The 503990-nt window shown below is 37.3% G+C and overlaps 2 protein-coding genes, 3 long non-coding RNA genes and 5 pseudogenes across 21 annotated transcripts, besides 18 other annotated features; 4 read left to right on the top strand and 6 right to left on the bottom strand.

Annotated features, from left to right (window-relative positions):
- Positions 1 to 566: 566 nt before the first annotated feature.
- Positions 567 to 106652, bottom strand: PAWR (pro-apoptotic WT1 regulator). Of its 11 annotated transcripts, none has more exons than NM_002583.4 (7): positions 106560 to 106652; positions 105417 to 106079; positions 36764 to 36895; positions 29263 to 29297; positions 12199 to 12346; positions 10017 to 10121; positions 567 to 8381 (listed from the first exon to the last, which is right to left on the bottom strand). In NM_002583.4, the coding sequence occupies exons 2-7, from the start codon at positions 105930 to 105932 to the stop codon at positions 8295 to 8297; spliced, it is 1023 nt and encodes a 340-aa protein (NP_002574.2). In that variant the 5' UTR covers positions 105933 to 106079; positions 106560 to 106652; the 3' UTR covers positions 567 to 8294. The 11 variants fall into 11 exon arrangements, 9 of the variants coding, with proteins under 9 accessions (NP_002574.2, NP_001341661.1, XP_047284872.1 ...); NM_001354732.2 differs by lacking the exon at positions 106560 to 106652 and adding an exon at positions 106244 to 106269; XM_047428916.1 differs by lacking the exon at positions 106560 to 106652 and having other exon boundaries at positions 105417 to 106225.
- Positions 70509 to 71193: an enhancer, noted in NCBI's record as "OCT4-NANOG hESC enhancer chr12:80048601-80049285 (GRCh37/hg19 assembly coordinates)". NCBI's record gives its function as "activates a minimal SCP1, AML or CMV promoter by ChIP-STARR-seq in primed H9 embryonic stem cells {active_cell/tissue: H9 hESC(primed)}" and the evidence as "EXISTENCE:reporter gene assay evidence [ECO:0000049][PMID:30033119]".
- Positions 105360 to 105879: a silencer, noted in NCBI's record as "silent region_4681". NCBI's record gives its function as "represses an Ori minimal core promoter by ATAC-STARR-seq in GM12878 lymphoblastoid cells {active_cell/tissue: GM12878}" and the evidence as "EXISTENCE:reporter gene assay evidence [ECO:0000049][PMID:35858748]".
- Positions 105720 to 195594, top strand: PPP1R12A-AS2 (PPP1R12A antisense RNA 2). Its single transcript, NR_187531.1, has 7 exons — positions 105720 to 106084; positions 131239 to 131323; positions 135869 to 136030; positions 136965 to 137057; positions 186581 to 186661; positions 194039 to 194133; positions 194261 to 195594. It is a non-coding gene; the product is annotated as a PPP1R12A antisense RNA 2 (long non-coding RNA).
- Positions 106650 to 106949: a silencer, noted in NCBI's record as "silent region_4682". NCBI's record gives its function as "represses an Ori minimal core promoter by ATAC-STARR-seq in GM12878 lymphoblastoid cells {active_cell/tissue: GM12878}" and the evidence as "EXISTENCE:reporter gene assay evidence [ECO:0000049][PMID:35858748]".
- Positions 126290 to 126798: an enhancer, noted in NCBI's record as "H3K27ac-H3K4me1 hESC enhancer chr12:80104382-80104890 (GRCh37/hg19 assembly coordinates)". NCBI's record gives its function as "activates a minimal SCP1, AML or CMV promoter by ChIP-STARR-seq in naive H9 embryonic stem cells {active_cell/tissue: H9 hESC(naive)}" and the evidence as "EXISTENCE:reporter gene assay evidence [ECO:0000049][PMID:30033119]".
- PPP1R12A (protein phosphatase 1 regulatory subunit 12A) lies at positions 189251 to 351148 on the bottom strand. 5 transcript variants are annotated; one of them, NM_001143885.2, is made up of 26 exons: positions 351041 to 351148; positions 350383 to 350639; positions 288496 to 288626; positions 260990 to 261108; positions 248020 to 248179; positions 244008 to 244152; positions 237804 to 237878; positions 236766 to 236854; positions 236462 to 236619; positions 233082 to 233206; positions 225483 to 225698; positions 224171 to 224265; positions 222914 to 223018; positions 221854 to 222021; positions 221280 to 221456; positions 214182 to 214272; positions 212883 to 213083; positions 212470 to 212638; positions 211326 to 211447; positions 209551 to 209616; positions 206155 to 206171; positions 204336 to 204471; positions 202062 to 202166; positions 197503 to 197550; positions 194238 to 194288; positions 189256 to 191703 (listed from the first exon to the last, which is right to left on the bottom strand). In NM_001143885.2, the coding sequence occupies exons 2-26, from the start codon at positions 350617 to 350619 to the stop codon at positions 191617 to 191619; spliced, it is 3093 nt and encodes a 1030-aa protein (NP_001137357.1). In that variant the 5' UTR covers positions 350620 to 350639; positions 351041 to 351148; the 3' UTR covers positions 189256 to 191616. The 5 variants fall into 5 exon arrangements, with proteins under 5 accessions (NP_001231921.1, NP_001137357.1, NP_001231919.1 ...); NM_001244990.2 differs by lacking the exon at positions 202062 to 202166; NM_002480.3 differs by lacking the exon at positions 351041 to 351148 and having other exon boundaries at positions 350383 to 350785.
- Positions 199873 to 200465: an enhancer, noted in NCBI's record as "NANOG-H3K27ac-H3K4me1 hESC enhancer chr12:80177965-80178557 (GRCh37/hg19 assembly coordinates)". NCBI's record gives its function as "activates a minimal SCP1, AML or CMV promoter by ChIP-STARR-seq in primed H9 embryonic stem cells {active_cell/tissue: H9 hESC(primed)}" and the evidence as "EXISTENCE:reporter gene assay evidence [ECO:0000049][PMID:30033119]".
- Positions 200466 to 201057: an enhancer, noted in NCBI's record as "NANOG-H3K27ac-H3K4me1 hESC enhancer chr12:80178558-80179149 (GRCh37/hg19 assembly coordinates)". NCBI's record gives its function as "activates a minimal SCP1, AML or CMV promoter by ChIP-STARR-seq in primed H9 embryonic stem cells {active_cell/tissue: H9 hESC(primed)}" and the evidence as "EXISTENCE:reporter gene assay evidence [ECO:0000049][PMID:30033119]".
- On the top strand, positions 239469 to 240886 carry LOC124902974 (uncharacterized). Its single transcript, XR_007063387.1, has 2 exons — positions 239469 to 239625; positions 240678 to 240886. It is a non-coding gene; the product is annotated as an uncharacterized LOC124902974 (long non-coding RNA).
- Positions 290229 to 290766: an enhancer, noted in NCBI's record as "OCT4-NANOG hESC enhancer chr12:80268321-80268858 (GRCh37/hg19 assembly coordinates)". NCBI's record gives its function as "activates a minimal SCP1, AML or CMV promoter by ChIP-STARR-seq in naive and primed H9 embryonic stem cells {active_cell/tissue: H9 hESC(naive and primed)}" and the evidence as "EXISTENCE:reporter gene assay evidence [ECO:0000049][PMID:30033119]".
- Positions 290767 to 291303: an enhancer, noted in NCBI's record as "OCT4-NANOG hESC enhancer chr12:80268859-80269395 (GRCh37/hg19 assembly coordinates)". NCBI's record gives its function as "activates a minimal SCP1, AML or CMV promoter by ChIP-STARR-seq in primed H9 embryonic stem cells {active_cell/tissue: H9 hESC(primed)}" and the evidence as "EXISTENCE:reporter gene assay evidence [ECO:0000049][PMID:30033119]".
- Positions 293993 to 294107, bottom strand: RNA5SP363 (RNA, 5S ribosomal pseudogene 363; annotated as a pseudogene).
- Positions 349605 to 350170: an enhancer, noted in NCBI's record as "H3K27ac hESC enhancer chr12:80327697-80328262 (GRCh37/hg19 assembly coordinates)". NCBI's record gives its function as "activates a minimal SCP1, AML or CMV promoter by ChIP-STARR-seq in naive H9 embryonic stem cells {active_cell/tissue: H9 hESC(naive)}" and the evidence as "EXISTENCE:reporter gene assay evidence [ECO:0000049][PMID:30033119]".
- Positions 349971 to 350030: an enhancer, noted in NCBI's record as "active region_6686". NCBI's record gives its function as "activates an Ori minimal core promoter by ATAC-STARR-seq in GM12878 lymphoblastoid cells {active_cell/tissue: GM12878}" and the evidence as "EXISTENCE:reporter gene assay evidence [ECO:0000049][PMID:35858748]".
- Positions 350171 to 350734: an enhancer, noted in NCBI's record as "H3K27ac hESC enhancer chr12:80328263-80328826 (GRCh37/hg19 assembly coordinates)". NCBI's record gives its function as "activates a minimal SCP1, AML or CMV promoter by ChIP-STARR-seq in naive H9 embryonic stem cells {active_cell/tissue: H9 hESC(naive)}" and the evidence as "EXISTENCE:reporter gene assay evidence [ECO:0000049][PMID:30033119]".
- Positions 350171 to 351300: a biological region, named in NCBI's record as "H3K27ac hESC enhancers GRCh37_chr12:80328263-80328826 and GRCh37_chr12:80328827-80329392".
- Positions 350201 to 350290: a silencer, noted in NCBI's record as "silent region_4683". NCBI's record gives its function as "represses an Ori minimal core promoter by ATAC-STARR-seq in GM12878 lymphoblastoid cells {active_cell/tissue: GM12878}" and the evidence as "EXISTENCE:reporter gene assay evidence [ECO:0000049][PMID:35858748]".
- Positions 350371 to 350670: an enhancer, noted in NCBI's record as "active region_6687". NCBI's record gives its function as "activates an Ori minimal core promoter by ATAC-STARR-seq in GM12878 lymphoblastoid cells {active_cell/tissue: GM12878}" and the evidence as "EXISTENCE:reporter gene assay evidence [ECO:0000049][PMID:35858748]".
- Positions 350717 to 351011: an enhancer, noted in NCBI's record as "tiled region #5962; HepG2 Activating DNase unmatched - State 1:Tss, and K562 Activating DNase unmatched - State 1:Tss". NCBI's record gives its function as "activates a minimal TATA promoter and a strong SV40 promoter by Sharpr-MPRA in HepG2 and K562 cells {active_cell/tissue: HepG2 | K562}" and the evidence as "EXISTENCE:reporter gene assay evidence [ECO:0000049][PMID:27701403]".
- Positions 350735 to 351300: an enhancer, noted in NCBI's record as "H3K27ac hESC enhancer chr12:80328827-80329392 (GRCh37/hg19 assembly coordinates)". NCBI's record gives its function as "activates a minimal SCP1, AML or CMV promoter by ChIP-STARR-seq in naive H9 embryonic stem cells {active_cell/tissue: H9 hESC(naive)}" and the evidence as "EXISTENCE:reporter gene assay evidence [ECO:0000049][PMID:30033119]".
- On the top strand, positions 350969 to 357083 carry PPP1R12A-AS1 (PPP1R12A antisense RNA 1). 3 transcript variants are annotated; one of them, NR_146533.1, is made up of 3 exons: positions 350969 to 351346; positions 354416 to 354540; positions 356050 to 357083. It is a non-coding gene; the product is annotated as a PPP1R12A antisense RNA 1 (long non-coding RNA). The 3 variants fall into 3 exon arrangements; NR_146534.1 differs by lacking the exon at positions 354416 to 354540; NR_146535.1 differs by lacking the exon at positions 354416 to 354540 and having other exon boundaries at positions 350969 to 351242.
- Positions 404702 to 404906, bottom strand: SNRPGP20 (small nuclear ribonucleoprotein polypeptide G pseudogene 20; annotated as a pseudogene).
- Positions 418711 to 419255: an enhancer, noted in NCBI's record as "H3K27ac-H3K4me1 hESC enhancer chr12:80396803-80397347 (GRCh37/hg19 assembly coordinates)". NCBI's record gives its function as "activates a minimal SCP1, AML or CMV promoter by ChIP-STARR-seq in naive H9 embryonic stem cells {active_cell/tissue: H9 hESC(naive)}" and the evidence as "EXISTENCE:reporter gene assay evidence [ECO:0000049][PMID:30033119]".
- HSPD1P20 (heat shock protein family D (Hsp60) member 1 pseudogene 20) lies at positions 421675 to 422263 on the bottom strand (annotated as a pseudogene).
- On the top strand, positions 444565 to 445448 carry RPL7P38 (ribosomal protein L7 pseudogene 38; annotated as a pseudogene).
- RNU7-106P (RNA, U7 small nuclear 106 pseudogene) lies at positions 484398 to 484442 on the bottom strand (annotated as a pseudogene).
- Positions 498969 to 499510: an enhancer, noted in NCBI's record as "H3K27ac-H3K4me1 hESC enhancer chr12:80477061-80477602 (GRCh37/hg19 assembly coordinates)". NCBI's record gives its function as "activates a minimal SCP1, AML or CMV promoter by ChIP-STARR-seq in naive H9 embryonic stem cells {active_cell/tissue: H9 hESC(naive)}" and the evidence as "EXISTENCE:reporter gene assay evidence [ECO:0000049][PMID:30033119]".

The raw sequence follows: 503990 nt of genomic DNA on the forward strand, positions 1-503990 counted from the left end.
AAAAATACCTGCCCAGAACTAAAAACTGTCAAGGGCATCAAAAACAAGGAAAATCTAAGAAACTGTCACAGCCAAGAGAATTTTATGGAGACACAGGTACTAAATATAATGTAGTATCCTGGACTGGACACTGGAAAAGAGAAAGGACATTAGGGGAAAATTTAGGAAATCTGAATCAAGTATGGACTTTAATAATCGTGCATAAATATTGGACGATTAACTGTGATAAATGCACAGTATTAATGTATGATGTTAGTAGGAGAAACTTGGTGTGGTGGCATATGAGAACCCTCTGTACTATCTTCACAATAACTTTATAAATCTAAAACTGTTCTCAAGTTTGTAAAAAGTAAACAGGAGTAGCTTATTTATTTATATAAAAAATGATCTTGAATCGATAAAGAGTCAATTTTATCTTTACTCATCAGGATGCAACACTGTGATTTCTCCACACTGATCAATTAGCTCAAAAGTGCTATTCATTTTCTGAGCTCACAGAAAGTATATTTTGAAGATTCAGGCTCCTCAGGGACCACCCATACAAAACACATACAAAACAAATTGTATAACTGATGAAACATACATTTATTTTTTCCAATCAAGTCTTAAAAGTTTGATGAAAGCGCATTATTGTTACCAAAAGTCTTCAGGCAATAACAGAGATAAAACTTAACACAGACAAACAATGATTTTATTCCATAGTCTCTTGGACTTGAGAATCCATTTGAGTTTCAGAAAGAATACTAAATTAATGGGGGTTATGTCAGGATGCCAATGTCCATGCTGAGGCTTCTCCTGATACAATCTTTTGCAACATAACCAACAAAGATCAGGAGCTTAAAACAAAACAAAACAAAAACAAACAAAAAACAAGTTCATGTTATTTCTACAATGTCCAAAAAGAAAGACCAAGATCTTTGCTTAAAAATAGAAATGCATACTGCAGTGGCTCAAAAACTTAGGCCTGCATCAAAATTACATGAAGCGCTTGTTAAAACAGATTGAGCCCCATCTGCAAAGTTTGTGACTCAAGTGTTGGGTGGGGCCAAATAATTTGTATTTCTAACAGGTTTCTAAGTGAAGTCAATGCTACTGGTGTCAGAAACACACTTTAAGAACCACTGGCAAAACATTTAATAAGACAATTCCATGATAAAAGTATATCATAACATAAAACCACAAAACTTTGGACTCAAAGACTAGCTTTGTGATACAATGTCACCTTACCAATCTGTACACTCCACAAGTTTTTAAAAATTAAACAATATATAAAGCACCTAACACAGCCTGGCACATACGGCTACTGAATTACTAATGAATGTTATTATGCTATCATAAGTTATGGTTAAAGTTATGCTCAAATTGTTACCTGAGATGCTTTGCTTCATTGAAACTATATTGATTATTTTTATTTTTGAGGTAGAGTCTTGCTCTGTCACCCAGGCTGGAGTGCAGTGGTGTGATCTTGGCTCACTGCAGTCTCGACCTCCCAGGCTCAAGCAATCCTTCCCCCTCAGCCTACCAAGCAGCTGGGACTACAGGTGCATGCCATCTTGCCCAGCTCATTTATTTTTTTGTATAGACGGCATAACCCTGTGTTACCCCGTTGGTATTACAGGCATGAGCCACTGCACCTAGCCAGGCATATTGGTTTTAAAAGGGTTACAAGAAACAAGATGCACTTTTAGGCCTCCTATAATCCTGCATTTCCAAAGCATCCATTTAGTCATCTCATCAAAATTTTCATTGATTTAAATAAGTTAATATGAACAGACTGACATAATTTTACTTTAATGATGTTGTTTATTGTCCTAAGCCATCCATACACAAAACGTTTAATGTGTTATGGAAGGCTAACAGTTTTTCAGCTTTTCTCAATACTTTCAGCCATCCATACATAAAATGTTTAATGTGTTATGGAAGGCTAACAGTTTTTCAACTTTTCTCAATACTATCAGATGAATGTATTCTTACCAATCATGATTTACGTTTTTCAAATGTGGATTTCTTAGGCCTTTGACTGATAGCTTTAGGCTTTTGCACTACACAAAGAAAAAGACACCTTTCTATTCATTTCTTAATAATTTGTTTCCATAAAGCTAAAATGTCCACTGATGACATAATCTACCTTTGGTTAATCACAGCAAATAGTTCACATTTTAAAGGAATGCAGATATTTGGATAGAAGCCTCTAACAATGTAAATATTGTGCATTTCAAGTTCCATAGTGTGTCTAACCAGGGATAGCAACTGATTATATGTGGATTAACAATAGTGAATAACTGAGCACATATTAACATGAATAACATACACAGCAGTCAAAACTTACTGTTTTTCATATGTGTAAAGTAAAAATTCAATCTATCTTTAACCGGCTCATACTGTTTTCATGTTGTTCAACTATTTGACACAAAAGGAGCTTTTTCCTTTCTTTAAAAGGATTTTGATTCAGTCATAACAGATTTTTGAAAGTGACAGTAAAATTATGCATTTGGTCCAGGATTAAGAGGGAAGTTTTGCTTGCTAGTGTCTATCTGGTTAGACATCAGAATAAAATGAATGGACTGTAAAGGATCTTATAACCAGTCTCTCTCTTTAATATGAAGGCCCAACATTACATAATTCTTTTTAAGAGTTGACCAGGAATGAAATGTAACCTCTTTTAAAGATGAAGAAAAACTGAAAAAATGAGATTAAGAAAATATGTGGGTAGTTTACAGCTGCTGATAGAATTGTGTGCACGCGTGCATGCATGCATAAACACAAAGTGAATCTAGAAGGGAAAAAATTGAGTTTGATGAAGTCTAAGATGAAAGGTTCCATTTCATGTAAGATTATGTGACCTTGGAAAAATTTACTGGCTTGCTAGTGGAATACGTCCTTATATAGGGACTTGAAGAGTTTATCTAAATAGACTGACTTAAGGATGCTTTTCCTCTTGTTAGACTTGTATGACATTACTGAGAAGATTTAGAGTTCTAGAAGTAGAGAAGACTGATTAGCTTGTGCCTGTGTATGAAGAATGACAAATTAAGACAAAAGGTTATGTAAACCATTTACTAAAAAAGTCTAAATTTTTATATTCCTAGGCCCCTACTTATCTTTTACAAACTTTGAAGGACCTGAAATTCTTTGGACACCATCAGATTTAGTTTATAAGAGTTCTGATTTTGAATCAAGAAATTATTCATGTAGTTTTAAAACACAATTAAAATTTTCAGTCAGGCTGAACTTTTGTGCACTTCCTCATTTATTCGAGAAACCCCACCACTAATGTATTTAGACCTTAATATGATGGCTTTGAGTCTTAAATCATTGTCCACCTAAAATAATATACCAAATAAAGATTTTTAAAGTGCTGCATATGGTTTCTGTAAGAGGTACATAATTAGATTACCAGCATTATCCTTTAGCTTCAAAAGTAAAACTCATAGTCAGGATTTTACTGATAGTACAGGAAGAAAAAAAATAACCACTGTTGAAAAATAAATGAAAAAAATTTTATTGAGTATTACTTTATACATGCAAATTGAAAGTGAATCTATATTAAGTTGACTATTCCACAATAAAAACCTATGAAATGGGAATGATCAAAGCTGTCTAACACAATACTAATGTGTTCAATAAATTATCCAGATGTTTTTCCACAAATATTTGGATTACCTGAATTAGCTGATTCTTCAGCAAAAGTTAAATTTTAGCTTTAATATGGTAGCAGCAGGATGCTACTTAAATTTAGAAGAAAAACATAAGAATAAAAACCCTGAATAGCATAGCCAAATCTTCCAAGAAATAAGTTCACCAAAAAAGTAGCATACACCTATTTGGTATCCAGAGGAGGAAACAAAACACAGGCACTTAATCAACATCCACCAAGTGATCATCACTAACATTCTATTATTACCAGAGTAACTGTCGATATGTGAACTGTAGATTAGAACAGACTTACATATCTAAAAACAAACCAGTAATCAATAATATATACAGAAATACTAACTTGAAGTCACATTTAAATACCATCAACAGTTTGGTGTATCTGATATAACTGAATTCATTTCATCACTGCTATAAATTCCTTAAAAGTGTTCTTTTCCTAATTAACATTATCTTTAAAAAATGGTAGATATTTCCCAGTATGCATCAGTTTTTTCACTCCACCATTCAGTAAATGTTGTAGCAAATTAAATAGAACCTATTAACTAGATCTAAAAACAGTGGCTGAATACTTAACACAAAGAAGTACTTTTGAGTAAACTATTCAGATTAGACAGGCTAATGCTAAGACTGCATTTTGTGCTACTGACATGCACTATATAGATCGTACACTACTAGATGGAAAGTTGGTCCATGTCCATTTATTTAAAGATTCTGTAACACCTGTAATAGTATTTAATACAGCTCCCACATACTATATTCCTCTCACATAGACATAGTTATTTTTAGTGGGGATAAGGATATGACTTTAACATGCTATGAGATTCTAGCTAAGTAAAATAAAAACAATATGGACTCAGATTTTCTTAGGAGATATTAGTTCAAGTTTTTAAACTGGGAAACAATCAACTTCCATATATCCAGGAGAAACTTAGCATGGGGGGAGGTGCCTTAGTTGATGTGCCTGATAAGCAAACTGTTAGTTGTCTATTAGTATTATGTTTTCGGCTTAATGTAACAACAAAAGAAAGTTGTCACACTACCTCTCAGATAATATCAATTACAATCTTAGAGACTGTAATTGGGAATACAATCCTATAACAAGTTATTAACAATATCATGAATAGTTATTAAGTAAGTGCCAGCACTACATGCAACTTACTGGTCACCAACTCAGAACCCATAAAACTATACACATATGCACAAAAAAAAAACTCCAAAGAAAGATACCTATCACTGTACATATGAATACTGTCCAGGATATCAGATCAATTATCAAATCCAAGGTCTCTGCTGTTTTGTCTTACAGTGTTGAATATATGAATGCTTCTCTATTACACTGACTTGTACTATTTTCAAGAAATTAAGTGGATTCAAAATCTTACATTTTTATTTCTAATTATAAAATCCAGATTAATCCAAAAAACACAAACCACATGTAACCGAGGTAGGTTTTTCACCTTAAGAATACATTGCTTCTACCACAATTAAAAATTTTTTAAACTGAAGAAAAAAAAAAACTACATTGCTCCACATACCTGATACTTAATTTTCTATGTTTGAAACTACTTGAACAAGTGTGACAGTGCTAATCTACTATATTTAGTAAATCCCTTAGTACCTATAAATACACACCCAAAAGCCCTTCCCTCCTTCTCTAATGGTAACTGTTGTATAATAAAATTGTCAACAACTCTAGAAAGATGAAATAAAGATTACTATAGCAATCTTCAATTAATTCATTTCAGAAATCAAGGAGGCAAGTCATGTTCATTTTAAAGATGACAAACTTACTATTTTGAAAATGAGCTCATAAATACATTAGAACTTTGAATGTGCTTTATTATGCCACAAATTCCCAGGAGATTTAAGAAATAGTATTTCTGAACAGGAATAATAATTTCACAAATACTAACACTTTATTGACAATAGACAAGTCTTTTAGGGTAGTGCACATGTACTTAAAAACTACCTTCTACCAATCTCAACACTTTTTATAAATTTTCAGGTGAAACTGTAGCAGATCCTACTTTATTTTTCAATGGTTAGTGTAAAATTCTGTATGTAAAATAAGTACATATTTTGAGATGGAAGAAGGACTGCATGTGAAATGCTTTGCCTAAGTTGTAAGGCTCCTGTCTTTACGCTATCATTAAAGGCCAAAAAAATCACTGCTAGAAATGTTCCCCAAAAAATTCTTAAACAGCTCAGTCTTTAAAAGTATTAATAATTTTTTTTTTTTTTTTTTTGGAGACAGAGTTTCGCTCTTCTTGCCCAGGCTGGAGTACAATGGCGCAATCTCAGCTCACCGCAACCTCTGTCTCCTGGGTTTTCAAGCGATTCTCCTGCCTCAGCCTCCTGAGTAGCCAGGATTACAGGCATGCGCCACCACACCTGGCTAATTTTGTATTTTTAGTAGAGACGGGGTTTCTCCATGTTGGTCAAGCTGGTCTCAAACTCCCGAACTCTGGTAATCCACCCGCCTTGGCCTCCCAAAGTGCTGGGATTACAGGCATGAGCCACTGCACCCAGCCTAATAACTGATATAATTTTTTTAAGTGAAATGAAATGTTCCTTTATTTACATATGAATTAAATAGAAAATTCAAAGTAATTCTTTTAATAAAAACCCATATACTAATATATTTTAAGGTTGGATACTAACAGCATTTTCACAAGATCCAAAGTGTGGATGACGAACTAGGCAATAAGGACATGTGTGCCACATAACTAAGGGTAACTAAAGGAAGATGAGTACCTCACAACCAAAAGCAGTTAACTATGCCTGGCATACCACCCTGTCATGTGGGCAGATCACTGTTCCCATGCTGGGTAAGAGTCTCCAAGAAGGGAAGCCCTTATGCAGTAATTCTGTAACTATATTAAATTTGGTAATCTAACATTAAACTTTTTCGTGAGCAGTGAATATACACATGGTCATATGAAAACTGCCCTGGAGACCGGGTTAATTATTAAATAAACTAAAAGGGGAGAAATGCTGATAGATAAAATTATGTCAATTCCAGGGTGTTCAATGGAATAAAGAAACAGCAGCAGCTGCTTCAAAAGTAGACTATGATCAGAAACCTCAGATGGTAACCTTTAAAAATTGTGGAATCCAGAGTCTCAACCTAAACCTACATAGGAGCTACAGCCAGGGAGTTCTTTCTAAGTTCCTCAAGTGATTCTGATGATTGGCCAAGCTGGAAACTTCTGAACTGGGGGAGAAAGCCAACCTAGGTAAATGTAGAGACTTTTAGAATTCAACATTTGATTATCATTTACTCCACATTTTCCCCCAGCTGTCTCACCTTCTCTATTTTTCTAACAGTGAACAATAAAAGGGCTTGGCAAGTGAAGGAAAAAGTCAGTAGAGTACCTAAAATGGATTTGACTATATTCAAGCCACTTTCATATATTAACTAGATAAAAGGATACCATACTGCTATTTGAAATTCAATCACAAAGCAAAAATGTCATAATTTTAATGTATTTTAAGGGAAGACGGGGTTCTTAACATGAATATGTAATACAAAAACAATTCTAAATAATAATATTTAATAGAAGAAAAAATCTGTATAATTATTTAGAAGTAACTCTGTTTTTAAAATTTCAATGTTAGGAAGAAAATCCCTTAAATTTGAAATAGCGGAATATTCTCTCATATGAAAAAACTGTGTCCCAGTGTTATTCTTCAACTTAGAAATTAGGCAAAGTATTTTAGTACTATTTCTGCTTACATATTGTTTTGTATGAATGTTTTAAGTATGAATAATATTTTGGTTTTTAGTGTGCATGCTAATATAAAAATATGGATTTTTTTCTCCTACACTGACTTTGTACACTTTCCAGGCCCGAAGAATAAAAAACTTTTAAAATATCCTGTGTTCACTAGCAAACCTTGGAACGATAAAAAAAGGTAGTACCTACATAAGAAATTTTACATTGAAATTACAATTGTATGTTTTTCAGGAGTTAAAGTGATTCAATTTTTCAATATTCAAACACAAAATAGTAAATTTTTATTTACTATAGCACAATTCAAGTATTCTCTTAAATTTATATTTAGTCAACTAAAACATGACAGTGACTTTATAAGAGCTTTCCTTTTAAAAGGTTGCTGTTATAAAAAAGTATGACTCTATTACTCTAAATGCTTAGAATAAGTGGAAAGAACAAATGACAGTAGACAAAAACCTTTATGAGTGAGTCATCAACACATAAAAGGTTGCACACATCAGTAATAGGACATGTGAAGGTAACATCCCAAAAGTATTTGAACTCATGTAAACAAAGACTATGTATATTCCTAAGGGAGAAAATGTACTACCAAGATAAAATATATTCAAACGGCTGTGACTTTAAACCATGTATTAGTTGAATACCACACAAAACCAAAAAGGCATTATCTATCATTTAATAACTGAAAGATATTACTTATTTGTGAGATAAAAGGATAATGCTTTTTTAAAACCAATAATGAAAAAGAAGTATTTTGAAAACAAACATCTGTTTGCTAGAAATAAATATACTTGCTTAGTTATTTTAATGTATTGCAGCATAGGAATATTGTGCTAGCATTGACCATTAACATTCAATCAGTAGTTTAAAATATTTTTTCCACATTGAGTCTTGAATCCTCTACCTGGTCAGCTGACCCACAACTTTCAAAAGAGTTTTATTTTCCTGCTTTAGCTGTTCATTTTCATCTTCTATGTCATCTAGGTCCTTAAGAAAAAAAAAAGACACTTTAAAAATACTTAAAAATATTTGAGGAGAGATGAAAACACTTAATACACATTAAAAATAATTCATACAACCAATTAATTTTGAAATGAGGGCAAGCTCTGAAAACAACTTTAGATGTAATATGCCCCACCAAAAAAGAGCATCCATTACTTGACTCTTCGTTCTTACAACAAGTGTATAGGCCAACTCTTACAGATCTTTCAGTTTTTCAAAGGAAGCCGAAAGTCAGAATTTTAAAATTGTGAATCTTCCAATTTTCAATCATCATAAATAAGTTAGTTTTTTAGCTAAACAAACTCCACTTCCCCTCCCTAAAACTGAGGCAAAAAAAAAAACTACCCATGCAAGCCATATATGGTATTGAGCCCTAGGTTGCAACCTTGTGTCAAATTAGTCATCAAAAGGTGCAGGTACAAGTTCTAGATGCACTCCTACCACTGTCTGATCTTTAAAGGTGTACAATGGGGATAACACTCTGGAGAGGTGACAAAACTGAGGCCTACGGAAAAGGGGATCTGGAGTATCTTGATCTGGATCAATTTTGTTTTCAGCTCCAGATCAATTTGTATGTTGGACTTTTCTACGACATTTTGAAGGAAAGGTTTTAGAGCTAAAATTAATTCAAAGCCACTAAATTAAGTATTCGCTCTCCAGCTTTAAAAGCATATGATCCAGCTCTTTTTTCCCTGTATTAATCCTTGTCCCAAACACACAACCATCTGGTTAAAACAAATTCACCATAAGTTTTAGTTACAAGAAACATTATTTCAAGACAGACTCTTTACTGTTAAAAAAGCAGACATTTATAGATTTATTCTTGCAGTTTAAAATAATAAATCTTGATGTAATCAATTTGAATCACTTGAACCCGGGGGGTGGAGGTTGCAGTGAGCTGAGATCGCGCCACTGAACTCCAGCCTGGGCAACAGAGAGAGACTCCTTCTCAAAAAATAATAATAATAATAATAAAGAGTACCAATTTTAGGGTTTTTTTTTTTTTTTTTTGAGACAGAGTCTTACTCTTGCTGCCCAGGCTGGAGTGCAGCAGCGCAATCTTGGCTCACTGCAACCTCCGCCTCCTGGGATCAAGCAATTCTCCTGCCTCAACCTTCTGAGTAGCTGAGATTACAGGTGCCCACCACCATGCCCAGCTAATTTTTCATATTTTTAGTAGAGTCGGGGTTTTACCATGTTGGCCAGGCTGGTCTCGAACTCCTGACTTCACGTGATCCGCCCTCCTCGGCCTCCCAAAGTGCTGAGATTACAGGTGTGAGCCACAGCGCCTGGCCAATTTTAGATATTTCTTGAGGCAACTCTGTGCCAGTGCCCTTACATATGGTAGTGACAAAGCGCCTGTCACCCTCAGATTTTAACAAAACAGAGAACAAATCCATAAATCAGTCTATCTCCAAAAGAATAAAATTAAGTGAGCTAAACTGATAACTGCCCAAAGGAAATCAGTTTTTGGAAGAAAATGATACCTCTTACTAATTATTATTTCACTAACAAAAGAACAAAGTGAATAATGCAATTAATAATTTCTTCATATTTATATATTTTCATCCAATTGCCAAAAAAAACCCCTCCAAACCTGAAATATGGTGAAATACTTACTCTATTTAATAAATCAATTTCTTCTTTGAGTTTTCCAATCATTTCCTCTTTATCTTGCATCAGTCTCACAAGTCTTAGGTTTTCTTGTCTTTCTCTTACTACTTCCTGGTAGATACAATTAAAAACCAGTAATTAGGAAGTAATTGTTTATTTATAATCTTCCTAAGTGGCATATATCTCCCCAATTTGGTAAAATATCTTACATACATGAAGATTTCCAATGAATCCCTTAAGACATTTGGTGAAGGAACAAAGATCCCACCACAAAAGGAATCAGAGAATGCACAGGAGATATTAGGATGCTCCTGAGTAAAGCTATGTTTATACAAGTCTTTAACAAAACTAATGTAATAGACTCAATGATTTAACCTCGTGTGTGTGTGTGTGTGTGTGTGTGTGTATGTATGTATGGCAGTGTTTCACTCTTGTCACCCAGGCTGGAGTGCAATGGCACCTTGGCTCACTGCAACCTCCACCTCCTGGGTTCAAGCGATTCTCCTGCCTCAGCCTCCCAAGTAGCTGGAATTACAGGTGCATGCCACCATGCCTGGGTAATTTTCATATTTTTAGTACAGATGGGGCTTTGCCATGTTGCCCAGGCTGGTCTCGAACTCCTGACCTCAAGTGATCTGCCCGCCTCAGCCTACCAAAGTGCTGGGATTACAAGCGTGAGCCACTGTGCCCGGCCTGTGATTTAACTTATTTAGCTTATCACCACTATAAGTTATGAACTACCTTATTTTTTAATGGGTATCTTGTTTGAAATAATTCAAAATTAATTTTTCTTAAAAATACAAAGTTTAAAGGAGATGGCCCAATAGAAACTCTAAACAGAAAAACAATGGTCCTCAGTTTTACTTCTGGCTCTGCCAGTTAACTGATAATGGATAAAAAGAAGGAACTAAAATAGATTACTGATTTTTAATTTTTTTTTTCTTTAAACAATGCAACATCTTTTTCAAAGACATCTTATTTAGAATCCAGGGCACTGGGCTTGGTCAGCCACCTTGGGGGCAAAAGGGAAGCAGAGCTCAAAAGGCCTTGCCCAGAACTTGGCTTCTTTCTTACTAAACCTCCTACAGAGCAATCAACCATCCATATCCCTTAGCTGCTGCCAACTACTAGCAATTCAATCCAAACTCTTGTGGAACTCACGAAGCCTTTCTGGGCAACTATCTTCAAAACTATTAGATTACATATTGTCTAAACTTTTTAATTTAAAATTATGAAATAATAGGCTGGGCACAGTGGCTCACGCCTGTAATTCCAGCACTTTAGGAAGCCGAGGCGGGTGGATCACCTGAGGTTAGGAATTCAAGACCAGCCTGACCAACATGGTGAAACCCCTTCTCTACTAAAAATACAAAAAAAGAATTAGCCGGGCTTGGTGGTGCATGCCTGTAATCCCAGTTACTTGGAAGGCTGAGGCAGAAGAAACACTTGAACCTGGGAAGTGGAGGTTGCAGTGAGCCGATACTGAGCCATTGTACTCCAGCTTAGGCAACAAGAGCGAAACTCTGTCTCAAAACTAAATAAATAAATAAAAATAAATAAAACTATGAAATAATAATTCCAAGAAGAAACTGTTGTTAAAGCTTAGAAATGTGACCTCAAAAAATCATAAATGTTATAAAATAGAAACAAGTTTTAAAAATGAAATTTCTTTACATAACATATATAAATTAGATCTTTAATAATATAGAGAATAATCTCAAGTAAAACAAAACACATTTTCAACAATTACAAAAGTATTCAACACCATTGCTAATTTTAGGGGTTGAATGTCTATGGCACAAACCTGAGACCCTATGGTTAATAAATTTATGCCAAGAGTCATCTGACTTGCACTGAAAGACACTTTTAAACAGGCATATTCTTAGACAAAATTGTTTCAAACACCAAAGATGGACCTAACTCAGATTTACTCCTGTAATTTGTAAAGTTACAAATGAAAATCTATTCAGACAATATAATAAATACACAGTAGTATATATTTGCCAGCTCAGACTTCTAACCACTTCAAAAACAAGGGCTTTTAATATACTAAAGGTAACAGTTGGCAGAAAAGCGCACATATTAAATATTAAGGAATATTATTTCCTTTCTCACTCAGTTGCTATGAAACAAAAGAATTCTAATGGTATATTAATTTTATCAATCTTAAATAACTTATAATCCATACCTTTTCAAGATCTTCAATTTTCTTTTCCAGTGTGCTACTTGAAACCAGAGTACCTGAAACATTTGCATCCCTGTTATATCTAGGGAACCCACTTCTATCTGTTCGAGAATATCTACTTGAGACATCTTCTTCAGAGACACTGGTTGTGCTGTGGAAATATAAACATTTTATTAAAATCCCTAGTATTCAGCAAGAAAAATGCCAAGAATATTTTCTATTGAGCTTAAAAAAATTAACATTCCCCAAGGACATATGGTTATAGTAGCAACTTATTTGTAACTGTAGAAGTTAATCATTATTCCCACACAATGAAAAAAATGTAAAAGTACCATTAATTCTTTCGACCAATATCTACTGAATAGGTGTTAAGTAACGAACACTGTTCTGGATACTGAAGACGTAACAGCAAACACAAACATGGACTCTGCCCTTCATAGAGCTTTTGGTTAAAAGGGAATATAACTAATAATAAAGCAAGATGATCAGTAAAATAAGGTCAGTGATGGATACTATGAGAACTACGATAGGACAGATCTCCCAGATTATCTTTTTTTTTTTTTTTTTTGAGATGGGGTCTCACTCTTGTCACCCAGACTGGAGTGCAGTGGTGCAATCACAGCTCACTGTGGCTTCGGCTTCCTGGGCTCAAGAGATCCTCCCACCTCAGCTTCCTGAGTAGCTGGGACTACACGTATGTGGCCACCACACCGGGCAAATTATTTTGTATTTCTTTTTTCAGAGACGGGGTTTCACCATGTTGCCCAGGCTGGTCTCAAACTCTTGGGCTCAAGCGATCCACCCACCTCGGCCTCCCAAAGTGCTAGGATTACAGATGTGAGCATTGTGCCTGGCCTAGATCGCCCAGACTATGTGTGGTGAAAAACCACTTTCCTTCTTCAAAATTACAATCTTTCATGGACCAACACTTTTAAAAAGTAAAATTAAAATGAACTGCTGGAAAAATAAAAGTTAAAAAGGTCATACAAAATACAAGTCCAAATGTTTTATTAGATTCAGACCCATAAAATTATAAATAGAAAAAAAGAAAAGAGTTACATCAGTGGCAAATTCTCCACTATAAGTATGCATACAGGCAATCAATACAGAAAATTGCTACCATATTGATAATTTTGTTATGCCATAATTCTAACTTAATCAAAAGTTGTAAGTAAAACAGCAATTCCTTAAACACCAGTTCATACCCTCTGAACAGCACATATGTCAGTATTTAAAGTTTTTAATGTAACAAATGAGTTTGCTTCTTGTTTCCTGTATTATTCTATTAAAAATTACCCCCAAACTTACACACAATTCTTATCTCAAAGTTTCCGTTGGTCAGGAATTTAGAAGCAGCTTAGGTGGGTGATTATGATTCGGGGCTTCTCATGAGTTTTTAATCAAGATGTTGGTTGGGGCTTCAGTCATCTGAAGGCTTAACTGGGCTGGAGAATCTGCTTCTAGGCTCACTCACATGACTGATGACAACAGCCTCAGTTCCTCACTATGTTGGCCTCTCCACTGGCCTGTTCACCACATGGCAGCTGGCTTCCAGAGACAAACTGACAGAGCAACTGAGACAGAAGCTGCAGTGTCGGTCATAACGCAACCTCAAAAGTGACATACTATCACACTGACCTTATTCTATTGTTCACACATATCAACTTGGTATGTTGTGTGAGAGGATTATACACAGTGCAAACATCAGGAGGTAGGGTTCACTGGGGGCTATCTTGAAAGCCAGTTACTACATTTGTTAATCTAGGTTGGACCGAGGACAATGCTACTCAACAAGGGATAATGTATATCTAAACTATTTCTGTGTTTTGTTTTAATAGCAATCAGAGAAAACAGTCTCAAAGGACAGAAATAGCAGTGATTTTAATGCAATTTCAACAAGCTCGGACATTCATTTTTAAAAACTTTTGTCAAAAATGTAGAAAATTTGCTTTTCAAAATTTGTTTTCAATCCTTCACTGACTGGTATCCATTTCCAATAATTTATCCAGCAAATTTACAGTTAAATCGAAAGTGACTTCTCGTTTTAAAAATTGATTCCTCATCTATGAATTTCTTACCTATGAATTTTCTTGTGATAGAAAATAAAAGTGTCCTATCAAATTTGTAAGGTATTTGATTGTAACCTTTTCAAATGTGCAATACCAAGATCACCATCTACTTTACTGATAGTTGTTACTATATCGTAGAACCCTTTATAACCAGCTAAGGTAACTTTCTCCTCAAAAATCCAACTTTCATTTTTGTCACCTGATCTTATCTGCCATTGAAAAGCCTTCTGGCTCACTGCAACCTCCGCCTCCTGGGTTCAAGCGATCCTCCTGCCTCAGCCTCCTGAGTAGCTGGGATTACAGGCGCCTGCCACCATGCCCGGCTAATTTTTGTATTTTTAGTAGAGACAGGGTTTCACCATGTTGGCCAGGCTGGCCTTGAGCTCCTGACCTCGTGATCCACCTGCCCCGGCCTCCCAAAGTGCAGGGATTACAGGCATGAGCCACTGCGCCCGGCCAACTGACATTCCTTCTTTGCATGGAAAGCTAAGATCACTTAAAAAATAAAGAATAAGGCCATCAGACAAAAAGCTAACTCACATATTTGAAAAGCTGGGGACCAAACTGGTTTCTTGTCTTGCAAAAACACCAAGAGTTCATCCCAAAATTCAAATACTCTTGACTGAAAAGGTCAGTTTGAAGACCAATGTACACCCTAGCATCTGATAACAGCTGATCAGCTAACTCCCAAACTACAGTATCTAATTTTTTAGAAACCTCAAATGTAATGAATTAGTGTTTAATAATAAATTCACACTTTTAGTGTACTATACTGTGAATTCAGCTGATATAGCAAGAACACTGTTTAGTTCAGCTGGCAAAGCAAGACTTTCTCAATGAAAGAAGCAGGACACCGATTTACATTCTGGTACAAGCTTCAGTATGTTTTTCTTATTACTGTGCCTGCATAATTAGAATATATTCCTATAAAAGTAAAGCAAAACTCCAAACCACATTTGTTGATACTGTAACCCTTTGCAAGTGTTATATAGTTCAGAGCAAGCTGTATGTCAGCAATGAAGCTGAAAAATAAATTGTTACTTCCTATGTTAGCAAAACCAATGTGTTCATCAAATTGTAACAAAAATTCCTTTGCAGGATCTTATTTGTCTGAGAGTTAGTCTTCGTATCACTGTCCTGTCCCTAAACACATCAAGCTATCATGGTGTTGCTGGAAAGTGGTATGTGAACTATCTTCTTTACTACAGATTCATCCAACATTTCCAAGCAAACATGTTTTGTCTTGTCATTTGTATGCAGTTTTTTTTAATGTTAGCAACCTCAAGTCAGACTATCAGAAACCCCAAAAATACTAGTGATCACATGTGAAATCCTGAACATCTGCTCCGGTCATCTTTGTAATATTCTTTCAAATAATGAATTTGGTTTTGAACATATTTGATGAATTCATTTTGTACATGTCATGCCTGCAACTACCAATTAAATTTTGATCATTTTATATTGTTTAAATAGCCAGTGTATCTCCAAACAACCCACTTTGGTTTTGGTTTTAGCACTTCGCCCATCAATTATGGCTAAAAACTAAACATAGGACACATAATACTTTCCAAGAAAACTAGTACAAATTCTTTTGATCTGTATCTCTTTGAAATTACTTCCATTGTCATCATTTGGTTTACTACTGCTATCGCACTCAAAAAAGTGTATCTTTGCTTGTCAAAAAAGTCCAGTAAAGTTTGTTTTGTCATCAGTAAATCTGACTTATAAATAATACAAATTTTGCTTCCAGGATTTAAATAATACTTGTAAAACATAAAATTCTAAAGAATGAAAAAGATTTTTACATTTTAAAATTACTATATATTTTTAAATTATTTATGGGACGAGAAGAAGTGTGATTAAAATTAACGAGATTTTAAAAATAAATGCTTTGCTTTTTTGGGGGGGCGGGGGGAGATAGGGTCTTGCACTGTCACCCAGGCTGATGTACAGAGGTGCCACCATGGCTCACTGCAGCCTTGAAACCTCAAAACTCCTAGGCTCAAGTGATCCTTCCACCTTAGCCTACCAAGTAGCTGGGACTACAGGCATATGCCACCACCATACCTGGCTTTTTTTTTTTTTTTTTTTTTTGTAGAGACGTGTCTTACTATGTTGACCAGGCTGGTCTCAAACTCCTGGCTTCAAGCTATCCTCCTGCCTTGGTCTTGGGATTACAGGCATAAGCCAGCCACATTTTACTTAATTCTTACACATTTTTGGGTTACAAATGACTAACTTCAAAATATCACACATTGTAACAGCCCTGCTGGGCATGATTAGCATGCAACTTGCCACGGCACTTGAACTACTCTATATCCTGTTCGCAGAGTAATCCACTGATCATGCACTTGGATGTGATGATGACAAGTCAAAATGCAATTCAAGTTTCTAAATGCTTATTCTCAAGTTCTTTTCTTGTCTTGGATTGACAACAAACAGTTCAAGGACTACACTTTGGGTATCACTATGTTAGAGAAGGTTGAAACGTAAAAAGAAGGACAAGAATGTGCAAAAACCTATAAATTGTGGCCCATTTGAGAAACAGAAAACTCCAATATGGCTAAAGCATGGAGTGTAAACATAAGAGTAATAAAATATGAGGCTGAAAAAGCAAGCAGGAAACCTGAATTTTTTTTTTTTTTTTTTTTTTTTTTTAAGAGACAGGTTCTCACTCTGTGGCCCAGGCTGGAGTGCAGTGGACAATCATAGCTCACTGTAAATTCAAATTCCTGGGCCCAAGCAATCCTCCCCTCAGCCTCTGGAGTAGCTACATGTGCGACCATGCCCGCTAATTTATCTTAATTTTTTAGAAGTTAGGTCTTGCTATGTTGCCCAGGCCGGTCCTGAAGTCCTGGCCTCAAGCGATCTTCCTGCGTCAGCCACCCAAAGTGCTTGGAGTAGAAGTCTGAGCTACCACGCCTGGCCCTGAAAGCTATTTTATGGAAGAATTTAAACTAAAGATCTCCAAATATTATTCATAATTACATACCCATGTTGGTATCTATGTTTACTTATCTACCATTTTTATAGGATTTACAATATGACAATATAAAATAATCGTCTGTATCCCAAAAATAGAGCATAAGAAAAAGACTAAAATTTGTTTTATTTATGGTACAAAAGTTTGTTCTCACAAATATTTTAAATAAAATATTGAATATGCTTCATTATTTCTGAAGATCTTAACACCGTGTGATACAGAGATTCAAAGATCTAGTTCTAACATCAGTTTGAATATTTGATTTTTAATGGCTATCAAAGCAGAAAGGGATGCCTTACAAAAAAATGAGAATTTTTTAAAAAGTTTCACTTAAAACCTCAAAATCAGCGTAATTTTTCTTAATTCATGAGAACAGATTTGATTTTGTATATCTTACCAGCTGAACAACAATGTGATCTTATTTGCAGTTAAACACTTGATTTTCTCCACAAATTCCCTAATCCCAGACTTACATATTTTGTAATAGTTAAACTAGATAACTCATAAATCCGCATAGATGGACATTCAAATTATAGTATTGTGCAACATGCAGAAAGTGAACAAAGCATGCTTCCCTCAGGACACCTTTAGTACCAAATGACCATCTGACACATAGAGCAAAGAAGGAATGACTAAATAACTATTACACAGTAGTAGCTTTTAAATATTAATGCCTTAGTGTTTTTCAAATAAAAAGGTAAATATGAATAAAAGTTCCAATATTTTCCTCCTGCACCCTAGCAGATTATCTTATATATCACCCCCCTTTGGAGACCACTGATTCAGACTCCATTTAAAGGTAATGGTAAGCCATTAAAGCAGAGAAAGTAACAGTATCATTTTTATAAAATATATTGGGAGATGAGCTAAACGGAGACAGGGAGGCCAGTGTGGAGGCTATTGTAATCACCTATGTAAGAGATGATGGTGTCCTAGATTGGTGTGATGGCAATGAGATACTCAGAAGATAAACTCAACAAGGCTTGGTGAATGAATGGATAAGGGCAAGATGGGAAAAAAAAATAAGTGTCATAAATAATGTCCAGGCTACTGACTTCAGCAAAAGTAGATGCTGATGTCAACTACTGAAATCCATCAGGTTTCACAAGTTTACTTTTGAAAATGCTTAGTTTAGTTTGCTTAGCAGATATTTAATAGCTGTTGATTATACAGGTATGGAGCTACAGGCATATGCCACCATACCTGGCTAATTTTTTTTTTTTTTTTTTTGTAGAGACGTGTCACTATGTTGACCAGGCTGGTCTCAAACTCCTGGCTTCTGGATCTGGAGTCATCAGCATTATGTATAGATAATAAGTGAAGTCATCGGAGTGAATGAAATTTCTACCACAAATACACAAAACGAAAAGAGAATAAAGTCTAAGATTAACAGCTGAGTAGGCTGAGCACAGTGGCTCTCACCTGTAATCTCAGCACTTTGGGGGGCCAAGGCAGGAGGACTGCTTAGGTCCAGGAGTTCAAGACCAGTCTGGACAACATAATGAGACTCTGTCTCTATAAAATTAAAAAAATAAAAAATTAGTCAGGCATGGTGGCATGTTCCTGGAGTCCCAAGCACTTGGGACTTGGGAGGCTGTGGTAGGAGGATTGCTTGAGCCCAAGAGGTTGAGGCTGCAGTGAGCGATTACGCCACTGCACTCAGCCTGGGTGACATGGTGAAACCCTGTAAAAAGAAACAAAAACAAAAAAAATTGAGTAATACCAATACATGAAGAAGAGATACAGGAAAGAAACAACTACAAATAAGACTGGGAAATACCAGCAAAGTGGTAAAAAGAAAATCAACAGAGGAAGGTATCACTAAAGCCATACCATATTATAGAAGACCATTAGAAGCATTTTAAAGGACCCATTTTTCACAAAAAAAAAGAAGTCCAACTTTCTGCATCCATCCATGACTTTTTAGGTAGAAACTATAATGCTGACAGCTACAAACAAACCATCCAGAAATATGGATGTCCGTTAGTAATCGTGTATTTGCTTGATGAACATGTTTAAAACAATATTTCAAAAAAGTTTAACTTATTAACAATTTTTAAAACCTTCCATCTTAGACTTGTCAATACATAAACGGCATCATTATGCTATTTTTTTTTTTTTTTTTTTTTTTTTTGGAGACAGAGTTTCGCTCCTGTTGCCCAGGCTGGAGTGCAATGCCACTATTTTGGCTCACTGCAACCTCAGCCTGCAGTCAAGTGATTCTCCTGCCTCCGCCTCCCAAGTAGCTGGGATTACAGGCGCCCGCCACCACGCCCGGCTAATTTTTGTATTTTTAGTAGAGATGGGGTTTCCCCATGTTGACCAGGCTGGTCTCAAACTCCTGACCTCAGGTGATCCGCCCACCTCGGCCTTCCCAAAGTGCTGGGATTACAGGCATGAGCCACCACACCCGGCCTTCATTATGCAAATGCAAGGAATAGTGAAAAACAAAATCAGTGCTTCATTCCCAATATGTATTATGTTTTAGGGAATACTGTCATAATTGTGAAGAATTGTGTTACTTGATCTTATTGCCAAATTTAGCCATTTAACCTATTTTGAAAGCCAGATATGCACAGTGCAAAATACTCAGAATAAAAGATTGTTCATTAACTCCAAAAAGTTTTTAACATTTTACTTAGGAATGTTAACATAAATCTCTAATACGATCCAAAAAGAATCCTCCCTCCACTCTTAGCTACAAAGACATGAACTATAATGCTCAGAAAAGGGAAAAGAAACAGTATCATCAAAGATAAATGCCACCCCTTACTGGAAGTTTTCCCCCTCTGGGAATTTTCGCATCTTATGTAGAAACACCAGGGGGTGTTGTGTTGGGGAAAATTACACTATTATTCTAAAACTATCATGAGAATGAGATTGGCAGCATTAAGAGATTATAGCTAGAGGAATTTTCCACTAAAATAGACATTATAAAGCTTAGCAATGAGAAGAAATACAAGACTCAAGGGTAAATCCTACTTTTAGAATAAGTATCAAATATTCAGAAGTACAGGATATATTCTGAAATTCCCAAATAACCAACAACTACTTAACTGGCTTCCATCCTTTTAGTATCTTTCACTGCCCCATTCTCTTCACCCTCCAACACTCCCACTCCTCGTAACAGCTCCTTGCTCTGTGTAGGGTTTATCTCTCTTCCTTTAAATACAAACATACACATAAGCACATACACCAACAACTAAAAATCAAAATCAACTCCCATTATATTAAACTCTCATAACTCTTTATTAAAATTGATACATATTTATTATAGAAAACAGAAAATACAAATGAGTGTCATCAGTAATTCCACTAACCCAGAGATAATGTCCATTAACATTTTATAACATATTAGTAAATGTTTAGCCTTCTGGATCAGATTCCTTTTAAAAATCTTATGAAAAATATATATCTCCTCCCAGAAAAATAAACATTATCTTCTTTTACAAAGAATTCTGGCAGTTTATCACATGAATAGTTCTCAGATAATATTTTATATATACTTTTTGTATCATACTTTTTTGTAATATGTTCTCTCCTCCATTTTACATAAACAGGTAATAATTTTCTTATGTAATTATTTTTCTATAGCATCATTTTAATGGCTGCATTATAACTGTTTATAGCAATATATTATAGTTTTTAATCTATCTCGTTAAAAATTTAAGTTGTTGCAGTTAGGGAATATCATACATATTCATTTCTGGTATATTAAATATAGTGAATTATCCTAAAGAGATCAAATATATCTGGCTGCTCAAATTTCACCACCTGAGAGCTAGACAAGTCCAGAAAACACTCTCCAAATATAGTTTATTATATACAGTAGAAACAGCTAAAATTATACATTCCTCATTATCATCTTAACATGGGTGTCCTAAACAGCCAGGCATAGTACCCTGCACCTTTGAACTATTCAATATTTGACATATAATGTGTGTATATACAGATACATTCTTTTTTTTTTAAAAAAAAAGCCTTCAACTAAGCAATATGAAAAATTTCTGTGTAGTAAGAATAGGGGTCACACAAAAACTTGTACATGAATGTTCACAGCGTATTGCCTATTATATGTATAATATTTCATATAGGCAAAAAGTGTAAAGAATCTAACATTATGTTACTCCAAATGGTAAAACATAATATAGTATATCCTGCAAACTTCAATATGGAATCATCTTGAAAAAATTATGCTTAGCAAATGACGAGACACAAAAAGCCACATGCTTGGCCAGGTGCAGTGGCTCACGCCTGTAATCCCAGCACTTTGGGAGGCCAAGGCAGCCAGATCACTTGAGGCCAGGATTTCAAGATCAGCCTGGCCAACATGGTGAAACCCTATCTCTACTAAAAATACAAAAATTGGCTGGGTGGGGTGGTGCATACCTGTAGTCCCAGCTGCTTGGGAGGCTGAGGGACAAGAATCACTTGAACCCACAACGCGGGGGTTGCAGTGAGCCGAGATTGCACCACTGCACACTAACCTGGGCAACAGAGTGAGACTCTGCCTAAAAACAAACAAACAAACAAAAAAACCCAAGAAAGCCATATACTATATGATTCCATTTATCTGAAATATCCAACATAGACAAATCTATAAGGACAGAAAACATATTACTGGTTGCTGGGGGACCTAGGGGCAGAGGAAGAATGGATATGAACGGTATGAAGTTTCCTTCAGGGTAGAACAATTTTGGAACTAGACAGCAGTGATGGTAGTAAACACTGTGAATGCCCTAAAAATGCTGAACTGTACACCTTAAAAGAGTGAATTTTTATGGCATTTGAATTACATCTTAATAACAGGGAACAGTAAGATCAGTTTAGTGGTTAATTTCCAAATAAATGCACAAAATGCACTTAAAATGACACCAAATACTATAACATGGTTTATCTTTCATTATAATGAAGAAACTCTAGATGTTGTTAGACTTCATAATTCAGAACAAGTTATTTTCTGACATTGTACTACAGCTAAAACAAAGTAAAGATCTGAGTGGATTTGTGAAATCTAGAGCCATATATCTAGAAGTTACTTTTCGGGAAAAAATAAAATAAAACCCTATGTTCGAAAAAAATCTAGTTACTGGTACCATCCAGTCATTTGGAGTTTAAATAAGCTAATCAAACTACCACACTGTATCTATTTCCTACCCATGCTAGGCAAATTAACATTACTACCATGAGGTAATGCAACATATGCTGACACAATCTGCAAATTATTACTTGTTTAATCATACAAGTCATTAAACTTCACTGTGCCTCAGTTTACTCATTTGTAAAATAATAATAAAAGCATCTCCCTAGGACTATCAAGGAATTAACTAAATGGAAAGTACTTTGAATAGTACCTGGTACACACTAATATTATATAAATATTAATAATATTTATGACCTAGAAAAGTTCAGAAATTCACCAGTCCACAAAATGTACAAGAATCCCAATTTATTTTAAATAATCATTTTATGACTTTCATGTACTGTTTTCAAATCTATTAACTAGAAAGGTCACTGCTATTGCATGCCTGACAGCATTGGGTAAAATATAGAACATATCCTAATATAGAAATAATAGATCTTGCCAGGCATGGTGGCTCACGCCTGTAATCCCAGCACCTTGGGAGGCTGAGGCAGATGGATCACTTGAGGTCAGGAGTTTGAGACCAGCCTGGCCAACACAGTGAAACCCCATCTCTAGCCTGGGTGACACAGTGAGACTCTGTCTTTAAAAAAAAAGAAAGAAAGAATAGATCTTGAAAGGAACAGATTTCTTTAGAAAGGGTCATATATAGCCCAAGAAGACTCTCTTTCTTTAACTACTGAGAGATATATTTGGTCGTCTTTAGTTTGGATTTCCCACCGTTAAAGAATCTGGCTGATTTCTGGCCAGGTACAATGGCTCGCACCTGTAATTCCAGCACTTTGGGAGGCCAAGACAGGCAGATCTCTTTAGCCTAGGAGTTCAGGATCACCCTGGGCAACACAGAAAAACCCTGTCTCTACAAAAAATTTAAAAATTAGCTGGGTGTGGTGGCACATGCCTGTAGTTACAGCCACTTGGGAGGCCAAAGCTGGAGGATCACCTGAGCCAGGGAATTGAGGGCTGCAGTGAGCCATGATTACACTACTGCACTCCAGCCTGGGCATCGGAGTGAGACCTTGTCTCAAAAAAAAAAAAAAAAATAATAATAATAATAATAATCTGGCTGATTTTTCTGGTTTTGACCCTTGACCAACAAACCAAGGAAGTTTGTGTCTACTTGGTGGTTCTCAAAACAAGAACTACTGGTTAAAACAATGATCATGGTGAAACCCCGTCTCTACCAAAAATACAAAATTAACCGGGCATGGGGGCGCATGCCTGTAATCCCAGCTACTCAGGAGCCTGAGGCAGGAGAATCACTTGAACCTGGGAGGCGGAGGTTGCAGTGAGCCAAGATTGTGCCAATGCACTCCAGCCTGGGCGACAAGAGCAAAACTCGGACTCAAAAAAAAAAAAAAAATCATAAAGTTCCATCTAGGAAAAAAAGTTAACATTGTTGTGTTGCAACATCTTAAATCTTGAATGAAAACTATGTTTCTAAATAAATTATTCATCTCTAAACTTGAACCGGTTCTAGTCGGTTTCTTATGAAAGAGCTTGAGAATGAGGTTGAGAACTAAAGTTCTTAACTGGCCATCCCCAACCTTTTTGGCAACAGGGAACAGTTTCATAGAAGACAATTTTTCCAAGGACCAGGGGGATGGCAGGGAGGATGGTTTCGGGATGAAACTGTTCCACCTCAGATCATCAGGCATTAGATTCTCATAAAGGAGCATGTAACCTAGGTCCCTCGCATGAACAGTTCACAATAGGGTTCGCGCGCTCCTATGAGAATCTAATGCCGTTGCTGATCTGGCAGGAAGCAAAGCTCAGGCAGTAATGCTCACTGACTGCTCACCTCCTGCTGTGTGGACTGGCTCCTAACAGGCCACAGACAGGTAGCAGTCCACACCCTGAGGGGTGGGGACCCCTGGCTTAAAGTATTCACAGTGTCTCAAATTAAATGCATTTATGTTATGTAGAAGTCTTATCATTTAAACAATGGCAAAGATTTAGTTTACTGAACCATCTACCCAGAGTTAGTTCTGCTATAATACAATATTAAGTGTTTCTAAAATCACTGTGTTATGCAAAAATCACTCAATAAAAACATGGTGGGCCAGGCATGGTGGCTCATGACTGTAATCCCAGCACTTTGGGAGGCTGAGGTGGGTGAACTACTTGAGATCAGGAGTTTGAGACCAGTCTGGCCAACATGGCAAAACCCCACCTCTACTAAAAATACAAAAGTTAGCCAGGCATGGTGGCAGGTGCCTTTAATCCCAGCTACTTGGGAGGCTGTGGCAGGAGAATCACTTGAGCTCAGGAGGTAAAGGTTGCTTCAGCCCAGGAGGTAAAGGATACAATGAGCCAAGATCATGCTACTGCACTCCAGCCTGGGTGACAGGAGTGAGACTCCACCTCAAAAAAACAAAAGGAGGGGGGCAATTATACAGAAAATGGGGTTGGAGGACAATGTTCTAAAACTTCATCTGTGACACATTATAAAATACAGTAGCCTAATATAAAGTGGTAGTACAGTTTTACAGGTTACAACAGCTAAGAAATAAATAAATACAGCATTTTATCTTGAAAAAGTAGTGAGGTTTCCTTATAGAAGCTGGTTGGCAGCAGAAGGGTTGCAGCTTGTGGGTTAATACGAAATGTGAGAAAGAAGATATCTGAAATTAGACTGGAAGTTGTAACATCACATATGGAAGTGATAGGGACAGGAGGCAGGAAAATTCTGGGCAGAAGAGGGTGGTCCTGGTGAGGGTCCCACCCTCAATCCTTGAACTGTGGCCCAAAGTGAGAACATGCATCCCTGTTTTCCTGCTTGAATGTTGCCTTTTCCAAAACCACCCATGGCCCGTCCTGCTCCCCATCCTGTGCCCATAAAAACCTCAGGCTCTGCCACCACAGAGAGGAGAGGAAGAGAAGAGGAGAAGCAGTTTGACTTCAGAGTAATGGCTTGACAATGCTGCACCAGGGAAAGATTATCTTCCCACTCTATCCCCTTTCCAGCTCCCCTTTCATTGGCAATATAATCCTCCATATTCACCACCCTTCAATTCGTTCATGTGACCTGATTTTTCCTGGACACTGAATGGGTGCAAACGCTAAAGGCTGTCATACTGACCCTCTGCTCTCACTAGCAGAGAGCAACTGCCTCACAAGAAAAGGCAGAGGACCCACTGAACTGTTTAACACTTAAGCCGTCCATGGATGGCAAAGCTAAAAGAGCACTAACTATAACACTTCTTCTGGGACTTCAGGGGTAGTGGGCATCCCCCTAGATACTGCCATGGGGACAGTACAGAATTCATTCCTGCCAGGGTCCAAAAGCGCTCACCCTGGCTCTTGCACCTGCTCACCTGTGCTCCCCCTCCCACGAGGGGTAGAATGCAGTGGGTTCGAGTGAGTGGAATTTGCCCCTGCCACACCAAAGTGCCTGGCTAGGTCCAGCACCTGTGCACTCCAGTTCCTGCCTGCAAAGGGGCCAGGGAAACTTTTCTGCTTCAGAAGCAAAGCTGTAGCTCATACTGAGGTACCTGGTAGATGTTTGCCAGGAATGCCTGAGAACCTTCTGTGTATTCCTATGCAGCTTGGTTGAGCTGGGTAAGGTTTTCAGCATTTACCTAGCATTTCTGGTGAACAAAACTGTATATAAGCAAAGGTAAAATTTGAGTTAGGGTCAAACTGTTCCCTAATGTACCAATTAGGACCAATTTGCATTTCGAAAGCAAGCATTATAGCAGAATTGACTTTGCAAGAAAATTCTGACCCTGAAGAAAAAGAATCATAGTCATGTTTTATTCAAATAAAGTAGACAGAAATTACGGGTTACCAAAGCAGTGACAGTGAGGATTTCTGGTATATTTATGCTACACTTCGTTTAAAAGGCAGAAATCACTCAGTTGATACTAGCCATTATTTAGAGAACTCAAAAGGTGAAGATACTCATGTTACATTAGGTGAGGAGTAAAATTACACATTGAGGCCAGGCACAGTGGCTCATGCCTCTAATCTCAGTACTTTGGGAGGCAGAGTTGGGAGGATCACTTGAGTTTGAGATCACCCTGGGCAACATAGAGAGATTCTGTCTCTACCAAAAATTAAAAAAAAAAAAAAGAAAAAGAAAATTACACATTGAAAAAAAAAAACCCACAAATTGGTAACACTGATCCATCTTTACTAAATCTTGAGTTTCAGAAATTACATAACCCTCACCTCCAAATAGTTCCCTACAGTTAAACACATTTTTATAAGGAAAACCGGGAATATGTAAGACACATTCCACGAAAGTCAATTCAAGTTTTAAAATACAGCATAATTAGACTGAGCACATAACAGACTCAAGGCTAAAAATGTACATTCTTATTTGTGAGAAAAATTAAGTATTTAATTCATAATTTATAAGAGCATACATTCAAATGAATCTTCTGGGTGTTTGAACCTCCTAATGACTTTCAGAGTTATTTCTAGCTATATAAAATTTATATATATATATTTATATAAATCTTATAGATATTTATATATAAATCTTATAGATATTTATATATAAAACTTATAGATATTTATATATAAATCTTATACAGTATATATTATATATATTTATATATAATATATAATTTATATAAAATATATATAATTTCTTGGAAGTTATTTGGTTTACTGAAAATATTTTCTATTTTCAGTTATATATATATAAAAAATAAGTTATTAGGTTTACTGAAAATATTTTCTTACATGTGATGCCAAATTTCTATCTTTTACTCTATTCTCCCTTTTCTTCATTCCCATTAGTCAGCAGACACCTTCACTAAGAAACATCTATTCTCTAGTCATTGCTATAACTTGCTGACAGATTAATGAAAATAACAAACTGTTGATATAAAGTATAACACATTTCTACTAGATAAGAGATAATTTCATATACAGATTCTAGGTTTTGTGGCTTTTTAAGTTTTTGTCTTTTTTTCTCTTTTTAGATGGCATTAAAATGGAGCTCCAAACCAATAAAAAATGATGGGAAACTTTAAGATATTTATAACAATATTAAACAGGGGCAAATCTTTGAAAGCTGAAAAGTAAACCACATGCTCTAGGCTATGAGAATACAAGTAAGAAAAGTACAAACACATGGACATATCACAAGTAATGGTCTCAAAAGTTTCACAAAAATTCACAGAGAATAAATTTGCCTTCTGATTTAACACAATGACATGTAAATAAAGCTTTTGATAGGATTTATAAAATTATTCCCCTCTTGATTCTAATTAAAGAACACAAATTTGAAAAGTGTCATTCGTACTTTAAGACTATTACTTGATAAGAACTAAATGTATAAGATCAATACAACAAACTTGATAAGTTGCCACAGTTTATCTTTAGTCTCCAAACCAAAAACTAATGCTAAAAATTTTTTGGTTTGAGAATGTGGTATGGGAACAGGCCACATCAAGGCTATTTCATAATTATTTCTGGAAAGAGAAAAAGGATTTTTTCCAGTTTAAACTATTAATGGCAAACGAAAGCAGGTTTCATTATACCTACATCAAAATTACCCAGAAATGAAAATAAAAGCAGTTAACAGTAGTAAATGTATTGAGTGTTTTCTCATGTGCCAGAAACTACTTCAGACTTAACTACTCTTCTGATTATCTTGGCCTTCTCATCTCTTTCTATTGCTAATAAATACTGTAGCCCATGACAAAAATTAAAATTTTTATATAATATTGGTTAATGAATGTTTTATTTTAGATGAAACAGCTGAAATATTTTAAACTCCAACATACAGATGAAAGTAAGTGTTTTACATGTATAAATCTAGGCAGATGGTCTTACATAGTTAATAAAAATGTGGGCTCCAGAGTCAGGCTGCCAGAGTTCAAATCCAGAATTTACTGTTGACTAGGTTTATAACCCCAGAAAAATTATTCTACTTATTTAACCTCACGTCTCTCATCTATAAAAGAGAAATAAATATTATTCCTGCCTTATAAGATAATCATGAGAATTGAAAGAACTCTATGTAAAGCAATTTGGACACAGTAAGTACTCAATAATATTTATCATTCTAGGATTATTAGCGCAAGTATGACCACATGCTTCTGCAACCTTTATGGCCTCAACAGGGAAGAAGGAAGTGAATATCCTAGACACCTCCACTGAAAAACTTCTTGTACCCAATTCTGATTTTCTTCCTATACATATACATACACAAACACATTCTCTGGTTAGAAGTGTTACTCATTGTGTACAGGTGGTGCAACGGACTGATCTGTGTCCTCCCAAAATTCATATGTTGAAGCCATAACCCTTAATGAGATGGAGCCCTTGGGAGATAATTGGGTTTAAATGAGGTCACAAGGATGAGACCCTCATGATGCGATTAGTTCCTTTATAAAGAAGGGACCTCAGAAAGCTTACTTTCCCTCTTCCTCCCTCTTTCTCTCTGCCATGTGAGGACACAGTGAGAAAGTGGCTACCTATAAGGCAGGAAGAGAGTCCTCACCAGAACCTGACAATGGTGGACATGCAGCCTCCAGAAATGTGAGAAAATTAATTTCTGTTAAGTCACCAGTCTATAGTATTTTGTTATGGCACTCTGAGCTAACTAATACAGATGGGTCTACTTATATTTTCAATGTTTAAATACATGAGAAATAGCAATTCAAGGCATTTATTTTGCAAAGTTCATCAGACCCATGCAAATTCACAGTGAGTTTTCAAAGACTTCGGCATGTCAGAATAAGCCATGGTCAGGCAGACATGATACTCCTGCTTACAATATAATTTATTTTTAAGAGCACAGTAGAAAAGTTTCTTACTTTTCAAAAAGCTGCTTTAAATAGTTCTAGTTAAGTCAATGTCAGACAGACATTACATTCATGTCTACAATATGTTTAAGTCATAAGGATTCTTACCTTTTATATCTGCCTGAAACTGTTCTAGGTGGCTCCTGCAAAGTAAAAATAATTATGTATCAGTTTGAGTATGTATGTACACAATTACTTATTATATAAAATAGTTGATAGAGAATACCTAATTTTAAAAAGACCAACTTGAAGCAATTACTGTTTTAAAAAATTCACACTGCTGGTCAAACAAAACAGGAGTCTACATCTGATTTTTCAGTCCAAATCAATCACTTTTTTAAAATTATGTTTTTAATAAAGAAGTATTTTAAAAACTCAGAAAATGGACAAGGCCGGGGGCATCACTCATCATCCACTCAGCTTAAATCCTCTTGAAAGTCAAGGGGCATTAAAAAGTACCACCATTATATATATATATATATATATATATATATATATATATATATATATATATTTTTTTTTTTTTTTTTTTTTTTTTTTTTTTTTTTTTTTTTTTTTTTTGAGAAGGAGTTTCACTCTTGTTGCCCAGGCTACAGTGCAATGGTGTCATCTGGGCTCACCGCAACCTCTGCCTCCCGGGTTCAAGTGATTCTCCTGCCTCAGCCTCCCAAGTAGCTGGGATTACAGGCATGTGCCACCACGCCTGGCTAATTTTGTATTTTTAGTAGAGACGGGGTTTCTCCATGTTGGTCAGATTGGTCTCGAACTCCTGACCTCGGGTGATCCGTCCACCTCAGCCTCCCAAAGTGCTGGGATTACAGGTGTGAGCCACTGCGCCCGGCCTTATAGTCTTTATATATCTCCCTTTGTCTTTTTTATGCCATCAATTTTTCTAAAACTTACAACTTACCGTGTGCATATAGTAATTAGTTCCTATTTTTAAAGACTACATATACAGCTAAAAATGAAAAGTGAAAAAGTACATTTTAATATTGTGCTGATTCTAAGCTACTAAAAAAAAAGGTTGCTAAAAGTTAACATTAACCATTGGGGTAGAAAAATTGTTACCTTGCAAATAACTAGGCAGTCATGTCTCTGTTCAATCTTTTGACAGTCTAGGTTCTCCAAATACTTCTGCAGTTTCACTTTAATAAAACAGGTCAAAATCAAATGATGTCTTTAAAAATTGATAACTTTTTTCCTAATTAATCATTAAGTTGCCAAGAGAGATCCTACAATTAAAGAAGTTCTCATCTGGTTAAGGTAAAAGAATAAGCTACCTTTATAAGATAACCAGTTCCAGAGTAAAAGAGTAAATACTGACTGCATGATGCGATAAAAGACTAGCAATGTGGGGAACCAGTACAGCAAACCATATGATTAAGAGGAGGGATCGGATCAAGTTTCCAACCAGACAGGCTACTCCGTAGCTAGGAGACTAGGAGACTATGGGTTTAACCTCTATCAGTGTCTACTGATCTCTAAAATGGAATAACAGTGCCTATTTTATTGGGTTGTTGTAGAGATAAAATGACATAAGTGAGTAAAATTAGCACAGTCCCTTCCAAACAGGCTTTCAATTTCAATTTGATAGCTAACACAAACAGAAAACTAACTGGGATATGGAAAAATCTTAATTGAATTTTCTGCATGGAATTTGAGTAAGTCTGTCTTAATTATTCCAAGTCAATAAATTCTCATTACAGAAGCCTATATCACTTAGTTTTATTTGTATCTCAATTTTTCATGTATATATCTTATATTCTAAGTAAAATGTAAGTGTCTGACAAATAAGAACCCTCCACCAGCAATTCCTTTCTTTCTCCCCCAAAACCCCAGCTCACCTAGTATGCAATAAATATATATTGACAACTTAGGGAAATAACTTCCTTAGTAATCTGCAGTTACAAAAAAGTACCATTTGGGAAGTAACCAGTTGCAGGAAATAACCAGGTGACAGGATACTTGAGCGACTGTGTATGTGGGCTTGACCCCATAAACACGCTTAGTTCTGGGGAAGTCATGCCTTGACAGGTGATACAAAGACATTTTAACCATCCCTGAGCATCAGCTGTTCTTACAGCAAGGACAACAACAAAACCTGGCAAGCAAACTTTAAAGAGTTTCTTATCTGCTTGTCATTAAGCAGATATCCACGAATCTACACTTTTGTACCAAACACGTAAAACAGATCCCCTATTTATTTAGATGGTTATTTAATGTCGAAAGAAATATTAAGCTTATGTATACTCACTCAAAATATACTTTATTAAATATGAGTGATAATGATTCATACAGAAGTTTTTCCAGCTGGGTGCAGTGGCTCATACCTGTAATCCTAGCACTTTGGGAGGCTGAGGGGAGTGGATCACTTGAGCCCTGGAAGTCAAAACCAGCCTAGGCAACATGGTGAAACTCTTATCTCTACATAAAATACAAAATTAGCTGGGTGAAGTGGCGTGTGCCTGTAGTCCCAGCTACTCGGGAGGCTGAAGTGGGTGGACTGCTTGAACTCAAGAGGCAGAGGTTGCAGTGAGCTGAGATCACACTACTATACTCCAGCCTGTGCAACAGAGCAAGACCCTGTCTCAAAAAAAAAAAAAAAAAAAAGTTTTTCCCCTGGTAGTTTCACAAACGGTATTTGCATTAACATTTTACAAAGAGCTTCTTTTATTAAATTCCCTAATATTACCCTATATGAACTAAACTAAGGCGTATGATGTCTGACTACACATGCATGAGAAAAAATGCCAGAATCTCCAAAATAAAGTTCTAAAACATCACACATCATTTCTCTCACATCTGTCTCATTTTGGTTATATTTGAAATATCTCAGAACATGCCACATCAGCTTGATTGCCCAGATTGCCTTTTACTGAAATGAAGTCAGCAAAATTGCTAAATGAGAGCAACCCTTACTAGATTTACTAATTTGTGGGTTACTGGTATATCAACTGAAATTGTATGAATAACTTGGCAACAAACACTATTTCTGAGGCTTGAAATAGACTTTTTCTGTAATATGGTAAAACTTAGAGTAATAGAGATATAGAGTAGAATTTTAACAAAAACAGAAATGTAAAATGGAGGGCATTTTCAGCAACTCTAAATTGCAGTGGCATTACAATAATTTCACACTTTGACCCAATTATAAATGACTTAAAAGTCAGTATCAGACAAGTTTTGAGTTAAGTATGCTAACCAGAAGTCATGTAAAAATATCAGATTTCTACATTTCTCTACAGTTGTTTGGGTTTTTTTTTTAAACACTCAGTCACTTAAAACATAACTCAGTAAGTTTTACACAGTATTTTCCACACTGCTAGCTTGATACAGTTGATAAAATTAGAACTCCCACATACTACGTTGGTACGAAAAGTAATTGCGGGTTTGCCATTACAGTCATTCCATGCTCATGTCTGAGACATACAAATAATCAGAATTTAAGCTATACTTATTTCTTGTATATAGCTAATATTTCAATAGTTAAGATTTTGAAGCACACAGACGACACGAGTTTATTCCTTATTGGTGGATTTGAATATGGTCTTTTATTAGAGATTATACATTTTGAAGCTGAATGTTATTTTATAGTGATTCTTGTTTTTTGGCAGGGCACGGTGGCTCACACCTGTAATCCCAGCACTTTGGGAGGCCAACGCAGGAAGATCACCTAAGGTCGGGAGACCAGCCTGGCCAACGTGGTGAAACCCTGTCTCTACTAAAAATACAACAATTAGCTGGGCCTGGAGGCAAGTGCCTGTAATCCCAGCTACTTGGGAGGCTGAGACAGGAGAATTGCTTTAACAGAGAAGGTGGAGGTTGCAGTGAGCTGAGATCATGCCACTGCACTCCAGCCTGGGTGGCAGAGCAAGACTCCGTCTCAAAAAACAACAACAAAAAAAACTTTTAACAGTAAAATGTTCCCCACACTGGATAGATTATACCAGTATGATTAGAGACTGGGAGGGGTGGGAGTCTTCTTATGCATGTTAAAAATGGGCAATTAAAGGTGGAGTTTAAAGTGATTTCTATATCCTGGCCAAAAAGAGAAAACTGGGCATATCTTAAATTAGAAATGTTAGGTTAAAAAAAAATCAACCTATATGGTGCAGTGAAAGGTCCCTTATAATTTTTTTAGCTTTATTTTTAATTGACAAATAATGATTAGACATATGTATAAGGCACAAAGTGATATTTTTATTTCAATACATGTATATATTATGGAAGGATCAAATTAGAGTAATTAGCATATATGTCTGATATATTTTGGATGTCCCCTCCAAATCTCATGTTGAAATGTAATCTCCAGTGTTGAAGGCGGGGCCTGTTGGGAGGTGACTGGATCATGGGAGTGGATTTCTCATGAATGGTTTAGCACCAATGAGATCTGGTTAAGAGTATGGGACCTGCCCCCGCTCTCTCTCTCGCTCCTGCTCCTATCATGTGATGTGCCTGCTTCCGCTTTGCTTTCCTCCATGAGTAGCTCCCTGAGGGCCTCATAAGAAGCTGAGCACATGTTGATGCCATGCTTGTGTAGCCTGTAGAAGTGTGAGACAATTTAACCTATTTTTCTTATAAATTATCCAATCTCAGGTGTCTCTTTATAGCAATGCAAAGAACAACCTATACAGAATTACCTCAAATACTCATCACTTCTTTTTTTTTTTGTTTCTTTTTTTGAGACACAGTCTCGCTGTCACCCAGGCTGGAATGCAGTGGTGTGATCTCAGCTGACTGCAACATCCGCCTCCAAGGTTCAAGTAATTTTTGTGCCTCAGCCTCCTGAGTAGCTGGGATTACAGGTGAACACCACCATGCTCAGCTAATTGTTGTATTTTTAGAAGAGATGGGGTTTTGTCATGTTGGCCAGGCTAGTCTTGAACTTCTGGCATCAAGTGGTCCACCCACTTCGGCCTCCCAGAGTGCTGGGATTACAGGCATGAGCCACTGCACCAGGCCCTTATCACTTCTTTCTGGTAAGAACATTTAAAATACTCTTAGCTATTTTGAAATATACATTATTATGAACTATAATCACCTTACTGTGCAATAAAACAGAAATTATTCCTCCTATCTAACTGTAACTTTGCACCCATTGGCCAATGTTTCTCCTTTCTCCATCTACCTTAGCCTCTGGTAATCACCATTCTACTCTCTACTTCTATGAGTTTGACTTTTTTGGATTCCACATATAAGTGAGATCACTGCGACAAAATGGATGACGGCAGAGGACATTATGTTCACTGAAATAAGTCCCTGATAATTTTAACGAGGAAAATGCTTGACATTCTTACATGGTAGAACAAAATTCCACACAAATATAAACGTCACCTTAGATGTCTTAACTATATTTCTGTAGCCACAACAATTTCCAGGCAAAGAAACAACTATATAATTATTTGGCACTTTAATAATTACTACTCCATACTAAATAGGGAAAAAAAAAATGAAGAAATACAGTAGTCCTTTTTCCCTTATCCAAGCTTTCACTTTCTACAGTTTCAGTTACCCATGGTCAACCCATGGGTATTAATAAAGCTAGATTAATAATTTTTAATATTTGTTATTTAATAATTTTAATTGATAAAATTTTAGTATTTTAATTAATAAATTAAAATATTAAATAGAAAACTTGAGACATAATTTATAAACTTTAAGTTGTGAGTTGTCCTGACTAGCATGATGAAACTTGGTGCTGTCCTGCTCCATCTCGCCCAGGGCCTGAATCATCCCTTTGTAAAATGTAACCACAGTGTCTATGCTCCCTACCTATTAGTCACTCGGGAGCCACCTTGGTTATCAGACTGTTGTGGTATCCCAGTGATTGTGTTCAATTAACTTTTCTTTTACTTGATAATTGCCCCAAAGTACAAGAGTAGTGATGCTGGCAATTCTGATATGCCAAAGAGAAGCTGTAAAGTGCTTGCTTTAAGTAAAAAGGTGAAAATTCTCAGCTTAATAACGAAAGAAAGAAAAATCATATCCTGAAGTTGCTAAGCTTTATGATAAGAACATATCTTCTATCCATGAAATTGTAAGGAAGGAAAAACAAATATGTGCATAGTATATATAGCGTTCAGTACTATCTATGATTTCAGGCATCCATTGGAGGTCTTGGAACATAACTCCCTTTGATATGGGGGTACTGCTATACTAGTATCATTGAAACGGCTTGTAAAAAGTACAACTGTTAAGACTGGTACTGGTCTTAAAAGTTTCAAAGACTACGTAATTAGATCTCCCCCAAATCCTTAAGTCTGTTATACAACTGATTTCAAATATACTCTTTCTGAAACAATCTTCCTTGCAATGGGATGGTTTCTATTACTAAAGGGAAGGGGAAAGATCTATGTAGAGCTGAGAAAATGTTGGCAAAGCACAAACTGTTTTGTGTAAGTTTAAATAAAACGCTCTGCTTTATTCAAGCTTATAAAGATCAATAAGGAAATCCCCATGAAAACAGTCTTTACAGGTACAGTGGCAGATCAGAACTTCTAACGTATAAACAAGTATAACAGCATAGGTGAAATAAGATCAGACAAATACAAGTCAGATGAATACAGCAAAGTAATACTGATGTTATTCAAATAATCTAGCAACAAAGCCACAGCCCTCAGTAAAATTATGGCATAACATGCTAACTGACCCTCAGGACTAACTTAAAATATCTATGTTGCCATGTATAATTTAGTATGATATATTGTTGAAGATGACTTCAGAATAAAATTTCTCTAATATATAACTGATAAAATAAGAAAATGAAAAATAAGAGCTTTATCAAATTAACAAATATTTTAAAAGGAAAAACTCATCCTTCCCCTTCCTTTCCTGAATAATTAAGTCCTAAAGCCATTAGGCAGGGCAGAGCAACGTGAGAAAACACAGTGGCTCAGATCAGGGTATCAGAACCTGTCATAAAGAAGAGCTGCTTGGCATAGAGAATTCAAGTCCAAGCAAACCAAGGAGACTGCTCACATAGCACAGCTCACTCAGCCTGACCTAAGAAATCAGAGCCTGAGCAGAATGAAGAAGATTTCTACAAAGCAGGGAAGGTAAGGCCTCATTTGTGAGGCAAGGTCAGAAAGGGAGTCCCATAAAGGGGCAGCCAGAGTCCCAAGTAGAATGTGAAGTTTACCTTTACAGGAGGGTGGCTCAGAAAAGGGTGATAGAGCTCTAGCAGGGTAAAAAATGTCTACCCTCCAAGAGGCAGCCTGGCATGGGGTATTCTGTGCCAGAGCGCAGGCAGGATGAAGTGAATGTTCACATGGAGTGGCAGTCTGGCCTGGAGTTGTCAAAACCTAATCAAGTTGAGGAAGAGTCCCCATGGAGGAGCAATCCGACATGAGTTCTCCGAGTCTCAGCAGGAGCAAACAGAGGCCCTACAGAACAGCCTATCAAAGGATGCACAAGCCGGAAAAGGGTGAAGAGAGTGTTCATGCTTACGGTGAGCCCAACATGTGATGTCAGAACCCACTTATGGTAAGGAAGGCATAAGTAGGAGGAAAGGAGGCAATGGGAGATATATTACTACATACAACTCAAGAGGCATAATTGAAAAATTGCCATTAAAATAGATAGTGACTTCCTGGTATTTTTAAATACTCACCTGTAGCAGATAGGAACTGCCTGGATCTAGTAAGTTTACAGCTTCATTCTGAATAGTGTTCTGTTGTGTAATTGCATCTTCTCGTTTCCGCTCTTTCTGCCCTGCTTCATCATCTTCGTACTCATCTAAGCACTGAAAGAAAAAAAGAGTTTCCATTTTATTTCTACTATTAATAGACTGTTTCGATAATATGTGAAAATATATTGATAGTATTAAAGAAATATTTGTGCATTCAGAAATTAGTTTGCATAATAAAAGTATTTTTCTTTCAGCAATATGTACATTTAATTCCTATAAATTATCTGCTTAAAACTTGTACTTCCATATCCACACCACTGCCAACAAATCTTTTCCCTAAACTCCAAACATCAGTGACAGGGTTTTCTTAAAGGAAAGGTTTATTCATTCTTTATCATTCATTCAATAAGTAAACTACGTCTACCTTAAACAAGGCATTCTGCAGAAGGTAACAAAGGATGCATTAAAGAAATGGAATTTATAATCTAGTAGGAAAGATAATACATATATATAGATAGATAGATAACTTAGTGATAAAGGCCCAGTTTCTAGCTTTATATTCTATGAGCATATAAAGGAAGAGTATTTTTACCTGGAGAGTTAGAAAAGACTATAAAAAATCTTGTAATTTAAAGAATGGCTACAATTTGGAATTGCAGATATATAAAAAAAGAGAATTACACATGTAACAGCATATTGGAAAAGCTTACAAGAGAAGGCTGCTAAAAAACAGAAGCAACACTAGAAATTATCTAACTCTACACTTTCTACATAAGAAAAACAAAATAGAAACAAATCTCTATCCATTATACACATCATGGGCTGGGTTATCCGTTCCTTGCAACTGAATACATTCCTAACCAATACACTGCCCTAAAGGTTTCTGCATGAGAACTCACACCCCCTCCAGACAAAAACAAATAAACAAACAAAAACAAAAACAAAAAAAACCACACACCTCTTTGTAGAGACACTAAGGAACTGATCACAGCAAAGTATAACAGTATGGCAGTGAAGACAATAGGAATTGGACAAAAAAAAAAAGTTGTGCAGAGAGAAGAAAACACTGAAGCCATTGTGCAAACCAAGAAGGTGCACTGGAATATTTGGAGATAGGAGGAACATACTGAAAGGGGTACCAAGCTTGATAAAGACAAGGTCTACAATGGAGGACATGGAAGAAAGCATCTGTCTGAGATGGAGTGTTTTTTATTATTTTTTATTATTATTATACTTTAAGTTGTAGGGTACATGTGCACAATGTGCAGGTTTGTTACACATGTATACATGTGCCATGTTGGTGTGCTGCACCCGTTAACTCGTCATTTACATTAGGTGTATCTCCTAACGCTATCCCTCCCCTCTCCCCCAACCCCACGACAGGTCCCAGAGTGTGATGTTCCTCACCCTGTGTCCAAGTGTTCTCATTGTTCAATTCCCACCTACGAGTGAGAATATGCAGTGATTGGTTTTCTGTCCTTGTGATAGTTTGCTCAGAATGATGGTTTCTAGCTGAGATGGAGTCTTACAACATTAGGATGATACAGAGAAGTCTGAGGACAGAAATGGAAAGGGCAAATGAAAGGAGCATGCAGGTTGAGATTTGGTGTCACCTGGCCCTTGTCATATCAACCTGCCAAGAGTGGGGCTTGGGGAAACAGCACAAGAAAATTATGATACTGTAGCTACTGTTATTGCTGAGTCTAAACTGTTCTTGACTCTAACTAACCCAGGAGACTAGTATCTTTTGCCAGCATACACAAGCTAACGTGTTAGCCAGCAAGTGGGGTATGATCTCAAAGCCATTACAGTTTTTGACAAAAGTGAGGACTCGAAAGGCATAGAGGGAACATAAATAATAGATAACCCAAGAAGTTTAGACTTCTCACTCCATAGCTTGGAATGATGTTACAATGCTATACAGTTCCTTGGGATAAGGAATGATCAAAATTCTTTTTGGGAAGAACCTGGAAATAGCAATGCAGAGAACAGGAACAAGACCAAAAGTGAAAAGACTAGTTAAGTGACTAGTTAAATGACATAGGCAATTGTATCCTATGAAAAATGATATATCATAGGTGGAAACAGAGTCAGTGAAAGAAATCTGGTATGGGACACCAAAGTGTTAAGAAATTAGTCCTTATTAGAAAAAAAAAATCTCTCTCAGGACTTTCAAAAACTTTCTCAAATCACTAGACAATATCTTGTTTAATGACAACATACCAGCAAAATTTAAAGTAAAATCAGACTCAAGACATTGATGTCCACTATTAACATAATTGTTAACATCATTCTGAAAGTGCTAGTTGATAGAACTAGGTAAGAAGAATAGGCGATTTTAACATTAGAAAGGAGGCAAAATTACCATCAGAGGAAATGATTTTGTAAAAAACAAAAACATTTTAGAATTATGAGTTAAGATTTTTTTCAGTAAATAAGCAAAAAATTTCCCAAAGTAACATCAATAGCCAGTTACAAAATTTTTAGTAACAACCATTAAAAAACTAAAAAACAGTACGTGCATGAAAAAAGCTATAAGACTTTACTGAAGAATACAAATTAAAACCTGCTCTTAAGAAAAATCTAGTATTGTGAAGGTGTCAACAGTCTCTTAACACATAAATTAAAATTCCAATCAAAATCATGAAGAAATTTATTTGGAAAGTAGTGGTGCATCATCTGGAAGAAAAAATACATAAGATATCAAAAAAATTACTTTTTTAAAAAAGAGGTATGACCAAACACTCTAGTTAATGTTAAAATGTATAAAACTACAATAACAAAAATACCTGATAGAGGTCCTAGAACAGAAAGAATAAAATAGCATAAAAGGCATTTTAAATCAAGGAGTTGCTTTAAAAGGGGGAGGAGAGGTCAATCATTTAATGAACAGTAGGAGAAGCAAAAGTATGAGATCTGGAAAAGAATAAAGAATGGTCTCATCTCTAGTCTTCTACTGTGTGAAAGCAATCATCACTTATTCTCCAGCATATGGACTCAAAAATCCCTCACCTAGGCTCCAACATCATTAGCTTAAAGTTGGAATTCTTAAATTATCATAGATTAATATTAACAGAAAGCAAAAGTTGAGGCAGGTAGCCACGCACTCCCAGAGCACTGGGATGCTATTTTATTTGTCTTTGTTTTCATTTTCTGAGACCCAGCCCCACAACACTAACTTTCCCTCCTCCTGCCCCCTCAACTAGACTCCCTTACCAGTATATTAAAAGAAAAAAGAAAGGAAGAAACAAAACACTCGGTAAATGTTTCATAAAACAATGAATGAGTTACCAAGATGAGACAAATCATCTTGGAGATGAACTGGAAGGTGAACTGTGATACCTGAAGTTAAAATTCTGAATGCTCTTTCCCATGGCAACACTGCTATCCACTGAACTGGGAACCTATTCATCACACATAGTATCCCTGTGGATACAGTATGTATCTAACGTTCCAGGCAGCTTTTAGTATAGGATTACTTGATGAATCACAACTTCTCTCCAAAATTCTGCTAGCAACCAGTGCAGTTCTTTTGATAACAAGCATCCTAGAAATTCTTAAGCAATCTTTTCTAACTGGGATAAATACATCTGGAGGAAGAAGTTGGCGGAAATCATGAGAAATAAGAGAATTCCTGTATCTGCCATACTTAAGAGAAGTGGATTCTCCTCATTCCTTTCTTCAGCTGCATAATAATTTTATTAAATAGATGTACCTACCATATTTTAATCAGAGCTTTATTGATGAACATTTGGGTTTTTTACACGCTCTAAGAAAAATGTGTTAGAAAGGCTTATATATATAGTTTCTGTATATATGCAATGGATTTCCTGGATAGATTCTTAGTATTAGGATTGCTGGCTCACAAGGTAAATGAATATGTCAATTTGGCAGGTATTTCCAAATTCCACTCAATAGGGATTGTATCATTTTACATTTCCTTCAGTATGACATTACCTGTTCTCCCAATAGTTTTCATACTTTTGCAGTTTTTGCCAATATAATAATTGAAAAAAAGTATCTCAGTGTAATTTTAGCAGCAGTTCCTATGGTTAAGAGTCATTTGCATTTCTTTTGAGGTCTACCTCTAGTTTTCCATTTCTCTATAGGTTAATCTTTTATTTTTCAGTTGTTTATATATTAGGAATATATAAATTAAAGTGACCTGTGAGACAGTATCAAGCAGTCTAACACATGCATAATTGGGGTCTCAGAAGGCAAGGAGAGAGAAATGAGGGGGAAAAAAGCAACTGAAGAAATAATAGCTGAATTTTATCCAAATTTGATGAAAATTATAAACACACAGATGCAAGCTCAACAAGTCCAAAAAGAATAAGCAAAAAGAAATCATATACACATTATAATCAAAGTAATAAAGAGAAAATTTTAAAAGTAACAGAGGAAGAATTAAAAAATTAAAAATTAAAATTTAAAAAGTAACAGAGGGGCCGGGCGTGGTGGCTCACGCCTGTAATCCCAGCACTTTGGGAGGCCAAGGCGGGCAGATCACAAGATCAGGAGATCTACAAAACATGGCTAACACGGTGAAACCCTGCCTCTACTAAAAATACAAAAAATTAGCTGGCCGTGGTGGTGGGCACCTGTAGTCCCAGCTACTCGGGAGGCTAAGGCAGGAGAATGTCGCGAACGCGGGAGGCAGAGCTTGCAGTGAGCCGAGATCACGCCACTGCACTCCAGCCTGGGCGACAGAGTGAGACTCTGTCTCAAAAAAAACAAAACAAAAAAGTAACAGACGGGTGGAAGCAGATTATACACAAAAGTATATAAGAAATATAAAGTATGGGCCGGGCACAGTGGTTCAGCACATTGGGAGTCCGAGGCAGGCGGATCATGAGGTCAGGAGATCGAGACCATCCTGGCTAACACAGTGAAACCCCATCTCTACTAAAAATACAAAAAACTAGCCAGGCGTGGTGGCACGCGCCTGTAGTCCCAGCTACTCGGGAGGCTGAGGCAGGAGAATGGAGTGAACCCGGGAGGCGGAGCTTGCAGTGAGCCAAGATCGTGCCACTGCACTCCAGCCTGGGCTACAGAGTGAGACTCCATCTTAAAAAAAAAAAAAAAAAAAAAAGAATACATATATATATAAAATGAAGAATTAAAGCAGACTTATCAACAGAAACTATACAAGCCAGAAAACAATGAAATGACTTTTTTTTTTTTGAGATGGGGTCTTGCTGTGTCGCCCAGGCTGGAGTGCAGTGGCGTGATCTCGGCTCACTGCAAGCTCCGCCTCCCAGGTTCACACCATACTCCTGCCTCAGCCTCCTGAGTAGCTGGGACTACAGGCGCCCACCACCACGCCCGGATCATTTTTTGTATTTTTAGTAGATATGAGGGTTCACCATGTTAGCCAGGATGGTCTCGATCTCCAGACCTCGTGATCCACCCCCCACGGCCTCCCAAAGTGCTGGGATTACAGGTGTGAGCCACACGCCCCGCCGAAATGACAACTTTTTTTTTCCTTTTTTTTTTTAATTTTATTATTATTATACTTTAAGTTTTAGGGTACATGTGCACAAGGTGCAGGTTTGTTACATATATATACATGTGCCATGTTGGTGTGCTGCACCCATTAACTCGTCATTTAACATTAGGTATATCTCCTAATGCTATCCCTCCCCCTTCCCCCACCCCACAACAGTCCCTGGTGTGTTATGTTCCCTTTCCTGTGTCCATGTGTTCTCATTGTTCAATTCCCACCTATGAGTGGGAACATGCGGTGTTTGGTTTTCTGTCCTTGCGATAATTTGCTGAGAATGATGGTTTCCAGTTTCATCCATGTCCCTACAAAGGACATGAACTCATCATTTTTTACGGCTGCATAGTATTCCATGGTGTGTATATGCCACATTTTCTTAATCCAGTCTATCGTTGTTGGATATTTAGGTTGGTTCCAAGTCTTTGCTATTGTGAATAGTGCCGCAATAAACATACGTGTGCATGTGGCTTTATAGCAGCATGATTTATAATCCTTTGGGTATATACCCAGTAACGGCATGGCTGGGTCAAATGGTATTTCTAGTTCTAGATCCCTGAGGAATCGCCACACTGACTTCCACAATGGTTGAACTAGTTTACAGTCCCACCAACAGTGTAAAAGTGTTCCTATTTCTCCACATCCTCTCCAGCACCTGTTGTTTCCTGACTTTTTAATGATCGCCATTCTAACTGGCATGAGATGGTATCTCATTGTGGTTTTGATTTGCATTTCTCTGATGGCCAGTGATGATGAGCATTTTTTCATGTGTTTTTTGGCTGCATAAATGTCCTCTTTTGAGAAGTGTCTGTTCATATCCTTCGCCCACTTTTTGATGGGGTTGTTTGTTTTTTTCTTGTAAATTTGTTTGAGTTCATTGTAGGTTCTGGATATTAGCCCTTTGTCACATGAGTAGGTTGCAAAAATTTTCTCCCATTCTGTAGGTTGCCTGTTCACTCTGATGGTAGTTTCTTTTGCTGTGCAGAAGCTCTTTAGTTTAATTAGATCCCATTTGTCAATTTTGGCTTTTGTTGCCATTGCTTTTGGTGTTTTAGACATGAAGTCCTTGCCCATGCCTATGTCCTGAACGGTATTGCCTAGGTTTTTGAGACAAAGAAGGCCAATACATAATGGTAAAGGGATCAATTCAAGAAGAAGAGCTAACTATCCTAAATATATATGCACCCAATACAGGAGCACCCAGATTCATAAAGCAAGTCCTGAGTGACCTACAAAGAGACTTAGACTCCCACACAATAATAATGGGAGACTTTAACACCCCACTGTCAACATTAGACAGATCAACGAGACAGAAGTTAACAAGGATACCCAGGAATTGAACTCAGCTCTGCACCAAGCGGACCTAATAGACATCTACAGAACTCTCCACCCCAAATCAACAGAATATACATTCTTTTCAGTACCACACCACACCTACTCCAAAATTGACCACATAGTTAGAAGTAAAGCACTCCTCAGCAAATGTAAAAGAACAGAAATTGTAACAAACTGTCTCTCAGATCACAGTGCAATCAAACTAGAACTCAGGATTAAGAAACTCTCTCAAAACCACTCAACTACATGGAAACTGAACAACCTGCTCCTGAATGACTACTGGGTACATAATGAAATGAAGGCAGAAATAAAGATGTTCTTTGAAACCAACGAGAACAAAGACACAACATACATTCAGAATCTCTGGGACACATTCAAAGCAGTGTGTAGAGGTAAATTTATAGCACTAAATGCCCACAAGAGAAAGCAGGAAAGATCTAAAATTGACACCCTAACATCACAATTAAAAGATCTAGAAAAGCAAGAGCAAACACATTCAAAAGCTAGCAGAAGGCAAGAAATAACTAAGATCAGAGCAGAACTGAAGGAAATAGAGACACAAAAAACCCTTCGAAATGACAACTTTTAAGCACTAAAAAGAAAAATCTGTCAAATAAAGGTTCTAAATGTAGTAAAATGTTTCAAAAAGAAAAGAAAAATAAAGACTTCTACAAATAACAAAAACTGAGCAGCAGACCTTCAGTATAAAAAAAGGTTAAATGAAGTTTCTCTGTAAAGAAAAGGATACCGCAAGAAAATGTGGAACCACTCAAAGGAATGAAGAACATCCAAAATGGTCAATACATGAATAAATATAAGAAACTGTTATTTCTTATTTTGGTATCTCCTTAACATGTAAGTGATTAAAGAAAAAATGATAATGACATTTTGTGATATTTATAACACATGGAAAGGTAAAATGTATGGCAATGGCACAAAGGCAGGAAATAAAAGTATACCAGTGTAAGATTCTTACACTATACATGGCATGGTATAATATTACATAAAAGCAGACTGTGATAAGTTAAAGATGTATAATACATATATATAGATATTTAACCCTAAAGCAACTGCTTTAAAAGCCAATCAAAGAGCTTTTTAGGCAACGCTAAAGATAAAATTGAATGATTAAACAATACTCAACACAAATGCAGGCAGAAAAAAAAGGAGAGAACAGATAGGATAAATAGAAAACAAAGATCAAGCAGGAAGATTTAAACCAAACCACTTCAATTATTAAATGCACATGATCTAACCATTTCAACTGAAAGGCAGAAGTTATAATAATAAAAGCAAGACCCAAATATATGCTGTCAACAAGAAACACATTTAAATAGAATGACACAAATAGGTTCCAAGTGAAAGGACGAAAAAAGATGCATCATAAAACACATATCTAATGTAAGCTGAAACAGTCTTATCGAAGTAGATTACACAATAAAGAATATTATCATGAATAAATAGGGATATTACATAATGATAAAGGGGTCAATTCATCCAGAAGACACAGTTTTTAAAAATGTAGTCACCAAATAAAGGAGCTTCAGATCAAATGAAACAAAAAGAACTGAAAATAAAAATGGGCAAATCCACAAATTCAGTTGGAGATTTCAACACTTCTCTATCAGTACTTAATACAACATGAAGGTGGGAAATGTGTAGAGATATAAAAAAAAAAACTTCAATTCTGTCAATTTGACCCAACATTTATAGAACACTCCCCCCACAAAAATAAACTATATGTTTGTTTTGTTTTGTTTTGTTTTTCGAAAACTCACTGTATGTTCAATAAGACAGAACATATTGTGGAACATAAAACAGGATTTGTGCAAACATAAGATGATGAAATCATACCAAGAATGTTCTTTGACCACTACTCAATTAAACTTAAAATCAGTAACAGAAAGCTACCTGAAAAATCTGCTAAATATATGGAAATTAATTCACAAATAATCACGTGAAAAAAGAAATCACAAGTAGAAAATATTTTCAAATGAATTTTAAAAGCACAACATAAAATTTGAAATCCACCTAAAAGCAGAGCTTAGAAGAAAATTTATAACAATGAATATTTATTTTAGAAAAAAAGAAGTCTCAAATCAATGATCAAGGCTTTCATCTTAAAAAGCTATAAAAAGGGCAAATTAAACCCAAAATAAATGGAAGAAAATGAAAATAAGAGCAAAATACAATAAAACAAAATAGAAAAAATAATGAAACCAAAAGTGGGTTCTTAGAAGTAATAGATAAAATTAGTAAACCTCTTGGCAGTCTGAACAAAAAAGACAGAAAATCACTATTATAAGTAAAAATAAATGATATTCTATGATATTAAAAGATTAAGAAAAATTATGAAAAACTTTGTGCCACTAATATATATATATATATTTTTTTTGAGACAGTCTCAGTCACCCAGGCTGGAGTGCAGTGGTGTAATCTCGGCTCACTGCAACCTCTGCCTCCCGGGTTCAAGCAATTCTCATGCCTCAGCCTCCCAAATAGCTGGAACTACAGGTGAGCACCACTGCACTTGGCTAATTTTTGTATTTTTAGTATAAGAGACGGGGTTTCGTCATGTTGCCCAGGCTGGTCTTGAACTCCTGGCCTCAAGCAATCTATCTGCCTTGGCCTCCCAAAGGGCTGGGATTACAGGTGTGGGCCACCATGTGTGGCTTATGCCAGTAAATTTGGTAACTTTGATAAAATTGACAAATTCCGTGAAAGACTGAAGCTACCAAAGTTCAATCAAGCAGGAGTATATAACCTGAACAGCTCTCTATCTAGTAAAGAAAGTAAAGAAAATATCAAACCAAGATGGTTTGGTAAACTATCAAACTTTTAAAGAAATACCATCTGTTCACAAATTCTTCTAGATGGAAGAAATACTTCTCAACTTATTTTGAGGCCAACAATGCTCTGGTACCAAAACCAAAAAAAAAAAAAAAATTCTAAAATAATAAGAACTACAGACCAATGTAATCTGGTAAAGACAGACAAAAAGGCCTTTGCAAAATTTTAGCATAAAAAATGCAAAATATATAAAAAAGGACAATGACCAAAATGGGGTCTATCCCAGTAAAACACTTTGTTTAACCTTCAAATCAGTGATTCATCATCTTTACAAAGGAGAAAAATATATAATCACCAATACATTAGTAAAAAGCATGACACAAACATAAACCCTCATGCCAATAAAACCCACAAAAAAATTCTTAGCAAACTTAGAAGAGAATAGCCTTAATCTGATCAGAAAAACCCATATCTAACATCACATTTAGTGGTAAAAGAAATCAATCTTTTCCCCTGGGACCAAGAATCAGGTAAGATGCTTTCACCATTTTTGCTCTCACCACTTCTATTCAGTATCTATCATACTGCCAGTCCAAGCCAGGACAATAAGGTAAGCATAAGAAAGAAAAGGTATACATGTTGGAAAGGAAAAAGTAAAATATCTTTATTCATAGATGGCATTATCTTCTATATAGAATATCTTAAGGACTTATTTAAAAACAAACTACCAGAACTGACAAATGAGTTTAGGAAGATCGCAAGATACAAAAATCAATTGTATTTTTATATAATGGCAACCAATAAATGTGAAAATTCAAACTGAAGAAAAATACCATTTAAAATACAAACAAAATACAAAAAACACACTATACCCTTACATTACAACTATAAAAATCTTGCTAAGAAAAATTTAAAAGACCTCAGTATGGAAAAATATGCTATGTTAGGGGATCTGAAGACTCAATGTTGTCAATAAGATAATTTCTCCTCAACTTGATACATAAATTCAAGGCAATCCTAAAATCAAAATCCTAACAGTTTTTGTAGAAACTATCAAACTGATTCAAAATTTAAGTGGAAATGAAGAGGATCTAAAATAATCTGAAAAAACATTTTTAAAGAAAAATCAAGTTGGACAGGCACAGTGGCTCACACCTGTAATCCTAGCACTTTGGAGGCCCAGGCAGGTGGATTGCCTGAGCTCAAGAGTTCGAGACCAGCCTGGGGAACATGATGAAACCCCGTCTCTACTAAAATACAGAAAATTAGCTGGGCATGGTGGCGTGCACCTGTAATCTCAGCTACTCGGGAAGCTGAGACAGGAGAATCGCTTGAACCCGGGAGGCAGAAATCGCAGTGAGTCGAGATCATGCCATTGCACTCCAGCCTGGGTGACAGAGCAAGACTCTGTCTCAAAAAAAAAAAAAAAAAAATACAACAACAACAAAAAAAACCAATTAAAGAACTTATACTACTTGATTTCAATACTTATAAAGTGAGAGTAATCAAGAGTGTGTTATTGGCGTAAAGATATTCATACAAAAGAATGCACTAGAGTCCAGAAATAGAAATATATACATATATATATACATACATATATATATATATATATATATATATATATATATATATATATATATATATTTTTTTTTTTTTTTAGACAGGGTCTTGGCTCTGTTGCCCAGGCTGGAGTGCAGTGGTGCAACCATGGGTCACTGCAGCCTTGACCTCCTGGGCTCAATCCATCCTCCTACCTCAACCTCCCAGGTAGGTGAGACTATGGGTGCTTGCCACCATGTCTGGCTAATTCTTGTTTTGTTTTGTTTAGTTTTTTGTAGAAATGGGGTTTTGCTGTTGCCCAGACTAGTCTTGAACTCCTGGGCTCAAGTGATCACCTGCCTCAGTCTCACAAAGTTCTGGGATTATAGGCGTGCAGCATACCATGTGCCCAGCCTGGCCCTTTAATTTTTAGCAAAGATGTCATGAAGATTCAACTGGGAAAGGATGATCTTTTCAGCAAATGGTGCTGTAACAAATAGATATCCATATATACCCTCCCACTAAAAGGAAAAAGTTAACTTCAGTCCTTTATCTCACATCAGTTACAAAAATAAGCTCAAAATGTACTATCATAGCCGGACACGGTGGCTCATGGCTGTAATCCCGGCACTTTGGGAGGCTGAGGTGGGCGGATCACTTGAGGCCAGGAGTTCGAGACCAGCCTGGCCAACATGGTGAAACCCTGTCTCTACTAAAAATATGAAAATCAGCCAGGCGTAGTGGCGCATGTCTGTAGTCTCAGTTACTTGGGAGGTGGAGGTAGGAGAATCCGAGAGGCGGAGGTTGCACTGAGCTGAGATTGTGCCACTGTACTCCAGCCTAGGCAAAAGAGAGAGACTCTGTCTCAAAAACAAACAAACAAACAAACAAAAAACAAAAAAACTATCAAAATTAAAAACTTTTGCTATTCAAAAAATAGTTAAGGAAATAAAAAGGCGTGCCACAGACTAGAAGAAAATATTTGCAAAAACACACACCTGATGAATTTGTAGCCAGAACATATAATGAGCTCTTAGAACACAATTAAAAAAACAACCCAATTAAAAATGACCAAAAATGTGAACAGATATTTCACCAAAGAAATGTCAAATAAACACACGAAAAGACACTCAACATCATGTCATTAGGGAAATGCAAGCTGAAACCATAATGAACCACCTACCAGAATGACTAAAATTATAAGACTGACGATACCAATTGTTGGTGAGGATTTAGCAGCATAAAGTCAGCTGTTTGTTTTTTTGTTGTTGTTTTTCTTTTATAAACAGCCCTTTAAAACTATAAAAACCACTCTTGGCTCTCTGTCATATAAAAACAAGCCTCTGCTGACCAAATGGCCCAGTTTCTACAACTTATAAATTGCAAAGAGAAAAGAAGGGAAAGGAGATATATGAATTTGAAACTCAAAGAACATAAGAACCAACAACAAGGTACTCACCTCATTTGCATCCTTATTTAAAGAAACTACTTTAAAAATTATTTAAGAAACACTTTGAACATGAATATATATTTGAGAGATTAAGGAACTACTTTTTAAAACTTTTTCAAGTGAGATAATGACATTGTCCTTCTGGTTTAAAAAAAAATCCATATATTTTAGAGATGTATACTGAAGTATTTAAAGATGACATAACATGCCACCTAGGATTTGCTTCAAAATAAGACAAGAGGTAAGACGGGCAGTGTGCTGGTATAGATAAAACAAAACTGGCCATGAGTTGAAAATTATTGAAACTGAAGATGAGTACAGGTAGACTTCATTATATGATTCTCCTTACATCTGTATATGATTGAAATCCCCAAATACAGTTTAAAAATGCAATAAAATTTATGTTTTGACTAAATAACTATAAGTAAATACATATTTTATTCATCTGTACCATAACACTTCTGCCTCTGGAGAATAGAATATTATCTGAAAACAGTTTTCAAAATAATGTTGGGAAATGCTTCAAATTTAATATATAAAGATATGTATGAATGATAAGGATACATTTATCTCTTGGTTTTTTCTTTTTTAAAAAAATAATCTTCTGTAAAGTGGGTGTTAGATTTCACAACTACAAGACAAGAACTCAGATTTTAGAACTGGAAACCTAGATTCAGATCCCAGTCTGACACTTAAAGTAGGGTACTACTAAGCACTAAAATCCAGTATCTCATAATTCTCACAAAAATTTTAGGAGGTACACACAATGTACATTCAGGAAGAGGGGACAAGATAAGAATTAATGCTTAAGGACACATTTGTTGAATAGTGCAGTCAGAACTCCAACCTAAGCAGTCTAACTCCAAAACCTGAACTCAATTTTCCAACTGCCAGGTGTAACTATTTGTTAGTTATGAAATCAATTTACTGCATTGCAACCCAGAATTTTTAAGAAAAAGAACAGAATAGACAATAGCAGTGAGCACTTTTCCAAACTTTTGTTTCAGATTACTTGTAAGTATACTGAGTCACTTTGTAGAACACAGAATTACTGAGAATTGCAGCTGAAAAAAAAAAGAGTGACTATGGGTTGATGATTATTATTGCTGGATGACAGTTATATAAGGATTCATTTGGCTTGGTAGTTTTCTGTATGTTAACGTTTTTACATAATTTTTTTTTAATTTTAAAGAGGCTATCTGGAGGAATTCTATAAGGTCTCATTTCCAAGTTTACACCTCAGTCACTAACAGCAGACCCAGCTTCCCCAAGTCTCATCTATCACTGTACAGATTCTCACTTACTATATTGCTCTGTACATAACCTCACATATCCTAATCTGTTCCAATACTGCATTCTTCCTCTCCCTTCCAAATTATTCCATTCTACTGCCTAAAATTCCTGCTCAGTGATTAACATCTTGCTATTGTCAGATGCAGATTAAAACCTGGCTGGCTCCCTGAAAAAGACTCCCTGTGGTGTCTCAACTGGAACTTATTTAATTCCCCTCATAGCTTGGGACCTGGTAGTAGGGTTAGTATCTTCTCCAAGTATGTCTCTGGGGCAAGTCTCTACTTTGGCCATAATGCTCTGGGCTCAGTGATTCTTTCATAATACCTAAAAGGTATTATGAAATTCTGTGGAGGCATTTTGGTCACCTTGATGACTGAGGGATATTACTGGTTATGGAGCAGAAACCTGGAATGCTACCCACATTGCAATTTGAAAACACAGTTCCGGTAAGAAAGAAAAGACCTACACCTTGTTTAACTGGAGAATGTAATGTTGAGTCAGCCAGCAGGTGAAAAATAAGTTTATAATTATCTGAGCCCAACCACTTACCTATAAAAACAAAGCAGGAGAAGTACAGGATTTGTAAATGTATACAAAGATTTTTCCAGAAGACGGCTATCCTGAAAATCCAGGAAATATGTTGTTTATAATCTTATTTTTAAAAATTGCTTGCCATTTTGGAAAATGTCATTAACTGTAAAACTATTCATATTTGTGTCACCAATAAAGCATAATTTTATCTGTCCAAAAAAAGTTTGAAAGCCACTGCTATGTTCTGATAGTTTTATGACTTTGCTTGGGGCAACAGATTGCACCATCACAATATTATCATCACCACAGTATTTCACACTCCTGTTATTACAAAACATGGTGTATGTTGCACATATTCAATAAATGTTTGCTGAACTAAATACTAGGGTGTTTGGTAGAGACTAGACTGACTGGACTGTATTACAAAGACATTGTGGCTAAACAGGAATTGGGACATGAAGTCATAAATACAAAAAAAATCAGCCAATCATAGTATTTCTTGAACAAATGAGATAAAACATGCTGCTTTTGAAAGACTAACCTTACAGTGATATATATGTTAAATATGGAAATAAACTTGACTTAGAAATCTTAAAGGCAATAGTTTCCTACTACTAACATTTCTATTACTACAGCTCAAAGATTTTAATATAGAAATTTAATAAGTTCATAGACTAAATAACAAAAAGATTCATCTCATGGCAGCTTTTTCCTATCAATTTTATAAAACAGAATTCCACAAAACTCAGTTCAGAAAAAGCAATCAATATACCATTTGCCTCTATTAAACAAAAACTGTATTAACACGTTTAAATGTTTCTAATATATGGAGAAGAGTATAACTTTTACTTATATTAATAACAACTCTTGAACAGTAGGGGTAAACCTAAGCACATAAGGCAATCATCATTCACAGCTACTATTTATCTAAAACTATGCATACTAACTAAACAAGAAAATACAATGTTAAAAATTTCAACATAAAACATAAGAACTGTTCAAATTAATTTTTAATAAGTGCTCAAGCCAAAGTTTTGATACTTTGATAGCTTAAATTGTGATCTACTATCTAGTTCTTGAAAGAATTCAACTAGATATTGTTTCACATTCCTTTCTCTACTTTCCCATTTGCTCTTTCTCATAAGTAGTAAGTCTTACAAATGAATGCAATAGTTTATTCATTTTTAAGTAGAAAATATTTACAACCGTTCGTAAAATCCTTTACATAATACTGACATTCCTTATAATGCTTGTTCCTTCGATTTTCAGAATCCTTAAAAAAATTTTATCTCATTTTCTTCTATCCAAATATGCCTGTAGACACAACATATGTACATCTTAAGAATCCACACAAATTTCTTAGGTGTTTTAATTTTTGAACAAATTTTTGCAAAGTATAAACACTCCTCAACAAGGCTCTAATAAGGAAAATATGACAACTTTTAAATTACGAATCAGAATGAGAAAAATAACTACAATAGAACTAAAATGAAATACAGATTTTAAACAGCCAAGTAAGTTCAACTGCATTTATGTACAATAAATTATATAAATGTAGTTCAAAAACTGTGACTGCCCACTACATCTAAAAAATAATCAGGTAAGCAATCTTTGCAAAGCTTCTTGGGGAAAGAATTAGAGCTCCCTAAAAGGGGGATGGGCAGGGCAGTCTATTTGGGATCACACAATTACAAACCATGTGTGTGGATTAAGTGCCTGTGCTTTCCAAAATGAGTTACTATAACCATGAAAGGTATTAGGGAAATTAAAATAGATTCCACTCATTTTCTTCAGGGAGACCATGTCAATCCTATCAGTAATGCCACTTCTTTAATCCGCCTCCTTCTCTGGTAATACCCTTTTCATCTACCATTAGTCCTTCTTTTATCTAGCATATACCATTCTGTCATCACTCGACCTCTGCCCTAGCTTTACCTCACCTTCCATCCCTGGCTCCTAAGCCAAAAGTTACTGTGAGATGATTAAACAACAACAACAACATTGAACATTAAAAAAAAAAAAAAAAGATAAATTGAAATAAGGTCAAATTATTAAGTATCTCTATGTGAAAAGAACTGGGCATAATAAACAAATGACGTCTTCTAACTGGATAGCAGAAAGAAACGTATTAATCTATGTTATAATGAACATAGATTAATATGCTACGGTCTGCTACATACACACCAACACTCACACACATACAACATACCTCTAAACTAGAAAGCTTGGGAACTGAGTAAATTTAAAACGTACAAATTTTCAAAACTATTAACATCTTAAAAAAAAGAAAAAAGAAAAATCATTCTTAATCTTAACCAACTATTATCACTGTGGTAAACATCTTTCTATGAGAACTAGTTCTTTTTTAAATTCAAATAGTTGTGGATATCCCATTTTGAAGTGTACTTACATCATCTCTTGTAACAAAAATTTTAGTAGCTGCATAGTATTATATCAGCTTATGAATACAACGTGATTTGTTCAATCCTGTCTGTGTCATGAGACATACAAGTTAAATAGCCTTTCACGTAAATTTTTGTGTGTATCTCTAATTTTTATGGCTCTTTAAACATACTGTCATTCTTCAGAGTACAGCTTTTGGGTTTCAAAAAAAAAAAAATACTGCCAATATTGCCCCAGAAAGCTTGTGTAAGATTGGTCTCACCCTTATTTTTTCAACTCTCACCAAATATATTAGGCAAATAGGGGTTTCACTGAATCCTAATTAATAGGATAAACTTTTGTCATATTTTTATTGGCTTTATATATTTATGTATCTTCATTTTCTTCACTGATGTTGTCTGTCAATTTCATTTCTTAGTACTTCTAAAAGCAGTATATAACAAGAATGGTAATCTTTGTCCAACATATTGTTAATGTCTTTTTCTAGTTTACCTTTTAATTCTGTTTAATTTCCCTTTTGCAATTTCTCCCTGTGGTTCTATAAAAGAAAGTTTTTCCCACTCCAAGATCTAATCAACACATATTTTCTTATTTTTACTATCTCATTTTTAACTTAACTAATCTCATATTTAATTTGTTGTGTAGTGAAGTTGGACTCTACTGGTTTCTACTTTGATAACAGCCAATTGTTTCAACTATGTACACAGAATACAGAATTGCAACAACGGCAGTGGGTTGTATGAATAATGGCTCCGACTGGAGTACAGCATTCCCTCAGCCCCACTCAGGGTTCATACCCAGGGACTCTAGATCTATTGCCTCCCTATCAAGTCCAAATGCTATCATTATATTTGGGGTGTGTGTGTGTGTGTGTGTGTGTGTGTGTATTATATATAAACATATATACATATATTTTTTGAGATGGAGTCATATATATATATATATATATATATATATATATATTTTTTTTTTTTTTTTTTTTTTTTTTTTTTTTTTGAGATGGAGTCTTACTCTGTCGCCCAGGCTGGAGTGCAGTGGCATGATCTCAGCTCACTGCAACCTCCACCTCCTGGATTCAAGAGATTCTCCTGCCTCAGCCTCCTGAGTAGCTGGGGTTACAGGCGCATGCCACCACGCACAGCTAATTTTTGTATTTTTAGTAGAGACAGGGTTTCACCATGTTGGTCAGGCTGGTCTCGAACACCTGACCCCGTGATCTGCCCGCCTCAGCCTCCCACAGTGCTGGATAGGTGTGACAGGCGTGAGCCACCTCACCCTATTTTTAGCTTTCAATACTGTTTCACCAATTTATCTACATAAAAGCCATATTATTTTTATCATTATAAGTTAATAATATCTAGTAATACCAGTTCTCTTTCTTATTATTCACTTTTAAAATTTTCTTGGCTTCTCCCAGCCAACATATTTTCCTAGTAAAATACTTATGTCAATACATTTTACTTAATGTATAAATTATGTGGAGAGTTATGGCTAGGTTTCCACATGCACAGCACAAAGCTCTGTGCCCAAATTCTCTGCAGAACCTACGTTTGTGGTTTAGTGTCTGTAAAGTTCATCTTTAGCCTCAACTGGTCCCTCTCAAGAAACTTCACACTCTTGTTTAAATTTCCTTGTCCCCTGGACTTCTATGCACATCCTCTCCCTTTACCCATATATTCCTCTAAAAATAATTTAAATTTATATAATGCATACCTTCATTTTCAAGAATTTTTCCTCTCACTAAAAATTAAAAGTTTAGGTCTATATAAAACAAACTAAAACTACCTTGTATGTTAACTGGCAATTAGCAGTAGTGGCTGGCACATACTGTATAAGTACTTAAGAATATCAAGTAAATGAATGAGATTTCCATTCCATTCCTTTTCCTTTTCCTTTTCCATTCCTATTCCTATTCCTATTCCTATTCCTATTCCTATTCCTATTCCTATTCCATTCCATTCCATTCCATTCCATTCCATTCTATTCTAGAGATGGAGTCTCACTCTATCGCCCAGGCTGGAGTGCAGTGGCATGATCTCATCTAAGCGCAACCACCACCTCCTGGGTTCAAGTAATTCTCCTGCCTCAGCCTCCTGAGTAGCTGGGATTACAGGTGCCTGCGAACACACCTGGCTAATTTTTGTATTTTTAGTAAAGACAAGGTTTCACCATGTTAGCCAGGCTTGTCGAACTCCTGACCTCAAGTGATCCTCCCACCTCAGCCTCCCAACATTCTGGGATTTCAGGCCTGAGCCACCGTGCCTGGCCATAAATCTATTTTAGCAGAGCCTACTCCCTGCCCACAAAGAGCAAGACTCCTTATTTTCCTTCCTTAGCAATCCCTTAGTCCTAAATCCTCCACTTCTCTCCCATCCCTCCACCCCAAGACTCAAGGACTCAGTCCTATTTGCTGTAACTTATTCCTCTATTGCAGACCTTCAATCATACTACAACCCAAGTAGGCAATTCAACCTTTATGACCAAGAAAGACTCTGTCTTCTCAAGCTGATTAGTATTTTGAATAGGCTGGGCATAGTGGCTCACACTTATAATCCCAGCACTTTGGGAGGCCAAGGCAGGCAGATCCCTTGAGCTCAGGAGTTTGAGACCAGCCCAGGCAACATGACAAAACTCTGTCTCTATAAAAAATACCAAAATTAGCCGGGTATGGTGGTGTGCGCCTGTAGTCCCAGCCACTTGGGAGGCTGAGGTAGGAGGATCACTTGGGCCCTGGAAGTCCAGGATGAGGCTGCAGTGAGCCGTGATCATGCCACTGCACTCCAGCCTGGGTGCCAGAGCAAGACCCTGTCTTTAAAAAATAAAAATAAAAATCTGAATACACATATCCCTGGCATGTAAAAGAGAAAGGACTTAGGAGAAGACTGATTAGTTGGGAACACAGGGATACATATTAAAGAAACTATGTCCTATAATAGTTTGATGCGTAAGGATCTTGGATGAGAGCTTGTGAGTTATGTGTCTGTGTATCTGAGAGTTTGAAGTTAAGGGAAATAACTAAATTGTATATTCTGTTACATTGGCGGTGGTTACATACTAAAGAAAATGAACAGAGGACTAAAAATTTAATCCTAATTTTATCTAATTACCATACAACACACTCATCATTAAATGTTAGGTTCATTTTAACTTTCATTAGATAAGATTAAATTCTATTTTTACCTTGAATTCTCAGGTTTTGTTGCTTATACAGAAAGGCAATTGGTATTTTTTTTAAATGTTTAAGAAAAAACACTATTCATTAACTCAAAGGAACAATAACAATAGCAGCTAACAATTACATAGCACCTACGTGACAGCCATTGTTCTAAGAGCTTTTCAGAGCAAAACTCTTCTAACCTTCACAACCCTATGAGATAGGTACTATTTTTATCCCTACTTTATGGATTTGAAAGCAGTTAAACATTTGCTTAAAGTTACACAGCTAACAAGTGATGGAGCTGTGATATGAACTCAAGACATTCTGTCCGAAGAGCCTATTCTCTTAACTATGAGACCACATTTACTGTTTTATGACAATTAGCTTATTCTCTATTTTTACTTATATAAAACAAGCTCTCCAATACAGCAGATATTTTATAGAATATTAACAGGATTAAGAAAGTCATATGATTGGCCAGGCGCGGTGGCTCACGCCTGTAATCCCAGCACTATGGGAGGCCGAGGTGGGCGGATCACGAGATCAGGAGATCGAGACCATCCTGGCCAACATGGTGAAACCCTGTCTCTACTAAAAATACAAAACTTAGCTGGGCGTAGTGGCATGTTCCTGTAATCCCAGCTTCTTGGGAGGCTGAGGCAGGAGAATCACGTGGACCAGGGAGTTGGAGGTTGCAGTGAGCCGAGATCGCACCACTGTACTCCAGCCTGGCAACCGAGCGAGACTCCGTCTCAAAAAAAAAAAAAAAAAAAAAAAAAAAAAAGTCATATGATTTACTACAGAAAGCTACATAATAACTCCTTTCCTGATTGTTTTGAAGAATCACAAATATTTGAGATGCTACAAGGGGACCTGGAGAGGTGGGATATAATGTAAAAAATGTATTTCATTCAATCTAAGATGCCACTGATTGAAAACATACCATTATTTTATGTGCCACTGAGAAATGAAACTCTGCCAAACTGTAACACATTATCATTTAAAATATACTAGTATATAAAAAGGGAATAAAAGTATAAATAAATCAATGATTATAGTGACTTACCAAAGATATCTTCAATATATGGCTGCTTAATAGATAAGACTACATACAAGAAAATTAGTATTTCTTGAAAGCTATTATACTTTCTGGGAATCTATGTATTTGGAAGAAATCAAAGACTTGACACCAGCCCAAGATTGAGGTATGAACTATGGTTGTAGAGAACTTCAGGACAACAAGAAAAATTGGTTTATCAAGCACATGCCTACATTAGGTCAGATGTATTACTAAATAGTTTGCTTTTGCTGCCATTAAAAAATACCACAGACCAGGTGGGTTACATCACAGAATTTTATTTTCTCACAGTTCTGGAGGTTGGAAGTCCAAGATCAAGCTGCTGGCAGGTTTGATCTTTCCTCTTGCCTCCTTGGCTTGCAGATGGTCACCTTTCTTTCTCATTGTATCTTCATTTGGCCTTTTTTCTGTGTGTGTGCATCCTTGGTCTCTCTCTCCCCCTCCTAGTAAGAACACCAGTCATACTGGCTTTATAGTCTCACTCTTAAGGCCTCATCTAACTTCAATTACCTACTTAGAGGTCATATCTGCAAATCTCCAAATACAGTTCATATTGGGGGCTAGGGTTTCAACATATGAATTTGAGAGAGACAAAACTTAGTCCATTAACAACATAATAGCTGATCTTATTGGAACCAAAAATAAAACACTTGGAACCTGGAATGCAAAACATCGTTTCTGTTAACAGCAAGCTACTGTTGAGGTAACAGTAAAGTCATTTCTACATTAGGATTAACAACTCAAAGAAAAAACAAAACCATACCAGCTCTTCATTTGAGACTAAAATTAATTACTATAATAGGAATTCTTTTAAATTGTTTAAGGCTTAAGACAGTGTCCTTATTTTTGGTTCCTGCTATATTCTTATATACCAATCAATTCACATTTCGTATTACAAAGGCAAATCTTGCTTTCAGGCAATTTTTGCACCCTATTTTCTATACTATGTAACAAGAACCACCATTTATCTTTTACTCACTAGTACCTTCAATGTGTGTGGCATATAGTAGCTACTTAATAAATATCAGAGGGAGGAAAGAAAAGAAGGTAGGGAGGAAGGAGGAAACTAAGTTAGATATTTACCAATTTATATAGTACCCTTAACTTTTATTTGCTTTAGTCTGGCACCCTGCAGATTATATGAACCAAAATACTTAATAGTCAAAGAAGTAATGAAAATATACATAACAAATTTAAGGTACAACACAAACTTCTTATCAAGGCTTTTAAAAGTAGAAACCAAGAAAATCTTCTCAACAAAACGTCCAGGTACCCCCTGCCGTGAATGAGCATTTAAATGCTATTTGAAAGTACAAAGACAACACTTGAAAGACATTTCAAAGCCTATATAAAATTGCCAAAATGTCTACTAGCAGAGTTTTTGAAACTAGCTAATTCTGATGTTTCAACAAGAAATTTTTACAGAAGTTCCTCCTCCACCAAAAAGCCTTCATAAAACACAGCATTTACATACAAAACCTACTCTAAATCCTAATCAGAAATCATCCACTGAATAGTCAGCTCATTTGCAGTTTATTTATATTCGTGGCTCTAATCTATAAAGGGAAAAGTAAAAGCAAAGTAAGCTACAGCTATGTGAAAAGAGATACTCAAACACTTACCTGCTATTTTTCAGCTGTCAGGGAATATCAAAATTTTACATAGCAAAAATAAAATAATATGTAAATGTTTGGTTAGAATGTTAACAAAATAAAAAATATTTCACTGACATTGGACTAAATAATTACTAGGTGAACAAACATGGATTTTGGTCTGCTATGTGTCATGCTGCTCTATAAATTTGCACAAGTTCGTATGAAGCAAATGGTAAGACAATAACACTATTGATTCAGATGTGTCAAATCAAACATTAACATACATCAGTTGTTTAGAAGGGAAAATATTCCTTCAGTACAAATGTGCTTATTATGTGGTTTCTCTTCTTTGTAATTGAAATTTTAGATTTGTTTAAATTGCCAAAATCCCGTATCATTGGGTTTTGCTTTATTTTAAAAGGACCCAAAGTTCTTGATCTCATTTCAGGAGGACAGAACAAGACTTTTATAAGAAAGACAGAAAACAAAATGTCTACATAAAACAAGTTAATTTTGTCTCAACTTTGACATTTACTGAAAAATGCTCTTGTGCAGCGTCTTTTAAAGAATGATAATCATATGCCTCTCTCATTACATAGTTTGCATCAAATTATATGCCTAACAATTACAACCATGAAGTATTCATTTACATACCTCTCTTCAGTGTTCAAAACACGTTACTGTTGAGCCAGTCACCTAAGTGGAAGATTTAAATAGGACACTAGAAGGTAAACATTCCATTTCTCTCTACCTCAGTTGTTTTCCTATTCCCTTTATCAAATAATTGGTAAAGAGTGCTGTGCTTCAGAAAGTTTTAAATAAACAAAAACTTTCGTCAATGATTCTTTTTTAAAAAAATCTGTGAGCAAAGATAGAAAGCTTCCTGCTTTTTTATTTTGTTAGCAAAAACATTTTCACATAAAGTAAAACTAAAAATCCAAGGTAAAGAAAATACAACTTTACCTGAAGTCTAAACTGAAACTAGGCTTTAAAATTCCCTTAGATTCTAAACAGGTTTGCATTTACATGTCCTAACCCTAAGATAGTTTCCAAACAACACATCAAAGTGCAGTGAACTCAGACACCTCAGACAAACTTTAAATTTCTGAGGGAAACAAAGTAATTTTAGGTAATCTGTAGAATACTGATGAACCCTAACTCAACAGTCCAGTTTCAAAATTAGATCCTATTATACTTTCCATAGCATCACATCTTTACAAAACTGAGTCTCTGTAATGTAAAAAAGAAGAATCATGCTCCCTCCACCCCCACCACACACACACACACACACACACACACACACAAAAATCAATGTGGAATAGGAAATGAGGGTAGAGCTTCTAATCGGACTCCAAGTTTTAAGAAGTTGTACAGTGTCCAAGAGATGCACACATCCCATTAGAAATGTTGGTTACTTAAGAATGAAGTAAAAATATTTCTTCAAAGAATTCATATATTATTTATTCAAATGGCTACTAAGTTATTAGGACATAAATACTTATACTGTTTGGACCAAACTACTAAGAAAATAAAACTATCTGGTATTTCTTTAGATCTAAGGACATCATGAAAAGATTACTTAGCCCACTAAGAGTGTGATGAACAGAGGAAGTTTGGGTACCTTTGCAGCATATGGGTAGAAACTGAAATGACACTGGAACTGTCACTAAACTTGGTGAAATATTAACTGACTAGCTTGTATTATTACCCAAAGGCCATTAGTGCTGTGTAAGGGCTAGTATACTCTATTTACAAATATCTGAGGGCTAATTAACTGAAATCCAGCTGTGGCCTAAGGAGTCCAGTTTCTCTGCAGCTCTCTCCAGGGAGAAATGCTCCTCTGTTCTCATCTGGGCCTGTACAAAGTCATCTTCCTTTAACAGTACTTAGGAAAAACATCCAGTGTTATACATCTAAAACTCATAAATTAATAGAGATCTTGGTAACATTACCCTATCAATGATAACATTATTAATATTATATGGAACATTTCCAAAAATATTTTCAGAGCTATTAGCTCCTAACTATAGTGTTTCATTGTATAATCTGAAGGCCCATTGGGCCAGCTCACGGTGATTTGATTATAGCAATTCAAAGAAGCAACAGCTTTTAGTAGATAATGCCCAGGATTCACAATTAAGAACATGTGTTTTGGAATCAGGTTCTGTCACCATGTAACTTTAGGCATGTCCCTCCATCTCCTGAGCCTCATTATCTTCAACCATTTTTAAAAGAATTATTTTTATATTAACACAGGTACAGTCTCCCTTATCTGAAATACTTGAAACCAGAAGTGTTTCGGATTTGTGTTTTTTTCAGAGTTTGGAATATTTGCATTACATTGATTGAGCATCCCTAATCCAAAAATCCAAAATCTTAAATGCTTCAATGAGAAGCTCCCAAAGGCAAAGGGAAGGGATGGGGGAAAGCTGGAGAAATGATGAAAGTCTGCAGGAAGTTAGTGAATCTTAAATTCAGTTGATTAAGAAAAAGCTGTAGTAGTAGTACTAAGGACACTCCTGCCCCGTATGCCACCTCAGTCAGGCAACTATCCCACACCCATGGAGATGGTTTATTCTCTGTAGATACTGAACTAAAGACATGTCTGACTCTGAGACATCAGTAATAGTCAAGAGTAGAGGTAAAGAACAAACCATTTGAGAAATAAGGAGTGAAAGTCTACATACAAAATACTGGCATTTCCAGTCCCCTTCCCCAACACATGTCTCCAAATATTAAAATGAAACAAGTGTAATAAATATTTCCATATGTTCATATTTATCAGATTTACTGTATACAACAAATCTTTATAATGGTTCCTGTCCACCAAAAACCCATATCTCACTATCAAAGAAAAAGACTTAATTGTGGTCAAGTTTTATATAGAAAGAGAAAAAAGGAGAAAGAGAATTATATTCAGAGGTTAAATGATCTTTTAAGAGATGCCTGAAGCGGTAAATAGATAATTCAATACAATTAGGTAGTACACAAACAAAATGGTTTATGTAGTTACTTTAATATACATTAAAAATGTATATAGCTAGTATATAGAACCTGTAATTTCACAGATATTATTGCTTAGGCAAGGCAAAGTTTGTAAACTATCAAATAAATATTAACATAGGCATTTTGGCCGGGCACGGTGGCTGACACCTGTAATCCCAGCACTTTGGGAGGCTGAGGCGGGAGGATCACAAGGTCAAGAGATAGAGACCATCCTGGCCAACATGGTGAAACCCCATCTTTACTAAAATACAAAAATTAGCTGGGTGTGGTGGCACACACCTGTAGTCTCAGCTACTTGGGAGGCTGAGGCAGAAGAATCGCTTGAAACCAGGAGGCAGAGGTTGCAGTGAGCCAAGATCATGCCACTGCATTCCAGTCTGGTGACAGAGCAAGACTCCATTTCAAAAAAAAAAAAAAAAAGAAAAGGAAAGAAATGGCAGTAGTATGTGAATGTCTAAACTTTCAGGCATACTACTGCAGAGATAATTACTAAATTTGGTGGTAAAGTTAAACTTTAAAGTTAAACTATAATTCCTTTAAATGTGATTCTGGAAACTTTAAAAAATTGATACAAATGTTATTGTATACAAAGTTTAACTTTTTGAAATTAGGGGCAAGTTTTTTGGGATTTACACTGACATAAGACAGGATGACCACAGACATGCTTTTTCAGGGAAATTTTCCCAAGATAGGAATCAACATCAGGTAAAATTAATTACTGAAGCTACTGCAAGTTTAAAGTTCTAAAAACAGTTAATAGACAAGATGAAGAAACAAGAAAGCAATTAGATAAGACAGGAGGATAACTAGCAGCTATACTGACAGAACTACCATTTTGTTTGAACTTCTACTACATGCTAGGCAGAGTTAGGTCATCAAAATAGGTAGTCTTTATGCATATCTGCCTTTTACAGATTAAAAATCTAAGATTCAAGTTAGATAATTTACTTCTAGCACCAGTTCTGGGGAAGGGAAAGTTGAACATGAAAAAAAGTATAATATAAAGGCAAAAATCCCTTTGATAACCAACTAAGTATCAAAATTAAATTCCCAATATAGTTTTCTAACACAGCGGTCCCCAATCTTTTTGGTACCAGGCACTGGTGCTATGGAACACAAGACAGGGGCAGGGGGATGGTTTCAGGATGAAACTGTTCTACCTCAGATCATCAGCCATTAGATTCTCATAAAGAGCATGCAACCTAGATCTCTCACATGCACAGTTCACATAAGGTTCACACTCCTTTGAGAATCTAATGCCCCTGCTGATCTGACAGGAGGCAGAGCTCAGGCAGTAATGTTAACTTGCTTGCCAGCGGCTCACCTCCTGCTGTGTGGCCTGGTTTCTAACAGGCCAAGGACCACAGAATGGCGACCCCTGTTCTAACATTCCTAACCTCAAAATCTTTATAAAATCCATAAAGTAAATAAAATGACTAAAGATGACTGCAGACTGGTAGGTTAAGAGATGGTCAATAAATTAGATTTGGTGCATTTAGCATTCCAAGAAGGTACTGTGCCCAGAAATTTGACAGGATGGATTCCTAATGTTCCTCTTATCCTAGCTGAAGACTTAATTACATTGCTGGTTCGGTAAATGAAGAGTCATACCCAAAATTTAAGTGGCCACATTTCCACTTTTCAATTAAACAAAGTCAGAAGTTATTGAGCAACCCAAACAACAACAACCACACACACATTTGGATATATGCTTTAAACTTCTATAATGTGTATTATTTGCATAAAAGGGACTGAGCGCAGTAATGCTTTGGGAGACCAAGGCGGGGGGATCGCTTGAGCAAAAGAGTTCAAGACCAACCTGGGCAACATAATGAGACCCTGTCTCTAAAAAAAAAAAAAAAAAAAAAATTAGTTGGGCATGGTGGCACATGTCTGTAGTCCCAGCTACCAGGGAGGCAGAGGTGGGAGGGTCACTTGAGCCCAGGAAGTCGAAGCTGCAATGAGCCATGACTATGCCTTTGCACTCCATCCTGGGCAACAGGATGGCTCTAACAGGGGCTAGAAAAAAAAAAATAAAAAAACCCTAAAAGGTCGTTTAGCAATTAACTTCTCTAAGTTTTCAGAAATCCTCCTACACTTGGAATATCATAAAAAGTAGTAATTTTGTGAAACTGTAGGGAGACTCTGCTATTCATGCTTTTAAAATGTGCTTTTAATTTCTCTGACTACTAAAGGCTATAATAATGTCACTTGGAAAACAGAAAGCTGAGTGAGCATCTGAGGGTAAAAAGGAATGTTTTCACAGACTCAGTTGGTAAATACCACTGGCCCTAGCTGAACACTGTGATTCCTTAACTGGAAGCCAATCACGATCTTAATTTTAAAAGTCTCCTTGTTACATAGGGCAAAGGGCAGCCATATTATCTCAATTACTCCTTCACAGAAAACTCAAGGATTGAACTAATACTTTGAAGCATCATAAACATGTTTTCCTTTTTACCATATTTCTGAGTCTATATGAAGAGGTCAGATTTAATTGAAATAGTCAACAGGCTCAGATGTTAGTCTAGTTTGGGTATTACAAAGGGCAGCTTTTTCTTTATGTTAAGGACATTTATGATATATTATATATAATATACCATAGGTCACTAGATACAAAAACATATATGTCAAGGATATATATAACATACAATACATGTATGTTAGGATATTTATTATAGCATTGTCATATTAAAAAGTTGGAGAGTCTAAATACCCATCAATAAGGAAATAGAGCTAGTCTCAGTGGCTCATGCTTGTAATCCCAGCACCTTGAGAGGCCCACGCAGAAGGATTGCTTGAAGCCAGGAGTACAAGACCAGCCCGGTGCAACATAGCAAAACACTGTCTCTATAAAAAATTTTTAAAAATATAGCCAGGCATAGTGGTGTGCACTTGTAGTCCCAACTGCTTGGGAGGCTGAGGTGGGAGGATGGTTTGAGCCCAGGATTTGAGGCTGCAGTGAGCTATGATTGCGCCAAGGGACTCCAGCCTGGTGACAGGGTGAGACCTAGTATCAAATAAATAAATAAGGAAATAGTTAAATCAGCAGTCCTCAACCTTTCTGACAACAGGGACTGGTTTCATGAAAGACAATTTTTTCACGGACTGGGCTGTAGCAGGGGGTAGGTTTTGGGATGAAACTGTTCCACCTCAGATCATCAGTCATTAGTTAAGATTCTCATAAAGAGCATGCAACCTAGATCCCTCACATGCACAGTTCACAATAGGGTTTGTGCTCCTAAGAAAATCTAATGCCACTGCTGATCTGATAGGAGGTGGCGCTCAGGCCGTAATGTTTGCCAGCCACTCACCTCCTGCTGTATAGCCTGGTAGGGTCTGCAGCCCAGGGTTTGAGAACCCCTGAGTTAAATTTCCATATCCATAAGATAATGTAGTGTGCAACCATTTAAAACAATGAGGTTAGATCTATAATGTATTGGCTACTTCACAATTAAAGTATATTTAAAGCATTTCATTTTATGACACATTTTAAGCAAATTTTGTTAGAATTCTTGCAATATCTGCTGAGCTGCAAAGGAAGGCTACACGCTACATTGACACTGTACCTTGTTATCAACAAAACTGCTAGTTATTAAATTTTTGGTTTTTTATTCCCAATGGGTGCATGCTCAAATATTGGACCTTCAGACTCATCTGTATATTGCCAAAGGACTGTACATGAGGATTCATATTCCATATAAACATCTCAGTATATTGGGCAAAACTTACTAAAATACATCAAAGGATCTTTGATCTACTAAACCAGGAGTTGGCAAATGTTTTCTCTGTAAAAACAGATAGTAAATATTATAGGCTTTGTGGACCATAGGTCTCTGTTGTTGTAGACCAAAATCTATCGGTCACAGACAATATATGAACAGGTGTGGCTGTGTTCCAGTAAAACTTTCCTTACTCAAGTTCAACAGAGCTTAAAGGTTATTAAAAAAAAAAAAAAAAAAAAAAGGTACTTACAAAGACAGGCAGTGGGCCGGACTTGGCCTACAACCACTAATTTGCTGATCCCTGTGCTAAAATCAAGGTGCTGCTAATGTAGTTAATCTTCTTTTTAACAGTACCCCACATGCATGCCATTATCCTTCAAAGGCAGACCTTTATACTGCGTGCTTTCATTTTGATATTTCAAATGTTCAATTTGCAAGTTACCATACAAGTGCTTTAAGGGAATAATATCTTGTGGGACTCAATACAGAACTTCAATGTCAAAACAATTTTTCATTGTATTAAAGCACAGAAGTGTGAATAAGGCCAGTACAATAGGAAGAAATAATTCTACACAAATACATCCTATAGTAATAAATTTGCAATCAAGAAATCCACTTGGGTGCTGGAGTAAATGGCCTTGAACAGAAAGAACTAGTATCTAGGAAATGCATAATCACATAAATAAAAATTTCTAAAATAAAGCAAAAGGTTACATTTCTAAACTTTATTTTTCTTTCTTCACACTTGAATTTTTATTCTAAGTGACCGAACAAAAAAATACACCAAGATGAAAAGGCAATTCAGAAAAGAAATACAAACACCTAGCAAATCAGTGTAAATAAATGCAATCTCCAAAAAAAGTAAATTATAACCAAAAGAATCGGTTAAAAAAATTAGGGTGCATAATTTGCATTTGAAGCTTTCCCTTACAAGCCTGAATCCTCAATACCAGATCTTCATCTTCCGTATCTCAGCTCAGCCTCTCCAAATACAGCTGCCTCATCAGGTATTTCAGTTTAGATCTGGCCAGATGATCAGGCTATTCCCCTATCTAGTCTGGGCCACAAAAGACTCAAGTGACATTAAGAAAAATCAAAGAAGATGAGCCAGGCCTGGTAGCTCATGCCTGTAATTATCTGGAGGCTAAGTGGGGAGGATTGCTCGAGCCTAGGAGTTCAAAGCCATCCTGGGCTCACAAAAAAATGGCGGGGGCTGGGGGGGTGGGGCCAGGTGGGAATTTCGATGCTTAAATTCCTTGGTCTCTTCTGTAGTAGATGTCTAAACCATTTGTAAGCCGATAGAAGGCAACGGTACAATCAGTATTTTAAATCTAGGCCATGAAAGAAAAAGAAGCAAGCCAGTATCTACCAAGCTACCAATGAATGAAGTGTTAGATACACATAATGGAATACTATTCAGCCTTAAAAAGGAAATTCTGATACATGCTGTAACATAGATGCACCTTTGAAGACATTATGCTAGAGGAAATAAGCCATTCACAAGAGGACAAATATGTATGATCTCCCTTCTACAAAGTACCTAGAGTAGTCAAATTAATATAGACAAAGTAGAATGGTGGTTGGCCAGAGGGGGGTGGGAAATTAGGAGTTATTGTTTACTAGATACGTAGTTTCAGTTTGGAAAGATGAAAAACTTCTGGAGATGGATAATGGTGATGGTTACAAAACAATGTAAATATACTTAATGCCACTGAACTCTACACTTAAAATGGTTCGATGCTAAGTTTTATATTATATACGTATATGTTACCACATTAATAAAAAAGGAAAGAAAAGCTGAAAGCAATTAAGTTTACAACTGACCCTAAAAACCTTTCAACAGCATTAGTGGAATTAAAATATTTAATTTACTAAGTAATACAAAGATACTCATTGGCTAAATATACCCTGCAATACAGACCACAACCTGAGATGTGCGGATGTGAGCAGATTAAAGAAAAGCTTTCAATACAAGTCACTTTTAAAGCTTTATTGTGAAGAAGCTTCAGATTTGTAATTCTGAAGGGAATGTGTCTTTTTCAAAAGTTCTTTGGAAAAAGTTCAATCACAAAACATGATCAAAATATGGAGCATCATGAATTTATTTCATTTTCCAACCTCTATATTAAACTGCTCCTAAAATGTATTTAAAAAGAATGCATATTCTTCAGCAAATCTTTTCATCAATCACCATGTGAAAACCTTTGGCAGGGACACTGTGCATTCCTGGGAGGATTTAAATTAATTTGTGAGGGAGTGAAACCTGGCTTATAAGCAAAGAATTGGATTTAGTATTTGACAAAGAGTTCTTTTCTGAATTTAAAATGTTGTATCATGAATTCACATTTATGTTCTCCATCACCAGTAAAGTAATAAAATAATATAGAACTTCAATTCAATTAAAAATATAGTTTTCTACGTATTTATGGTCATAGCTTTATCTGCCTACAACAACAAAGTATTTGAAATCACATTTCTACTTTGAGTTAAAAAAATAAATTAATATTCCAACTGTAAGAAATTCTGTTTTTGTGTTTGTTTTTTTATTTGTTTGTTTGTTTTTTTGAGACAGAGTCTCGCTGTTGTTGCCCGGGCTGGAGTGCAATGGCATGATCTCAGCTCACTGCAACCTCCACCTCCCACGTTCCAGCAATTCTCCTGCCTCAGCCTTCCAAGTTGCTTAGATTACACGACCACACTCAGCTAATTTTTGTATTTTTAGTAGAGACAGGGTTTCACCATGTTGGCCAGGCTGGTCTTGAACTCCTGACCCCAGGTGATCCACCGGCCTTGGCTTCCCAAAGTACTGGGATTACAGGCGTGAGCCACTGCACCCAGCCCAAAAAATCCTGTTTCAATTCATTTTGAAACTCTTACCTGATCTACTTTTAAAAAATGGGAGCTTTCTACTAAAAAGCAGGATATGTTTTTAAATTGCTGCAATTTCAATTTTCTTAAATATTTTTCAGTGAATGTTTGCAGTGTTTTGTTTGTTTGTTTTGAGGCAGAGTTTCGCTCTTGTTGCCCAGGCTGGAGTGCAATGGCACGATCTCAGCTCACTGCAACCTCCACTGCCCAGGTTCAAGCGATTCTCCTGCCTCAGCCTCCCGAGTAGCTGGGATTACAGGCATGCGCCACCACGCCAGGCTAATTTTGTACTTTTAGTAGAGACGGGGTTTCTCCATGTTGGTTAGGTTTGTCTCGAACTCCCAACCTCAGGTGATCCGCCCGCCTCGGCCTCCCAAAGTACTGGGATTACAGGCGTGAGCCACTGCACCTGCCCTCAGTGCTTATTTTTTAAGAATTCACCTCCTCATTTTATTTGTATTTCAAATTCAAATTCTTTTTTTAGAAAAATGTTAGACAAACTATTTTAACTGTAGACAACAGGAATTCATTTAATCCTGCAACTTTTAGTTGAGGCCTAAGAACTCAAACTGATTTATAGCATCCTTATTTGTACTGAAGTAAATCACAGAAAAATCAAGCCCAGTTGGAGGTACTACTGTGTCTGAATGATATAAAATCTTCCTATAATAGCCAAATTGTCAGATCAGCTTAAAGTCATAAAACATGTTAAAACAGCTGCTGTAAACATGAGAGAGGAAGATAAAAAGGTTAACAAAAATGAAGTGATGGTCCTTAAGAGACAGGGAAAAACCAATTAGCCTTATGTTTGGTTACATCAAATGATTAAATTTTAAATGACTGCATTTAAGATTTAAGTACAATACTATTCAAAGCACCAGCAAAGTGTGGGGGAGTTAGGGGAGACATGGGCTTGTCAATCTAATGGTTATAGTGACTAAAAATAGTAACAATGAGGCAGTACATGTGATCAATAAATTTTAAAATGGAGAGGGATGTGTTTCCATATAAATACAAAGCTTTGCATCATTTCTAACACACTGGTTCAAAAGATAGCTTTTTTTTTTGTACCCTGTCCAAAAGCAATGAGATGCTCCTTCCCATAAATCAAACAACCAAAGCTCTGGGAGAGCTGGCTTCCCTTCTTCACATGGGAAGCTGTTCATAAAGCCTAGTTCTCGTAGAGACTTACCACCTGTATTAGTCCGTTTTCACACTGCTACAAAGAACTGCCCAGTTTATAATAGCTGGGTAATTATAAGTAAGAGGTTTAATTGACTCACAGTTCCACATGGCTGTGGAGGCCTCAGGAAACTTACAATCATGGAGGAAGGCGAAGCAGGCACCTTCTTCAAAAGGTGGCAGGAGAGTGTGAGCATGTAGAGAACTACCATTTATAAAACCATCAGATCTCGTGAGAATTCACTATCACGAGAACAACACGGAGGAAACCACCCCCATAATCCTATCACTTCCCTCTCTCTAAACATGGTGATTACAATTCGAAATGAGATTTGGGTGGGGACACAGAGCCAAACCATATCACCACCCCAGAGGGAGTTACCACTTGGGTACTGGGGATTGCCAGCAGTTAAATGCCCTTTATTCTTTATTCTGTTCAATAACAATCAAGGAATTGAAGGAATTCTTTCAGCTCGCTAAGCTGCCAGGTATTGCTGTGGTACTCTATAGGAAAAGTTAAGGAAATAAGAGAAAGTATAAATTTGCTTAGGTGTAGCATCTCTTTTAGTTTTCTAATGCATTGCCTGGAGGCTTGTTAAGAATAGAATGTCAGGCCTTTAAACAAATCCCAGTCTCTTTAAACAAAATCTGCAGCTTAACAAGAGCCTCAGGTGATTCGTATGCACATTAAAGTCTGAGGAGTACTGGTCTTTAGGGACCACAGCTGCCAACCTGACAGCCCCAATTAGCTCCAGGCCGCCACTCTCCAAACATTTAGGCTTTACAAAGAATGTGTGAAAGCAGCTCAAAATCTAAATATGAAATGACAATTTCTCAAATTCCAGACTAAAAAGAGAGAGGACTTCAAACTAAAACATAGGTTCTTATTCCTGGCTCTCCTTAGAATTCCCTAGGCACTAGTTTTACCAAAATATCAGTGCCCAGGACCTACCTACACCAAAGGATTAAATACTGGTCATCAGTTTCCCAGGTGATTTTAACATGTAGCTAAAAAGGATAACCAATAAACTTAGAGCATGCCTTCTCAACCTTTAAATGCAGATTCGGATTTCAGGAAGTCTGTATTAAGGCCTCAGATACTACATTTCCAACAATATTCTGAAATGGAGCAACTCAGCCTCTGCCCTTGTGGTCCGTAAATTTAGAAACAGGTTGTCAAAAAGACTTCAAGCTTTTGCCCTCAGAGCATCTTTCTCTATAGTCAAGTATGATTACTGCCTCCAATTCAGAATATTAACATATGTGTTATAAACTGTTTTAGACAAAGTCAATACAAAAATATGACATAAAATTCCTACCCTTGTGGGGTATACAGTGTAAAATATGTGAAAGAGACAAATAAGCAATTAAAATAGAGTGCTGATAGAAGGTATCTAACCCAGATCCGGGATCAAGAAAGATTTCCGGAGTGATATCTAATAGAGATAAGCAAATGTGGGATAGAACTCCTTCAGGCAAAGGGTAGTAAATCTCAAGATCTGAAGATGAAGGAAAGCATATCACATCTGAGGTATCAAGGTATCCTTCCAAGAATATGAAGGATAGAATATTTGAGAGGTGAGACAGAACGGGCAGAGGGAGCAAAGACGAAAACACGAAGAATGCTGTAAACCACCTTAAATATATTTTGGACTTGTCCTAAAGAAAACAGAAAACTGTATGAATAGATTTGTGTTTTGAAAACTAGTTCTAACTGCAGGATAAAGAGCAGACTAGAGGCAGATAAATTAATTAGGATCTACTATAGTGATTCAACTGGTTGATACTGGTAGCCTGAACTAGTGTGGTAGTAATGAGAATGGGAGAGAAGTAGATGAATCTGAGCAATATCTAGAACTAAAATTGACAACATACGGTGAATGGATGCGTAACATGGGGGTGAGGCGGGGAAATATGGAAGACATATGTCAATTCAGAACATTTGTGGCAATGACTTGGAAAAACTAGGTAGATGGTGCTACTACTCACAAGTTAGGAATACAAGAACAGGAAGGTTTAGCAGGAGAAAATTATGATGATTTAGAAAAAAGCAGAAAATGTCCAATAGGCAGACTAGCACACAGGTCTCAAGCTCAAGAGGAAAATATTGACTGGAAATATAGATTAGTAAATTCAATAATGACATCCAGTTCTGGCCAAGTTGGAATAATTGGGACCAGATTTACCACCATCCCTGAAATAACAACAAAAAATAGATGAAATATACAAAATAATAGTTTTCAGAGACTAAACATAAGGCAGCACAAAACAATGACCCTGAGAGACAGAAAACAAACCAGGTGAGCTCTAAAATTACTGCAGCTTAGTGAGGGAGAACCTGGGCAGAGACCAGCACTCTCCCTGAATTGAAAAGATGGAAATGGGAGTCCAGGAATGCCAAGGTAGCTAGTTTTCAGGTCAGAGTTCTGAAGAGGAAAAAAACAGCAGAGATCTCTCTGTAATCTAAGTATTGAACAGCATCTTACGCACATGAGGAAATACTCCAAGGCTGGGGAGAGTCATCCGAAAGGTTGAAGGAATAAACCTAAACAAAGCTGAGAAGAGGCAACATGAATGAATCTCAAGACAAGGGTGCTCAATGAAGCTAGATTTTAGGGAAAAAAAGAGTCCATAATGTATGCTTCCATTTATATAAAATTCTAGAAAATTCAAAGTACTCTATTGTAACAGAAAGCAGATCAACAGTTGCCTTGGGCTGGGGAAAGGATTACAAAGGAACACGGGTAAACTCGTGGGGGTGATGGATTGTTCATTCAATACCTTGAGTGTGGTGGTTTCATGTGCCAAAACTTGTTGAATTGCACACTGCAAAAAAATGCAGTTTACTGTAGGTCACCTACACTTCAATATATTTAAAAAAAAAAAAACTATCAGGATACATATAGTAACTAAGTTAAGGGGGTGGGTTGAGATTGCTGAGAAATCCTATATAGATTCTGAAGAAGGGCCGCGCGGTGGCTCACGCCCGTAATCCCAGCACTTTGGGAGGCTGAGGCGGGCGGATCACAAGGTCAGAAGACCGAGACCATCTTGGCTAACACGGTGAAACCCCGTCTCTACTAAAAACACACAAAAAAATTAGCTGGGCGTGGTGGCGGGCGCATGTAGTCCCAGCGACTCGGGAGGCTGAGGCAGGAGAATGGCGTGAACCCGGGAGGTGGAGCTTGCAGTGAGCCGAGATCGCGCCACTGCACCCCAGCCTGGGCCACAGAGCGAGACTCCGTCTCAAAAAAAAAAAAAGATTCTCAAGGAGGACTCGAATAGAACCATAAAGGGTACCAACATTTAAGGAAGTAATAAAACAGAGATTATGAAGGAATGTCCAAAGAATTGGAGGAGAAATCTGAGGAGTATGGCGTCATTGAAGCAAAGGGGGAAAAATTTTTCTCAAGGAGAAAATATGAAAGATCCATAATGTCAAACAAGATAAGGCCTTAAAATGTCCAATGTGCATATGACTGAAAGACTATGAGGTGGGCATCATGGTGCAGGAAGAAAGAGCACCAAAGCAGTCTCATATCCAAAAATTTGTGTCACTTTACCTAGAAAGACTAAGAAATCTAGAGGAATTTTTATTTCAGATTTGACAGTTAAGAAAAACACAGGAATCCTAGATGCCAACAGATCTTTGCACCTGGCATTGGCACCCTCCTAATATGTTATATTCAATATAAACAATAATTAATTGTCCTTAAAGAGTCTTTAAAAGAAATTAGGCCAGAATCAAGCTAAGAGTTATTAATGCATACAACCCATTAAGGATAAGGAAAAGTTCAACTTAGAGGTCTATCATCCCATCTGAATTTAATAAGAAACTAAATACTTGAAATTCTTCCAGTTTTTCTTTTTTAGTGAGTAATAGGGGGTTGTGTTCCTCTTATCGGACAACCAAGCAGAGAAAAAAGATTTTTTTGCCTTGTGTTTGAATAAAAACTTATGTTTACATACAGATGCACATCATCAGTACACATAAGAATTTAATCAGTAAATTAAATGTAGTGAACAATCTCCAAAACAAATGCAGATTTATGTTATATAACACTAAAATTTCAAGAGAATATTCATCCTTCAAAATAAATAATACAATAAAATAGCTGTTTAATTGTTTAAGTTTACAGATTCAGTTGGAATGAATCTGTAAGGCTGGAGTGCAGTGGCATGATCTCAGCTCACTGCAACCTCCACCTCCCAAATTCAAGCGATTCTCCTGCCTCAGCCTCTTGGGTAGCTGGGATTACAGGCACCCGCCATGCCCAGCTAATTTTTGTATTTTTAGTAGTGATGGGATTTCACCACATTGGCCAGGCTGGTCTTGAACTCGTGACTTCAAGTGATCCACCCACCTCAGCCTCTCAAAGTGCTGGGATTACAGTCATGAGCCACTGCTCCTGGCCTCTTAGCACACTAAAAAAAAAAAAAAAAGAAAAAGAAAAAAAACCACACACATCTGGCTGGGCACAGAGGCTCACGCCTGTTATCCCAACACTTTGGGAGGCCAAGGCAGGCGGATCACAAACTCAGGAGATCAACACCATCCTGGCTAACACGGTGAAACCCCATCTCTACTAAAAGTACAAAAAACGAGCCAGGCGTGGTGGCGGGCGCCTGTAGTCCCAGCTACTTGGGCTAAGGCAGGAGAATCGCTTGATCCCGGGAGGTGGAGGTTGCAGTGAGCCAAGATGGCGCCACTGCACTCCAGCCTGGGCGACAGAGTGAGACTCAGTCTCAAAGAAAAAAAAAAAAATCTAAATTCAAGCTAAAAAAATATCCCTGTAATGTATTTTGGCAGGGGCATTTTAGACATCGGGAAAGGTGAGTAAACATAGAAGTCCAAATCTAATCATATACTTTAACATAAATAGGCTTTATTTGTTCTTGTCATTAAAAACACTGCCTCTGGCCTCCTCATGTTAGCAGCCAATTCCCCATTTGTACAGAAGTAATACATGACTAGAGAAAGCCCATTAGCATACATTGTCCGCACCAAGAAACCCCTAAATAAGGCTAAAGTGTTAATAAAATTTTTCCATGGCAAATCCCATTTTACAACTATGCACATTTCTATCTACAGTTATTCAGATTATTTATTGTATTCTTATACAACTAAAGAGGAAAATAAACTATAGTAGATTGACAGTTCACATTAATTCAAAATCCTATTAATGATAAAAACAACATCAACCAAGTTTTTAAAAATTATTTTGTGGTATTTGGAAAATATTTTGTCTGTTGCCCATCCTGTTTAATTTTTTTTCTCTTCTCATATTTAAAGGAAATATTTGGATTTAAAAGACTACAGACTCCCCAAAAGTAGTTTTTGTCCAAAAGAAGGGAGATTAAAGGGGGTGGGGAAAGAAGTAAAGACATGGAAAAAAAGATTTACTCTTCTTAAGTAACTATTATACTAGACAAGGCTGCAGGAAATAATAGTAAAAAGAAAATGCTGAGAACAATACACTCTCTCACTATGGTTAGTGCCAGGCCCATATTAACAGTTTTGCAGATAAAACTAGCCATTAAAAAGCAGTGAGCAAACATACCACAGACATTGTCGGTTATAAATGTTAACAGTACTTGGAGCTTTCCAATCAGCTACAGTGAACTGTCTAAAGTCTCTTACAAATTTATCCCAGTCAAGAGTAGCCAAGGAAAATGAAATGAGGGAAACAGGTAACAGCACAGATAAAATCCTTTTTCCTAGGGCAATCTTCATAGTGGCACTGACAGGAATCTCCTCCTTCCCCAATAAACTGAAAATGTTATGAGACAGAGAATGAAAGGAATTAAGTATCCCAGGACAATTCAAGATGACAAATAGAAACAAACAGAAGTGCTAAGAGGTTATACTGAGAGAAGTGTGTTATAAGAAGCCTTCCAAATGATGTTATGCACTAAAGTTTGAGAACCACTGCCACAGACAAACTGACTAGGTTCACATCATTACCTCTAAAGATCTCTTCCCTAAACTCCAGACGTGATATATCTAGCAAGATGGCTAAAAAAACATTTCATTGTACTTTTTTTTTTTTTTTTTTGAGATGGAGTCTCGTTCTGTTGCCCAGGCTGGAGTGCAGTGGCACAATCTTGGCTCACTGCAACCTCTGCCTCCCGGGTTCAAGTGATTCTCCTGCCTCAGTCTCCCGAGTAGCTGGGACTACAGGTGCATGCCACCAGGCCCAGCTAATTTTTGTAATTTTACTAGAGACGGGGTTTCACCATATTGGTCAGGATGGTCTTGAACTCCTGAACTGAGCTGATCCACCTGCCTCAGCCTCCCAAAGTGCTGGGATTACAGGCGAGAGCCATTGCGGCCAGCCACTGTATTTTTTTTTAAAGTATATAATTATATAGACTACAGAATATAAAGATTAAGTCCATATAGCTAAGAAAAAAATCTGTCCTTAAGAGCGTACAATTTTGGCTGGGCACAATGACTCACGCCTGCAATCCCAGCACTTTGGGAGGCCGAGGTGGGTGTATCACTTGAGGTCAGGAGTTCGAGACCAGCCTGGCCAACAGGGTGAAACCCCATCTCTAACAAAAATACAAAAATTAGCCTGTAATCCCAGCTACTGGGGAGGCTGAGGCAGGGGAATTGCTTGAACCCGGGAGGCGGAGGTTGCAGTGAGCTACGATAGCGCCATTGCACTCCAGCCTGGGCGAAGAAGCGAGACTCTGTCTCAAAAAAAAAAAAAAAAAAAAGAACTTACATTTTAGTAAACTTTGAGCCATAATATTTCTACAATCTGTCCTTAGAAACTTAAATTTTAAACTTTTAGCTTACAAACAAAAGATTTCAAATCCATTATGCCATTAACAACCTTGAAAGAAAAAATCTCTGGAGATATCCACACATATTTCTTGGTAAAAACAGAAAATATCTCCAGAAGGATACTTAAGAAATAACAACAATGGCTGTCTGCACCACTTGAAATTTTATCATGGACATGTCACTCTTTTCTTAAGAAATTAATTTATTACATTTAAGATAATGTTTTAAGCCGTAAGAAGATAGTTTTCTTACTCAAAAATTTTATGTTAGTAACATTTTACACTTAAAAAAACTATTAAAACTAGGAAATCTTCAAAGTTTGATTCATTTTAAAGACATTATTACATACATTAGACCAAAGCCCTCTCCCTACACCATGTTCCCCTTATCCTCACAAACACTTATTTCAATAGGCATCTATGAAAAGTCTATGTGTCATCAGTAAATGGTAATATGATCAGCTGGGGCCATACACTAAGCAGGGGAGACTACAGAGTTCAGGGAATTATAATATAGTAGGGTTACAGCTGCTTAATCATATTCAGAAGGTAAAATGGAAAAGTAACAAAAAGTAAAAATAAATAAAAACATCTCAAACAATAACCTAAATGTTGCCACTTTAATAAATGATAAAAAAAGATTCTCATACCCAAAGATAGTATTTTCAAAAAGCTCTATTTCAACTTGAAATTCAGGGCATATTACCTAAATGACAGAAAAATCTCAGTCAATACGCATAGTAGCATTTAGCTAAGCACAGTGGCATGTGCCTGTGGTCACAGCTACTTCAGAGGCTGAGGTAGGAGGTTTACTTGAACCCACAAGTTCAAGGCCAGCCTGGGCAACATACTGAGACATCTCTCAAAAAAAAAAAAAAAAAAAAAAGCATACTAATGCTTAAAAGATCCAGAACTTTCAGGACAGGAAACAGTAATATAAATCATTTGTAGTTCACATTTGAAAAAACAGTTTTTACTGATAACATCTTGTTTAACCCTAACAACCACCCTGGGAATAGGCTTTGATGTATTCTAACAACAAAATAATCAAGGATCAAAGAAGTTAGGTAACTGCTCAGAATCATCCAGCTCCAGAAAAGTCCAGTCTTTTAGTTCTTTGCCTGTGACTTTCTACTGTATTTACTGTATGAGGAAATCTAGATATCCTGCAATTATTAATCTCTTACTTCCATTCACATTCTAGTTCTAGACACTTCAATAATGGACCACACTGCCAAGCTGACCTAGAATTCAGTTCAGCTCACTTCCTTCTACAAGGCAAAAGTATCACTCATACATAAAGACAAAAAAGCAGAAGCCCAGCTCTTTATGGATTCCAGACTAAGAAATGCACAAAGGTTTAAACCAAATCACATAAAGTCCATTTACACAAAGGCTTGAACAAAATCACATAAAGCCTATCTACTTTTTCTTAGATTTCTAAGGGTTACTAAGCACTCTTAGCACTTGGCATGTGAAGATGGAGTAAGGAAACATCAAGAAAATGCTGTTTTTAAAGTGCTAATTATTAATCACAAGGAAATAATTAAAATGATTCTATGGTAACATGTTGTCATTAAAAACAAAAAATAGCTATCCTTTGAGAATGAGAACCTCTTACATGGCAGATATTTTGAGTAAATGCTTTTAATTTATTTAATTCTAAGCCTAAAGATAGGCAGTTCAATCTCCATTATACTAATGAGAGCCTGTCCACCTACCTAATTTTACACAACAAGTAACTATCTTACTCCAAAATTCATCAACTTCATTTTTTGTGTAATGGGAAAATAATGAATGCATAAGGTGTTCAGTAGCATAAGGCTTGCTCCCTTGGTGTGGCCAAAGAACACCAGTTACTTACTCTGTATTCTAAGGTTTTGTACATGGGATATGGAGATTTTTATTGGTGCTTTGCCTCCTTCTCCTATCTTGTCTATGGTTTTAAGTGTTGATGCACACATTTCAGGACTATTTCTTTATCTTCTCTGTCGTTTAGGAATACACCTGACAGAAATGGGTGCCACTTTTGACTTACAGTTTACACCTTAATCAGAATTACCTGGGAAGATTTTTTAAATGTAGATTCATCAGTCCTGTCATAGATTCATTAAAGTTCCCTTCGTGATTCTTAGGCAAATAAAGTTTAAAAACTTATTTGTTTTTATTTTACACCGTGGGAAGCTGAGGCAGGAGGATCGCTTGAGCCCAGGAGCTCAAGACTAGCCTGGGCAACATGGCAAAACCCCAGCTCTACTAAAAAATACAAAAAATTAGCTGGGTGTGGTGGCGCACACCTGTAGTCCCAGCTACTTGGGAGGCTGAGGTGGGACAATCACTTGAGTGCGGGAGGTGGAGATTGCAGTGAGCCATGATCTGCACCACTATACTCCAGCCTGGGCAATGGAGTGAGACTCTGTCTCAAACAAAACCAAAAAAAAAAACCCTATTTATTTTAAAAGCACAGTGTGAACTTCTGACACAGAAACTTCTAAGAGAAATAAATGAAAAGTTTTATTACATGTAGTGATTTACTAACATCCCAGTTAACTGAAGAGTAAGATTAATCAGGCTATGTGCTTATAATATAATAAACAAAAATAAATCCAACTACAAAGTATATGCCAAATATACATTTTAGGAAAAGTACTGAGTATTGGCAAATATGAAATTGCCAATGTGCCAATGGGAGAAATAGCTTATAATAAAATAGTCCATCTTACATTCCAAACAGAAATTTGCCCATTAAAAATAACTAGTCATAGTGAGAAATGTGGGATTATTTATCACTATTCATAAAGGATTATTTTCTTAAAAGATGGACAAAGTAAATATCCTCGAGACAGTCAACAGAGGCCACCACTTCAAGGGTTGAGACTGCAACTAGACCCCAACTTTTTTTTAAGTGCATTTTCATTACTCAAAAAGATCTGGAAATAAAAGACAATGATCGGAGTGATCCTCTTCTTTCACTCCACCTCTGCAAAACCCTCCCTCAATTAAAAAAAATATATAGTAAATTAAACACTCATTTCTTTACTATCTTACTTAGAGTCTTCTCTAATTTTTAGAACTTTAGGATCATGCCATGCTTCCAGATCATTAACTACCAAAAACTTTAATACCAAGTTTTTATACTAAACCTATATTTACTGTAACATGCCCTGAAAGGGCATTTTTGTTTGTTTTTAAACCCATGTCATTATCTTGTTTGGGGCCACACATTGTTTTTTAGAAAGTCAATGTTTCAAAAGGTAGTATTAAAAATAAGGTCCTAAATGTGCTATCAAATTATTTTAAGGACAAAGTAGACTCTTTGGCGGGGGGGGGAGGAGAGAGAGAGAGTGGTCTTGCTATGTTGTCCAGGCCAGCCTTGAACTCCTGGACTCAAGTGATCCTCCTGCCTCAGCCTCCCAAGTACTCGGGACTACGGATATGCGTCATCATGTCTGGCTATTTTTTTTTTTTAAAGTTCCAAGGCCTATACTTGAACAAAAATAAAATAGTGATTATTGTGCAAGTATAGTTAATACATCTACTATTGCTGTAAACCAAAAATGTAGTGAACATTCAGTCACTGCATTCAGCATTTACAACTACACAACATCTCTTCAATTTCCAACTTGGAAGGAGGAGCAGCAATTCACTAAACCATTTTCCAAAAGTCAACAATAGTTATATTTTAAGGTTCAACTGTGAGGTTTACTATGTACCTCCAATAATATGAAAAAACAGATTATAACAATGAAGATTTAATTTCTGAGATATGTTTCCATAGAATGATGGTACTACTCAGAAGATTCCCAAAAAAATCTGATTTTTAAGGAAAATTTTATAGAGACAAAAATTAGTTCCATTTACTTTTCTTATAGTCTACAAATACATAACTAAAACAGATATCTTCAAACCATAACTATTCTATTAAGTTCCAATCTCTAAAACAATTTTCATCAGGTCCAAAAACAACAAGAGATTAAGTCTAACTAGAAAAGATTTATTTTGCTGACAGATTATGCTATTTGGTCCAGCTTCCTTCCATCCTTCAACTCACATCCTTCCCACATCTAACCCACATTAAATGACTATTTAAACTGCCAAATATTTTAAGATGTATAGATAGTTGGCTCAATAAACTTGTCTCAACGTATTTCTATTGTATCATAAAAATTCCGTAAGTCAATTAAAATAAAAATTGTTACATAGAGGAAAACTGACTTCACATTTCATCTCAAGTATATACAAGTAAGGAATTAAGATGAACTTCCCCTTTCATTTGTGTTTAAGAACAAGAACTGAAATTTCATTATGCCTAATTAACCTATTACTTACACTACTCTGATATACATCTCCTCTCTCCAGACTTCATTCCATTCCAAGTCTTAGTCTCTGGGTTGTATCATTTATGACAGCTTACAACTCCCTGTCTTGCCTCAAGAGCGCTCAAGTTTTTGAAGCAATTCTGGAAGCAAATTAGTTGAGTTTTATAAAATCAAACTGCAGCAAAACTCAATATCCCGTAACAGAGCCTGATTTTTCTCTTCCATGGAGTTAATAGTAATATATCTCACAATAAATAAGCATTTTAAGCTAATCGCAGACATTATCTTGTTAACTTTGCATTTTCACAAGGAAATAGGTGAAAGTATCATCAGATAACTTGAAAGCTTCCAATCCTTTTTAGACTCCTCAAGCAAGTTTCTTAAAGAGATTATATAGTGTTAGTTGATATAGTACTAAAATAAGCAACCTCTAAGATACAAACTGCATCTTAATAATTTAAGAAGCCAACTGTATTAGTGGAGTCCTTCCTTCACTTGTTAAGTGGAGGCGGTTTCAATTAGTACAAAGGGGGCTTAAAAGTAGTCTTCTCATCTCTTTCTCACATAGTAAAATGAATGCAATAAAGCTTCTGTCTCCTTAAAGGAAAAGAATCAAGCATCTAGGCTATCTTATTTGTACAAATTGTATCTCAAGGTAACTAAAACAGCTGATGAAAGGAAATTTCTCTATATAAAATATTCCAGGTAATAAATTACAAAGGAATGAATTAGAATACCACCATTTTGCAACCAATAATAAAATAGATCATAGTCCAAGCACCCCTGTGAGTCCCCAAGACCATTTCAGAGGATCCGCAAGGTCAAACTATTTTTAGAATGCTAAAATCTTACTTGCCTTTTCTCTCCTCATTCTCCCATGAGTGTACACAAAGTTTCCAACGGTTACATGATATGTAATATTACAACAAACTAAAGGATGAAGCAGATAGGAGAAACAGGATGTCTTCTTTTCAGCTGAACAATAAAGAGATTTACAAAAATGTTAAACAGTGGACCAATTTTCTAAATTTTTGTTTGGAAAATAGTTCTCACAAAAATGTTATTTATATAAACATGCAGTGGGCTTTTTTTCCAATTAATAACAGGCATTTCTAAAATTTCTTGGTTTTAATTTCTAAAAAAGTAAATGCTCATACATACAGTGATATTTACACATAAACAAAAACCCTTTAGGATACTCAATAATTTTTAAGAATGTAAAGGGATCTTAAGGCTGAAAAGTTTGGTGTGAAAGAAAATAAATCTTGGGACCCCAAAATCACTAAGCTGAAGGGAAAAGTGAAGCTGGGAACTGCTTAGGGCAAACCTGCCTCTGACCTAGAAGCCCCTTCCCCTCTTCAAGTTGTCCTGCCTTTCTGGATGGAACCAAGTACATCTTACATGATGTCTCATATGTCTCCCTAGATGTACAAAACCAAACTGTGCCCCGACCACCTTGGGCACATGTTGTCAGGACCTCCAGAGGCTGTGTCACAGGTGCATCCTTAACCTTGGCAAAATAAATTTTCTAAATTGACTGACACCTGTCTCAGATATTAATATTTTGAGTTGACAGCTGATCTAGGCAATTTACCAGTGATTGCTGACATAGAAAAAGAACTGACTAGACTTTTACTCCTTCGGATGGAAGTACAAAATACCACATATAATGTATCCTTGTCAAAATAATAATAATAATAATGAATGGATCTGATCAAACCTCTAGTTTAAATCTAAATTTACCAAATTATAGGAAATAGTTTACAAGATTACATTAAACAAGACCACGGGGGATGCATTCAGCAAAATCTAGACTGTGAGAAACAACAAGCTTTATTCAACAGATAAACTGTGAAAAAATAATACAGGAAGAATGTAAAGATTACAAGTTAAGAGACATTGCAAGCAACTATAATGTATAGATCTTATTTGGACAAAATATAAAAGACATATATGAGATACCCATGAAAATTTTTGGGCACTGATTGGACATTTGATATTAATGAATTATTATTTACATGTAATAGTGGAATGGAGTAATCTTTTAAAAATAAGAGTCCTTATCTTTAATAAATTCATACTATCTACAAATGAAATGATATCCAGTATTGCCTCAAAACAATAAAAATTGGAGGAAATCAATAAAGTAAGATGAGCCATAAATTAAAAATAACTGAAGCTAGTTAACATGTTCACACATAGGGTTGATAATACTATCTTATTTCCTTTTGTTCATTTGATTTTTCCTTGTTTTTTTTTTTTTTGAGACGGAGTTTTGCTCTTGTTGCCCAGGCTGGAGTGCAAAGGCACGATCTCGGCTCACCACAACCTCTGTCCCCCGGGTTCAAGTGATTCTCTTGCCTCAGCCTCTTGAGTACCTGGGATTACAGGCATGTGCCACCACGCCTGGCTAATTTTGTATTTTTAGTAGAGACAGGGTTTCTCCATGTTGGTCAGGCTGGTCTAGAACCCCCGACCTCAGGTGATCTGCCCACCTCAGCCTCCCAAAGTGCTGGCCACATTTGATCTTTCTATAGTAAAAGTTTGTAGATATTTTTTGTTTTTAATGTTTCAAGTTAGAAGAAAATGTATTTCCTTAAGTAAGTTGAATCATTTACCCTTACGCCTAAGGGCATTAACAGTGCTTCCTCCCGCAAAAGCCACCTGATGAAGTGCTGTTTCTGCTTCACGAAATAGCCCTGAAGTAGTTTGTCTTTGGTCTTCTTTTATCTTACTTCTGAACTCTTTACCTCTAAAATATTAGAAACAAAAACAACTGGTTAAGTAAGGAAAATTATAGACCAGTGGTTCCCAGCCTTTTTGGCACCAGGGACTGGTTTCATGGGACACAATTTTTCCATGGACCAGGGGGATAATGGGGAGGATGGTTTCTGGATGAAACTGTTCCACCTCAGATCATCAGACATTGGTTAGATTCTCATAAGGAGTGCACAACCTACATCCCTCACATGCGCAGTTCAAAAGAGGGTTCGTGTTCCTATGAGAATCTAAGGGTGCCGCTCATCTGTCAGGAGGCAGAGCCCAGGCAGTAATGCAAGCGATGGGGAATGGCTGTAAATACAGGTGAAGCTTTGCTCGCTTGCCCACTGCTCACCTCCTGCTGTGTGGCCTGGTTCCTAACAAGTCATGGACCAGTACGGGTCTACGGCCCAGGAGCTGGGGACCCCTGTATAGAGAATACAAATATAAGGAGAGGAATCCAGACAACAAGTTGGGGTATTCCTATTGGAAGGAAATACTCTCATCCCAATCAAATACAAACATATTTACACACATGCACTTCCAACTGTGTGCTGTTATGAAGAAAACAGTTCAAAACAAACAAAGCTAGGGAAAGGAAGAATGAAGTACATTTTTAAATAATTTCACTTATCTTTTTCTGTTCAGATACATCAAAGATTTTAGTCTTCACATTTTGGCTTGAATGACTTCAGTCTTGGTGATATTTAAAAAATAGCCCTAAAAGTTACTGGCATGAGCTATGCAGAAGATTCCCCACACAGTGCAGATTATGTAAAGATTAGGGATATAAGACCAACAATATTAAATTGAGGGTTTCTTGTACAATGATGTTAATAGAACTTAAAAAGTAATTTGCAAAATAGATTTAAGAATTAGAGAGGCCTCAGAACTTTCCCTGCATGGAGGGAATAAGCCATATTACAGAGTAGGGCCATGTCTATTCTCAGGACTATGCAAATTTCAAGATACACTGTTCTATCTTTTCAACTTGCCATATTATCTTATATCTTGATTATTGGTTTGGGACATATGATTTTCGTATCTGCAGACCTTAAATAACTAAGAAATATATTTAAAAAAACTCCTCTTCTAATAACCATCTTAAATTATACATACTTCATTTTCAAGTCCTCCAACGAAAGCAACTCTAACAAACATCTAGATAATCTAAACTTAGTTGAGTAATTCTCAAGTGTTCTTTAAAAAAAGAAAAAAATCAAATGATACATGGAAAAAGATTTCAAAATATACTGAAACTGTTAAATAAGTTATTTATATAATGAATAAACAGTTATTCATTCTTTTTTTTTGTTTGTTGGGTTTGTTTTTTTAAGACAGTCTCTTGTTCTGTCACCCAGGCTGGAGTACAGTGGCACAATCTTGGCTTACTGCAACCTCCACCTCCCGGTTCAAACATACTATAGGTGTGCACCACTATACTGGGCTAATTTTTGTATTTTCAGTAGAGATGGGGTTTTGCCATGTTGCCCAGGCTGGTCTCAAACTCCTGAGCTCAAGCAATCCACCCTCCTCCACCTCCCAAAGTACTGGAATTACAGATGTGAGCCACCACGCTTGGCCTTTTTTGTTCTTAAACAGGTTACTTTTCTAAGAAAAATGTAAATATTTTTAACCTATGGGTATACAAAATGCTAAAAATAGGTGGATGTTTGAAACAGGAAAAAAAATTAAGTTGTTAATCACACTGTATTCATTCGTTGCACCACAGCATGTTTCTATTGTTTTTCCCCCATTTTAAAAAGCCATGTAAACAGTTTTAACAATGACAAAAAGTTTTAAGCAACTAATTGGCAGTACATAAGCAAAGTCCAAGAGAAAAATGCAAGTAAAGTTACTAAATTATAGAAAAGGCTGGTTGGTTGGTTGAATTGTATCCTCAAAGATTACAGAATTAGGTAATGAAAGCTTAAAAAACCAAATTATCAAATCTGTTACTGAAATCAAAATAAAATCCAAAGAGCAATATACTTTACCAGGAGAATGTCTATCTTATGTGTCACTATTATACATCATTTTTTCTTGGGGAAAAAAAAAATGCAATGAATAAGAATAAAAATTCTTCATAGAAAAATCATTAGGTTTCAAAATGCCAAAAATATCTCATTCAATTCATTCTGAAAAGTCCATCTGACATTAGAAAAAATAATTCCTGAGACAGCAAATGTTACAAAGGGAGTAATTTACAAAATATCAAGGTAATAGCAATCACTGTAACTGAACCTTTCTTATAACTACACGAATTTATCAATAGATACTCTCTAGTATCAAATATTAAAACTTCAGTTCACAATAAAAAAAAGGCTATCATAAGCTGAACTTCAAATTTTAAGTGTACTTCAAGATTTTGTGATTTTAAAGCAAAACCTTAGAAGAAAACACAATTTATAAATGAAATAATTTCCATATCAGAATATGTTTGCCACTTTTTTTTTAGGGGTTTTTTTTTTTCATTATTTCCCTAGTTGACAGACCACCTTCTTAATCCTACATGTCAAGCACTGAGCTAAGTATTAAGGATACTAAAATAGACTGTCAAGGAAAACCTAGCTTAAAAAGGAAAAATATTAGCCAGGCACAGTAGCACGAACCTCTAGTCCCAGCTACGCTGGAGGCTGAGGCAGGAGAATTGCTTAAGCCTAGGAGTTTGAGTCTAGCCTGGGCAAAAAGCAAGACCTTAGCACTTAAAAAAAAAAAAAAAAAAAAAGGAAAGAAAACATTACATTCAAATACTAATTTTAAATTCCACTACAGCCTAAAGTTGTTTGGTGGTGTTTTAAACTTTAATTCAACAAAATGGAAAGTACTAGACAACATAATTGAAATCTCTTTTCTCTAATCAATTTACCATCTAAAATATTCCACCAATTTCAAGATTAAATCCCTTCACTAGGAGAATCATGTGGCTAGATTTAATCAAAACAGGAAAGGTTTTAATCAATATTCTGTACTAGAAACATAGCCCTTATGTGTAGTTAGCGTAGAAGTAGCTTCTCTAAATTCAAATATATGGCTATAGGTTTTTGTAGATATTCATCAAACTGAGGCCATTCCCATCTATTCCTAGTTTACCAAGAAGTTTTACTGTGAATGGGTATTGGATCTTGTCAAATACTTTTTCTCCATCTATTAATATGAGATTTTTCTTCTTTAGCTTGTTGATGTGTTTACCATGTTAATTGTTTAGTTTCCTCGATACGAGGGATATAAAGACAAATAGTTCATTTAACTTTTTATGATAATTAAATAAGCTTATACATGTAATGAACTTAGAACAATGCCTAGCATATACTCAAAATGTTAAGATTATTTATAAAGAGGCTCAATCATAATTTCTACAAAAAGGACACAGCCAGGCACAGTTGTGCACCTGTAGTCCTAGTTACTTGGGAGGCTGAGGCAAGAGGATCACTTGAGCCCAGGAGCTCAAAGCCAGCGTGGGCAACATAGCAAGACCCTATCTCTAAAAATAAAAATATTAAAAAGCTATACTTCTGCATGACATCATTTTACTGCACGAATAGCAGTGAAAAGTATTGTTAGTTAATGGCATCAGCATCCACCCAATTGCTCTAAAGGAAAACCTAATTATCATTTTGATTGCTCTGCTTCTCACAGAAAGTGCTGTCAGCTCTACCTCTAAAACATATTCCATACGCAATCCCGTCTCTCCATGGCCCCTACCTCCCACCTGGTCACTCTCTCCTGTATTGCTGTAGTGGTCTGCCCTCTCCTTCCCGTACACAGAGCCCATTCTTTACCTACAACCTAAACTGATCTTTCTGAAACAAAAATTAGATCAAGTACTTCCTCTGCTTCAACCAACAAGCAGCTCCCAACTGCACTTAAACTCCAAACTCTACCATGACCTGGTCTTTATCTCTTCTCACCTACCCAACTTTTGCTTTAAGTTGAATACTTGAAGTTTCCTGCCTCAAAACCTCTGTAATGTCTGTTCCCTCCACCTAGAACTTTTGTTTTGTTTTCTTTCTCCCCACAATCTCTTCCGATTCTCCTACCTAGAACATTTTTACCCCAGCTCCTTCCCCTGATTTTTACCTAACTGGCTCCTTCCAAAGTTTGGATCTCAACTAAATACCTTGCTCCATATAGAGGCTTTCCTTGCCAGCCCTAAAGTGCTACCACCACTTTGCAGCCTCTACTCTCTATAGCCTATCTCCCTGTTTTATCCTCTCCAAGGTACTTATCATCAAGTTTATTGTGTGTATTAGATCACATCCATACCCCTCAACGAGAATCAGTTTTATTAACTTGAATGTATCACCAAAAAAAAAAAAAAGATTCTAATTTTTTTCTGTATTTCAAACATGTACAGCAGTAGAGAAAATAAAATAATCCTAATTTGTTCATTACTGCAATTTCAACAAGTACAAATTTCATTTATATTTCTATTACTTTCCCACCACTATCTGTCCTATATTATTTGGAAGCAAATCCCAGGCATTTCTTCTCTAAATATACCAATATATATCTCTAAAACAATTCTTCTACAGCACACACTAAACCACTACCACAACGAAAATAATGAAAAATGATTACTTAATATTATCAAATATCAAGTTAGATGTCAAATTTCTCAATTACCACAACCATTATTAAGTGAGTCAAATTAATCATATTTCTTTTTTTGAGACGGAGTCTTGCTCTGTCTCCCAGGCTGGAGTGCAGTGGTGTGATCTTGGCTCACTGCAAGCTCCGCCTCCCAGGTTCACGCTATTCTCCTCCCTCAGCCTCCCGAGTAGCTGGGACTACAGGCACCTGCCACCACACCTGGCTAATTTTTTGTATTTTTAGTAGAGACGGGGTTTCACCGTGTTAGCCAGGATGGTCTTGATCTCCTGACCTCGTGATCTGCCCGCCTCAGCCTCCCAAAGTGCTGGGATTACAGGCATGAGCCACCGCGCCCGGCCCTAAATTAATCATATTTCTTTCTAGTGTCTACCAATACAAAGAGAGAAAAGGAAATTGCAAGTCTGGAGAAGGAAGAAGTGATTTGTTCTTCAAGTTTGCTTCCTGTTCTGTCAGTTTCACCTGAGCCTTGCTTAGTCACTAGAGCAGCACTCATTCAAGTAGCAACAGCTGAAACCAGCCTTATTGTGCCCCTCAGTGACTCCGTTACCAGCCAGTTGGAGGCCTCTCCTCAAAGAGCTGAGCCTGAGCTCCTCTTTCAAATTCAGTAACCCAATACTAGCCAAACAGCACTCCCTTGTCAGAGGTCTGAGATTTGTGAGAACTTAAAATAAGAGCTAAAAATAGGTAATATACTTTATGGTAGCATTTTTTATTCCTCATATAAGCACTTCACAAGGTTAAATTCTTCTACTTAGAATGTAATCCCATTCACAACAACCACAAAAAGAATAAAACACCTAGGAATAAGCTAACCAGGGAGGTGAAAGATTTCTACAATGAGAATTACAAAACACTGCTGAAAGAAATCAGAGATGACACAAAGTAATGGAAAAACATCCCATGCTCATGGATAGGAAGAATCAGTATTGTTAAGATGGCCACCCTACCCAAAGCAATTTACAGATTTAATGCTACTCCTAACAAGCTATCAATATCATTATTTGCAGAATTAGAAAAAAAAATTCTAAAATTCATCTGGAAACAAAAAAAGAGCCCAAATAGCCAATACAATCCTAAGCAAAAAGAACAAAGCTGGAGGCATCACAATACCCGACTTCACTATACGACAAGGCTACAGTAACTAAAAGAGCATGGTATTGGTATAAAAACAGACACATGGACCAATGGAGCAGGTCAGAGAACCCCAAAAATAAAGCTGCACACCTACAACCATCTGATCTTTGACAAAGCCAACAAACAAGCAAAGGAGAAAGGACTCCTTATTCAATAAACAGTGCTGAGATAACTGGCTAGCCATATGCAGAAGACTGAAATTGGACCCCTTCTTTTCACCAGATAAAAAAAAAAAAATCAACTCAAATGGACTAAAGGCTTAAATGTAAAACCTGCAACTATGAAAACCCTAGAAGAAAACCTAGGAAATATCATCTGAACATCAGCCTTGGCAAAGATTTCATGATGAAGACTCCAAAAGCAATTCAAACAAAAACAAAAATTGACAAGTGGGACCTAATCAAACTAAAGAGCTTCTGCACAGCAAAATAAACTATCAACAGAGTAAAAAGACAATCTACAGAATGGGAGAAAATATTTGCAAATTATGCATCTGACAAAAGTCTAATGTCCAGAATCTACAGGGACCTTAAGCAAATCAATAAGCCAAAAAAAAAATGACCGCATTAAAAAGCGGGCAAAGGACATGAACAGACACTTCTCAAAACATGACATACACGTAGCAACAAGCATATGAAAAAAATGCTCAATATGACTAATCATTTGAGAAATGTAAATTAAAACCACAATAAGATACCATCTCACACCAGTCAGAATGGCTACTATTAAAAAGCCAAAAATCCACAGATGTTGGTGAGGTTGCAGAGAAAAGGGAACACCCAAACACTGCTGGTGAGAATTTAAATTAGTTCAGCCACTGTGGAAAGCAGTTTGGAGATTTCTCAATGAACTTAAAACAGAACTACCATCCAGACCCAGCAATCCTTTTACTGGGTATATACCCAAAGGACTAGAAATCATTCTACCACAGGGCCAGGCACGGTGGCTCATGCCTGTAATCACAGCACTTTGGAGGCCAAGGCGGGTGGATCGCTTGGGCTCAGGAGTTCAAGACCAGCCTGGGCAACATGGCAAAACCCTGTCTCTACTAAAAATACAAAAAATTTTAGCTGGGCGTGGTGCCGCACTTGTGTTCGCAGCTACTCGGGAGGCTGAGGTGGGGAGGATCACTTGAGCCTGGAAGGTGGAGGTTGCAGTAAGCTAGGATCACGCCACTGCACCCCAACCTGGGTGACAAAGCAAGACTCTGTCTCTCAAATATAAAAATAAAAATAAAATAAATCATTCTACCATGAAGACACAAGCATGCATATATTCATCGCAGCACTATTCACAATAGCAAAGATAAGTAATCAACCCAGATCCCCATCAACAGTTGATTGGATAAAGAAAATGTGGTACATAAACACCATGGAATCCTACACAGCCATAAAAAAGAACAAGGTCATGTCCTTTGCAGCAATATAGATGGAGCTAGAGGCCATTATCCTAAGCACATTAATGCAGGAACAGAAAACCAAATACTGCATGTTTTCAGTTATAAGACGGAGCTAAATATTAAGTACACATGGACGCAAAGAAGGAAACAATAGTCACTGGGCCTACTTAACAGTGGAGGGTGGGAGAAGGGTAAGGATATTATGGGTACTATGCTGATTACCTGGGTAACAAAATTATCTGTACACCAAACCCCCACGACATGAAATTTACCCATGCAGCAAATCTGCAAATGTACCCCCTGAATCTAAAATAAAAGTTGGAAAGAAAAAAAATAATAACAGCAAGCTTAATATATTTGTTTTGCTCAGGCTAGTATTTAAAAGGTGACACTGACCCCATTGTGAAGCTGGAAGCACAGGAGAAAGAAGTGACCCTGATCGCATTATGAAGTTGGAAACAGAGGAAAAAAAAAAAATCAAGAATGGAGGCAAGTGCAAAGTTAGCAACTAATTTCTCAAATCAGAAATCTGAACTTCTCAATGCTTTGCTTTCCTCACCTGTAAAATAGAAATAATAATAATAATAGCAGTGACCCATCTAGAGCTGTTCTAAAAATTTAATGAGTTAATACATGTAAAGGACTTAGAATAGTACCAGGCTCAAAAAGCACTTAAGTGTAATCTCACATTAATATGGCCTGCTTATTCAGAAATACAAATACCTTTCTTCACCCATAATTAATAAAATATTCTAAGAGCCAGCTTGTAGTATAAGCAATTTCTGATTTAATCAATCTTTCAAATTATCATGTGACTCAAGATAATAATAAGCTCCCCTATGTACTCCAACTGAAGACACTAACAGTCAATTAAATAGTCATAAAACTGAAAACATTAATAAACTGTATTCTCTGCTATAGTGTTCTATAATTTCACACACAGTATCTTCCCAACTAGAGTATGGCAACAACTAATCTCCTTATCTCTATTCTCTCTTTCTTCTAGTCTGCTCTGTGTACTACAGCCTGATAGTTGATCTTATTAAAATTTTGCTCTCACAATATGAACATATCCTGCTCAAGTTCTCCTGTAGCCGGATACATCAAACCAAAAACCTTCGGGCTTGTTTTTAAGATCCTTCACTATTCTGCTCCCTCAGTTTCACTTACTATTTCCTAACATAAGCCCTCTACCCCAATCAGGTTACTAATTCTCATCTTTGTACTACTGCCCACTCTGCTTTCACAGCCTGAAATAGAACTCTCCTCTTCACCTGTGCATTTCTTATCAGTCCTTCAAGATTCAGTTCAAATCTCACATTCCCTTCACAAAATTACCTGGACCATTCAATCCTCCAGGAATCTCTCAAATATCTGTACTAAGAGTATGACCTAACATTTAACATTTTATTATACTCATTTTTTAATGTTCAAGAATTGTCCTATATAATCTTGTTTTTCTGAGTTAGATTATAAAGTACTCAAGGACAAAATCAGAGTTGTCCAAATCCTGGCAGTGCTGGTAACAGAACAGCTGTATTAACTTAAGCGTTCAAAAGGCCTAGTGCAGTGTCTAACATGTACTAACAAGGTAGTAAATGTATGCTAGCTATACCGGAACATCCAAATTAGAGAATATTCTGTAGACATTAAGAATAACACATCTGTGATGTTTGTAAAGATAGTGATAACAAAAATGTTGTAACAATATCTGTAGAATGATTAAATTTCTGGATAAATACATTTATTTTGTGGGTGGCTTCAAATAATTGTATTCCAAAAATATAAAGTACTAGTATCACTGGATAGTCAGAATCACTGTCCAATGAAAATGATTATGAAACAAAAGTGTTTATGAAACAACAAAAAAAAGTAATAACATTTCTCCTTTTAAAAAAAGCTTAAAATGAAATAATAAGACAATGTCAAGTTTAAAGGCAGGTTATAAGAATGTACATAGAATATAATCCCAATGTATAAAAATAAAAATGGAAGAAAATTTGTTAAATTTATAAGTAATATTCTATAGCTGATTTTTGCACAATCCTAGATTTGCTATTTTATTTCAAATTTTCTGAATACTATTCCTAAAACATGGTTTGGAGATGCCCTTGAGTTCCTCGAAGATACTACCAGGAAGGAGGGAAGTATGGAGGGAGAAAACACTTGTAGAAGTTAAACAAGTAATACATGGAGAAAAATTCAAAGGCAATTCCCATCCTTAAGCACCTGTATTCCTACCATCTGTATTACAGAATGAACTAGAGAATCAGAATGCAATAAACTGGTTTTATATTAAAGTGCAGGGCAAAGTACAAACTCAGGGATAACGTTAAGCTATAAACTTCTCCATGATTACACTAGAATCAAACTCTAGCAATTTAGTATCACTGGAGTTCCCCACCTCCACTCCATCTGCCCTCTACCCCCAAACACTCAAATTTATTCATTATATAATTATTTTTGTCATCAAAAGAAATCACTTGGTACAACTTTGTTTAGATCCTATCCTCTAGTTTCTTTTTAATGCATATGGAAATTTTGATTTATTCTACTATATGTTATTTTCACAGTATTTTGTGTTGTTTACTACTCTTGAATATCTGCCTCCGAACAAGACAATCCTTTTAATGATTTCAAATTAGGCAGACAAAACTGTTTTCTTTCCAAAACCTGTGAGAGTTGTTGCATAAACAGATATGGACAGAGGAAGGAAGTACCCAGTCAACAATACTGAACAGCAGAATAAAGTCTGAATTCTTTGGCATGGCATTAAAATCCAACACAATTGGTCCATATCAATCCTCTTTAACTGTTCTCCATTCACTCCCCATCATGAATTTTCTGAACATCACCATTTCCTCTGTTAGAACATATCCTGCTTATTTCCAACAATGATAACCAATGTGTGGGCACTGGCACCCAAACAGATCTGGAGTCAAAGCCAAGTTCTGCCAGGATGGCCTTTGGGCAAGTCATAACTTCTTTGAGGCTCAACTTCCTCATCTTGTAAAATGATAAAAATAAAAACCTACCTCATGAGTTAATGTGAAGATTAGATGTAACCCATGGAAAGCCTTCTGTGCAGTTCTGGACATACAGCAGGCATGCAATATAAAGTTATTATTTCTATTACTTCCCAGTTCTGTGCCTTTGCACGTGCTATTTGCTCTACCTGAAATGTTACCCTGTTCCCCTCTTCACTTGGAGAATCTTTCTTACCAACTGAGACCTAAAGCATAATACCACCTCATGTTATGTAAAGCCTTTATTGACTTCCTTAATTAATGGCTCCCTTTAGGGTATTTTTTTTTTTTTTTTGGCGGGGGTGGGAGGCACAGGATGGTGGTTAGAGACAAGGTCTCACTCTGTCACCCAGGCTGAAGTGCAGTGGCATTATCATAGCTAACGGCAGCCTAAAATTCCTGGGCTCAAGCAATCCTCCTGCCTAAGTCTCCCAATCTGCTGAGATAACAGGTGAAAGCCACTGTGCCCGGCCCATGGCCCCCTTTTCTGTGCTAGTTCAGTACTTTGCTCTTTTCTCCATCATAGTTGTTATTATACTAACCTCTAATTATTTATCTCTTTCCCTGAAAGATTAGAAGTTCCTTAAAGACTGGTGAATATTTTCTATCACACAGCACTGAGCCTGGGGCACACAACAGGCATTCATATGTTTCTGAAGAAACATTTACATATAGATTCTTATAAAAGAATCTATAAAAAATGCTGCAGCATATGAGAGGAGTGACAGGGCAAATGCTACAGAGAGGACAAATGGAATGAAAGAAGCTGTCACATTCGGCAATTAAGAGGTCACAAGTTTGGTGACACTGGTACAAAAAAAAGGTCACAGGCAACCTTAGAGAGATGAATTTCAGTACTGTAGTAAGAAATGAACAGTCAGCAGGTGAAAATGTTGCCTTTAAGAAACTGACCAATTATGGAGAAAAAACAGTAAGCTGAAGGTAAAGCAAAATTAAGGGAACATTTCTGCATGACAAGATGAACCAGGAGGTAGAGGCTGAGTATTTAAGTAAGAGGTAATAAAATAAAATCCCTGATACGGCAGTAGTATTAGCCTGGTGGGGCCAGGAGCAGTGGGGGATATGCTAGACTCAGCTAGAGGAAAAAGGTTGAGGTTGAAATGCAACTTAAGTTTTGAGGTAAAAGCTTTCTGGAAAGACTACATTAATGTTTTGTTTTTTGTAATGGGCTAGATGATCTCTAAACACTTTTCCAGCTCAAAACATCCAGTTATGTAATTTTTAATGCCAATGAAATATCTCTGAAATCTATTCTTTCTTTCCTTTTCTACCACTATTGCCCTAGCGATCATTATTAGTATACTCTTATATGAGTACTCCCATTTCTCTGCTTCCTATACCTTTCCTCTATGTCATTACTTGGATTGATCTTCCCAAGCCATTGTTTTCTATGTTTTTACAACGTTTTACATATTTTAGACAGATTGATGGGGATACAGATATCTATGCATGGGTAGACATATACGCACTATAACATTTGTTTAGAAAAACATGGATTTGTCCCAATGCCACTGATATGAACACATGTTAGGGAACAAGTTGAGAATAACACTAATTTTGTGTTTGCTTATGTTCAAATGCAAGAAATGCTCAGCAGGCACAGATAACTGCAACCCAGTCACGTAGAAATATATGCATACACACCTCAAACATCTGCCAGTTACGTCAGTTCACTGCATACGTTATGAGCTACACCCATCCACATCTGGTGTAACACTCTCACTCCAATTTCAGATAACCTTCCTCCTACCATTTTACAGTAATTCACAAGCTGGGATCCTTCTAACACTTTTCAAAAAGTTTAGGTATTTTTCAAAGTAAAGTGTCATATTTGTTGTAGTATTTATGTACTTATTAAGCATTTAACATGTGTGAAACTGCTAGTTTTTATTAGGTTTCTATCTTTTTAAATGCCATTGACAAAGTTTTTGAGTGTTATGCCCCAAACTCCATTTTCACATATGCCCTACAGTTTTTACTGCACAATTTTGCATACCATGATGAGTTTCAGGAACTTATTTCAGCTACAGCATACATACATTTATAATTACTCCAGCTCCAACCACCAACTTCCCAGTGAAATCAAAGGTTATAGAGGTTTAAAAAAAGAAAAAACCTCTGGTCATCCTTCACAATTATCTGAACCTATGAGACTCTTTCAATGGCACAAACACTTTTCCTGAGCAATGTTTCAGGAAACACAATATATGAAAAGAAAAAAATAGACCAGGTGGAGTGGCTCACACCTGTAATCCCAACAACACTTTGAGAGGCCAAGGTGAGAGAAGCATTTGCGTGTAGGAGTTCAAGACCAGCAACATACTGAGACCCCATCTCTACAAACAAATTAAAAAATTAGCCCAATGTGGTGGTGCAAGCCTGCAGTCCCAGCTACTCAGGAGGCTCACGTGGGAGGATCTCTTGAACTCAGGAGGTTGAGTCTGCAGTGAGCCATGATCGTGCCACTGCACTGAGCCTGGGTGACAGAGATCCTGTCTCAGAAAAAAGGAGAAGAAGGGAGGGGAGGGGAGGGGTGGGGAGGGGAGGGGAGGGGAGGAAAGGAAAGGAAAGGGCTATTTATCTAAGACTATTTATGGGCTAATCAAAAAGCCACATAATAAGGCAGATAAGCAGTAAGGTCCTTTCCCAATGAAGTAATGGTTAAGTATTTTAATATCAAACAGCACAAAACACATGCATCCAACTGGACATGGTGGCTCATGCCTGTACTCTCAGCTGCTTGGTAGGCTGAGGCAAGAGGATCACTTGAGCCCAGGAGTTTGAGGCTGAGTCATCACACCATAGTACTGCAGCCTGGGGAACAAGCAAGATCCCTGTCTCTAAAAAACATACAACAAAAGATACATACACATCCACCCCTATTTTTGAAGTTATAGAATAACATCATAAAAATACTCATGATGAGTGGTTAAGTATACACACAAATCAATAGTGTGGTTCCATTTCTCAAGTAGATTCAAAAAAATAAGAATAGAAACACAAATATTAATATGTATAAGATAACAGGTTTTTCTACCTTTCCTTGGATTTATTTCCATGAGAGAACTACAGTGAACACACTGCCTTTTTTTTAACACATTACTTCTACTAGCAGAAAAAAATTAGGATTACATAAATTTGATTTGCATCAACTTTTGCTTACATTATAGGATATGGAGAAGTCTTTCAAGAATTTGAAACCTAAAAGTAACTTCTTTGATTATTTCAGCTAATACAATCGTACTTTTTATTCCTATTCCTCAAGCACCATCTTCTGAATGTTAACTCTGTTCTGAGATTTACATTCTTTTTAAATACTACTAAAAATATTCTGGAAAAAACTCCAAAATAATAGAAAATCAATTGATACTTTATGTAACCTGCAAATTCTAAAATATTAAGTAGTTTGCTTACATGACCATAGATAAGCTTAGTCTGAAAGATGTCTTTTTAAGTTAATTTCATCTGTTTCAGTTCTGTATTTCAAACTGTATATTATTATGTTTATTTATCCTATTCTCTTAGTCCCCCTAGAGTTTTGTTTTGTTTGAGTTTTTCTGAGCCAGGGTCTCACTTTGTCACCCAGGCTGTAGTGCAGTTGAGCAGTCACGGCTCACTGCAGGCTCGACCTCCTGGGCTCAATTGATTCTCCCACCTTAGCTTCTCAAAGTGGTAGCATTAGAGGTGTGAGCTATGGCACCTGGCCCCACAGAATTTATTATGAAGAGCCTGAAAACAAAGTTTCAGCTGCCACAGAATTGTAATCCACAATATAAATTCTCTCCTATCTGTTCACTTCAGCAAAACCTAACAAAATATTAATTTTCAGAATACAACTGCCCTATTTCTTCAACTACTTAAAATAAATGAGACTATCATTGAAAAATACACTGTGACCCACAAAATTTTGCTGGACAAAATCTCCAAAAACTATCACAGAATAAACATTTTACTAGTCAACTGACATGCTAAGATTTGAACTTGCTGGAGCTCTTTTTACCTTTGAAGTGTGTGATTTTGCTGCTTTTAGAATTTAAATATTCCTACAATGTCGTTCAGCCATGGTGCCCTGTGTATTTTTACATAGCCTAAGGAGAATGTAACAGGTGGCTGAGGCTCAATTCTATACATGTAGGTATATGGCTATAACACATTTGCCTAAGATCTAAACAGAAAGTTGACTCAGCAGTTAACCAAATATGTTCAAAATCAATTGCCAGTCAAGGATGCCTATAGGTCTAACATGTAAGATTTGTAATCAATGGGAAAAATGTTTGCACTTGATAGTAGTTTGATAAGATGGCAAACACAATGCTTTAAAAGTTTGAGTTGCTAATTATCAAATACATTTATAAACACAAGTATATGCTTTCACTTAAAGATATGTAAAAATTAAAAATGAGTGAAAGTAAAGTTCTAATTACGCATTAACTATTTGAGGTGTTTCTGTAGTCTAGACTTGTCTAAATTCTGGAAAAGAGGCAAAGCAGACAGAGCATTTTGCACTAAGTATGTGACATTACATAAATGTTTAAAGTACTTTGAATTTCCAAGTAGCTCAACCTGTCTGTTAAAATATGCACAGTTTTAAATTGGAAGAAAAAAATGAAAATGTTTAACAACCTCATAGGAAATTAACCTATACAGTAACTACAATTTCTGATTTGGGCATTTTTATAACATTTTCACAAACATCATTTTATTTAATTCATGTAACAATCCTGTTAGATAACCAGCATTCATTTCATTTGACGGATCAGTAAACTAGTACAGGGTATTTAAGTTAGTTCTTCCCAAACTTTAGTGTGTACCAAAATCACTCAAGTTAAAATGCAGACTCTCAGATAACATCCCTAACCCAGACTGGGGTGGATTCCAGAAATCTGATTTTAAATAAATGGCAAAAGTGATACTGGTAGAGATGGTCCCCCCAGAAACATCTTTTAGGACACTGATTCTAGTACTGTAACTAAAGTGGTAAGCAGTGGAAACTCCTTTTTTTTTTTTTTTTAACTCTGAATCAATGTTCCCAAATGTTTAGATGACAGAGCTTTGCAGATCTCCATGAAAGATATGTAAAAGTTTTATTAAGGTGAAAGTATTACACTCAGTTAAATTGTTAGGTTTTTGCAAAAGTAATCCAACTATTAGGCTGGTGCCATTACTTTCAATGGCAAAAACTGTGATTACTTTTGCACAAACCTAATAAATACCTATTATACTAAACTCCACTGCAAACAAATGGTAGTAGGTGCCCAAGTTTTAAGAAACTTAAAATTGAGGAGATCCTACCATAATTTCATTTTCTCTGTAAAGTGGGAAAGGCTGATATTAAATTATTTTAAGTTAATGGCTTCTCATAATTTGAATACCATATCACTTTACTGAAAGGAAAGCTAAAATTTAGGGACCAGAGGTTCTAAGAACATAATGAAAAATAAAGATGAAAATATAAAAGCACTTAAGAGCACACCGTGTGAATACTAAAAAACCACTGAACTGTACACTTTAAAAGGGTAAATTTTATTGTATGTGAATTATATCTCAATTTTTAAAAAAGGAAAAAAAGCACAGAGAAAATGTCAAACCCTAATATTTGCCAATAATTTTATACTTATAAAACATTATATCAACCTTGCTATTAAATGGCATAATTATTTTCTGGCACACATCATAGGTGCTAAAAAAAAAATGCAGAAATAATAAATAGCATAGATAGGCTTGGTACGGTAGCTCCCACCTGTAATCCAAGCACTTTGGGAGGCTGAGGCGGGTAGATCACTTGAGGCTGGAAGTTTGAGAGCAGCCTGGCCAACATGGCGAAACACCATCTCTACTAAAAATACAAAAATTAGCCAGGCATGGTGGTGCACACCTGCAGTCCCAGCTACTTGGGAGACTGACGCAGGAGAATTGCTTGAACCCGGGAGGTGGAGGCTGCAGTGAGCTGAGATCACACCACATGCCACTGTACTCCAGCCTGGGCAACAGAGCAAGACTCCACCTCAAAAAAAAAAGAAAGAAAGAAAAAAACAAAGAAAATAGTATAAACAGGCCACTAGCTTGATAATGATTTTAAATAAGAATTTTAATGCCAGTGTTTATATATTCATTTGTTCTCAAAATTTTCCATTAAAGTCTCACTTCATCTATGTTCTATAAATAGGGCTATTTTTAAATTCCATAGTCATATACTAACAATTTAACACTAAAATATTCTTTGTATTTCTTAAACTAGGTATACAGTATGTAATACACTGAAGTGTAGTAAGATGGTTTATTACGCACAAGACTGTGAGTGCAAACTATCTCTAATCTACTTCTCACTACATGTATGACCTGAAGCAAGTAACATACCTTCTCTTCCCCATTTTCCCATAGGGCTGTGGTGAGAATTAAATGCACTAATGTATGTCAAGTGCTTAGAACAGTGCCTGGCACTTAATAAGCACACCATAAATGTCATCTACTTTAATTATGTAATTATTATTTTTATGAGAAATGACATCCCAGCTCAGACAACTCAGTACAAATCCTGATAATATTAAAATTTCAATTTACTTTACCAGTGAGCTCAAACATTTAGGAAAGCTGGGCTAATAGCCCAGGTTTTACACTAAACAGTCTCAGTGTTTACACTATATCTACCCCATTCACGAATCAAATTTTCTCCAACTCTGAGTCATTATTAGTTTCTCTCCTGACTCATCACACAGAAAGGTAGACAGTCTGGAGCATAATGGGAATAACAAAAGGCATTTCTTAATCCACCTGGATTTATAAAGTTTACTAAGTGGAACTTGTCCTATATATAATGTTCAATAAACATACTAAATAATTATGACCTAACCTGTGTTCACTTAAAAGTGCTTTCTATATGTTAAATGCTCCTTTATCTTCCCTTTCACCAACACGAGTTCAAACTATGGAGTAGGTGTCATGACCCCATCTTGATAGAAAAACAATATATCACTTAGGTAAAATCAAAGATTCACATTTTCTGACCACTAGCCAAAAATAAATTTACGTTTTGCCGAGAGCCTGGTGTTCAAAATTTTGCCACTCTATAGGTTAGAGGGTCAGAGGCAATCTCTGAGTCCACAAATTTGACCTGAAATTCTATTCAATTCCATACCTTTACTGTTTTCCTCATTCAGATGTTTAAATTACTTAAGATAATCTTTAATAAAAAGTTATGTAAAAATCTAGGGAAATATGCTGAATAATGAAAAGTAGGTTAATTTTTAAAAACTCCCCTTTCCCTAGATATATACATACACACAAAATACACAAAAATGTTTAAAATATTGCTCTATCAGTTACTTTCTATGTGATCTTGAATCATTTAAGCTCTAAGTCTTCATTTTCTCCTCTGGAAATAGTGATAAACAGTGTAACTACCACATGAGATTGCTGTGAACTTCAGTACATAAAGCACTTTAGCCAACCACTAAAGCTAAACCACTTTAGCCAACCACTATTTTAAAACAGAAGTTTTAAATACTGTATATGTTAACTTTTATACTTAAACCAAAACTTCAGTGCCACCTCTACCTATTCAAAGATTACATTTTCTATGGCACCCATCTCCATTAACCCATTCACACAACCCTACTCAATGGCAGTAACTTCACAAACCCCCTGGAAACAAGTATGTAACTGTCTAGGAAGCTTTCTTCAACTATCACTCCTCCTCCCTGGGTTAGGTACCCTGCTCAGGCACTAAGCTATACTTACTACTCTACTTTTCACATTTCCTTATATTACCTGAGAGCACCTCGTGGGCAAGGCTTATGTCCTATTCATTTCTATACCCAGACTGCAGTCCAACAGTTGTTATCACTGACTCACATTTGAATCAAATGGGGAACTTATAAAAATATTAATGCCTGGGATCCATCCCAGACCCATTCAATATTACAGGGTGGGGTGAAGGGACAAAGAGGGCACGGAATTGAATTAGCATGAGCAAACATTTTTTTAAAGATCCTAACATGCTATCAATGTGCTGCTCAAGTTAAGAACCACTGCATGTCGGTACTTAATATACTATACAAACAATTATGTATACATGTACATATGTGAGAACATATGTAAAAATATACAAGTACTGAAAAGTTTAAGACTCAGGTCAAGATTCTCATCCTCAATAGCTTCTCCCAGCCCAATCATCTCCCCCTTTTAAACACACACTATTTCCAATAAATAGTTACATGCTTCATTAAGATGGCTTTTAAACTGTTAACTCAGTACTTAAATTTTTTCATGTAATTATGCCTTATCCTTCTTCCTAGATTATAGCCTTGCTCCTTGAGAATATACACTGCCGTGTTCTTATTTTCTCCACTGCTTAAGGATAGTGTCTTTAACAGGTATGTAATACACATTTGACTGATCTGATAAACACACACAAAAATTACTGGCAAGAAGTATGCCACGTCCAAATTACCCAGTTCAGGTGAATTACTACCAAAAAATAGAAAATGTAAAAATTTAGAAAAAAGGATATTTTTCTTAAAACTCTTAGTAAATTTTATCTCATTAAAGAAGCTCTGGATAGATCGACTTCAGCCATCACATGCAGTAACCACCCAGTTTCCTACCTCCCAAATAGCTAGTTTCGGTTTTTGACCTGGTTCCTTGCCTATAACTATCTTCTAGTCAATTCTGGTATCTTTAGCTGCTGTCAGATACCTTTATAACAGTATTATATATACACTCTATAACTAGTAAAGTGAGGTAATGAAAGTCACAATAAATGTATCACACAGATGTTTCATAAGTACTTCCTTGAAGGAACTTAATGTTTATCCACCATTAAAACCAGATCTCTACATATGAACTACATGTTAATCTACTAATACAGACTTGGTTGGGAATCATGTCTGAAAATAAGAGTCTTACTCGACATTAGATAAAATAAAGTCTACTTTTGAATATAAAGAGATTGGTCATTTTCATCTTTTTACTTATTTTCATACCCGAAAAATTTGCAAAATATGTATGACTTTTTAAAACAGGGGTGCTAAATTAAATATTACACAAGAAACTCCACAGCAACTGGTATTCTCAATGTTGAAACTACCAGGAGAAATGGCACAATTCTAAAAAAGCAACAATATAAACACATGAAAATGGCTCAGCTTTAAAGTTTTGCATCATATATTTTACCACTATTAAAATAATCTGAAATACATAAGTTGTTTTGAAAAATAAGAAAATATGAGGAGGAGGCGCTCAAGAAGTATGTCTGTTAATTAGATACTGTAGTGAAGCATTACTGTTTTGTTGGGTCCTGCAGCTTGAAACGGACAGAGACATAGTTACCACTAAAAGAAAGCAGTCCTCAATTCCCTATTCAATAAAAAGGTTCAAACTCTACAGACAAAAAAAAAGGTACCCTTGGTTTGTTTGTTTTCAGGGAAGATTAAATTTAGGAGTTGCCAACACCCAAACGAAAAACATTCCAGAGTATTAGACTCCATTGTAGTGGGAAGTCATCTACATTCTCAGCACTATGTTCTCTTACTCAAAGCAGGGGTATTAACAAAAGATGTTTCTTAGGATCTCACAAGATACACTCTACTTACTTCCCCCAGTAAACATTACCCTTGTTTAAAAAAAAAAAAAGTACTTGAAAAATAATTTTAGCACATGCAGCCAGAAAAAAAGTGAAGTTTAACATCTGCCAAGATATTTCCCAAAATAAGACCGCTGTCAGATGAACAATGAGGAAAAGATTGAAAATGACAAATTCTTTTATTTGGATCATCAGCTACTTTTAAAAATCAAGTTGAGGAATGTAGCTTTTCCAAAGCCTTGTCTTCAATTTCCCCTTAATCTTCATATTTTTAACTAAAAAAAAAAAAAAAAAAAACACCTAGAAATTTGATTACCACTCTTACGAATTCCTTCTAAAGCAATTTAATGAATAACAGATCTTTTGTGCAAGTAGCAAACCGCAGAGGACAGTTTTGCTGGCTGATAAAAATCTCTGAAACGCTCATATAAATACGTCCTACAAAGACACACTATGATTTAACAGGTATGGAAATCATAATACTAAAAATTTAGGTATATTTAATATACACCCTAACTTATTGCAAATGCTTCTACTTAAACCACAATTAAAGTTGAGTAAAATTAGAAAGCCAGGAGAAGAAAAAGTGAAAGCTAAACAGTCAATGAGAAAAAGATGCAACTATTTTAGGTGAAACAAGGTAGTTGAACCACTTCCTCAAATCCATGAGCTACTATCAAAGTAATCAAAACTTGTTTGAGATTGTTTTGTCTTGTTTCTGGTAGAGGGAGGTGTGATTATACACTTAGTAAAAATGTTTTACCAGTCACTCTAATGGAAGATGCTGCTACCTGTAACGTTTCGAAAATGCTCCAAACTGCAAACAACCCAAAACAAACAAAAACCCTACCACATGTTTTTCAGACACAGTACTCAAAAAGAGATCGTCTTAGCGAACAGAATTGTGGGTTACTAAATCATCCCTATTGTCCTAAGTATCACTCAGAAAAACACTGTGTGTTTAGGAGCACAACTTATAAACAGCTGATTTATATATAAAATAGTGCACGTATTCATTTGGATATACTCATCTTGAGCTCACTGTAAGATAAAGCTGTCTTGGATATTGCTAAGGCAACATTTTCTTTACAGATGTTATTAAACATTGGTAAGAAAGGAGAAATAAACTGGTAACTTCACATGGGCACGTGAGACCCTAGAGAATGTCGTCACCATTAATCAATTTTTCTAACTGATCAAGCATAAACAGCCAAGTCCAGGTGGCCAAGTCAGCCAAGTCCAGGTGGGCAAGTCCTGGAGCCATAAGTTGTCTTTCTACCACGGTAAAAAAGGATCCTGGATCTGAGACCTGGCCAGGAAGCCTGAAAAGCACGTGTCCTACTCTGAGTTTGGGGAACTTCCCAGGAAGCATTTGTTCAGAGTAAAACTCCATCACCCCCTGCCTGCCTAACTCGGTGAAGGGACAAGTACGAGCCAGGGGAGGTAAACTCTGCGCCCCGGGTAGCTCCCAGGAGGAAGACACCGGGAGGCAGCTGCCCGCCCCGGCCCGGTCCGGCTGCGGCCCCCGCCCGGCTCACCTCTGCGGCAGGGATGTTGACCACGCCGGTGGAGCGCCGCTTCTCCCGCAGCTTCCTCTTCTCGATCTGCCCCTTGCCTTTCCTGGCACTGGGGCCCGAGCTCTTGCCCTTCTCTGGGACGCCGTCCGGCTCCTCCTCGTCACGCTGGGGCGGCGGTGCAGCCGAGGCAGAGGCGGCTGGGGGCTCGTCCTCCGACCGCCGCGGGCCGGGGGCCGCCCGCGTCAGCATGGCGGAGCCGACCGCGCAGTTCACGCCCCCGGGACCGGGGACGGCAGGTGCGGCCGGCGCGCCGCCCGGGAGGTTGTTGTTGAGCTCGTTGGCAGCGGCGGCCGCCGGGGTGCCCAGAGCCCCCGCGGGGGGCTTCCCAGCGGCGTCGCTGCTGCCCCCTCCCGGGGGGGCCGGGCCCGGGGGGTTCTGCTTGGCGCGCATCTTCTCGCGTTTCGCCTTCCACTCCTCCAGGAAGTCTGTGGTGCTGCCGCCGAGGCCGCTGCTGGTCCGGTAGCCACCGGTCGCCATATTCCCAAAGGGGCCGGTCGGGCTCTCACCTCAGGCCGCCCACCAGGGCTCCGGCCGCTGCCTCCTCTTCCTTCCTGCGGCCCCGAGGATGCCAGGAGACGACCTCCAGGAGAGGGACGGCCGCCGCTCCCACAGCAGCCGGCGGGGCTGAGGTGAAAGACAAAAGGGGGCGGGTAAGGGAAGCGTAAGATCCCCGCCCGACCCAAGGGTCTGCCCCCGGGCTGCGCCCCTTGGAGTCCTCGAGCGCGCCCACCAGTCACTACCGGCCAGCAGCCGCCGGGTCCCCACCCTGCAAAGTTTCTCCCACGCACCTACAGTACGGACCCCGACGATCGCCGCCCCTAGAAGGGAGGAGAGAGGACTGACCCCACCCCCAAGTCGGCCCGCCCGCCCCATCCCCACCAAGGTCCGCGCCGGCGGCGGTCGAGATACTAGGGCTAGACCCGCCACCTGTCGGCTCGTCGTATCGCCTGCTCCGCGCTCTAGCCACCGCCGGTCCGAGGTCCCCGTCAGCTACAACCCCACTCCCAAGGCGAGGCGCGGAGCTCCTAGCCGGTTCGCAGAGGAGGCGGGGACCCAGCTGTCCCGCCGAGCGTGGAAAGGACCGGGTGTGAGCGAGCGCCTTACCTTGGAGGAGCTTGTAGGGGACGAGGCGTAGGGCTGGGATCCGGCTCCCAGGTGTGCCGAAGCTGGCGCGCGCTCTTCCGCCGCGCGGAAAGTGCCGCGGCAAACTCGCGGTGCGGAGCTCCAGGCAATCCCAGGACAGGAGGGAGGGAGAAGAAGGAGGGAGGGAGGGAGGGAGGGAGCCAGGGGCGGGAAGGGAGCCGAGCGGCGCCGAAGCACGAGCGGAAAAGGCCGAGGCGGCGCGCGAGGGGCGCGGCGCGCGGTGGGAAGGGTCGTGGCCGCTGACGCCCCGCCCCCGGCGCTCAGGTGCGCGGCGTCGCGTCCGGCCCGCCGCTGCAGCCTGCCCTGCGCCAGCCGTCCTCTGCCCCGCTCCCGCCGCAGACCACAGCGCGCCCGCCGCGCTCCGCCCGCGGCCTGCGAGTTAGACGGCACATTCCTGGGCTAGCAGCTTCGCGGCGTCCGGCCTCCCGGCGCCTCCGACTCCGGGGCGGGAACGGCACTCCACGCCCTTCTTGCTTGTCTTCTCCGCCTCTCTCTTCTCCCACCACTCTTCCTTTTAAGTACAAGACCGTATTATTTGAGAGAAAGTCTCGAACGCTGCTGGCTAAGGGGAAAAGTGCGATAACTTGTGATGATTCAGGGAATGACTAGACAGGATGGGAAAATACCCACGTGTCTCTTTTCCTAGTCGCTGCTCCCTTTTCAGATGTACTAGGGCAGCGGGCAGGAGAATAGAAAGACCTGAGACAAACCCAGCACCCTCCTTCTAAGAAAACTGCGGTGCCCTGGTGAAAAGGGTTGGCTAAGAGGAAGGACTTACTAGTATCTTAGGGTTGCGGGAGAAAAAACTCAGTTCGACAGTTTATTGTATTGGCGATTCCAGTCTTGGAGTTTTCCCCTTAACCCTGTCTCTGCCTCTCCTCTTTACAGAGAATGAATTTAGCAGCAAAGCTCCCTACCAAAGTACTAACGCTGCACTGATGCTAATTTGAGATGAGCTGGGGCAGTGATTGTCTCTATTTTTTCATTATTAACATGCCAGAGGCTTATCCTCTGATGCAAGTCATCTGAAATTTCTGGATCAGAGCGGGGTGGGCTGTCACTGACGCACCTAAGACTGACCTTTCTATATCCAAGTAATGTCAGGGCACATCATTGTGGGAGGCTACAAATGCCAGGTCTCCATTTTGTAAAAAAGTAGGAGAGCCCTAAGTCACGCTCTTACCTAACATAAACCTTTCTTCCTACTTAATATTCCTGTTTTGCCCAGGTAGCACATGATGAGTGAGCAATCAGTGTTTGCCTGCCACAGAACTGGGAACAGAAGAAAGTGATTCACATGCTCTATATTTCTCAGGGAAAGACAGTTTTGGTCTTTGGTCTGGCTGTTGTGGGAAACGTATGGCGAGAGCTCTGGAAAAATCCTTAGAAAATTAAAAGCTTTTGTTGGGAATAGGTCTAAAAGGCTGAGCGGCTGTTTACCTAAGCTAGTACCAACCCCAGTGTGCCACCTGAAGTTTCTCAATTACATATTCATTAGTTTGTTTTCTGAGTTTTAAGGAGAGTAAGGGAGGCTGGGACATTAAACGTATTCACATTCATATGCTTTGTAACTTATCAGAGGACTTTTCTCCTGGAAGGGCTGCAGGATATAGTGGAAAGAGGGTATAGTCAGCTAGCTGAGAGATCTTGGGCATGTTTACATTATCTGGTACTCAGCTTTCTGTACTATAAAATCAGCAAAAATTACATTTTTTTTTTTTTTGAGGCGGAGTCTCGCTCTGTCGCCAGGCTGGAGTGCAGTGGCGGGATCTCAGCTCACTGCAACCTCCGCCTCCTGAGTTCAAGCAATTCTCCTGCTCTCAGCCTCCCAATTACATTATATTTAAGCTGTCTTAAGAACTGACACTGCACATAAAATGTGCTTGATTCGAGGAAGGCACTCAGTAAACATAGTCCCTTCTAGGGGCTTAAAGTCCTTGGTCTCTAAGAAGTGTATGGGAGAAGAGGAAATTATAACAGATGGGGTATTGAATATACAATATCAGCCTAAAAACGATAGACTTTGAATGAACTAGGATAACACCCCACATAAATTTATCACTGCATGGCTTAGACCAGTTCTCTTAGTGTTAATAGGTTCTGAGTCAGGAATTTTGGCTGCTACTGACTTGTGTGGCTTTGGGCAAGTTGCTTAACTTTTGTGCCTCTGTTTACTTACATATAAAATGGGGATAATAATACTTCCTGCATCGTGAGAGTGTTGTGAAAGTGCCTGCAGTCCTTAGATAAAAGGTGGTATGTGAGTACCAGAGTAGGTATTATTAGTCTATAAAGTGCCCTAGGAACCATGGATGAAAGAGATTATTGAGGTACAAAGCTCTGTGTTTTGTTATTATTATCATTTATTATACCTTTTGTCTTTACCATTCTCAATATTCCCGAAGATATATTTCACAGCCAGACTGCTTCCAACATTGCACCGAGGTATTTAGCTGAGTCAGTCCTAAATTGCAAGATGTTTGCATATCATCAATCTTTATGTATAGCGTTCTGATGAAATAATCCTCAAAGACTTGGAGCTTGGTTTCTCAACCTCAGCACTGTTACATTTGGGGCTGGATAATTCTTTGCTGTCCTGCCCATTGTAGGTTGTTTAGCAGCATCGTTGGCTTCTACCTATTAGATACCAATAAGAAACCCCCACCTGTATTGTGACATTGCCACATGGTCCCTGGGATAAAATTCTTCCCCGGTTGAGCACCTCTGAGTTAGCCTAAAATAACCAATTTTTAGCGACTCACTTGCCCTTAATAATAAAATGAAATATGATGATAATGCTGACAAAAACAGATTCATTTAAATATGTCAGAGTGAAACCTAGATGTTAGTCTTAATGATTTTGAGGAAGTGTATTATTATATGTATGGATAGCTAGTGTATTGGGAAGTAGCCATTTTGCCTTCAATGCAGGTATTTCTGGAACATATGCAATTCATCCTCTAACATCAAAATATTATATGTGCATAGGATAAAAAAATTACATACTTTAGTTCTACAAGGATTATAACAAAAAACAGCAATCCCCTCTCTACCTTATCCATTCTGAAAACCCTACCCAAAACTTTGAACTTTTTAACTGTTTCCATTAATAGAGATCTTCATATTTATTTTTTATGTGCATATCTGCTATTGTACATCTTGATTTTTCCATTTTTAGATATAGAAGAGGATTTAGCTCTAATACACTAATAACACATATACTTTTCTTTTCTTTTTCTTTTTTTTTTCTTTTTTTTTGAGATGGAGTCTCGCTCTGTCTCCCAGGCTGGAGTGCAGTGGCGCGATCTCGGCTCACTGCAAGCTCCGCCTCCCGGGTTCACGCCATTCTCCTGCCTCAGCCTCCTGAGTAGCTGGGACTACAGGTGGCTGCCACCACGCCCGGCTAATTTTTTTTTTTTTTTTTTTTTTTTTTTGCATTTTTAGTAGAGACGGGGTTTCACTGTGTTAGCCAGGATGATCTCGATCTCCTGACCTCGTGATCCACCCGCCTCGGCCTCCCAAAGTTCTGGGATTACAGGCATGAGCCACCATGCCCGGCCACACATATACTTTTCATACTCCTACACGCCCGTAGTATTATGACTATACAAATACTGTTCATAGCTGAGTCATGTGGTGTATATGATTGCATTTCTTTTTTTTTACAACTGTTTTTCCTTGTTGCACAACTATACCTTTTGTCTTTACCATTTTTCTGCAGTTAAAACTTGCCTCTTTTTTTTTCTTTAATCATCGGCTTATTTTTTTATATACCAGTCACAAGTATATACTCAAATTTTCCTCCTCTCAATGACGTTAATCACATTGGGTAAGCTATCAGTTCTATTCTCTTTTTGGAAACATCTGTTCTGGAGCCCTCCATCCCCTGCTTTAATATGGATTGATTTTGTTTGTTTGTTTGGAGACGGAGTCTCGCTCTGTTGGTGAGGCTGTAGTGCAGTGGCGCAGTCTTGGCTCACTGCAACCTCCGCCTCCTGGGTTCAAGCAATTCTCCTGCATCAGCCTCCAGAGTAGCTGGGAATACAGGCACATGCCACCACGCCCAGCTAATTTTTTGTATTTTAGTAGAGACGGGGGTTTCACCATGTTGCCCAGACTGGTCTCGAACTTCTGAGCTCAGGCAACCAGCCTGCTTTGGCCTCCCAAAGTGCTGGGATTACAGGTGTGAGCCACCGCACCTGGCCTAATCTGGACTGATTTTAAGGCTCGTTGCTTGTGGTCATCCTGGGATTATGCTCCTCTAACACCTTGAGAATCATTTTCTCTGTAGACTTCTTGTTTCCTGAATTGCATACTTTTCTCTTTTTGTTTCTCCCCTTCATTTTAGCAGAGTATATCCTCAGTATATTCTGAAGATAGTATAACTCATTCTTAGAGACCTTGCATATTGGAAAATGTTTTAAATTTATCTTCATACTTGATTAATAGTTTGGTGGAGCATAGAACTCTAGGTTAGAAAGCATTTTCCTTCATAATTTTGAAGGCATTGCTTTATTATCATCTAGTTTCCAGAGTTGCTGTTTAGAAGACCAGTGGCATTCTGATTGCATTGTATTTTCTGTCTCAAAATTTTTGGATCTTCTTACTTAGATCCTCTGAAATATCTTGAAGATATGCTCTGATTTGGTCTTTTATCATTATTATGTTATGCAGTCAGTGGACCCTTTTAATCAGCTATCTGCCTTCCAGTTAGGAAATTTTCTTATCCTCTTTCTTTTTCTTTGACATGGAGTCTCGCTCTGTCGCCCAGGTCAGAGTGCAGTGGCCTGATCTAGGCTCACAGCAACCTTCACCTTTCGGGTTCAAGCGATTCTCCTGCCTCAGCCTCCTGAGTAGCTGGGATTACAGGCACACACGCCTGGTTAATTTTTGTATTTTTAGTAGAGACGGGGCTTCACCATGTTGGTCAGGTTGGTCTTGAACTCCTGACCTCATGATCCACCTGCCTCAGCCTCCCAAAATGCTGGGATTAGAGGCGTGAGCCACCGTGCCTGGCCTATTCTCTTTCTTTTATAAGACTTTCCTTCTACTTTCTCTGTTCCTGCCTTCTGGAATTCCTGTTAAGTAGGTGTTGGAATGCTAGAAGTTCTCTAACAAATTTTTTCTCTTTTCTCTTTTATTTTTCATTTCCTTGGCATGTTATTCTACTTTTAGTGAAATTTCCTTCACTTTGTATGCCAGTTCTTCTATAGAATTTTCTGTTTCGGACACTATTTCTAATATCTCTTTCTTGTTCTCTAAATATTTTTTTCTGTAGCATCTTGGTCTTATGATACATATTGAGCATTTTGTCCTCTAAGCAAATTGCCTACATTTTTTGTTTGTTTTAATCTTCATCTTTCATGTTAGAGCACTTCCTCATCAGTTTATTCATATTTAAGACTGAAGCACTGCAAAGCTGATTGAAAGCTCTTATGTGAAAAGGAAGACCTTGTTGGACTGATGGGCCTCATTTAGGGAGCCGGTGTTTGGCCGCAGACATTTTCTGGAGGCATGTGTCAAATTCAGCATCTATGGAGCTTCTCTTTTGGCCCAATAATTTTCCTTGAGTAAAACTATTTCTGCTTGTGTTGTCAGTTGCCAATTTTTTCAGGTGCCAAGTAGGGAAAGAAGACTGGAGGAGTCTCATTACTCAATACGCAGGTTTTCACTTAATCCCTATACTTAGTATATCTGACGTACCCAATTTCAGTGCGTTTGTAATTCAACATCTGTACAATGTGAAAACTTCCAGTCCTCTGCCAGGATCAGGAGAGATAGTCTCCTTGCTACTGAGCCCTGCAGAAGGGATTTGAGAATCTAACTGTTCCTTGTGTAGATTTTCAACTAATCCTTCTGTTTTCATCCCCATCCTTCACTCTGTTTCAGAGGTATATGCTGCTGCCTCCAATTCTGAACCTTTCTTCAGGGATCTGCAGGACAAAAAAAGATTACTTCTTATTGGCTTTGTCTCTTGCAGGTTGTTAGAATTTACCTTACTCTGCTCTGCTAAAGCCTGTCTGCTTTCTATCTTTCATCTTCCAAAATTTTGTTCTTACTGTTCATCCTCTTTGTTGTTACTGGTTTATCATTTTACTTTGGTTTTAGTGAAGTTACTTGAGGAAGTAAAGATAAACACGTGTGTTCAGCCTGTTATATTTAATAGGAAGTCCAATTCATCTGTTTTGCAGATTTCTAGATACTTTGCAATCTACTCCATAAGTCCAGATCAGCAGAGACGTCTACATCTTATTTCTGTCCTCAGTGATTTACATCATAAGCCCATATTGATTGACACTATAAGAAAGAGCTCTAAAAATTTGTTTTATTTTCTGTAGGCTTTTTTTGAAGGTGTGGCCCATTATATTACATATATTCCTATTATCAAAAACCTAGAAAACATTTCTGACATCCATATTAAGAATAGATGTGGTTCTCTTTTGGAACTTTTTTTAACCATATAGTAAAACTATTTTTCATATAGCTAGTGAATATTCTGTTTTCAATTGCCTGTAGGTAATCTTAGACCAGATTTTTGGCCTATCCAGGGAAGACCTAGATTTTATGGTGCCTGAAGCTTACATAATTTGGTGGACTTTCTATAAGAAAAATAATCCGTAAGAAAATAAATATTTAGAATAAGTGAGAAATTTTTTTAAATTACAAATTTTAACAAATTGAAAAATGCCATAAATATCACAAAAATCCAGGAAAAAACCCTATTCATTTACTCTCTGACATATTTCTATGCCATTTTGTATGCATTTTATTATTGATTTTATTACTTATTGATGCATAAAGTACATGTCTTTACATGCAGATATATCCACTATTTGTAGTACAAGTATATAGGTTTATGCATCACAAACACAAGAACTCTTATAAATTGTACATCAAAAAAAATCTACTTCAAAAAGGAAAATAATGTATAGGCCATTCATAATTTTATACTCAGCATTATATCATATATTCCAGATAGGAAAGAATATCTATTCCTGATAGGAAAGTATATCAAATGCCAATGAAAACCTAATTCTCTGCTTATTTTACATGTCTCATGATTGGAAGAATTTCCCACAGACTGGTTTTAGTGCCATCAGACTATACCACTCTCTACAAGGAGCAACTCATTGTTCCTGTTGTCAGCCTACTTCCAAGTCACTCTTACTTACTGAGGACTTTAACTGCTAGCTAACCTTCTTTCTCCCCACTCCTCTTTATGTCCAGTTCTTAGTGATAACATCTACAAAGATAATTTATCCAGTCTCCTGGCATCTCAGATACTTGACCTCCTCACTCCAAATAACATTTTTCCTCTTTACCCCCTCTTCAGCTAGATATCTCTTGACTTTGTCATCATCAATAAGTACATCTTCAAAATCTCAGTTCTGAACATTCCATTTTCAACCACTACCACCTAACTCTTCAGCACACTTCCTCTCATACCCCCACTCCAACCATTTTTTGATCTATTGATCCTACTAATTTTTCATTATCCTTCCTTTCCATGTCCTAACTTCCTTACTAGGCTTTAGTTCTAAAGTTTATAATTATTAGCCTCTTCTGTGTATACCTGCTCACCTAAAGAAAGATAGTTAAAAACACTATGGCATGCTTCCTAACCCAACTTTAATGCATGTCCATAGTCTTAACTAGGCAGTCCATACTATCTGGCAATCCTAGTAAGCTTGCTTTCCTGTACTCCAAAATGACTAGTTTATATCAGTCTTTTAAGCCTCCAATACCTCCTTATACCAACCTCACTCTCAGTTGATGAGCTTGCCTTCACACTTCACTGACTCTAAAATAGCACCACTCAGAGTAGGGCTTATCTGCCCAAGACAGCTTTACCCATCTTCCTGCATCTAGATCTACTCTCTGCCTTCTTAATTAAATGAAGTTATCTGCTCCTCTTAAAGGCTGTCCTGCCACCTGTATCTTTCCCCTTTTGAGGGTTTTGCTTCTACAATTATACTCTCATGCATAATCAGTTTCTTCTCTATTAAATCATTCCCTTCAGCATACAAATGAGCTCTAGTAATTCCCTCTGTATTAGTTTTCTCTTTGTTGTCGTAACAAAGTTCCAAAGACTTAGCATCTTTAAAAGAAAAATCCCACCTTTATCATCTTACAGTTCTGTAGGATAGAAGTGCTACCTGGATCCCACTGGGCTAAAACCAAGAAACTGGCAAGGCTGCATTCCCTTGTGGAAGTTCTTGAGAACAATCCATGCTCTTGCCCTTTCCAGCCTCTAGAGGCCACGCACATTCCTGGCTGGTGGTCCTCTTCTCTCAAAGCAAATAATGGTGCATCTCTCGGCCTTTCTTCCATAGACACATCTCTCTAGGATTCTCTCTTTTGCCTCTATGTTCTACTTGTAAGGATCATTGGGACCACCTGAATAATCCAAGATAATCTCCTTATTTTAAGGTCAGGTGACTAGCAACTATAATTCTATCTTCAACCTTAATTTCCCTTTGCCATGTAGCTTAATGCATTCAGAAGTTCCAGAGATTATAGTCTGGAAGTTGTTGGAGGCCATTATCTACTTACTATGCCCCCTTAAAGAAATAAACTTCCCTTGACTCCAGAATCTAATCTGGTCAATGTTATAATTCACTGTCAAAATTTTTGGAAGGGTTATCTTTAGTCACTGTTGATATTTCCACCCTTACCATTCTTTCTATAATAATTTCCAAATGGTCATTAGTCCTCACCACTCCACTTATTATTCACCACTCCTGTCAAAATTATCAATAAGCTTCATATCTTTTTTATCCTACCTAACCTTTCTGTATTATTCAGCACAAATGACTCCCTCATTTTTAAAATCCTCCTTCTTGTAACTTTTTAAAAATCACCAAAAAAGTTTTATTTTGTCCTCCAACTTCATTGGATGCTCCTTCTCAGCCTCCTTTACCCACTCCTCCCCATCTGCTTAATCTGTGAAAACTAAAGTCTTCTCAGTAGTTAATCACTGGCCCTCTTTTCTTCTCATGCAACACTTTATCCCTAGGTGAATCCATGGAATACCATGGCTTTAGGAGTCACTCTCATATCCCATTTGCCAGTTTGACATCTGTATTCGTCAGGGTTTCCTAGAGTGACAGAACTAATAGGATAGATGTATATATGAAGGGGAGTTTATTAAGGAGTACTAACTCACATGATCACAAGGTGAAGTCCCACAATAGGCCATCTGCAAGCTGAGGTGCAAGGAAGACAGTCTGAGTCCCAAAACCTCAAAAGTAGGGAAGCCAACAGTGCAGCCTTCAGTCTGTGGCCAAAGGCTCGAGAGCCCCTGGCAAATCACTGATATAATTCCAAGAGTCCAAAAGCTGAAGAACTTGGAATCGATGTTCAGGGGCAGGAAGCATCCAGGATGTGAGAGAGATGAAGGCCGGAAGACTCAGCAAGTCTGCTCTTCCTTCTTCTGCTTGCTTTATTCTAGCAGCAGCTGATTAGATGGTGCCCACCCAGTTCAAGATGCGGCCTGCCTCTCCCAGTCCACTGACTCAAATGTTAATCTCCTTTGGCAGCACCATCACAGACACACCCAGGAGCGATACTTTGCATCCTTCAATCTGGTCAAGTTGACATTCCATATCAACCATCAAAACATCTTCATATGGATGTCTTCTCAAAATGAACATGACCAAAAAAAACTTCCATCCATTTCTCCATCTGCCCCTACCTTATTTCTCTCTCATTTCTTTCCCATCTTGGTAAATGGTCTCACCATCCATCCAACTGTTCAAGCAAAAATCTACAAGACTTCTTTGATTCATCTCTTCCTTACCCCATAAATCCAATTCACCATTCTATCAGCTCCCATTCCAAAATATATTCGATCCTCACAACAAAAAGAATGTTCTTCTCAAAATGTAATCAGACCATGTGACTCCCTTGTTCTCAGCCCTCTATAAGTCCCTATTTCACTTAAAATCCAAATTCCTTTCATTGGCCTTTAAGACCCTGTATGATCTGGTTCCTGCTTTCACCTTTAATGTTGATTCTGATGACTCGCCCTCTTTTCATTAAACTCAGCTTTTTGTCTGTTCCTAAAATATTCAAAGCTCATTCCTGCCTTGGTGCTCCTGCACTGCTTAGAAGCATTTGCCCCCAGATCTAGCTATACCTATCATTGAGGTCTCAGTTCAACTGTCACCTCCCCAAAAAAAGCCTTCTCTGATCACCCAATCTAAAAAAGCCAAATTCTCCACCCTAAACCTCAATCACTATTGTATTGCCATTTTATAGTATTTATAATACTATCACCACTAGAAATTATTCATATGTTTATTGGCAGCCTCTCCCACTCTAGAATATAAGCATACTGAAACAGACATCTTGCCTATTGCCTTCACAGCTGTATTCCCAGCACCAGTAACTCGCGATAAACATTAGGCATTCAACTTAATCTGAGTTCTATGGATAGACTTAGAAAGGTCTACAAATCAAGTAAGGAAAAAAAAAGCTTAGATTCCCCTTCGGCGTCTTCCTATTTGTTTTAAATTTGTCTGAATACAAAGAAAGTTATTTTTATTGTCAATTTATGACTTAATAGACTACTAATAGATACAGAGGCTGAGAAGGAGCATACAATTTTGATATCATGTTATCTGTCTGTTATTAGGAATTTAACATATGCTGCCCTTAAAATAATGGGCATCTACCTTTGTTTACATCAAGCATAGCTTAAGTTGGAAAATATCAAAGTAAAGAAGGTTCTACAAAGGCGGGTAGGATTATGGTGGTCCAAAGCAGTTAACGTTGACTTCAGGCATTTCTAAGTTACATGACCTTGGGCAAATTACCTAATTTCTCTGCCACAATATTTACCTCACAGATTATTGGGGGTATTAAATGAAATTTATCCTTTGAGTTTGCTTTTTTAAAAAAAAAAAAAAAGAAAAATAGGGTTTTGCTCTATCACCCAGGCTGGAGTGCAGTAGCATGGTCATTGCCCACTGCAGCCTCAAACTCCTGGGCTATACCAGTCCTCCTGCCTCAGCCTCCCAAGTAGCTAGGACCACAGGTGCATACCACCATGCCCAGCTAATTATTATTATTATTATTGTTATTATTATTATTATTATTTATGGAGACAAGGTCTAGCTGTGCTGCCCAGTCTGGTCTCAAACTCCTGGCTTCAAGTGATCCTCCTGCCTCAGCCTCCCTTATTTAACTTTTGACATAACCACTGAACATACTGAGACACGAAAGCCATAGCAGTTTTAATACAGAAAGATTCTTGCCAACAAAATCAGATTTCAACAAAGCTAAAAGATCATATTCCACCTTGTAAGTATACAGCCAAAGAAGAAAATAAGAGTTCCTTATGATACCAGAAAAAGGGGAAATGTCTTAAGGCATCAAAGCCAAGACTGAACAATTTGACTACTTTTTTTTTCTTTTTTCTTTTCTTTTTTTTTTTTTTGAGAGAGTCTTGCTCTATCACCCAGGCTGGAGTGCAGTGGTGTGATCTTGGCTCACCGCAACCTCCACCTCCCGAGTTCAAGCGATCCTCATACCTCAGCCTTCTGAGTAGCTGGGACTACAGGTGTGCACCACCACGCCCAGCTAATTTTTGTATTTTTAGTAGAGATGGTTTCACCATATTGGCCAGGCTGGTCTTCAACTTCTGACCTCAAGTGCCCTGCCTGCTGCAGCCTCCCAAAGTGCTTGGATTACAGGTGTGAGCCACCACACCTGGCCCTGACTACATTTTTAAAAGTGACAATAGGCAGGGCAGTGGTGGCTAACGCCTGTAATCCCAACACTTCAGGAGGCCGAAGTAGGAGAATTGTTGAGGCCAGGAGTTCAAGACCAGCTTGGTCAGCATAGCAAGACCCTGTTTCTATAAAAAAAAAAAAAGAGAGAGAGAGAGAAATTAGGTGGTGGTGTGCGCCTGTAGTTCCAGCTTCTTGGGAGGATTGCTCGAGCCTAGGAGTTTGAGGGTACAGTGAGCTAAGATCACACCACTGCACTCACACCTGGGTGACACAACGAGACCTTGACTTAAAGAAAAAATTGACAACAAACAAAGTAAAAAGACAAGTCACATATTGAAAGCAGAAATTTGCCTGGCATATAATATAAAGAGAATGATTAATATTGAAAGAACTGTAACAAATCATTGAGGAAAAAAGCAACGATGTTTTAAAAATGGTCTAATCACACTTGTAATCCCAGTGACTCTGGTGGCTGAGGGAGAATTGCTTGAGGCCAGGAATTTGAGACCAGCCTGGGCAACATAACAAGACCCCATTCCCAAAAATAACAATTTTAAAAATTAGTTGGGTAGTGTAGCCCATGCCTGTAGTCCCAGCTACTTGGGAGGCTGAGGCAGGAGGATCACTTGAGCCAGGCAGTTGAAGGCTACAGTGATGAGCTATGATTGCACCACTGCACTCCAGCCTGAGTGACAGAGTAAGACCCTGACTCTTAAAAAAAAAGAAAAAATTGACTTAAGAATATGAATAGTCCATTCATAGGAGAAGAAACTGAATGGCAGATAAATACAGGAAAATATACACAAATGTCAAAATAAAACAAAAAGTACCCTTTTATACCTATTGTATTATCCAAAGTTAATGTCTGATAATGCCAAGTGATGGTGGGCAAATGGAGGGAAAACTCAGCACTGAGTATAAATTGATCCAACTATTTTGGAAAACTTTTGGCAATACTTAAGTTGAAGATGTAATTTTCCAACAACTCAACAACTGCATACTTAGATGTCTACCCTAGAGAAATCCTGATATATACACAAGGACACATGGACATAAATATTTATTGTGGCCAGGCACAGTGGCTCATGCTTGTAATCCTAGCACTTTGGCAGCCCAAAGCGGGAGAATTGCTTGAGCCTGGGAGTTCAAGACTAGCCTGGGCATCATGGCAAAACCCCATCTCTACAAAAAGATAAAAAATTAGGCAGGAGTGGTGGTGCACCCCGTAGTCCCAGCCACTTGGGAGGCTGAAGCAGGAGGATCACTTGAGCCTGGGAGGTGGAGGTTGCTGTGAACCGTGATCACGCCACTGCACTCCAGCCTGAGTGAAAGAGTGAGACTCCATCTCAAAAAAAAAACAAAAAACGTAGCACGAATTTTCAACTTTTAGTTTTAGAATGGATATATACAGTTTTTTAAAATAGAACATGTGATAGCATCTCAGAAACATGTTTAAAAACTAGTTTCAAGTGCATATGGAAAGTATGATACCATTCATACAAATTTCTAAAATGTACAAACAATATGAATATTGTTGACAGATAGATATTTTTGTAATAAAAACACAAGCACACAAAATTCAGTTTATTAGTTGCTTCTTAGGACAGATGGAGAGAAAAAGCTATAGGAGCTGTAATGTTTTATTGTTTATAATGTTTTATTTCTTTAAAAAGAAAGCTCTAAGATAAATGTAAAATGTTAACATTTGTTCAATTTGAATAGGGCAAGTACATAAACTTATCTTTGTACTTTTGTATGTTTGAAACTTATATTATCTTCTGTACTTTTGTATGTTTGAAATATAGGATTCAAAGTAATGTTTAAAAGAAAAGACCTGGCCAGGCGCGGTGGTTCACGCCTGTAATCCCAGCACTTTGGGAGGCTGAGGCAGGCGGATCACCCGAGGTCAGGCGTTCAAGACCAGCCTGGCCAATGTGGTGAAACACCGTCTCTACTAAAAATGCAAAAATTAGCTGGGCATGGTGGCATGTGCCTGTAGTCCCAGCTACTCGGGAGGCTGAGGCAGGAGAGTCGCTTGAACCCAGGAGGCAGAGGTTGCAGTGAGCCGAGATCGCGCCACTGCACTGGAGCCTGGGTGACAGAGCGAGACTGTGTCTCAAAAAAATAATAATAAATAAATAAATAATAAAAGAAAATACCTGGACTTACAATAATCATTTCATAAGAAAACATTGTATTTTAAAAGGCTGCAACTTTAACAAAATTAAACTTGTCCCAACTTGTCTTGGGGCAAACTTAAAATGTCAGTATTTTTCTAACAAGCAAAAAAAAAAAAAAAAAAAAAAAACCCACACAAAATTGGAGAAAATTTAATGAAACCACATGCCCTGGAAATATTTGAATTGGTTTGTGGCCTGGCGCAAAAGAAGAAAACTGAAGCCATGCCAATTTTAAAGTTATAACCTCTTTTTGAATAACTGATCTTTCTTCTAATATTTGGAAACAGATCCCTAAACTGGCTCCTAAACTGCTTTACTTCAACAGGCATACAGCTGGGCAAAACTGCAATGCCTCTCATTTTAACCAGCTCTTGATTGTCACCTTTTATTTGTGCACTGGTGCCACTGAAGAAGTATTCCAATTGTTCTGATTTCCTTTTGGAAACTTGACAAGCCACTGCCATTTTCTTTCTTTCTTTTCTTTTTTTTTTTTTAAGACAGAGTCTTGCTCTTGTTGCCCAGGCTGGAGTGCAATGGCACGATCTTGGCTCACTGCAACCTCGGCCTCCTGGGTTCAAGCGATTCTCCTGCCTCAGCCTCCAGAATAGCTGGGATTACAGGCACCTGCCACCATGCCTGGCTAATTTTTATATTTTTAGTAGAGGCGGGGTTTTGCCATGTTTGCCAGGTTGGTCTCAAACTCCTGACCTCGTGATCCACCTGCCTTGGCCTCCCAAAGTGTTGGGATTACAGGCGTGAGCCACTCCGCCCAGCCGCCACTGCCATTTTCAAAATGGTGAAAACATGTCTTTGTCAAGGAAGATGTTGTAGACGGAATGTTTTGGTTTTCTGGGCACAGATTGAGCACCTGAGAGTCTCAGTAACACACCTGGTTTGGCTGCTTTGCTGAAGACACTCCGTACATTGTGACTTGTTGCTCTCACCATCAACAGGAATTGGGCTGTGCAAGCAATTCTGAAAGAAGTGTTGTCTACTGCTGTGAAAGTCATCAACTTTATCAGACCCCAGTCCTGACCCCAGCCTTTTCAAGAAATTTTGTCTAGAAAAAAGATCACAGTAGAAAATTATTCTCTATTGCACATAGTTTACTGACTTTCCAAGGAACAAATGGTAAAGTATGTAACTGAACTTCATGGGGGCAGAGGGAAAGCAGGTAACTGATCAGAACGGTTTAGGAGTTCTTTCATGGTTTTGTTACATCATAGATGTTTTTGGTCACAAGACTCAGATAAATTTTTTGATTCAAGATCGTAGAGTATTATGTATGCTGCTAAAAGAACCAACTCTTATAGCTCAGCCATCGTTTCTTTAGTTCCTACCTAATGGAGATGGGTTATAAACTTCCCAGCATGGAGGAAGGACTTTCTATTGTCTGAAGCCCATTGAGAAAGTCTTATTCATTTCTCTGCAAGCAGATGTCTTCAACACCTGAAACACCACAGAATTCTTTTGAGTGTTACTTGTGCTCAGATGATTCATGTTTAATGAGTACCTCACCAAAGATGGCTCCATTGATTTACAATGGTTATGATGAGATATGAATTCAATTCAGTCTTGGAGTTTTGACCTATATGAGTCAATGTGTTCAGTACTTCTTGCCATGCAAACAAAAAAACAACTGGATGACATAGATGATGTAACATCTAGATTTTAATCTAAAACATAGATTCAAATCAGAAGGATTTTTTCACTGGAATTCACTATTGAGCAAAGTAAAGGTTGCCTTTTATTGACACACTTGAATTTAAATTACTGAAGATAATATTTTGCATAACATAATTTATAGCAGTAATTTTTTGATTACGACAAGCAGGACACTATGCTAATCACTGCATATATAGTGTATTAGTTCATTCTTACATTGCTATAAAGAAATACCTGAGGTTGGGTAATTTATAAAGAAAAAATGTTTCATTGGCTCATGGTTTTGCAAGCTGTAGAGGAAGCATGGTGCCAGCATATGCTGGGTTTCTGGTGGGGGCCTCAGGGCGCTCTTACTCATGGCAGAAGGTGACGGGGATACAGCATGTCACATGGTGAGAGTGGAAGTAAGAGAGAGAAGGGGGAGGTCTCAGACTCTTAACTGGATCTCACATGATTTAACTGAGCAAGAACTCACCTATGACCAGGCAAAGATGCTAAGCCATTCATGAGGGATCCTACCCCAAGATCCAATCCCCTCCCACCAGTCTCCACCTCCAACATTGGGAATCACGTTTCAACATGATATTTAGAGAGGACAAACATCCAAACCATATCCATGTTTAACCCTGTAACAGTCCTATGAGAGGAGCATTAGTATTACTTTTCTTGGACTGATCAGAGCAGTGAGACATAGAGAGATTAAGTAGCTTGTCCTGTGTTACACAGCTAATACATGATAAAGCCAAATATTTCAGCACATTTGTGTGATTCCAGAGCCCATCTTTAGATTATACATAAAAGGAATCAATTTTCTGGGCAATAAAATACACAGAATACAAACACCACAGTTTCTGTACATTTTTCTCTAAAAGATTTGCTTTGATTTCTTCAAAATTTCAGGGCTTCATAATCAGCAAAAGACAATCACTCATCTAGACAAACCACATAATTTGAGCTCCTTAAAGAGTCTTTCTCTCTCTTTTTTTTTCTCCTCCCTCTTTTTGCATCACAGTGTCTGGAGTACAGCAGGTGCTATATGTATAAATATTTGTCAAATGGCATACAATCAGGATGGCTGTCCTGAGGCGGCCCCAGAAACAAGCTCACTGTCTCCTAGGGCTGTACTTGGGATGTGAGGGCAGTTTGTGGTGGGGAAGTATTCCTTGGTATATGTACCATAGCCGGTGTTTGACCTTCAGTCTTGCAGCTTCAGAACTTTTGATTTTATCCATTTGAAGAGCCTATTATTGATGGCTCAGGGACACAGTTACATTAATGTTGACAGTTTGCCTGATATATCAGAGCCAAATAATTCATTGATCTATAATGAAAAACATGAAGGTCAGAAACACAGGACTGTTAAAGTTGTTACGATCAGCATGTGTTCTCCAAGAAGGCAGACCTACATGGGAATGAAAGCATAACTGGAGTTTACCTGGTAAATATGAAGAATGAACAAGAGGGGTTGATTAGAGGATTCCAGTGTTTACTGGACTCAGCTAAGAGAGCCTAAGGCATCCATCTCCATAAATAAGGAAAGCCCTGCCAAAGTGCATAGAGCAGAATTGCTCTCCCCAGGACCTTTGCCATCCAACTGTTTGCTAAGGAGGCCAACCAACGCTGCTACGATGAACACATTCATTCTTTGTATATGCTAATTATTTTAGTCTGGTTATGGTCATGTTTTATTGGTCAGATCTCTTTTAGGTGAATTTGCATATCTCTGTAAAATCCATTTTTTCAACTTTTCAAAGTTCAGTTCTTCCAAGGCAATTTTATTGGTGGGTGTTCTACTATAACTTTAGTGTACTAATGACTAACATTTTTGAAGGCCACTCAAAAGAGGTCTAGTCCCTTTATCTTCCATTGAAAATTGCTCCTAATTTTAAAGTCAATATGTAAACCACATGAAGAAAATAATTACAGTCCTTCACTCAATAAACATTTTGGGGGCATACTTACTGTGTGCCAGCCTTGCTCTATGCAAGTTACTGTTCTAGGCAATGACATACAAAGAGGAATGATAGCTCCAACTTCAAGGAACTTGCAGGTGTGTAAACACATATGTAAATAAAAACAAGATCATAAAAGAATATCTATACAAAAAAGACTTGTAAACAAAATGATATTCAGTTCTAAACAGAAATATGAACAAATTACTGTGGGAAGCACAGAATGAAAAAAGAGATGGCTTCACCAAGAATAAATAGATTTTTTCAAATAGACAAGATAGGGAAATGCTTCTAACAGATGAAACCATTCATGCAAGCCCACAAAGATGTAAAGTGCCTACAAGGAATGGGGAAGGTGGTGCCCTGGAAGGCCGGAAGTGGGAACAAAGATGGGTTAGAGGAGACACGGGCATAAGGATGAGTCTAAATTCTTCAGGGCCAGAGGTGCAGGAGACCTTTCCTACCTCCCTGGAATACTCAACTCTCCTTACTTGCCTCCTGTACCTCTGGCTATTAATTTTCTGTCTCTTTCAGAAGCTTCAGTTTTCCTCAGTTCATTCTTTAAATCAGCAATTTAAAAAATAAGTTTTTGAATGCATAATGCATGTATGTAGCACAATATTCAAAAGCTATAAGGGCAAAGTGGAAAAAATCCTATTCCCGATAGCTAGCCACGCAGTTCTGCTCTCCTGCTTCCTGAGACAATCACTGGACCAGCTTCCTGCACATCCTCCCAAAAAGTCTCTACATAGGCAAGCATATACGTGTATGCATGTGTGTATGTGTGTGTGCATAGGTGTGTATGTAAGTTTTTCATATATAATTATTCACATGGAGAATAGAATATTAATGTATCTTGAATTCTTCACTCTAAAATAGATTTTGAATATCTTTCCATTTTGATTCATTATTTTATTCATTTATTTGACAAGTATTTACTCAATGCCTACCATGTGCCAGGCACTCATGTGGTGAAGATACAGCAGAGGACAAAATAGGCTAAATCTCTGTCTTATGGAACTGACATTCTAGTAGAAAAGTTGCAGGAAAAACAGACAAAAACTGAATAAGCAATGAAATATATATAGTAAGCCAGGTTGTGATAAGAGCTGTGGAGAAAAATAAAGCTGGAAGAGTAGAAGTTGAAGAGTGGCTGTGAGGATCTAAAGGATGCAGACAGCGAGCGAGAGACTTTATTGTTTATTGGTCCAGTAGCATTCTATGATTATACCACAATTTGTATAATCAGCCTCCTTCTGATAAACATTTACATTGTTTCTAATATTTTGCTGTTCCAGTGATAAATTTGTATACAAGTCATCGGATACATTTGAGAGTATATTTGTAGATTAAAATCCTAGAGGTGGAATTGCCATTTCAAAGGGTCTGTGCAGATTGATTGACTGATTGATTTTTGAGGCAGTCTCGCTCTGTCACCCAGGCTTGAGTGCAGTGACACAATCTCGGCTTACTGCAGCATCCACCTCCTGGGTTCAAGCAATTCTCCTGCCTCAGCCTCCCAAGTAGCTGAGGCTACCAGCATGCACAACCACACCAGGCTAATTTTTGTATTTTTAGTAGAGACAGGGTTTCACCATGTCGGTCAGGCTGGTCTTGAACTCCTGACCTCAGGTGATCCACCCACCTTGTCCTCCCAAAGTGCTGGGATTACAGGCGTGAGCTACCGCGCACAGCCTGCAGTTGTAATTTTAACAGATATTGCCAAATTGCTCTATTTTCTGTAAGCTTTCTGTTCATATTCTTTAAAAAAAATTGTTCAAATTTTTGCATGCACGTGTGTGTGTGTGTGTGTGTGTGTGTGTGTTAGGGGATTGCTTTTGTTTGCTTTTTTTTTTTTTTTTTCATTTTTGATTTGTAGGAACTACTTAGTAAGGAATTTAGCTCTTTGTCTGAGATGTGGGTAGTAAATATTTTACCCAATTTGTCAGTTCTCTTAACTAGGTTTACAATGCATGAAGAAAACGTTTATTGTCTTGTAGTTCAATTAAACAGTCTTTTTATGGCTTCGTAATTTTTTTTTAATCTGCAATGTTTTCTTCTAGTACTTTCACAGTTTTTAACACTTATGTGCTTAGTTCATCTGAAATTCATTCTGTATGAGGTGTGAGGCATGACTCCTGACATGGTTTGGCTCTGTGTCCCCACCCAAATCTCATCTTGAATTGTAATCCCCATGTGTTGAGGGAAGGACCTGGTGGGAGGTGACTGTATCATGGGGGCAGTTTTCCCCATGCAATTCTCCTGATAATGAAGGAGTTTTCATGAGCTATTGAGAGGCGACAGCATGCTGGCTGCCCTTGCAGCCCTCGCTGACTCTTGGTGCCTCCTTGGCCTCGGAGCCCACTCTGGCCGCGCTTAAGGAGCCCTTCAGCCCGCTTAAGGAGCCCTTCAGCCCGCCGCTGGACCGAGAGAGCCCTCCTCTGGGCTGGCTGAGGCCGGAGCCCGCTCCCTCGGCTTGGGGGGAGGCGTGGAGGGAGAGGCACTGGCGGGAACCGGGGCTGCGCATGGCGCTTGCGGGCCACCTGGAGTTCCGGGTGGGCGTGGGCTTGGCAGCCCGCACTCGGAGCGGCTGGCCGGCCCTCCCGGCCTGGGCAGTGAGGGGCTTAGCACCCGGGCCAGCAGCTGTGGAGGGTGCGCCGGGTCCCCCAGCAGTGCCGGCCCACCGACCCTGCGCTCGATTTCTTGCTGGCCCTAGCTGCCTCCCTGTGGGACAGGGCTCAGGACCTGCAGCCCGCCATGCCTGAGTCTTCCCCGACCCCCAACGCCCTGGGCTCCTGCGCAGCCTGAGCCTCCCCAGGAGCGCCGCCCCCTGCTCCACAGCGCCCTGTCCCATTGACCGCCCAAGGGCTGAGGAGTCCGGGCGCACGGCGCGCGGGACTGGCAGGCAGCTCTACCTGCGCTCCCGGTGCGGGACCCACTGGGTGAAGCCAGCTGGGCTCCTGAGTCTAGTGGGGACTTGGAGAACCTTTATGTCTAGTTAAGGGATTGTTAATACACCAAGCGGCACTCTGTGTCTAGTTCAAGGTTTGTAAATGCACCAATCAGTGCTCTGCGTCTAGCTGATCTGGTGGGGACTTGGAGAATCTTTATGTCTGGCTAAGGGATTGTGAATACACCAATCAGTACTCTGTGTCTAGCTCAGGGTTTGTAAATGCACCAATCAGCACTCTGTATCTAGCTAATCTAGTGGGGAGGTGGAGAACTTTTGTGTCTAGCTCAGGGATTGTAAACGCACCAATCAGCACCCTGTCAAAAAGGACCACTCAGCTCTCTGTAAAACACACCAGTCAGCTCTCTGTAAAATGGGCCAATCAGCAGGATGTGGGTGGGGGCCAGATAAGGGAATAAAAGCAGGCTGCCCGAGCCAGCAGTGGCAACCCGCTCTGGTCACCTTCCACCGTGTGGTAGCTTTGTTGTTTCACTGTTTGCAATCCACCTTGCTATTGCTTACTCTTTGGGTCCACACTGCCTTTATGAGCTGTAATACTCACTGCGAGGGTTTGCAGCTTCACTCCTGAAGCCAGCCAGACCACGAACCCACCGGGAGGAACGAACAACTCCAGACGCGCTGCTTTAAGAGCTGTAACATTCACTGCGAAGGTCTACAGCTTCACTCTTGAAGCCAGAGAGACCACGAACCCACCAGAAGGAAGAAACTCCGAACACATCCGAACAGCATAAGGAGCAAACTCCAGACACGCTGCCTTTAAGAACTGTAACACTTACCGCTAGGGTCCGCGGCTTCATTCTTGAAGTCAGTGAGACCAAGAACCCACCAATTCCAGAAACGATATGATGGTTTTAAAACTGGCAGTTTTTCCTGCTCACTCTGTCTCCTGTCTCCATGTAAGACGTACTCTGTTTCCCCTTCACCTTCTGCCATGAGTTTAAGTTTCCTGAGGTCTCTCCAGCCATGCGGAACTGTAAGTCAATTAAACCTCTTTTGTTTATACATTACCCAATTTCAGGTAGTATCTTTATAGCAGTGTGAGAATGGAATAATACAGCTCCAATTCTTTTTTTTCCAACTGCTACCCAGTTGTCCCAACCCTATTTATAGAACAATTTATCTTTTCTCCGCAATTTTGAAGTCCTACTTTTTTCATCTGCCAAATTCAAATAAGCATTTTGGTCCAATTTGGATTTTTTATTTAACTCTATTGATATGACTACTCGGTTATGCAACAAATATGTATTAAATGTGTCAGGCATTGTTCTATACATTATCAGTACCACATTTTGCAATGTTTTAGCTTATAAAATATATTTTACTGTCTGGTAGAGAAATGCATCTCATTTTACTTATTTTTAAAGAGTTTTCCTGGCGTTTCTTATTTGTTTTCCGTTTGAACTTTAGAATCAGTTTATCTGGTTCCCAAATAATTTGGTATTTTTATTGGGATTACACTACATTTATAGATTGATTTAGGAAGATTGACATGGTTGTCATGCTAAAATTTCCTGAACGAGAACAATATGGGTCTTTTGAAACATCTTTTTTGTGTTTCCTTAGGTAGTGTTTTAATTTTCTTCACACGAATCTTTCACATTTCCTATTTTATTTTTTTCAGCTTTTTTTTTTTTTTTTTTTTTTGTGAGACAGGGTCTCACTCGTCACCAGCCTGTGCAATGGCGTGATTTCGGCTCACTGCAACCTCCGCCTCCCTGGTTCAAGCAATTCTACTGCCTCAGCCTCCCAAGTAGCTGGGATTACAGGCGTGTGCGCCACTGTGGCCAGCTAATTTTTGTATTTTTATTATCTATTTGTTTATTTTGAAACAGAGTCTCACTCTGTCACTAGGCTGGAGTGCAGTGGCACGATCTTGGCTCACTGCAACCTTCGCCTCCTGGGTTCCAGCGATTATCCTGCCTCAGCCTCCCGAGTAGCTGGGACTACAGGCTTGCACCACCATGCTCAAGCTAATTTCTGTCTTTTTAGTAGAGACAGGGTTTCACCATGTTGGCCAGGATGGTCTCGATCTCTTGACCTCGTGATCTGCCCGCCTCGGCCTCCCAAAGTGGTGGGATTACAGGCGTGAGCCACTGCGCCTGGCCTTTTTGTATTTTTAATAGAGACGGGGTTTTGCCATGTTGGCCAGGCTGGTCTCAAACTCCTAGCCTCAAGTGATCTGCTGTCCTCGGCTTCCCAAGGTGCTGGGATTGCAGGGATGGGCCACCATGTTCAGCCGTGTCTTTTTTTCAGCTTTTTAAAAATTATTTTATTGTTTCTGACAGTTTTTCATTTGGTTCTTTTTAGTTTTCCAGATAATCATAGCATCAACAAATGACAATTTTGCTTTACTTTTTCCAATTTCAATTTTATTTATTTCTGTTATCTAATTGTGTTGGCTGAATAACAATGGTGATAAAGAAGCTCCTTTGCTTATTATTGATATTAATGGGAATGCTACTCTGCTACAAGCTTCTTTGTTATAGTTAGAAACAAAAGTCTGTGGCCAGGTGCTGTAGCTCATGCCTGTAATCCCAACACTTTGGGAGGCTGAGGTGGGAGGATCGCTTAGCTCAGGAGTTCAAGACCCACCTGGGCAACATAGAAAGATCTCATCTCTACTAGAAATTTAAAAAAAAAAAAATAGCCAGACATGGTGGCATGCACTTGTAGTCCCAGCAACTCAGGAGGCTGAGGTGGGAGAATTGCTTGAGCCCAGGAAGTTGAGACTGCAGTGAGCTGTGATCATGCACTGCACTCCAGCTTAGGCAACAGAGCGAGACCCTGTCCAGAGAAAGAGAGAGAGGGAGAAATCTCCAATGAAAAGTTTTTAAGTCGTCAAACGTGGGGTGCTTATCAAGGACCAAAGTCTTTCAACATGAAAAGGTTTATATATAGGTATTTTCTGGTGATGGGGATTTATCATAAGAATGTTTGGGAAAGTGAGGGGGATAAAAAACCTTGGCAGCATAGTTGCTAATTACTCTTCATCTCACTTTTTTTTGCCATCCTAACACTACAGTATCCTCACATTTCTACACACGTAAGGTAGTCTGAAATGTACTTCCTCAAGGGTTACAGGAAAGGAAACTTAATTGATAGGAATTATACTTTCTTGCTTTGAAATTACTCATTCCTGAATGGATGTACTGGTGAATAATGAAATTCCCAGAGAACAAGAATAGGAAAGCACTACGAGATCCAAGTGACCTGATAGTACACCAACTCATCAGTCCTTAATTAGCCAAAATTTGGCCTTGGAGACTTTTTCCTCAAACATACAAAAATTTGCCCCCACTTGACTAATCTGTCAATACTCAAGAGTTCTTGTCTAAAAACATTGCACAAAACAGAGATTGTGCAAAGGCTTTCATTTTGATCCTCCACGGTGCCTCAAATATAACAAATGTTAAAAAAAAAAAAAAAGATCTGTTGAATGAGTGAATGTCACGTAATTAGTGCACTGTGTGTGGTTTTATATTAGTGATATGTTGCAATGTATTTTGAACAATGAAAGACTTTTGTCTGACAAATGCATTCGTTTTTAAAAGATGATAAATGTGGCCAGGTACGGTGGCTCACGTCTGTTATCCTAGCACTTTGGGAGGCCAAGGTGAGCGGATCACTTGAGGTCAGGAGTTTGAAACCAGCCTGGCCAACATAATGAAACCCTGTCTCTACTAAAAATACAAAAAAAATTAGCTGGGTGTGGTGGTGGGCAACTGTAATCCCAGCTACTCAGGAGGCAGAGACACAAGAATCGCTTGAATCCGGGGGATGGAGGTTGCAGTGAGCTGAGATCACACCACTGCACTTCAGCCACGGCAACAAAGTGAGACTCTGTCTCAAAAGAAAGATGATAAATGTAGTTTCTAAATATCATATTATTATAAGAATATCATGTTTGTTGATTGCTAACAACTGGTTTTGTACTGAAACTTTATTAACTATCATGGTGAAAATTTACTCTGTCCTCTGCTATTTTATTTTTTCTTTTCCTTTTAAAACACCCAAAAGGCACTATAACCCTCTGTTATTTATTAACGCACATATGTTGAGGTGAGGACATTTCTAAGCCCCCAAATTGCTGACTTTGCAATGTTTTAGTGTCTGTTTGTTTTTTCTTTTATGTTGCAGTGGTGCGAATAAAGAGCCGAATAACTTATGTACTACTCTACATGTGATAGGACAAAACTAAGAAAATTTTAATAGGCTGGAAAAGGTTTGTCAAAACAATCTCTTTGGTTTAATTCTTTAAACTCTTTTTAGCTAGTCATTTGATGTGAGCCATTGCAAATAAAATGACTTAATCCTGGAAATGCAAATAATTCATCTTCAAATCAATTGCTAGACAATAAATGATATTAAATGAATAAAATGAATTAATGGATACATAAATTCAGTATATCTTTCTCTTTGGAATTCTAACTTACCTACCTACCTAGCTGTGGAGCTTAGAATTAGTAGATTCAACTATTGATATAGCACTAGAAAGAAATGTTTCATAAAACTTAACTCAACATTTTTATTTGAAATAGGAAAATATTCATATTTACCTTCTGAGTCACTTTTTTTTCTTTTACAGACAGGGTCTCACTTTGTCACCCAGGCTGAAGTGCAGTGGTGGGATCACAGCTCACTGCAGCCTCAACCTCCCAGGTCAGGTGATCCTCCCACCTCTGCCTCCTGAGTAGCTGGAACTACAGATGCATGCCACCACTCCTAGCTAATTTTTTTTGTTTTTTTTTTTTTTTTTTTTGAAACGGAGTCTCGCTCTGTCGCCCAGGCTGGAGTGCAGTGGCACGATCTCGGCTCACTGCAAGCTCCGCCTCCCGGGTTCACGCCATTCTCCTGCCTCAGCCTCCCGAGCAGCTGGGACTACAGGCGCCCACCACCACGCCCGGCTAATTTTTTGCATTTTTAGTAGAGACGGGGTTTCACTGTGTTAGCCAGGATGGTCTCGATCTCCTGACCTCGTGATCCGCCCGCCTCGGCCTCCCAAAGTGCTGGGATTACAGGCGCGAGCCACCGCGCCCGGCCTAGCTAATTTTTTTTGCACGTTTTTTGTAGAGACAGGTTTTTGTTGTGTTGCCTAGGCTGGTCTCTAACTCCTGTGATCAAGCAATCTGCCCACCTGGGCCCTACAAAGTGCTAGGAATACAGGTGTGAGCTACCATGCCTTGCCCTGAGTCATCTTAAATATTTTAGAATTTCCACAAAATTAAGAAATAAGATGAAAGAAAATAAGTTTTCTATATTATGCAGTATTTTGATGGTGGCTGGTCATCAACATTCACTTAATCACTTATTCATTAAAGGGAATCCTAGGATCAGAGAACATTAGAAGCAACATTAGACATCACCTAACACAGGGCTCACAAATTGGTGGCTAGTAGATTTCAGACAGATTTTTCCTGACCAGCACATTACTTTTTTTTTTTCCTAAATATGATTTTGAACCCTTCACAAGGGTCAAGCACCTAATGGTGCTGTAGGTTCTTAAGCTCTATATTATCTCCTGGGCTTTTCGCCCAGCAGCCTCAAAAATTTTTTCCTACTTGTTTGATTCCCATGGTTATTTAATAAATGAATTCTAGTCCAACAACTCATTCTACAGATTAGACCCAGGATGTAAGTAGATATGATGTGTTAATGTTAAAAGTCAGCGTAAGGCAGCAGTTCTAAAAGCAGAGTGTGGATTCCTGGGTCTCGGGGGGATTTCTAGATGTATCAGAGGTTAGTTTCTCACATCATTATATATGGCAGTAGCCAGTATGCAAAGCTCTTTCAGGTTGCCAGGGAGAGCTTTATACTCAGGGTCTGTCTGTATGGTGATGGAGATTTATTGAAAGGATATGAGAAAGGAAGAAAAGAAACCATGGTAGCAATTGAAAGAAAAGGCCTCGGGAACTAAAGCCTAGTGTAAAATATAACAGTGGATTCAGTAATCTTCCATTCTCATGACTTATCGGCTCCTCTGTTTCTCTCTCCACTTTTCCATCCTAGTTCACTACTCCCTGTCTCCTGGTATATATTGTATTAAAAATCCAGAAGGAAAATATTGTTTGATTCAATTGTCACAATATAGAATCACTTTCCTTCATGGGTTAATTCTCACCTCAGATTCCTGGCTATCCTGGGGATCAGCATTTATCAGGTATTTTGACCACAACCTGCAGCAATAAATATATTTTACATGTGATCTTATGCATATATGCATATACTTTTTTTTTTTTTTTTTGAGTTGGAGTCTCGCTCCATCACCCAATCTGGAGTGCAGTGGCACGATCTTAGCTCAATGCAACCTCTGACTCCCAGATTCAAGCGATTCTCCTATCTCAGCCTCCCAAGTAGCTGGGACTACAGGTGCGTGCCACCGTGCTTGGCTAATTTTTGTGTTTTTAGTAGAGATGGGGTTTCACCATGTTGGCCAGGTTTGTCTCACCCTCCTGACCTCAGGTGATCCGCTTGCCTCGGCTTCCCAAAATGCTGGAATTACTGGAATGAGCCACCGTGCCCAGCCATTTATACTTTCTTAAGGTAATACTTAGCCAAACTATGTTTTACACTCTGATAATTTCTGTTCTTAATTAGTTGTATCCTGTCCCATTCTACTCTATTCATTTAGCTAGTTATGCCATGCTGAATTGATTTCATAACTGCAAGCTTGTACAACAATGCTATAGATCAGTGTTTCTCAAACTTTAACGTATACACAAGTCACCTGGGGATCTCATTAAAAATGCAGATTCTGATTCAGTAGGTCTGAGATACTGCATTTCTAACAGACCTCAGTGATGCTGACACTGCCAGTCTGTGTCCCACACTGTGAGAAGTAAGCCTGTAGGGAGTTTGTCTTTGGTTCTTGTGGTCCAATCCCTGGCTTAATCAGCCAAGGCCAGGGGCTTAGAATCTCATTATAAAGTGGCTGGGCGCAGTGGCTCATGCCTGTAATCCCAGCACTTTGGGAGGCCGAGGCAGGTGGATCACCTGACCTCAGGAGTTTGAGACTAGGCTGGCCAACATGATGAAAACCCATCTCTACTAAAAATACAAAAATTAGCTGGGCGTGGTGGTGCGCGCCTATAATCCCAGCTACTCAGGAGGCTGAAGCAGGAGAATCACTTGAACCTGGGAGGTGGAGGTTGCAGTGAGCCAAGATCACGCCACTGCACTCCAGCCTGGGCAACAAGAGCAAAACTCTTTCTCAAATAATAATAATAATCTTAGTATAAAGTATGGAAATCTGTGCACAAAGATCTTTGGCCATTTTGTTGAGAAAGAGCTGTGGCCATGATAGGCATTCAGAACAGCAGAGACTCTTACCAAGTACAGTGACATTTAGTTCAGATCTTAAACGTGATCATGTTCATTTAATGAATATTTATTTATAGAAAATTTACTATGTGCCAGGCCCAGTTCCAGGATAAGACAAAGTATTTCTTTTGTATTTTACATGTTAATGGAGTGAACAATTACATCTATAATTTCAGGTTATGGTAAGTGAAATGAAGAGAAATGAAGCAGGGTGAAGGGAAAGATCATGGCAATGTGAGGTGTTTGAAGTGTTAGATTAGGTGCTTAGGCAATGTCTTACAAGGCCAGTGACATTTGACAGAGACCCAAATGAAGAAAGACAACCTTGGGAAGATCTAGAGGAAGGACAGCCCAGGCAGAGAGAACAGCAAGGGCACAGGTACTCAGGTGGGAAAAAAGTGATGTTGGAGGGTTCAGCAAGAAGGCAGGGCTGACTAGAGAGGAGTAAGACAGGAAAGATGAGGTCATTTAGGGAAGCAGCCCTGATCAGGGAGGACATTACAGGCTGAGCTAAGTTTGGATTTTATTCTGAAGGTGACTGGAAACACTGAAGGGTTTTTAAGCAGGGAAATGACATGAAATTGTAGTTTTAAACGACCACTGTGGTGAATTTCTGGAGAATACACTATAGAACAAGCTTGTCCAACCCATAGCCCATGGGCCACATGTGGCTCAGGATGGCTTTGAATGTGGCCCAACACAAATTTGTAAACTTTCTTAAAATATTATGATTTTTTGTGATTTTTTTTTAGCTCATCTGCTGTCATTAGTGTTAATTTATTTTATGTGTGGCCCAAGACAATTCTTCTTAAGTGTGGCCCAAGACAATTCTTCTTCCAATGTGGCCCAGGGAAGCCAAAAGATTGGACACCTCTGCTTAGGTCAGGAGTAGAAGTATGAAGACTGGTTAAGGTGTTATAGTAATAGATCATATTGACTCATTGTGTCCACTGATTGGATTGTGCCAATTTGTTTTTTTAGAATTGGGGATAAATTGAAGTATTTAGCACTGCTGAAAGACTATAAGATTGAAAATGTAAAGATACTCATTTATATTAAGAGCTTTGTTGATAATTGACATCTAGCAATGCAGGATGCAAAATTCAACAAAGGATGGTAAAAAAATATAATAGATTTCCCTATTTTTCCATAAACCCAGATTTCTAGGTGAGCTCCAAGCCTGCACAGCATCAGCCTGACCTCCATTCCACAATGTCCAGATACCAGAGTAGGAAATTTCATCTGCCTAGAATAATCAAGTGTTCAATGTCCTGAGACTGACTTAAGTAACAGGAAATGATATGGTTTTTGTTTTAAATAATAAAGTAATAAATATTGGTTAAAGGCACCATCACCCTCATCTCTTATAGGTGGTAACCTTCTCCCTCTGGGCCGTCTTGTTCAAAACTGATTTTGCTGCTCTTATTTCTCTTATTATGTTAAATCGAAGATGTCATCATGTGGAGAATGATGTGCCATTATTTAGTATAACACAGAGAAAGAAAAAGATACCAACACTGCCAATTAAGTAGACATACCATCACATATAAGATGAACTTCAACTTCAGAGATATCAAAATGTGAAAAATATGTCCTTCTTAAAAGTTATGAGGTATGTATTTTTGTCATTATCCAGCTACTCAGAAACCTAGAGGTCATTGTAGGCTACCCTCTCTCAACTCCCACATCCTATCAATAACCAGGCACTAGAATTTCTACTTCCCAAATCTCACAAATTCTTGCCTTATCTTTCACCTTGGAAAGCTCATATCTATTCTAGCCTGAACAACTTTATTAACTACCAAGTCACTCTCCACATTAAAAGCAGAATGATAATCCAAAATATGGATCTGATAATTACAGTACTAGATTAAAAACTTCATTATTCTCTAGTTTGCTTATGGGTCAAGTTTAATCTTTTCATAATCTAAACATACTTTGTGATCTTGATCTTGTCTCTACCTTTTTTTTTTTTTTTTTTTTTTGAGACGGAGTTTCGCTCCTATTGCACAGGCTGGAGTGCAATGGCACAATCTCGGCTCACTGTAACCTCTGCCTCCTGGGTTCAAGCGATTCTCCTGCCTCAGCCTCCCAAGTAGCTGGGATTACAGGCGCCCACCACCACACCCAGCTAATTTTTGTATTTTTAGTAGAGACAGGGTTTCATCACGTTGGCCACACTGGTCTTGAACTCCTGACCTCAGGTGATCCGCCTACCTCGGCCTCCCAAAGTGCTGGGATACCAGGCATGAGCCACCACACCCGGCCTCTACCTCCTTTTTAAGTAGGTTCAGGAACATACAAACAAACTAGCATGTAAAAAATGTATTACCTTCTTCTGTAGTGGCTTCCCCTTCTCCTTTAATTTTTTCCTTCCTTGAGACAGGGCCTCAATCTGTCACTCAGGCTGGAGTGTAGTGGTACAATTATGGCTCACTGTAGCCTTGACTTCCCAGCCTCAAGCAATCCTCCCAGCTCAGTCTCCCAAGTAGCTGGGACTACAAGTGCATGCCACCACACCTGGCTAATTTTTGTATTTTTTGTAGAGATGGGGTTTTGCCATGTTGCTAAGGCTGGTCTCAAACTCCTGAGCTCAAGTGATCCTCCTACCTCGGCCTCCCAAAGTGTTGGAATTACAAGTATGAGCCACCTTGCCTAGCCCCTTCTGCCTTTTCTGCCTTGAGAATGTGTACTTATCCTTCAATAATTGGTTTAAATGTTGCCTCCTTAGTAAACGTTTTTGGTGCCCTCTGTACCCACTCTCTAAGGATCTGTTTTTTTCTTCTACAGTAGTTGACTTATGGGCCCCTCCTTTAGCCTCTATCCAATGTTATAATTGCTGGCCCTTCTGCATTGTGAGCCCCTTAAGGTCAACAAACATAATCTGTATATCATCACATCCTCAACACACAGCATTGGTCCTGGCACACAAGTAGGCCCTTACCAAATGTTTGCCATTAATAAGGAAATGGTGTGGCCCATGCATGGTGGCTCACGCCTGTAATCCCAGCACTTTGGGAGGCCGAGGCAGGCAGATCACCTGAGGTTGTTAGTTCAAGACCAGCCCGACCAACATGGAGAAACCCTGTCTCTACTAAAAATACAAAATTAGCCAGGCTTGGTGGCACATGCCTGTAATCCCAGCTACTCAGGAGGCTGAGGCAGGAGAATCGCTTGAACTCGGGAGGTGGAGGTTGCAGTGAGCCGAGATCATGCCATTGCACTCCAGCCTGGGCAACAAGAGTGAAACTCCGTCTCAAAAAAAAAAAAGGAAATGATGTGAAGCTGAAAAAAAAAATCACCCTTAATAAATAATATGAGGTCTAAAGGTTAAAAATATCAATTACTCCAACTTTGAAGCGAGGGTCAGGGCTAAAGGAAAGACATGGTCCCTCTCGCCTTTCTCAGCCCCCATTGTAAAGCCCACTGCTCTTGCATGGAATCCAGAGTACTATGGCGCCCTGATCCTGGGACCCTCTGTGGCTACGGTGGTCCCTGAAGTAAGTTTGTGAGGCAAAGAAACCTGGGTGACCATAGAATGTAGGGGTGGCTTTTTGTCAGCCACCATTGCATTCAACAAAAGTAGTCTAGATTTATAATCAGTTGATCCATGTGGCTTATCACTAGAAATTATTTTATGAAATATCAATCAACGTTTCAAAAAATCGTAATTGGTAATTTTCAAAGTTATTCACCCATACTGTGAATGGGCAATAGCCCCTGTAAACCTTTTCTCTATGACTCTCCCTTAAGAATATTGTTGTCAAAAATCAGAAAATTCCAAAGAAAACTGAATAGTTCAATGTATAAATTGTTCTTTAAATTCTTCTAAGGCCAAGGTGATGATTTTCTTTCCATTTCACATCTTTCTACACCATAGCACTTCACAGAGTGCCAGGACCTTGTGAGTACTTAATACATGTTGATTGAAAAATGTTGAAAGAAAAATCTTACTTTGAAAAATTTTGTAACTTTAATTTTGCCTTGGGCTTGTTCCTTTCAAACTTGGATAAATAACAGGGAAAAACATAATCAGTCTCCAAACCACTAAAATCATGACTGGCTTCCTTATGCCCCTATATTACTACAATATAAATATCACAATAAATATTCAAAGTGATGTTCAAGCAGTAGAAGATCAGAAAGCAATAGGACTATATTACAGGGAAGGCATGAGGACCCAAATTTCTTCTTATGTGGTATTACTGTAATTGTGTGGTCTACAGAGTTATAAGAGGTTTGAACAATGAGAGGGAGTATAAGGACTATTCAGGAAGTAAAGGGAGGAATAAGAAAATAATTATTTTGAGAAAGACAATTTATATTACATCAAGCCATTTTAAAAATGCCATTTTGTAGTAAAAAGTGGTTGAAGGTATGAACCTGTAATCCCAGCTACAGGAGGTTGAGGTGGGAGGATTGAGTGAGCTCCAGACTTCAACCCTGTCTCACACACACAACAAAAAAACGTGAAAAGAAAGTATTTTTTTTTTCTTTTTGAGACGGAGTCTTGCTCTGTCACCCAGGCTGGAGTGCAGTGGTGCGATCTCGGCTCACTGCAAGCTCTGCCTTCCATGTTCACGCCATTCTCCTGCCTCAGCCTCCCAAGTAGCTGAGACTACAGGCGCCCACCACCACACCCAGCTAATTTTTTGTATTTTTAGTAGAGACAGGGTTTCACCATGTTAGCCAGGATGGTCTCGATCTCCTGACCTCATGATCCACCCACCTCGGCCTCCCAAAGTGTTGGGATTACAGGCGTGAGCCAACGCGTCCAGCTGCCGAAAGTAATTTTTAAAATAAGAGATGCGTTCATGCAATGTTAGTGCCCTGAAGGCCTCAAAAGAAATGAAAACAGCCCTTCAGCATCTGTATCAGCCAGAGACTATGTAGCATACTGGTTAAGATATGAATGTTTTAAGCTGTTGGTTCTTTTCTCGAGAGTTTAAAATGTTTTTTAATTAACAAAAATTGTATATATTTATCACATGCAACATGTTTGAAACATGTACACACTGTGGAATGACTACATTGAGCTAATTAATATATGCATTGCAGAACACACTTATCATTTTATATGATGAGAACACTTAAAATCCACTCTCTTAGCAACTTCCAAGACTATAATACATTGTTATTTACTATTGTCTCCATGTGGTACAATAGATCTCTTGAACTTATTCCTCCTACCTAACTGAAATTTTGTCTCCTTTGACCAATATTTCCCCAACACCACCCCCCCACCACCACCTCTCTCCAGCCCCTGGTAACCAGCATGCGACTCTCTACTTTTATGATTCTGACTTCTGACTTTTTAAAATTCCACAAATGGGTGAGATCATGCAGTATTGTCTTCCTGTGCCTGGCTTATTTCACTTAACATAATGTTTTCCAGGTTCATCCATGTAGTCCCAAATGACAACCCGGTCGTCCTTCCTTTTTAAGGCTGGATTTTCTTGCTTTTAAGGCTGAATGTTACTCCATTGTGTATACATTTTCTTTCTTCATTCATCTGTTGATAGACACTTAGGTTGATTCCATATCTTGGCTATTGTGAAAAATGCTGCAATGAACATGGGAGTGCAGATATCTCTTCGACATACAAATTTCATTTCCTTTGTATAAATATCCAGTAATGCGATTGCTAGATCATGTGGTAATTCTTTTAAGATATGAGTTTTAAGGTCAGACTTCCTTTAATTGAATCTTGCCTATACTACTTAACTGTATGATCTTTGTCAAATTCCTTCATTTCTGCTGCCTCAGTTTCTTCACCTGCAAAAGAGGAAAATAATATTATTTACTTTATTAGGTTTTTATAAAGTTTAAATGGGATAAAGCTATAATGAACTTAGAATGGTGCCTGGCACATTCCAAGTTTCTACTAGATGAATGATGTTACTTCGATCAGTCCTCTTCAGTCAGAAAGGAAACTATGAAGTTAGCAGTCATTTATATGGGGGCAAATAAGAATTTTGAGTTCCTAATTATTTTTATAGACTTATTAGGAGAGATGAAGCTTTGGGGTCAAACACATCTGGGTTTCTCTTTGGGGAAATTTATTTACCTTTTCTAACATCATCTTTTTCATCTGTAAAATGGGCAAAAGATTATAACTAAGTCATATATTTGTTGTGAAAAGTAAATGAAATTAGTTATGTAAAATCCTCAACAGAAAGCTCACAGAGTGCCTAATAAATGGCAGCTCTTGCTATCCGTAATAATTACATTGACCTGTATTTTACAGATGTATCTTCTTAGTTTCCTAAAATTACCCAATTCAAAAAAGAACTTAAAACGTTTATTACACAAATCTATTCTTGAATATTCTGTAATAACCATTGCCTACTTAATTTTTAGAGCTAATTAGAATTATTAAAAAGTATACATTTTGAAGGTATACTCTATTTTATAATATATGAACAATGTTGAGATTTCAAAATAAGGACCACATAGAAACATTAAAACAATTATATTACTTAACCTGTTAAAAAAAATCACAGTTTCTAGTTGTGAAGTTCTATGTGCAAAAATGAAAAAGAAAAAAAATCAAAACAAAAATACTGGTAAACAGGCCAGGCATGGTAGCTCACACCTGTAATCCCAGCACTTTGGGAGGTCAAGGCAGAAGGATCACTTGAGGCCAGGTGTTCGAGACCTGCCTGGCCAACATGATGAAACCCCATTTCTACTAAAAGTACAAAAATTAGCTGGACATGGTGGTACACACCTGTAATCCCAACTACTTGGGAGGTTGAGGCATGAGAATTGCTTGAACCTGGGAGACGAGGATGGCAGTGATCCAAGATCATGCCACTGCACTCCAGACTGGGTGACAGAGTGAGACTCTGTCTCAAAAACAAACAAACAAAAACAACAAACTGGTACACAAAGGCATATTTTGTTGATCAGTGCAATGAAGAGGAGGCAACACAAGGTTGATAGAAGCCTAGTAAAGGGGGTGCAATATATTTGAAGGGATAGGTCATGTTTTATTTCCCTTTTCATAGCCCTATATGGCCCTGACACAGTGGTGTTGTGATTCATAGGCCTCAATTCTAAGGAGATATTCTTCCAACCAGCATATTCTTATAAATGATATAATTTAAATGATGGTAATAAAAAATCAAGGGTAGTTGCTGAAATCGACTTGGAAGACTTGGGAGAGAAGCAGATAGAACATGAACAAGAAAAGATCAGCTCAGATTGAGTCTTCAAATAATTTTAAGAGGAGTTTGTTTAGAAAGACACTCCTAGGGATTTATATGTTCAAAGAGAAAAAGAATGAATTTAAAGATGATGTCATGGCTATGCATTAGTTTAATGGAAGGGACAACATTAATGGTTATAGAAAATGTGCTTTTATATAACTTGAAAAGTTAGAAATTGATATACAACCTCAAAACACTTCATTGACTAGGAATGTATTTTCCCCTGAGGCTCGAGAACTTTAAAGCCACATGAAATATTTCATTGTCTTGTGATTCATAATGCTGGCACATCTTACATCACACTCAATTAAAGAACAGGGCCTGTTTCTATACATCATCTTCCCAGAGCAAAACTAAGGAACATGAAGGCAAGTTACATTGTCAGAAATAAGATCTTCACTCCTATATTAGACATTTTTGTTCATTTCTTCTATGATATCTCCATACCTGACTTTGAAGTTTCTGCTTCCAATATACCATATGCTCATGTGTTTTTCAATTTCTACCAGTCTGCAACAGTTTCATTTTGGTTGGAATTAGGCAGGTGGTACCTGAAGCCCTTCTACATACATTTGTTCTGATTTCAAAAGGAATGAGTCGGTATAGCGAAGTGATTAAAATTCATTATTAGGTTTCAGACAGACCCAGTTCAAATCCACATCTGACTTATGTACTTCAAGTCTCTAAGCTTCAGTTTTCTCATTTGTAAAAAAAGTGTAATAATAATAATATTGATTCCATCTGATTGTCGAGAGCATTAATTGTATGTAAGGAACTATGGTAAAAACTAAAGGCATGATAATTATTTTTAAGCTCTTTATTATATAATGTTTGGAGAATTATAGGACTTAGAGGATGGCATTTACTTATTAAGATGGGAACTCAAGTCTTTCTTGCTTCATGGAGTATCCTTAAGCAATAACAGTCTCTTCTGCATTTAATATTAATTGTATACTTTGAAATACCTTTATTATTATTTTCTATGGTAGATTATTATCTCAATGAATGGAGTAAAAAGACTGGAAATGCAGCTAATGCTTCCGGTAAGATGGAGTAGATGTAATTTTCCCTATTCCTTCCATTAAGTACAACTTAAAACCCTAGATATTATCTATAAAACAAACATAAATAGACTATGAAAAGTGGAGGGAAGAAGGCAGACCAGCTAGGGACCTTGGAACCCAAGGAATGACATGGTAGTGAATTATTTAGGTTTTCTTTTTGCTTCATATATCCTGGATTGGGTGCTGGAGAAGGCTATAATCCAAATCCCAACAAGCACAGACCAAAAAGTTAAAGCCCCTCAAAAAGCCTGCTTTCTCTAACTAAAAAACCAGGAATAGGGCGGCCTGAAAGGCCAGAAAACTTTGAGATAATAACCAATCTATTTCAGCCAAACACCATAGAAAAAACTGGCCCCATCCTTCTCCACACCAGGAAAGGCCAAATGGGAGGCTTAGACCTCCATCTTTTCCAGGCTGAAATGAAATAAAGCACCCCAACTACCCCACCAGTATAGTGTCAGAGAAGACTAAGTAGGGAGCTGGAACTTTTGTGCCCATAGGCAGCAATGAGCCCCCAGCTGCCATGCTTCACAATGACCGTATAAACCATGTGGGGGGCTTGGTCTTCCACTCCCACCAAGTAATAATGAGATGTCCTCCCTCCCTACTGTGGTGGTGTAGAGGAGGCTAGGTGGAGAGACAGGACTTTCACTACTGCCCAGCAGTAATGAGACCACACTCTTTCATCCCTCTATGATGTCAGTAGAAACATACAAAGAGAGTGTTGAGACACTCCTACTCCTCTAAGCCAAGGAGGTCTAGTGTAAAGCCAGAACACATAGCCTTTCCCAGAAAGAACAAGGAGTCCCTGACCTGAGCTGTCAATGAAGGCTGAGTACTGAACTCCTACCCCTACCTGGTAATAATGAGGTAATGTTCTACCACCCCACTTTCCCTGCTAGAGTGGTATCAGAGAAATCCAGCTAAAACAAAGTTTAAATAAGATTCAGTCTCGTAACATAATGCTTCAAAAATCCCCATTTCAATAGTAAATCACTTGTCATGCCAAGAACTAGGAAGATCTCAAACTGAATGAAAAAAGATGATATCAACTCCTAGATGACAAGAGAGTTTAGAATTATCTGGAAAATATTGTAAATGAGCCACCATAAAGATGTTTAGATGAGCAATTACAAACATGCCTGAAATAAATTTTAAAAAATAGAAAGTTTCAGCAAATAGAAAATCTCAGTAAAGAAATAGAAGACATGAAGAAGAATCAAAGGGAAATTTTAGAACAAAAAATGTATCTGGTATAAAAATGAAAAAGCAGAATAGAGAAGACAAAGCAAAGAATCAGTAAACTAGAAGACAGAGCAATAGAAATTACCCAATCTGAACAACAGAGTTAGAAACAGACTGGGAAAAAGAAAAATGAACATAGCCTTAGAAATCTAAGGAACTATAACAAAAGATGTAACTTTTATGTTATTAGAGTGCCAGAAGGAGAGGATAAAGAGGTACTTAAAGAAATAAGACTGAAAACTTACCAAGTTTTACAAAAGACATAAACCTACAGATTCTAGAAACTGAGTGAATGTGATAAACCTAAAGAAATCTATAACAAGACATATCATAATCAAACTTCTAAAAATTGAAGACAAACAATCTTGAAAGCAATGAGAAAAAAAATGACACTTTACCCAGCATTACCAGGGGATAAACAATTCAAATAACAGTGGATTTCTCACTATAAATCATGGAAGCAGAAGGAAGTGGCACAACATTTTTCAAGTGATGAAAGCAAAGAATCATCAACTCAGAATTCAGCAAAAATATCCTTCAGGAATGAAAGAACAATAAAGGCTTTCTCAGATGAAGGAATATCAAGAGAACTTGTTGCCAGCTGACTTACCCTTAAAAAATGGCTAATGAAAATGTTCTAAACAAGAAGAAAATGATAAAAGAAGGAATCTTGGAACATCAGAAAAGAAGAAAGAACAATACAACAAAGATAAGCAAAAATATGGGTAAATACAATAGATTTCTTTCTCTTTTTGAGTTTTCTAAATTGTGTTTGATGGTTGAATTTAAAAGTTACAATACTGTATGATGTGGTTTTAAATGCAGGTAGAGAAAATATTTAAGGTAATATAAATGGGGGATATGTAAAAGGATATAAAGGGAGATAAATTTCCACATTTCACTCTAACTGTTAAAATAACACCACCAGTAGACTGTGATAAGTTATGTATATGTAGTGTGATACCTAGAGCAACCAATACAAAAATAAACATTTTCATTTTAAAACACTGTAGATAAAATGGAATTCTAAAAAATGTTAAGTAACCCACAGAAAGGAAAAAAACAGAAATTAAAAGGAGAGAACAAACAAGAAAAATAAAACAAAGTAGCATACTTATGCCCCCAAATAACAATAATTACATTGAATATAAATGGTCTAAACACACCAATTAAAAGACAGATATTGTTAGAGTGGATTAAAAACATGACCCAAATATAGAAACTCATTTCAAATATAATAATATAGGTAGCTTGTTAGTGAAGAATAGAAAAAGGTATATCATGTAGACATTAGTGAAAAACAATCAGTGGTAGCTATATTAATATCAGATAAGGCCGACTTCAGAACAAAGAAAATTACCAGACAGAGAAGAACAACATAAATGAAAAAATGTCAATTCACCAAGAAGACTTAGCAATCCTAGATGATTATGCACTCTATAACAAAGCTGCAAAATATGTGAAGAAAAAACTGATAGATCAGAAAGAAGAAATAGGCAAATTCATGATTATAGTTGTGGAGAATACAACACCCTTCTCAATAATGGATAGAAAAACTGGACAGAAAATCAGCAAAGATATAGAAGAACTCAACAACAGCATTGACTGACAGTATCTAATCAACATTTATAGAACATTCCATCAGACAACAACAAAATACCCATTCTTTCCAAGTGCCCATGGAACTTGATACCAAAATAGATGATATCCTGAGCCACAAAACAATCTTCAACAATTTGAAAACAGTTGAAATTATATGGAGTATGTTCTCTGACCACAATGGAATCAAACTAGAAATAAACAGTGGAAAGATGACAGGAAAATCTTCAAACACTTGAAAACTAAACAGTGCATTTCTAAATAATCAGTGAGTCAATGGGGAAGTCACAAAGGCATTTTATTTTATTTTTATATTTATTTATTTATTTATTTATTTTTGAGACAGGGTCTCTTTCTTTATCACTCAGGCTGGAGTGCAGTGGTGCGATCTTGGCTCACTGCAACCTTAGCCTCCCAGTTCAAGAGAATCTCCTGCCTCAGCCTCCCAAGTAGCTGGGATTACAGGCGCCTGCCACCATGCCTGGCTAATTTTTGTATTTTTAGTAGAGACAGGGTTTCATCATGTTGGCCAGACTGGACTCGAACTCCTGGCCTCCCAGTGATCTGCCCACCTTGGCCTCCCAAAGTGCTGGGATTACAGGTGTGAGCCACCGTGCCCGGCCACAAAGAAAATTTTTTAAAAAATAAGCTGAGCAGAACGAAAATAACAAAACAATATATCAAAATGTGTATGACACAGCTAAAGCAGTGCTAAAAAAATTTTAAGCACTAAGTGCATACATTATGAAACAGAAAAAGCCTAAAAGCAATAATTGAATCTCGAGAGCTTAGAAAGAAAGCAAAATAAAACCAAAGCAAGCAGAAGGAAATAATAAAGATAAAAACAGAAATCAATAAAATCAAAAATAGTAAAACAACAGAGAACAACTATTTTAGATTATTCCTTTGAGTGAGATCATGTGGTATTTTGTCTTTCTGTTTGGCTTTTTTCACTTAACATAATGTCCTCCAGTATCATCCATGTTGTTGCACATGACAGAATTTCATTCATTTTTGTGGCTGAATGATAATTCCATTTTGTATATATACTATATTTTCTTTATCCATTCATCCATTAATGGACACTTAAGTTGATTCCATGTCTTGGCTCTTGTGAATAGTGCTGTCATAAATATTGGAGTGCAGGTAAATCTTTGATATACTGATTTCAATTCCTTTGGATATATATCCAATAGTGGAATTGCTGGATTGTATAGTAGTACTATTTGTAATTTTTTGAGGAATCTGCATAGTGTTTTCCACAACAGCAGTACTAATTTACATTTCTACCAGCAGTGTATAAGTTTCCTTTTCTCCACATGGTGGTTACCAGAGGTTGGGGCTGCTGCAGGGAAGGGGAGAATGGGCAGATATTGGTCAAAGCATACATAATTTCAGTTAGGAGAATTAAGTTCAAGGGATGTATTGTACAGCAAGGTGACTACAGTTAGTGATGATATAGTATACTCTTGAAAACGTAAAGAGAGTAGATATTATGTGCTCTCACCACAAAAAAAAGATACCTGTGAGGTAATACATTTGTTAATTAGCAAGATTCAACCATCCAATAATATGTCTGTACTTCAAAATATCATGTACATAATAAAAATGTACAATGTTATCTGTCAATTTAAAAATGTAATAGTAAAAAGAAAACAATAGAGAAAATGATGAAATTGGAAGCAAAAAACAATAGAGGAAATCAATGAAACAAAGCACTGATTCCTTAGAAAGATCAGTCAAACCTCTGGCTAGACTGAAAAAGAAAAAAAAAGAGGAAACATGAATTATTAATATATTTGATATACTTGTTTAAATGTTAATATCATGAATGAAATAGGGATATCACTATAGACTTTGCAGACATGAAAAAGACAGTAAGAGAATAATTTGAACAACTCTACACATATAAACTCCACAGCTTAGATGGAATAAAAGAATTCCTTGAAAAACTATCACAACTCACCCAACATGAAAGAGGTACTTTGAATAGACCTATAACCATTAAGGAAATTGAATTTGTTATTTAACAACTTACAAAAAAAGAAACATCCAAGCCTAGATGCTTTCACTGGAGAATTCCAACCAACATTTAAAGAATTAATGCCAAGTATACATTTTCTCTTACCTCTTCCAGAACATAGAAGAGAAACACTTCCTAATTCATTTATGAAGCTAATATTACCCTGATGCCAAAAGCAGACAAAGATAGTACAAAGAGAGAAAACTATAGACCAATATCGTTCATGAATAAAGATGCAAAGATCCTTAACAAATATTAGCAAATAGAATTCAGGCATACATACATATGTATATGTATCCACAAAGAATTATAAATCATACCAAGGGGGTTTATTGTTGGGGTGTTCAGTTGATTTAATATTTGAAAATCAATCAATGTAATTCACCATATTAATAGGCTAAAAATCATAGGATTATATCAACCAGTGCAGAAAAAAATTTGACAAAATTCAATACTCATATATGATTTTTAAAACTCTCAGAGGACTGGATGTGGTGGCTGACAGACACCTTGTAATTCCAGCACTTTGTGAGGCTGAGGTGGAAGGATTGCTTGAGGCCAGAGTTCGAGACCAGCCTAGGCAACATAGTGAGACTTGTCTCTACAAAACATTTTTTTAAAATTAGCTGGGCATGGTGGCATGCTCCTGTAGTCCCAGCTACTTGGAAGGCTGAGGTGGGAGGTTTGCTTGAGCCCAGGGTTTGAGGCTGCAGTGAGCTATGATCACACCACTGTACACCAGCCTGGGTGACAGTTTTTGTTTATTTGTTTAAGAGACAAATGAATATGTACTTGATTTATGTGAGCTTACATAATAAAAACTCTCAGAGATACAGGAATAGCAGGGAACTTCCTCAATTTGATCAAGATCATCTACCAAAAAAACTGTAGGTCACAATATACTCAATGGTGAATGCTTTCCCACTAGGATCAGGAACAAGTCAAGGATGTCTGCTGTCACTCTTCTTATTCAACATAGTGCTAGAAGTCCTAGCAAGTGCAATAAAACAAGGGAAGAAAGTAAAAACATACAAATCACAAAGAAAGACATAAAACTGTCACTATTTGTAGATTACATAACTATCTAAATAGAAAATGCCAAGGAGTCTATAAAAAAACTCCTACTAGTAGATGAATTCTACTAGTAGATGAATTCATCAAGGTCACAGGATAAGCTTACATAAATCAATTATATTTTTGTATATTAGCAATTGTCACATGGACACCAATATTAAAAGTACAATACCATTTATGATTGCTCAAAAAATTCAAATATTTAGATGTAACCATCACAAAACAGGTACAGGAGTTTAATGCTGAAAACTACAAAACACTGCTGAAAAAAATGAAAGCCCTAAATAAATGAGAGACACACCATGATCATGGATTGGAAAACTCAACATAGTAAGGATATCAATTTTCACTGATTTGATAGACAAATTTAATCCATTTGCTACCAAAATCTCAGCAGATTTTTGTAAATATACATGAGACTATTCTAAAACTTATATGAAAAAAAAAAGAAGTAGACAAAACTATTTTGAAAAAAAAGAATTAAGTGGGAATCCAATTTCAAGATTTATTATATAGCTTCATTATGAAGTCTGTGGTATTGGTGGACAGGGACACACACATAGATCAATGAGATAGGATAGAGCCCAGGAATAGACCTGCACGAGTATGTCCAATTGATTTTTTTTTTTTTTTTTGAGAAAGGGTCTCACTCTGTCACCCATGCTGGAGTGCAGTCATGCAATCTCAGCTCACTGCAACCTCTGCCTCCTGGGTTCAAGCAATTCTCATGCCTCAGCTACTGAATAGCTGGGATTACAGGTGTGGGCCACCATGCCTGGCTAATTTTGTATTTTTAGTAGAAATGGGTTTTTGCCATGTTGGCCAGGCTGGTCTCTAATTCCTGGCCTCCCAGTGATCCGCCTGCCTCTGCCTCACGAAGTACTGGGATCACAGACATAATCCACTGTGCCTGGCCTCCAACTGATTTTTGACAAAGGCACAAAATGCAATTCAATGGAAGAAAGATAGCCTTTAAAAAATGGTGCTAGAGCAATTGGACATTCATTTTAAAAAGCAAATCTCAACCCAAACCTCAGACCTTATCCAAAAATTAACTTAAAATGGTACAGGGATATAAATGTAAAATATAAAAGTATAAAACTTTTAGAAATAATAGGGGAAAATGTTTGAGATCTAGAGATGGACAAAGAGTTCTTAGACTTGACAAGAAAAACATGATCCATAAAAGGAAAAACTGACACATTGAACTTTATCAAAATTAAAAACATTTGCTGTGTGAAAAATTCTATTAAAAAGATGAAAGGACAAGGAGTAATGTTCAGAATATATAAAGAACTCTCAAAACTCAACAGTTAAAAAAAATCCAAAAGTCAAGTACTGCAGGTTCTCATTTATAAGTGGTAGCTAAATAATGTGTACACATGAACATAAAGGAAAGAATAATAGACACTGAAGACTCAGAAGAGGAGGAGGGCGGGGGAGGGGAGATGGAGGTGAGGAATGAGAAATTACTTCATAGGTACAATGTATATTATTTGGGTGATAGTTACACTAAAAGCTCAAACTTCGCCACTGCTCAATATATCCGTGTATTAAAACTGCACTCATACCCCTTAAATTTATAGAAATAAAAAATTACTTAAAATACATAAATAAAAAATAAAATTTAAAAATCCAAGTATAAAGTGGACAAAATAAATTTTACCAGAGCGAATATACAGATATCAAAAAGCATATACAAAGATGTTTAACATCATTAGATATTAGGGAATTCAAATTAAAACCACAATGCATAATACTACACACCTATGAGAATGACTAAAATTTTTTTAAAATTTAAAAAATTAGTGAAAACACCAAATTCTGGTGAGGATGCAAAAAAAAACTATCACTCCTACATTGCCATTGGGAATACAAAATGATACACCTACTCTGGAAAATAGTTTCTTTTAGAACTAAACATGTGAAGGTACCAAGAACATACATTGGGAAAGAACAATAAATGGTGCTTGGAAACTGGATATTTATATGAAGAAGGAGAAAATTAAACCCCTATCTCATATTATATACAAAAATCAAATCTAAATTGAATAGAAACTTAAATGTAAGACCTGAAACTATGAACCTACTATAAGATAACATTAGGAAAATTATCTAGGTCATTGATTTGTGCAAAGATTTCTTGAGTAAGATCGCAAAAGCACAGGCAACTAAAGCAAAAAATGGACAAATGGGATCACAGCAGAGGAAACAATCAACAAAGTGAAAAGACAACCCACAGCATGGGAGAAAATATTTGCCAACTACCTATCTGACATGGGATTAATAACCAGAATATATAAGGAGCTCAGACGTCTCAACAGAAAAAATTCAAATTGAAAATGGGTGAAAGATATGAATAGACATTTCTCAAAAGAAGACATACAGATGGCCGACAGGTATATTACAAAATGCTCAACATCACCAATCATCAGAGAACTGCAAATCAAAACTATGAGATACTATCTCAGTCCAGTTAAAATGACTTTTATAAAAAAGGCAATAACGGATGCTAGGGCAGATAGGGAGAAAGTGGAACCCTCCAACACTGTTGGTGGGAATGTAAATTAGCACAGTCACTATGGAGAACAGTATGGAGACCTCTCAAACAACTAAAAATATAACTACCCAATGATCCAGCAATCCTACTGCTGGGTATAGGATCCATATAAAAGGAAATCAGTATATTGAAGAAGTATCTGCACTCCCATGTTTATTGCAGCACTATTATTCACAGTAGCCAAGATAGGGAATCAACCTAAGTATCCATCGATGGATAAATGGACAAAGAAAATGTGGTACATATATCTACAATAGAAAATTATTCAGCCACAAAAAAGAACGAAATTCTGTTGTTTGCAACAATATGGATGGAACTGTAAGGCATTACGTTAAGTGAAATAAGCCAGGCGCAGCAAGACAAATATCACATTTTCTCACTCATATGTGGGAGCTAAATGTGTTGATCTCATGAAGATACAGGGTAGAATGATCATTACCAGAGGCTAGGAAGGATACCAGAGGCTAGGAAGGATACCAGAGGTGGGGAAAGGGGGATAAAGAGGAATTGGTTAGTGGGTACAAAAATATAGATAGAAGGAATCAGATATAATGTTTGGTAGCACAATAAGGTGACCATAGTTAACAAAAATTTATTGTATATTTCACAATAGCAGAGTGGAATTGGGATGTCCCTAACACAAAGAAATGATAAATGTTCAAGAAATGTTCAAGATGATGATACCCCAGTTACCCTGATTTGATCATTACACATTTAATGCTTATATCAAAATATTACTTCTACCCTATAAATATGTGCAACTATTATGTATCCATAAAAATTAAAAATAAGAAAAAACTAAACATGCAACTACACAGTGACCCAGCAATTGCACTCCTGGGCATTTATCCTAGAGAAATAAAAATTTATATTCACATGAAAAGGTGTACACAAATATTTATAGCAGCTTTATTTATAAGAGTCAAAAATTGGAGGGCCATATGCGGTAGGCGGATTTCTTGAGCTCAGAAGTTAAAAACCAGCTTGGGCAACATGGTGAAACCTCATTTCTATAAAAAAAAAAAAAATACAAAAATTGGCCAAGTGTGGTGGTGCACGCCTGTGGTCCCAACTACTCAGGAGGCTGAGGTAGAAGGATAGCTTGAGCTCCATAGGCAGAGGTTGCAGTGAGCTGAGATTGTGCCACTGCACTCCAGCCTGGACAACAGAGTGAGACCTTGTCTCAAAAACAAACAAGCAAGCAAACACCTGGAAACAATTTAGATGTCCTTCAATCCTTCAATGGGTGAATGCTTAAAAATCTGTGACACAGGCCGAGTGTGGTGGCTCACGCCTGTAATCTCAGCACTTTGGGAGGCCGAGGCGGGCGGATCACCTGAGGTCAGGAGTTCAAGACCAACTTGACCAACATGGAGAAACTCCATCTCTACTAAAAATACAAAATTAGCCGGGCGTGGTGGTGCATGCCTGTAATCCCAGCTACTCGGGAGTCTGAGGCAGGAGAATCACTTGAACCCAGAAGGTGGAGGTTGTGGTGAGCCAAGATCGCACCATTGCACGCCAGCCTGGGCAACAAGAGCGAAACTCTGCCTCCAAAAAAAAAATCTGTGACATATCCATACCATGAACTACTCCTCAGCAATAAAAAGGAATGCATTATTAATACATGCAGCAACCTGAATGAATCTTCAGAGAATTATGCTTAATGAAAAAATAAATCCTGAAAGCTTACATACATACGATTCCATTTATATAACATTCTTGAAATAACAAAAATCGTAGAAATGGAGAACAAATTAGAGGTTTCCAGGGGCTAAGTAAAGAGTCAAGGTAGGAGTAAAATGTGTGCAGCTATAAATGGGAAACAGAGATTCTTGTGGTGTTGGAATTGTTCTGTATCTTGACTGTATTGATGTGAATATCCTAGTTGTGATATTATACTATAATTTTGCAAAATGTTCCCATTAGAGGAAACTGGGTAAATTTTACATGGGATTTCTGCTTGGTTTTCTTTTTTCTTTTTTTTCTTTCTTTTTTTTTTTTTTACAACTGCAAGTGAATCTCAAAGGAGACTTTTAGAAAACTATTAAATTACCCATCCTTAGTTTACTATTTATTTGTAAAATGGAGAAAATAATAGCTGTACTATATCCTGGAATTGGGCCGCTAAAGTTGGAAAATGCTTAAGAACTTGGACATAGTGCTACATACTTGGATTTACAGACTTCTGGATCACAGAGTTGTTAGTAATTTTCTATTTCATTGGTATCCAAATTATTTTTTTTTCTGGACCACAGGTTGGACACTGAGGAGACTGGTGGGAAGCAGAGCAAAAGGTGCTTCTCATACCTTCTTCTCTTTCCAACATCCAACCACGCTTCCCTCCCTTCTCAGTCTTGCTTTCATCTGTTTTCCATATTAGAATTCTGAGGGATTTTGTAGAAGAAAAGAGGCTTTTACTTACATTTTGAAACCAACTCATCTAGTCCCAATCTTTCACTTTACTGATCAGGAGATAGAAACCAGAGAGGTTTAGTGACTACTCAAGACACTGAGGTAGTTGGTGGTGAAGCTGAGAACAGAACAAGGACTATTGACCCTCACTCCAGTGTTTTTTCCACTAAATCATGGTGACTTGTATTTAGATTGCTTTCTCAATACTTTTGTCAACAATCAAATAGCAACACCATTTATTGTTGTCTAGAGGCATAACTTTGTGCAGTAATTCTTAAGTATATGGGTAGAATTTTTAAGCATTTTGGTAGTCATGGTATGGGATATTGTTCAAGGAGTGCCTTAAACATAGGTACATTTATTGTACATATCGGAAAAGCTTATTGGTGCCACCTAGTGGTTTGAGTGGCAGGTATCGGTAGCAATTAAGAAGACATTTCAATGCCCCACCCCACTTTTGTTTATGCTTTATCAATAGGTATACTAAAAGTCATCGCCAACTACCTCAGCCGCTTTTTTTTCTGTAACATTTTAGGTGAAAAATGCTTTTCAGAATACAAAAGAAGAGACTTGGTTTTGGGTTAGCTGTAATTTATCTCTACTAATTAAAAACTTTCTCCTTAATAGAGTAAATTATTTAGATAAATTATTTTCAAACTCAAATTACCTGCTAATTACTGTTCATTCTTAAATCAGAAAAACAGACACTTAGCACAGATCCTTAGGATTCCTGTAAAATGAACAGTTGGGTTCAGTAGGTGCTTAGAAGTACTAAATTTTTTTTAAATTCTGATTCAGATTTTTTACTAAATCAGGTATTTTTCTGTGTTTAAAAAAAATCTTGTGACCATATAAAGACTTGTCATAAGGGCTACAATTAGAATTAAGTACTCAATTTAATCATTAGAAGGTTTTAACCATGTGAGGTTTTCTAATGAGCATATATTTCTTTCAATGAAAACTTACACTGAACAGATACAATCCTTGTCCTAACATCAAAGCAATTGTCTGCAGACCAAACCCATCAGTACAACTATCGAATACCTAAAACACTTAATTACATCTTTATTCTCACCATACAATTTTTTTCTCTTATGAGGGGTCATGAAAGGAGTGAATCATGAAATAATTTGTTTGCCCAAGGTGTTATTAACTTTAGAAATTGCTGGTCTTCTGGGCTGGCCCACTTATCAAAGCCATTTTCAGAACAATTATGACAATGATGACTAAATACTTAAGTAGACAAAAGATGTTTGGCGGACAAGGAAAAGGGATGTTGTTAACTGGTCTGTAAAAGGAACCTGAATAAACCCAAGAATTGTAGGGTACAAAGGTGACCACTGAGAGGAATGGGATCAGTGACAGGAATAGAACAGAAAACGGTTTTAAGAAAAAATGGCCAGGAGTGGTGGCTCATACCTGTAATCCCAGCACTTTAGGAGGCTGAGGTGGGCAGATCACTTGAGGTCAGGAGTTTGAGACCAGCCTGGCCAACATGGTGAAACCCCATCTCTACTAAAAATACAAAAACTAGCTGGGCATGGTGGCGGGTGCCTGTAATCCCAGCTACTCAGGAGGCTGAGGCAGGAGAATCACTTGAGCCTGGGAGGCAGAGGTTGCAGTGAGCCGAGAGGTTGCAGTCAGCCAGCCTGGGTGACAGAGCAAGGCTCTGTCTCAAAAAAAAAAAAAAAAAAAAAAGAAAAAGAAAGAAGAAAAACATGAAATATCACCATCACCACCAGAAAAGAGAAAAAGGTCTGAGATAATACTTAACAGGACTGAAAAAGTTTAACTAATGGGAGGAATTTGGAAAACATATTTAAGTGTCCATTTAAAACTCTCAACCTGTGCAAATTATGCTTTCAGGTGTTTGAGACTTTTTTTTTTCTTTCTTTTTTTTTTTTTTTTTTTTTTGAGACAGAGTCTCACTCTGTAGCCCAGGCTCTGGAGTGCAGTGGCATAATCACAGCTCACTGCAGCCTTGATCTCCTGTGCTTAAGCCATCCTCCGACGTCAGCCTCCTGAGTACCTTGCACCACAGGCGCATACCATCACACCCAGCTAATTTTTGTATTTTATGTAGAGATGGGGTTTCACCATGTTGCCTGGGCTGGTGTCCCAATTCCTGGGCTCAAGCAATCCTCTTGCTTCAACCTCCCAAAGTGGCCTGAGCCACTGTGCCTGGCTACATTTATTTTAATAATTGAGAAATTTTAAACCATTGACTAGATTCATATTTTCAGACTAACAATTCAAAAAGATTTACTAAGAAAACATGATGCAAATGTAGTCCACTTTCAAGGGCAAGGATCAGACATGAAGTTTGTGGGTAGCAGTCATCACTTATGTCAGAAAATACTCAAAGAAAATCTGAACATTGGAACACCCTCAGAATTCTTTAGTTCAGTGGTTTAGATTGAATGTTGAAGACGTGGGAGAAAACGGCACGTTTTGAAGGAAAAGTACATGAGAACTTTGGTGTTGACTTGAAATTACATGAAGTAGAATGGGTATGAAGTAAGATATTGTTCAGCTCCTGGCTTCATTGCTCATGCCTTAAGCTCATGAATTCAATTTCTTCCTCTTACCCCAGTCAACTGAAAAACCAGACTGCCTCTTATGGTTGTTGTGAGGATTAAATGATATACTGTGCATAAAGTGCTTATCAATGCTTGGCACATAGTAAGGTATCAAGAAATGTTAATTTCTTTTTTTATTTATAACTAAACATACCAGATAATATTTAGCAAAGCAATCAGCAAAGCCTTCAAAGTTCTTTCCCACAGTTTTTTGGTTTCACTGGTTGCGTAGACTTGCAATGGCAAAAAGTCACAAGTTTTTCACAATACTCACATAAAATTCTTAATACCCAAAAAATCTATTATCACACATAATTATAACAAGTAGATTTTGTGCCTAGTGACACATATTTTTAAATTTTTGAATAATACAAGTTGGAAAACTAACATGTTCCATTTTGACTTGAGGTTGCAAATTTCTTAGTCTGGAGCCAACATGGAACTTCTTAAAGAATAAGGCAATAATAAGCATGTAGGCTACAAAAAGAACACTTTTATTTTTAGGATCAGTATCAAATAAATGTGAAATATTGGTGATTTCTTTTTTCTTTGTCTCTCTTTTTTTTTTTTTAGATGGAGTCTTGCTCTGTTGCCAGGCTGGAGTGCAATGGCGTGATCTCGGCTCACTGCAACCTCCGCCTCCCGGGTTCAAGCAATTCTTCTGCCTCAGCCTCCCAAGTAACTGCGACTGCAGGTGCGCACCACTATACCCAGCTAATTTTTGTATTTTTAGGAGAGACGGGGTTTCACCATGTTGGCCAGGATGGTCTCAATCTCCTGACCTCATAATCCGCCTGCCTCGGCCTCCCAAAGTGCTGGGATTACAGGCGTGAGCCACTGCACCCAGCCAATATTAGTGATTTCTAAAGAGATTTTTGTACCAAGTTTTGAGAAAAATATTCTTGCTTCTATTAATATTTTCAAAGATGTATAAATGAATACAGATGATAATTTTTAAGGATTCTATGCAAGATTTGCTACCCCTTCCAATGCTTTTCCTGTCCCAAATCCAGAAACATAAACATGCTATAACAGGCAAAATGTCATTATTGAGATACAGTATCTACATTATGGATCCTCAACATCTCCCTAACAATACTCACACAGGCTCACATTAATAAACTGTGCTTGCAGACATGTCCATTCAGTGGTTTACTGATGAACTTAGAAAAAAAAATGTTGGCATATTGGTAAAGTGCAAATATAGCCCTTTTTAAAAAAGTCTGGCAATATTTAAAGTAAAAGTATAATGTAAATTTTTTTCAAAGTGTAAAATATTGAGTACTAATTATATTTGAGAATAATGCCTAATTATGCATGTTAAATGTATAACTTTGCCATTTGAAATCTTGTTTAACATGTCCCTTATTAAGCTACTAAATGTATTTTGTGGTCCTTATATTTTCCAAGTAGATCTTTTAAAAAATTGGCCAGGTGCAGTGGCTTACGCCTGTAATCCCAGCACTTTGTGAGGTTAGGTGGTGGATCACCTGACGTCAGGAGTTCAAGACCAGCTTGGCCAACATGGTGAAACCCCATCCCTACTAACAATACAAAATTAGCTAGGCATGGTGGTGCATGCCTGTAATCCTAGCTACTTGGGAGGCTGAGGCATGAGAATCACTTGAACCCAGAAGGCGGAGGTTGCAGTGAGCCGAGATCCTGCCACTGTACTCCAGCCTGGGCAACAGAGCCAGACTCTGTCTCAATTAAAAACAAAACAAAACAATAACAACAATAAAACACAAGCATTAAGCCCATCAATACTGTTCTTTGCTTTCTGTGAATTTATATTATCTCCTGATATATATCTAACATTATTCTGTTTAGTTATTCAGTCATTCACTCAGTTTTGAGTGTGCCTCACAATATGGAGGAGTTTGGATTGTCTGTATCCCTGTGCACATATTCCAGCCAAGGCTGCAGGAGAAACACTTAGAAGTGCATTTCTTTGTTTGGGGCAGTCATCTAAACTCATCTTCAGCACAGTTATAGTCCTCCTGCTGTACTCCTCTCCCTTCCTATCTCAGGGGAAGAAGCATAAGAAGTGGGGATAGGAGCTTCTAAATGTTGCTCCAATCCCCCAAATTCAGATGTGAAGGAAAGAGGGCATGAGTAAGGGTGTGCCCCACAGTGACAGCCACTGGCCTGTGCAAGGAGTCCCTGAAGGTGTGAGAATGGAAAGAGCTTTCTCATGTCTATGATTGTAAGTTGTTAGCACCCATTCTCCTCCACTCCTGCTCATCATTTCCTCATTTATGACTCTGACATTCTAGCTTACTTGCCTGAGAATTTAGCTGCAATAACTCTTTCTTCCACCTGCTGGCTTTTTAGCCATCAACCTCCCTAGCTTGATAAGGAGGGGAGGACTAAAAAGGCTACAAGATCAATTCTAACTCTGTAATTCTATAGAATTCACTAAAGTTTTGTATTAAATTTTATAAATGACAAACTGCTTCATTAACCTTAGCTATTAACATAATTTTTGTCAGAGTCCATGAGTATCTTGTTCTGTATTGCGGGACTAGTTTTGCTGCCTGTTATACATATTGTGCTTTTGTAGTTAAAATGGTCTCTAAAATGGATTTAATTTGTACAAGGATAAAGGGGAAAATATGACTCATTTCAGGGCCTTAGACAAAAATAAGATGTGCTGACTTATGGTCTTGTGGGAGGAACTGATTGATGTACTCAAAGCCAATTACAACCACTATGGCAGAGGCACAAAGTAGTGCCATGAGAATCCAAAGAAAACCCAGCTTCACAAAAGGGGTGCCATGTTAGCTGGCTCTTGACAGCTGCATTGGAAACAAGGTAGATTATAGGTAAAGGCATGGAAAGTTAGAGGCCTGCTCTGAGAGTGAAATATGGATGGAGCATAGAGGGGGGCAAATCAAAGTGTGATTGATTTTAAGAAACAGACCTGGTACAGTGCTTGGCTTATAAGAGATGCCCAGTCGATGTTGAAAGAAAAGAAGATGGATTATGTCACTCTTCTGCTCAAAATCTTCCCATCACATTTGGAATAAAACCCTAGGACCATATCCTGCTTCATAAGCGCCTATAATCCCTGCCCGCTTCCCCTCTCACCTCATGTCTTACTATTCTTCACCCTGGTTAGTTCTGCTCTGGCCCACTGTCTGGTGAAACCCATTTCTGCCTCAGAATGTGCATCTGCAGTTCCCTCTGCTAATCCCATTCTCCTTTCAGATATACACGCAGCTCCACCTCTCACCTCCCTCAGGTTCCTGGTCAAATATCTCCTGCTGAGAGATGTCTTTTTTTCTGTCCAAGCTACCTGGAATACTCACCTTCTGTTATATACTAAATGTTTATGTCCCCCCACCCCTAAATTCATATGTTGAAATCCTACCCACCCCCCAATGTGATAGTAGTAGGACGTAGGGGCTTTGGTAGGTGATTAGGTCGTGAGAACAGAGCCCTCATGAATGGGATTCATGCTCTTATAAAAGAGAATCTGAAGGACTCCTGCATCAGTGGTTATCTGTGAACCAGGAAACAGGCTCTCACCAGACACTGAATTTGCTAGTGCCTTGATCTTGGGCTTCCCAGCCAAGAACTGTGAGAAATAAATTTCTGTTGCTTCTAAGCCACCCAGTAGCTATGGCAATTTGTTATAGCAGCCTGAACTGACTAACACATTCTCATACCCAGTTATTACCCCTTTCCTCTACTTTGATTTTTTTTTTTTTTTTTTGAAATGGAGTCTACCTCTGTCACCCAGGCTGGAGTACGGTGGCACGATCTCAGCTCACTGCACCCTGCACCTCCTGGGTTTAAGCAATTCTCCTGCCTCAGCCTCTGGAGTAGCTGGGATGACAGGCACGCACCACCAAGCCTGGCATTTTTTTTTTTTGAAACGGAGTTTCACTCTTGTTGTCCAGGCTGGAGTGCAATAGCATGATCTTGGCTCACCGCAACTTCCACCTCCCAGGTTCAAATGATTCTCCTGCCTCAGCCTCTCAAGTAGCTGCGATACAGACATGCGGCACCATACCCGGCTAATTTTGTATTTTTAGTATAAATGAGATTTCTCCATGTTGGTCAGGCTGGTCTCAAACTTCCAATCTCTGGTGACCCACCCGCTTCGGCCTCCCAAAGTGCTGGGATTACAGGTGTGAGCCACCATGCCTGGCCTAGCCCTGCTAACTTTTGTATTTTTAGTAGAGACAGGGTTTCAACATGTTGGCCAGGCTGGTCTCGAACTCCTGACCTCAGGTGATCCACCTGACTCAGCCTCCTAAAGTGCTGGGATTACAGGAGTGAGCCACCATGCCTGGCTTACTTTGATTTTTTAATAGCACTTATCACTGCCCAATATTGCATCCTTTATTGATTTGTCAATATTCTATCTCCTTCACTAGGCTATATGTTAAGTCATCAAGCATAGGGATTTCACTTAGCTTACCACTGTTATCTCCAGTGCCTAGTACATAGTAGGTCGCAATAAATTATTTGGAAAAGGAAAGGAGAGAGCAAGGGGCTAGTTGGTGGGCTTTGAATACAATGTCCAATTATTCTGAAGGACACTGTCTTCCAGTCACACATGTTTACTCATTTCCCAGCTTACAAATAAACACTTCATGAATCCTTATCATCTTTTGCTTGATTCAATGGGACTATATTAAGTACTTAGCATGTAGATGGTATACTATTATGCATGAAGTAGAAACAAAAGAAATAAGTAGATATTCTTTCAGTCAACAAACATTTGTTGGGTACATCTTATTGTCAGGTGCTAGTCTAGGTGCTGGGAATATAGCAATGAATAAGACAGATATACTGTCACAGAGCTTGTAGTTCAACAGGGAGAGTTAGAATGAAGAATGATGAGCATATTACTTAAGGGAAAAGAGTAGGTACTCTAGTAGATGAAAGTTTATTAGAGGAAAGTTTGTTCAAACTCAGGCCTGAGAGATGAGTTGGCCAAACAGAAGAGGAAAGATGAAGAGTATCTCGGAACAAGGAAACAGAATGTGCAAAAGGAAGTGTGAGGAAATCAGAGAAGTTGTATATGGCGGAAAGCTGAAGTTCTCAGTCTTCCAGATGCTTACAATCCAGGTGGGGAGATAAGACATGGACATGTGAAACAGTTACATAAGAATGCAAGCAACACAGATGGAACTGAAGATCATTTTCTTAAGTGAAATAAGCCAGGTAAAAAAAAGACAAATATTGCATGTTCTCATTTATATGTAGCCGCTAAAAAATTGGATGAGATGGAGGTAGAAAGTAGAAAGAGAGATAACAGAGACTGGGAAGGATGAGAAGGGTTGGGGAGGAGGATGAAGGGACGTGTGTTAAAGGGTACAAACATGGTAAGATAGAAGGAATAAATTTAATGTTTGATAGCAGAGTAAAGTGACTATAATCAACAAAAATGTATTGAACTCGGGTGACAAACACCCCTAAATACCCTGACTTGATCACTATGTATTACATACATGTGACAAAATTTCACATGTACCCCATAAATTTGTACAAATAATAAATAAATAAATATGGGCCAGGCACAGTGGCTCACGCCTGTAATCCCAGCACTTCGGGAGGCTGAGGTAGAAGGACTGCTTAAGTCTAGGAGTCCAAGACCAGTCTCACAAAACTCCATCTCTACAAAAAAATATAAAAATTAGCCGGGTGTGGTGGTACACTTGTAGTCCCAGCTACTCAGGAGGGTGAGGCAGGGGAATCACTTGAGCCCAGGAGGCAGAGGTTGCAGTGAGCCAAGATCACACACCTCTGCACTCCAGCCTGGGTGACAGAGTGAAACCCCATCTCAAAAAAATAAAAATAAGTAAATATGAATGCAAGTACCTGTAAGAAAAAGATCACTGGTTATAGTACTGAGTGCAACAGATTGTGAGTCCTGTAGAAGAGAAAAGAGAGGACAGTGTGGGCTGAAGGTGCCTACATGTCCACAAGAAGCAGATAACATGCAGGCAGAATATGGAAAAGGTATCTGGAATGCGGCTAGATAAACAAAGGTAAGAAGCCTTCTAATCAGGAGAATCGAATCAGTATTTTGGAGAATAGGATGGGCTAGGACTGCTTAGAGTGTTAACATGGGAATGGAGGGAATAATAAAGTTTGATAGCAAGGTTACAAAAGGCGGCCCTTGAAAATAAGCCTGAAGAATTTAGACTTTATCTTGAGGAGGATTAGGAGAGAGTGAAAGTAAAATGTCGGTGAATAACTGACTCCATAACAAATACTTATTGATTACCCATTATATGCCAGGTACTACACTGTGCCAATACAGCAGTGAATAAAACACATCCCTGCCTTCATGGAGGTTATAAAGAAAACACGTTAGATGATAAAGATATGTAGGATAAACTGGGCAGGAAGATATGCCCTTACGAAGAGAAAGGGATGCACATGGAATACATTTGCAAAATAGGAAAAAAAGGAATTGGACAATGAATGAATACGGAGAACAAAGGCAAGACAAGAGTTTTGGGTCTTTGCTTTGCTTTACTTTCCTACTTGCCATTCTGTTTATCCTCACAATTGAGAAATTAGTCTGAATTTAAGACTTTTAAAGAATTGAGTGTTGACTGACACCTGTTTACTAGGCTATTAAAGTTTTTTATTTTTACAAACAGCTTTACAACAATCTAAATTATTTAAAACACAGATTCTCTCAGTCTCTCTGTTGTCTTATATGGGTGGCTTACCTAAACCAGTCAGAAACTGTGTAATAAGTAATTTGCAATAATGGTTGAAATAGAAACAGTGTATTGCACATAGTAGGCATTCAGTAAAAGTATCTGTAAATGAATGAATAAAGTTTTCTAATTATTTACTTTAATAAGTTAGAGCAGAATCAGGGTTTTCTGATAAGAATGTTTTTCTTACTTACCTGAGTTCTAATATACTTCCCTGAGTGTGTAGAGAAAAAGAAGGGTGGTGAGTAACATACTGCAGTTAGAAGGGGAATCTCCCATAATCTCCAGTTTGTCTTATCTATGCCAGAGGCCACCATTTAGTAGAAAACAATGGAATGTGATAGTCATCCAGTATGTGTTTCCAAGGGGGAAAAAGTATTTGAGATCTTCTGCCTTAAAAATCATCCTCAAATGTCATCATTCTACAAATCAGTTGTTTTCCTTTTTCCATATCCCTTTCTGATTTGCTCTAATGCATACATATTAGTTGTATATGTATAGTATATTCATTTTTATTTAATATTAAGCTGGAAATTTAAAATGAAACATTAAAGGTCATCTATGGCAGATTCTTCTACTATGTAAGGTAATCTGGTAGGTTTATAACCCAGGCATTTGGCAATGAGTTGTGGCTAATTGCCTTTGTATATGGTAGAGTTTCCTTGCTTCTTCTTTTATTTCTTTTTTTTTTTTTTGGGGGGGGGAAATGGAGTCTCACTCTGTTGCCCAGGCTGGAGTGCAGTGGTGTGATCTCGGCTCACTGCAAACTCTGCCCCCTGGGTTCAAGCAACTGTCTGCCTCAGCCTCCAGAGGAGCTGGGGTTACAGGCTACTGCCACCACACCCGGCTATTTTTTATTTTTATTTTTAGTAGAGACAAGGTTTCACCATCTTGGTCAGGCTGGTCTTGAACTCCTGACCTTGTGATCCACCTGCCTCGGCCTCCCAAAGTGCTGGGATTACAGGTGTGAGCCACTGTGCCTGGCCAGTTTCCTTGCTTCTTTAAACTTCTCCACCCCTGCAAAACCATCCTCCCTCACCCAACAGATAACCCGAAGATGACTCATGTTCTTCACACACAAACACACCTTTTACTTTAACTTACACACTTTCTACTCTCTGGGCTGCCTTCACTGCAGCCCACAGAGTAGAAAGTGTATAAGTTAATTTTCAACGCAGATTTCATTCACTGAGAAAAGTTTAATGAAAAAAGAATCGCTGGCTGTGGTGGCTAACGCTTGTAATCTCAACACTTTGGGAAGCTGAGGTAGGTGGACTGCTTGAGTCCAGGAGTTCAAGGCCGGCCTGGGCAACATGGTGAAACCCCATCTCTACAAAAAACGCTAAAGTTAGCCAGGCATGGTCGTGCATGCCTGTAGTCTCAGCTACTTGGGAGGCTGAGGCAGGAGCATCATTTGAGCCTGGGATGTGGAGGTGCAGTGAGCCGAGATCACACCATTCCATTCCAGCCTAGGTGACAGAGAGGGACCCTGTCTCCAAAAAAAAAAAAAAAAAAAAAAACCCAAAACCAATTACATTACAGAAAATTAGGAATATAAAGACAAAAAATTACCTATAAAGCTAATCATTAATATAAAAGATTGATTTTTAGTCCATCTGTTTTAGCCCTTTGTAAAGCTAGTTTTTAAATTATAAAAGTAATAAAGTAATACAGAGGTTTTGTTTTCAGTAATGGCACAATAGCTTATATTGGACTGTTTTCCACAGATAACAATTTTGGACCCTGGACAAAATTTTTTAAAAAACCAAAACACTGGAAAGTTACCAAAAGTAATCACAAAGTAAAAAAGACTCCACCCTGGTACTGTGGTTGGAATGTGTCCCCCAGATTTCATGCTTTGTAAACTTAATCCGCTAATTTATATGTTGATAGTATTTGAAGGTGAGGGTTTTGGGAGCTAATTAGGATTAGATAAAGTCATCAGGATGGGGCCCCTGTGATGGGGGAAGAGGAAGGGAGACCTGGGCTGGCACGCTCCTGCCCTCTCGCTATGTGATGCCCTCTGCCATTTTATGACACAGCATGAGGTCACAGCCAGATGCAGCTGCCTGATCTTGAATTTCCCAGCCTCTAGAATGATGAGTTAAATCAACCTCTTTTCTTTATAAATTGCCTAGTCTCAGGTATTCTGTTATAGCAACAGAAAATGGACTAATACACCTGGAAAGGAAGGGAACACCACTTAGTAAAATCCATGTTTAAACAGATTAATCCCCGAGGGCATTTTCCAATTAATGCTGTGGAAGTTAGAACTCAAGCTGAAGTCTGATTGGCTTTAAGTATGAAAGGACAGAGTTTGGGGTTGCCAGAACAGCTGGCAATTGAGGAGGAAAGTTCTGAAAATGAGAGCCGTGAAGACGGGATTTCCAAACCTGTGTATTAATTTTCCATCAAATCCTTGGATGATCTCTGAATTGCACATGCATGGTCTCAAAAAAAGTCCGTTGTAAAGTAACAGGTTAAAAGTGCTCAGCAGAGGCCAGGTGCAGTGGCTCACGTTTGTAATCCCAGCACTTTGGGAGGCTGAGGTGGGTGGATCACCTGAGGTCAGAAGTTCAAGATCAGCCTGGCCAACATGGTGCAACCCTGTCTCTACTACAAATACAAAAAATTAGATGGGTGTGGTGGCACATGCCTGTAATCCCACCTACTCAGGAGGCTGAGGCAAGAGAATCGCTTGAACCCAGGAGGCAGAGGTTGCATTGAGCTGAGATCACGCCATTGCCCTCTAGCCTGGGCGAAAAGAGTGAGACTCTGTCTCAAAAACAAACAAACAAAAATGCTGAGCAGAGATTTCAGTTGTTGCTCACCATAAGATAGATAGATTTTGGAGTTTGAAGGCTACAAAGTCAAAAAGGGGCTTAGTAAACACCTCAAGCTTTCAATAGAAACTTGAGAGGAGCCACACCTTTGAGTAAAGACTCTTTCCTAGGACTAAGGATTTATTCTAAAACTAAGGATAAAATTGAAATAGATACATCTTAAAATTATAAAAACCAAGCTTACACAAGTTCAAAGTCATTAGCCAAAAACTTGGCTGCCTGCTAGAATGAAAATCAGCATTCTTCAGAGGAAGATAATGTTTTATCCACAATGTCTAGTATAAAAAAATTAAACATGTAATGAAACAGGAAAATGTGACTCAAGATCAAGAGAAAGAGTAGTCAACACAAATAAATCCTGACATGACCTACATTAGCAAGAATTTTAAAGCAGTTATAAATATTTTCAAGGACTTAAAGGAAAATGTAGCCATAGTGAGTGAACAGGTGAAGGAATCTCAGGAGAGATTAAAAAAAGAACTAAAATGAAATTCTAGAACTGAAAAGTGTAATATCCGAAATTTAAAAAAATCTCTGCATGGGTCTACCACCAGAGTGAAGGTGGCAAAAGGGTCAGTGAATGTGAAGAGAAGTCAACAGAAAATGTCTAATCTGAAGAACAGAAAAGAACAGGATGAAGAAAAAACGAACAAAGCCTTAGTGAGCATTTGGACAATATTAAGTATTCTAATGTGCATGCAGTTGAAATCTATGGAGAGGAGAGAAATAATGTAATGGAGAAGAAGGAAAATTTGAAAAAGGTAATGACTGAAATTTTCTCAAATTTGGTGAAAATATCAACTAAAAATCCAAAAATCTCAGTGAATGCCTAGCATCCAAAAGACAAAGAAAACCGCAATATGTACTACCAAATATAAAGAGATGGTCTTAAAACAATGAAAGGAAAAAATTACATATAGGAAAACAATTAATTATAACTGAATTCTCATCAAAAACAATGGAGATCAGAAGACAATGGTATGACAAGTTTAAAAGGCCGAATACAAAAAGGGATACAAAAAGGAATACAAAAAGATGTCGAAGGCAAATGACATGGTATGACAATTTGGATCTACAGGAGCAAAAGGTAAACACAAAAGACCATCTATATTAGTTTCTTGTTGCTGCTGTAACAAATTACTACAAAGTTAGTGGCTTAAAACAAGACAAATTCATCTTATGACTCGAGGTCAGAATTCTGAAATGAGTCTGTCTTAGGCTAAAATTAAGGGGTTAGCAGAGCAGTGTTACTTCTGGAGGCTTTAGGGCAAAACAAATGTCCTTGCTTTCTCCAACTTTTAGAGGCCACCTGCATTCTTGCTCATAGTCCCATTTCTCTATCTTCAAAGCCACCAATGGCTTTGAAGTCAAGCCCTTTTCACGTTACCATTTGCATTGGTCCTCTACTGCATCCTTCTTTTCATTTTAAGGATCCTTATGATTACACTGAGACCTTCTGGGTAATTCAGAATGTCCTCCCTATCCTAACAGCAGTTGATTAGCAAGTGTAATTCTATCTGCTACCTTAATTTCCCTTTACCATAGGACCTAACATATTGAGAAATTCTAGAGATTAGGACCTGGACTTCTTATTGCACGGGGAGGGCATTATTCTGCCTACTACACCAATTTTTTTTCCTCTTAATTTCTTAAGTATAACTGTTATTGCACAAATCATAACATAGTATTTTGGCATTAATAAATAAGTAGATATAAAATGTATGATAGCAATAGCACAAGGGGTGAAAGGGGGTAAATAGGATAAACTGCTGTAAGTTTACATGAAGTGGTATCATATTAACTCGTAGCAGACTATATTAGGGATGCATATTATCATCCCTAGAGCAAAGTTTCTTAAATAGAGTTCTATGGAACCTAGGTTTCTGCAAGATGTTGCTAGTTTTGAATTACCTTCTCTAATCTTCTATTTCATGCCACACACTGACTTACGTTAGTGAACAAGCTCTGTCAGTGAAATAGCAAATAGGAAGTTTTCCTTCTAAAGAAGGAATTTTATTTGATAAGATTTACTTGCCCCCTGGCCACTCCACTGTTGTTATAAATGTTGAAAACATAAATTATGTAGGCTAGAAGTAAATTGCATTGTGAAAATTTTGGCATTTTTTTGTGATTTACACACTTAGTTATCATACCCTTTTGTTACGTATTTTATTAGAGTTTATGTTTTATAAAAATGCCTGATGATCTAGTATGGTGACTTTTGAAGAAGAGGTGTGAGAAGGATGAGAGGTATTTTAGGCCAACACTTATTTAAAATTCTAATATGTTAGTAATGAATAATTATAATCTTCAGAGTCATTTCATTACACAAGTGCAACAAAGGACATAAAGTCTGTCTTTACAATAATGCTCTTTATCAATAGGTTTTACATGGACTAGGAATCCAAGTTTTCCTATTCCATTGTGTATCATTGGCATTCACCAATTTCTAAATGTAACGGTAGTTCCACCAAAAATGAAAAGACACTTAAAAATTACTACCATTTGACGACCAGAGATGCTGATTACTTTATGTGGCAAGTTCAACCTCAAAACATAATGAAACTTTTACTTTTTTAAAAAAGTCACATTCTATGAAAAGTCTCAGCAATTTATTTAATAAGAGAACTTATTGCTCAGAAAAGGAAAAGTCACACATTTGGTGAGAACATAATAATGCATTATTCAAAATTGTAGTGAGTTAAAGGCTAGAACAAGATGCAGCATAAGAAATTGAAAAGTTCCATTCTCAAATAGTACAATAAGTTGACATACTGATAACATGTCTCATGATGGTAAAGAAATGTTCTATAATAAATTGAAAATTAATAACTTCTCTAGGTTTATGAGGCAACAGATGTCATTAATATATGTCATACTGTACCATTTGTAAGATTTTTAGTTAATGGTAAAATATTAAACTTTTTTTTCTGCTGCAAAGAGCTGCCTGCAATAAGCAAAGCCCAAGATACATTTAATGTTTTGTCCTCGTAACTGGAAACAAATGGCCAGTCTTAAAGAAACTCTATTGGTATCTGTACTAATGATGCCCCATCAATGGTTGGCTGCAGCCTCTTGTTAAAACAAAACAACAAAACACACACACACAAAAAAAAAGGAAAGAAAATGCTGTTTTTGATGTCACAGTACTCTGTTTTCTTTACAGATAGATGCTAGTGTCAAAAACTCTTAGAGATGAATGCAGTGGCTCACGCCTGTAATCCCAGCACATTGGGAGGCTGAGGCAGGCAGATCACGAGGTCAGGAGATCAAGACCATCCTGGACAACATGATGAAACCCCGTCTCTACTAAAAATACAAAAATTAGCCAGCTGTAATGGTGTGTGCTTGCAGTTTCAGCTACTTGGGTGGCTGAGGCAGGAGAATTGCTTGAATCTGGGAGGTGGAGGTTGCAGTGAGCCGAGCTTGCGCCACTGTACTCCAGCCTGGCGACAGAGCAAGACTCCATCTCAAAAAAAAAAAAAAAGAAAGAAATTTGAAAATTCAGATGATGCTACCAAAAAATGGTTAACTGTGTTAAACAAAGATCAAGTCACTCAAGAATGTTTTTAAAAACTGCATGAAAATCTGGAAAATCAGTGAGTAAATCACTTGCTACATACAGAAATCTAGGGGCTTAGTAGAGGAAGAGTTCTCAATAGAGTGCTTGAACTTAAAACCTTGCAGGAGGTTTTTTTTGTTTGTTTGTTTTTGAGGCAGGGTCTCACTCTGTCACCCAGTCTGGCATGAAGTGGCACAATCTCAGCTCACTACAACCTCTACTTCCCAGGCTCAAGCATTCCTCCAGCCTCAGCCTCATGAATAGCTGGGACTACAGGCATGAGCCACCAAGCCTAACTAATTTTTTTTTTTTTTTTTTTTTTTTTTTAGAGATGGGGTTTAGTCATGTTGCCCAGGCAGGTCTTGAACTCCTGAGCTCAAAGGGATCAGCCTGACTCAGCCTCCCGAAGTACTGGGATTACAGACATGAGCCACTGCACCCAGCTGCAGAAGTACTTTTAAGAAAATAAAGTGCCCGAGTTTGCTCAGTGCTTTGAAATGCAGAATAGCTGCAGAAATGAACCTGCTTAGCAGACATCTTTTATCTCATGAAACAGTTGACCAAATCTCTACAAGACCTTGTAGAAAAGGTTTTTATTTCAATTGACAAAATTCTTAGACTTTAAAGGGAATTGAATCTTTGGGAAAATCATGTTGCAGAAGGAAATTTTGAAATGTTTCCACTACTGCTTGATTATGCAAGTGAGGTGGGATATCACTAAGTAGGCTTTTTATTGAAACCACCTGGAAGAACTTCAGTATACAGCTAAACAGTATTCTCCCTCCCTTCTAATACAGGAGTAGGGTCCCTTTAAGATCTGCTCAGGTTGAGAACTTTGAGCTGCAGTCTGATTTTACACTCAAGATGAGAGCTACTGATACGCCTCTAGACGACTTCTGGCTTTCTATTTAAAAGAGAGAGAGAGAGACAGAGAGAGAATATCCTGTCATTCCTAGAAAAATAATGAAAATCTGGCCAGGCGCAGTGGCTTGCACCTGTAATCACAGCACTTTGGGAGGCTGAGGTGGGTGGACACCTGAGGTCAGGAGTTCAAGACCAGCCTGAGCAACATGGTGAAACCCTGTCTCTACTAAAAATACAAAAAAATTAGCCAGGCGTGGTGACATGTGCCTGTAGTCCCAGCTACTTAGGAGGCTGAGACAGGAGAATCATTTGAACCCAGGAGGCAGAGGTTGCAGTGAGCCGAGATTGCATCACTGCACTCTAGCCTGGGTGACAGAGTGAGACTCCAACTCAAAAAAAAGAAAGAAAAATAATGAATATCTTGCTGGAGTTTTCAGTTCCTTATATGTGTGAATAGGCTTATTTACTTCAGGTGAAAATGAAGTCTGTGTACTTATCCTAACCTATACCCAGAATTGAGCACCCATTAAAGCACATTATAACCAATATAGGCATAGTCTAACAATGATATGCTTTCAATTCTTCCCTTCAATCTTCTGTGCTATTATTGTTATACAGTTACATTTAAATATGTTATACTCTTAGTATACTGTTCCTATTTTTTATTTAGCCATTTATTTTAAGAGCTATTAAGTATGCAAAAAGTCCTTTATATTTACCTATATCTTAAGCATTTCCACAAAGCTTCTCTTCTTTGCATAGTTCCAAATTAGTTTGATATCCTATTCCTTCTGCCTAACTTCCTTTAACATTTTTTTGTAGCATAAATCTGCTGCTATTGAATTTCCCATTTTTCTCTTAAAAAACATTTGTCATTCATTTTTCAAAATACTTTCCTGGCTGGGCATGGTGGCTCATGCCTGTAATCCCAGCACTTTGGGAAGCCGAGGCAGGTAGATCACCTGAGGTCAGGAGTTCGAGGCTAGCCTGGCCAACATGGCTAAACCCCGTCTCTACTAAAAATACAAAAATTAGCCAGGTGTGGTGATGGGTGCCTGTAATCCCAGCTACTCAGGAGGCTGAGGAAGGAGAGTCACTTGAACCTGGGAGGCGGAGGTTGCAGTGAGCCGAGATCGTGCCACTGCACTCCAGCCTGGGTGACGGGGCAGGACTCTGTCTCAAAAAAAAAAAAAAAAAAAAAACCAGTTTGCTGTGTATATTATTCAGAACCAACAGTTCTTTTTTCTTTAAAGATGCCATCCCACTGTTTTTTGGCTTGCATAGTTTCTGAAGAGGAGTCTGCTATTATTCTTACCATCTTTTTCTGTATATAATGTCTTTTTTTTTTCTCCACTGATCATCTACAAGATTTTATCTGTATCTTTGGTTTTCAGCAGTTTGAACATGGTGAATCTAGTTTTTTGTTTTTAAATTCTTGGCATTTTCTGAGCTTTTTGAAACTGTATTTCATCATTTTTGAAAAATTCTCAACAATTGTCTCTTTCTAGGATTAAAATTACACATATGTTAGACCATATGATATTGTTCAACATCTCTTGAATGCTATTTGTTTTCTTTTGCTCTTGCCACTTATTTTTCTTTTTGATCATTTCATTGACCTATCTTTAACTTCACTGTTTCTTTCCTTGATTGTGTCAAATGATGTATGGATGTGTCTGTATAAGTCACTTTTTATATCTGTTACCATGATTTTAAATTCTACCACTTGACTATCTTTTACCTTCTATCTGTCTGCTGATTTTCCTTATCTGTCCATGCATGTTCTCCCTCTTTTCCAGGAGGAAAGGCTAACAATTTAATCATAATTATTTAAAATTTCATATCTGATAGTTCCAACATCAATGTCATCTCCAAATCTGGTTCTATTGATTGCTTTGTCTCTTGAAAATGGGTTTAAACTTTTTTTTTTGTTTTTTTTGTGTCTTGTACTTTTAAATTTCTTGCTGCACAGAGTAGGTAGAACAGTAGAAATTGAGATAAATAGTAGTAAATACTATTTATTACTGGAAATGACATTTCTCCTGTTGGCTTCTAGAGGGTTAGTCAGTATAGTCAGGAATTGAGCTGGGTTTCTCTTTTGCTGTTGCTATGTTTATGTTCCATGTACCACCAGTTTTAGATTTCACTAGATATACCTTGTGCGTAGGGTGGGATTTGGTTTCCAGAGGCTTTTTCCTCAATGTCCTGCTTCTTCCTTAACTTTATACCTTCTCTATAAATGTGTGCCTCAGAGTTCTCCATGTTCTTGCCTCTTCCCCAAAAGTAGACTTTGGTTGCTTGTTGCCTGGTGCTTGTTATTTGGCACTTGCTAGAGGGTAGGATGGGGAGAGAGAGGGCAGGATAACTTTCTGTGGTCCTTCTCCAGCCTCAGACTTAGTCAGACCCTATATCTCTGGGTCTAGGAGTGGAGTTTTCTCAGTGATCGTATCCCTCACCCAGAGGCAGGAAACCTCTCTTGGACTGGATCCATAATAGTTTCTTTCCCCTCCTCCAGAGTTGGAGGGTTTTGTTCTTTGTATTTCTCCCAGATAAAATGGTATGTCACCTGTGCTCTGGGGGAGATAGGTTTACTGCCCTTACCCTAACAACATAAGTATTTTGTTTCTTAGGGGAGAAGGTCTGGGTGGAGCTTTGTGTGTTTACCACAGAACTGGCCATTCTCCTCTCCAGGCCTATACTGCAAAAGGTGGCTTCCTATGAAATCCCACCCTGACTCCTGTCTTTCTCATCTGTATCCAGCGAAGTTGGTGAAAACAAACCAGCAAAAGGATGCAAACCATCTTTGGGTCTAGGGCTCTCAAGGGTTCCATGATTTCATTCTAGAACAAACTCAGCCTTTAGCAATTTGTTAAATATTTTAGCTTCTTACCTGCTTGTATGGTGGGCTTGCCTTCCTCTTATGCTCTGCCACAGGTAAATCAATGCTTTCATCTTCTCTCCTCTTGAAGATGCCTATTTTTCCTTAGAATATCAGGCTATTTTGGTGCCTTACCTCAGTTCTTGAGGGGGGGTGGTTCAAGACAAATTATGATTTTGTACATTATTTTTTCTTGTTGTTAGCAAAATTAAAAATTATTTCCAGTTTTCTAGATCTTAGGCAGAAGCTATAAGCATTCCTAAGGATTTGAAATGTCATGTTTATCATATTCTAAATTCTCATATGTATTTGGATTCATTTCTCAACTTTTTATTCTGTTTCATTAATCTGTCAATCTATGCACATACCAGTTACATGAATTGTAGCTTTATTGTAAATAATGATGAGGGACATTTCATCCATCCTCATTATTGTTATTTTTCAAAAATTTCTTAGATATTCTTGCTAAGTTAATTTTTAAATATAAAGTGTAACATAATTTTCACTTTAGAGCACTGAACTTAAAATAGCCTATGTTTAAGACAGCACTCTACAGCTATATCTCTAAAAGAGACCCTATTTCTAATTCTTTTAACAATTTATTAATGTTTTTCTCTTATTAAATCAAACTTATTCAGTATAGCAAAATAAAAAATAATAGATAGTTAAATAAAAAGAGTAAAATTACCTGCAATTCCACCATCCAATTATACCACTGTTAGCTTTGGACTATATCCTTGTTACAGAACTTTTACTACATAAGCAGACACATGTTACACCTATTATGTATAAATGGTTTCACACAGCATTATAATCTGCTTTTAAACTTAAAATTAAAAAAATTTAAATATTATTAAAATTATATATTAATATATTATCAAAATATTTAATATTAAATATTCTTATTAACAATATTTTACAAATAGATACCCTTCTAGAACAGTGATTTTCAGATGTGCTGCTGGGAACTCTAAGGATTTAGAACTCTAGACTTCTAGATTTCTAGAACTCTAGAAAACTTTTCATGGGCTATTCTGCATGAGGTTGGAGAATAGAGATTGCCAAGCTGAACCTAACTCTGGCCCACTATTCTCTCTTCTAGTAGAACATTTACTTGTCTCTTTTGGTTCTTAGGATTCTGCATAAGTTTTAATTTAAAAAAAGGCTCTGAAAAGAAAAATAAGTTTAAAAATCACCATTTTGCATCATCAATTAATTTTCTATGAACTACTTCAGGCATACAAAAAAGAGAGTATAATATAAAACTTGAACATATATCACTAACCTCAAGAAATGGACATAATATTATTGAAGCTTTCTGGATGCCTCTTTTTCATTCTTCAGACGCAAGCAATCACTATCCTTTGTTTTATCGTTCTCCTGCAAGTCCTTTTATATTTTTGCTACATATGTTTCTATAAGTAAAATATGATATTATTTTGGGCCAGGAGTGGTGGCTCACGCCTGTAATCCCAGCACTTTGGGAGGCCCAGGTGGGCGGATCACCTGAGGTCAGGATTCGAAACCAGCCTGGCCAACATGGTGAAACCCCATCTCTACTAAAAACATACAAAAATTAGCCAGGCATGGTGGCAGGCACATGTAATCCCAGCTACTTGGGAGGCTGAGGCAGAAGAATCACTTGAACCCAGTAGGCAGAGGTTGCAGTGAGCCGAGACCCTGCCACTGCACTCCAGCCTGGGCAACAGAGCAAGACTCCATCTCAAAAAAAAAAAAAACCCAACAACAAAAAAACCCAGATTCCTCTCCAAAGAAGTGGGGGCGGTTTATATGCACATTAAGAATATATGAAGCTGGGCGCTGTGGAGCACGCCTGTAATCCCAACACTTTGGGAGGCCGAGGCAGGTGGATCATGAGGTCAGGAGATCGAGACCATCCTGGCTAACACAGTGAAACCCTGTCTCTATTAAAAACACAAAAAAATAGCCAGGCATGGTGGCGGGTGCCTCTAGTCCCAGCTACTTGGGAGGCTGAGGCAGGAGAATGTCATGAACCCAGGAGGCAGAGCTTGCAGTGAGCCGAGATCGCGCCACTGCACTCCAGCCTGGGCGAAAGAGCGAGACTCCGTCTCCTAAAAAGAAAAAAAAAGAAAAGAATATACGAAAGTTCCAGTTGCTTCACAGCCTCACAGTTATATCCCTTGTGGAAATTCCATTTTATTATACTTTAAGTTCTAGGTTACATGTGCACAACGTGCAGGTTTGTTACATATGTATATATGTGCTATGTTGGTGTGCTGCACCCATTAACTTGTCATTTACGTTAGGTATATCCCCTAATGCTATCCCTCCCCCCCTCTCCCCATCCCACAACAGGCCCTGGTATGTGATGTTCCCCACCCTGTGTCCAAGTGTTCTCATTGTTCAATTCCCACCTATGAGTGAGAGCATGCAGTGTTTGGTTTTCTGTCCTTGTGATAGTTTGCTCAGAATGATGGTTTCCAGCTTCATCCATGTCCCTAAAAAGGACATGAACTCATCCTTTTTATGGCTGCATAGTATTCCATGGTGTATATGTGCCACGTTTTCTTAATCCAGTCTATCACTGATGGAGATTTGGTTTGGTTCCAGGTCTTTGCTATTGTGAATAGTGCCACAGTAAACCTGTGTGCATGTGTCTTTGTAGCAGCGTGATTTATAATCCTTTGGGTATATACCCAGTAATGGGATGGCTGGATCAAATGGTATTTCTAGTTCTAGATCCTTGAGGAATCGCCACACTGTCTTCCACAATGGTTGAACTAGTTTACACTCCCACCAACAGTGTAAAAGTGTTCCTATTTCTCCACATCCTCTCCAGCACCTGTTGTTTCCTAACTTTTTAATGATCGCCATTCTAACTGGTGTGAGATGGTATCTCATTGTGGTTTTGATTTGCGTTTCTCTGACGGCCAGTGATGAAGAGCATTTTTTCATGTGTCTGTTGGCTGCATAAATGTCTTCTTTTGAGAAGTGTCTGTTCATATCCTTCGCCCACTTTTTGATGGAGTTGTTTGATTTTTTCTTGTAAATTTGTTTAAGTTCTTTGTAGATTCTGGATATTAGCCTTTTGTCAGATGGATAGATTGCAAAAATTTTCTCCCATTCTGTAGGTTGCCTGTTCACTCTGATGGTAGTTTCTTTTGCTGTGTAGAAGCTCTTTAGTTTAATTAGATGCCATTTGTCAATTTGGCTTTTGTTGCCATTGCTTTTGGTGTTTCAGACATGAAGTCCTTGCCCATGCCTATTTCCTGAATGGTATTGCCTAGGTTTTCTTCTAGGGTTTTTGTGGTTTTAGGTCTAACATTTAAGTCTTTAATCCATCTTGAATTAATTTTTGTATAAGGTGTAAGGAAGGGATCCAGTTTCAGCTTTCTACATATGGCTAGCCAGTTTTCCCAGCACCATTTATTAAATAGGGAGTCCTTTCCCCATTTCTTGTTTTTGTCAGGTTTGTCAAAGATCAGATGGTTGTAGATGTGTGGTATTATTTCTGAGGGCTCCATTCTGTTTTTTTTGTTGCTGTTTTTGTTGTTGTTGAGACGGAGTTTCACTCTTGTCACCGAGGCTGGAGTGCAGTGGCGTGATCTTGGCTCACTGTAACCTCCGCCTCCCAGGTTCAAGAGATTTTCCTGTCTCAGCCTCCCAAGTAGCTGGGATTACAAGCATGTGCCACCATGCCCAGCTAATTTTTGTATTTGTAGTAGAGACGGTGTTTCACCATGTTGGCCAAGCTGGTCATGAACTCACGACTCAGGTGATCCGCCCGTCTCGGCCTCCCAAAGTGCTGGGATTACAGACGTGAGCCACCATGCTCAGCCAATATTAGCATATTCATAGTTCATATTTTAGGACTAATCTTGGAACTAATCAGTACTATGTATTTCAAATATCTTCTCCCATTATGTGACTTGTTTCATTTTTGTGTATGTTTTTTATGCAGAAAATTTTTAAAGTTGAATATAATATACTATATTAGTATTTTCCTTTATGGTCATCTTTGTGTTTTACTTAAATTTTTTTTACCTTACCCTTAGATCAAAAAGATAGCCTCCTACATTCTATTAAAAATGTTAAGGTTTTGCTTTTATTTGGGCTTGTAATTTGCCTGAAATTTATGTGTGTGTGTGTGTGTGTGTGTGTGTGTGTGGTGAGATAGAGATCCAATTTATTTTATTTAGATAACCAACCGTTCCAACCATTCTTCTCTAATCATTTATGATGTTACATCTGCTACTTATTAAGTTCTCATAAGTTTGAGTCTCTTTTGGAGTTCTGTATGTATTGTTTATTTTTGTATTATTGGGTTCAACATTGTTTAAAATACTATGATTTTATAATGTCTTGATAGTTTTCAGGGTAAAACTTCACTTTATCCTTAGTCTTCAAAATTGTCTTGGCTATTTTTGGCACTTAGCTCACTCATATAAACTCAAATTCTTCATTTCTAAGCAATAATGTTGTCCCTAAATCATTTAATTTTACATTTTTGTAAGTATGTAGAAATGCAAGTGATTTTTGAATTTGACCTTGTATCCTGAGACCTTGATAAATTCATTCTTAGTTCTAGTAGTTGCTTTGTGGATTCCTTAGGATTTTTTGTGCAGACAATATGTCAGCTGAAAATACAGTTATACTTTTTCCTTTCAGATATTTATTTTTTGTTTTTTCTTAATACACTAGCTAGGACTGCCAACACCACGCTGAATGGAATGAGTAAGGGACTAAGAGGGGACCATCCGTTACTTGTTTCTGATCTTAGGAAGAAAGCATTTAATATTTCACCATTATGTTGGGTGTAGGTTTTTAATGGAGGGCCATTATCAGATTGAGAAAGTTTTTTATATTTCTAGTTTGCCGAGAGTTTTACATTATGAGTGGGTATTATAGCTGTTAAATGCTTTTTCTGGGCCTATTGAAATGCTCATATTTTATTTCCTTTACTATGTTAATATGAATTACATTGATTATCAAATGTTAAACCAACCTCTCAATTCTAGTATAAACCACATTTAATTATGATGATTTATCCTTTTTATATATTGGTTAATAGTGTTGAAGACTTTTGCATTTATGTTATTGAGGGATATTGGTTTGTAATTTTCTTGTAATGTCTCCATTAGGTCTTGGTATCAGGCTAATGCTGACCTTACAAAATGAACTGGGAAGTTCTGCCTCCTCCTTCATTTTTTGAAGAGTTTGCATGTAAAATGTTTTATTTCTTCCTTAATTTTGGGTAGAATTCAATATAGAAACCATCTAGACCTTTAGTTTTCTGTGAATCACAGCTATTTTAAAGTTTGTTTCTGATAAAACAGTTGTACTGTCACCTTGGACAAGCTGCAACTACATTTCTTTTTTTTTTTTGAGATGGAGTCTCGCTCTGTCGCCCAGGCTGGAGTACAGTGGCACGATGTCGGCTCACTGCAAGCTCCACCTCCCGGGTTCACACCATTCTCCTGCCTCAATCTCCTGAGTAGCTGGGACCACAGGTGCCTGCCACCACACCCGGCAAATCTTTTTTTTTTTTTTTTTTTTTTTTTAGTAGAGATGGGGTTTCACCATGTTAGCCAGGATGGTCTTGATCTCCTGACCTCGTGATCTGCCCACCTCGGCCTCCCAAAGTGCTGGGATTATAGGCTTGAGCCACCGCGCCCGGGCCAAGCTGCAACTACATTTCAAAGAATCTCATTCCCTGTTTAGTTCTGGATTAGTTGGCCAAAATCAAAATATGCATGAGATTTGGAAGGTAGAGTGAAATAGTAGCTAATATACTCTGATGGTCTTTGTGGTGAGAAGTGGTGAGATACAACTGCAGAGGTGCTGGTGGGTTCCAATCTGTCCTTGTACTTCCCTGCTCCATGTCCAACTTTTATTTCTAACTGCAGACCCTGTTGACCAATTATGACCCAAGACTCACTACCAAATGAAGTGACAGTATCTTCAAACAACTCTTCCAGCTTTCTTTTGCAGGCTCACTTCAGCAACTGGATATGCCTGGCTTCTCAATTTCCCTGACAAGCTCCAATTTGGCCAACTATACCTGTGCTTCAGAAGGGCTGGTTCATGACTTTTCTCTTATCCACCAGCTCACCCTTTCAGATCCTTACTTCTTCAGTTTCTTCCACAATTGTGTCAAATCTGTTGCTATAAATTCCTTATTTCATAATACTCACACTGGTTCTGCTTCCCTGATTGAACTTTAATAGAGATAACTAAAAAATTAAAATTTTCTATGGGTCTGTTTTAATTATCCTTTTTCCTTTCTGTTTTTACAGTCAGTTGGTTTTATCTCCTTGAATGCCTTGTCATTTTTTGATTGAATGCTGGACACTTTGTATCCAAATTTTAATAATTTTAGGGTCTGGATGATGCTATCTTCTTCCAAAATGATGGACTTTAACATCCAGCAGTGAGTTAGGGTAAGAACAGATCGTCTTAATCTTGTTCAGGATTGAGCAATTTCAGACTTTGTGATGGCTTACTTATTTTGGGTTTATGCTTTTCTTTTAGGGAATAGCCCTTCAAGGATCCCCACTTAAAAAAAAAAAAAAGCTGGTATTTAATGCAGTTCCTCCCCTTTGGCAGGCCATGAACTGAATGTTCTGAATCCCCCACCCTGTGTGAGTGATAATACAGCTGCTCAGTTTTTCAGTCTCTTGGCCACTAGTTATAAATTGTCTTTGGGGAAAAGTGGTGCTGAATGTGTGGTTCACTTTTTTTGTGCTCCTCTTCTTTTTAGGATCCTGGTCCCGCAAGGCCTTGCTGCAAAACATTGGAAAAAATTATCTATATTAAACCCAGTTATTTCCCTCTCATTCTCATCCAAACAGGATTTCACCCCCATCACTGTAGTTAAATTGCTCGTATTGCAATATCCAGTTGACAGTTCTCAGTCCTTATCTGGTAACAGCAATCATTGCTTCCTAGAAACATTTTCTTCACTCTCTAGGGCCTCAGTCTTCTTATTTTATTCCTATTTCATTGGCCAACCTTCATTATTTTTTGTTGGGTTCCTGTCTTCCTGATCTCTTAACATTAGACGACCCAGGCCCCAATCCTGGGACTTTTTTTTTTTTTTTTTTCTTTTTGAGATGGGGTCTCACTCTGTCGCCAGGCTGGAGTGCAGTGGCGCGATCTCGGCTCACTGCAACCTCTACCTCCCAGGTTCAAGCGATTCTCCTGCCTCAGCCTCCTGAGTAGCTGGGACTACAAGTGTGCACCACCACGCCCAGCTAATTTTTGTATTTTTAGTAAAGACAGGGTTTCACCATGTTGGCCAGGATGGTCTCGATCTCTTGACCCCGTGATCCACCCACCTTGGCCTCCCAAAGTGCTGGCATTACAGGCATGAGCCACCGTGCCCAGCCCTTTACTCTCATTCAGTCTCATGAATTTCCCTATCAGGCATATGCTCAGGCTCCCAGATTTCTATCTCTGGCTTCTCTCTTCTGAACTCAACATTTTGACTTGGATGTTTAACAAATATTCACACTGATAAGCATCTCAAACTTAACATGTCCAAAACATAACTTCATACTTTCTACCACAAACTTGTTCTACTGTCTTCTAAGCTAATTGCAATTCCATCCTTCTAGTTACTAGGGCTATAATCCTGAACTCTCCTACTTCAAATCCAATCGTGTGGGCTCTACCTTCAAAATAGATTTAGAATCCTACCACTTCTCAGCACCTTCACTGTTATCTCCCTGGGCCAAGACACTGTTATCTCCCATATGGATTGCAGTAATAGTGTCCTAAGTAGTCTAAGGGAGATTCCTTAAAAACCTAAGTCAGATTATATTATTTTCTCAAATCCTTCAAATGGCTTCCAGTCTCAGATTAAAAACTTCAAGTACTTACGATGGTTTATAAGACCATACATAATCTTGCCTCCAAATATTCTTCTGGCCTCATCTCTCATACACTTGTCCTTGTTTACTTGGCTTCAGCCACATTGGCTTTCTTGCTATTTCTTAAAAATGCTTCTGCCCCCTGCCTTTGGGCATGCTGTTCCAAACAGACATAGTTGGAATGCTTTTTCCCAGAAATCTTGATGGATCACACTACCATTTCCTTCAGTCATATCAGTGATGCTTTCCTTAACCTATTTAAAACCAAAACCCTCCTCCCTAATATGCCCTTCCCCAACATTCCTTAGGCTTTTTCTTATCCCTACTTTTTCTCCAAGGACTTGTAATTCTCCCTATATTTTTTCTGCCTACATCCAATAGCATATAAGCTTCATTATGGTGGAGTTTTGTCAATTTTGTTCACTGCTTTATCCCTCGCACCTAGAGTAGCACCTGACACATAGTAGCACTCAATATTTGAATAACTCATCAATTTTCAATGGATTCTGATTAAATTTACAAGTCAATTCTAAACAAGCGGTGACATTTCAAGGTTTAAACTTCAGTGATCAGGTTCCTTTTAGGTGATATTCCTGTCATTGATTTTTTGCTTGCTTTTTGTCCTTCTTCTGGTTATAGCCCCCTTCTTTTTTGGGGGGGACTGTACATCCTTTATATCTTCTGGCAATGCTGCTAACCATAAAACTTTACATCTCCCTTGCTTTGAGTGGTAAATAGAAACCCAGGACTGATCAATCAGTACTCCATCTCCATGGAAAAACAGATTAGTTCAAGGGATTAAAATAGCTCATTTCCTGGGATTTCATATATTAGGTGTTGGGATAAGAAATTACTTCTTTCCTCTGCGGTTGTTAGTCATTCATAGTCCTAAGTTTTCTCCATTTTAGTAGGACAGATGAGGTCACTGCACAGAAGAGAAGAGAGGTGACACCCGATGGATTCTGTCTTGTCTAAGGACAGCTAGACCTCTGAACTTCCTGGTAACTTGAGCCAATATATTTTATCTATCCTCCCATCCCAAAATTTCTAGGTAATTTGAGTTTCTTCACTTGTAACTTGACAAGCATTGAATAATATATGCCTCATTTTAATAGTATAACCTTATCTCCCCCCAAACAAAAATCTCTTGTTCAGTTTCTTCTGTAGGGATTCCCTAAAAAAGATTTTTGAAGTGAATCTGCTCAACTTAAAATGAATTCATCTGATTAGGAACTTCTCCAATCCAGTTGTGGAGATTAAGGTCTTCCCTAGCATTTTTCAGATGGTGGGAGTGGTATCAGCAGAACATTCCAATATAGCTAGAGATTTGTTACCCCACTGATAATTCTTTTCACTCCTCACTAAAAGCCTTGAGAATTCTTTTTTTTTTTTCCAACCCTTAGTTCTACTTCAGCCCAGGTGATCTAGATTTGAAACCTATAGGCAAGTAGTTCTCAAACTTTAGCTTGCATCATAATCCCTTGGCGAGGTTGCTGAAAAAGACTGTTGGGGCCAGGTACAGAGGCTTATGCCTGTAATCCCAGCACTTCAGGAGGCTGAGGCAGGAGGACTGCTTGAGCCCAGGAGTTCGAGACCAGCCTAGGCAACATAGGGAGACCCTGTCTCTACAAAAAATAAAAAATTAGCTGGGTGTGATGATGTACGCCCAGCTACTCGGGAGGTTGAGACCTGGGTGGAGGATCCACCAGGAGGCCAAGGCTGCAGTGAGCTATGTTCACACCACTGCACACTACTTCAGCCTGGTAGAGGAAGACTCCTTCTCAAAAACAAACAACAAAAAAACAAAAAACAGTTGTGCTTCATCCTCAGTTTTTGATTCTGTAGGTTTGGGGTGTGGTCTGATAATTTGTATTTCTAACAAATTCCCAGATGATGCTGATGCTATTGGTCCCAAGATGACATTTTGAGAATTACTGATAGATTCATATGTTAATAATAGAAAGTGGTTATTTTCCTTTAATCCAAGTACTCAAGTAACTAGCAGTCCTGGCATATTTAGCTGCATAAGTCATGCAGCAAATGGATGCATATTTTAGAAGTAGTAGAGTCCCTACATCATGCTGTGCCATGGTAATGATGCACTTTATAGAATGCAGAAAGCTTGGGCCTCAAAGATAAGCAGCAGTTGTGTTGGTTTTCCTAAGAATTTAACCTTGCAAGAGATCTAGATTGTAGGACATTTGCCTCCCCACTTGGAATTTTTGGCTTTCTCTCTCTCTCTAGCAAGCAGAGAAGAGATGTAGGAGACTGGCTACTCTTTTCCTGATCAAATGTTAAGGGACTATCATCCAGCTACTTGTCTCATATGAAAAAATCTTTTTCTAATTTGATTTCCCGATACACTAGATTAGATTTGTTTGGAGGTGTATTTTTCCTTTGCCAGGGAATATGTAATATGATTGAACACATGATCTTTTATTTTTTAACTATTACTCGTGTTACCCAAGGTTTGATATCTATATGATCTCTTTTTTAACTAACTACTAACATAGAATACCTACATTTTAAGTTCTCACAAGTGATTTTACTAATGAACTCTATTTCCGTTCAGAAAAAAGACAATTGGTAGTGTAAGTTTCTAAATACAGTTTCTGGACCAACAATATCAACATCATCAGAGAACTTGACGGAAATGCAAATTCATGGGCCCCACTCCAGACACTCAATACTGACTTAGAAACAGGAGCAACCAAAATTGTGTCTGAACAAGCTTGCCAGGTGATTCAAGTTTGAAAACCACTGTTGCAGAGGAATAATTAAGCTAAACACTCCTAGGACAAGAAAGATGGTGAATATTACACACTGGGATGATATTACTATGATCCCTGTTGGAACGATAGCACAACATTTATGGAAGCACACCTCAATATTCTAGCTGAGACAATGCAGAGACAAATGAGGACAGTGTACGTTAAGTGTACAGACCAATAGTAAAATCCATGAGAAAAATCATTTTCTGAGAACTGCTCTAAAAATGTTTATTTTGCCCAATGAACTGATATGATTTTTTAATATAACAATGACATTTATAATCAATTTTCCTATTCCTAGCTTGGTTGCTTGGAGACTTTGAAAATGTTTTATATTTAAATGAATGTTTCCTCTAGGTGATTTAGCTTAGTTTTCTAGTATAATTATCCTTAACAACTTATATAATTCTTTTATTAAAAAATATTTATAGTTATACAGTATTTGTGGGTTTTATTAAGAAGAATTACAAATTCTTCTTGGGAAAAGGATATATAGATAAGGTTTTTGAGGGAGCAAGTCTAGCATATGGTCAATAAATATCTAAATGAAGTCCTGAGTTTAGCTCTCCTGTTGCCTCTCTGACTTTCTCTCCTATTACTCTACTTCTTGCTCACTCCAATATAACCATATTAACCTTACTGTTTCTCCAACATATGAGAATATCTGCACCTCAAGGCCTTTGCTTTTGTTCCTCTGCATGGAAATGGTGGTCTCCTAGACATCTGCATAATTTTTGTCCAACGTTTCTTGCAGTTTTGGCTCAGGTACTACATTCTCAGTGAGGCTTTCTCTAATTAGTTCTCCCTTCGCTCCTGAATTCTTTTCCTGGCCTAGTTTTTGCACGATCTCAGCTCACTGCAACCTCTGCCTCCCGGGTTCAAGTGATTCTCCTGCTTCAGCCTCTTGAGTAGATGGGACTACAGGCACGCACCACCATGCCCAGCTAATTTTTGTATTTTTAGTAGAGACGGGGTTTCACCATGTTGGCCAGATGGTCTCATCTCTTGACCTCGTGATCCACCTGCCTTGGCCTCCCAAAGTGCTGGGATTACAGGCGTGAGCCACCACGCCCAGCCCATTTTTCCCTAGTTAGCTATTATCATGTAAGGTAACATGTAATGGATTATTTTCAGTCTTTCTGCTATTTGAAAGTAGCCTCCACAAGGCAGGGACTTTATTTTTGCCTGTTTTGCTTTTGGATGTATGCCCATCACCTACAGCAGTGCTTGGCATATAAGAGCTAACAGGAGCTTGTGAATGACAGACAAAGTATGCAAGAATCTGAGTGTTTATATTTAATAGCTTTAAAAAGCTTTTTTAAAAATCTAGATGCTAGCTGAGATTTTTTCTTCCACAACACATACCACAACTATTCAGATTTACTCTTTCCTCCAAAACATTTAGTAAACACCTACTACGTGCCAGGCACTGTGCTAAGTGTTGAGAACAAAGATGAATGAGATTCTGATGTTTCCTGGAGCTCATAGTAAAATAAAGGAAACAACTTTTTTTAAAAAAACACAAATACAAGATATGTGTAGGCGTTTGTACACAGAAAATACTAAAATTTAGGTCCTTTCCCCTCTGGTTTTTCTACTACTAGTCTCAGTAAAGCAAATACTAGACACTAGAGGGACAGTAAAGCACAAAGAAAGAATGAGATACGCAGGACTAAAGCTTCAGCCAAAAGGACAAATCACAGATTATAACATTCTTATGCAGAAGAGCATTATGTAACAAGGTTAGTCTGACCCCGAAGGCTGACAAATGGCCCAGATGACCTCATGATATTTTGAGAAGCATTACGTAAACTTTAAGTATCCACAGTTAGTGATAATCCTGACATTCCAACAAATTATAATATTTTCTTAATAATTATTAGCTATTATCAAGTATTGATTACAACATTTTCTAGCCCACACCACCTGTCTTTTCTATGGCAAACACATTTTGCATATGACGCCTATAAACATCCTGCCACTTTTCCCTATCTTTCCTTCTCTGGTAACAGCAACTAGGGTTCATAAACAAAGCAGATTCATATGAGTAGCAGGTCAGTGTCCCTGGAGTCCTTTAGGACAGATGTGGCAGCATAGTTACAGAGGTTTACTTTGCTCTTTCCAATGGGACAAGGAAGTCCTCTGAAATCCACCTCTTAAACCTTTCTCCCTTACTGGTCTGAGTAAAAAATTAGGTGTTTATGGTAACCAAGTAAATTATTCCAAAATTTTGCTTTAAGGTATTTTAAGAAGAAACAATAACATGTTTTTTAAAACAAGATGCTTTGGATATATGTAATTGACTTTTATCAAATGAAGCTGAGATTTATTATCTAGATGTGATTGAATCCAAAGGACCATGTCAAAGGTTTACAGATCAGTGTCCCCGTAGGGTTTGCAAAGTTATTTAATGGATTTTACCAAATTTAAATTCAAATTTTGCTAAAATGCTTTAATTTTTAGAAATTGTAAAAATAATGTTTAGATATAGGCAAAATTTGGACAATATTGAATACTAGTGCACTAACTTGTACTGCCAGGTTATCTTTGTGTGAGGCTTCTCCTACTCTGTACCTCTATTTGTTTTTCACTGTTGAGGAAAGTAATAGCATACTCACTCACATAAACTAGTATACTACTAGAGCATGTGTATAGTATATATATTATAAAAGTTTAAGTCAGATGCATCTGCTTAGCAATGCTGTGGTCACAACCTAAGAATTGTGCAGTAACAAGTGAAGGAGTCAAGCTGCTGTCATAAAACTGTTTTATAGAGGCCCATTTTGGCTACTGTTTTGGGAGGTGGGGAAGTTCATATCTATGAGTTTCTATAAATTCAATTTTTATGTTTTACATATTTGGTATTCCACACATTTTTCACTGGAAAAGTCTGTTAAAACTGTAGCACTAATAACGTTGCTTATCTTACTAGGGAATAAAAAAGGAATTAAGCTCTGAGCACCAATTTTTAAAAATCTATTTTTGAAGAATGCAAAGGAAATTTTTCATGCAGGTATGTTAAATCTTAATGGACTACTGGCCATCATTAGAATTTGCACCAGAAAATCAACTAACTGCTTGAGCATTACAGCATTCCTCTGTCTAAAACAAAAACAAAAACAAATTATAGGGCAAAGTGGTATTAAGTAAGCCCTAAGAAGGAAAAATATAGCAGGTGTAGGGGTGAGGATGTGAGATTAGAGAATGAGGAGAAAAAAAAAAAAAATCAAGAGGCCGGGCGCGGTAGCTCACGCCTGTAATCCCAACACTTTAGGAGGCTGAGGCGGGCGGATCACGAGGTCAGGAAATCGAGGCCATCCTGGCTAACACGGTGAAACCCCGTCTTTACTAAAAATACAAAAAATTAGCCGGATGTGGTGGTGGGCATCTGTAGTCCCAGCTACTCGGGAGGCTGAGGCAGGAGAATGGCGTGAACCTGGGAGGCGGAGCTTGCAGTGAGCCGAGATCACTGGACTCCAGCCTGGGCGACAGAGTGAGACTCCGTCTCAAAAAAAAAAAAAAAAAAAAAAAAAATCAAGAAATGCCATTCTCCAAGATAATCAAATATTTTAAGCCTAAGTATATAGACTCAAGAAACTTACGCAATTACATGAAAATAATCTATGCAACTAACTGGTATATGAAAAAAAAGTCCTGGATTCAGTTGGGAAAAACCACCACCACAAAGTATCGGTTAAGAGTTTTGTGTTGTACCAGGCTTTGGATGCTGAACAAATAATCCGTAAACCTCAGCTTTCTCACCTGTAAAATGGAGCACTTTAAGGATCAAATGAGATATGCTGTTGAAACAGACCTGTAAGAAAAACTGAGAGTGAGAAAGGGGGGAAGAAAACAAATCTCTTCTTTTCCACTGTCACTCTTCCAGGCCTACAACCACCAAGTACATGTTCTATTAGTTATATATTTTTGAGGACAGAATCTGCTAATATCCTTCATTTCTTCACACTTTTCCCCTTTTCCTTCAGCTTTTTAAAAATGAAAATGCAGTTGGTTTATGAGACCCAGACATTTACTGGAATTTAAGCGGGGACGTGTTGGGATAGCTTGGCTCAAAAGATCTTACTTCTAATAACCTTTAGACAACTTTTAATAAAACTTTGAAGTTACAGTAATAAGGTAGAATCCATTATTTGTTACATTATAGAAATAAGTCTCACACTTCTGACTCCTGTAATTTTATTTTATATTTAATACTTTTGTAATCTGGTTATTTTATAGGCAAGGAACAGCAATATAATACTCTCCACATCACTTACCTAAGAGAAAGAGCACTCGTTTGTATGGCAATTAACGCCAGAGAACCTTTCCAAAATCAAAGTCAAGAAATGGATTCAGTTAGACAGAGATTAATAAAATATGAAAATAATCAATATTTCACTCTAAACCCAATACTTTTAGAGTTCTCATATGTACATTATCCCTGCTGAATATCATATTCAGATACAGAGACCACACACATACAGTGTAAACATGGAACATCAAAGCAGACTCCATCAGCCAGCTTTTGTCTTTGCAAACAAAGGTTATCATTAACAAGATAGAGCTAATGAATAGTTAATAATTTTTAGTGGAGTTTGCTCTGTGTTCTGCTTATAATGTCAAAGTGAAGGATAATCTACAAAGCCATTTATTATGCCCTATGGGAAATGTGTTGGGATTGGGAGTCATGACTGTCTCAGATTAGCCAGGGAAGATTAAGTAGTAATATACTTTTAAGCAAAAGAATAAAGTTAGCCTAATGGATTAGAAAATATCTACTTTACTTTTTTATATGAATACTCCTCTAGAGTTCTATAGTAGCTTTTATTTGGCTTTCAAGTATTTGCATGTAAAATGCTTGTTTTTTTTATGGAGGACAAATAACAGTAAAACCTACCATTCTGAGCATGAATAGGTGAAGTACTGGAAATAGAAATAATAGAATTCAATCCTTGTTGTATTAATTTAGTCAATATTAATTTAGTCAATAGTATTAATTTAGGCTTACTACCAGTCCTCTATCAAAGTTCCAAAATCAAAAGTGCCTTTTTTTTTTTTTTTTTTTGAGACGGAGTCTCACTCTGTTGCCCAGGCTGAAGTGCAGTGGCACAATCTTGGCTCACTACAACCTCTGCCTCCCTGGTTCAAGTGATTCTCCTGTCTCAGCCTCCTGAGTAGCTGGGACTACAGGCGATTGCACCATCATACCTGGCTCATTTTTTATTTTTAGTAGAAACGGGGTTTCGCCCTGTTGGCCAGGCTGGTCTCAAACCCCTGACCTCAGGTGATCCTCCCGCCTGGGCCTCCCAACCATGCCTGGCTAAAAGTGCCTCTTATTTATAGATGTGTTAGCAGGTCGAACCTTGGACAAATCTAAATTGGAAAATGATCTAATATTAAAGTAAACTGTATGTTTCAATGGAATATTACCTTTATATGTATCGCTAAGCCTATGTTTGCAGATAAGAAAAAGCACAGGTTTACTTTAAGAAAAAAAAAAAAAACAATGTTTATGGAAGCGAAATCTTGTGCTACAAAGCAACTACCCTGAAACTCACTGTTATTAATTTTTACCCACTTATTATCATAAAAAAACTAGTTCTCAGATTCTGCATACAGACAGCTTTATGTAAAATATATAAACATTTGTCCAAATTGGTACACAGATTGCATAAATATGGCAATTAAGATTGCATTTACAGATGTGCATGTACAATGCTGTGCAAATTATCACAATATTACAATTTCAGAAATTATTCAAATTGGTATCCAAGTAAAGCAATTAGTGAAAAAATACCCATGCAGAATTTAAATATCTCAGAACAAAATTTAAAATGTCTTCATTAAAAGTTCACACATTTAAAATAGTTTTATTCATTTTATTTGTATATGTCAAAATACATTTTTATTTCCAAAATAGTGGGTTTTGCAACTAGTTTCATGCAGAAACAAGGTCTGCTCAATACTACCAATAAAATCAATATAGCACAGTAGCTGTTCAGTTTTAGATACAAAGAATAAATAACCTAAATACAAAACACTAAAATATTAGAAACATGTATTTAATCATTCTTCACAGGCATCCAAACTTCACAAATATAAACCATAGCATGCCTAACTGTTGTGCAACCAGAACATGTTGCAGTCACTCAAACTGATCAGTTATCTGTATATTTTACCTCCACATAAGACCATGGAAATTCTCAATATTCAGACCTACCATTCATACAGTTCAAATATAACCAAAAATAAAACTCCCACAACTATCCTTGTACCTTTAAAATCAAGAATCCTGAGCTTGGTAGTAAGAGCATAACCTTATATCTTCATAAAACCAATCGAGAGAGAGAGGACTTAAAATCCTGCTTACCAAAACACCCTTCCCCAACCCCAAAGTAATCTAAAATAGGCAGTAGAACACAATGACCTTTTAAAATGAAGGGGTACAAATTCACATTTAATATAGTATACAATACAATCAATAATACAATCAGCTACTATAAGCTTTACAATGTACAATTTATTCAAATGGCTGAACTGTTCAGTGGTTAAGGAGACAGTTATGTGCCAGAAAGATGTAGTATTTTTTGCATGGTTTAATGAAAATATAAAAGCTATTTGTCCAAATAAAAGCCATCGTCACTATGTACTTGGTTTTGCGCTTTTTTTTCCTTAAAAAAAAAAAAAGGCCACTGAAATGTATAAAATGGTCTGAACATGATGGTGGTATCAAAGTCGATGCCTCTTCACATGGCAATAACAGTGCATTTAACATTAACTCACGGGTTAATTCTGCAAATGATTTCATAGCATTACTTTGGCTAGCACAACAGTTTTAGACAGCACTCAGATAAATATAGGTATGTGAAATGTAAAGCAATTATCTTATGCAACTTTAATTATGGTTGAGTACTATCAAGTGAAAACTGAAAATAAAAGCACTTTACAGTAGGAAACTTTTGTAAAGATAGGGCTCCACATAATGTGTAACTTTTAAAGTCTTTATATCACATTGTTAGCAAATTTTGTTTTTTAACACTATCATGGAGTAGCCTACTCTGCATTAGCAGACATTTGAAATAAGAAATAGTCAAGCATGCCATGTGGTGGTCTAAAAATCAAAACAATACACTTATTTGTATATACAGCATCACTCAGTACCTGCTAAAATGAATGTGAAGATTACAGAATCTAACATCTTATACTACAATAAAAAAAAAGTGACCAATGAAGCAGAAAATAGGAATTAAAAGATCTAACCTCAAATGACTTTAAAGCATTCATATAAGAAATAAATGCATATTGCACAAACAGTGAAAGCATATGTTCCACCAAGCAATTCAGTTCCAGGTGGGAGACAACACAGCATTAGCCTAATACATGACAATAATCACAGAAGAGCAAGTGTTCTTTTCTGTAATGAAAAAGCTGTGAAAACATAGAAGACTCTGCCACATGAAGAGTTTAGAAGGAAAAAATACAAACCCAAACTTAGATGAAAAGCCAAAAAATTTAAATATCGAAAAACTCGAAACTGTGGCACATCAAAAAATGTTGAGTAACTGTCTTCTGTGAGAGCTGAAAGTTTTTGTTGACACAAAAGTATTTATGTACAACTAAGGCTTACTGGTTAAATATCTGAGGCATATCTGGCCTTGAACACTTTCCTTATATGCTGGAGCTGTAAACAAGTTTTCTCAGTCATTAAAAAAAAATCTTCTCAGCAGCTGCATTAACATGAAACAATGGTCTTGATTAAAAAAAAAAAACAAAAAACAAACCAACAACAACAAAAACACCCCAGAAAATTAAACAAAATGAAACAAAAATTCTAGATAAGAGGGCATTTGGCAGGATATCCGAAAATGACAGTCTCCAAGGATTCTTCCCAGACTTCCAGTGACTGCCAATTATGGTCCACTGGGTTACTAATATGTGCAATTCCATTACTTGCTGCTTTTTTTTTTTTTATTTGGAAAGTTTGCTTATAACTCTGATCAAGGCCCCATTTTCATCCTTTAGCCTCTGGTTGTCTGCTTTTAGGTCTGGTAACATCTATAAAGAGAAAAATTGAAGATCAAGTTTTACCTTCAATATTAAAAGATAAAACATTATTCTTAATAAATGTTATATTTTCACCACAAAACACATGATCAAGCTTTGTCAGTTATATATATTTCTAGTATCTAAAACATGTATCAGGAAGAAGGAAAAAAACCACACCTGGATTTGTAAAGCTAATTAGTTTCATAAATGCTGGAATGAAAGGTTTATTCTCTCCAAATTTTCCATTGAAATTTACTAAATCACTTGATTTTATGACTCACAAGCACACCACATTCCAGCAGCCAAGACAAGCCTGTTTTTGTTAGGATAGGCTCTTAAAAGAGGTTCCTGTCAGCACCTAAACCAAAGACTTTTGCTTTTATGTATGTCAGACCTAAAATCATAATACTTAATATTGTTCCACAAGAAAGTCAAACTACCTAGGAAAACATTGAGGAAATTAGACTTGTTCTAAATTATTAAAATTCCTTAAACGATTCACCTACAGTAGCTCAGTTTAAAATGCCTAAACAATGTCCGATCCCAGATAGATGCTTATTAAATGGTAACAAGCAATTACTATTATTAGAATAGTGCATCATGTTTAAGCTAAAGTAGAAAGTCTGTATCTATGATCCAACTATTACAAAAATAACCAATTTTGAAGCAAATAGCCTCATATCTTCAAACAACACATCTCAATTTTCTGTTGTTTTACAGACAAATTGATGAAGGGGTGAAAATATTACAAGTTAACTGAATACTCTACTAAGGATGATTAAAACTGTATGTTCTTTGCCAGTTTCACTAGGAAATGAAATAGCTCATATTTTTGGTCCCTAAACCATACTTTCCAAAATAGTCCTCTTTCCTCAGTTTTCAAAATGTATTAGTTTATCTAACTTGATAAAAGTAAAACTTCTATTTGCAAAACTAGGTAAAGCAAAATCTTTAAGAAGATTTAATTTTACGTGGAACCAATATGTTCTTATCTGTGTTCAGAATCTTTAAGATATAAAATATAGTAATATTAAGTTTATTCATTTGAATATTTGTAATATAAACTTAAATATAAACTAATGTGGTTCTGACTTCAAATGACATTATTTTGAAAAACATAATGCATGCTTAATCTTCAGCTTCAAAATATATTAATTATATGTAAAATGTTATATACTGTTGGTTTTCTCTCTAGTAAAGAACTGTAAATAATAGTCATATTTTAAGTCCTAAAATATCTGTATAGCTAAAAAATGTGCAAAAGCTTTACAAAAGTACAGATAAGTCTTTAACTTAAATTCCAAAATCATCCCTAATTTTAATGTAGCTCATCAATTGCAATATACAATTAGTGACAATTTCTAACATTCTAAGAAGCCATGCATAATTAGTTATATGATATGCTCCAGACACAATGGCATTAATTTGTAAAAGTGAGCTCTTACAAAACACGCCTACTAATATAAAAACACCTGCCTGGCTCTACCAAGAAGAAATGATGAAACTAAAAATTATAGGTTCACAGACTGCAGTTGCCTATAGAACCCTGAGCGCTTGGCTACCACTCTTGTCAAGGCCCTATTCTCAGTCAGCAGTCGCTCATTTAACTCCCTCAGAGATTGAATTTGCTTTATTTGGTGCAGGTTCTGCAGGAATCAGAACATAAAGAAATAGGAATAAAAAATAAGAAAATGGAAAAGAGTATAATAAGAATGTAATCACAGGTAATTTTTTAAAAATATTACGTCTTAAAGGAACAAGAGATTCAGAAAGGTAAACACTGTATTCCTAAAATTCTATTTCAAACTAAGTAATACATAAGCAAACAAAATACAAAAGATTTGTCTCCAATCTTCAAAGCCATTCAATAATGGTCTAATAACAAACCAAACAATTTAATAATGAAATATCTAAATCTTGAACTTCTAATTCTGTGGGTACAATATACTTACTATGCACTGGTTCATTAATTCACAATGTGATAAAGATTTTATGAAGGACAGTGTGGTAAGAGGTAATCAATTAACTATGCTACTTGTGAAGACATTCAAAACATAATTATTTCTATAGGTAATATGGAGTTTGATAAAATACAGCTCTGCCTGTTCACTCCCCTAATGTCCTTTACTTTCAAAGGAGAACATTTTATAGTAACCCCCTCCACTACTTACTCGCCAAAAAACATGAAAGTATATAGAAACATAAAGAATAAATAATAAATCCTACATCTTATTATTATTGTCTAACTTTTTCTATACCTGAACAGCAAAAGTGCTACACAAATTAATTATCAAAATAATTCGGGTTTTATTTTTTATTTTATTTTTGCTCCTTCTTTTCATAGGTGTTAAGATTTGGGTTTTAGACCCTCTTCTGGCTCACTAAAACCTGGATTCAGGAAGAAAGAGAAGCACCAGATATAGACAGTTCACAAATTGGGTAATCAGCTTTGAGAACAATTAATGTAAACCATATCTATAATAGTATTTTAAACATTAATACATAAACAGCACTCTCTCTCATAAGTAACATAGTTTACTTACTTTGAGCTCTTCTTCCATTTCAGATATTCTTCTTTCTAGAGCTCTTCGTTCCTAGATCGATTTAAGGTACCAATGTTAGTTATATAATTATTATATTCTTAAGTCTTCTTCTATACTGTGAAATAGTGATACTTCAGAATTAAAGGTCCAATCAGGAGCAGTGTAGAAAAGATGTGATGCCAGTGATATGTAAAGAGCTTTCCAAAATTTGACAAAAATAAATATGAAGATCTTTATCCTTAGAGTACAAGCTCTTAATTTAAAGCTTTGACTTTCTGGGAAGATGCTACATAACATATTCAAACTACTTTTTGAGTTCATGTAAAACTTAGAGTGAATCAATACTCAAGACTGAAGACTGTACAGAGAAGAAAAACAAAACTCACACAAAGATGCAATCATATTACAGTGACAGAAGCAGAAAAGCAAGAAGCAAACATGCCTAAAATATGTGTACTTTGCAATTTCAGAGGAATGTAAGAGAAGCTCATTTCCTCCACTCACAATGTGTACTAGCCATTATTTATCCAACTGACTTTATAGCTTTGTATTTAGGTTGACATTATGTGTAGCATTAATGCAGTGAATGTAATAGAAAAGCAACTGCAGCGTTTATTTTAAACTTGTTTCAAAGAGTGACAGGCAAAGCCAACACACAACACATTATTGCAGTGTACTGTTTTATTCTCCCTTAAATGATAAGCATTCTGGGGTGTTATGCAAAAAGCAAGCAGCAGTAATTGATGAGCTGTAAAACTGGTTAGGTCATACCGCCCAGAAGATACTGACTCTTGCCGGTCACCTTTCAGATACAAACCATTTAAATTTAGTTTAATCACACTGAAACTATTTCCAAGACACTCTTTCCCAGATTAATAAATAATGCTGATATTTAGTCAAGCAGTACATTTACTGTAAATGTTAATGTTTTTAGGGTATGTGATTTTAAAAAGTAGACAGAATCCTACTGATCGTCTTTTAAGTACCATGTTATTCCAACATCGGCATGCCTAAACATTATTGTATAGACAGAAACATTATTTTCAATACATAGATCTTTCTTCTACTAAATAATACAGTCATGACAAATTCATACAAATCATCACACTTCTCAAAATACTAGCACATAAAGTGTCATATTTGATCTTTACCACTTTGCAAAATATCAGAAATAGAATATTTCTTCTGAGAGGTAATCTCCCTATGAGCCTCAATTTTATTAGGTGTCTTCAAGATTTTAAATTAGTGGTAAAGTAAGACAAGAAAACTACACCCAACTGCCTGATTCTATTAGCTCAATGAAATTGACATCTGTAAAATGATATGAAATTTCTTATGTTTGACAAACATATTAACATTAAAAAATATAACTGGCCAGGCACAATGGCTCAAGCCTGTAATCCCAGCACTTTGGGAGGCCTAGGTGAAAGGATGCATAAAGCCAAGAGTTCAAGACCAGCCTTGGCAACAAAGTGAGACCTTGTCTCCAAAAAGAAATTAAAAAAATAGTTGGGTGTGGAGACATGCACCTGTAGTGCCAGCTATTCTGGAGGCTGATGCAGGAGGATTGCTTGAACCCAGGAACTGGAGGATGCAGTGATCGGTGACTGTGCCACTGTACTCCAGCCTGGGTGACAGAGCAATATTCTGTCTCTTTAAAAAAACAGACAAACAAACAAAAAAAAAACACAAGGAAAAAAAATATGGTTTAGAGAAAATGCATGTAAAGTGTTTAATTTTGTGCCTGCTTGATATACAGAGAATGATGAATAAATGTTAGCAGTTACTATTAATACCATGATTATAGAGAGTGGATTAGCTACTTTGTAATTTATCTGCATTTGACAAGCAGAAAAAGGAGGTTAGGTGAGCTTGTCAGAGTATGAATGTGTCTGCATCATGTGTATGTTAGAAAAAAAAAGTATCAAAATATCAGCTATCTCTGCATGACAGATTACAGATAATTTAATATTGTCTTCTTTTGTTAAAGTTTCTGTAATAAACATATTACTTTCATAAGAAAAATTAAATATTTAAAATTGTGATTGTATTTGAAAAATAAATACTACTTTAAGTACAGTTTGTTATCCATGCCTTTCATCTCAACCGTTAGTATAACAGAGAACTGATTTTATTATTTCTGCCTATCCTGGAGATAAAATTCAGTAACAGTTAAATATTCTAACAGGATATAATAATATTAAATTTATTAAAACAATATTTTAGCAATTATTATGTCCATTTTGAAAACATGACTCAGAACACTAATTTTTAAAACTTGCAGAAAGCATAATAAAATGGTAGCTATTGCAAGGTACAACTAGCAAATGACAGACATTATAACACTATTTTTATATTCTTTTTTTTTAACCATTTCTCTTTTTTTTGGTGAAAAGGGCAAATTGGTTATTTTAAAATAGAATGGAAGAAAAATGTTTTTATATCAATAGCTCCTAAGTATTTACTCTTTGATCATAGCTACCAGCATGTCATTTCTTCTCTGGTCGAAACCCTACCAAGTCTAGCTACTGCTCAGCTACACTACAAACAATCTTTGGGCACTTTTCCTTTAACTTTTGGATCATTTATACATTTTCAACTGATGAGGCTAAACTTGTACAGTTATTCCTATGACTACTCCTAGACCTTTGAGCAACAATAAGTGAAGAGAAATACAAGTGAATGTATTACAATCAATAAAAACTTGCAGAAAGACATCAAGTGGCATAAGGATTTTCTTGTAATCTTTTTTTTGTTTAAAATAGCCTACTTAAGTTAAATATTTAAACTCAAAATTTTAAAAAATTATTAAATTAACTTTAAAAAGAATTTGAAAATTTGATGTTCCAGATTTAGAAACTTTATTTCAAGAACGAAAGTATTTTAGGTTTATAAAGAATTAAAATAAATGTATTTATGATTAAAACGTTTTAGGTACAGGCCATAAGAGATAAACGGCATTTCAAAAATATCAAATTCACTATCAAAATGTGTATAGTACATTTCAGAATCAAGGCAAGACAGTTTTTTTAAATTCATTAAAAGAATTATGTGGTAAATTAAATTTTATTTAACAAGGTCATTTCATACCTAGAGAAACCCCATAGAATTCTATAAAGAAGTTGCTGCAAAATACATTAACTCAATAAATATTTAAACTAATTAAAACTGTCATCCATAATAACAAAATAAAAACAAAAAACCTACCATTGTTTACCTAAAACAAGAAAGAAAAAAATAATTATTTAATAAGTGGGACACTTACCCTTTTTTCCATTTCCAACAGTGATCTATCAGCAAATCTTTCTTGTCTCTGCAACAAAGTAAGAAATTATAAAAGAGATAAGTGCAAAAAAGTTCAGGGGTGACCACAGTAATTCTCTTTTAATAGGTATTAAATCACAATATTCAAGTGGAGTAAAACACAGGTTCGTGAGTAAAGCAAAGAGAAAACAGGATTTGTATTAAAATAATAAAGAGTGCAATGAATGTTTAGAAATAGAATGGTAACCAGAGCTCTCATTTTATGTTCTCTATCACTTTTCCCCAGGAACTTTCATAGTTTAGTTGGGCGTGAGGGTGAGTGAGTATGTGGAAGAAAAACAAAAAAAAACTGTAGCTTTCCTTCTGAAGCTCAAATTCTTTCCTTTCCTACACCATCAGGAGTGGCTAATCAGAATGGTCAGATTCCAGGACCTTGATTGAAATATATTCATCAGCAGGTTGAATGACTCTGTATCCATGCAGCCAGACCAGTAAACTGGCCTTTTTATCTTCTCCCACAGCTATCTTGGTCTTGGCTCACACTCTAGGTTTCTTTTCCAATCATCCATGCTCCACAATTGGTTCACATCCACTTTCACTTATAAGAAATTCTAGCTGTACAGCTTTCTTCTGCTGGTGAGCTCAGGCCTTTCATTTTTTCCACTTCCTGTACTATCTGACCAGCTCAAAGCTGATGAAATCCTGATATATAAGCTTGGCTTTAAGGGATGGAAAAGCACCTTGGGTTTTAGCCTACCTGTTGTATCCTGTACTGGAGAGCTCTGGACATTAAGCACAGGCACAGTTTAAGAACAAAACAAAAAAAGAAAAAAAAAGAAAAAAACAGTGGCATCTTAGATTTTATTTACATTGATCTCTGTACAAACATCTCCCTTGGAATTCCTGGTCAATTTGCTGAAAATGAATTCCTCAAAAGCCAACTTGCTGAATAACCAATTTTACTAATTTACCAAAAATGGTTTTTGACCACTTTAACAAGAATGCTTTATGAGTGCTAACCACAAAATATGCTTTAAAAACATATTGATTAAACACAATTTCACTGTTAAATGTGGTAATTTTAAAAATATTTCTTTACATAATTTTCTTTTATGCCAACCCTTTCAGTATTCATGTTTTAGTATCTCTAGGACTTATAACCAAGTCACTTTTTGATCCCTCTTTCACAATTTTTACGGTTATGGTGTGTAACATTTAAAGAACTAATCATGGCTAGGTTTTCTTACTTTTTCTCTTATTTTAAAATGGCTTCAAGCTTTTGTGCTTACTCTTTCTGGAAACATAAAAGTCAATATTCCAATTGGTTCTTGTGAGAAATTCAGTTCAGAATTTCAAATATGAGGCTGGGTGTAGTGGCTTACACCTGTAATTCTAACACTTTGTGAGGCTGAGATGGGCAGATCACTTGAGCCCAGGAGTTCAAGACCAGCCTGGGCAACACGGTGAAACCCCGTCTCTACCAAAAAAAAAAAAAAAAAAGGAAAATTAAACAGGTGTGGTGGCATTGCCTGTAGTCCTAACTACCTGGGAGGCTAAGGTGGGATGATTGCTTGAGCCAGGGATATTGAGGCTGCAGTGAGCCCTGACTGTACCACTGCACTCCAGCTTGAGTGACACAGCGAGATGCTGTATCCATTAAAAAAAATAATAATTCAAATATGAATAAGACTGCTTAGTTAATTCTCATTTATTTTTGGTTTTGAATTTAAACATTTAATTGCTAGAAATATAAAACAAAGGCTGATACACCACGTGAGGATTTAAAAATAAATCATAGAAACTCTTTACAAGACCAAAAAAATTTTAAATAACATTCAAAAGCACCTGAAAAAAATCAAATAGCCAAAATAATAACAACACATGTAAATTAACAAAACATGGAAAAATAGCATTTCACTGGAGATTTTTTCATATGGGAAGATTTTAGCAATTATATGTGGTTTGCCAATTTCATTGATTAGAAAACATTAACATCAGTTTAGATAGTATTTTTACTTAGTTAACTTTCTTGTTAAACATTCCAGTTAAAGCTGTTAAAATCACAATGGTTAAATCTGGTGAAATGGTCATTTGGCAAAGTGGTATTCAGCAAACTGGTTCTGGTAAGCTGGCATATTTTTTCCCTTCCTTGGAGATGATATGGGAAGGAGGGTACCTGGGCTAGGGCAAGAGTCAAGGATTCCAGAGTCTCTTGGCTAAATAGTATCAAACAGACCTAAACTTCAAGATTAATTTCATGCAACTATCAAAACTGCCACTGCTATTTGTGGCAAATATCTGACGCAAATATTTGTGTATTTGTGAATAGTTATGAAGTCAATCAATGCCAAAAAAAAAAGGTGGAAAAGTTCACAGTAGATTCAGGATAAATACCTGAAAGTTGAACCCCTGATTAAAGTTACTTTAATGCTTATCAGTTTTACTTTTATGAATTATACTTCTCATTATTAACTCAGCATACTGGATGCGATACTCAGAGTACCTGCCAAGGCAGAAGCTGGGATATTTTTTAATCCTACTTCTCTTGCCAGGTAACAGAAATTGGTACCTGACCCACAGGCAACTTTCTGTCCAGTGACCTATGAAATGGTCACTAACAAAACAGGCTGCTCCATACTGGGTAGTAACAGGCTAATTCTATCAATTCCCCTCTCTTGCAGGGTTTGACTGAGAGACATACAGGAAGAATTACATGACAATGAAGTAGGCAGCAGAGCAGAACACAGAGAAGGCATTAAGTAGCGGAGACACAGATGAGCTGAGTCACCATGACAGAACACTATAGTAGGGAGCAGTGGATATTTATTTATTTATTTATTTGAGATGGAGTCTTGCTCTGTCACCCAGGCTGGAGTTGCAGTGGCACGATCTTGGCTTACTGCAACCTCCACCTCCCGGGTTCAAGCAATTCTCCTGCCTCAGCTCCCAAGTAGCTGGGACTACAGGCGCCCACCACCACACCCAGCTATTTTTTCTGTATTTTTAGTAGAGATGAGGTTTCACTATGTTGGCCAGGCTGGTCTCGAGCTCGTGACCTCAGGTGATCCGCCCACCTTGGACTCCCAAAGTGCTGGAATTACAGGCGTGAGCCACCGCGCCTGGCTGCAGTGGACATCTTTACTTAGAACATTATAATGAAATCCCTAGAGCTGAAGCTATGCTCAGAGAACTCATTATATTTTTATGTATACAGGCTCACTAAGATACTAATGCAACCTGAAGGATGATGACAAGTTCACTGATTAAAAAACAGCAACATCAGTTTAGGTATTTTTACTGTTAACTTTTCTGCTAAACATTCCAGTTTACCATGAAGCCTAAATATAAGTAGTAGTTTTAATGTGTATGACACTGTAAGTTTTTATGACATCTCACTATGAAACCTATTCTTGTTCTGTTTTACTTTTCTGTTTATCTTTACAAAAACCTCCATTAACATGAAGGAATTTGAGGAGTGGTGAGGTTAGCCTGAACCCTAGAAGTTTGGCATAGTAGCTACCGTGCACAGACAATCGCTTTACAACACAACAATGGTTAAAAAAAGGATCTGGTAACAAGTTTAAGTTCAACAAACAGAATGAACTTTTTTGGTTTTTGTTTTGTTGTTGTTTTTTTAGAATTAATTTTTAAAAATTAAGAAAAAGATGAGTGTAAAGACTGACCAAAAAAAGTACATAGTCCCATTCACAGATCTGGATATGCTGTTTTTAGATCCATGCTTTCAGCTGGATTCTAAGAGTTGTGCTGCAGAAATACGTTTATGCTAGAAAGTCCCAGGTTAAAATTGAACACATTTGTTTTCTTAAAAATTACAGGATGCCTTAGAGCCTTTAGCATATAAATAGACCCTGTAAAGTCTTTAACATGTAAAATATGTAGTATTTCCCTAGTTTCTTTGATCACAAAGCTTTTTTTTTGTTTTTTGAAAGGAGGGAAATGAGGAGAAGATGTACCTATTCCTGTCTCCCAGAACTAATGTTCCATGGAAATGGAAAAGTGGCTTGGGAAACAATTGCTAGATCATATGTACAAGGTTGTGAGTTTTGCTTGGCCATCCCAATTTTATTGTCCAAATTTATCTTCTCTAGACTGCTGCATAGAAGGAACTTACAAAAGGAGTTATGATTAAAATTATCTTCTTCCAGCACTATAATATAAAATAACCTTTACTTGAACAAACATAAAATATTTGTAGTAAACAAAAACTATTATAAAATTTTTTATATGGCTATAAGATGATTCTGTATAGATGCTTTTAATGTTTTAATGACTTGCTACATTTGGTATTCTGGAAATAAACATTTAAAACCTTGACATACCACAACATTGGTATTAAAAGGCTTTTTATAAGTTGACTTTTGACTATGACTATTTTTTAAATTTACTCCAGAAAAAGTAAATCATCCATAAACAGCATTATCTTCTATTACCAATTATCAAACTTCTATTTAGAGTATTAGAAAAAATTTTAATACCATTTTTAGATGGGATAAATCACAACCATTACCTTGAGAGTAACAAAAAGAAAAGGGTACAAACCTGGGTGGCCTTTTCCAACTGTAATTTAAGATCTGTTAGTTCCATATTTGTATCATGTAGCTGTGCCTTCAGCTTTTCATTTTCAGCTAGAATTTGTTCATAAAGCTATAAAAATTAGGGTAAAAGAACAAATTACTTTTCTGCTCTCCTATTACTTTAAAATTTCTCATTGATTACTTTGCAATATTAAAACAGCTTAATGTAGCATATGAGCTATAAAGGATACATTTAAAAAATCCTTCATGGTTGCAAAGCAGAGACTGTTCGTTATGCAAGTGTGTTTGTCCCATATAAAGTCTTAAAATTAGTTCCAGTATTCAAAAATCAAGACTTCACAGAAAAATTGGACTTTTCAGGTTATCTTAAAAAAGATTCAGTTATCTGATAAAGAGGGACCACATACCTGCACAGCAACTGCAGCTAGGGCTAAGGAGTCACTGTGATCTTTATTTGGAGTCCGTGAGATTTTCTGCCCATCACTCTCTCTTGCATTCCCAAAAATGAGACGGAGTACCAGCTGTATTTATCATTATACTTCTACATTGCTTATAGTAAAGTTAAAAGGCAAATGACGTATTTCCTGAAATATTTCAAATCCAGGATAAAATCCAAGACCTTCCCCTTTTCTAATGCTTTTCGTCTTTCTTAACACTCCTTCTTCCTTATCCCTGCTTTACTACTTCCACCATAATTCTGGCTATGATCATCTCTTATCTAAACTATTCTAATTCCCTGATCACCCTCTAATCTGTTTTATATATAGGAGCTAAAATTAACTTTTCAAAATGAAAATCTCATAATTTTCATAGGCCAACCATTCCATTTCCACCCACAAATTAAAAACTCTTGAATGGCTTCCCAGTGTTCTTAGCATACGAAAAATCTTACAATGGCCTATAAGGCACTGCATGATCTGGTCTCAGCCTATACAACTGCTGCCTCAAATGAATATTTCTTCCACTCTACTAGCTATAATTAAAATTTATTTATTCCAATGCATCATGTATTCTCCCCCCACCAGGTCTATGTGCTTGTAATTCCACTCTATTTGGAATAATTTTCTCACCCATTTTTGCCCGTTAACTATTAGTAATCCTTCCGTTTTTGGCTGAAACCACACTTCCTTTGGAAATCAATCCACTTTCTTTTTTTTTGAGATAACAGTTTTCCTCTTGTTGCCCAGGCTGGAGTGCAATGGCGTGTTCTCAGCTCACTGCAACCTCTGCCTCCTGGGTTCATGTGATTCTCCTGCCTCAGCCTCCCGAGTAGCTGGGATTATAGGCATGCGCCACCACACCTGGGGTAATTTTGTATTTTTGGTAGAGACGAGGTTTCTTCATGTTGGTCAGGCTGGTCTCGAACTCCCGACCTCAGGTGATGGCCTGCCACAGCCTCCCAAAGTGCTGGGATTACAGGCGTGAGCCACTGCACCCAGCCAAGGAAATCAATCTACTTTCTTTTGTTATATACTTTTATAAAATTGCTTTTCTACTTCAAGTTAACTGTCTCCATTATTTATTATACAGTCATTAGTATGACTGTGTAATAAGGTCTCTCTCCACTACATGGAAAATGCCCACAAGAGCAAGATAGTATCTTCATCTCCATTTACCCATGAGTAGAATCTCTCTACTTAGCATAGTTCAGTTCTTTATTGAATAAATGATGAATCTTACTCATAATGTAAAATGATTCTCTCCCTCACCCGTTCCCCTAACTTGGCTTTTAAAAAAGTATGTAATTCAAATAGCTGCCAGATAACTGGGGACATGTACAAATGCCATAAGCTTTCTCCTTCTCCAACAGACTTTATGTTTACTATAAGCACAAAATAAGAAGATATAGTTTCTGCGATTTATTCATTAATTACTTCAATCCTTAATAGCACTTGAGCTGCCCCAAGTTTTTCAGTTACCTATGAAAAACTACCAATATATTATCTTAGGAAAAGCCATCTTCTCTGTTTGGCTGCTTCCTAGTAACAAGAAACAAAGTGTGTATACATTTGTGTGCACCCATTTATTGAACGCTCCTTTCCAGCTCAATCATAGCAATGACTTGAGATACTTAAATGTAAAATCATCTTGGATGACTTTCTCTTCCCTTTAATAAACAAACAGCTATTTACATTCTACTTAACCATCACTTGCCGAAAACTGAAAATAAGTTATTTCAAAATACTCATTTCATTATGAGTTTTTAAAATAATATTTGAATGAGTATCTCAACATAAAAGATAACTTTTTATTAAATATAACTAAATAACCCAAGTACCTTTTTAAAGTCAGTTGAGTCATCCTTTTCTAGCCTGCTGCTGTAAGGTTTTCTTTCTTCTAAGTAACTGTATGATCCAGAGCGACCCAGCAAGGAATCATATCGATCACCAGCTGATGTAGAACTGGTTTCATATCTTCAAAAGATTAATTTAAATAAAAAACCTTGTTATAGGCTTTTACAATTATAACAACATACATCCTAGTACACATATAACTTGACAGTTCAAAAGAGTAGGTCACAGTCTCCCTCTGTTATCTGATTAATTTTTGTGATATATAATAAGTGGGAAGTTATTTTATTTTTTTAGATAGGGTCTCACTCTGCTGCCCAGCTTGGAGTGCAGTGGCATGATCTCAGGTCACTGCAGACTCGACTTCTCGGGCTCAAGTGATTCTTCTACCTCAGCCTCCTGGGTTGCTGGGACTACAGGCATATGCCACCATGCCTAATTCTGTACTTTTGGTAGGGATGGGGTTTCACCATGTTGCCCAGGCTGGTCTTGAACTCCTGGGCTCAAGCAATTCACATGCCTCAGCCTCCCAAAGTGCTGGGAGACTACAGGAATGAGCCACTGCACCCAGCCTATTTTTTTAATACTACTAATTTCCATTAATTGAGGAAGAGAGTCAAAATTTCCATGTTTAAAAGCCAAAACTGGTTTCATATAATGATTAATATTTTAAATTGTACACTTCCTCCCACATTTTAATATTTCCAAAACCAGAAAATGGCTTACAATTGATGATGCATTATAGTTTAATTGGTAGCACCTTTCCTTTTTTTCAGTAGTAGGTAACACAATGGTGTTTTAAAATGAGTAATGTCTTAGATTTGATGAAATAAAGTATATCCAAAGTGACAAGTAATGGGTTTGTCCTAAGCAGGAAAAACATATCTTACTGGTAAAGGAGAATTCTCTTATTATCTGGTTCTGAAATTCAGGTTACCTTTTCTGAAAGATGCCATTGGCTCTGCATTTCAATTCAATAGAATCATCAGTAGACAGAAATTTATTACTGGTCTTACAGGGCTGTGGTTAACAATGATAAGAGAAATGGAATGGAGATCAAAATCAAGGATATAGTGGAGGTTCTCTGAAAAGATGGATAATTTTGAATTAGGTGACACTTTTTTTTTTTTTTTTTAAAGACACAGGGTCTCACTGTATCCAGTGAGGAGTGCAGTGGCACAACCATAGCTCACTATAACCTTGAGCTCCTGGGAGCTCAAGTGATCCTTCTGACTCAGCCTCCCCAGCAGCTAGAAATAGAGGAGCATACAGTTATGCCTGGATAATTAAGAAATTTTTTTTTTTTTTGGTAGAGATGGAGTCTTGATGTTGTCCATGCTGGTCTTCAACTCCTGGACTCAAGTGATGCTCCTGCCTCAGCCTCCCCAAGTGCTAGGATTAAGGGTTGAGCTAGATGACACTTTTTTAAAAGTGTCTTCACTGGTTCTCTTTTGTCTAAAGCAGGGCTACAAGAGAAGATTCTGAATACTTAATCAAATACATTTCTGGCCAAGTGTGGGTTTTATCAGTCCCTGATGTTAATAATGAGATAGTTGAACTAACTTAAGAAACTTTGGAATACCTTTGTTGTAGAGATTTGGGGAAAAATCTTACTTGCTCTGACTAGTGATCTTGAAGTAAAGCCTTTAACAAAGAAAGCTAGTAACAATGATAAGGCCATCAAAATTTGTTTTTTATTATCAAATAATTCTATAAACTTACAAAATCCATAAATTCCTAGCAACACATTTTTAACAAAGATAAAAATAAGAAAAAAATGTCAGTTAAAAAATAAATAAAACATACCTAGAAATGGAATCCGTCTGGAAAGAAAGAGAAAAACATAGGCATACTAAATTTTTATGCTTTCATTAAACTATTAACCTATGATTATAAGTAAATTTAATGTAGTATCAATAGAAGCAAACGAATGAACACCTAAGGTTCTTTATGCATAACAGTATATACATATTTTGTTTAAAATTTACTTTCTCGAAATCTAGCTATATACCTTTAAGGTCAGCAATTAGGTGACAGGAAATTTAATTTTCTCAAGCAAGTGGTATGCTACACTGAAGTTCCAGAAAGTCTTATCTAAATCGTGAAATGATTAATAAGGTAAAACAGTCTTACTGGGGGCCAAAGTAGTCTTTTTCAGTAGTCAAATTTAGCCTTTTCTTTTTCTATTGAAATACTCACTGATTCTATAATTTATTCAGAATGGTTTGTTAAACTTCTTAATTTAAATATTAGTGATTTCCCATTATATTTATCTTTGGAGATACTGTAAAATTACTAGGTTACTTTTGGGATTGTTTAAAGTCTATTTTGGACTAAAAATGTTTTACTAAAGTCTGTAAATTTCCTCTGCAAAACCAATTTTAACTTTGCTCCTTACATTGTTTTTTAAGGTAATGTTTTCTTTTATTGATTTATTCTTTGGTTTAACAACAACTAACAATTTTAAAGAATAAATTTCAATTTTCAAGATAATCAAATTCAGTAAAATGGCCATTCCTGAACTAAAATGTCTACATATCAAACAAAAATAATACATCTTACCTTATAGTCTGCACTTACATTCACTGATTTAAATTTTAACAATAAAAAGTCTAGTGAGAAATCACTCAAATTCCATTATCTTTAAAAATCATGGTGTTATCACTGATTATTATTACTATTTTTGAGATGAGGTGTCGCTCTGTTTCCCAGGCTGGAGTGCAGTGATATGATCACAGCTCACTACAGCCTCGACCTCCTGGCCCAACTGATCCTTCTGCCTCAGCCTCCTAGTTAGCTGGGACTACAGGCATGCACCATCACATCCGACTAATTTCTTAAATTTACTGTGGAGACAGTGTCTCCCTATGTTGCCCAGGTTGGTCTTGAACTCCTGGGCTCAAGCAGTCCTCCCACCTCAGCCTCCCAGAGTGTTGGGCTTATAGGTGTGAGCCACCATGCCCGGCCTAGCATTATTTAAAAACTTTTAAGAATTGTGGTAAAAACCACGTAATATAAAATTTACCATGTAAACCATTTTTTAGAGTATATAGTTCAGTATTTTTAATTATATTCATATTGTTGTGCAAAAGATCGCTAGAACTTTTTCATCTTGCAAAAATAAAACTCTATATCCAATGAACAACTTCCTTTGTCCTCCTCTTCCTAGCTCTGGCAACAAAGGTTCTACTTTCTGTTTCTATGATACCCAAATAAAATAAGTGGAATCACACAGTTCTTGTCTTTTTGTAACTTGCTTATTTCATTTAGCATAACGCCCTTGTTCCCCAAATTTTAAGATTAATTTTCCAAAGTAAAAATATCTTTTTAAAGATAAAAAAGATTAAAATATATAGAAAGATATTCAGAAATATCTTTCTGACTATGGTATTGTAAAGTTCACATAATGGTATACAAAGTTCCTGTGTAATTCCTCATCCCTCCATTCTCTAGATAACCACTGTTATCTAACCAACCTTTTCTGGACACATAATATCTATGTGAATATAGAAAATATTGATCTATGCACATACATTGCACCTTATTTATTTATCTACATCCATTCTTCCTTTTTCTCATGGTATAGCAGTTACTAGGTTTAGGTGAGATGACACATGGCCCATGTTGGTAGCAAAATGGCTGCAACAGTTCAGTGATAGGCCCTGTCTATCCTAAGCCAACTATAATCCTATCCCTATGAGGTACATCAGCCTGAGGATGAAGCTGACACAAAGGACTGCAGAATATAACTGGAGTACAATACATTTTCTTTGTTTAATCCAGTTTGACTTAGGTTTCATATTGTTATTTATATTTGTTATATTTATTTATATGTTATTCATTACTTTAAAAGAACTCTAAACAATCTAAAGTAAACAAAAACTACTTAAATTGAAAATAAAAAAACTTTTCGTCTTAGAAACAATGTTCCTCTTCATCTTAACGTATCTCATATGATTTTAACAGTAAAACTTAAAATACAGTATACATCAATATGCTTCAAAATTACAACTTTAAAAGCCAGACAATCTCCCTTCCACTCCAGCCTGGTGGGGGCTGGAGTCTGCGTGATAAGGCAATGAGAGGTGTCAGATGGGGATGGTTTACTAATTTCCTCCCCTCTTGTTTAATAAAGAAGGGACATAGGTAAATTGGGGAGTTCTGATAACTGATAACCAAAAAATTTAGGTAACAGTTAAAGCTTTAGGCCTGCAAATAATTTAACCTCAGAACCAATTCACTCCTCATTGTCTGGCCACCTAAAGATAAAATAAAATTGTGGGGTCAAAATAGGCAAACTTGGCCCTAAAATAATGTTCACCGTCACCTAGCACAGGTAACCAACTTTTGTTCACATTACTGTAGATCCTTGCTGACTAAAAAGAAATGTAATAGCTCTATTAAGGAACTTCAACTCAAAATGAAGAAAATAATATTAATATGACCAGAATGCTATTTCATGCTAGACAGTGCCAGGTTTAGACTCGTGTTGTTCAGCTCTATCCTCATATGAACAGAAATATTTTGAATATTTTTTAGCTTTCTACACAGCCAAACAATCAGGAAGGGGGTCGGGGGAACTTTCAACCCTTGCTGGCTGTGCAGCCTTGTCATTCAAACTTGCTTTAGGTCCTTCATCAGTACTGAGAGGAAAAAAATGTCTTTTAGATTCTCAACATAAAAATCTGTTGGAGACTCTAAATTTCTAAATATATGTAAAAGAAAGTTAAAAGATGCCTATATTCTCCAGAACATAACTTTGAAATAAAATCTACAGAAATAAAATCTGAGCCTACTACTTCTGGATTTCCACTACTTCTGATTATCCTTTAGATATTTTCCTTTGGCCAAGGGTACTATTTCTTTTTTTGCTTTTTCTTTTAACTCCGAAGGTTAAATGACATACATTAAATTACATCCACTTAGAGTGTACAATTTGGTGAGTTTTGGCAGTTCTGTATATCCATAAAACCACTGCTAGGATCAAGACTCAGAACATTTTCATCACCTCCAAAACATTATTTTGTGACCCTTCCCAGTCCTTTTAATCCTGATCCCCAGGCAAACACTGATATTGCATACCCAGCATGTAGGTAGAGTATGCAATAACTGCTTTGCATGAATAAACATAATAAAACGCAATTTAAAAGTAATTATTAAAAAATATGAATACTTCTCAATACAAAAAGTAATGGTATTTACCTGAGTTTCTTTCTTATTGGATCCCTCTTCTGTGTCTGATTGTTGTTCTTGTTCATTTTCATCACTCTAAAAACAGATTGCCAATTTATATTTTAGGAAATTTTAGTAATAATTTCAAAATTTATTTTTTAAAATTATTTTTGGGAGTCCTTCTCTCTCAGAATATACATTGAGACATTTGTAGATAGAATGAGATGTCTAGGATTTTCTTCTAAATAATATGGGAGTTGGGAGATGGAGTGGGAATTTAGCTGAAAAAATGAATACTGGGGGTAGGGCTCATTATACTATTATGTTACTTCTATAAAGTATATGTTTAACTTTTCTATATTAAAAATCAAAAGAAAAATAGAAAACTATTTTCCGATTTCCCCATCTGTTCTTCCCTTCTTTGTCATTTATGTATGATTTTCCCTCTCTTTTTAAACTTTTTTAAATAGACATATGCACTCTTGATTCATCAAGTTGAATATATATTTTGTCCACAGCATGGACAATGCGAAGATACTAAAACTCTTCAACTCCATTTAATACTTTCCCATATTTTTGTGCTATTGTTTTCATATGCCTTAGCTCTTTATATATTTTAAACTGCAAATGACAATGTTATTTGTTTCATGTAATTAAGTAATTAGTAATTAAGTAAAATTAAAATGGACTGAAACACTGCAATTAAAAAAAAGTTCAGAAAAAAGTTGACCTAAATATGTTGTTTATTAAAAAAAACACAAATAAATTGAAAATAACAGAAAAGATATATTATACAAAGATAATCAAAAGGAAGCTTTTCAAAAAAGCAGAATTTAAGGTCAGATATAATATTAGAGATAAAGAGGAACATATAGTGAGAGATGGGTCAGTTTAACAGGAAGACAGATGATTCCATGTTCTTTCAGTGAAAGAATAGTTAGAAATTTTCTTTAAAAAATATTTTTATAACAATAGAAGTAAATGTACTGCTACATAAAATAGCATAGATATATCTTATAAACATAACAGTTATAAAATTTATAGTTCTAGTCATATGCTCTTCAAAAACAGGCATAGTTAACTACGGTGTTAGAAATCAGGATACTAGCTGACTTTGAAAATGAGGATGATAGGGATTGAGAGGGAGAACATGGGGGCAATCTACACTGCTGTTTTTATTCATCATTCTGAGTGGTGATTACATAGATATGCTCCTATTGTGCTAATCCATTAAGCTATACATGTATGAATTATGTTTCTAAACATGCCATACTTCAATAAAAGGTTTATTTTTTAGAAAATGGAAACAAAATCAATGAATAGCAATGTCAGGCCTACAATCAAGGACCAGGAAAACACTAATTTTTACAAGACTGTTGTAATTTGATAAGCAAAGCACTGTGTCTATTTAGCATGCTTTGAGATGGAAGTAATCTGTAATGTAGATCTTATAATGATATTTATGAAAATGAAATTAAATAGACTCCTTAGAAATTCTTAAAAGATGTTTTTACAAGAAGCAGTTTACCTATTATAAAATAATCAATACATGCACTCTGAGCTTCAGACATTATTATTTCTATTCCATAATTAGGTCAGAACCACTCCTTTTAAGTAGTACCAACAATCTAAGTAGTTAACTATCCTTAAAAATAATTTTTCTTATTTAACAACTCAGAAAACACAGTGATGATTTAAGGAATATGAAATCTAAGGCATATAAGAAATTATTAGTATGTATTTTTGGACACATTAAGAATACTATCAAGAATACTATCAAATAATGTATTTTAATAGGTTCTCACATCTTGTGTCCAAAATGAAACTCCTGTAGATCTTCTTTTCTCTCTTGGTCGTCGTCGTTCTCTGATTGATTTAGGTTGTGATTTATCTTCTCCTTCTTTCTCCTCTTCTCTTTTTTCTCCCTCTGTTAAGGATTGCAATGAACCACAATATAGCAATATATCTTGACAATATTTTGCAAGGTAATTGTAAAAACAATGGGTAAAATGGGCCAGGGGACTATCTAGGGGGATGGAAGGTAGGCAGCTGCTACTACTTAGCTCCAGCCAATTGTTGGTATGTGAGAATTCAGATCCAGTGTTGCCAGGTCAGCCAACTTTTCAAGAAATGGCAAAAATCTGAAGTTTGAAGTGAGTATCTCTAATTTTAAATGTTGGTTCAACATTTTTACAAACACAATGCAGGCCTCACACATAGAAGTTTAAAGAACTGAAACATCTCAATGATCAACATGAGAAAATATATAGCTGGAAATTGGGAAAAAACTTTATTTTCTGCTGTTTATTCTACATTACTACTGATATTATCATGACTAATACTGTAAGATTTAGGCTTTAAAATATGAAATGCCTATATTTAGTACTTATATCTGATTTAAAGTAGGAATTACTCAGAATTTAAATAGAAAGTTTATATAAAATAATAGGAAATGGTAATGAGTATCAATATGCCAATATATAGTTGAGAAAGAAATGTATTTTTTAAGAAATAAGCATAAAAATGTGTTTTAGTGAGAGCATTACATGTAGTTAGTAATTTTAGTTTACAACAATTTCACAAAAAAACATTTAAATGATATGATCTACACAGTAGGCAAGAAATAGCTTAAAGCATCTGAGAAGTACTACACTAGTAAACTGCTTCTAGAAATAGTCACCCACCAGTTCGATATTAACTTTTCGTTGTAGGTGGACATGAAGATTTTTGTGAAGTATTAGGTTATAAAAATATTAGTATCAACAGCAGGCCATATTCTATTTCTGTTTTCTACTTTTCTCATTCTCAACCTTCATATTCTTTCTGTTTAGGTTCGATGAATCACAAGTTAGGATGCTGTTCCTTTACTGTTGAATTATTATTTAGGAAACCCTAATCCAAAGGATTATATGAAGAAAGCAAAGTGTTTTCAAAATTTGGTATTCTTACCTCTTTCATTTTCTTTTGTTATTCCTCTGGAGTAAGCAGAAGTTATGCCTACAAGACTATTTGGCCTGTTTAGTTGACTTGAAGCATACAGTGAACTGCTCATAGTAGAAAGTGAAGAGGATGGAGTGGTTGAACTTGAAGTTGATACTGGCCTATAACGCTGGTAAGTCTGTGAAACATTAAGATCAAAACCCATTTGAAACATTAAACACAATTAAAAACATAAAAATACTTAAAAATTCATTTCAAAGAAAAAGTAGTATACTAATCACGCCAAAGTAATTCAAATTTCCAGCTAAAATCCTTTACAGTATTTTGCATATGGTTTGTTGGTATATAAATCTCTTGTATGTTAAGGATCATAAGGACTATTCATACCATTTGACTTAAATGTGCTTTTGATATACTGTTACCTCATCATACGTTCTGGAGTACTTTTGTTTATATTCATCTTCTCTAGATGTTTCTGACTCCTTCTTTTCTTCTTGTTTCTCTTTATCTTGTTTCTCTTTTTCCTCTTTTTCTTTTTCTTCATTTTCTTGTTCTCTGGTTCGGGTAGAACGACTTCTTCCTATTGTTTTCTCAGCTTCTTGAAGATCAGTTAATGTCACTCCCTGCACACACAAAAAGATCAATATAATTATGAGATGCATTAAAGCTTGTTTCAAGGAATATTTTAGAAATAGATATATTACATACAAATGCATTAAAAGTCAAATATGCATGTTTAAAATTGGTTTGCAAATGGAAACAGCAAGTTACATTCATTCTATGAAGAATCACCATTAGCAAGCACAACGATAGGTACTGGATACTCTATGCATATAAATGTTCCCCACAAGTTCAAACTAGAGAAGAATAGCCAGTATCTGTACTGTTTGTATATTATAAATATTTATGTTTATATATATGTCTGTGTGTGTGTATATATATGTGTGTATATGTATCTATATACACATGCATGATGATTGTTAAGGCTTAAAAGAGATTTCGATAAATTTTTCAAGATTTGACCTTGAAGAACAGGTTAGATTTCAAGAAGTGAAAAGTATAAAGACAGAAAAAGTATATTAAGGCCCTAGCAAATAGTTCAGCTTGAAAGCTAAGTAATGGTAAGGATAGACAGCTGAATCTGGACTGTGGAGCTTCTTAACTGTGGGAAAGCAGAAAGACACAAAAGTATACATCATATACAGCATAATCAGAATGGCAAAACGGAGGTAAGGAGATCGCCAGCCTGAATGACATTTTCTTCATACTTGCATATTAGTTGTTTATACCTAATATACGAGCCTATTCTCTGCCCCCGATTTCCAAATATTCATAGAACTTTTAAATACTTATTAGACATCATATGATTAATTTATTCTAACCAAATACTCTGGGCCAGACACTGTATTAGGAATAAGGATTTAAAAAATACTCAAAAAGACACAAAGGCATATGCTAATTAGATGAAATACAATAGTAGCAGTGTAACCATACAAAAGGCTATGAGCAACCTTTACCTTTTAAGGATTTATTCACACTAGAATTACTAGAATAACTACAGCAACCTTTACCTTTTAAGGATTTACTCACACTATATACTGACATCAATATTTTCACAACAAAGTGAAAAAGAGAAAGGTAACTTGTTTTATGTCAGTGTGTGTATATATATTTTATATGCTACTTATGTAAGTTTTATATATTAATTACATTAACTATACCTGTGTTGATCTTCTAGATTGTCTTGCTTGTCTAGATCTTGCTTTTCTTTGGGATTCAGACTCTTCATCCCTAACAGGAGTGAGGTATGATCTACAGTAGTAAATTGAAAAATCGTTAGTTGTAAATACAATACCTGTGAATGTAAATATCTATCAATGCATATGAATAAAACATACAGGTTTAATATCTTAGTAAGTTTTAAGGAAAAGTCTTCAGAAAATGGTCTTTGAAATTCAATAATGCAATCTTATAATTTCTTTTTAGATTGGAACTAGTTATATTTTAATAATTATATTTTAACATCACATTTTAACTTCCTAACTACATTTTTTAAAATAATGTAATTTAATTTTAAGATGGAACCACATTTTTAAAAAGGATTTAGAGAACTGAAGATTAAAAATTTTAGCTCTATTGAAAAAAATAGAAGGATTTCATTTAGCCCAATTAAGCAGAATGGATAAGGAGTAAATTTTTTGTCTGTTTTTAACTGAGGAAGGTCCTCTTCTCCAGCCCTGAAAACATCCCCCAAAAGTGATAATCTAAGCATCTTACTTAATGACCTACTAAAAGGGGTTTTAAATTATTCTCTACCTACAGTATTTTCAAATATTGGAAGACAGGTATCAAATTCCTTTCTAAATCTTTTTTTTGTTTGTTTTGTTTTTTTTTGAGACAAAGTCTCGCTCTGTCGCCCAGGCTGGAGTGCAGTGGCGCGATCTCAGCTCACTGTAACCTCTGCCTCCCGGGTTCAAGTGATTCTCTCACCTCAGCCTCCTGAGTAGCTGGGACTACCTGCACATACCACCACGCCCGACTAATTTTTTTATTTTTAGTGGAGATGGGGTTTCATCCATGTTGGCCAGGCTGGTCTCGAACTCCTGACCTCAAGTGATCTGCCTGTCTCGACCTCAGAGGGTGTTGGGATTAAAGGCGTGGGCCACCGCGCCCGGTCTCCCTGCATTCTTGTCAGTGTGCTCTTACTAATGACACGTCAGACAACATATTATTGTTCATACTTTTGAGTGCTCTAAAAAATTCCAGTGTTTTTTTATATATAAACAGCTTTTAAATCAGCATGTTACTTCTAAGTAACTGATTTTCTGATATAAAGAACAGGACTTGGCATTTATCCTCACTAAATTTCTTCTTATAAATTTAAGCCTATGTTTCCTCTTGTCACGGGGTATGCACCTTTTCAATAGCAAGTAATCTGTGTCAAAAGTTAAGTAGGGCTGGGTGTGGTGGGTCATGCCTGTAATTCCAGCACATTGGAAGGCTGAAGCAGGCTGATTGCTTGAGCCCAGGAATTCGAGCCCAGCCTGGGAAACATGAGGAAACCTGTCGCTACAAAAAAATAGAAAAATTAGCCAGGCATGTGGCACATGCCTGTACTCCCAGTTACTCGGGAGGCTGAGATGAGAGGATCACCTGAGCCTGGAGATCAAGGCTGCAGTGAGCTGAGATTGTACCACCCCGCAGCGTGGGTGACAGAATTGAGACTCAAAAAAAAAAGTTAAATAATTAAAGAGTCAAACAAGCAAAGATATGACAGAGCCCTGCAACACAACATAAAGACTTTCCTCTGATAATCAATATTTCTTGGGAAGTTCAATCATTAACGCTTCATCAAATTACACCACCTAGCTCACATTTCTCAGAGAACACTTATAGAACCAGAGTACAGTTGACTGCTGAACAACACAAGTTTGAACTGTGCAGGTCCACTTATATGAAAGTTACACCAAGTGTGCCTGCCTCTTCTGCCTCCTTCCACCTCCACCACCTCTGAGATAGCAAGACCAATCCCTCCTCTTCCTCCTCAGTGTGAAGACGAAGAGAATTCTGACCTTTATGATGGCCCACTTCCACTTAATGAGTAGTAAATACAATTTTCTTCCTTATGATTATCTTAATAACATTCTTTTCTCTAGCTAGCTTTATAGTAAGAATACAGTACATAATATATGTAACATACAATATATGTGCTAATCAACTGCTTATGTTATTGGTAAGGCTGGCAGTCAATGGTAGGCTATTAATTTAGATTAGGGGGACTCAAAAGTTTTACGCAAATTTTTGACTGCACAGGGAGTCAGCACCCCTAACCCTTGCATTGTTCAAGGGTCAACTGTATCTCTATCTTCTATGCTGTTTAAATTTATTAAGTTTACTCCATGTATCTCCCTCTCAAAACCCCAGGCAATGATCTAGTGAGTTTTCTTTATTCAAATGCTACTTTTTTTTTTTTTTTTTTGAAACGGAGTCTCGCTCTGTCGCCCAGGCTAGAGTGCAGTGGCGCGATCTTGGCTCACTGCAAGCTTTGCCTCCTGGGTTCACACCATTCTCCTGCCTCAGCCTCCCGAGTAGTTGAGACTACAGGCGTCTGCCACCACGCCTGGCTAATTTTTTGTATTTTTAGTAGAGACGGGGTTTCACCCTGTTAGCCAGGATGGTCTTGATCTTCTGACCTCGTGATCCGCCCACCTCAGCCTCCCAAAGTGCTGGGATTACAGGCATGAGCCACTGTGCCCAGCTCAAATGCTACTTTTAAAAAAGGCTCTTTCTTGGCTGGGCGCGGTGGCTCATGCCTGTAATCCCAGTAGTTTGGGAGGCCGAGGCAGGCGGATCACCTGAGGTCAGGAGTTTGAGACCAGCCTGACCAACATGGAGAAACCCCATCTCTATTAAAAATACAAAATTAGCCGGGCGTGGTGGCGCATGCCTGTAATCCTAGCTACTCAGGAGGCTGAGGCAGGAGAACTGCTTGAACCTGGGAGGTGGAGATTGCAGTGAGCTGAGATTGCGCCATTGCACTCCAGCCTGGGCAACTAGAGCAAAACTCTGTCTCAAAAAAAAAAAAAAAAAAAAAAAAAAAAAAAAAAAAAAAAGCCTCTTTCTTTTGTTAGCTTTAACATTCTTCTCAATTTGTAATTCATTTTTTTAGCCTAACACTATTCATACAATCATAACAAACCTCTGAATTTACTGTCAGTTTTATGCCTTTTCTCTGTGTCCTTTAAAGCTCTCAGTTCAGCGAGTATAGCGTATCTTCAAACATCCTTAGAATCATCTACCATTTTTTCAAAACTCCTTTTAGAGAGCCCTCATTCTTTTTATATATATAAGGAAATCATATTTCTTTCTACAACCCTGAAATTTTTGGAATCTGTTTCTCTAAAACTAGAATATATGACACTATTCTTAGCATTCACCTCCTTAGACAATTAACCCTAAGATGACCAGGTAATTTCTCACGCAAGATCTTAGTTGCCTCAATTTCATCAATTAACTCTTACTTATTGCTTAAAATTAGTTCAGAAAACTGGTTCTTCTTGCTGTTTCCACATAATTACATTTGTAGCTAAGTCAAGAAATTTACAAGAGGGAGTTTTACTTGAATGGGACATCCAACATACTTATATTAAGATGAAAATTCCATCACTATTATACTTTGACTTTAATTTTATTTAGATATAACAGATACTATGTTTTTATAATTATTATAGTGAGTTTCCTGGGACAAGTAATTCAAAAGGAATAAGAGAATAACTAATAATCTTGTTATTAAAATTTAAGAAACATTAATTCTGGGATATAAGAGGGGCTTGTTATAGAAAATGATTGCATAAATTAGGGAAATGCTATACATTCTAACCTTCTCTAGGAAAATCACAATAAAATATTGAAAGGTCTGTGATACAATCAGAGATATAACCTATATTAACTTGGCTTAACTCAGTACTTCCCAAGACCATTTAAATAGAGAATCCTCCACCCCTGACCCATTTTGTGGCATATTCAGTAAATATAGAAAAGTGCTCCTAAGAACATCAGCCTGGAAAATGTCCAATGGCTATTTTTTCCATTCATTCATTTAATTTATGTACCTACTGGCCCTATGCAAGTTATTACTTTTTGGACTTCTACCAAAGGAAGAGAAGAAAAAATAAAAGGAGATGAAACCTAAATGTGATCGTTAATCTGGTTAAACAAAGCTTATAGCAGGCTGGGTACAGTTGCTCATGCCTGTATTCCAGCACGCTGGGAGGTCAAGGTGGGAAGACTGCTTGTGGCCAGGAGTTTGAGACCAGCCTAGGCAACATAGCAAGACTCCATCTCTACAAAAATTTAAAAAATTAGCTGGGTGTGATGGCACACCTGTAGTCCTAGCTACTCAGGAGGCTGAGGTGAGAGGATCGCTTGAGCCCAGGAGGTCATGGCTGCAGAAGCTATCATCACACCACCACACTACAGCCTGGGTGACAGAGATCCTGTCTTGGAAAAAAAAAGTTCATAGCAAGACAGATAGGGTGCATGCTATCACTTTAGCATTTCATGAGCTGCTCTGAAACTAAATATGAACGTGAACTACTGTCAAATTTGACTACAGTGAAATGTTTCATATTTAGTGTATAACAGAGAAACTTGCATTGACACTTGGCTCTTTTTTAGTACCATGGCAAATAGTACTATCAACCACTACACTCTCTCCCTATGAGCCTGGATTCCTTTTCAATAGTTTCAAATTGCCATGAAAGTCAATAAATCTATCATACCTGGTTTCACATATGAAGGTTAGGGGGATAAAAGTTACTAACTGAAATACATAAAATCTGCACCTGCAGATAATTTTAATTTTCCATATGACATTCATCCCAAATTAGCATAAAAATATAGCTTATCAATTTGTAATATAAACACATTTCCTTTATTTGATAATTACCACCTAATATTCAGTTCCTTTCTCCTCCTTTGGGGTACCTATCTAGAGGAGACCTCTAAGAATACGACATAGAGAAGAAAAATAATTTATATATTTTATGTACTTTTAATTGCAAAGAGCTGATCATTAAAAGATGGTAGAATATACCCACCAAACCCCATAGTTGCCTTTATCATTGCTGTATCACACTGACCTACTGCATCTCTTTCTTAGAACTATATAGGGTATATAATTTTATTCCTTAGATGCTTACCATTTTCTGAGCAACCCAAAGGGTATACCTGTGTTGACTTTTTTTGTTTTAGCCACAGTATATTCTCAAATCAACATATATACATTTTTTAGGCAAATTTTAAATCATATACATTTCAGAACCACTGACGAAATTTAAATAAAAGACAAAGAGAAGAGGCCAACAATGTATTCAAGATTGCAAACAATTATTTCACATGGAACAAAACACAAACAATATCACTGCAAACATCATTGAAACAAGGTTAAGACAAACAAAAAACCTCTATAATATAGACGAGAAAAAATGTTGCCACATTTTTTTCTTATGCAATTAGAATCTGTTTGTTTAAAAATATATCCAAGCGTTTAATTTTCAATCTTCAATGTCTTCCATTAAAACTAATTAGGACTAATTCTAAAAGTCAAAACTCAATTCTCTTTAGCAGAATAAACAATCTGTGGGTTAAGAATCATAATTTGTTCTGAAACAACTGATGATTCTGGGGAGACATTTATTAGGTTTTGTCACTGGAGAAATTTTCAAAAGCACTGAATCTCTATGCTAGAGATAGAAAAGATTCTAGAAGTTAAAAATAATATAAATCAAACACCTCATTTAACAGAAGAGTTTCTGACTCAAAGATAATTCTAACCTTAAGAATCAAGGCAGAGTAAGGAGTAAGAAACCAAGAACTTCTGATCCTTCTTCCTTTCAATAACCCCTCCCAACCCCACCACCAAAAAAAGCAAAGCCCTCAAACTTATTTAAGTTTGATTAAATGATGGATACTAATTTCTGTTGGCTCTGTGGTCTTACTGAGAAGCACTACAACAACCTAAAACTGACTTAAGTTTATAGGAAAAAGGGGAAGATAATTAAAATATAATATGACCTATACTGGTACTCAAATCACAAAATACTAACCACTTGCAGTGGCATTATAAAAGTACCACTAAATTTCACCATAGAAATAGAAACAAAACCTAAATATAGGCAAAAACTAAAGATGCAATGATAGAAAAAAAAGTTAACACTAACTTATTACTTTTCATATATTCAAACACAAATATTACTGTGAGGCCATTACTACTACAGGCCAGGCACTTCAGTAGGCAACAGAGAAAAAGAACTCTGTATGTAAGTACTACGTGACAGAAATAAAACAAAGTTAATCTGGTCAGTATTTTAGTAAAAAAAAAAATTAGTTACATAGTTCATTTAATTTTGCAAGAATAAAATATAAAAATAAAGCTCACATTTGGTTTCCTAAGGTTTTATTTTTTTTCAAGAGGAAAAAAAAAGCTAGGGACTATGCATAATATAGCAGAAAGAACTGAACTACTTTTCCTGCAATCTTGGGGCTAGCCTCAGCCCTCACACCAATAAAGCATACAAAAGTAAAATAGTCACATATTATCTCTGGGTCTCAGTTTCCTTCGGTAAAGCAAGGAAATCCCAAAAGATAGTTAGTAAGCTCCTTTGTACATCTATGATTCCATGCCAGTAGGCAGCAACAGAAAGAAGTGAGCAATCTTTTAAAAATATTTAAGCACACAAAATAAATTCAGACTCTTTGAAAAAATCTGAATAAGTGCTTTCTATGTATCAGAGATAAAATTAAATGAATGTATTCAACATACTCAAAATTATTTGGCTTACACTTATGCACAGAAGTCTTTCCTTACCAAGAGAAGAAATTCTCCAAATCAACAGGAACAAAACAGTTCAACATCCTTCAAATTTCTTAATAATGGGAGGAAACAATGAGAAGAATGATAAAACCTGTTTTTGTCATGTTGCATCTAATTTTCCCTAAGTGTGTGGTGTTTTCAGTTCTTCATCAAAAAATTTTTTTTGAAATAAACCACCTTAGAAACTAAAATGTTTAAGAAAACAACTGTCTTGCTCACTGACTTTAAACAAAAAAACATTAATTCTGTCAGAGGTGAGTCGCAAAGCCTAAATATAAATAATTGCTAGTTGTATAAATTTACATAGTTCTGAGCTGACAGGGTATTTCATTTATTAGTCTACTGGAGAGATGGCCATCAACCTCACAAGATCTTTTTTAAAACAAAAAACAACTTTCATCACTGGGCAAGATATATCAGCAGTACTGTTATGACCTTTACACACCTGCGTCTCTCCCTGACCTCTGTTGTGGAGGAGACAGTGCCAGCAGTAGTTGTAGTCAGGGTTGTGGTAGAAGCTGCAGCATTTACAACAGTTGGAGCAACAGGAATGGTCACTGCCGTAGGAACACTGTCCTTTTCTTTCTCAGTACTATCCTCAGCCCACAAACGATTTGAGGTACTATAGCATCATAAGCAGCAACACAAAAAAGAGAAAAGGAAAACAGCTAAACAATGAAAGCACTTTCTAGCAGCTGAAAACACATGACTACAGGGATGGATTTTTTTAAAACGCAAGGTGAGACATCCTTAAATTATGAACCAAAAAGCTCACCCAGAGTTGTCAAAGAGAGAAATTTACATTTTAAGCAGTCTAATTCAAGGAAAGTTCATAGTTCAGGAACTTAAAATTTCCCCCAGACATGCATAATTGCCTCATTTTGGAACCAATTTTTGTCTGCAAATAAATTTAACAAGATAAATGAAAAAATCCAGAGCCCCACAATCTTCTAAACAAAAACGCATGCACATACATAAGCACACAGTAGACCTGAGCACAAAATGTATCTGTGACTTACCTGCTTTGTGTGCCTGCTGAGGAAGAACCCGTTGTAATCTTTGTAGTAGTGCTTGTGCTGGAAAGCAGGCTTTTCTGAAGCCCAGCTGCAGAGGTAACTGTTGGTGTTGATGTGGTGCTTGGAACACTAGAACTAATCAAATCATCTTGTCTTCTACCAAAGGAGCAACTAAACAAAAGAGTCATATCTATATAGGATGTGTTTGTATGTGTATTCTATAGTTAATGTCTATACATTATATAAATTACAAGGCTAGAAAAAAAATTTAAAAACTGTGTTCCTAAATACACCACCAGCTCCAGCACCAAGAGTTGCATCTACAACTTGCTAGAGTTTAGAAGATTTCACTTAATTCGGTAGTGTATCATTTTAGTGCCTCCTCCCAACTTTCTCAACAAGACAAAGATGATCTGATATTTCATATTTTTGAAACTATTCCACACCATATGGTCATGCCAGGCTGAGCCTGAAAAACACACTTTGGTTTTGTATTACCCAGGGAAAACAAGACGTTGACATTTTTTTGAAGGAAATTATTTCAGCAATGGGTCAGATACCTCGGAAGTAACCAATGCCTACATGATACTTGTTCACATCTTATTCTTTTTGGTTGCTTTTAGTAAAGAAATTGTTTATAGGGCTTTTTTTTCCTCTTCAATATGATACTACCAACATTCCAACTGAAGGCATTTCCATAGCTCTGAGTTCTAGGGCAAGCCAAATCTTTCCAGATCAACAATGACAACTAGATCCATTAAGACACTGGCCTGTTTAAGTTGTTCTAGTCAAGGAGTTCCTTCTAAAGGAGTTCCTTTTAAATATGTAACAATCCAAAAAACATTTCATAATATTTGAAGCTTAATTATATAATAGGCATAACAAATTATCACCTATCTTTAAATATATATCCTGTGTTTAGAGTAAGTTTTAAACAACAAAAACTCGTATTTAATAAAAACACATATTTGTTTAAAATGATGTTAAACTGAGGGCTCCAAACAAATTGCCTCATATTTTTATAAATGAATACATAAAAACCGCTTAAGAATAGTATTATTACCTTTTATGATACGTTGATCCTTCATTAACTGAGCTATTTTTTTTAAGATCATCTTCCCATTTTCTCCTTGTATATGAACTACTTGTTCGCAAACTTGAAGAATCTCTGTTAAAAGAACACCCTTCAGATTCTGGTACATAATTTTAAAATAGGATTAAGAAAGCGGTACACTAGTAAATATTAGTATAAGCTGAAACTAGTAAAAACCTTTGGGAGGACACTTAGGAATACTAATCAAGAAGATAAAGTAATTTCAGTACTAAGATTATATACCCTAAGGTATAATTTTTCCCCTAAGTATGGGGGAAAATTCAGATATTTATAGAAATATGCTTTTTGATCACAAAATATAAAGTAGGGGAGATGCTTACTTTAACCGCAGAAGATCTACTTTATAGTATGTTATGTGCCGACAAAAAAAATGCTTATTAAAAATATATATTAACATAGAAGACTGCTTATGAGATCTTAGGGGAAAAAAATAAAAAAATTAGATATTATAACATGATTAAAAGTATATTAAAAAGTTATTGGCCGGGTGCAGTGGTTCACACCTGTAACCCAGCACTTTGAGAGGCCGAGACAGGTGGATCACAAGGTCAAGAGTTCAAGACCAGCCTGGCCAAGATGGTGAAACCCTGTCTCTACTAAAAATAAAAAAATTAGCTGAGCAGGGTGGCAGGTGCCTGTAATCCCAGCCACTTGAGAGGCTGAGGCAGAGAACTACTTGAACCTGAGAGGTGGAGGTTGCAGTGAGCCGAGATTGCGCCACTGCACTCCAGCGTGGGTGACAGAGCGAGACTCTGTCTCAAAAAAAATAAAAATAAAAATAAAAATAATTAAATTAAAAAAATAAAATTCTATAAGCTGAAAAACAGGAAGAAACTAAAATATTTAAACAATATTTAAACAAAAATATTTAAAACAAACTAAAATGATTAAGTAAGGGCTTTCCTTCTTCTTTCCCCTTTCCTAAATGTTCCAAATATTTAGAGAACTCATACTAGTTCATGACCTTATCTCCTCCCACTTTCCCCTTACTCTGTTCCAGCCACATCTTCTTTGCTATTATTTCATGAACATACCAAGCCTGCACCTCCTCAGGACTATGTACCTGGTATTTTCTCCTTCAGGAATATCCTCCATCTCTTCCCACAATACATATCCGCACATAATTACAATGCTCATGTATTAACTCTAATGCTAGATAATAAAGATTTTATAGTGAATGCATAAAGCAAATCAAAATAAACTCACCTGTTTTCTTTCTCTTCAATGTCAGATGTACTGGCTAGTCGTCTTGGTATTGTAGGTGCAACATATGCAAGCCTAGTTCCTTTACTATCTTTCTCCTACACAACAGGGAAAAAAATAAGTAAAAATTAATTTGGGTACTGACTATAGGCAATGCTAAAAGTATTAAGAAAAGGTTATTCAATAATTATAATTACATAGCTATCATAGTTTACAGTATTTCAACAATTCCTAGCTGAACTCTAAAATTAATGTCAATCAATAATCAGCCTGTTCAAATTAGTTTTCTTTCTCTTTTAGCCTGGAATCAGATAATATTTTACTAAGAAAGGAAAAAAATTTCTCCAGATTTTAATGACTTTTTCTAAAACTTCTCTAACAGATTAATACTGTGTCATAAGCTGAAATATCTTTATTTCTTCCAGAGAAATAAACTTTCAAATATTGTTCACTGAGAGGTCTCAAGCATTTATATTATATAAGCTATTTAGAACCTTGATAATCAATGCTCTCAAATACATCAAAATAGTCAAAACAAATATTATTTAAATTATATTTATCCAAATATGGCTAAGAGTGTGTAGTGACAATGACACTCTGATACATTCCTAGTAAGCTGGCATAAAATACCTGGAAACCAACTGCACAGTAAACTGATAAAAAAGCAAAAATATTAGAATTACTTGATGAGAAATTTCATCTGAATTTCTGATATAAGGAAACATTTCTAAGTATAGAAAGAAAACTGTATGGGCAAAAAAAATAGTTCAAGCACTGAATATGCTGTAGAAATAAATACTAGTATTGAATAAACTGTGGTACATCCTATATAATGCAGTATTAATACCACCTCTCAAAATAGTTATTAAATTTACTCATTAAGACAAAGTTGCTTGTAATATGGTAGATGAAAAATCTGGTATTTTTTTTCAGATACTGAATAAATGTAACTTATGAGTATACTAACATTCTAGAATAAATGTGTTCCTATGTTTTTTAAACTTCAGAAAGTTTCTTGAATCATAATAAACAAAATAAGCCTGCTCCTTAATACAGTTCTATTATAAATTCTCAAGTAAGGTAATAGATTCCTTTAACGGAGTATAGTCCCATAATTTATGTTTTAGGCAAATACATCTGATCTTTCCAGTATTTATAATTCTGTATAAATTACATTTGTCTTATGTAATTCATTAAGGTTAATTAACTTGATACCTAGATCTAAAGATAACTAGCAGAAAATCTACCAGATTTGATGTTCCTGGAAAAGAAATCATAACAGTTTTCATAGAAACCAGACTGTGAAATAGATTACCTTTTCTTTATTATCCAAAGAGGAGGAAAGTCTGGGACTTGAAGCTGAACGTGTAACACCTGCAGTATCTTTTTCTTTCTGACCCTCTTTAGATGCTGTGATTTCAGCAAGTGCACCATAGCTGCCCGTCTTTCTAAGTCCTAACCTCCAAGTTGCAGGAGACTCATCTTTTCTCTCTTCTTCTTTGGGAGAAATTTTTGTAGCTGTGGTTGGAAACTGTGTTTATTTTATTTTTTAGGAAAAGAAAAAAGAATTTGTAAAGCTGATCAGTCCTTAAATTGGAAACAATAAGTTTACAGATAATATATTTAAAATTATGGTTTACAGTTTCAGGATAAAACACTTTTACTACATAGGTTAATGTCTTAGTAAAAAATGTAAAGATCTAAAAATTTTAAAGAAATAGACTACCTTCCTAGGGGTTAGACTTAAGAAAACACACTACACACTTTATATCACACAGAAAAATTATGATGCAAATACAGAAAACAGAAATGAGCACACCATAAGGACTTAAAACCATGCATCTTTGGAACCAATTTATATTAAACTTGTTATGTTGTAACCTAATATAAATTCTTGCACATAGAAATGCCTCACCATAGATTTTTCACCCTTACTGGGCACAAGAACAATGCCAGTTTTGCGCAAGCCCTGCCTCCATGATGCAGGATCTACTGATTCCACCACAGGCATGATAGGAGCAATGAAATCATACTAAAGCCAATTAAAATAAGACAGGTAAAGAGACAAAGATTGAAAGCATGAAAACAGAAAAGGGAAGTTATGAACAAAAAATATTTTCTTCATTTGAAAATAATTTTATAATTAACCCCAATAATTGGGTAATGATCCAATCTTTAAAAGTCACTGGGAACAAGTTCTAATTTTAGCATGAGATAATCTGAAAAAAATCTAATAAACTTCTAAAGCAATTAAAAGGCATACAGAGTAGATAATATAGCATGTGACTGAACAAACTACTGCACATGAATTTTGTTTTTAATCCATGTATATACTCTGGTTAAAAAATTTTGTGTCCAATATAATCAACAAAAACTAGTAACTGATATTTTTCCAATTATAATACTTTTTTTTTTAACATCACAGCCTTAAATTTACTGATTTCCCCACCAAACATTAACTATTTCAACTATAATAAAAACTAATTTTATGTACAAATATTTATGCTATTTTAAGGGCTTTCCAACAACCCTAAAAATGCAACCTCTGTTATCTTTAGATCACTTCATCAACTTCACTTCTAGAAATTCTATACTCAACCACAGTTAACTATATAGATTGGTGAATACAGCAACTAACTAGTTGCCACAAGCATAGGGTATTAATAATTTTTTAAAAATCATTTCTTTCATATCTATTGCCAACATTTGCTATAATTAGCAGGTTAACAGGGCTTGTTAAAGCCCCCATGATGATGCTTGAGGGCCACTTCATGGACAAAACTGTTATAAAGATATACCTCTGGTACTTCCAGTAATGAATTGCTATCAATAGTGTCTAAGCATTCCTCAGTTCCTAAAATGTGCACCAAAGTGCTCCAGAGTGTCACAACAAAATCACGGGGGCTCTGTAGAATATTTTAAAGTTTTGAGAGAAGCACAGTGACATCTCATAGACACTGCACAAACTGCCATTTTGATCACATTTCCATCAAACTACTTAATGAGACAAACAGGCAATTCCTTTTGCCAGTGGCACTGTGAAAAAATCCTACCAAACACTAGGGGCTCCAATGACCAAGAAAGTTTGCGAACTCTAATATTCTGTGCAATATGATAGGTACTGAGACAGCTGCTTATTGATTGGTGAGTTTACAGGGCTACACTGTAAATGCTAGGCTTTGTGGAACACAGATAATATTAATACACAAATGATTGAGTGTGGCTGTAACCAATAAAACTTTAGGGACAATGACTTTTTTTTATTTTTTTTCTCCAACCAGTTTGCTATACAAAAACAGGTAATGGGCTAGGTTTGGCCCACCAGCCATAGTTTGCCAACACCCACATTAGGTCTCCCACCTCCTCAAAAAACAGAAACAAAAAAACAAACAAAAAACCTGGAAACAAACGTTTTTTCCCCCATTATAAAACAGCCAGAGTCAGTCAGTCAGATAACATTTATTGTTATAAATGAAGCTAACATTTATTGTTATAAATGAAGCTAACATTTAACAAATATTTACTAGTGTGTGACCCTCAGCTAAGTGCTTCACATGGGTTATCCTGTTTCAACCTTATAATTACCCAATGAAATACTACTATTACTGTTATTTTAGAGTTGAGAAAAACGAGGCAGTACTATCTATCAATTTTGAAATGGGCATTTGTTACACTGTAATGGCTGATATACCTCCACTCTGCCCAACATGAACTTGGATTTAAGTACTGCTTTATATGTCTAAAAGCACCTTTTAATTTTACTTGATATATAAATAAACCCTTCCTGAAATACTTAACTATACCTCCTCCTCCATTAAACTCTCTTCTTTGGCTTTTTTTACTGGACACTATCTTCACCTTCTTTTTCTTTTTACTCTGACCATTCCTTTTCTTGACTGACTCTGTGTGTGCGTGTGTGTGTGTGTGTGTGTGTGTGTGTGTAACGTTCCTTATACAGGCTGTGTGTGTTTGTGTGTGTGTGTGTGTACAACTTTCCTTGTGCTAGCCCTTCCAGAGCCTGCTCTTGGATCTCTCATATTCTCTTTCTACTTTCTTCTCCTGGGGGGTTAGGAGGAGGGTCTTTACTTCCTCAGGCTAAATATTAATTGTAGTCAGCTTATTCTCAAATGTGTTATTCTCCAGTCCAGTCTCCTAAATTTCCAGTCCTAATTTTACCTGTCTATTCTAGGTAAAATTCTACCACACTATTCTAGAGTGGACAATCTAGAACTATAACTGAAAACTTGAAACTCAGTATGTCTAAAATAAAACACCTTTACTTCCAAACCATCTCTTCTTCAGTTCCCTAATTCTGTTAATGGCACTAAGTATATCTCTTCAATCTCCTATGTTTCAAACTTCACAATTATGTTAGACCTTCTCTGTCATTTTCCTCCATCCATAAATTAGAGGTCAAGTCTCTAAATCTCCTCTCCTTTATAAGCCCAGAGTCACTTCTCTAGTTCATATTCTTATCATTGTGGGCAACTTCAATGACTTTCTAATAAACCTTTTCTCAATAAGCCTCTCATCTTCAAATCTGTACACTGCTGTCAGAATAATATTCTATAAAGAATAATCCTCTCATGGCATTGTTCAAACATCTTCCACGACTACTACTTATCAAATAAATTATAAAAGTGTTATCCTACAGTTGAAGACATCCTGCAATATAGCTCTACTTTTCCTGTTTACTTTGTATATATGCACCCTATAAATCAATCAAATGGAACAATTCATTTTTCCTGCGAAAGTATTCCATATTATCCCCACTTGCTCATATTGTTTTTCTTCTCTCCCTTTCAACAAGGTTTACAAGCCCTTCTTCTCTCAGGTGGAGTACTACCTACTTTAAGATTTATCTAAAATGTCCTGATTCTACTACCTTAAGTCAAATATAATTTCTTCTCCTTTTAAATCATGCTACATCTGTACGTTTCGATTGGACTACTTTATATACCCACAGCACATAGCAGTCTTTTGTTAAATTATTAGCTATTACATTGAATTCAATTAACCAGAACACTTAATTCCATAAAAATTCTGAATTTTTACCATCAAGTAAAGAAAATGCCATTTACATTTTATTGGAATGTACACCCATATAGAAGAATAGATAATCTGCTTTAGAGATCCCAACAAAATTTATTTTGACCAGAGAGGCTTATATAAACTTGTTAGTTAACAATTTTAAGCACAAAATCAAACTGATGGTTTTATAGATAACATCTCCACAAATCATCAGCTTGATATTGCTACAGAAACAGTTCTTTAATTTCAGCGGAAGGGTTAAGGAATTAAAGTAAACACATCTATCTTTCACCATAGTTACCCCAAGTTATTAAAAGAAAATAAGCATGTAAAACTGTTTCGTGTGCTTCCATTTTTGTGATCTGTCTTGCCATGAACACAAGTGCACACATACATAGTTTATGTACTGGGGTAGGAAGCTGGAGAACTTGATAACTTTATCTAAATATTAGAAGTGGAGTCATGACTGGGAACCTAAAAACAGATAATTGCAAAACCTTTTAAGATGCAATTAGAAATTAACAACCTGTTTAAGGAAATTTAATGTTAGGTCACTAAAGTTACAGATAAACTTGAAAAAATTTTAAAAAATACTAATATGCTAAATTAGATACAGGAGTATAAGAATCACTGAAAATAACAGGTTTTAAAAGTCATACAGTATTGATAAGAAGACTCCCTCTTCGGCTGGGCATGGTGGCTCACGCCTGTAATCCCAGCACCTTGGAAGGCTGAGGCGGGTGGATCACGAGGTCAGGAGATCGAGACCATCCTGGCTAACACGGTGAAACCCCGTCTCTACTAAAAATACAAAAAATTAGCCAGGTGTGGTGGTGGATGCCTGTAGTCCCGGCTACTTGGGAGGCTGAGGCAGGAGAATGGCGTGAACTTGGGAGGCGGAGCTTGCAGTGAGCCGAGATCGTGCTACTGCACTCCAGCCTGGGCAACAGAGCAAGACTCCATCTCAAAAAAAAAAAAAAAAAAAAAAAAGGACTCCCCCTCTTCATTAAAAAAAAAATTTCAGGCCAGGCACGGTGGCTCATGCCTGTAATCCTAGCACTTTGCAAGGCCGAGACGGGTGGATCACCTGAGGTCAGGAGTTTGAGACCAACCCAGCCAACATGATGAAACCCCGTCTCTACTAAAAATACAAAAATTAGCTGGGTGTGGTGGCAGGTGTCTGTAATTCAGCTACTCGGGAGGCTGAGGCAGGAGAATCACTTGAATCTGGGAGGTGGAGGTTGCAGTGAGCCGAGATTGCGCCACTGCACCCCAGCCTGGGTGACAAGAGTGAAACTCTGTCTCAAAAAAAAAAAAAAAAAAAAAAAAAATTCAAAATTTTTACACATGATCGTTTTGAATAAAATTTGGTTACAAAACTTTAAGAACAAAGAAACAATATAATCTTCAAAGTAAGTTATGGTGCTTGAAACTGAGAATAAAATAGTTTCTAAATATGCAAATTTAGAAGCAGATGTTATTATATTAGCTTAATTACAGAATCAAGAGTGATTTTGAATAAGAACTTTTACAGCAAAGAGATTACTGGCCCACTATACTAACAGAGGTTATAAAGTATTTCTTTTCAGTTAGGGCATTAGGTATAAATTGAGAACTACATTGCCATAAATGTTGGCTATATGTGAGAAAAAGAAAAAGAAAATTGAACACAGGAAGTTTACCGTAATCATTTGACTGTAGTAGGAAAGGGATTACTTAGCCAAATACCCAAAAGATAGAGAGCCAGTGCTGGGTGCAGTGGCTCACGCCTGTAACCCCAGTACTTTGGGTGGGCGGATCACAAGGTCAGGAGTTCGAGAATACCCTAACATGGTGAAAACCCATCTCTACTAAAAATATAATTAGTCAGGTGTGGTGGAGGTGCCTGTGATCCCTGTTACTCAGTAGGCTGAGACAGGAGAATCGCTTAAACCCGGGAGGCAGATGTTGCAATGAGCCAAGATCGTGCCATTGCACTCCAGCCTGGGTGACAGAGCAAGACTGCCTCAAAAAGAAAAAAAAAAAAAAAGATAGCCAGTTTCTTGCCTAGGTATTCCAGGGAGATGGAATTTCTGATAACATTATAGTCTAAACAGATCAAAAGATGCAGGAATGAATTTAGTATTCACTGAAGAAGTACATGGGGGTCTTAGAAGTAAAATAAACTTTAATTAAAGCAGTTTATAGTGACGCTAGTTATAGGATGATTAACAGTCTTCAAAATTTTGCAGACAAACTGCTTTTAGAGAATTTCTTAACTGAAGCATACATAATTATTATCATATGAACATGAGTTCTAACTGAATTCAAGAAGCCCTCAGTTTTGGAATATATAAGGTAAGATAAGTCATTCATAGTTTCTCAATATTCAAACTATGTACCAATGAAACCAACACGTTTCTACCACTAATAATTTACATTACTGCCTTCCTTGGGAAGTTTGAGAGAAGGATTATTACTAACAGCAGGGATTTTTTTTTTTATTCTGCAGTTTATGATTTCAAAAAGATCTATATTTTGACCACCTAAAGCCAAATCCAAATATTGGCAAGACTGACAACACAACAGAAATGCTGTGAGGATTTAAAAACCAATCAGTCCTTAAACTCATGCACATAATGTCAAACGAGCAACAAAATAAGAAGTTCAAAGGCAACTAAACACAATGTACAATCCAAGTGGACCCCTGATTTTAAAAAACAAACAGAAATACTCAAAGGACAATTGGGAAAATCTGGGTATATTAGTTATTAATAACATAATAGTATTATACCAAAGTTAAATTTCCTAAGTGTGATTATTTTGAGAATGAAGAATAGCCTTGTACTAGGAGATACATACTGACATATTTAGGCATGAAGTGTTATGATTACTGCAATCAATTTTTCAAGGGTTTGGTTAAAAAAAAAGGTATGTGTGGACAGAGAGGGAAATGATAAAAAAAGATAAAAAAAAGGACGGGTGAAGAGAAATCTTTGAAAAGAGACTAGTAGGTCAAACATAAACAAACAAAAACTCTTAATCGTTAATTTGGGTTAAAAGAAAGATAGGTTCCAGAGAAGCAGGAAAACGTAAAGTCTTAAAAAGATTAACACACTAACTGGAAAACACTGCTTCGGTGGAGAGAAGAGATGAGAGGGATGGAGAACAGACAGAGAACAGAAAGAAGAGAAAGAAATGAAACTAACATTTTGAAAACACACTCAGTTTACTGGCCAGGCTATCTCAACCAATCCTTACAATATTAACTGTATTTCTCTTTATTTTGTTATACAAAAGGAAGATAGTAAGTAACTTGCTCAAGGTCATAACAACTAATAAGGTAGAGTCAGGAGCTCATCTCTGGTTTATCTGACCTCAGAGATCATGCTCCTACTGACATACCAAAGTTGCCTGCCTAGTGCTTTGTACTATGAGTTTAAAAAATTTAGATTTTAGTTCTCTCATTGACTTGTGGTAGTAGTATTTGTAATTTACCCGTGTGTGAAATTATCAACATGCACACCTCTACTTAATAGAGATAAAGGATATAAAACCTGAGCTTCTCAAAATAAAAGTTCAATAGAAAAAAAAAACTAATACAATCACTGATTTTAATATTACAAAAATTTTTATCTTTCTGCCATTTATTAACTATCAACTGTATGTAATATTTGTTAACTACCAACTGTAATATCAACAGTAATATCAATTGCAAAAAGGATAAAAAAACATGATTCAGAAGAAATCTCATTCAACTGAGAAACATAAATACATATTTATATTCTGAAATCTTACATATTTTTGGAACAGACTATAAAAATTCAGAATTACTTTAATGAGTTAGTCCAAGTGGTACATAAATAGAATACATGTATTTTCAGCAAATACAATTTTGGCTTACCTTTTTAATAGGTGATGTAGGTGTTGCTTGACCTGATGACACAGTAGGTGTTGTAACAGCTACAGGAGCTGCTTGTGTACTAGAAGTGTTGGCATTAGTTACAGAAGCCAGGGGTTTTGTCTTATCTATTAAAGACAAACAATTAAGAGTCAAGATTCCATATATATTTGGTCTCAATGGCTGGGAAAAAATCATTTTATATTCCATTTTTGTTTAAGGTTTTGTTAACTAAAAGTCTTTCCCCACTGTGATTCCTTTTCGCAAGTCAGTTTTTCAGGGAGCTTCTAGACTTGTCTCTATATATATGCTGAAATAAATAGTTAAGATAATAAAGATACACAACAAAGCTTCTGACAATAAAATGCACAAATAGAATCTGACTTCTGTACTTTTAAAATGAAGAAAATAAAAAGAAATTTAAGATTTAAAACTTGAATGCATGAATGCAATGTAACTAAAACCTTAACAGTAGCTATGCAATTTTCTAATGGATAAACAACTATTATTACTGATCTAAAACTGATGGTTCCTCTTTAATCAAGGAAATCTAAAAGTGCTTTTGTCAATAATTACCTTACATTCCTGTCAAACAGTATGGTTAAATGTCCCAAAGAGCATGTTTTCCCACTCCTAAAAAGTCTAAAGTTAAATGGGCACAATATCATCTTCTTGGAAAATAATCCACCTAACTGTGTAGAGAATCAATCAACAAATAATAAGTGTCCCCATTCTTCAAGTAGTGCCCTAGGTACTAGGGATATATCAGCCAATGAAAAGACAAAATACCTTCACTTGCAGTCTAGTAGGAGATATAAATAACAAATAAGATAAACCCCATGTACCACCATCCAACTTATTTATTTACTTTGAGACAGGGTCTTGTTCTGTTGCCCAGGTTGGGGTACAGTGGCATGATCTTGGCTCACTGAAGCCTGTTACCCAGGCTCAAGCGATCTTCCCACCTCAGCCTCTTGAGTAGCTGGGACTACAGGTGTGCGCTACCACACCTACTAATTGTTGTGTTTTTTTTGTAAAGACAGGGCTTCCCCATGTTGCCCAGGCTGGTCTTGAACTCGTGAGCTTAAGCAATCCTCCAGACTTGGACTCCCAAACTACTGAGATTACTAGCATGATCCACAGCACCCAGCCCCACCATCCAACTTACTTTGTAAATGTTATTAATATTGCTGTAGTCTTTCTATCCATTTGATTTCAACAAAGAACAAAAAAGTCCTAGAAGAAAGAACCCTAAAAGCAAAAATGTACTCTTCTTTCTCATTTTCTCAACTAACTTTCACATTTGTAAATTGTTTGAAAGGTAACTAAAACTTATGGTTGCACTCTCATTTTTATCTGCTTTATGAGAAGAGAAAGAACACTGAAGAAAAACTGTTTTGGCAAATAATTTATTTTACAAAATTCAGCAAAATAGTTATTTTATGTCAAATAGTTTCCCAAGGAAATAACCTTACAAAAAGTAGAAAGAACAAATGGTTTACAAATTGTCAAATTAAGCTGTAGCTCTACAGGGAAATGGCTGCTTTCTCAAGCTTTCCAAATAAAGTATGATAAAGCCTAGCTGATATTAAGAGAGTGAGAGGAAAGGAACCACACAGCGTTTACAATGGGTTAATTCTTGAGACAGAGTCAAATTTTCCTGGCACAACTGCCACTAGCAACAGGAAGAACAAAATTATCATAGTACAATGCTTCAAAGGAACATTTAAAGTTAGCTCAGTGAGAAACTGAGTAGAGAGCAATTAGTACGTTTCAATTCCAAACCGGGAACAAATACAATGCAATTTGATGGTAATTAGTTATATTTAATAGAATACTAGAGTTTTAAGAACCATCCAGGTCATATAGCCCGATTTTTCTCATTTTATAATCAAGGAAATTCAACCAAAAGATAGCAGAAGATTTGCTGGTTAGTGGTAAAACTGGCCTAAGGTCTCTTGTTTGTTTTAAATAGTTCCTTGGTGTCTAACATTGAACAGTGACTTGTATACAAACAAGGGCTAATGAAGAAAAAATTTAGTGAACAAAAACCTAGAAATCTTTGAAAGAGATGCCTGGACTTCTAGTTCTTGAATTATACTACATAAGTAGTAAAAGACTTAAAATACAAGTTAGGAGATCTGGGTGCAAGTCTTGGCTCTCTTGTGCACATAGTTTAATTTGTAATGATATACTTGACTACAGACTGAGAGCTAAGTAATGTCTCCCAGGGAGGAGATTAACTGCATAAAAATAACTTTAGGCTATAGGTTGAGCACAATGGCTCATGCCTGTAATCCCAGCACTTTGGGAGGCTGAGGTGGGAGAATTGCTTGAGGACAGGAGTTCAAGACTAGCCTCAGCAAAATAGTTAACCCTACAAAAAACAAAAATAAAATTAGATGTGCATGGTAACATGTGCTTGTTGTCCCAGCTACTGGAGAAGCTGAGGAGGATCACTTGAACCCAGGAGTTTGAGAATAAGGTAAATGTTCATCAGAATGGAAACAGACATATTTAATAGAATACTATACAATAGCTAAAAAAAAAAAATGCAGATCAAGTTATAGAAATAGATTTATGGACAAATATAAAAAACATAACTTTTGAGTGAAAAAAGATGTATAACAATTCCTACCATATGAAAAAAACACAAAACAATATTATAATTGTTATATGTTACATATGAATACACATATGTAAGACTATAAAAATGAACTAGAAGATTACAGAAAAAAACTCATGACAGTGATTGCCTTTGAAGGAAGGAAAGGGAAGCAGACTAGGGTGGGTGACCAAAAAAGACATCTATAATGTTTTAACTTCATTTAAGAAATTGAAGTAAATATGATTAAATGTCACAGTAGTTAAAGTCTTAAGTCGAGGTTGTTGGAATATGAATGTTTGTTTATTATACTTTTCTGTATCTTTAAAATTTCTCAAAACAAAGCAAATTCCCCCACACCCTCACAGGAAAGAGTTTTTACTCCATTCCTACTTTACTATTTCTTAGGGAAAATTTGGGATGCTGTTGGGACCGGCATCCTGGACGTTTGGACCTCAGAAGGAACAGGAGCATTTCTCAATTGCTGAGAACCCACTCACAACCTATCTGTACCTAAGGAGTCTTAGAAGCCTCTGCAACTTCTTTAAATATAGGTCGGCAAAATGCAGAGGTGAACAACAGCCTCCAGATAATTAAATAATAATAAATTCACAACTATATGTAAGTTTCTAGCATTCACTGAAAGATAATTTAGTAGTGTGGCAGGTATCTAAACAAGTAGCAAATCAGTCTGAAAAATTTAAAAATTACGTCTCATCTTGTCTTATTTTACACTGCCACAAAATTCAACGAAAATGCATTTATCTTTTAATTTTACCTGTTTCAGCTTCTGATTCCGAGTCATCTTCCTCATCTTCTTCACTAGAGCAGCTAGACTCATCCTTCTTTCCTTCTTCTTCTTCATCAACCTTTTCTTGTTCCAGAGATTCAATACGGGATGCATTTTTCTCTGGTTCAATAATCAACGTCTCTTTGCTGTTAAAGGAAAACAGTGTTCAAATGATTAGAAATACAAAAGGTTAAAATATATTCATTCTTCCCAGATCCACAATAATCATGCCTGTGGCCACTATGCCAACTCATTAACAAAAATAACAAATGTACTTGAATATTTTACTCACTTTTTAAAGGTCTTCTGTGACTGATTATTGTCCATATTTGCTGTTGATTCAATTAGTGGAGATTTCTTGTCCCGTTTTTCACTATGGAGCTTTGTACAAAGTTATGCAAAGGAAAATAAGAAAACTATTAAGATACTATTACTAAGATGCAGAGTTTAAAATAATAACAAAGTAGTTTTTCAGACATTAAATAAGACAAAACAAAGAAATAAATAAATTAAGTTTTACCTGAAAAGGAAAGAGCTTGAATAAAGAATGAAATAGACTAGACAATTAAAAAGCTCCATGCAGGGCTAAGATGGATTTTTTACATCCCTCCAACTTTACTGAAAAAGTCGAGATCCACTAACCACTTAGGCTGGCTGAGGATATTTTACTTAAAGAACTGTTTCTGGCTGGGCGCAGTGGCTCACACCTGTAATCCTAGCACTTTGGGAGGCCAAGGCGGGAGGACTGCCTGAGCTCAGGAGTTCAAGACCAGCCTGGGCAACATGGTGAAACCCCATCTCTACTAAAACACAAAAAATTAGCCAGGCATGGTGGCGTGTACCTGTAGTCCGAGCTACTCAGGAGGCTGAGGCAGGAGAATGGCTCAGACCCAGGAGGTGGAGGCTGCAGTGAGTTGAGATCGCGCCACTGTACTCTAGCCTGGGACAGAGTGAGACCCCATCTCCAAAAAAAAAAAAAAACTGTTTTCTAGTGATATAACTCCTTGCTTATCTAGGACCTGCTATTGGATATATGAGATTTTATAGATTCCATCTTTTAAGTAAAACACTCTAATGAAATTATAAAAACGTTATTCTTGAGGACATATATGAGTATTCATTTTGAGAAGGGGAGGAAATAGAAATGGGGATAAGCAACACAAAAGGCTAAATATCACCATCCTTTATTCTCTTTCACTATCATTTAGTGAAACTTAAGGATAACTTAAAACCAAAAAGTACAAAACATCACAAGAATACTTTTGTAATTGTCTCAAATTCAAAATTATTAAGGTAAGTAATATAGGCAATTATTAGTCATCAAACATACCAGATTTTGTTTCTTTTGCAACTCTTCTAAATATCCTAAAATGTCTTCATCTGCTACATCAAAGGCTGTTTGGCCCTACGTAGGAAACAAGGGGGGATGGTGATGGTCAAAAGTCAATAAATCATAAAATGCCTTCAGTAATTCTGTATAATTTTATATAAAGACGTTGGATAACATTTTTTACAGTGGTTATGATACAATAACTACTGTAAAAACATACAACTCTAAGGCAATGTATGTGAAATTTATGTGAGACAGAAGCTGAGAATATCTCCCCTTATTTTTTTGGTAACAGCTTTATTGAGATATAATTCATATACCATACAAATCACTCATTTAAAGTGTACAATTCAATGGTTTTATGGATATTCAGAGTTGTACAACTATCAAAATAATCAATTTCAAATATTTTTATCACCCTAAGAAGTAGGAACATACCCTTTAGTAGTCACTGTCTGCATCCAGCCCAAGGCAACCACTAATCTACTTTCTGTCTCTATAGGTCTACCTATGCTAGGCATTTCCTATAAATGGAATCATAGAATATATGGTTCTTTGTGACTGGCTTCTTTCACTCTACATGTTTTCAAGGTTCATTCATGTTATAGCATGTATCACTTCATTTCTTTTGATGAATAATATTCCATTGCATGATATATACAGTTTGCTAATCTAGTCATCAGGTGGACATCTGCATTTTTTTTTTTTTTTTTGCCTATGATGAATAATGCTGCTATGAGCATTCATATACAACTTTTTGTGTGGACACCTGTTTTCATTTTCTTCAACATACAGTTAAGGGCAAAATTACTGGGTAATTTAACCTTTTGAGACTTTTTCTTTTTGATGACTTCCTAAAACTTAATTAACTTCTTGGTAGAGTAATAAAACTAAAAATATATATATGTTTAAGCTGTTTAACATTCAGCCAGCCACAGGTATGGCTTAATTTTTAAAATTAGTCCACATGAACATATGTCAATCCATTTTAATTCACTGTGAAAGAGAAAAATTTCAAAGAGCTGCTGACTAAACATAGTAAGAATATTTCCTGCTGCCTGCATTAGTCCTTATAATAGCCCTACTGTACAAGTTTCCAGGATGCTTACAAGTTCATTATTTAGAATACAGTCTTCTTTGTATGTTATCCAGTATATGATCCTTTCACAGAAAAAAAAAAGTTTTTAGCAACAAAAAATATAATTCTGAAAGAAAGTTAAAATTTCTTAATAGTATTCCTATATCCACAACAAGATCAGAATGGATAAGAAATAATGGCTTCTAAAATCACATTAATTTTTCCGTTTAGAAACAAACAACAAACCTCGTTTCTATACCAACATCAGGATGTTAACATGTATTCAGAAAGGAGCTAATTTCCAAACACTACAAAACAAACTATAAGCTAGCCAATATCTGAGCTAGTTTTCCCATTGTCTGTTAATAAAATAAAAAGCCATTGTCTATGAAAGGTATCTTTTTTTTTTTTTTTTTTAAAGATAGGATCTTGCTCTGTTACCAAGGTTGGAGTGCACTGGCACGATCGTGGCTCACTGCAGCCTCAACCTCCTGGGACTCAGGTGATCCTCCCACTTCAGCCTCCTGAGTAGCTGGGACCACAGGTGCACACCTCCACGCCTGACTAGTTTTTGTATTTTTTTGTAGAGATGGAGTTTCACCATGTTGCCCAGGCTGGTTTTGAACTCCAGGGCTCAGGCCCACCTCCACCTCCCAAAGTGCTGGGATTATAGGTATGGGCCACTGTGCCCAGCCCTATGAAGAATATCTTCAAAGTATATAAAATACTGCTTTTTCAAAATAGGTGAGTATGTATATAAATTTACAAGATTCGAAAATACTTATCATACTTGCCTTTTCTTGCTAGAAAGTCTTACCAGTAGGAATTTAAGAGACAATCTATCCTTTCCCACTCAGTCCAAGATAAAAAGTTTTAGTTTTAACAAACTTTCCTCCCATTTCAATCTTGGGAAATAGAAGCCAAAATTTAAATTCCTGAAGAATAAATAGTTCTGAAATCAAATAACTGGCTCAAAACTTAAGGTGCCCTTTAAATTAGAAATACATGTTAATTCTAGTTTTGCTATATCATATGCTTTACATAATCAGTTCTAAAATGTTAATAATGCTATTTATTTAATGTAAAGTGTGTTTAAGATTATGTTATGTGGAAATAATTCAGTGACTTCTTTTTAAATATCATTTTAAGCATTATCAACCCTTCTCATGAATGAACTACCCCACCTTGAAAATGTTTGAACTGTAATTAAATTTTTCTAGCAGTTAAATGCAATGGAGTCACTTTAATAATCAAGGAACTCTCCTCTTTAAGAATAAGAAATTGGATCACTCTACTAACCTTTATTTTCACTTTCTCCCTTGATAAATGAATCTACTTTGCAAACAGCAGCTGATACACAATCAAATTAGAGTAAAATGTGGGCTATAAGAATTTCTAATTTCAAAAAAAGCACACTCATCAACTTAACTCATCAACTTAAACATGCTCTTTAAACAATCTGCAGCACAGTTATAAAGCTAACAGTCATGAAGTTATAAACATTATTTGGTTCTTAACTACTATAAGGCTATTATGCTTCATTGATAGAGTATAAACACATTTATAGTATATAAGCAGTGTCACTCAAAGCAACCAGGCAACAAATGAGGACACAATGCTGAGGTATGAGAACATGAAAACTTTATCAAGAGAACTATCTTAAAAGTAACTGCTTAAAAAAAAATCAGTCCAATACGTCTATTAAGAGTCACAAACACACTAGAGACATTATAAGTCTAACTTCATAGTTTCTTCATTTTTCTTTACTCACTTATTCTAACCAAATTTTTTTTTAGGTACAACCTCTTCATCTTCACAACAACGAATAATGTAGCTGGGACAAGTATCAGAATGATTCTCACTGTACAGATGAAGAAACTCAGTCTGCGTGCATGGTATTTGCCCAAGGTCATACAGGTCATTAAGAGAAAGTGGGAATACAATCTAGGTCTCTACTAGTGTGTCATTTTGTCTTTATCAAAAATAAAAATAAATTCAGATGGAATTAGGGTAAAAAAAATTCTTGTGTCCATTAATAGCAGAAATAGCTTTGTTATTCATTTAAATCTTTATAATGACAGTTATATTAATCTAAAAACTTGTCTGCTAACCATTGTATTAATTTGGTAAGAGAAATTCCAACCAGAAAAGCATTCTAGTCAATATTTAAAGAAAGAACAATATTAGATACATTCTAGTAAAGCAATTATTTTAATAAATTAAGAAAGCAAATAAAAACCTTTGTATTTAAGGTCTGTATCACATAATTTATAATAATGAATTAAAATGACAGTAAATATGTATTACAGTTTGCAAATAATTTAAAGAAATGAAACTGAAATCTCTAAATATTTTTAGACCATTTCTCCCACTTCCATGTAGAAAGTTTCAGATTTTCTATATATTTGTTACACTTACTATATTATACATTATTTTCCCAAATCATGTTTTCTAGTACTAAATAATTCATCTAAACTCTGGTAGTACCTTAAGTGCACATCTTTAATATCATTTTTAAAACAATTTAGTAATAATCTTCAATCTGTAAGTACTAAGGAAGGTATCCAATGACAATATAAATTCACATAGGCAGGCTTACATAATTAAGACAAAGTAATTTATTTTGACTGAACATGATGTATGACAATTTAAAATGCAGACAATAAAAACAGTCTAATTCATACATGCAAAGTTATGAAATTAAAATTTTAAAAATCAAGGTCTTAAAATAGAACTTCTCAAATGAAAAAAAAAGCCTTGTATTTGGATATATTTATGGCACAAAGTCCTTTAGAATGCTATAGACATTATGTAGCTCCTCACTATAAAAAGCAGTCTTTAAAATCTTGATTTTTAAAAGAAAAATATTTTGATTAAAATTTATATTTTTATAGCTTAATAGTATCTTGAAAAAGAAAAGATGAGGAAACTAAAACGAAAAGAAGTTATAGAGGAACTTAGCAGAATAAAAAGATAAAACAATTTCAGGGTTTTAGGAAAATATACTTGACTTCTCTGATCATGTTCCTGAATCCAAAAAACTTAATTTCACAGGGTCGTTAAAAGAATTGCATTAGGTAATATGTGTAAAAAAGGCTGAAAACCTTTAAATTCTATGTAAATATGAGGCACAATTGTTTCGGGTTTTTTTTTTTTTTTTTTTTTTGAGCAGGGTCTCCTTCTGTTGCCCACTGCTGTGCAGTGCCACAACCATGACTCACTGCAGCCTTGAACTCCTGGACTCAAGCGATCCTTCTACCTCAGCCTCCCATGTAGCTGGGATTACAGGTGCATACCACAAAGCCTGGCTCACAATTCTTTTACTATCACATAAAGATCTACTGAAATATCGAATGACAGATAAGGAGTAAATAAAATTTAGAGTGACATAAGGAGCTGCTACTATAGTAATTTTTTAAAAAAGGATATAAGGCAAAATAATTTTACATGCACTCCTTCTCTGATAGCAAAATTATGATAAATTGTATAGCATAGGAATTAGACAATTGTTGGCCAGATGCCAATAAAATGATTTTTCTCATGCATACAATATATTGTGTATGTTTCACTAGAATACTGATTCAGTAGGGGAAACACACCATGTTTCAACTTGTAAGTGAAATAATCCTTTTTGGAAACCATTTCAATTAATAAGCTTCTCTCATCTAGTTCTCATCCGGAGGCTACTGTTACTAAATGAACCAATTATCAGCACTGCCCATATGAATGGACATGTGGTAAAAGGTCACTGTTTGGGAGAGAAGAATGCAGACCAGAGTTCAGAGGCTAATAGGTACCTGCTAATCTTTTCAGAAAAAAATTTCTGAAGGGGAATTTCTACATGAAAAGAGAGGTAACACGACTTGCGAAGCTAAAATTAGCTGGCCTTTTACTTGAATAGTATCAATATTTATTTGTCTTCTAATGCTGATTACAAAACAACTATTATGATGAAAAACAACAGAGAAAGTAAATTATTGAAAGTTTTAACTAAAAATTCAACCCAAAGATTTTTGTATTTGTATATAAGTACAAACCAATCATTCCCCCAAATTTTTTTACTTTCCTTAAGACTTTTACCAATTCCTATGATTTTCATGCCTGCACATTTCTTATATAAAATATATTTTTAAATCAGTTAATGAAAATAAGATATTTAGAACTCTACTCCAAAAACAGCAAAAGAATTAGCCCTGTTTTGAATAAAGATGAGGTCATTTTATGAATCTCTGCTACATAACCTATGATATTATCCTATAAAATGCAATATACAAGGAACATTCTATGGAAAGGTAATCAAACCCACTAGAGGAGACGTGTTTTGAGTTCTCCATGATACTTATTACCTACCAACACAGAGTAGGAAGAGACTAGCAGGAATACTGGTGACTGGCTATTGACTGATAGTGTATCTAAAAAGGAGTAGAGGAGAGAAGTCTAGTTTAACAAGAAACTTGATAACCTGAATCTTTTCATGATTTTGTGAAAAACGCTTGTATGACATTTTCTCCCTCCCTCCTTCTACGTAATTGTGGTATTAAGTACATCATTTACCTCACTCAACTGAACTATTTTCTCATCTACAAAACTAGAAGACTAGATGATGTTGCATCTCAATGATCCCCTTTGGCATAAAACTTTATAGTTATATTTACTGTCATCACCTGCTGTAAGACCTCATTATTCATGTCACTTAAAGAATTCTATAAGCAAGCTAAAAGACCATCAGCTAAAGAATTAGAAACGCACTTCTACGTGTGTTCCAACTCAAAGGGGTGGCAGAAAACATTCACATAGGAATGCAACGTTTTCTTAGCTTCTGAATTCCTAAGAACATAGTATTAATGCAAGTATCCAAATCTACTCTACATGTATGGCAATCTGATTACTGAAAGAGCAATACTTCTTTCTTTGCAGTACAAGGCCAGAACCACCTCATACGGTAGCTGAAAAGACTTAAACCATTAATTAGTAAGTCAGTTGGCTGAAAAAATGTTTTATACAGTTAATAAAAATATAATTATATAATGTAATCCTTATAACCTTTTGAGACTATATTTCTAAATATACTTTCTAAAACTATATTTCTAAAAGTTAAAGTATTAAAATACGTTTAAAACGCCTACCACTTTGTTGACCATCTCCATATCACACAGATTGTCCACTAAAATTCGACATGCTTCTTCTTTACCCCAATGAGCTGCAGCATGAAGAGGTGTCCAGCCATCATAGTCTTTAATATTAACATCATAGCCTGCCTGTATTAAAAGTCTAAAGAAATTACAGTGAATTAGACAATCATTAAAATCTAGAAATAAATGATCATGATCAAAAGCTATCTATCATGCAATTTAACTACAATTTTCAATTAATTTCTTTTCAGAATTTACATCCTTCCCCCTCAATGAATTAACTATGGCAAATACAAAGTAATTCTCAGAAAAAACTCAGAAAAAGAGGATCTTGAGTCATTGCCATAATAATGCAGTTTTAATTAATTCCTAATGACTCTAAGTCTTATGGTTTGGTGTGACACTGATTAATTCTTGTTAATATGACTTGTAAGTGAAATTTTCACAGAAAAGCCCATAATTTTTCAATGTAAAATCGAAAACTGATGAATCACTTTGTATGTAAAACTGATTTATTGCAGGAACTATCATCTTCAGGTTTCCATATAATATATAATCTCGGGCTAAATGTGTTCTAAGAATACACTGGAATCAAAGAAACTTGTTTTGTAATATTTCTGTTGCCTTGAAATTAAGGAGCTGAAAATTTTCAAAGGAAAATGACAATCTTTTAAGAACAAAACAAAGCAAAAAACATATTCCAAGGAGTCGGATCTATTTTTCTGAGCAGTAGAAAGCAGATACTCCAGTCATCAACAAGCTAAAACAGAAACACATTTTAATACAATGCAAAGAGTTGCATAAATTATGTTAGTATGCCCTTCTAACTACATATTGACAACAACCTTTATTTTATTTAGACATTAAGCTCACAGACAGCAAGGATGGGTCTATAAACTGCACATAGCATAGCCCCACACAAACAGGTGAACGAACACTAAATACAACTCATGAAATCTAGTTAACCTTTACCTCACTTTCCAAGATGTTGAGCTTGAGAAGGACCTTCTTTTTACCTACAGGAGGTGGTAGTGACAGCTAATGTATAATCCCCCTTTATTTATTTAAGAACAAATCTGGTATTTCCTAACAATATCTAATACAGCTGTTTCTAATCCTGCCTCCGTAACGGAACCATCTGAAGGGCTTGTTTTTTAAAAATAGATTGCCCAGCTCACCCCAGTACTACTCAATCAGCATATGGAGAGATGGGCCCTGCTGATCTATATTCTTAATAAGTCCCCCATATGATTTTCATATCATTGCCTATCACCTGCCTGCAGACCAACATTTAAGAGCCATTATCTAAAGAAAAGCTGAAAGATATAAGTCCAAAGAAATATCTCCACTGATATATATTATCAGAAACCTTATTAATAGAGGCAGAAACAATACTGGAATGTAAGAGAAAAACGCTGTTCCCCATTAGGAAATATGAACAATAATAATGTTAAATATGCTGAGCAACATTTTTAAGTACTTAGAAGTCTGTGTGGCGAGAAAAAAAGAGGTAAATTTTTTCAACATAAAAAAAGACAGTATCTATATTCAAGGAGCTTTTACTGGAAGTGAAACAACAACCAACTCTCAAGCATAGGTTCTATGAATAGACATGCAATGGGAGTACAAAACTGAAAAGCATCAAAATCAAATTGAAAGGAGTTGTGTGTGTTTGGGAGGGAGAGAAAATGTGAAGAAGGTTACATTTGAAACATCTTTTCTATTGATTTTTATTTCATATATGTTTTAACTTTCATAAGTAATATGTTCACAAAGTTAAAAAAAAAAAGAATGAAAGGATACATAGGGACATCACTCTCTCACCGCTGACTTTTAGCCAACTAGCTTGCCCTACCTCAAAATAACCATACTATTAATTTTTATTGGATCCTTACACAATGATTTCATGCATATATAAGCAAATACAATTTTAATTTTTTTTACAATAAATACAAATGATACATACTTGGATCCTTGATTTTGACATTTCATAATATACCCTAGTGTTCTTTCTATAACAGTATGTAAGGAGATTTCTCATTCTTGTTTTGTTTCAGAATATGCCAGTGAAAGCATATACCATAATTTATTAAAACATTCTCTTATTCCTATTATAAACAATGCTGCTAGCACGTATCTTACTTCCCATGTGAGTGGGAATATCTGTAAAAAAACAAATTCCTAGAGGTAGAATCAGGGAACTAAAGAATAACTGTTACTTTGATTGAATTTGCTCAATTGTCATTTCTACTAGTAAGAGTGCCTTTTCCTACACCCTGTCAACAGGATGTCAAATGTTTTGATCTTTGCCACTCGACAGATGTAAAAGTGTAACTCATTGTAGCTTTATTTGCACTTAATTATGAATGAAGTTGAGCACTTTTTTTCATATGCTTAAGGACCTTTAACTGATTCAAAGGATAGAGCAGAATTTGCCTCCAAGTTGAAGAGATGGTGAATAAAAGCATCCAGACAGAAACAAGGGAAGGCATTAAGACATCATGACAGAACTTCAATAGATATATGTAACTGGCACAATTCATACTTTAGAGGCAATGGTGGTAGCTTAGCTTAAAAGGGAAGACAGTGTCTAGATAATGAAGAATCTATGTACTAAGTTAAGGAGTTTAAAATTTATCCTGATCCCCCCTAAGAACTAATAAAGGATTTTGGGAGCTTGGATAACCTAATTAAAAAGATCATTTGGAAGCCATCCAGAAACTATTTTGCAATATAACTCAGTACTCATATACATATTTACAGAAACAAGTGCTTTAAGAAACAATTCTTACCTTTATGTAATACTCTTTAATACTTTCTATTCTCAAAAAAAAAAATGCTGTTGGCAACTCACAAAAGTTTTGGATTAGAGAGAAACAGGTGGACAAGAAAACTAATAAAAAGGCAACACTGCCATACTATTCTTAGGAAAAAGGCCTAAATTATTGAAGTTGAATAGAGATTGAAAAGAGGAGGCTGGGTGGTGATGGCTCAAGTCTGTAATCCCAACACTTTGGGAGGCTGAGGCAGGCAGATCACTTGAGCCCAGGAGTTCAAGACCAGCCTGGGAAACATGGTGGAACCTTGTCTCTACAAAAAATATGAAAATTAAGTGGGCGTAGTGGCACATGCTTGTAGTCCCAGCTACTAGAGAGGCTGAGGTGGGAGGACTGCCTGAGCCTCTGTCACCCAAGAGGAGGAAACTTGGGAAAGGTGACTCATATATTCTTTACTGCTTTTACTAATGAGTGGGAATAAGAAAGATTGATATTAGAAGCTCAAGTGAATTAGAAGCAATATATTAATAAAAGGTGCAGTAGATTTTGCTAAGTGCTGGTCTTCCTTTCACATACATATAAGAATAATTTTATATATTGAATAATACACAGAATAATTTTCTTCATATAGTTGCCAATATTTGCATTGCAGAAGTAAAAATATTATTGCAACATAAAGAAGCTTTGTTCCAAGCAAATTTGCTAAACAATATACAGCCCTGTAGAGTCAAAGTTGCTTATGGCTTAATATTTTATAGTGTGCTAATAGTACTAAGTTCCAGTGTTCATGTAGTAAAAAAGAAAACTGTATTTAAGATAAGTTACATGTAAATAAATATTCTGCAGGAATCAAGCTCTCAAAACTGATGGTATGTTCACAGGACATTGTTCTTAAGACTCACAAACCAGTTATCAATCTGGAACCTCAAAATGACTCTCTGTAGTGATTTATTAGGCCAAAAGGTCACAGAGAATAGGTGACTGACACTTAAATTCAACTTACTGGAAAATCACAACTGATTAAAAAATAGTAATAATTAGAGAGTTGAAAGAATTTTAGAACAAAAGCAATCATATTCAAAGTAGTTTTTCTCTTTCTTCCTGAAAACAGGCATTAAAGAACTCTTTTATGTTGCTTCAAAATAACGTTTGCAGGTATTTTAAGAAAAGGAACAATGAATAAAGAAGACAAACTAAAATAGAAAAACTCTGTAAAAAACAATACTTACTTTAAAACTTCCGTATAGCCTTTAGCAGCTGCAACGTGAAGTGCTGTACCTCCAGATTTTGCATGCCGGACATCATTTATATGACCACTATTTAGCCACTGCCTGGCATCTCTAAGCATGATCCGTTCTTCTTCCTTTCGAGCTGCTTCTATATCAACCCCTGATAAAATAAAAATAGTTCTTTTTATTTTTGCTTAAAAATTGTTCCATGTTGGGAAATAAAACTATCCAAAACATGTCAAGTTTAAATAAAATTAAAAGTGAAAGTATGTCTTTTTAAAATGGGCTGCTTATAACAAGTTGGTTAAACTAAAAAATGTGGGGATATTGTAGACCTTGTATTAACTTTTTCTACTTATTACTTGGTTTTTGCTTCACAATACTATTTTGATCTTATTTTTCCTTTCTGATTATTCTTCTTGTTTTTTAAAAATTTGAACATTTCCTAAGGTATAAGCATCCTTTGGGCTAAATTTTTTTTTTAACAATTATAATGAATAAGTCTCAAATTTCTATCTACTGTTTTGATCTGTTCTATGAAATCTAGCCTAGCAGGTACAAATGTTTACTGAATGCTTCAACTTGGAGGTCCTGTCTTCATCTAAAATATATCATACCTTAAAATAGATTATTTCTCTAGCAAACTCCCTTCATTTCCTTTTCCAACATAGTACACATTCTTCATACCATTAAAGTTATTTTCATAATTTTAGTAAGTTATATAAATGTTCATTCATTTAAAAGCACTTACTCTAAGCACTACCCTAGGTTGAGGTGATAAAAGTGGAAAGAGGCCAGGCGAGGTGGCTCACACCTATAATCCCAGCTACTTGGGAGGCTGATGTGGAAGGATCGCTTGAGCCAGGAGGTCAAGGCTGCAGCGAGCAATGATCATGCCACTGCATTACAGCCTGGGTGAGAGCAACACCCTGTCTCAAAAAACAAAAAAAGGGAAGAATACAAAAATGAATAGGACCCTCTAATTCCTACCTTCAAAGAGCTCAACACCTTGGAAAAAAAATTAAAGAAAGATACTCTTGAAATTCCTGAATGATTTCATCTGGTCTTATGGCTTTGACTACTTGCTATTTAATAAACAGCACACACCGCAATGCATTTACAATCTGCCTTACTCCACAAGTCTATAGGCCTTTTTATCTTTTATCCCCACTGTCTGGTAGAATACCTGATACAAAGCAAAGGGAGATCAGAGCCAGGTGCGTTGGCTCACACTTGTAATTCAAGCACTTTGAGAGGGTGAGATGGGCAGATCATTTGAGGTCAGCAGTTCAAGACCAGCCTGGCCAAAATGGTGACACCCCGTCTCTACTAAAAATACAAAAAAAAAAAAAAAAATTAGCCAGGCATAGTGGCAGGTGCCTGTAGTCCCAGCTACTTGGGAGGCTGAGTCAGGAGAACTACTTAAGTCCAGGAGATGGAGGATGCAGTAAGCCAAGATCACGCCACTGCACTCCAGCCTGGGCAACGGAGTGAGACTTTGCCTCAAAGAAAAGGAAAAAAAAAAAAAAAAAGCAAAGTACAGGGAGATCAGTAAATGTTCACTAAATGAACAATGAATGAACAAATATAAAACAAGAACACACACACACACATTTCCTCAGCTAAGATTCTCCTATAATCCATATCCATGTATACAACTGTTTGGACAAGATTTTTCATTCATCCATCCATACATTTAATATATACTGAGCACCTACTATTTTGCCAGGTACATTGTTAGATGCTACAGGTATAGATGTGAACTTATTATATGGCAGAAGATGATTCATTTGTGAAGAAAAATAAAGCAAGGAAAGGAAACAGAAAGGGTAATGAGAAGGGATGTTATTTTAAATAGGTTGGTAAAAAATAGCTTCTTTGATGACATTACAAGAAATAAAGTGAGTGACAGCCATACTACTGGGAAAACATTCCAGGCAGAGGGAAGTACCAGTAGGCTCTGAAGTGGGAGCCTGCTAGGAATGTTCTGTTTAGAAGGACAGGGTCTCTACAGAGTAGTAAGGACAATGAGCGTGGTGACACGATCTGACTTAAGAGGATCACTTAGGATGAAAAGTTGAGTAGATACTGAGATACCCACTTGGAGGCTACTGCAATAATCTAGGCAAGCAATTATGGTAACTTGAACAAGGGTGGTAGCAGTGCAGACAGTAAAGTGGTTGAATTCTGGGTTTTTCAAGGCTTACCAAGAGAATTTGCTGTTAGTTTGGATACAGAAGAAAAAGAGAGGTCGAGAATCAATCAGAGGTTTTCAGTCTGAGCAATTGAAAAAATTAAAGCTTCAATTTCGGAAATGTGAAGTTTAAGATGCCTAACAAATATCTAGTCAGAGATATCAAGTAATCAGTTGCATATCTAAGCCTGTAGGAGAGAGAACTAGGGAAATAATAAAATAATATGCCATGGGCATCTCAAACTCAATGCTAAAATCTTAACCAAATTTTTCCCCAACCATTCTATTTGCTGCCTGTCTTGTTTTCCTACACTAAGTGCCCTCAATTACCTAGCAACCTGAAAGTCATCTGAATTTCTCCCTTTACCTTACTCTCACCCCATCTGTGATTGTTAATTGTGTCAACTTAACTGGATTGAGAGATTCCTAGATGGCTGGTGAAGCACTGTCCCTGGGTGCAGTTGAGGGTGTTTCCAGAGGAAAGTGACATGGGAGTCAGTGGCCTGGGAGAGGAAGACCCATCGTCAATGTGCACAGGCACAATCCAATCACCTGGGAGAAATGGGCTGAAAAAGGAGGATTTGCTCTTTCTGCTTGCTCTCTCCCTTCAGGAGGAGGATACCTTTTTTCCTCCTGCTTTTGGATATCAGACTACAGGTTCTTCAACTTTTGGACTCTGGGACTTGCACCAGTGGCTCCTTGGGGAGCTGTCAGGCGTGACAGGCACTGCAGTGTCAGTTTCCCAGCTTCTAGGGCTTTGAACTTGGACTGAAACACGCTACTGGCTTTGAGCCAGCCAGATTACCAGCTTCTCTGGTTCTTCATTTTGCAGGTGACCTATTGTGGGACTTTGCAGTGATTCTGTGTCAGTTGCTCCTAATAAATCCCCTTCCGTATATCCTACAGGTTCTGTCTCTATGGAGAAGCCTGACTAATACACCATCCTATTAGTTACCAGATTTGGAGTTGCCACTTCTAGACTGTCTTCTAAATGGCCCCTATCACTATGCTAGTTCATAGCTTATGTCTCACACTTTGACTACTGCTACCAGCCCTTAACTCATTCCGTCTTTAGTCCCTTCTAATTCATCCCTCAATCTACTGCTGGACTGGAAAAAATAAAACATGATGTCATTGCTTTATATAAAATTTGTCAATGGCTGCTTCTGTAAGACAAAGCTCAAGCTCTTTAGTATACAAGAGAAAGCCTTTTATGACTTGGTCTCAGTGCATTTTTAACTTCATCTATAGTCTTTCTCCCTTACCATCATCTAGTGTTCTAACCATCTAGACCTCCACATAGGTCCCCAAGTACATCATGGTCTCTGCTGTCATGCCAGCTACTATCCTCTACCTGAATTGTATTTTTATTTTGCCTGCTTATTAGCACATTACCATTTTTTCCAAGACAACTAAACTGCTCATTACTCAACTGAAGCTCAGCTTTTAAAAAGCAGACAATAATTCAGAAATATTTTTAAAACTCCAAGATTACACATGTATAGAAAAAGTCATCTTCAAACTAGAGATTATAATATCTCATTACCGCATTTGAAGGAAACTTGAACAAGATTTTCCAAATAGACCTTATGAAAACAATAAATTGTATAAACTATATATGGAATGAACACAACCTATTATGATTTTTATAAAAATCAAATGCCACCATTTCTATAGTAAAGCAGTTTTACTTGTATCAAAAATTTCCCACCAAAAGATAATCAGCCCATTTAAGATATGCCTAATGTTAGTAACCTTTCTATTAAGTGATTTATCTTAGATTTGCTTTTTTAATGTTACTCTCTTACTGTCTTTTAAAACAGGTAGCTTTTTATTATTTTTATCCCTCCTTTCATTACAATCTTAAACGTTCTGATTTTTATTGTCTTTTACTATTCTGTTTCCTTTGAACTTCAAGTTAAAAAAAACCTACTTCTTTTATATTTATCTAATTTCATGCTATCTTTATCTAATGACAAAGCAATTACCCTCTTTAGCTTCCAAATCGTGCTCACATCTGATTCACATATAAAAACAATCCAAGTGTAAAGTTAACGTGAAGGGCAATTCCTTATGTTTAAGAAAATTAAATTAGAAAAGAAAAACCTTTCTCTTGTTCTTAAATTTTTAAAATACTACCGATTAGAGTATGTAGACCGTGCTTAGCTCATCAAAAACTTGAAGAAAAAAAAATCTAATTGTACTATGTATTAGGAGACTTGCTTTCTAAGTTCAGTGCTTTGACTAACTAGCCAGTGATCCTGAGAAAGCCATAGCTTCTTTGGATATTAGTAAGATAGGTTAAGAAAACAGATACTGAACCGAGACTGGCTGGATTTGAATCTCTGATCCACCACTTACTAGCTGTACTCCCTCAGGGTAGACAATCTATGCTATGCTCTGGTTTCATTTGTAAGATGGGAGTGATGCCAATATCTATCCCATATGGTTGTTCTGAAAACTAAATTAATTAATACATATAAAGTGTTTTAGATCAGGGATAAACACTAAGGTGTTAATTATCATTATCAGTTTGAAAAGTCTATGATTCTGCTTCTCTTTTCTTGATTTCTGTTTTAAAAGAAAAAAATCTTATAATGCATTTAACTGGTCCTTAACCCACCTACTATAATTGCAAGGTTTTTAAACAATGAAAATAATATATAATAAAACTAAATTGGGTATAACAAAGTGATTAGACTAACATCTGTCACTATGATTTAAGAGCAGTAAATATTAAAATATAATCAAATCTCTTAGATTAAAATAAATAAAATTAGATTGGAATTTAGTCAGCAACAGATTCAAAAATTAATGTGTCCCTAGATAAATAAAGAAAATAATTACAGCTACTGTTCAATTATTACTACTTTCAAAGGCAATTTATTTAAGCATAACTAGTTATTGATCAAATGTACTGGAATAAGAAAAGCCAAAAGAATGATTAAAAAACTTAAAAATATTAAACAATAATTTTCATACCTAGATAATTTGAGAAATGTTACCACTACTAATGATATGGTTTGGCTGTGTTCTCACCCAAATCTCATCTTGAATTGTAGTTCCCATAATCCCTACATGTGGTGGGAAGGACCCAGTGGGAGGTAACTAAATCATGGGGACGATTACCCCCATGCTACTGTTCTTGTGATAGTGAGTGAGTTCTCACAAGATCTTATGGTTTAAGAGGCTTTTTCCTCTTTGTTCAGCATGTCTCTCTCCAGCCGCCATGTGAAGAAGGACGTGTTTGCTTCTCCTTCCACTATGATTGTGCTTCCCCTTCCACTATGATTGTAAGTTTCCTGAGGACCCCCAGCCATGTGGAACTGTGAGTCAAACCTCTTTCCTTTATAAATTACCCACTCTCGGGTACTTTTTCATAGCAGCATGAGAATGGACTAATACAGTAATTTGGTATCGGGTAGTGGGGCACAGTTGTAAAGATACCCAAAAAATGTGGAAGCAATTTTGAAACTGGGTAACAGGCAGAGGCTGGAACAGTTTAGAGGGCTCAGAGGAAGACAGGAAGATGTAGGAAAGTTTGGAACTTCCTAGAGACTTACTGAATGGCTTTGACCAAAATGCTGATAGTGATATGGACAATGAAGTCTAGGCTGAGTTGGTCTCAGATGGAGATGAGAAACTTGTTGGGAACTAAAGCAAAGGTCACTCTTTTTATGCTTTGGCAAAGAGACCAGTGGCATTCTGCCCCTGCCCTAGAGATCTGTGGAACTCTGAACTTGAGGGAGGTAATTTAGGGTATCTGATGAAAGAAATTTCTAAGCAGCAAAGTGTTCAAAAGGAAGCAGAGCATAAAAGTATGAAAAATTTGCAGCCTGATAATGTGAAAGAAAACCCAATTTTCTGGGGAGAAATTAAAGCTGGCTGCAGAAATTTGCATAAGTAACGAGTAACCAAATGTTAATTGCCAAGACAAAGGGGAAAAGGTCCCCAGGGCATGTCAAAGACTTTCAAGGCAGCCCTTCCCATCACAGGCCTGGAGGCCTGGGAGGGAAAAATGGTTTCATGGGCCGGGTCCAGGGCCCCCTTGCTGTGTGCAGCCTTGGGACTTGGTGCCCTGTGTCCCAGCTACTCCAGCCCTAGCTAAAAGGGGCCAATGTACAACTCAGGCCATCGCTTCAGAGGATGCAAGCCCCAAGCCTTTGTGGCTTCCATGTGGTGTTGGGACTATGGGTGTGCAGAAGTCAAGAACTGAGGTTTGGGAAGCTCTGCCTAGATTTCAGAGGGTGTATGGAAAGGCCTGGATGTCCAGGCAGAAGTCTGCTGCAGAGGTAGAGCCCTCATGGAGAACTTCTGCTAGGGCAGTGTGGAAGGGAAATGTGAGGTCAGAGACCCCACACAGAATCCCCACTGGGGTACTGCCTAGCGCAGCCATGAGAAGAGGGCCACCGTCTTCCAGACCCCAGAATGACAGATCCACTGACACCTTGCACTGTGTGCCTAGAAAAGACAGAGACACTCAACACTGGCCCATGAAAGAAGCCAGGAGTGGGGCTGTACCCTGCAAAGCTACAGAGGCAGAGCTGTCCAAGGCTGTGGGAGCCCACCTCTTACATCAGCATGACCTGGATGTGAGACATGAAGTCAAAGGACATCATTTTGGAACTTTAATGTTTAATAACAGCCCTACTGGATTTCACACTTCCATGGGGCTTATAGCCTCTTTGTTTTGGCCAATTTCTCCCATCTGGAACAGGTATATTCACCCAATGCTTGTACCCTCACTGTGTCTAGGAAGTAATTAACTTGCTTTCAATTTTACAGGCTCACAGGCAGAAGGGACTTACCTTGCCTCAGATGAGACTTTGGACTTGGACTTTTGGGTTAATGTTGGAATGAGTTAAGACTCTGGGGGACTGCTGGGAAGGTATGATTGTGTTATGAAATGTGAGGACGTGAGATTTGGAAGGGGCCAGGAGTGGGATGATATGATTTGTCTGTTTCCCACCCAAATCTCATCTTGAATTGTAGTTCCCACAATCCCCACAAGTCGTGGGAGGGACTCCGTGTGAGGTAACTGAATCATGGGGGCAGTTACCCCCAGTGCTGCTGTTCTTGTGATAGTGAGTGAGTTCCCACGAGATCTGACGGTTTTAAAAGGGTCTTTGCTTGGCACTTCTCTCTCCTGCCACCGTGTGAAGAAGGATATGTTTGCCTTCCCATCTGTCATGACTGCATGATTGTAAGTTTCCTGATGTGTTTGCTTTCTCTTCTGTCATGACTGCATGACTGTAAGTTTCCTGAGGCCTCCCCAGCCCTGTGGAACTATAAGTCAATTAAACCTCTTTCCTTTACAAATTACCCAGTCTTGGGTATTTCTTCATAGCATCATGAGAATGGACTAATACAACTAGAGATATATTTAGGGTGCTTTTTTATAATTATTAAAATCTGTTAGAGATGCCCCTATACTTTTGTTTCTTTGGAATTAAGATATGCTATATAAATTTATGCATTCCCATTATATGTATCAAATGAACATCATGAAGTATTTTCTAGGGAGACATTTTAAATAAAATGCAGTATGGTACAGTGGTACAGAATGTGGGCTCAAGATATCTGTCTTACTGTTTAGGACAGACCTATAGCACTACCACTTCCTACCTGTATGATCTTGGGTAAATCACTAAGCCTCAATTTTCTCATCTGGAAATGGGGTAACAGTAGTATAAACCTCACAGAACTGCTATGAGGATGAAATGAAGAAATGCATGTGAAGCTCTTGGCTCAATGCCTGGCATATAATAAGCATTTAATAACAGTTAGCTATTGTCATTACTACTATTATCATTGTTAGCACTTAGCTTTTCGTCTCCAGGGTCATCTCATCTACTAGTTCCCAGAACTCCCCCTCCTTATGGTTCTCCTAGATTTACTTTTCACATCTTTACATATCCTAAGTTCTAACAATGCACCAACCACTGTCATCTAGATGTCCTTTAGTACTACAAACCCAATATATACTCATGAAGTCCCTCAGTCTGGTTCTGTCTTATCTCACACTTTCCTACATGAACTCATCTAATCATCACTTCTTCAACTGGAAACTTTAGTAAGTTAGGCTTAATTCTTCCTTCATATCTGCATTCAATTCTTTACCAAACTGTTCTAATTTTACTTCAATATTTCCTCAAGACAGCCTTGTTCTTCATTTCAAATGTAACAGGTTTTGGCTCTTATCATCTTTCACCTGGACTAATTTGAGAATCTTCTTCAAGGAATGCGTGTCACCATATATCCTACATTCTATTTCATCCTCCAAGTTGCCATCAGCTTTATACTAAAAACCAAATCCAATCAAATTAATTTATTGCTTGGAGATATTTGCTGCATCTATCCAATGTCTACAAAAATAGATATCCTTCACTATCTGGCTCTGACCTATCTTTTCAGGCCTCATCTCCTACAAATCCCGCCCTGACTTTGAATCTCAATTCCAGTCCCAATGAATGTGTCTGTCTTCCAGTCCACATATGCTATGTATGTCTCCAATTCCTTTTTATTTAAAAAAAAAAAAAAAAAAGAGAGAGAGAGAGAGACAAGGTCTCACTCTGTTGTCCAGGCTGGAGTGCAGTGATACAATCGTAGCTTACAGTAACCTTGTACTCCTGGCGTCAAGCAAGCCTCTCATCTCAGCCCCCCAAAGCAATGGAATTATAGGCAAGAGCCACTGTGCTTGGCCTTCCAACTCCTTTTCTTTCACATTTTGATACCCCGCCTTTTCTGTCCACCAGTTCCTTTCTTTGCCAAGCCAACTCCCTCTAAATGTCATCACTCTGAAACCTTTCCTCACTACAGCTTTTTCTATTCTCTCACAACATTCTGTTCCTATATATTTTAATACATAGCACACTGTATTGTGAAGCTCTTCGTTTGACACTTCTGCTAGACTGTGAAATCCTTAAGAAGGATTGTCTTGCTTTTTTTATTGTTAACACCCAGCACATAGAACATTTGCTGGCACATTAATCAGTTCTAAATGAATCATTAAAACTAAAATCAGCCCCGCTTACAGTTACGCTAGCAATTTCCCTTATACAGAAGGAAACCAAATGCAAGAAATTTTCAGTACAACTCCATGCCTTTTCTAGTTCATAACAACTGCTAATATCAGATAAAAAATAGGAGCCTTAAATGTTTACTTTAAAGAATTACCATTGTTTGACAGGAAACTGTTATCTGAGCACTCATCACAGCAAAATGGGCAGGGAAGTTCTTGCTAGGTTGTGATGCTTTATACTTATTCTTTAGTTTACTCAATTCTAGAAGATCCTATGACTCTAAAACACTTGTCTAGAACATGGCTGTTGAAAGCTCTTCTGTGTGTTTATTCAGGCTCCAGTTTATAACCACTTTTCTATTGCATTTCTTGTTTTTTTTAGGCTCTAGTTATATTTAATCACTTTTTATAACACCTCAATTCTATTTTAGGTATTTATTTTCTCAGTTTTCATGCTTAAGATAGTTTTTTTTTTAAACAAACCCACAGTTGGCTAGATGCGGTCGCTCATGCCTGTAATATCAGAACTTTGGGAGGCCAAGATAGGTGGACTGCTTGAGTTCAAGAGTTCAAGATCAGCCTGACCAACACAGTAAAACTGCATCTCTACTTAAAATACAAAAATTAGCCAGGTGAGGTGGCATGCGCCTACAGTCCCAGCTCCTCAAGAGGCTAAGGTGGGAGGATCGCTAGGGTCTGGGAGGTTGAGGCTATAGTGAGCCATGATTGTGTCACTGCACTCCAGTCTGTCTCAAAACAAACGAAAACAAAACAAAACAAACCCGCAGTCATTAGGAATTTTCCTAATCCCAAGGAATAAAAATCTCCTTTCATGGAATTTATTTACCTTCTATTCCTTTCTAATCCTTAGTTTCTATTTTCTGATGAAGCACATTTCAGCAGGAGTTGGCCCTCTACATCAATATTTCATACCATTCCTCTATCATTTGACCTCAGTAAAACACAGCTCTAATAATACCTGTTTGATCACTGCCTAATGGACTATAACAAAAATCACATGTGGCACTTTGTGTGTGTGTGTGTGTGTGTGTGTGTGTGTGTGTGTGTGAGTCCTGCCCAAAGGTACTGCAGAAGTAATCACACATACATAAATTTTTAATTGTAGTAAAATAAACATAAAAATAAAATTTACCATCTTAACTTTTTTTTTTGTTTTCAGAAAGGGTCTCACTCTGTCACCCAGGCTGGAGCACAGTGATGTGATCAGATCACTGCAGCCTGGAACACACGAGCTAAAGCGATCCTCCCCCCTTAGCTGGGATTACAGGTCTTAACTATTTTTAAGTGTACAGTTCTTAAGTACATTCACATTGTTGTGTAACATATCTACACAGCTTTTTTCATCTTGCAAAAGAAAAACTCTGCCATTAAAAAACAACTCCCTTTTCTCCCCTCCTTCCAGCCCCTGGCAGCCATCATTCTATTTTCTCTATGAATTTGACTATTCTAGGTACCTCATATATGTAGAATCATTTGTTTTTGGTTTTTTTTGATCACTGGCTTATGTCACTTACCATAAAGTCCTCCATGCTGTAGCGTATGTTTGATTTCCTTCCTTAAGGCTGAATAATATTTCACTGTATATATATTTCACATTTTATTTATTCATCCATCAATGACACTTGGTTTGCTTTCATCTTTTGGCTAATATGAATAATTTGTACACCCATGTTTGTACAAATTATTCAATTTCAAAGAGTTGAGTTGTTTTAAATTCTTTTGGGTAGGCTGGGAGTGCTGGCTCATGCCTGTAATCCCAGCATTTTGGGAGGCCCAGGCAGGAGGATCACCAGAAGTCAGGAGGTGGAGACCAGCCTGGCCAACACGGTAAAACCCCATCTCTACTAAAAATACAAAAATATTAGCCAGGCACGGTGGCAGGCGCCTGTAATCCCAGCTACTCGGGAGGCTGAGGCAAGGAGAATCACTTGAACCCGAGAGGCAGAGGTTGCAGTGAACCCAGACTGCAAAGGTTGCAGCGAACCCAGATTGCGCCACTGCACTCCAGCCTGGGTGACAGAGCAAGACTCTGTCTCAAAAAAAAATATAGATATAGATATAGATATAGATATAGATATAGATATAGATATAGATATAGATATAGATATATGGTAAATTTCTAGAAAAGGAGTTGCTGGATCATTTTTTTTTTTTTAGACGGAGTCTCACTCTGTTCTCAAGGCTGGAGTGCAGTGGTGCAATCTCAGCTCACTGCGACCTCCGCCTCCCGGGTTCAAGCAATTCTCCTGCCCTCAGCCTTCTGAGTAGCTGGGATTACAGGCGCCCACCACCACGCCCAGCTAATTTTTGTATTTTTAGTAGAGACAGGGTTTCACCATGTTGGTCAGGCTGGTCTCAAGCTCCTGACCTCGTGATCTGCCCGCCTTGGCCTCCCAAAGTGCTGGGATTACAGGCATGAGCCACTGCTGCCAAGCTGGATCATATTTTATATATACATACATATATATACACACACACAGCTTTATTAAGATCTAATTCACAGCATTTACATAGCATTTAAAGTGTAGAATTCAATGGTTTTTTTTTAGTAAATGTGAGGAGTGGTGTAACCATCACCACAATCAACTTTAGAATACTCATCACTCTTGAGTAATGAAACTCTGTGCCCGTTAGCAATCACTGTTATCTATAAATGAACACCTCCCAAATTTACATATCCATTTTGTAACTGCAGACTCGCATATTCAACAGTTTGGATATCTAACACGCAAAACAAATTTAACATGCCTGAAAATGAAGCCCTAATATTTCCCTATAAAACCTACTCTTCTTACAATCTTCACATCTCAGATAGGAACTTCATCCATCCATTTGTTCAAACCAAAAATCTTAGAATCTTCTTTTTTTCACACCTTCTAGCTAATGACTCAATAATCCTCTTGGCCAAACCTTCAAAATATATCCATAATCCAATCTCTTCTCATCACTTCATCTACTACCAGTCAAAAATAAATCACTTTATTTTGTCTGGATTATGTCAGTTATTTCCTAACCCTTCTCCTACTTCTGTCCTTGTCTTCCTACAATCTATTTTCAACACAAGAGCCAGAGAGATCCTTTCTAAAAGTATAACAAATCATGTCAATCCTCTGCCTCAATCCCTCCATTGGCTTCCTATTTCACTCAGGTTAAAAGCCAAAGTCTTCCCAATGGCTCACAAGGCCTTAAGGTGATATGACCTCCTGCTACTTCTGTGACCTCATCTCCTTCCTGCCTCTTCCTCTGCTCTGCCTCTAGCTGCTTCTCTGCATATACAAGACAACCTCCCATTCTTGTATTCATTGCTCCCCTTGTCTGGAATGCTCTTTCCCCAGATCATCATGACTCATTCCCTCATTGTATTCACATCTCAGCTTAAATGACCCCTTATCAGTGAGCCTTCTTGACCACACTATTTAACTTTGCAATGTGCCACTTACCCTGTGCACTTTCTATCCCCTTTGCCTACTTTATTTTGCTCCAAAACTTTTACTTCCACATAATTTTATGCCTGATCCTGCTGCTTCTAACATTTCTTTTAACTTTAAAAATACTTAAAAGATAGAGTGGAGAATATTTTAGAAAACAGAAACATACTGTACTATTGTTTTGCAAGCTGAATTCATTTTTTTCATGAAATTATGATTGCCCTTCAATGTCAACAAATATTTTTGCTGGAAAAGTATCACATTCTTTCTAAAACATTTTTCCATTTAGGTTGCTTTTTATTTTACCTTGCCGATTAACTTCATTTTGAAGTAGCTCTTCCATTGCCTCCTCCTCCGCAATATCTAAAGGTGTATCTCCTTCACTGTTGACAGCCCCTACATGTGCTCCTTGACCAATCAAAAACCTGTAAAACCAAAGGAAAAATAGTTAAGCAAAAGATATTATCATTGAAATAAAACTAAATGCATAACCAATGAGGAAAGTTCCTATATAAAGCAGCAATAAAGGGCAGTATATACATTATTTAAATTTTAAAAAACTATCAGGCCAGGCGCAGTGGCTCACGCCTGTAATCCCAGCACTTTGGGAGGCCAAGGCAGGCGGATCACGAGGTCAGATCAAGACCATCCTAACACGGTGAAACCCTGTCTCTACTAAAAATACAAAAAATTAGCCGGGCGTGGTGGTGGGCGCCTGTAGTCCCAGCTACTCAGGAGGCTGAGGCAGGAGAATGGCAAGAACCCGGGAGGTGGAGCTTGCAGTGAGCTGAGATCAAGCCAAAAAAACAAAAAACAAAACCATCTAGAGCATGTTTCTTTTTTAAATTTATATTTCCTAATTTTTCTATAATGTACACACGTTGCTTTACCAATACAAAAATGTTAATTTTTAATAATAATTAGAAAGTCTCATAGGATCCACCTCCACTGAGACTTCTCATTATCTCCATATGGACTGGTTTCCTTACTGGTCTCTGCGCTCCCAATCTCATCCCGCAAACAAGAGTTCTTAAGCTGGGGTTCATGGGTAAAATTCAGAAGGTTCATAAAAAATTCAATTAACACAGATACATTAAATTATTGCTTATCATTATTTTAAAATTAGCTATTAAACCCACCACTAGGTCTTTTTAATATTTTACTAAAGAAGCAGACAGATAATTATACTACAAATATATTTTTTAAATATTTTGATAAGTGCATTCCAATATAATTGGCTTCTGTGTACTCTGTATTTTATTTTAAGCATCCAAAACACAATTCTAAGAAAGTATCTATAGGCTTCATCAAACCTGCCAAAGGTATTCAGATACAAAAAGGTTATTTATCTATTTAATCATGTCAACAGCACATCTCCCAGAGTCATCTACTGAACGATGTAACTAACCATCTATTACCCAAGTCAATTTCTTTTTTCTCTCTGTTTTTTTTGAGACAGAGTCTCGCTTTGTCACCCAGGCTGGAGTGCAGCGGCGTAATCTCTGCTCACTGCAAGCTCCACCTCCCAGGTTCATGCCATTCTCCTGCCTCAGCCTCCCCAGTAGCTGGGACTACAGGCACCCGCCACTGCGCGTGGCTCATTTTTTTTTTTTTTTTTTGTATTCTTAGTAGAGACGAGGTTTCACCGTGGTCTCAATCTCCTGACCTCGTGATCCGCCTGCCTCGGCCTCCCAAAGTGCTGGGATTACAGGAGTGAGCCACCACGCCTGGCCTACCCAAGTCAATTTCTAACTTAAAAAATTTTTCGATGGCTCTACCATGCTAGGAGAAAAGATAATGTACAGCCCTCACTGATCTGGCCTTGTCTTCTTTTTCAGCCTCCTCCTTCTTCCGGCATCACACTTTAGGCACCAACAATATAGAACTACTTGTAGTTCTAAATTAAACCATTTGATTTGGGTATCCCTGGTTTTATTTTTCCATATATAAAGAATGGGTCTTTTCCTTTATGTTCCTAACCAATTTAGCTCCTTCATACTTCGACTATATAAAAATATTCTAATTATAAAATAGTTTTTTAAAAAAAGTACACGTCCACAGAGGGAAAAAGGAACTCCTTTATTCCTCTCCTACTATTATGTTCCCTCCCCCAGAGATAAACACTATCAACAGTAGGGCAAAAATCTTTCCAGTACCTCTGCCATAAATTTATATGTGTGTAAACATATATACACCATCACTTTTGGGGTTCTTTTTGTAAAGCACAAATTAATGAGATTATTCTAAATGAAGTATAATGTAACTCTTCCCTTCTAACACCTGAAAAATATTCCATAGTATGTCTGGTTCATACCTTCATTTAATATTATTCTCTTAATAGATGTGCACTTAAATAGACAGTTGAAATTCACAATTTTTAAAAAATTTTCCCAACATCATGAAGATAAAACATGTTGTCATTGCTTTAATTTGTATTTCCTGATTACACATGAGACTGAAAATATTTAGATATATTTACTGGCATTTGTATTTCTCCTTTTATGAACTGCTTATGTACATTCCTTGCTGGTATTTCAAACGTATTCATTAATTCAACCAATATTTATGGAGTGTCTAGTATGCATCTGGCACTATGTTACATACCAGGAATATAAAGGTAAACAAAAAGAAACACAGAATTGCCCTTCAAAAAGTTTATAGTCTAGTAAGACAGTCAGATTAAATACACAAATAAATGTAAAGCTGTGGTAGGTCCTGTAACAGAATAAGGTAGTGTCTAGGATTAATAGGAAAAATGGATTTAGTGAAGTCAGAAAAGGATTCTCTGATGATTATGTAGGTGCTAACAAAAGAGAACAGAAGGGCAATGTGCTGTAGGTGAGAAGGAACAAAATAAAGTCCTGTGATAGGAAGTATATACAGCCAGATGGAGGCCCAGTTCATTTTCCTTAGAATAAATGAAATAACTGATCAATCTCTATATCTTTTACACACACACACACCCTCCCTCTAACAGTGGGTACCTCTAAGAGATAGAGGAAGAGAGATTTGTATTGGTTGTTTTGTGTGTTAACCAAGTTTTCTGTAATAAGTTTGTTCTGGACATGTGTATCTGATCACAAAAATGGCTACTGTATCATTTTGTAGTTTCATGTTTTAAATTTAAAAATATGCTGTAAAAGTTTTATCATCTTTATGGAAATTCTACAAACAGAAGTTAGACTTGAGGTAATTTTTCCTGTTTTCATAGTTTTGAAAATGTATATAAAACTAAAAAGAATATTTCCTCATATACTACAAATAAATAAATGAGTCTAAAGCAGAAAGGTAAGATATAGTGGAGTCTTGCTGTGCTATGCTCTGAGAGAATATGTAATTATTCTCCTAGGCAAAATTCCAAACAATTAGGAATATTTACATAAAAATACATCTATTCTGCTTGGGTATCACAAATCATTCAAAGGATACAAAGATTGAGAATAAAAGGAATATCTCAGACTAGCTGCAGCTTGAAGTACAGAAAGCAGAGTTTCAAGGAAATACCAGGTCAAAGCCAAATACGGACAATACAGAATTTATATAAACAGGAAGGATGTTAAGAGAAACTAACAGAGTAAAGTACCAAAACTGCTGGCAGGAAGCAGCGCCCAAAGCAATCCTTGAGCCAAAAGATTACGTACGTGTGTATGTACATATGTATGTATGTACTTATGCATGCAAACACACAATTCACAAACTTCTCCTGCACTCTAGAACTATTACTTGCAAATGTAAATGTTACAAAGGCACATTTGAAAAAATAATAATAAATAATAATAAACAAAATCTCACGGACTGATTAATCCTATGGTGGATTAATTCTTATCTACCATAAATAGTCTCCAAAAGCAATTCAAAGGTTGGAGGGGTGAAAAAAGCAGAAACTTTTATGCTCTGCAGACTTCGGGTTCAGTTCCCACCTCTGCCTGTTGACACCTGTGTGACATTCAAAGATATAGTTGAGTATAATACATTGTAGTTATATATTATTTAGTTATAAGTTATATATATATAAAACTTAACTAAAATCTAATTTATAAAATAACTTTACTGGGCAATGTGGTTTAAATGAGTTAAAAATAAAATTAAAGTACTATCTGTTGTCATATGCAAAATTATCACATTTAGGAAGCAATGTTTCACTTTGGTAGGCCAAGGTGGGCAGATCATCTGAGGTCAGAAGTTCGAGACCAGCCTGGCCAACATAGCAAAACCCCAACTCTACTAAAAAAATACAAAAAAATTAGCTGGGTGTGGTGGTGCACACCTGTAATCCCAGCTACTTGGAGGCTAAGACAGGAGAATCACTTGAACCCAGAAGGCAGAGGTTGTAGTGAGCCGAGATTGTGCCACTGCATTCCAGTCTGGGTGACAGGGCTAGACTCCATTTCAAAGGGGGGAAAAAAAAAAGAAAGAAAGCAATGTTTAAGATAATGTTAAACAAACTACAGGCTATCTGGAATATGAAAATTTCACTTTGAAAGACCCTGGAGATATTGAAAACAGACATCTAGATTTCCTTCAGAACAAAAGCTGGGGTATTAGAAGCTACTTGTGTGGCTATTAATTAGGAAAAATATGCCATAGTTATTCTAAGATTCCTTGGAAAGAAAACAAACAAACAAACAAACAAAAAAACAGATTTTCACACAGGTGTTCCAAACTGAAAGTTAGATGACTGGGCTACTTTTCAAATGAACAACCGTATTGAGTGCTTCAGGGTAAAGAAAATCAGGCCTATATTTTCTTAACAATACTTAGTAATTTCCTTAAGCAAATCAAAGGTAGTCAACATAAGAGATGCCACCTAGTACAGGATGAAATTCTTTTTTATCTTTATTTTTGAAGAGACAGTCTCATTCTGTTGCCCAGGCTAGAATGCAGCAGTGCAATCATAGTTCATTGTAACCTTGAACTCTTAGGCTCAAGCCATCCTAACTGCCTCGGCCTCCCTAGTTGCTAGGAATACAAGAACATACTACAACACCCAGCTAAATTTAAAAAAAAAAAAATTTAGGGATGGGGTCTCCCTTTGTGGCCCAGGCTGGTCCCAAACTCCTGGCATTATGCAATCCTCCCACCTTGGGATTACAGGTGTGAGCCACCGGGCCCAACCATTAAATTCTTAACAAATTGTAGAAATGAAAAATGGTAATCTGACAGATTTAATTGAGATTTATAATACTCTAGAAACTCTGATTTGATAATTTTAGATAGATAAATGAGTAAGCTTCCAAATCAAGACATGATCCAAAAGGATTTTTACAAAACTATTTATGTGCTAACTGGAAAATCTAACAAAAGGTATAAAGTTAACAAAGCTATTGGTTGCAATGTGAATATGGTATATTAGATAAACAGGTGAGATTCTGGGTTAACTGACTTTGGAAGACAAATTTTGATAGTCTCCACTATCTTCTGAGTTTTGTCAAAAACCAAACCACAGAAGCAAATATTTAAGAAAAGGAAATAGCTATTTAAAAATTTTCATCTTTTAAGAAAAAATTTAAGAAAAACTTTGTCTTTAAACCAGAAGCTAATGAGAACTTAGTGAAGAGAGACAAAGAAAGCAATTATCAGCAAGAGCTAAATATATTTAGTGTCCAAATTTAATGTATATTTTCTTATTCAGTTGATATGGTTTGGCTCTATGTCCCCACCCAAATCTGATACTGAATTGCATTTCTTAGTGTTGCAGCTGGGGCCTGGTGGGAGGTGACTGGATCATGAGGGTGGTTTCTAATGGTTTAGCACCATCCTCTTAGTGCTGTCTTAGTGCTGACAGAGTTCTCACGAGATATGGCTGTTTGAAAGTGTGGAGCACCTCCCTCTTTGCTCTCTTTCTCTCTTCTTGCTGGCCATACAAAGATGTGCACACTTCCCCTTTGCCTTCTGCCATAATTCTAAGTTTCCTGAGGCTTCCCCTGCCATGCTTCCTGTACAGCCTATGGAACTGTGAGTCAATTATACCTCTTTTCTTCATAAATTACCCTGTCTCAGGTAGTTCTTCATAGCAGTGCAAGATTGGACTAATACATTATTGTAGAAAAAGTAGTATTAAAAAGTTATTTTAACCAATATACAAAGTTTTAAAAATCAGAAAGTCAGCAAAATAGCATTGTAATAGTTATATGCTTCTTGAAAATCTGAAAAAATTACTCAAAGCCATCCTAGGAGAAATTATGAAAATTAAACTATCTGAACTATTCAAAGATTAAGCAGAACATTACACTATTCAGAAATAAATGCTATTTTCATTAGCAAGTCTCTGAGCAACAAAATGCAAAATAGTAAATAATCTTATGATTATTTCTCATTAGTAGAAATGCACTTTCCCATTTTCTTTTGAAAGTTCTGTATCCCAATGAAAGATACTGTGTAACATTATGAATCCAAACAAAAGTTCTGACCTCAGACCTTTGAAAGTTTTCTTAAAAATAACAGTTCTTTTCTATCAGTACTTAACAAATGTGACATGTAGTCTCCATGATTTCTGATGAGAAATCTGCTGTCATTCAAACTATTTATCCCCCCTCTGGTATAGTTTCTAATTTCTTTCAAGATTTTTTAATCTTCAATTTTCAAAAGTCTGCATATGCCATGTCTTGGTGTGGACTGCTTTGGTTTACCCTGTTAGGAGTTTGCTAGGTTTCTTAAATCTGTAGGTTTATGTCTTTTGCCAAATTTGGGAAAAGTTTTCAGTGATCATTTCTTTTAATACTTTTCCAGCCATGCCCTCTTTCTCCACTTCTTCAGAGAGATCTGATGGCATAGATGTTTGCTCTTTTGCTACAGTCCCTGAGGCTCTGTTCATTTTTAGCCTATTTTCTCTCTGCTGTTCAGATTTGGCAATTTGTATTGTTCTATCAGTTTACTGAGTCATTCTTCTATTTCCTCCATTCTGCTACTGAGCCTATCATCCATTGAAGTTTTTAATTTAGTTACTGCATTTTTCAGCTCTAAAATTTCTATTTGGTTCTTCTATTTATTTCTTTGCTAAGACTTTCTATTTTTTCATTTGTTTCAGGCATGCTCATTCATAATTGCTTGTTGAAGCATTTTAAGATAGCTGGCTTTATAATCTTTGTCAGATAATTTTAATATCTGTTATCCTGGTGTTCATCTCTATTAATTGTCTTTTTTCACTCAATTTGAGATCTTCTAGGTTCCTAGTATGACAATTTTTTCTTTTTCTTTCTTTTTTTTTTTTTTTGAGACAGGGTCTCACTCTGTTGCCCAGGTTGGAGTGCAGTGGCATGATCACAGTTCACTACAGCCATGACCTCCCCAGCTCAAGTGATCCTCCCACCTAAGCCTCCCGAGTAGCTGGCATTATAGGCATGTGCCATCACGCCTGGCTAATTTTTTTTTTCTTTTTTTGGTAGAGATGAGGTTTCGCCATGTTGCGCAGGCTGGTCTCAAACTCCTAGACTCAGGTGATCCACCCACCTTGGCTTCCCAAAGTGCTAGGATTACAGTCTTGAGTCACCACACTCAGCCAGACAATTTTTAATTAAAATCTGCACACTTTGGGTATTATAAGACTCTAGATCTTACTTAAATTTTCTGTGTTAGTTGGCTTTGTTTGATTTTGCTCCAGCAGATGAAGATAGTGAGGTGCCATTTCATTTCGGCAAGTTGGGGGTAGATGTTCAGGTTCCCCACTTGTCCTCCATTTACACTACAGATGGGGCAGCTTCTTGATTCCCCTGGGCTGGGTGGGAATCCTGACTCTCCACTCCACCTCCACTGACATGTCTCTGGCTGAGAAGCTACTGCTCCCATGTAGCCTCTACTAATACCCCTGGGTGCTGGGGGTTGGGGTGCATAGGTAGAGAAAGGCTTTTTTACTGCTTAGAAGTGGTGAAAGCATTCATTCTCCAATAGGACTCCTCTGATGCCACTTAGCAGGGAAGGACAGAAGCTCCTCTTTACTCCCAAATAAACGTAGAAGTTTTAGCTTCCCACATGGTCTCCAGTAACACTACAAGTTGGGGAAAGGCTAGTTAACCATTCTATGGGAATTAAAGTCCCAACTCTGTACCTGGCCTAATCTGACACAATTCCAGTGGAGGAGGTGTTAGGGTGCCTCATAACAGCTTGGTGAGGATGGAAATCTAGGATCCCTACTTGGCCTTTGCAGCTATGAGTGTGACCAATGTTTTTTTCTGTGGTGTTTGGTTGAAGTAGAATGGTTATTCTCAAAAAGTTTTCTGTCTTGCTATGGTGTCCCTCTACTAGTATTTAAAAGACTGGGCTTTTGCTGGCGCTTTCTTTGTCTGTGGCCATTGCACTTCTGGGTTATCAGCTTCTTTAGCTCTAATTATGGAATATATGAGGCTAAAAGAAAAGGCAGGGAACTACTGCAGTGTCATTATTTGGGTCCTGAGATCCCTAGCTCCTCTGCCTTATTCTCTCCACCTTTCAGAGTCTTCTTGTGTTTTACGTATAATATTCAGAGTTTTTAGTTGTACTCAGCATATAGTACAATTAATTATACCAGTAACAAAGACCAAGCTAACACTTATGAGAGAAATTAATCTATTTGTGAAATGGGTCACCTAGATTGTCATTTATAAAAGATAAATTCACAATCAGGGGAAGTATTTACATTTTCTTCATAAAGTAACTCTTAAACATAGGAAATGCTCAAGACAGAATCTTTCTCTCAATTTTTCCCTAGAGAATTGATTCTAAACCTCTTCAATCATGTATTAACTCTTGAAAACCATGTATTTATTAAAAACATTTACATGCCTTAGCATCTTACTTTATTACTGCAACTTCCAATTCTCAGAGGCAAAAGTACTACTTATTGTTTAACAATTCTAAGATGCACATTTCCTACACATTTTAATGTCATTGAAATCTTTTACAATCAATGAATCTTAAAATCAATGACTTTGTATAATTGATGTTGGCCAGGTGGCAGACATGACTGGGTTGTCATTATCATCCACATGTGACACCAGTCACAGCTATTCATATTGTTTTCACTTCAGTTGAGTTATGTGTGTTGTTGGAATCGTATCTGTTGACCTTAACTATTACATAAAATTTCTTCTGGATGTTGTCTGAAAACTTTATGTTGATATTTTATGGTAAGATCAAGAAAGTGCCAAAATCAAAGCTTGCAGAATGCCTATCAGTGACGCAGAAGAAAATCCCAAGCAAGCAATGTTATATACTCTAAGCAGCACAGAGAATGATACTGTGTGTGTGTGGCGGGGGGGCAGGGGAAATTTATGGGATAAAAACAAATACTGCACCATAATTTTATTTAATTTTTAAAATCGGTATTTATGATGTTACAACAATGGCACCTTAGATCTGATGAAATCCAGTATGTGCATTATAAATATATCCAAAATATTTCTGGCTTCCTACTGTACTTTTTCCATTGATAGCTCAAATTAGACCAATCTAAATTAATATTCTACTACACTGTCTCCCTCTTCTTCAGCTTCCCCTAATTCCGCTCTTTAGATCCCTTAATAAGTTTAATGGTATCATTTTCCCAATGACAAAGGCTAGAAAGAGAGGCAGAATAGTGTAGTATCTAAAATGCACATTTGAAAAGTTAAGACTGTGTAGGTTCAAACCCTAACTCTGACACATATTTTGTGTGATTTCTCTCTATGACTCAGTCTCTTCATCTATAATTTTTATTTTTTTTTGACTTTTTTAAATTTTAGAGATGGAGTCTCATTCTGTGGCTCAGGCTGAAGTGAACAGGTGCAATCATAGTTTACTGCAGCCTCAAACTCCTGGGCTCAAACGATCCTCCCACCTCAGCCTCCCAAGTAACTAGGCCTACTGGCATGCACCACCAGGCCCAGCTGATTTTTTTGTTGTTGTTGGTAGAGATGGGGTAGCTATGTTGCTGAAGCTGGTCTATAACTCTTGGCCTCAAGCAATCCTCCCACCTAGGCCTCTCAAGGTGTTGGGATTATAGGTGTTGGCCATTGTGCCCAACCAAGTAACAATTATTATTATTATTATTATTATTTTGAGATGGACCCTTGCTCTGTCGCCCAGGCTGGAGTGCAATGGCGCTATCTCCGCTCACTGTAAGCTCCGCCTCCCGGGTTCATGCCATTCTCCTGCTTCAGCCTCCCGAGTAGCTGGGACTACAGGCGCCTGCCACCACGCCCGGCTAATTTTTTGTATTTTTAGTAAAGACGGGGTTTCACCGTGTTAGCCAGGATGGCCTTGATCTCCTGACCTCGTGATCCGCCCGCCTCAGCCTCCCAAAGTGCTGGGATTACATGTGTGAGCCACCGCGCCTGGCCCCCAAATTATAATTATTAATACAGGTCTATTATCTCTCGCCTACACCCAAATTTCAAAATTGCTCATATTTTTTTCACCCTAAGAGGTCTGAGAAAAACAAACAAAGAAAATTTCATGTCTTTGTTACTGTGAATAGTGCTGCGATGAACATATATGTGCATGTATCTTTATGGTACAAATTTATTTTCCTGTGGGTATATAACCAATAATGGGATTGCTGGGTCAAATGGTAACTGTTTTAAGGTTTTGAGAAATCACCAAATTGCTTTCCACAATGGCTGATCTAATTTACATTTCCACCAGCAGAAGAAAAGTAAAAGTTTTTCATATTTTAGAAAGATAATATTATGGATTATGTAACACTCCCACCAGGTCTGGGATAGCACTCTATAACCAAACACAAAATTATTTCTGCAAAAAAAAAACAAACCACACATTTACAGTTAAGTGAGATAAAGACTACAAATAGCCTCCCATCAGTGCAGGTCATTATCTGTTGCCAAATGTGCCTACAACAAACTTAAAATTTATGTTTTCATTTTTTGCAGTTTTGGAGGTTTATGCATAAGGACCTGTGGGAAGTAGTACATTTTTATATGACTGAAATTATGTTATCTAAAGGACTTAGAACAGTAAAAAAAAAAACACAGTAAGCACTTGGTAAACGTTAGCTATTTATCATCATTAGCACCACCTTTGATTTTTCTTCCTACCTTAGTACTTAGATCCAGTAAATCACACCAAGACTTATCAATTCTATTCTCCAAATTTCTTTCAGATCTGCTCTACTTCCAATCTCACTGCCACTGCCCTAGTTTTCTTGCCCAACCTCTCTAATTTGTCAAGAATCTTCCAAAAAAACAGTCTGAAAGGTCATCACTTCCCTAAAACTGCATCACCATCAAAGGACAAACTCAGCCTGGCATACAAATCCTTTACGTTGTAACCCCAGCTGACTTGCCCAGTCTTATCTGCTACCCTCTCCATATTCCACTAATGCCTTCTCTCCAAGAAATTATGGCTCCAATAAGGCCCTTCTGTTTAATGCAATCAGAACCAGTATTTGCTTGGTTAACCAAATAGGCTGACTGAAATAGGTAATCATAAAATATAACACATATGCATAAATAATGCATTTATTTAATCATACAAGACATAAATGCATATTTATTTATCCATCCTTTAGTGAAGACTAGTCTATTTCTTTGGATGATGTCTTCATGACTATAAATCCATGCTGTCTTTCTTGCATAAATGATATCCGTAATGTGTTATCTAAGACTTCGAACTGTCTTTAGAGTGAACCAAAAACTTGAAGTCAACAGCAAAGCAATTTGAGTACACAATCCTTCTAGTTCTTTTTTTCTTTCAGTCTTTGAGTTGTCTCACCCCCATCTAATTAAAAAACAACCATCCTTTTAGGGCACTGCCATTGAGTCTTTCCAAAGTATTCAACTTTGTTATCTTAGCAACAATATTCTGGTTTTGCATATGACAGGCATTAACAGGTAGAAAACACATACAAATAACTTTTGGTAGGTCTGCAATTCAAGTGTTGGAAACAGAACCGTGAGCTTAGCAGAAGTGGCCTATTAGCAGCAATGTTTAGGCATATGGATATCAGTCAATAAGTTTTAACAAAGAAATGGTAAGTATAAATACAGTGGTAGCCAGTTAAAAGAACTTTATCATATATTATTTCTCATTTGTGAATGACATGACTTTCCTCAGGCAGCTCCCAACTCGCAGAGGCAAAAATTATGCTCATCCTTTTCCAGCCATCCCATTACTGGGTATATACCCAAAGGACTATAAATCATGCTGCTATAAAGACACATGCACACGTATGTTTATTGCGGCATTATTCACAATAGCAAAGGCTTGGAACCAACCCAAATGTCCAACAATGATAGACTGGATTAAGAAAATGTGGCACATATACACCATGGAATACTATGCAGCCATAAAAAATGATGAGTTCATGTCCTTTGTAGGGACATGGATGAAATTGGAAATCATCATTCTCAGTAAACTATCGCAAGGACAAAAAACCAAACACCACATGTTCTCACTCATAGATGGGAATTGAACAATGAGAACATATGGACACAGGAAGGGGAACATCACACTCTGGGGACTGTTGTGGGGTGGGGGGAAGGGGGAGGGATAGCATTAGGAGATATACCTAATGCTAAATGACAAGTTAATGAAGAGTTAATGCATGTATACATATGTAACTAACCTGCACATTGTGCACATGTACCCTAGAACTTAAAGTATAATAATAATAAAAAATAATAATAAAAAAATAATAAAATAAAATAAACGAATGTTACCTCCTCCAGAATCTTTCTTTAATTGGCCTAGACAGAATTAAGCACTTCTTCCTCAGAGTTCCTTATATACTGGTCCATTTAGTCTACCAAGTATTAGAGTTAATTGACTTCACATGTATCTATCTATAAGCCTGAAGATGAGAATCTATGTTGCAGTCATTTTCAAATCTCATAGTGCCCAATGCTACTATCAGTTATGATATAATGGAAAAAAATCATCAGAATTTACGTCTCAAGAATGAGAGTTCAGTTCTGATTGTGAAATAGGAATAACAGTGAACATTCCCATAAATTTCCATGAAAAACCAAGTAAGAATGTATATGGGAACGTCTACAGCTTTCAGCAAATGTATCTCATTATTAGTATACAAGGATATAAATACCCCAAATAAAATTTTAATATTTTCCTAAGATCTTAATTTCTCTAAGACTTCTAATCAAAATACATGATATGCTTTGTACTAATAAAGTATTCTTGACAAGAAATATATAATAAAATTGAAATTCATGGATCTGCCAACTTTCCTATGGCCCACATAACAACATATGAATGAAAATATGACAAATTACTACTTCATTCTCCTCTGCTCCTCTCTTCTAGATAAGTTTGCCCTAAAACCAAGAGACAAAATGATAGTTTCCTTTGTTAAATAATCTGGGAAACCCAAGAGCTTACCTATTTTTCACTGAAAAGTGGTAACCAAAAATTATATTATAAACAATAACAACTAATTCAGTTAATATTTACTGAATAGAAATACTTGCCACATATTGTGCCAAGTGTCTTATACACATGATCTCATTTAATCTTCACAATCTTATAAATTAGGTACAAGTATTAATATTTCCATTTTATGGATAAAGAAATGGAGGCTTAGGGAAGCTGGTAATTCATTCAAAGTTGACGAGAATTACTTAACAGAATTAAGATTTAAACAGAGTTGCCTAACTCCTGAGCCTGAGCTCTTAACTCCTATACTATAATATTTCTTGCTGGGGGGAGGTGAGGTTCAAGAATTTCTGAAATTCCTGAAATTTCTGTTTTCAAAGCACCAAAAATAACAGCATTATTGAATTCCAGACAGAAGAACCAGCAAATAGATGGAAAGGCCATGAGGCAAGATGCCTAGTCTGTTCAAAGGCTCAACCAAGGGACCAGTGTAGGTTTAGCACAAAGCCTAGAAAAGAGTGGAGGATGGAGTCAGAGAGGTGACAAGGCACCAAAGCATACCTCTGTAGGCCACCAGAACTCTGGCTTCTACCCTGAATGCAGCATAAATCCACTGATAGGCTTTCAATAAAACTGTCATGTTACCCAACACAAAATAATTTAAAATGATCATTATGGCTACAACGCAAAATAATTTAAAACGATCACTGCGGCTACTGTGAAAAAAAATAGGTGTGGGAAAGATGACAGTTATGCCTACAAGGAGGCAACTGCAATAATTCCAGTGAAAAACAACAGTGGGAGGCCAAGGCGGGCAGATCACAAGGTCAGGAGATTGAGACCATCCTGGCTAACATGGTGAAATCCCACCTCTACTAAAAATACAAAAAAAATCAGCTGGGCATGGTGGCACGTGCCTGTAGTCCCAGCTACTCGGGAGGCAGAAGCAGGAGAATGGCATGAACCTGGCAGGTGGAGCCTGCAGTGAGCCGAGATCGTGCCACTGCACTCCAGCCTGGGCAACAGGGTGAGACTCTGTCTTTAAAAAAAAAAAAGAAAGAAAAAAAAAAAAAAACAACAGTGCTCAGGATCAAAGAGAGATGGAAAAAGGTAATGAGAAATAGATACTGGATATATTTTAAAGCTGAGCCAACAGAAATCTTAGGATTCTGTTGGATGTTTATAAAATAAAGGCTATAATGCAGAAGAAAAGCCAAGCCATAAGTAAGTCGCCACACATATTTCAAAGTTATATCCTTAAATAGCTAATTCTTTAATGATCAAGTGACAAAGCTAATGAATTTTTTTCTATGCTGAAAATGTCACTGGGCCAGGCCTCATGGTTGATTCCTATAATCCCAACACTTAAGGAGGCCGAAGCAGAAGAATCACTTGAGGTCAGGAGTTTGAGACCACCCCGGAAAACACAGCGAGACTCTGTCTCTACAAAAATAAAAAATAAAAATAAAAAAATTAGCTAGAAGCAGTGGTGCAAGTCTACAGTCCTAGCTACCGCTGCTGAGGCAGGAGGATTGCTTAAGCCCAGGAAGTCCAGGCTGCGGTGTGTTATGATCATCCCACTGCACTCCAGCCTGGGCGACAGAGCAAGACGCTGTCTCAAACAAACCAACAAAATTCTATGAGCATTTTATAATAGGATATGAAATCTCCAACAGCAATGTCTATAAAATCACTCTAAACAAGAAGAAAAATGCGTTAAGTGCACCAATTAATAGTCTACTCCATGAACTGTGAAGCCATATAATGCTAGGCTAATACAGGGCTAATTTCCCTCTTAGATTGGAAAACTGAACACTAAAGCTATTCAAGATAAAAGCATGCCTTAAGTATTTGTAGTGGAAGCCTAAAAAACAAATGTGGTGGCAAAATTAAATAACAGAAAAGATTATATCCAAATAATTACACCAGAAACCAAAATGTTAATCATTCCATTTTCTTATTCATATACAAAATATTTTATAAACATAAAAATTCCTATAACTTGCAATAATACAAAAATAAGGGACAACTCTAAGACTAAAATTATAGTCATTCAATTAACCAACATTCATTGGTCAATTAAGAGGGACACACTGAATAAATGATAAACTATAATGAATACTACACAGTGGAGTACTACAACTGAAAAGAACAATGACGAGTATCTCTACACTCCACTAGATAGTGATCTCCAGAATAGACTGTTAAGTGAAAAAAGCAAAGTGGAGAAATACGTGTGTGATATTCTATCATTTATTACAAAAGATGGGGGGATTAATACTTCAATAAAAATAATACTTTTATTAGCAAACTAGAAGATAGTTTTTTAAACTTTTTTTATAGGGTATGGGATGAAATATGGTGGTAGAGGAGGTATTGCCACTGGAACTAGTATTTTACGTAAATTATAAAACAAAATTAAAATTTTAAAAAGTAAACTCAAGTGAATTCAACACATAGTAACCTGATGGTATATTCCAAGTTGAATATACTAAGGACAAAAAGAAATGCCAACAAAACAAAACCCTCAAAAACAAAACTTTGAATGATTTCAGTAATCATACTGGTGGTGGTGGTGGTGGCGGCATTATTATACTCAGTGTAACGTATGTGTAATACATGATGAAGCAAATTAGTAATTACGTGTTACTTTAATCCTGTGCTTCCCAGCAATGTATGAGAGGAAAGACAGTGACACAGGTTAGAAGAAGTTAAAGAAAAAAACACTTTGGTGCTGATTTCGACCTGGAAACAATGACCAACCCAATAGTAATGAGCACTCTCAGTAGCCATCCTAAGGAACAGGGTTTCTTGGAGAAATGAGGACTCCAGGCCTTGGGCAGGAATATAAAAGATTAGTCTGGAAAATCTTGCAATACCAAAGAGTAAGGAAACTTTTAAAGACTACTTTATTTGGTCATGTCCCAAGGTCTTAGGAAGCCAACTTCAAGAGCCTCTCAATGACCAAAGATGGTTCAATTTGCCAACTGATAAGGATAATAGCTGCAGTGGACTGAAACACATCAATATGTTCAAACGGGAGTTACTTCCAAGATGTCCAAATAGGAACAGTTCTGGTCTGCAGCTCCCAGCAAGATCGATGCAGAAGACGGGTGATTTCTGCATTTCCAACTGAGGTACCTGCTTCATCTCATTGGGACTGGTTGGACAGTGGGTGCAGCCCGCAGAGGGCGAGCTGAAGCAGGGCGGGGTGTTGCCTCACCTGGGAAGCGCAAGGGGTCATGGGATTTCCCTTTCCTAGCCAAGGGAAGCCGTGAGTGACCGTACCTGGAGGAGCAGTATACTCCTGCCCAAATACTGCACTTCTCCCATGGTCTTTGCAACCAGCAGACCAAAAGATCCCCTCCCGTGCTTGGCTCGGCGGGTCTCACGCCCTTGCTCACTGCTAGCACAGCAGTCTGAGATCAACCTGCAATGTGGGAGCTTGGCGGGGGGAAAGGGCATCTGCCATTGCTGGGCTTGAGTAGGTGGTTCTAGGCTCACAGTGTAAACAAAGTGGCAGGGAAGCTAGAACTGGGCAGAGCTCAGCAAGGCCTACTGACTCTCTTGAATCCACTCTGGGGGCAGGGCATATTGGAACAAAAGACAGCAGACAGCTTCTCCAGACTTAAACGTCTGTGCCTAACAGCTCTGAAGAGAGCAGTGGCTCTCCCAGCACAGCATTCAATCTCTGTAAACGGACAGACTGCCTACTCAACAGGGTCCCCGACCCCTGTGCAGCCTGGCTGGGAGACACCTCCCAGCAGAAGAAAACAGACACCTCATACAGGGGGGTGCCCTTCTAGGACAAAGCTTCTAGAGGAAGGATCAGGCAGCAATATTTGCTGTTCTGCAGCCTCCATTGGTGATGCCCAGGCAAACAGGGTCTGGAGTGGACCTCCAGCAAACTCCAACAGACCTGCATCTGAGGGGCCTGTTAGAAGGAAAACTAACAAACAAAAAGGAATAGTATCAATATCAACAAAAAGGACATCCACACCAAAACCCCATCTGTAGGTCACCAACGTTAAAGACCAAAGGTAGATAAAACCACAAAGATGGGGAAAAACCAGAGCAGAAAGGCTGAAAATTCTAAAAACCAGAGCACCTCTACTCCTCCAAAGGAACACAACTCCTCACCAGCAAGGGAACAAAACTGGGCAGAGAATGAGTTCGACAAAGTGACAGAAGTCAGCTTCAGAAGGTCGGTAATAACAAACTTCTCCGAGCTAAAAGAGCATGTTCTAACCCATAGCAAGAAAGCTAAAAACCTTGAAAAAAGGTTAGACAAATGACTAGCTAGAATAACCAGTGTAGAGAAGAGCTAAATGACCTGATGGAGCTGAAAACCACAGTACGAGAACTTCATGAAGCATACACAAGCTTCAATAGCCAATTCGATCAGGCAGAAGAAATGATATCAGTGATGGAAGATCAAATTAATGAAATAAAGGAAAAAGAGAAGTTTAGAGAAAAAACAGTAAAAAGAAATGAATAAAGCCTCCAAGAAATATGGGACTATGTGAAAAAACGAAATCAATGTTTGATTGGTATACCTGAAAGTGACGGGGAGAATGGAACCAAGTTGGAAAACACTCTGCAGGATATTATCCAGGAGAACTTCCCCAACCTAGCAAGGCAGGCCAACATTCAAATTCAGGAAATACAGAGAACACCACAAAGATACTCCTCGAGAAGAGCAACCCCAAGACACACAATTGTCAGGTTCACCAAAGTTGAAATGAAGGAAAAAATGTTAAGGGCAGCCAGAGAGAAAGGCTGGGTTACCCACAAAGGGTAACCATCAGACTAACAGCAGATCTCTTGGCAGAAACCCTAGAAGCCAGAAGAGAGTGGGGGCCGATATTCAACATTCTTAAAGAAAAGAATTTTCAACCCAGAATTTCATATCCAGCCAAACTAAGCTTCATAAGTGAAGGAGAAATAAAATCCTTTACAGACAAGCAAATGCTGAGAGATTTTGTCACCACCATGTCTGCCTTACAAGAGCTCCTGAAGGAAGCACTAAACATGGAAAGGTACAACTGGTACCAGCCACTGCAAAAACATGCCAAATTGTAAATACCATCGACACTATGAAGAAACTGCATCAATTAATGGGCAAAATAACCAGCTGGCATCATAATGACAGGATCGAATTCACACCTAACAATATTAACCTTAAATGTAAATGGGCTAAATGCCCCACTTAAAGGACACAGACTGGCAAATTGGATAAAGACTCAAGACCAATCAGTGTGCTGTATTCAGGAGACCCATCTCATGTGCAAAGACACATATAGGCTCAAAATAGAGGGATGGAGGAAGATCTACCAAGCAAATTGAAAGCAAAAAAAAAAAAAAAAAAAAAAAAAAAGAGCAGGGGTTGCAATCCTGGTCTCTGATAAAACAGACTTTAAACCAACAAAGATCAAAAGAGACAAAGAAGGCCATTACATAATGGTAAAGGGATCAATTCAACAAGAAGAGCTAACTATCTTAAATATGTATGCACCCAATACAGGAGCACCCAGATACATAAAGCAAGTTCTTAGAGACCTACGAAGAGACTTAGACTTCCACACAATAATAGTGGGAGACTTTAATACCCCACTGTCAATATTAAATGGATCAACGAGACAGAAAATTAACAAGGATATCCAGGACTTGAACTCAGCTCTGGACCAAGAAGACCGAATAGACATCTACAGAACTCTCCACCCCAAATCATCAGAATATACATTCTTCTCAGCACCACATGGCCCTTATTCTAAAACTGACCACATAATTGGAAGTAAAACACTTCTCAGCAAATGTAAAAGAACAGAAATCACAACAAACTGTCTCTCAGACCACAGTGCAATCAAATTAGAACTCAGGATTAAGAAACTCACTCAAAACCACACAACTACATGGAAACTGAACAACCTGCTCCTGAGTAACTACTGGGTAAATAACGAAATGAAGGCAGAGATAAAGATGTTCTTTGAAACCAATGAAAACAAAGACACAACGTACCAGAATCTCTAGGACACATTTAAAGCAGTGTATACAGGGAAATTTATAGCACTAAATGCCCACAAGAGAAAGCAGGAGTGATCTAAAACTGACACCCTAATATCACAATTAAAAGAACTAGAGAAACAAGAGCAAACAAATTCAAAAGCTAGCAGAAGACAAGCAATAACTAAGATCAGAGCAGAACTGAAGAAGACAGAGACAGAAAAAAAACCCTTCAAAAAAATCAATGGCTTTTTGAAAAGATCAACAAAATAGATAGACAGCTAGCAAGACTAATAAAGAGAGAAGAATCCAATAGACACAATAAAAAATGATGAAGTGGTCATCACCACCAATCCCATAGAAATACAAACTACCATCAGAGAATACTATAAACACTTCTATGCAAATAAACTAGAAAATCTAGAAGAAATGGATAAATTCCTCGACACATACACCCTTCCAAGATTAAACTAGGAAGAAGTTAAATCTCTGAACAGGACAATAACAGGTTCTGAAATTGAGGCAATAATAGCCTACCAACCAAAAAAAGTCCAGGACCAGATGGATTCACAGCCGAATTCTACCAGAGGTACAAAGAAGAGCTGGTACCATTCCTTCTGAAACTATTCTGATCAACAGAAAAAGAGGCAATCCTCCCTAACTCATTTTATGAGGCCAGAATCATCTTGATACCAAAGCCTGGCAGAGACACAACAAAAAAAGAGAATTTTAGGCCAATATTCCTGATGAACATCGATGTGAAAATCCTCAATAAAATCCTGGCAAACCGAATTCAGCAGCACGTCAAAAAGCTTATCCACCACGATCAAGTCGGCTTCAGCCCTGGGATGCAAGGCTGGTTCAACATACGCAAATTAATAAACGTAATCCATCACATAAACAGAACCAACAACAAAAACCACATGATTATCTCAACAGATGCAGAAAAGGCCTTCGATAAAATTCAACAGCCTTTCATGCTAAAAACTCTCAATAAACTAGGTATCGATGGAACGTATCTCAAAATAATAAAAGCTATTTATGACAAACCCACAGCCAATATCGTATTGAATGGGCAAAAACTGGAAGCATTCCATTTGAAAACCGCCACAAGACAAGGATCCCCTCTCTCGTCACTCCTTTTCAACATAGTATTGGAAGTTCTGGCCAGGGCAATCAGGCAAGAGAAAGCAATAAAACGTATTCAAATAGGAAGAGAGGAAGTCAAATTGTCTCTGTTTACAGATGATAAGATTGTATATTTACAAAACCCCATCGTCTCAGCCCCAAATCTCCTTAAACTGATAAGCAACTTCAGCAAATTCTCAGGATACAAAATCAATGTACAAAAATCACAAGCATCCCTATACACCAAAACAGACAAACAGAGAGCCAGATCATGAGTGAACTCCCATTCACAATTGCTACTAAGAGAATAAAACACCTAGGAATACAACTTATAAGCGATGTGAAGGACCTCTTCAAGGAGAACTACAAACCACTGCTCAAGGAAATAAGAGAGGACACAAACAAATGGAAAAACATTCCATGCTCATGGACAGAAAGAATCAATATCGTGAAAATGGCCTTACTACCCAAAGTAACTTATAGATTCAATGCTACCCCCATCAAGCTACCACTGAGTTTCTTCACAGAATTGGAAAAAACTACTTTAAACTTCATATGGAACCAAAAAAGAGCCGGCATAGCCAAGACAATCCTGGGCAAGAAGAACAAAGCTGGAAGCATCACACTACCTGACTTCCAAACTTTACTAGAAGGCTACAGTAACCAAAACAGCATGGTACTGGTACCAAAACAGATATACAGACCAATGGAACAGAACAGAGGCCTCAGAAATAACACCACACATCTATCAACATCTGATCTTTGACAAACCTGACACACACAAGCAATGGGGAAAAAGATTCCCTATTTAATAAATGGTGTTGGGAAAACTGGCTAGCCATATGCAGAAAACTGAAACTAGACCACTTCTTTACAACTTATACAAAAATCAACTCAAGATGGATCAAAGACTTAAACGTAAGACCTAAAAACCATTAAAATTCTAGAAGAAAACCTGGGCAATACCATTCAGGACATAGGCATGGGCAAAGACTTCATGACTAAAACACCAAAAGCAATGGCAACAAAAGCCAAAATTGACAAATGGGATCTAATTCAACTAAAGATATTCTGCACAGCAAAAGAAACTATCATCAGAGTAAACAGACAACCTACAGAATCGGAGAAAATTTTTGCAATCTATCCATCTGACAAAGGGCTAATACCCAGAATCTACAAAGAACTTAAATTTACAAGAAAAAAGCAAACAACCCCATCAAAAAATGGGCAAAGGATATGAACAGCCACTTCTCAAAAGAAGACATTTATGCAGCCAACAGACATATGAAAAAATGCTCATCATCACTGGTCATTAGAGAAATGCAAATCAAAACCACAATGAGATACCATCTCACGCCAGTTAGAATGGCGATCATTAAAAAGTTAGGAAACAACAGATGCTGGAGAGGTTGTGGAAAAACAGGAATGCTTTTACACTGTTGGTGGGAGTGTAAATTAGTTCAACCATTATGGAAGACAGTGTGGCGATTCCGCAAGGATCTAGAACCAGAAATATCATTTAACCCAGCAATCTCATTACTGGGTAGATACCCAAAGGATTATAAATCATCCTGCAATAAAGACACAGGTACACATATGTTTATTGCAGCACTATTCACAATAGAAAAACACTTGCAACCAACCAAAATGCCCATCAATGACAGACTGGGTTAAGCAAACGTGGCACATATACACCATGGAATATTGTGCAGCCATAAAAAAGGATGAGTTCATGTCCTTTCAGGGACATGGATGAAGCTGGAAACTACCATTCTCAGCAAACTATCACAAGATCAGAAAACCAAACACCGCATGTTCTCACTCATAAGTGGGAATTGAACAATAAGAACACATGGACACAGGGATGGGAACATCACACACCAGGGTCTGTGGGGGGTGGGGGGTCAGGGGAAGGATAACATTAGGAGAAATACCCAATGTAGGTGATGGGTTGATGGGTGTGGCACACCATCATGGCATCTGTATTCCTATGTAACAAAACTGTACGTTCTGCACATGTAACCCAGAACTTAAAAGTATAATACAAATAAAATAAAATAGAAAATATGTTCAAATGCATGAGCTCCTAATATTACTTAAACTAGAAAAAAAAAAATTAGTCCCTACTGAAGGTAGATAGCAAGGAAATTCATTATTTAAAAAGCCAGTACATAAGGAGAAATAATAAAGAATATATTCTGTCTCCCCTATAAAAATTGTACTGAGGTAATATGGTTTGGCTGTGTCCTTACCCAAATCTCATCTTGAATTGTAGTTTCCATAATCGCCACGTGTTGTAGGAGGAACCCAGAGGGAGGTAATTGAATCCTGGGGGTGGTTACCCCTATGCTTCTGTTCTTGTGACAGTGAGTGAGTTCTCATGAGATCTGATGATTTTATAAAGGGCTTTCCCCCCTTTGCTTGGCACTTCTTCCTGCCGCCATGTGAAGAAGAATGTGTTTGCTTCCCCTTCCACCATGATTGTAAGTTTCCTGAGGCCTCCCCAGCCCTGTGGAACTGTGAGTCAATTAAATCTTGTTCCTTTATAAATTACCCAGTCTTGAGCAGTTTTTTACAACAGCGTGAGAATGGACTAATACAAAGGGTAACCAAATAGTAGAGATGAGAAAGTTTCTTTTACAAAAATATTCCAACTAATAAATAAAAAAGAATGACAATTAAAATGTTACCATTGTATAGTTCCTATGTTTTCATCTAATTATTTCTTCAGTCAGAGAACTTGGTTTTCAATGCTTTGCACACAGTAATTCAATTATAATTTATGCCACAGATGTATAATGAATTGATAATTCAAGATTGGAACAATAAATTGCATACATGGGTTCTTGGGCTCTAAAATCATTTGCCTTTTCTAGTATGTCCAAAGTCATACTGTTCCATTTCATTTTTGATCCATAGCCAATGACATTAACACTGTAATTTTTAAGGAAGAGTATGCCTTGATGTGATAGTGGAAAGTTTATACTGCTTATATTAGTTTGCTAGGACTACCATAATAAAATGCCACACACTGGGTGGCTTAAACAATAGAAATATTATTTTCTCACAGTTCTGGTGCCTAGAAGTCCAAGATCAATGTGTTAGCAGCTTTGGTTTCTTCATAGGCCTCTCTCCTTGGTTGGTAGATGGCTGCCTTCTTGTTTCTTCACATGGTTTCTTTCCTGTCTATGAGAGGGGCCCTGGTGTCTCTTTTTTGTCCCAATGTCTTCCTCTTATAAGAAAACCAGCCAGACTGGATGAGAAACAACTCCATCAGCCTCATTTTAACTTAATCATCCCTTTAGAGGCCGCTTCTCCAAATAGAGTCACATTCTGAAGTACTGAAGGTTAGGGTTTCAAGTAAGAATTTTGGGTGACACTATTCTGCCCATAATACTGATTCAGCACCCCAAAGGAAAAGAATGATGTTAATGCATACATTTTAGTACCTGACCTGATATATATAGTAAGTGCTTACATATTTATTGACTGCATAATTTTTAAAACATGTTAATCAAAGTAGTAACATTCTTAAGAATGAAAAAGTCAAGGCAGTGAGTATTTATTAAAACAATGCATATGCTGAGCATAAAATCAGGCTCCACAAACTCACTTCATTTATTTGTCCTCCATTCCATTCTGGAGAAAGGACATTACTAAACAACCTCTATTTTTAGTTTACCCTAGGACTTCTACCTTGTTAAGAATAAGCAAAAGTTGAGGGTAATTATTTTGGTGAAAAGGTGAGATAATTGAGCCAGTGTATGAAGAGCCATCATTCATCTACCTATTCACTTGGCTTCTATTACGCTACAGACCAAATGTAAAATTGTTAAATGCCTAGAAATGATACTGTAATCTGACATTCTTTGTTCTACTATTTCCAACAGAGGTTAAAAATTTAGAACTCAATGTATCCTAATCATCCTCAAATCCTCAGAGTAAACTAATCTAGGCTTAACTGCACATATCAATAGGGATGAATTACTACTATTCAGTGCATAAATGCAGTTAGTAAAGAAGCATATACACAAACAACTGATGTGTTAGAGATGATGATGAATTTGCCAAGAACATCAGAAACTCTTCCTGGAAGAAATGACCCTTATACAAACTGCATCTTGAGAGTCTGGTAGAAGCTGCTCAAGTAATGCAACAGCAGGCAAATAAACTATTACGAAGAAAGGCACACTGATGTAAACCAGTAGGGAATGTTGGGGAACTAAAAGTAGTCCAGTATTGACAGAGTGAAAAATGTGAAGTGGAATGCAATATGAGAAAAAAGACTTAGGAAGAAACTAGATCTTTCCAATTTTATAAATAATCTTAAATTACTGAGACTAAGTAGATTGGTCAAGCACACAAAGCTAGTGAATGGCAGAACTAGGATTTGCAACAAATTTAACTCCAAAATACTTCAGTTACCACAGTGACCATATGCCCCAGTTTCTTACCCCCTGGGTTATAACTATTGTCTCTATTATTATTATTATTATTATTATTATTATTATAAGTGCTTTCTTTCATGCCTATAAAACACTGATCTGTGGACTATCTTCACCCTATCAATTAGGCCACCAGACTATTATTTTTCTATACCCAAGAAAACTAGGGTTTCATTAATTTCACTTAATCATTAGTGAAATTAACTGCTGAAAGAGGTGTTTTTAATGTATTTTTTTCTTTTTTTGAAACAAGGTTTCACTCTTGTCACCTAGGCTTAAGTGCAATGGTGCTATCTCAGCTCACTGCAACCTCTGCCTCCCAGGCTCAAGCAATTCTCCTGCCTTAGCCTCCAGAAATTCTCCTGCCTTAGCCTCCAGAGTAGCTGGGACACATCATTGTAACTGGCTAATTTTTTTGTATGTTTTGCAGACATGGGGTTTTGTCATGTTGCCCAGGCTGGTCTCGAACTCCTGAGCTCAAGCAAGGCCTCCCAAACTGCTGGGATTACAGGCATGAGCCACCATGCCCAACCTGCTAAAAGAGATTATGCTGATAAAAATGAGCATTCGGAAGGATTTTGGGCTATCATCACCTTAACAAATCATCCAGTATATGCTAGAGTTAAACTGCCTTTTATAAAAACAGTCATTATTTTAAAAAAGAATCTTGTGGCAGAAAGAATAAAAAGGAAAACTTATTCTTCTAATTTTAATCTGGTTCAAGGAAACTCCATAGTTTATAGCACAGTCATAAATTCAAACTAATTAGATTAGCAACTATAGTCAACCTTGGCCAAAAAAGGTCACTTTTGTTTGCACAAGTCCTGTAAAGCATATATTCCATATCCCACCCTCCAAAAACTGAAAATAGTCACCCTACTGATAACATTAGCAACTGCAACAAACTGCTTACCCTTCCTCATACTTCTTATATACTAGCATGTAAAAGCTGAATATGCCAAGATATTTACTTTTCCTAGCTACAACATGGACAAATGACCAAGACCAGGCCAAAAGAAGTCCCATTATGGGATGTCTTCAGCAACTGGAGGGCTCTCTGGGAAAGGTTTTCCTCTTTGATGTACACAGAATACAGGGAGGATATTTTCTACTTGCAATCCATTTTTTTTTTATTTGCTTTTGGATGTGGATATGTAAAACACAATTCTAGAGTTGTGGCAATCATCTTGTAACCAAGAGGGGAGAAGGCTAAGAATAAAGTCCATTTTTGGGAAATTCAGAAGAAAAAACTGAAAGATTCCAGGTCCTTGCTGACATCACTGAGTGGCTTAATAAGCCTAAATGTCCTTCCTCTAAATGATATTTTATCCTGTATAACAAGTACCATTATTCTTTAGGTCATTTTAAATTGGGTATTCTATCACTTGCAGCTAAAAGCATTCCAACTGACACAATAGGTCTGTGACCCAATCAAGTCTATGCAAAGAAATTATTCAAGACAATTAATATTGTCTTTTCAAACTCAGAAACATGAATACAAAAAGGAAACATAAGAATTAAACATCTGAAGAAAGAGGTTGAGTTTTAATTTTCCCAGTGTAGATACAAAAGGTAATGGTCAAAAGTTAATATGTACTATTTCCTATGAGCCAGGTCCTACGTTTGATGAATTACTGCAGTTAATCATCACAACAAACCTAGGAAATACTACTTTATAGAAGAGAAAACCAAAGCCTAGAAAAGTTAAACAACTTGCCAAGGTTATACTCCTTGATAGTGACTGAGGAGGCATTCATATTCCATATCAATTAACTCCAGAGCCTAATCATTAAGTGTAGTTAAAGATAAATGCACAATTATCTGGGTTTTTTTTTCTATGAAGAGATCTAAGTCTTCTGTTGAGCAGGAAAAGTCCAAAAAGGAAGTAAAGAACTCGAGATTGAGCGGGAAAAGTACAAAAAGGAAGTAAAGAACTTGAGAATCACAATTGTTAGGTTTGAACAACCACTGCTGTTTTGCAACGGGAAAAAGACTTCCTCAGTTTATATACAAAGAAATCATGGCTCAGAAAGAGGAAACAAATTATGGAAAGATGTCGTATAGTTAGTGGCAGAGTCAGTAATAAAATTCGGGTAATTCAGACCTTATCGTTCCCAGGCCGGAGCACTTTTCATTTCACCATACAGTTTCTGCCTTGAAATTGAGATATTGTATCTCCAGCACAAATGGGGAAAAAAAGCAAAATGTAGACAAAAAACTATGAAGGCTTACTAAGATATTTACAGAGTAGAATTCCCATATTCAATATTTATTCATTGATAAGCTTTCATATATGAGCAGAGAGACAACAAAACTGTTTACTGTGTGGATAGATAGTAATAAGAAAAATAATTTAATGAAAAAATTATTTTTCAAGATATCTATACTTCCACTGTTAAATGCTTTAAAAAATCAGATGTTCTTAGTGTGTACCCACACATTAAAGGTAGTAGAGAATACAATGACTATTTCTCATTGAATTTTCTAAAAAATGTATTTTTTAAAAAAGACAATCTTCAGAAAAACTAAGTAAACAGGCTCACTGGAGAACTATGTATCATATTCTCCCTATAGCAATGTAACCCAGTTGCCAAATTTATGATTATAAAGGAATGAGTTAGACTGCTAAGTATTAACCCTCAATCATTTGAAAATGCTCTAGCTGTACTCAAAAGAAAAAAGATGGAGACAGAGAATGTGTACAATTACTAATGTTAATACGAAGTACCAAAGGCCAAAGAGGGTGGGGAGACAAAAAGAAGATCTGATTCTGAGAATATATGGATTCCCAATAACCACTTATTTTCTTTCTTGGAAAGAATAATTTTCATGAATTAAAGTAATATAAGAGTTCACTCATTTATCTTTATCACTTCAATAAACATTCAGGTCTGTCAAACAGTATTAGAATAAAATGAAAACACAGAACTGGCTTACTCTGCAATATCAAGATATCCACAGGAAGCTGCTGCATGTAGTGGTATCCAGCCTTCATTATCAGGTTGATTAATATTTGCTCCATTTTCTACCAGAAACTTCACCATATCAACATTGTCATCAATGCAAGCCTAAAAACAAAACAGAAAGCAAGATTGGAAAAAATACGAATTAACACTCCAAATAATACATCAATAGAATAAAATTCCTACTTTGTAGCTTTTATAATATAAATATTCTCTGTAAATAAATCTGCTGCTATCTTGACTATACTCCATCAAACATGCTAATGACACTAAATTGTTAAGGGTCCTTGCTTAGGTACACATACAACAGTAGTGTATGTGCCTAGACTCTTTATGGCAACCCAATCTGGATAACAAGTACCTATTAAAATGAAGACATTATAATTAAGTACTAACAATAGTCTCTATAGCAGTGGTTCCCAAAAATGTTGTCTGCTGGGGGAAGGGGGAGTAGATTCCTTTAGGGAGTTGATTAGGGCAAAACTGTTTTCAAGAAAAAACTAAGATGTCATTTCCCTTTTTTACTTTGTTGACATGTACACGTGATGGTATAAAAGTACCAGCTGTAAAACTGCATGTGTTTTAGCACAAATAATGGCAGTGGCCAAAAAAACCCCACCTCTATTAACAGTCACTGTTTCAACCACTTTGTACTCATAATTTAAAAAAAAAAAAAAAAAAACATTGCTAAGCACAGTGGCTCATGCTTGTAATCCCATCTACTTGAGAGGCTGAGGCAGGAGGATCGCTTGAGTTTGAGTTCAAGGCTGCAATGAACTATGATCACACCACTGCACTCCAACCTGGGCAACAGAGTGAGACCCTGTCTCCAAAAAAAGTGGTGGTTAGGGGGCAGCAATTTTCACTCATATATGTCTTTGACAAAGCGGTACATATTAAATCTTGGCCCTTGTATACAGGTCTTTTTTATATTCTCTGGAACAAGATGGGAAGTGTATGTTAAAGCACCTCTTCCAAGTATGATGGTTGTCTTGATGAAAAGCACTTGTGACATTGAGATGCAAGCTGACTTAGCCACTTTTCCATGCAACATTATGTCTACTTAAATGACAAACTACAGTTAGTCTAACTTTGATTTTTGGGAGATCTTTTCTTGCAAATGAACAAAATGAGTCTGTCACTTCAAGAAAAGCAATTAACGCCAGGCGCGGTGGCTCACGCCTGTAATCCCAGCACTTTGGGAGGCCGAGGCGGGCAGATCACCTGAGGTCAGGAGTTCGAGACCATCCTGGCCAACATGGTGAAACCCCTTCTCTATTAAAAGTACAAAAATTAGCCAGGCATGGTGGAGCACGCCTAGTCCCAGCTACTCGGGAGGCTGAGGCAGGAGAATTGCCTGAACCCAGGAGGCAGACGTTGCAGTGAGCCAAGATTGCACCATTGCCCTCCAGCATGGGCAACAGAGCAAGACTCCGTCTCCAAAAAAAAAAAAAAGAAAAGCAATTAACAGTATATTTGTTGCCAATGATAAACTTTCAAGAAAAAATGAATTAGTTATTTTAATTAAAAAATGTTATTTGGTAACATGGGTAAATCGCTATTATTTTTAAATAGTGTTTTAAATCCTCAGTTTTAAACTCTAAGACTGTAAATATTAATACATACAACCAAGAAAAAATGAATTAGTTATTTTAATTAAAAAATGTCATTTGGTAACAGGGGTAAATCATTGTTATTTTTAAATGAATTAATTGTATTTTAAATCCCTGGTTTTAAACTCTAAGACTATAAATATTAATACATATAACCTGCAGAAACAAAAGCTCATTGGAATCTTCAGTAATTCTTAAGAATATAAAGAAGTCCTAAAATAAAAAAAAAATTTGAGAACTACAGCCCTAAAGTAAATAAGAAGGGAACTTTTATCAAATGCTTGCTTTGTGCCAGGTAGTATGAAAGGTGCTTTATCTATGATTTACATACATTATTCTCACAAAAACCCACTCCAAGGTACTCATTGTTCCCCACAATTGTTCCTAAAATCACTCTGTTCCAGCCACAATAGGGACCTTACTATTCCTTGACCAGATACCTCAGAGCCTTTGTTCTTGCAGTTCTCACTGTCAGGAATGCTCTGCCCCCAGATCTAAGCATGCTGATTCCTTCTCATTAAACAAATCTCAATGCAGATGTTTCTTCTTCAGGAAGGCCCTCCTAGTCATCCTTTTCAAGTAATTCCTAGTACTCTATCACATTATCAATAATATCAATAGCCACAATTTTCTTATTTATACCTATGTTCTACCTCTACTAGATTGTAAACTCCATAATTTTCAGATTAGGGATATATCTGTATGTGAATATAAGTACTTTATACCTGTCCTATGAGATAGGTTGTATTCATAAACACACTCCATTTACCCTGGGGAGGCTTTCTGGAATTGGCACTATTCATAATCATCATCATATTGTCCCTCCTGAGATGCAATCCCCATGTATTACCAGGACCCCTGCCCAAGAATGTAAAGTCTGTGCCATGTATTTGACTTGGGGGATTGGGAAGGTGGGATGAAATCCACTCAAGGAGCCTTTAACTTGGTGAAAGGTTTTTTCCGTCCTAATTCACACAAAGCCACTATTTGCCCAGAGGGCAAGTGGCCTCTTTTTTTCTAATGTGGGTAAAACCCAGTAAATGAACTAATTAGCTCCTATTTCCTATCTATGATAAACAACTAATACACAACTAGGAGTATGTGGGCTGATGACTATTATCTCTGTACTCTAAAAGTGTTTCTAATAAACTGATCAGTAGACATATTAATTTACACACTGTCATCTTTGGTTTATTGCCAAAAGATCTTTGTTGGAAAATTCATGTGCTACCCATTTAAATGTATAAAAAGCCCAAGTTTATTAAGAATCCGGAAGGATATTTGAAGTAGCTGTTGAAAGTAATAAAAATTGATGTGCCATTTAAAAAGTGGTTCTAATACATTTTGCTACACATAGACCATTACCTTTATCTACCCATCCCCTTAAAAGAGGCTTAAACACCAAGACAGTACTTAACCACCAAAGGAAGTTCCTGTTTGTTCATATTTGGGAAAAAAAACTATTTTCTAGGACTGAAAACACATCAACAACAACAAAAAAGGATATTAATGTCAGACTGTAACTCTTGGAGAAAACAAAAGAGCTTCTTAAATGCCACTTCAACCTAAGAAAGAGCAGTTTGGGGCTGGCTGATGAGAGATAATGGATCAGCATTATACACAAGCAATGCATAAATAAGATATGACTGTATCCACATTTCATAAATGAAGTCTTTGCTCAACTCTCACCTTTTTGGTATTGCCTTTCTTGGACAGCATACTAAAATTACAACCCCCTCCCTACCATTTTATATCCTGAGTATCTACTTTATTTTTCTCCATACCGTTTATTACAACATACTATATATACTTTGCTTACTTATTTACCATCTGTTTACCCACTCCCAGAATGAGCGTTTACTGAGAGCAGGAATTCTGCTGCATCCTCAATACCATGCACAGTTCTTGACATGCAGAATTCGGCTGCTTCCACAATACCTTGAGTTCTTGGGCTCAATAAATGAATTAATGAATGTAGGAGGAAGCTAAGATTCAAAGAGATTAAGTAGCTTGAATAAGTCACACAGACAGGAAATGATAGGGCTGGGAATCTCACAGAGATGCTCAGGTTCCAGAAACTAAGCTTTTTCTACACTTAACACACTGCTTTCCACAGATGTTCCTAGTTTATCAACACATTTCTCACCTGCAACAGGATATCACGCATTCTAGGGGCTAAGTATTACTTGTATACATGAAATAAATTTTCCTTAACTACCATAGAAACAAAAGAAATGCTTTTAGCAGCATTTCCCTAAGGAAGAAAATGACAAAGTTTCTATCAAGAAAAGCACTATACAGTGTACCCAAAAAGTTTTAAAGCGGGAGGCTGAGGCAGGTGGATCATGAGATCAGCAGATCAAGACCATCCTGGGAAACATGGTGAAACCCTGTCTCTACTAAAAATACAAAAAACTAGCCACGCATGGTGGCACACACCTGTAGTCCCAGCTACTCGGGAGACTGAGACAGGAGAACCGCTTGACCCCGGGAGGCAGAGGTTGCAATGAGCCGAGATCATGCCACTGCACTCCAGCCTGGGCAACAGAGCAAGACTCCATCTCAGAAAAAAAAAGGGTAAAAGCATTGAGAGGGAATCACAGCTTTTGGTTTTAGGTTCTAGTTCTGGCTCTGCCACAAATTTTGTGGCTGTGAACAAGTAATTTAATCTTTTTGGACGTTGGTGTCTTTATATTTCAAGTGGAGGGAAGAAGTGTGAGGGGGTATTTATCATAAAAATTCCCTACCATATTTAAAATTATTATGTATCTTCCCTCTAGAACAAGTTATAAGCAAGCTGACGGCAGTTTTCCAAAGTGCCTAGAACATATCTTACATATAACAGATGATAAAAGAATACATAGGCAACGTTGATACAGATATTGCTCAAGAAAACTATTTTTCACAGGGCAGTGGTTAAAAGAAAGAGGTTTGAGAATCACAGCTATTTAATGACGAAGAAACATAAAAAGTGTATTGTATTAGAAAGTAGTTTATAGAATGCTGAGATAAGAGAGTGACTTACTGTGACTTGCATAATCATTCACTTTCCTTGAGAAATCATACTGATTAAATTCTTTCTCTTTTCAGACAGAGTCTTGCTCTGTCGCCCACACTGGAGTGCAGCAGCACAATCTCGGCTCAATGCAACCTCCGCCTCCCGGGTTCAACCGATCCTCTTGCATCAGCCTCCTAGGTAGCTGGAACTACAGGTGTGTGCCACCATGCCTGGCTAATTCTTGTATTTTTAGTAGAAATGGGGTTTCAACATGCTGGCCCGGCTGGTCTCAAACTCCTGACCTCAAGTGATCCACTCACCTTGGCTTCTCAAAGTGCTGGGATCACAGGTGTGAGCCACCACACCCGGCTGATACTCATTAAATTCTGTTCACCTTTTTTTCTCAACCTCTTTTAAATCCCATAGGCTCCAAAACTGTATCCTGAATTTTATCCTCAGTATAAGAATATAAAACCCTACTTGATAATTATATGTAATACAAATATGATTATTCTTTTAAACCGAAAAATATCAACAAGCAAATAAGAAATGATTCTTTATAAAAGAATATGGGGAAATGCCCACAATATATTAAGAAGGTTTTTTTTTTGTTTGTTTTGTTTTTTAAGCCTACAACACTACAAAACTACAAATCTTTGCTGGGGTGATTTTTAGATAGGGATATACATAAGTGAAATTTCACTTAATTGTATACTTAAGAGTTGTATACTTTACCAATGTAAATTATACCTCAAGTTAAAAAGTTAAAAAAAAAAAACAGGCTACCATTTGAGACTACTATGTATCACTTAAAATACCTATTCCTTTAACTTCTATGTCTTGCCTCCTGAAGTTCCACATACCAAATGCAACTGGTATTCCTAGTAGTCTCCCATTCAAGTACTAACCAGATCCAACCCTGCTTAGCTTCCTAGATTAGATGAGATCAGGTGTTTTCAAGGTGGTATAGCAAGTTTTTTTTAAAAAGGATGCAAATATGGAAATGGAAAAGGATAAAAGAATATAGGAGAAAACACACAATGTATTTTTTAATGCCTAATATGATTTAAAGTTTTATATTAGTCCGTTCTTATGCTGCTAATAAAGACATACCAGAGACTGAGTAATTTATAAAGGAAAGAGGTTTGACTCACAGTTCCACACAGCTGGGGTGGCCTCAGGAAACTTACCATCATGGTGGAAGGAGAAGCAAACACCTCCTCCTTCACATGGCGGTGGCAAGGAGAAGCGCCGAGCAAAACAGGAAAAGTCCCTTATAAAACCATCAGATCTTGTGAGAACTCACTCACTATCATGAGAACAGCAGCATGGGGGTAACTGCCCCCATGATTCATTCAATTACCTCCCACTGGGTCCCTCCCACAACACATGGGGATTATGGGAACTACAATTCAAGATGAGAGTTGGGTGGGAACACAGCCAAAACATCAACTTTACTAAAAAAATTCACACAAGACTAAAAGAATGCATCCTGAAGGTTAAAAATAATGGTTGTGAGACCCACTTTTATTTTCTTCCTTAATTTTTCCTTTATTTTCAAAATGTCTACAATGAATAGTGTTTCAAGTAAAAAATTCAAGAAGTTCTTTCTTACATAAAAAGCATTAAACGGTAATGTGGAAAAACAACCAAGGCTGGGTGTGGCAGCTCATGCCTATAATCCCAACACCTTGGGAGGCTGAGGTAGGCAGATCACTTGAGGTCAGGAGTTCAAGACCAGCCTGGCCAACACGGCAAAACCCCGTCTCTACTAAAAATACAAAAATTAGCCAGGCACGGTGGCACATGCTACTTGAGAGGCTGAAGCATGAGAATCGCTTGAACCTGGGAGGCGGAGGTTGCAGTGAGCCAAGATCACGCTACTGAGCTCCAAGCCTGAGCAACAGAGCAAGACTGTCTCAAAAAAAAAAGAAAACAACCAAATTGCTGGTGAAAGTATGAAATTCACACAACCACTTCAGAAAACTATCTAATAGCATCTACTAAAGTTATGTGGAATGCATAAATACACAGGGTGGGGTGAGGTGTAGAAAGGGAGATCCTATTCACATAACAGAATCCTATAAACTGATTAAAAAAGAAAAGAACATTGAACAAAAAGAACAAAATACTGCTATCTTCAACAACATGAATGAAATACATAAATGAGTAAAGAAGGCAGGTACAAAAGGATACATACTGCAGGTCTCCAGATAAAATAAGATCTGGTGATAAGACTCAGAACCAGGGTTAAATCTGTGGGAGAATGACAGGAGGGACACAAGGGGGCTTTCCGGACAGTTGGAAATGTCCCTATCTTTGTCGGGGTGATTTTTACATAGAGATATACATATGTGAAATTTCACTGAATTGTATACTTAAGAGTTGTATACTTTACCAATGTAAATTATACCTCAAGTTAAAAAGTTAAAAAAAAAAAAGCAGGCTACCATTTGAGACTACTATGTATCACTTAAAATATGTATTCCTTTAACTTCCATGCCTTGCCTCCTCAAGCTCCACATACCAAATGCAATCCTTCTTTTAACTGATAACCTCTAAATACTCTGAAAACATTTTTTTCCCCAAGAATTCTAGCATATTCTCTGTTTACGGCTAAATATCACTAATTCCTTTAGCTATTTTTCATATTATATATACTAAAAAGTATATATGCCAAGATCGTATGAAAAAGATCACATTAAAATATAGTTGGATAGTCCATAAATAACAATGATCACATAAGGGCCATAATAGCAGTGGGTAGAAAGTACTAAAATATCACGGAGGACATAAAGAGATCTTTTTGTGACTAAGAGGGTCCATACGGGTCCCTACATATTTGAGCATAATTTTGAAGATTATATAAGAGTTCAAGTACCAAATCAACTGGCAAGAACCTCACTGAGCACAGACACTGCTGATTTTAAAAGTTCATGGAATAAACAAACAGTCAGTCAACCAGTGGTAGACAGTATCTGTAAGTTATAAAACAGGATAAGGCTAAGTGGTAAAAGATCTGAATATAATGCAAAGACTGTAGTTGTACTACAGATGATTTTCAACCTCTTTTTACCTCAACAGACGAACAGAATCTGCTATGTTCCCATCAGTAACGGTGGCTCAAGTAAGTAGTAGGAGAAAGTAGAAAAAAACACTTTAGAATTTCAAGATGATGCTTGAAAAAGCTTATTTAGAGTTTTTAGGAAGAAGGGTGACGTGATCAGATCAGTATTTCAGAAAGGTCACAGAAGCAATAAGAAGAGGAAAGGGCCTGAGCTAAACAACCACCGATATCGGCATACCTAGTTTTACTGTGCCTCATGGATACTGCATTTTTTTGTTTGTTTGTTTAAAATTTGAAGGTTTGTGGCAACCCCGTGTCAGGCAAGTGTATTGGTGCCACTTTTCTAAACATGTGCTTACCTCATGTCTGTGTCACATTTTGGTAATTTGCACAATATTTTAAATTTTTTCATTATTACTAGATCTGTTATGGTGATTTGTGATCAGTGATCTGTGATGTTACTATTTCAATTGTTTTGGGGCGCCATGAACCATATTCATAGAAGATGGTGAACTTAATTGATAAATGTTATATATATGCTCTGACCACTCCACAAACCGGCAGTTCCCCATCTCTCTCCCTTTCCTGAGGCCTCCCTATTCCCTTAGAAATAACAATATTAAAATTAGACCAATGAATAACCCTACAATCACCTCTAAGTACTCAAGTGAAAGGAAGAGTCATGTGTCTCTCATTTTAAATTAAAAGCTAGAAATGATTAAGCTTGGTGAGAAAGGTATGCTGAGGTAGGCCAAAAGCTAGGCCTCTTGTGCCAAACAGCCAAGTTGTTAATGCAAAGGAAAAGTTCTTGAAGGAAATTAAAAGTGCTACTCCAGTGAACACACAAATGGTAAGAAAGCAAAGCAGCCTTACTGCAGACATGGAGAAAGTGTTAGTGACCTGGACAGGTCAAACTAGCTGCAACATTCCCTTAAGCCAAAGCCTAATAGAGAGTAAGGCCCCAGCTCTCTTCAATTCTATGAAGCCCAAGAGAGGTGAGGAAGCTGGAGAAGAAAAGTCTGAAGCTAACAGGAAGTTGATTCATGAGGTTTAAGGTAAGAAGCAATCTCCATATCATACAAGTGCAAGGTGAAGCAGCAAGTGCTGATGGAGAAGCTGCATCTTCCAGATGCAGCTAAAATCACTGATGAAGGTGGCTACAACTAAACAATAGCGTTTCACTGTAGACACGGCAACCTTCTACTGGAAGAAGATGACATGTAGCACTTTTATAGCTTGAGAGGAGAAATCAATGCCTGGCTTCAAAGTTTCCACGGACAGTTTGAATCTCTTTTCAGGGGCTAATGCAGCTGGTGACCTTAAGTTTGAAGCCAGTGCTCATTACCCATTCCAAAAATCCTAGGTCCCTTATGAATTACACTAAATCTACTCTGCCAGTGCTCTATAAATGGAACAACAAAGCCTGGATGGCAGCACATCTGTTTACAGCATGGTTTACTAAGTATTTTAAGCCCACTATTGAGACCTATTGCTCAGAAAAAAAGATTCCTTTCAAAATATTGCTGCTAACAACAATGAACCTGGTCACCCAAGGGGTCTGATGGGAGATGTACAGGATTAATGTTGTTTTCATGCCTGCTAACAAAACATCCATTCTGCAGCTCAAGGAGTAATCTCCACTTTCATGTCTTCGTATTTAAAAAATACATTTTGTAATGCTATAGTTAGTTGCCACAGATAGTGATTCCTCTGATGGATCTGGGCAAAGTAAATTGAAAACCTTTTGGAAAGAATTCACTATTCTACATGCTATTAAGAACATTGGTGATTCATGGAAGGAGGTCAAAATATCAACATTAATGGGAGTTTGAAAGTTGATTCCAACCCTCATGGACTTTGAGGGATTCAAGACTTCAGTGAAGGAAGTAACTGCAGATGTGGTATAAACGGCAAGAGAACAAGAATTAGAAGTGGAGCCTGAGGATGTGACTGAATTGCTGCAATCTCATGATTAAAACTTGAATAGATGAGGAGTTATTTCTCATGGACAAGCAAAGCAAGTGGTTTCTTGAGAGGGAATCTACTCCTGGTGAAGATGCTGTGAACATTGTTGAAATAGCAATAAAAGGTTTAGAAAATGACATAAACTTGGTTGATACAGTGGCAGGGTCTGAGAGGATCGACTCCAATTCTGAAAGAAGTTCTACTGGGGGTAAAATGCTATCAAACAGCATCATATACTACAGAGAAATCTTTCATGAGAGGAAGAGTCAGTTGATGAGGGAAACTTGTCTTATTTTATGAAACTGTCACAGTCACTCCAACCTTCAGCAACCACTGCCCTGATTAATCAGCAGCCAACATCAAGTCAAGACCCTCCACTAGGCCAGGCGCGGTGGCTCATGCCTGTAATCCTAGCACTTTGGGAGGCCGAGGCGGGAGGATCATGAGGTCAGGAGTATGGGACCAGCCTGACCAACATGGTGAAACCCCATCTCTACTAAAAATACAAAAATGAGTTGGGTGTGGTGGCACGCACCTATAATCCCAGCTACTCGGGAGGTGGAGGCAGGAGAATTGCTTGAATCTGGGAGGTGGAGTTTACAGTGAGCCAAGATTGTGCCACTGCACTCCAGCCTCGGCGACAGAGCAAGACTCCGTCAAAACAAAAACAAACAAAACAAAACAAAAAAAACCCTCCACCAGCAAAAAGACTATGACTGGCTGAAGGCTCATATAATCACTAGCATTTGTTTTTAGCAATAAAGCATTTTTAAATTAAGGTATGTACTACAGCATTATGATTTTTTAAAGATATAATGCTACATTACATTTAATAGACTACGGTATAGCATAAACACAACTTTTATATGCACTGAGAAACCAAAAAAAATTGTGTGACTCACTTTTTTGTGGTAGTCTGGAACCAAACCCACAGTATCTCTAAGGTATGCCTGTACTCATGAAACTGTATTAAGGAAGCTTAGGAGGAAATGTTCAAGGTTTAATGAAAGATATGAAGAGTTAAGATGCAGGAAGAAGACATTCATGAAGATAAACACCACAGATTCAAGCAGCAGACTGGGAAAAGAAAGATGACAATTTTATTTGTTTTGGATATGCTGAATTTATAGGTGTCTGTACACCTATCTAACCATATAGATCTGGAGCTGTGAAAATAAATGTGGGAAGAAAATGTCAATTTGGGAATTATCTGCATTGAGGTAATAAAACAATGGGACTTGAAATCATTCAGGGAAAGAGTGTAGAGAAGTGATTTTGAAAACAGTAAGGAAAGGGGTAAGATTAAATTATGATCAGGATATTGTGCTTGGAAAACAGACATTTGTGATACCTTAGTCAGTAAACAGCTAGAAATAGAAAGTTCAAGACACCATCTAGTACAGAAGACAAATACAAAAATAGATGATTATATCAAAAGGAATATGGTAAGACAATTTCAGACACGTCCACTGGTTTTTATGAGAGCTGAGAAAAGGAGAACTAAGAAGGAATGGTGGTCGTCAGGGAATATTTCCTGGAGGTGATTCATATATTTGAGTTTAACATAAGAACAAGTGAAAAACAGGTCTGGTATATAAAGACGCAAAGCCAAATACGGTGAGGTAAGCAAGATCCAGAATAGGGTCTTATCTGCCATCTTTTGAGTAATCCTTTGACACTTAAGATAAAAGACTTTCATGACAAATTGGTAATTTTTAAAGTTTCTCCATTTGAAGAAGGTGATTACACTGGCTCTTTGAAAGACATTAACACACAGAAATAGCTATTCTCCAATAAATGAAACACTGCTAATTTTGATTTTAAATGTATATACTTTTAAGTCGACATAAGAAACACCAACAAAATACCAATACCAAAAGCAATTAATGTTAAATCTGCTTGTTCTTTTGTTTATAAATGTTTTTGAAATATTTTAATATAAATTAAATGCTAAAAGCATTGCCGCAAAATATATATCATATATCAATCTCAAATTAGTGGTGTAAATTGTTCAAACTGTTGTCCTCAACATTTATAAAGTACATACAAGAAACTGGCAAAGCATGCCCATAAAAATATTGTTGCTAGGAGAATCAAAAGCTAACACATGTAGCACATTAAGAAAAACAAGACTTGCTGACTTAAATTTCTGACTAAATTTGGTCAGTTTACTGAACCATATAAGGAAAGAAGCAGAACGGCTCAAATACACTTTCAAAATCTTATCTGACATGGTTTACCTTCAAGTTTTTCTTGAATGTAAATGCAGAACAATTACCAATAATAAATGGCTGTGTGAAGACAGTTTTGTCATTTAATTCCACGTACAGGCAGCTTTGTCAACTTGAGTTGTAAACTGATTCAAGTACATAAAACTTTAGTTTTTATTGTTCCACACATGTTCATAAGGAAAAAATTGAGAAGCCTGCTAACAAAGAGTTAACAAGGTGTTTATACAATGCTCAAAGCAGACAGAGTCCATGACTTAAAGACAGATCTTGAGATGTGTAGCTTGAAAAAACATTAAATTTCATTCCTAAAATAGAACAAGTATGTTTAAACAAACATAATTAAATTGAGTAAACTTGCCATCACAAAACAAGTAGCATTTGAAATAAATTCTAACATTGTTATATTCCTTTTCTTGAAATTATTTTTGTTAAAAGTACAAACTCTAGAGCCAGACTGTCTGGAATTAATCCAGTTCTGCCATTTACTGGTTGGGTGTTCTTGGGTAAACTCCCATCTTGTGTGCCACAGTCTCCTCCTGAAAATGAGGATAATAATAGAACCCACTACCTCAAAAGTTTACTATGAGAAATATATGAATATATACAGCGCATAAAGTAGTACCTGTCAAAAAGTTAAACACTATTGTTTATATAGTCCATGCTAATTCTTCCCCATTTAAATTATTTTCTCCTTTTTATATTATTATTCTAGAATGCATTTTTATCCCACTATAAATTATGAAACAGTTAAATGGCAAAGAATTGTCAAATATTCCTTTTAGTGCCACTTTTGGTGGCAGGTGGCAGGTAAGAGTCCCACCTGCCAAAAGTTTCTAAGAGGATGGTTAAGTTTTAAAAGATGCCCTAAGAAAATCTTAGGGATTACAAACATCCTTCAAACAAACTTTTCTGCAAACTCATTCATAAGTTTATATATGATTCAGAAGAGCAAAGCAAAAGAAAAGAGTTGTATAAATGTAATTATAACAATTTAGGTGAAAATGAAATTATAGTCCATTACCCGAAATGCTTGCAATTTGTGCCTAATCATTAGGAACAGCTAATTATTGATAGGTAATAGGCAAATTAGTTTGAATTACTTTGAATACAGAAGTTCTCTTAGTCAATTTCCTCTTCACAGAAACAATTCCTTTTTTGTTTGTTTTTTGTTAGAGATAGTGTCTCACTATGTTGCCCAGGCTGGTCTAGAACTCCTGGCCTCAAGCAATCCTCTTGCTTTGGCCTCCCAAAGTGCTGGCATTACAGGTGTGAGCCACCACATTCAGCCAAACAGAAACAATTCTTTATGACTCTTACGACAAGCTCAACTGGTACAAGCAGAAATTGTGTGTATATACTAGAAAATATTTCATGCCCCAAGCATTCAGGGCGACATAAATGTCAGTATGTTTAAAGAGGAACTGAATTGGATACTGTCCAAGCAATGTTTTTGTTCTATTTTAAAGAAAACTGAAGTGGGACATTTCAAAGGAGGAATTATGGGTGTGGTTTACACAAGAAAGACAAAGAAAAACTCCAAGCAGTACTCCTATACTAAATAATAAAAAAGAAAAACCTAGCTCTTGCATTAGAATACTGGCAAATGAAAAGCAAGTACAATTTTAGGAGGCCGTCTATATTTAGTTATGAAAACAAAGAGTCCAGCATTGCATTTAAATTGACCTTTTCTCACCTTTCTACTACCTCAGGTGTGAAAATCTAGATGTAAAAACAGAAATCTATCCACACAATAATTAAATATTCAAATGAGATTCAAATGACAAGATGACTAGAACAAGAAATCCAAAACATACACAATGGCTAGACCATAGGGAACTCTTCATTTGGACAAACAAAAGTTGAGGCTTATATATAGTATCTAAGAGTAATTATAGAAGAACAGTGTCTGACAAAGAGAGATCACAATATATATTTGTTGACTGAATGAACTAGACATAGCAAATACAGGATATAAAAAAATCTGACGAAAACAATTCAAGACAAAAAACCCACAAAAGTTTCTAAAGAAAAAGTAATTTAATTACTGTATAAATATTCATTCAACAAATACTATATATTTGAATGAGAATGCCAAAAACTAGAAACCACAAATATCCAAAGATTAAAATATGCTCTTTATCTATTCTTGTTACATAGCTCTGTTATTTCCTTTACTGATAAAAATCTATAAAGTAGTACATTGAACCTAGATTTTTAGAAGCCAACACTTTTATTTGGGGACTTAGTAAGGGCACAGAATTTCTTCTGGAGTTTAGTCATTAGGGATACAAAATAAATTGAACTTCAGGGTCATTCTTTCATGAATAATTTTTACTGACTGCCTACCACATATAACGTAATGCAGTAAGTCATTCATTTTGGTAGATACAAAGACCAACACTAGAGGGCATATTTTCCTGTTTCCTTTGTGCACAATGCCTAGCATACAGCAAATACATAATACATATGTAGTGAACCAAAATACTAATTTCTTAAATAAGTAGGCATTTATGACCTACTGTGTGTATGTATACATAAAACTGTATTAAGTACTGTGTAAGACATGCTGACTTTATTAGTATTTTATGTATTTCCACTCTTCTCCTGGCTAGATTATAGTTCCTTAAGAATAGAAACTGCCTTACACATTCCATAATTCCTGACAGTGCTATTTCAATAAATTTTTGTTGATGAACTAAAATAAACAATCTTGTCCACAGGATGCCCAATTAAGAAAAAAAGATAAGCAAGTAAGTAGAAAAATGCTATGAAATTTAACAGCGATATAGCGAAATAAAGGAAAACTCAATATGTGAATGGAAATAAGTTATAAGAAAACTTTTTGGAGAAAATAAATGTTATGCAGGTCTCATTACTGTCTGCACTCTGGAGACAGGGTGGAAGGCAGATACAGAGAAAGGTTTCCTTGCTGAATTCTATCGTTTATCAGATGTGGTTCACAAACTCAGCTAGAGGGGTTTAATCAATAAATACACTCAATAAATATACTAATGCGAAAATTTTAGTTTCAGGGAAACAAAAGCTTCTACTTACTATTTACTTAAAAAACAAGTTACAAAAGAATACTCATAATATGACACAATTCTTGCTGTTGCAATGTCTAATGAAAAGCCTGGAAGACTACACACCAAAGCGTTAATTAACACTTTAAGTCATTAACCTCTTAAAGTCACTGAGTTATTTCCCAAAAACATCTCTACAGTAAGGACATAAAATTGTTACAGTCTTCCAAAACAAAACATTAACATAGTTAATACACATAGTTGTTAACTAATTGTTTCTTGATGAAACAGTGTTCAGCAAAACAAGTGGGCCATAAAGAGAACAGATTAATAATTCAACAATTATTTACTGAGTGTCTGCTACAGCCAGACACTATGCTGGCTGGTAGGAATACAATGGTGAAGTATACAGACCAGATACCTGAATTCACACAGCTTAGAGTCCAGCACAAGACACGTAACTAAACACACAACAACAAAAAGAGCTATGATAAATGCTATGGATTTAACTAAAGTACTTAACCAATATTTGGGGGAGAGGAGAAATCAAAATCTCTGAAGGTGGTGCCCAGAAATTTCCTCTTTAAAGAAGTTGCCCATCTAACTTGTAAAATACATTAGATTGTGAACCACTGATACCCACAGTAACCAAAGCTAGAGGAATAAATAACAAGGCACAAGCAGCATGTGTAAAAAGTGATCAGAGAAAGCTACATCAGAACCCAGAGGGCATGAGTATTTAAGAAAGGGGAAACAACAGAGGGTTGAGAAGCAGTAGCTTGAAGAGGCAGGAGGGAAAGAAATAAAATGCAGTTACATAGAAGCAAGGGGAAAATGGAAAATAGAATTATAAGAAGTTCTTCCTAGTAAAAATGGCAGAGTGAAGCCACATTTTACAGAATCCATGTCCTAAATAAACACTAACCCTTACTTACATAGCACTTTTATACGTGCCATGGAACTGTTCCAGGTAGTTTACATATACTAATTCATTTAATCTTCACAACAACCCAGTAAGTGAGAACTATTACTACCATTTAACAGATGATAACTGGCAAAATTCAGGATTTTAACCCAGCAGTCTGGCTTCAGCATCTGTACCCCTAACCAATAGGCTACACAACTAAACAGCAGCAGCAAAAGGTAAAATAACACCCCAAAACAATTTGGTTCTATCTATCAAAATTCAAAGGCACATATCCCTTGACAGTGCAATTTCATTCTAGGAATTTATTCTGCAGATACAATCACATGTGCAAAATGACATGTACAGAATTATTTGCTAAGTTCTGGTAAGTGTAAAACTGGAAACAATTTAAATGTCCATCAATAAAGAACTAATTTATGGACTAATATGAAACAAATTCCTGGATATTTTGCAAAGTGAAAAGAACAAATGTAAAACACGAGTAGTCTCTGACCAATGTGATATATTTTGTGTGTGTGTATTTGTTCACATATGGATTATCTCTAAAAAGATACAGAATAAACACTATGGCAATTGTGACAGAACATGTCCAGTTCAACTGAAGGCCCTATAAGGGAGTAGGAAATAGAGCCCTAGTAAATGAATGTCACAGCAAGGAATGGCCTACATAGTAACATGCAGAAGAGAAAGCTGATGGGCTCTCACTTTGCTTCTTTCTCCACCAGCCTAGTGATAGAAAAGACAACAAAATCCAGGCTCTGAGCTGCTCCCCACTGGGTTCCTCATGCCAAGTGAGCCACAATGACCACCAACACATGAGGTAGGGAGACACTGACTGGGAAATAATATCTCCCATATCCCTGTATCTTTATCTGGTTTACAACATTTGTACTGTTCACTTGCTATTTTGATACAATTCTGCACTGGTTCTAAACTTTTCTTGCCAATCCTTGAATACAAATCAGCCCTCTGTAGTCTAACCTAATTCAGCAACTATGAACAACACATACTACAGGAAGAAAAAATTAAAAAGAAATGGTGGGGTTGGGGTTAATGTGTCTTGGTTTGTTTGAGCTGCTGTCATTTTTAAAATATCATAAACTGGGGGACTTATAAGCAGCAAACATTTATTTCATAATTTTGGAGTCAGAAGTCCAAGATCAAGGCACTGGCAGATTCCATGTCCAGTGAAGGTCTGCGTCCTGACTCATATACGTATCCTCATATGGTGGAAGGGCAAGCAGCTCCCTTGGGCCTCTTTTATAAGAGCACTAATTTCAATTTAAAAGGGTTCTGCCCTCATGACCTAACCATCTCCCAAAGGTCCCATCTTCTAATACCATCACACCTTGGGGTAAGGAATCCAAGATATGAATTTTTAGGCATGACAGAAATATTCAGACCATAGCAGTATATAAGCATGTAAAACTTCAGATAGAGACAGCAGTGTGGAAGAGGACATAACTTGAAAAACCAAAGAAAATGCCCTACATTTTGAGGCTACTTAATAACATTGAATAAAATAAGAGATCAAAGGTGGATGATAAATCTTATTTAACAACAAAATAAGCACGGTTGAAAAACTCATACAAAGTAAATTAGAAAGGATTTAAATATCATACACTCTAATAAGGTAGAAATAGTAACATGGCTAACAAAATGAGATGAAGATTAAAATGGATGAGTGCTGACTTCCTCATCTTCCCCAGTAAGCAACTAATTGAGTAAGTCCAAAATTGAAATGTAGTTAAAAATTATCCTACACAAAAATATCCACTGAAATGTTTTCAGGCCTATCTTCTAAATCTTAAAGAAATCCTTAAGAAAATACTCTCTCTAGTTGTAAAGGAAAATTTACCCAAATTTGAACCGTTACTTCAGTCTTCTAACATTTTTTAATTAAAATAAGCATATGTAATATGCATCCTTTTTAACAAAAGTATATCAAAGGATTTGTATAAAGAGATTCTGAAAAGATGCTTTCTAATTAAACAATGGTTAGTTACGGACAATCAACATTAATTGAACAACTTACTTTTTAACATAAAGCATGGAGGCCTAGCTCAAAACCGTTTTAAAAGAGAGCCAAACCTTGCCTGCAATAAACTCATAGGCCATCAGACATAAGCATACACATAGATAAATTTCTAATATTAACTCTCTAATCTCAAATTCTCCTTACTCCAGTATACATAGGTAACTTCAGAAACCTCAAGAATACACACACACCACCCACCCACACCCACCCACACACACACACACACACACACACACACACACACACATTCACTCACTCTCTCTCTCTCTTTCTCTCTCTCTCCAATTGAGAAAAAGGGGAAAGGTTTTGGAAGAGAAGGGAAATTTTTTTTGTCATGTCATGACATGGAAAGAAAAAAAAAGTTGGAAGGCAGGGGGGAACTACATTCCTGAATCCTTTTCAGAAAGAAAGAGCAAAGATATGTATAAGAGAGACTGAGAACCTAGTAATTATTCAGCTATATTCAGATATGTTTTTAAAAAAATAAAAAATGAAGTTAAGAATATATAATTCTGGATCCTGGGGATGATGAAGGATTGAAAAAATCTTATATGGTTATCTTAACTAAATAATATTTTCCATTTTAGACAACCAAGTTACTCTGCATTTCTGGGACCACTGATAAGGGGAGTTGAGGAAACAGGAGTTAATACTTCAAAGTCACAAAATAAGAGGGGCACTGAACATTTAGATGGGGGCAGAGGGGAAAGAAGCAAAGATAAAATTGATTCAAGTATCTTGTTGAATAGTGAGAAAGGGAGATAACAAGCAGCTCTTAAGGCATAATAAATAGGAACCAACTGCTAAGTACATGGCAATGTAAATTGAAGAATGTAAAATACCACAAATATTATATTAGTTTGCTTATAGTAGGTAGCCTCTAAGGTGGCAATGATCACTACCTCATGGTAGTCACACACTTGTGTAACTGCCTCCCCTAGACTGGGTGACTTGTTTCTTACAAACTTAATGAGACAGAAGTAATAAGATGTCACTTCTGAGATTAGGTTATAAAAAGACTATGGCTTCCATCTTGGCATGCACCCTCCTCTCTTGCTCTCTCCTGGATCACTCACAACCTGGGATAAGCCAAATGTCATGCTGGAAGGCAGCCATGTTGAGAGACACATGTGGCAAGGAAGCAAGGCCTGCCAATAACATAAGTGAACTTGGAAGCAGATCCCCACCCTACCCTACCCAAGCCTTCAGATGAGATGGCAGTCCCAGCCAATAGCTCGAGGAAAATATCATGAGAAACCTTTAGTCAGAAGCACCCAGCTAAGTCATATCCATTCCTGACCCACAGAAAGTGTGAGCTAATGTTTGGTATTTTAAGTTTGGGGGTAATCTACTATGCAGTGATAACTAATGGCCATACTGTTGGATTTTGATGAATGTATAAAGTATTCATACCAGTCTTCACTGCTTAAGCTTATGTGTATCCAAACATTATGTTCCCTTCCGCAACTTATAATATCTGTCTTTTCTCCTGTATTTTCACCCTTCTTAAATGTCATCAAGTAAGAGTTACCTAAACTTAGTCCTCTCTCTCCACTTGCACAAATTCAAAGCTCTAATAACACTAGACCACCCTCCATTTCTTAAACATGCCCAATCCGAAATTATAACTTGAGAACCAAAAAATAATAATTGTCTGATAATGTGGCAGTACTCATGATTAACAAGTAAAAACTATACAAAACAACAGTCTAACCAGAGTTATTCTAATAAATAATAAAAATTATTATTCGTTTAATATTTACTTTTGAGGAGACAGGGCAAATGGCAATAATTTTTTTAAAAAAGAAATGTCAACTTTTATACATTTGCATTGAGGGAAATATAAATTTTCTGCTGCATAATTCATTCATTCAATCATTTTCTTCGATGCTAGTACTTTTATATTTAAAGTTTTAACACCTCTTCAAAGCATATCACTATCCTGTCAAAAGGGGAAGTAATAGGGCAGAAATAAGAACACCTGAATTTTTAATCTGCCTCCTGAAACAACTGTCAGTATGGAGCCCTTCTGAGAGTAAAGTTACTTAAAAAAAAAATTATCATAGTATTTCCAAACTGTTTCCATGAAACTACTGAATGGCAAATGTTAATAAATGCTCTTTGAGGTCAGGCGTGGTGGCTCATCCCTATAATCCCAGTACTTTGGAAGGCCAAGGTGGGCGGATCACTTGAGGTTAAGAGTTCGAGACCAGCCTGGCCAACATGGTGAAACCCCGTCTCTACTAAAAATACAAAAATTAGCTGGGAGTGGTGGCGAGTGCCTGTAATCCCAGCTATTCAGGAGGCTGAGGCAGGAGAACTGCTTGAACCTGGGAGGTGGAGTTGCCGTGAGCCAAGATTGCGCCACTGTACTCCCAGCCTGGGCGACAAAAGCAAGACTGTGTCTCAAAAAAAAAAAAAAAAGTAATTAACTACAGTAATTTAGGACTTTTAACTTCTCTGGAGGAAGATAAAGGGTGCCCTGAGTAATGGATGACACACTGTTAGACCCTACAGATTTCTCCTCAATTTAGTCTTTTACACCTTAAGCCTTTATTTCCAATGTCTTCTCCAGCCTATGTTAATGTAGCTAAGGTTGAATAACTGCCTCCCACTATTTTCGGTGATATTATAACATACCTGTCCTAACATACTTTAAAAATTGTATAATTATCTACTCGTATGTACTATCTTTACATTCATCCCTTTTCTCCCCCTTCTGCCTCCACTACACTACGGGCTCTCAAACAGGCTCTCAAAAGCAAGAACCCATCTTAGTTGTTACTATATGTACAGTATCTAGAACACATTAGACAGTAATCAAATGCTGAAGGAAAGAAACCTTGTCTACAAGTATGATTTAGCTTCATTAGTAGGACTAGGAAATAGTTTGCCAATACTTTGTCACCTGTAAATCACTGTGATCAGAGAAATTTTTCTGTATCATAGCTGACTTACTACAGGAGAATGGATACATTGTAAAAACCTTTTCCAATTTTCTTTTGTTAAACAGGCAAATAACACTTTCCTTTTTCCTACATGAAAAATGTGTAATTGATACTAAAAATTTTCTACAGACTATTAAACCATCTTGGAGTTAAATGTATAAATAAGTGATACTCATGACCACTCAGAAAAATCATATCCTTCAAGGCAAAAAGATAACTGTACTTAGAGCTAAATAAGAACATACCAGAGTACAAGTAAGTTATCCTAGCATCCCTTTGTCACTTATCACTGCTGCTCCTGAATGTTCACCTCATTATCACCTGTGCCCTCTATTCAGGTAGCAGGAGTTCCATGGCAGAAAGATTCCAAGGAAGTAATAATTTTGCTTTCACCTTCCCTAGTATTTACCATCAATGAAACCTACACTTCCTAGTTACACCACATGAAGATCTAACCCCTCTCTACCTTTATAGTGACATAACATAATGAGACTGCTTTTAAGTTTCCTTTAAAAAATTACATAACCAATAGCATATAATGTTCTGTTAAAATAACAGCACTGTAGCATAAAACTACTGCCACAAAAGGAATTCCTCCCTCTACTAAGACAGACTACCAACGCACAGAAGGTTCTTAGTAATTTAACTACTGTGGTAATAAAGTCAGGCAAAAAGACAGAACTGAAGACAGAGTAAAAGACAGCTAGTTGGTTTTTTTCTTTTCTTTCTTTTTTGGAGTGGTGCCTTGCATTTCACTAGAAATCTAAAAGCTAAGTCTTGACCATATAAGGCTTTGGGATTCCCATGGATAGAAAGATCAAGGAAAAAGTCACATCTAATAATCTTAAAATACACACACACAGGTACTAAGCTATCATCCGAGGATTCATATTTTTAAATTCTAGTTTCACTTAAACATACTGTCATAGATCCCAAAAATGTTCCTATAAAATATTATGATCAAATTCACAAAAAGGAGTATATATATAAATCGTTGATATTGCCTTAAAAAAAAGTCTTTTATTGGAAATCTTCCTAAAATCTATCACGCACTCCTTTGTCATTTTAAACAAATACAAAAATGTAATTTAACTTTTTTCTATTAACTCATTATTGCATCAGTTATTACACTCTGCTGTTACACAACAATGTCCTTATAACCAATAGCTTACGCAGCTAAAACACCTAACACGCTTTTTGGGAATTATGTTTGCTTTTAGCAGGTTGTCCGCCTTTCGTCTTGCTTTCAGCTGTCTCCTCTTAAAACTATCTGACAACTTTTTATCTTCCATACTAATCTGCAACTCTTAATTTGCCAAAATTTTTTTTAAAGAGCCTAAAATAAGAGTACAAAAAAATCACGTGAGGACTTCTCCCTAGTAAAATAAAAGTCTTTATGCTTACGTGTGTGGATTCTACAACTTCTGTGTCAGTTCTATGAGTAATGATTATTTCCCAGATATTTTTAAGTCATAAAGTTTCCAATATGGGGGGAAAAGTTTATTAAGAAATTATGCCCTGTAAAATGTAGAGGGCTAGCCCATAGGCAAGTAATGTCAAAACTGACTACTGCTGAGAAAAAGCAAGCTAACATTATTGGCAATGTTTTCTTCACATGGAGATAATTAAAAAGAGCAATCACATGAAGCAACTCCTGCAGATAATTTCAGGGTTCCTGGAAAAAAAAACAGGAGAAACTCTAAGAAAATGTAGAAAGATTATATGCTAATACTTTATCTTTGTATTATTTACATTTTATTTACAATTCTGCCTACTCATGACTTCAAAATTAAAATATACTAGTAAATCACTGTATGATGTAATTTTTAAGTACTATAGAACCAAAAAAGGGGAGGGAAATAGAAGCAGCTCAGCTTACAAAACAGCAATGTATAAAGCTCAATGGAATAGTTATGTCTGATCCAAATGGAACACTATTTTCTGATACAGCTATTTCATCTTAAGAGAACAGACTGTATACATAAGACATAAAGGTATACCCCAAGCCTCTATTTTATTATAGTAATAAACTTCCTCTTCCAGAGAATAGCTTTCAGAAAACCACAGTTTGACATCAATGCCCTTCACCAGCACTGCTACTCTGTTCAGATTTTGTCAACAATTACTATCATCTGTAAGGTACTATATGCTGGGAATACAAAAAAATGAATCATGACTAATACCGAGCCTTATTAAATATATGATTTTAACAGACTCAATGTGAAAACAAAATAATACAGCAAATGCTGTATTTTGTAGGAGCTCAGAGATTAGGGAGTAGCCTAAGTAAGAGCAAGGCTTCTAGGAGAAACCTGATCTATGTCATTAAGGATAAAGAAATGGTGAAGGTTAAAACAATTTTTTTTTTTAAAAGAGGAGTAGTATATCAAATAGAGAACATTTAATATTGCTGAAGGGTCATAAAGTACAAGAAACAAAAGTAGGTGATTAGAGAGAATTAAGGAGAGATAAGAAGAAGGGGTTGTGACTGGCCTTATAAACCATGCTAGGAGGACCTAAATTTATTCTGGTACAACAGAATTTTTCAAATATGAGTAACATAAGACCTTTCTAAAACATCCCTAATATTGACTAGAATTATTTTTGTTACAAAGTTATTTAAATAGCTAATAACATAAACCTAGGCCTTTATATATGTTTCAGTGCATATCTAAACCAAAATAAATTTTATTTATTTATTTGTTTGAGACACGGTCTCACTTTCGTCACCCAGGCTGGAGTGCAGTGGCTCGAACATAGCTCACTGTAGCCTCAACTTCCCAGGCTCAGGTGATTCTTCCACCTCAGCCTCCCAAGCAGCTGCGACCACAGACGTGCCACCTTTCCCAGCTGATTTTTGTATTTTTTTGTAGAGACAGGTGTTCGCCACATTGCCCAGGCTGGTCTCAAACTCCTGGGCTTAAGTGATGCTCCCATCTCAGCCTCCCAAAGTGCTGAGATTAAGGCGTAAGCCACTGAGGCCAGTGCAAAATATATTTATACATTTTCTTGCCATTTTCTCTTTAGTTCGTAAAGGGGTGAGTGATGCCATCTCACTGTGAATTGGCCCCCACTTATTGCAAAGATGATTTAAATCCATCTTGATCTTTCCTCATTTGTGTATGACAATAAACCTATTCTATTTGGCACCAACTCACAGCATAAATGCAATTGTATGCAACTGAAATCAAGAAGGAGTGTATCAGTTCTAAAATAGTAATTCATCTTGTTCATCTATCTAGTTATCCATTCTCATATAGTTTAGATTATCCTCACAGCAAAAATTCAAAAATTAAAACAACCTCGTTGAGGTGGAGATTAAGAGAATAAGTTTCAAGAAGGCTTCCTAAAGACTTCCCAAGAACGATCCAGCAACCCCATTGCTGGGTCTATACCCCAAAGAAAACAAATTGTTCTACCAAAAAGACATATGTACTTGCATGTCCATTGCTGCGCCATGCACAACAGCAAAAACATGGAATCAACCTAGGTGCCCATTAATGATGGACTGGATAAAGAAAACGTGGTATTAAACATACACACCATGGAATTCTAGAGAGCCATAAAAAAATAACGAAATCATGTCTTCTGCAGTAACATGGATGCAAGGTGCAGGTGAAGGCCATTATCCTAATTGAATTAATGCAGGAACAGAAAACCAAATACCATATGTTCTAACTTATAAGTGTGAGCTAAATATTGGGTACTGTATTCATGGACATAAAGATGGCAACAACAGTGGGGAGTCGGGGAGGGAACAAGGGAGAGTGGGAAGAGTTGAAAAACTGTTGGGTACTTTGCTCAGTACCTGGGTAATAGATACATCACATAATATACCCAGGTAACAAACCTGCACATGTACCCTCTAAATCTAAAATAAAAGTTGAAAAAGAGAAAAAAGAAAATCAGGTTACCAAAAAGCAAAACAAAACAAAAGAAAAAAAACAACAAGCCTCCTAAGTTCTAGGTTTATGTGATCAAGTGGAGGATGATGCCAGTTACTTCCAAATGTTTCACTGTGAAGACCTTAGAACTCTGAAATTCAGCAGAGAAGAACGTGGTACCACATCCTGCATCTCCTCCACCCTTTTTAAACTGAATCTTCTTTTGTCCTCATTGTGAATTCCTGACCCTTGACTCATTCCAACTCTTCCAGTCTACCACCATTCACAGGCTTTACTTGCCTCCTCTTTACTTCAACTACACATTCACTGCACCTCAGGATTCTTGGTAACCCTTGCCAATCTCTAGGACTGAGTAATACCATTAATTTGCTCTGTTCTCCCACACAGATGCTGTCAAACAATGCTAGGAGAATTTAGAAACTATGTGGATTTGGTCCTCAATGACTTCACACTAAACTCAGTGTAATACTCTACCAGCAGATATTTTTTAAATGTCTACTGCCAGAATTCCTAACACATTCTATTTATCACCTCAAATCTCTGACATTTGCCTTAAGATCTCATCAGTACCAAATCCCACTGATCCACAATCCCACTTATAATAAATATCCAATAGCTGGCCGGGCGCGGTGGCTCACGCCTGTAATCCTGGCACTTTGGGAGGCCGAGGTGGGCGGACTGCCTGAGCTCAGGAGTTCAAGACCAGCCTGGGCAACATGGTGAAACCCTGTCTCTACTAAAATACAAAAAGAAAAAATTAGCCAGGTGTGGCGGTGTGCACCTGTAGTCCCAGCTACTTGGGAGGCTGAGGCAGAAGAACTGCTTGAACCCGGGACGTGGAGGTTGCAGTGAGCCGAGATGGTGCCACGGCACTCCAGCCTGATGACAGAGTGAGACTCTGTCTCAAAAAACAAATAAATATCCAATAGCTATACCCTTACACTATGAAGAAAATGGAAATGGTCAACGGCTATTATCTAAAGATTTCATTCTTTCCACATAAGTTTTTACAGTTTCACACTCCTCATCTTCCTTCCCCTTTGCTGCAAACGAAGAAATAGTCTACCACTCACAAACTGAACTTCTAATGATTTCTTACACAAATGCCTTCTACTTTTCCATCTTCATGTTGCAATATTTTGCCCTGTACTTTAGCCAAACAAAACCAATCACTAGTCCAATTCTTAACCTGCTGTTTCTCCTATTACTACTCCCTCCTCCTATAATGCCTTTCCGACATCTCTGCCTCTATACCAACTCACACCCTCCCTCAACCAAAACAAATCTTTTCCATCCTTCTACATCCTAAGATCTACTTAAATAAAAACATTTTTAAAATTTCCTTATGCTACCTTCCATATATACTATTCCTCTTTTCCTTCGCATTTTATTGTATGAAAATGTGCAAACATATAGCAAAGTTGAAAGAATTTTACAGTGAACACCTATATAATCACCATCTAGATTCTACTATTAATATGCTACTACTTGCTCAGCACACTTATCTATCCACAGTCATTTATTTACACATTAATACAGCTACTTTGAAAGTACCAAAAAAGTAAAACTGTAGAGTACATGTCTCCCTAAATAACTCAGCATGTTTGTCATTAATTAGAGTTCAATATATTTCATTTTCTTTTGATGCAAAATTTAGATACAATGAAATGCAGAGATCTTAAAAATATATATATATATATATATATATATATATATATATATATATATATATATTCACTGTCTTATCAATGCATAAACCAGTGCACACAACCTAACCTGTATCAAGATTCAGAACATACCATTACTACAGAAAATTTTCCCATGTCCCTTTCTGGTCTGTCTCTCCCATTCAGAGTCAACTACTGTTCTGGGTTTTTTTTTCCACCACAATAAATGAGTGGCCATTCTAAAACTTCATGTAAATGGAATCTTAGAACGTATCTTTATTTTGTGAAAGGCTTCTTTTAGCAAAATGTTTATGAGATTCATTCATGTTGTTGTGGTTATCAAGTAGTTCATTCCCTTTTATTGCTGCATAAATATTCCCTTATATATCTATACCATAGATCATCCACTCCACCACTGATAAACACCTGGGCTATTTCTAGTTTTTGACTACTAAGAATGAAGTTGCTATGAATAAGTCTTCTTAGAACGTATGTTTTCTTTTTCTCTTGGCTAAACATAAGGAGTGGAATTTCTCAGCAGGTATACACTGACTTTTATAAGAAAATACCAAACATCTTTACAAAGCAATTGTACCAATTTACATCACCAACAATGAGAGTTCCAATTGTGCCACATCATCGCAGGCATTTCATGATGCTCATATCAAAGGTTTTTTCATTTTGGCCTTTCTGATTAGTGTAACATCTCCCCTTTTTTGAATACAATAGGCATTGGTTGTACCATTCATGTTATTTTGCATATTATTCATATATTTGTCTTGTCTCTATTAAACTATATGCTTCCTGAAGTTATGAACTGTGTGTTAGCCATCCTTTCCACCCTGCAATATTTACAGCAGAATGCTTTGCACCTGCTAGAACAATAAATACAACTTTCATTCAATTGTTTAATAAAACTTCTTTGCCTTTCCTGTTTGGATAAGCCAGGGCAAAAAAATTCAAAATGCAGATCTGTGAAATAAGGTAACAGATAATGAAGAGTTAGCAATGGCCCTCCAATTTTATCAGTCCTCTACTAAAATACAAAACATCCTTATAACAATTTATTATGCTGCCTGTCCTATAATGATGTCATATCTACACACATGCATATAGAAACATACAGAGGCAGCAAATAAGCTCCATGTAAACTCCACCAGTGCAGGGATTTTTGTCTGCTTTGTGAATTCATTGATGGATTCTAGGGTCCACCACGTAATAGGCACACAAATATTTGCTGAATAAATACACACAAAATACACATTTCCGTAAATGTGCCTTTGAAACAAATGGCAGGGAACTTAAATCATGAACAAAGCTTTTCAAGGCTATAGCTTTAACATCCTTAAACCTAATACCCATGAACATATCTTTCAGATATATATTTCAGTTTCTGTCCAGGATTTTAAAGTATTTCCCAAGGTGTATCTTCACACCATCAGAATGGTAATTCTCTGTAACGTAATTACATGACTTTGGGGTGTATACACAACGAATTTTAAGAGGAGAAGGCTCCTAAATAGTCACCCCAGATGTACCAAAATCAATGCAGCAATCAATGACATGTCATAAACCATAGTATAGAAGGATTGTCCATCTATTAAAAATCTCAGTTTAACTATTCATCTGGGTATCCATGCACCAAATAAATCAGGAGGAGAATTTCCAAGTGTCCATTCTCTTCAAGGCCCGAAGATGAAGTCCTTGAAACAGGTTACTGTGAAGAGAATCCTTCATACCATTAAACATTTCCTGAATATCTAGCAATCAATGTCCCAGGTACTATGTTAGGTGAGAAGGCTATAAAGACAAAATCAAGAAACTTCTATTTTGGGTGGAAGGAACAGTTAAGTAAATAAACAATTACAGAACCGTTACAGAAATATGAAAGAATGTAAGAACACACAATAGAGGGCTCTAGATCGGGAACCAATTAGGATAAGCTTTTTGGCAGAAGTAACTGTTTGAGATGCCTGATTACATGAGCCAGCAAAGTAAGGATCAATTCCAAAGGAAAATTTTAGTAGTAATCACACTCAAACACCAGCTTTCTCCAGACCAGGTGATCCCTTTCAGTAGGGCTCCTTTGATTACTGAAGGGCAGCTGAAGGACATTTGGGTTGTTGACATGACACCTGAAGGGCATCTGAGTTGTTTTCAGTTCTTGGTTATTATAAATAAAGCCACTATAAAAATGTACATACAACTTTTTGTGTGAACATGTTTTCATTTCTCTGGAGGTAAAAAAGTAAGCTTACTGCAACTTAACTTGGTCCTTGTTTGTGAATGGTGTCATTACAAAAAAAAAAAGTATGTGAAAAGTGCACAGCTTCCTTAAAGGTAAATATTACCACACAATAATCATAACAGCTATTAACTGAATATGCACCCCAAAAAGATGAAGAAGCAAGCAAAAGCAAAGCAAAAATTAGATTAAGATCCAAAGAGAAGTTACTCAATATTTTAACTTAATTGCTCAACAATTATTTACTGAGAACTCACTATGTGCCAGGCACTAGGATAATGCTTGGGTTCACTGCTAGACAAATAAACAAACAAATAAATACGTAATTACACCCTAGGAGAAGAGGCATGAAAGAACAGGGCGCTAATAGGAAAAGACAGGTTTCTGGAGAATAAGACACAGAGTCAGGGAAAACTTTCCCTGTTTCCCTTTTACAAAACTTAAAGAACGAATAGGAGTTAAGAGAAGGTGAGGATAAGGGATGGAAAGACTGTTCTATGCAAAGGGAAAATATAAGAGCTGGAGATATGAATGGGCTCAGGATATTTAAGGGTCTGAAGGGAAGTGTAGCTAGAATACAGATTAACAAGAGAAGAGACTACAAAAGTCAGCAGATCCAGATAAGTCTTGTTAAAGATTTGAGATCTTATTCCCTAACAGCTTGGTTCAACTTAAAGAGTGTCAACTACTTCATATATCTCCAATTATTTTAAGAGAGATGTAGAATTCCAAAGCAGATTTCAGTATCAAATCTATAGTAAGTGTTTCTAACAAACAACACCATTTCCTCTAAGCCTCAAGTGTTACTAATAATATCAGTACCGATGCTTAACCTGAAAATATGACATTTCTTCTTAAGCCCTTTCATTAGTACTGCGTTTTATATATTATTTTATACATACAGTATTTCATCTAATCCCCACAATAAATTGGTCCAATTTTTCTAGCAATTTTATGCTAGAGTCTTGAAATCTTTGACACCTCAAATTGAAAAAAAGTGATATTTTTATTTTAAAATTAAATGAGATTCAGTTCAACAAACATTTACCTCATAGACAAGTTACCAGTTTTCAAAGAGATTTTTTAAATGGATATTGGCCTTTCAAACTTCAAAAAAAAATTTTTTTAATTTCAATTTTTACAGGTACATAGGTGTATATATTAAACTCACTCCTTTTTAAAAACAATTTCCTGTTTCCATGCTGTTTACCTCAGAAAGTCATTTTTAACTAATTCTACCAAAAATAACAATCAAGGAGAAACCTACATTTTTATATTACAGGTTGAGCATCACTAATCTGAATCCCCAAAAATACTCCCAAATCCAAAAATTTTTGAGCACCAACATGATGCCACAAGTGGAAAATTCCACACCTGACCTTATGTGACAGATCAAAGTTAAAATGTAGGTACACAACATATAATTTATACAGGATCCTCCTCTCTTTAGATGCAATTATCATTCCCGTGCATGCCCCAATTCCCCCATGCAGGCATACCCACAAAAGGTTAAAAAAAAAAAATTCACACGTGTACGTGTAAGAAAATGACTGCTTATCAGTAGCATATAAATTCAGTCAAGAGTAATGGTGATGCCAAACAACTACACACTGTCCACGAGTGACTGAAATAGCGACACCTTTGCTTTCTGATGGTTCAAGGTACACAAACTTTGTTTCATGCACAAAATTATTAAAAACATCATATAGGCCGGGCGTGGTGGCTCATGTCTGTAAATCCCAACATTTTGGGAGGCCGAGGCGGGTGGATCACAAAGTCAAGAGTTCAAGACCAGCCTGGCCAACATTGTGAAACCCCATCTCTACTAAAAATACAAAAATTAGCCAGGTGTGGTGGCATGTGCCTGTAATCCCAGCTACTCGGGAGGCTGAGGCAGGAGAATTGCTTGAACCCGGGAAGTAGATGTTGCAGTGAGCTGAGATCACAGCACTGCACTCCAGCCTGGGCAACAGAGCAGGACTCCATCTCAAAAAAAAAAAAAATCATATAAAATTACCTTCAGGCTATGTGTATGAGGTACACATGAAGCGTAAATTAATTTCTTATTTAGACCTGGGACCCATCCCCAAGATACCTCATTAAATACATGCAAATATTCCAAAATTAGAAAAAAGGTGAAATCTGAAACTCTTCTGGTCCCAAGTATCTTGGATGAGGGACACTCAATCTGTATTCTATATAGCACAATCTGGATCTTGATACTGTGTCCATGTCTCGCTTTCTAGTTTCACGCATAAATGCTATCTTTTATCTATTTTGCTTATTACAATTAATTATTTGAGAAAATAAAGGTAAATATAAATACAATCATGAACTCACAGCTCTTCAAAAAAATAAATAAATGTAAAACCACATTATACAACTATTACTGTCTAGCTGACCCATTTTTCCCCCTACTCAGTAACTCTACCTCTCCCTCCCAACACATTAGATATCTTCCTTGAAAATCTGCCTGTTGACATCATCTACAATCAAGAAAGTTTACTTTTATGTAAAAGTGTATCCCTTTTTCACTTGAGGTCAGGAGTTCGAGACCAGCAAGGCCAACATGGTGAAATCTCGTTTCTACTAAAAATATAAAAATTAGCCAGGCATGGTGATGGGCACCTGTAATCCCAGCTACTCGGGAGGCTGAAGCAGGAGAATCGCTTGAACCCGGGAGGTGGAGGTTGTGGTGAGCTGAGATCATACCACTGCACTCCAGCCTGGGTGACAGAGTAAGACTCTGTCTCCAAAAAAAAAAAGGAGTGTATCCCTTTTTTCTCCCAATTCTGCTTGACCGGAATAAAATGATGGCACTTATATGTGGTGCTTAATTAAACAGAAAAAAATGTTCTAAATGACTAAAGTCATTTCAGATCCATTCATTCTGTATCCCCGAACAGACTGGAAACTCAAAGGCAGACACTTTCTGTATGTGCCCCACTACCTAACAAAACATTTTGAATGGAGTGGTTACTCAAATATTACCTCCCTTTTCCCTATAATGGGAAAGGCTGTGCTAGGTACTTTCACATATCCCTCTCATTTCATCCTTATGACGAAAACCTTGCTGCAGAATATTATTATCATTTAACAAGCTCTGAAGAGGAAAAGACTCTTATATAAACAGCATAAAGTAGCTCATTCCAGTGGTACAAGTTCTTCCCTCTACATTTTTCACTTGCTCTCTATTTCTTTGAACCTATAACACCCTACAATATAATGTTTTATTAAGCAATTGGCTGCTTAATATACGTGAAAGCATCTGCAGATTTCACTTGCTCCATATTCAACTCTGAAAGGCAACAGCACTAGGTGACTGGTGCTTACAAAGGCCAAAAGGTGATCTATTCTCAGTGAAGGTGTGTGTGGTGTAGAAGTAAAGTGGAGACCAAGAGGGGAAAAGAACTGTTGTTCAATTATTCAAAACACACTGAAGCATGTTCACTCGGAAAAGAATACCAAAACCACACAAAGGTAAATTCAAATATAAATACAAAAACATTTCTAAAACCTAAAATAGTGAAATTCGTGTCTGAAAATCTATTTTAACACTTTATATTGTAATCAATTCATGCATGGCTTGGTTAATCTTTCTTCCAGCTGCTATGTTATTAAAATACCTTTCTTCACTAATTCTATTCATGTTTTACTATAGCTATTACTTTCCTGCTTAGTATACCTAACAGCCTTCAAACAACTTTGTAAAGTCTATTCTGCAAAATTCTGAGTAAACATTCTAACAAAATAAAATTGAAAAGCCCATTAAACCTAAAAACAGCACTACTAGAGCTTAACAACAAATTAATTTAGAGCGTGAACCACATAAAGAAAAGTTGTTCAAATATCCTATTCTAGAATGTTTTGTTTTGCCGCCCCCCCCCACCCCTTTTTTTTTGAAGGAGAGGCATCCAAATCTGTTTCCCTGTCATTTCTGGCAATCATTTTACATTCTTATGCCATTCACATTTCACAAAAGAGTAAACAAACTCAAAGGGGTTAATAAAAACAGGGAACTAGTAAGTGGCACAGAAGGATTTAAACCTAAGACACAGAACCAGTGTTCTTTTCAGTTGCCTTCCTGCTGAAGGCAGGATGCTGCAGATACTTTCTGATTTAAGGCTACTTATATATATAGCCTTAAATTTGAGTCATTTATTTGGTATCATAACTATCTTTCCAATTACGCATATTTTTATTTGTACATTTGATAGTCTTTGCTTCACTCTTAACCCATGTATGTATTTTTAATTATGATTTTGAATCAAGCATCTCCTGTAGAAGAAATCATTGAATTGTGGAACAAACTAACATGCATTTTTAAAATTTATATAATCCACCTGTAATACATTAAATGTGGAAAACTGTCCATAGCTGTAATAAACTGAAAGAAGTAAATTATTGTGTACAGTGCAGGTGAGGACAGAGTAAAACAGACTCACATTCTTAGTGGTCAAACTGGTGCGAAACTTTGAAAACAATTTGGTAATGTTTATAATGAGTGGTTTAATACATTCCTTCATTTTCACCCAGAAGAGTCAGTGTGGAGATGCTCAGCTAAGGAAATCATCCTACTTTAAATGAAAAAAATCTTATGCATCAAAATATTCATCAAAATATTAGCACCAAAGCAAGCATACAATAAATATTTACTATTTGAATGAATAAGCAAATGAATGAATGAGTGAACTGCAAATAATAAAAACCTAGAAACAGAATTGGAATGGTTAATAAAATTACAAACATCCAAATTAATATTAATGATAAAAACTTAAAAAATCAGCTATATGATAAGTGGGATTAAAAAAACTGTATAGTACAATCACAAGAATGTTTTTAACCCACAAATATACAAAATACATTTAGAATACACACAAAGTATATAAAAATACACACAAACACATAAAAATTAGGCAAAAGGAGTATACCAATATATTAACATAGAGTAAAGGGCTGACAGTAATTTTTTCTCTTATTTCTTATTTTCTAAATGTTCTATACGGCAGATATATTACCATTAATATTTTTTAAAAAGCTAAAACACATCAATATTATCCATATTTAGCCAATATCAGGAAAAAAAGCAGCTTGCTTTAAATTGCTTATTGTACACAAAGTGCTGGTTTATTTATTCATTTATGTATGTATGTATGTATGTATTTATTTATTTATAAATTTATTTATTTTTAAGACAGAGTCCCACTCTGTTGTCCAGGCTGGACAGGCTGGAGTGCAGTGGCACGATCTTGGCTCACTGCAACTTCCGCCTCCCAGGTTCAGGCAATTCTCCTGCTACAGCTTCCCAAGTAGCTGGGACTACAGGCGCCCACCACCACGCCCAGCTAACTTTTTTGTATTTTTAGTAGAGAAAGGATTTCGCCATGTTGACCCGGCTGGTCTCGAACTCCTGACCTCAAGTGATTTGCCCGCCTCGGCCTCCCGAGGCAGGCAAATTACAGTGCTAGGATTACAGGTGTGAGCCACCGCATCCGGCCTACAAATTGCCTATTGTACTGATTCTACATAAATTATCTCAGTAAATCTCTTTACATCCATGCATAAATTTTTTAATGTACTTCATTAATATATAAATACAGATTATAATAACTCTATCTCCCCTCACTCAAAAGGTCTCTTAGGTATATTAGTAAGAGAAAGAGGCAGGTGGGAAAGGTACAGCTGTCATCTACAAGAAAGACCCTGTGAAAAAGATTATAAGAAAATTAAAATGTCTTTTGATATATTTTCCAATCACCCTAAGATTATTAAGAACAGGCAGACTCTGTCCTTCTTTTAGCTCTACTAAAACTCATCTGCTCATGATTTCAATTTACAATAAACATATTTTAGCTTTAAAAGACAACTAGAAAGATAAAATGGAACTCTGGAACTTCTTTAAAAATTGGGGGGGAAAAACTTCTGAGTGTCCTAAGAGATTTAGCCTATACTAAAATATCATCAAGGTTAAAAAATATAAAAGTTAAACAAAATAAAAATTAAAGATCAAGTGGGATATTTTCTTGGGAGGGAATGAAAATTAAGAACTTGATAAACAGAGCAAGTGCCTACAAAGATGAAAGTTCACTCTACAATTGCCTACTTTCACTATCTGGGCTTAACCTAACTTTATTACTGTTTATAAAAATAAATCTGTTCAGGCATGGTGGCTCACGCCTGTAATCCCAGTGCTTTGGGAGGCCAAGGCAGGAGGATCACTTGAGGCCAGCAGTTCAAGACCTGCCTGAGCAACACAGCAAGACTCCACCTCTACAAAAAATGTAAAAATTAGCCGGGGTGGTAGTGTGTGCCAGTAGTCCCAGCTACTCGGGAGGCTGAGGCAGGAGTGTTGCTTGAGCCAAGGAGTTCAAGATTATATTGAATTATGATCCTGCTGCTGTACTCCAGGTTGGGAGACAAAGCAAGACCTAGCCTCTATATATTAATCTATGTATCTATGTTTCTTTAAAAATTGGAAGACTGCTATACTGTATTCTGTGGTATATAATAGTGGTTCACAGTACTTTTAATGGAGTGACCTCCATTATTAGCCTAAGGAAAAATCAGACGGCTTGCTACATACACTAAATTTCTGAAGAACAGATTTCTTCATAAGAATGGGTATCTGGGGTTGAAAACGTTTAGTTAGGATACTAACTAACAATTGATCTTTCCCATATAAGGCTTTCTTTAAACAATGTTAACTCTTACAGTGTCTTCCACAGTAATTAAAGAGTAGAATCCTTTCTGAAAATTCATTTCTATTTAAAACAGGGCGAGGATCCAAAGCACTGTATTTAATTATTTCAGATCTTCAAAGAACACACTGTTTGTAGTAGTGGAAGCATCTATGATAACTACCATACCTAAACTAGACTCTAGCTTTAATTTTATTCCAAAATAGGAAAAGAGCAGTTAATAATAGAAGACCCAAATGCCTTTGAATTTTTTGCTGAAACTAGGAACTGCTTTTCTTGTAGTCTTTTCATTTTTTATCTCCCTGTCATCCACAGTCCTTTAAAACATAGAAGTTCTAAACTTGGAATCAGATTATCCAATAAAAACAAACAAGATTTCAGTAATGGAAGAAATGACTTAATATGAAAGCAGAAGCTAGGAGAAAAGCAGGTATATAATCTAATATAGTTAAATTGAAAATGAAACAGAAGCATTTAATAAGGCTTTTACACAATGTCTTCTGATATAGGAACATTTTAAAGAAGTTAATGGAAATATAAAATACTAACAGAAGACCTGTGACCAGCTAGTTTGGTGTTAGATTTTAGTCATTATATGTTAACAGTGTTCAGATAAAGTTATTTAAAATCAAAGGCTGATTAAATAACCATATGCCTACAGGATTCTCAATTTCTTGTTATATACCACCCATGATTATCAACAGTGAGCCCTGGAGCAACAGAACACATTAGCTGGCAAGAGTAAGACCTTGGTGTACCCTGGATGCATCCAGGAAGTTTCTGGAACACCCCATTGGGGTAGCTTTAGGAGATAACTGACCTACCAGATTTGTTGTGGCCTATCAATTGTCCTATAATTAAGACCCAGGTATTCTTAAGGATACCATGAGGATGGAACCTGGTGATTCAAGTAGTCCAGAGGCACTATGGCATAGCGTTTGTGAGAACACTGTTCAGTCAAACTTCTCAGGTTCAACTCCCAGCCCTGTAATTTATAAGCTTTGTTGTGACCCTACAGTCACATCTGTACCTCATTTTCTTCACAGGTCTAATGGAATAATAAAATGAATAATACCTCATATGATTAATGTGATAATGTAACCGCCTAAGGCATGTCTGTTATATCCTTAAATACTATTATATAAGTGTTTACTATTTACTATTCCAACCAAATAGTTCCCTCTGAAGTCTCAAAGATGTTAATTCCCAAATAGATCCTTCTGAAGACTCAGATATTAATTCCCACAACTGTTACTAGAATCTGTTACAGTATGAACTTAAAAGTTCTGCACCCCGGCTGGGCATGGTGGCTCACGTCTGTAATCCCAGCACTTTGGGAGGCCAAGGTGAGCAGATCTCGAGGTCAAGAGATGGAGACCATCCTCACCAACACAGTGAAACCCCGTCTCTACTAAAAATACAAAAATTAGCTGGGTGTGGTGGTGGGTGCCTGTAGTCCCAGCTACTCAGGAGGCTGAGGCAGGAGAATCGTTGAACCCGGGAGGTGGAGGCTGCACTGAGCCGAGATCACGCTACTGTACTCCAGCCTGGTGACAGAACTCCGTCTTAAAAAAAAAAAAAAAAAAATTATGCATCCCAACTACAGCCTCTGCTTAATGTCATATTGCTTTGTTGTTGTTGTTGTTGTTGTTGTTGACGATGTTTTGAGACACAGTCTCACTCTGTCGCCCAGGCATCATATCCGGCTAATTTTTGTATTTTTGTAGAGAGAGAGTTTCACCATCTTGGCCAGGCTGTTTTAACTCCTGACCTCCGGTGATCCGCCCGCCTTAGCCTCCCAAAGTGCTGGGATTACAGGCCTGAGCCACCCCGCCCAGCCTGTCATATTATTTTTATAATAAAAAAGGGGAGGAATCATTTTGTAAACTGACAACAAATAACATTTATCATTTGGATGCGGATAAAGAAGAAAGCAGTTTACTGGATGAGAAAAGAGCCAATCTGAATTAGTCTAAAAGACCTAATTCAAACATAATGGGATGGGATAACTACAATATCTAATTAAAATGAACCTTAAAACCAGGCACAGTGGCTCATGCCTGTAATCCCAGCACTTTAGGAGGATGAGGTGGGAGGATCACCTGAGGTCAGGACTTCGAAACCAGCCTGGCCAACATGGAGAAACCTTGTCTCCACTAAAAATACAAAAATTAGCGGGGCTTGGTGCTAGGCGCTTGTAATCCCAGCTACTCGGGAGGCTGAGGCACAAGAATTGCTTGAACCTGGGAGGTGGGAGGTTGCAGTGAGCCGAGACGGCGCCACTGCCTGGGCAACAGAGCACGACTCCGTCAAATAAATAAATAAATAAATAAATAAATAGAACCTTAAAAAGTATACTTCAAAGTATAATCCCCATGACTTTATTCTTAAAAAAAAAAACTTTTCCAATCTTATAAGAGCTATGTAAAATTAAAATGTTTTAAATCTAGTTTATTCTACTATGATTTCACTCCTTAAAGTTAATGCATTATTCGAACATGCATGTATATATGTAAACAAACACACATAAACACATCTAATTTCAAAGGCTAGTCATAACACAAAGATGAATACTAACAGTTCAAATCATTTAGTAATTTACTAGTTTAGTGTTAAGTATATGTAGCTATTAAAATACAGAATATAGCTAGTGGCTAAAAAAGTTAGTATTACTGATTTGAAAAGGGAAAGTGGAAAGTAAAAAGCCCTAACTTCTTAATTTCTAACACAAATCACTTGAAACTTAAGCACAGAATTCTGAAGATCAATATAAATCACTGACCAAAAAACCCCCATAACTTCTTCAGTAAATAGAACACTTACAGCATCAAACAAAATCAGAGAGAATGGAAGGGATATTTTTATCTCTACGGTGAACTACTGAAATAGGTTGCTAGCAGCCATGTCCTAACCTATTTACCCCTACTACCAAATTAATCTTTCTGCAGTAGCCCTTAGTTCATTTAATCTACTGTTAGAAATTCACAATTTATGAATTAAGTTTACACTTTCAGGCTTGCTACAATCCATCCTCCCACTCTTTTTTCAGACACCTTTTCTCCATTTCCTAAAACCAACAACCCTCCAGGCGCAACACCCTGAGATTCCATTTCTATCACTCGGCTTCAGCTCCTTCCTCAGCCTCTCTCCTCTTCAGTGCATTTTATCCTAAGCGAACTAACACAGGAACAGCAAACCAAATACTGCATGTTCTCATAAGTGGAAGCTAAACAACAAAAACACATGGATACAAATAGGGCAACAACAGACACTGGGGCCTACCTGAGGGTGGAGGGTGGGAGAAGGGAGAAGATCAGAAAAAATACCATTGAGTACTAGCTTATTACCTGGGTGACAAAATAATCTGTACACCAAACCCCCATGACACGCAGTTTAACTATATAACAAACCTGCTCATGTACCCTGAAACCTGAAATAAAAGGTTTTTTTTTAAGACTTAAAAATTCTAGCAAAATATCTGTTTTACCTTGTTTAATGGAGCATCTCCCAAACATATCATAATTTTTTTTTTTTACTTAGCATGCCTTTTAACATCTTGTAAAGCACCAGCTTTCGACTGAAAAGCCATCTGAGAAAGAGCTCTTGCCTCTACTCCCGTATCAGCCTCTGGAACTGGCCTCCAGGCACAACTCTCCTCTCCACCTCCGATTCCCCCCACCCAATCTGTTCTACAGCCAGCAGCCGTCTCTTAAAAATGCAAATCTGATTAGCACTAAAGCAATTAAAACACTTTAATGCATTTCTAGGGTTCTAGTGTGAAAATGAGCTTATCAAGGTCTCCTGGATCCTCCTAGATCTGACCTCAACCTATCTCTATACTGTTTGCTATACCATTCTTCTCACCCCCTGTGCTCCAGTCACACTGGCCTTCTAGTTCCTCTGCTGAGCATGCTTTCTCCAAAGGGCTTTGCTCTGACCAGAACCTATTTCTCCACCTTTCACCAAGAATCTATCTCTCCACCCTCGACCATCAACTCTTTACCAAGTTACAACTACTGGTCTTTCAGTTCTCACTTCAATCATGACTTTCACAGACTCCATCCAAACTCTCAAAACCTTCTGTTCTTGTATAACACTTTATATTTTTCCTTCAAAATACTTAATACAACTTGCATTGATACATTTAATGAGAAGAGGGTCTTGTTTTGCTAATCTCTGTATTCCTTAGCTCCCAGTATTATGACCGGCACACACAAGGCAGGCAAACATTTTTTAAATTAATGAAACACTGCCAGGCATGGTGACTCACACTGGTAATCCCCACACTTTGGAAGGCCAAGGCGGGAGGATCGCTTGAGCCCAGGAGTTCAAGAACAGCCTGGGCAACATAGCGAGACCCCCAACTACAAAAAAATAAAAAACAGTTAGCTGGGCATGATAGCATGCACCTGCAGTCCCAACTACTCAGGTGGCTGAGGTGGGAGGATTGCTTGAGCTCAGGAGGTCAAGGCTGCAGTGAGCCGTGATTGTGCCATTGCACTCTAGCCTGGGTGACAGAGGAAAGCCTGATTTAAAAAAAAAAAAAAAAGAAGAAATAAAATTAATGAATCTCTGATAATATAATTATCACCTAATCATAATAAGAGAATCCCTATCAACTATAAACATTTTTATAACCAATCACTTTAACAAAAACCTTCAACAATCTCCTGTGGAATTTTAGCTTTAAAATGTATGTTAATCCATAGAGTACGTTTCCATTGCTACTGCATAAGTACAACCAAGCAAGAGATAAACAAATTTTAAATATATTTGAATACATTAGAAATCTCACATACTTCTTACACTAGCAGTGTATGAGAATTCTCGTTTCTCCACATCCCTTCTCAGCATTTGATATCATCAGTCTTTTGTAATTTTAGCCATTCCAGTGGTATGTGCTGATATCTATTGTGCTCTTAATTTGCATTTCTCTGGTGAATGAGATTGAATAACTTTTTGTATGTTTATTACCAATAGAATATTTTCTTTTGTGATGCATCTGTGTATTTTGTTGTTTAAAACACACATGTGCACACGCATATGCACACACAATCTTTTCCTTTATGGGTAATAATCTTTTTGTGTCCTGTTTAAAAATCTTTTCCCTACCCGAAGGTTATGAAGATATTCTCATAGTTACCTTCCAGAGTATCTATTACTTTTGTATTTCACATTTAGATCTACAATCCAACTGGAATTTATTTTTGTGTATGGTATAAGGTACGGGGGAGATGAAGATGAACTTTTTCCCCATATAGACAGGTTGACAAGACTCTCTTTTCCCCACTTTTCTGAAATGCCACCTTTATCATAAATCAAGTGTCCATATCTGTCTGGATCTTTTTCCACACTCTATTCTGATTCATTAGTTTGTTGTCTAATTTTGCACTAACACCACATTGTCTTAATTATTGTGGCTTTATAAGTCTTAATGTCCATCAGAGTCGGTCAGTCCTCTCACTTTCTTGTTCCTAAAGATTGACTTGGCTGTGCCTGGTCTTTTTCATCTTTATATCAATTTACCATTTTTCACACATGCATACACAAACAGACAATGCACACATATCTGGGATTTTGTTTGGACTTGTATTAAATCTGTGATTGGTTTCGGAAGAACATCTTTACAATACTTACAGTCTTTCAAGCCATGAACATAGTATATCCCCTCAATTATTTAGCTCAGTGTTTCTCTTAGCCCCTTACAGAAGTCTACAAGGTTAATACTCTCATTCTCTTACAAGCATATGATGGAGTTTTCCAGGAGCTTGTATGTGACATCACAATAGGCTAGATGCAGAAGTGGATATGAGAATTCAGCTGTCTTAATTAAGACATTTAAAAAAATTTCCAAAAATGTAAAACGATGCCACTCTTTTTGTTTCGTAAAATACATCTATTTTTCATAAGCATAATATTTATGTTGGAATGTAATGGGTTATTATTTTAAAATAAATATTTAAAAGTTTTTTCAACTTTATTTTCTAATTTGGTAAATACAGACAGCCAACATAAACAAAAACCTCTTTGGGTTCCTCAATTTTTTTTTAGCATTAAAATAATAACAGACAAAAAATTCAAAATGGTATTTTATTGCAGTCATGTGCATTCACATGAAGTTGTAAGAAGTAATACCAAGATATCCCTTTGTCTAGTTTCTAATGGTAAAACTTTGCAAAACTATAATATAATATAATCAGAATATTAACATTGATATAATATACTGATATTCATATTTACCCAGTTTTATTTATTTGGCTAGTGTGTCCTTGATTTTTAATATTATAAAGGGGGTCCTAAAACCAAAAAGTCTGATAACTGCTGATTTAAAATTTCTTTAACATTTGTTTGTACTTTTTTATTTGTACAGACTGTACATTTATACAATCAATATTGGCATCTTTCTGAACTCGCTTATTATTTCCAGCTTTATGTCCCCATCATCTCCTCAAAATACATGATTACAGTTAGAGTAGGCATGTTTTTTCAGAGGGGTTCAGCCCCATCAGCCACCATTGATGACCTTGTATGATACATGAATAACCTGAGATGGATCATTTGGTCCCTTTCCTGGAAATCTGGAATTAGAACTCAGGAGGAGATAAATCTCTCTAGATAACTAGACCAGAATGTAAACTCTGGAAGTGACCTTATTTTCTGCCTTTTTAAACTGGGAAAACAAAAAATCTGGTTTTCTATTAAAAAAAAAAATCTGGATTTGTTAGAAACAATAATGAGAAACTTAGAGAACTTCTTGAGTTGCATATAGTACCTGATTCTAATTCATTCCAGAAGCCCCAGTTCTATGAGATACTATAATCTTATAAATTATTTAGGCCGGTTCCAATGGGCTTTTCTTACTTACAACCAAGACTCCTAACTAATATATGCACAAAATCCTTCTACCATTTTCCTACTAGAGGTTGGTCTAACACTGTAGGTAAGTATGCGGCTTTGAAAATTGATTCCTTTTTGTTTTTCAAGGGGCTCATAAGAAAATAATTGAGTTGATGGAGTTCTGGGAATCTTAGGGCATTTTAAGACTCCAATTACTATACTGTGAAGTACGTGTGCTTGCTTATGTGTGAGAATGTATGCATGTTTATGTATAAATTTGTTAACAATTCTAGAAAAAGAAATTGGAACACAGGTTTGTTTTTCTCTGTAGAACTAACTTTGTTATATGAAGCCATTCCCTTGGCAGGTCATTGCTAAGATCTGCTGAACAGCAAACAAATCTAAAAACCTAGACACATTCTACAGATGTGATCTTACAATGCAGAATAGATTTTTTTTTTAAATCTAGGCTTAACACTATTTTTGCTTTACATTAAATTGGTATATTTAAAAATTATTATACTGTTGTCAGACACCAGGCTTGCTGTTAAACTTCCAATGACTTACTTCTCATATGTCTGTCAAAAATGATCTCTACCAACCTACACTCATCCATTTTTAATGTGGAATTTTAAATTAATACCCATTATCTTTTCATCTTATTATTTAAAACCCACTATTTTATGCTTTTTGAAGTTCTCTCTCAGCTCCTACAACTTTATCTGCTTAAACGTTACACAGGATAGGGTCAAGATTAAGAACACAAGGACCACTATGTTAGTCTTCCCTTTGGGTTGACACTGAGTGATCAATCAGCAGGCTGACATGTATACAGTAGTTCACCCAGCTATTAGTGAGCCTAATCCTGATAATATTCACGCCAAATTTTTGTCATGTTAACCGTAAAGACATAACAAGAGCCTTTCCATGTGCTTTACAAAAAAAATCAAGCTATACTGTTTGCAACATTTCCCCCAGTTATGTTTCTAAACCTTGACCAAAAAGGAAGTAAAGATAGGTCAACATAACTTGTTTTCAGAAAACTCAAATTGACATCTAGTGTTCAACACAGTCTCTTCCAGAACTATCTGTTTAATAGTGGATATTAGAATTTTGCCAGTGTAGAGTAGAAGACCATTTTAAACAAATGTACCTATAAACAACAAATGTACCTATAAACAACAAATGTACCTATAAACAACAAATGTGTATGTAAATTAAAAGCCATTCCATCAGTTGCCTTCCATCTTCCTATTCTTGTTCTGGTTTATAAATTTTAAAAGTCCTCTTTTCACTGCCTTCAAAAATATTTTCACAAAATTCACGTAACTATGGGCTTCAACATTCCTAATTCTAAGAGACTTGGGGCTGTTTTTTCAATTCATTCTTAAGACAGATATTCATCGACAAATGCTTTATACATTCATAAAGAATGGGGCAAAAGAGCATACTGTATAAAACTGCTTTTCTAATTCTTTCTTCACATTATCTCCTATTGGATTGTTTAAAATTCTAAAACCCAAATTTTATCCTTTAAAACCCCTTTGTCCTTCAAAAATGACTTGCCTTTTTGGTAATTATACTTAGCTTTTCTCTGAACTTTCTGTAGTCCACTTGCAAAAAGCTACAAAATACATCTAACCATATCCAGAATTCCATTATTTGCTTAGAATACTCTCCCAAGGTGTTCATCACATCGTCAAGCAGTCATTCCTCATGAAATAAAAGGTTCAGAGAAAAGGCAAGTATAATACAGAAATAAATACTGAACCATCAACACCAGCTTCTTTGAGTGGCCAAACACTAGCAAACTAAAATTCATTAGTTATATCAATGTTTCTATATTTAATCCATAAAATATTACTGGGAATAGCCATTTAGGCATTTTTCTCCAATTGAGATTTTTCTTTTTTTTTTTCTGCTTGTTGTAAAAGATCCAAAAGTAACATAATTCAAAATCTGTATTTCCCTCCCAGAGACAACCACTGTTAACAGTTGAGGTACTTTACCAGATTTTTTCCCTATGTAAATAACCCCCCAAAGGGCTCATACCATACATACTGTCCTGCAATTAACATTTTTTACATTTGAGTGTTTTTAAAGCGAGAAAAACTTATATAGTATTCCCACATATAAAGACTGGCTCTAAATGTCAAGGATGGGTTGAAAAGGGAAAAAGATGCCATGTTATACAGAGTTAAGAGTTTAGGCCGGGCACAGTGGCTCATGCCTGTAATCCCAGCACTTTGGGAGGCCGAGGCGGGTGGATCACGAGGTCACGAGATCGAGACCAGCCTGACCAACATGGTGAAACCCCATCTCTACTAAAAATAGAAAAAATAGCTGGGCGTGGTGGCACGTGCCTATAATCCCAGCTACTCGGGAGGCTGAGGCAGGAGAATTGCTTGAACCTGGGAAGCGGAGGTTGCAGTGAGCCGAGATCGTGCCACTGCACTCCAGCCTGGTGACGGAGCGAGACTCTGTCTCAAAAAAAAAAAAAAAAAAAAAAGAGTTTAATATATAACAATTATGTCCTATTTCATTTAAGCTGAAACAAATCTGCTGATGCTTACTCAAAGTCAAAATAACCCAACCTTTCTGTACACTACTACTTTCCTCATTAACTGCAACTTTTAAAAATATTAAAACATGCAAAAAACCCTCAATCAAATACTCAAAGCAAGTCCTGTAATATTTTGAGCAAAAAAGAAAAAACATTAAATCTATTAGACATAAAAAGTGTATAAAGGTGTTAGGTTTCTTAGTTGTAACTAATATTTTACCTTTATTTTCCCTGAAAAATACCATTTAGTAAATTTAGAAACTGAGAGAAGTTAGAGATTGTTAAAATTCTTTCACTATACAATTAGAAAAATCCAACATGCTCTGAGAAAATGTACTCTCACCTATCTTAACCTGTGACTTTATTTTCATAGCATACTATTTCAGTCAATAAAAGACTTGTAGATCGTTACTACTACCACTCCTTTATTCCTCTCCAACAGTTCTGTGATCCACTCCTCCCCATACACCTCTGCCACATACATAATATCATAAAAGTAAATTTGGCTTTACTTAGAAATTCTTTACTAATTCTTCTGAACTGAAAAGTACAGAAAAACAAAATTTTGCATATATTTTTAGGCAGTTCACTGAAACCTTAAAAAAAAAAAAACATAATCACGAATCTGTATCCTGCGTTTTTTCTGTATGTTCATAAATTGTTTTCTACTTGGTTTTCACATTTCCAGGGAATCAGAGGCAAGTAAGAGAACAGACTAAATCCAAGGAAAAAACCACACTCCAAGCATGATCTCCATGTATTAGTTATAGTTAGGCCACCCCTCCTCCATGTGTGCACAACATCCTGTACAGATAGCCTATAGTGTACATTTTACACTTGATTTTCATTTCTTGTTTACTTGACTGTCTCCTCCAGTATCATTCTGCAATATCAATACTCTGCTGCTGACCTATACAGTAAGCACACAATATTTACTGCATGCTGTGAAAAGCACCTTCATCATCTAGTTGTCCAAGCCAGAAAACAGGTGCATGCACATCTTTAAATAATCCCTCAAGCCAATCCACCTCCAATTCCTACCAATTCTATTTCATAAATATATTTTAAGTCCATCTACTATTTTCCAACCCTCCTGCCGCTAAGCTAGTTCATCTCATAGTCATCTCTCTCAGACTACCCAACTTCCTCAAATGTCTCTCTACCTTCAGCTTTGTCCTCTCTTTTCAGTGCCTTGTCCACACTGCAGCCAAAAGTGATTTTTCTTAAAAAAGAAAAATTGGTTGTCCATTTAACCTGATTAAAATCCTTCAACTGGCCAGGTGCAGTGGCTCACGCCTGTAATCCCAGCACTTTGGGAGGCCAAGGCGGGCAGATTACTTGAGGTCAGGAGTTTGAGACCAGCCTGGCCAACACGGCGAAACCCCGTCTCTACTAAAAATACAAAAATTAGCTAGGCGTGGTGGCATGCGCCTGTAATCCCAGCTACTCAGGAGGCTGAGGTGGGAGAATCACTTGAACCGGGGAGGCAGAGGTGGCAGTGAGCTGAGATCACGCCACTGTACTCCAGACAGAGCAAGACTCTTGTCTTAAAAAAAAAAATCCTTCAGCACTTCTGTGCACTTCCAGATCTTTACACATGCTATTTTCCCTCTCTCTGAAATAGTTTCCCATAATCTTCCCTCCCTAACAACCTTGGCTAACATTTACTCATCGCTGAGCAGCTCAAACATCAACTTTATCCAGAAAGTCTTCTCAGCCGGGCGCGGTGGCTCACACCTGTAATCCCAGCACTTTGGGAAGCTGAGGCGGGCGGATCACGAGGTCAGGAGTTCAAGACCAGCCTGACCAACATGGTGAAACCCCATCTCTACTAAAAATACAAAAATTAGCCAGGCATGGTGGTGCATGCCTGTAATCTCAGCTACTCAGGAGGCTGAGGCAAGAGAATTGCTTGAACCTGGGAGGTGGAAGTTGCAGTGAGCTGAAATCACGCCACTGCACTGCAGCCTGGGCAACAGAGTGAGACTCCATCTCAAAAAAAAAAAAAAAGTCTTCTCCCCTCCCCCAATCTAGGTGAAATATGCCTTCATAAGCTTCCATACTGTATTACCATTACATATCATTACACATAACTGATGTAAATTTATAATTGTCTGTGTATTATCTATACACTCCAGTAGACTACAAGCTGTGTTAGGGCAGGGGCAATGTCTGGCTGTTCTGTTCACCATCATAATTATAGTGACTAATACCAAGCCTAGGCTGAGGCTGGGGGACTGATAGAAGATAATTACTCTGGCTCTGTCAGTGCCTCAATTTTTAGTAGTAAACACTGATAAATATATACGTTCACTTTTTTAAATGTTTGAGATACCATTCACATACCATAAAATAACCCATTTAAAGTGTACAAATAAACAGATTCACAGAGTTGTGCAACTGTCAGCACAATTTTACATTTTTGTCACCCTAAAAAGTTGTACCCATTAGCAGTTATTCACCAACTCCCCTCAACACCTCTAGTTTCTGGCAACCATTTATCTGCCTTCTTGCTTCATACACAGATTTGCCTATTCTGGACATTTCATATAAATGGAATCATACACCATGTGGTCTTTTGTGACTGGCTTCTTTCACTTAGCATGTTTAAGATTCATCTTTGTAGCAATTATCAGCATCCCCTTTTTGCTACTGAATAATATTCCGCTGATTCCAGGGACAAAACATATCACTTTATTCATCAGCTGATAAGACATTTGTGTTTTCATCTTTGGCTATCATCAATAATGCTGCCATGAACATTACTATACACATTTCTGTGTGGACACATGTTCAATTCTCTTGAGTATACACCTAAGAGTAGAACTGCTGGGTCATACGGTAACTCTGTTTAACCTTTTGAGAAAATGCCAGACTGTTTTGAAAGTGGCTATACCATCTTACTATTACCACCAGCAGTGCATGAGGGTTCCAATTTCTCCATATCTGCTGTGATTTAAATATCCCTCCCAAAACTCATGCTGAAACCTGATCCCTAATGTGGCACTGTTGATAGCTGGGGACTTTGGGAGGTGACTGCATCAGGAGGGCTCTTCTCTCATAAATGGATTAATCCACTCATGGATTAAAGGGTTAATGAATTAATGGGTTATCATGGGAGTGGAACTTGTGGCTTTCTAAGAAGAGGAAGAAAGACCTTGAGCACGTTATCACACTCGGCCCCCTCACCATGTGATACCCTGTGCTGCCTCAGGACTCTACAGAGTCCCCAACAGGCAAGAAGGCTCTCACCAGAGTTGACCCTACAACCTTGGACTTCTTAGCCGCCATAGCTGTAATAAGTAAATCTTTTTAAATAATCCAGTTTCTGGTATTCCGTTATAAGCAAAAGAAAACAGGACTAATACAACATCCTAGTCATTACTTGTTCTCTTTTTTATTAAAGCCATCCTAGTAGGTGTGAACTAGTATCTCATTGTGGGTTTGATTTGCATTTCCCAAATGGCTAATTTCATTTTACTGTCGACTCTATGAGGGTACTGTTGGTATATTTTTGCTCAAAAATGTGTCTTCTCAGCACTTAGTAGTGTCTGGCACAGAAGAGACCTTTAATATATGTTAAATGAATATACAAAAGATGATTTTTTTTTAGGTGTGTGCATGGTAGAGGAGATGTACTGTATGCAAGTGAGGAGAAAACAGAAAAAGACCCTGAGATTCTAGCTTAGTAAATGGAAGACTGATATAAAAAATAAGATATGGATCATGTAAGAAGGAGGACAGATCATATAAAAAGAAAGTTGAAACTACATAAATAACACAAAAAAGAATAATAGACATATGAGAACCTTGGCAACATTCATCTTCAAGAAAGAAACTGACAAAAAGGTACACTAAACAGGTACATTCAGAAGACAAACCAGTAGTGAATAGGGTCATAAAAGGCTCAAAACATCTGCTGATAAGTTACCTATAACTTACAGAGCTTTCTCAGGGATGTCTTCCATTGATACTCTGGGTTAAGCCCGCCTAATAAAGCCTTTAATTTCACCTTGTATCTCTACTCTACCACTTATTTACATTGTAATCATCGGCTCATGCTGCCACCTCAACTAGATTGTATACTACATGTAGCCAGGGACCACTGTTTTTAGAGATTAGTACTGTGCTGGACATATGATAAATGGTGATCTCTCTATGTTTCTTGCATGAATGAGTTATTCACTAATTTAAATGAATAACAGCATCATATAAATGAATACAGATATTGTTTAATATTTTAATAACTTCAAAATTTTCAAACATTAGAACTAAACCTTACATAAAGAAAAAAGGAAGAACACTTTTTACCTTGTCTTCCCCAATTGCTTCTCTGAGTGAAATACAACTAATTTTATTCTCACAAACACACACACACAGAGTAATAAAGCAATAAAACAATTTTCCTCAGCCAGGCATGGTAGTGCATGGCTGTAATCCAAGCACTTTGGGATGCCAAGGCAGGAGGATTGCTTGAGCCCAGGAGTTTGAAACCAGCCTGGGCAACACAGCAAAACCTTGTCTCTACTACTAATAATAATGATTTTAAAAGTCAGCCAGTTGTGGTGGGCACACGCCTGTAGTCTCAGCTACTCAAAAGGCTGAGGTGGGAGAATCACTAAGGCCAGGCAGTCGAAGCTGCAGTGAGCTGTGTTCACACCACTGCACTCCCAGCCTGGGTAACAGAGCAAGACCCCATCTCAAAACAAAACAAAAAAAACAATAAATAAAACAAAAATCTGCCTGTGGGTGACATATAGGGGATAACATTATCGCATCAATTTAACAGATGTGTCAACATGAGTACTTTCACGGTTAGTTTTCCATTTTCAATATACTAGAAACTTTATTAAAAATGCCTTTTGCAGACTTAGAACTAACCCAAATCCCCATCAATGATGAACTGGATAAAGAAAATGTAGCACATACACACCATGGAATACAGTCATAAAAAAGAATGAGTTCATGTCCTTTGCAGGGACATGGATGAAGCTGGAAGCCATCATTCTCAGCAAACTAATACAGGAACAGAAAACCAAACACCTCAGGTTCTCACTCATAAGTGGAAGTTGAACAATGAGAACACATGGACACAGGGAGGACCATCACACACTGGGGCCTGTCGGGGGCTCAGGGGCAAGGGTAGGGAGAGCATTAGGACAAATACCTAATGCATGCAGGGCTTAAAACCTAGATATGAGTCGGTAAGTGCAGCAAACTACCATAGCATAAGTATACCCATGTAACACACCTGCACGTTCTGCACATGTATACCAGAACTTAAAAGTAAAAAATTTTTTAAAAAGTATTTTGTATAAACAATCATTTAAATGGCATGTTATTTTGAGCAAAACATAAGATTGCAGATAAGATTTCTAAGGAACAATCCTAAGGAATACAATGTGATGAGCGAGTAAAAATGTACATGGTATAGGCCAGGTGCGATGGCTCACACCTGTAATCCTAGCACTTTGGGAGCCCGAGGTGGGTAGATCACCTGAGGTCAGGAGTTCAAGACCAGCCTGGCCAACATGGTGAAACCCCATCTTTACTAAAATACAAAAATTAGCCGGGCATGATGGCGGGTGCCTGTAATCCCAGCTACTCGGGAGGCTGAGATGGGACAATCGCTTGAACCCAGGAGACGGTAGTTGCAGTCAGCCGAGATCACGCCCCTGCACTCCAGCCTGAGCTGCTGAGGGAGACTTCGTCTCAAAAAAATAAATAAATAAATAAATAAGATGTACATAATATTCACCATATGATAAAAAGTGGAAAATATACTAAATGTTCATCAGGAAAGGACTAGGAAAATAAATTCCAAGATGTATATGCACATGCACACACAATGGAATACGATACACTCATTAAAAGGGAAAATGTATATGAATATTCTTTAACACAGAAATGTTTCTTAAAATACATAATGTTTCAAAACTGGTTATAAACCAGAAAATTAGGTATGACCCCATTTATAGAAAATTACATACTTGTACAGAGATATTTAAAAGGATGTTAAACTTTTAAATGGAGCAAAGTCCAGTCCCGAAATTTTGGATAACATTTTATTTTTTACATTTGTCTTTAGTGTTTTAATTAAATAATTATTCTTAAACTTTTACAACTATTTTTATTTGGGATAAAATTCACATACAACATTAAACATACAAAAGTAAGCCATGTTTAAAAATAAAAAGGAGAGGCCAGGCACGGTGGCTCACGCCTGTAATCGCAGCACTTTGGGAGGCTGAGGCGAGTGGATCACCTGAGGTCAGGAGTTTGAGACCGGTCTGGCCAACATGGTGAAACCCAGTCTCTACTAAAAATAAGAAAAATTAGCCGGGCGTGGTGGTGGACGCCTGTAATCCCAGCTACTCGGGAGGCTGAGGCAGGAGAATCACTTGAACCTGGGAGGCGGCGTTTGCAGTGAGCCGAGATTGTGCCATTGCACTCTAGCCTGGGAGACAGAGCAAGACTCCGTCTCAAAAAATAAAATAAAATTTAAAAAAAAGGAGATGGGGATGACCCATATAAAAGCAAGACACTGAAGACTTAATAATTACTTATTAAATTTTCATGTATATCAAAAAATAATGGAAAACACTGAGAAGATCAACAATATAAAGGCATTTTAACTGTAAAAAATGATGGTTCAAAGAGTTAAACAGCAATAGGCATTTTAAAAGAAAAAATCTTGAATATGCTACAGAGTTCTTAAGTAGATTCCATGTACTTGGAAGGAATACAGAAATTGCTGAATATGTCATCTGTCCAAACCTTTTAAGAAAAACTGTAGAAATTAAAATATCTTTGAGAAAAACAATAGTTCTTAATGACATAGTGTCATGATCTAGAGCCAGCAGCATCACAACCTTTTTTTAAAATGTGAGACCTGGTCTCACTCTGTCGTTCAGGCTAGAATGCAGTGGCGTGATCACAGCTCACTGCAACCCCAACCTCCTGGGCTCAAGCAATCCTCCTGCCTCAGCCTCCTGAGTAGCTGGGACCACAGATGCGTGTCGCCATGCTCAGCTAATTTTTAAATTTTTTGTAGAGACAAGGTCTCACTTTGTTGCCCAAGCCAGTTTTGAACTCCTGGGCTCAAGCAATCCTCCCACCTCGGCCTCCCAAAGTGCTGGGATTACAGGCATGAGCTACTGTGCCAGGCAGCACCGAAATCTTTTGCAGAAAACACAAACATATACAAAAAAGACTATGTTCACAAACTATAACATTGACTTGTTTCATCAAAATCTAGAACACAAATGAACAGTACTTTAGGTTTACAAATTCTGAAGCATACTCAAATCCACACAACGTAAAGAGTTAACTTAAATCCAAGGTGACATTTATGATCATATTCCAGTTAAGAATAAGCTTTTTAGAAAATATCATGTAATCACGGATATTTATTAACCATGATGACTACATGATCCACCTTTATTCACCAGATGCATCTTCGAATGATATCATTTTCAAAATTTAAAAACTCTCCTGAAAGAAAAAAAAACTCTCAACACTGAGGATATTTTAAAAAAATGTTCTGGAGCTGAAACTCCAACAGAAAAGCTCTAGAAGTGTTCCATGCAAGAATATAAATATTCAAATAAGTTTATAACCATCTAAAACAATTTTGAAGGCTAATAAAATATATATAATTTGGGATGTTTATTACAAGTAAAGGTTGAGTGCATACGTGTACGTGTGTGTGTGTGTGTGTGTAACAGTCCATGAAAATATACTTTCCCACATGGTTATTAATCTTTAAGAGGGTGCCAAGTGACATCTCACAAAATGTATTCTCCTCTGCACTATGCAGTATTCAAGAAAATGACATGAGCTTTGTACAATCTTATGATTTTATTGTTAGAGGTCATGTTAAACTAAGAAAATAGTAATTTCAGCTCAAATGTGAGTTAAATCATCAAGTTAAAGTAAAGCTTTTTATTAAGTGAAGCTCTCTCTGCAGAATATCTCACTTAATATACATAACATTTAAATAGACTACTAAAAAAGTGACAGCTGAGGAATGCTTTCACTTCTTTCCATGGTTTCTACTGAATGTCATTTCAGAAATGCCTATACAACACATGACAATGTGGAATGTCTCCTCCCATGAAAGAGCATTTGAGTTGAGCAGCAAGCACACTTAGGGCAGTAACACAGAACTCAAGCGTGTCTTTTTATGGTTAGCCAGCATAACAATGCAAAGATAAACAACCAAAACACTAATAAGGTCAGAAAATACTGACATAGAGGGAGCCATAGTAAAAATGTTATTTGGAAAAAAAAAGTATCAGTAAAATAACAGAAAATATGCATTATTTCTAATATTACCATGCTAGAGATTTCTTTTCTTTTTCTTTCTTTTCTTTTCTCTTTATTGGTAGAGACACCGTCTCCCTATATTGCCCAGGCTGGTCTTGAACTTCTGGGATCAAGTCTCTTGCCTTGGCTTCTCAAAGTGCTGGGATTACAGGTGTGAGCCACTGCATCCAGCCTAGAGATTACTTTTCTAAATGAACACTCAAGGATTTGTTTAAAGAATTTTTAAACTAAGTTACATAAACTGAAGCGTCTATTGATAATCAGTAATAGATCTCATTTCAAAAATAAATCTAACATCCCAATAATTTTTTTCTTTAAGACAGAATCTCGCTCTGTCGCCCAGGCTGGAGTGAAGAGGCATGATCTCAGTTCACTCCAACCTCTGCCTCTTGGGTTCAGGCGATTCTCGTGCCTCAGCCTCCTGAGTAGCTGGGATTACAGGCATGCGCCACCATGCCTGGCTAATTTTTATTTTGTATTTTTAGTAGAGATGGGGTTTTGCCATGTTGGCCAGGTTGATCTCAAATTCCTGAGCTCAGGTGATCCGCCTGCCTAGGCCTCCCAAAGTGCTAGGACTACAGGCGTGAGCCACCATACCCAGCCACCTAATAAATGTTTTGATTGTAATAATGGCTACCTTTACATTGTAAGTATTATAAAAGTAAGTGGTTGATATAAGCTTTTTTATTAGGACATTTTAAAAGTTTGTCAGTGTGTTACACTTACCCAATTATTTAATATTCTATGAATTCTGCTCTTCAAAATATTAGTTTACATTGTGTCCAATTTTTTTTAATCATTAAATATTTATTGTGTACCTACTAAAACAAAATGCCGATACAAAAGGAGATTTAAAGAAAAAAAGAATCAAAGTCCCTACCTTAAGGGTATATAAGGGACTTCTTCCCCCCCACCCCCAGTATCCATGGTATGAAGTTTCCTACAATTTGTCTCTAAAAAGAATCAAATATGTACATGTACGTATGTATAAAAAATTTACTGTAAATGATTAAAAAAAACTAAAACAGGCTAAGTGCAGTGGCTCACGCCTGTAATCCCAGCACTTTGGGAGGCTGAGGTGGGAGGATCACTTGGGCCCAGAAGTTTGAGACTAGCTTGGGCAACACGGGGAGACTCTGTCAAAGAAAAAAAAAAATTAGCTGGAAGTGGTGGCACATGCCTGTATTCCCAGCTGATCGGGAGGCTGAGGTGGGAGGATCACTTGAGCCCAGGAAGGCTACAGTGAACTATGTTCATGCCACTGCACTCCAGCCATGGTGACAGAGTCTGTCACCCTGTCTCAAAACACACATACACACACCACACCCACACACACACCCAACAACTGAAACGATATAAATTGCTATTAGGGTAAAGAAAAATAAAGGTAGTTAAAAATTAAATTCTATGTCCTGAAAAAAGGAGTGTTTCTTGTTGCTGCTGATATATTCTGCACATAATGGTAAGTCAAAAATAATCTTGGCACTTCCTAAAATTTAGGACAATTTCGAATTCTGAGATTAATTTAGATACAGTACTACTGCACTTCAATTACCATAGAAAGGTCTTAAAAGTATGGGCTAGCTAAAACAAATGTGGATGAAGAAAAAAATTATATGTGTGTTTCACTTGATTTTCAGCTAATTTACAGAGAAACCTCCAATTACTAAACACCACCATAATGATGAAAAGATTTAAGAATATTTTCTTCTTCAGACTTCAAAGAAGATACCTGGCATAGGGTAAAGTTTGAGTTTCGGCATCAAACAGACCTGCATAAGAATTCCAGCTCTGCCATTTATTTTCTTGTTAACTTTGAGCAAGTGAAAAAGCATGTTGTGAAAATTAAACTATTGTTTGGAAAAGCACTGCTCCTCAATAAAACACTGATTAAGTCATGGCTACTACATATCTGACTCCAACTGAGAATAAACTTATAATTGTTGGAGTTCTTCAACCTTTCAAAGAGGTATACCAAAATGCCAATACCTCATCATCTTCTCAACCTTATTGTGGAGCCCCACAAACTTTCAAAAGAAGGGTGGAGTAAAAGATGGCAATTTTTTGCAGGCAGAGGCAATGAAAATAGCAACTTCATATAGTGTCAAGAAGTAACATGTTATGGTAGTAACAAAACAACGTTTTATGCCTCCCCCTATTAAAAGGTTTTTAAATAGTTTTCTTTTAAAAATCATCTAATAAGATTTTTAAAACACTTTTCTTATGTGAACTGTAATTTTTAAATGTGGTAATAACAAATGGATGATGAAAAACACTTCCTCTATTCCATCCAGTGTTTCTACCTGGCTATAGAAAATGCTCAGTCACAGCTTGCAATCATACTGTAGCTGAGGCACATGAAAGATGGTCTTGGTTATGACACCTCAAAGTCAGACCACAAAAGTGTTGCCAGGAAGCACAGAGGCAGCAACTACAGAAAAAGCATTAGAACAGCAGCAGTGTGGGCACTGGTGCCCTACCAGCACACCCCATATATGGCTAGGGTTGCCCACTTATTTGTAGGAAGTGAGGGGCCAGTTTGGGGTTGGGAGGGTTTTATTTGTTTGTTTAGGTAGGTTTTTAAAAATGGATTTAGGATGATTTCAATAAAAACTTTTGAAAGGCATGAGCATAAAGTGTTACAGCTTTTCTAAAAAGAAAACTATGCAGAGAAATATTTTACACTGCACATTCTTTTAGACACAAATTTTAATGCTCTTTAAAAGTTATCCAGTAGGTTCTTCCAAGATCTTAACATTCTCCATCAAAAAAAGGGTAAACAGTTACAAACTATAAACTCTTAATTCAGATTTTACATAGTAATCAAACTATTTGCTAACAAGCAACTCAAAATTAATTGCTTCCAGTCTCTTTTACACTTCACATCTTAAGAAGACTACACAAAAGTATTCCCTTTACTGACGAGAGGATCACATATTTTACAAAGATGCTTAAAATGGCTCCCTTAGAAGTAGATCAAATTTGTATTTTAAAAGCAAAAGGATTTCATATTAAACCTATCTGTAAGTCTGTCTGTTTTGGAAAGTAAAAGAAAAACTATTTTAAAATTCTAATAGCATAGAACATGGAACTAATTCTACTTTGTATTCCTCTAGAAGTGGTACCCAACCTTGGCATCAGGAACTAGTTTTGTGAATGACAATTTTTCCACAGATGTGGGTTGGGGAGTGGGGCCGGATGAAACTGTTCTACCTCACATCATCATCAGGAATTAGATGCTCATAAAGAGCACACAACCTAGATACCTCAGAAGCGCAGTTCACAATAGGGTCCGCACTCCTATGGGAATCTAATGCCGCTGCTGATCTGACAAGAGGTGGATTTCAGGCAGTAATGCTAGCTTGCCAGTGTGTCGCTCACCTCCTGCTGTGTGGCCTTGTTCCTCACAGGTCGTGGATCGACCTGTCCACGGCCCAGCGTTTGTGAACCCCCGCTCTAGAGGATCTAGCTCAGACTCTTACAAAGTGAGTAATTAATTAGTGACTCAACTGGATATAATATTTTTCTACCACTTAACCAATATCTAGACTGCTTTAAAATTTAATAGAAAGGAGGTCGATATTAAGAATTTTTTAGGCCGGCCACAGTGGCTCACACCTGTAATCCTAGCACTTTGGGAGGCCAAGACGGGCGGATCACTTGAGGTCAGGAGTTCGAAATGAGCCTGGCCAACATGGTGAAACCCCATCTCTACCAAAAATACAAAAAAAATTAGCCAGGCATGGTGCCACGCACCCGTAATCCCAGCTACTTGGGAGGCTGTGGCAGGAGAATCACTTGAACCTGGGCGGCGGAGTTTGCAGTAAGCCAAGATTACACCACTGCACTCCAGCCTGGGTGACAGAATGAGACTCCATCTCAAAAAAAAAAAAAGATTTTTTTAAAATCTCAAGATATTAAAATATATTGAAATCTACAACAAAGTTTTTAATTTGTTTCATAATCACACAAATTCCATTATGTGCAAGAACAATACGCTAAGTATCTGATGCGAAGGTTTCAAAAATATATCTCACAACATAAAAATAACTCTAAAACTTCCTATTGATGAGGTAAAAAGATAAAAATTCAATAAACCTTTAGTGAGCATCTACTATGTGCTAGGCTCTGGAAATACAAAAATTGTGGAAGATTAGGTCCTCAGAGGCTACAAGGGAAGACAAACACAAACACTATTCAGTAAAAAGTGTTTTTATTGCAGGAGAGGCAGAATATAAGGTACAGTGAACACCCCAGAAAAGAGAATGTGAATCTTGAACAATGACTAGAATTTTAATTGGCAAACGAGGGAGAGAGGATAAAAGGCATGGCTAAAGGCATGGAAATAAAAAATGTAAAGATCTAGTTGAAACGTAAGCAAGTTAACCAATTTCTATAAAGGATACAACACAATGGAGATGTATCAACCATAAGCTAAATGATAAAATGTACTATATCCAAATTTAGAGAGAGGAATAACACCATCAAAATGATACTGTTCAAAGATTAATATGACAGCAATATGCATGCTAGATTAAATAAGGGAGAGAATAGAGGCAGGAAAAACAATTAAGCTATTACTATACTCTAGGGATAAAAATAAGGCTAGGTGCGGTGGCTCACGCCTGTAATCCCAGCACTTTGGGAGGCCGAGGCAGGTGGATCACCTGAGGTCAGGAGTTCGAGACCAGTCTGATCAACATAGAGAAACCGCATCTCTACTAAAAATACAAAATTAGCTGGGCATGGTGGCACACGTCTGTAATCCCAGCTACTTGGGAAGCTGAGCCAGGAGAATCGCTCGAATCCGGGAGGTGGAGGTTTCAGTGAGCCAAGATAGCGCCATTGCACTCCAGCCTGGGCAACAAGAGCAAAACTCCATCTCAAAAAAATAAAATAAAATAAAATAATAAAGGTATGAACTAGGTTGCCAGTAAAAAGTGGCAAAGAAAAGAACTGATGCCAAGGTAATTGTAAAGAAAAGACTGAGCTAGAAGACAGACTGGATTATGCATAGACAAGGGGAATGAGTAAACAATAACTAAAATGTTTAACTTGATTCTAAAGATTAATACATCATTAACAGAAACAGGAACATCAATGAGAAGAGTAGACTTGATGAAGAAAGATAGACCTGTTTTAGGTTGAATTTAAAGAAATTCCTGACGATGTAAAATTGTCTTACCACCAAATTAATAATACTTTTAAAATAATTAGTTAAAAAGGATGCTGGTAAAGTCTAAAGATAAGTATCTCTAATGTTAACGGATAAACGTAAAATTATAATACTGAATTGCAACTATGAAAATCTATATTTGAACAATAAGAAATCCTTTGAAGAAATCACAAAGGTTAACGTGAATACAGTAGTTGCCATTCTATGGCAAAGGGGGTGAACTTGTATTTACTATATTACTACTTAAAAGACATTATTAAATATAAAATTACAATACATTTAATATTTCATTTCAAATCAATACATAACCCCAAAAAATGGAAATGAGGCTTGGAGCTTTGCAGAAATGAGGGAACTGTAAACTGACTTGGAAGTCACTGGCACAGAGGAAAAAGAAAAGATTTTAAGGCTAAAATCAACAGGCTAAACTCAAAACTGCTGGAGAAAAATCTCAGCCCTGTATTTTATGCACACCAGTATCAGTAAGAATCAGCAATAAGGCATTCTATATATAACTTTATTAATCTCCTTAAATCTTTACAAAATATGCTAAAATAGAGATATAATCACATACTGTAAAACTCTACCAGGTAGCTATAAAATCAGAAGCTGATTATTGCCCCATTGGTAATAATGAAATTCTACTCTAGACCTCGGTTCTAGAAAAACCAGAAATTTGTATCTATGGTTAACTTTGTGCTGTTTTGTAGCTTTGGGGGTCAGGTCCTGGGTAGAGTGGGTGGGGGAGAAAGGCTACTCTGGAGACTAAGATAGGAAATTTGACAAGAAACGCTGCTTTTTCTTCTATACAGAGGACACATTTCTATACAAAAAGAACAGCTGAAGACTGGATATCTTTTATAACTTCTAATGAGGTAGCACATTCAACAAATTAATAAACCTTTAAATATAAGCTCTTTAAAGTAAAAGCAAAATATTCGATTTTCAAAAGCATATTTGTGGGTTGTGATGTTCCTAAAACTTTTCTCTTGACAATGAAATTTAGAACACTTGATCAAAACCAGAAAGTAAATGAATATTCAAAAAACAATCAACAATTAACCCCGTTATACATTTTAGGTATTCTACGATCTTTTGAGAGGTTAAAGTTTTAAAGAACTATTCAAGGACTATTAAATCAGTGATTTTAGTTTTTACAATTAAGTATGGAAAACAAGCTAAGTTCAAGAGATTTCTTAAAGGCTTAAAATTTTCTTGTGTGTGTGTGGTTTTTAATTTTATTTATTGTCTTTCACTAACTGTTGTCCTAAATTTGCCCAAAGTGAACTCCCTGTTTTCATAGTAACAATGGGAAAAAAGTACAAGAGTTGATAAATAAGAAATGAGAGTGAAGAAAACATAACACAAATTTTTAATGCTTGATATTTTAAAGACTTTGGCTTCACCGATTTAAGGCATTTGCAGATATGGAAAAATGTTATGGAAAAGGGGAGGCGGTTGGAGATTATCGGGTCAAACCCACACTCACAGTGACAAAAAGTGACAGAAAGATATTACGCAAATGGAGTAAATTTAGAAACTTCTGTTTGTCAACTAAAACAAAATACCCAATAAAGATATATCTACACAACACCAAACTGACCACTGAATTCAGTTAATCAGGAAGACATTGGTAAGTCTGACAATTCTTGTAACGTGTGAATATTGAGAGGAGAAAAAAAGATCTTAAGAAGGCAGTTAAATGTATTTTCTCTTCCTCCCTAAACCAGTATCACAATAATGTAAATATCAAAACTTTTCGTCTTCCTCTAAGCCAATACAACTGGGTTCCTCCACAACAATAGTAACTTTAAATTTCTATTTGACAATTTGAATAAAACATATTGATGCGAACCATTATCCAATTATCCTGACCTCCTACAGTAATAATCGTCTTTCAAAATCTGTTTCACACTAAAACGTGTAAAGTACACTTGAAAGAAATTTGAAGATTCATCTTATATAATTACATTATCATTTTTAATGCCAAAAGTTTCCTTCATTCTCAACACCATGGTTTTAAAATTTTACGAGTTATGATATGCCTTAAATAAACTTCACCCAAATAAAAAGTTTGCTATGCATTAGAGAATCTAAATTAATGAAATTGAGAAAGCGCTAGACACCCTGCTATATTTTTACTGGGTGCCACATTTTTAATTCCATATTTGTCCTGCAATGTGTCAATCATTTCAATATATCCAGTCAACTTTGTAAACAAAGGCTATACTCCAAGTCTGATAAGAGAATTCCATTACACAAAATTTAAAATGGTCATCACTCCCTTAAACAGTAAGCAGGACAAGGAAAAATGTCACTACACACCTTTTTTTTAAAAGGCATCAAGTTAATATTCATGAAATATAAAGCCTTGAGTTTCAACCTCCCAAACAAGTTTTTACTACAACATTATTCAAAATAAGGCTATGCATCTTCCACACACAACCAAGGCAACTTTGAGATAGCTTACAAGTCTTTTCATTGTTAAGGGGAAGCTATCGCTGCAAAGTCATTTTCTATTACAGTTATTCCAAGTTGCCCGCTAAGAAAATAGAAAAAGCCTATGTTTTGTCACCTATTACCGTCACTTAAAAATTGCTTTTTATGCATAACTCTACGTGGTTGTGTTGCTTTTGGCCTGTTAAAGGCAAGGCAACATTATCTCTGGATTGCCAATAGTTTCTCCTTATTTGGCTAACATTGAGAGATCCCAATCAGACTACTATAAAACTTTAATATGCACAAAGCATCCATTTTGAGAAAAGTTTGTGACCAGCTTTCTTTTTTCCCAACCCCAAAAGAAAAACCAGAGCTTGGTAACCGGCTTTGAAAAGAGTGTCCCCTATTTATTCTTCTCTTTCTAACACCAGTGCACACCCGAGGACCTGGGGCTCAAGGATCTCTGACACTGCGGCAAACTTCGAGTATCAGACTCAACACGTTCCGGTCCGGAGGTGGGCAAGCCCTTTAGAGGGCTTCCTTACTCTACCCACTTCCATCCCCTTCCTTTCAGCCGGTGCAGATCAGCTAATTACACCCTGTTTTCCCCTCCCCAGTGACCAAGAGTAATAAATGAGAAAACAGGAAATCGTTCGTTCAGGGCACTCGGCTTAGGGCTCTAGATTACTATTATTATCATCATTTGTAATCAAGTCCTAAAAAGTGCAACAAATCCAATGCCCACCTACAAGTCAAAGATGTTCATCTGCCTAACCGTCCGTAATGCCCCTTGTTAGTTTTCTTCCTTCAGCATCCACCCCTCCGAATATACCACTGACACCGGGGCCCAGGCACAACCCCACTACACCCCTCCTTGTCTCGACCCCAAATCCCAGACTTATCCACGAATGGCCCTGGGGCCCCAAACGACCACAGTTCCTTTTCCCCTATGCCCCGGAAATCACCCGGTTCCCAACTCCACCAGCAACTGTTCTGAAGGGGGGCCTCAAGCCCAGCGCCCTCCCTTCCACCAGCTCTCCCTCCCGCCCTCTGGGGAAACCGCCCCCTCACCCCGCAGCAGGGAGTCTCCCGCCGCCCCCAGCCTCAAGAGGTGGAGAACTGAGGGCAGGCCCGAGCAGGAGGCCGACGAGAACCCTCACGGTCAGGAGAGCCGGCGGCGGGGCGCACAGACCTGGTGCAGGGCAGTGAGTCCGTCCACATTGGCGTAATTGATGTCGGCGCCGCGGTGCAGCAGCTTGAGGACCTCGTCCGTGTCGCCGCTGGAGCAAGCAGCCAGGAAGACGGCGCCATCGTCGAACTTCACCTTGGTCTTCTGGCGCTTCACCACCGGAGGCTCGAGGTCCGTCTCGGAGCCGATCCAGCGTTTCAGCTGCTCGTTCCGCTTCTGCTTCGCGTCCGCCATCTTCATCCCCTCTCCTGCCGCCGGGTCTTCTTATCGCGAGGGGGGGAAGGGGGAGGCGGAGAGGGAAGAGAGGGGAGGCAGGGGGTGTGTGAATGTTTCTATGAGTGCGGGCCAGAGGAGGGCTGGGAACCCGGAGCCGACGCTCGAGACTTCCAGTATCCCACAGAGCACTGGGGCGGCGCACCCGGCCGAGCGGACCTCCCTTCCTACCACAGAAGCCCTCCCGCCCCCAGCACGGCCACCCGTCACCGGCGGCCAATCTAACGTAACTTCGCGAGATCCGGACTGGGAGGCGCCCTTCGACCAGTGCGCATGCGCCCTGGGCCTGTGCCCGCCCCAGGAAGAGCGCTCCCGCGAACTGCGGCGGTGGTGGCTGGGCCACCAGAGGGAAGCGGGTGTGGCCCAGGCAGCGGGGGCTGGGACAGACCTGGAAAGGAGGAAGCGGGGAAGGAAGGTTGTCCTGTCGGGCTGGGGGCTCCCGGGAATCCGGAGGCCAGCAGTGGAACCGCAAGGCTCTACAGGGCAGATCTGCCTCCCGTGCTGTCTCAGCTACGCCGAGTCGTTGGCTCAGGGCGGAGGATTTTCCTATTGGCCGCGTTATTTGAATGGAATGGAGGATAGGTCGTGAAGTAGGTGCTGCTGGTTGATCTTTCTAAGGAACTCAGATGAACTTGGGCATGTCAGAATTAATAACCTTTTAAAAGTGGGGTCTGTGTGGCCGAGGGTTTTAATGGTAAGTTCTTGAGGTGACCACCTATTGACAAGGGTTGACCTGCTGTAATTGCTGTGGCTTCCTGCCAACCCCCACTTTAGAAATGTTTTTCTTCCTCTCTTTACTTGTTTTGTTTTGCTTTCTCTCACGCTTGGGTTCTCTTCTTTCTTCCTTCAGTGCTTTAAGCCTGTCTCGTACTACCCATGAGCTTAGCTCAGCCTGATTACTGGTCCTTACCTTTTAAGGGATTTCTGGTTACAGCTCCATCTCTTTCTAAGGAGGGGTAAAGACCTAGCTGCGTCTAGCATTTAAACGGAACGTTAAGGAAGGCAATTAATTCAACCACTATTTATTGAATACCTACTATGAGCCAGTAACTGTACTAGGCACTGAAGATACAATGAAAAATATGACATTTATTTGAACCACCTCTTGAGTTCAGTCGCCCAAACAAGACTAATTTATCATCGTCATAAAAAAAAGACTTTAACTTTGCCTTGTATGACCACACGCGCACACACATAGGATTTGTAATACTGATGTCTTATGAGCCATCTATCTACAATCTCCACCAATTGATTTTACTGAACACTGCATTGTTACCATCCACTACTATTTTTAGAGCATTTAGAAAAGCCAAGATAAAAACCACAAAACCTTACCATGGAAGTTTAGGGGTCATCTAGACAGAGTCCCTCAAGAACTAATTAATTTACTTAATTTTACCCAGAAGTAGGATTAGAATTCACTCAGCAAATACTATGCACCTGTTCTGGGTCAGGCATTGTTCTAGGTGCTGGAGATAGAGCAGTGAACAAATAAGCTTTTCTTACTCTCAGCATGATGCCTTTTCCAGTGGACTACTTCACAGCCTATCATATTGAGAAATAAAATAATTGAGTAAAACGTGATTAGGAAACTGTCTGCCTGTGAGACAATTTTCTGAACCACAGTTATTAGGATAGCGATAGAATCCAGGTCAGGGTAAAAATATTTCCTCTGAAAACGTTGTAGGAATAGAAAATGAATGTAATATTCATAAGATATACCATTGTATGTTCATTACATACATTAAAGATAACATCAGACCTTTGAATACTCATGGTGTTAGGTACTGAAAAACATTGTTAGCACTAAAATACAAAATCCCTATCCACAGAATACAGCTCTCAGAATAAAAGAAAGGAACTTGAGGATTGCCTTGTCAGCTCCTGTCTCTACCTAGGCAACTGACAGCATATCCTGTTTTCCAAGAACGTTATGGCCTATGTGGTAGCTCTTAAAGTGCCCTTGCAGTATAGATGGGAATCTGAAGATTTCATTCAGGCAAAAGGAATTTAGTGGGAAGTATGCTATTCCTGATTCAAGCACTTATTTCAGGATGCAAAATTAATAATAGTTTATTAATAAAACATAATTAAGTTCATTCAGTTCCCAGAAGCTGTCAGGGAAAAAACAACCAAGGAGGGCTGCTATCATGTGCAAATTTCACTGAATTTAGTTTTTCTTCTTTCGTGGCTCTAAGGGTCAAGATGCTCTATGTTAATATTGAAAGTACTCTGAAACTGCCACCTACTTTGTCTTTAGGGAGGATTTTTTTTAAATTGTTGTTAGTGAATTAATGGTACTGAAGACCTTGGGTTAATTCTAGAACAAGCAAAATTTTTTATTGACACACACAGTCCCAGCACAGTGGCTCACACCTGTAATCCTATCACTTTGAGAGGCTGAGGCGAACTCTGCCCAGGAGTTCGAGGCTGCAGTGAGCTCTCTGCACTACAACCTGAGCGACAGAGCTAGACCCTATCTTTACCAAAAAAAAAAAAAAAAGACACACACACACACACACATGCTTTTATTACATATTTGTCTAAGCAGAACAAATGGAAAAAATGCAAATATTTTCACTTCCTAATGGCTTCTAAACAGATTGGGATGTGAGGATACATTTTAGCTCCTTTAAAGCAAATTAAGCCTTAAAATAGAAGTACAAATAAAACTATACTTACTAATTTGCATATATGTATATATAAAAATATATTTTTGGCTGCACCAAATCAATCATATTGGAGGTTTTTGTTTCTGAGACAGGGTCTCACTCTATCGCTCAGGCTGCAGTGCAGAGGCATGATCTCAGCCTCCCAAGTAGCTGAGACTACAGGCGCGTGCACCACCAGGCTTAGCTAATTTATTTTTTAAGTTTTGTAAAGATGGGGTCTACCTATGTTGTCCAGGCTGGTCTCAAACTCCTGGGCTCAAGTGATCCTCTGCCTTGGCTTCTTAAAGTGTTGGGATTACAGGCTTGAGCCACTGTACCTGGCTGGGGGTTTTATTTATTACATGCACAAGATTGTCAGAATGAGATCTGTGTATATCTTTTTCAAAGTTTAATCACACTACTGACATTCCTTACCATTAATTTGCTTGCTAATTATGATCAACTTAATTTAAATTATAAACATATTTGAAATGCTGACATGCACAGCTTAGATTTGTTTCTGCTATTATAATCTCTTTGTTAAAAATGTACATAAGATATTAATAAATACTTTGATATATCTATGTTCTCTTTATCCCTAATTTAAACCTGAGATACTAATTTACATTTATACACTTGAGAATAGAACAGTCAACAAGGACCTTGTTTCTGTCTCCTGTATTCTACACCTGGGCCAAACTCTCTTCCATTGCATAATAATTTCTTTCCAATGTTTTATTTAAGAACCTGAAGAAAAGGCTGGGCACGGTGGCTCATGCCTGTAATCCCAGGGCTTTGGGAGGCCCACGTGGGCAGATCACCTGAGGTTAGTAGTTCGAGACCAGCCTGGCCAACATGGCAAAACCCCCGTCTCTACTAAAAATACAAAAATTAGCTGGGCGTGGTGGCACGTGCCTGTAATCTCAGCTACTCGGGAGGCTGAACCCGAGAATACATGAGAATTACTTGAACCAGAAGGCGGAGGTTGCAGTGAGCCAAGATTGTGCCACTGCATTCCAGCCTGGGTGACAGAGCAAGACTCTGTCTCAAAAAGAAAAAAAAAAAGAACTTGAAGAAAAGTTTACAATCCATTCACATCATAATTTATTTAGTCCTACCCAGGGAGTTGACCAGAACCAACATGGAACCACCCTAACTTGCTTCAGACTCCATTGCTAGATCAATCCTGATTTCTAGATCATAGCATCTAATCTTTGCCTTGCCTCTGGATTACAAGGTGAGTTTCTAATTTACTTTAGGGTAAATTTTCTGCCACATCTGACTCCATTTCAAGAAACTAACCCTATCACAGTACAAGTACTGGCTAATATGCTCATAAAGCTTCTTTTGTTCCCCAAAACTAGGACTCAGATGAGTGTCTGGCAACAATCCAAAGTGCAGTTATACTGCTAAAGAGATAACTCACCTCCATTGCACATGACTCCCAACCTGTATCATGTGACAGAACATCACATGCCCCTTTCATATGAATTAATGTTTCCCAAACTTTATCAGTTTTATTGCCAAATTCAAGAACCGCAAATACTAGTATTTGCTTAATGTTTTCTTTAACCTTTTTAAGACAAATTTATTTTAAAGCAACATTATGTTGCTTTGGTAAGTGAAAAACGTTTCCACTTGACATAAAGAAGACTGTTAAAGCAAATACAATGAAAACAAAACATTAGTTAGGTTGTCTGTCAAGGGTCTGAGCCCAAGCTGTGCTCTCAATTTGTTAAAAAAGGGATATTGGTAAGGGTTGGACATGTGAGCATCAACCTAAGATTTTTCAGTTTAGCATAATCGGAAAGATTAAAAGGTAGTGAAAAAAGAATATTGTGCTAAGTGCTTCACTGTTGTTTTAATGTTACATCTACCTTATAACATTACCTCATGTACCACCAGTCTACATGTCCTACACTTTAGGAAACTGACTGACTTTAATTAGTATGTGTAATAATAATTACGATTAATTAAGTGAAGGTTATAGGATAGGCCTTAGTGGCACCCCCAACTCAAGGTGTCAAGGCAAGGCATTGGCAGGAAGGCCAATTTGTATGAAAATATCTGTGTGCTGAAGGAATTTCAGAAATAAGAGTCATTCTCCATGGCACTGAAATTAGAAGAATAAATTACAAGATCAATATCTGGAAGGCAAGTTTAGGTGCATGAGTTCTATCTTGGATCACTAATATTTAGTTGAGGGATCCATTCAATTGTCCTTCAAATCAAATCCTAGGAAAAGCTTTAAAATTCCTTCACAGACCAGAGTGCAAAAACAAGGTATTCATGAGAACCAAAACATGCTGACCGTGCTCAATTTTGACAGGTGGGAATATCAACTTCATGTGGTTGTCTTAAAGATTAAATGAATAATGTATGTGAGAGAGAAAAAAATTTGAGATTTTATTTGTGTTCTTGTATTTGCCTTTTCCTTCCCTTATTTAAGCTGATAGCAACTCTGCTTCCTTGCCTCAGGACAGGTTTGTGGCAAGGAAGAAAGCAGAAGTTGCTTTCAAAACATTTTCCCTCCTACTTGAAATGTCCACCCACCAATTTCTATTTAATAAGAATTTAGGGCTAGTGATCTGATTGGAATTAGTATATGAGGTTGCTAGAAACTTATTTAAGTTCTATTTGCATAGCATTATAAATCAATAAAAATAGCACTGTTTTCTAAATTTGCCTTTATTTTCACTTTACAAAAATTTTCACCATAACTCCATGGAATGTTATTTTTACTTAGGGTGGAACCAAGCAGAGGGGTTCACCCAAGCCATCTTTGGGTGCTTCCATGGGAAAGAAGGATTTCACTGAGAATAATAAGTGACACCAAGGCTCAAAAGAATGAGAGAGAAGTCTGTTGGTCTCTTGAACAGCAGGGATTTGCTCACAGATCTCTGGAAGTAGCCAGAATGTGACAGGATCTCAAAATGAATGGCTGCTTCATGGAGGCTGGAACATAAGCCTGGGACTCCCAGTAGCCAAACATAGCTGTGCCACAAACATGGCTGAAATGTAGCAGTTTGGTGGATCCGAGGTCAGTCATTGAAAATGTATTGATTGGCACCTATTCTTTGTGAATCATTATTCTGGGTTCTGGGGTCACAGGAGCAAATGAAACAAATGAAGTACCTGCCATCAATGAGCTTACATTCTAGTAAAGAGGGACAGAAAATGAATACATTTTAAATGAATAAATTCAGATACCGCTAAATGTAGTGAAGAAAAAAATTGGGCTAAAGAGAGCGAAAAACAATTTCTGAAGTTACTAGCAGTGAAGGGTGGGGGAAGAGAAGAGACGGATTTAACCAGGAAAGATCTGAGCTGAGGGTGTATCCAGGTTTTCTGGAACCTGATATTATTACAGTTTAGAGATTCTTCTTCAAGAAAAAGAATTTAAAATTACAAATAATTAACTTCAGGGCCTTGGAAGGGGTCCACTCAAGTGAACAGAAAATTATGTGCTCCTTATAAAATATATGATTTAAAACTACAACAGTGGCTGGCCGTGGTGGCTCATGCCTGTAATCCCAGCACTTTGGGAGGCTGAGGCAGGTGGATCGCGAAGTAAAGAGATCGAGACCAACCTGGCCAACAATGGTGAAACCCCGTCTCTACTAAAAATACAAAAATTAGCTGGGCGTGGTGGCATGTGCCTGGTGTCCCAGCTACTTGGGAGGCAGAGGCAGGAGAATCGCTTGAACCTGGGAGGTGGAGGTTGCAGTGAGCCGAGATTGTGCCACTGCACTCCAGCCTGGCGACAGAGTGAGACGTCTCAAAAAAAAAAAAAAAAAAAAACTATAACAGTAATTGAGTGTATAAACACTCAATTTGTTTCCTCAGCTAGATCTAGAACCAAGGATTCTAGAAAATATGTGTCAAAACCCAGCTCTCAGTTTTGTTAGCTATCACTTAACATCAGTTTAAATCATTCATTTATTCACCATTCATTAAGCCGGTATTTATGAGTACCCTATTGGTACTCTGTATGTACTAGTGCTAAAACTATAACAATGTAAACACTCATTCCCTGCAATCAACAATATATACTGGCCAAAGATTCAATTCCATGATCAAGCATAGCAGCATTAATAGTAGAGCAACCTCCATTATGTGCCTAAGCATTACCTAAATTTTAGCCTGAGTTTAACCAGGTGTTTTAGATCAAATATCACTTTACTAGAAACATGGGAGATAGAAGAACATATTAAATGATACCACACATACTTAATCAAACAAACCTGAAATGTAGGATAATCTCTAGGGCACTGGCCTGGTTTCTTTTAAAAAGTCAGTGTTATAAAAAATTTTAAATAAAAATGTTCTAGATTAAAAGATACTGAAAATCATAATGACTAATTAAGCTTGTAAACTTTGATTAAGTTCCGGTTTGGAAAAAAGTTGTATGTAATTGATTATTGGAAAAATTGAATATGGATTGTGTTTTAGATGATATTAAGGAATTTTTGTTATTTCTGTTCTAAGATGTAATAATGTGATTATGTAGGAATGTATCCTTAATTTAAGGAGATGAGTATGTTAAATATGATGTTGCAACTTCCTTTCAAATGATTTCATGAAATAAAAAATAAATACATACAAATGCATGTAAGTAGACAGTGCAAGTTTGGCAAGATTTTAATTTCTGAACTTAGGTAACAGGTATCCAAGTGTCTGTTACTATTTTTTCAGCTTTGCTGTTTGATATTTTTTACAATGAAATATTGAGGGAGAAAAAGAATGGATTGTGGGGAGACTGTGTTGTGATTCTCTAATAGAGTCAATGCCATTACTCCAGAGATATTTGGACATGTGGGTGAGGTGTTTTTGATTATCAAAATGATTGTGGAACACTACTGTCGTTTAGTGAGGAAGTGAGTAATAAATAACTTGTGATGTGTGGGAATTTTCCAAACAACAACTAAGTACCCTTCCCAAAATGCTAATAACTCCCCTGTTGAGAAATACTAAAATTAAACCAATAAATAGCTCACACAAAAAATATTCCATTGACCTTATATACAACTCTAATGTTTGTTCTCCAATTCACAAAAAAGTACTCCTGATAAAGAGTCATTTATATTCATGGCTTCCATATCCATGTTTTCTTTCTTTTTTTTTATTATACTTTTAAGTTCTAGGGTACACGTGCACAACGTGCAGGTTTGTTACATAGGTATACATGTGCCATGTTGGTTTGCTGCACCCATCAACTCAGCATTTACATTAGGTATTTCTCCTAATGCTATCCCTCCCCCAGTCCCCCAACCCCCAACAGGCCCCAGTGTGTGATGTTCCCTGCCCTGTGTCCAAGTGTTCTTATTGTTCAATTCCCACCTATGAGTGAGAACATGTGGTGTTTGGTTTTCTGTCCTTGTGATAGTTTGCTGAGAATGATGGTTTCCAGCTTCATCCATGTCCCTGCATCCTTTTTTATGGCTGCATAGTATTCCATGGTGTATATATGCCACATTTTCTTAATCCAGTCTATCACTGATGGACATTTGGGTTGGTTCTAAGTCTTTGCTATTGTGAATAGTGCCACAATAAACATACGTGTGCATGTGTCTTTATAGTAGCATGATTTATAATCCTTTGGGTGTATACCCAGTAATGGGATCGCTGGGTCAAATGCTATTTCTAGTTCTAGATCCTTGAGGAATCACCACACTGTCTTCCGCAATGGCTGAACTAATTTACACTCCCACCAACAGTGTAAAAGCGTTCCTATTCTCCACATCCTCTGCAGCATCTGTTGTTTCCTGACTTTTTTTTTTTTTTTTTTTTTGAGATGGAGTCTTACTCTGTCGCCCAGGCTGGAGTGCAATGGCACCATCTCCGGTCACTGCAGACTCCACCTCCCGGGTTCACGTCATTCTCCTGCCTCAGCCTCCCAAGTAGCTGGGACTACAGGCACCGGGCACCACGCCTGGCTAATTTTTTTTTTTTTTTCGTATTTTTAGTATAGGCGGGGTTTCACCGTGTTAGCCAGGATGGTCTTGATCTCCTGACCTCGTGATCCGCCTGCCTTGGCCTCCCAAAGTGCTGGGATTACAGGCATGAGCCACCGCGCCCGGCCTGTTTCCTGACTTTTTAATGATGACCATTCTAACTGGCGTAAGATGGTATCTCACTGTGGTCATGATTTGCATTTCTCTAATGACCAGTGATGATAAGCATTTTTTCATGTGTCTGTTGGCTGCATGAATGTCTTCTTTTGAGAAGTGTATGTTCATATCCTTTGCCCACTTTTTGATGGGGTTGTTTTTTTCTTGTAAATTTGTTTAAGTTCTTTGTAGATTCTGGATATTAGCCCTTTGTCAGATGAGTAGATTGCAAAAATTTTCTCCCATTCTGTAGGTTGTCTGTTCACTCTGATGGCAGTTTCTTTTGCTGGGCAGAAGCTCTTTAGTTTAATTAGATCCCATTTGTCTATTTTTGCTTTTGTTGCCATTGCTTTTGCTATTTTAGTCATGAAGTCCTTGCCCATGTCTATGTCCTGCATGGTATTGCCTAAGTTTTCTTCTAGGGTTTTTATGGTTTTAGGTCTAACATTTAAGTCTTTACTCCATCTTGAATTAATTTTTGTGTAAGTTGTAAGGAAGGGATCCAGTTTCAGCTTTCTACATATATCCACGTTTTCTATTCATTCCTCAGTCCACTCAAGTTTGGTTCAACAACCACCTTCCTTAAAACCAGTTTTATCAGGATTAGCACTGATATCTTTGCTAAATCCAAAGGGTGCTTTACATTATTTGACCACGGTGAATATTTCCTCCCTCTGGAAATTTTCGCCTTGTCTTCCATGACACTACTTTCTTCTGGGTTTTCCTAACTCTCTAATTTTTTCAGACTCCTATTATAAGCCCCCTTTTTCTTTGCGTACATCTTATTTCACAGGATTTCATCTTTAGCTCTTTTTTCTATTTAATTTTTCTCAGATCCCCACCTCAAGGCAAAATATTGCACCTAAGTCCCATACCTATTTACACGACTGCCTACTGACATGAAATCTTCAAGCCTAACATACATGAAATGGAACTTAATATCCCCCCACATACACTTGCTTCTCTTATAGTCTTTATTTCAATTAATGACTAGGATCTACTTAATGCTTTAGGGACCTACCCAGGAGACATGGATTCCAAATGGCAAGGGAGGAGAGTGGTAGGGAAAGAGATGGCTTCCAGGAGGAGGTGACACTTAAGCTAGGCGACTAATCAAGGGAGAATTGAATGAGGTGTTTGGAAGTGATGCAATGTGAGTTAGGGAAGACGCTCCATGTGCAGAAACAGAAGCAAATGCACAAAGGAAAATAATGCTACACTTTTTTTCTAAAAGTGGAGAGCAACTCAGAATTGATGAAGTATACTTTTTTTTTTTTTGCAGGAAGAATAGGCAAGAAATATAGTTGGTAAAGTAGGCAGAAAATAGATCATGAAGAATCTTTTATGCCATTCTAAGGAGTCTGGATCTTATCCTATCAGGTCAGAGTTCACAGGTTGATTGTTCACAGACTACACAAGTGGCTTGTTTGGCTTATGCCGTGCTTTAAAACGTGATGAATTATTTGTTGACATTTAAAAGCTAAACCGTTTCACATAAAATCTGGATTTCCAGTCTCTTTTGAAGAACTGGAAGTTCTGGCCACATTTTCCCGCATTTGACAGGCTCTAATGTCACCACTCTGCAATAGTCCCCATCTGATCTGCTTTGTTCCGTTGTCACTTCTGCTACCTGCCTGGCACCTGAGAGCTTTGGCAGTTGCTACTTCTGCTTCAGATGATGAGAAATTATTGAAGCAAGAGAGTAATACCAGATATTTGGGTCAGAAAGATCATTCTGGAAGAAAAATAGAGGACAGGCACCGGGGCATAGCGAAGAGTGCCCTAAAGAAATGAATGCAAATTCTAGAGTAACAGTGGATATGTTTACAGAGGGAGAACAAACACATCACTTTGCCTTAGACACCATTTATCCTCCTAAACCGCGGGATAGCTCAGAGGAGACAAGACTCATGCAGTACTGAGGTGACAGTTGAAGATGGCCTCAGCTAGAGCAATGACAGTACAGATGAAAAGGAGGGGCCAGGAATCAATAAAGCTTAATCATTGATTGTATGTGGCATGTAAAAACTGGAAGGAATGTAAAATAATTTCCAAGTGAATGATAAGAGAACAAGGTGCTAAAAATCTTCACTTATCACACTAATAAAAAAATTATTCTGTATTGAACAAATTTGCCTTCATAGTGATTAGCTTACTAGATCTATTTTCACATATGCCTAGTAACTATAAATTAGTCAATTATACATCATTTCTAAGTAAAACTCTAGGAAAGATAATTAAATGCAAAATGAATGGAAATTTTAAGAACTTAACGATCACTAGGAACAACTAAAGGTTTTTTGAGAAATGAGCCATGCTAAATTAGGCTCGCTTATCATTTTGTTGCTTGTGTGTTTGTTTTGTTAAGAATGCTAGGCTAAGTCAGGATCACGTAGTGATAGAGTCTGAGAGAGTAGGCACAATTAATAAAACTTCTCTAAGCTGCTTTGTCATGATAGGTACATGGTAGTCATTGCATTTTTTAACCTGAACACATTATTTCTCATACTGTATCAGCTTTCCATTTTTCTTTTTTCTTTCTTTTTTTTTTTTGAGATGGAGTTTTGCTCTTGTTGCCCAGGCTGGAGTGCAGTGGCGCGATCTTGGCTCACTGCAACCTCCGCCTAAGGTTCAAGCGATTCTCCTGCCTCAGCCTCCTGAGTAGCTGGGATTACAGGCATGCACCACCATGCCTGGCTGATTTTGTATTTTTAGTAGAGATGACGTTTCACCATGTTGGCCAGGCTGGTCTCAAACTCCTGACCTCGTGATCTGCCCGCCTTGGCCTCCCAAAGTGCTGGAATTACAGGCGTGAGCCACCGCTCCTGGCCAGCTTTCCATTTTTGAAATGATTCTCCACATTATCCTAGTTTCTCTTTTTCAATTTTACTTTCCATTTTTAATTTTTTCATTTGGTTTTCAGTCACTAATTGAGTGACAGTGTTGTCTTCTACCCATTGAACTTTAGATATTTCTAGTTTTCCCAAACTATATGACTTTTATTTAAATCCTCAATATTATTACACCTATTGTATATATCTTTACCTCTCTGACTCATAATTTCTCACTTCTCATACGCACACATGTGTACACACACGCTATATATATATGTATATTCTATAGTATACTATATGGAAACGATTTAATTTTTATTTTACTTGCTTTCATTTTTCATTATTTTTCAAATTCATCCTTTTGAATTTTATCCATATGTCTTATTTTTATTATTATAGATAAAATTCTATAACTATGACATTCTTTTTATACCCTATTATGTAGTTACTCCAGTAATTACATAATATACATATATACATATAATGTACACAATAGACGTATAAAAATAAAGAAGCTTGTACATGTTTCATTCACACCTATGTTGGTAAAAGAAGATATGAAAAACATACTGAGAGGAATAAGGGTTAGGTTTGCCACATGCATACAGATTTGTAAGACATGAATGAGTTGAAATTATAAACGAGAATGACTTTAATTACATCTAAGTAGGCAAACAGCCAAGATCTTTCTGTCTGAGAAAGTAATTAATTTTCACTTTTCTTTAGCGTAGGTTAAAGAAAAATTTTAGAGTGGATAAGAAAGCCGTTCCTCTGTTCATTTTCATAAAAATCATTGCAATATCTAATCTCTCAGGAATAGGAAATGTTTATATGGCATTAGATTAGTTGAGATCTGAAGTGAAAGCTTGAAAACCTGTCTCAGTAACATTATTCCTGTACTTTTATAGCTATTCTTGTGTTTTTTACTGTGACACCCTGTCTGGTTTCCTTTATCTCCAGATTCCTATTACAGATCAACCCTGTTTATTTCATTTCTAGAGGTAAAAGTTGACATAGTATGGTTTTCTCAATTGTAAAGGTTTCTGGTATGCTATCGGCTTAATTCTGAAGGCAAGACAAATATAAGAAGTAAAGAGGAAAGAACTAATATTTTGGCACGATGAAGCTGTTTTAGATATTGATTATGGTGATGTTTATATAAAAGTATACATTTGTCAAAGCTCACAGAACTATACATGAAAAAAGCTGAAGCTTACTGTGGGTAAATTATGTTTCACTAAAAAGAGAGAGAGAACCTAAGACTGTCAGTCACAGCCAGGAAAAACTGTTATGCCATATTCAAATGTCAGATTCATATTCACATGAAACATTTCCTGTTATTATAGTAAATATTACTGATGTGACCTTCTATATAAATCAGTTTTAGCTTATCTACTTTCATCTTCAAAACTTTGAAAGAAAATAGGTTCTCAAAAGCCATTTACACGCTAATCATTAGTTTTTCAGAAGTTTACATTTGAATATAAGTTAACAGTACTAAATTGGTTAACTAAGTAAGTGTGGTTGATGGCCAGCCTGCAGGATGGCCCACAGTGCGTCTTGCCTCGGGGTGTTCACACCCCTGTGTAGAGCACTTCCACAGTGAAAGGGGGTGATATATGTAAGGAACAGGATATTGAGGAAATGGCAGTGTGACTTCTCAGCCTAGGCCATAAAAGCATTAAAAGTTTCTGCTTTGCTCTCTCAGGGTAACATACTCATTGCGGAGCGAGCCAACTGCCTTGTTGAAATGATACTCAAGCAGCCCTATGGAGATGTCCACAGAGCAAGGAACTGTTCCTGTGAGGAAGCCATCTTAGAAGGGCATCCTCAAGCCTAAGTAAAGCCGTCACGTGACTGACGTCTTTTTTTTTTTTTTTTTTTTTTTTTGAGACGGAGTCACACTCTGTACCCAGGCGGGAGTGCCGTAGCAGGATCTCGGCTCACTGCAACCTCCGCCTCCCGGGTTCAAGAGATTCTCCTGCCTCAGCCTCCCGAGTAGCTGGGATTGGCTAATTTTTGTATTTTTTTAGTAGAGACAGGGCTTCACCGTGTTGGTCAGGCTGGTCTCGAGCTCCTGACCTCAGGTGATCCACCCGCCTCGGCCTCCCAAAGTGCTGGGATTACAGGCGTGAGCCACTGCTCCCAGCAGATTGATGTGTTAAATGCGACCTTATGATAGACCTAGAGCTATGCCACCCTCAAATTCCTGACCCATAGACACTGTGAAATAATAAATGCTCATTGTTGTTTTAAGCTGCTAAGTTTGGGGAATATTTTTGTTATATTGCAATAGACAATAAACACACTAATGTTTTATTTTTCTGAAACATATTCAAACTCATATATTCTAGGACCAGCTACACTGACACAGAATACTATTTGCTGGAATTTTAAGCTCAATGATTTTAATTAATAAAGTGAGGATATTGAAATATATAGACAACGCATTGAGTCTAACTTCTAATACAAACAAGATGGTAAAGAAGTGATAGTTGGGGAATTTTTTTTTTTTTTTTTTTTGGTCAGAGCCTGTTTATCTGCAAGGAGGTGAAACCTAATCAGAGTAGTTTAAGTAAAAACAGGCTGTATTGCAAGGATAAAACCTCGCAGAAGAGAAAAAGCTGAGTTCTTGGGAATTGGAAAGTTGTCAGGTGGTACTCTCTCCTCCCTCCTTCACTCCCCTTTTCCCTCTCATTATTTTCTCTCTTCTGTTTCTCTACCTCCTTCTCCCTGCATCTCTTTTCTCTTTCTGTCTCTCTCATTCTCTCCATGCCTTTTCTTCTCCTCCCTGCTTTAATTTTCTCTACTCCTCTTTTCTTGTTCTCCTATATGTATCCCTCCTTTCCTCCTTCCCTCTGTCCTCCTTCCTCTCTACAGCATTCCAACTTTCCTTGCCCTCTCTTCATCCCTCATCCCCTTGTCTCCTCTTCCCTCTTTTTTGCCTTTCCTTCTTTCTTCCCTTCTTTTCCTCTCCCCTTCCCTCTGCCTTTTTTTATATGTCTCCCTTTCTTTTTCTATTTCTCCATAATCTCGTATCATTTTTACTATGTGTGCTTTTTTTCTTTCTTTCTTTTTTTTTTTTTTTACCCTTCTCTTGTGAAGGATGCCTACTTTTTCCCCCTAACTTCTCTCTTAGGCTGTTATCAACTCTGGCCCCAGTTCTAAGTGGGCTTTAACAGGTTCAGGCCTACTGTGTTTATAGGAGAAATTGCAAAGTGGCTAACCATAGCCGAATTTGGCTTACAAATGTGTTTTGCTTGATCCAGTCTCTGATTCTCCTAGGTTTAATTGTTGGTCATAAATTTAAAATATAGAAGAAGTATAGGTTGGCTCAAACAAAACACTTTTCTACACTTCAATAGTCCAGAACATACCTTTGCATATTACAGAGTAGTCTCAAAGTGGATACTCATTGTAATGAATTATGAAGAAAATATAAAACTTTATTCAGATATTTCAGAAGTCAGAAGCATTCTTTATAAATATTTCAATAAAATATTTTTTAAAGATGCTTAAAATATAAGCTCTAGACATGTAGAAAATTTGGATATGAGGAAAATCACATTTCAGGGAATTTTAATGAAAAGTTAATTATATTAAATAAAAATAAAGCTGAATTGTTAACTTTCTTTTTTTCTCTTTTTCTTTTTTTTTTTTGAGGCGGAGTCTTGTTCTATTGCCCAGACTGGAGTGCAGTGGCGTGATCTCAGCTCACTGCAACCTCTGCCTCCTGGGTTCAAGCGATTCTCCTGCCTCAGCCTCCCAAACAGCTGGGATTACAGGTGCCCACCATCATGTCCGACTAATTTTTGTATTTTTGTTTTTTTTAGTAGAGATGGGTTTTTGCCATGTTGGCGGTGCTGGCCTCTAACTCCTGACCTTAAGTGATCCGCCTGCCTCAGCCCCCCAAAGTGCTGGGATTACAGGCATGAGCCACTGCGTCCGGCTGAATTGTTAACTTTCTTTCATTGTTTTAGAAGAAACATAACGTAAGTATAAGATGCCCAAACATAAATATAAGATGCCCTAGCTTTTGATGCAGTAGAATCCAACAGATCCTAACACACTAACACTTTTAAAATTAGAGTTTTAAATGATACAAAAAGTATTGGAGATCAGCATTAACATCATTCTATACTAACAAGAATGAAACTGTTCCAATAAGTAGCTAAAAGACAAACTTCCTTCTGTCCATGGACATAAATTAGCAAGTTTTTTTTTTGTAGGGGGGTGGGGGCAGGGTCTCACTCTGTCGCCCAGGCTGGAGTGCAGTGGCACAATCTCTGCTCACTGTAGCCTCAGCCTCCTGGACTTAAGTTATCCTCCCAACTCACTCCCTCCCCTACCAAGTAGCTGGGACTACAGGTGTGCACCACCACACCCAGCTATAAATTAGCAATTCTTATATTCCTAACTAGTTACTTGTAAGAATGAATAGTGTGGATTTGTTTTCATTCCCCAGCTAGTTCTAATATCCTTTAAGGCAGACTCAAATTTCTTCTGTCCTCTTGAATTGTGAAGCATCATATTTTTCACATTGTGCATGCTCAACAAATGCTTATGATTAATAAACTGACTGATACGGTAGTTTGCAAGTGGGACCCTAGCAAACATAATTCTTTCCAAATGTGCTGCATACATGTAAATTGCAACCATTTCTTTGGGCAAGAATCATAAATTAAGCTCCCCCAAATATTCAGCTGAGTAATTTTTAATAGTTTTTTTTTAATTATAAAGCTAATCATTATCTTTGCAAAATTATCAGGAAATAAAAAATATAAAGAAGAAGATAATGTCACTTGTAATATCATTACCTGGAGATTTACTAATTTTTTGGTACACAGTATCTTCTAGATTTTTTCTTTGAAAACACTTGTAAATAAATGCACAGTTAATTTTTTAATTTTTCATCTTTACTTGGATATAATTGACAAATATAAATTGTACATATTGAAGACTTATAACTTGATGTTTTGATATATGTATTCATTATGAAAATATCATCGTAATCAAATTAGTTAACATAACCATCACCTCATGTAGTTACCTTTTTTTGTGTGTGGTGAGAGCTCTACCCTCTCAGTACATTTCAGGTATACAATATGGATTTGTTAACTGTAGTTACCATGCTGTACATTAGATCTCAAGAATTTATTCATCTTCTATAACTGAAACTTTGTATTCTTTGACCAGTATCTCTCCATTTTCCTCACCTTCCATACCCTGGCAACCACTGTTCTACTCTCTGCTTCTGTAAGTTTCACTATTTTAGATTCTACGTATAAGTATGATCATGCAGTATTTGTCTTTCTGTGTTAGCTTACGTCATTCAGCATAATGTTCTCCATGTTCATCCATGTTGTCCCAAATGAGAGGATTTCCTTCCTTTCTAAGGCTTAGTAATATTCCATTCTATACATTTCACATTTTCCTTATTCATTTATCTTTGGATAGACACTTAGGTTGTTTCCATCTTAGGTATTGTGAATAATGCTACAATGAGCATACAAGTGCAAATATCTCTTTGAGTTACTAATCTTTAATTTGGATATGCTTTGGTGTGAAATGCCCCCCAAAATTCCTGTGTTGAAATGTAATCCCCATTATTGTGGTGTTAAGAAGTGTGACCTTTGGGAGGTGATTAATTCATGAGGACTTTGACCTAGTGAATGGGATTGGCATCCTTACAAAAGGGTTGCAGGTTGAAGGGAGTACTCTCTTGCCCTTCTGTCCTCTCAGCTACATGAAGGCATAGCAATCCTCCTCTCGGGAGGATGTAGCAACAAGGCACCATCCTGGAAGCAGAGAACAATCCTCACCAAACACCAATCTTGCCAATGCCTTGATCTTAGATTTCCCAGCTTCCAGAACATGAGAAATAAATTTCTACTGTTAAAATACTCAGCCCGTGGTATTTTCTTATTCAAATGGATTAAGACAGAATGTATACCCAGAAGTAAGACTGTGGGATCATACGGTAGTAATATTTTTAAATTTTTGAGGACCCTCCATTCTATTTTCCTTAATGGCTGTACCAATTTCTATTCTCATCAACTGTGTACAAGTTTCCCTTTTCTCTACATCCTCATCAACACTTGCTTTATTTTGTCTTTTTGATACTAACTGTCCTAACAGGTATGTGGTGTTATCTCACTGTGGTTTTGATTTGCATTTATCTGATGATTAGTGATGTTGAACATTTTTTCAAATGCTTGCTGGACATATGTATATCTTCTTTTGAGAAATGTGTATTCAGGTCTTAGTTCATTTTTCAATCACATTACTTGTTTTTTTGATATTGAGTTTTTTTAGTTCCTTATATATTTTGCTTTTAACAATTTTTTTTAAATTAAAAAAAATTTTAAATAGAGACAGGGTCTCACTTTGTTGTCCAGATTTGTCTCAAACTCCTGGGCTCAAGTGATCTTCCCACCTCAGCCTTACAAAGTCCTAGGATTACAGGTCTGAGTCACTGTGTCCAGCTGAGTTCCTTATATATTTTGGATATTGTACCCTTATCAGATATTTAGTTTGCAAATATTTTATTATTGTTATTGAAAATGGAATTATTTTCTTAATTTCCTTTTAGATAGTTCATTATTTGTGTATAAAAATGCCACTAATTTTTGTATGTTAATTTTATATCCCACAACTTATTTAAGTTTGTTCTAACAGTTTTTTGTTTAGTCTTTAATGTTTTCTACATATATGATACTGTCATCTACAAACAGTGATAATTTTTCTTCTGCCTTTCCTGTTTGGATGTATTTTCTTTTTCTTTCTTCCTTTCTTTCTTTCTTTTTTTTTTTTTTTTTTGTCTAATTGCTCTGGCTATGACTAGTGTATGTTGACTAGAATTAGTAAGAATAGGCATTCTTTCCTTGTACTGGATCTTAGAGGGAAAGCTTCCAGTTTTTCCCCATTGATTATGATGTTTTCTGTGGGCTTTTCATATATGTCTTTATTGTGTTGAGATAAGTACCTTCTATACCTATTTTATTGAGAGTTTATTTTTTATTACGAATGGATGTTGAAATTTGTCACATGCTTTTTCTATATTTATTGAGATGATCATGTGGTTTTTATGTTTCCTTCTGCTAATGTGGTATACCATACCAATTGTTATTTGCAAACCAAACATCTGAACCATCCTTGCATCTCAGGGAGAAATCCCACTTGATCATGGTGTATAATCCTTTCAATTGCTGTGGAATTTGGTTTGCTAGATTTTATTGAGGATTTTTGCATTTGTGTTCATTGGGGATATTGACCTATTGTGTTCTTTTCTTGGAGTCTTTGTCTGGTATCATGGTTATCCTGGTTTTGGTAGTATGGTGATGCTGGTATAACAATTCCTGTTTTCTTTTGGTTACCATTTGCATGAGATATCTTTCTGCATCCCTTCACCTTCAGCCTGTGTGTCCTTAAATCTAAAGTGAGTCTTTTGTGGACATCATGTAGTTAGGTCTTGTTTTTATTTTTGTTTTTAAATCCATTTAGCCAATCCATGTCTTTTGTTTGGGGAGTTTAGCCCATTGGCCTTCAAAGTAATTTTTGATAGGTAAGAATTTACTCTTGCCATTTTGTTAATTGTTTTCTGCCTGTTTTGTAGTTACCTTTTTCCTGTCTTCTCTTGTTGCCTTTCTTCTCTTGTGGTTTGCTAACGTTTTTGTGGTGGTATGCTTTGATTCTTTTCTCCTTATTTTTTGTCTATCTAGTGTACATTTTTTCGTGGTTACTATGGAGTTTACATTAAACCTTTTCTAGATATAGAAATATGTTTTAGGCTGATAACCACTTAACTTCAATCACATACATACATACTGCATATTTTATTTCCCCTCCACACACTTTATGTAATTGATGTCAGATTTTGCCTCTTTCTACATTGTGTTTTCATTACAAATTTTTGTGGTTATAGTTATTCTGACTAATTTTGTATTCTGATTTATATATGAGTGTTAACAGTAATTTTATTGCCACAGTTACAGTATTATATGTTTGTGTTGTTTACCTTTATAAAAGTGAGATTTATACTTTCATATGCTTTCATGCTGTTGTTTAATGTCTTTTTATTTCAACTTGAAGAACTTCCTTTAGCACTTTTTGTAAGGCAGGTCTAGTGGTGACAAATTCCCTTAGTTTTTATTTGTCTGGGAAAGTCTTTATCTTTCCTTCATTATTAAAAAACAATTTTGGCAGATAAAGTCTTCTTGGTTGGCAGGTTTTTTTGTTTGTTTGTTTCAGCGCTTTTAACATATAATCCCACTCTTTCCCAATCTGTAATGTTTCTGCTGAGAACTTTACTGATCTGTAATGTTTCTACTGAGAAGTCTGATTTGGGTTTTTTTTTCTATTTGATAAATCACTTTTCTCTTGCTGCTTTAAGAATTCTTTTTTGTTTTTGTCTTTGGCCTTTGATAATTTAGTTATAATGTCTCATGGTAGATCTCATTGGCTTCAATCTATTTGGGGATCTTTGGGCTTCATGAATCAGGATGTTCATTCCACTTTCTAGGTTTGGGAAGTTTTTAGCCAGTATTTCTTTAAATAGGCTTTCTCTCTCTTTCTCTTTCTCTTCTCCTTCTGATAAGGCCATAATGTGTATATTGGTTCACTTGATGGTGTCCCCCATTAGTTCTATACTTTTTTCATTTTTTTTCCTTTTGTTCTTCTAACTAGATATGTTCAAATCTGTCTTTGAGTTCATGGACTTCTTCTTCTACATGACTGAGTCTGTTGTTAAACTTTTTATTGAGCTTTCATTCTTTTTGCTCCAGGATTTCTATTAGGTTCTTTTACATAGTTTCTATTTTCTTTGCTGCACTTCTTATTTTTGTTCATATATTGTTTCCCCCAGTTCATTTAGTTGTTTATCTGTGTTCTTTTGTAGCTCATTGAGCTTCTTTAAGAAAATTATTTTGAATTCTTTGTCAAACAGTTAATAAATCTCCATTTCTTTAGGGTCAGTTACTGGAGCTTATTAGTTTGCTTTGCTGGTATCGTGTTTGCTTGATTCTTCATGATCTGTGTAGCCTTGAGTTGGTGCCTGTGAACTTGAAGAAGTAAACGTCTTTTCCAGTCTTTACAGGCTGGCTTGGCAGACCTCCTTCTACTGTGGACTTGAAGTGATGGGACTGTCTCCTAGGATCATGGTTTACCAAGGGTGGAGTTGTGTCATGTCATTGCTGCTGAGTCTGCATTTAGGTCTACCATTGGTGAGCCTGATACTGGGGACATAGGCAGGTGTGTATCCTGAGGAATGGGACTGCCTCTGTAACCATGGTCAAGCAGGGCTGGAGCCAGGTCATGAGGCCACTTCTGGTCTGCAGTTGGACCCACAGATGGCAAGACTCTACCAGAGTCACAGATGGTTGTGGCTCCTGCTGCGTCCTTGGGTGAGCTCCTTTTGGGCTCTGGATGGGTTGCTGAGTGGGCAGGACTGCTCTGGGACTGCAGTACAGCAGAGTTGGATCTAGGTCACAGGGCTCCTTCACAGTCTAGTTAGGTCCGTGCTTGGCTGGCCTTTTACCAGGGGCACAGATGAGTGTGGCTCCTCCCTTCATGGTCCCTTGGTGGAAGGGGCTAGTGGCAGGACTGTGGAAAAGTGGGGCTGGAGCCAAGTCCACAGGGATACAGGGCTGCTTCTTGTCTGCAGCCAGGACCATGGTCACTGAGCCTGCCACTGGGATGTGAGCCTGTTTTCTCAAAGCAACCCTCTTGGTCTTGTGTTCCACCAATTCTTTGCAACCTTCTACTAGGATCCCAAAGTTCTCTCAAAGGCACTTTTGTCCATGGATGGCTGACAAATTATTATTTCTCTTGGTGTGGAGGGTGGGCATAAGCTGGGGTCTCCTATTCTGTCATCTTGCTGTTCATCTCTTGGCATACATTTTTAAAATACAAAAATGAGATCACTTTATACATACAGTTTTATAACTGTCTTTTCCATTTAGCCATATGTTAGGGACAGCTTTCCATGTCAATGAATATAGGTCTATATATTCATATAATATAAATATCATTCCATGTACTGTATTTTATTTAATCAATCCTTTTTTGTTGATTTTAAGGCATTTACATGTTTTCTATTATAAACAATGTATAGTTGAACATCATATACCTTTCTTTAGAAAAAAATTTCCAAAACAGAATTGCACAACAAGCTCCAAGCATGAGATCAATAAATACTTGTTGAATAATCATCAACTATATGACTAATAATGGGGACACAACTATTGTTTAACTCATTTGAAATGGTTAATCTTTTAGACATATGAAGATATATTATAAAAGTGTGTATATACACATATATTGCATATAGTAGCTGGGACTACAGGCGCACACCACTCTGCCTGGCTAATTTTTCTGTTTTTTGTAGAGACAAAGTTTCGCCACGTGCCCAGCTGGTCTCAAACTCTTGAGCTCAAATGATTCGCCTGCCTTGGCCACCCAAAGTGCTGGAATTACAGGCATTAGTCACTATACCTGGTCTATAAAAGTATATTTTTGAAGTCTTTCTAGTAGCTTCACTGACAAATATTTTGAGATGCTTATTCAGAGAGAATATTTGTGGTCTAAAGTTTGGGAGAGACCCAATATGCTGTTAATCCCAGCACTTTGGGAGGCCTAGGCAGGCAGATCACTTGAGCTCAGTTCAAGACCAGCCTGGGTAACATGGTGAAACCCTGTCTCTAGCAAAAATAAAAAAACTTAGCTTCACATGGTGGCACACATCTGTGGTCCTAGTTACTTAGGAGGCTGAGGAGGGAAGATTGCTTGAGCTCAGGGTGCAGAGGTTGCAGTGAGCCGAGATTCTGCCACTGCATTCCTGCCTGAGTGACAGAGTGAGACCCCATTTCAAAAAAAAAAAAAAAAAAATATATATATATATATATATATATATATATACACACTGTTAACTATCAAATATTAATAGCAATATATACTGTGGGGAAATAACAAACCACAGTTTTTCTTGTGGTTGATATTAGCAGCAGTGTCATATATTAATAGTGTCCCTTACCAATGATTTAAATATTTTAAAAATAGAGATGATAATCTCAGAGTTGTTGAGAGGGTTAAGTGAGATAATCCAAGGTGCTTGTCAATGGTAAGCAGGTAAAAAATATCTGTCTTACTTCCTAGCATTCCTAATGATGCCCTACTCCTAGCAGGTACTCATTAATGCTGTGGAGATACTGGAGTGTTCAATCATAACATATTAACAATGACCATTAGATTTCATTTCATATTCAGATAGAGTTTTGTATACTTTTGAGTGTAATCAAATGACTACATAAAGCTACACTAATTTTATTGCTTGTTAAAAGGAAGACAATCATTGAAAAGTATGAATTACAGGTTTTTTAAAAAGTAAAGATAGTTTTCCTTCTTTCTTTCTTTCTTTCTTTCTTTTTTTTTTTGAGACGGAGTCTGGCTCAGTCACCCCAGCTGGAGTGCAGTGGTGCAATCTCGGCTCATTGCAACCTCTGCCTCCGGGGTTCACACCATTCTCCTGCCTCAGCCTCCCGAGTAGCTGGGACTACAGGCTCCAGCCACTACGCCCGGCTAATTTTTTGTATTTTTAGTAGAGACAAGGTTTCACCATGTTTGCCAGGATGGTCTCGATCTCTTGACCTCGTGATCCACCCACCTCTGCCTCCCAAAGTGCTGGGATTACAGGCGTGAGCCAGCACGCTCGGCCCATAGTTGTATTTCTTTTAAATTCATCTAATAACTATAAATAGTCTAAAATTCAATAAATTCTTTGGGGGAATATATTTTATCATATAAGTAACACTTTTTTTTTTTTTTTGAGACAGAGTCTCGCTCTGTCACCTAGGCTGGAGTGCAGTGGCGCAATCTCTGTTCACTGAGACCTCCACCTCCCAGGTTGAAGTGATTCTCCTGCCTCAGCCTCTCGAGTAGCTGGGACTACAGGCGCCTGCCACCACGCCCGGCTAATTTTTTGTATTTTTAGTAGAGACGGGGTTTCACCACGTTAGCCGGGATGGTCTCAATCTCCTGATGTCGTGATCCGCCCGCCTCGGCCTCCCAAAGTGCTGGGATTACAGGCGTGAGCCACTGTGCCCAGCCTACTACTTTGTTTTGTTTTGTTTTTTAACTTACCAGTTGCAAGTAAGTTATCGTGTGCAACTAAAACTTTTTCTTTTTTGGCCAGGTATGATGTTTCACACCTGTAATCTCAGCATTTTGGGAGGCTGACGTGGGAGCATTGCTTGAGCTCAGGAGTTCAAGACAAGCCTGGGCAGCATAGTGAGACCCCTGTCTTTCCAAAAAAATTTTCTTTTAATTAATGGAGCATGTTAGCACATGTCTGCAGTCCCAGCTACTTGGGAGGCTGAGGTGGGAGGATCCCTTGATCCTGGGAATTTGAGGTTACAGTGAGCCCAGATTACACCACTGAACTCCAGACTGGTTGACAGAGTAAGACCCTGTCTCAAAAAACAAAACAAAACAGAAAACTCAAAGTAACCCCTTTTCCCTCTGAAATCTTATTCTCTTAGAGAATCTTTTACTCACAATTAAAGGCAAAATTTATCAACCCAGATTCTTTAAAGTATAGGTCGACTTAATGTGATTTTCTCACTCTGTATGTTTTTATATAAGCTGGATAAAAGAAAAATGGGGAAAAAAACTATCTTTTCCTTGAGACCATTTAAATTTTAATTTTAAACCTCACATGGAAAGCAATGTTCAGTTTGAAATGAGACATTGTAAAGCAATGTATTAGAGATCCTGGGGCAATTTCAGTCTAATTCAACTAATAAATATTGAGTGCATATTATGAGTTCAACACTGTGTTGGGAATACAAAGACAAATTTAATTTGGATGTTAATGCTGGGAGAGAATTTAGGAATAATTTAATACAAACCCTTCAATAGACAGAGGAGGAAATTAAAGGTTCTGGGAGATGAAGTCACTTTCTCACAGTTAGTAGATAAGTAATAGAGCCAAGATTAGAACACTTCCAATTTGGTATTCCTTGCGTTGCCTCACACTCGCTGCTCCAAGGTTTTACAAAAGATACAGTTTTTACATTGGCTAGAACTCATGTGGCTGGGCTATCCCAACAAAGCAGGTCGGGAAAATTTCCGTGATAGTCAGCATCTCAAAATAGCAGCTAGTCACTGCAGCTTTGTTCCCAACTCTGCAAGAATGAAAGAAATTCTAATTATACAACTGGCACTGGACAAATAGTCCCTCTCAACAAACATTTGAGAGCTAACTATGTGCCTGGTTCTGTGCTATACCTTAGGAATATAAAATAGACCCCAAACAATCCTTGTCTTTAAAAAATTAATATTGTAGTGAAGGAAATAAACCTATGAAGAGATAACTTCAGTAACATTACATAGCCAAAACCAATGCCTAGGAAAACGCATTCCAATTTTGTTTTCTTTTTTTCATCATTTTTTGTTAAAATTTTGTTATAGTGAGAGTGTTTTGGCCAGGACACAAATACCCAGATCTTTCTTCAACACCCCTCCAAGAAGTTCCTGTGGCAGAAATTTGCAAAAGAAACCATGGCAAAGCAAAGCAAAGTTAGCACTTGACTCCACACCTCAATGCAGAGAAATAGGATAGTTTTAGGGGAGCAGACATTACTTTGGTCTAGTTGGGTTTAAATGACCTGGCCAAAGCACCATGTTACATTCAAACCCAGATTTTAGATCTTATTCTGGTTGCATGGAACAAAAATATGTGTGTGAGAGAGGGTGAGCTAGGTGATTCAGCCTCTGCCATTGTGGGTCAGCCCCACTCTTAGTGCTCTGATGGCCTGAAAGAGAGAATCACAGAAATTCTGCTGCTGATATTTTACACTTGGAAATCCCACCACTAGCAAATGTGGCCTCATCAGTGACTTTAAACGCAATAAGCACCTCCTCTCTACTTTGACAGTTTGGTGACCTTCCATAAGACATTTCCTCCCTAGAGTATTCTGTTTTGTTTTGTTTCCTTTTTTTTTTTTTTTTTTTTTTGAGACGGAGTCTCGCTCTGTTGCCCAGGCTGGAGTGCAGTGGCGCCATCTTGGCTCACTGCAAGCTCTGCCTCCCGGGTTCACGCCATTCTTCTGCCTCAGCCTCCTGAGTAGCTGCGACTACAGGCTCCGGCCACCACGCCTGGCTAATATTTTGTATTTTTAGTAGAGACGGGGTTTCACCGTGTTAGCCAGGAAGGTCTCAATCTCCTGACCTCGTGATCCACCCGCCTAGGCCTCCCAAAGTGCTGGGATTACAGGCGTGAGCCACTGCTCCAGGCCTTGTTTCCTTTTTTTAGTGCCAGATAATCTCCTTGAAAACTTCACTTAAATTTTATTTAAAAAAACATTCTTTTCTTTTTTTTTTTCGAGACTGAGTCTTGCTCTGTTGCCCAGACTGGAGTGCAGTAGCACGATCTCTGCTTACTGCAACCTCTGCCTCCCAGGTTGAAGCGATTCCCCTGCCTCAGCCTCCCAAGTAGCTGGGATTACTGGGATTACAGGTGGTATGCATCACCACTCCCAGCTAATTTTTGTATTTTTAGTAGAGAAGAGGTTTCACCATGTTGACCAGGCTGGTCCCGAACTCCTGACCTCAAGTGATCCACCTGCCTCAGCCTCCCAAACTGCTGGGATTACAGGCGTGAGCCACTGCGCCCGGCCAAAACCGGTATTTTCTAATGACATCAAATTTGGATCAGTCCTTTCCATTATATCCTATCAGCTATTATACCCAAGCTAAACATTAGTGGCCATCCTGTGAGGTGCAAATAAAAACAATGTATACTCTTAGTTTGCTTTCCTTGAGTTAATAGAAGAGTTGAATATTTTAACAGAGGAGCTGATTGTTCACATAGAGCTTTAAGTGTTTTTAGATGGGCCATGAGAAGTAAAGCAAACATTTTGAATGATTACAGCTCTACAATTCTAGTGTGAAATGATTTTTATTTTTTAAACTTATTTGCCCAGTTAACTTTGGCATTACACAAGAAATGGACAGTCTGACAGAATCTGATGATTATCTCATGAGGAAGTACAGCTACATACATTAGAAAGCAACAACATAGCAATTTTCTTCTTAAGAGCTTTTCTTTTAATCTTACCTCTCCATAAATATGATCTGAGCAATCTGTAACTCTAGATATTTGCTTTTCAAGGCTTATTGCTTTTAATGGCATTGGGCTCATAAATTTTTGCACGTTAAACATCAATGGATCCCCAAAAACACATTTTTATTCTCCCATAATAACATGCATTTAATGAGCTTGTTTATCAGATACCAATCTGCAGGAAAATTAATCATTTTATTTATGTACTCAATTGAATCCAACATACATCTATTGCATGCCTACTATGTGCCAAGCCCTATGCCAGGTGCTGGAAGTACAAAGATGTGTAAAACACAGTTTTTGATTCCCAAGAATTCAGTGTGTAAGGGTAAATAAACTAGATATCTATAACAAAAGATTGAAAAATGCTGTAACAGCAGTAGGTGTATAGTGCTGAAGGAGACAGAGCACAGAGGCATAATTATTCCTGGGTAAAAGGGAGAACGGGGCTGGAAAAAAGCAACTGTTGGGATTGGCGCCGCTACAATATGGCATCCAAATTTTGGCTGCACCCATGGTGATTTTGAGATTCTGATTTGATGTGCTGGTCTAGCTGCTGCTTCTCTCCCCTTCACTAATGATTCCAAAATTCGTAATTCTTCATGTAGCTTAATGCTTTTTTTTTTAATTTCTTCCTGTGCCCCCTTGCCCTCTTCCTCTTTAGCAAACCACCTTTCTTCCTTGTTCATAGAGCAAATTGCTTCTCTCATATGAACAATCTCAATTTCCTGCTCTCCTTCCCCATTCCATCCTCCCACCCCCAGTGTTTTCTATGAAGATATTCTGGCCACAAGCTTAAAGTTTAGACACATCTTCCTGTGCTCTGGATTACGTGAATTCTTGCTCCTTGTAAGAATTTACTGTGTCAATGATTTTCTCCTTTTTTGTATTTTCATCGTTTCCCTTTGGCTTCTTCTTTGCAGTCAGATGTCCTCAAATGTCTCCCATCTTTAAAAAGTAACACGAAATCTCCACCTCATTTCTTACTTTATTTTTATTTATTTTTGTATATATTTTTTTCAGATGGAATTTTGCTCTTGTTGCCCAGGCTGGAGTGTGATGGCACAATCTCAGCTCACTGCAATCTCCACCTCCCAGGTATAAGTGATTCTCTTGCCTCAGCCTCCCAAGTAGCTGGGATCACAGGCATGCACCACCACATCTGGCTAATTTAGTATTTTTAGTAGAGATGGGGTTTCACCATGTTGGCCAGGCTGGTCTCGAACTCCTGACCTCAGGTGATCTGCCCACCTCAACCTCCCAAAGTGCTGGGATTACAGCCATGAGGCACTGCACCCGGCCATTTCTTTCTTTCTTTTTTTTGAAATGAAGTCTTGCTCTTGTCCCCCAGGCTGGAGTGCAGTGGTGCAATCTCAGCTCACTGCAACCTCCGCCTCCCAAGTAGCTGGGATTACAGGCGCCTGCCACCATGCCTGGCTAATTTTTGTATTTTTAGTGGAGACAGGGTTTCACCATATTGGCCAAGCTGGTCTTGAACTCCTGACCTCAGGTGATCTGCCTGCCTCGGCCTCCCAAAGTGCTGGGATTACAGGCGTGAGCCACCGTGCCCAGCCATTTCTTACTTTAACAACCCTGTCTTTCTCCTCTGTCAAGCTCCTTGACAGAAGAATTTAACTGCCATTTATTTCAATGCTGACTACTATTTGGATACTTCTTCCATACTTCACTGAAACTTCTTTGACAAAGTTCATCAACGCTTTCTTGTCAAATTCAATGGTCTCTCTTCAGTACTACTCTTATCTTCTCTGTATCATTTTATATAGTTAAATATGCCTTTCTTCTTGAAATTATCTTTTACACTAGCTTTCAGTACACAGCTCTTTCTAGATTTTCCTTTTACTTTTCTATTTTATCTCCTTTGTTGTTTTCTTTTGACTTCCATTTACATCTCAAGGAGTGATTATTGGCTCAAATAGTGAAGACAGATAGTCTTTTAATACCCCCCAAAACACATGGACTACATATGGGAGCAGTGTCGCCAAAAAAGAGAGGAAATGACGCTAGGTCAATTCATCCATCTTATATCTCTACATCTATTTAATTTTTTCTTTTGTCTGCTTAGCACCATGGGGTGGTATTAAGCTCACTCCATAACTCCAGAATTGGGCAGATGATTTCAGTTTGTCCAATCAGAGTTTTCTACTTCCTAGTTATAGTAATTGGACTAAGGATGAGCAACAAGACTAATTTCTGAGTCTTTTATTACAACTACAGGGAAAGAAGGTAGCACAGTTCTGCTGTACCTGAAGTTTGGGTAATGTATATGTAGTGTTGCCAGGTATCACTGTAAGGAATAAGCCTGCCTGACTGAAGAGCAGAGTCAGAAAATAGAGAGAAACTAAATTGTTACAATATCATTTGAGTACCTGGAAAGACCCAGCTGTCCTAGGAGCCAATTATTAAACTGGTCTTTTCAGTCACTTAAGATCACAAATGGTTATCATTATTATGATGATGATGATTATCATCATTATTGCTTAAACTTGTTTGAGTGTCTTTGTATTTACAAACTTGGAATCACAAAGGAAAAAAAAGGTCCTATCTAATAAGGTTTTTCTGACTTCTAGGCCCTCGCTACTCAGTGTGGTCCCAGAACCAGCAAGATTGTATTGCTTGGGGTTGCATCAGAATGCAGAGTCCCAGATTCTACCCAGACGTAGTGGATCAGAATAAGCATTTTAATAAGATTCTCCAGGTGATTACTTGTACAATGAAGTTTGAGGACTACTGTTCTTGGATTTAACAGAGTTTTTCTCTCTCTCTTTTTTGTTTTTGGTTCTCTATGACAGTCATTTTCACCTGGGCAGGGAGAATGTATCCCAGAGATAGCAGAAGAGAATCTTCCTGACCAGTTGACAATCACTGCTTCACTTGTCCTGCTTCACGTTTTTGCATCCACTTCTGTGGTTTTTGCTACCACCTACAGAAGACTGACTTCCAAATGATGCCTACTAGAAATGTGAACCTGGATATTCCACTGTGTCTGAAATGCAGTTTCTAAATACCAGTTCTCTCACCCTCCCTCCCTTTCCTCCTAAATTTTATTCTTAGTAAATGACACCTATTTCTCCGGTTTTAATTTCCTTTCCTCTCTTTTCCCCTCCACTGCAATAAGCTCTCTGGCACTGAAACTTGAACTGATGTGATCACCAATGAGCTCCCTATTGACAAGTCAATCATATCTTATTAAACTTCTCTGGGTATTGACAATTCTATGCTTCTTGAAGCTGTTTCCTTCCTGGTCTTTCTTGTTGTGATCCACTTTTGGTTTTCTTGCTATGTTTCTGACATGACCTTTTCATTTTCCTTTGTTTATTTTTCTTATATGGCCTGCCCCTTCACATTGGTTTGCCTAGAACTGTGATAACAGCTCTTTCTTATTCTACAGTCTCTGGGCAATTTCATCTAATCTGTGGTTTTTATAATATGTTTAGCAAATGTTTCTTGAGCATCTACCAAATATCAGTGCCTAGAACCAAACCTAACATATACTGATGGTGTCTTTTTTTTAATAAGTGCATGCATGAATGAATATTCCAGGCATTATTTGTGGCAGATGCTGGAGATACATACGTCAATGAGATTGGGTTTCTTCCTACCCTCAAGCCAGCCACAGTGGCTTCACATCTGTTACTCCAAATTATGAGGAGTCACATCTGTTACTCCAAATTATGGCTTACTCCTGAGCTCCAGACCCACACATTCAACTACTTTTTTGTATTCTCAATATCTTGTCCTCCATGTACCTCAAGTTTAACATGTTCAATGTTGTACTTCCTTACTCTTATATTCGTTCATGTTATTTTACCTGACAGCATCATCTGTCTGATGGCCCAAGCCAGAAACCTGAGGCTCTAACTAATCACCAACAGCTATCTGCACAATCCTCTTAATATCGGTCATTCCTTTTTCTCCACCCCCTTTGTTATTGTTTTAGGACCCTTATTCATTATCTCTTGCTTGAATTATTACAAATGCCGGCCTGGAAGTAACTACTTTAAATTCTTTCAGTTAATTCTTCGGGTATCAAGCTCTATATCTAAATAACACATTTATTGGCTACTTTCTGACTTTTTCTGATTTAGGCTTTATTTATTGATTTGCCACTTTTAAAGATAAAAATTTAGCCCTGTTTTTATCTTCCCCATATTTACTGTACACAGGAATTCCTTCTAAGCACTCAGTCTAGCAATATAATTATACTTTTATTTTTATTAGATCAATAGTCAGTGTCTACACTGTTATGACAATGAAAATGCTAATAACCAACTGAGCTGTAGTTAGTACCTATTATTGTATTTCCTTTTCTGTACATTTTTTCCCTGAAGATAATTTTTATGATTGTTTTGATTCCTTAGTTGTCTACTAAATTGAACAATATGAAATTTATAGTTTTATAGGACAAAATTATTGAAAATTGGCATTATGTGGTTCAAACTGGCATGTTCTTTTTATTAATTAACACTGAATTCTCTCCTAGTTACCCACATATCTCAATATTTTTAGATGAAGCATTCTATCACTTTCAATTTATTGATACCTTCTAATGAATCAAGTGTTTTTTTTGATTTTCATCTTCCTTAAGAAGACTCCTGGAGCCTTCTGACTTGCTCCAATCTGAACTGGTTGCCAGCAGGGACACAGCTGTCATCCTGGGGTTCTTTCTTATGTGTTAGATTCCTAGAGATCTGTTTCTTATATCCTATGGCTTCTTATTTTTCAATTTATTCCCTCATTTTGAAGAATCACATTTTCTGATAGCTTCCTGAGGAAGAGTGAACTAAAGGTAAAGTTTTGAGAACTTGCCTATTTAAAACATCTTTATTCATCCTTCACAATTTGTGGCATGGTATATCATTCTATGTTAAAAGTAATTTTCTTTAGAATTTTGAAGGCACTGCCACAATGTCTTTTAGCTCTCAGTTTGCTAAGAGGTCCAAAGCCATTCTGTTTCTTGATTCTTGCTTTCTGATCAGATATTTTCCTCCAGAACCTTTTCTTTTTCTTAGTATTCTAAAATATGATGATGTTATGTCATGGTGGATGTCCAATAAGCGTCCCGTTGGACTGAGTACTCCGTGAATACTTTCAATCTTACTGGCCTGGCTTGGGTCATATGCCTACTCCCAAACAGATTGTGGTAAACAGGAGAATGCTGTACTCTGGCCAGTTCTAAGTAATTTGTCCATCCCTGGAACTGGTAATTGGGTGGAGGTACACGGACTGACAATACAAGAAGGGAAATTCGGGGTACTGTTATGAAAAGAAACACAAAAGATTGAGGAGACAAACCTAGAGGGGTCCACTGTATAATGTAAACAAACTCTCTGTTTATGTGTAGCTTGATGGAAACCTGATTTGTAATCAGGATGCTGAGTTTTGAATGACTGAATTTGCTGTTGTTCAAATGATCTAAATGACATTCAGTGATTCACAGTCACCATTCCAAGCATGCAATTTATAATAGAGAAGTAGTATCTTATATTTTATGGAAAGCTTGATTAACTTTCATTCTTTTTTAGAAAATATGTGAAAATGTCTGATTAAATGGATTCTATAGATGCAACCATAAATATATTTATTTCTCAAAAGCCTGAAAATATGTGCCCATTTATGTAGTGCTAGTTGATGAAGTAGCCAGGAGCCAAATCATTTGTGTGAAAGAAATGGGACCATGTTCCCAGAATAGACCAGTAGCACGTTTACCACTGTCTCTTGCTATTCCCTGTCCTGGTAAGGCCCTGGTACAATGGCAGGTTTGAAGCTCTGGATCTGATTGAGTCACCCAGTGCATCTTAGAATAAAATTGCCTCTGGGGCTTTTATGGTTTTAGGTTTTACATTTAAGTCTTTAATCCATCTTGAGTTAATTTTTGTATAAGGTGTAAGGAAGGGGTCCAGTTTCAGTTTTCTGCATATGGTTGGCCAGTTTTCCTGCACCATTAATTAAATAGGGAACGCTTTCCCCATTGCTTGTTTTTGTCAGGTTTGTCGAAGATCAGATGGTTGTAGAAAACCTAGGCGATGCCATTCAGGACATAGGCATGGGCAAAGACTTCATGACTAAAACACCATAAGCAATTGCAACAAAAGCCAAAATTGACAAATGAGATCCAATTAAACTAAAGAACTTCTGTACAGCAAAAGAGACTATCATCAGAGTGAACAGGCAACCTACAGAATGGGAGAAAAGTTTTGCACTCTATCCATTTGACAAAGGTCTAATATCCAGAATCTACAAGGAACTTAAACAAATTTACAAGAAAAAAGCAAACAACCCCATCAAAAAATGGGCAAAGGATATGAACAGACATTTCTCAAAAGAAGACATTTATGCGGCCAACAAACATGAAAAAAAAGGTCATCATCACTGGTCATTAGAGAATGTAAATCAAAACAACAATGAGATACCATCTCGTGCCAGTTAGAATGGCGATCATTAAAAAGTCAGGAAACAACAGGTGCTGGAGAGGATGTGGAGAAATAGGAACAATTTTACACTGTTGGTGGGACTGTAAATTAGTTCAACCATTGTGGAAGACAATGTGGCGATTCCTTAAGGACCTAGAACCAGAAATACCATTTGACCCAGCAATCTCATTACTCGGTGTATACCCAAAGGATTATAAATCATCTTACAATAAAGACACAGGAACACATATGTTTATTGCAGCACTATTCACAATAGAAAAGACTTGGAACCAACCCAAATGTCCATCAATGATAGATTGGATAAAGAAAATGTGGCACATATACACCATGGAATACTATGTAGCCATAAAAAGAATGAGTTTGTGTCCTTTGCAGGGACATGGATGAAGCTGGAAACCATCATTCTCAGCAAACTAACACAGGAACAGAAAACCAAACACCACATGTTCTCACTTAGAAGTGGGAGTTCAATAATGAGGACACATGGACACAGGGCAGGGAACATCACACACTGGGGCCTGTTGGGGGGTGGGGGTTAAGAGGAGGGAGAGCATTAGGACAAATACCTAATGCATGCAGGGGTTAAAACCTAGATGACGGGTTGATGGGTGCAGCAAACCACCATGGCACACGTATACCTATGTAACAAACCTGCACATTCTGCACATGTATGGCAGAACTTAAAGTATAATAATAATAATAATAATAATAATAATAATAAATAATAGAATTACCTCTCTATCTCAACAGGGAATGAAACTCATATTTGAAAGATACAGGACATGTTCTGAGAATAATAAACTTCACAGCCCATCAATAATCTTTATTAGAAAGGCTGAGGTAAAAATAATTACTAAGTTTGCACATAAATCCTCCATGAATACAAAGAAACTACATGATAAGGATTTATTACCTCTATTCTATAGGCACATGTAGTTTTGCTTAGATAGTATAGAAGTCAAAGAGGAAAGCCTGCTGATTATAACTATAAAAAGCATTTATTAAAACTTTCTGTAGACAGACACTTATGATATGGTTCAGCTGTGCCCCCACCCAAAACTCACCTTGAATTGTAATAATCCCCACATGTCAAGGGTGGGTCCAGGTGGAGATAATTAAATCGTGGGGGCAGTTTCCCTCATACTGTTCTCGTGATGGTGAAAAAGTCTCATGCGATCTGATGGTTTTATAAATGGGAGTTCCACTGCACAAGCTCTCTTGCCTGCTGCCTTGTAAGATGTGACTTTGCTCATCATTTGCCTTCTGCCATGATTGTGAGGCCTCCCCAGCCATGTGGAACTGTGAGTCAAACCGCTTTTCTTTATAAATTACCCAGTCTCAGGTATGTCTTTATTAGCAGTGTGAGAACAAACTAATACAACTTAAAACAACAGTAAACATGTATAAATGACATAAATTAGTAAACATTAAGGGTAAGCAAAAATAAAGTGTTTTTCCTGTAGCGTTGCCAGCTGTAACATAGGACACCCCCATTCAATGTAAATTTCAGACAAAAATAAACTTTTTAGTGTAAATATTTCTCACGTATTTCATGGGACATACTTATACTAAAAAGACTTGTTATTTATCTGAAATTCCAATTTAAGTAGATGCACTGTATTTTTATATGCTGTATCTGGCAACTCAGGTATCATATCATAGTGATTTAATTTCATATAGAAACACAAGGAAGATTATCAGAAGTTTTATGTTTGTGGAAGTTGAGACTGGAAGGAATTTGCTACAAAATTTCCAATAGGTTAGGCAATATTTCCCTTAAATGAATCCAATTCAATTTGAGCAACATTTATAAAGTATCTCCTACCCACAGATAAATACCTGAGTGCTAGATATACAGAGATGAATAAGCTGTTTCCTCAGGATTCCTGGAGCTGAAGTGAAGATGGTTTCAGGCTGATGGAGCAGGTGGTCCAGAAATTGTATGACAAGGAGGAAGCAGGAATGTGATCATCAAGCAAATGGAGAGTTGAACAAATATGACAGTGAGGGAAGAGTTGGGTGGATAAAATGATGTAACATGTGATGAGCAGGGAGACATATTGCTTTATGAATGCATAGCAGCAGATATTAGTAATGTTCTCCTGAAGAACTCTGAGTTGTTTTACCCATGGTTTTCAGGCCTGCATCTGGAAAATAACCCCCTACATATTTGTTATATAGCATTAAGTTTGATACTGTACCCTAACTTGAGAGTTTACTTAGACTATTGTCATAGTCTAAAAACCCTTTGCCTAAATTATCAATTTTGGAGTTTCAATATGTTTGCAATCTGACCCCAGTAATAATGGACAATATTTATAGAAGTACTGTTCTGAACCCTATACGTGAATTAAAATATTTATTTTTCACAATTCTATGAGGTGAGTTCAGCTATTATCTCCATTTTAAAGTGGAGGCTAGTCAGGTGTGATAAAACCAAGTGCCTGTCAGACTACATAGATAGAATAAATGAGGGGCAACAGCTTGTCGTTTCTGCTTTAAATGTATTTTATTTTATTGTATTTTATAAGCTAAAAAGAATAATTTTAAAAATCAAAACAAAAAAGTCATTGAGTAAAACTTATTACATAATACCAGACCCAAATAAGCATACGTCTAGACCAAGGGACTAAATTGTAGCAGTATACGACTAATATGTTAAATGTAAAAAATGAGTAGCTGTTACTCAAAGAAAACAATTGTTCCTTTCCTATGAAGTAGTGTTTCTCAATCTTTTTGATCAGTTTACCTTAAGAAATTAATTTTATGTCACATTTAGTATTCTTACAAATGTATGTGTGTTTATAGATATAAATATTTGCATGAAATAATACAAGCCTTTACTACCTATGGTGCACTCTGATACTTTTTATTCTATTCTATTTCATGTTGTTTACAACATGCTAAGTTGATTTCACAGCCCACTAATGGGTCATGTCCAAGTTAAAAATCTTTGCTATAGAAAACAATTTTTTTGCTGTAGAAAACAACTTTTTCTCCGTAAGAGAAAATGATCATTGGCTCAAGATCATAATTGCATTATAACCCTTAGCATTCTGAGTGATGTAAAGTGTAAAATCTATCAAGTACTGCATATCCAGTTCCTATTATGAAAACTCTGGTAGTAAAAGAAACAGCAACATTTAAATACAATCTATTTCTTTCCTTTGCTGATTAAACTTGCCTCCTTCAGGAGATTAGGGCAGGACAACTCCTTTTAGTAACTCATTGAGGGCAGGAGGAGAATATAGTTTTTTAAATTCTCCCATAATGCCCAGCTCAAGGTAGTGGCTCAATTAAAACTTGCTGCTTTGATTAAACCAATATACTATGGCTATCAAAATATGGGTTATTGGTTACCAACTATGGCTGATTATTGGAATTTTCTGGAAAACCTAAAAAAATACAGAACCTTATTCAGAAAAATTATAATTTTATTTATCCTTTGATCCAGCAATCCTACTTCTAGGAATCAGCTCTGGGGACTGGTTGAATAAACTATGATATTGCCGAATTTTAAATTATTATGCAGTTATTAAAAAATGAGGAAGATCTCCATGATATATGGCTCAGTAAAAAAAAATCAAGGTGCATATGTTCTGTTTACTTTTGCACAAAGAAACACAGGAAGTATAACAAGGAACTAAAAAAAGAAAAGGTTATCCATGGGGTGATTTTTGAAATGGGGTGAAGGGGAAAGGGAATTATGTGAGATTTAGAAATCAGGCTGGGCACAGTGGCTCAGGCTTGTAATCCCAGCACTTTGGGAGGCCGAGGTGGGCAGATTGCCTAAGCTCAAGAGTTTGAGACCACCCTGGGCAACATGGTGAAACCCTGTCTCTACTAAAATATAAAAAATCAGCTGAGTGTAGTGGTGGGCTCCTGTAGTCCCATCTACTCTGCAGGTCGAGGCAGGAGAATCGCTTGAACCCAGAAGGTAGAAGTTGCAGTAAGTCGAGATCATGCCACTACACTCCAGCCTGGGTGACAGAGGGAGACTCTGTCTCCAAAAAAAAAAAAAAAAAAGTAATCAATGTATGCCTTTTTATGTAGTTTTGGTTTTGAATCATGTAAATATTTTACATATTAAATAACACAAGATTAATTTCAAACCAAGAATCTCTAAAACTGAAAAGATAAACAAATAAGTCTTGCTATATGTCAAATTGCAAACATAACCACACAGAGAGAAAAAAATATATTTCCAGTGAATGTAATACTCTGTGCATCCTATTGAGATATAATGAAATATAATCTAAAGAGTAAAAAAACTTAAGAAACAAAGAAAAGGCCGGGCATGGAGGCTCACGCCTGTAATCCCAGCACTTTGGGAGGCCGAGGCGAGTGGATCACCTGAGGTTGGGGGTTTGAGACCAGCCTGACCAGCATGGAGAAACCCCATCTCTACTAAAAATACAAAATTAGCCGGGCGTGGTGGTGCATGCCTGTAATCCCAGCTACTCAGGGGACAGAGGCAGGAGAATCGCTTGAACCTGGGAGTTGGAGGTGGCGGTGAGCCGAGATCACGCTGTTGCACTCCAGCCTGGGTAACAAGGTGAAACTCTGTCTCAAAACAAACAAAAAAAGAAACAAAGAAGAAAAACCTTAAGCATCTCTCTGATTTTTATTGTTAGTATAATATTGCTATTATAATTTTTAAACCATTATTGCATATTTTTGGGGAAAATACATAAATATTTAAGGAGACAAGATTTTCAGTGTAAGAAAAGGATAACGTAAGTATGAAATCAAATAACTTACAAAAAAATCATATAATGTTGAGTTTGAATTGGAAATATCTCTGAAGGAACTAGGTTCCCTTAAAGAAATGGCTAATTCAAAGTCTGAGGCAGTTAGGTAAAAATAGAGCCTGCAGTGCCATGGGCCAGAAAGCAAGGAAGTCTTCAAACAAAGGAACTAGCTGGAAGCAGCTTCCATTGACCAAATTTGGAACAAATTAAGCATCTGTAAAGAATAACTAAATGATTATAAAACATTGAATAAATAAAAACCCATGAGTTCTGAGGAGAGAGAGAGAGAAAGAGAGAGGGAAAGAGAGGGAGGGAGGGAGAGAGAGACGGGGCGGGGGAGAGAGAGAGAGAGAGAAACTCATTTGCTACAAGTGGAGGAGACATTTATATCAGCATCTTATTCTGGAATTAGGTAAGAAATTATTTACCATGTCATTTTTTTAAAGAACTGTTGAAACCAGTTAATATGTGAAACCTCTTTTTTTTTTACAAAAGAATGTCAGCTTTTTAATATTGAAGAAATAATAGAATTAGAAAAATCATCATTTTGGAACCTCCAGTGAAATATTGATTCAGGCAAAAAAGCCGAAATCACTAGGTGAGAAGCTGATGGGGAGGAGGATACTCACATAGTGTGTCCAAGTATCACCTCACATTACCTGTTAATTGCAAAGGGGGAAAAAACCTTGCCTTTACAGTGGAGATACTGATCACTTAACATACTGATCAAACCTAGTATTACTGACAGACAAGTTGAAACTATGTGACTCCCAGTGTGATTATTCGATTATAGCATCAGTGTGAAGTATCCCCAAAATGCTTAATCTAAATCTAATCAAGCTCTTAGACCCAATTCCCAGTTTACAGGAAAAAGAAGGATAAAAAGGAACCAGCTAAATGACACTAGGAGGAAACTGTTCAAATTGCCAAAAAGCAGCTTTTTTTTTGTACGTAGCTAGCAAAGAGTTTAATCAATGAAGCCTGAAGGATCTTTTAGCTTTGAAGGTAGACACATGGGTGTTGCTTCCCTCAGCTTTTACCGTGAGCCTTATTCTTTCATAAAGAATATGCTGCTGCTGCTGCTGCTGCTACTGTTGCTGCGGCTGCTGCTACTGCTGGTCTGGGCATTATGTCCAACTGTAAAGGAATATTCTTATACAGAAAAACAATTCCAATTTCAACATAAAAAAGCAATTTAAACTTGAGAAACATTGAGCTGCACCTAGAACTGATGTCTTTCTTTTCTAAATAGAAGAAGAAATTGTTCTTGTCTAAATACGGGCATTTTGATTGCTTGATTCCACTGATCCCTATTAGCTGCTTGCTACATTACATTCTAAATGGATGTGCACTTGCCTTCTTTGTCATGAAAGTAATTTAATCTCTAACATTGATTTTTTAAAATGTTCCTTGGACTTCTAACTGGATCACTTCTCATTGATGCTGTTACATTGCTATGGCATTTTGAACTTAGCAAATGACATTAAAAATCACCTTTCTTAAATTACATTTGAGCTTAGGCGAAATAGCAGAGAAGCACATGCTTTGTTCCTTTCCTACAAAATGAAGAGAGCTTAAACTAAGGGCTCTCTTTGGTTTGGAGGAGAGAAAGTCAGGGAGATGGCAGAGCAGCTGTGTCTTGTTTTTGAGAGAGGAGAAAATTCAGGCTCATACTTTTAGAGCTGCCAGGCAGCAAAGCTTCTGTGCAAAACTGCCCTGTTTTTGCCACTGGCAACTCCACCCTTGTTGTTCCCAGAAACACCCTCCAGTTTCCCTTCCTTTAAACTATCATTTTCCTCTCCCACTAGTTAGCAGAATCATTACTGTTAAATAATAACCAAGTAGATTTTCTTATACGGTTTGAAGAAACCAATTAATTTTATAGTCTTGCTACATTCATGTTAAATCTTAGGTAGCATTTCTATATTTTATATGTGGGTAGAAGAACTAGGCTAAAGGTAGAGAAACATGTTTACTGCATATGTGAATAGAGCACCTTATAGTCTTAACAAGAATTCACTGTTTTGGTCTAAGCTAGTAGTTCTCAGTGTGTAGTTCCTGGATTTACAGCATCAGCATCATCTGGGGACTAGTTAAATGTGCAAATTTTTGGGCATCAACCAACTTTCTGAATCAGAAACTTGTGTTGGAGACCAGAAATTTGTTTTAAAAACCCTCTAGGTGATTTCTTTTGCACACTAAAATTTTGGAACTACCTCTATGCCATGAGATTCCCTATATTCCTTTATTAAGCCAGCAAACATGTTTAAGCGTGTTCTTCGTATTATGATCCATAAAAAAATATAAAAATCTCTATCCTTAGTGTGGTAATATGGTATGTAGGGAGAACAGAGTTTACACAAAAAGCCATAACAGGCACTTCTGATAATCTGTTTTTGCTACTTCTGGGTTTTCCTAGGTTAGGGTCTGTACATAAGAGTGAATGAACCATACTAACCAATGGTGAGGAGGCAAAATTAACATATGTATTTGTAGAAAAGAACAGCTCCGGATGCGGTTGAAGACACCAAGTTTCAGACTCTGAGGATATAAAAAGAAGATTTTTTTCTATTTTATATTGAGAAAGAATGGCTAATCAAGAGCATTGAAAAATGGTGGGAGAGAAGATAGGCGAGCTAGGATAATCTAGCTTGAAAGGAAAATTAAATTATACACTGTCTACGTAAACAGCATTATCTTAGCCTGTTGACTCAGCTGGTTAGAGTTCTAAGTCACAGATTCAATTCCCTACTGAGAATGGATGAACTATTTTCATTCTCTGACTACAATTTACATCCCGCTTCACAATCCAAGACATCAAATACAGATGGAATGAGGGGTGGGTGAAGGATTGTGGATCATTACACATTCATCCCTCTTTGGGGGTGAATGACTGAAAGCTACTGAAGGTGGGTGGTAGCACCATCTTTGTAGGAGATAGTAGATAATAAATGGTAAATTTCTCAAATTCTTTCTCAAAGCTTTCATTGGTGTGAAGATTTTTTTTCTTTTTTAAGGTAAATTTACCTTTTTTAAGAAAGAACATAATTTCTCAAGGAAAGTTCATAAGGTATAATTTGTAAGACTATGATAATTTTTATGTTATATAACTAGTAAAATGTTTCATTTGGCAAAAATATTTATATCAGCATATAAGCATGTGGCTCTCCTATGCACATTAAATAAATGTTGATGATATTAAAAATTAGAGGTTAATCTCTTGCAACCTTATAAGGAGACAAAAATTAAATGCTTCACTCTTAAATATAGTAGGCTGAATCCACTAACATTAGCTATGGATGCCTCAAAGTTTCCATGCAAAATCTTGTTCCTAACTAAGCCGTAGGGAATTTCCTCAAGGTAAAACTTGAGCATAATATCTGTTCTCAGCAGATTGTTTTACACAGTTTTTGAGTGCCAAGTTATCATAAAAGATGAACATAGAGTGGAATACTCATATGCCAGTTTTTCCCTATGTGTAATGTTTGAATAAATAGGAAAAGTTTATAGTGGATGTAATGATAGTACTGAATGCCAGTGAAAAAAGAGTAAGTTTTCTTTATATTTCCCCAACATTTAACACCAGGAAACCTTCCTACATGCTTCAAGTGAAAACCCAAAAGATTGCTTTTTTTTAAAAAAATCACTTTTAAAGAAATAAAAGGTAGGATATCTATACACACATAAATGCATTCATAAATTAATAGCTGGGTATGTCGATCTTGGGCTGTATTCATGGAAATATGCCATGCTTTGTATATGAGCATAATGCCATTTGTTAGCTATCATTAAGTCTGTTTTTCTAATACAGGGATAAATAACGGTATGGAAATTTGAACTTACAAAAATATATTTTTAAAAAGCAGTTGATAATACATTGATTATTTAAACTTGATTTTCTAGTATAAAAACAACCAATAAAAAGGATTTTGTTTTCTTTTTGTTTAAGGGGTCTTACAGCACTTCAAATGTTCATTTTAAAAGCATTAAGCAAAATACTTTGGTTAAAATATCAATATTCTCCATAATATAGTAGGGGAAAATAAAATTTTAATTAAACAATTCACCAGATAATTAAATTATACTCTCTATGGAAACCAGGGATTAAAACCTGAAATGTCTTTAGGAGTCAGGCAGGTAATATAAATGGTGAAGCAGGCTGTGTGTTGCATGGAGACAATTCTTGAACTGAAGAGTTTACATTTAGCCTAGAGGAAGTAGCAGGACTCAGCTCAGTCCATATAGTTATACAAGTACAATGTTTTTAGATCTTTTGATTGTCAAAAGAAACTCCAAATCTTTTGAGACAGTCACGCTCTGTCTCCCAGGCTGGAATGTAGTGGTGCAATCTCTGCTCACTGCAACCTCCGCCTCCCAGGTTCAAGCAATTCTCCTGCCTCAGCCACCCCAGTAGCTGGGACTGCAGGTGCCCGCCACTATACCCGGCTCATTTTTGTATTTTTAGTAGAGACAGGGTTTTACCATATTGGCCAAGCTGGTCTCGAACTCCTGACCTCAAGTGATCTGCCTGCCTGAGCCTCCCAAAGTGTTGAGATTACAGGCATGATCCACCACACCTGGCCCAAATCTAGATCTTTTAAAAATACAACCTTTAAATTATTTAATTCTGGGAATTAAGTAATTTTTTAAAAACATTGTATTTTTCAAACAAAATATACCTGCTGGATATGATTTGCTCTGTGATCTATCAGTTTGTGACCCTTCATTTTAACCCCAAATTGCAGTATTCTCATCTGTCTTTCTCTGGCATATAAAATGCTGAATGCCAAATGTAGATAATCTCAAGCTATTGTAAAATGTAAGTGAGGAAATAACCAGGCTGGGTGTTACACATGTGGGGAGGATTGCTTGAGCCCAGGAATTCAAGGCCAGCCTGGGCAGCATAATGAGACCCCTTTTCTATAAAAAGAAGAGAGGAAAAGACTGACTATCATTGAATACTTGTTAAATATTTATTTGGAAAATTAATACAATATGCATTTTGGGGGAAGTTAAGGCCTCACCAGTATCAGCATGCACACCCATTGGCACATGAACTTGTTTCCACAGAATGAGTAAAATAGGAATGTTAATTTTATTGATCCAACACCACTGACTCATTGGGGAAAAAAAAGCCAGAGAGAGAGAGCTCTTTCTCTCTCTCTCTCTCTCACATACACACACACACACACACACACACACACACACGTGCGCACTGTGTAACATCAGTAGGAGTCACTGTACAATAGCATATCTGAAAGGCCAAGGTCCATATCTTTACAGATTAAGCTCTAATATATCTTCAACTTCATGCTGGGTGTCTAGTAAAGTATGTGTAAACATTAAGTAAAGTTTTCAGGACTTATTAGAGCATACTGTTTGAAAGTGACAGAGGTCTTGCTTTATAATTCTTATCGTCATTGAACTTCTAACACATGCAGACACAATATGGATCATTAACAGAAATGGTCAGTTCTTGCTGTGAATGAATGAGCCTGTTTTTATGAACTAAAGAGATGCATGTTGAGAAAAAGATAAGGAATAGTGGGGTTTTATTGTATTGATGGTTTAGAATTATCATCTCAGGTGCATATTAAATGTGTTAGAGGGTGAGCCTTTTTAAAGTAAGCATTTAAATTTTAAGTATAACATACATATGGAAAAGTGCATACATCATTAAACAGATTAATAAAGTTTTACAAGATAAACACATTTTGTATTTACTTTAGAGAAAGTAAACACAAAATAATACACAAGGCTGTGTATTATTTTCAAAGAACCAAGCTTGAAATTTTTTGAAATGACTTCATAATGCATTTTGCATATTTGGTTATTTCTGAAATATACCTCTCAAAACAACATTACCTCTAACTTGTGCAGTTTTATTTCTTCCCCCCACCCATTTTTTTTGTTCTTGATGACCCTTTGGTTAAACTTTGGATCATTTATTTCTGTAAAGCATTCATCTCCTAGAGTCTTTTCATCACACAACACCAAGGCTGTATCTTGAGCAAATTCCCCTTCCTTCCCTTCCTTCCTTCCTTCCTTCCTTCCTTCCTTCCTTCCTTCCTTCCTTCCTTCCTTCCTTCCTTCGTTCCTTCATTCCTTCCTTCCTCCCTCCCTCCCTCCCTTCCCTTCCTCCTTTCCTCCTTTCCTCCCTGTCTCCCTTTCTCTCTTTCTTTTCTTCTTTCTTTCTTTCTCTTTTTTGAGACAGGGTTTTGCTCTGTTACTCAGGCTGGACTGCAGTGACATGATCATAGGTCATGGCAGCCTGAATCTCCTGGGCTCAAGCGATCCTCCCACCTTAGCCCCTCAGGTCGCTGGGACTATAGTTGTGCACCACCATGCCCAGCTAATTAAAAAAATTTTTTTTTGTAGAGACAGAAGTCTCCCCACATTACCAAGACTGGTCTCAAACTCCTGGCCTCAAGCAATCCTCCTGCCTTGGCTTCCCAAAGTGCTGGGGTTACAGGTGTGAGCCACCCCACCCGACCCATTAGTATTGCATCTAAGTTATTCACTGGAGTTACAAGATAAACATTCTCTAATTTGATACTTACTTTTTGAAAAGAAGGACAAAAATATTACTTAGAAAGGGATTTTAGTCACAGTACCTAAAAATGTATAAATAATGCCATTACCTTTTAAAAATGATAAAATTTCTGTATTTTATTTATTTATTTGTATTTATTTATTTATTCATTTTGAGATTGAGTTTCTCTCTTGTTGGCCAGGCTGGACTGCAATGGCACAATCTTGGCTCACTGCAACCTCTGCCTCCTGAGCTCAAGCGATTCTCCTGCCTCAGCCTCCTGAGTAGTTAAGACTACAGGTGTGCGCCACCAACCACTATGCCCAGCTAATTTTTTTGTACTTTTAGTAGAGACAGGGTTTCACCATTTGGCCAGGCTAGTCTCAAACTCCTGATCTCAGGTGATCTGCCCTCCTCAGCCTCCCAAAGTGCTGGGATTATAGGTGTGAGCCACCACGCCCAGCCTAAATTTATGTATTTTCAAGTTAACTTTCTTGCAAAGAAGAGGAAGAAGGCAGCACATTCAGAAAAATTTATTATTAAAATTAGAGCCTATCGTTAGATTCATCTGAGCAATTTTACTATAAAGCATATACCTATAAACATATTATGTAATATCTCCTGTTTGAATAAAGCAGGTCTCCTGTTTGAATAATCAGGTCACATATCACAATCAAAACAATGATAAACATGTTGTAACCTAGTAACATGATTTAAAATTTCACTATCTTACATAATCAAAGTATCATTTAAGTAGGTGAGCCAAAATGATTACATGTACCTGAGACTATTAATCAAAAAATTCAGAAGAAAGTTTATTGTCTGCTTATGATAAGAATGCTACTTTCTCTACTTGGAGTTTCTGACTGATTACTTACATGAAGTTAGACTATGATGGTAGTGTTTTAAATTGACACCCAAAGATTCTCTGGCTCTTCTTCAGAGTGATGGTGCAAAGTAGGCTATCAATAATTATAATTGAGGGAGACAGCCCAAACTTGGAATGTTTTCTTTGATCTTCACGGATAATAATATACATATTACAGAACCACAGGCCATTGCATCAGTAAATTACTAATGAAAGTGTATCCGCTGGTCGCGGTGGCTCAGGCTGGGTGCTGTGGCTCACACCTGTAATCTCAGCACTTTGGGAGGCCGAAGTGGGTGGATCACCTGAGGTCAGGAGTTCAAGACCGGCCTGGCCAACATGGTGAAACCCCATCTCTATCAAATATACAAAAATTAGCGTGGTGGTGGGTGCCTGTAATCCCAGCTACTCGGGAGGCTGAGGCAAAAGAATCACTTGAACTGGGCAGGCAGAGGTTGCAGTGAGCTGAGATCATGCCATTGAACTCCAGCCTGGGTGACAAGAGTGAGACCTGTCCCAAAAAAAAAGAAAAAAAAGAAAGTGTATCATGTACTCTCAGTAAAATATTCCAGTAAAGTAGAATTTTCTCTGTTTTATTCAAATTTATTTATATAATTCATCCTGATTTATCTATATAATTTATTCTTATTCTTTTTTTTTGAGACAGGGTCTCACTCTTGTCACCCAAGGCTGGAGTACAGTGGCACAATCTTGGCTCACTGCAACCTCTGCCTCCCAGGCTCAAGCGATCCTCCTGCCCCAGCCTCCTGAGCAGCTGGGACCACAGGCATGCACCACCACACCAGGCTAATTTAATTTATTCTAATTTGTGAAATTCCGAATTTATTTCTAATTCAGATCTACTGTACTGTAAGTACCTAGACAAAATTCTTCATGGAATGCTCCCAGAGCAAGGCACTGATAATGATGTTTTGTGTATGGTTATATGACTAGCAGAGAGTTGAACGTATTTATGTGTATAAACACTGGATGATTTGGTCCATTCAATAGACATTGTGTTAGGTACTAAGGATTCAAAGATGAATTTTCAGCTTTGAGAAAGTCAGTAATAGTTAGTGGGACAGACACATAAACCCATAATTGCAATATGATATTGCAAATGTAAAGTAGGAAGCAGGCACAGAATGCTGTAGAAACACAGAAGAATTATGTGGACTATGGTTTTCATGAGTGTGCATCTCCAAGTAGGGAATCCAGTTTGGAGAAAATTTAAGTACAAAAGATAATGAGGGCCTGAATCAGGGCAACAGTCTGAGGGAAGGGGATGGAGTTGAGCAATACATAGGAGGTTTAAGAGGCAGGATTTAATGATTGATTAGATGAAAGGAGAAATACAGATAGAAAGAGAAAGAGATGATGAACAGAGAGAGAAAGAGGTGATGAACAGGCTTAGATGAAGGTGCTATTAATTGAGATTGGCAAGACAAGAGAAAAACCAGGTTTGGAGGAAATGTGGAATTGATTGGGGCAAGGAGCTGAAGTTGGGGTACTTGTGGCATATCTTTGTACATATGTCAAACACACAGTTTAAGAGTCTGAAGCTTGATTAAAGGTAAAATGCTAGTACTGGAGGAGATATTGAAGACCTAGGAGAGTAAAAGAATAATAAATGGGTCTTCATGGTGATACTCTGAATCTTATCATTATCCTGATCATTCTTCATCTAGCATCTTAAATACTCTTACATCCCCTAATTCCTCTCTGAATGCTACCACATCCTCGACTTCACTAAAACCAACCATGTTCTTATTCAAGGAAGCATTTGAGAGCTTAATATCAAATCAGCCTTGAGGCTGGTGTCACTTTAACATTATCTGAGATATTGCCCCTTTTCTTAGTGTTAGCAACAGTTCTTAATCCTCTTGGCTCATGACTGTATCATACTTCCCAGTCCATACTCCAAGTTGTTTAGCATTGCCTTACTCCCATAAATGCTCCTAGGGACTGGAACCATATCTAGACCTCATGTCTGGTTCCTTGCTGCAAGACTGCCTGACTCAGGGTGGCACCCTCGTGCCTGGGTCTGCTGCTTCTTCGTAGTGAACTTTTATTGTTTATGGATCCCAATGTTCACTCACACTCCTTCTAGGAAAGAACTTCAACAGATTTCCAAGTGATGAATTTCTCCCTTCCCCCATGGCACAGTTGGTTACTGTAAAGCTGACCCCAAGCCACTCTGCAAGAGTCTTCAGACAGTTATTACTTTAGATTAGCTTAACTCCAGTGATTCCTTTCCCCCAATTCGTGCGTGTGGATGATTTCTCACTTTTTCTGCTGGATGTGACTGAGAAAGCATTTAGCCCTGGGAGGTGCTGGTGATCTGAGAATGAAGTCATTCAAAGGAAAAAATGAAAAGACTATGTCCTGATAATAATATCTGGACCCTCCTTTGAGCTGCTTCTAACCCCAGATCTAAACCTGGGCTACTCAGTTATGTTATTTTTAGCATAAAAGAATTTGTGTTGGATTTTATTATCCTTCAACTGAAAAAAATCAATTTTCTTTTCCTTTGTTCCTTCCTTCCTTCCTGTTTTCTTCTGTCTTTCTCTTTCTCTCTTTCCCTCTTCCTTCCTTTCTCTCTCTTTCTCTCTTCTTTCCTTTCTATTTCTCTTTCTCTCTTTTTCTTTTTTTCTTTCTTTCTTTCTTTCGTTCTTTCTTTTTCTTTCTTTCTTCCTCCCTCTCTCTCTCTGTTTCTTCTTTTTTTTTTTTTTCTGATACAAGATCTTGCTCTGTCACCCAGGCTGGAGTGCAGTGGCACAATCACAGCTCACTGCAGCCTTGACCTCCTGGGCTCAAGTGATCCGCCCACCTTAGCCTCCCAAGTACCTGGGACTACAGGTATCAGCCACCACCCCCAGCTAACTGAAAAAAACATTTTTTCTTTTGTAGATACAGGGTCTCCCTATGTTGTCCAGACTGGTCTCAAGCTCCTGGGCTCAAGTGATCCTCCTGCCTCGGCCTCCCAAAGCATGGAGATTACAGGCATGAGCCACCGTGTCTGGTCTGTTTTGATTTTTAAAAGAAATTTATTGGCTCACATGATTGACAAATAGAGTAGTAAATCCCCAGGTATGGTGGCAGCCAGTGTGGAAAGCCTGTTCTCTCTAAAGAAGCTGGAAGTAGGAAAAGGAGGACTGGGTTGGGGGTTGGAGATGGCAACAGCAGGGTCCTGAATGCCTGGACTGGCTGAGAGGGGCTAGGCTGTTTGCTCACAGGATCTTAAACCAGAAGTAACTACTAGAAGCAATATTGCGGGAACTGCCACACTCAGGTCTGGTCCACACTGAGTCACTAGGGTGAAGAAAGGGAGTCTGGATTCAAAGCCAAATAAAATGGAGAAGGGGCACTTGAAGAGAGGAGAGGTTCCAATTAAGTGGTGGTGAGCAATGCTTGGAAATATTCCACCAGCTTAGAGTAGGGAATCTTCTTATTTCATTATTGTGGCTGTGGGCAGAAGAGCACTAAATCACTTAACGGAAAGACAGAAGGGCAGATTCTTGGACTTTTAGTCATCTCATTTTTGGGATTTGATTTGTATCCTGCTTGACACTGCTTACCTCTATATCCAGTCATCACCTGGCTTTTCTTTCTGCTTAGATCCATTCATTTAATCAACAAATATTTGCTGTCTGTTAAGCATTGTGTTAGGTGCTGGAGATGTAGCAGTGAACAAAACAAAACTGCTGCCCTCATAAGCTTATATTCTATATATTCAGAGACAGAGATAAATGAACAAATAGAAATAACCATGGGAATAATGATAAGTGCTATGAAGACAAATAGAGCAAGATCTGAATTAGGTCACGCAGAAACCCACGGGACAAGCTTTGCAGGCAGAGAGAACAGCATGTGCCACAGAAGCATGCTGGATCTGTTTGAAACCTGCAAGGAGGGCAGTGCATGAAAGGGGAGGCTGGCGGGAGAGGAAGTCGCAGGGATAGACAGAGGCCTGAGAATGTAGGAGCTTATGGGCCATAACAAAGACTCTGGATTTAGATGGTACTTGCTACTCTGATCCAGTTCTAAAATGCCAGCTCTTTGTGTTCAAGGTTCAGAGGGTTAAGAAAGAATGAATCAGAGACAGGACTTTGAGAGCTCAGGGAGTGGGTTAAACAGATGAGATAACAATGCTAAGGCTCTGGCCAAACTCACATCCCACAGTGCAACCACACCCTGCTTAGATTTCATTTCTATCTTTAAACTGGAGTTTGAGCAGAATGGGAGTGGAGGTTCAAACTGCCTCCTTGTGAGAATTCTCTTCTGATCTCTTTCCACTGCGTGCCTGGGCAGGGAAAATGGAAGATCGGCACAAGTGAGTGTGAGATCAGAAGAGAATTATGCAGCTGATACTCTAGTTAAAAGGAATTCTAGCATTCACCCCTACTCCAAAATTATCAGTGGCTATTTCTGCCAAAGCAAAGGTTGACACTATAATGCTATACTGATTTGCTCTTCATTTTACAGAAAGCATATTTCTATAACTTAAAGATAAAAGTCAAACAGAAGACCCTACATATTGTGATCTCTTAACTTGTCCTGATAAGTTAATCCTTTGGAAAGTATTGAATAATTTACCCTGCTTAGAAAAATATTCACTATTTGCTTTAAATGGTAGGCTTAAGAGTGATTTTTCTTTCTTCCATATTTTCTTTGTTGAATGGTAATTCATTGTATGGCAGAAAAAAGAAACTTTGTTAAAATGAAAAAGACATTTGTAAATATTTTGTATCAGAAACATCTATATTAGAAATGGATGCAAGCAAATGACTATACTCAGGTTTGGGGTTGGCAGAACAGAAGAATAGAATAGAATAGAATAGAATTAGAATAGAATAGAATAGAATAGAATAGAATAGAATAGAATAGAATAGAATAGAATAGAATAGAATAGAATAGAATAGAATAGAATCAAGTATTTTGAGAACTTAGATATTCTTTTAAATTATCCTGACTTTTTTAACATGAGAAAATTAAGTTTGAAGAAGTTTGGCTTAAGTTTGTCTTTCAAACTTTGCATGAAAATTTAGGTAATCTGTTCTATCTGTTAGGTAATCTGTTCTATCTGTTTTAACTTTTAGTTATCCCTGCTGTCAAAGGTAGTCATTTTATTGTGATTATATTTTTTGTAGATGCACAAAAGTCTGGAGGATGGTATCTCCCATGGGGTTGGTTATAGTATTTTGGCGAAAATTAGCTAGTCATTTATTTCATACATACAGGTCTATATCTATGTCTACGTTTACATCTTACCTATATTTTAACTGTAATTCACATAAAGAAATGTATTTAATATTGAGACCTAGCACATACACATACACTTAAAACAAAAGTTTCTTTCTTTTCTTCTTTGTTTTTCAATTCTATTTTATTCTTTTCTGTTTAATTAAACTTCTGGTCCCAATCCACTGAACTGATTTTATAACCCACTTTTGGGTCTCAACTCGCAGTTAGAAAAGAAAGTATGATTTTGAAAAAAAATTCTTTTGGATTGAGAACTAAAATTTAAGCTATTAGCTAATGATGAAATCCATAATGGCTGTAAAGTGAAGGTGGGGATTATTTTGGGATCATAGTCCTAGGCTTTGGTGGTTGCTATCATGGAATGAGTTTATTCTCTACTCCTGGACCTGATGGCCAATGGCCATAAGTTTGACCATAAATATGTCTTTTTTCTTGGTGCCATTGATTAGCTTAACTGGCCTTGCAGTACTAGCAAAAATATCACAAGTTCTTGAACCACTCGCGCTATACTATGAGCCATAAATATTTGCTTATAACTTTATACTTTAGGTTTCATTAGGCAGACAGAGAGGGAAATTGAGAGCAAAGTTCACTACTGAATTTATACATGAGATTCAATCATCAATCCAAAGTTCACTTAGAACTTTCAATGAAACTGTGAAGGCTTTAATCCTGTCCAATACATTGAAGTCCACATAAATCCCATATAAGTTAATTATTTTGAACAGATCTGTAGCTTAAATATCTCAGAACACATACCATCCTTTTTTTACTCTGTATCCCTTAGGCAACAGCAATGTGTTGAAACTCATTGTAGGGGATAGCTTTTGTTCTTGCCAACTGAATATCCATGAAGTCTATCCATGAAGTAACTTTCCTCTTGAGTACCATCCACCTCTTCCCCTTCTCAGTCTTGCAGTGTAAGTCATGAGGGTAGGGACCAATTCTCAGAACTGTTTGCTGGATTTTTGCAATACACCCACCCTCACCCCCCGCTGCCTCCTCCCTGACACCCCCTGTCATTGCATTTGAATCCTAAGGCATCCTCAACCTCACTCCAGCCTTCAGGGCCAATATTGAAAAGAGGCAAGAATCATCTAAAGAATTCTATGATGCAGCATCATGATTTTTGTTCCTAAATTGGTTTCTGACTTTGTGCCTCAGTTCTAATGATGGGTTATCCACCTTGATAGCTGGGTCCTGTCACTGTATGTAACTTGTCTATTCTCTGAAAACCTGACACTTTGCCTTACTCTTAGTTGATACTAGAGATTTAGATTATGACTGCATCAATTGTCTGACTTCGCTGGTACTACTGACCTGATTTACTGGCTCTCTTTACTTTTCTGTAAACTCTTGGGAAACTGATCTATAGTCACTAGGCATCTCATGATTAAGAGTGTTCCAGGCTAGGTGCAGTGGCTTATGCCTGTAATCCCAGCACTTTGGGAAGTCAAGGTGGGAGAATCGCTTGAGGCCAGGAGTTTGAGACCAGCCTAGGCAACAGCAAGACCCCATCTGTGACTTATTTCCTTGTAAAGACCACCTGAGGAACTACTTTCCTATGCTACCCCAAATTGTTGCAATGTTCCAGATACTCACTATTGCCAACTCACTGGGACATCTCTGTAGCTGAGTTGAATCTGAATGTCTGCCCCACTTCTGTAGATGAGTCTCTTACTAGAGGCCAACCCTTACTCCCTCGTTTTTTCCTGCTGCTGACTGGAACATAGCTAGTAGAGTCTCAAGACATGTAAGACTAACTTTTTATTGTCTTTCCCCATGTCTAACAGGGCATCTTGTTCAGAAAATAGTTGAATAAGCATGGCCATTTGAAAATTAGTATCAGATTTCACTTTGTTTGAGGGGTCAGATTGATTTACCAAATGAAAACTTGTACCTTGATATCTGTTTTAAATGAGAAAAACTTGAGAATAATGAGTCTACTTCTTCAAAATTTATTATGAAATAAAATGTCAAAAGTTCAAGTTCAGAATGATGTATATTTAAATGCAACATCCAACTTGTTTCATTTTGGTGCTAACAACTTTTGAGTACGTTCCATGAAACCTCAAACAGCTTTTAAATTTTGTCTTTAATTTTGCTATTAAACTATTTCATAGAGACTACAAAGAAAGAAGGAAAGGCAGAAAGAGATAAAGAAAAGGAAGGAAAGAAAGAAGGAAGGAGGAATGAATGAAAGAAAGAAGGAAACACAGAGAAAAAAGAAAACAGAAAGAAAAAAAAGAAAAGAAACCAATTGGGTTCCTTCGTAGTCCCCTGATGGGTCTATTAGTCTCTGGGATCCTAACTCTATTGTAAACACAATATTTGGGAATTTATTTTGAAAGAACTAGAAATTGGGTTTAACTAACATTATTATGTGTCAAGTTTCAGTTGCCAAAAACATTCTGTCCATAGAGAAAAAAAATAGATTGTTTTGCTTCCTAAGGAAATGCATTGAATTTGGAGTATGATGACTGAAAGTACATTGTGTTGGAAAGTTAAATGCAAGTTAACCAAATGCACATGGCATTGAAAATTTCTCTAAATGTTCTTTGTGGATTTCGGTATACAACCTTGGCACCCCCCACTTCTTTTTTTTTCTTTCATCTTTTCTTTTTTCTTTCCTTCCTTCCTTTCTTTCATTTTTCTTTCTTTTTTTCTTCAGATAAGCTTATCAGCCTTTCATAGGGATGTTTTCTGTATCTGGGTCCTAAAGTAGCAAAATAGATTTAGCTGTGAGGGAGTCAATGCAGAAGGAAAACAGTAAGATAGTATGCAGAACAAAATACTGCTATAATTGCTTTAAACGCGGCATCACGAGCTATTTGCATTTTTGTCAATTTGCTTAATTAAGCAACAGAATATTAAAAGTAGCTTTCAAGGGCCTCTCTGTCTCAGCCCAAAGGCAGACATGCAAACAAATAATTAGGATATAATGTAATGGCAAATCATAGTGGAATGAGAGACAAATTGTCTCCTGGATAAGTGAGTCATGAAGGCTTCAACAGTATAAATGATGTTTGAACTATGTCTCAAAGGGTGATAAGAATGTGCTGGATGGAGAGGAAAAGAAAGGCATTGTAGGGCAGTGAATAGCTAGAGCAAAGGCACTAAGCTGTGAAACTGCAGGGCATGTTAAGGGAAACAGTGAATGACCTGGTGTGGTTCTAGAAATATACTATGTTGGGAAACATATACTATGTTGGGAAAAGGGTTCTTGGCATGATGTGACTAGAAAGATAGATTGGAATCAAATGATGAAGAACCTTATATGTAGATCATATGATTTGGGACTTGATCTCAGGGTCCTCTGAAGTTTTTTTTTTTTTTAAATTCACCATATGTTTAATATTAAGAATACACATTTTTTTTTGTCATAGTGAAATAGGCCTTTTGGAGAAGGGACATCTTGGAGTAATTGATTTCTCTGCTGAACTCGGCCATTATTTATACTTTTTCTGAGGTTTCTAACATGATAATATTTCCTTCCATTTATCTACCACCATTCCGATATTGTTCCATTGCCCACTAGTTGTGATCTCCACACATTCATCAAATATTCATAAAGGGATCAGATCACCACAGTATTCCTTTGGCATGTCTGACACAACTTAATTTTAATGACTACTTCTTGTGCATAATTTTTTCTCTCCAGGAGGGTAAGCTTTGCTTGTGCTACCTACTCACCAGGCTCAGAGCTGCCTTGAAATAGAATTTGCAGCCTTCCTCATGTGCCTGTGGTATCATCAACCCAAACTCTCACAGCTTCCTTAATACCCAGCCAATTGCCAACATCCTCTTTCTTCAAGCAACTGGTGATTATCATTGCTTCCCAGAATGTATTTGATCCTTAGAACATCCATAGTTTAAAAAAAATCTTACTAACCAGGCAGTTAACATCCTTTTCATGGTCATCCATGGCTTGGTGGCCTTGGACATATGACCTCCATGTCAATTCAAGCAAGTTCTGCACCCCTTTTAGAGATTAGACTAACTTTTAATAAATATTTATTGAATACCCATTATGTGAGGGATGTCATAGGCATTGAAAGACAATGATGAATAAAACAAATGAGATATCTGCCCTCAGGAGTTTATGGCCTGTAACAGGTGTTGGCAAACTACACCCCGTGGGTCAAATCTGGCCCACCATCTGTTTTTGACTATAAAGTTTTATTGAAACACAGCCATATTCATTCTTTTGTGTATTACCTGTGGCTGCTTTTATGCTACAAAGTCAGAGTTACATAGTTGCAACAGAGGCTATGTGACCTGAAAATCCCAAAACATTTACTATTTCACCATTTACAAAGAGAGTTTGCTAATCCTTGGCCTAAACCAAGCTTCTTGAACAATCTGTAATGAAAGATTAGTTAAAAACTTAAAAAATTATTGTAGACATGTTTTCTAGCTTTTTATAAAAATGAGTTTTTAGAAAAACAAACAAAAAAATCAAACATACAAAATACAAGCTCAGAATACTATGTCAAATTGTTTTACAAGTTTCTAAATACTTAATCTAGTTTCTGTATTTATCTCCTGGATGATGAGTAATAAATAGTTCGCAGACAAGCACCCGTGAGCTTTGAGACCACACTGTGAGTAGTGCTAGCCTAGAAGTTAAGACAGAAATCAAGCAAATAATAACACTAATAATTATCCTAGATCAAATTTTACTAATAGCTATGATAAAAAATCATAAAGTGATATGCGGCTGAATTTTAGGGGAGACCAAGACAGGGTTTTATGAAGGGATGAACTTTGAGCTGAGATTATAGAGTGAATGTGAATTAACCAGACACAAAGTGTGTCTTTGCTGGGGTCTGATGATGTTAAAAGAACAACCATGGCAATGGAAATACATGTGCAAAAGCCCTAGGTGGGAATGAGGCAGGAGAACAGGGTCTAGAGGCAGGGAACCTAAGGCTGTTTCTTGCCGACTTCCTAGAACTAAAAAGAAAGGAAAACCCTAACTTTCCATGCCTAAGTAACAAAAGGACCAGAGGCTACTCCCTTTGCAAACCCCCCATCTTTTCTGGGCGGCCGATGGGAAATTGGCTGTCGGCAACAAATCATACTGCCAGTCTTCGTTTGCAACTTTGTAACTTCACTCCAGCCTCTGAATGGTTGCTGTCCACAACCAGTCAGACTGATTGCGGGCGGAGTCTTTGTTTGCATAGAGGTATAACTTTGTAACTCACCTTAGCCTCTGATTGGTTGCAAAAAGCAATGTTTGCACAGGAGTGTGAACTTTATAATTTCACTTCAGCCTCTGGTTGGCTGCTTTCTGCAACCAATCAGACTGATTGCGGGCTACCACTTCATTTACATGAGGTGAGTATGAAGTGGCCAATGGGAAACTTCTAGTGGGTATTTGGACCCAAGAAGATTCTGTATCCTGGCCCTTGAGCAGCTGTTGGGGCCCCTCCCACACTGTGGAGCGTACTTTCATTTTCAATACATCTCTGCTTTTGTTCTTTTGTTGCTTCATTCTTTCTTTGCTTTGCTGGGCGTTTTGTCCAGTTCTTTGTTCAAAACGCCAACAACTTGGAAAACTTGCAGTCAAGACCCTCTACTGGTGACAGGCAGAAACTTACTATGTGTCTGTAACTGTTTTAAACACTTTATGTATATTTCTCCTTTAATACCCTCTTCAGTCTATAAGGTCATTATCATCATCTCACTCATGCTTTTCATCATAAATTAAGCAATTCATTAACATGCCCTTTTTATCATCTATTTTATATATGAGAAACCTGAGGAGTAGAGATGTGAAATAACTTATTCAAAATCACTTAGATGGCTAGTGAGGCATAGAGTTGGAATTGGTTTCCAGGGGTATTTGATATCACAGTCTGTGCTTTCATCCATTGTGCTATGCAAGTATCATTTTTAATCATAATAACCCATGATTTCAACCCTGGAGGCATTTGCCTCTAGTTTCCAGCAATCCTAAACAACTATCTTAATTTTACTGTCTTCCTTGGCAAAGCTAGAACATATAATTAGCTTTATCAAATTTCCAACAATTTCCACATAAGTGGAGAACCAGGCTAGTCAATGAAGACTAGAATTAGGTGCCACAGCCTTTGGTAGCACCTAGTAGAAGAGGTATATGGCTTGTATCAGAATTAGGTTTATCTGTGAGTAATAGAAACCCTAAATGACACTTGCTTCAAGACTCTAACTTGTTTCTTTATTATGTAAACCTCCCCAGACGAGAGCTTATCCAGAGCTGTATTCCAGGAAGTCACCAAGGCCCGTATCTTGTGTTCTGACATCTGTAGCAAGCCATCTCATAATCCAAGATGACTGGACACTGTATTCATTTCTCAGGGCTGCTGTAATAAAGTCCTACAGACCAGGTGCAGTGGCTCACACATGTAATCACATCACAGCACTTTGGGAGGCCAAGGCGGGAGGATCACCTGAACCCAGGAGTTTGAGACCAGCCTGGGCAACCTAAGGTGACCCCTATCTCTACAAAAAAAGATTTTTAGGCCAGGAGTGGTGGCTCATGCCTGTAATCCCAGCACTTTGGGACACCAAGATGGGGGAATTGCTTGAGGTCAGGAGTTTGAGACCCATCTGGTCAACATAGTGAGACCCATCTCTATTTTTTTTAAAAATATAAACATATATTTATATATACTATATGATTATATGTAATATATATTATGTATTAAATGATATATAATATATACTATATAATATATATGTTAAATATGTATACCTTTAGCCAGGCATGATGGTGCACACCTGTACTCCCAGCTACTCAGGAGGCTGAGGTGGGAGGATCAGTTGAGCCTGGGAGACTGAGGCTGCAGTGAGCTATGATCACGCCACTGTACTCCAGCCTGAGTGACAGAGTGAGACTCTGACTCTAAATAAATACAGTGCTACAAGCTAGGTGGTTTAAAATAACAGAAATTTGTTATCGTAGCTCTGGAGGCTGAAAGTTCAATGGTAATGTGTCCGGAATTGGTGGATTCTTGGTCTCACTGACTTCAAGAATGAAGCCACGTACCCTCGCGGTGAGTGTTACAGTTCTTAAAGACGGCCTGTCCGGAGTTTGTTCCTTCTGATGTTCGGGTGTGTTGGGAGTTTCTTCCTGCTGGTGGGTTCATGGTCTCCCTGGCTCAGGAGTGAAGCTGCAAACCTTCGCAGTGAGCGTTACAGCTCTTAAGGCGGGGCCTCTAGGAGTTGTTCTTTCTTCCCGGTGGGTTTGTGGTCTCCCTGGCTTCAGGAGTCAAGCTGAAGCTTCAGACCTTTGCAGTGAGTGTTACCGCTCATAAAGTCAGGGTGGACCCAGAAAGCAAGCAGCAACAAGATTTATTGCAAAGTGCGAAAGAACAAAGCTCCCACCCAGAGGAAGGAGACCCAAGGGTTGCCACTGCTGGCTCCAGCAGCCTGCTTTTATTCTCTCATCTGGCACCGCCCCCCCCCCCCCATCCTGCTGATTGGCCCATTTTACAGAGAGCTCATTGGTCTGTTTTACAGAGAGCGGATTTGTCCGTTTTGACAGGGTGCTGATTGGTGTATTTACAATCCCCTAGCTAGACATAAAGGTTCTCCAAGTCCCCACTAGACTCAGGAGCCCAGCTGGCTTCACCCAGTGGATCCTGCACAGGGGTCACAGGTGGGGAGCTGCCTGCCAGTCCCGCACCATGCGGCCACACTCCTCAGCCCTTGGGTGGTCGATGGCACCGGATGCCGTGGAGCAGGGGGCGGCGCTTGTCGGGGAGGCTCAGGCGGCGCAGGAGCCCACGGCGGGGAGAGGGGGGAGATTCAGGCAGGGCTGCAGGTACAGAGCCGTTCCCCGCCGGGAGGCAGCTAAGGCCCAGCGAGAAATTGAGTGCAGCGCCGGTGGGCCAGTACTGCTGGGGGACCCGGCGCCCCCTCCGCAGCTGCTGGCCCGGGTGCTAAGCCCCTCATTGCCTGGGGCCGGCAGGGCCCGCCGGCCGCTCCGAGTGCTGGGCCCGCCAAGCCCACGCCCACCCGGAACTCTAGCTGGCCCGCAAGCACCGCTGCAGTCCTGGTTCCCGCCCGGGTTCCCGCCTGTGCTTCTCCTTCCACACCTGCCTGCAAGTCCAGGGAGCCGGCTCCGGCCTCTGCCAGCCCAGAGAAGGGCTCCCACGGTGCAGTGGCGGGCTGAAGGACTCCTCAAGCACAGCCAGAATGGGCGCTGAGGCCGAGGAGGCACCGAGAGCGAGGGAGGGCTGCCAGCACAGTGTCACCTCTCAGTAAGGCCTTGCCATCACCAAGGTTTTCTCTGAAGAATGTGGGAGATGCTGCTACTTTGCCTCTTCTAGCTTATGCTCTTTGCTGGCATTCCTTGATTTCCTTGGCTGGCAGATCCATTGCTTTTATTTCTGTCTCTGTCATCACATGACTTTGTTCTGTCTGTGTCTCTCCACATCATCTGCCCTCTGTGCCTGTCTTTGTGTCTTCACATGGCATTCTCCCTGTGTGTTTCAATTTTCCTCTTCTTATATTTCTTCTTCTGGAAATATAATGACCTATTCTTAACTTGGTTAAACCTATAAAGACCTGTTTTCAAATAAGGTAACATTCACAGGTACTGGGGATTACGATTTCAGCTTTTTTTGTGGGGAAGGAGGAGGTTGTAACAATTTAACCCATAACATGTTCCAAAATCATGTTTACATTCCAACTTTCATAAATAGGAGATCATGCCTCTTTCCCTTAAGAATACTTTCTATTATATATGATGTACAGAAAAATTCTGCTTATACTGGTCCTGTATAGGTGCAAATGAGTTGGTCAGCTTTGTGCCCAGCTAAATCAGAGGTTCTGGTACTAAGGAAGAAGGAATGCATCCATATTGAATGACAGCAAGCAGTACCTGCCATATGGTCTACAATTACTCTTCACACCTGCTACACTTTGTCATTTCTTGATCTATTGGATTGCAATGTTTGACACTCCCACAGAAAGCTACTTCATCACACACATCACCTGTTTTAGGCTGGAACAGAGATGTAGGGCTCCCTGGAAGTTTTTAACAAGCCACTACCATGGTGTAGTGGGGAAATACAATTGGAATCGGATTGTAGTTGTATAACTTACTGATGTGATCTTGAGCTATTCAGTAAGCTCTAAGTCTCAATTTCCTCATCTGTAGATTGGGGATAATCATTTCTGCCTCATGTAATTGCTATATGGCTTCAGTGGGATAGTATTTGAAAGTTCCTGGCACAAATCAGATACGTTTTAACTGTTTGTTAGATACGGATCTAGGAAGGAGAAGCAGGAGGAAAAGAAAAAAGGAAGGAGGTGGGGGAGAAAAATGGCTTTCTTGACATAACAGTGTCATTTAAAGAGAAGCTTGAGAAAAATGGATATTTCCTTAAGTGTCCTTTTAAGCAAGTCATGGTTCTTTTGAGAGAACAATGATCTACCTACTTTCAGCAGTTCTTTTGATATGATATATAACCACCTCACGCTATACTGAATTATTATTTGAGGAGTAATTCTCAGCCTTGTCAGAAAGAAATATCACTGAACAGATAATATCACAAGCCCCTAAGAAGTGACAGCTATTGTGATTGCAGTAACTTAGAGGAGTCCAAATGATTTTTTGGGCATTATATAGGTAAAACATACAATATTTCTGGCAGGCATTTTTTATTTTATTTTTAAGTTCTGGGGTACACGTGCAGGGTATGAAGGTTTGTTACATAGGTAAATGTGTGCCATGGTGGTTTGCTGCACCTATCAACCAACCCATCACCTAGGTATTAAGCCCAGCATGGATTAGCTCTTTTTCCTTATGCTCTCCTTCCCCTTCCCCACCCTCCCCCAACTAGCCCCCGTGTGTGTTGTTCCCCTCCCTGTGTGCATGTGTTCTCATTGTTAAGCTCCCACTTGTAAGTGAGAACAAGCGGTGTTTGGTTTTCTGTTCTTGTGTTAGTTTGATGAGGATGATCATTTCCAGCTTCATCTGTGTCCCTGCAAAGGACATGATCTCATTCCTTTTTATGGCTGCATAGTATTCCATGGTGTATATGTGCCACATTTTCTTTATCCAGTCTACCATTGATGGGCATTTGGGTTGATTCCCCATCTTTGCTATTGTGAATAGTGCTGCAGGGAACATACGTGTGCATATATCTTTAAAATAGAGTGATTTGTATTCCTTTGGGTATATACTCAGTAATGAGATTGCTGGGTCAAATGGTATTTCCAGTTCTAAATCTTTGAGGAATTGCCACACTGTCTTTCACAATGGTTGAACTAATTTACGTTCCCACCAACAGTGTAAAAACGTTCCTAATCTTCCACAAGCTCGCATTTTTCGAGCATTTGTTGTTTCTTGACTTTTTAATAATTGCCATTCTGGCTTGTGTGAGATGGTATCTCATTGTGGTTTCGATTTGCATTTCTCTAATAATAAGGAATGTTGAGCTTTTTTTCACATGTTTCTTGGCCACATGTATGTCTTCTTTTGAAAATTGTCTGTTCATATCATTTGCCTATTTTTCAATGGGGTTGCTTGTTTTCTTCTTGTAAATTTGCTTAAGTTCCTTGTAGAATCTGGATATTAGACCTTTGTCTGACAGACATTGTAGCAAATAGAGTCAGCTATTTGTCCCACAATATACAATCCCTCTCCCTTTCCATGTATGTAGTCAGTCAAATTTTTAGCTGGGACACATGGCCACCTACCAAATGACATTTCTCAGCCTTCCTTGCAGGTAGGTGTGGCTATATGATCAAACATTTGCGAATGGATATGAACATAAGTAATGTATGCAACTTCTGGTCATTTTTTGTTTGTTTTTTTGTTTGTTTTGAGATGGAATCTTGCTCTGTCTCCTAGGCTAGAGTGCAATGGTGCCATCTCGGCTTGCTGCAGCCCCCACCCTCCAGGTTCAAGCGATTCTCCTGCCTCAGCCTCCTGAGTAGCTGGGATTACAGGTGCTTGCCACCATGCCTGGCTAATATTTGTAATTTTTAGTAGAGATGGGGTTTCACCATGTTGGCCAGGCTGTCTTGAACTCCTGACCCCAGGTGATCCACCCACCTCAGCTTCCCAAAGTGCTAGCATTATAGGCGTGAGCCACCACACCTGGCCCTGGTCATGTCTTTAAAAGGGAGAGATATGTCCTTCAATTTATCTTTTCTCTTTCCTGTTACCTGGGATGTGGATGTGGTGTTGAACATTTTTTGACATGGGCAACTACTTAGGACAGTAGAACAACAAGATGACAGAAGCCTGGGCCCCAATATCAAGGAGCTGCTCTTCCAGCCAAGTTTTGCTTAAACTTGGATTGTTACATGAAAATAAACTATTTTGCTTAAACCACTGTTATTTTGGGGTTTTATTATAGCAAGTGAACCTGTATCCTAAAAATGACAGGTTTTGGTAACCTAAAAATGGGCACTGACTGAGTGGCCAGGCAGTGGGTACAAGAACACAGTTAATATCATCTGGAAGGCTGTCCACATTTATTATACTGTGGAAAAATATTTGGAAAGCTGTCATCCACAATAACTTGGAAAGCAGACCAAATGCTCTTGGAAGCCATAGCTTTAAAAGAAAAGGTTAAAAAAAATTCAAGATGTTGGAATGTATTGGCTGCTTCTTTACTTCTTTCAGTAAAGTTTTCAAAACAGATATGGATTGAGTCCAGTTGCAAACAAAGATGAAAGAGAATACAACTTTCCTAAGAGAAGACTAATCATTGAGCAATTTAGGGCCCCCAGAAGGTTGAAAGAACCAATTGCTTCTGCAGTACAAATGAAAGTAATGACAAGCGGTGGCTATGAGGAATAGATGTGGCAGGAAGATAGTTTCAGTTCCTCTTTACTACCAGCTCTCTCCCCAGCAAGTCCAAATAAAAATAATAATGTTTTCAAACAGATTCTCATAAGTGTTCAATAAGGCATCTTTTACAATTTTTAATTTTTCCACTGGGACTAACAATTTAAAAGGAGTGTTCTTACTATTCAAATAGAGCCTTAAGTAAATTCAGCCAGTCCAAAGATCTTCAAAACAAAATATGCACATTCTTGGGTTACAAGAATTATTCCCAGGGGAGCACTTGGACACATATAACTTTAACTTTCATGTTTATTATTTCAAAAATTGAACTGCCTGAGAATTTCCCCATGGTCAAGAGCCATTGTACTTCTTTATTGTCTTCCCTTTCACAATTGCCCTTGTCCCACTAAACTTCGAAAGGTCTACTACCTCTCTCCCATCTCCAATCTTATAATACTGTAAATGTACAATACTTTATGATATTTGCAATGATTTATGGCTAATACATATAATAACCAGATGATTTTTAATGAAACACTTAGACCATTGAGATCATAGAGAAAAACCTATTTACATAATTTCAATTTATATACATAGTTTTATTGCAAAGAAATATGATGAAGGTGATCAATGTGAGGGTGTAAGCACAAAAATATATTAACGTACAATTCTGTGAGGGAGTGAAAAGGAAACATGAATTCAAGGAGCAAAAGGGACTATTAAAGAGCAACTTATTGACATTTAGAAAAATGAATGATGGTAGTGTTAAATCACCATATTATTTACATTCTTTAAGTAATATAATATTTTTAAAATATCAATATATACAATATGTTGGAATTGCCTCTTTTGCTACTAGTGGTTAGACTTATGAGAACATTTTTATATTTAGACTTTAAAACGTTTGAGGGACTTCATAGTATCTAAATGTTCTTTAATTGTATATTCCAAGCAAAAATGTTTTAAGAGCACATTTCTTTCTTTTTCTTTTTTCTTTCTTTTTTCTTTTTTTTGAGACGGAGTCTCACTCTGTTGCCCAAGCTGGAGTGCAGTGGTGCAATCTCGGCTCACTGCAACCTCCACCTCCTGGGTTCAAGCGATTATCCTGCCTCAGCCTCCCCAATAGCTGGAACTACAGGCACATGCCATCACACCCGGCTAATTTCTATTCCCCATTACACCTAAATTACTCCCCATAAGCCCCTTGTAGATGTGGAATTATGGCCCCTTGGTTTGCTCCTGAGCAAATAATCCTTTGTTTGGAATTGTGGATGACTCCTGGATGGTTGTATATTGTCTAGGGAGCCAAATGAGATCAGCAGAAGTTTTGTCTGCATGAAGTATAGAGGAGGTTAAGCTTCAGACTTGGGCATAATAGATGGGCCTTTCAGTTTAAGTATAAACAGTAACAGTAGGTTATTTGAGGTGAAGAAACATACATGGAAATGGCAACAATGTGCGCCTTTCTTCTTTTTATGAGGCTTTCCTTTTCAGAAAAGTTGAAAATATAACTTTCTCAGTCCTTCCATATTTGATACTGTCACTTGGAGATAATCTTGCTGAAACAGTGTTACTCTACATGTTTTTCTTGTATCCAAAGCAAATACTAGTTTCCAGATCTTTGTATTTTTCAAATAGGACTGTTAGAGTTCTCAATTATGAACTGCATTCATTCTGCTATAGCTAGAAGGCTTGGCAAGTGTTTTATAACAGAACATTGTATACCTTATTAGGTTTGTTACTTTTTTTTTTTTTAAACAGTGGAGATTTGGAAGAACAAGTCAATGGAATGTTTTATTAACACTGTAGCTTGATTTTCTAATAAGGAAAAAATTATTAGACCTGTATTAGCACACCGATCAATTCTTAAAATATATGAAGATAAGGATTGAGTGTTATATTAATAAAACTTTAATTTCTCTTTAGCAGAAGAAATTTCCTCTCCACTATAGTTTGTACTTATTGTTCCTGTTAAAGCCAACTATAAAAGACTAACAAAGCATGTTATAATTTGTCTTCTAACTGGAATATATTGATTTTTTATGTTTTACCAATTTTCCCCATGGAAATAAGAGAAATAAGTCTTGCATTTACTTTACCTGTGGAGTTGAATATTCAGTAGGGACTCTTATCCTGCCATATTTCTCTGGGAACTGCTCATTCTACAGCAGGAATGTCTCCCTCTCCTAATAGTCTTATTTCTATGAAAAGACCCACTTCCAAAGTACTAAGTTGATTGGACCCAGGATTGGAGCTTTCCTCCCCTTCTCAACCTAAGCTGAGCCAATCTGATTCTCTTTCAGGAATTTAGCAGCAGGGCTGAGAGACTGGAATTTGTTCTCTACCTGTGACTGAGCCTTTTGCTTATTATCTTGGAGCTGAGGACATAGCTTGCCTTTGCAAAAGAAAAGATGTCTGATCCCTAACATTAATCGAACCAGGAGCAAGAGTACAAATGGTGGCTCTCATAACTGTGTTTAAATATTTGAAAGGCCATAAATTAAGAAAACAAACTACAAATAAGTTTTTTTTTTTTTTTTAAGACGGGGTCTCACTCACTCTGTCGCCCAGGCTGGAGTGCAGTGGCATGATCTGGAGTGCAGTGGCATGATCTCGGTTCACTGCAACCTCTGCTTCCTGGGTTCGAGTCATTCTCGTGCCTCAGCCTCCTGAGTAGCTGGGACTTCAAGCACCTGCTACCATGCCCAGCTAATTTTTGTATTTTTTGTGGAGATGGTTTCACCATGTTGGTCAGGCTGGTCTTGAACGCCTTATCTCAGGTGATCCACCCCTTTGGCCTTCCAAAGTGCTGGGATTACAGGCGTGAACCACCACACCCAATTCAAAATAAGATCTTTTCTATCTTTATATCTTGACAAATAGATTTTATAACTACGTAGGAGGTGAGGTTTGAACATTTGAAACTCTGTGACCCCTTGGAATTTTACAATGGAAAGTGACTTTTGGGGGAGAGATGCCACGTGGTCTTTTCCCTTTTCCATCAAGTACCACTAAGGGCCACACACTGCATGTACATGGACACCTCAGGATCCTATCCAAGCACCATCCACAATCCCCCCATACAGTTGCCCCTTGACTATGCTTTGGGACCAGAGGGGCACACTGATGGAACAGTCTGCTCTTGGGAAGACAGACCCAGGGAAGAGGCTAGTGCAGGCCTTGGGAATAAACTCAGGTATTTTCTTCCTGAAAATTCTGGGGCCTCAAGTACCCACATCATGTTGTAGAAGGGACTATGTAGACTCTGGAAGGACACAATTTCATAAATGCGTCAGCTCCTTGAGTCATCGAGAAGGGCGTAGATAGGGACAGGAAAGATTGGGGCCCGCTAAAGGCCCTCTTTCATAGCGCTGCTGTTTTTCTGCTCATTTTTTTTTAAAGACACCATGGCATTCTTATATAACATTTCTCCATTTATCTTAAGCTAGTTTGATGTGGTTTATATTAGTTGTAATAAATGAAACCTAGCAAAATCAGGATGCCCAACTAGGAGACTTTGAATTGCTGATCCAATTAGAATTTTATTACCTGAATTTATATATTTATGATGCTTTTAGTGTACAAAGTGATTTCATATTCACTTTATAATTCCCACAGTACCCTATGAGGTAAAAATCTCTTCCCCTTTTGCAGATATAGAAACGGAAGCTCAACTAACTTGTTCAACTTGCCAAACAAGATTCCTTATGGATCTATTTCTTTCCAGACATTGATGTGCCTAAAGAAAGCAATCAGTAGGTGCTAACAGTAAAGCAAAGTGCATGTTAATAGGAAAGCATCTCTTCTCACAAAAACTATTAAGAAAAGAGAAAAAAATAGGCAAAAATATCATTTTTGAAAAATAGACAAAAACATCATGCAAATGTTAGTCAGGTGTGGTGGCCCAAGCTGCAATTCCAGCACTTTGGGAGGCCAAAGTGGGCAGTTGCCTTGAACCCAGGAGTTCGAGACTAGTCTGGACAACTTAATGAAACCCCATCTTTACAAAAAATACAAAAATTAGCCAGGCACAGTGGTGCACAACTGTATTCCCAGCTACTCTGGAAGCTGAGGTGGGAGTATCACCTAAGCCCAGAGAGGTTAAGGCTGCAATGAGCTGTGATTGCGCCACTGCACTCCAGCCTAAGTGACAGAGCAACACCCTGTCTAAAAAAAAATGCAAATGGTAAGAATCAGAGACTTCAGCTGGTAGTGTCCTTTCATTTGGTGGCCTGCACCCGGTGCTAAGCTAGAAGTATACTTTCTAAGTGTGGGTGTGCAAGATGTAAAGCCAAGAAGGACTTTTTCCAGAGTCAATGGGAATTTGGGATGGGGAGGGGAAGCAGGTATTAAATCTCTAACTGAGGTATGCAGGGATTCTACAGGTAGCTGGTTCTATCTCTGGTTACAGAATGAAAACAAAGGTGTGGAATGTGGGCAGGGCACTCTTCTCTGGTTTTGGCAATCTGCCTCCCTGAAAATGGAGTTGGGGCAGATGCACAGAGCATAAGTCTACTGGTATTTAATAGCACCTTTGAGCAGCCCAAGGAATGGTGGTGGTTGTATGTATGTATGTATGTATGTATGTGTGTGCATATGTGTGTCCTTCAAGCCAACTAATACACTGCAATTATTATGGTGTATTCATTTTCACACTGCTATAAAGATACTATCTGAGACTGGGTAATTTATAAACAAAAGAGGTTAAATTGACTCACAGTTCCACATGGCTGGGGAGGCCTCAGGAAACTTACAATAATGGCACAAGGTGAAGGGAAAACAAGTACCTTCATCACAAGGTGAGAAGAGAGAAAGAGAGAGCTCAAGGGAAACTGCCACTTTTAAACCATCAGATCTCGTGAGAACTATCTCACTATCACAAGAATAGTATGATGGAAACCACCTCCATGATCTAATCACCTACCACCAGGTCCCTTCTTCAAAATATGGGAATGACAATTCAAATGTGAGATGAGATTTGGGTGGGGACACAGAGCCAAACCATATCATTCCACCCCTCTCAACTCCCAAATCTCATGTCCTTTTCACATTTCAAAACCAATCATGTGGCTGGGCGCAGTGGCTCAAGCCTGTAATCCCAGCACTTTGGGAGGTCGAGGCGGGCGGATCACGAGGTCAGGAGATTGAGACCATCCTGGCTAACGTGGTGAAACCCCGTCTCTACTAAAAAATACAAAAAAAATTTAGCCGGGCGTGGTGGCCGGTGCCTGTAGTCCCAGCTACTTGGGAGGCTGAGGCAGGAGAATGGCGAGAACCCGGGAGGCGGAGCTTGCAGTGAGCCAAGATCGCACCACTGCACTGCAGCCTGGGCGACAGTGCGAGAGTCTGTGGGCGACAGTGCGAGAGTCCGTTTCAAAAAAAAAAAACAAAAAAACCAAACATGCAATCATGCATGACTTTGGAAAAGCCATAACTCATTTCAGCATTAACTTAAAAGTCCAAATCCAGCTAGGCACAGTGGCTCACACCTGTAATCCCAGCACTTTGGGAGGCCAAGGCGGGCGGATCACGAGGTCAGGAGATGGAAACCATCCTGGCTAACATGGTGAAATCCTGTCTCTACTAAAAATACAAAAAATCAGCCGGGCATGGTGGTGGGTGCCTGTAGTCCCAGCTACTCGGGAGGCTGAGGCAGGAGAATGGCGTGAACCCAGGAGGCGGAGCTTGCAGCGAGCAGAGATCACGCCACTGCACTCCAGCCTGGGCGACAGAGCAAGACTCCGTCTCAAAAGAAAAAAAAAAAAGTCCAAATCCAAAGTCTCATCTGAGACAAGGCAAGTCTCTTCTCCCTATGAGCCTGTAAACTCAAAAGCAAGTTAGTTACTTCCAAGATACAGTGGGGGTACAGGAATTGGGTAAATGTTCCCATTCCAAATAAGGAGAAATGTGCCAAAACAAGGGGGCCACAGACCCTATGCAAGTCCAAAACCCAGCAGGGCAGTCCTTAAATCTTAAAGCTCTAAAATGATCTCCTTTGACTCAATGTCTCACATCCAGAGCATGCTGATGCAAGGGGTGGGCTCCGAGGGCCTTGTGCAGCTCCGCGCCTGTTGCTCTGCAGGGTACAGCCCCTGTGGCTGCTTTCACAGGCTGGCACTGAGTGCCTGCAACTTTTCTAAGTGCACAGTGCAAGCTGTCAGTGGATATTCTGGGGTCTGGAGGATGGTGGCCACTAGGCTCCACTAGGCAGTGCCCCAGTGGGGACCCTGTGTGAGGGCTCCAACCCCACATTTCCCTTCTGCACTGCCCTAGCAGAGGTTCTCCATGAGGGTTCCACCCTTGCAGCAGATTTCTGCCTGAGCATCCAGGAGTTTTTATACTTCCTCTGAAATCTAGGCAGAAGCTCCCAAAGCTCACCTCTTGCCTTTTGCACACCCACAGGCCCAACACCATGTGTAAGCCACAGAGGCTTGGGGCTTGCACCCTCTGAAGCAATGGCCCTAGCTGTACCCTAGCCCTTTTTAGCCATGGCTGGAGCTGGCATGGCTGGGAGGCAGGGCACCAAGTCCCAAAGCTTCATAGAGCAGTGGGGCCCTGGGTCTGACCCATGAAGCCATATTTCCCACTCTAGGCCTCCAGGCCTGTGATGGGAAGGGCTGCTATGAAGGTCTCTGACATGCCTTAGAGATATTTTCCCCATTGTCTTGGCTATTAACATTCAGCTCCTTGTTACTTATGTAAATTTCTGCAGCTGGCTTGAATTCCTCCTCAGAAAATGGGTTTTTCTATTATATCACATGGACAGGCTTCAAATTTTCCAAACCTTTATGCTCTGCTTCCCTTTTAAACGTAAGTTTCAATTTCAAACCATCTCTTTATGAGCACATATAACTGTACACTTTCAGGAAAAACCAGGTCACATCTTGAATGCTTTGCTGTTTAGAAATTTCTTCTGCCATACCCTAAAATCATCTCTCTCAAGTTCAAAGTTCCACAGATCTCTAGGGCAGGGGCAAAATGCCTTGTCTGTTTGCTAAAGCATAGCAAGTGTGACCTTTGCTCCAGTTCCCAATAAGTTCCTCATCTCCATCTGAGACCACCTCAGCCTGGACTTCATTGCCCATATCAGTAGTTTGGTCAAAACCATTCAACAAATCTCTAGGAAGTTCCAAACTTACCCACAATTTCCTGTCTTCTTCGGAGCCCTCCAAACTGTTCCAACCTCTGCCCGTTACCCAGTTCCAAAGTTGTTTCCACATTTTTAGGTATCTTTATAGTAGTACACACTTCTGGTACCAGTTCTCTTTTAGCCCATTTTCACACTGTTATAAAGAACTATCTGAGACTGGGTAATTTATGAAAAAAAGAGGTTTAATTGAGTCACAGTTCTGCACGGCTAGGGAGGCCTCAGGAAACTTACAATCACGGCAGAAAGCAAAGGAGAAGCAAGCACCTTCTTCACAAGGTGGCAGGGGAGAAAGGGGTAGGGGAACTGCTACACACTTTTAAACCACCAAATCTCATGAGAACTTACTTGCTATCATGAGAACAACATGGGGGAAACTGCCCCCATGATCCAATCACCTCCCACCAGGCCCCTCCCTTGACATGTGAGGATTACAATTTGAGATGGTATTTGAGTTGGGGCACAGAGCCAAACTATATCAGAAGGCCATCAGTGGAGGGCTCTTATGCACAAACGCCTGATAACAAGAACTATAAAAAAAAACTGCAAAAATCATGATCTTGCACAAAGGTCATTGCAACTGTACACACAAAAAATATTTCTGTGAGGACATCTGCCCAGTCACTGTCTATCCAACTTTGAACTGGCATCATCCTTGTTAATCTTTGTAACCAAGGATAATTATCCCAAAATGATTATGTAATCTTCATAATTTTTTAAAGAAACTTCGTCTTCTTTTATCCTCGGAATATGCACATTAGTTTATTATCCATTGTATTCCCATTGCAATGCCTTTTCCCAAATAAACATAATTTTCTTTTAGAGTTTCTCTCTCTCTCTCTGTTTATGATTTAGGTTGACAAGGGTTTGCAAATGGAAATTTTTTAATTTTATCATTTCATTTGCATTTATTAGCTGGTATGTTTGATGACTAGAATGACCTTTCTCATATATCAAGGATATTTGGTTACCCTGAAATACAGTTTATACAAGAAAGGAAGGACAAGTGCTTAATTCTTTTTATTTTACTATTAATTTACAGGGTAATTATTTATTGCCCTAGCAACTTTCTGTGGTATTTAATGAGTTTTGTTTGGAGCTCCATCTGCCACCCTTTTTAAACTGATTAACTCATTATTAATTCTTCTATGTTCCTGTGTTTTACTAAATTGCATCTTTATTTTTTTGATGCTTAAATTGTCTCATCTTTGGTTAGTGGGAACTTCAAGCATGCTCTGTGTCCCTGGGACATGGTCTGATTACCCTTTGATAACATTTTTGCTTTCTGGCATATCATGATATCCCATATCCATATTGCACTTTTCCTGCCTCAGATGTGGGACCAACCACTTTTGGAAGGTGTTCTGGTTCTTTTTGGTGAAAAATAATAATAGTCTAGAGGCCAAGTACTAGGATGATATTGCTTCTAAGACTTTTTTATGAAGAGAAATAGGAAAAATGTATTTTTACAATAAAAAATTATTAAATGAAGTTGTCATATAATTTTACATAGTCAATTTTACTTTCTATAGAAAGGCTGCTTTTGAACTTCTCATCTAGTGGTGGCAAGCATTAAAAAATTTATTTTATCAGAATAATAATAAAATTGTCATAACTGATTTCATTTAAAGCAAAATATTGTACATGTCTCCTGCACTCAGTAATATGAAGTGCACAAATATCTCTTTATTAGAAAACACAAAATAAATTATTTCTAGGGATGGAGAAAGACAGTAGTCAGCTATTACATATATTCCCAACTGAAGCTGATAACTGATGAATACAGTGATTTTTCTTAAACATCAGCTAGCCCTTTTTTTCATTATGTTCAACTGACTTCTTGGAAGTTATTGGAGAAGAGTGTTGTTTTCCCATCATAGTTCTTTAATTGTGATAAAGCATATTTTCAGAATTGAAAAGGCCACCTCCCATACCCTCTTCACTCATACACCCATTCTGTCCATGGCAAATTTTTTGTTTTCTTTAGAAATTACAGTGATTGCAAATTCTGCTGTGGATAACAAAGAAGCCACACCAGCAATATCAGTCGGAGCTGTTCTTACGATCATAATTGGCTTAATTATTCTTATTTATTTATTTATTTTGAGATGAGTCTCACTCTGTCGCCCAGGCTAGAGTGCAGTGGTGCAATCCCGGTTCACTGCAACCTCTACCTCCCGGAGCTCAAGTGATGCTTTTGCCTCAGCCTGCAAAGTAGCTGGGATTACAGGCACCCACAACCACACCCGATGTCAATGATTCTTTTTTTTTTTAACCATATTCATAGAATCCTCAACCACAGCATTATAATGGACTTCTGGGAAACTTTGCACATTTTCTTAATTATTAATTACATTTCAACACTTACATTCTTAGCAACATTCTTTGTAATAATTATGCATTTCTATTAATTATTTCTATATGAATTTTTAAATTTTCATCAATTGGAGTTAGCGAATCCTAATCTGGAATGCACCAAAACAAAACTCTCAGTTCTCGGGAACTGCACACAGCCAAGCCCAGTGTCCAGCCGGATCAGGCCAGCCTCTCTGTTCTACTAGGTGTGAAACAGGAGGAGTTAGCTGCATTTAAAAAGGTTAGTCCTTCCTTCTATTCTGCTCTTTAAGAGCAGTTTTCACAGCATTTAGGAATCTGTAACTGTCTTTTAAAAAATTCTTCTACGTTACCTGTCCCACCAAACTTCAGTGCAGTGACTCCACCTGAAAGTTTGCCAGACATTCTGGGATGTCTTTCTTTTTATTTTTACTAGTACTAATATCTAACTCTTGAATTCTGACATGTCCTACAATATAAGTTGCAGATTTTACCAGTGTGTCGCTTTGACATTGCCTTCTATGCAGGCTGTGAGGACATATTCCAGTTTAACAGGTTGTTTTCAGAATTTCTCACCCATGTCCCATTCCATGCAGTGTTCTTTCCTTTTGGGGAAGCCTATTTTAGCAATTTCAATATTCCATGGATCTCAGTACACTTCAGAATTTCAATTTCTCTTCTCCACATTCACTTCATATCTGCTAGCCCTGTGCGGCTCTCTGGCATGAGGTGTTTGGGCCAAATTACTTATATTTTAGGTTCTTGAGAAAGACTTGTTACATATGCAACCTGCAGGCTTCCCCACCCGACCCCGCCTCCAATGCATTACCTGATCTCAACGATTTCGAGATTCTGCAAGGTTTTCTTTTTTTTTTTCTTCATTTTTATATATTTGGTAGAATTCACTAGTAAAGCTGAGGCTTTCTTTGTGGGATGGTTTATTGAAATGAATTTAATTTCTTCAATAGATATAAGATTATTCAGATTTATTATTTCATCTTGTGTCGGTATTGCTAAGATGTATTTTAAAAGAGATTTGCCCATCTCATTTATTCAATTTATTGGCATAAAATTGCTCATAACATTTCTTATTATTCTTTTAATATCTATAGAATTTGTAGTGATTTACTTGTTTTATTTTCTAATATTTATAATTTGTGTCATTTTTCTGTAATTCCTGATGAGTCTAACTATGAGTTTATCAATTTGTCAGTCTTTACAAATAATTCATTTCAGGCTTTATTAATTTTCTCTATTGTTTTCTATTTCATTGATCTCATCTATTATTTTCTTCTTTTACTTTTTTGGCTTTTCTTTTGCACTTCTTTTCATAGTTTCCTAAGGTGATTTTATACTTTATTTTTTAATATAAGAGTTTAAAGCTGTAAATTTTCCTCTAAGTATAAATTTTGATATATTTTCCTAGATGTTCAGCTTAAAATTCTACTTTTGAGATGTATTATAATTGTCATTATTTTTGAGATGTTTTCTAATTTCCCTTGTGATTTCTCCTTTGACACATAAGTTATTTAAATGTATGCTATTTAATTTCTGAATATTGTAGGTATTTTAAATATTTTATTGTAATTTATCAAATGATAAATTACTTCCATTATGATCAGAGAACAAACTCAGGTCTGGATTTCAATCCTTTATGTTTATTTGATATTTATTAATACTTGTTTTAAGAGCCCGCAATATGCTCTATCTTAGTCGATATTCCATGTGCTCTTGAAAAGATCGTGTTTTCTGCTCTTTCTGGGTGTAGCGTTCTATAAATATCTTCACGTCATGTAGGTTGATACTGTTTTTCAATTCTACATTTTTGCTGAGTTCATGTAATTGTTATAGCAATTGCTGAGAGAGGATTGTTAAAATCTCCAATTATGGTTTGTTTACATTTCCACTCAATTTTGTCAATTTTTGTATCATGAATTTTGAAACTCTGTTATTAGGTCCACGTACATTTATGATTATAATGTATTACTGACAAATTGAGCTTTTAATAATTATGATCTCTATTTCTGGTAATGGTCTTTATCTTGAAGTCTATTCAAACAGATATTAATATGACCTTTTAGTCTTCTTATGCTTACTAGATACATGGCATATCTTTTTCTATCCAATTGCTTTCATCCTGGGTATATAGATTTCAGGTTGTCTTTTGTAGGCAGCATATAGCTGGATGTTGCTTTTTAATTCATTCTAACAATCTCTTCCTTCTTTTATAGTCTTCATTTCGATTTCTTCTTGTCTTAATTTGCACGTAGGAATGTCAATACAGATGCTTCTTGACTTATGATGGGGTTACATCTCAATAAACCCATTGTAAGTTGAAAATGCATTTAATACACCTGACCTACTGAGCATAATAGCTTGCCTAGCCTACCTTAAACATGCTCAGAACACTTAATTAGTCTACAGTTGGGCAAAAATCACCTATCACAAAGCCTGTTTTATAATAATGTGTTGAATAGCTCATGTATTTTATTGAATACTGTAATTAAAATGAAAAATAGAATGGTGTGGTACTTGAAGTATGGTTTCTATGGAATAAATATTACTTTCACACCATCATAAGGTCAAAAAAATTATAAGTCAAACATTGCAAGAAGGGGACTATCTGTATTATATTGAATACTAGCAGTGACAGCACTGTTCCTTGTCTTGTTCTGGATCCCAAAAAACATATATAAATTTTCACTATTAATTGAAATGTTTGTTTTAGTTATTTTGTAGATAGCCTTTGTGTCTTTGTCAAAGTAATGAGGTTCTATTCCTGGTGTTCTTAGCCTTTTCTGCACATGTGTTAAATTTATCAAATCCTTTACACACTTTTTATTTTTAATTTGCATAAATTTAAGGAGTACAAGTGCAATTTTGTTACATGGACAAATAGTGAAGTGGTGAAGTCTGAGCTTTTAGTGTATCCATAACCTGAATAATGTGTATAGTATCCATTAAGTAATTTCTCATCATCCACCTCCCTCCCAGCATCTTACACTCTTGAGCCTCCAATATCTATCTATCATTCCACACTTTATGTCTGTGTGTACACATTATTTAGCTTCCACTTATAACTGTGAATATGTGGTATTTTTCTGTTTCTGAGTTGTTTCACTTAAAATAATGGCCTCCAGTTGCATTCATGTTGTTGCAAAAGATATGATTTTATTCTTTTTTAAAAGACGGCTGAATAGTATTGCATAGTGTATATGTATACACCATATTTTCTTTTTCTAGTCCTCCTTTGATGGACATTTAGGTTGATTCTGTATCTTTGTTTCCGTATCTTTGAGATGATCATATGGTTTTTGTCCTTAATTCTATTTAAGTGATGGTTTACATTTATTGATTTGTATGTATTAAACCATCCTTGCATCCTACTTGATCATGGTGTATTATCTTATTGATTGAGGCAGGGTCTTGGTCTGTCACACAGGCTAGAATGCAGTGGCACAATCTTGGCTCACTACAACCTCCATCTCTTAGGCTTAAATGATCTTCCCACCTCCACCTCCCGAGTAGCTGGGACTACAGGCATGCACCACCACACCTGGCTAATTTTTCTATTTTTTATAGAGATGGGGTTTCCCTACATGGCCCAGACTGGTCTCAAACTCCTGGACTCAAGTGATCCCCTGCCTTGGCCTCCCGAAGTGCTGGGATTACAGGTGTGAGCCACCACACTTGGCCATATAATGTTTTTAATGTGGTGTCAGATTCAGTTTACTAGTATTTTGTTGAGGATTTTTGCCTCCGTGTTTATCAGGGATATTGGTCTGTAGTTTTCCTTTTTTTATTGTGTCTTTGTCTGATTTTGGTATCAGGGTGATACTGGTTTTGTAGAATACGTTAGGATAAATTTTTTCCTTCTTGAGTTTTTGAAATAGTTACAGAAGGATTAGTCCCAGTTCTTCTTTGTACATTTGGTATAATTTGGCTGTGAATCTGGTCCTGAGATTTTTGTTGTCATTGTTAGAAGACTATTTATTTATTTACTTACTTACTTTGAGACAGGGTCTCTGTCTGTTGCCCAGGCTAGAGGGCAGTGGCACAATCATGGCTCACTGCAGCCTTGACCTCCTGGGCTCAAGCGATCCTCCTTCCTCAGCCCCCCAAGTAGCTCAGACTATAGGGGCATGTCAGCATGCCTGGCTAATTTTTGTATTTTTTGTAGAGATGGGGTTTCACCATGCAGCCCAGCCTAGTCTTGAATGTCTGAGTTAAAGCAATCTGCCCACCTTGGCCTCCAAAGCTCTGGGATTATAGGTGTAAGCCACTGTGCCTGGTCAGGAGACTTTTTAAAATTGCAGATTCAATCTCACTACTCATTATTGGTCTGTTTAGAATTCATATTTCTTCCTAGTTCAATCTTGGGAGGTTGTACATTTCTTCTAGACATTTATCCGTTTGCTCTAAGTTTTCTAGTTTGTGAGCATATAGTTGTTTGTAATAGTCTCTGATGATCTTTTGTATTTCTGTGGTATCAATTATAATGTCTCCTTTTCCATTTCTGATTGTTTTTATTTGAATCTTCTCTTTTTTTTGTTTAATCTAGCTAGCAATTATCAATTTTGTTTCTCTTTTCAGAAACAAACTTTTCATTTTGTTGATACCTTGTTTTTGTTTTTGGTTTTGGAATCTCTGTTTGATTTAGTTTTGCTCTGATCTTTGTTTTTTTCTTCTGCTAGCCTTGGGTTTGGTTTGTTCTTGTTTTTCTACTTGCTTGAGGTGAGACATTAGGTTGTTAATTTGTGATATTTCTAATTTTTGATGTAGGCATTTAATGCTGTAAACTTCTCTGTTAGCACTGTTTTTACTGTATCCCAGAGGTTTTGGTATGTTGTGTTTCTATTTTCATTCATTTGAACAAATTTTTAAATTTCTGTTTTAATTTCATCATTGACCCATAAGTGTTTAGGGGCATGCTGTTTAATTTCCATGTTTTTGTATAGTTTCTGAGGTTCTCCTTGGTATTGATTTTTAGGTTTATTCCACTGTAATCTGAGAAGATACTTGATGTGATTTTGATTTTGAAAAATTTTTTGAGACTTGTTTTGTGGCCTAACGTATGGTCTGTTCTGGCAAATATTCTCTGTGCTGATGAGTAGAAGGTATATTCTGCAGTTGTTGGTAGAATGTTCCATATGTGTCTGCTAAGTTCATTTAGTGTAAAGTCCAATTTAAGTCCAATGTTTCTTTGTTGATTTTCTGTCTCAATGATCCATCTGGTGCTGTGAGTTGGATGGTGAGATTTCCCCCTATTATTGTATTGCTGTCTATTTCTTTCTTTAGGTCTAGTAATATTTGTTTCATGAATCTGGGTGCTCCACTTGTTGGGTACATATATATTTAGGGTTGTTATATCCTCTTGTTGAATTGACCCTTTTGTCATTATATAAAATACTTTTTTTGTCTGTTTTTTACTGTTTTTGATTTAAAGTCTGTTTCGTTGTTGTCGTTGTTAATGTAAGTATAATTATTCCTACTTGCTTTTGGTTTCTGTTGCATGGAATATCTTTTTCCAACCCTTTAATTCAGTCTAAATGTGTTTACTAATAAGGTGAGTTTCTTGTAAGCAGCATATAGTTGGATCATGTTTCTTTTTTATCTGTTCTGCCAATGTGTATCTTTTAAGTGGAATATTTAATTCATTTATGTTCAAGGTTAATATTGTTATATGAAGTTCTGTTTTTGACATATTGTTAATTGTTATCTACTTGTTTTATAAATCACTTGTTTCTATCTTTTTCTCTGCCTGTCTTTGTGGTTTGGTGGAATTCTGGTTTGTTGACATTTGATTCCTATCTATTTCTCCACTGTGTAATTGTTTTATATGACAGTGAGTTTTATACTTTTGTATGTTTTTATGATGGTGAATGTAGACCTTTTGTTTCCATGTTTAGGATACTTTTGAGAATTTCTTGTAGGGCTGGTTTAGTGGTGACAAATTTCTTCATCATTTGCTTGTCTGGGAAAGACTTTATTTCTCCTTCATTTAATCTTGCTGGATATAAAATTTGTGATTGGCAGTTTTCTTCTTTCAGCAATTTGAAAATCCCTTCCCATTCTCTTCTGGCTTGTAGGACTTCTGCTGAGAAGTCCATTGTTAGTCTGATGGGTTCCTTTTATAGTTGATGACACTTTTCTCTTGTTGATTTTAGAATTCTTTTTTTTCATCTTGACTTCCTTAGATTCCTTCTTCTGCCTGGTCTAGTCTATTCTTGAAGTTTTCAAAGGTATTTTGTAATTCCTTATATGATTTTTTTTATTTCTAGAACTTCTCTTCAGTTTCTTTCTAAAGATAATATATATCATTGATAAATCTTTGGTTTATATCCTGAATTGATTTTCTGATTTCTTTCTATTGGTTTTCAAGCTTTTAAAAAATTCACTATTTTGAGTTTTTTAATCTGGCAGTTTGAGGATTTCTTTTTTGTTAGGATCCATTGCTACAGAATTACTGTGTTCCTTGGGTTGGAGGGGGGTGGTGTCATAATACCTTGCTTTTTCATGCTTTCCATATTATTATTCTGCTTTCAGCACGACTGGAGAAATAATAGCTTCTTGTTTTTGAATTTACTTTCTTTGGGGCAAGACTTTATTTTTTGTCTTAAGGGTATGAGTATAAAGTAAGTTTGCTAGGACCATTTGACTTTGCCTCTGGGTGTGCTCAATGTGAAGACTCTGTATGACTTCCTAGGTTATAAACAGTCTTGGTGTTTTCTCAAACATCAGTTGTAGTAGTGGTATACTGGATGAGTGAGCAGGCTTATGACCTCCTGAGAGTGGCCAGGGTTTATGGGCAATAGTGGTAGCATAGGTTGCAAGAGCATCATTTTATTCTTGGGCATTGTGTACATGTATCAGCAGATATTGTAATGAGCTATGTGGGTCAACCTCCTGGCCAGTAGATGATGCTTTCAGGTAAGAGCCTGCTGCAGTGGTGGCAATAGGATTTATTCTTGACCTCTATTAACATGTGTAATTCTCAGGTGTCTCAGGTGATGGGTTGGGCTGTGGGATGCTCAATGATCTGGGTCCTGTGCTCTGTCTTGGGAGATTGGGCAAAGCTAGATGGAATTGGAACAGGGCCTGAACTTGGGCTCCCCAATATTGGGCATAAGCACTAGCCCTGACAGGGTTAGGGGGCAGTCCTCAGTGGCCTGGAGAAATGCTTGGGTGAGGAGCATAGTGGCTGTTGCTGTGCTGAGGTCTCAGTTTGGGGAAGAAAGAGTGGCCATAGTGCCATAGCCTAGCAGGTGAAGTGGGACCTTCTCTCCTCTTATGCCCCAGACCCAGCAAGGCAACTACCTCATCCCCACTGTGGCAGCAAGTTGGGACACTTACTTAGTCACTGAGGTTCGCTTCCAGTCAGCGAAGCTTCCCTAGGCTGTAAAACTCACAGCTCAGTCAAAACTGTGTTGACCGACCAACTCTCCTCCTGCTTCTTTCCTGTGAAGGATAGGAGCCTGGTTCCAGTGCCAGCAGCTGGTGCACATACTACACTAATTTCTCAGTTCTGGCTGTGGGAGCCAGTTCCCTGCTAAAGCCCCAGATCTCCAATCCCCAGCTCGAGTCTCTCTAATGCCAAGATGGCTACCACTGCTTCTAGCTTGCAGGATCCTGCACAGCTTGTTAGGAGCTAAGATCAAGAATGGCATCCTTCTATTGGTGCCTAGGTCTGGGAACATGTGTGGGACACTTCCTGGAGACATTCCTTCTCACAGTCTCCTAGCTGCCCCCAAGTTAGATCCAGGGCTTGGGAGTGTCCTGGTGTTCTCCTGTGACCTGGATTGCACAATTCCTCACTAAGAAGATGGATCACAGAGAGACACTCACTCATGCTCTCCTGTATTAGGGATTCACTTGTGGTTTTCAGCTGGACCCGGCCGTGTGGGGTGCCTGCCTACCTTCTCTTTCCAAGTATCTTTCACTTTTCTGTTGAACTCTCTTGTTCTTTCTTGGATAAAATTTCAAAGTGTGAATCTCTGTACACTATTTTGCTCCTTTCCTTTTTCCTTTCCTTTCCTTTCCTTTCCTTTCCTTTCCTTTCCTTTCCTTTCCTTTCCTTTCCTTTCCTTTCCTTTCCTTTCCTTCCTTCCTCTCTCTCTCTCTCTTTGTTTCTTTCTTTCTTTCTTTCTTTCTTTCTTTCTTTCTTTCTTTCTTTCTCTCTTTCTTTCTCTTTTCTGTTGAACTTTCATGTTCTTTCTTGGATAAAACGTCAAAGCATGAATCTCTATACACTATCTTGCTTCTTCCAAGTGGGTGAAGTGTGCTGGAAAAGCCTCTATTCTGCCATCTTGGAAAAGAACGCAAAACAACAAAACAAAACAAACAAACAAACAAAAAACAACCCTTTTTTAAAGAAGTCTACTAATTTTTAAAAACTAATCTACTAAAATTATCATTTTTTTTCAGCATTCTTTTCCAGCCTGCCTGTTCTTGTAGTTTTTCATCCTAACTCTTCCTGAGCTCCTGTGCTACTTTGATGTTAGTATCTCCCTGTTGATTCTAGGCTGGCTTTGTTTGACTGTTGCAAAGAGATGAGCAATGACATCCTAGGGTAGTGTTGTGAAAATAAGTGGGCATCATTACCAAGTTATCTGCCAGCCTTCCCCTGTTACTGCTTTTCAGTCTTCTTCTACATTAGGTTTCCATTTTACTCTCAATATCCTTCCCCCAGTTATACCAGGCTTTGACCTCAACTTCTCTCCCTAAGAGCTTCTTAACCTTTTGGTGCAAAGTTCTGGGATTCCTTAATTTCTATGTCATTTCTGTGACATCGTCAGAGTTTGGTTTTAGGGGTGGTAGCTTTGTTAATTTGCCATCTTTTCTGGAAAAAATAATAGATTATTTATAAAATAGAAATTGTATTTATCTTGTACTATAATTAAGATTTTCTAATAGTTATCAGTGCTATCAATTTTTTTTTTTTTTTGCTTTTTTCTGGGTACATGGTAGGATTGTATTTCCCTACACTTTTGCTGAAATTCAGTGTAGTCATGTGACTTGCTTTGCACAATGAACAGCGAGCAGAAGTCTATGTGTCACTTCCTCTGGAAGCCCATAGAGCCAGTGCATAATTTACCATTTTCTCTTTTACTGTCAGCCACGGCGATTAAACATGCTGTAACTGAAAGACTGGCAAACTTCTGTAAAGAACCAGAAGATAAATATTTTAGGTTTTGCATGCCCTATGGTCTCAGTTGCAACTACTCAACTCTGCCGTTGCAGTGCAAAAATAGCCATAGGCAATACATTAATAAATGAGCACGGCTATGTTCCAATAATACTTCATTTGAGACACTGAAATTTGAATTTCATATAATTTTCACATGCCACAAAATATTATTATTTTTTTTAAAAAGTGGTTTTAGCTCTTGGGTCATATAAAATCAGGCAGCAGGCCAGATTTAGTCCACAGGCCATAGTGTGTCAGCCCCTTTCTAGATAAACAGTACTTGAAAACTCTGATTCCCAGAGGGAGGGTAACATAGAGCAAAGCCCCCTACTTACCCACAAAGAATATTCGGTGTGTGGCAAAAAGGGGAAACTTGTTATTTTAAGTCACTAATTAAAAACCTAGCTCAATCTAATATACTAGCTCAATCTAATACACTAATTTTGTTTTTAAATTAGTGTAAACTAATTTAAACCTAGCTCAGTCTAATACACTAATTTTGTTTTTAAATGATAATACAGTAATGAATACCTAGAAGACAAAGGTTAAGGGAAAGGAAAAGAGAAAGAGGTGCTGAGAAAAAAACAAGGGGAGTTTGAACTGAAAGTTAAAGAGCTCATTAAAATTTTGACAGATCATCCATCTTTTCATCTGAACTCCGTATCTATAAATCCTGATTATCTGCCCATTTACACACTTAATAATGTATCTTTTACTCTTTCTGGGATGCTGAAATGTTGATCGCTTCAAATAATTTTTAAAAATTAAGTCATGGAAGTATTTTAAAAGTGATCTGAAAACTGCGTCAGAAAGTCAGGAAGGCCAAAATAAGGAGCTCTGTTAAGAGACATTCCATCAACAAAAATATCTCTTCTCTTTTCTGCCATGGCAACTCCAAAATAGTAAAGAATATGTAATAGGCAGTATCCTTATTTGAACCAGGATGCTGAGAATCGTGCAGGCAATAAATGTCTATTTTGGTGACAAGCAGGAGCATTTTATGAAAAGAGATTGTTCTGATTCTTTAGCTTTTGTTGAGCTTTCCCAATTGTGAATGGCAGAATTCCAGAGACACTCAATGTATCCACTTTCCAACTTATAATTGTATACTCACCTTGTGTATCTTTGTAATCGTTGGAGTCCTGATTCTAGCATGGTTGGTTGTGTTAAATTATCTTTTTCTTTGGACATGCCAGAGCAGGACAGAGAAGAAGATATTTATGGTGATACAGGTTGCACTTGTCAGAGCCTCCTGCCGTAGAAATGTTGGTGGGGAAACAGTCCTTATTTGATCATTTTTGGGGAAGGAAATTAAAATAAGTTTTGTACAGAGGCTCTAACTCCCTCAGGGCAGCTGAGTGGGAGAGAGAGAGTCTCTTTGGAAAATCCACAGTTTATTCTTCCAAAACAATGTAGCCTCTAAGAAGTCAGAAACATTTGGAGAAAGTACAGAAATGAAAAGCATTATTGTGTGAAGTTCAAACTCTCAAGAAAAAAAAAGGTGTTTTATAAAAAGCTCAGACTTTACTTTTTGCCTTGGAAATCCTGTGGACTACAATGATAGGATTTGTTTAAAATATTGCACTTAAATATTTAAATGTAGCAGGCCCTATGTGTTTGATTTCTTTGTTTAACTGATGCATAGTTTCCCAACTATGTAGTGACTGGTGTAAAGTGTGAGGCTGTTCTATATTTATGTGGTTCAGCTTTCCAGAATATTTGGATACTGGCCTTAAATATGTACAGTATTGTTCCCTTGCAGCAGTTTTTCAATGCCCAAATATATTAATGTTATATCCCCAAAGTCCTCTCTTCTGACAGATGGCTAACAAGGAAAAAAGTTAATTAAATTTGTTAAGTCATTTATGAAAAATATAGGGGCTTCCGAGAATTACAAAGCAAAGTTTCCATTCACTATGTGGGAAGTCAGATGCCTGGTAAATCTTTTATCTATTTGTGTTTTAAACAACTTTGCCTTCAGTATATGGATTTTGTGTGCAATGTCAGTATGTAATCTGAAGTAATTACAATAATTTAATAGCATGAAACACGGAACGGGGCAGTAAGAATTTTAAAAATAATGATTTAGCTGATTTTCTATCAGAAGCATTGAGAAAAAAATTTCTGAAGGAGAAAAAAGTGAAATGTTACTCTCCGGTGAATGGTTTCACACAGAAATGAATCTGTTGTCTAACAAAGATTTGGTTTTACTGGTGCCCTGTGGCACCAATACATTTTTCTAAAGTGTAGAGAGGTGAATGTGGATGCCACGGTCTGGTCCTGACCTCGCTAAATACATGGAATCTCTCCCTGAGGCAGACCTTCATTGGAGTGAGGTCAGCAACAAGAATTTGGCTTTGAAGAAATCGTGAATTGACAAGCAAGCAGAGAATCTGAAAGGATACATTTTCTACCAATGAAACTTTAATAATCCCCAGGAAGACTGTACACATTTTAAAATAAGTAGTTTTCACTCCTAGGAATTGGATCCCAGGGCAAAAGTGAATGAAAGGATATAAAATTAGCTTGAGAAACAAAAGAAGTCTAAGGAGAGTTTATATTATAAAGTGCATACTGGATTCTATAACAGAATGATCAAAGTAAACATGATTTTAAATGATACAGATGTTCCCAAGATACAAAGCATTCTGTGGTTCTAAGAGTTCTTAGGAGGCTGCACAGACTCTTATAGTTTAGATAACATGAAATAATGTTTCTGTGTATTCTATAGGAAATCATTAATCTAAACAATTCTGTACAGCTTCCTAAAATACTTTATCAACCCTAGAAGAATCTGTTTCTTAAAAGACTATGTTTTTTCATGATTATTGCTCTTAGTCTAATTTTAGAAAAGACAAGTATTATAGGCTAAACTATGTTCCTCTCAAATTCATATGTTGAAGCCTTAAGCCCTAGTACCTTAGAATTTTACTGTATTTGAAGATAAGGCCTTGGAAGAGGTGATTAAGTTAAAATGAGGCTTCTAGGGTGGGTCCTAATTCAATGTGACTGGTGTCCTTATAAGAAGAGGAAATTTGGAACACAAGGAAACACTAGGAATGTGTGTGCACAGAGAAAAATCCATGTGAGGAAATGGGAGAAGGCGGCCATCTGCAAGCCAAGGAGAGAGGCCTCAGAAGAAAACAAACCTGCTGACACCTTAATCTTGGACTTCTTGACTCCAGAACTCTGTGAAAATAAATTGTTGTTTAAGCCACCCAGCCTGTAGTATTTTGTTATAGAAGCTCTACCAAACTAATATAAGACACAATAATGCTTTACCTTTTCCCAGAGCCAGGAGATCTCTATTGGGAAGAAAATGAACTGTCATAGGGGAAATCTATGCACTTTTAGTTAGGCTTTTTGCTTTGTTTTACCTGGATACAAATCCCAGTATGATTTTCATTGAGAATGTTAGGATGAAGAGGTCAGGAAGCCAGATTTTTCAGACCACTGATATAGAAAAACTTTTCACTGCTTTATCACAATCCCAAGAGAAACCAATCAATACTTTTGATCTGAAATATGTGTCTTTCTGATAATCTGGTGTCAAAAAATGTCCACCTATCCTATACTAGCTTTAATATTAAGAAGATGTCCTGACGAAAAAAGTAGGAGGAAATTGGCTTTTATTTAACTGCAAAACATTAAAAATATTTGCATATTTTGGCATCATGGAGGGGTAGCCATTATTTGCATTTTAAAGGTATAGAAAGGAAAATATACAGATGTTAAAGTTTTCCTTGGTTACATAAGTCAAAATCTTTAGCAAGATGAAGACTTTTTCTTTTTTTTAAGATTTATTTTTGTGGACGTATGGCAGGAGGAAGCCCGATTAAGGCAGCATTCTGGAGAGGGTGATCTCATCTTACTACACATAAGATAGAATCAGAATGTGGGGTATGTCTAGAGCAGGCTCGGGGTTAGGATGGCCTTGCTAAAGGCTGTGGGGGAAGACTGGATTATCAAAAGCCAGAAAATTACCTATAGTTGGAATTACATTCAAACACACACACCAAATTCATGTTCCTAATCCACACATCAGAAGTCTAGAATCCGATGGGGTCGTCCTTCAGTAAGACAAGATGACACATCAGGCAAGCAGTGAAACCCAGGAGTTAGGTGGAAAGAACAGTGTCCCAAAGTAATCACAGTTCACAAAGGCAGGAATTGAAGAGCTAAGTTATAGCACAATCAGTTCACAAATGTGTACATGTAAGAAACATAAACTTGTATGTGACATTTCTATGATCGAAATTAATATCCATTTTGAGCACCTGTTGCACAAAGCGATGAAATGTGCTCTTAGTCAACTCAGGATTTCACCATCCCTTTTTCCAAGCTTATGGCCAATTTCAAGCACCTTTTATATACTATCAAGTGAGTGGCGTGAAGGAGATCTGAGGTTTTTACATCTGGCCTCAGTTGTTTTGACCAATTCATTCAGGAGTGTACTGAGATGGACATTATCTATCTGGTTCTTGTTTATCAATCCTTGCAAGTTGCTGCTGAACTACATCTTGGTCTTTAGAGAAGGAGAAATGTTTTGTTGCTAGTCTCCCCCATTAAGGGCTATAGGGTCTCTATGAGCTGTCTTATCTGTCTGCATATATGTACCCTGCAGCCAATATGACTCCACAGATCCTGGACTTCACTGAGCCCCAGAAGCTTAGACCTTATTTTCACGATTATTATCTGAGAAAGGGAACTCCACCACCCTCATTCTCCATTTCTCCTACTCTCCTTCCATTTCTCCTTCGTTTTGGGTAATGTCAGGGTATACGACTCCTCTAGAGGCCCAGAGTTCAAGTCCTTTTCTTGCATTTTCTGAGTCTCTTTCCCCCAGCCATTACTATTCTCAGATATGATTTCCATTGAGAGCCATAAACACTGCCCAGCTAATAATACGAGCTCCTAAAGATATTGTTAGTAGCATTTATTAATGCCTTCAGTTATTGTCCTCTACCCCAGCTTTATTAAGGTATGATTGTCAGATAAAAATTGTATTATATAATGTTATAAAATGACTACCACAATCAAATTAATTCATATATGTATTACCTTACATAATTACCTTCCCCCCTGTGCAGAACACTTAATATCTGTATACTCTAAGCAAATTTCAAGTATATAATACATTATTATTAACTATAGTCACTATGCTGTACATTAGGTCTCCAGAACCTATTCGTTTTATGACTGCCTTGTCTACTCTCTGTTTCTGTGAGTTCAACTTTTTTTTTAGATTCCATATATAAATGAGATCATACAGTATTTGCTGTTCTGTGTCTGGTTTATTTCATTTAGCAAAATGTCCATAATTTCGTCCAGGTTCACTCATGTTGTTGTAAATGGCAGAATTTTCTTCTTTTTAAAAGCTGAAAAATATTCTACATATTATATGAATGTATATATGATGCAACATTTTCTTTATCTATTCTTAGTCATCCATTGATAGACACTTAGGTTGTTTCCATATCTTGGCTATTGTGAATAATGCTACAATGAATGAACATCGGAGTGCAGATAGCTCTTTGAGATGATTTTACTTCCTTTGAATACATACCAGGAAGCGGGATGGCTGGATCATATGGTAGTTCTATTTTTAATTTTTTGAGAACCTCTGCATGTTTTCATCAATGGCTGTACCAATTTATAGTCTCACCAATAGCGTACATGTCCTCTTTGTCCACATCACCTCTATCACTTATCTTTTGTTTTTGTGATAACCACCAAGGTGTGAGATGTTGTCTCATTGTAGTTTTGATTTGCATTTTCCTGATGATTGGTGATGTTGAGTACTGTTTTTGTGACAGTGTCATACTTTTATGAATATTATAACTTTAAGATATAATTTGAAATCAGAAATATGATGCCTCCAGCTGTGTTTTCTTGCTCGAGATTTTTTTAGCTAGTCAGAATCTTTTATGGTTTTATACAAATTGTAGGATTATATTTTCTATTTCTGCAGAAAATGCTATTGGAATTTTGATAGGAATTACAGTGAATATGTAGATTGCTTTGGGTTGTATGAACATTTTGACAATATTAATTATTGCAATTCAAGAACATGGGATATCTTTCCATTTATTTGTGTCTTTTCACATTTCTTTCATGTTTTATAGGTGTTGGTGTACAGATTTTTCATATCCTTGATTAAGTTTATCCTAAGTATTTTATTCTTTTTGATGTTCTTGTGAATGAGATTGTTTTCTTAATTTCTTTTTTGGATAGTTTGTTGTTAGTGTATAGAAATGCTACTGATTTTTGTATGTTGATTTTGTGTCTTGCAACTTTACTGAATTTGTTTATTAGTTCTAACAGTTTTATGGTAGAGTCTTTAGGTTTCTCTGTTAGAACTAATAGACAATTTCAGTAAAGTTGCAGGATGTCTTCTGTAAACAGAGACCATTTTACTTCTTCCTTTCTCCTTTGGGTGGCTTTTATTTCTTTTTCTTGCCCAATTGCTCTGGCTAGGACTTGCAATACTATGTAGTGGAAGTGGTGAGAGTGAGTATCCTGGTCTTGTTCCTAACATTAAAGGGAAGCTTTTAGTTTTTCACTGTTGAGCATTTTGTTAACTGTGAACTTTTCACACATGGCCTTTGTCATTTTGTGGTACCTTCCTTTTATACTATCTTAGTCCTTTTGAGCTGCTATCACAAAATATGAACTGGGTAGCTTATCAACAATGAACATTTAGTTTTCACAGCTATGGAGGTTGGAAAGTTCAAGATAAAGGCACTGGCATATTTGGTATATGGTGAGGATTTGCTTTCTGGCTCATAGGTGGCAACTTCTCATTGTATCTTCACATAACAGAAAGGGTGACTATCTCTCTGGATCTCTTTTATAAGGGCACTAATTCCATTCATGAAGGCTCTGTCCTAGTGATTTAACTACCTCCCAAAGGCCCCACCTCCTAATACTATCACCTTGAGGGTTAGGATTTCAATAAATGAATTTGGGGGAAACATAGTTATTCATACCATAGCTTATACTTAATTTACTGAGGGTTTTATCATGAAAGAATTTTGTCAAATGCTTTTTATGCATCTATTGAGATGGTCATATGATTTTTATCCTTCATTTCATTAATGTGAGTTATTATATCTATTGATCTGTGTGTGTTGAATCATCCTTGCATCCGAGGGATAAATCCAACTTGGTCATGGTGTATTGTCCTTTCAATGTGCTGTTGAATTTGGTTTGTTAGTGTGTTGTTGAGGATTTTTGCACCTGTGTTTATCAGGGATATTGGTCTATAATTTTCTTTTCCTGTAGTGACCTTATCTGTCTTTAGTATCAGGGTAATGCTGGCCTTATAAAATTAGTTTGGAAGTATGCTCTTTTCTTTAATTTTTTGAAGAGTGTGAGAAGGATTGTTTTTAGTTCTTCTTTAAATATTTGGTAGAATTAAAGCATGAAGCCAGCTTTTCTTTGATGGGAGACTTTTTATTGCTAATTCAATTTTCTTACTAATTATTTTTCTGTTCAGATTTTCTATTTCCTCATAATTCAGTCTTGGTTGGTTGTATGTTCTTGGTCAGTTGTATGTGCCCAGAAACGTATCCATTTCTTCTAGGTTATTCAGTTTGTTGGCATTTTCGTTCATAGTGTTTTCTTAGGATTCTTTGTATTTCTGTGTTTCTGTGGTATCAGTTGTAGTCTCCTCCTTCACTTCTGATTTTATGTATTTGAGTCTCTTATTTCTTTTTATCTTAGTCAGTCTAGATAATTTTGATTTTATCTTTTTAAAAAACCAACTTAGTTTTGTTGACCTTTTCTATTTTTATTTTTTAGTTTCTATGTCATTTATTTATGTTTTGAATTTTGTTATTCAATTTCCTTTTGCTAACTTTGTTCTTTTTCTAGTATTTTGTGGTGTAAAATTGGGTTATTTATTTGAGATCTTTCTTTTTTCTTAATATTGGACATTATCACTATAAAATTACCTATTGGAACTGCTTTTGCTGCCTTCCATAAATTTTGTATTTTGTGTTTCCATTTTCATTTGTATCAAAGTATTTTTATTTACCTTTTAATTTCTTCTTTGACTCATTGGTTGTTCAAGAGCACATTGTTTAATTTCTACATAAAGGTAGAGTATTCCTAATCCAAAAACCCAAAATATGAAGTGCTCAAAAATCTGAAACTTTTTGAGCAACAACATGAGGCTCAAAGGAAATACTCATTGGAGCATTTTGTGTTCAGTTTTCAGATTAGGGATGTTTACTTGGTAAGTATAATGCAAATATCACAAAATCTGAAAAAATCTGAGATCTGAAACACTTTTAGTCACAAGCATTTTTGGATAAAGGGTACTCAACCTCTATTTGTGGATTTTCTAACTTTCCTCCTGTTATTGAGTTCTAGTTTCATAGCATTGTGTTCAGAAAAGATACTTGATATGATTTCAATATTTTTAAGTGTATTAAGTCTTGTTTTATGGCCTAATATAGAATTTAACCTAAAGAATATTTTGTTTGTACTTGAGAATAATGTGTATTATGATGCTGTTAGATAAAATATTCTGTATATGTCTCTTAGATCCATATAGTCTTAAGTATAGTTTAAATCTAATGTTTCCATATTAATTTTCTGTCTCCATAATTCATCCATTGTTGAAAGTTGGATATTGAAGTCCCCTATTACTGTTGTATTGCTGTCTATTTCTCCCTTCAGATCTGTTAATATTTGCTTTATATGTTTAGAAGCTCTGTAGTCAGGTTCTTATATATTTACAGTTGTTATATCCTTTCATGAATTGATCTTTTTATGATCATATAATGACCTTCATTTTTGCTTTTTACAATTTTGATTTTGTCTGATGTAAGAATAGCTACCCCTGCACTTTTTGCTTTCCATTTGCATGAAATATCTTCTTTCATCCCTTCCTTTTCAGCCTGTGTGTATTCTTAAAGGTAAAGTGAGTTTCTTGTAGGTAGCATATAATTGGATCTTTTTTTTTAATCCACTCAATCACTTCATCTTTTGAAGAATTTAATCAATTTATATTTAAAGTAATGATTGATACATAAAGCCTTACTTTTAACATTTTGCTAATTATTTTCTGGCTGTTTTGGAGTTCCTTTGTTCCTTCCTTCCTCTCTTTTGGTCTTCCTTCGTGATTTGATGTTTTTTGTTGTTTTTTTTTGTTTTGTTTTTTGTTTTTTGTTTTTTTGTAGTGGCATGTTTTGATTCCTTTCTTTTTATCTTGTGTATTTACTGTAGGTTTCTGCTTTGTGGTTACCACAAGGCTTACATAAAACATCTTATAATTATAAAAGTTTATTTTAAGCTAACAATTTAACTTTGACTGCATACATAAACTCTACACTGTAGTTTTCTCCCCTCATTTTATGTTTTTGATGTCACAATTTATATTTTTAATATTTTCTATTAATTACACAATATTATAGCTACATTTTTAATACTTTTGTCTTTTAAGCATATTAGAGTTACAAGTCATTTATATATCACCATTACAGTATTAAAGAGTATTCTGAATTTGACTATACATTTACCTTTGCCAGTGAGTTTTATACTTTCATAAATTTTCATGTTACTAATTAGCATCTTTTCATTTCAGCTTGAAGAACTTCCTTTAGCATTTTTTTTGTAATGCAAATCTAATGGTGATACACTCCCTCAGCTTTTGCCTTCCTGGAAAAGTCTTTACCTTTCCCTTATTTCTGAGGGACAGCTTTGACAGGTAAAGTATTTTTGGTTGGCTATTTATTTTTATTTTCAGCACTCAAAATATATTGTTCAACTTTCTTCTGGCTTGCAAGGTTTCAGCTGAGAAATCCACTGACAGTCTTGTGGGTGTTCTCTTGTATGTGATGATTCAGGGGTTTTTTTTCCTGGCTTTCATAATTTTCTATTTGTCTGATTTTTGACAGTTTGATTATAATGTGTCTTGGTGAAGTCCTCTTTTGGTTGAACTTATTTGGGAACTTTTCAGCTTCATGTACTTGCATGTCCATTTCTCTTCTTTTCTCTCTCTGTTCTCCTTCTTATACTCCTATAATGTACATGATAGTTCTCTCAATTATGTCCCACAAAATCCCATAGGCTTTTGCCATATCTTTTCATTTTTTTTCCTTTTTCTACTTTGACTGTACAATTTCAACTGACCTGTCTGAGTTCATAGCTTCTTTCTTCTGCTTAATAACACCCCTTGTTCATGCATTCTATTTCATTTTTCATTCAATTCATTGTATAATTCAGGTTCAGATTTCTATTGGTTCTTTTTCTGTGTGTGATTTATATGTCTTTGTTGAACTTACTATTTTGTTCAGGCATTATTTTTCTGATATTGTTGAGTTGCCTACCTGTGTTCTGTAGGAGCTTATTGAGCTTCCTTAAGACAATTGTCTTGACTTTTTTCCAGGCAATTTTTAGATTTCCATTTCCTCAGTGTCAATTGCTAAAGCTTTATCAATTTCATTTGATGGTGTCATATTTGCCTGATTCTTAATGATTCATATAGTCTTGCATTAATCTTTATGCATTTGAAGGAACCAATACCCCTTCCTGTTGTTACAGATTGGTTTCAGTAATTAAAGACTTTCTCCTCCCTGGTCCTCAGACTGATGGGATTGCCTCCAGGATTTCAGTTGATTGTGGCTGGAGCCAAGTTATATGGCTGTAGCAGGGTCTACAGTTGGGTCCATTGTTGGTATGCCTGTTACTAGATGTGTGAGCAGGGTGGTTCCTGCCAAATAGCCAAGGGACAGAACTATCTCTGGTACCATCATTGAGCTAGAGCCAGCTGGGTTATGTGGCTACTTTGGGTCTTCGGTTCAATCTGTAGGTAATAAGCCAGTTACCAGGGATGTGGATGTATGTGGCTTTCATTGGGTCCTGGTGCAGATGTTTGGGTGGGCAGGACTGCTTATGTGACTGTAGTAAAGTGGGACTGGAGCCAGGTTACAGGACTACTTCAAGGCCTGCAGTCAAGACTGAGGTCAATGGGACTGCTACTGGGGGATCAGATGGGCATGTCTCCTGCCAGTTCTGTGGTTGAGCAGAACTGCCCCAGGACCATAGCAGAGTAGGGCTGAAACTGAGTATCAGCATTATTTCAGGGTTCACACCTGGTACTCCGGTAATTGTACCTCCTGCCAGGGCATTTATGAGCATTGCTGGGTTCCTGGGTGGGCAGAACTGAGAGGAGGGCTGGAGCCAGGTCACAGAGCTGCTTCAGGATCTCCAGTCAGGTCCATGGCTCATGGGATTTTTATGTGGCTCCTTCTTGGTCTCTATGTGAGCAGGAATGATTCTGGACTGGTGGTAGGTCATGGCTGCATAAGGGCCACAGGGCCATCTTGGGATACGCAGTTGAGTACACAGCTGGTGGGCCTATTACTGGGGACATGGAGACACATGGCTCTTCCTCTTTCCCTTGGCAGATGGTGCTGGTTGCAGGAGCATGTCCAAGTAGGGCTAGGACTGAGGCCAAAGGGGAATGGGGCTATTTCTGAGTTTGTAGTTAGGACCATGGTCAATGAGCCTAACTTGGGCATGAGTGTGCATTCTCAAAACAGCCTTCCTTGATCTTGAGCTCTACCAGGGTTATGCAGTCTCCTACTTTTGTTCCAAAGCTCCCACAAAGGCACTTTTGAACATGAATGGCTGCCAAATTGTTGCTACTGTGGGGGGATATCAGTGGGGACCTCTTATTCCACCATCTTGCTGACATTCTTTCCTGATCTCCTTTTTAAAATTTGCTTTTGAAGTTCTAAATCCCAGGTCTTAGAAACTCAAAAGTCAAAACTATTGACATTTTTATTCGTTGTCCTAAATTGCCTAAAGTGTTGCCTAAACGGGAGAATGAATCATATGTGAACAGGAAGTATGGCAAAATAAAATTAAACCAAGCAACCAACCCCCCACCACCAAAAAAAAAAAAAACAACTCTCCCAAACACATAAAGTAGGTGTTTATAACAAAACTAGACAAATGAATAGAACTGGAACTTAACTACTAACTCAAGCCCATGAGCCAAAAGTCTGGTTGCCAAAGCCAAGAAAATGATCCAAAACTTAGACAGGTTGTTATATAGCTATGTGTCTATTTTTTAAAATTCATGAGCTTAGAAAGGTTTAAATAGTCATGAATTGAAAATGAAGTATAGTAATCACTGAAAATGAGAGATCAGAAACAGGTCTAGAATAATTTTAAAGGCACATTAAAGGTAATGACTTCAAAGACAATAAATTCTTGCCTCTGGTTTATATTCAGGCTCTGTAGTTATAGATGAGAGACAAGTTTTTAGTAGTTAAAGGTAAGGAATGGATAGAAGTTCTGGCTACTAAGTTGATATACAACTGTAAAGTGGGACCTACTGGATCCGGATTTGATATATAGCAAAAACTGAAAGAGATTCCTTATTTTAAACTCAGATCTTTATAAGAAAAATGTAATGGATTAAAAACAGATGCAACTACACTTAAGAACAGATTATGTACAGTTTATATAGACTAAGAGTGGTGTAGTACAGTGATTGTGAACATGGACCCTGAAGTCATAGAGCTTGAGCTAGAAACTTGGTTTTATCACTTACTAATCTTTTCACCTTAAGGAAATTGCTTTGCCTCTTTGAATTTCTGTTTATCTGCAAAAAATGGGAATAATAATAGTAGCCACCCAATAGGGTTATTTTCAGGATTCAAAGTTTGAATGAATGAATTTACTTGAAATATTTTAGTAAGTCCTCAACAAAATTTACTTACAGTAATATTATTATCATCATTATTATGTGATATTCTGTGTATTCACGGGATTAACTTCCAACCCTTCCCACTAGAATATTGGCAAAATCCTTACGGATGTGTCACTAAGTGAAATGTATTGATTTTTGCATCTTTTCCAGCTAGAACCATGGAGGGTGTTGAAGAGAAGAATAAGGTTCCTGGCTGTGCCAGAAACCTTTAAGAAAAAGTGTAGGAATTTTGCAGAGCTGAAGATCAAGCGCCTGAGAAAGAATTTTGCCCAAAAGATGCTTTGAAAGGCAAGGAGGAAGCTTATTTACGAAAAAGCGAAGCATTATCATAAGGAATACAGGCAGATGTACAGAATTGAAATTCGAATGGCTCGGATGGCAAGAAAAGCTGGCAGCTTCTATGTACCTGCAGAACCCAAATTGGCATTTGTCATCAGGGTCAGAGGTATCAATGGCGTGAGCCCAAAGGTCCAAAAGGTGTTGCAGCTTCTTCGCCTTCATCAAATCTTCAATGGAACCCTTGTGAAGATCAACAAAGCTTCATTTAACATGCTGAGGATTGTAGAGCCATATATTGCATGGGGGTACCCAAATCCGAAGTCAGTAAATGAACTCGTCTACAAGCGTGATTATGGCAAAATCGATAAGAAGTAAATTGCTGTGTCAGATAACACTTTGATTGCTGGATCTCTTGGTAAATATGGCATCATTTGCATGGTGGATCTGCTTCATGAGATCTATACTGTTGGAAAATGCTTCAAAGAAGCAAATAACATCCTGTGGCCCTTCAAATTATCCTCTCCACAATGTGGAATGAAGAAAAAGACCACCCATTTTGTAAAAGGTGGAGATGCTGGCAACAGGGAGGACCAGATCAACAGGCTTATTAGAATGAACTAAGGTGTCTTCCATGATTATTTTTCTAATCTAGTCAGATAATAAACAGTACATGCTCTCAGATTAAAAAAAAGAAGTGTATGATTTTTTGTCTTTCCTTTTTAAATGTATTCCACTGATTCTTTGGCATTTGCTGACTCTCCTCTATGTTCTGTGCGAATTCACCTTCCATTCTTGTTTGTGTCTGAGTGGTTACTTTGCATTGTCAGGAGTATCTCCACCTCCTTCCCACCCACAGAGGATTATCAGTATTTCCATCAGAACTTGCTTAGATTCCATCCTTTCAATTGTAATCAGCATCAATTGTATGTTTCCAGCTTTCTTCCCATTTAGGATTGTCAGAATTTGTGCAGTTGCTGAAACTTAGAGAGTTGGAGTTTTTTCATTCACCAGTATTTATTGAACTCCTCATATGTACCAGGTAATGTGCCAGGTGCTAAAGTACAGGGTTCCTGCTCTCATGGAGCTTTCAGAGTAGACAGGCTCTGTAAAATGCCTGTTATTGTTGTCCTCTCCCCAGGGATGGCTGAGGTGCATTTCTCCCTGCCCAGCCTCCTTGTTCTGCAAGTTCTCTGACATGTTAATGATGTGGGAGAAAGTTTCATACTCTGCTTTAGCATAGAGGTGAGAGCAAAGAGATGCCCATTATCTCCTTTACTGCACAGAACTCATTCACTCCATAATTCTTGTTGTTGTGTTGCAACATTGCCTCTTGGCTCCAGCGGCACTTGTGAAGGATGAAGCCTTCTCGTTTTTGCCATTTCTTGCTCATTTGTGTGTGTGTGTGAGAGAGAGAGAGAGATGCACTAGGACACTTGGCTTCTCTAAGAGCGTTTATATTGTATTATAAAATGAATTATATTGAAATGTATGGACTTGATATTGAAATATATGGACTTTGTATACTAGAGAGTTTGTGAACCAGATAAACTGAGGTTACAACCCCAAGTCTTCAGTTTGTTAGCCATGTGTCTTTAATCAGTATTATTCTATAAAGTTCTCAGACTACTATTTTCTCTTCTATAAAAGGGACAAATACCTCTCACTTTGGATGACTGCTATAAGAAAAGAGACAATGATTGTAGAGTCCCTGGTGTAGTGCCTCAAATTTAGCACTGGAAAAAATGAAAGCTCATATATTGCCTTATGCAATTGATCCTCTTATTTGTGTTCTATGCTATAAAAGTCTATCAATATTTGATTATATGCCATAAAATTTCTGGGCATGATTCAGAGATTAAGAGAAAATATCAAGATAGCATTACCTTTGGGGCAGGGAAATCCACGGAGGAAAAGAAAAAAAAAATACGAAGAAGGTAAGAGAGTAAGAAAGATCATAGTCAGGGATTTTTTTGGTTGTAAGACATAAAAGTCCAATCAATCTAGCTTAAACCAAGATGAGTTTATTAAAAAGACTCTCAGCTATTAAAAAGGATTTAGGGTCAGAAAATGTGTATGTACTTCATGAAAAAATGGAAAGTTGTCAACAATTAGGGAGTATTTGTTCTCTCTTATGTTCTTGTTCTTGTTTTTGCTTTTACTTGTCACATGGCCTCATGTTTCTAATTGTTTCTGAATGTTTGTTACTTTGTTTTCTTCTGTCTGAAGTCTGATTCTTTCTGCTTCCTCATCAGCATGATTACACCCAAATGACCACCCTAGTTCCTGACATGTCAGTATCTTTTTAGCTTTTGCTGACTCTCAGTACTGCGATTCTTAGTTCAAGTTCACAAGTGAGTGGATCTGATGGGACTAGTAAAAGGGGCACATGTCCACCTGCAATCCAATCAGCTTATAGCCAAGGAGGAAGGAGGTCATGTGATATAAACAACTGGGACTGTAGAGTGAAGAGGCAGCTCTCAGACAAGAGGGCATGAGCTGGGCAGGCACCCTAAAATTTGTTGATGACAAACAAGCCAAATACCTAGGATGGCTTTAATTGAGAGTTGGCTGCTGAGGAACAGTTTGGAAAAGTACCTTATGGCAAAGATCATGTGTGTGTTTGTGTGTGCATGTGTGCGTGGGTAATGGGGGTGGAGAATCAGGCGAGAGAGAACAGAATGTACTTTATAGAAACAAGGCCTAAACAGGAAGGAAACTAATCTTCCAGATACCAAAAATGGATCTAAGAACAGTAGCTTCTCCTAGGGCTGGAGGATGGAAATCGTTTGGACTATCCAGAAAACTGGATCCTGGAGGAGGACAGGATCTATAAGAAAAGCCTTCTGATTCAAGGTGTGTGTGTGTGTGTGTGTGTGTGTGTGTGTGTGTGTGTGTGTGACAGACAGAGAGAGAGACAGGGCTCTTAGTAACAATTTCTTGGTGCAGCTTTAGCTTGTGTACGTAGAGTGGGCTTCCTGTACCTTCAAGAGGCCCAGATCATTCCAGCCCTTCAAACTTTTATGTAAAGTAAACAATAAAATGAGAGTAAACAATAACAAAGAGAAAGTTAATAGAAATAAATGACAGAAGAGAGATATTAACTGTTTGGTACATTACACTTAGACTAAATTAAGAGCTTGGAAACTATGTCAGATATATTAACCTTTTAAAAACTTCCATCCAGAAATTCCCATCCAATATGGTCAGTTAGCTGTGTCATTGGGTAGTGTGTTTGTGTTGGCCAGAAATGGAAAGGAGAGAAAGAGTTACTACCTGAAAAGAATTGGAAGAGAAATGTTTGGGTCCAGGGATTCCTTTTTTTTTCCTGAAAAAAATTGTTTTTTCTTTTTTACTCTTGGTTGGGTGGTAACAAAGAATGCACTCAAGCTCTAACAATAAATGAGTTGTGTCAAATCCAGCACATGTTTCCAAGCAGAATTTAAAAATATGTAGAGTTGTAAGAAAGTGTTAGCGATTATTTTTGGGGAATACGATTGAAGTAACTTGAGGAAGGAGTAGGAAGAGGGATGCTACTTTTTATTTTATACTGCTTTGTAGTACCTGACTAAAAAAAAAATTAAAAAGTATATGTTAACTTTATAAGAAAACACAAATATTGTCTAAGTTAAAAATTCACAAAAATACGTAAATACTAATAATACCTAATCTTTCTGGCTTGGTTGGGGAGTTAGGTTTTTGTGTAAATGTTTAAAAAAAAAACTGAAGCTATTGTAACTATTTTAAGTGAAAATCTCTCTAAGGTACATACTACTCCCTTGCTTTCTTAAAAAGAAAATGTATTGATGATTCAGGAATATGATGATCAAAGTGTGGAGAAACTCAAAAAAGGCTACAAACTTCAGTATCTTGAATTTTATGTAAATATCTAATCTAAAATAGTAAAACAGCATGATGCACAATTATGACATAAGTTATTCTTTTAAGAGTACAGTGTGCATGGTTCCAGGATTCTGGAATAAGGATATGGAAACAATGAAAAAATAAAAGTTAAGTAATAATGACCCCATCAAAGCCAACTGTTCTTAAGTATTTTAATATTGAATTGAGAAAAGGATAATACTGTTTCATTGCTGTTATAATCATGGCACTATTTTTTAAAATGACTGGAAACCAAATCAAATCCAATATGTTGCCTAGCAACTATGAGACACAAATACTTTACTTTGTTTCTTAAGCTGACATTAAAACACTACCAAAGATTCCTAAAAATACCTGCCTTAGAGTTCAGTTCTCAGCTAATCTCTTTAGTTCTCAAACATCGTTTTTTCCCCATTAGAACATCTGACATTAAAATTCCTAATATTCACTTTAGCAAGTACATCAGTAATTCATCAACTTTTTCTTCTTTTTAAATCTTTAGACTGTGCCTGCTATTTAAGTTACTTGTAATATTAGCACTTTAAAATGAAAAATCAAATGCCTAAAACATAAATAACTTAGCAAGATTTTTCTCTTGGCTTAGAGCATAATTGTAAGACGGCATATAGCTCAAAAGTTTTGGTGCTCAGCTGTGTGCTGAAGAAAGTATTTCCAAGTCTTTTACAAGTGAATTCCCACTAACTGGGCCCTCATCCTACAGAAACATGGTTTGTGGGGGAGGAGGAGGGAGTCTGTTTATAGCTCCATCACTCATGCTGTGTCATCAGAGCTGGATTATAAAAAGTTATGTCTTCTAGATCAGAGCCTTGCCTAAATAGGAAGTCTAGAAATCACCTAAACAAAGAGATGGCTATGCAACTCCCTGAAGGGGAGTTAGTTTATACTCCTGCTATGAGAACTATCAGCAAGTCACCGTTTTTTTGGAAATGGATTTTAAAAAACATTCAATATTTTAACAATAATGAATTATGTTTAGTTTCATTTACGTGGAGAAAAATGAAGGCAAATCACGTGGAGAAGATGTAATGTGAATAGAGATATAAGTACTACTTGTTTAAATTCAGAGAAATAATAATTATGATGCTCGCAAGTATTTACTGAGCATTTATTATGGGCTAAACACTAGGTAACTGCCTTACATTTAATCCTTATAACACCATGTAAACTGGTAGCTAGTGCTGCTCAGCTTAAATATGAAGAATTAATGGAGAGAAAGTTTAGGTATCTTGCTCAAGGTACACAAGGAAAGTGGCAGAGCTAGTTTCAAACCTGAGCCTATCCTGGTTCCAAAGTTCTTGTTCTTGACCAGGAAAGTGCAGTTAAGTACGGCTTTATTGTTCAGTATCAGCTAAAACCGGCCTATATTAAAAATTTTTATTCTGTTTTGAAGTTTTGTTAAGATGATCAGATAATCAAAAGATTAACAAACTTACTGGCAACTAGACCATTTGTTTTTGCTTAATTTAATCAAGTTTTAAAAATTCATAATCAACCTATCTTATAATAGTTTCATCTTATGCATGTGGGCTTTATACCAATTCATCTTATTTTCCTCCTGTGCTTTATATAATTTTATTCTCCTAGAGCTTAGTTCAGAGCATAAATATAAATGCTCAACAAAAATGTGTTGGATGAGTGAATGCAGTTTACATGTAGATCTTAGTGTGATTAATTTCAGTAGTTGAGCCTTTCAGTATATATTGACTTTGTCAAGGTCTGGATGAGGTATCCAAACTAAGAGCACCATGAATTACAGTAATAGTTAATGCATCTATAGTGCTTCATAGGCGTCAGACTCTGTTTTAAGTGCTTCACATACATTAGTTCATCTAATCCTGTCAATAACCTTAATGAGATAGGCGCTAGTATCTCAATTTTATAGATGAGAAATTTGAGGCAGAGAGAGGTTAAGGAATTGTCCAAGTTCATATAGATTGTAAATTGTACAGCCAGGATTTGAACCTAGGTTCTTGTGGCTCCAGAGACTTAACATCTATAGCTTACAGCTTTGATAGGATCAAAAAGAGAAGAATTGAATTGTACCAAGTTGGCTGGGAAGCATCAAGTTGTCTTTCCCTTCCCTTTCTCTTCATCTAACCTCATATCCCATTCCCTGCCTCACCCCAATCCCTTCTCTCACTTCCAAAGTGAAATACACCTAGAGTGACTGTCTTAGTTAGTTTGGGCTGCTGGAACAAGTTATTAGGTTGGTGCAAAAGTCATTGTAGTTTTTGTAATAATTAGTTGGTACAAAAGTAATTGCGTGATAACTTTTGCACCAACCTAAATACTATAGACTGAGTGACTTATAAACAACAGAAATTTATTTCTCATCATTCTGGAGGTGGAAGTCAGAGATCAGGGTGCCAGCATGTCTGGGTTCTGGTGAGAACCAGCTTGCTGGTTTCCAGACTATTGTATCCTCAAATAGCAGAAAGAGGGCAAAAGAGCTCCCTATAGTCTTTTCATAGGGGCACTAATCCTATTCGTGAGGGCTCTAACCTCATGACTTAATTACCCTCAAAGGCCTCACCTCCTAATACCATCACACAGGGAGTTAGGACCTTAACATGTGAATTTTGGGAGGATATAAACATTTACTCCATTGCAACAACCAAATTATGTGTTAAATAGACAGGTCACTTTGGACAGTACAAGGCAATGCCAATTGGATGGAACACCAGAACAACAGGCATCAACCCAGATGCCCTGGAAACTGGGATTTAGGATCACTATATATATGCTTTGGATTTGTTTTGTCCTTTTCTTTAGTGTTTGCAGTTGTATGGAGTAAGCACATTTAAATGGATGAACCAAATTTGATTTTATCAGCCCCTATGCAAGGATATAAAGCTGTGTGCAATATTTACAATTAAAAAAAGCTGGAATGTATAACCTTATGCTTTCATATTCTACACATATGTGTGGTAACCTTTGCTAGGTAAAAAGTATGCATATTTATAGCTTTGGTAGACACTGCTAAATCACACTCCAAAAGGGTTTTACCAGTACCTACTCCTGTCAACATGAGTGAGAGTGCCCATTCCCAATAGACTTGCCAACAGAGTATGCAATAAAAGTTTTAGATCTTTATCTTCCTGATAGGTGAAAAATGATATTTCAATGTGAAGTTTATTTGCATTTCTCATTTTAATTTCCTTTTCTATAAACTGTCTATTTGTAGTCTTTTCTACTTTTTTTTTTCTATTCAGTGGATGGCTTTACTATTTATTTATTTGAGCCCTTAATATATCCCTTCTGTGATACCTCAAACTCTTGGGCTGAGGTGATCCTCCTACCCCAGCCTGCTGGGTAGCTGGGACTACAGGCATGTGCCACCACACCCAGCTAATTTTTTGTATTTTTTGTAGAGACAGGGCTTCACCATGTTGCCCAGGCTGGTCTTGAACTCCTGGGCTCAAGTGATCTGCCTGCCTCAGCCTCCCAAAGTGCTGGGATTACAGGTGTGAGCCACTGTTTCTGGCCATTTTTAGTTTCTTATGGTTATGTTTACTTGTTTGATTATGCTTCTGTATTTTGCATCACGTGTACAAAGTATATTAGACTGTCAGATTACACTTTTTAAAAACCCACGATGGTTTCTTCTGTAACTTTTTAATTTTATTTCTTACATTTTTATAATTGATCCATCAAAATTCATTAAGTGTAAAGGTGGCACAGATAGAATAAACTTGTTCTTTAGATGACTGCTCAGTTTCCCAACACCGTTTATAAATCCATTTTCCTCTCAAAATTTCTAATGCCATTTTATTGTAGACTAAATACTGTTAGGTATTTACATCTAATTGTCGGCTTCCATAGTGTTTCATTGATTTCTCTGTTTAGTCAAGTGCAGGTACAGATTGTTTCAATTATTATAGCTTTATTATATATTTTAAATACCTAATAAGTCTAGTCCCTCCACTTTATACCTCTTTTCCAGAATTCTTCTGTTTTGTATGTTCATTTTATATAAAAACTTTGGAATAAGCTTGCTCAGTTGAAAAAAAATTGTCTAGTTATTTAATAATATCAAGTTAATTGTATAAATTATGGTGGAGAAAATTGGCATTCTTGTTATAACTGTACCTTCCTATCCAAGAACATGGTATGCCTTTCCACCTGTCTAAGTCTTCTGTGGTTCCCTTTCTCAGTGTTTTAAAAAATGTCTTCCACAGAAAGATAAATACTACATGTTCTCACTTATAAGCGGGAGCTAAATAATGTGTACACATGCAAGTAGAGTGTGGAATGCTAGATGGTGGAGACTCTGGGGTGGGATGAGATTGGGGTGGATAATGAGAAATGAGTAAAATGCATGTTACTCCAGTGATGGATATGCTAAAAGCCCTGACTTCAACACTGTGCAGTATATCAATGTAATGAAATTATGCTTTCACTCCATACATTTATATAAATAAAAATAAATCTTTAAATAATAAATCTTCATATACATTTTGCAAATTTTGTTACATTTATTCCTTGGAATTTTTGTCAGATTTTTTTCATTATATTTCCTAATGTGTGGATACATAAAAATTTTTTTTAATTGGCTTACAAATACACACACACATATATCCCAAACCCCAAACCATACATAAAATAAGTAAGTTCTCTCTCTCCATAAAACCTAAAACTATTAAGGTTTTATATTCTATCTGTCTATCTATCTATCTATCTATCATCTATCATCTATCTATCTATCTATCTATCATCTATCTGTCTATCTGTCTATCTATGTTTGCACGTAGCCTACAGACCACCTGTTATTCTTTGGAGTTTAATATTCTGATAAACAGGAATATATAAGAAGCAAAAATATGAAAATCATTACACATATATTAGTTTTTGTATATTTCTTTAAGCTATCCCAGGGCCTTCCTTCCATTTATAGTTAGGCTGTGAATTGTTTCCAATTCATTAGGAAAAATGCTCTTTCAGCCAGCTGGTAAAGTCAGGAGCATGCCAATTTAAATTTATTTTCTTCCCTTTTTTTTCTACCTCCTGTTCCTCAGGAGTATCAAGGTATGTCAGTGACATCAGCTGGTACATTCTAACTTCTTTCAGAAAAGAGAGAAAAAAAAAACCTGAAAAATGCACTGTTCAAACTCCTTTGGCTCCTTGGTCCCAGAGGAAAATTTGGGGAATCATTTCTCTCTGTGGTACAATCTTGTTGGATGCAGACCACGTTTACTCAACTTAAGAAAGGGGACACATATTCCCTTTTTAACAAATGTGTTTGATCTCACAGGATTCCATAGTCATTATAGTGAAAGAGAAACAGAACCTTGTGTTGAGACCACACGACTCCCTTCTTACCCACAGTTATTCTGCTTACTGACACCGTTTTGCCATTCTCTTCGGTTGTCTCTTCTGGGCTCATGCTGCTGAGTGAAGATTTTTTCTTTTGCCTTTCTTGGTGACTGTACTAACATTGCTTCCAGAGGAGAGGTGTTGACACATAACTGACATCCCCAAGGCCCAGCCTGCAGGAGACTGTGACTCTCACACCTATCTTTCTTTCTTTCTTTTCTTTTTTGGTTGAGGCTGGTCTTGTTTGATTTCTACCCCAAATGTGATTTTTAGAACATTTGAGGAAAATCTTTTCAGAAAGTGAAACAAAATGGAAAAAAAAAAAAAAAGAGATTCTCCCCTCACCATCCAAAATCTTTGTTATGATTTTGTTCCTGAAGATAATTTTAGAAAATCATTTCTGTATCATGGGAACACACATTTGTCCCTGGTTCTTGACAGCTCAAAGTGTTCAAGATGGGGACTTCTCTAAACAAGTGGCTTAATGTGAAGATGATTTTGAATGTTTGGAAATTCCATGCTCGATGTGTGGAGGAGAAAGTGTCACTATGTTAGGAGGTGAATATTTCCACTTGGACTGAATGCACACCAATGTCTTTCAAAGGAAATATTAACTGTACAATAGTTAGAAATGCAATTAGGATTTGATGTTTCTAGTCAAATAGTGCCATAAGGCAGCTCTGGAAGTCAGACAGACCTAGTTGGAAACTCTGGCTTCACAACATAGAAGGGTCATGAGCTTAGGTTTAATCCTTAATCTAGACCTCATCTTCTTTAATCATTAATGGTATTTGTGTGTGTGTGTGTAAATGCTAACTTTAATTTGGTCGAATTAGCTAAGATATATAGAAACACCTAACCAAGTAGTTAAAAAATAGTAGACATTATTTTAAGTTTTAAAAATGGCCATGGTAAGAATGTAACATAAACATTAAAAAATCTGAAGCCTGGGTGCGGTGGCTCAATCTTGTAATCCCAGCAGTTTGGGAGGCTGAGGCGCCCACTTTGGGGCGGATCATGAGGTCAAGACATCAAGACCATCCTGACCAACATGGTGAAAGCCAGTCTCTATTAAAAATACAAAAATTAGCTGGCTGTGGTGGTGCGTGCCTGTAGTCCCAGCTACTCAGGAGGCTGAGGCAGGAGAATCGCTTGAACCCAGGGGTGGAGGTTGCAGTGGGCCAAGATCATGCCACTGCACTCCAGCATGGTGACAGAGCAAGACTCAGTCTTAAAAAAAAAAAATCTGGAATATATTAAGTACCATCACAAAGTCAGAACTGTTAGTATAATACATTGCCAAGGCTCAGCTTTTAGGAGACTATTGCTGTCGCATCTATCTTTCTTTTTTTTCTGGCTGAGGCTGGCCCTATTTGATTCAACAGTGAGCTGCTAGTATTATGAAGACAAAACAGTGTGGAGGCCATCTCCTTGGGAGCAATTGGGAACCACAGGGGAAGAATCCCAAACAATGGTAGGCTCCCTAAAACTACTGCTGCCATAAACCAAACATTTTTACATTTATAGTGTGGCAAGGAAAGTTGGCTGGACTTTTTTCAATGGGAATTTACTAAATGTATGTAAAAAATACCTAGAAAATATATGAATTCAATCCCCATCCCCAAGAAAATTATTGTCTCATTGAGTTACTCAGTGAGGGAACTCAAAATATCAATAAATAAAGCAAAGAAACCCAGCCTTGTACTGAACTGAATTATGTACTGAATTTCAAAATGTGCTTCCAATGTAAAGGGTGCCAAAACCAAATAGAGAGTCCCTGTTCAGATATTGTGGAGCTCTATTGCTTCTGTTTGCCTGAGATCACTATCCCCCTTCTCTGTCTGCTTTTTTTTTTTTTTTTTTTTTGGTGGGGGCAGAGGGGAGGGGAACAGCTTTTCTCCAATTACAATAGTGTGGTTTTAGAAGGGACTATCAATCATTGTTTCCTGACTTGTTCTTTATACACTCCGCAAGCTTGTCCCCATGCAGGGATAGACAAGAGACCTGGGTTATACTAGCGGATTACCTTACTGCGCACAGGGATTGGTCATAAAATGAGGGAATGACTCAAGTTAGGCCAAATGGCATCCTTTCCTGGGTATTGCTGAGCTGGAATCAGAGAAAATTTTTTTTCTCTTGGTGGTGAAGCTAGTAAGATGTGAGTCTGGGGATGATGATAGACATACTTTCAGTTTTATGAACAAATCTGTAAGAATGATGTCAATGGGCAGAGAGAAGCAGAGATGGCAGAGAGAAACAGAGAGAGAGAGAGAGAGAAGTGAGGCCATGGTTCCAGTTGTTGCTGACATTGAGTTTTGAGTTGGTTTCCTGTCATTCTCAGTCAGAGTTCGAAGTTAAGTGGTTCCATCCTGTATGGCGTTGCCTACCTCATTTTCCTATTTTGCTCATCAGGATTATGACCGCAAGTCCCACGGAGTCTGAGTCATGCTGTTCATGTAACAATCTCCAAAGGAGTCCCTTTACATCAGACCACGAAAAGATTAGTTGAAAAGAACCGAAATAAGGATACTAATTGAATTTATTTAATTGACTATATAATCTTCTCCTTTTTTATATTTAGAAGGATAGTCCTAGTTTCAACACGTACTGGATTTATGACTTGGGGTAAGTGACCTAATTTTTCTACACTTCTTTGCATAGCTGTAAAATGGGTATAATGAATACATGCCTTACCTAAGAATAGTGTAGTATAAGATAATGGTTGAGAACATGGTCTCTGGGAGAAAGACTTCCTAGAGTCAAGTCCTCTTTCTACCATTTACTTGTATTTGGTTTGTTGTGAACTTGAGCAAGACACTTTGTCTTTAGATTCCTTAGTTTCCTTATTTGTAAAATGGTAATATTGTGGACTACATGTTTATGTCTTCCCAAATTTCATATTTTAAAATCCTAACCCCCAGTGGGATGGTATTAGGAGGTGGGACCTTTGGGAGTTAATTAGGTTTAGATGAGGTCATGAGAATGGCGCCTCAGTAATAGGATTAGTATCCTTATAAGAGAAAGAGACTAAAGCTCACTCTTTAGGCCACATGAGGATACATGGAGAACATGGCTGTCTACAAACCGAGAAGGGTGCCCTCATTAGACACTGAGTTGGCTGATGCCTTCACAGTCTCCAAAACTGTGAGCAACAAGTGTTTGATGTTAAAACCAGCCAGCCTGTGGCATTCTGTTATAGCTACCTGAACTAAGATAGGCAATAACAATATTTACCTTATAAAGTTGTTTACACATTTAGTGAGTTAATGTATTTAAAGCTGTTCACATAACAAGTGAGATATATATATAATGTTAATGATTCTTATAATTACATTATTCAATTGTAACAGAGATTAACTAGAAGCCTTATCACAATGCCTTCTTCGCTGTAAACACTCTGTCTAGCTCTACACTGGCAGTTAGCATATCACTCCGATTAATTTTAATAAGGTAACACTTTTGCTGTGTTATACTTGTACTAAAACACCTTCAGTAGCTGCCTATCACCTGTAGATAATCATACTCCTTAGGCCATCTCTGCCCGAATCATTCTAGTCTATTTTCCAGGATTGCCTCACATGACCACTTCACTTAGTTAAACAATTTTCTCATCATTCATTATCTGTCAAGAACTGTGAACAGTCTGAGATTTTACCTCATTTATAAGCTAAAAAATTAGCCTTCTACAGTTTCGGGTTGCTGGCATTAGACACAGAATTCCTGAGTCATTACTCGTGGTGCAGCAATCAGTATGAAACTTCATTTTTGCACTGGTTACCTTTGCTTTCCGAGTCATATGGAGGGGGATACTAAGGGGCCCAAGTGGTTGCATGCAGTGGGTTTGTGTGATAGCTGGGGACCTACAAGCTTAGAGTATCTGACATTCTTTGCTAGTAAACCAAAATACAATAGTGGTAGTTTCATAATGCTTAGTTGCAATGTAGAATCTGAAACCATATTTGTTACTGTGATGGATTAAAATCCATTGGTGTATATTGAATTTTGAACGAACCTTTCACCCATATATGATTTTGTAACCAAATGCACTGGTCATCTAGAAAATATTGGTTCCCCAAGTTATGTAGAACTTCCAAATGTTGACACATTTCAATATATAATACAAAAAAATCATATTTGTTAAGATTTCCAATATTCTAATTTTTCTAATATCTGAATTAGTATGAATATTATCCTTTTCTAACATTCTCTGAAAAAATGGCTACTTCTACTTACAATTCAAACACCTACACAATTGCTTTTCTTTGAGACAAGGACTGTTTCAGTAGATCAGAAGAGCTTTATGTGTACTTTCTATTTCATCTCACAGAATATTTAAAAGGTATGTACTCAAGAGTCAATATTTTGAAAAATTCATATATTTTACTACTTCATCAAAGATATTCTTTAGTGAATCTGGCTTCTTAGAATTTAAACTGGGAGTGTATGGTGGTGAAGAATAAAATTCTAGTATAGTTTGCTTCTACTATTCTATTCATGCTAAGTTGTCAGCAGTTTTATCACCCATTGTTTTTTGCACCATTAGTGCAAAGGTCAACACAGTAAAAAAGCCAGATAATATCTTAGTATTGTTATGAAAATAATTTTGATCTTGTGAACTCCTGAAAGGGTCTCAAAAATTCTTAGATGTCCTTGGATCATACTTTGAGAACTGCTGTATTAAGGAGGCCTGTTAGGAGGCTGTTATAAGAGGATATTGATAAGGAACTGTACATATAATGTAGAGCATGAAAGAAAAGGAATTTGATAAATTGAGTACTGTCTTAGTCTGTTTGGGCTGCTATAACAAAATCCCATAAGCTAGATAGCTTACAAACAGCAGAAATTTATGCCTCACAGTTGTGGAGGCTGAGAAGTCCATGATCAAGACATGAGTCTATTCAGTGTCTGGTGAGGACATGTTTCCTGGTGCATAGAGGGCCCCTTCATGCTATGTCCTCACATGGTAGAAGGGCAAGACAGCTCTTTGGAGTCTCTTCTGTAAAGGCACGAATCCCATTAATGAGGATTCACTCTCATGACTTAATCACCTTCCAGAAGGCCTCACTTTTTTTGGATTAATTAATCAGTATTAATGAACAAAATATTAATGACATCCCCTTCTCCGTCCCTGTGGATCAAGGCAAGAAGGGCCATTTGCCGACACAGATACCAGGAGGTGGAAAGCTGCAGCAGTTTTGAGCAGAAGGCCTCACTTTCTAATACCATTTCCTTGGGGTTAAGATTTCAACACAAGAATTTTGGGACGACACGACCATTCAGAGTAGAAAGCACATTGTTTCTAAGTTATGTGTGGAAAGTTCAGGTACAGATGTCTAGCAGCCATTATAAAATATGAGATTGAATATAGAGAATTACAACTTAATGATCTGCATTGGGGAGGCATCCACACACAGGTGACAGGTTGAAGACATGGGAGTGTGCACAGCATACTGGTCTAGGTCATGGTCTGTCTTGGTTTAAACTCTAGTTATGCCACCTTCTTAACCAATTTGTGACTTGGTTTCCTCATCTGGAAAATGGGTAAAATAATAGTATCCACCTCAAAGCGTTGTTACAAAGATTAAATGAGTTAATATTTGTAATGTGGTTATAACAGATCTTGGCACATAGTAATCTATATATCTGTCTAGATCTGAATGTAATTGTACTATACAAATGAAATACAAAAATGGGAATAAATGGAGATTTCTCTGGGAGAATACTGAGGGAGAAGAGAAGAGGGCTGAGAATTGGGGCAACCAATGTTTAAGAGAAAAGCAAAAGAAAAGAAGCCAGTGAAGGAGACAGAGTGATGAGGGAGGCAGGGAAAAGCTCCAGAGTGGTGTCCTGGCAGCCTAGGAGAAGTTTGCCACATTGCAGACTTCAGGCAGGAATGTAAACTTTGAGATGGCGGGTGCTGCATTTACTTTGTTCTCTGCTGAATCCTCTGGACTTAGCACAGTGCCTGATATATAGCAGGTGTCCAGTAAATATTTGGCAAATGAAAATGCCAAAGAGAAGTTGGAAAGATAAGGGCCTGAATATGTTTATTTATATTTAACAAAAATAGGTCAGTTGGGGACTTAGGCCTCCCTATATAGTGCCATACTAACGTCAGAACTTGATGTTAAAATATTCTGAGACGGAGTTTCGCTTTTGTTGCCCAGGCTGGAGAGCAATGGCGTGATCTCAGCTCACAGCAACCTCTGCCTCCCCGGTTCAAGCGATTCTCCTGCCTCAGCCTCCCAAGTAGCCGGGATTACAGGCATGCGCCACCACACCTGGCTAATTTTGTATTTATTTATTTATTTATTTATTTATTTATTTATTTATTTATTTATAGAGATGGAGTTTCTCCATGTTGGTCAGGCTGGTCTCAAACTCCCGACCTCAGGTGATCCGCCTGCCTCAGCCTCCCAAAGTGCTGAGATTACAGGCATGAGCCACTGCACCCAGCCCTAAAATATTCGTAACTTATGAGTTAACCCTTACAGCTATTGCCTGTTATTACCATGGTTTCATTATAATTTTGTGCAACTGGCCCCAAAGTCTCTTTTTTAAAATAACTGCTTTCTGCCTATGATCACAGGCATATTTTTAGCCTTTTTCTAAATGCCAAAATTAGTCATTAGATAGAAGAATTGGTCATCAACCAGGCCACTGGATGACTCAAGATTCCATCATTTGACCTCATATTGAAAATATGAAGACCAGAGTTTGACAAGCAACACTGCAGCAGTGTTTTCTGCTTTCCATTATTACTGTACAGGAAAACAATCAGATTTAAAATACTGATTTTTCTTTTATTTGAGTTTGTGGCAGGCAGTACACTGCTCTTTACTACAAGCGAACTCCTTGTAAAAATCTCCACACGAGGAGGTAGACTGAATCCCCCCACTGCGTTTCTGGGCTCCTTAGACTAATGGATTCCATTGAATTGGTCTCAGATTAAATTTCTCTAAATATTACATTATTTTTTCTACTTCCTTGCTCAAAAAGTTGCTATGGATCAAGCCTCTTTAATCTGGCCAAACTCCTTTTTTGCTGAATTCCCTCTGTGTAAACTCTGCACTATAGTCGCACTAGTCTACTTTCTTTTCTCAAACACTTGGTTCTCCACTTGTGTATCTTTTGTTAGCTTGATTCCTAGATATCATATAGTATTGAAATATTTTCTCTGTTATATTATCCAATGGATTATTACTGGTGCTTAGGAATATGCCCCCAACTTTTGTATGCAGCTCTTTTACCCTTGAATCTGTGGATTATTTTTAGATTCTAAAGGCTGAATATAGAAGCTATTGAATTTTTTGTGTGGACAAACCATATTTTTCACAAATAATGATAGTTAGGTCTCTTCTTTTCTAATTTATTATACCAAAAAATTTTATTGGCTTGCATTTACTATAACCTACACTAAAATGTTCAATAGAAGTAGCAGTAGTTGGCAACCTTGTCTTTTTCCTGACATGTAAAGGAATGCTTCTCAAATTTCATCATTAAGCTACTTGGTTAATAATGACATATATGTGAGTCAGCATGTTAAATGGTTAAGAGCTACAACTCTGGACCAATCTGGCTGGGTTTAAATTCCAGCTCTGCTACTTAGCTGCGGCGTTATATTGGATAAATTAACTCTGGCTTGGTTTCCTTATGTGTAATATAGGGAATGACAGCAGCTAAATCATAGAATTACTGTAAAGATTCGATGAGATAATACTTATAAGGTGCTTAAAGCTATCTGGTACATACCAGCATGGTATAAGTGTTTCTTAAATATATTGAGGTAATCATTTGAAATCTCTCATTTAATATACTACTTTAATTGATATTATTTTATTTAAGTCTTTAAATTCTTGGGGTCAGCCATACAGAATTATGAGTTTAAAAAATATGTGGTTCATTTCTAGTCAATATTGTACTGAAGGTTCTAGTCAGGAAAATTAAGCAAGAAAAAGAAATAAAAGGCACACAGATCAGAAAGGAAGAGGTAAAACTATATGCACAGATGACATGATATTGTATACAGAAATAATAAAAAATCCACAAAAGCTATCAGAGCTAATAAGCACATTCAGCAAGGTTGCAGAGTACAAGATTCATATACAAAAATCAATTGTATTTCTATACTCCAGCAATAAACATTCAAAAAGAAAGTTAGCATAATAATTCCATTGATAGTAACATCAAGAAGAATAATATACTTAGGAATAAAGGGAACAAAAGAAGTGCAAGACTTATAAACTAAAAATGATAAAGCCTTTTTAAAGAAACTAAGGAATAGCTAAGTAAATGGAAAGTTATCTCTTGTTTGTGGCTTGGAAGACTTCATGTAAAGATAAACATACTCCCCAAATTGATCTATAGCAACAAAATCACTATCAAAATTCTATCTGCTTTTTTTTGAAAGAAATCAACAAACTGATTCTAAAATTTGTATGTAAATGCAAGGGTCTCAGAGAGGCCAAATTGGTCTTAAAAAAGAACAAGTTGGAGGACTCACACTTTCCTTCTTTTTAAAAATTTACCTCAAGAAGGTAGACACACACTTTCTGATTTCAAAAATTACTACAAAGCTACAGTAATCAAGGCATTGTGGCACTGGTACAAGGACAGACATATGATCAATGAAATAGAATATAAAGTCTAGAAATAAACCCTTACATTTAAGATCAGTTGATTTTTGACAGGAGTGCCAAGATAACTTGATTAAGAATAGTCTTTTCAACAAATGCTGCTGTGACAACTGGATATCCACATGTAAAAGAATGACACTGGAATTAAGTCACAACATATACAAATATTAACTCAAAAATGGGTCAACAACCTAAATACAAGAGCTAAAACCTTCAAACTCTAGGAAAAAAACCATAAGAGTAAGTCTTTGTGAACTTGGATGAGGCAATGATTTCTTAGATATGACACCAAAAGCGTACAAGCACCAAAAGAAAAAGAATGGGATTGTATCAAATTACAAACTTTTGAGCTTCAGAGGACATTATCAAGAAACTGATAAGACAAACCACAGAGTGGGAGAAAATATTTGTAAATCATATATTTGATAATCCAGAATACATGAAGAACCCTTGTAAATCAACAATAAAAATAAATAATCCAATTTAAAAATGGGCAAGGGATTTGAATAGACATTTCTCTAAAGAAGATATACAAAGGGCCAATAAGCACATGAAAAGATGCTCAAAATCATTCCCTAGTGAGAGAAATGCAAATCAAGACCACAATGAGAAATCACTTCACATTCATTAGGATGGCTCTAGTAAAAAAGATAGGCAATAACAAATGTTAATGAGAATGCAGAGAAATTTGAACCCTCATTCATTTCTAGTAGGAAGATAAAATGGTATAGCCCCCTTGTAATTGAGTTTGGCAGTTTTTTAAAAAAATTGCATATAGGGTTTCCATATGATCCAACAATTTCACTCCTAGATATCTATCCAAGAAAATTAAAATTATTTCCTAGGCAAAAACTTGTACATCAATGCTCATAGCAGCATTATTCATAATAGCCCCAAAGTGAAAACAACCCAAATGTTCATTGATTGATAAATGAATAAACAAAATGTATTGTATTCCTACAATGGAATATCACTCAGCAACAAAAAGAAATGAAGGACTGATGCTTGCTACAATGTGGATGAACCTTGTAAATGTGATTCTAAATGAAAGAAGCCAGTCACAAAAGGTCACGTATGATTTCACTTCTATTAAATGTCCAGAATAGGCAAATCCATGAAGACAGAAAGTCGATCAATGGTTTCTAAGGACTGGGAGTAGGGACTGTGAGGGATATGGGATTTCCATAGGGCTAATGGATATGGGATTTCTACTGGGGTGACAAAAACGTTCTGGAAGTTGTAATGGTTGTACAATTTTGTTACTACACTAAAAGCCACTGAATGGTACACTTAAGGGTGAATTTTATGATGTGTGAATTACATCTCCCCCAAAATGTTAAAACATTGGTGAATTTAGCTTTCTACTATATCCTATTTTATTTAGAATATTTACATAAGTGTTTATGAGTGAGATTGTTCTTTACTTTTCTATTCTTAAATATTTCGTTTTAGGATCTGGACCCAAGGAATCTGACTTCTCTCTTACTGTTATTTCTCAACTGTCCAGGTCTAATTCCACCTGTGCACTAATTCCTATACCCTCTTGCCTATGTAAGTACATAACTTCAACGAATTCTGCCTCTCTTTCTTCTGTCATCATTTACCTCCTCTCTATTTGGTAACCCCAATGAGCCTTCAAAAATAGTACAATATCTCTTATTGTGAAGGAACCCTCCCTCGACCCCACATTTGCCTCTGGCTACTGCCACATTTCTCTATGATAGCAAAACTTATTGAAAAATTTATAGTCAGCAGCTCACTTTTTTTTCTCTCCGTTCTCTCTTGGATCCACTTTAATCAGGCTTTTTTCCTCATCTACCTGTTAAAGCTACCAGTTACTTCCATGCAATTAAATTCTAATGATCAGTTCTCTGTTATCATCTGACTGGAACCATCAGAAGCATTTGCCACAACTGTAACTCTCTTCTTGAAATATTTTCTTCAATTTACTTCTGGAATGCCACTTTCTTGGTTCTCCTGTTCCCTGGTTCTTCTTCTCAGTCTTTTTTGCTGGTTTCTTCTTATATTAGTTTTCTCTTGTTGTGTAAGGAATTACCAAAAATTTAGTGGGCTTTAAACAGATACATTATCTCACAATTTCTATGAGTCAGGAGTCAGGGCATAGTCTAACTGGGCCTTTGGATCAAGGTCATACAAGACTGTAATCAAGGATATGGCTGGACTGCATTCTTACCTGGAGGCTCAACTGGAGGTGATTCTGCTTCTGAATTCACTCAGGCCATTGGCAAAATAATTTTCTTGTGGATGAATGACTGAGGGCCTGGCTCTTTGGAGGTTGTTGGCTGAAGACCACTCTTGATCCTAGAGATCACACTAATTCCTTGCTACACTGGCTTTTCCAGCATAGCTGCATACTTCAAGACCACAAAGAGAGTCTCTTACATCAAGGTCAACCTAGTCCCCTCCCCATCCCCCCTTTTAAGACCTTTTGCCTGGTTAAGTCAAACCCACCAGGAACATCTCCTTTTGATTAACTCAAAACAATTAATTTGGATCTTGATTTCATCTTGAAATCCCTTCAACATTGCCATACCCTGTTGTCTACAAGCAAGTCACAGGTCCTGCCACACTCAAGGGGCAGGACCATACAAGCCATCAACACCAAGGAGTAGAAATTCTAGGGGGTCATCTTACAATTCTTCCTACCACACTCCTCATCTGTTTGACCTTTACAACTGGAATTCCCTTTGGAGGCCGAGGCGGGTGGATCACCTGAGGTCAGGAGTTCAAGACCAGCCTGGCCAACATGTCAAGACCCTGTCTCTACTAAAAATACAAAAATTAGCTGGGCATGGTGGCAGGCACCTGTAATCCCATCTACTCGGGAGGCTAAGGCAGGAGAATCGCTTGTACCTGGGAGGCAGAAGTTGCGGTGAGCCGAGATTGTGCCATTGCACTCCAGCCTGGGCAACAAGAGCGAAACTCCGTCTCAAAACAAAACAAAACAGGAATTCCCTAGGGCTCAATTCTTGGGTCTCTTTTCCTGTTTATTGATTGTGCTTGGATCTCTTTTATTTGCCTCCCCATATTTTCTTTCTCCCCTCCTCTTCTTTGGTTTGTGCTCTAAGAGGTGATTCAAGCACACCATATCAACAGCTTCTTTGCCCTTGACTTTCTGTTGGAGCTTAGGAGGAGAGTGGGATAGAGTATTGCTTCCTCTAGCCTCCTTACTGCTGGGTTGCCTCCCTTGACTAAAGGTTACAGCTCTTGTCAAGGGGAGCATCTCTATTCAGCTACCTTCTCTGGGTTTCTGGTAATTCCTCCTTCCCCTGGACCCATTAGGCTGCCTGGTGTTGGGGTAATACATCATCCTTTATTCTTTATCGAAATTCTGCCACACTATTTAAATAGACCCTTTGTTAAAGTCTTCTCAGATTGTGTGATTGGAGTGTGCTACTTGGACTTACTCGTAAATATACATGCTCTCCCTTTCTGATCTTGTTTAGTCTCATGGATTTAAATTCCATTAATCTACTGATGACCTCTACATTTTTTCCCATAACCTGGACCTCTCCCTTGGGATTCCTACTTGAAATTTCCACTTGGATATATTCTATATACCACAAACTTCACAAGCCCACATCTTCAACTCTGATTCTTATCCAACTTCCAACCTCAAACCTTACTCTTTTTCATACTTTCCAATCTCAGAAAATGGCAATATCAGTCTTCCAGCTACAGAGGCCAAAGAGTCTGGAGTTGTAGCCAAGCGTGGTAGCACTTGCCTGTAGTCCCAGCTACTTGGGAGGCTGAGGTGGAGAATTGCTAGAGCCTAGGAGTTTGAAGCTGTAGTGTGCAATGATTCAGCCTCAACAGCCACTACACTTCGGCATGGGCAACCTATAAAGACGCCATCTCTCTTTTTTAATGATTATTCATAGGCTGATTTTTAATCGATACACAATATTTGTAAATATTTGTAGGGTTCATGTAATATTTTGTTACATGCATAGGGTGTGTAATGATGAAGTCAAAGTGTTTAGGATATCCATCACCTCATGTGTTAATCATTTCTATGTGTTAGGAACATTTTAAGTCCTCTCTTGTAGTTATATTGAATCTTGTAGTTATATTGAAGTATATAATACATTGCTTTTAACTATAACTACTCTACCATAGAACATTAGATTTTATTGATTCTATCTAATTGTATGTTTATACCCATTAATCAGTCTCTTATCCTCCCCAACCCTTACAAGCCCTTCCCTACCTCTGGTAACTATCACTCTTCTCTGCCTCCATAAGATCAATTGTTTTAACTCCCACAGATGAGTGAGAACATGTAATAGTTGTCTTTCTGTGCTTGGCTTATTTCACTCAACATAATGATCTTCAGTTCCATCCATGTTGCAGCAAATGGCAGGATTTCATTTTTGTTAATGGCTGACTAGTATTTCATTGTGTGTATGTGTGTGTGTGTGTTTATCACAATTTCTGCATCCATTCTGTTTCTGGACACTTAGGTTGATTACATATTTTGCTATTGTGAATAGTGCTACAACAAACATGAAGGTACAGGTATTCCTTTGAGATATTGATTTCTTTTCCTTTGGATAAATACCCAGTAGAGGGGATTGCTGGATCATATCGTGGTTCTGTTTTTAGGTTTTTTTTTATTATAAATTTCCATATTGTTTTCCATAGAGACTGTACTACTTTACATTCCCACCAAAAGTGTGTAACAGATCCCTTTTCTCTGCATCCTAATCAGCATTGTTATTTCTTGTCTTTTTGATAATAGCCATTCTAACTGGGGTAAGATAATATCTCATTGTGGCGTTGATTTGCATTTCCCTAATGACTAGTGACATTCAGCATGTTTTCATGTATATGTTGGCCATTTGTATATCTTTTGAGAAATGTCTATTCATGTTCTTTGCTCATTTTTCAAGGGGATTATTTGTTTTTGTTTCTATTTTTTGCTTTTGGGTTGAGTTCCTTGTTTAATCTAGATACTAGCATCTTGTGAGATGAGTAGTTTGGGAATATTTTCTGTCATTCAATAGGTGGCCTCGTTACTCTGTTAATTGTTCACTTTTGCCCTGCAGGAGCTTTTTAGTTTAATACAGTCCCATTTGCCTGTTATTGGTTTTGTTGCCTGTGCTTTTGAGGTTATTACCCATAAAATCTTTGCCTAGATTAAAGTCCTGGAGTGTTTACCCTATGTCTTCTTCTAGTAGTTTTATAGTTTTTATAGTTCTCTTTAAAAAAATCTGGGATAATTTCTGACTCCCCTCTTTCTTTCACACTATCCTTCTGATCCAACAACAATCCTCTTGTCTCTGTCTTCAACATAACTTCAGACCATAACAACGTTTCCCCACCTCCACTGCTTCCCTCCTGGTCCAAGCCCTCATCATCTCTGGTCTGGATTGCTTAAATAGGCTTTTAATTTGTCTCCTTGCCTCTTTCCGTGCTCCTTGTCCTTCACTCCAGTCCTTTCTCACCAAGGCTGTCCTAGTTATCTTTTTAATACATTAGTTATATTATGTTTCTCTTCACCTCTAACCCCCACAGTGGTCTCTCATCTCACTGGGAATAAAAAGTCACAAACATGGAAATGGCTTTGAAGGTTCTATGTGATCTGGCCTTCTGCTCCAATTCTAACTTTTGCTCCTACCACTCTTCTTACTCACTCCTCTCATCACACTCATCTCCTTGCTATTCCTTGAGCCTACCCTGCATGTCTCTACCTTAAAGCCTTTGAACTTCCTGTGCCATCTGCCTGGGACACTTGTCTCCCATGTCATTATAACTGGCTCCCTTAAATATCACATTCTCACTAGGTCTTCTCTAGCTCTCTTTATAAAACAGCATCCTTCCTTCCCTCTTTGATGTTTTTCTTCCCCTTTACCTTAGCTTATTTTCTCTTCCTAGCAGTTCCACCCTCAGACATTATGTATTCACTTGTTTATTTGTGATCTGTTTCCCACACTGGCCCCTCTCCCTCAACTAAAGTGTAAACTCAATAGGATAGGGACTTCGTTTTGTGCACTCATTTTTCTCCAGCACCCAGAACACTGCCCAGCATTTAGTAGCTGCTCAAGAAATAGTTGTTGAATACATGATTGAGTAGATGAATGAAAAGTTATGATTAAGGTATTATCCTACAAGTTGGGTAAGCGATATCTAGAAAATCTGTAGAGTTGTTCTAGGGCTCCTGATCTATATTTGGAAATCGTGGTCCTTGTTTCAAGGCAGTGTCTTTTTTCTCCCACTTTCTCAGGTCCAATGAGTCCCAGTAAGCCACAGTTCCTAACAGCAAGTGAACTGTTTTTTAAACTGCCTACGTGTTTTTGGAAGTCCCAACCCAGCTGCAGCTTCAGGCAGAGTGCCCAGTTCTGGCCAGTCATCTCTCTGAGCCTTGCTCACTGCGTTGGCTTTCTGTTCTTTTTCTGGTCCATGGAGATGTTTATCTTGATTTTGTACCCAGCTAATGTCATAATGCTTTTATCTTTTTATATATTTCCAATCATGGCTGAATGTTTAGAACAGAGGGGTGTGGTAATTTACGAACTCACTAAACCATCTTGATTAGAAGTCCCCACACATTTCCAAATAATGTTTGAAATGTGGCCAAATTTAAAATCCAGGAGACAGTACATAAAAATTCAGATTTACTGTTTATCTTGAAAATTTGTATATTTGGCAACACTAAGCCAGCATTTCTGTATGTGACAACTGACTGGAGGTGAGTACTTGCTAAGACGCTTCAATGGGTCATGCAGTCTACAAGCTGCCAAGTCCTCCCCACTGAACATTTTGTTAAATTTGACAGAAATGACTTCACTCCTTTGCTTTATCTGCCTAACCCTTGTAGGTATTTTAATTTGTGATCCCTATTTTGAGAACGGTCTGAGCAAAAGCATCAGGTAATTTATTAAGAGGTTAGAAAATGAAAACACCAAAACCGAAAACAAAGCCCTTATTTTGAATAATATATGGGGATGGAGGAGAGAGAGAGAGAGAAAGAGCATATTTTATACTTTTTCTCTCTTTAGTGCAAGTTTTTAATTCTAGCTCCGTAGTCACAAAGTTTCCAAACCTGCCAAACTGCAACTTTTCCCTTTTAGGTGAGACATACCATTAAGGACTTTTCCCCCCATGAAAATGGCATATAAAACTTTCTATCAGTGAGTGCCCTGGAATCCAGTGATGCCATTACACAACTGAGAATATAATGTGTCTACTCTTCTGTCAAGGTAAGATTTCTCTAATTTATCAAGAAAGAACTAACTCATTTGATACCGACAAGCTTTTCTTCTGAAATTGAACTGAGTAGTTAAGAGAATCAGATTTTTTTACTCATGCAAGAATCTGTGTAATCATCTCCTCTTACCCATCTATCACAGATACTCTTCCCAGAACAACCTGTGGTCAGTTTGAGGAATTCTTACACCTCTTGAAGTCTAAATGTCTGATTTATCTGAATAGTGACTTCCATTAAAAAACGTACAGGCTTCCCAGCTACTCCGGAGGCTGAGACCGGAGAATGGAGTGAACCCGGGAGGCGGAGCTTGCAGTGAGCCGAGATCGCGCCACTGCACTCCAGCCTGGGCGACAGAGCAAGACTCCGTCTCAAAAAAAAAAAAAAAAAAAAATGTACAGGCTTTGCAAGAGTACGCATGGAATGGGCATTTGCCTAGTTTGTGTGACTTGTGGAGCATCAGGAAAACCTATTGCTCTCTATGTTTGCCTTGCTAGTGGGTCATGGTGCGGAGAGCAACCATGTTTCTTATTTATTCAGGTTAATGCAATGAAACTATTATTGAATGGCAAGTAAATCCTCATATGTTTGTGCCATTTGTCACTTCATTATAGATTTTAGATTTGAAAGGGCCATTTATACAATGCTGCTTCCTGAATACTTCGCCAGAAAACTTATTACACTATGACTTACTACTTATATATACTTATTACTTAACTGTGTCTAGGTAAGGGGGCTTATTGGTGGTCCAGAAAGTTCCATTTTTGAAGGTGTGGTTATAGCCTGTTTTTCTATTCAATTGTTATTTCTCTCCCATAAAAAGTTAGGACTTTTTCTTCAAAACAAACATTTACTATTATTTAGTTACTACATTTCCAAGAAAAATTCATTATATGGGCCGAGATTGAAAGAATATCAAACATCAGGCATGATTAACGTTTAACAGTAAAATTAGATATTATTATCTTGGTTTAATATAACCTTACTTTTTCTCCTAAATTTGAGTTGGATCAATTCACCTTGAGTTACAAATATTGTTTTCATTTATTGTTTTGTTGTTGCTTGAATATTAACACCAATGATTTGTTTCACTCAGAATTTCGTCTCTTTTCAAAAGAGAAAATCTTTGGCTGCTTACTTGGGAAATGGAAGTCAAGTTACAATTTCTTGAGAAGGTTTGGTTCATAGTAAGTGACAGAAAAATGGATTTTTTGTGGGCCCATGTATATCACCTTACCCAGAGGTGAGATAATTCCTTCTGAGCCATCTAGATTTGAGTTTTTCTTAAGTCAGAGCAGGGTCTTTCTTTCTAGAAGTTCCAACAGTTTTCACTGCTCCTCCTTACTGTTCACATATGCCTAAAACTCAAAATGCTCATTTTGTTTTAATCACCTTACGGATTGGCCTACCCTCCCTGTTGGGCTCCTGAGATGTGTTGGAAGTTCATCTTAAAATCCTAATTTCAGTTGAATTATTCTTAAAAATGAGTCTACCCTTTTTTGAGTCCGTAGTAACAGGGTAAATTATTGCTATCACTATTACTGAACTACAATCTAGCTGACGAGGACCAGCAAGGCCTTACCTTTAGTTAGATTTGTTTAGGGAAGCAAGACAGAGGGTCACTCAGGTAACTTTGTTTGTGGATACAGTTCGTAAAGAAGTGACTGGAGGAGCAGCATCAGAGGGAGGCTTCCTCGTAGCTGTGGAAAGTGTCCTTCATGGAACCCCATTCATCGTTTGTTCTGAGTTCAGTTGCTACCACTCTAGTAATGTAATAGCAGTTTTGATTCTCTCTCTCTCAAATTAAAAACTACTTTTGATCATATTGAAGTTCTAATGCCTATCAGCATTACCTTGGAAACTGTTAAAAATGCAGAATCTCAGGCTCACCTGCAGACCTGAATCATATTCTGCATATTGACATGATCCCCAAATCTTGAAAAGTATTGCTTTCATATGCTGGCCTCTTTATTTTCCCCAAGTCCATCAGCTCTCATCTTTTTATCTCTGTTGATCTTTTCGTTATTATTATTTAGTTTAGATTCCACAGTCCATTATTTGCATAACACTCTCACCAATATTCTCAACTCCCTAGTCCTGTTGTCTTAAATTTTTTTTTATCTTTGTCTGACAAATGTCCAAACCTGGATGAATGCATCTGTATTCCTTCTCTATGCCTACACTCGAACAGCCTGGCACTGCCACAGATAGTCTCCCAACAGTGGAGCAGATACAGGCAGATTGGTGCCGACACATGGGGCCTGTTCAGCCTGCCAGTTCTTCCATGTGTCTCTGGTAAATTCTCTTCCTCTGTCTACAACAATTGTTTTAAACATTCTACATTCTATTCAAACCTCGAATATTCTTAACTCCTCCTCATTTGCAGCAGATGACTTCACCTCCTACTTCCCGAAGAAAATAGAAGGCATCAGATGGGAACTCCCTCAGCTTCCTGCTAGCAAATCCATACAGTTCCATCTGGACTCATGTTCTTCTCTTTTCCTCCTATTTTAGTCTAGGGAGTATCCTTCTCATTTAAGCCCAATCCCTCCACCTGTGCTTTGGAAACTGTCTGCTCATGCCTTCTCACTTCATTATCAACCTTACACTATCAGTTTCTTCTCCCTCCCTGCCCCCATTTCTATTTATTCGACATACCCTTCTCAACTGGATTATTTCCAATTACATTTAAATCTTCTCATGCCTCTTCCATCTTAAAAAACAACCTTCCTTGTCTCCCAATTTCTATGTTTCTATCTTTCAACTCCTTTCTATCTTTCCCATTTCTTTCAATCTAAATTTTCTAAAGATGTCTCATTGTTTGGTGAGTCCATTTTCTCACTTCAAACTCCCTCCTCAATCCTCTTTAATTTGGCAGTTGTTCCTGGCACTGCACCAAAACAACTTTGGCTAAGGTCACCAATGACCTCCATGATTTAAGTCCAATGGACATTTTCCAGTATTTTTTTTTCTAATCTCCCAGCACTCTTTGTTTTGTTGAGATGTGTTTATTTTGGCTCCAAAACACCATGCTATCCAGGTTTTCCTTCTTACTTTCTAGCATTTCCTTCTCTTTTACTTTGCAGATGGCTGGTCTGTAAGCTTCTTCCTCTTTCCATTTTATGCTCTGTTATAGGTTAGCTTCTCTAGGTAAAATATTGTTGACATAGAGTTTAGGGTGCAAGATGGTTGTTATGAATCAATACCTGCCAAAGGAAAGCATAGAGATGAGAAAGGAGTTGAAATTTGATGCAAGTCTAGCAAAACTTTGGCCATTGGGGGACATTCTGGATCATAGGTTCATCCCACATTTGACTGAAGTGGCCAGGCCTTCATATTCCTGCCATGTTCATTCATTAGATGTGGTGTCCCCGGAAAAGAAATGAGGTCCTGTGTGGAGTTTTCCCAGCTAAGGTATATCCTGAAAGAGCTAAGAGCTGGAAGCTGGAGGCTGTCTGCTGATTTCATTCTCCATCAATCTGGGCATCAAATCCTTTGGTGGAGGTAGAGCTGAGTGGTGCACCTCTGGATTTATTACATATTCTCTCTTCTAGATAGTATTTTTGATATCCATGGCTCAATTTTCATCAATTGACTAATGATTCCCAAATTTATACCTCCAGACCAGACCTGTGAGTTCCTGACCCTTACACTCAACTGCCTATTGAATATTTTTTCTTGGGTTTCTCAAAAAGATCTCAAGTTTATCATCTCTAAACCTCATCAATCAACAAATCTTGTCAAATTTATATCCTAAATATCTGTGAATCCATTCACTTCTCTCCTTCACTACTGCTACGATTCTAGCCCATACTACCATTTTCTCTAGCTGGACTCCTATAAGTCATTCTATTTGATTTTCCCATATCCACTCCTCCTTTCATCCATTTATTATATTGAAGCAAGCAATATTTTCAAATGCAACTTTAAGTATGTTAATTCCTCTCTATGCACCACTCCCATCACTTTAGGGACTTCCCATTGCTGTTTTAAATAGAAGCCAAAATTATGAAGCGAGCCTTCAAAGGGCTCCTATGGTTTGGCTTCTACCTATGTCTCCGGCCTACCTTTACTCTACTCTACTTTTTTCCTCAATTCGTACATCCAGTGACATTGATTTTTTTTCTTAGTTTTCCTAATGGACTCACAGAGAGTCTCACAGCGCTGTTTTCTCTACTAGAAATATTCTTCTTTCATTCTTCAGCTGATTAGCTATTACTTCTCCTCCAGTTCTCAGCTCAAGCCTCATTTTTTCAGATAAGCTTTCCTTAAGTCTCTCATGTAGGTGAGGCTCTTATAGCCTTCTGTTCTATTTCTTCATAGCACATAGGTTAGAATGTAAATGTATTCCCATTTATGTGATTATTTGACTAATGTTTGACTCCCCTACTAGTAATCTCCAAGAGTATAGGACACCACTGTCACTTTGCAATGTTTCCAGAACTTGGCACATTGCCTTACCCAGAGTAGGCCCTTAATACAGTACATGTTTGTTGAATGAATGAAAATCTCCTAGCCAAAGTAACGGATAAAGTTGTTAGCCACCAGCCAATATGCTTTTCTTGGTGCTAAACTTTTGTTCTAGGCTACTTAAGAGGCTCTTGGTTCAGCCTATTGGTTGCTTCTGGGGAAGAGATTGTTTAAAGTCTGGGTAGTCTGATTCCATGCACTAACCTCAGTCAATCTTGTTCTAGGAGCTACATCTGGTTGCTTTCTCAGAAGGTGCCTATTGCCATAATAGACCTTGGAGAACAAGAGGCTATTCTCCACTTCAGCCCTCTCGTTTATTTACATTAGAGATTAAATAACATTCAATTTGAATCTTTGGTAGATCTAAGAAAAATAAAACCTACTCACACTGTGCTTCTCTGATTATTATGTTTAATGCCATTATAAGCACAATCCTTAGTAAGCAAGCCCTATCAAATGTGCTGTTAACGCTAATTGAGTAGCGTTGTAGGAAAGTTACCTTAGGAATGTTCACTGCAGCTAACTGGTGTTGCACAAAATCTAAATACTTTGCTCATATAAGCTCATGAATACTAATGGCTTTGCTTGATTGGAAAATTCTCAAAGTGATTTGCCAACACACAGAAAGTTCACCAATACTAGCCAGGTCTGAGGCTGCAGCTGGGGGCAGCTGTTTAATGCAGCACAATTAAGCCTTTCAACATGCAAATGCAAAGGAACACCTTATTCAACTGGAGCTTCAGGGGAAATTTAGAAAGGCATATGCAATTATGCAAATTGGACAGTTTCCAAAGAAAGAGTTGGCCAACATCTTTAATTTAGCAAAGAGGGTCATTATCAATTTTTATATATAAATCTCCATCTGTCCTTGGAGAGATAATGAGTCCCCTAGGATACAAAGTGAAGAGATGTTTTTCATGGAGAATCGGTAATACAGAAACAATAATATTGATGCCAAGATACATATAGCATCTGCTATCAAATAGACAGCTATACCGCACATAATTAAGCAGTGCTAAGCAGTGGCCAAGGTCTAGAATTTTCATTATGCATGAATTTTTATTTTTGTGTTGTGAATAGCTCCCTGGCAAAAGTGGATAGAAGATAAACATCACTTGGCATGTTGTCTCCCAAAAAATGGCTTGGAAAAAAATCCAGTCAAACATCTACAAACAGCCAATGTTTAGAAAATAAATGTTAATAAGTATATAGTTATAATTTTTCTTATTGTCAAAGTGGAAACCTGAATTCAGCTTTCAGTGAAAAAATTATTGTAGTTTCTCTTATATTTTTGTTTCTTGGGAAGCAAAGGGAGCAACTAAAAAGAGTTTCTTTTTTATGTCAAGAATAAATCGATTCGTTCAATATATAATCATTTTATTGGGCACCCACAATGTGCAAGGCAATGTATTGGGTGTTAGGGCTACAACAGTGAGCAAAACTTAGACACAGTCCCTGCCTTGGCATTTATAATGCAGTGAGTATGACAGGCTATAATCAAGTAATCACACAAACAACTGTAAAGCCACAGCAGTGGCAAGGCATATCAAGGAGAAGTACTTAGTACAGTGCTATGAAGATAAAAAATTAATCTAATGGTTAGTTTGATGTGGTCAGACAGGTCAGGGAGAGCTTCTCTAGAAATTGGAATTTTGAGCAGCATGGGGAATAAAAAAACTTGCCTGGCAAAAATGAGAGCCTATGTGCTATCTCTGTGGAGGGAGGTTGTCTGGCATGTAGGGAGAAGTGAAGGAAGGCTAACGAGGCTGCAGTGGAGAGAGCTCATGGCAGGGTATAACATGAAAGGGGGTACCAGGGACTAAACCAGGCTGGGCTCTGTGTATCATGTTAAGGTGTTTGGTCTTTCCCTTCAGAGCAATGGAAAATATTAAAGAGTTCTAAGCAGAAGTTTCCAAGGTCCAATGTGTATTAATTCCTGTTTAATGTCAATTCCATTTATATTGTCAATATATATTTGCTAAAACATGTGTGGAATAATAACCTGTATGCAGGATAACTGCATATTTTACTTTATGTCACATCTTACATTTGAGGTATTTTGAAAAGGAAGTTTGATGCCCTCTTCGCCACCATTTTGAGAATGATTAATAAATTAATTAAATTGAATTTATTGAAATCTTAAAACAGCTTTGCTTTTTAAGTATTGAAACAACCTTGATCACTAAAAGATTTAAGAAAGGTGAGGACTAATAACTATTTTCAGTTTAGGTGAACAGAGGATGTGAAGCCAGAAATAAAATGATGGGGATGTGTAGATAAGAAAGTGAAAAATATAAGATTAAGTTTTGGTATTAAAAAATATAAAAAGTACAAAGTCAGGTGTGAGTATTAAATGACAATGTTTAATCTGAATGAATGCAAAGGAGCTACTTGGAAAGCAAAATGAATGCGGACAAATGATATGTTTTTGAGCTTTTCTTTTTTTTCTATTTTGCCAGCTTTGCATCTTTTCCTTTTGGACGGAATCCTTTCTGCACTGTTAGTCCTTCCATGTGATTTGAGTGAGACTGACCCTGCCTACCAACCCAGGGGTGGCCAACCAGAGTACTCTATTTCCTGGCTACAATGATTGACTTAGTGAGGAGTCTGTGATCCCAGAAGGTACCATAGGAGTCATTCTTGTAATAATTTTTGAAGCTAGTGAGAAAGATGTGTTCTGTTTTTTGGGGGTGGAGGAGTGGGGTGAGGAATAGCTATTGTAACAATAGATTAAGATTCAAGTGTTCTCCTTTGCCACTGATAAGGAAGAACTTGCCTGAAAAAGAAGCCAATAGAAAGGAAAGCCGAGTCAAGAAATGGAGAAGAAGACAGATTGCCAATGACAAAAGTTAACCTTCTGGAATCAGCTACATATTGAAATTTCCTATTATGTAGCCCAATCAATTTTCTTATGTGTTTAAGCTAGATTGAGTTGAGTTTCCATCATTTGAAGTTACGAATCCTTTCTTTGCACCAAAGGTGCAAAAAACTTATCCCAGATCAGTCTAACCATCTGTCTTCTCTCTACACCTGGGATCTTAAAAATACTTATAAAAAGTGTTATAAGAACAGCTCAGAGATGCAAAGTTCTGCCAGAGATCACATAAGCTTGTGGGTTGGTGCTATGACAGCCATGGTTCACAGCACAGCTGGGACCTCAACACTACTTGGCAATATTTATTTATTTACATACATATTTTTAATTGACAGAGAAAAATTGTGCATATTTGTTGTGTACAACATGTTGTTTTAAAATAAGTACCCTAATGCTAATGGTTAATTAAGCTAATTAACATATGCATTACCTCACATCCTTTTTTTTGTTGTGGGAACACTTAAAATGTACTCCCAGCAATTTTTAAGAATATAATACATTGTTATTAGCTATAGTCACTATGTTGTACAATAGATTTCTTGAATGTATTCTTCCTATCTGAAATTTTATTCTTTGACCAGCATCTCGCCAGCCACCCCACCTTTCCAAGCCACTGGCAACCACCATTCCATTCTCTACTTCTCTACTTCTGTGAGTTCAAGTTTCTTAGATTCCACACATAAGGGAGATCATGTGGCATTTGTCCCTCTTGTGCCTGGCCTATTTCACTTGACATCATGTCCTTCAGGTTCATCCGTGCTGTTGCAAATGCCAGGATTTCCTTCTTTTTTAAAGCTGAATTGTATTGTGTATACATACCACATTTTCTGTCCATTCATCCATTGATGGACACCTAGATTGATTCCATACCCTGGCCATTGTGAACAACGCTGCAATGAACATGAGAGTGCAGACACTGGCAATATTTTTTGTTTTCTGGTTAGGGTGTCTCCCATTCCCTCAATATTTATCTATTTTGTGAAAATCTCATTATGCCCTCTATCCTGCCAATTCTGTCTTCACTCTTAGTGTATGAGGTTGCCTTTTTCTTCACTGAGAAAACTGAAACCATCTGGTAAGAATGCCCTGCAACATCCTTTCTACCTGCCTACTTGGCTCAGCATCTGCACTCATCCTTTCTTCTTTTCCTCTGGGCACACAAGAAGACATGTGCTTCTCCCTTCTCAAGATAACTCTATGTTGCGTTTTGTTTTTTTTTTCGTCACCTCCTTTTGGACCTTGCTTTGTCAATCTGCTTTTCTTCTGCATTATCAATCTCTTGAAAGACATCTCAATTTCTTCACCTTTCATTCACACCTTAACTTGCTACAACTTGACTTCTGCCCCAACTCAAATTGATCTGCTCAGCAAAGCTCACCAATGGCTTCTATATTGCCAGATCTTTTTTCTGATCTTCATTGACCCCTCTTCAGCACTTGACATTGTTAAGGGCTTTTGCTTTGAAGTGGTCTTCTTCCTTATATGATTTGCCATGAGCCTTCTCTCTGATGACCTTTCTACTCTAGCTTTCAGGTTGTTTTATTTTATAGCTCACCGATGAAGACTCATTCTGCCTCATGACGTGCACTAACTAATAATAATAACTCACATTTATTGAATGCTGATGTTGTGCCAGGCTCATTGGCTTATGAAATTATAATAACTCTTTGAGGTAGGTGCTATAATTATCCTTGTTTACAAATTGGAAAGTTGAGGCTAAGAAAGGTTATTTAATTTGCTCAGGGCTATGCAGCTAGTAAGACATGGAGTCAGGCTGGAATCCAGAGTCTGCTTTATATGACTTTAAGTAATGAAAGTATAATACACAACAGAAAAGTGGACAAATGCTAGAAAAGAACCTGATGAACCTTCACAAGGCAAACATGCTTGTGTAGCCAGTATGCAGATGGAAGAGCAGAATGTTCTCAGCTCTCCAGAAACCCCCTCATATCATCACGGCACTTCACAAAAGAGCAATCAATATTCAGAGTCTAACACTACAGGTTAGCTTTGCCTGTTTTCAACTTTATATAAATAGGATCATAGAATCATACAGCATATATGTAAGATTAATTTATTTAGTGGTGAAAAGAAAAGCTCATTTATTGTTATTATATTTTAGAACATCATTGTGTAGATACACCACTATTTATCTGTCCTGTTCTTGAATTGATGTTTGGGTTGTTTCCTGTATTTTTTCTACTGCAAATAGTGCTATGAATATTCTTGTACACATTTTCTGATGGACAGTGTATGAGTGGAGTTGCTGGGTCATGGGTCATGCCTATACTGGTTTTAGAAGTGCTGCCAAATGATTTTCATAATTGATTTTGTCCTAAGGATTGAATATTTCAGATATTATATACCCAGAATAAATCCGTTATCTCCCCAGTAGAATAAAAAGGTTTCTCTTTTTTATTGCTTATATCTCCCACCTGTGCTCTTCATCCAAAATTTATTTTTATATGTATGGAGGGTACTTTTATTCATTTCATACTCAACATGTATTATTACATTGATCAAAATCTTTACTGCATTCACTCCAAAAATAGAATCTTGACCGGAGTGAAATTCTTTTCAAGTATGCTTTATTCTCTTCTTTCTTTATCCAGATGCCACAGGCACATTTGTTAGGAGTTCTTACATTGTAATGTTGCTCTTCATGTGGCTGCCTTTCATTTATGTATGCTGAAACATTGTTCATGAACATTGACATGGTAGTCAAAGATGTCATAGTCATACCCTTTTGTTAAAAATTTTTTCCTGGGGTGGGAGGGAGACACACGACTTTGCTTCAATATTGCCACAGCAAGCAATTACTGTTGCACAGTGCTGTAATTGTTATTCCTAGTTGGACCAGCTGACTCAAACCCTAGAAAACCATGTGTGATAGAATATATACTGCCAACCCAGTAGTTTTCTGTAAAGGAAGCCCATTGTGAAGACTAATTTTCCACTGTAGACTTTTGAATAAAGTCTCTCTTCATTCTTTGAGAGATTCCTCTATCCCACAGATATGCATAAGTTAAAGTCTTGCATTACTCAGCTGAAATGTTATGTGAACATATGCAAGCAAAAAGTCTCCAAATAATGTCCTCATGTGTTTGGCGGACTTGTATTTACTTCTTGATTGCATCACTCATATGCTCTAGCTATCTCTTCTACCATTTTATCCGCTGGGGATAACACTTACCCTGTCATCCATTCCCACTGTTAATGTTTATCAACGAAGAGAACAAAATAATCTATATTTTGTTCTTCTTCCATGAAATACCCTGTTTTTTAAATATATGTAATATTAAGCAGTTTATTAGTACATACTCTGGAAATACATAGCTCATGATCTTCAAAGCATTAGGGAAAAAATCTTTTGTTGAGAATGAACGCTTTAATTTAATATAGGGGCATTGTGGTATAATACAGTGGTGGCTGACATTCAGAGTTCCAGAAATTATTTTTCTACAGAAGTAATGTGGAAAATATGACTAGAAGTGAAATCACTTTCCACCTTTTAAAACTGAGCATAATTATCCACATTTACTGTTATCCACAAACTGGTAAGAAATAAAAAATCTCCTAAATTGATTTTAAGTGTGACTGATTAATATTCTTTAAATGTTACAATACTGGATCAAGACAGCCAGAACTGGCAAAAAAGCAAGAGTTATGCTTTAACGATGTTTATTTTACTCTAGTTTGAATTACTTGTGTCTGATGTTCAATCCCAGGAAGTCTGCTGTTTTCCTTTTGCATGTTGTGATAGGTGTCTAATAATACCTACGTTATGAAGGTTGATTAAATAGCAAATAAGAGGAATTTCCTGCTACTGTATTGTTCATGTCTGTTCTAACTCTAAATGCTCTGCCATTTTTCTTCCCTCTTTTTCTTTCAATAAGTTATTTGAAAATCTTTAATATTTCCCTTCACTATTATATTCAAGCAAAGCCGACTGTTTAGAGAGCCTCTAATTAGCTTCATTCAGAGAGCAATATTTTTTCTTTTTATATTTTTATTTTCCCGAGAGGGCAAAATCTGTTGTAAATTGGTAGCTGGTACAGTTAACACCTCACTTGGACATTCATGGAGGGAGACCAGGGTTTAGAGATGCTAGCCCAATCTCTTGGTTGCTGTGTCATTATGATAAAATTACTAAAATGTATCAGTTTCTTAATTGATAAAACAATACCTGTAATAATGGCTCACATTTACCAAGCCAGGAACTATTCTAAGCACTTTATTTACATCAACTAATTTAATATTTACAGGAATCCCTGTGCTAGGTATGATTCTGCTCCCTGATTTACAGACAAACAGAAAATACTATTATTATCTCAACTTTGTGGATAAAGAATGGAGATCCAGGGAGGTGAGATTACTTGCCCAAGCAACACAGCTAGTAAATGGCAGAGCTAGGAGATCAACTGGAGCGCACTAAACTATCTCTTAAGCAGGTTAGGTTGTGAGAATTAAAGAGATAATTCTGTGAAACACACATCACAACAGTAAATTTACCTAATAAGTGCTCAATAATTGGTGATTATTATTATTTTCATTGAGCCAGCAAGGAAGGAATAAGGCATGTCGGTGAGCATAGGAGGTAAGATGTCTGTCATATTCATTGCAGATATCCCTCCCATACCTAGAGCAGTGCTTTAAATGGATGAATGATGCATGCATAAAGAGTCATCTTAAGGCATCATTAAACTGGACAAAATTGATAGAAACCCTATATAAGGGTACAAAGTGTTTTAAGAGTATCATGAATGTCCTGATTCAATTAATGGTCCTTAATGTTTCTAGAGTGACAATAAAGTTGAGAAAGGGTTGTAGGATTAGGAGAAATAAAAATAGGCTATGAGAGAAGTCCTTAAAAACGTTACTATAATAATAATTTTGTCAGTTTGTTTTATTAATTGTAATTATGTCTACTAGAAAAAAGGGATTAAAAAAGAATGAAAAGAAAAGACAGGAAAAGAAACCCACAATAAGATGTTAAGTAGCTGTAAATTTCTCATAGTCAAAAGAATGATCATGGTTTGGGTTCCTGGATTTAAAAAATGATGATTATTCTGTCTTCAGAAATTTTGTAAATCTGCAGCTATTTCCAATTACTTGTTGAATGAATATCAGAAATAATGCTAACGTAAAATTTTTTGTCAATTCTTCTTTCTATGAGAAGATTCACTCCTTTGAAGTGTATATATTCACACAAATACTTCTAAGAGCAATAGTGCTTTATAAAATAGTAATTTTAGTTTAATAGCTGTTTTGTTTTCCTTGGCTGATAATAATAAAATACCTCATTTAATTAAAGAATGCATTTTATTTTTTATAGTTCAGGATAACAAGTCAGCTTTTATAGGTACATGTAACTCAGCAGAAAAAATTATTGAACTATTGAAAAAGAGACAATTTATTTGTGCTTTTCTTAGCTCATGTGTGTTAGTCATCTGTAAGTTGCTCATACAGAAGAAAAAAAGGTAAGACCTCAGCATTAAAATAAGCATAGTCTCAATATTAAATCTCTTAAAAGTCCTGGGGTGGTTAAAACTTTTAATTCTTGAATGTTAGACTGTAATAAGTTTGGCTAATGCTATTTTTTTTTTGATGAGAGAATTAGATCATTAATTTCTGTAAAACTATTTTCTGAACTGCACCCCAAATTTTATGCCTTTTTTGGTATAAAGAAAGTTTAATTCTAAACAAAAATGAATTAAGGAAAATATGTAACAGTATGGTCATGATCACTTGCTTTTAAATAGTGGAAGAGAATGTCATCACAAGTCAAATTTGCTTAAACAATTACAATTGCTATAGACTGATTCTACTTGACAAATTTCTGCTTTCAGTATGCCAGTAAAGAAAAAGACAGGAATTTTTCCTGTTTGCTTTATTTATTAGTTTCAGCCTTGACAAAAAAATTACAAATCTGTATGCACATGGAAAAATGCATGTATAACAATCAAATTGGTTTATGTGCTGTGAATACCTTGTATGTGTATTTTAAAATTAGATACAACTAAACTATCAGGAAGAAAAATATTAGAGTTGATACAACTTAAGTTTTTATTATTTTCTTTGAGACAAATTAACCACTAGTACTTTATCCTCAAACATAAATAAAAAATTAGAATTCAAGGGTTTTCAGTGAAACATTTGCTAACATTCATGTGTTTTTGATTTGCCAGGCACTGTTCTAAGTGCTTTCCATATTTTAACTAATTTAATCCTCATCACAAACTTATGGGGTAGTTATTAATTATTCCTATTTTTAAGATGAGGAAATTGATGCACACAGAGGTTAAGGAGCTTTTCCAGGGTGACACAGCTAGTAAGCAATTAATTATTAATTAATTACAATTAATTACTAAAACATTTGGGGAACCTTTTTGTGCCAGGCCTATCTTAAGCAGCAGGGATGCAGAAGTGAATAGAATAGAAGGGAATAAAACATATTGAGGGTTTACGATTTTAGATAGGGTGGCCTGCAAACTTTCACTGGGAGGGTGACTGGGGTAAATAAGGAATTAGTGAAAAAGATCTTTCTCTGCTATGTGAAATGAAGGAATATTTCTAGGTATGGAGACCTTTAGGAAAAAAAAACTATTTGGTGATAAAGCAGCTTGGGTTGATGATTAATTATAAAATATTAACAGCAACCACAGTGCTGGTCCTAGATATTTTTTGCTTGCTCCTCTGGATCCCCCGTCTGCAGTTCTTCATGCTCCCTGTGCCCCAGGAGTTTGAGAAGTATGTGCTACTTCAATGAGCCATGTTGGCCTTTGGCTGCTGGTTTGGTTTGGCCAATATGAGTCCCAGCAAGAGCTGAAGGGAAGGAGGAGAGAGAGGGCAGGTGTTCATCCCCTTGCCACCTCCCTGAGGGGGTCGCCATTGGCTGGCTGCTTCTTTCTACCAAAGGCTGTGACTTCAGTCAGGTGGCTCCCTCCACAGGACTCTATCCTTTTGTTTCTCATGACTGTTCTTTTTCATCCCCTTCAGGCTTAGAATGGTAAAGATGTCCTCTTAGTACTAGGGGTGCAATTTCCATAGACCCCACCCACTCCTTTGGAAGGAATCCCTTAAGAGACAAATGCCAAATTTGAGTGTGATTTCCGTTTCCTAATGTGATCCTGACTGACACAGTTGACATATTAGCTACTTGGCTCTGTGAGTCTTCAGTGTAATGATTTTGAATTTGCTTGTCATCATAAAGTCCTCCAAACCAATGAAACTGTATAAAAGTGTGTATTTATTAGGTATCTTTTTTGGGGGGCAAAAACCGGAAAGCTGGCTAGACAAATTCTAAAAGAGCTGTAACATATTAGGTATCTAATACACTCAGTGCTTGCACTTTCCCTCCATTCTATCCCACTTTTAAACTGTTTATATGATTGACTCTGAAATCCCCTTAAAATTAACCTTGTCTTCAGAATAGTTTGGGTGACATCTGAGGACACTGCGGATGGACATTGTTGGAGCAAGGAAGTACTCAAATAAGTGGTCATTTCGAAAAGAAGCAGTACTTTTACTTCCAGGGAACAATTTTAGGAAATGTTAGGAAGCTGGAGACAAATTCCTGAAAAGTGAGACTAATGGAATTTTTAAAGGAACAATCAAACGTTCTTTTACCTTAAAAACCACGAAGGATAAGATTTTGAGAAAATCATTTTCAGTATTTGTATAACTTCAGGGGAATTATAGATCATCAATGGCATATAAATGATAGAGGCAATATACTTTAGAGGTTAAGCATATGGGCCCTGGAGACAGAATACCTGGGTTTGAATGCCTACTCTGCCACTTACTTGTTGGTTGACCTACCTTGGGCAGATTTCTTATTCTTATTCTTACAATAGTTCAGTTTCTTCGTCTGCACAATGGGATAACTTCCCTCCAAGGATGGTGTTGTGATAAACAAACAAATTAACACACGAAAAGCAATTAGAACAGTGCTTGACATGTAATAAGCAGTAGGAAAAATAGGTTTAAAAAGACATTTTAAAATCCAATCCAAATGAAATAATGAAAAATTATGTAGCTACAGAAATTAGAATGTTTTATAATAGCATTTCAAAAAATGTTCTAAAGATTGCTCAGTGTTGACTTTTTTATTACAGTATTATTAAAATATGTATAAATATTAAGTTAGATTTAAACTTCCAATGCTTGCTATATGACCATAAATCTAACATATGACCAATGGTTGCTATATGACCATAAATCTAACATAAATGTACAAAACTACAAACCAATAGAATATGAACTTGAGACATATATTTAATGTAATAGATACGTGGCTGAAAGGAAATTGTTGCTTGTTATGAATACTATTATAGCATAGAATCCTTTGGGTTTGATGTACCTATAAAATCTTATAATGGCTCAATTTTACCACCTTTTTAAAAGCTTGGATAATAAGGAAATCTTTGTGTAACCTGCCATGATACCGTTTTTGTCTTTACTTGGCCCAGATTAATCATTTTGGTACTCAGTACATTTTCGTTCCTTTCTCATTAGGCAATGACAAAGCAGTACTTCTTGCTGACAGTGTACTCATAAATACAAGCACAAACCCAAGCAGAAAAACCGAGCGGTAGTATTCAGTTAGAAGATCATTCAAATGATCCTCAATCTCTTTTTTAATTATCTTATTTTTATCTAAGTAAACACATGACACTAAAAAAGAATCCACAGAGAACTCTCAGACCCTGAAAAGCTTCCAAGGATCAGTTTCAGAAACAATGATTTACAGTACAGAATTTTCCCCTCAGAGACTGTAGATATTCATTAAACTAACTTCAGTAAAATTTTAGTGAAAACATATCTGATAGTCATGAAGATATTATGAGGCAGGTAAAGAATGAATACTTTAAAGAACAAAAAATGTGTTAAATGGATTTCTGGGAAACAATGCTATATGGAGCATTATTTACACCTTATAAATAATGCAATTTTCTAAATCATAATTTTTTTTTAATTTTTAATTTTTATTTTTATAGGCATGGGTTCTCACTAAGTTGGCCTGACTGGTTTTGAATTCCTGGCTTCAAGCAATCCTCTTGCCTCAGCCTCCCAAATGCCTGGGATTGCGGCTGTGAGCCACCACACCTGGCCCATAGGAATTCCTTTTAACCAATGAAATAATACTGTAATAATTTAAAAATGAGATGGCCCTGGGCACAGTGGCTCACACCTGTAATCCCAGCACTTTGGGAGGCCGAGGGGGGCAGATGACTTGACCCCAGGAGTTCGAGGCCAGCCTGGAAAACATGGCGAAACCTTGTCTCTACAAAAAATACAAAAATTAGCCAGGTGTGGTGGGGTATGCCTTAGTCCCAGCTATTTTGGAGGCTGACGCAGGAGGATCACCTGAGCCTGGGAAGTGGAGGTTGCAGTGAGCTGAGATTGCACCATGGCATTCTAGCCTGGGTGACAGAGGGAGACTGTCTCAAAAAAAAAAAAAACCCACAAAAAACAAAACAAAAACCAATAAATAACAATAAAAATGAGATGACAGATATATCACAGCCGCACAAACACTATATGTGCTTAAGAGTTTAAAAACATGTTAAGGTTCTGACTCATGTCATTCAATTTTGATCTACATTGTTGCATTTCTACAGTAAACCGAGAGTAAACTCAAATTTACTCAGTAAAATGAATCTTTAGCACTATCTTTCAAATAATCAGCAAGATATTAATGTCCTGATTTTCCATTAAGATCATTGTAGACATTATTCACCTAAGTGGGAAAACTGGAAAAATGAAAATTTGATCAGAAAATTAGGCTTTTAATTTTGATTTTAAAAAGTTTATTGCTATATGGATGCTACCATTAAGAGAAGTATTTCTACTAACATCTAATAAAAAAAGTTCCACATACAGGACGGGTGCAGTGGCTGATGCCTGTAATCCCAGAACTTTGGGAGGCTGAGGTGAGAGGATCAGTTGAGCCCGGGAGGTCAAGGCTGCAGTGAACTGTGGTCGAGCCACTGCACTCCAGCCTGGGTGACAGAATGAGACCCTGTCTCAAAAAAAATAAAAAAAATAAAAATAAAAAGTTCCACGTACAACAAAACAAATGAGAAGTAACTTCAATATCAATGATCAATGTCACTATCAATAGCATCATGACAGTAGCTAACATTTATTCGCTTTTCTGCCAAATGACAGACACATGCTAGTTGCTCTATCTGGGTTTTCTAATCGAATCCTCGCAATAACCTTGCGATTAGGTACTATTACACCCATTTTGCTGTTAAATAAGTAGGGTAGCCTGCCTGAAGTTACATGACCAGTGAATAGCACAGGTGAAATTTGAACCTGGGCAACGTGACTACTGAGCCTGTTTATGTGACCCTAGGATGAGAAGTTTCCTAAAATAGTTCACTGATTGGACCACTACGTACAAGTAAAATATTTTTTTCTGTCCCATTAATAACCCCCTTCTCAATATGGACTTCTTACACAGTTACTAGCTGAAACCATAAATAAGGCCTCCATATATTAGTATTTAGATTGAACTATTGAGAATGTCATTGCTAATAAAGTATAAAAAAGTCATTAATATCCCGTATTTAATAAATTTGCAGTTATTGAGAGTACTAATTTTTTTCATTCTCACCATTAAATATAACTTTTATTGGTGTGTCTTACATGCTCTTTATGAACTTGAGGAAGTTCCCCCCATTCCTAGTTTGCTGAGAGTTTTTTTTTTTTTTTTAATCCTTAAGTTCTGGAATACATGTGCAGAATGTGCAGGTTTGTTACATAGGTATACATGTGCCATGGTAGTTTGCTGCACCCATCAATCCATCATCCATATTAGGTATTTCTCCTAATGCTATCCCTCCCCTAGCTCCTCACCCCCCGATAAGCCCCAGTGTGTGATGATTCCCTCCCTGTGTCCATGTATTCTCATTGTTCAACTCCCACTTATGAATGAGAACATGTGGTGTTTGGTTTTCTGCTCCTGTGTTAGGTTGCTGAGAATGATGCTTTCCAGCTTCATCCATGTCCCTGCAAAGGACATGAACTCATCCTTTTTTATGGCTGCATAGTATTCCGTGGTGTATATGTGCCACATTTTCTTTATCCAGTCTATCATTGTTGGGCATTTGGGTTGGTTCCAAGTCTTTGCTATTGTGAATAGCGCCCCAGTAAAGATACGTGTTCATGTGTCTTTATAGTAGAATGATTTATAATCCTTTGGGTATAGAGCCAGTAATGGGATTGCTGGGTCAAATGCTATTTCTGGTTCTAGATCCTTGAGGAATTGCCACACTGTCTTCCACCATTTACACTCCCACCAACAGTGTAAAAGCGTTTCTATTTCTCCACATCCTCTCCAGCATCTGTTGTTTCCTGACTTTTTAATGATCACCATTGTAACTGGTGTGAGATGGTATCTCATTGTGGTTTTAATTTGCATTTCTCTAATGACAAGTTATGATGAGCTCTTTTCCATATGTTTGTTAGCTGCAAAGATGTTTTAGAGAGGTATCTGTTCATATCTTTTGGCCACTTTTTGATGGGGTTGTTTTTTTCTTGTAAATTTGTTTAGGTTCCTTGTAGATTCTGGATATTAGACCTTTGTCAGATGGATAGTTTGCAAAAATTTTCTCCCATTCTGTAGATTGCCTGTTCACTCTGAGGATAGTTTTTTTCTGTTATGCAGAAGCTCTTTAGTTGAGTTAGATCCCATTTGTCAATTTTGGCTTTTGTTGCCATCGCTTTTGGTGTTTTAGTCATGAAGTCTTTGCGCTTGCCTATGTCCTGAATGATATTGCCTAGGTTTTCTTCTAGGATTTTTATGGATTTAGGTCTTATGTTTAAGTCTTTAATCCATCTTGCGTTAATTTTTGTATAAGGTGTAAGGAAGGGGTCCAGTTTCAGTTTTCTATATACGGCTAGCCAGTTTTCCAACACCATTTATTAAATAGGGAATCCTTTCCCCATTGCTTGTTTTTGTCAGGTTTATCAAAGATCAGATGGTTGTAGATGTGTAGTGTTACTTCTGAGGCCTCTGTTCTGTTCCATTGGTCTGTATATCTGTTTTAGTACGAGTAGTATGCTGATTTGGTTACTGTAGCCTTGTAGTATAGTTCAAAGTCAGGTAGCGTGATGCCTCCAGCTTTGTTCTTTTTGCTTAGGATTGTCTTAGCTATACAGGCTCATTTTTGGTTCCATATGAAATTTGAAGTAGTTGCTTCTAATTCTGTGAAGAAAGTCAGTAGTAACTTGATGGGGATAGCACTGAATCTATAAATTACTTTGGGCAGTATGGCCATTTTCAGTATATTGATTCTTTCTATCCATGAGCATGGAATGTTTTACCATTTGTTTGTGTCCTCTCTTATTTCCTTGAGCAGTGTTTTGTAGTTCTCCTTGAAGAGGTCCTTCACATACCTTATAAGTTTTATTCCTAGTTATTTTATTCTCTGTGTAGCAATTGTGAATGGGAGTTCACTCATGATTTGGCTCTCTGTTTTTCTGTTATTGGGGTATAGGAAATCTTGTGATTTTTGCATATTGGTTTTGTATCCTGAGACTTTGCTGAAGTTGCTTATCCGTTTAAGGAGATTTGGGGCTGAGGCAATGGGCTTTTCTAAATGTACAATCATGACATCTGCAAATAGAGACAATTTGACTTCCTCTCTTCCTATTCGAATATCCTTTATTTCTTCCTCTTGCCTGATTGCCATAGCCAGAACTTCCAATACAATTTGAATAGTAGTGGGGAGAGAGGGCATCCTTGCCTTGTGCTGGTTTTCAAAGGGAATGCTTCTAGCTTTTACCCATTCACTATGATATTGGCTGTGGGTTTGTCATAAATACCTCTTATTATTTTGAGATATGTTCCATCAATACCTAGTTTATTGAGAGTTTTTAGCATGAAGGGTGTTGAATTTTGTCGAAGGCCTTTTCTGCATCTATTGAGATAATCATGTGGCTTTTGTCATTGTTTCTGTTTATGTGATGGATTACGTTTATTGATTTGCATATATTGAACCAGCCTTGCATCCCATGGGTGAAGCTGACTTGATGGTGGTGGATAAGCTTTTTGTTGTGCTGCTGGATTTGGTTTGCCAGTATTTTATTGAGGATTTTTGCATCGATGTTCATCAGGGATATTGGCCTGAAATTTTCTTTTTCTGTTGTGTCTCTGCCAGGCTTTGGTATCAGGATATGTTGTCCTCATAAAATGAGTTAGGGAGGATTCCCTCTTTTTCTTTTTTTTTATTTATTAATTATTATACTTTAAGTTTTAGGGTACATGTGCACAACGTGCAGGTTAGTTACATATGTATACATGTGCCATGCTGGTGTACTGCACCCACTAACTCGTCATCTAGCATTAGGTATATCTCCCAATGCTATCCCTCCCCCCTCCCCCCACCCCACAACAGTCCCCAGAGTGTGATGTTCCCCTTCCTGTGTCCATGTGTTCTCATTGTTCAATTCCCACCTATGAATGAGAATATGTGGTGTTTGTTTTTTTGTCCTTGCGATAGTTTACTGAGAATGATGATTTCCAATTTCATCCATGTCCCTACAAAGGACATGAACTCATCAATTTTTATGGCTGCATAGTATTCCATGGTGTATATGTGCCACATTTTCTTAATCCGGTCTATCATTGTTGGACATTTGGGTTGGTTCCAAGTCTTTGCTATTGTGAATAGTGCTGCAATAAACATACGTGTGCATGTGTCTTTGTAGCAGCATGATTTATAGTCCTTTGGGTATATACCCAGTAATGGCATGGCTGGGTCAAATGGTATTTCTAGTTCTAGATCCCTGAGGAATCGCCACACTGACTTCCACAATGGTTGAACTAGTTTACAGTCCCACCAACAGTGTAAAAGTGTTCCTATTTCTCCACATCCTCTCCAGCACCTGTTGTTTCCTGACTTTATAATGATTGCCATTCTAACTGGTGTGAGATGATATCTCATTGTGGTTTTGATTTGCATTTCTCTGATGGCCAGTGATGATGAGCATTTTTTCATGTTTTTTGGCTGCATAAATATCTTCTTTTGAGAAGTGTCTGTTCATGTCCTTCGCCCACTTTTTGATGGGGTTGTTTGTTTTTTTCTTGTAAATTTGTTTGAGTTCATTGTAGATTCTGGATATTAGCCCTTTGTCAGATGAGTAGGTTGCGAAGATTTTCTCCCATTTTGTAGGTTGCCTGTTCACTCTGATGGTAGTTTCTTTTGCTGTGCAGAAGCTTTTTAGTTTAATTAGATCCCATTTGTCAATTTTGGCTTTTGTTGCCATTGCTTTTTGTGTTTTAGACATGAAGTCCTTGCCCATGCCTATGTCCTGAATGGTAATGCCTAGGTTTTCTTCTAGGGTTTTTATGGTTTTAGATCTAATGTTTAAGTCTTTAATCCATCTTGAATTGATTTTTGTATAAGGTGTAAGGAAGGGATCCAGTTTCAGCTTTCTACATATGGCTAGCCAGTTTTCCCAGCACCATTTATTAAATAGGGAATCCTTTCCCCATTGCTTGTTTTTCTCAGGGTTGTCAAAGATCAGATAGCTGTAGATATATGGCGTTATTTCTGAGGGCTCTGTTCTGTTCCATTGATCTATATCTCTGTTTTGGTACCAGTACCATGCTGTTTTGTTTACTGTAGCCTTGTAGTATAGTTTGATGTCAGGTAGTGTGATGCCTCCAGCTTTGTTCTTTTGGCTTAGGATTGACTTGGCGATGCAGGCTCTTTTTTGGTTCCATATGAACTTTAAAGTAGTTTTTTCCAATTCTGTGAAGAAAGGCATTGGTAGCTTGATGGGGATGGCATTGAATCTGTAAATTACCTTGGGCAGTATGGCCATTTTCACGATATTGATTCTTCCTACCCATGAGCATGGAATGTTCTTCCATTTGTTTGTATCCTCTTTTGTTTCATTGAGCAGTGGTTTGTAGTTCTCCTTGAAGAGGTCCTTCAGGTCCCTTGTAAGGTGGATTCCTAGGTATTTTACTCTCTTTGAAGCAATTGTGAATGGGAGTTCACTCATGATTTGGCTCTCTGTTTGTCTGTTGTTGGTGTATAAGAATGCTTGTCATTTTTGTACATTGATTTTGTATCCTGAGACTTTGCTGAAGTTGCTTATCAGCTTAAGGAGATTTTGGGCTGAGACAATGGGGTTTTCTAGATACACAATCATGTCGTCTGCAAACAGGTACAATTTGAGTTCTTCTTTTCCTAATTGAATACCCTTTATTTCCTTCTCCTGCCTAATGGCCCTGGCCAGAATTCCAACAGTATATTGAATAGGAGTGGTGAGAGAGGGCATCCCTGTCTTGTGCCAGTTTTCAAAGGGAATGCTTCCAGTTTTTGCCCATTCAGTATGATATTGGCTGTGGGTTTGTCATAGATAGCTCTTATTATTTTGAGATATGTCCCATCAATATCTAATTTATTGAGAGTTTTTAGCATGAAGGGTTGTTGAATTTTGTCAAAGGCTTTTTCTGCATCTATTGAGATAATCATGTGGTTTTTGTCTTTGGCTCGGTTTATATGCTGGATTACATTTATTGATTTGCGTATATTGAACCAGCCTTGCATCCCAGGGATGAAGCCCTCTTGATCATGGTGGATAAGCTTTTTGATGTGCTGCTGGATTCGGTTTGCCAGTATTTTATTGAGGATTTTTGCATCAATGTTCATCAAGGATATTGGTCTAAAATTCTCTTTTTTGGTTGTGTCTCTGCCCGGCTTTGGTATCAGGATGATGCTGGCCTCATAAAATGAGTTAGGGAGGATTCCCTCTTTTTCTATTGATTGGAATAGTTTCAGAAGGAATGGTATCAGTTCCTCCTTGTACCTCTGGTAGAATTCAGCTGTGAATCCATCTGGTCCTGGACTCTTTTTGGTTGGTAAGCTATTGATTATTGCCACAATTTCAGCTCCTGTTATTGGTCTATTCAGAGATTCAACTTCTTCCTGGTTTAGTCTTGGGAGAGTGTGTGTATCAAGGAATTTATCCATTTCTTCTAGATTTTCTAGTTTATTTGCATAGAGGTGTTTGTAGTAATCTCTGATGGTAGTTTGTATTTCTGTGGGATCGGTGGTGATACCCCCTTTATCATTTTTTATTGCATCTATTTGATTCTTCTCTCTTTTTTTCTTTATTAGTCTTGCTAGTGGTCTATCAATTCTGTTGATTCTTTCAAAAAACCAGCTCCTGGATTCATTAATTTTTTGAAGGGTTTTTTGTGTCTCTATTTCCTTCAGTTCTGCTCTGATTTTTGTTATTTCTTGCCTTCTGCTAGCTTTTGAATGTGTTTGCTCTTGCTTTTCTTGTTCTTTTAATTGTGATGTTGGGGTGTCAATTTTGGATCTTTCCTGCTTTCTCTTGTGGGCATTTAGTGCTATAAATTTCCCTCTACACACTGCTTTGAATGTGTCCCAGATATTCTGGTATGTTGTGTCTTTGTTCTCATTGGTTTCAAAGAACATCTTTATTTCTGCCTTCATTTCGTTATGTCCCCAGTAGTCATTCAGGAGCAGATTGTTCAGTTTCGATGTAGTTGAGCAGTTTTGAGTGAGTTTCTTAATGCTGAGTTCTAGTTTGATTGCACTGTGGTCTGAGAGATAGTTTGTTATAATTTCTGTTTTTTTACATTTGCTGAGGAGAGCTTTACTTCCAACTATGTGGTCAATTTTGGAATAGGTGTGGTGTGGTGCTGAAAAAAAATGTATATTCTGTTGATTTGGGGTGGAGAGTTCTGTAGATGTCTATTGGGTCCGCTTGGTGCAGAGCTGAGTTCAATTCCTGGGTATCCTTGTTAACTTTCTGTCTCCTTGATCTGTCTAATGTTGACAGTGGGGAGTTAAAGTCTCCCATTATTAATGTGTGGGAGTCTAAGTCTCTTTGTAGGTCACTCAGGACTTGCTTTATGAATCTAGGTGCTCCTGTATTGGGTGCATATATATTTAGGATAGTTAGCTCTTCTTGTTGAATTGATCCCTTTACCATTATGTAATGGCCTTCTTTGTCTCTTTTGATCTTTATTGGTTTAAAGTCTGTTTTATCAGAGACTAGGATTGCAACCCCTGCCTTTTTTTGTTTTCCATTTGCTTGGTAGATCTTCCTCCATCCTTTTATTTTGAGCCTATGTGTGTCTCTGCATGTGAGATGGGTTTCCTGAATACAGCACACTGATGGGTCTTGACTCTTTATCCAATTTGTCAGCCTGTGTCTTTTAATTGGAGCATTTAGTCCATTTACATTTAAAGTTAATATTGTTTGTGTGAATTTGATCCCGTCATTATGATGTTAGCTGGTGATTTTGCTCGTTAGTTGATGCAGTTTCTTCCTAGTCTCGATGGTCTTTACCTTTTGGCTAATTTTGCAGTGGCTGGTACCGGTTGTTCCTTTCCATGTTTAGTGCTTCCTTCAGGAGCTCTTTTAGGGCAGGCCTGGTGGTGACAAAATCTCTCAGCATTTGCTTGTCTGTAAAGTATTTTATTTCTCCTTCACTTATGAAGCTTAGTTTGGCTGGATATGAAATTCTGAGTTGAAAATTATTTTCTTTAAGAATGTTGAATATTGGCCCCCACTCTCTTCTGGCTTGTAGAATTTCTGCCGAGAGATCCGCTGTTAGTCTGATGGGCTTCCCTTTGTGGGTAACCCAACCTTTCTCTCTGGCTGCCCTTAACATTTTTTCCTTCATTTCAACTTTGGTGAATCTGACAATTATGTGTCTTGGAGTTGCTCTTCTCGAGGAGTATCTTTGTGGCGTTCTCTTTATTTCCTGAATCTGAATGTTGGCCTGCCTTGCTAGATTGGAGAAGTTCTCCTGGATAATATCCTGCAGAGTGTTTTCCAACTTGGTTCCATTCTCCCCATCAGTTTCAGGTACACCAATCAGACATCGACTTGGTCTTTTCACATAGTCCCATATTTCTTGGAGGCTTTGTTTGTTTCTTTTTATTCTTTTTTCTCTAAACTTCCCTTCTCGCTTCATTTCATTCATTTCATCTTCCATCACTGATACCCTTTCTTCCAGTTGATTGCATCAGCTCCTGTGGCTTCTGCATTCTTCACGTAGTTCTCGAGCCCTGGGTTTCAGCTCCATCAGCTCCTTTAAGCACTTCTCTGTATTGGTTATTCTAGTTATACATTTGTGTAAATTTTTTTCAAGTTTTTAACTTCTTTGCCTTTGGTTTGAATTTCCTCCTGTGGCTCGTAGTTTGATCGTCTGAAGCCTTCTTCTCTCAACTTGTCAAAGGCGTTCTCCATCCAGCTTTGTTCCATTGCTGGTGAGGAACTGCATTCCTTTGGAGGAGGAGAGGTGCTCTGCTTTTTAGAGTTTCCAGTTTTTCTGCTCTGTTTTTTCCCCATCTTTGTGGTTTTATCTGCTTTTGGTCTTTGATGATGGTGATGTACAGATGGGTTTTTGGTGTCAATGTCCTTTCTGTTTGTTAGTTTTCCTTCTAACAGACAGGACCCTCAGCTGCAGGTCTGTTGGAGTTTGCTAGAGGTCCACTCCAGACCCTGTTTGCCTGGGTATCAGCAGCAGTGTTTGCAGAACAGTGGTTTTTCGTGAACCGCGAATGCTGCTGTCTGATTGTTCCTCTGGAAGTTTTGTCTCAGAGGAGTACCAGGCCGTGTGAAGTGTCCATCTGCCCCTACTGGGGGGTGTCTCCCAGTTAGGCTGCTCAGGGGTCAGGGGTCAGGGACCCACTTGAGGAGGCAGTCTGCCCGTTCTCAGATCTCCAGCTGCGTGCTGGGAGAACCACTGCTCTCTTCAAAGCTGTCAGACAGGGACATTTAAGTCTGCAGAGGTTACTGCTGTCTTTTTGTTTGTCTGTGCCCTGCCCCCAGAGGTGGAGCCTACAGAGGCAGGCAGGACTCCTTGAGCTGTGGTGGGCTCCACCCAGTTGGAGCTTCCAGGCTGCTTTGTTTACCTAAGCAAGCCTGGGCAATGGCGGGTGCCCCTCCCCCAGCCTGGCTGCCGCCTTGCAGTTTGATCTCAGACTGCTGTGCTAGCAATCAGCGAGACTCTGTGGGCGTAGGACCCTCCGAGCCAGGTGTGGGATATAATCTCCTGGTGCGCCTTTTTTTCAGCCCGTCGGAAAAAGCGCAGTATTCGGGTGGGAGTGACCTGATTTTCCAGGTGCTGTCTGTCACCCCTTTCTTTATCTAGGAAAGGGAACTCCCTGACCCCTTGTGCTTCCTGAGTGAGGCAATGCCTTGCCCTGCTTCAGCTCCTGCATGGTGTGCTGCACCCACTGACCTGCGCCCACTGTCTGGCACTCCTAGTGAGATGAACCCAGTACCTGAGATGGAAATGCAGAAATCACCCGTCTTTTGCGTCGCTCACGCTGGGAGCTGTACACTGGAGCTGTTCCTATTTGGCCATCTTGGCTCCTCCCCCCCGCCTTTTTCTATTGATTGGAATAGTTTCAGAAGAAATGGTACCAGCTCCTCTTTGGACCTCTGGTAGAATTCGGCTGTGAATCTGTCTGGTCCTGGACTTTTTTTGGTTGGTAGGCTATTAATTACTGCCTCAATTTCAGAACTTGTTATTGGTCTATTCAGGGATTTGACTTCCATGTTTAGTCTTGGGTGGGTATATATGTCCCAAAATTTATCCATTTCTTCTAGATTTTCTAGTGTTTTGCATAGAAGTGTTTATAGTATTCTCTGAGGGTAGTTTGTATTTCTGTGGGATCAGTGGTGATATCCCCTTTATCATTTTTTATTGTGTCTATTTGATTTTCTCTCTTTTCTTCCTTGTTATTCTGGCTAGCAGTCCATCTACTTTGTTAATGTTTTCAAAAAAACAGCTCCAGGATTCATTGATTTTTCGAAGGGTTTTTCATGTCTTTATCTCCTTCAGTTCTCTGATCTTAGTTATTTCTTGTCTTCTGCTGGCTTTTGCATTTGTTTGCTCTTGCTTCTTTGGTTCTTTTAATTGTGATGTTAGGGTATCGATTTTAGATCTTTCCTGCTTTCTCCTGTGGGCATTTAGTGCTATAAATTTCCCTGTAAACACTGCTTTAGCTGTGTTCCAGAAATTCTGGTACATTGTGTCTTTGTTCTCATTGGGTTCAAAGAACTTATTTATTTCTGCCTTAATTTCATTATTTACCCAGTAGTCATTCAGGAGCAGGTTGTTCAGTTTCCGTGTAGCTGTGCAGTTTTGATTGAGTTTCTTAATGCTGAGTTCTAATTTGATTGCAATGTGGTGTGAGAGACTATTTGTTATGATTTCTGTTCTTTTGCATTTGCTGAGGAGTGTTTTACTTCCAATTATGTGGTCAATTTTAGAATAAGTGTGATGTGGTGCTGAGAAGAGTGTATATTCTGTTGATTTGGGGTTGAGAATTCTGTAGATGTCTATTAGGTCTGCTTTGTCTAGAGCTGAGTTCAAGTCCTGAATATCCTTGTTAATATTTTGTCTCACTGATCTAATATTGACAGTGTGTGAGTACTATTATTGTGTGGGAGTCTAAGTCTCTTTGTAGGTCTCTAAGAACTTGCTTTATGAATCTGGGTGCTCCTGTATTGGGTGCATATATATTTAGGATAGTTAGCTCTTCTTGTTGCATTGATTCCTTTACCATTATGTAGTGCCCTTCTTTGTCTTTTTTGATCTTTATTGGTTGAAAGTCTGTTTTATCAGAGAATAGAATTGCAAGTCCTCCTTTCTTTTGCTTTCCATTTGCTTGGTAAATCTGCCTCCATCCCTTTGTTTTGAGCCTATATGTGTCTTTGCACGTGAGATGGGTCTCCTGAATACAGCACACCGATGGGTCCTGACTCTTTATCCAATTTGTCAATGTGTCTTTTAATTGGGGCATTTGACCCGTTTACAATTAAGATTAATATTGTTATATGTGAATTTCATCTTTATGATGCTAGTTGGTTATTTTGCCCATTAGTTGATGCAGTTTCTTCATAGTCTCAATGGTCTTCACACTTTGGTTTGTTTTTGCCGTGGCTGGTGCCAGTTTTTCCTTTCCATATTTAGTGCTTCCTTCAGGAGCTCTTGTAAGGCAGGCCTGGTGGTGACAAAATCTCTCAGCATTTGCTTGTCTGTAAAGGATTTTATTTCTCCTTTGTTTATGAAGCTTAGTTTGGCTGGATATGAAATTCTGGGTTGAAATTTCTTTTCTTTAAGAATGTTGAATATTGGCCCCCACTCTCTTCTGGCTTGTAGGGTTTCTGCATAGAGATCCACTGTTAGTCTGATGGGCTTCCATTTGTGGGTAACCCGACCTTTCTCTGTGGCTGTCCTTAACAATTTTTCCTTAATTTCAACCTTGGTGGATCTGATGATTATGTGTCTTGGGGTTGTTCTTCTCAAGGAGTGTCTTTGTGGTGTTCTCTGTATTTCCTGAATTTGAATGTTGGCCTGTTTTGCTAGGTTAGGGAAGTTCTCCTGGATAATATTCCAAAGAGTGTTTTCAAACTTGTTTCCATTCTCCCTGTTACTTTCAGGTACACCAATCAAACATAGGTTTGGTCTTTTCACATAGTCCCACATTTGTTGGAGGCTTTGTTTGTTCCTTTTTATTCTTTTTTCTCTAATCTTGTCTTCATGCTTTATTTCATTAAGTTGATTTTCAGTGTCTGACATCCTTTCTTCCACTTGATTGATTCAGATGTTGATACTTGTGTGTGCTTCATGAAATTCTTGTGCTGTGTTTTTCAGCTTCATCAGGTCATTTATGTTCTTCTCTAAACTGGTTATTCTAGTTAGCAATTCCTCTAACCTTTTTTCAAGGTTCTTAGCTTTCTTGCATTGGGTTAGAACATGCTACTTTAGCTGAGAGGAGTTTGTTATTACTCACCTTCTGAAGCCTACTTCTGTCAATTTATCAAACTCATTCTCTGTCCAGTTTTGTTCTCTTGCTGGTGAGGAGTTGTGATCCTTTGGAGAAGAAGAGGCATTCTGGTTTTTGGAATTTTCCACCTTTTTGTGGTGGTTTTTCCTCATCTTCATTAATTTATCTACCTTTGGTCTTCGATGTTGGTGACCTTTGGATGGGGTTTCTGTGTGGATGTCCTTTTTGTTGATGTTGATGCTATTCCTTTCTGTTTGTAATTTTTCCTTCTAACAGTCAGAACCCTCTTCTGTAGGTCTGCTGGAGTTTGCTGGAGGTCCACTCCAGATCCTGTTTTCCTGGGTATCACCAGCAGAGTCTTCAGAACAGCCAAGATTGTTGCCTGTTCTTTCCTCTGGAAGCTTCGTCCCAGAGGTGCACCTGCCAGATGCCAGCCAGAGCTCACCTGTATGAGGTGTGTATTGACCCCTGCTGGGAGGTGTCTCCCAGCCAGGAGGCACAGGGGTCAGGGACCCACTTGTGGAGGCAGCCTGTCCCGTAGCAGAGCTGGAGCACTGTGCTGGGAGTTTTGCTGCTCTCTTCAGAGCCACCAGGCAGTAACGTTTAAATCTGCAGAAGCTGTGCCCATAGCCGCCTGTTCCTTCGGGTGCTCTGTCCCAGGGAGATGGGAGTTTTATCTATAAGCCCCTGACTGGGGCTGCTGTCTTTCTTTCAGAGATGCCCTGCCCAGAGAGGAGGAATCTAGAGAGGCAGTCTGGCTACAGAGGCTTTGCGGAGCAGCAGTGGTCTCCACCCAGTTCGAACTTCCTGGTGGCTTTGTTTACATCGTGAGGGGAAAACCCGCCTAGGCAAACCTCAGTAGTGGCAGACACCCCTCCCCCGACCAAGCTCGAGTGTCTCAGGTTGACTTCAGACTGCTGTGCTGGCAGCAAGAATTTCAAGCCAGTGGATCTTAGCTTGCTGGGCTCTGTGGGGGTGGGATCCACTGAGCTAGACCACTTGGCTCCCTGGCTTCATCCCCCTTTCCAGGGGAGTGAACGGTTCTGTCCTGCTGGCAGTCCAGGTGCTGCTGGGTATGAAAATAAACTCCTGCAGCTAGCTTGGTATCTGCACAAATGGCCACTCAGTTTTGTGCTTGAAACCCAGGGCCCTGGTGGTGTAGGCACCCGAGTGAATCTCCTGGTTTGCAGATTGTGAAGACCATGGGAAAAGCATAGTATCTGGGCCAGAGTGCACCATTCCTCAAGCACAGTCCCTCAAGGCTTCCTTTGGCTAGGGGAGGGAGTTCCCTGACCCCTTGCACTTCCCACCTGCTCCCCACCCTGCTTCAGTTCGCCCTCCATGGGCTGCACCCACTGCCTAACCAGTCCCATGAGATGAACCGGGTACCTCAGTTGGAAATGCAGAAATCACCCACCTTCTGTGTTGATCTTGCTGGGAGCTGCAGACTGGAGCTGTTCCTATTTGGCCATCTTGCCTAATCTCTAAATTCCAAGAGTACCAATCTTTTTTTTTTTTTTTTTTTTTGAGATGGAGTCTTGCTCTGTCTTCAGGCTGGAGTGCTGTGGTGTGACCTCAGCTCACTGCAACCTCTGCCTCCCAGATTCAAGCAATTCCCCTGCCTCAGCCTCCCAAGCAGCTGGGATTACAGGCGCCCACCACCATGCCCAGCTAATTTTTTTAGTATTTAGTAGAGACAGGATTTCACCATGTTGGCCAGGATAGCCTCAGTCTCCTGACCTCGTGATCTGCCCGCCTCGGCCTCCCAAAGTGCTGGGATTACAGGCGTGAGCCATAGTGCCTGGCTAGTACTAATCTTAATGAAAGGGAACTACTCCATACATTTGGCAAATCAAAGTTACACAGATAATTAAAATGAATCAGTTATTCTTTTATAGATCAATTTTTTGTTAAAATTTTACATAAAAAATTAACTTTGGACCTCGAACTACCAACTGTGTGATGAATTCGTCCTTTGTCTGAAATTGTTTCTTCTTTAAAACATTAACCAGAAGCAGTGCAGTTTTGGATGCTGAAAGCAAACATGGAATGCATATATTTCATGTAGTCTCGCAAAGAAGAATTGTCAACAAGACCAACCATACAACTAAATAAGGTGGCATTGAAAACATTGAATATAATATATCAACAAAGTAATTTTGAATTGTCTTAAATTCCAGGATGGAAATAAGCAAGTGGAACATCATGTCTGTTCTCTCCTGGTGAATATGTATTTTTAAACAAAACAAAAAGAAAAAAATGAACAATAGCACTGTACTTACTCAGCTTTGTAATTTTTATTTTTTTAATCTATGGGAGATGTGTAAACTCTTAAAGGTCACGAGATAGAAAGGAGGGCAAGACATTTGTGTCATATTAATAACATTTTTTTGTTTATAAAAATAAACTGTGATCCTTATATCCTTATTATAAAAATAAACTGTGAAAAAAAATTTCAACAATACAGAAATATATTTAAAGGGAAAAATATCCTGTAATTCTATTTTAGTTTGTAAAATCTTAGATTTTCCCTCTGCAGATAGTAATATGGAATGTATGCCACATCCATAGTTATAGGTAAATATCTTAAGTAAATATACTCTTCTATATTTACATATACATTTTTTAGCAACAAAAATGAGATTATTTTTGCTCTTTGCAACCTTTTTTTAAATTGTAACAGTATATCTTGGACATCTTTCAGCGACATTACATGATTTCCCCCAGGGGCAGCGCACTATTCCATTGTACCATAATCTGTGTAACTAATCCTTTACTGGTGATATTGGGGTTGTTTCCAGTTTTCTGCCATCATGACAACTGCAGTAAATATACTTGTATATATTAAGTTTGATAGAACTTAGTGACTGTATCAGTCAGCATAGGCTAAGTTATGCTTTATTAGCAAGCAGACCTAAAGTCTCAGACGCTTGAGACAACGTAAGTGCCTTTCATGTTTATGCAAAGCACTCTGCGGGTTTAGGTGACACTTCAGAGAAGTTGCCCTCCATGTGTTGGCTCAGTATTAGGGGGTGCTCTGATCTTGTGACTCATCCAAGTCAACAAGTACTTTTATGATTACTGTGACAGGAGAAGAATGAACTAGAAAGTCAGGCACTGGCAATTGAATCCTTTTGGAAAATCACTTTTGCAACCATATTATTAACCTAAGGAACTAATATGGTCATGCCTCACTCTCATAGAATTGTGAAATGCGGCTGTTCTATGTGCATGTAGTAGAGGAGATTTGAATGCTAGCAAATAGTCGAAATGACTACCATAGTGATTGATTCACTGATTGTGGACAGTGAGATGGGAGTCCAAGATATCAAAGAGTTTTTGAACTTAAGTAAGTGAGCATAGGAATGCCATTAATTAGATCCCAGGGTTCATCTGGAAATGGTCAGTTAACTAAGATAGAACACAGAATGTGGGAAGAGATGGGGATCAGAAATTATACCTGCTCCTGGACTGGAAGAATTGCCTCAGCAACTACCTGCTGTGGTCAGAGATTTTTAGTCTGGAGAACAAAATGTAATTTTGAAGGGGAAGCTGCAATTTCAGTCATAAGGTAGGCAAATAGCTTGCAGCAACAAAAAGGTGAATATAAAGTCCTGTTATCTCAACAGGTAGTTGGACATCAGGAATGGAAGTAAAAAGTTGACGACACTTAGAATTTCAGTCTTAAAATTGGCCTTGGAGAGTGAAATGGTTCAAGGTGCCAGGATGGGATTCAGGATCAGAAATGCAATACCTCTGGGGGATATAACAAGACTGGTACATTGGTTCTCAAAATTTATGTGTATCTAGTGCACTTTCTAATGCTAGAAAAGATTTAAAGATGAATATTACCTTTAAAAAGGAGGTATCTTTGGAAAATTGAAAACATTATATGCTCATGTATTGCTCATATCCATAGGTATACTTTCACACTGAGGATCTGTTTGAATAGAGTCATTTACTGTCCTAAATGTCATCTCCTATATTAAAATGCCATAGAGATCCCAAAACTATGTACATCTAGTATGCATCAAAAAAATTAAAAAAATAAAATGCTAAAGAGGCACTTGTCTTTTTACTACTCTTCAACTGTTACCCTGTCTCTCATACTCTTCATAGGCAATTGTTACCTCTTGACTCTTTTTTACAAAGAAGATTTTTAAACCATTTATTGATTTAGAAAGTAGGGCTTTTAATTAATTTTAATTAAACATATTTGCTGAGATAATTCATATGGCATAAGATTCACATTTTAATGATATTTAATTACATTAATCACATTTAATGATATTCAATATTTTTCATATATTCACAGAGCTGTGCAGCCATCACCACAATCTATTTTAGAACATTTTCATCACCCCAGAAAGAAGCCCTGTATCAATTAGCTGTCATTCCCCTCACCCACTAGGCCCCGGAAACCACTAATAAACTTTCTGTCTCTATGAATTTGCCTATTCTGGACATGTTAAGGAAATGAAATCATATACTATGTAGTCGTTTGTGTCTGATTTCTTGGAATTACGTTTTCAAGTTCATTCATATTGTTGTATGAATCAGTACTCATTTCTTTTTATGGCTGAAAAATATTCCATTGTATGGACATACTACATTTTGTTTACTTATCAGTTGGTGAATATTTGAGTTGGTTTCAGCTATTAATAATAATCTTTCTATGAAAATTCATGTACAAGTTTTTGTGTGGACATATATGTTCATTTATCTTGGGTATATTCCTAGGAGTAGAATTGCTGAGTCATATGACAACTAAAATTTTGAAGAACTACCAAATTGCTGAGTCACATGAAAACTAACATTTTGAAGAACTACGAAACCGTTTTTCAAAGCGGTTGCAATGTTTTACAATCCCACCAGCAATGCATAAGGGTTCCAATTTCTCCGCATTTTTGTCAACACAAATTATTGTTTGTCTTTTGATATTAGCCATCCTAGCGGATATGAAGTGGCATTTCTTTGTGGTCCATCTACTTCTTAACCTACTTTAATCTGGCTTCCATTCTGTAACTCCACCAAAATCAGCAATCATTATAATTATCA

The sequence above is a fragment of the Homo sapiens genome, chromosome 12 (assembly GCF_000001405.40).
Source record: "Homo sapiens chromosome 12, GRCh38.p14 Primary Assembly".
In the NCBI taxonomy this organism is placed as follows: domain Eukaryota; kingdom Metazoa; phylum Chordata; class Mammalia; order Primates; family Hominidae; genus Homo; species Homo sapiens.

Excerpts from the sequence above, each read along its gene's own strand:
- PAWR (NM_002583.4), bottom strand. The coding sequence starts at position 105,932 with ATGGCGACCGGTGGCTACCGGACCAGCAGCGGCCTCGGCGGCAGCACC. Across the intron at positions 12,347-29,262 it reads GTTTCAGGCAGATATAAAAG|CACAACCAGTGTCTCTGAAG; the intron begins GTAAGAATCCTT and ends ATATTTCCACAG. Across the intron at positions 8,382-10,016 it reads AAATTGATTTATTAAATAGA|GACCTAGATGACATAGAAGA; the intron begins GTAAGTATTTCA and ends TTTTTTCTTAAG.
- PPP1R12A (NM_001143885.2), bottom strand. The coding sequence starts at position 350,619 with ATGAAGATGGCGGACGCGAAGCAGAAGCGGAACGAGCAGCTGAAACGC. Across the intron at positions 236,855-237,803 it reads TGCAAAAGAAACAAAATCTG|CTCCATAGTGAAAAACGGGA; the intron begins GTATGTTTGATG and ends CTTTGTACAAAG. Across the intron at positions 197,551-202,061 it reads AGTTGGAAAAGGCCACCCAG|AGACAAGAAAGATTTGCTGA; the intron begins GTTTGTACCCTT and ends ACTTTGTTGCAG.